Source organism: Dermacentor andersoni, chromosome 1, assembly GCF_023375885.2.
Source record: "Dermacentor andersoni chromosome 1, qqDerAnde1_hic_scaffold, whole genome shotgun sequence".
In the NCBI taxonomy this organism is placed as follows: Eukaryota; Metazoa; Arthropoda; class Arachnida; order Ixodida; family Ixodidae; genus Dermacentor; species Dermacentor andersoni.
The window spans coordinates 112,933,606-113,429,340 of record NC_092814.1 but is presented as its reverse complement, the minus strand read 5'-3'; the positions used below and the strand labels follow the sequence as shown (position 1 = coordinate 113,429,340).

Sequence of the window (495,735 nt, the reverse complement as noted above, 5' to 3'; positions counted from 1 at the left end):
TCCATTCTCTGACATCCGGCTCACGCAATAAGCCAGCTTCTGACGTCATCACAACGGCCGCGGACACGTGTGCATGATTTTTGGACGGATGCAAATGAAAGCCAGACCTAAAGAACCGGCTTGGACACCGACAACTACTCGGTCAAGTCGCTCAATTCGTTACACCGAAAGACTCTTGAAATGTTTAAGCCAAGGAAAAAAAGAAGAAGAAAAAAAAATGTCTGCCAGCCTGTCTATCCGAAAGAAAAGCTGCTATTCTTGTCGGCGCGAAGCTTTGCGTACGACATATCGATTTGTGTGCGCAGGTATTGCACGGTTCGGAAGGGCCCTTGGCCTCTCATCGCCGCCTCCCAGCGAGTAGCAGCAAATCGTCTCAGGAGGTCGATAACATCCAAAACCTGACTTGATGCCGACACGGGAAGTTCGGCAGCGTCTGCATTTTACGTACCAGCATCATCTGAGTGACAGCACCGTTACGTATACATTTCTGTAATTGGATGATAACAATAAGGTGCTTCATTGCGTCTCGGCACACTCGCCAGTGATTATAATTTACGAATATATATTTCAACAGAAATAGACACGGCCGTGACCTCAGTGCAGTAGTCGTCGTTTTCTTTTCTCGTAAAATATTTACATGTATGGAGACATAAAATCAATTCGTTTCTACCTCTCGACATTATGAAAGCATTGTATAGCTTTTCATCTCCACCGTAATCATAATTTGTCCGTTAGATCAAAGATTTTTTGAAATCCACATTAGTTTAAAAAGAAAACGGGGTTGGGGGGGGAGGGGGGGGGGGAGTCGACTGTACTTTGCAGCTTTCCGCTCACAATTTTGCGTTAGTATGTATGAAGACGAGTGGTGAGGTGATACTGTCGTGTATATCTTCTAAGGGGACACTGCCGTAAGGTATACACTGTTTGAGAAAAACATAACGAGATGAAAACTGCAGGCGACCACTCGCATTCCTACGCTATTCCAGTTCGTAGACTGATTTCCTAGAACGGTTTGTGCCACAGGTGACACGCCGCTGCGGCCAACGTGATTGCTGTTTGGCATACCGTGCGAGCGGATGGCCAACAGAGCGAGCACACGACATGGATGTTGTGATGATGATGTGTGGGGTTTAACGGCGCGCAAATGTTGTTGAGAGGTTCATCATCATTGCAACCGGCTGCATGCGATATTATGTGGGTGGTAGTCGTAATACGGAAGCCACAAAGAAGCTTAACTTCAATGTTTCACCATCTTCTCTGTCCCCAGAACATCTGTGGACTCTTGTATAGTACTTAGGCTTCGGCCGTACGTTTTGGTATAATACATGCATTGCTGCTGCATGTCAGGAGCTCGATTGTACGTGCTGAGCAACCTGTTGTTGACGTCGTTTGTTAGACAAAGAACGGTATATATACTCGCAACGGCATACAGGGTGTGCCAACTAGCATGCACCAATATTTAAAGATATGCAAATGCTACGTAGCTGGGCAGAGCCGAGGTAATGTTGTTTGCCGTCGCTTGGAGATACTCAGACTACTTTTTTGCATTCCGCCTAATGACATAATTAATATTAATTAATTAATCAACTTCTCAAATATTATGATTAGATGAAAAGTGTCAATGAGAAAATTGTAGAGCAACATGAAAAACTCCCGGTACTCTTTTCTGTTGCTCGATACGTATTGCATAAAAGCGTTTTTCCGAGCGTGAAAGAATTAAGCCCACGAATACACGCAAAATTGCCGCGTGACTGGCCGCTCGAGGCACTTTGCGTGTATTTGCGGGCTTCTTTCACGCTCAGAAAAACACTTTTATATAGAACGTATTAAGTAACAGAAAGCTGTATCGGGAGTTTTTCACGTTGCTCTACAATTTTATCGTTGACACTTCTAACCTAATTATAACATTTGAGGAGTTGATTAATTAATTAATACTAATTATGTCATTCGGCTGAAAGCAAGAAAATTAATCCCAGTATCCCCAAGTGACGGCGAACATCATTACATTGGTTCTGTTCAGCTACGTGACATTTGCATATTGTTAAACCTTGGCGCATGATAGTTGGGAGTACAGTGCGAAGCTCGTCTGTGCCGTTCAGATGGAGGCAGCTTGCGCAGTACGTGTTTTCACTTTTCCGCGCACTTCTTGTTCGTTTGTTGCGGTCGAGCGGGTCTGTGACGGTCCCAATGGCGGTGGCTGACAAACGCGTCGTTTGCGCGCAGGTGAGCCAGATGAGCCTGGGCCGGTACGTGACGGCGTCCGCGCTCGGCCTCGTGCCGACGCAGGTCATCAACGTGTACCTGGGCACCACGGTGCGCTCCATGGAGGAAGTGCTCGACGACGACGCCACCGCGGCCACCGGATACGCCGTGCTCCTCGCCCAGGTGCGCTGGTGGCGAGAGTTGGTTCGCGCGCTCAGCGTCGCCTTCCCTCCGCGCAGGTGGTGCTGAGCGCGGTGCTCATGAGCCTGATCGTGCGGAAGGCCCGCCAGGAGCTGCGCGACACCGTCCTGTCGTCGGGTTGCTCGTCGCGGGCCTCCCTGGACACCGCCTTCTGCCCGCACTTCCCCTGGGTGCCTGTCGCGCCGATGCAGACCGCGTGGCCGCGGCCTGCCGTCTGAGCCCCCCGGGCACACGCTTGCCTTTGCTTCGCGCATTTCTTTTTTCGTTTTTTTTTTCTTTACGACGGTTGGGCTGTCCCGCCGTTCCCGAGTGATATACCGAGCCCATGCAGACGCACTCGTAGACGTCGCTGCGGTTGGCAGAGAATGGATCAGGTACTCCTTTGTGAAGGGGTGTTAATGTCGGGAACCCTACAGCATTGCACGATACGCCCCCTTGCAGCCGCACAACTGGGGGAGACGTGCTTACGATGTCAGAACTGCCTATCCAAGCCTGCCACTGACAGTTGACGGGGCAAGCTTATTAAGACCAACGGAGCTCTTTCTGAGGCCTTGTCGACGTGTACGAGCAGGCATTTTTTTAGGTTGGTGCGCAGATAGTAACACGACAGTGCAAAAACGACTCATATTTCGTCACCCGATAAAATGACTAGGCGCGCACGTTCGTGACGCATAAAAGGTCGCCCAAGCGTACTGGGCACTGTAGTGTTTTATAAGACACGGACAGGAGAGTGCGCAGTTGCTGCCTTTTGAAAATGAATAAATAAATAGAAAACGTCTGACTACAATCACGTGCCTAAAACCGATCTTGTCGATGGACGGTGGTTGAAGAACGAAGCCACGGATGCAAGTAAGTGATGCGGATGTCCAACTTCCGCGTTCGGGAACGTTCTAGTGCATCATACAATTAGCGTCGGCGCACCTCAACGTTGCTTCTAAAAATTATAAATAAAAAAGCGGGTTCTGTATAGCATTTGATACTTTTTTATCTTGCGTATGTATTTGTATTATCCTGTAGGACACTGCTCCCAAATTGTGTAGTAGCTACGAGATGTGCCGACCATTGCTTCACCCGCAGCAAAATAATGCCAGATAACAGTTTATTATCGCTAGCGCAAAGCATGGTGTATTTGTTATTCCTTGCTAATGCGTACTTGCGGCCGTACGAAGTTACATTCTCATTAACTTGTCAGAAAATACATTAGTTAGACAACAACTTGCTTCTCAATGTTCATCTATAGCCCTCACCCCCAGCTGATATATCGCTCGCGAGTGAAATCAAGGGCGCGACAATTGCAGCTGGCCCAACTGTACACGACCCCGGCAGAAGATGTGGGACATCTGCTGCGGGCTTGTGTGTCGCCCAGACGCGGACATATACGGGATGTGCTTTGCCTAAAAAGTCTGGTCTCCGCAGTGCGACTGGGATATGCTGACTTATATAAGACTAAACAGATGAAAAACAAACAAAAAACAACAACAAAACTTGCCTTCCCAGGCACGAAGAAAAGTTCCACAGGCACCGGTATCGAGTGTCGTTCACGTCGCATCACTGCGCCACCCGACAATCAGTTGGAATAAAGTGAACCAGATTATTTGAATTTCCTGCTCACCAACTTGAGTGCTTTCCCATCGCGTGTGTCAAGGCAGACTTCACTGGCCCCAATAAACAGCGTCAACTGGCGCACGGGGTCGCTTATTTATCGGCGTTTGCCCGCGTCGTACACTAATAATTAAACAAACAAAAAGAAACATAAGAAGACGACATAAGAAGACGTGCACCCAGAGAAGTCGTTGCTCCGGCGCGTTCTCGCACCTCTGCGGAGGCCTGCAGTAACTCGGGAAGGTAACTCTGCCACAGTATTGCTTGTGCGGGAGCACTGAGATCGAGCCGCTCTGCAAACTGCTTAAAATGCTAAGAGAAGACGTGTTCAGAGGATGCCGGTAATTCGGCAGTTTCCCCTGGACAGAAAGTCGCATCAAAAGAATTCACTGTATCGATGTAGTGCATAATGTCCTGGGCAGACTGTCTGCGTGAGGACATGTGAACGTGTTTGCATCCATGTGCACGGCTGCCACGTTACTTGCGAACGTTACTTTGCTGTAAACCTGGACGTTCCCTTCAATGATGTCATACAATGTCGACTATAACAAAGCTCGTATGTTTGCTGACTCATGAGACGCGTCACAAGGTATACGAGCCTAGCTCCTCGCCAACTCTCTATAAGTTGCGAGGGAAATTGAGAATGTCTAAATTTTTGGCGCTGTAATTACGCAGCATCGCTACAGAAATGAAAACGTAAATATACTTTCAGATCGTTTTTTATATGTGTAGAGATCGGGTCATGTGATGACATACACGGATTTCATGTTTATCGAGTCAGACGCTGTTCTGACACGCTTGAGGCAAAGTTTTGCGACGACTATTAGCCTCCCGTACCTTTAAAGATTGTTCATATACATTGCCTCCCACTATGTATAGCTGCAGTTTGCTGTTCATTTCTTTCTTTTGCACTCGGAACAAAATAATGCAATATGTTCTTGCACAAAACAGACAACCGATGAGACGAGATAATCCTGGAGAATTTTGACCGAAATCGGAGATGAATATATTTCTTTTTCTCGCGAGAGCTCAAACTTTCTGACCTTTTGCGATTTCTCAAAACTTTCTGCCAAATTCCAAGATGACGGTACAAAGAGAGACCAAATATGCTTTGCTGTGCATTTAGAAGGTAGCAAAGAATGCGCATGAATAAGTCCGAGAGGTACTCAAAGTTAAAAAGAAACATGTATTAAACATTATTGCAGAAAAGGCCCATTTCTGAGCCTCCAGATTAAAAACTAAAACTAGTTTTTTCATTTTTTTGGGGTGTGTCTTGTGATTCTGTGGAAACAATTGAATTTATGTTATTTCTATTTACAATGTTGTGTATACACGGTAGAAGAATTATGAAATAGAACATTTTATTAATCTTCTACAACCTTTCAAAGTCGGACTGTCGTGCATTTGTATTAGCCGCACTTTTCATCGAGTCTCCGTTAATGTTTTTATGCATAAACAAAGGCTTGCGCTGAAAAAATGAGCACGGTTAGGATGTACGGAGGGATTTTACTATATTATAAAAAAATTGCTGAAATCAAGAAAATAGTCGTACCTCCCTGTGATTATCCTTATTTGAACGCACCCAGCACAATCATTTGGAATATAGTCGCCACTAGCGTCTGACTTTCTGCCAGAAAATCAAATAAGTCCTTATATTACCCCTGCATTCGGACAGAAAAAAGAAAACTGTTCGAGAACTTCGAATAGTGAATTTCTGGTATCGAATAGCAACGATTACTCGATTCATACACTCGAAATTATTATATTCGTACGCGTCTACTTCATGTGCGTCGCCGCTTACGTTCGTCTTGGAGTCGGAAATAATGTGGTCATTTAACGAAGTGGCCACTTTCCCTGTTGGAAGTATCAGAGGTGGAATAAGCTAAAGTGCCTCGGCGATATTGCGTCTGATGGCATTGCTGTGGAGAGACCCAAGTCACGGCTGCCGGTCAAGCCGTCGTGCCCAATGGCGGATATCGTAGGTTCATACTCGCACTGTGCTAGCAATATGTTGTATGGCTGTTCGGCGTGCACCATGGGAATGACGCGCAGTAACACATTTGTCCGCGCTTAGCCATCTTATGGAGTGCGCGGTCGCTTTGTATAGCTAGGATATAAGTTTTCGATTTCGGGGCAGAAACCTGGAGGCTTACGAAAAGGGTTCTACTTAAATTGAGGACGACGCAACGAGCTATGGAAAGAAGAATTATAGGTGTAACGTTAAGGGATCAGAAGAGAGCAGATTGCGTGAGGAAACAAACACGAGTTAACGACATCTTATTTGAAAGCAAGAAAAAGAAATGGGCATGGGCAGGACATGTAATGAGGAGGGAAGATAACCGATGGTCATCAAGGGTTACGGACTGGATTCCAAGGGAAGGGAAGCGTAGCAGGGGGCGGCAGAAAGTTAGGTGGGCGGATGAGATTAAGAAGTTTGCAGGGACGACATAGCCACAATTAGTACATGACCGGGGTAGTTGGAGAAGTATGGGAGAGGCCTTTGCCCTGCAGTGGGCGTAACCAGGCTGATGATGATGATGATGATGAAGTTTTCGATTGCGCTACAGAAAAATGGGGGTCACGACAGATGGTAAGCAACTGCGGCGCCAGATTTTCCGCTGGTCATTTTTAGTATGAAACTGTGTGACTGAAAAGAGGCAGAAGCGACTTGCATTTCGCACTGCATGGTTATGAAATCAGCATCGCTGTGCAACGCTATGAGAAACGCACGAAAAATGTGCGACGCCACACCTTATAAATCCTTTTCCCCGTGTAAAGCTATCGCGTCTACTTTATCTCTCTCTCTCTCTTGTCAGTGTTTTATACATGGGCAAGAAGAGCCTCAGCTATTCTGTAACTAGACCACTAGGCGGCTCACGACGATGTCTTGAAAGATAGACAGAGAGAGAAAACAAAAGTTTAATGATACGTAAGGCAGAAAGGCCTGAAGTACATTCCTCTAGCCAGCTACTCTGCGTTGGGGAAGGAGAAGAGGGAAGCAAGTAGAGAAGCATCATGGGTGACAATGAACACGGAAGGAGGATGCAAAACATATAACAAGCAATTTATCATCATCCTCAGCCTATTTTTATGTCCACTGCAAGGCGAAGGCCTCTCTAAGCGATCTTCAATTACCCCTGTCGCGCTAGCTGATTCCAACTTGTCCCAATTTCATCACTTCACCTAATTTTCTGCCGTCCTCGACTGCACTTCCGTTCCTTTAGAACTAATTCTGTAATTCTAACGGTTTATCGTTTAGCTGCCCAACTCCATTTTTTTTTCTCTTAATGTCAACTAGAACATCGGCCATCCCCATCTGCTCTGATCCACACCGCTCTCTTCCTATCTCAATGTTACGAACCACATTTTTCGTTCCATCGCTGTTTGTGCGGTCCTTAACTTGATCTACGAGCTTCTTTGTTAACCTCCAAGTTAACCTCCACGACCTACAAGCCATTAGGTCTGCTCAAAACCTACAGTCCAGAGCCGTACTTAAAATGTCAAGTAAGGCCTGGATGGCCTGAAAACGAGATTTAACGTCTTGTCGAGGGCCTAAAATGACGTCCTCCGACAACGGTGGACTGTCGAGGCACGCAAGGTCATTATTCAACTTTTGTTGCTCTTTCAGGTACTGAGGCAAGTCACACGGCACATGTCCTATAGCCTCATATATATGACACAGATTACAGTCTGTAAGATCGGTGCGTCGCATTAGGTGCACGTACCCACGCGTAAACGCCACCCTCAGCCTAAGTCTGTGCAAAATACGGGCACAGCTGTGCTTAATTTTTGGTGGTAGCCGAAATTTCATATTAGGGTCCAGTCTCTGAAGTTGTCTGTGGCAATTTTCCGGATGGTCAGCGCTTTTCTGTCGCTTTTCGGATGATACTTGAGAGAAGGCAGTTGGCGTCCGCTCTTGAAAAAGGAATTGCAAGCAGTAACTGGGATTCTTCGAGTGCATTCAGCGCCTCGACATCGGCCAATTCGTTGCCATGTGCACCACAGTGACTGGGAGTATATGGAAATGTAATGTGGTGGTCACTGAAGTTTTCGAGCTGGTATACATAAACCCTTTTCGCGGAGTAGTCTTTTTCCATAGAGAACGAGATGGCGCTTCCTGCGTCGGGTGACACGTTACCTAAGGAATGCGAAACCATTGCCCCATTACTGCTTCCACACTGCTACTGTGAAATCAGCTGTCGGGAATGCAAATGGGTGATTGCTAACGCACTGTGCTCCATTCATGCTGCAAAATGTGCAGCGGTAGAGGGAAGACGTCTGCTGTAGTTTGCTGCAACAATACTGAATGGCATTATAAGAAATGGAATGAATATCTGGACCCAAGTTCGCGGACCACTGCAACGCAAGGACTGCCTGTGTTGCCGGCCCTTCGCTATGCACGACTTTCCTCGAGGATAAAAAAAAGTTACCTCGTCCGCCACCGTTTTATCGTTAACCTCTAACAAATGACTTCAACCCCGGAACGTCGGTAAGAGTGAGTACCACTCGTTTCACACCGATAAAGGAAGCAGCATCGCTTCCTGGCATAGTAAGTATCTCGCACGTCACCTACACACATCCACCCCAACTTACACTCAAACTTACGCCCACTCTATCGCCCACGTATTGGCAATAAGTGAATAGGCGCACTTTAGAATCCGCCGTAGCGTGGTGGCGGACTACACCGACAGCACACGAATGCACGAAGCTCAGTGATTCGTGACGGTCCACAGAGAAAGCAAGTGGCTAGCGATAACACGTCTCTGCTAGAAGCTAATGCAAAGTAGAGAAAATCTACATTCCAAGCCCCTTGTGCGTAGCAAAAACAAATCTACCACAACTTAGCACAGCCGCGAGGGATTAGGAAGACAATAAACAATCAAATAGTGACCGCAGCGAGGAGCGTTACTGAGTCAGAAAGAAGCCGCTGCTTCAAAGTGAGTAGCAAGTAAAGAACGAACAACAAAAGACTCTGATACTGATTTAATTCAGAAGCGAAATGTTTGAACAATTTGGAATAAATTTCTAGCGCCTATGCACGCATCGTATACGTTGCTCGCACTGTTTGGAGCTTCGAAACCGCACATGTCTCTGAAGCTGTTGCCAAAGCTTCGTGTCATCCACCCAGTCACCGTCAGTGACATCGACCGAAATTTTCTGAGCCGCACTGGTGTCATGCACATGTAAACGTGGAGGCAGCTGAGGCAATCAATGGACGCGTCACCACGTGATCGAGCATGGCGGCGCCCACAGGATCGCGATGAAAAGGGCCTCTATAGACCTGATAAACAGCGTGACGTTTAAAGACGCAACGCTTTTTTTTTTATAGACCACGGAGAAGCGTAAGCGATCGCTTCCGGCCAGAGTGACAAATGTGGCACGGCTGACATCTCAAGCGATGCGCATGCCATTCCGGGTCTTTACAGCGGGTGCCGACCGCAATGTGCAAATGGTGCAGCTATGATAATCTGTGTAGGATATGGGTCTATACAGCGTTCAAAGCACCGCCGTTAAAAGCGCCATTATTTAGGAGTCTCCAAAATGTTAAATGATGGCGGCTGTGGAGGTCATCTGGACCCCTGTCTCCGGTTCAAGCGCGGTTTGGGCCATTCGCCCAACATGATCACTGGGGAAGTGCCATTTCGGCGCTACAGGAAGCCTGCTGCCAGCGCCCGAGGCGCGGACTTTGGGCGCTCTTTGCTGTATCGGACGCTGGGAAAGCCACTTCCCCGCGCCCCAGTGAGCAAAAGAGGGCGCCGGTCCTGCGTCGAGCGACGGCGCCCCTCAGCGAACGAGCACAGCGGCCGATGAAAGAGCGAAGGCGGAGGGCAGCAGGGGGGGGGGGGGGCATGAAAGACTGCGATAGCGAAAAAGCGCGAGGAGGAAAGTGGAAGAGGAGGGTATGGCGAAAGCGTGAAAAGAAAAGCGTAGTGCCGCGCAAGACGGGCTTTGTGGTGACGATGGCTACGAGATGGCGCCAGAGTAACACGCGTCATCTGTTCATTGATGACGCCACCGATACCATATATGGAAACAACAGAGAGAGAGAGAGAGAGAACGGAGGAAGGAAAGGCAGGGAGATTAATCAGACTGAGTCCAGTTTGCTACCCTACATGTGGGGAAGGGGAAGTGATAGAGAGAGAGAGTATATATCGAGAGTATACATCAGTATATATCGCACTTTCACATGCACTAAGTTAGGTGCAGGATGTCTACAGTCGGGCACTCAACTCTGTTGTCTTCAGGCAGCACTGTGAACTGTGAGGCCAAGCTCCCAAGATCTTTGCTTCTATGAATGGCCTATCGTACAGACTATTCAAGGCACACTGGAGATATGGAAACAAAGCGCTGCATGAGCGGAGGTCTGTCTGCTGCTCTGAATCGCGTTCACGCGTCATCCAGGCTTTGCCTCTCACGATCTCCCGATTAGAGAGGCAGTCGCGCGATACTTCGCTCCGTTGGCAACGTGCCGCACGAGGCAGATCGTCCGCGCCAGCCAATATATCGCGAAATGAAACACGTATAGAGCAGCGCTCAAATTTCGCATTAGGGAGCACCGTAATGGTCGGTGAATTTTTGGGGGGAGGCGACAGTCACTCGCTATAGGTTTTATTTTGGATTTATGCGCCGCCATCTTGGACTGTTGTACAAACAATATACAAATTGTGTGCAGTCACGTCATGTTAACATGATCGTTGGCGTCTATGCTCATGCATGCGAATTGACCGAAGTACTGTGTATTGATTGTTACACCTAGAAAACACCGGTGTTAATGGACCATGATGGTGGCGCAACATTCACTACACCAAGTGTAGCGAATGTTGGGTGTTCCCAACACGTCGTCATTTAGCGCGTTACTAAAGAGCGGAATATACTTCATAAAGAAAAAGAAAGTGCCACTGTGTACTCTTGTATATGCGACTTCTCAACAGATGCAGATGGGAAGAATTTGAAGGCAGAGGATTTTTATTTCAGTGGAATCCGTACAACAATGACAGGTGGCGGTGCTTGGTCGGAAATGCCGACAAGTGTTTACCCACCTATACACGATGACGAGGCGATTACTGTTGCGATAGAAATTATATGGACACTCCAAGCGAATTTCCACCTCTGCCATCGGCGTTGGAGATGTTCCGTATAAAGTCCAAGTGCGGTAACATCGCGACCACGCGTCGCATGCTATTAGGCCCAAGAACGACCTACAGGTATATCCGGTATGTATCCTTACAACGTTACAGCAATGTGATCTGGATGGGACTTAGATTATCTGTGCTATGTATTTGTAATGATGTTTGGACAAATCAAGGTATCTATAGTATGTGTGCAACGTTTATATCATATTCTATGGACATATATGGAACATGAATGGTTATCTGGGACCGGTGAATATTTTGGCATTCCTTTCTGGGCTTTTACTGCAACAGACACCTGCCTCATCCTGTCACGAATATCTGCTGCGCTACATTTTTAATCCTCAGGAAAGCAGCTCTGGCCTCAAATAGCGAGGCACTGATCTTTGTGTTATAGTACAGATTTTCCCTCCTGCTTTTACTTTTATGCCACACTCATAAATCTCCGAGGTCCTTTTTGTTTTCATCCTTTGAACGCAATTCGCTGTCTCTGAAATGCCTGAATATCAGCGACTATCATCATTATCACGTTGCCATACGCATAGAGCAACACACGCAGTTAAAACATTTTCGGTAATCGTGGTGCGGGAGATGAGACTAAGCGATGGCCGATTTCACCATTTATTTATTGCTATTATCCGGTAAACTTATACCGGAGCTCGCTAAACTCAGTGTATGCGCAGAAACGCTCTCCTAAAACTGTCTATATATGTCTCTGTTGTTTGGAGCAACACATAACTGCATTTTCCTAGGCCTCCCCCCTCAAGGACTGAACAGCATATGCACTCTCAACGTCGTGTTAAGGTTCACTATGTGCGGAGATGAATGGAGCGGATAAGTGTCCGAGACTCGACGTACCTAATCGTCATGCTCGTCAACATGAAAAGGCTTGTCCGTCGGGTGTGTGCGACGGGATTGTGCGCCAGTGCAAATCCTACTCTCCTTTATCCTACGTTCGCCCCCTATGCGCCAGGGAGTGGTTTCTCTCCGAATTCCTCCGTGTAGGCTTACCCCAGGCAACATCAAATGTCCTAAGGACATCCCAAGCAAGTACTAAAGTCCCGAGTACAAAAAAAAGTACTCATATGGATGTCCCACAGACTTCAGCGAACGGACGTCCAATGAATGTCCCAGAATAGTGTATGAATGGCCACCTGCATGCACTATATATATATATATATATATATATATATATATATATATATATATATATATATATATATATATATATATATATATATATATATATATATATATATATATATATATATGTGTGTGTGTGTGTGTGTGTGTGTGTGTGTGTGTGTGTGTGTGTGTGTGTGTGTGTGTGTGTTTATTTGTCTTTGTGAAATGACGCACATTTCGAGCGATCATTGTTTAAAACGAACATATTATGTGCCAGTACACGTACTTGCCCTCATTCACTCTCAAATTAAGCTTGCGTAAGCCTGCACAAATTGCATGCATAACGGAGGCGAGAACACAAAATGTCACTTATTTGCTGTAATTTTGCATATGAACTTTCCTGCCACTCGGGCGTTAATTAATTAGCAAGCGCAATACGTTCAACAATATCGCGCGATAGGCTACGTTGGTTCTTTATTCCCACATTTATTATACACCTCAATCTTGCGCGCTAAACTGGTTCAATGTACTTATACGCTCCGATGGCGCATGAAAAAGTTCAGCGTGGATAAACATTATTGGGCATTGAAGCGGCGAACACTTTCGGTTTGAGCTCTTTGAACGTATCTTTTATTACATAACTAATTCTAAACAGGCAGGAAAAGCAATAAAAGAAAAGCTTTATTAATAGTATTTAAAATAAATAATTGCCTTTTTGTACTTTTGATTTTATTATATATTCATTGTGTACGGCAAGGCGGCTATGGCTTCTTTCTTTGTTCCATGGTTTCGCGTCTAGTACACTATTGGAGGCGAGCTCCACCACTGGAAAAGCTGACGCCACCGTCGGGGTGACGAAGTATGAGGGATCACGTGGACACAGCAGCCGAGTCAGTTGCTTCGGAAGCGCCGAAGCGAGCTGTAAACGAAAGTTTAAAGTCCCAGCTGCGCCGCGGTTCTGATTAAGTGGCGAGGCTCTCCCGCCTTGGGTGTCTGCCTGACAACATTTGAAAGTACTATAATAGGTAGTGGCTATCTTTAGAGGCGTGCAGCATGGTACCTATACCAGCCCTCACCGCCCCCCCCCCCCCCCCCCCCCTACGCTTTCACTCGCACATACAGCATGCGGCGCGCGGTCATGATGTTATCGCCCGGGGACTTCATACGGAAAATGAGGGTGACGGCGACTGCATGAATACGCCAGGAGTGTCTATATAATTGCTATCGCAATAATATAATAACAGTATCCGGCAACAGAAGCGTCCCGCGGCTCATCACTTTCCGCAAAAGACAAAGTAACAAAACCGAACTTTCACCATGCGGCAATTTGCTGTGCCGCAACAATGTCCTTTTTCGTATTGTGGGGCGGGGGCACCGAAATGAAAAAAAAAAGGCAAAGGAAAGAACGTTGGCCACAGTCGAATGCCTACTTTGGGCATTTAATGTGGCTACCGAAGGAATATTGAAGAAAACGTGAGACGCTCGGTTCACAGAGAAGCATACGCATACTGCTCGGTATCCTACACGGGCGAGACAAGACTTTCCTTAGAGGTTGCAATAACATCGAAGTGAAGGTGATGCCCTCAAGAGAACGCGTTTCAATCCATCGAATCCCCACAATGATGATGGCGAACGACCATTGTTTCCTTTTCTCGTCTGCTAGCCGGAAAGCGTCTAAAACTTTGCCCGGCGAAAATCCACTCGGCCATATAAAAACGAACGCGCACCAAAGTGGCCGCTCGGTGGTCGGTGCAGCATGAGAAAAACGCATGCGCTCTGGCTGGCTCTGGCAGCCCACGGGTAGCGAGAACAATAACATTGAAGAGGCTCAATGTGTCCTCGCGAATAAAAGTTAAATTATATATATATATATATATATATATATATATATATATATATATATATATATATATATATATACCTTTGCTGGCTCTAGTGTCTTGACATGGATGCTTTGGCACAGGTTAAAAAAGTGTTGATATTCGTTTCTGTGACACGACAGTACAAATAAACTACCACAACGCTTCGTCTCATCGGATCTCGCTGCGTGCTTTGTCAACTTGTCTGGTAGCGTGTTGATTCGACTTGTCTCGTTGTATGGTCCGATGTACACCTTTAGAAAAGCCAATGCACCTTTGGCGTCAGATGTTTATAACAACATTAATGCCACAAGTTCCGGAATTGAAAATATAAAGCACGCGTTTGGAAATGTCACTGCACTTTTCGTATCAAAAGGTTATGAGAAATTCATACCCCAGGTCAAGAAAGAGATCACCATTCTTAAACAAATGGTGAGAGAGAACTCTACCCACAAAGAGGCCGCTGTGTAAGTGCGGTGAAGACGACGTCACCGTCGAAGGTCTTCACGACGGAAAATATGAACTTTTCAGGAAAAGTCAACTCGTCATAATTTCATTATTTATTTATTTATTTATTTATTTATTTATTTATTTATTTATTTATTTATTTATTTATTAGTAAAAGTACAGATAATTACATGTGCGCAGTATACATAAGGAAATCCCATAGTTAAAGACTGTATCGGGACCTCCTGTTAAAGACACTTATGATGTTATACAATGTTTAAAGCAACAGTAGTACAGCACCAAGTACCATCAGCAGCAGTACCATCAAGCAGCACCATCAGCGGAAGCACTCCAAACACCGATGTTGGAAGGGCGAAAACTGCCAGATCTCTCTCTACAAAGGAATGGCCGCCACTTCCGCATACACGACCGCCAGAAGAGCCGCAGAAGAAGTCGCCCCCAGTACAGCAAAGTGCTGTATCCGAGGGGTCGCGGAAAACAGATGAGCAAGTGAAAGCTCTTATTAGGCCTTTAATGAATGCCATTCGACTGTTGCTAAGCAACATGCCCACACGGTCTGCCAGAAGTGCGCTTCAAGTACTGGACGCTCTGAGTCCGGTGCTGGCAACCCTTGAGTAGATCATGGCTCCCCAGCCACTGTCCTTCAGGGATGAGGTCCGACAAGCAGCTATTTTTCAGTGGAATACCCGCGGACTCAGAGCGCGCGTTTCGGATTTCCGTCGCTTCGTGTATGCCAATATGTTTTCGATTATCGTCATTTGCGAGCTGAACTTATCGAACCCGATCAGGCTTTCTGGATATGAATCGTTTATGTCGCCAGCTGTTGGTGAAAACAGTAAGGTTTCGGTGTTTATCCACCGTGACCTCACTTACATTCATCAGCCTGTGCCACCTAGCGACGATAATCAATATATATGCCTAACAATAAGGAAAAAGTATTTTACCTTTACTTTTGTGGGCGCCTACCTATCTCCGTCGAGTCGATTTGGTCACAGAAGACTACGCGACATCCTATCCTCAACTCCCGATCCCTGGGTTATCATTGGAGATTTCAACGCCCATCGTACACTCTGGGGAAGTTCCAAGGTCAACGCGAGAGGCAGAGCTCTGGTATCTTTCGCCTCCAGTAATGAACTTTGGCTGCTGAATGATGGAAGCCCTACGTTTCTACGTGGTCCCACATACAGCAGCTGTCTTGACTTGGCTTTTGTTTCACGAAGCCTTGTCAGGCGTGCTGGGTGGTTTGCGGACGTAGAGACGCACGGAAGTGACCATATCCCCACGCACGTCAAGATCAGAGGATTGCCCCCTTCCAAAATACGATATACGATCCAAAGAATGGACTGGTCTAAATTTCAGTCTGTGATGGAAGAACACTGCGACGCCAATCCACCTTTGGACTTGGAAGAGGCAATCAAGAGCGCGATGCAAGACACTAAGTGTACTCTCACATGCCCTTCGAAACTGACGGAATTTGATGTGGAACTAGAACGACTTCGAGCAATCCGACGACGTGCTGAACGAAGATACCGACGAACGAAGACAGTGGACCATTTACGGACCGCCAGACGCACGCAAAAGAAGATCCAGCGCCGGTTAGACAAGCTCGAATCGCAACGTTGGACTGCATTCTGTGAGTCGCTAGATTCACGCAAGCCTTTATCGCAACTATGGAGAACAGTGCGCGGTCTCCGGACACTCCCCGCACAGCGGTTCCCATTCAAGGTTCTTGCCCTTTCTCAAAAGAGACCGGAGATTGACGTGGCAGAGGATTTCTGCGCCAGATTATCCGGCAACTCACAGCTCCCAACATTCCAACGCCTTCGAGTAGTTGTCCGCCACCACGTGGTCTCCGCATGGATTTACCATTCTCAATCCACGAACTTAAGGCAGCATTACCTTTGTGTGGCCGTGCATCAGCGCCAGGACCTGATGGAATTTCCTACCGAGCTCTTTGTCATCTGGGTGAGCGAGCGAGAGGTGCTCTCCTTGAGCTGTACAATGAATCTTGGAGAGATGGTGCGCTACCAACAAGCTGGAAGACAAGTCGCCTTGTTCCACTGCTGAAGCCTGGCAAGTCGCCGTTGGAACTCTCGTCATATCGCCCGATCGCTTTGGCAAGCTGTGTGGGCAAAGTAATGGAGAGGATGGTCCTAGGACGCCTGGAGTGGTACTTGGAGTACCACAACACCTACCCGTATGCCATGGCGGGCTTTCGACGTGATCGATCATCGATGGATAACGTCGTCGACCTGGTCACCTTCATTCAGCATGAGAAATGCCGTAAGCGTCTCTGCGCTTCTTTGTTCCTCGACGTCAAAGGGGCATATGACAACGTTACGCATGAAGCCATCCTCTCTGCTCTCGCAGACGTAGGAGTGGGTGGTCGGATGTTTCAATGGATACGGAGTTATTTCTCCAAGCGTAACTGACGCAGAAAAAGAAAGTCTGTAAAGTCAACCTGACCGCACGTAGCCTTTTGTGATGTCAGTAATATGGCTCCGTAAGCGTATTCCTTGTGGACAGCCCGTTTTCGATTTTTATTAAGAGGAAGCTTTAACTCGGGCCCAACTCCGCCGCGGCCAACTCCGACGCGGCAAAACGCAAAAACGTTTTTCTGAGGTAACCCCGGTCCGATTTCAATGAAGTTTGTTGCATTTGAGAGAGAAAGTTAAATTCTAGTGACTGTTGGAAGCGGAATTTTGATTCAGGGCCTCAATATTGTTTTAAAAAATTCAAAATTCGCAAGTTTGAAAAAAAATAAAAGCATGAATATTACAAATTATTAGCTCTGCATCAAGAACAGATATCGCAGTTCTGTAAACGGCATCCACTAGATCATTGAAAGCGCACAAATTTGATATGTCATTTGATATGTTACGTGAATTTCTTACGTTGTGTACAAGGGTTCCGCAAAAGCTGCGTTTACATATTACAAATTTTTTTGAGATTCATGTGTAACGTATCAATTTGGTCTGCTTTAGATGTACTATTAGATGCAATTCACATACTTGTTACATCATTTTTCTTTGCTGAGTTGTTACAGCGTTGTAAACTTGACAGTTTCGATTTCTGATAATTTCCTATTTTTGTAACTTTTTAATAAACAATTGACCACCTAAATCGAAAATTCGGAACCAACAGTCACTAGATTTTAAATCTTTCTTTTAAATGCAACAAACCTCGCCAGATTTGGTGCAGTGGTTGCCCAGAAAAACGAATTCTCCTTTTACCTGAATTTATACATGAGCATCCGCGCAAAAGCTTCCTCTTAACGCTGTTTATTCGAAGGCAAGCAGCAATTGACAGTTTTAATATCAATATACCAGCGAACGTGTGCCGCCGATAGCTTGCTTGATCGTAGAAGCGACGCACGACGTAATGATGGTGCAGGTTTAGCGCGTCGCTGGCTTGAAGACAGTGAGCTGCCGGTAGCGGCTCACGGAGCCGTGCCGATGGTGACGGTGCCATCATGACGAAACCTGGGACGGCGATATTGACGGCTCGGGCATCTTTCTTCTTTTTTACCTTGATTTCGCTTTCAGGAAGAGATAGTGCTATAAATGCAGAGTCATTCGTCCTTGTCTCGTAGATTTAAGTACGGCTTTAAATAAACTTTATATCCCGTTCAACCCGGAGAGTTCAACACACACACACACACACGCAGAGAGAGGTACGACACATATTTGTCCGCATTCACATTTATATGCGTCCACGCGTGCACACGCGCACAAAAATGTACGCACGCAGGCCTGCGGAACTGTACGTACACACAGCAAACGCGCGTCTGCTCGCACACGCATACACGCACTCGTGCGCACGCCGATTCAAATAGGGAGACACAAACACGCGCGCACACGCAAATGCAAGTATACACGCCCGCACGCTCAAGGCGTGTACACACATATAGACTCCCTCTCCTTCCCTGCTGCCTCGCAAAAACATGCGCGTGCCAACAGACTGAATGGCACTCCTTCTGCAATCACCGTTCGAACTCCAGCTGTAATAAATGGCTTTACAGTTCACATTTGGCGCTTCTTCAAGTCAATGTGCCCTCTGCCCATAGGGTACAAAATCATTTGCTCTTGTCGTGTGATATAACTGCCCATCCCCGACCAAAACACTGTTTTAACGCACCCCCAATGTTCCGACTAAGTGCCATAAATGCATATGTTGTTACAAAAGACTACCCTCTTGGCGCAGACAGTTGAAACTTGTTTATACTCGGCTATTATAACAAAATTGTTTAAAATCTTGCTCATTCAGTTAGGCATGTGAATTACACCCAGGATGTCAAGGTGCAATATCCAGAATTCCTGAGTATGTCCATGCTACAAGGCACGATAGCATATTTTTTTAACCTAACACAAAGACATGCGCATGCTTGTCGTTATGTTGTCCAAGGAATAAAATATGATCATAAAAGCAATGACTTAACAAATAAGCAACACATTCCTACGTTTTAAGAAGTAAAAACAGCAGCCCGTCCAAAAAGGGCCTAACACACAATTTGGAAGATTTAATTAACGAAACGATGACCATCGCGGGCGACAACAGGCTCGTCATCGAAGGGGACTTCAACGCCCCATACACGCAGTGGGGATATGGACACTCGTCCAAGAAGGGAAAAGATCTGGCCGACCTCATAGAAAAGGCCGGCCTCACCCTTCTCAACGAGCCGGCCACACACACCAGAGCGGGTGCGGGCCCCCATAGGGACACCACACCAGACCTAACGCCATGCAGCAGAGCCGGGAGAATCACCTGGGAGAACACCTTCGAGGACCTGGGGAGCGATCACAGGATACTCAGTATAGCCCTAGGAGTGGCCTGCGTCACGAAGGGAATAAAACATAAGTTCCGGCTAGTAGACTGGGACATTCCGCAATATCAGAGATGAAAAAGAACAGGGACCCATAATAAACATAGAAGAATGGAACGGAAAGCTGCTACGAGACGTAGAAAAGGCCACGACCGAGATGGAGTGGGACGACTGGGAGGCTCGACGCGAACACGAAGACGACGACAACGGTGGTGGTCACTCTCCGCGGATGGACAGTAGGTTCGCGCATCTCTCACAAGCCAAAAAATCCATCCAGAAACGTTTGCAAGGGCAAAAGCACAATAGAAATCTAAGGCGCAAAATCGCGGAACTAAACAAGAACATCGAAGCACACTGCGCCTAGTTATGCAATCAGGATTGGGACGAGGTATGCGACGCCATGGACGGCAACAACAACACGGGCAAGACGTGGAAGATCCTCAAGCACCTGCTCGACCTGTCGGGAACGAAGACAGCGGCGAAAGCGGAAATGACCAAGCTCAGACAAAAGTATACAAAGGAAACATCCGTGAAATGGGTGATGAAATCGTCAAGCTGCACCTTGAGAGACCTCCAGCCGTTGAACACCGGAACAACTCGGGCTCTCCCAACGAAGACCTCGACAGAGATTTCTCCCAGCAAGAAATCAAGGTGGTCCTGCAGACCATCAAGACCAAGTCGGCTCCGGGCCCCGACAAAGTGACCAACAAGATGCTCCGGAACCTGGACGACCAGGCAACGAGCCGCTTGACAGACTACATCAACGAGTGCTGGCAGAACGGCGGGATACCCGACGAATGGAAGAGGTCCGACGTGATCCTCATCCCCAAGCCGGATAAAGCCTTAGAAATACAGAACATGCGGCCGATCTCTCTCACTTCCTGCGTTGGTAAAGTGATGGAGCACGCTTGCCTTAGTAGAGTTAACGGCTACCTGGAGTCAATCGACCTTTATCACAGCAACACGATTGGCTTCAGAAGAGGGCTCTCTACGCAAGACGCCATGATACAACTCAAGGAGCAAGTCATAGACACCACGGGGCGGGGCTTGAGGGCAATACATGGACTTGATCTAAAGAAGTCCTTCGACAGGGTCAAGCACACGGCCATTCTCGACAGAATCGCGCAACTCGGCCTGGGCGAACGAACGTATAATTATATCCGAAATTTCCTTACGGGAAGAACAGCCAGAATCAGACTGTACGAGGAGGAGAGTGTCCAGGTGGACATGGGCAGCGCTGGCACACCGCAAGGGTCTGTCGTGTCACCGATGCTCTTCAACCTCGTCACCATCGGACTAGCGGAAAAACTGGAGCGAATAGAAGGCATTAATCACACCGTTTATGCAGACGACATTACGATTTGGACCACGAAGGACGCAAGCGAGGGCGATATGGATAACAGACTTCAAGGGGCGGTGGAGGCAATCGAAAATCATCTGGAGGGCACCGGACTAGAATGCTCGCCGGAGAAATCGGAACTGCTGCTCTACCGCCCCAGGAGGCTCGGCAAACCGTCCAGAGATGTAGCGGAACTACACAAAAGGGGAATCAGATTAACCACGAGAAAGGCACGGAGATACCCATGGTCCAAAAGATTAGAGTGCTGAGCCTCTGGATCGAAGCCAGGGGAACAAACACGGAAACTATAACACGCCTGGAAAAGAAAGTCACGGCGACCATTCGGCTAATACAACAACAGCCTCCAACAACAGGAGGGGCGTTAAAGAAACGTCGTACGGCTCGTTCAGGCCTTTGCGATCAGCCATGTCGCGTACGTGGCGGCGTTCGTCCACTGGAACAAGGCTGAGAAAGACAAGATCGACGCGCTCATTAGAAAAGCGTACAGAACAGCACTGGGTCTCCCCCAATACACAAGAAACGAAAAGTTACAACAACTCGGGGTACATAACACGCTGGAGGAAATCGCGGAAGGACAGAGGATAGCGCAACTCGAAAGACTCTCCGGAACCAAGGCAGGCAGAGAAATCATGGAAAAGATCGGCATGAACTACCACGGAATGAACGGCCCCAAGACGCAGATTCACCCAGACGTCCGAGCCGCAATAAACACAGAAAATATCCCGAAGAACGTGCACCCCGTGCACAATGTAGAGAGGAGAAAATGCCGCACGAAAACGATTCTCAAAAACCACGGCGCGCGGGAGGGGTTGCTCTTCGTAGACGCCGCCCAGTACCCCCGAAATCGGGACGACAATGGTGGTGTCGGCGCTGACAAAGGTAACTCCTTCTTCGCAATGGCGGTCGTATGCACGAAAGGAAAGACTGTGACTGCGGGCTCCGTAAGGACCAGATCGTCGGAGGCAGCGGAAGAAACGGCAATTGCAATGGCTGTAATCAACGGTCGGCAACAATACATAACAATAATCAGCGACTCCAAGACGGTGATTAGGAACTTCACAAAGGGCTGGGTTTCCACTGAGGCGGCCAAAATCCTGAACCGCAGAGCAGAAGACTAAGAACGGCAAAATTACACCCAAATACCTCAAATGGATCCCGGCACATATGGGAGATGTAACCATGAATGCCCCTCCCAACCTCAACGAGAAGGCCCACCGAGTCGCGCGAAAACTAACCCACCGCGGCACGGACAGTGACGGCCCAACACCCCGCAACCCCCAGGGAAGGGGGAAGGACTGCGGCGGAGGCGATGGAGAAGACGGAGGAGGTGACGACGACGAAGAAGCGATAAAAAACGACAGGGACAGACTGGTCACGTACCACGACATACTGACACACTACACGAAACAAAGAGAAGCATACCCACAACCCCACAAACAACTCGACAGGTCTCAAGAAACAGATTGGAGAAGGTTGCAAACCAGAACGTTCCGAATCCCAGTACACTTAAACAGAATAAATTCAACACAATACCCAGACGCGAGCTGCAAGCTCTGCAAACACGAACACGCAGACATGGCACACATCTTATGGAAGTGCACGCAGATCAGATCAGTATATGTAGAAGACAAGATAGAACCGGACCTTCTCGAGGAGCGATGGCTAAGCGCTCTGGCTAGCTCGGAACTACACGACCAATTATGGGCTATCGAGCGGGCCCGGGCAGCAGTGGACAGGCTATGCCTCACCGCACATAATGCCCGGGTGGCCTGAGCCCGGGCTGGCAACCTAGCAGGTCCTTTTTACATTAAAGTCTTTTCCGCCCGTCCGTCCGTAAAAATCGAGAATATAGTATTTGAAAAGCCCTCCTGAAGAAACCAAAACTGAAACCAAATCGTGAGTTTTGTGTTTCGGCCATCTGGTGGAAGACTGCCGAACTCACTCCTAGGCGGCGTTTAAAAGAAAATTGGCATCACGGCATCGAACCGCTCCCAGCACGACGCAGAACGATAGGTGCCATCGGTTAAACGACTCGGACACGGCTTCCGACGTTGCCGCTATAGTGATACGCTCGGGTTTTTATAGATACCACGTGAACTTGCACTACTGTGTGTCAAAAATCGCTTTTGGAAACAGTGTTACGCCATGTGTAGAGAGTCAAGATAGGCACCAATCGAAAGCTGAGTCTCCGGACTACATACGCTGCAGTGACTTTTACGGTAGAAGCTATAGTTTTATCACAGCTACCGTTTATGTCTCGAAAATCGAGTACAAATTTTCGTCGTTTCCATAGGCTTCCATTGTTGAATCTTTAACCGCTCAGGGAACAGAATTATTGCTTGCCACAGCGTGATCACTGCATTTAGCTCGTGTGGATTGTCTTCCAGAACATGTCTGTCACCTGCCTTTTTCAATAATCGACCTGCAGCTTTTGTTATTCGCGAAAAACCCGCTCGTTCCATTGAAAACACGCTAGCTTCGTGCCGGGGCCGCTTGGGGCGCTAGTTGGTACGTGTCCAGAAAAGCTGGCTATGTGGTATGACGTGGATAGCTTGTGCCTCGTGGCACAGGACTGCAGGATGTCCGCGATAACTTTTGATAGGAATATCTGGCCACGGTCTCTGAGAAGTTGTCGCGGAGTTCCATGTAATAAAATCACGTCGCGTAGAAGAAAATCGGCGACATCTGTGGCGCAGCTTGTAGGAAGCGCTCGGGTGATGGCGTAGCGCGTGGTGTAATCCGTGGCCACAGCGATCCACCTGTTCCCAGAGGTATAAAGAGGAAAAGGGCCAAGTAAGTCTAAACCAACCCGAAAGAATTGTTCCGCGGTGATGTCGAGGGTTTGAAGGTACCCAGCAGGGAGCGTCGATGGTGTCTTGCGTCGCTGCCATTTCTCACACGCAGCTACGTATTTTCGAACGGAGCGAGCAAGCCCTTGCCAAAAGAAGCGTCGGCTGATCCGGTCGTAGGTACGTGACACACCCAGGTGACCGGCAGTGGAGAGGTCGTGAATTCCGTGGAGAACAGCCGAGCGAAGGTGTTTGGGGATCACAAGGAGTAATGCAGGGCCGTCGGGGTGAACGTTGTGGCGGTAGAGTACGCCATCTTGAAGTGTGAATAAGCGAAGGGAACTGTCGGCAAGTGACGATTCCAGGCGGTCAATTATGATACGCAAGGACGGGTCACGGTGCTGCGACATGGAGCACTGGAAAAACAGAGCGAACATAGGCGTCGGTGTCAGTATCAGACGTAGAGGTCGCGTCTTCGACTGGATAGCGGGAGAGGCAATCTGCGTCCTGGTGTTGGCGTCCCGACTTGTAAGTCACTGTGTAGGGATATTCTTGTAGTCGGAGGGCCCAACGACCGAGCCGGCCAGTAGGATCCTTGAGCGACGAAAGCCAACAGAGCGCGTGATGGACTGTGATTACTGAGAAGGGGTTGCCATATAAATATGGGCGGAACTTTGAAACAGCCCAGACGAGAGCAAGACATTCGCGCTCGGTAATCGAATAGTTGCGTTCTGCAGTTGTCAGGAGCCGGCTAGCGTCCCTGTGTTGGCGTTGCGATAAGACGGCGCCGATCCCATAACCACTGGCATCGGTTGGCACCTCTGTAGGTGCGGACCACGGAGGAAGAATATGTAGGAGTTGAAACTTCCGTCAGCGAGGGCGCGCGCGGGCGACCAGATAAAGTCACAAAAATAGCATACTCCGACTGGGGCGCATGCAGTGGCGGCGCCTTGCGGCGCGTCATGCAAGCCGTAGCGGAAAAAAAAAAACACAGACGCCCGGGGCGCGCTCTCTTCGGCGGAACCCGCGTCTTCCGCGCAGACCAGACGACAAGCAGACGACACGGACGTTCGCTTCAGCGGGCACGCTGAAACGTTGTGTTTGTGTGCCCTTACAAGTCAAACACCAACAGTTCTTGTCGGTGTCTGTTAGAGGACCGTAATACTAACAGCGCTGCTAAGCGCAAATGCCCTTCTTCGGAATTCGCTAGCGTAAATGGGACGCAAGTGTTTCGTTGAAAGAGGCGAAACCGAGTACAACTCTTGGAGGGAGAAGGTGAGCATAATCAAAGTTCCGAATGACCTTGGAAGTCTGCAACCAAGGGCTGCGGCGATTGCTGGGGACGGCCGCCAGCTCACATGGAGAGATTACGTCTGTGAGAAGCACTTCACGAGCAACATGACGAGACGGGATAAATACCACGTCGAGTTTAGAGACGAGGCAATCCTGGACCACCCGAAAAAAAACCTGGACTGCGTCCAGAGGCTGTTCCATGCATCTTTCTTCCGTCCCCAGCATCTTTGACATCCCCGAAAAAGAAGCGGACTGACCGGGAAGCGTCATCAAATATCAGTCATGCTACCATTAAATGATCAAGAATGAGCGTATACGACAAGCCAGGAACATCAACGGCGGTGAACGTCAGCGATGTTCACACAGTGTGCGAGGTCCATGAGCTTTATGAAAATCAGCCTGGTAATATGCTCAAAGAAATCAAGGCATGTTTGCCTTCGACAAATGCCAGCAGCGCTTACAGCAATCCAGTCAAAGTCATCGCGTGGGTTAAAAAACAGGGCCGCGTACAACCGCAAGCTACAGGTTACCTAATTATAGCGGTCACCGAAAAGAATGCCTTTTATTTTTTACTGTGCTCAAATGGTTGAGGCGTAGCACCGATCGCTGTCCAGGCTGTCAGCGCTGAAAAGGCGCGCGTGACTGCCTTGTGCCAGGCGTGCGGGGGCCGAATGCAAGCAATACGCGCGACTGGTTGCCTTGGCAACCGAACCGGCGGTAATTTCTTTCTCGGCCGCCAGGTACCGCCAGCATGAAAGTGGCTCCGCGGGATTGTGACCTTTTCTGGTCGCCGCAAACAGCGGAGTTTCCACTCCTAAATGTTTCTTGCTCCATGGTGCGGACGGGTCAAAGTGGGCCAAGACCGGTGGATTGGTGAGAATCGTGATATGGCGTAAAAATGCCGCAGCCTGAGGGGAACCCCACGTAAAATGCACGTCTTTCTTCAGAAGTTCAGTGAGTGGTCGAGCGACTGCTGCGAAATCTTTCACGAACCGTCGGAAATAAGAACAGAGCCCCGCAAAACTCCGGACGTCTTTGACAGACTGAGGTACAGGAAAAGCCATTACTGCTCGAACCTTCTCCGGATCATGTTGTACTCCGGAAGCATCGACGAGATGGCCTAGCACTGTAATCTGTCGGCGCCCGAAGTGGCACTTTGATGAGTTTAATTGGAGCCCAGCCTTGCGGAAGACGTCAAGGATAGCTGCGACGCGCTCAAGGTGCGTCTTAAATGTAGGAGAAAACACAAAAACGTCGTCGAGGTAACAAAGGCAAGTTGACCATTTGAAACCTTGAAGTAGAGCGTCGATCATCTGTTCGAACGTGGCGGGGGCATTGCATAAACCGAACGGCATAACCTTGAATTGGTAGAGGCCATCTGGAGTGACGAAAGCGGTCTTGGTCTTGCTCATCGACGGAAATCTGCCAATAACCAGATCGAAAGTCGATGGACGAAAAGTACTTGGTACCGTGAAGACAATCAAGAGCGTCGCCGATTCGTGGTAAAGGGTAAACGTCCTTTTTAGTAATTCGGTTTAGGTGGCGGTAATCAACGCAAAAACGCCACGTGCCGTCTTTCTTTTTGACGAGCACGACCGGCGACGCCCAAGGTCTCGACGAGGGCTCAACAATGCCTCTGGCGAGCATCTTGTTTACTTCCTGCTGAATAACTTGCCGCTCTGTCGTGGACAGGCGATACGATCGGCGGTGAATGGGAACAGCATCACCAGTGTTTATCCGATGCTTAACAAGGGACGTGACCAAGTGGTGTTGCGTACTCCTGGGTAGGGGATCGTACTGCTGCCGAGTTGTAGCGGCGCCTGCCTATCGAAGCTCGAACGACGTTCCTTATTGCGTAGCGTGGCGTTGTCGGCGAGCTGCAGGCATCCGGTAGACCATGGCGACCAAGCAAGGGCGAGACGATTTCTAATGCGAAACTTGCACGGTTTATTCAAAGGTTGATGAAATATGATGAGAAGAGAATGAAGTGATCTAAAAAGTATATTTCGGAGCCCCTTAAATAGGCTCTCTACAATCGTGGGAGGGATTTTGCTTCCGTCGACGTCACGTGACCGGCACAGAAAGCCTGCTGCAAGGAGGAGGCCGTCCCGCCTCCTGGAATTGTAGACGCTTGTCCGTCTTTTTTGCGCGTTGCTGGTTCGTGGAAGTTCTGTAGACTTTGGCCGTTCGAGGAAAGGGTCCCTCTAAAGTCTCTCTCTCTCACACACACACACACACACACAAGGGTCCCTCTAAAGTCTCTCTCTCTCACACACACACACACACACACACAGTCCTGTAAACACTGCGGTGCTTCCGCCAGACCGGCAGGCACTCGATATGGTCATGGCGAATTAGGAAGTCACGCTTCATTTCGACGAGGCAGGTCGGGTAAGAGAAATTCCTTTCTGCACGTGGCGCGGGACGCCAACCGTAGCAGGAGCAGTCACGCCTCATTTCGACGTGGCATGATGAGAGAAGGTCGGGTGAAATCCCTTTCTGCATGTGGTGCCAGACGCCAACCGTAACAGTGGTCGATTGTCGGTGTCAAATATGTCGTGGTAGGAAAGCAAAAGGCGATATAGGGCGGTTGCTTGGTCAGATGCGAGGTCCGGAGCGACCATGGGACGTAATCAGTGGCGTAGCCAGAAATTTCGTTCGGGGGGGGGGGGGAGGGGGCTCACATTGCAGCTCGGCCTCCTCCTTAAGAGGCTGCTTTAGCTCGGGTGCTCCTATCTAAATACATGTAAAAGGAGAATTCGTTTTTCTCGGCAGCCACTGCACCAAATTTGACGGGGTTTGCTGCATTTAAAGGAAAAACTTAAAATCTAGTGACTGTTGGTTTCGAATTTTCGATTTAGGTTGTCATTTTTTTATAAAAAATTCGGAAAAATGTCAAATTTTCAGAAAACGAAACTATCAAGTTTACAACTCCGTAACCCAACAAGGAAAAATGATATGGCAATTCTGTAAATTGTAGCTGATAGCACATCTAAAGCGGACAAAATTGATATGTTACACATGAACTTCAAAAAATGTGTCAATGTGTTATTACAACTGTTGCAAAACCTTCGTAAGTAACGTAACAAATTCACGTAAGATGTAAAATAACATATAAAATTTGTCCGCTTTGAATGGTCTAATGGATGCCGTTTACAGAATCGCGATATCTGTTTTTGATGCAGAGCTATTAGTTTGTAAACTTCGTGCTTCTATTATTTTTAAGCTCCTGAATTTTTGAAAATCTTTCTAACAAAATTCAAGCCCTAAATCAAAATTTCGCTTCCAACAGTCACTAGAATTTAACTTTCTCTCTCAAATGCAACAAACTTCATTAAAATCGGTCCAGGGGTTATCTCAGAAAAACGTTTTTGCGTTTTACATGTATTTGAATAGGCCACGTCGGAGTTGGGCCCGAGCTAAAGCTTCCTCTTAAGAGGAAGCTTTAGTTCGGGTGCTCTTATCTAAATACATCTAGAAGGAGAATTCGTTTTCCTCGGCAACCACTGCACCAAATTTGACGTGGTTTGTTGCATTTAAAATAAAAACTTAAATTCTACTGCCTTTTGGTTTCGAGCTTTTCATTTAGGTTGTCAATTCTTTACTAAAAATTGAAAAAAATCGAACATTTTTAGAAAGCGCAACTATCAAGTTTACAACTCTGTAACTCAGCAATGAAAAATGATATCACAATTATGTGAATTGCATCTAATAGTACATCTAAAGCGGACAAAATTGATATGTCACACATGAATCTGAAAAAATTTAGTAATATGGAGATACAGCTTTTGGAAAACCCTTGTACACAACGTAACAAGTTCATGTAAGATATAAATTCATATATCAAATTTGTCCGCTTTGAATTATCTAATGGATACCGATTACAGAACCGCGATGTCTGTTCTTGATGCAGAGCTACTAGTTTTTAAACGTCGTGCTTCTATGTTCTTTTACTTTCGAATATTTCAAAATATTTAAACTAAATTCAAACCCTAAATCGTAATTACGCTTTTAACAGATATTAGAATTTAACTTTATTTCTTAAGTGCAACAAATTTCAATAATAGTGATCGAGGGGTTATCTCAGAAAAGCGTTTCTCCGTTTTACATGCATTTGAATAGGCCGCGTCGGAGTTGGGCCCGAGCTAAAGCTTCCTCTTAAACAATTTGTCGAGGGATCAAATACATGAATAATAACTGCATTACTATTGCCAAAGATGCTGCAAACGAATTCTTGAACGCTACACCCTCTCAAAACAAGTAAAATATGCATTTTTTCATAAAAAATTGTACTCGTATGTGCCAAATATTGTGCCCAAAAGACATGATATCAATGCTTCCATGTCTTTTGTCTATCTAATAAGTAAACAAAATATCACACGAACTTTAGAACTATATCAGTTCGAAACCAGCAAAGCAGTGCATGCCACTGATATGAAAAAAATGTAAAGGCCATGAAATGAACAAGTTGCGGACAAATGTGAGAATGAAACTTTGTCATTCAAGAACCTTGTTCACATTCTTGTACATATGCAACGGTTATTAAAATCTCAATGACGCTGTCATTTGTTCGAATGTATTACGCGGAAGCAGCTGTTACCGGTCGTGTATCGTGAGTAATTGCACCGAAATTATAGTCGCAGCAGAGAGAACGTATAAAAAGCAGGAGTTCTGGAAAATATACGAGGACGAGTCAAATGAAAATCAGCCCATAGTATAATACATGACAAACGGGGTATTTTATTTAAAAGTAGTCTCCATGAGCATTTAGACATTTGTCCCATTGACTAACGAGTCGCGTGATTTCCGTCTCATAAAGCTCCTTGGGTTGCTGCTTCAAAAAGCCTGCAACTGACTCTTTCACGTCCGACACGAATCCGGTTCCTTTGAGTTGTTTTTTCAGTTGCCCCAAAATGTGGAAGTCGCAAGGCGACAGGTCTGAGCTGTATGGCGGATGTTTCAGCGTTTCCCACTTGAACTTTGCCAGTTTTATATTTACTACATCATCAACCTGGGGACGGGCATTGTCGTGGAACAAGAAGACCCAATTCGTCAATTTTCCACGTCGTTTGTTCTTGATTGCGACACGCAGCCGATCCGGCGTTTCACAATACGGGAAACGATTGATAGTCTCTCCAGGTTTAGCAAATTCGATCAGTAACGGCCCCTGACGATCGAAAAAAGAAGTCAACAACACCTCTCTGGTGGTAATGACAGCCTTTGCTTTCTTTGGTGGTGGTGAATTCGAATGTTTCCACTTTAAACTTTGCCGTCGTGTTTCAGGTTCGTCGTAGTGGCACCATGATTCGTCCCCGTTCACAATTGCAGACAAGAAGTCGTCACCCTCATTATGATACCGGATCAGATGAGTCAAGGCAGCGCCGAACTTCTCCGTCTTCTGGCGGTGGTTCAAAACCTTGGGCATCCATTCCGGACCCAAAAGCCGATAACCGAGATATTCATGAATTATGGCGTGAACCGAACCGTGACTGATGTCCACACGCTCTGCCAGTTCATCGATGCTTATCCTATCAACCTTTGCAATTTTGTTGGGGGTGACTGCAGGATGGGTTTGGCCCGGTCTTGGATCGTCTTTGCAACTTTCACGTCCTTCTTTGAACCGTTTGGCCCAGCGCTTCACAATGGCCAATGAAATGCAATGTTCAATGTACATGGCAGCCATACGGCGACTAATTTCTTTTTGGGAAACATCTTCAGCCGTCAAAAACCTCCCGGCACCACGCTGCTCAACTTCTGGAGCATTCGTTACGTCACGCAACCATGTTCAATCCAGTGTATGAGAGCGTTAAAGAACATTTAGCCTCACACCTGCGTGTCACTTTTGTAAATGAGAGCTTCTGTGCATGTGCTACGCGCATGCTGCTCAGATAATAAACCGAACCATTAGTGCGCGGGGTGGGTTGGCTCACTTTCATATGACTCGCACTCGTACATCAGAAATGCGAAGATATAATGGAATATACAAATGCGAAGATACAGCTTGATAAAGGGCAAAAAAGTGCCACTAGAAACCAAGTTCACTGCACGTATACACAAAACCTGGCAACAAGATATTCAAGTATACGTATAAGTCTCCAATAAATCGACCTATCTAAGAAAAAGTCCGTGTATATAATGCGTCAAACAAGGCAAATAAACATGCTGCGCAATCACACATTCACAGAATCCTAGATACCGCCCCCATTCCATCCACTCCCCCCGATGTATCGCGCGTGACGGAAGGGGCCGCGCTTCCTCCCCGCTTTTCTCCCTTGTGCACGCAAGACTGAGCCACCATCGTCGGCTCACCCATTTCAACTGATATCAGCTGATTTATCAGCTGATAGCAAGCTCATTGGTATGAGGCCCGAACTTTGTCACAAGTAAGATTCTTTCTGAACAGCTGGTGTGTCAATCTCAACTGTCCTGGCATACTCTCAACCCGCGCACAACCAACGCTTTAGTGTTGCGGTTCACCGCTTTAAAGAGTTTGTTATGATGAGGTACACCTTCATCTCGGCGTCAGCCAACACTGTTTTGTGAAACATTTAGTAAAGTAAAGCAATGAAGAGGGCTAGTTGGTGAACGTTCATGGTTATATTGCGCTTAATTTTACACTGACGATATGAAGTGAAGGACAGGACGTGGACGGACGTAGCGCAAACTACCAACTGTTTGATACTGTTAACGAACGCGCTTATGTACAAGGAGATATGGCGCGCGGGGGGGGGGGGGGAGATATAAAAAGATATGAGAAGGTAACGACATGTGATCATAGTTCGGGCCAGGCATACATCGTTTACTTGCACCCGTTCGCCCTGGCAAACTCGACCTCAGCTTCGATAAGCGCGATGGACGGAGTGCTTACGCAAATCTCTTTTTCTTTAGCAATCCTAGTGCTACGGTCTGTCAGACTAAGCACGTGAAAAAGTACGTGGAATGTGCTACTTCATGGTTTACCAAATCCCACTAGATTGCGGGAAAGTATACATTGGGCAAACTACACGTGCCAGCTTTTGACAGCACCTAGCAACTTGGCTGCACATTACAAACAATGCAAATGCTTTCCGCTACTAGAAAGCACCACAGTCATTGGCACATCAAAAACAAAAACGGAGCGAGAAATATGGGAGGCGCTTGCGATAGTTAAAGAAAAAGAGATTTGCGTAAGCACTCCGTCCGTCGCGCTTATCGAAGCTGAGGTGGAGTTTGCTAGGGCGAACGGCTGCAAGTGAACGATGTATGCCTGGCCCAAACTATGATCACATGTCGTCACCTTCTCATATCTTTTTATATCTCCCCCCCCCCCCCCCCCCGCGCCATATCTCCTTGTATAAAGGCGCGTTCGTTAACAGTATTAAACAGTTGGTAGTTTGCGCTACGTCCGTCCACGTGCGGTCCTTCACTTAATATCGTCAGTGTAAAACTAAGCGCAATATAATCATGAATTGTTTTTTGAGCTCAAGCTGCTTGATCGAAGCGGCGGCAAGCTTCCTTACCAATCCTCAATGCCGTAGGTCCTTCCTGTTCTCGTCCTCCTTCCTCCGTGCGTTCGCCCCACGGACAATTTGAAGCATCCTCCTCGTCGGTTGTACAGTCAACGTCCGATTTTTCGGACTCCCTAGGGGTCGCGAAAACGGCCGCAAAATCGGGCAGTTCGAAAAACGAATGCATGTCTTTTACTGCCACTAAGGGTTCCAATCGCCATAGGCACATCCGAAAAGGCCTACCAGTACACTTATTAGGCATATCGGTGCTCGTACTGTGACAGGAGATGGCGGATGGATACGTGTATAATTAAGGAATAGATACTGTGTCCTGTGACAATTGCCCCTTCCCACGCTTGTTATGCTTCACCGCGTAAAGGCGGAACCGCATGGCGCGATTTCAGGCGCGATTGGCGCGCGGATGGTGGGACGCGCGCGTCATTTTGACGCGTGCCCAGCATGATCCGTCACGAAATCGCGCCGCCGCGTGCTGCTGCTCAGAGTAGAAAAAAACGCGGCGCGTCCACCAATCAGAGTTTAGGTAAGTCACGTGGCATTTGGTCACGTGGCATATTGGTTCTTTTTTCGCCACCAGATGGCCCTGCTCTCTGCGCATCTCGACGGAACCTCCTTGGCGGAATTCTTTTTTTCTCGGCAAAACTGGCGCGCGCGTCAAGGAAAACGTGCTACCGCGATTTCGTCCGCGCATCGTGTTCACCTAAAATGAACAAAGCAACCTTCAACGAGGCCCTAATAACTAAAGTGGAGAAGCGTCGCGTCTCATCGCTAATACTGGCAAGACAATTTGCTAATAATATTTCCAGTGTATGGTGCTCGCTCTCCTCTCAACCACGCAGGCCGCACCCACATGTACCTCCTGACCCGCATTTTTTCTTGCTTCAGTATCAGCATCCCCCTTAATAGTAGCAATCACCTCTTCTGCTCGGTAGTAAGCAGCCGGCCCTCCTTTCTATATGTGAAGTTGTAAACAAGCAGCGGCTTCTCAGCATGCGGAAGGTACATAGTAGCAGTTTCACACACAATATTGCTGCTTGAAATTAAGCTTGATAAGTACACTTCGGAAAGAAATGTCACTGTCAGGGCCATCTGGTGGCAAAAAAAGAACACTCAGATTATTTTTATTGTAGTGTTCTGTAAGTTTAAGGGCATATTATATATGCGGTAACAGAGACAATACATGTCTTTGAGAGTTATGTTGTCTGGCAACCCGGAAAACGCGGCGCGAAAGCGCCGCTCCTTTTTTTCGTACGGGTGCTCGCGCGTCGGCGGCAACGCGGGCGTTTGCCGCCCGTCGCGTTTTTCGCTTGCGAAAAACGCGCCATGCGGTTCCAGCTTAAACAGTTCTGTACTGAGGCGAAGCCAATTTTCGGGAACCGGCATCATGCAACGCGTCGTGCTTTCCGAGCTTCGAAGCCAATCGCGAGGACCACAAAGACGGAGTCGGTGCCATTGTTTCAGCAATGCCAATTCTTTCAATGAAAAACACGGCGCCGAACGGCAAGAAGCCTAATAGAGAACGTTGAAGCAGCTAGGCCTAGCGTTTACCACGGCGGCAGTGGTGGCTTTGATTAATGCCGCTTCGCACCTGCGGTCTCGGCAAATAGTCCGGAAAATCGAAAAGCGAAGGGCTCTTGCGTCTGAAATTTTAGACGTCCTCATACATTGACTCTATGGGGTACGTGGTGGTGCCGCGAAGCCGTCCGAATTATCAGGCATGTGCGGAAAATCGGTCATTGACTGTACACTGGCAGCCCCTCCAGCCGACGACACGGCGTCAAAGATGATTCGTTACGATTCCTCTCTGTTACTCGAGCCAGCATTAGCGCGACTTTCGTTCCCTTTCAATAAAATAACAGCTAATTTTCCCTGATAGAAGCACAAATTCCCCGAGTTTTTCCTGAGGATTTCCAGACTTAAAGATCCCTGAGAATTCTCGGTTGGTAGACATCCTGAAGTTGTCCGTAGGGCACCCGAATCATGTCCCAATGTCCGTGCGCCGTTTCAGACAAAAAATGGGACATCCAACAGACGTAGTTTCGCATATCCTACCACGAATATTCCAAGGATATCGCACATGAACTTTTTTGACATACACGTGGAAATTTGTCCTCCAAGAAGCTTTGTGTGAGTTTCCTCGTATGTACAATGTTTTCTGGCATGCTCGAATTACAATTCGAACATGCCACAAAACGTGTACGACGTACACACATGCGTACAAACAGCATGTACGAATTCTATGTAATTCAAACATGCCAGAAAACATGTGTACGTCTAGCTAAACTTACTTTTAAAAGTTCAGTTCGTTCAATAAGCTATGCGCGCGGGGTGGAAGACCTAGAAGAATGAAGAGTATTGGGGCCGAGCTCCACTACTGGAAAAGCTGGCGCCACCGTCGGCGTGACGTGGCATGAGGGATCATGTGGACACAGCGGCCGCGTCGGCTACTTCGAACAAAAGTTTAAAGTCCCACCTGCGCCGCGGTTCTGGTGATGACGGTGGTGAGGCTTTACCGCCTTGGGCGTCTGCTTGACAATATTTGAAAGTACTGCCTTTGGAGGCGTGCAGCACGGTAGGCTACTGCTCGGTGCCGCAGTGCCAGACGTACGCAACGGAGCCCAGTGTCAGCCCTATTCACACGTAGCCGCAGGGCAAGGAGCTGCGTGAAGCTTGGCTGGCGAAACTTAGAACCGGCAGACAGCCATCGGCTACAACTCGGGTATGCAGCAAGCACAGACGCGAGGAACATTTCTGCTACGGCGCCGGGACTGCGCGATGTTCGGCGAGTAGCAGAAAACGAGCACTGAGGCGCTCGCCCGCGCCCGCTGGCCGGCTAATGTCATGACGGTTTGGTCTATGAACTTGTTTATGCTAGATACTGGAAAGTTCACTGGAACGAAAAGGGAGCGGTAAGACGCACATTAAAAAAGGCATGGCATATGGTCATGTTTGTGTTATGAATTAATGCACTGGATTACGAAAAAGAAGCAGAGGGAAATCGCACGCTGAGAAGACCGATAAACATACAGTGCGACGCAACTTGAGAAATAATATTGAAATGTCCAAGAATTTAGAAGACAAAAAAAGATTGAATCGTCGCGACGGCACATCACAGTCGCCGTAGGCGTCGTCTCTATAACGAAATTATTTTTGAACAGTTCTGACAGTGTTCACGCAACAATGGTTGCAAGTGTACTATCAAATGCTCATTTGCTGCGGCCTAAAGCTCACGGCAAGGTGAGAAAACGCGCTCGCAGCGAAAACAAAACATTGTGCGCGGACATGCATGCAGACGCGCAGTCGGTCGCTGCGAACCCGTGCGAACGCTGCATTGAGGCTTCATTCTGTCATGCCCCATTTGGTTATAAGACAGCCTACTATGGGTACGTTCGATTCGCCTGCACCACTTGAACCAGTTCACGAGGTACTGCACTCTGCCATTCGTTTCAGCGGTGCAGCAATGGCGGCCGCAGAACCACGAGTTCGTTTCAAAAGGTGCAGGGCTGGTTCATGATTTTGCTGCACCCGCTCCAGTGTCGGTGCCGACTTGGTGCAGGCATACAGGTGCGAAGCAGCGACGCAGCACACGGGCGCGAGCACCGTAAAAAGCCCGCTTACACACGTGTGATGTGTCTACGCAACTGTAGTGTGTATTTACGCCCCAGAAACCGATCATACCTGCAGTTCAGGACCTCTCAAACTTATGCACTCCGTGCACATTAGTCTGACATAGCATAACACCGTGTCTGCACCTTTGCATTCGTTTCGAGTGTTTCGCTGGGCCTGCACCTCCGGAATCGAGCTGCACAGTTTTTGAACTTCTCGTGAACCGTCGTGAACTGGTTCAGAGTGGTGCAGGCGAATCGAACAGACCCTATATAAGAACATATTTCACATAGTTTACTCTCAGCGTTTGCCTACCTTTCACGCAAGAAGCCGGCTCGGGAGCATCCATCGCGTAGACCTCGCGCAGTGGCGTTCACTGTACGTATTAGGTAAAGAGATAGCGTCTGTAAACGATTTTGTGCTTTCAGTTTGCCCAAGATTATTATATCGACAGTCAAAAACTTCCCTCATTTTGAGAGTACCTACATAAATGTCCAGGAGCGCTGCCGCGTGATGTTTTTATTGAGCGCCGTAAGCGAAACCTATGAGGAGCGCGCCGCGTGATCCCTCATACTACGCAAGGGAGGCGCTTCTGACAGATGGCGACTCCGTAACTCCTCACCCCCAATACTGTACATCCGCTTCCATGCGTGTGCGCGTAACGTGTTCACGCAGTGGGCCGGTGTTTTCTCCGTGCGGTCACGCAGCATGAGCTGCGAACGTAAGAGAGATTATAGCAAACAGTGTGCAAAAGGCCCTGGCATCCATGTCCGTAAAATGTACGCAGCATGTCTCTCGCGGACATGAAAGGGATGTCCTCAGAACACAAAAAAGTGCGACCAAGCGATCGTGCGAGGGCCATCCGCAGGACGTACTCGACACATTCCTAGGATATCGACGTCCTGGCTGTGGATGTCCATAGGATGACATTGTTGCTAGGGTGCCTTGGTTTGGTGTCGTCGAGTACAGGAAAACCATTACTCGATCGTTCAGGTGTCGCGTGCCACACGACTCAATTGGAGCTAAATTTAGCCTCGCGCGCGGCGTTCAGAAAGCCGCAGCTCGGCAGTGTACATTTGTCCTTCGGAGCAAGAAAGGTCGCGTTTGAAAGAGCCCGCATTGGCATTGTAGGTACAATTATCCAACTCATACTGGTGCTTATCAGGAGTGATAATGTCCACAAGCGTGCAACTTGTAGAAATTTCACGCTTGCTCGGCTATGGCCCCTCAGCTGCGTTCGGCACGACGGTAAAGAAATGACGAACAGACTCGGGCAGCGAGCGCAAGCGCATAGGAGGAGCCCAACAATCTACATGTGGCAGGCTCGAGCAGCGCAGGATAACCTCGAGCGTCACGAGTCACCCCCTCTGAAAAACAAATGGGCCCGCTGCAAAGTCAGCGAGCCCGATTGCAAAGTTAGACGCATGAACGTTTTCTAAAGTGTTAATAAAGTAAACTTGGGTATTTGGTTATGTAATTTCTGCAACTCTAGTGCCCTTACACCCTCTGCAGCACGCACCAGGCGCTTCACGTACCCCACTAAGGCAGAGTCCCTGACAGCCTACCCGACTTCTTTCTTTTGCGTCCCAAATAGGGGGAAGGGGGGTTCTGTACGTCTACTGTGGGGTTCAGACCTTCTCCACAGTTCGAGGACTGGTACCTGAGCTTTTGTGTACAATGCCTTTTAGCATAATTTTCTGGACTGTTATCTGTTGTGTGCATCACCGCATCTTTCACCAAAAATTTAGAGCAGCATGCCAGGCCATCAGTCAGGCTAGCATCTCCAGTTTTTCACTAAAGTTGGCATCTCTCAGAATGCCAGAAAATGAAGATGCAATAGAGAGAATAAACTGCCCCCCCCCCCCCCCCCCCCAAGCTTCCTAAAATATGAGACCTCATGTAGTGTCTATTTCTACACCCCTTAACAGTTACACAGGAAAAACATTAAATAGTGAAAATACATCAATGGCTGTTCACCAAATAATTTAGGGCAGTGTCACTAACAGAAATAGGTGCAATGCATATTTGTGTTTCTACAGGTAGCAGCATGACTTGCATCATTAACTTGGGAAGTTCTTTTAGGCAGTCTTCCACTGATGATGGTTATAACAAAAATTAATCGCACCAACTTTGACATGAACACAGGACGCAGGCAACACAAAAGTGACATCTTTATGCAATGTGGCAGAAAAGCAAACTACTCCTGGCAAATGTACGACTGTAGTGCAAAGGTAAAAGTCCCTGTATGTCACCAGCCAAGTTCTTGCCTGCTCAATCATCTGATGGCTTCTCAAACTTAAAGTGCTTCGGCACTTTTATCTTGTGAGCCATTTCTGGAGAACACTGGTTGGCTGGTTTTCTCTTGTCAAACTTCTTAGCAATGGTACCAACAAGTGTGGAGTACCTGGGTTGGCAGAACAGAAGAATGGGTTTCAGAAATTGAGGGCAGACAAGCAGCTGGTAGCTTGTTGGTAGCCAGAATAATTATTTTATTCTTTTTTAAGGCAATGGCTATCACCATAATTAATAAATGCGAACAAAACATGAACACATAGGTTGCTATTAAGAAGGGCAAGGCAAATAAATGCTTTCTAAACATGCCTTTATGTTTTCAAGAATTAACAGTATTTTTGGGATTATGGTGATGAGGACACAGTGAAGGGACGCTTTTTTTCATAGCAAGAACTCCAGAAACAATAAAACGTTTCACTGCCAGGGGAAACAAAAACTGCCACAAACAATATTTATTTAGCATTTTAAAATTGTAATTGCAATGAAAGGTTCCTGTACAGAAGTCTTTCAGTTTAGATTTCTGCATGCAGAGCAATGCACAAATACAACTACTGAGCAATGTCTGCACTGATGTTCAATAACATCTGCACAAACCTAACAAGTATTAGAACTATTAGTAACTGCTGAAAACATAATCCAAATTTTTTTTCAGTGGTTACAGACATACAGCAACTGGAGACTAAGCAAAGATATATTGGCATATAAAATAAAAAGAGGTACTAATGCTGAGAAAAGAGAGGAAGTTGTAGAGGAATGGACCTCCAGAAGCACACAGTAAGCACTATGAGACAGCAACTCTGCTTTCATTTTATAAAGGTTCAAAAGACATTATCCTGCAATGAGGTTAAATGGTGAAAGGCGCAGCACCGCAGAGCAGATGTTAGTGGTACTGTGAACAGTGCAGCACTACTAAACCCGAGCTGGGCCATGTGCCAGTTGCATAAACAAGAAGTGCTGTAGCTCAGCCTAGCTTACAGCCTGCTAAAGCTGAGTGAACAGGTGAGGGTGAAAGGGGACAGCCACAGGAAAGTGGTGTAAATCCAAATAGTTAAACCTCGATATAAGAAGTAGGTAAAATAGGCAATATCGACATTTCGTTGAATTGAAATTCCACCTTTTATGCAAATAAGCACAGTTGCCAATCGGTTTTTCTTACACAAGACGCCGCAGAATTTTGCGAATTATCGGGCAATCGAAAGCAAATCTGTTTGAGAAAACAATACATTTTGACGATTTTGGGAGTTGGCGACGAATGATACGGTTTCATGCCACATCGACGATATCTTTACATCGCCGGTACGAAGTAAGCGAAATCAGCTACGCTCTCGCGGCTGAGAGCATCGCCCGCGGGCAGCAAATGCTTCGTCTGTCTCTCGCTCCAACGGGTCACCGAAACTAGAGATCACGATACCTTTAATGCTAAACGCAAGGGAAGACAGCTTACATGATGCCACGCCGTCTCAGCACGCCCGCTCTTTGTAAACGCGGCGAGATTACCTCTAAAGCAGTGTGCACGGCTGAGCCATGCACAGCGACGGCCGAGACGCCCTCCTCCCACCTCTCACGCGCGTTTCGTGGCGTTTACTGCGAGCTGGCTCCCCTCCCCCTTTCCCTTTGTACGCGCCGGAAAGTAGCAATCGTGAAGCCACCATCTTTCTTGTCTCACCCTCGCACACTTCCACGCACTCCTAGGGGCGCGATAGGATCTTATCGCACTTGGACTTTGGACGGAACATGATGCGACTCCACTTTGGCGGTTGTTCTTGTCACGCCGCGCGCGATTTGAGAGGTGCCCGTTTTCTAGCAGCCGCTTGTAATTCAATCATTTGACCATCTGTGCCCACAGAAATGTCAGTTGTCTCGGCATTAGAGTTTTAGAATCGGGGCCCCAGAAGTTTCGGGCCCCAAAAGCTTTGCAGGTGTTAGCGTTGGGGCACACATGAGTGAAGTTACAGAATAGGACCTTGCGTTTGCAGATAGCGTCTTGCGCTTGCGCCACTACAGCGTCAAAGAAAAGCTACCATAAATCATTAAATAAAATATACCATTTTATAACAAGAGTAATTTTGATATCCGTGTTTCCGCGTTAAATTATAATTAGGTTATTCTATTAGCCGCAAACACTTTGTTGCGCTTAGTTTTGAGTAACCAACTTTACGTGCCTTCACCAGCCAAGCTAAGTGGTGTTAGGCCTACGAGCCATGAAATTGACAATCGAATTCGGAATCAGCGGCGTCTAATGAACCAATCTACACAACAAATGCTAGTTGAGAGAAAGTGATGACCGCAGTCGCTTCTAGCTTGCTAACTCCACGTGTTACCACAAATCAAACCCAGTTTGGTGCTAGGTTAGAGCCGTTGCTTTGATGGGTGCCGCCATGTTTGTTGGCACAAAGCTTTTGGGGATCCCGCTAAATCAGTGAAGTAGCATGCCAAATGCAAAACCCAAACACAGTTTGCGCCTCTCTATTCCTTTGCGGCGGAAGCGAAATTTCATTATATTGAAATCGCATACAAAAACACTTCGTTATATTAAGGTTCTAAATACATGTTCTATAGACAAGAGGTTATGAAAAGTTAAATACTTCGTTATATCGAGAATTTCGTTATATTATTTGAGGTTTAACTGTAAAGGCTTTTTGGTGGCAACCATTGACGCTTCTAGAATGCCAATACACAGGGCAGAGAATGGAATGAATGCTTATGGGTGCTTCGAAATGGTTTATCCTGATAAATAGAGCAGAAGAAGCATCAATGAATTCTTTATCGTAATAATTGCTACATGTAATTTGCAACTTTTGTTTTGTCCCATTCCCATGCACTGCAAATGTGCACGTTTTGTTTCGGGCAATATTGCAATATTCATGCTGACATACTCTGTATCGAAGTGCAAAGGCAGCTAGCTAATGAAAAGCTTAAATAAAGGGAAATTTTTCTGGACTGCAAAATAAAAAAAATTGAAAAAGTGAGTTTCGAACTCTTCAAAACAGAAGTTCTGTAACTACATCTGCTAGGTCGTAAAGTGGACAACAAAGACTTGTACTACACTGCTCCAGACCACAACCATTACACTGTCAATAAAATATTTGCAAAACTCCCATAACTATGGTAAAGCTTTATGTAAACTGTTAATAGATTGTCCTACACTTAACTTGGCTGCCCTGGAAATCATTGCAGACCGCCCAAAATGTTTGTCCACAAACTACATTTCAACATCAAAAGCATGCACTCAAGAATGAAGCCTGCTGCAGCTGCCTATGTGCATCTAGTCATTTTTTTTCTTCTGCATGTAATATGAGAAATTTGGCGCTGTTGTGACTTGGCACTTCCTGGTACTAGTTTTCCAGGTTGAGGTTGAAGCCATTCCATACTTTTATGGGAAACAAAACAATAGCTGTCATTTCCTTTCTATGGATAGAAAAATAGCTGCAGTTCCCCCTCCCAGCAGTGTGCAAGGAAGGCAGTGATGTTGACTATCACTGGAAATGTGGGTCTGTGGGTTAGATTTTTTTTTTAAGTTTCTTCTTTTTTGTTTTGAAGGGGGGGAATCTGGAGTTTTGCAGGGCAGCCAACTGACAGAGACGCAAGAGGGTTCATTAACACATTTTGTGTGCTTCAAAAACTCTATTAATAAACTGCAGCTTCAGACCTGTATTATATGTTCCCGTTGCAGAGTTACAAACTTGATGCCACAGCTTTTTTTCTTTTTTTTTTGGTTTTGAACTTGGTGATTTCACCAACTTCAAAAAAAAAAAAAAAAAATTGGGCTTTTAAGAACAATTCTGATCTTTATCTATATTTAACTTTTCTTTTAAACTTTTAAAAAAGTAAGGCAACTTAATTTACACTGGCACAAGGCTGCTTATCGAAAGCTTTTCTGTGTTTCACATGCAATTCAATTGACAGATGGGAATTTGACTCAAGCTTAAGCTTCCTCTTCAAGCCTGTGGGAGACAACACATAACTGTGAAAGCTAGGCTTGACTGCAGCACTGTAAATTTGTGCAATCGCTCCTAGAGCTTTCCAGGTTGGCACAGCGGAGCAATGAAACTGAACTGGTTCTAGTAACGCTGGTTTGTAAGTGACGTCACGATGTTTATGTCTGCAGTATATGCAAAGTACATAAATCTGTCAGTAATTATGGTTCTTAGATAAATGAGCTTATGAAATGTGCCCTTTAAGATATTGAATAAATATGCTTGTTTTAAGAAGACAACACATGTAGCCATACGTTGAAAATATAAATACCGATACAGAAAGCAGCTGATCGACAACAAAAGCAAAAGGTGCACAATAAATTAGCAATACTTTACCTTTCAGCCATTTCTTCATCTGGAATGCCAGGCATTTTACATGTTTGTGGCTCCTTTTCATTTTCACCTTGCATTATTCGCTAAAACATCAAAAGCAGATAATTATGAACTTACAGCCAGTTTGTAAGCATGGAGAAAGGAAAACTAGGTTATCTTTCGAGCCTTACCTCAATTTCTAGATTACGGCCCTTAAAGGACATTCTAGGAAGGATCAGCCCTAAGCAAGGTGCATAGCTCTCTTGAATAATATAACGTGACCTAGAAAAACATACAAAAACATCAAAACAATAAAATGGGCAAGGACAAGTATGACCAAAAGAACTTGTTTGTGAAATCGCAATAGCACAATCTGAATCAAATAGGAAAATGATGCAAATGATTCAAAATTCAGCACAACATTAGTAACCCACGAGAGGTGGTACAAACAGGCATGGATAAGATAAAGCATGCAAAACATATTATTTGTGCCAACTTCCAAACTTATATAATCGCCTACTAACAAGCTGCTGCTACTGGTGATGACTATTAATGGCTTCTTCACATTTAATGCACTCATACATGGGTGCTTCCTGAGGGCGAGCCCTCACGAGGGTGGTGGTGACGATGAGAAGCTAAATAAGGAAGACACAATTCATATTGCAGAAGTGCAGAGAAGTCACTTAGACCATATGTGTCATGGGTTTGAGGTCTGAAGTTTTGAAGCGCACTAGCTTCTCGAAGTCACCTGAAGCCTCTCGAAGTCAGATGTACATCGAAGCCCATTTATAACTGGCTGGTGATGTCAGCTGTAGCTAAACAGTGACTGGGAGCTGAAGTAGCAATGAAAGTAGGAATATTGACAACATTTTAATGTCACACCAACATAATGTTCTTTCCACTGATTAGACGAGTCGAGCACACTCCTCTATATGAAATAATCATGCTGAAATTCACCTTTTCTTTATCTGATTAGAGATAGAAACAAATTCGGTTCTTCAGGCACTGACAGAATTTGTTGACCTAGGGAAGGCAACATCAAAAAGAAGAAAAAAGCAATGTTAATATAGCTAAAGCTTGGCTACAGTAAAACTAAAACTGATTTGTTTTATGCTTCAGCTGGCCTATGGCAATGGTGGTCGAGGGCCATTATTTACAGTAAACATGCAACTTAAGTGTTTTAACTTAATCTCCATAATGTTGTGCTGTTGCGCTGTGTTACGATTGGCCTGCAGGGGTACTGCTCTGCAAAGCTATTTCAGCCCTCTGCACGTGCTTCGACCAACACGCGGTGCTGGCGCCCTTTGGAGAACCAGCGAGGACGACAGCACTAACCGACCATACGCCTCGTTCGGAGAATCGGTGACGGCAGCAGGGCGGGCCACGTTTGGCGCCCAACGTATTGTTGGTTGATTTGCCGGGTCTTCATGGTCTCTCTCGGCAGCAAGAATAGCTTCCCTAACAAAAGGGTGCTTTGCGGTACGGGGGCCCCAGGATTTGTCACAGTCTGCTGACACTCATGGCGACTACAGGAGAAAGGCAGCTCTGGAATTCAGAGGCGCAAGACAATGGGCAACCGGCGGCCGCACTGCAGGGGTCACCTAGGGGAACCGACGCACCTTTCAAGACTCAAGATAATGGACAACCGGCGGGTCAACTTCGATGACTGGTCGAACGGTTCTCTCACCTAGAGAACTAGGGACCAATGGAGTGTTTATAAGCGGCTGTTGTCGGCTGCTAGAGTGTGCTCGTGCTCGTCAGTGTACTCTGTGATCGTACTTGTGAGCTGTGTGCTCGTTTGCTGTATGCTTCGTTTTGCGTGCTCCATTTGGGAGCCACGCTAGACTGTGTAAAATGTATCTCTTGTTTAAAATGTAAATACTGTAAATAAACTCTGTATGCCTAGTTCCTCCCAAGTTCCTCTCTACGATCTTCAACCCTTACAAATGGTGGCAGCGGCGAGATCGTCCAACAACTCCTACAACTGTATGCCAGCGGTGGGATCGTCCGACAACTCTAATAGCTGATTCTCTCGAATAAGCACAACAGGGTAGTTGATTAGTATACTAGGTAAATGAATTAGTATTGAATAACACATTCTAACAAGCTCTGTTTTCAAAACTCAATAACTAGGGTGAAACTTTCTGCATAAAAAATGGAGCCAGCGATTAATTAGGAATACGGCTGAGCCAGTATTACAAATTAAAGGACTGAAACATGCTTCAGCGCCTACTACCATCACATGATTGAAACTTCAGTTGTATAAAAAAGCGAACAGTGGATGATGTTCGTGGGTCATATTGAGACATACAGCAAATCTATACATATCCAATAAATATTCTTATCAATTCCAAATGCCTAGTTCCTGAATGAGTGAATCTAACTTTGGCAGCTGGTGGTTTTTCAGTCAGTTGTACAGCCTGTCAAGATAGTGCCCGTTTGCATTTGCTTTTCTCACCCATGCCTGCGTTGAGTGAATCTCATAAGTTGCTCTAGGTCTATGCCTGAATGCGCAAGCAGAAGTGGGAAGCACAGGTTGCAAGCGATTACGAGTTCTGGGCGTTGATCTGCATAGTATCTTTACTCCGATTCCCAAACTTCCGAGCATGCACATTATTCGCAGATGCCTGGAAGGCTGAGAAATATGATAGTGAGCAAGGCCATAATGAAGCGGTAGCCATTGTGCAGTGAAATTGCAAGCCTTGCTTAGGCAGGCAAACTCTAAACCCGGACATATTTCGGTTCCTTCAGCATTATCACAGAGCAAACACTGTTTTTTTTTTTAATTTACTATCGCACATTTGAGAGTAAGCACTACTGTATAAAACTAGTAAGCATATTCTCCCAGAATAGCAAACTCTCCTCATGGGCAACAAGCTTGTCTGGATGCACCATGTTTTTAGGAGTGTTTGATTGTAGCATGTTATCCCCAACATACTACTAAATATCTCACTACAATTGCTGCGTTAGTATAGCCCACAATGTCTATTCTCCAGTGTGCCTGGTGATGAAATGCGAGTCCAAGGGTGTTGCAAGGACTTGGTGGATTACACATGCATATAGCCAAGAGAATAGGCTGCTCAGCCTAGCGATTGTGGAAATAGCAGGCTGTGCCTTGTTTTGCAGTTTGACTCCCACATTAAAAAGTGCACTTACTGCGAGAAACAAGAGAAAAAAAAAAAACCTTTGAACTTTCTCCCGTGCTCGGCAGAATCAAACTCACTTCACCTTCATACAGCTTCCTCAAGGATCAGGCTGACCCTTTAGCAAGTTTTGCTACAAGTACACCGAGTATGTGCCACTTTTCCATGAACATCTTTCACGCCGACATTTTAGTGAGCTTAACCTTGATGACCTAATGAGCCTCTCGCCAACTTAGGTCACTGAGTATGTGCCACTCGGTGTGCGGTCAGAGAGGGAACAATTCTTGGCATTTGCACACCCCAGTGCTCCACTCATGCCGTCTTGGGGGCCATGCGCAGACTTCTTGGCAGTGCCATGAGATGACGTAGCGTGTTAAAAACAATTCTGGGGTTTTATGTGCCAAAAGCACGATCTGATTATGAGGCACGCAGTAGTTGGGGACTCCGGGTTAATTTTGACCACCTGGTGTTTTTTAACGTGCCCCAGATGCACGGGACACGGGCGTTTTTGCATCTCACCTCCATGGAAATGGGGGTGCTTAGCTGCGCAACACAATAGCCACTAAGCCACCATGGTGGGTTGCATAGCATGTCCAGCAAAAAAATGGTAGGTCACCCTAATCTTTGATTTAGGTGTGTCTTAGGGGCACTCGTACCCCGGCGTTGTTTTTTCAGTTAACTTTAGGCGCACACAATGCACGAACCTAAGTCGGGGGCAACTGCTTTCCATTAATTAGTTGGTTAAACATTATGCCCCCTTCCTGTGTGTGACATCGTTACTTCCACTTCCTACTTTTGGGGTTCTAGGAATTTCGCGAAAGTTGTGCTCATGTGGTGGGTCTATAAAGTCTACGATTCTGTGCTTTGGTGTGCAGTCATAAGTGATGTCTAATTAATGCCAATTATTCCAGACACTTCAGTAACTCAACTTGCAAGTAAACTTATGCTCTGTTATCATATCTATAATGAAACACATGAATTTTGTACTGTACTATTTTTTTTCTATATTTTTCTGATTTACTTTGAACTTCCTCCCCGATTGTCTCGGGAGGTGAACCCTAAGTGCTGCGCAAGAAACAAGAGTGTCACTCAATGCTCGTGCCACTAAAAATAGGCAGCAAGTGCGCTGGTCACTCAGCGAGCATTGCAGACAGCTTAGTCATTTAGGTTTGGTCAATGACCTTATAAGCAAAGCAAAAGCACACCTCGAAAACTGGAATGACACCTCGACAACTGGAATGGCAATTAGTGTCACTTGATGCTCGTGCCACTAAAAATAGGCAGCAGATGCACTGGTCACTTAACGAGCATTGCGGACTGCTTAGTCTTTTAGGTTTGGTCAATGGCCTTATAAGGAAAGCAAAGGCACACCTCGACAATCAAAATGGCATTGCAGGCAATCATATTCGTAAACTAAGCTCACAGGAGAAGTAAATGCTTTATATGAAATCATACCAAACCGAACGAAGGAGTAGGATTAATGTGGCGAATTGGGCTTGTTGGTACATATTTGAAAAGGTGGCAGCACAAGAAAGAAAGACACGATCGCAGGAAGGACGACAAAGACGAGTGCTGCACTTCCAACAATATGATTGCGAATGGTTCACGAAAATATATGTGCTGTCCGAGGCAACGGCCATCATCTGTGCATGCGTAAATATGCCAACTTTTTGTCTGCAAGCATGATGGAGGCCATGCCGAGACATCCCTCCCCAAGTCTAGAAATCCGTTCACATTCTGCGATTTCCCTTGTCCCGCACATTTTACTCCTTTTGATAATGGAAGTGTTTTCAAGCTTTGGCGAACAGTCCTTGCAAGTCAGACAATGACTTTCCAGTAAACCTTCAAAATCTTTTCCTTCACGTGGTTTTATGTTGTTTGCATGTTCCCTTAATCTACTGATAACACATCTCCCAATTTGGCCAACTAACACTTTTTTACACCTTGAAGGAATTTTATAGACTACATCTGCGTATTCACCAAAGACCATCTGTGCTTTGTGCCGCAGTCACTCTGCTGGGTTGCCGCCGGGTCGGTCAACATGCAAAGCTTTGACAGCTTGTGGGGGGCAGAGAACACGACATTCACTTCGTCAACCTGGGCCACCTTTTTCAGATTGTGCGATAGCGTGTGAATGTAAGGTATCACAGCTACCTTCTACCTACGCTACGCACGAGCTTTGCACATTTGCGGCTTTGTGCGCATCTTTTTGAGAAGGCCCTCTGTGACCGAAATGAGGACGTGCTGAGGATATCCGGCACTCAGCTACCTCTCGGCTTGATTATCGAAGGCATCCGAGATACAGTGCAGGCAAGATTTTCCAAGAGAGTTCTTTAGGCAGAACTTGGCAATAGCTCGTTTAACGAGCTTAGTGTGGGCAAACTAGCGCTCGTGTTTGTCGTCCTGTCTCCGTCCGTGGCTTTCTTTTTTTCGCTGCTGCCTCTTTAGCTAAGAGTAGGATGGATTCAACGTGACGCTGGGTAGATAAGTTTTTCAATGCGAGGGCGAGGCGAGGATGTGACTTGTGCAGTGAGGGAGGAAAAAAAAGAAAGAGGGTATGTGCCCATATCCGAGTGTAATACTTTTAAAGTTCTTGTACAACTTTGATGCCACTACACATGCAAACTGCAACTTCTTTCTGCCTCTGATATTGTAGAGTCTAGGCATTCGTATTTCTTGTTGCTTTACAAGCCCATCACCATTTTTATGTCTAAGCAGAACATGGCCACACTGTTTTGTAGCCACTGAATAATTTTTCGACGTCACCCTTTGCTTACGCGCTACGAATATTAAGCTTATTGTTTACGTTAACCACGCCAGTGTTTACTCTCTCACTGCTATCTACAAAACATAAAGAAACGGGGTTGTCAGGGCAGCAAGTCTGACTTGTCAACCAGACAAAGACAAGACTCCTTGTAGACCGCTGTTAACCAGGATTTAACGAAGTCATGCCACGTTTTCTTGAAATCATGCTTAAACCAAAGGAAATCGTCCCAGTGACATCAGAACGAAGTCGTAAACAGACCAGCAAGCAAAATGCCCCACGTTATCGAATTCAATTTCGAGAAGTGCGCCTACAAAGGTGAAAAAGGAAATATGTCTCCGATTTTATCGCAAGTGTGTTTTCCAGCTCGGTATTAACGTACCCCTCTTTTTTTATGGTGTCCATTGCATCACTGTTGAATAACGAGCGATGTTCTTCATCCTCCTCGTCCTTCTGTGCCTTTTCCTTGCTTTTTTTCATAAACTGCAAGAAGTGGCGACGGACGGTTAACGAAACACATAACATCAGGCACAAGACGCGACGCTATTACCTTCATTTCAAGTAGGTGCCTCGAAAGTTTCGTCTTTGAGGTGTCCCTTGCCATTTTCTTTTTTGAAGTAGTTTCACGTCAGCCGCACTTCAAGGGCCCACTATCATGTGTTGTCGTCGCAGGTCCGAACTTCGAGCGAGAAGCTGCACACAGAGATCGATAGAAAAAAAAACGTGACACAGTCAGCGCTAGCTAACTAGCGCAGTCACAAACATGCCACCCGTAGAACCAGAACGGTGCTCCCATAGAATAAAGAACCAACTTGTGCTCGTGTGAAAAACCTTCACTTGGCTTTGGATTTGTCTGCTGTGCGCTTGTGCTCACAACTTCAAGCCACCCAAAGCCACCGAATCCATGTTAGGCATGTTGTCAGACCACAAAATTTTTAATCGGCTCCTTTATAGCTTCCTTCACTTCTTTTTATGCGTGTTTGAAAGTATATTTATTGGCAAACATTAGCGAATCGATATAATTTTATAGATCACCAGTCTTTATGACCAGCGGGCAGCCGCAGGGATTAGTAGCGGTTTCGCAGTTTCAGCATGTTTCAGCGCTTTCAGTAGACGCGGGCTCGACGCCGCGTGCTTTGGATGCAAGTAAGCACGTGGGTTGCGCGCTGTCACCTTAAACGCATTGCATGCACATTGTTTGAATCGGTGAGTCGTTGAGTGAAGCACGGAATAACCTAATCTTTTGACCCTGGGCATTCATTTTGCTTTGTAATCACATGTCCAACTTTTCAAGTGTTTATGTCGAAGGAAGGAGTGCAAAAACAACGCGGCGGTTCGCGTTTTCGTAATGTATATGTATGTGTAAGTATGAAGTTCTTCCTTGTGCTTTTTTTTTTTCGCAATGCAGTTCCATGTCTGAGAACTGTAACCGTTTTGTTTGTTTTTTCCTTTTGGCAGATAATGGTGCAAATAAGGGGTACGACAGCAAAACTACTGAGCAAGGGCAGCGCATCTTCTGTTATCGCTTCTTACGGGTCACCTTTGTTTGAAGCGATGACAGAAGCGCTAAATACGAATTGACTTGCTTGAACTCGGTCATTTGTTTTACAGCATGATTTTTGTGCACGGACTGCAGTCACGTGCCGGAGATTGAAGCGCAAAGATTGGATTGCTGTCCGCGTCTAGTTTTCGTGCACACTGAAACGATGGTGACCGGGCATATATCGAAGTACTCTGTTATGTCTTTAAAGCTGTACATGGTATGTCGTTCGTTTGAAGTGACGTTAGATCTGCTATGTGACGGGTATTACGCAAATATAATTGTGGCTTGTCGAGGTTTTTGTGCGAGAATGCGGCTCGAAAATTGGACCTATTTCGCGTGTTTTTCTTAGATGACAGCTTCCCGCATTAGTCTGCCCCCATTATCTTTGTTTCAATAGTTTTTAGGTAAGGGTGTTCGAATAGTTTTCAAAAATTTCAAAATCGAATACGAATATTCGAGGAACCCGCCGTGGTTGCTCAGTGGCTATGGTGTTGGGCTGCTGAGCACGAGGTCGCGGGATCGAATCCCGGCCACGGCGGCCGCATTTCGATGGGGGCGAAATGCGAAAACACCCGTGTGCTTAGATTTAGGTGCACGTTAAAGAACCCCAGGTGGTCAAAATTTCCGGAGTCCTCCACTACGGCGTGCCTCATAATCAGAAAGTGGTTTTGGCACGTAAAACCCCAAATATTATTATTATTATTAATATTCGAGGAAACCGACTTCTAAATATCGAATATTTTTTTCATTTCTAAAGAAAAAAAAGAACGCTGAGTGCGTTAAGCACCGAGTAGCGCAGTGAACATTTCATCCAGAGACGCGACACATAGCGACGTCAACATGCAGCGACTTGGAACGCGAGTGCACACTTGCTCGTAAGCGCGAAGCCGGCCAACGTCAATACGTGATGAGACAGCGGAACGGGATCGTGTCATTTATGGGTGCAGACAGTTATACTTTGAGAGACACTTCGTGCAGGACGCGTTCCATTCTGTGCGTAAAATAAACTTTTGTTCATGTTGGTCATTTCTGCGGTGCAGATACGCAACTAGTTTACATTGACCGAGACGTGTCCTGGTGAAAATGTGCCGAACTTGCTTTGTGACTATATTTGGAAATGGTTCCTAAACAAGAACAGCATTCCTTGCAAACATCAACGAAAGCTTTGCTTAAACAGATTCCCACAGTGTGTGGGATTTGCATACACATTTAAGAGTTAAAATAGTGATATTCATGCGAAAGCTGCCTCACAAAAGGCAGTAGAGGGTGCATATGCAGGGTTCATACACCACCTTGAAATCCTTGAAAACTCAAGAATTTGGAAAAAAGATTGGAAGTAATAAACTCCGCATAGGGGCTACGCCATGGATAGTGTTCTTCGGGAAACATTATGCCCTATCTCGGTATTTCCTTGCAGCATTGTGGAAGCTGCAGGACTCCTTAGCCAATAGGAAGGCCAAATGCCCCTATAAATGTGTTCGTCTGTGTCGTCTGCTCAGTGTCTGCTTGCCATCCTGTCGATAAATGATCCGTGGTTCCTGGATTGGTGCCATAGATCTTTTTGTGTTGTAACTATAAACTGCATTTACATGATTGCGGGAGCGAGGCTTCATCTATATGCTTCTCAGCAGTTTTTTGCAGCCTCCTTAGCCAGTAAGGCAAACGCCCACTGCATCATGTCACGGTGTCTATTGGGCATTTGCTCGCCACCAGCATCACATACCATGCTAGAGCGGAGTAGTAAATTAATGATGCTATGGACAATGGTGCCTTTATAGCATTTTGCATCATCAATGCATCACCAGGGCTTATGCTGTGGCACCATCTGCTATCTGGAAATCGGACCACTTTTAGGGCTCGGCACGGGCTCTGTAGTCCTAGAAGTGTCGAAACTTACAGTTGATCTCAATAATGACAAAACATACCTAATGCTTTGCCGTCAGTGTGAGATGGGTCTAAATGATGACAGATTTTACATTTATATTTTGATGTCATGGCAGAGAGCCAAAAAACAAGCGTATATTCAGGTTGAAGTGGGCGGTCTGGGATGCATGGGCACTGCCATATTGCTACGCTAGCACAGTTAAGGTGGCTATTACAGTTTCCAGCGGTAACCACCACAGTAATTTACAGTATATGACATGCATGCACAAAAAGCTGTACATGTCGCTTATTGCTGTAACGTATCATGTGCCTAAAAAACATAATTCTTTAATCCCGGCAATCATCAGGCAGTTATGCCTGGAACTATATTCCACGGTGCAAGGATATTGCTTATATACACCTCTTACTTCGGCAGTGCTGCAAGCTACATGCGAGATAGAGTATGCATTTTCTTTTGAGAGTGTTGCTTAATGATATCAATATGACATGTCCACAGCCAGCACTGGCAGGCTTGTTTAAGTCACTGTTGCCATCGTGGCACTAGACAAAGCCAGGTCAAGCGTCCAAACCATGCCACCGTTTTGTTGTGCCAGTTGGTTCATAGTGCAGCCATCCTGGCTTCATTTTTGTGCCCTAGGCTGTAGAAATGCCTGGCAGAAAATAAGCTTCAGCCATTTGGCATTAACATGACTAGTATCTGGCTGAAGTCCGACTACTAACCGTTATGCCAGAAGGTGATTGACACCTGAAGCGTGTCCAGCTCAGCAGCTGCTGAGTTCCAACTGTTCCAACTTGCCCAAATTGCCACTCTGTTCAGAAATTGTAGCTAAGAAAAATGAGATTTCACTACTTTTCAGTGCATGTGTACGACTAAGGTTTGTTTCCCTCTCTTTGAATTTTGACCTTCGGCATCCTTGAATTGTTCAATTTTGGGTCAAATGTTCTGTACAAACCCTGCATTCATAGAAAAAACCTTTTGTGCAGATTACACTTCAAGCAGCATGGCCATAGAAGCATTTAAAAACGCACAAGGATGGAAGCAGAGAATGAATGTTATTGTCCTGAAGGTAAGATATTCTGTGTAATTGCATGTTGCTTATTGTCCTTGCAATGCATGCGAGCCGAGTGCTATAGAGCTGAAATACCTAAGGGGTAAAATACCTAAGGGAAGGAAGAAATTATCATAGTTGCAGTGTGACACCATGCTAAATGTTGCATCATGGAAAAGTGATTGTTGCCAACAGTGTTAGATTGCAAACATTAACGTGGAGCCACTGTTTCGTTTTAGTTTGTTCTCAGCTGTATGTTCTGGTTTTAGAAATAATCGTATTTGGAACACAATGTTGTATTTGCAGGTGACCTCACCAACTTCCTTTTTGGTAAGGGAAGCGGTGGGAGCAGAGATGTCTCAATGTGGAAGAGAATTTATCAGCATGGAGGCAAGCATGAAACAGTACATGAAAAAGTGGGACATCCAACCTGTCACACCACTACTCCCAGAGATTGATTCGGTAAGTACCAATGACTGTTTGCTTTATGTTTGATAAGTTCATTTGTTACCAGCACTGATGTGATGTGTGTGCGATATTTTCACTGTAAGCAATTGGGATGAGTATATCCAGGGGTTGTTGAAGCATGTCATTTACATGTAAGCATATTTATATATATATATATATATGCAATGACCATGCGAATGGGCGCATAAAGCATTTTTTCATGCAACTTTTACTGCCATAGCAACTCGGACAGCCATAAGTCACACATGCAGTTAAGTCTCACTTGTCATTCCAACAGATTTGGTAACACCCTCACAAGAGTTAATCATGGACAATGCAAAATATATATTGTACTGGAGAAGAATGAGGAATATGCACTGCTTCGAGAAAGATGACGACAAGTTTGGTCACAGCCTTGTGCCTTTATTGCCTGAACTGTGTGACATCTCGCTGCGGTGCCCTACTCACCGAGAGCTTCATTAAAGGGACTGACAACCGATCTTTAAGGACCTAGTTCTTTATGGTGCAACGCATAGCTCACCCTAGGTAGTGTTTACAAATGCAACGGTTACTTCCAAAAGCGCGTCAATATATTGTAGGCAAAATTTTTCCATCTCAGCTGCCTCTAAAAAAAAAAAAAAAAAAAGCAAGAGTCCCTCCTCTAGCAATGCTGAGAAGTGAGAGCGATGTCCATAGCCTGCCTTGCAACTTGTGAAAGCCACCCATCGTTCTGCTTTCACAGGAATGAGTGCAATTGTGGTTAACCACCTACATTTTGACCTTTTCAACCACTTTCCATTAGCGGGATTATCTCGATTCATGTTCTGAGCGGTTGCCTGTCCCTTTAATTACACCACAACACCTCTTCACAATTTGGTGGAAGTCTTGGGACCTTTAGTGACCTGGAACTCCGTAGCCGGACACTCCCTCCCGTTTCTGCCATTCCTGAGGATGCCACGCAGCAGAATACTCCCTAGGCATCACCTCTTATCTGTTCCGGTGCTCTACACCAACGAGATCCTCCTGTCTTCAGCAGAACCAATGATCATGATGCAGAGGATTGGCTTTCGTCTTACGACTGCGTGAGTGTTCATAACAAATGGGATGACACCGCTAAACTGACTGACGTCATCTTTTATCTTTCTGGAGTCGCTAATCTCTCGTTCTGGAATCATGAATCAGCCCTTACCACCTGGAGGCATTTACGAATTCCTTCAAAGAATCTTCGGTCGTCCTGCTGTGCACAAGCTTCATGCGGACCAACGCTTGCGTGGTCGCTTTCAGCAAAAGGGTGAAAACTTCCCCAGCTACATTGAAAATGTAGTCTACCCTTGCCGGCGCATTAATCCCACTATGCCCGAAGCTGAAAAGATCAACAATGTCATAAAAGGCATAGAGGATGACTCCTTCCAAGCGTTCTTGGTTAAGAATCCTCAAACGGTGGACGTTATCATTACACTGTGCCATAGCTACGACGAACTCTACAAACAACGCCTTACTACACGGCGAGCTGTCGTGCCGGATGACATGATTTTAGCCATAACCGACAGTTCCAGTGCTGCTCCCGCCCACTCGTCGTTCCATGACCAAACAAACAATTCGTTCGAGAGGAAGTAGCGCACCAACTGTCAGTTCTGCCCGATACCCAGTCGTCTGAGTCCTCTTTGTCTCCGGAACTCTGACGGGTCATACACTAACAATTCAACGACATGTTACCTCTTGCTACTCGGCCACCTTCAGCGCCGGTTCTGCTCACGTATGCTGTCGTTGTCGCAAGTCCAAGACCTTTGCCTGTCGATACCGCGAGACCACAAGGGAATTCTCCTGACTGCCAGTCCCGCTGTGCTCCACCAGTTCTGCACTTTGCTCCCTCGTCTCCTGTTCCCCAAAGCTTCAACACTCGTCGGTCTCCATCTCTCCGTCGATGTTCACTGTCCCCCATTATCTGCCGCCCTCCAGCTGTGGAGGAAAACAAAAAGGCATAGCTCCAGAGGCAAGAACCGCGATCTCGTCGAACTGCTCAAGGCCTCATTTATATTCCCTGTCAACTTAATTGAAGTTTATGCCGAAGGTATCACCGTTCATCCATTTGTTGACAGGGGTGCCGCAGTGTCAATAATTGTTGAGCAGCTTTGCTGTATGCTCCGAAAAGTTGCGATGCTGTTTTCTGCCATTTCGCTACGTACAGCAAATGCTGAGCCAATTTTTGTGATGCTGTTTTCTGTCATTTCGCTACGCACAGCAAGCGCTGAGCCAATTGAGCCCTTAGGAACATGTACCGTTTGTGTCGCCATACAAGACAGTTTAGACCACATTGAGTTTGTTGTTCTTCCCCACTGCTCTCATGCCATCATTCTAGGATGGGACTTCCTCTCATCTCATCATGCTGTTATTGATTGTGCCCGTGCAGAACTTGCGCTTACTCCATTTTGCAGCAGTCTTTCTGAAGATTTGCCTCTTCTGCTCGAATGTTGGTTGCCACTGCCACCGATATTTCTCCTTTTTCTTCTACCCTTGTGCCCATTTCCTGTGCTGCTTTCTACGATTCTACAGTTCTCTTCAGGCCATCTAAACTTGCTGCACGCCGTCATCCCTTCTTGCTTCCTTTTGCCCTCCTTCGCACTCGCCAGGGCTCCAGCGCACTTTACATATTGAATTCAATTTCATGTCCGTCAAGCTTACACCATGGTGAGTGCCTCAGTTCTGCTGACGAATTTGACGTGAGCTCTGTCTATGATGCGCCTGATGACTCGGCTCCTCTTCAGGTTGACACCATGGCTCTTATTGTCTATGCGTCTGAGCCTGCATGTGACTGAACGTTTGCTCAGTCTATTGATCCCAACCTTACTCCGAGTCGGCGCACGCAGATCGTCGACCTCCTTAAAGCGAAACTGGAGGGCTTCCCAGAAGAAATGAGTAAAGTGCTGTACGTAATGGTTTTTAACCCTCCGAATTCGAATATCGCATCGAAATTGAGCGAAAGAAAGCGCAAACAGATCTTATTTCGACGAAAAGTGCAGCAGCAGACTCGGGGCATATCGCCCGCGCCGTTTGCGCCTGTTATTGGTCAGGCGCCTCATGATGTCAACAATGGTGTTCGTCCGGACCGACCGCTGCCGTTACACATGAAGCACGGTGCAAGGTGGTTTGGCACTGTTTTGTGGAGACGTTAATGGTAAATTTCAAGAGCTTGCGTTTCTCCGAGGAGTTTGGCGTTGCTCCCTACGTGTACGAGCCGGTTGCGAGGAGCCAGCCTCTCGAGGAAGCAAAAGATGGTTGTTAGCAAGCAGTGGTTTCGACGGGAACGAAAGCGAAGTGTTAGCATCTCCTCGTGTTAGAAATGTTCTTTGGTGAGTATGTTCTTTGCAACGCTGCATGCAGCGATCCAGTGAGTTCGTTTCCGGACAAACAACTGTACTGTTATGTTCCTACATGCCTCCTCGTGGAACGTAAGCGGGCGTATTCGTGCGCTGCCCCAAAGTGGTCGGCAATCTACACAGACGGTTTACATACGGGAAAAGTTTTCCGGCTCTTGCAGCACCTGTAGTGACCTTCATCAGTGTGCCATCCGCATGCTACTCGTAACCGGAGCCGTAAAAGCGGCGAATTCCGTCGGCTACGTGAGTTGGCCGATTTCTCTCTGTGCGCAAGAAAAGGGGGAGCGCAGCATCCTGGCGTGCGCTGGCTTTCGAACACATACAAATTTAATCTTGCACTGGTTTATGGTAGCTGCATGTAGGCTGCTTCACAACACACGTGCGAATACAAAATTAACGGCGGTTTGCAACCAAACCTGCGTAAAGGATGGGAGATAAACATGCACCTTCCATTCAGTGTGCTAACACGAAGGAGCTAGCAGTAAATCAAAATCCAGCTTTGGACGAGTTCGTGTATTCATAAGGTCTTCCAAGACCAGTTACCATCCCTCTGCCCGCACCCGTCCTGTCTTAATGTGTTCATTGCCCCGACCTTTTCGCGCTGCGTTTACAAAGCCTGCTAGCAGCAAGTCGTGCTCTCACTCATTCATGCATTATTGATAAAATCTGGTAGTAATCATCGTCGCAAAAGTGGTTAGAGCACGGAGCACAGCACTGTTAATTATTGTTCTTGAGCGCTTGAAATTCTTTTGATTCACAGCAGCCTCCCACTTTGCTGAAAGCTTCTTGTCTTGTGGGAAGTAATGGAACGTAGTTGCGGCCACTGGTGTTCGTGCAACTGTAGGCTGCACAGAACGCCGGCATGATCGGCCCACCACTTCAATTGATGCTGCGCACGTCAACTACCACTCTACATACACACAAACAAAAGAATGCAGGCTCAAGTGAGGCAGATTATGACGGCACGCACGCAGAAACAAGCGCGGTCAGGCACGGTCGCGGAGACTGCGAAGGAGCGGAACACCAGTGCTGATGTCACTACGCCGCGATTTCCGGTCTCCGCTCGCATCGTCAGTGTCAGCAGCAGCGCGCGGCGCTCGACGGGGGGCGGAGCGACAGCGCAATTTTAACCAGCGCTTACGTCAATCCTAAGTGAAAAAGCCCGCCCAAAATTTTACGTTCATGGTTTGTAAGGTTCCTGCACCCGTATATAAGCATCTTATTGAATTCGGCAGACTCTTCAGTTTCCCTTTAACCAATTTCGTTCTTTTTTTTTATCTCTAACAACATTGTTTAGGGCATACCTCCACAGTCGTTCATCACATCGACACCGGCAGCCATGCACCGCTACGCCAGCGTTCATACTGTGTGTCCGCGACGAAGCACTGTGTCATCGATGAGCACGTAAGAGACATGCTCAAACGTGGCATGATACAGCATTCGCACAGTCCCTGGGCCTCTCCAGTAGTGTTATTCAAAAAGACAGATGGGACTATTTGTTTTTGTATGCACTATCGAACACTCAACAAGATAACCCGGAAAGATGTCTATCCTCTTCTCCGTATCAATGACATGCTGGACTGCCTCCAAGGCACTGAATTCTTTTCGTCCTTGGAGTTGCGTTCTGGTTATTTGCAAGTTCCGGTGACTGAGGCAGATCGCCCGAAAATGGCATTCATTACGCCTTACAGCTTATATGAATTTACCGTCATGCCCTTTGGCCTGTGTAATGTGCCTGCCACATTTGAAAGAATGATGGATAACATCCTCCGGGGCCTCAAATGGCAAACGTCTTTGTTATCTCGATGAGATTGTCATCTTTTCCCTGGACTTCTCTTCTCACCTGATTCGACTCGAATGTGTCCTCACTTGCCTCATCGATGCTGGACTCCAACTCAGCTTGAAGTGTCGCTCGCTGCCCGGCAGCTTGGGCACATTGCTTCGAAAGATGGTGTGCTCCTACATCCAACCAAACTCCAAGCCATCGCCGAATTCCCACGACTGAAGGCCACTAAAGAACTCCGCAGCTTCATCGGATTGTGCTCATACTTTTGCTGTGTCATCCGCAACTTCACCACCATAATAGCGCCTTTGATGTAGCTTCTCGCGGGTAACCACGACCTCTCGTCCTGGCCGCCAATCTGTGATGCCGCATTCACAATGCTGTGACGTCTTCTAATGTCACCCCCGATCCTCCGACATTTCGACCCAAGCACGCCAACAGAAATACACACAGCTGCCAGTGGCGTCGCTATTGGTGCTGTTCTTGCACAACGAAACACTGGCTTCAATGAATGCGTCATTGCCTTCATCAACTGTGCACTCACGAAAGCGGAAACCAACTATTCCATTACAGAAAAAGAACGCTTGGCTATCATTTGGGCCATAACTAAATTCTGTCCTTACTTCTAAGGCCGCCCATTCAACGTCATAACTAACCACCATGCTTTCTGCTGGATGTTGTCCTTGAAAGATCCTTCAGGTCGCCTCGCTCGATGGGCGCTTCACCTCCAAGAGTACGGTATTCGAGTCCTGTGCAGCTTTAGCCATAAACATTCAGACGCGGATGCTATGTCTTGCTCCCCTGTGTCAGGCCAGCCCAATTGTCTGAACGTACCAATATACGAGTCCTCCCTTACCACCACGAACATGCTTTCGAAGCAGCAGAAGGATCAGTGGATTTTATCTATAGTGGTGTTTCTGTCACATCCATCAACGCCTTCCCTAGGCTATGCATTGCGCTACGAAGCACACTACTTCTATGTTCGTGATGGGCTCCTATTGGGGGCAAGGACTTACGGAGTCGCCATCTGTTGGAATCGCCTTGCTTGAGTAGTATGAGGGATAATGTGGCGCACTCTGCGCGCTCCTCATAGGTTTGGCTGCCGGTGCTCAATAAAGCATCATGCGGGAGCCAGAATGGTTTACAGACACTATCTCTTTACCGAATATCTACAGTGAACGCCTACTACGTGCGATTGCCGCGATAGTCACCCAAACCGGCTTGTTGCGTGAAAGGTCGGCAGTCGCAGAGGGTGAACTATGTGGAATATGTTCTTATAGTGGGCTGTCTGTATAACCAAACCAAATGGAGCATAACGGAACGAAGCCTCAATGCAGTGATCGCATGAGTTCACGGTGACCGACTGCACCTCTGCATACATGTCCGCGCACAATGTTTCACTTTCGCACGCACCATGCTGTGAGCTTTAGGCCGCAGCATGTGACAGTACACAAGCAGTCGTTCCTGCGTGGACACTGTCAGAGCTGTTAAAAAATAATTTTGTTATAACTAGGTACTTCGACGGCTACAATGGCGTCTTGTGATGTCCCGTTGTGACGGTTCAATCTTCCTCTTTTTTTTTTCTTCTAAAGACTTAGACGTTTCCACATAACTATTTCTGAAGTTTCGTCGCACTGTATATCTATCGGTCTTCTCACCGAGCAATTAATTACCCGCTGCTTCTTTTTCCTAATACAGTACATTTCATTGTTTTGCTCTACCCAAACACGAGCATATGCCATGCCTTTTTTTTTAGTGTGCTTTTTACCATTCCCTTTCCATTCCGGTGAACTTGCCAGTATATAACATGAACAAGTTCATAGACCAAAGCTTCATGACGTTAACAGAGCTGCACGTGCGGGCGAGCGTCTCAGTGCGTGCTTTCTGCTGCTCACCGAACATCACAACCCCGACACTGTATCAGAAATCTTCCTCGCGGAAGTGCTTGCTGCACACCCGAGTTGTAGCTGATGGCTGCTTGCCGGATCTAAGTTTCGCTATGCAAGCTTCACACAGCTTCTTGTCCTGCGGGTACGTGTGAAGGCTGACTCGGGGTTCTGTTGTGTATATGCGGCACCTATCAGTAGCCTACCATGTTGGACGCCTTCAAAGGTGCCCACTACCTATTACAAGGCTTTCAAGTGTTGTCAAGCACACACCCGAAGCGGGAAAACCTTCCCCCTTAATCAGAACTGCAGCGCAGGTGCGACTTTGAACTTTCATTTTCAGCTCGCTTCATCACTTCCGAAGCCGCGGCCGCTGTGTCCACGTGATCCCTTATACCACGTCATGCCGACGGTGCCAGCTTATCCAGTGGTGGAGCTGGCCCCCAATGCCACCGCAGCTACTTCTCGGATGACTGCAAATGACTACTTGTGGTGCCTCGGCATCTACGTTCGGACATATGTGCAGCATTTCACGATGACCCGCATTGCACACATGCAGGAGTACTTAAAGACATATGCATGCCTGCGACGTTGTTATTACTGGCGTTGGATGTACTGATTTGTCTGCCAATATGTCCGCTGCTGCCTCGCTTGCCAACACTGGAACGGTACGCCCACACTAGCGACAAAAACGCGCGCGACACGCCGCACGCGGCAAGCGCCCGCGCGGCACACGCGTGCGGGCAAGTCCACAGTGGCGTTTTGCGGCACGCGGCAGCGGCCCGTGGAGTCCCGCGTTGTCTCGTTCCATTCGATACTTCTCGTCACAACGCGCTCTCCGTTCTGCCCATTTCGTCTTCCATCGGAAGTGTCTGTGTTTTTTTGCGCCACTGCCGGCCACACTCAGGCATGTCGGATACGGACGAGGAGCTACTGGTGACTGTGAGCACTACATATAATACTTGTTTGTTCTTTACTTGTGTGACGCCGACGTGCCAGAAAGCGGACGAGAAAGTTTTGGGTGCGGTACAGGGACACTGATGGCCAGGCGCACACTCTGCTTCCCCGCCTTCACCAATTACTCACCTGTCATGCCAAACTGCTGTCCATAATGTGCCAGCGGTTGGCGCGCAGCTCCTTGTCCGACGCTCGATTTATCATAGAGGCACGCATATCCGCGAACGGTTTCCAAAAACGCCTCCATTGCGAGGCGAATTCTTCGTCGACGCCTCAGTGGCGGTGTGGTAAGGCCTAACAAAAACAGCCCCCTTGACTGGAAATGGCCTCTGAGATTTTACGGCGCGCGTGTCACTGTTCAGTCTCAGAGCCCATAGATTATGATTCTTTGCTTGTGCGACAGGTGGCGCCACAAGAGCGCGGCTCGTAAAGCGGCTCGCTTCTGATTGGTGGTCGTTTTGCGTCTGCCGCGAAAAATGGGTCTCGCACCCATTCGCGCGTTTGCCGCGCGTTGCTGCCGCTTTTCGTGAATCTTGCCGCGCGCGACAGCACCGCTCGCCGCGCGCGGTGTGTCGCACGCGTTTTTGTCGCTAGTGTGGACGTACCAGAAGAATACCCCTCGTCCGTCGTCCCTCAGCGTGAATGTGTTGCAAGTTCCAAAATGTCATTAGGCACACAGTATCACTATGTACGTTTCTTTCGCACCACCGTTATGCTACCACATAGAAAAGCCAGCTGTGTGGTTTGAAAAGAGTTCCATGACACAAGGCCTGCAGTGCAGCACGTTTTAATGCACTGGGATCGCTTTTGCAAGCTTTGAACTCACCTAGACATGGAACAGCATTAAAAAAGAAACTATGCTCACCTTTCCTTGAGACTGACGCGATCAATTTCTTGCACACAAGGGGCGGGGCGCAGGATATACTTTTACCAGATCCTCTACATTTCATTATGGCACAGAGCAGTAAATACTGATGTCTTATCTGGCATTAAGCTATCTGTAATCAACCCAGAAAAGCTAGTTTATTGAATTAATCTTGTAAAACAATTTTTTTCAGTCTCTTACTGAGCCTTGGGAAGGGAAATTTATGCTGTCTTGCATTGCAGCTGCCACCTATGCTCGTTGTTTACCTTTCTTGCCCTGCTCCTTCTCTAATTTCAGTGTTCAAATGCAAAAACATTTGCACATTTTGTGTTCTTTTTATATTTGTGAATCTATTCATTCACCACCAATACTAACGCTTTGTGCCTACCAAAATGGTAGCACAGACTTTGGAACAGATCGCGGAAGCAGACGACAGTGAACAGCTTATAACTAGCGCCACTCTACCCGCACATTCTGTCTCTAGCAGCAAAATAGTTGAACTAAACCACGTGTGCTGGGCAAGGGACATCTGTGCAGGTCTGGAGTTCAGTAGGTTGTGGTTTAGACAATGTCAATGCCGGCAGTGCTGCATTCTGTTTGCTGCATATGACACACCATAGATGTTATAATCTGAAAACAAAGGACCCTGTCACATTCAGGAAGGTCACGATGTTCAAGTTGCTGTGACCAGCAGTTAAGGCCCTTAGGACTGCGCACATTTTCACATCATCACAATAATGGAATGGGTGTTCTGTAGGGGTGAGCGAGGGCTTGGTGAAAACAGGTCAAGCACTTAGATATAATGGGAATGTTCATTTCTATGACGATGCGAAGCTATATTCTCAGATGCCATGTGCACCCGGCATATGGAAAGCTGTGTGCAGCAGGTTGTATATCTTGAAATTGTTGTAGCACTGTCCTCTTAATTTCCGTATGCCATGAAGTAGACTGTTGTGTACTTGTACTATGTGAGGTCATGCCAGATTGAACTTTTAACTTCTGGACCCACTGGAAAGAAATTGAATTGATTCCATGTTAAGGGACTCCTGAACAATGGCTTATTTCTTCAAAACTGTGTTAGTTTTCCTGGCAAGCTGTGAAATACCAGTGGCTGGTGACATAATGGTCGATGCATATTGTGATGCGCAGTGCCAGTGAAATGAATTAAACGTGTACGAGTACTCGAATGTACATTTGGAATAATGAACGTTCGAATGGCTCAGTTCGCAAATAGAATTCAGTCAACACTCGTTTGTTCCAATATTAAGGTCGTGGTATGTTGTCAAATGGTTCTACGTATATACCACTGTCTAACCTGAAGATGATCGCAAAAACTATGAAAACATCAAATTAAAATAAACAATAGGTAAACAGCTTCATGCAATAATCATACAACCATGTCGCATGGCACCATGTCCCTCTGTTTTTTGGGTGCTGGTTGCTGAAACATGGTAACATGGTACTACGGCATAGGAACGCCCGCACTACGGCAAGAGTAGAGTTAGCTTAGGGGATGCAAGTCGCACCGAAGTGCTTGCTGCAGTGCTGGCCGCTCGGCCCAAGCACGCTGCCGATGACACAAACATCGGCTACAGTTCGTTTTTTACAGAAAACAGTTGTTGGTGGAATAAACCGATGGTGTAATTTTATCTTCCTTGACAAACAACGACCACTGTATAACAAACGGTAGCTGTGATACAAGTCGGTTCAACTCTGAGTTCGGCTGCCACTGCACTGCATGCGAGACGGCTCAATTGAATCACATGCTCCGCACTCTAAATAGCAGATTATCATTTTTGTGCGAATTGATGCTATGACAAAAATAAAGCGTTCTCAAAGCGATGCATTTTGCTATTGTTGGCACTGTTTATGCTAGAGCTTCGCTTAGCGAATTAAGCCTAGTGGCATCTTCGAATTTTGCCGACGTTGAGCTGCTTGTGTGGTGGACTCGAAAAACTGTTAACACGTTAGCTGGCAGGGCGTTGTGCGGGGCACGCCGTTGGGGGAAGCTTGCCGCTAGTGTATTCATTCTTTAAGAAAAAGTGCATTTTGACACGTTCCACAAGTTACCGGAAATAATTGTGTGGCAGTCCACTGCCACAGGCATGCATAGCCATACACTCTTAGACAAAGGTACACCCTTTGGGGTGTGTCTCTGCCACAGAACAATAATCGTCATCTGCCTTACTTGCGTTTCCTATCTTGAAAACACCGCGCATGCTACTTTCCTGTCAGGAATGCTATGTCATGCTGATAACGCGCATGCTGTTCGTTACTGGGAAGTACCGGGCTCGCGGCGTTAAAGAAAGGAAATGTGGACAAGACAGATGATGTTTATTGTTGTCACAAGATACAATCGAAAGAGTGTAATTTTGTTTTAAAGTGTAGTAAAGTATGTTGTATTTGCCCATCTGGAAAAAAATTATCAAAAAATTTGTTTGTTATAGGAGGGTCGGTGCAATTTGTTCATGGTTATAGGCAGACCAAGCTATGTTAGAAGAATGGTCAGTTATATCAGAAAGTCTGTTGTTAGCAGATCTGTTGTAATGGCGTGGAATTATCTTTTTGGTTTTCCGAATATTAGGTATATTCAGTGAAAATTCATTGGTACAAGTTAGTCCACTTCGATGGGACAGAGTTAAACAATCCATATGCAATGCGGTCAGAGGGAATGGTGACAACAGCAGCGTGTATGAAAAGTATGTATGAAAGTTAATTAGGCATACTGGGTATTTATGTTCATGCATGCATATTCATGCATTCACACGCACAGCTTACACAAACAAGCTTTGGTGCTGACTGGCCCCATGTGAACCCCAGGGCTGCGATATTGTAGCGAGGCCTTTTCTCAGTGCTAATGCTTTTCAATGCTTTTCACTTTTGTGCGTAGTCAAAACGACGCTCAGCCCACTGGATCGCTACAAAATCGCAGCCCTGATTGCCACTTCAACGGTCGTCAGTCAAATTCGTACACATGCATGACCTTGGGACAGATCAACAATGAGCCACTCGTATGAACATATTAACGGCAAGCTTTCTGTGACAACTTGCAACCCATTAGCACATTGACCAATGGAAAATTTTCGCCACGGCCATGCTGCTGGTAAAGCAGGCTTAATTGCCATTGCTTCATTGGGTATAGGTGACTGAAGTTACGCTTTGATGCTAAATCGTTGCAGATTTATTTGTAGTGGTTGTATGACATTTAGAGAGCTGGCAAACTGTGTCACCATCGAAAGCGGCTCTATGGTGACGCAGTTTGCCAGCTCTCCGAATGTCATACAACCACTACAAATAACATTGGTGTATGTACCAATGTTATTTACAGATGTGATCCTTCCCTTGCATGGTATGTCAGCCTCTTGTTCTGGACGTCGTTCGTAGGTGCACATGCATTGGTCTCTTCACCTACTTTCGAGCGAACCATCACAGCACTGGCTTTTGATTTGCATGGTGGGCATGAAAATGTTGTGTGACTGCTGTGCTTACCATCCGGCTGCAGAGGCATCGTCATGAAAAATTGCAATAGAGATATTTTATTGGTTTCATCTTATCGAATTATAAAATAGACCTGATAGATAGATAAAATAGGCCTGTATGGGTTTATTGGATTATGAAACAATGGATTATCAAGTTTATTCAGTGGGACTGCGTACTAAAGCGGTTTGTTTTATTGAACTACAAAAATGGTTAATCTTAAAGTGAAGCATTCTAGGCAACCCCTTTCAGACTTTGCTGAAGGTGGCTGCTGCTGATAGGTACTGCTGCTGTCTTGCTGAATAGCTTGTAACGCCCACCGATGTTGCAATGCGGGGATGCTAAGGTTTACACTCAGCCGGCACCTTGGTGCCGGCTATGAAAAACGAGAAAAATAAAAATGGCCAGCACGTGCTCGAACTGCAAGCACGGTATGCGCACTTCTGTTATAGAAGCCTGCTACGCTGGTTCTCTTGTTCTGGTGCTCTGCTGCGACCTGTTGTTTCCTGACACAGTGGTGACCCAGGAGAATGTGCCTTTCACAGAGCGACACGATGCCATGGCTAACTGGCTGGAGCCCCCTACCGCTGTTATTGTCCTGCTATGTCGGCACATGGTTCATGCAGTTTGAGGTAGCTCTGGAGCTGAACATCTTCATCCAAGAGTTCAAGTATGTGGTACTCCTCTACGTCCTGAACTTGACCTTCAACTCTGCCTCGGGGTTCTATCGCCTGGTCTGCGCCCCTACGACGAGCTACAACAGGCTGTGCTGAACTTCTATGGCACTACGTACTGCCCTCTTCCCGAGATTGACAGCACGGTGTGCATCTAATCTCTGTCAACACCCTCACAGCCAGCACCAAGCGCATCTCTTCCTGCGGCCTGTATGCCATCGTCATCAAGCCAGCCTTTTTCACTTGACCTGCCACTAGACCATCTTGTCAACTCACAGGTGCGCTACCACGCAATCTCCGGCCTCAGGTGTTCACCAGGAGCCTCTGTAGCGCAAGTACGTGCACAATCGTCTCATCAAGGGTATTGCATACCCTCCCTATTCGCCCCGGAGACTCCCGATTTTTTACTGAACTTTCCGATTGTACGATCACTGTCTTATATCTCCCGAAAAGCGGTCTCTGTTCGCTCAATAACGATTTTTGTGAAACCGGCACTGTGAAATCTACAGCCGCATCCTAATCGTCAGCATCAGCAACAGCGGCCGCACCAGCACCATCGGTATCATCGACTAAGCAGCAGACTACGGTGCCTAGTAAGCCGACCAAAGCCAGAGCCAATCTCTTGCATTTCATGCATGCCTTCCTCCATGGTGCATCTTGTTGCTGTTGCTGGTGTGTTTGATTAGTGTTGGCTGGGCCGCGTGCGTGCGGTGCATCGTGTAAAGTTAGAATCCTCGTGTGCTTGATGCCATGGCACTATCAAAGGCCTAAAAAAAGTATTTGCAGAAGTTATTGCGAACTTATACTTCTGAATTTCTGTGCTTTTTGACATCAAGAAAAGGACAACATTTTGCATTTTGTACGTGTGGATGCGACAACAGCATGTCTCACGGTGACAAAGGCAACTTGAAACTGCACGTTTCCATGGCGAAGCATCAAAGCTATGTTCGCACCGCTGAGCAGCAAGACAACATAGTGAACTTTCTCCAGAACAACTGCGACGACAGTGTCATATTTTTGCAGTCCCTGTTTACGGGATTCCTCGTCGAACACAACCTACCCCTTAGTGTCAGGGACCACGTTGGGCCTCTTCTACGGAAAATGTTTCCAAAATTGCGACGAGGCGAAGCGTTATGGATGTGGACGCAACTCTGAAGAATGCGGAGGTCGCCAACCTGAAATTTATTTCACAGGCATCGCTCTTGAGTCTTTGTTTCTTAATTCAGAGTTTCCCTCGGCTGCTACCCCGAGATTCCAATGAATCTGCTGAAGACGCTTTAGCTGCTCTCGAAGCTGAGTTTGCCATACTACAGGCGTACAGTCTTCCAGAGGACATTCTGAATGAACAAAGGTGGGACGTGCAATGGTCCATGGTTGGAAAAATGAAAAACACTGATGGAAAACATGTTTCACTGAGTTGCTAAGGTGATGCTGGATTTACTCATGGTACCGCATAGCAACGCAGTGTGCGAGCGGATTTTTAGCACGGCGCGAGAAACTAAGACTGAGTTTTGCTCATCAATGTGCAACACAACCCTCCAACACCTGCTGCTAGTGAAGGGCCGGACCATGTTTTGAGCAAAGCTACTCCGACAAATTTTGGAAGTGAGCAGTCTGCTACCGCAAGGCCCCTGCAAAAGGACTCAACGAACACTGCCTGAAAGTTTGAATGAACCAACCCCCCACCCTCCGGTCCCACTGGAAGATGAAACACTGAATTCAGCCCCCCCCCCACCCCCTTGCTATGAATAAAAGGTCTCCCGATTTTTGATCTCGCAAGGTTGGCAGGTATGGTATTGGCAAGACAGTGATACCGGTCACTTCATTGCCTTTCTCGCCACTAACAATGGCACGTGACAGTGGTGACATTGCTGACCTAACGCAGGTTCCCGCACCACATGCCATCGGGTTTGTCTTAAACAATATCGCACCTGCCACTCGGCCCCTGACCAACCGTCCACCTGATCCGTGCACGCTGTTCGCTGAGCCAGCTTCTGAGTCGGCACGTGTAATCAGCACCTTGGTGACTCGGCTGCCTCTGACTGTGCCAACGTTCTTTTGGTTATAGCGGCTTATTAAGGCCGATTTGTGCAATAGGTGAAAGCACGCAGCATGCATAATGTTAATACCACTTTGTGCGTAGCTGTCGTTGGCGCAGCGCAGGTGGATCGCCGTTGGTGCCACCAGTAAAGTGCAGGCACCTTTTCACTTTCAGGTGCTGAAGGTTATAAAATCTGGAGAGCCACAGCAAGTTTGCACGATGGGCCCCTCTCCATCCACGTCCACCCCCCATCCCTGCAAATCTTTTGAAAAAATTCCAATAGAAATTTCTATTGGTCTTATACAAAATGTATAGGTCCAAATAGCAACATGTACAAGTCTCAAGATAATTCTGCCAGTCCTACAGATTCTTCTATCGGAGAAACGCAATGTTCAGCGGTGGAACAGCTGCGTCAAACTGCGCCAAGAGTGGCCCTTTGGGCCATTCTGCACCAAAGCATGTATAAAGACGCAAAGACACCTTCCGTCCATGCTTCACAGCTTGCAAAACAAATCAACCAAGAGCACACTATCATCATAATCATCGAAGGAAGCAGAGGCCCATCCATAGTTTCTCACTATGGGCATTTGGAGTCCACAGGTTCATCATTCGCGCATTTTTCTCTGACGGACGTACGATGTAGTGTTGCTGTACCATCTTGCTGGCACTTTATTTTGGTGTTCATTGAACCCGTGTGGTACCGCTGAGTTTTGCCAAAGGAGGATGTTACATTCTATGATTAAACATGGTTTTCTATGTTTTTGGGTGATAGCGGGGCTTTGCAATAGAGCCACTGCAATCAGAATCGTTCATAGTGCACAGTTCTAAATGGTATTAGCGAATATGGTACACGGCGAGAGCCGTCAGGAATGTTCCATGGGAGAAATAAAATGCTTTATAGGTCCCACTAGATGTAGAAGTAGTGATAAATTTGTATTGGTAGTATTCAGGAACTGTAACCACTCGCACATTTGTACAGAATTTATTAGACCTGATCTCTGTAGCTTTGAAACCCGCAACTGATAGCAGAAGGTTGAACCCTAATTGCATGTTGTTCATCTCCTTAAAATATATGACATCTCATTGTGAATGATTATGGCTTTTTGGCTTGTGACAAGCCCATCTTTGGTGATAGACATTGAAACATCAGTTTTATCAGATTTCTGACACTATTCGCAGACATATTTCTCAGTTCAAACATGTCATTGAAGCTATCATTAAAAAAAAATTGCTATGCAGATTTAGCACACATTTTGTAATTGATGTGCATTGTGAAGCACAGTTTTCATGAAGTGGTTTTAAATTCTATAAAACTGTTCATTTTCTGCAGTGCATTTTGCAGCACAGTTATTGCCTGTCTGCCCGGCAATCAGCAAGACTTAAAAACCCCCACCATGCAACCGAAATGACCACGGATTACACTGTATACACAATCAGCCCACTTTTCATCATGCCTTCTTTGGGATTAGCCCAGTTTATTATTGCTCTATATTCAAGACTAGCCCACCCTATTCAGCAAGAAGTAAACCGAGCAAACACACCAAACCCTAAAAAAAAAAAAAAAGAGAAAGCATTGAAACATTATTTTTAATAAAGGAATTATGCACCTGAAAGCACATATTTGTCGCACTGAAGATATTTAGGTACCCACTTATTGTTTCACTACTTAATTCTGTAGAGAACAGAGCTGGCCACCGGCACATCTGTAGGAGTAGTGCAGATGTGGCTACATATAAGCGGATTCATTTTACGGGTGCTCTTTGTGTGAGCTTATCGGAAACTGAGGGGTTGCAGCGTAGCACCAGAACAAGACCAATGTAGCAGGCTTCTGGAACAGAACTGCACACGATGTGCTTGCGCGCCGAGCTGTGCTGCCGGTGCAAGCTGTGCTGCCTATCTTTCTTTCGTTCGCAGCCGGCACCAAAGCACCAGCTGAGAGCACCTTGGCGTCCCCATGTTGTGGCGTCGGTGGGCACTACAGGGCCCTCCGCCCAGACGAAACTGCGAAATAGTGAGTTAGTCTAACCACATTACAAAAGGGTCTGTGGTCAGTCTAAGTAGTCAGCGTGAAAGGCATCAAGTCACTGCTGCAGAGCTCAAGTGGGCAGCACTGGATGCTACATACCGGGTGAGGGACTCGAACGAACGAACGCTGTAGGGAGGAATGCAGGAAATTGACAATATGATAGTTGGCACTTGCGTCTTGAGGACGGAGGAACAGCGAAGCACACAGTGAGCGCCCAAGCAATTCAGCTGAAGCGTTGGACGGGCCACGACGTGCACGTTGCAGGTGGACGTGGCGCACCTCATCAGGTGGGCGACGGGGTGCGTTATGAGTGAGCTAAGGGCTGGTCGGGCAAAGTGGTACTAAGGTTTGTAGGAAGAAGTGTTTGGTCGTTCGGTGTGGACGTTTGATGTGGGATGCAGCATAGCTGGCACTGCGACATCTTAAAAACCAGGAGTGCGACGAGGCCGTGAGGCATACAGCGACAAGGTGCAAACGTCCACGGGCGTGGCACAGCTTAACATTTGGAAGGGCTTAGTAGGTTGAGTGACTTGTGCCAACAGCGCCGAGGACTGTACTGAACGCTGGAGATATGGCTTATTGAGATCTCGGGTGTCGCAGAAGATCATGGCTTGTGTGCGGTGGAACACTAAAAAATGTTTTATCAATGACAGATGATTATTCAATGACATAATTAACAATTACCAATCTAAGCTCTGGATGACATTACACACTGTGTCCCAAATGTCATAACAATTTAGTTTCCTTAAGAGCTTGCTGCCTATCGGGGAATCAAACTGCTTTAAAAAGGAATCATTTCAAAAAGAAATGTCATCAAGGGCCTAGATTGATAATTGTTAATTATGTCGTTGAATTATCTGTCAATAAGCTGACAGTAATCTGAAGGATGATCTGTCATCGATAAAACATTTTTAGGTGTTCCACAGAGAAGTGTTTTTAAGCTGTTTTAAATGCGTAAGCATGTCTATGCCTACCCAACGAGGAAATCCGTCCATCATGTAAGACGATCGGCATAGAGAAAGAAATACAACAAGAGTGGACACTCCCACAGAGCCCAGCGGCCGAATTGACTGCAGCGCACCAAGCCGTCGGCGTTAATACCTGAACCACACTTCTGGTTTCGGTTTTGTGCGCACGCGTTTTGAATACTAGCTGGTACGCGTCACGCCGGCTGTGCTGGTTTTATTTTTTTCTACAGCTCAACTGCACCTGGTCTTCGTGCAAAATTTTTTATTATTAAGTAAAAGTGATTGCAAACGATCATTACAAGCCTCCATCGAATATGTGCCGCGTGCAATTTCATAAAGACGCAAAATGCCTTGTGAAATGAGGAAATGTTTATTTTATTCGATATAAATGCTCGTTGTGGCGTTTTTGTGCATTCATCCAATATTGTGGCACCAGGTAAGCAGCAGTAGTTCCCGTAGGCAGCTCCACCAGACGACGTCAGCTGAGAAAATTAAATTACAAGCAAGTGTCATTTTGGTATTAACATGCAAGAATAATGCGTGTAGAGGTGAAACATGCGAAAGTAGTGAATGGGCGGCATTACAAACAAAAGCAGTTCGCTTTTACACACGGCATAGAAAATACTCGACTCATCCCAAACAATACCGTACATACCACAAAAACATTGTATTTCCAAACATTCCCCTCTTCCCAGACCTTATTTCCTGCACTTTAATAGCATGAATACACGGGCTTCTGCGCGTTTCCAGAACTTGGCTACAACCAGCGCAATAGTACGCTACGAATAGACACAGGTGGCCACAACACAAGCTCTCAACCAGATCATGCTGGACGCTCGCAGAATTCCTTTTACTCGCACTCAAGACAAATGTGCGGGGCCGTTCAGAAGACAGAATTTTCGAGTTACTAGTTACTGGCATTTGAGCTCCTTGGCGTTATCTTTTGTGCATTCTGCTGGCGCAAGCAACGCACTCCCGTGTTATCACTCTTGGCAATCGCTCGTTGTGTTTTCGACAAGCGTGAGCACTGAAAGAAGGTTTAAGTTGTTGCGGGGCCATAAAAATTGTCACAAATTTGTCGCAGTAAGATTTACTACACGCCTAACTAATTTTGTCATCATGGCCGAGCTGCTTATTGCTGCGTCACGACAGGTGCGGGAAGTCTGCCTCAAAATTATCCCAAAATGCAACGAAATTAATTACAATCATGTTGGGGGTCACAGAAAGCGTCACGAACTTGTCCCAGTAAGATTTAGTACACGCCTAACTCATTTCGTCACCATGGCTGAGCTGCTTTTCGCTGTGTCACAACAGGCATGGCAAGTGTGCCTCAAAATTGCCCCAAAAAGTGACAAAATTTGTTACAATAATGTTGGCAGTCAGAGAAATAGCCAGAACTTGTCGCAGTAAGATTCAGTACAAGCGAAACTGCATCACAGCACCCTGTGCGACTAGCATGTCCAAAAACTACCGAAATAAGATAATATTGGGGCTCATAGAAAGCGTCGCAAGCATCTCCCAGTACGATTCATTAATTGAAATTAACTGTGCCACGACGGCCGCGCTGTTTTTCGCTAACTGGGTCACATGTCTAGCCTAGGTGCCGTGCCATAAGCCTAATTGCTTGGAATGCGTCGCAGACTTTTGAACAAAATTTCTCACGTTGCCGTAGTCCAATAGTGCAGTGGTGCCATGTCGAAGTTCAGAAGGAATGCAAGAATTCACCGGGAGCCCACCAAACCAGGCTAAATCCAGAAATAGAAAAACAGGGAGACGGGTGACCGAACAGGTTAACGCTCAGATGCGCGTCCGGTCTCGCTCGCTTCGGCGGTGTGTTTGACGAATGACACATGCACCTGGCCCGTCATTCGCTGATATTCGTCGATTCGCCTGTCGCTAGGCAAGTTTAATTTAATTCATACGCAGATATTTTTGCTTTTGCCGGAAAATAATAAAAGTCAAACAATTTCTCTTTTAATCTCATTTCACATTCTTTTTTTTCGATGCTCACGGCAGCAAACGGTCGGCGTTAATACTATAGCGTGACGTATTTCCTGTTGCCAGTTTTCACCAAGTGTCCCCTCTTGTTTTATTCCTTTGTCTATGCGATCACTTTCAAGATAGGGCCCACATGGCCGCGCCATAGGCAGCCGCCGCAAGAGTACGGTTGATCGCTGTTGATCATGGTTCGCACTGAGAGGAGGCAGCATCATCGACCATGTCCGTGTATCATCATCATCATCATCAGCCTGATTACGCCCACTGCAGGGCAAAGGCCTCTCCCATACTTCTCCAACTACCCCGGTCATGTACTAATTGTGGCCATGTTGACCCTCCAAACTTCCTAATCTCATCTGCCCACCTAACTTTCTGTCGCCCCCTGCTACGCTTCCCTTCCCTCGGAATCCAGTCCGTAACCCTTAATGACCATCGGTTATCTTCCCTCCTCATTACATGTCCTGCCCATGCCCATTTCTTTTTCTTGATTTCAACTAAGATGTCATTAACGCGCGTTTGTTTCCTCACCCAATCTGCTCTTTTCTTATCCCTTAACGTTACACCTATCATTCTTCTTTCCATAGCTCGTTGCGTCGTCCTCAATTTAAGTAGAACCCTTTTCGTAAGCCTCCAGGTTTCTGCCCCGTACGTGAGTACTGGTAATGTCCGTGTATGAGATCTACCAAACGTGACACTGTTCACGTACTACAGCGCGCATTGGCCAGCGCTCATTTTCCACGAAGCAGCCGCATCGTCCAAATGCACCATCATATAACATGAATGAACGTTGCTACTACTCGCCTCTTTGACGTTTCATGCTGTTCTCGGTTCACATTTTCATGTTTGCCACTGCGCTTCTTCGTTTCACAACTGTTTCTCATAATTATACTAAACACTGCGGCATAAGGCAACGAAGCAGCAGGTGATTAGAAGCAAATGCTTATGCATCATTTAGACAACTCCCACAGGAGATTCTGCCTGTTATTTCTTTTTTAATGTCCTGCAAGTGATATTGTTAGTACTGATCCTTTTGTAAAATTTGTAATTCATGCACACAATATTTGCTTGTTTATTGCTGATAATGATTACGGACACTTCTTGCTTTATGGAAAGGGAATTTTATGCAGATTTAATGCATAGTCTTCTTGTAATGGATTAGTTACAATTGTAATAAACAAAAGACTGGAAATTATGAATCGGCACAAAATTAACAGAGAAGAGAAAGGACACAGCACAGATGCTTTCCAACTGATCTTCATTGGAACCTTTGCATCAATATATAATTTCCCCAGGTTGTCAGACATAATAACAGTAAAGATGAAACAGATGCAATTTGTGAAGCTTATAGAGAATTTCATATTCAAGTTTTTTAAACAAAACTGCGGTGTCACTAATACTCAGGTCACCATTTCGGTGAATAAAGTATGTCTCTGGCAGCCCTCGTGCAACAACATTATTAGTCTTTCCATGTACATGATGCAGTTGAACATCAGCTTGCGCTTCTTGCATTGCTCGTGCTCTATAACAGTTGTGTTGAACTAGTCCAAGGATATTTAAAGCCTTGAGTGTAATTTGCTCTATTTTTCAAATTTTTTGGCATTTGTCACTTTCCCTTTTCTTCTTTCTCTATTATGTAATTATGACCAACATATACATTACTCAGCACATCTGTATAACTCGTCTTTTTTCTTTCTCAATTGTGCACTTGTTTGCGTATGTTAAATTTTGTGTGTGTATTATTTGATAACGTGAAAGCATGCGTGACATCTGTACTGCTGCTCTATTAATCAGGGATGAGTTTTGTCAAGCTGCCAAAAAACAAGTTTTTCTCTCTCACTTTTGTGGAGACGTGGGCTAGCACTAGCGGCAAACACAAACGATTGTGTTTGTATTCTTTGCTGCTCTGCCATTGTCGATGCACGGCCGTTACAGCAGTAATGGCCGACGAAACAGCTCAGCAGCAACTCCTCAGCAAGCGCTCTCCCCCCCCCCCCCCCCCCCCCAAAGGTCATAAGCTTGTATTATACGTAATATTGGTAAATTCAGCAATGATTGGTTGTGAATAATTTTCACAATGTGTATTGCATTTATGTTAACTTGTATAAAGGCTTCAACTTCTATGTGATTCTTTTCTTCGTAGATTGTTTTGGTGCGAAATCCTTCAGACAGAGGATGGTACCGAGGACATGTCAGCAAGATATTTGACACCTTGACTGGCTATAAAGTGGAGTAAGTACACAAAAAGTTTAATCGTGCTGTCAAAAAAGCCTAGAATATTTAAAAGCTTAAGTCTAATTATTTCATTTCATTTTTATTTCCTTAAGGACCCAAATGGGGGTCCTTATGTAAATCTAATTATTAAGGTTTAATACCAACATATGTGTGCCTGGTATAAACTTCATGCAATGAGCATTCAGTGCATTATTTGATCTATGGTTGTAAGTTTCGTGCAGATATTTATTGTTTGTAAAATGGCTGTATTTAGGAACTTGTCAGAATTTCGGGTCAATATTGCAGGAAATATATCTTTTATGTGAAAAAAAAAAAATTAATGCTGAAACATGCTTAGAGAGTTATCATGGTGGTGTAAGAAGTCTAAAATCCAATTTGTTGAACACATGAAATGCATGGACCATCAATTACCACATAGAATTTTGCTTATGTGGTAACTTTTTAGCTTTTGGAGAAGCTACTGTGTCCTCATTATAAAACATTAGGTTTTTATCCGTCTGTCAACATGTTACTGTTAGCATTTGTTTGTGTGTTTGAGCATCAGGTGTCCAGGGGAAAAGGTGCAGCAATATGCTGTTGAAGATTGTCACCATAATGTTGCTATTTTATTCATGGCATTTCTGCACAGGCATGTGTTTTCCTTTTTTTTTTTGTTTAAGGTGATGTGAGGATTAATAGATAATGCTTTTCTATTATGATGTATTATTTACCACTCTTTTCTGGTGGGAATGTTTACTGGCATTTTTTACTATAATAAGCACTTTTTATTCAGCTAGCGTTTTACTGTACTGTATTCCGAATTGCTATTCTGCATCTGTAATTTACTAAGCTTCTTTAGTATGTACGAAGGTATTGTCAGGATGTCACTAACCTGGAAAACTGGGGAATTCTCAAGGAATTTGAATAGTCTGGAAATACTTAGGGCAAACTCGGGGAATTTGTGCTTCTATCAGGGAAAATTAGCTGTAACTTTATTGAAAGGGAACGAAAGTCATGTTAATGCTGGCTCCAGTAACAGAGGAATCGCAACGAATCGTCATTGACGCCGTGTCATCGGCACGAGGTATTGCCAGAGTAATTAACGACCAATTTTTCGGACATGCCCGATAATTCGTACGGCTTTGCAGCACCACCACGCACTCCATATAGTCAATGTATATTGCCATGACTGCTGGTCTGAAATGGCATTAATCAAAGCCACCACCGCCACCATATTGATTATCTCGCTGCCTCGAACCGGCACTCTCGCACGCAGATCTGCTGGCAGCCGTAGCCACCACCGCGGCAACGTTAGGCCTAGCTGCTTCTACGTTTGCTATTAAACTTCTTGCCATGCGGTGCCATGTTTTTCATTGAAAGAATTCGCCGCTGTCAGCAATGGCACCGACTCCGCCTTTGTAATCCTCGTGATTGGCTTCGAAGCTTGAAGAGCACAGCGCGTTGCGTAATGCCAGTCTCAGAAAGTTAGCATAGCCTCAGCACAGCAGTGCTGAACGGCAAAGCATAACAAGCGTGGGCAGGGGCAATTGTCACGGGACACAGTATGTATTCCTTAATGATACACGCGTGCACCCCAGTTCCCTGTCATAGTACGAGCACCGATACACCTAAAAAATGTACTGGCAGGCCTTAAGAGCTTTTTTGGATGTGCCTGTGTCAATTTTAGTCCTTAAGGGCAGTTAAATACACACATTGATTTTTGCGGACTGCCCCATTTTTCGGATGTTTTTGCGGCCCCCAGGGAGTCAGAAAAATCGGACGTTGACGGTACAACTGACCAAGAGGATGCTTCAAATGATCCATGGGGTGAACGCTTGGCAGAAGGAAGATGAGAACAGAAAGGATTGACGCACTGAGGAATTGCCGGGAAAGGAAGCGTGCTGCCGCCTCTTTGAAGGAGCTTGAGCTCAAAAAACAAAGTGCTGGCTGACGCCGACATGCAGGTGTCCCTCATCCAAACCAAAATAAACACTTTAAAGCAGTGAAACCTAACACTGAGATGTTGTGTACGGGCTGAGAGTATGTCAGGACAGTTGAGGTTGACTTCCCAGCTGCTGAGAGAGAAACTTAGTTGTGAAAAATTTCAGGCCTCATATGCTATCAGTTGATGGAAATAGCTCATACTCAAAAATATTTACTTATCTATGCATCTCCTTTTCATTCGTATTTGAAGATGTTTGACTGAATTTGGAGTGGGTTTTACCATCTTTTTCGCTGTGCATTTTACTAACACCTTCCTTCTGTTTTCTTTTTTAAATAAAATGGATATTACTCCTTACTATTCAAACTAGATTAAGTCATTTTTTTTTGTTTAAACATGCTTACTAGAGAGTTACAGCATCGGGCAACATGGTGCCAGCCTGTCTTGACATAAAACAAAGTTCGGACTCATTCAGGGAATTTTGCAAAGGTGCTCATGGAAAACCGGGAAAACTCGGGGAATTTAGAAATGTCAACTTGGTAGACACCCTGATTGTCCACATTACCGTTAACATGTTTCATAAGAATTCCAAAACGAACATAAGTTAGTTGTCTTTGTGTGTGAGTGTCTAGGTGCGGCTGTTTTTATAACAAAGCTTATTGTTGGGCAAGTTGGTGCTAGGGTGCCACGGTGTAGCCAGCTTGAATGTAGACACTACCAAAAACAGGTGCAAACAAATGCCAATTTCATGCTGTCTTCATGTGCCATCTCTTCGGTTTTGTACAATACGGTATCATACTAGGTTACTTCAGGGATTGAACAGTGGGGCTCATTGATTTTTAGTCTCCTGGTAGCCAGAAAATAGGTAGATAGTTTTGCTTTTGATAGGAAATGACATCTGATAATAATATTTTTCTTTATATCTTCTTAATCCTCAGGCTATGTTAACTCTCTCGTTACTGCTGGAAATTGACCTTTTTTTTTTTCAGGTATCTAAGAAAAAAATTTTTGCTTTAGCATATATGCAGAATTATATATTGTTGACCTAAAAATAAACCGATGATGATGATGATAAATTGTTGAAAATTAATCGATGTTTTCAAATATGCCAGTTGCAAAAGAAATATCTTTGTTAAACCCTCTATGGAGCCATATAAAGAGAAAATAACTAAATATTTATTGCTGGCTCATTGCACCTGAACAAATGTGCAAGAACTAAGTCACTGCAGAAATAAATGAGAACTTGGTATGTTGCTATTTGGTAACATGGCGCCATAATGTAGTGCAAATCTATAGTCGTAACTATTGCCAGGTATGCACTGAACATGTACCCATCACTATAGCAAAATAAGCATCTACCTATAAAATAAATTGGTCTCCATTGATTTAGAGACGAGTGGGTCAAATGGAACCTCCGAGTAAAAAATTCAAATGCTACAACCACTAATACGCCATGTTGCCAAGCAATCACAAACACAAACTTGAGTACCTTGTTTTCATGTGAGGAGCTAAGCTTTTAAAAAAAGTTCGTGCCTGTTTTTGATTGCTTTTTATTGATAACATCACAATGCCTGTAGGTAAGAAACAGCCAGAAGGCAAGAAAAGTAGGAAAATTGCAACCTCCAACACAAATAGGCAGAATGTTTTGCACTATCGTGCCATGTTACCGTCTGGTCACGAAACCGAATTCGTGTGCTTCACGTGCATAAGAAATGGCAAGATTTTCAAGTGAGGATCATGCATGTGTCTTTTATTTCTGCTTTTGTGCATAATTTTAGTGTTCATCAAACCAGGACAGGCATAAAACAGATGGCAAGAAAAAACAATCTTGAAATAAAGATGCTGTGCACATGTGCTATTGCCTGGATAGAAAATGCCAAGCACTACTTCCTAGATTAGAAATCCCCAGGAACTAGCAACATTGAAAAATAAGTGAGTTTCCATAAAGACCGCTCGCACTTTAGTGCAGATTGCGGGTCTTGGTGGCCAGGCAGAGTGCAGTATGTTATCAAGCGATAACGCTGACCTGCAGAGGGTTAAATAAAAAATTGTTGAAGATAGATTTTTGTGCACACTTGAAAAATCAAACTATAAAAAAATCTATGTACTGCATATCTCTGGAAACATAAATGTCAAAAGAAAGAATATACGTTTCACAGATAAATGTTCCAAGAAAACCTAAAAAAAGACTTTAGAACACAACTGTTTTCTTCTATGCAAAACACAAAGGTTAGTTTTGTGCTTATGCCATGTAGTGAAGGAGTTTCTCTACTTCGTGAGGTAAATGTAGACTGCATTTCGGTCAGCAGACATTTGCGTTTTGCTTAACTTTGCACTCCAGATCAGATATCTCCAGATTGCCCCCTTGTGTATTTTTTTAGGTTGGTGTTGAAGCTCAAGTACTGGCTTTAGGGTAGGAAGGTCATCGCTATCCTCTCTGTCCAATCTCAGCAGCTGCTGGACGAGTGCAATAATGAAGGACAGCTGGTTGTAGTTTGCACTTCTCTGAAACTCACTTGTTCCAAACATTATAAAAATGCCAGAGTAGTTAAACTGCTCAAAGTTGAAATTTGAGTTTACTGTGAACAGCTGCTGACATTTTTTTCCAGTCATCACTGTTCAGTACTCTGAGATCTAAATCTAACTATGTAGTGTCATTTTCTGACTTACTACTGGTGCTCTGATCACAAAATTTTAACAATGATGCATCTTAATCACAAACTAACTGCATTTATTCGATTTTTTACGTTGCATTTTCTGAGCAATTTTTCAGAAGCAATTAAGTTGTTCACTCTGTAGCTTTGATGATATCTGAAATGCTTTGTTTGGTGGCTTTTGAACGAGTATTTTGTGGTGTTCTAGTATTGATATAAATTCAAAGGAGCCTACCAATGTACTTTTACGTTCTTCCCTTTTTGTTTAGGGTCTTCTTGGTTGACTATGGAGAAACGCTCATGGTGGACCGGAAAGCGTATGTGAAATTTACTTTCATTTTGCTAATCTCACCTTTGGAGGCTTGGTGAAATGCTGATGCTCATAAGTCATTTGGTGGTCAGTCTTATTTGCTATTGGTTTGTAATTGGTCTTACTGGGGGGGTGGGGTGGTTACCTATTTGACTGTGAAGCTTAATATCTGAAGTTCCGTTCTCTGTTACTGTATATACTCGTGTAATGGCCCAAAAGTGAACAGAATCTGCAAAATTCTCTTGGCATCCTTATTAAGTGATGTTACTTTTTTATTATGAAGAACACACCTAATACTCAGATTCAGTATAATACATGCAGGGCAAATGTGATAAGCAGCTGCTGAATTGGAAATACAAAATGGTTCTTTTTGTTAATTGAAATGAATGTAGTTGGAATAATACATATGAAGGGAATGCTAATCTTTGTTTATTTCTTGTTGTTATTGTAAACTCTTGCAACTGTTGTTGTCGAGGCTGCCTACTTCAAGAGAGTTAGGTGAAGTTCAGCAAGTTTGCTGAACTTATTTGCCATCATGTGCACCGTGCAGCTGGTGTCACTACACTGTCTTATGTGACAGCCTCCAAATGACACTAATGCTGAGTAAAAACATAACTACTCAAGTAAAAACATAACTACTCAATTAAAAACATAAATACCCTGGAGTTAGCAAACCAGAAAAGTGACCAAATTGGTGTTAATGCCCTAACCATGGAAATGAGCAAGTAGTCATAGTTTCCAGGGTCATTATTTTTAGGCTGTAGATGGGTTCCGTTGTGGTCAGGAAACGACAAATTGACATAAAAGAACAACAGTTGATATTGATGTGCAAATTATGTTTTTTTCCACATAAATAAAAAAATTTTCGACACTGGTCCCAGCTACTCAGCATGCTGCGATGATTAGTCGCACACTTCGAAGGGCCCGCTTTCAACATCTTGTGTGTATGTGAGCCTGCGTCAGCCTGCGTACACCGCATAAAGGAGGAAGCCCGAGTGGATCCGGTACCATATCAGTAGGGGTATTCTGTAAGAGTTCGCCTAGTGGACTGTCCATTTTGGCTGCTGCTGATTGGATGGAGTTGTGCGTGCATATCTTGTACTCCCCTGACATTGATGGCTCAGTGGTACAGCTCAAAGCGAGGGTTTTGCGCTGATCATTTGAACAAGCATCAGAAGATTACTGTGTAATGAACGCCTCCCCAAATTAGTCGTCAAAAATCTGAATTTTTTTTCCTCGCATAAGAACGCACCCCCAACTTTGCTAGGGAGAAAAATAACACAACTGGCTCACTGCAACATACACAGTTGACTTAGTTTACGCTGATGTAATAGGAGAGCATACGCGGTCGGGCGCGGCGCACAGGAGAGTAAGTGAAGAAGGGGTGGCCGACACTTCATCGGCATAGTGGTTATATTCGGGCTTAGTGTTGAATTCGTGTGTCCGTGGCTCGCTTTCCTGCCTGCCTTGGATTTTTACGTGTGTGACAGGCCTTAAGTCGAGCTATACGCCTGCTGTGGGATAGAGAATTTATCTGCTCACAAAGTGGAAATGTTGATCAGACACTGATAAATCTTCTGTGAATTTCCTTCTCATGATCAGGGTTCCCTGTGATTAATTGACCTAGGTAAATGACCTCCTTCACAGACTCTAGAGGCCGACTGGCGATCATGAACTCTTGTTCTTTGGCCAGCTATTTATCATTATCTTTGTCTCCTGCATATTAATCTTCAACGCCACTCTTACACTATCTCTGCTAAGGTCCTCAGTCATTTGTTGTAGCTCATCTGCATTGTTGCTGAATAGAACAATGTCATCGCCAAATCGAAGGTTGCTGAGATATTCGCTGTCGACCTTTACTCCTAAGCCTTCCCAGTTTAATAGCTTGAATACTTCTTCCAAGCACGTGGTGAATAGCATTGGAGAGATTGTGTCTCCCTGTCTGACCCATTTATAGGTATCTTCCTGCTTTTCTTGTGTAGACATAAGGTAACTGTAGAACCTCTGTAGATATTTTCCAAGGTATTTACGTAAGCGTTCTATGCTCCTTGATTACGTAATGCCTCTATAACTGCTGGTATTTCTACTGAATCAAATGCCTTTTCTTAATCTATGGAAGCCATATAGATCGGGTGATTGTATTCTGCGGATTTCTCGATTGCCTGATTAATGATTTGGATGTGATCCATTGCAAAGTATCCCTTCCTGAAGCGAACCTGTTCCCTTGGCTGACTAAAGTCCAGTGTTTCCCTTATTCTATTGGAGGTTATTTTGGTAAATAATTTATATAATACTGGGAGTAAGCTAATGGTCCTTTAATTTTTCAATTCTTTAACGTCTCCCTTTCTGTGGATTAGTATAATGTTTGCATTCTTCCAGCTTTCTGGGACCCTTGCAGTCGATAGACACTTAGTATAAACAGCCGCCAGTTTTCCAAGCATTATGTCTCCTCCATCTTTGTATAAATCGACTGTTATTCCATTTTCTCCTGCCGCTCTTCCTCGTTTCATGTCTTGCAAGGCCCTTCTGACCTCATCTCTAGTTATGGGAGGAGTTTCTGTATCCTGTTCATTATCATTTCGAATGGAGTTCTCCTGAGTCCTCTGGGTACTGTACAGGTCAGTATAAAATTCTTCCGCTGCTTTTACTATACCTTCGAGATTGCCGACGATATTACCCTACTTATCTTTCAGTGCACGCATCTTCGCTTGTCCTATGCCTTGTTTCCTTCTCACTGATTTCAGGCTTCGTCCATTTTTTACAGCTTCCTCAGTCTTTCTCACATTATACTTTCAAATATCACTTATTTTCACCTTGTTGATCAGTTTTGACAGTTACGCGAATTCTTTTTTATCTCTTGAGTTGGACACTTTCATTTTTTTTCGTTTCTTTATTACGTCCTTTGTTAGTTGGGAGAACTTGCCTACTGGTTGCCTTGGTGCCTTGCCTCCTATTTCAGTTGCTGCCTCTGAACCCAACCTAGTTACGGTTTCATTCATTCCAACGACCTTGTTGTCCGCGACACGCCAAGCACTAAGTATTCATCCATTGCCACGTAATATGCACCCCGAACATGACAAAGGACGGCACAAAGCCTGTGTACGATACCTTGGCCGCATGCTTGCAAACATCCCGGAAACACATACTTTATACACGGACACATCACGCACTCAAGAGGGCTATTCCTTCGTAGCTTTAGATGGCACCGAATCCCTGAGAGACTCTGCTGCAATCCGTGGAACAAATTCCGTTTACGGAGAAATTCTCAGTGTTGCTGTTGCAATTCGATACGCCATCCGTGTTCCTGAGGAAGTGTATATATTGACGGACTCGCAACAGGCATGCCGGGAGTTCCTATCAGGACATGGCATCCCGAGAGCGGCATACCAAACTCTCAAACAGATCCCGCAAAATGCACAAACCACACCTCCTCGCATCCACTTACTCTGTACCCCTGATCATACCGCGCTGCTAAGTAACGAAGGCGCACATGCGCTTGCCCGAGAAATTTCCCTCCGGGCGGCTCGGCATGGTGGGGCGACTTGTTCAGAGTGGGGGGATCCCTTACTCTGTTACAAAGACATCCTCCGTCATTATACACGCATTTGCTGCACCCTCGCCGCACCACCGCCATTCTTCACGCGAGAGGAAGCAGTGGCATTGCGCCAGTTACAAACCGCAACTTTTCCAAATCTTGTCTCTCTCAATTTCTACCCACACTATTATGCAGATCATTGCCCTGACTGTTCCAGCTTGCCCACAATCTTCCACGTCATGATTGAGTGCACTGCAAACCTCTTTCCTCCCTTGTGAACTCTCCTTTACCCCCTACGCAATAAAGAGCTGTAGGACGATGCCCTCCGCGACAGACCTCCCAAGGTCCTCCGAGCTGTGATACAACGGGCTCAAAACATAGCCAGAATCATCTTAGTGACCCTGGACTGAGGGTTCCTCCCACACTGCTCTCTTCATTCAAATATTAATAAGATGTTTTACCCTCTCTCTCTCATTGATTAGCTCTATGTCATCATCATCTCTCTGTTTTAAGTCTGCATATTTGTTTGCAAGTACCAGCCTGAATTTGTCTGCTTTTACACTTATTGCCTCTAGGTTGACCTGTTCTTCCTTGACCAATTTTGCTCTTTCTCTCTTCAAATTGAGGTGAATCCTAGCCATCACTAACCTATAGTCGCTGCACTTTACCCTACCTATCACTTCTACATCCTGCACTATGCTGGGATCACCAGAAAGTATGAAGTCAATTTTATTTCTTGTTTCTCCAATAGGGCTTTTCCAGGTCCACTTTCTGTTGCTACGCTTCCTGAAAAAGGTGTTCATTATTCGAAGCTTATCCCTTTCTGCGAATTCTACTAGCATCTCTCCTCTAGCGTTCCTAGAAACGATGCTGTAGTTGCCAATTGCTTGTTCACCAGCCTGCTTTTTCCCCACTTTTGCATTGAAGTCGCCCATTAATACAGTATACTGAGTTTGAACTTTTCTCATCGCTAATTCATCATCTTCATAAAACTGATCTACTTCATCATCATCATGACTGGATGTTGGAGCGTAAGCTTGTACTACCTTTAATCTATACCTCTTATTAAGTTTGATTACGACTACAGCTACCCTCTCATTAATGCTGTAGAATTTGTCAATGTTGCCCGCTATGTCCTTATGGATTAGGAATCCTAGCCAATATTGCTTCTTATCTAGGAGACCTCTATAGCAGAGGACATGTCCGTTATTCAGCAATATATAAGCCTCACCAGTTCTTCTAATCTCACTAAGGCCAATGATGAATTAATACGTCATAATGAAAAGAGACAACTTATAAGGACATAAACGTTTCACGCTCTACTGCTTTTGAAGGCAATAGCAGTACAGATATTTAAAGCTAACAGAAATATTTGTAGTGCATCAAGGGTGGTAACGAGAGGGTGGCAAGTCTTGTGAAACTTAATAGGAGGTACAAATTGAAGGTCATACAGGTCTACGCCCCTACATCCAGTCGTGATGACCAGGAAGTCTAAAGCTTCTATGGAGACGTGGAATCTGCTAACGGAGGCCATTTTGGCCTCCGTTAGCTTCCTTGTAAATAAATTGTAAATAGCATTCAGCTTCAGCTACACGTAACATTAATTTGGTGGAGGTGCAGGGTAGCAATATTCTGTAGGTCCATAATCCGTAGCAATATTCACACTATCAATCAGGTGATAGAGAAATGTGCAGAATATAACCAACCCTTATATACAGCTTTCATTTATTACGAGAAAGCGTTTGGTTCAGTCGAAACCTCAGCAGTCATGGACGCATTACGGAATAAGGGTGTAGACGAGCTGTATGTAAAAATACTGAAAGATATCTACAGCGGCTCCACAGCCACCATAGTCCTCCATAAAGAAAGCAACAAAATCCCAATAAAGAAAGGCATCAGGCAGGGAGATACGATCTCTCCAATGCTATTCACAGCGTGTTTACAGGAGGTATTCAGGGACCTGGATAATGCAGAATTGGGGATAAGAGTTAATGGAGAATACCTTAGTAACTTGCGATTCGCTAATGATATTGCTTTGCTTAGTAACTCAGGGGACCAATTGCAATGCATGCTCACTGACCTGGAGAGGTAAAGCAGAAGGGTGGGTCTAAAAATTAATCTGCAGAAAACTAAAGTAAGGTTTAACAGTCTCGGAAGAGAACAGCAGTTTGCGATAGGTAGCGAGGCACTGGAAGTGGTAAGGGAATACATCTACTTAGGGCAGGTAGTGACCGCGGATCCGGATCATGAGACTGAAATAATCAGAAGAATAAGAATGGGCTGGGGTGCATTTGGCAGGCATTCTCAGATCATGAACAGCAGGTTGCCATTATCCCTCAAGAGAAAAGTATATAACAGCTGTGTCTTACCAGTACTCACGTACGGGGCAGAAACCTGGAGGCTTATGAAAAGGGTTCTACTTAAATTGAGGACGACGCAACAAGCTATGGAAAGAATGATAGGTGTAACGTTAAGGGATAAGAAAAGAGCAGATTGGGTGAGGGAACATATGCGAGTTAATGATATCTTAGTTGAAATCAAGAAAAAGAAATGGGCATGGGCAGGACATATAATGAGGAGGGAAGATAATCGATGGTCATTAAGGGTTACGGACTGGATTCCAAGGGAAGGGAAGCGTAGCAGGGGCGGCAGAAAGTTAGGTGGGCAGATGAGATTAAGAAGTTTGCAGGGACGACATGGCCACGATTAGTACATGACCGGGGTAGTTGGAGAAGTATGGGAGAGGCCTTTGCCCTGCAGTGGGCGTAACCAGGCTAATGATGATGATGATGAAGGGTGGTAATTTAATGCAAACACACATAACATTGCCATGCACCATAAATGCTTGCCAGTTTACGTAACAATCCTATGTTAGGCAATAAATTACGCTTATGCCACTGGCCGGCCATTTGCATATGGTAGCATGAGACAGGTTACATTTTGATGATTTATGAGAGGACTCACAGATTATATAACAAGGCTGTTGTAACAGTTAAACTTTCACATAATAAATGCGTAAACGGCTGTGGCAGTAATAGTTACGTATTCATTTCAATCTAGAAAAAAATAAATTTGTGTATAAATGGAAAATTTCCTAAAATGAGGAAGGGCCGGACAAATGCAGATGCTGCAGATCGAAGATTCAATGCTTCTGATAGGTTGACCAGTTGTTTCCGCGTCATATCACATCCAGACTGCGCTACTTTCTCTCATACGGTGTAATGTAGTCCCCACATTGGAATACCACTCCCAAAGTTTCTTTGCTTCGTTCATTCCGCAGTTACGCACCTCCGCCCCATTGCTAGGCATTGCATCATTGCATCAATTCAGAGCCAATGATGATTTCGAGATGATGCAGGTGGTGCAAAGCCAGAAAATGTGGCTCGATCAAAAGGCTGGTAGAAGAAGCCAACCAGTCCGGTGCAGAACCGGATCATGCCGAATGCATGTCTCAAGAAAGTGATGAAAGGCCCTTTTTTTACATTTGTGGCTATGTGACCAGGAAGTTTGTCCAGAAAACAAAGTGTGAACACTGTTGCCATATTCTACTAACCAAGAAAGAATACGTTAGCCAGCTGAGCGCAGCTGATTGCACATGTCTAGCTGTGGGACAAGGGAGGTTTGTTGTGCCCGTTTCGCAATCTCTTTAGATTTATCAGGGATCTTGAGAATCTTTTCACAAGGTGTTTCAGTACTCTGGAGCTTCATCACGAAAACGGGATGCATGAACGTTATTCAACTCAGCAGGAAAAAGTGGGAAGTTGCGGTCGGGTCCACCATTCGCAGCACTCGCTTGCCGCTGAAGTTATTGCTTTCTATGTAACTACTCGTCTCCATCTTTTTGCGAAGCCTTTGAAACGCGCAAACGCTAACCTTCGTGAATCTTCACTATGTCTGAAGTTAAGCTGCTGTACGTGAGCCTAGTTTACGTATTTGAATCTGTTTTACACGTTTTTATCTATTGCACTTTTTATGGTGAAGCAATCCCAGCACCTCGGATGAATACTTTTTGTTGATGTACAATGATCCCTGTAGAAAGACACAAAGCTGTTGCATGACTTACCCCAGCGTACTCCAAAACGTCCACTCTGTACCTATTTATAATGAATATTTGCTATCTTATGTTATATTTTTGCCAGGCACGGAAAATAGGAGATCTCTATATTTGTTGATTATATTTATTATTTATATAGAGCAGGTTTGTATTCCTGAACAATTTTCTAAAGTGATTGAAATGGCACTTTTACGTTTGTACATTGCTTGCCATATTTTTGATTCTGCAGTTATTTAATTTATACAGCAAAAATGCTGGTATATCTATGCCTTTAATTTAATTTTACCTGGGTATCTGTAATATCTCTTTCTGTGGGATACTTTTTGTTTAAAACCTTGTGGAATAAAGTTTACTTAGCATTGCTTTTATTTCTAATGTCTGGATATTATACAAGCCTCGTCTATGCATGGCGAAGCTCGTTGCTGCGTGCTATCTCTGAAGCGAAATAAGCTAACATGATTGCAGCGCTACGGCCGTCTCTGCTCTTTATCTCGTTTCCCTTAAGCTCTCTTTCAGTGCGCTTTAGATAATAAAGTACTAGTTAATGCTTACAAATTGTCGAATGAAGACATTTGGATATGGCTGTAAACCACTGGCAACTGTGACTGGAAAGCTCGTGGTGGTGAGCGAAGCAGTAACTGCACCTATGTACTGCAGTTGACTGCGCAAGCCATTTAGTTTTTTTTTTACTCTGAATTATTGCTTGCATCACCCTTTTGCCCAATTACCCATGCGAATAACTTTTTCATTCTCTCCTTGTGCGTGCAACTTCATGTGCGTTTCTATGCACGTACAGCTCCCACATTACTGTTTCCGAACTCTAGCACCGCAACTAGGCCGCGCTGATGCCGTTTGACACATGATTTTTCCATTATCTTGCTGCTCTAGCACTGAGACAACGCTTAAAGATGGGTAAGTTCCATGGTGTACCACACCATTGAAGTTAAATAGCCTCCAAGTGTCTTGCGTAGAAACTGAACACAAGAAGACTAGAGCGTGTAGCTGATGCCCCTGGCTTTCCACTTGCTTCCCGAGCGCAGAAAGGCCACGGGTCTGATATAGCAGCGGCGCAGCCTGGCGGTTCCCCGCAAACGCCTCACGTGGGAGCCGGCGCTTTGGACACTTTCCCAGTATTCTAGGCAACTGTGCTCATGTTCCAAACCGCCGTGTGAATCTCTGCATGGTTCCCATTGATAGAGTTAATGCAGCCGCTCTTTTCGACGCTAGCGCCAAGGCGCCCTTCAGTTATGGCCCTTTCGGGTGGGCGATATTTTCGGAAAGTGGCAGTGCACATGGTTGTTTACGTCGTCATGGCAACAGGAACAGCAGCCGTGCGGCACCTCCTCTCGAAAGTAGCTTTTTAAAAATTATTATAGCGAGTTGTCCATGCACAGTTTTCTTTGTGTGTTGCTTTTGCCTGTGCCCGCGGTGCGTTCTTTATGCATGCACGCTACGCCGTGCAATAGGTTTTTTTTTCCATTCAAATACACCAAATGGATGGCACGCTACGCACGAGTACGGAAATAACGCCAGTGCGTCCTTCAAAGCATAAAGACACGTTGGAATTGTTTGTTCCAGACTCCAGTGCTATGAAGACAGAACCCCGTAAGGTATATAAAGAAAGAGCGCGCTTCTCTGCCCATAAGAATGCTTCTAACTTTTGTAGTTGCTGGCATACACTACGGTGCTCTGTTGCTCAATGTACGCTCGCCCGTAGTGATGTATTATACCAGTTTGTTTTATATCGTCTTGTCTACGTGCCGTTTCCTCCTCGATGATCAACAAATGGCAAGCTCCGAGCGAACACTGTTCAAGTTGGCAGCCGCTTATTCAAATATATATAGTTATTTAAATATAAATAGTTAGTAATGTAACGTTCGGTTCCTTAATTGTTTGAAGGAAATATTAATATTTAAGCAATTTGAGCTAAAGGTGTATTCATTACGTGTTCTAAAGTGCTTGTGGCGTGTTTACCTAGAACGATTCAAAGAACTTTGTACGGATGTGTCACTGGTTTTGTCACCATGAATAAATTGAAACAAAAACTTTAGTCATGCAAGTTTTGCCCTACTTTACAGTGTTAATAAACCGGCGCTTTTTAATAATTCAGTCAGTGAGTCCGTTAACTTGTATTTGTTATAAATGAACCTTATTGCCTTCCTCTGCGCCCCCTCTTATGAGTTCTTTTGTGTACGTAAATCAAACAATACATGCGTACTCCAGCGCTGGTCGTACATACATTTTGTAGGCTAGCAGTTTTGTATCTGCTGATGCAAGACGAAGGCATTTTCTCAGAAAGATGAGTCGCTTTGGTACTCAGCATATACATTGATTTCCACTTGAGGTTATGTTGTTAACATGGGTTTCCCATCGGAGAGTGCGTGTGCAAGTGACGCCTAAATATTTACCCTGAAATACACAAGTAAGAGGTGTGCCAATAATGTTAGTAAAATCAGATATCTGTTTCTTTCTACTTACTGTTAGCATTACTTATCTTTGGGCATTTAGATTCATCTGCCACTCTTGACACCAAGAAAAGGCAGAATTTTGTATATGGTGATCATCATTGCAATTAATTTTGCAGTACGAAAAACAATAGTCAGCGAATAGACGGATGCTACCATGTAATCGGGAAGACAAATTTTTTATGTATATTAAAAGTAAAACTGGGTCCAAAACACTGCCTTCTCGCACTCCAGATGTAATAGGTGCTAAACTGGAAGCTTTGGTCTGAATATACACGAATTGTGAGCGGCAGACGGCAGCTTACTCATGAGTGACTCGCTCATGTTTAAGGCGTGAGCTCATGTAAAAGGCGTGAGTGCGAGTTCGAGTGAGTGGAGGTGAGTGCGAGTGAATGCCAGTGAGATTGAGTGGAGGCAAGTGTGAGCGGGTGCTTGCGAGTTTTAGTGGAGGTGAGAGTGAACGTGAGTGAGTGCGGGGCCTGGAAGAATAATGGTGAGTGAGTGTGAATTCTCCCATGCTGCTGACCTATGGTTACAAATCATTACTTTCTTAGTTTTCAATTTTTGATGTTTCGAAAATGTCTCCATTAAATTTGCCCTGCCTAATGAATGCACCCCTCAACTTTGCTTCGGTATATTGGGAAAAAAGGTGCGTTAATTACGCGGGCATATATGGTACTACAGTAAAACGTTATAACGAAGCTGAAAGGGGTCGTAATTACTTCGTTATAATCATTAGTGTGTTATAGCCACTATCTATTTCTATCCACAATTAGCAAGCAAGACAGGGTGTACTCGCCAACAAATCTCACAGCAGCCCGCCATGCCAAAAAGAAAACTGCCGTCGCACGGAAAAAAATGACAGCAAGGAATTGCTATTTTATTCACGCCAAATGGCTCATCACTAATCGATCAAGAGCAGACCAGCTGGCAGCTCACTTCGCAGAAAAAAAAAAAAATCCTTGATAGATTTTTGCTGCGACTTCTTCAGGCGAATGATGGCTTTTTCTGCTGCAGCCGCTATTTCTAGTCTGTCCTCGCCGGCATCGTGAGTGCTGAAGAAGCAGCGCAGCAGGTCTTCCTCATCCAGTGCTTGTGCGGGCGTCGGTACGTCGGGTTCGCCAATAGAGCTTTAGAATAGGGGCCCCAAACGTTTTGGGGCCCCAAAGAAATAGCATCTAAGCCACTGCGCATGCGCGAGACACAAACTGCGTTTGGGTTTTGCATTAGGAACGCTATTTCACCAATTTAGCGGGAGCCCAAATAGCGGCCCCATAAACTTTGCGTCAGGAAACATGGCGGCACCCATCGAAGCGACGGCTCTAACCTAGCACTAAACTGGGTTCGATTCGTGGTTACGCGTGAAATTCGCAAGCTAAGAGAAGTGACTGCGGTTATCGCTCTCTCTCAACCAGCGTGTGTTATGAAGATTGATTCATTAGACGCCGCTGATTCCGAATTCGCTTGTGGATATTGTGGCTCGTAGGACTAACGCGGCTAAGCTTGGCTGGTGAAGGCACGTAAAGTTGGTTTGCTCAAAAATAAGCGTAACTAATTGTTTGTTGCTTGCAGAATAACCTCCAAATTGTAATTAAACGCGAATACACGCAAGTCAAAATTACTATTCCTATCATAAAATGCTATATTTTATTTAATTATTTCTAATAGCTTTTATTTGACGCCGTAGTGGCGCTGTCAGCACAAGACGCTATCCGCAAACGTAAAACCCTATTTTAAACCTCTTCACTCCTTCGTGCTCCAACGCTAACACCCGCAAAGCTCTTTGGGACCCCAAACTATTAGGGCCCCTATTCTAAAACTCTCTAATATTAGGCTCCCGGCTGTCATCGACACATTCGTCACTAGGCACTCCGTCACCACGCACACAATTTCCGCCCCCGTTAACTTTTCCGTTGTCACCGCGTCAGCATCGACACTGACGTATATGCAGAAGGTGTCGCAGTTGGGCACAATGGTGGCGTCAAGGAGAGCGTCCCACGACGCTAGGGTTGGTCGCCTGCGGCACCCTCATTGGCGGCAGCACCAAGATCTTCGCTGTAACCGGCGCTGCTGACGCTAAATGAGGCATGTTGGAAGCAATTGGCGATCGTGCTTGTCGGTACAGCGACCCAAGCAGTCTGTAACATCTCGATCGCCATGTACAAGTCGATCGTGGACTCGCGCTTCTTGCTCATATTGAGCAGAATTCGGTCGATCACACGCTTGCGGTAGCCCGACTTAAAGTTCATGATAACTCCTTGGTCGAGGGGTTGCACAACTGCAGTGCAGTTTGGCGGCAAGAAGCATAGCTCGATGTTTTTGAGCACAGCGGCCGTGTGGTGCGCCGTGTAGTTGTCCAGTACGAGGCATACCTTCCAGTCCAGCTTGCCCAGCTGCTCGTCCCACTCCCGCAGCCATTGTGCGAAAATTTCTCTCGTCATCAAAGCCTTACGGTTGGCACAAAGCAACACTGTTACACAGACCTTGCTCTGCTTACCGCCCTGGCAGCGTTCACCTTTGAGGGCCAAGGTTTTTTGCGGCAGCATCTCGTAGAACAGGGCTGTCTCATTCGCGTTGAACAAATCCTTGGCTCGGGCTGTTCTTGGTCTGGCTGGCGCCCCACAGTGATTACCAGCCCCTTGGAGGGTGTGCGGGAAAAAGGGGAGGCACTCCTTACACGAACTGTCATATCTCAGTGTGTCCACCACCCCAGAGAGCTTGACGACCCAGAGAGAGAACTGGACCCACGAGTTCCCACCAGCGGAGGCAAGAATTCGCAACTTTGCCTAGGAGAGAGAAAGCAGCCACCAATCATTGACTGGACTCTATGCATACTACATGGTGTTCGCGTGGACAAATGCCTTTCTATGATTTTAGCGGGCCTATTTAAGCGGCCCTGCAATGTATCTGTATCCTCTTCTCATCTTTCCTGCTTCATTACGATGGAATAGACGAGTGCAAGTTTTGCACTAGTAATTGTCTCATCCCTGCCTCATCGCGATGGTCTCCCGGGCGCCTGCCGACAATGCCAGCCAACCCAGTAGTAATGCCTGTAGAAGTCAGCCGAGGTTCTAGTAATCAGTAATGTGGAAAGTTCGGCTAGTTGGTGATTGACCATCATACCTTGCTGGTGAAGCAGCGCACTGACGCGGACACAAAGAAGACAGCGAGTGTCGTCTTGTGTGTCTTCTTTGTGTCCGTGTCAGCGTGCTGCTTCACCAGCAAGGTATGTTCTAGTAATCAGTATCGCAACACCATGCATCCTATGCTGTAGTAAAGGTGCATGAGCGGCTCGAGGATGTTGCTCCCTTATATGCACATGGCACGTACATCAGTGATAGTGCGCCAAACTATTTCAAGAACTGGTACCAGTTCCACGAACTTGCAAGGACCATATACAACTCGGTTAAATGGCTATTTTCTGCAGTGGGGCACTGCAAGAACACTTGCGATAGAATTAAGGGCATCATAATGCATTGCGCAACCCTAATACAACCTTCGCAGCCCCGCCACATCAGTTATTAAATGTGCAAAAGATACGGTAAACATTCTAAATGCAAAATCACGGAATGTGACATTGACTCTCCTTCTAAGTGCGGACTTGAAAGTCTTCAGGGAAATGAAAACAAAGAACTGGCAGTGCATCCACCCTGTGCCTGGAATTTAGTCCTGGCATTTGTGGCAGTGGACGTATGTCAACCCGGAGAACCACAAATTGCTTGTTGCAAGAACAGCCGAATCTCTAAAGAAGCAAGTGCAGGACTGAAAGCTGTTTTTCAACTACGGCGGCAAAAGGTGCAGCTGATGGCTGCTACATTGAGCGTAACAGAATTGTATCGAGCAGAAATATTTCTCGGCCCCATTTTTGCAGCGCAAAAGATTTCTGCATGAAAGAAAAACCAGTGCCTCCTTTACCTTTTTCTGTGCCTGCCGCATGAGTGCCGCGGCGTCTGCCGTGCCCTCTCCTTTTACTTTCTCGATTTCGCTTCGAAGTGCTGCTTGGTGGCTCCACCTTATTACCTGCTTGCAGGTGACGTTCTCCCCTGCTCGCCCGCCAGCGGCTTGCAGACATTTCGCACCGCGCTTCTTCTCTTGTTTGCAAGCAAGAACTGCAAAAGTTATTGGGTGCTTTCGCAATGACAATAAAGGACGTAATCTCTGTACGCTATAAAAAATAACGGTGAAATAAATATGTATTGTGACTCTTACCGGGGCCATAATTCCCGCCTCTGTCAACTTGCAGATGACACCTTTAACCCGTAGATTTCTGGCAGTAGTAGACGAAGGCCCGTCTATTTGCTGCAGCGGTGATGTTCCTGTGACATTTTACATGTCAGTATGCACTGCTATTGTGTACCGCCTTGTATGTCGAGCCAGTGAAAGACCCTGGAGTGTCCTTTCATGACATACCTGCGGACAAAGAGCTATGGGAACGAAGGCTGCAAGTTATCGCCAGAAGGAACTGGGAGCCGAGTTCGAATTCGAATTATTCGACTGTACGCAGCCTTCATTGTTTGGAAGGTGGCTTTCACCAGGACACGCAGAGGCACATGCTCAAGCAAGGTGCAGTGCCCAGGGTTTTTCCTCACTATTTGTCCTACATGAAGAAGGAGCAGCCTAAGGTGAGGAGTTCCAGCGTTACACAGAAAAGAAAGCGCGATTCATTCATCGCCACGCCGGCTAGCCTACCTGCACCTGCTGGGGAAGTGTATTTGTGCATTGCATCGTTGTCAGACACATTCAAAGTTTATGTGAATGTACCTGCTCAAGTGCCCGAGCCCAGATGGCTCAGTCATCAGGTCACATCAGAAAATGTGTCTGCAGTGATGATGGCCCAGTCATCGGATCACATCAGAAAATGTATTTGCAGTCTGGAGTGATGACATGCCTGATACTGCTCCTTTGGCATCAACAAGTGGGAGATGCATGAACCTCATTTTTGCAGCCCATTTGCAGTCAGGAGGCATGGCAGGCACCTGTGCCCTGAGATCAGTTGGCGCTCAAGCTGAATCGAGAGGCTCCACATCAGCCTTCCTAGAATGAAGGAAGTGGCACGGAAAAGAAAGGACCTGGAAAGGCATGGAATGAGAGGCTGCAGGCAACTATCGATGCTTACGAAAAGGAGCTACAATGCCCAAAGGAAGAGTGCAATGTCAACCAATTGCTTCAAATCGCCAGACTCAAACCAGGGCAGTACGAAAACCAGACTAATTATGGATCAGGTGCTGAACTACAAGGCAAAAAAAAAAAAAAAAAAAGTGGTCCGAAACCACTGTATGGCAGTGCATAATTTTGCGCAACCTTTCCACGAAGTCATATGAATACCTGAGGACAGAGTTCCTTGCACTTCCATGTAGAACGACACTTCAAAATTGCCGAGGAAGTGTAGCAGGCGAGGTAGGTTTCAGCGGTCTTGTGAAAAAAAGGCTGAGCACCGAGATGGAATGCCTCGGGATGGAAAAAGCCAGAATGTGACGCCTCGTCATGAATGAAGTGCGGATCAAGTAGGGGCTCAAGTACAACAAGCAAAGAGATGTTTTCCTTGGAGATGCTGAAATGGCAGCTCTGAACGTTTTGTCGGCATCCTAAAGGAATGAACTGGCAGACTCGCTCTTGTGCTTTTGGCTCTGTGGCTTGCGTGGGAGGTTTAGGATCTCGGTGGGATACTTCTTCACGAGGGCCTGTACTGGTGAGCTACTTGTGGAAACCATTAAGCACGTCATTAGAAAGACTGAAGAAGTGGGATTTTAAATCGTTTGGGCTGTGACTGACAACAAGAAAATTAACGTCGCTACAATGGAAGTATCATCGTCTTGGCAACTGCAAACCTGAGTATCTCATTCCGCTGATCCATGCCAAAGTTAGTTCCTGGCATTTGATCAGACCCACATCATAAAAAGCATCCGATCCATTTCTGGTAAAAGAATTTGAAAAAGAAAGCGGAATTTCGTCAACTTACATAAAGGGCCTCTACAAGATGCAACAGGGCTCCATTCTAAAGCCAGTCCGTTTTCTCACGAGAAAACACCTTTTTCTATCAAATATAGAAAAAATAGGACTGAAGCCTGCCGTCCAGTTGTTTTCACTTGCTGTGATAGCGGCTTTGCCCTTCATGAAGGACCAAGCAGAGCACACATGTGATGCAAAGTTTTCCAATGTTGGACCAACTGTGGAGTTCATGAAGAACATATGCAAATGGTTTGTCCTTATAAATGTCAGCAATTGCCAGCAATGTATTCACCAAAATCACCCGGACTCCAAGCAGTTCTCTGATCCAGAGGGCTCGAGACTTCACAGGCTAGAGCTTCTTGTTTTCTTGGAATATGTTGACTTGAAATTGGCAGGCGAACCACAAAACTTCTTGACGAAAGAAATGTACAACGCCCTGGTATTCACAGCTGTGTCTAACGTTCCATCCATTAGGTTTTTATCGGAGAGAGTATTCAAGTTTGTACTGACATGTAAATTTTTGAGCGACCCCATAGAATAGCTCTTTGGGGACCCTTCGGCGCAGTTCTAGGTGCAGTGACAATTTAAATGTCAGAAGCACAGTCGAAGCACAGTTTCTGGACTTGAGAAGATGCTGAAGACTGGAATTGTCGCTGGTTTGCACACCAGTAACGTTCAAACTTCACACTCATTCTTTTCCCCACGGAACATTATTAGGAGCAGCAAGACAGACAACACATCAACAAAAAATACACCCACGGTAGTGAAATTAGCGCACTAGACACTGCGTGAACTGTGCAGTTCATCAAAACCTTTCCTTCCAACGACAGACATTGTCATTGACTTCACTGACAAGAAAGCAGTAACCAGGCTTTATGAAAACGAGCCACTGTCTCCCAAATTTCTAAAGCTTTGGTGACTAAACGATAATCCACTTGTCACTTGCACGCCACCTTCGACACTAAACTGATCTTCGTCCAGCAACAGAGCGACAATGGGACACCAATGGAAATGGGTGTGACACAACAGGCACAGAAAAAATAGAGGAGGCACTGGAAAAACATTCAATACGAAATAAGGGTATCACAGCAAGAATTTTATTGAATTGCTTCCATGCCCTGTGTATAGAAAGAAGAAACATTGGCCGGTAGAACAAATTCTACGCTCAGTGATACCATCGTAACAAAGAAAACTTCACACTGGGTGTCATCACCCACCATGGCACTGTTAAGTGTGAGAAGTGTTGTGAACCCTTATGGTGGTATCCATGTGGCTGCTGCTCCCCACAAAGGTTGCTCCAAGCACTGCTGAATCCTTACTCAAGACGCTCCCCTAACCGCGTGTAACCAAAACCACAAGGTCACCTCACTGGGAGCAAGAAACCCATAACAGCTTCAGGGCCCGCTGATGTTTCTGCCTGTGTACTTCTCCCTGGACCCACTCTTTCTTTCTCTCCACTGCCTCTCTCATGCCCTGTGTATGTTTTGGCTGAATTGACAGTTCCGTATGAGAACCCAACTCAAGTGCACCTCTAGAAGTTTTCTGATAATTTCTTTTGCCAGGAGCAACAATGACGCGTACAAACACACATGCATGCAAATTTGCACTTAAATGCAGCTCTTTCTTTTTTGCTGTCAATTTGTTGTTTCTTGACCACAACAGAACGCATTTACGGTCTAGAAATAATGACCCTGGCAACTATAGCTACATGCTCGCCCATTTCTGTGGTTAGGGCAATAACGTGAATTTGGCCACTTTTTTGGCTTGGTAACTCTGGTCTCACAAAAATAATGCAGTATGTTTTTACAGACTGAGTTAGGATGTGCGCTTGGCTTTAATTCTGGAGGAGTTTAAAGAAAATCGAAGATGGTCTTTCCTTTTTGATTGTCGAAAGATTGCATATTTAGAGACGTGCCCTTATTTAAGCATTTTTGGTTAGCATATGACGTCACTCTTGGCAATTATATTTAGCGCAATTGTTAATCTGATATGTGGCAACGCTCTTGGAAATTTAGAAAATTTTGACTTTTATACACGGAGCGAAAACATGTTTTCTTTTTTCTTAAAATAATAGCACCAGCACTGCAGTGTAATAACATTTTGTTTATGCACGCTGTGCATAGTACGTCACGAAAAATTTTAAGACCCACAGCTGCAGTAGTTTCTGGGATCTCATTGGAATCTCATTTTTTTTGCAATTCAGAAGAACCAGTTCCGGCTCAGTGAAGACTTCTTCTTTCTTCTTTTTTTTTTTTTCTTTTTTTACCCAGGCAGAATTTCTTTGTGCTGAGATAGGTTTCATAGTTTTGGGGACTTGTACAGCAAAATATATATGTTTGGCGAAATTAAAGGGGTCGGCAGACATACACCAATGTCATTAACTGAAGACATCCTGCTATTTCTTTCTTAATGTTCCTTTTTGTTTTTCTTTGTTATAGAATTTGCATTTGGTTTACACATTGGCACTTTGTTAAGGGCTCCTGCATGCATCTAACTTTATCGGGGTTTTTTCTGACAGGTTGCGCAAGGTGCCAAATGAGAGGATTCTTGAAGTGCCTTTTCAATGTGTTGAATTTTCAATTCTTGGACTGAAGCCTGTGCGGTGGACAATTGACCCAACAACCATTACAATGAAATTGTAAGTGCAATTTATAGTGTTAAAAATTGCACTCAGTGGTGGAACTGAAGAGTGCATTTTTATTGTATAACTTCAGGATGCTGACTTCTGCTTCAAAATGAAACACACATCTCTCGTTGAACCTACTTTGGCTGCATTGATTGGTGGTTGCGTAAAAAAAATACTGACCGCTCACATTAAGTAAAGCTAGTAAATTATATATTTGCATAGGTGCCTCCACATCTCTATTAAAGTCTTCTGTATTGTGACACCATAAAAACGGGCATATCGCAATTTTTCTTAACGTTGCTAGTACACTTTTCTTAAATTAAAGGAGCTTTACAATTCCACAAATTTAATAAAGCTTACCTCTTTCCTAGACAATACCAAAGTTCCCTATAGAGTAAACCTCCACTACAACTGCAGGCTGCCTCAAAATGGTGTTCAAGTGGAAGTTCATTTCAGTGAAGTACTGATACAGAAGCTTGATATCATCAAGAAATGTGGAGGAACATAAGGTTGCATGTGAAAATTTCTGCTGACAAGGTCAAACACCCTATATATGCTTTCGTGCCACTTGTGCATTGATTGTATCATCATGTATCACGATTGTATCATTGATTGTATCACAGGGTACTCAGCCATTTATGTGGCTGTGGTATTTCTTTTGCTGGTCAGATGGCTACTGCAAGTGGTTACTATCTGATGGTATTGGAAACTATGCCACACAAAGAAGCTGTCTATTTGTGTTCTAGCTGCAACTTGAATGAGAGGTTGGTAGCTGCCCCACTTCGAAAATCTAGAATGATCTACTGGGGCTATTATGGTACACACCTGACCATGTGAACATACAACATGAAGGAACAAGAAAAAAAAGGGTTTATTTGGGAGTTAAAAAAAGAAAGTGCATAGTGTTCGTTGACTCTTGAAAAACACTCGAATGTAAAACTGCTATATTGAATGCGTTGAAAGCTCTAAGTTTCGTGTAGTGTTTAAAATTTATTTAATATTGTTTTCAGCTAAGCTTTGTGCATTTTATATGTTAAAGCGACAAAGGCTAGAGACTTCTCTCACTGCTTGAACTTCCGACCAAGAAAGTTGTCGCATATGAAAGAAAAATATAAGTGTTGAGTTGTGTAGCTTATGTAATATTATGTCTGCAATGAGTCACATATCTTAAACCATTTCTCATTGTACAGGTTTCTGAGACCACCAGTCACAGTGCACTGCTTGCATTTGTGACCAAGATATAATGCACTGCATGCTGGAAGCACAAATACCATATTTACTCAATCATGAGCTGGCCACGATTATTAGGCGAAGGTGCGGCTGAGGGACCAGAAAAAAAAAAAAACTTGAATGTGTACTAATGCAAGGCGTAGTGTAGCTGGTGGGTTATTCAGGCTCGACAGGGATCGCCCGAAATGTAGAATAATCTGAAGCCTTCGTATTAATTGGTGCGGGTTATATGTGAATTTCACTTCATGGTAGCCTGAACTTCACCTTGTGATGTGGCTTTAAAGCAGCGGACACCGCCCTGCCTTGAAGGCACACCAAACACCAAAAGGCGAACTTTGTGCTGCTGTGAAGTCGCACCCCAAGATGAAATTCCCATGTAACCCGCACACCACCTTTACTGTTAAATTCTTTGAAATTTTGGTGTGGTTTATATACGCAAAAATATAGCACTGCCTCACCTGCCAAGGTTTATAAGTTGCTACAATTTGCGCTGCTGTGTAAACTAGATCGCCAGAAATGTGGCGCTGCTGCTGCCATATTGAAACAGTAACTAAATCTGTCAACCTCACCTATAAGGCAGGGGATGACTTCAATGCAAAGGATCCTGGGAAAAACCTTGCCTTATATTCAAATAAATACTGTAATAAGGCATTTGGCAGCAAACGTATGTCCACGAGGTGTGGTTGTAATATTTCATGTGTAATTACGTAAAAAAATGTTGCAGATCAACAACTGCACTGCAAAACTCACAGTGTGGGACTTACTATCACTGCCTTACTTGTGTAGCTTCCTTAGCATTGCCTGCTTTGTATAGCCCAATGGAGTGATCTTATGATGAGTTTCAATATGTATGCCGATAGTCGTAGATTTTAGCACAGCCTAAAGGGCGACTACAGTAAGGTGGCTGTTGTTTGTACTTAGCCCTTGAGATCAAAAGGCAGTGAGGTGATAGTAAGAAGGATTCTACAGTACGAGGGGTATTAAAAAGGTGCTCCCTTTAACTTCTCCCTAAAATTCACTGGAAAAATCCACAATGGCATTATTCTCGGCATTCCCCTCAATGTTTGCTTAAACCCAAGTGCAGCGAGAAAGGGGCGAGGACTACTGTCACCATGTCGCCAGCAGGGCTGCTGCGCACAGTCTTTGAACGTGATGACATTAGTCTATTTGCACTGAGTTCGGCTTCCTGAACTGAATTTTTTCAATGGACTACATGGCATTTCAAAATGGGTGTTATTAGTTAATAATGATGATAATAATAATAATAATAATAATAATTATTATTATTATTATTATTTATTAAATATGCAGTGAAGTATCTTATACAGGCAAAAGCACAAAGCCGTACTAAGGGTTGTTTCAGAGATTTGCATGTTAACACATGAGATATAGCTCAAATGGTATTTCTTTGATCCTGGGGTACTATTCATCATGGGGCAGCACTGAGGACAGAGTAGAAAACTCTGAATTTTCTTATGTTCTCTTATTTAGCTATCTTTATTTTTATGTAGAGTTCCATTTTTTACACAAGTTTTCTTCTTTTTTGTGTCAAGGGTGTATTGCACAGTTTCTGATTGTTCATGTCAGTTTGCAGTTGATGCACCTTTGCACCGTGACTTGACCAGGTTAATCTAATACCACTCTTTTTCTTGTCAGTGTGGAAGGTTCCTCCTGGGATACTGCTTCCATTGAGTATGTGAAGTCAACTGTTGGAAGTAAGTTTCCTCCTGAAATTTATGAAGATATTCAATTTTCTTTCTTGGATTTTCATTGTCTTCCTGTTAGAGGCATAAAAATGGCTGAGAAGATATTCAAGTGTTTTTGTTTCTGCTTTCCTTCTTCAGAGGTGCCAGGCTTGTGTGTGGGTCTCTTCAATGTGTTCATTGTTGTAAGATACTCTCGTGCCTTACTGTGCAGATTGTGCAAGTAAAAGCTTGCTTGAGTGATGATATTTATCAGCATAAATCAAAAAGTGGATAAAAAAAGAAAGCTCTCTCGCATTTGATTTTTTTTTTTTTAATGTGCACTGCGAGATACCTGTACGCATTTGCAAAACATGCTTCTGCATCAGTTTGTAGTCGAAGTTCCCTTTGATTCCTTTGTGCTTCAGTTTGTTTTTAGCAACTACACAGTGACGAATTGCTGGCAGTTACTTGCTTCACACTTTTTCTCCTTCCATATTTTCTCATGCTTGATAGGACATGAGCTTGGCTGATGGACTGTTTTAGTAAGCATGTGTACCCTCCTTTTGCAGAAGCTGATGCAGTGCATGTTCAAGTGCTGGGGAAGACCACCTCAGGGGGCCTGTATGGAAAACTTTTCATTGACTGCAACAAAAATGTCATATCTCTTGATGAGGAGCTAGTCAAGCTCAATTATGCTTTTTTGGATGCTGAAGCAAGTTATGAAGGTACGTGAATTAATATGAAAGCCTGCAGTTCTCCTGATAAATGTTGCAAGATGCTGCAGTTAATTAGGATGCTTAATCATTATGCTAGTGTTAAATCGCGTACAGTAGCTGACTGATTTTTTGGTCCTACTTGATTATTTAGACATACTCGTGGCACTGCCCATTTTTCCTTAGAACCAATGTATAATGGTGACTGAAATTTTGGACCCAGTATGATCTATGTACACGATGATGCGATAAAGGAGTCCACAAACAGTCGTGCCACTGTGGTTGCCCTCGGTACCCTTGTTGGCGAGGTGACTGGTTTTCAGAGTGCTGTGTGGCTAGTGCAAGTAGATCTGTGTCGACTAGGCACCAAGCGGTTGCATGATGACCTGTCACTAAACGGTACTAGCATAAATGTTAAAGGGGTCCTGAACCAAACCTCAGGCTTGGTGAAATAAACAATGTCTGTAGATAGCATGCGGTGCTGTGAACATCTCAGCCAAATTTTGCAGTTGTGTGCAACGCGTGGAGCTCGCGGAGTGCGAAGTTACCTTTTTCTCAAATGGCCTCTTTTCAACAGAAGCCTGCTTTTCACTCTTTTTCTCGTCGTTTTATTTTGTAATATAGCATATTCCCATATGCAGCTGTTGTTTGCCAATAGTTGACATCAATCAAGAAAGGTGTTTGGATCAGTGTGCTTCTTACTGTTACTGTGTATATTTATTGACGTAGTTTAATAATCATGCTAACATAAGCGAAAATCTGTTTTTGAATTGCGATAATAATTACGTATTTCCCCAAGAAGCAGATTATTATCTACTCGTGCTCAGCCACCGCTGCCTGCATAGGAACTAAACTTTGGGCACCCTACTTATCAGTGTGGCAGCTGTCTGGTCTTGCTAATTTTGACTTGTTTTGAACACTCGACTAGCTTCGAAGCACGTCATACTTAAGGTCAGACTACATGCACGCTTGCCAGCGCGCTCACTTTTGGCCACCCGCCGTGGTTGCTCAGTGGCTATGGTGTTAGGCTTCTGAGCACGAGGTCGCGGGATCGAATCCCGGCCACGGCGGCCGCATTTCGATGGGGGCGAAATGCGAAAACACCCGTGTACTTAGATTTAGGTGCACGTTAAAGAACCCCAGGTGGTCAAAATTTCCGGAGTCCTCCACTACGGCGTGCCTCATAATCAGAAAATGGTTTTGGCACGTAAAACCCCAAATATTAATTATTAAATCACTTTTGGCCGCTTCAGGTTAGACGCCTTGGCAGAGTTAGCTTCGTATTGAGTTATTGGTGGCGCTTCAAAATGGGCAAGTTGGATGTGGCTACTGTCCGTCGGTCGAGCTAGTGCAGGACAAAGCTGGTCTGCACCGTGTAGCACGGTAAGACTGGAGCATATGAGTGCAAGCACGCTCTCAAGCACAAAGCAAATGCTGCATATAAGCACTACAGTGGCAGGTAGATCCTATGGCTGCAGTCTGCTATGTAGCATAGGTACTGTGAACCTTGTGCCGCATGTATGCTCTGCTGGCTAATGGAGAGTTTTCAGGATCACCACACAAACGGCTCACTTGTTGACTCAATGCTGAACAAGTTCCAAGGGTGCTGCTAGGTCTAATCCACTTTGCTTCGAAGCCTTAGCTTATGGCACTTCAAAAACAACTGCCATTGATTGCAAAATGCATTGTTTTAAGAATGCTTTATTTCTTATGGCATCAGTTAGCACAAAATCGAAGGTAGGCTGCCTTTTGCGATATTCAGTCTGCGAGGCACAGCAGTCTCGCATGCAGTGCTGCGGTGGCCTGATGGGGGCTCCAATTTGAACTTGCGTCGTGTTGCAGCTCTCATTGACACTAGAGGTTTGACAGTAGTTGTCCTTGTCATGGAAGGTTAGACACAGACGGCAGTGTATTTTGTCGACCTTCGTTTTTGTGTGGAAAAAATAATTGGCAGGTTTGACATCAAATGCCGCTATCGCCTCTCATGTCATCAAAATTCTTCATTCGTTTACAGGATCTGTATTGCTGTTGCCTGCGTTGGCATTCGAGTCCTTTCATACCTAGGTGTCTATGAAGACATAATTGCTCATCAGTTACGATTACATGCTCATGTCATCATCAGCCATTGCACCCACTGATATGTGATAAGCAGCGTACGAGTTGAGCGATTCCTGGAACAGTGCAGGGCTACTTTTGACATCGGCACACTCGTGAAGTGCTCTGCTAGCACTGCCATTAGCGCTAGTGCAGAGCTCCTCGCAGTGAGGTCTGTGGAGGGCACTAGCGCCACTATTATGGGGAGTTCTTTGTAAAGCAACAAATCAGCTGTCAAGGGTGCCTAAATTCCTTCGTTGTACAGACAAATTTGTTGTAGTGGTCTTTGTTGTAGTGGCGATCACGATACACATGAAAGATAGGAACTCAGCTGGGACATGGTTAATCCTTCGTTATGCAGTTCATTTTGCTTTAGAGGTGCTCATTGCAAAGGCGTTCAACTGTACGCACCACAGGGAGGTGTGGACATAGCTGCTCAGCAGAAACAATAATGTGTGTGCACACAATGCTCATGGCCAGCAGTGGAAGCCAGAGCGCTGCCCTTATTCTGGCAGAGCTGTTTGAGCAGAGAGTGACCTGCCATGGTGGTGTAGTGGCCATGGAACTGCGTTGTACTGCTAAGCCCAAGGGCACAGCCAGCGGCCACATTTGAATGTGGTGAAATGCAAAAAATGCCCTTGTGCCATGCATTGGGTGCATGTTAAAAAAAGAAACCAGGTGATAAAAATTAACCGGAGCTCCCCTTATATGATGTGCCTCATAATCACATCGTGGTTTGGCGCACACAAACCCCAGAATATAATTTTTTTTAATGGAGCATGCTAGTGTGTCAAGTTTGCTTTGTTGCTTTTGCAGCCAAACATGCCATGCATATCTGAAGACATTCTAAATTTAATTCTTCATGCATGGGTTGTGCATGTGCATTGATATTGGGACAGAACTACGGTTGAGGCGAGGGTGCTAACGCACCTCAAGTCTCATTGCAGTGTTCGTGTTAGCAGCGGTGATGTGCTTGGGTTGGCCAGCATGGCGGCGAACTGGCCAAAACAGTACAGTTATACTAACTGGAACCCCTTTCTTTTGCAAAAGGAAAATTTTGCCGTTTTGCAGGGAAACTGGCAGTGTTTCGTAGCCAGTTTTGGAAAAACAGTGGACAGCAATTTACCAAATGTGCCATTAGTGTGTATAATTACTTTGTAAATCCATTTTTATTTTATTTTTCAATTATTTCCAGTGGGCTTTGCACTCCGATATTTAAACACTAGACTACGATATACCGTATTTACTCGTGTGATGGCTGCAGGTTTCTTTCCGAGATTTGGCACGTGAGGGTGCAATTGGGGGTGCGGCCATTACACAGTGACAAAGACATCTTTTTTTTTCGTAAATATTTTCGGTCGCACTAGCCTTTCTTGAACTACAGTACTTGCTCGTACTGGCTCTGGCTATTTTTGGCTATTTCGTAGCTATCTCTGGCTATTCCCGTAGTGCGTCACCTGCCGGCTCGAATAAATGGTGATGCCCCACAGGCTAGCGAAGGCAGTGTCTCGGAGGTAGCAGCTAAATCTCGGAGGCTCTGCTTTTGCTGCCTAGAGGTGCTGAAAACTTTGCACGACTGCTTTGTTTTGCTGCCGAGTAAAACAAAAAATGCTTCAGATTTCTTTCACCACACAATAGGTAACACTGCCAACCTTCTCAAAAGTAATGGGTGTTGCTTATACTCTGGACATTTTTAAATATATTTTGGAGGATTTTTTGTAAAAAGTTCTGGGTGTGGCCATTGCATGAGTATATACGGTATGTGGAATTTCCTTATTTGACAACACACTGCAGTCCTAATTTTGGATTGAACGGTCCATTGTAACGAGCAACAACAGTGTTCGATTTGCTTCTGGCACTATGTACTATTCGCTTAAGTCTCCAAAATCTAAATGTGCCGATGAAAATGGGGTCTCTTGGCAAGCAACAAATGCCGACAGTGCCATTGAGGAAAATGAGGTGAGTGAATGAAGAAAATTTCCATAGAACACATAATAGGCCAGCGCGAAAAAACAAGGACGATAAAAAAAAAACGTACACAGGATGGGCGGGGCCAAAAGGGAGGCCATAGGGAGTGAGTGAAGTAATAGAAAAGGTGAGGAAATGTTATGTAAAATTGGTGTAAGCGGAGTCGATCAATTACCACTTCAACTTTGTTGCCATAAGGGCATGAGGTATCACAGTGGCTGGATTATCCTTTGCATAACCAGCTTGCAATGAAGCCTGCAGGTCTGCAGAATTCTGTGCAGGTTTAGTGAGGTCATGCCCACTGCATTCTGAATTACCAAGGTTTGTTTATTAGCTTTCACTTTAATACTTCTCAGTACACAAGGTTTGTTTCTGCAGCTTAGTCTTCAGTGTGCATGGAAAATGCTGCGAGGTGTTTTCGTACATTATGTGTGGGGACACGTGAAGTTCTATTTCATTCCATTTGCCTCCACTTCCTGAATTAGGTCATGACGTGCTCTACCTCGCTATTCGTTTCACCAGTGCAATGTGGTGTCGTCTGCATGTCACCATTCATCACACCCAGTGCTGGCTTAGTGCAGAAGGATTTCATAGCACGTTTTGTACTTGGGAGTGAGGCAGTGCAGGGCCCATGCAAGAACTGTTAGATTGGTTGTGCACCAGCATGGAACTGGCACTGATTTGCAGTTCACAAGCGCAGGGCAGGCAAATTGAATGAACTGAATTTCTACATTTTGGGTACAGCCACAGGAGATACATACGCTCATTGTGCCTTTTGCCATATTGTTTCATTGGTGGTTGCAGAAGATGCCTTGCAAAGTGTCATTGCCATAGCATTATTTGATGGCTTTGCAACTTTGTGTGCTAGGGTTGTAGGCCTGTATTCACATGTCTCCATCATGTTTAATAGTTGCATACAGTTGTGGGGCAGCCATAGTGCACAAAGATGGCACAGAAACGCAACTTAGACATGATCACATGTTTTGTATTCCTTTAAGATGTCGTCACATCTAAGACTGCAGCATGTTTGTCTGCCGCCTTTCTTCCTTGGGGGAATAATGCTAGCATTAAAAATGCTTTGCTGCTACTTAGGCAGCATGCATTCTTGTGTGCCGTGAGTAATCTACACTAAACAGCAAAAGAATGCATAAGGAGTGAATATGGGCTCTGATGCACCTTTGTTCCAAAAGAGGCCACCAGTAAAAGTAGTGCGGCATGTTTTTCTGGAACTGCTAATGCAAACGTAGTTTTCGGGTTATACATATCATATTTACTTTGTTGTTTGTACATGACTGTTTACTCACGGTGCTTTGCAGTTTTGCAGTCTGCGTTTTTTTCTTCAATATTTTTTAATGTTGTTTAACGAAATTTATGTATTTACATATGAATGCTATTCAATACCTTATAAGCAGTTGGTTTTCTCTTTATATATTGGAAAATAATATATAATTGTTTTTTTTTTCTTTTGTGTGCACTTCTTGTGCTAATTTTTTTTCTTTACTTTTCTTTTAGATGTCATTTTGGATAATGGCAGACCTGACAAAATTGATCAACAATCAGCAGAGGGATCACAAAATGAAGGCATTTCGGAAAATGCCAGCTTGTGGCGAGACATCCTGAGCAAGAGTGCTTCTGCAGCTTTGAAAGATGTCCTCGACAGTGTCTATGACACTTCTTCAAACAGTATAGCACACATTCCTGTGGAAGTATGTGCAGCAGAAGTGTCTCCACCAGGGTCCCTTTCTGTTAGTGGTGCAAGCTCTCCAGCACAGTGGTCATCAACCACCCTTTCCATTGACACATCCTCATCAGGCACAGACACACCTCCCACATTGCCTGGTCTTGGCCGAGGCCTTGCCTTAATGCTAAAGCACAGGGAACTTAGGGGTGACAGCTCATCCCATGAGTCTAATGCCAGGGACAAAGCATATGTGGAGGCTCAAGAACTATGCACTGTCATGCCGAGTTCAAGTGAGGACAGCGATGATGATGCATCTTATACCCCTACTCTGGTCGGCACTCCACCTGGAGTTTTCAGGGAGGGTGAAACATTCTGTTCTCCTGACAGCCCAGGCTCATTGTCATCAGTACCTCCAATGCCACGCCTTGTCAGTGTCAGATCGAAGCTGGAACCATCCTGCAAGACTTCTGAGCCAGTTGTACCACCATCTTTATCTGGCGGCAGCCAATTTGGGGAAACTAAAGCTCGTGGTCGTGCTCGGTTGCTCTGTTTGTCATCCAGTCCATCAAGTACTAGTTCACCTTTCGAACAAAATCGGATGTCTCTGCCAAGAGATGCTGATTCAAGTTTCAATGCCAAGTTGTATGCACCAGATACGCTTACTGAAAAATGTGCAGTGTCGAATGAAGCAGCATTTACTAATGAATCAGTGGCTTCTGAAGTCTGTGCAGCTGATGTGAAAGGCCTAAGCCCTCTTGCAGGCATACCTGATCTATCAGCATACCGTTCTTTAGGGCGTGGGCATGCACTATTCGCAAAACTGGCATCAAGCCACACACCAGGCAAACACACTGATTCGCTGTCATCACAGTCACTAAGCTCGCAGCAAAATAGCCTCGCACAGCAATGTCCCTACATGCCAAGTGGCAGCAGCCAGCCTAGACCCACATCACATATAGGTGATAACTACGCTTCTCAAGTGGTGACCAAAGCTAGTCAGCTGAAAGACCTCTTGGAAAAGAAAGGACGTTCACTGTATGTGCCACCATTGCAAGGCTGCCTATCTAAATCTCAAGGTCACAGTCTGACAAATTCTCCCAAGCCTGATGCAACTACAGGAACAGTGGTAGGAAATTTGTGCAACTTGGAGTGGAATGTAAGTTGTGCAAAAGAACTTGTTTAATCATCAGAGCTTCCTCTCAACTTTCAGGCACTAAAGAAAGATGTGTTTGCTGGAAGTTCGGTATCATGTCCTGGTAGCAGCAGTAACCAGGTGAGTTGGGATTTATATGGAACTTAGTGCTGGCAGTTATGGCTTTATAGAAGTATATTTCCGCTATAAATTTTACCTGGGACCTAGCAGTACAAATGGGGACGATTTGGACATGTATCCTTAAGATGTGTTTGTAATCTGACATATTTATTATGTGTGCTAACATCTGCATTGTATGGAAACATTTAAATTGGTGAAAACATATCTCTGCACCCATTTTTATAATTGGTGCATGTAATATAGAATCTGTAGTTCAGTCACTGGCTTATGTAGTTCAGCTGCAGCCCTGCAAACCGCTGCATTAGTATGAATGGCATTATACAAAACTGCAAAAGATGTCTACTGGCATCTTACTTTGTTTCAGACTGACAGTATGGCATCTGTGCAGACAGGAAATTATGCATCCGTGCTGCTGTTTAATAAATACTTTAGAAGTAGATTTCCTATGTGGCACTTGCACGCACTGCGTCAATTGTGTAAATAGTGTCTGGAAGGCTTACAACATTTAATTAAATGGCCCTGAAGGTGGTGTTTATACGGCATATTTTCTTCAAAATTTACAAAAATACTACCAAAAAGGTGTGTCGGAAGTTATTCAGCATGCTTAGTGCATCTTTCAACACAGGTACCTGAAGCACATAAATATGCAAATATTAGTTAGCTAGGCACTTGTGGCAAGATAAGCATTGTGGCTGACTGTAATTTGAAATGCATATTTGAAGAAATGTATCAATAGGTGGAGCAAGATTCTCCTTTTTACTTGTAACATTGACATCTTGGTGAATTTGCCTGATTTGTGCATGTTTTTGTGTATGGGTTTGCCATGACGTCGGAATGACGCAAAAGCGTTGGTACTTGCTGCACAAACAGTGGGTCTAAATTCAAACAATGGTGTTCTGCTGCATACAGATATATTAGAAAGAAGAATACAACTTGATTATCTCAGGTCCTGCCCTTTGTTCATTTTGCAATTTCTTGCAAAAGTTTAATCAAGAGTATAATGCTGCTCCTTTAGCAGGCTGATGTTTATTGAATGTTGGTGCACTTCAAACAATGACCTTCTTATGCCAACGCAGTGCCACTAGTTCTTACAGTCACATATCTATGGCAGTATGTTGAATATTTAGGGGCCACTGTCTATGACGTTTCCAATTGCCAGCATTGCAAGGAGTTAGTGCCTTTAACTCTTTATCGCTCAACAAGAAAGCATTCATGAGTGATCAATGGTTTTTGATGCTCCTTTGATACGGTCAATGCTTTTCAAAGACAAATATTGTGGAAGCTATTGGACATACGTAGTCATTCTTTGTATTTCTCTGGAACCACATCTTTTGTCTTTGATGGTGTTGTTTCATATTGCTTAAGGGGATTTTAAATAATGTAACATTGGTTAGAGGAGGTAACTAGAGTTGCCTGGTGTGTTTCTAGCAGGTTTTCTGCTTCGTGAAAAGTGTGTTGTCTTGTGTGCTTCAGCTGCTTTGTCTGCAGATATTTTTTTTCTTTTTCTTCTTGTAGCAGAAGCTACAAAAACTGCACAGTGCATGGTGTAGGATTGCTAGGTAATAACCTGTAAGGACAGTGATTGGCTGCATAAGGCTTTGAACTTACGCATGTGCTTGATTAGCATAGTTGTGTTTCTTTGTATTGTGTAGATACTGTACATGCTTGTCATTTTGTGTCCTTAATTTATTTCACTAAGTGTGTGTGAATAAGATTTCTAACACAAGTTGTATGAGTGCATCCAAAATTTTGTTATTTGATAGTCCTGAATGTTTGCTTTTGGTACTTGTAGCATTTGATCAAACAGTCATGCAAGTAGTAGCTGTATTGTGACATCTGCAAAAGGACTGTCTACCACTTAGAACATGCCTTTGGATTGTGGCGGGAATAATAAAATTATGTGTCACATTGAGAAAAACAAGCATGCTGTAATTCCACAAACAAGGAAATACATTTTTATTTTGGTCCTGAAAGCTGGTGCAAAAAGTACATGTGGCAACTCTTGTTAGTGAAACAGTGTACACCAAACTTTGTACTGTCACACCACCTAAAACCCATACAGGGAGAGTTATATTGCGTAGATACATTGCTGCATTGCTTAAAATTGTATTTTATGGGCTTCTGCTAACTTTTCTTTGCATCATAAAGTAATTTCTTATTTCAAGTTAGCTTGTGTAGAAAAGTGCCACTGCCTTCATGCAAACAAACGGAGTGGTGCATCCATAGTTAAAGTGTGCACTCTTGACATGTTGGCATGCATCAGTGCAACTAGTGGTATGGGAGTGGTGCAAGTGTTGCTGTCATACTCAAGGTGTCAAATATGCATGGTGCAGTTAAAGGGACACTAAAGCGAAACAACAAATCAGTTTAGGCTAATAAAGCATTGTTTGAGAACACTGTAGGCAGTCATTTCAAAATAATAGTTCAAATATTAGATGAGGAAATGGAGGTCGAAGTATCAGTATTTGAATTTCGCGCCGAAACCCTGACGCCGGTACGTCAGTGTGACGTCGGGGATTCCAAAGTATGTTTTCGCATTTGGGCTGCGTTGGCTGAGTAAAAGTTCCTGAAACTTGCCATGCTTAATATTTGGTTCCTTTAGAACACAATGTAGTGAATCTGTACTGCTATATAACTAAGTAGGCCGTAGAAGATGCCATCAGAATTCATGATGTCACAGAGACTAGGTGCGGGAACTTCAAGGAGGCGTCGCCACCCGTCTTTCGTTCTTGCGCTTTTTCTGGCTTACCAAGCGTCTTATCATAGTAAGAGTTGTGTTGTTGGTGTCCTAGAGAGGTAATTTACTGATGCAGAAGAAATCATTTTTCTCTTTAGTGTCCCTTTAAGGTATGCTGGCATCTTCACAACCCCGTGTAGGTATTATTTCAATGTGCCTGCTAGATTGTCACACAAACGGTTTGGCCTTCAGGAAATGCATTGCATCATAGGTGACAAAGAAAGACTAATGACTTGTGCAACAGATCAGGGGCTAAAGAAGCTATTAGGATCTTAATTTCAGTGTTTAACGTGAAGTAGCCATTCCTGCGGAAACCCTGTGCACTTACTTATATTCTCTCATTTTTACTAGTGTAGCATTGACATACTGTCCAGTAATTAGCGTTGCAGGCATCTGTACACAGTTTTAACAGACTAGGCAGATAGAAAAATTGTTTTGAAATTTTCTACTTGCCTTTCAAAGAAACTACTGCACGTTTAGACACTTCAAAGGGTAGGTTTTGTATTGTGTTACAATATAGGAGGTTCTTGAAATACGGTATACAGTCCCTTTCATATACCCTCCAACTCAGCCAGAAATACTTGGCCATTACTCCGAATCGCCTTCCATATAAGAGTCCTTGCTGCAGGTGACATTATGCTGTAAGGAAGCATGGACATAAGTCATGTGTTCTGGTTGTCTGCAGTTTTATCACCTTAGTTTTTGCTAAGTTCCTTATTTTACTTGGGCAGTGTGATACCCATTATGTTACCGTTACAGCTGTGATGCATGTTGTAGAAGTTTGCTATCTACGAGGTGACATTTCTATGTGAAATTTTGCTATCATTTTCAATTATGGTATATGACAATCTGTGCTTTCCACATGCATCTATGTAGTTATTTTCTGTTGTTTTGTTGCATTATTATTACTGTCCTGTGCTAATGTGCATAAAACTGCTGGTACAAGTGATGTTGGTGACTGGCCCTCACTATGGCAATCTTCCCATTATCATCATTGTATCATAAGTGGTAATCGCCACCCTGGAAGCACTTTTATGTGAAAAAAGTATTATGAATCTCATTGTGCCCTAAATGTGTATTAATTGTTGCCAATTGTCACTGGTTGCTCATACTTTTTATGTTGCAAAATACGTCTTATTTACTACATGAAATGCATTTGAGATCTGAGCCTATTTACCGCTAAATGAGTGGAGGGATATCTTTCTGAGATCAATGGCCAAAGCGAATCACTTGTGCTCATGAACAAAAACGTAGTGCGCTATGTATTGGAAGCACAAAGGTTCACAAAAAATGCCTCTTTTGGCGTAAACTTGTGTCCACAAGTTGTAGTTGTAATACTACACGAGGTATGTAGTTACACCGTAGAAAGTGTCGCAGCTCAAAAACAACTGCACTGCAAAACGTGCAGAGTCAGACTTCTATGACCGCACTAGTTTCTTAGCTTCCCCAGCATTGCCTGCTATGTATGAAACGTAGTATACTTTCCTCTGCTCATGAACTGCATTACAAATTTTAAAGTATTTGGACTATGCTTGTCTGCTCTTCTACATCCTTTCTCTTTTGCAATAAATAAGTTTCAGTGTGCTTGAATTACAGTTTTGGTCTTTCCTTTGTTTTGGTTGTTTTGTGACAATATTCAATTTGATTTAAATGCTCAAGTTTAACATTTTCCTGGTTTTTAAAGGCCCTGACAACATCGCAATTATACAGTTGAAGTTTGTTATATTTAATAGTGCAGTGATTGCAAAGTAATTCGATGTAGCCAAAATTCAGTATATAAGATTGGAACTGAAACCAGCCAATAAGCATGAAGGTTTATGGTCCGGAAGCTCATGATTGAACAAAAACTTACTTAGAACATTAAAGTTAATTCATGTTATTTATTAAGGTGCAAAAAGCTGCTTCAGTGCACCTTGTTTTTTCATGTAAGTACAGTCACCAACTGATGATTCGGACTTGGCGTGCAGCACCTAAATGTCGGAATGATCGGGAGCCCAAAATAAAAAATTTTACGGATGTTTTTTATTAAACCAACTTTCTTATAAAAGTGGCAAGAAAAGCTTTGTCAAGTGCCCTGCTGTTTGGTACAGCATTTTTGTTTCAGCCACCGTTACACAACACAATGGCAGCATGCACTACCATGTAAGGAAAAAAACTGTTGCTAACAGCAAATAGCATGGGCGCAAACAACAGATTGGCTATGTCATTATGTTCAGAGCTTTGCTCTCGGTGCCTTAACCCAAGTAAGATTTGCAGGCACTGTCCATGCAATTGCAATCCGCCAGTGTAATGCACAAAAGCATGCCAGCAATCTTTGAAACATGCACCGCCTGTTGCTGTGGAGTTTGATTTATCCATGTAATGTTCGAATAAGTGCAATATATGAAGTTTAAGATACATGCAGTTCTCTTGGTGAGTTGACACCTCTTCGATATAAGCACTAATTGGATTTATCTGTTTTCTATGATGAGGTTCTACTATTATACAGTGCACAACCTATTTCGCCTGAAAAACTATTCTGCCGTACACACATTTTGCCTCCTGAAGTGACCCTCTGTCTGTGTGTCTGTGTACTACCAGGGGCCATATTCTTGATTTCTTTGGTAACACCACTGCTAGAGCACACATGGCTAGTGAAGGTGGACATTGCGAAAGAAATGCCAAACATTTGTTGGCATTATTTTCATGTAGCACGTTTGAGTATATAGGTGGAAAGCTTGTCGCTCCAGATACATGTCGTTGTGGCTATGAAGTCACACAAAAGTGAAAGTGTTGCTGCAAGTAGTCCATCGAGAATATGGCCCTAGTGGTGCATGCCTATAGGATCATTTCTTTTTTTTTTGTGTGTGTGTGTGCTCAACAGAGAACACAGAAGCTAATAAAATAGGTCAGTGTGTCTAATTAGGCCAGCTTTTTACCGTGTTTAGTCGCATAATGGTCACCTTTTTTTTGCCAAATTAACTTGAAGTTGGGGGTGCGATAATTATGCACAGAGGGGAATTTTCAAAGAGAATGTTCTAACTGCTAAATAAAAAAAATTAAGTGGTGGTAAATCAGTGTTCAGGCCAGCCATTGTAAGCTCAAACAAAACTTTACTGCCAAGCAACACTTAATAAGAGCACTGGTCCTACACAAGCAGGAACTGCAAAGGCCCTTTATTTGTTGAACTGTTTTCGAAATGTCACTATTTCTCAGTCATCAAGTTACATTATCAGGTTGCATAGTGAAATTGTGCATGTGTTTGCATTTTTCGTTGCTGGATAAGGAGAATCTTAAAGCACCTGCGTGCTGTATTATGCTATGAGAAAAGGTTTGAAAAAAGGAATGGCAGAAACCTTGGCTAGGCTGCTAGGCTCAATCATCACCAACCCGAACAAGCAGTTACAGTTGCTGCAGCAATTTTCGAGGGTGCAGTGATTACTCGAGAATTAAAAAATTCTAATTTTTGATGGCCAATAGGAAGAGGGGGGGACGGGTTGCGAGCATAATGCGAGTAAATATGGTAGCCGAATATTCACTTTTAATAAATGCCAGATGCACTGTCATAGTAAATTATTGTAATTGCACTACAGGCCCCAGAAAACTCTTCAACGGGCCGCTCATCAGGCCACGTAGAAAATTCTGGTTATGCGCTGGAAATTACATGCCCTTTAAGGAGTGTTGTGCCACAAGAAATTTTCACATTAGTTAATAGCAGAGATAGAAATACTTAAAGTGCCTCGAACACATGATTTCAGGAGGCGAGCGTCACCGCCAACATAGACTCTCCATTTGCCCCATCTAGGTTCTGCAAGCGAAATTTCTTTGCGTTCTCCCGTACCGGAGCTGGAGGATCAAGTGACGAATACATCACAGGCACTGCCTTATTATTATTATTATTATTTTTTTTTTCTGAGTGGTGCATTTCCAGTGAGTCTCGTGCGCGAGCTCTTGCGTTGGTCTCGTTTCATGCGGCAGACAATCTTGCGCGCTCTGCATGAGAACACCTGATTAGCAGTACAAGTCAGTGCTACGATCATGAGCACTGAGGCAGACATGAGAGGATGAAAGGGCATGATTGTCGCACTGGAACATAGTACAAAATGACAAGTTTCGTTCTCTGTGCACGCGACTGCACGACATGGGAACAAGCAGATGGAATGGAAGTACATCTCACTTGCTAATGTACGAAGTAAAACAAAAACATGCAGATATTCAATTTGTATGTTTTATTATTTCTGTAAACTTTATTTTGTCTATTAAAACAAGGTTAAACAAATAACTGATGTTTCCTTGAATAATTCTTGAAGTCGCGTGTCACTGTGGGTGCCGTCGCAGCACTGCCATGTACATAGCTGCACTTGTGTGATTGGGCTGTGAGTGTGATGCCCATGTGGAGGGCAAACGGCATTTGGTTTGTAGTGTAAGCTCTTTCCATGGCGTGTAGAGATGTAATACTTAGCAGACACAATCGTTAGCACGCATTGCATGTACTCTGCTTGCCAGCTCAAAGTGGCCAGACCTGGTGAGGGGCCCTTTAAGGCATTAAAAACGTTGCTATGGCAGATAGTTTATGCATAATTTGTGAAGCACTTTTTCTAGTGTTTCGAAGTTTAGAAATTATTTATAACAGGTCTTGACGGGTCACTTCTGTATTTCCTTTTTCAGCACAGCTGATAAGAAGCTTCCTTATGATGTGTGAGAGTATTGTGCGTTCTAATAATGTACAGTGCTCAGTGATTGAAATGCGATACTCGGACAGCATGGTGGCCGGCACTTTTTTGCGCCACCATTAGATGCTGGGGACATTATGCTGATGCACTTTTGCGTCACATGAAAACAAGTCATTTTGATGTATCATGACGCATTTGGGCCCCCTCAGCCATAACCCAACACTCACCGGTGGCGGAAGAATCACCAACTGCCATACTGTTCGAGTATCGTATTCCAATCGCTGAGCACTGTACACATTGCACCTGAAATAAATATCCCTTAATTTTATTATAAAGAAAAAACTTGATGGGAAGCATGTGTTGTTGTAACCGCAGTTGTGGCCCAGTAGTAAAGTGCCCGCCTTGGCTTTGGGAGGTCGCGCATTCCAATCTCGCCGCAATGGGCACAAGCATCCCCTGGCCTGGCACTAGTTTCCTCAGGGGTCACAAGCTTGGGAAAGGAGGTTTGGGCTACTCCCATGGTGAAAATTTACCATGTGGTGCCCCAAATGCACCTGTTGAGCTGGGGTTGCTTTCGGGTTGGCGACAAACAGCCCTTTTCATGCGTTGACGTCCCATAATGGCCGAGCACCAGGCCTGGAGCGTGCTTGTACCTATTTTACTGGTAGGTGCCCGGCAGCAGCACTTGCGTTTCACAGCTGCGGCGGATGCTCTTTAACAAGGCCATCTGTGGTTGGACACGAGACGTGCTGATACCATGCCTCTCACATGAGGAGGAGGAAAAGGGAGGATGGAAAGGTAGGGAGGTCAACTAGACACACGTCCGATTTGCTACCCTATACAGGTGAAAGGGTTTAAGGGAAGAAAAAGGAGAGTGAGGGAAGAAGGTAATATTCATGGGAATATGTGGGATGTCCATAACTTCACGCCTATAATCGGTCACTGAGGCCAGTTGCTTTGCAAGCCTGCGACACGTGGGGCCGTGGTCCGAGAATCTTAGTCTCTGAAAATGGTCTGTTACCTAATCGGTTTAACACCCTCTGAAGAATGTCGCGTTCGTTGTCATAGAGATACAAAAACACGGGCTCTGTCATCTTTTCGCAGTTGCACGAGTAAGATTGGTGTGTCGGACATTCCAATGAGAAATGAATAGGCTCGCATTAAATCTATATTGGGCCCCCTTTCAATATGTGAACCCCAGAAGAAGCCTAGAACCAGGCCAGGGGACATCTCTACCATTAGAAAAAAAAAAAAACTGGTGGGTTTCCGGCAGCACCAGCATTTGAACTCGGTACCTCTCACATACGAGGCAGATGCTCTGCCACTAAGCCACAGCTGTGGTGTTGTATTAGTGTCAATTGTATTATTGCAAGGTCATTTTACAGTTGTTGCTATATTTATTTGTTCAGCAGCATGTATGTTGTGCTAACTGACATTTGTCATTAAACATGATAGTGTGTGCATCTGTCCTTGTGATTCTGAGTCTTTGTGTCATTGTGAAGTATCACTTGCTAATTTGAGGACATGAGGTCATGTTTTTGTTGGTTTGAAATTATTGCATAATAGATGACGATGCATAAATGTAAAGTTCCTCTGCATAAAAACGAACCTAAAAAGCAGAAATGAGTGGTAAACACTAGTAAATCAAATATAGGCTAAAGGCCTGTTGTTTTTTTTTCTCTCTCTCTGGCTCTTTGTAACAGTATTCTTCAAACTGATAGTCCAATTCATATGCTTAGAAGATAGGCTAGTGCGAGACTCGCATAACAGACTGTTGGGAAAGGGTGTGACGCGCCTTCACTCTTCAGCACACAAAATGCACTATGGCAGGGCTCATTGGCTCTCCAACTAGGTGCAGGGAAGTCCCCACTATATCTTATCTGACAGTGCTCCTTACAAATCTCGTAGAAAGTTATCCCCTACGACCTATTTCCAGAACTTGCAGTGCCTTAAGACTTTCCAAAAGTTGTGCCGCTCTGCTACCTGACCAGACATGAAGAGAAGCTTTTCACCGGCTTGTTCTGTGTGTGCCAAAGCATGAAACCCTCGGGTAACCCCTCCTCCCCAGGACTCGTGCAGCCCATTTGCGAGTCAGTGTGATGTCATGTGTCCTTTCACCAGAAGCCAGAAATTGCACAAGTTGCCATCACAGATCACTTCAGGCATCACTATTCCTCCTTCAGCAGTTAATGGAATGCACAATCTGGGACTAGTTCACTTGAGGTCTTCATCCGTTTTGCCTTGCTGATATAGTGGATTAAAGGTGTTCATGTATGCGTGTGCTGCCTTTGGAATTAGACATTGCAACATGACTAGGCATCGTCCACTGGCCTTTCCAGCAGAGTGGATTGCACCATAACTCCAAGACCTTGTTTGCGGGCTCCCAGCTTGCCTGTCTTGGGATATGTATGTTGTTCCAGTCCTCAGTGAGACATTCGACAAGATACATGCCTGCTTTCAACATCAGGAGAGAGCTCTGCCAAATCCCATGAAATACATTCTGAAGCAGCAGGGCTTGTGCCACGTTAGGCAGCCTTTCCTACTACACTACGAGACTGCGCTCATAGACGGATGCCGTTAGTCCTCGGGCGCAACATCTTGAGCGACTTTACAGAAGACATCATTGCCTCTTTTTCGGCCAAGTGGTTGGGCATGTATTGAATGGAAATCAAATGTCCCCTATAGTACACAAGCTGACTGACTTCCGAGGGAGATCAGTCAGCAGTCCAGTTCATATCTAGGACCGTAAACCTTTCATTGCTAGAGACGGCAGAGATAGAGATGTATGACAAATCGCAGGCCAACCATGTGGCTGTGGTCAGCTTTGTCAGAATAGGCAGCTGGACTCTATTCTCTACCTATGCACTAGTGAACAGAGATATGCAGCTCCAGTGCAAAGGCGGACGTTGAAGCATTGACAAGTCCTTTTTGCCTAATATACCCCCTTATGTTAGCCTGGCCTTATGGAAACACCTAGGCTGCGATATAGCAATGCCTTTTCTGTTGCTATTCTTTTTTGCGCTTCGTCAGTGGCCAAAGCGACGCTCTGCCTGCGTTATCAATGGGATCTGCTGGCGGTGAATGGTGGATAAGGGTGGTATAGAATCGAGTGGAAAACATTGCTACAAAATCAAACTCTTAGGAAATTTTCTCCAGCAATTTGTAGATTGACTTATTGCTTGAATTTGTTCCTTACGACCTTACTAAATGAAAGGAAACAACGGTGCAAGGGCACACATATAAGTGATGACAGGCCCTCTTGTGCTGTCTTGCCCTTGCGCCGACAGGTGCATTTCGCTGCAGCTTGGAAGGAATGGGTACTTGGTTGGTTTCTCTGTAAGAACTGCTACTAAGTAAGCAGACGTTTTCACCCACTCGGTCAGCTGTCAAGGCCTACTGGAAGGGAGAGGACCTTTTCCACTGTAACCTCCATATGAACTCTGGTACAAAAAAGAGTACGAACCCTTATTGACCTAGTGTGAGCTAAGGCCTCCACATCCAACTTGTAGCTGGCCTGTGGAACATCTGCCACGGCAAGCTCAGTGGTTCATAGCTTGGGGGTGAGGGGATGATCAATGGAAGGCCAAACAGGGCGCGCCCCTGTGATGTGTGCATGTCACTTGAAAATGGGAGGGGGGAAGCTAGGTTGGTGTGGAAAAGTAGCTCTGGTTCGTCTGCCATGCTTCTGCTATGGCAGCAATTCCTGAAAGTCCATCTTGGCAGATGGCTGCCATTGTGTGCAAGCTGGGGATGAAGCTTGTGAAGCCGCTTTGATCCCCGAATTACATTCTGTGAATAGCCTGCTATGCCTGTTAACGCTTCATTACCAATCTGGAAGTTCAGTACAGTATGCTTAAAAGGCATGTGGTTTGATGTCATTTAGATCAGTTGCCTTTTCAAATACACCTAAAGGAATATATGCCATACAGGTCGCGTGGGCTGTCCAATAAGCACAAGACAAACTGCCCTAAAGTAGAGTGTTGCCTATGATGTGTAGGAATGAGCTTTAGGTGAATGTGTCCTAAAGTAGATATTCATAGTCTTCACGTTTCAGCCAACTTTCTCCACAGAATGGGAAAATTATAATTTTTAGTTATAGTAGGTTCCATATTTAGCAGACTGATACAGTCACGCATCCATTTATTTTCATTAATGTCTGTCAGGGGCTTTCGACAACAAATAAGTTTTGATTATCACATTTATATTAATAAAATATGGCACTTGTTTAGTGACATGATGCTATAACAAATTTGATAACATAATACAAGGCAGTATATGAGAAAGACTCAATCATAATGGCATTCCTGCAACGGCACACTGGAAGCGTGATCAGTGAACACAGTGCAGTTATTTATGAATGCAAGAGTTTATAGTATGGTGGATTTAAGAGGTCTATGGAAATAAGGTTCACTAGCTTTTTGTGGCTAGAAGTGTTTGAACTTCCGTTCATCAATTTCCAGAGCTACAAAATGGCTGCTAAGATGCTGATGTCTGGAAAACCTTGGGTATTGATTTCATTAAGTTCACCTTTGATATTTTGGTTCTGTGAAATTTTGGCTGTGTTACTGTGCTCCTTTGTCTGCTCCCCTTTGTCAGCTCCCATAAGCAAACGTAATTGGCCTCCATCATAAGAATTATGATGGAGGCTGGAGGCTGAGCACTCATTCATATCCACTGCAGTTGCTTTAGTGGCTATGGTGTTGGGCTACTAAGTACGAGGTCGTGCAATCAAATCCCAGTCATGGTGGCCACATTTTGATGGGGGCAAAATGCGAAAACACCTTTGTAGTTAGATTTAGGTGCACATTAAAGAACTCGAGGGGGTCCAAATTTCCAGAGTCCCCCACTACAGCGTGTCTCATAATCAGATCGTGGTTTTGGCACGTAAAGCCCTATAATTTTTAATACTTACTCATGTAAGTTTTCAATAGAATGTGCATTTGGGGCTACCTTGCAGCAAATACTGATCGAACTTTTTCTGAAGTGTAAACACATCTGCATGTCACCTGTTAAAACAGGCTTTTAATCATCGTGTAATTGGTGGCAAAAGCCTTGATAAAATGGGTCTAGGATAAATGAAAACTCTTTAAGTTGATCTTAACTCGTTAAAGCAACATTTTCTGAAAACGGTGGAGCCTTTGGTAACAGTTGGAAAGCAGTCCTTGTTTTATCACCTTTGTTCAGTGTAACTGTGAGCATGTTGGTAGTTTTCTGTAGCTTAACTTTCACATGTTGAAAGTCTGGCAGCAGGAATGTACCATGCTGTATTTCTAAGAGTGGCTGATACACATTCGTAAAATTTATATTAGAAGATACAATTTTGTTTTTTTCATAAGTGATGTAGAATCAAGACCATTTTATAATTACGTCTTGGTAGTTTGCTTTTTGTTGGGGGGTGGGGGTGTTGAGGGAAGGTTGAGGGAAGTCAAAAGTTTAAAAATATCAGACTTCACTCTGATACAGTGTTATATGCATAATGTGGAATTGCATTACCAATTCGTTTCAAGCTGATTATATTTTTATTATGTTCCGAATTTGAGTTGCAAGCTGATTGCCAACCTTGCTGTCATAAGTGGGAGGTCTTTAACTTTTGGTTGTCTTGGTACCAGTTGCGGCCGTTGCGTGCCCCCCCCCCTTTTTTTTTTCTTTTAGCTCTGAAAACTTATGATGCATTATGCACCTTACAGATACCTTCTTCAACAATGTCAAGCAGGGACATATTTTTGAAGTTGATTGCCACCAGTAATTTTGAGGTGCCATGTGAACCTGTCAAGGAGCTTGGTGATTGTTCTACAACCATGGACGGGTGTCACTCATCAGAAGACTTTCGGCAAGTTGGCCTCGTGCATATTATTTGTCTCCCCTGGCTACGTCTCCAAAATTTTGGTTTTATAAATTCATACACTAGTAGAAACAATAAGCCTGCATATAGAAGCTGCACTTCATCTTTACGATTTTGTGTTATTTAGTGATGATTTTTTTGCAAACAGTGCTTTGTGGCTATATTTTTTGCTGCTCATTGCCATAACGAAAAGGTCTGAGATTTCTAAGCCTATATCACAGTATATTGACACGTGTACTTCTTAATCGGGTGACCACGTTTCACCGTCTAACAAATGTTATTGCTCAGTTCAGGATGTGCCTGCATGTATCGGAAGTTTCTCTAATGTTATCGATGGTTTTGTCTGCTGTCTGTGGTCACGGAACCCTGTGTCATGCGCAATGCGAATTGTGTAGAACCTTCATGAAGACATGTGGGCACCAACGGTTACTCTGAGACATTCAATGACTCATGTATAAAAGCCAATGCGCTTGACCCACTGATCAGATTTTCGACGATCACCAACTGTGTTTGCCGCTATCGTACTTTGAGTATAGCCTGTTTTGGGGGGCACAGGTGCACCCAATAAAAGTTAGTTTCGTCATGCAAAGTATTGCTATTGTGTTCTTTACCGTCACTACTACATGACGTGGTGGAGGTGCTTGTGCATTCATGTACTGGACGTCCCTGTAAAGCTGCGATCCAGGCTTGCAACCTGAAGACTGCACTGACTTGGCCCCAGACCGTTGAGTAAGCCACAGGCTATAAAACCTGCCTCTGGAGCATGGACTTCTATCCGTGATGACTAAGTAGATCGTGGTCAACTTGACAACCCCAATGGCAGCCCCAGCTTCCGCCATCGTGCTGCAACAGCTTCAGGAGCCACTGACCTTCTGTAGATCGTTGACTGAAGACTCAGAAACCTGACTTGCGACCCTATGAAAGACTAGCGACATTCAACAATTGAAACTGCTAGAAGAAGCTGCACCATGTTTATTTCTCGTTGGATGACTCCACTCGGACATGGTTTGAGAATCTAGAGTCAAACTTAACATCATGGGAACTGTACTGCTGCAGCTTTCTGCAGGCCTTCACCAGCGTCGTACGAAGAGAAAAGGCTGAAGTCCTAGAACTTCGAATGCAGCTACCCAACGAAAAAGTCGCCATCTTCATTGAAGAGATGACCCGCCTGTATTGTCTTGTAGACCCTGATATGCCAGAAGAAAAGAAAGTTAGTTTCTTGATGAGGGCTGTCAAACAAGACCTATTTACCGGGCTAATTTGCAACCCCCGAAGTCTGTCGTGGAATTTTCATCTGAAGCCATGATTATTGAGAAGACACTGGAAAGGCGCACGGGACAATATGATCGCCAAGTGGTCACGCCAAAGTACGAGGTCCAAGCACTTGGTACCAACGACATGTGCGAGACCATCCGAGCAATTGTGCGCGAGGAGCTACAGAGGATCTTTCCAACGTTGCAGCCTCAGATTGCCTCGATCGCTGACGTCATGCGAGAAGAAATCCAGCGGTCACTGGGAGTTCCTGAAATGAAGCTGGAATCACCAGAAACCTTGTCTGAAGCGATTACCTATGCTGACGTAGCCCGCCGTCACGTTTCCCCTCTGCACCAGGGCCGCCCTGTAACACCACAGTTCCGTTGTCCACCACCGCCACAGCCAGCACGCCAACGAGCCACCGCATGCGCATTCCAAAGAAGACTCACATTTAGCACGCCCCCAACCACCGCCCGCTCTGCTATCACTGTGGAGAAGTGGGCCACATGTACTGACGATTTACCGTCGACACACTGCATGCAATGCAAGGTGAATGACCACGTGAGATCGCCGACTACGTCGCAGCCACTGAGTGGAGCCCTCAACGACCGTCCCGTTTACCATCACCAGGCTACGACTTGTCGCTGCAGTGCCGACCATACACTGGCCCAGCCCGGGGCCGGTCTGTAGGCCTATATCCCATATCCCAAAAACTATAAGCAGCAACCAATAGAAGTGCCGTTGCTGTTCATTGAACTGGAGGTCCTCCACGCCGACAAGACTATCTCGACAACATATCCACGAGACCCCGCCATCCCGACGAAGCCTGGAAGCAAAGAATATGTTGAGAAAAGAGCTGACAACGTGACGTTCCAGCCACAGGTCAACACAACGCAGCTGTGATTCGACGCCAAGACCAAACTGCAACGCACGACAAATAACCACCGACCTCGACGTGCTTCTCGACAGCCACGTAGGCATGGCTTTAGTGGACATAGGAGCCAACTACTCCATCATGAGTGGACCCATTGCCGCCGAGTTGAAGAAAGTTAAGACTGCATGGGAAGGCCCTCAAATTCACACCACTCGAGGACACCTCATAACGCCGACTGGAATCTGCACGACAAGAATTACTGTTCGTGATCGGACCTACCTTGCCACCTTCGTTATCCTCCAAAAGTGTTCACGAGACAGCATTATCGGCATGACTTCCTGAACCATCATGATGCAATCATCGACCTGAAGTCAGTAATGCTATCCGAAGAACAAGCGATACTGCCGGTGAGCTCTCGTAGTCGCCATGCCTTGAGTGTGCTCGAAGATCAGGTCATCATCCTGCCTCACTCCAGCATTTTCATTTCCGTCTGCACAGAAACACCTGCAGACGTAGAAGGTGTCATCGAGGGTGACCAGCGTCTACTGCTAGACCGTGAAATTTCTGACGCAAGAGGGATCGCTCAACTGCATGGAGGAAAAACGAAAGTCATGCTGACAAATTTCAGCCAAGAGTTCAAGCACATGAACAAGAGCGCGACGATTGTATACCTCGAGGAAATTGGGGAAACAAGCAATGTGTTTGTCCTCTCGGATTCTGCCACATCTACCTCAACGACCATAGCTTCCGAATCAATCTCCAACATAAGTCCAAGCCTCCCATGAGTAACCAACAACAGCTCGAAAGTCTTCTGTGACGATACAAAGAGTGATTTTCAACATAATTAAGGATTCAGCAAATACCAGTTGCGAAGTATCGTATGATAACCCAAGAATTCGCTTGACAACTCTGCCAGAGCTCTTACCGAGTGTCAACAAGAGAAGCTATAAGGCAAAAAGTCAATGAAATGCTGCGCGACGACATCATCCAGCCGCCGAAAAGCTCGTGGGCGTCTCCTGTGGTCTTAGTGAAGAAAAAGGATGGAACTTTGTGCTTCTGCATCAATTATCGCCACTTGAACAAAATAACGAAGGACGTATACCCCCTCCCACGCATAGATGATGCATTAAACTGACTCTGCAATGCTGAGTACTTTTTGTCTATGGATCTCAAGAATGGTTACTGGCAAATTGAAGTCGACGAAAGGGGTCGAGAGAAGATCGCCTTTATCCTGCCAGACGGCTTCTTCAAGTTCAAGTTGAGGCCATTCAGACTTTGCTCTGCGCAAAGCCTTGGCAGGACCGAAGTGGCAGACTTGTCTCGTCTACTTCGATGCCGTTGTAGTCTTTGCCACGAATTTCGAAGACCACCTGAGGCGGTTTCAGACAGTAGTAAGGTGATCATGTCATCTGGACTCACCCTGAAGCCAGAAAAGTGCCATTTGCTTACGAGGAACTTCTGTTCCTAGGCCACGTCATCAGCAAGTCTGGAGTCCATCCCAACCCGCAGAAGACAGCCACCATTGCTAAGTTCCCGTGGCCCATTGACAAAAAGGCGGTGCACAGATTCCTTGGCCTGTGTGCTTATTGCAGGTGCTTTGTAAGAGACTTCTCAAGCATTGCTGAACCATTAACTCGTCTCATGAAAGCCAACATCGACTTTAAATGGGAACTGGGGCAAGAAGACGCATTTGAGGAGCTGAAACGATGGCTGCAGTCACCGCCGGTGCTTTCACACTTCGGCGAAGATGCCAAGACAGAAATACACACCGAAGCAAGTAGCATTGGCCTTGGTGCCGTGCTAGTTCAAAGGAAGGACTGAGTTGAAAGCATAATAGCTTACGCTAGCCGGTCACTATCAAAAGTGGAAGTGAATTATTCTACAGTGCAGAAAGAGTGCCTTGCAATCATTTGGGCTACGGAGAAATTTCGGCCTTATATATACGGCAGGCACTTCAAAGTGCTAAGCGATCACCACACCTTGTGTTGGCTGCGAAACCTAAAGGATGCTTCAGGTTGCCTAGCACTATGGAGTCTCAGACTCTAAAAATTCTATATCACCGTGGTTTAAAGGTCCTGGAGGAAGCACTCTGACCCCGTCTGCCTGTCGCGCGCCCCTATGTACCTGCCACCGCAAGGTGAACTGGACGACGACGCCTTCCTGGGAACAGTTGCTGTAGACAACTTTGCCGAGCAGCAACGAGTAGAGGCGGAGTTTTGAAGCCTTGTGGAGTACTTGGAAGGTAAGATCGACATTGTCCCTAGGGCATTTCAGCGTGAACTGTCGTCGTTCTGCTTATGGAATGACGTCCTCATAAAAAGGAACTCATAAAAATCCGCGCAAACTACTTTCTCGTTGTGCCAGCAGGACTTCGGCCAGAAGTCTTACATGCCCTGCACGATGATCAGACAGCCAGGGATCTTGGGTTTTCCCGTATGCCTGAAAGAATACAAGACAACTACTGTTGGCCACGCCTGTCCGTTGATGTCGCCTGCTACGTCGGAACATGTCGTGGCTGCCAGCGACGCAAGACACAACCGACAAGGCCAGTGGGTTTACTACAGCTGATCGAGTCTCCTTGCCGATCGTTTCAGCAGATCAAGATGAATTTGTTGGGACCCTTTCCGACGTCAACATTTGGAAACAAGTGGATCGTCGTGGCCACCAACTAATTTACCTGCTACCCCGAAACAAAAGCCCTGCGAAAAGGTAGTGCAGCTGAAGTAGGAAAATTTTTCGTCGAGAACATCCTGCTACGACATGGTGCCTCGGCACTGCTCATCACTGACCGAGGAACTGCTTTTACAGCTGTGCTCACGCAAGCCATACTGCAATACAGCCAGACAAGCCACAGGAGGACAACTGCCTACCACCCGCAGACGAATGTTCCTACGGAGAGGCTAAACAAGACGCTCGCCAACATATTGGCAATGTGCGTCGACGTCGGAACACAAGATGTGGGATGTCGTCCTGGCATATGTAACCTTCGCTTACAACACTGCAGTGCAAGTAGCAATTCAAGATCACGCCGTTCAAGCTAGTTTACGGCAGGAGCCCGACGACAACTCTCGACGCCATGCTGCTGCACATCACCTACGAAGAGAATCTCAACGTCGCCACCTATCTCCAGCGCACCGAAGAGGACCAACAGCTGACACTACAATCTTCGATGACGATACATGAAATACGACCCTGGCTACTGTGTTTGTGTCTGGACTGTGTTACGCCGATGAGGACTTGGCGAGAAACTGTTACGCCGCTATTTCGGACCCTACAAGATCATCCGACACGTTGGCACACTGGACTATGACGTCGTACCCGACGGCATTTCGCAATTACTGCAGTGCCGCGCACGACCTGAAGTCATCCGTGCACCTTAAGCCTTTCTATGCCCCCTGAAGGCTTAGTCTCTTTGTTATTTTGTTATTGCTTTTTCTTTATTATGCATGGTTTTGTTTTCGCTTTCGTGTTTGTTTGTAGCATCGGGACAATGCTTTTTAAGAGTGGGGTATTGACATGTGTACTGGTTTATTGGGTGACCGCATTTCACTGTCTAATAAATGCTATCGCTCAGCGCAGGATGTGCCTGCATGTATCGGAAGTTTCTCGAATGTTGTCGATGGTTCTATCCCCTGTCTGTGGTCGCCGAACCTTGCATAATCTTATTGCATGTATGCGCGATGCGAATTATGTAGAGCTTTCTGGAAGAGATGCGGGCACCAGCGATTACTCTGTAACATTCGATGACATGTATAAAAGCCGACATGCTTGACCCATTGATAAGATTTTTGACGATTGCCAACTGTGTTCACCGCTATCGTGCTTTGAGTAGAGTCTGTATTTGTGGGCACAGGTTTGTCAAATAAAAGTTGGTTTTCGGGAATTCTCAGGGAATTTGAATAGTCTGGAAATACTCGGGGAAAACTCAGGGAATTTGGGCTTCTATCAGGGAAAATTAGCTGTAACTTTATTGAAAGGGAACAAAAGTGGTGTTAATGCTGGCTCCAGTAACAGAGGAATCGCAACGAATCGTCATTGACGCCTTGTCATTGGCACCACGTATTGCCAGAGTAGTTAACGACCAATTTTCCAGACGCCCGATTTTTCAGACATGCCCGATAATTCGTACGGCTTTGCGGCACCACCACGTACTCCATATAGTCATGTATATTGCCCTGACTGTAGGTCTGAAATGACATTAATCAAAGCCACCACCGCCGCCATTTTGATTATATCGCCGCCTCGAACCGGCACTCCTGCACGCAAATCCACTGCAGCCGTAGCCACCACCGCGGCAACGTTAGGCCTAGCTGCTTCTACGTTTGCTATTAAGAGGAAGCTTTAGCTCGGGCCCAACTCCGACGCGGCCTATTCAAATACATGTAAAAACGCAAAAACGTTTTTCTGAGATAACCCCTGGACCAATTTTAATGAAATTTGTTGCATTCGAGAGAGAAAGTTAAATTCTAGTGACTGTTGGAAGCGGAATTTTGATTTAGGGCTTGAATTTTCTTTAAAAGATTTTCAAAAATTCAGACGTTTGAAAAAAATAGAAGCACGAAGTTTACAAGCTAATAGCTCTGCATCAAGAACAGATATCGCGATTCTGTAAACGGCATCCATTAGACCATTCAAAGCGGACAAATTTGATACGTCAGTTTACATCTTACGTGATTTTGTTACGTTGTTTACGAAGGTTCTGCAAAAGTTGTAATTACACATTACTCCATTTTTTGAGGTTCATGTGTAACATATCAATTTTGTCCGCTTTAGATGTGCTATCAGGTACAGTTCACAGAATTGTGATATCATTTTTTCTTGCTGAGTTACGGAGTTGTAAACTTGATAGTTTCGTTTTCTGAAAATTTGCGATATTTGCCAAATTTTTATAAAAATTTGACGACCTAAATCGGAAATTCGAAACCAACAGTCACTAGATTTTAAGCTTTTCTTTTAAATGCAGCAAACCCCGTCAAATTCGGTGCAGTGGTTGCCGAGAAAAACGAATTCTCCTTTTACATGTATTTAGATAGGAGCACCCGAGCTAAAGCTTCCTCTTAAGCTTCTTGCCGTACGGTGCCGTGTTTTCATTGAAATAGTTCGTCGCTGTCAGCAATTGCACCGACTCCGCCTTTGTAATCCTCGCGATTGGCTTCGAAGCTCGCAGAGCACAGCGCGTTGCGTAATGCCAGTCTCCAAAAGTCAGCTTCACCTCAGTACAGCAGTGTTAGGCGCTGAAGCATAACAAGCGTAGGAAGGGGCAATTGTCACGGGACACGGTATGTATTCCTTAATTTACACGCGCGCACCCCCGTCTCCTGTCACAGTACGAGCACCGATATGCCTAATAAGTGTACTGACACGCCTTAAGAGCTTTTTCGGCCATGCCTGTGGCGATTTCAACCCTTAAGGGCAGTTAAAGACATGCATTCATTTTTTTGCGGCTGCCCGATTTTTCGAATGTTTTCGCGGTGCCTAGGTAGTCCAAATAATAGGACGTTGACTGTACAACTGACCAAGAGGATGCATCAAATGATCCATGAGGTGAAAGCGTGGCAGAAGGAGGATGAGAACAGAAAGGACCGACGCACTGAGGAATTAACGGGAAAGGAAGCGTGCCGTCGCCTCTTTGAAGGAGCTTGAGCTCAAAAAACAAAGTGTTGGCTGATGCCGAGATGCAGATGTCTTTCATCCAAACCATAATAAACTCTTTAAAGCACTGAAGCCCAACACTGAGATGTTGTGTATGGGCTGAGAGTATGCCAGTACAGTTGAGGTTGATTTATCAGCTGCTAAGAGAGAATCTTAGTTGTGGCAAAGTTCAGGCCTCATACCGATGAGCTTGCTATCAGTTGCTAGTAATAGCTCACATTCAAAAATATTTACTTCTGTATGCATCCCCTTTTTATTCGTATTCAAAATGTTCAACTCAATTTGGAATGTGTTTTACCACTTCTTTTTTTGCTGTACATTTTACTATCATCTTCCTTCTGTCTTCTTTTTAAATAAAATAGATATTACTCCTTACTATTCAAACTGGATTAAGTCTTTCTTTTTTTTTTTTTCAACATGCTTACTAGAGAGGGACAGCATCGGGCAACATGGTGTCAGCCTGTCTTGACATGAAACAAAGTTCTGGCTCATTCAGGGAATTTCGCAAAGGTGCTCAGGGAAAACCTGGAAAACTCAGGGAATTTGGAAATGTCAACTTGGTAGACACCCTAGAAAGGCTTTATCAGTATTGCCACCATGTCCTTGAATAAAAATGCACATTTTGTTCTGGATAGCATTGGGTTTCTTTTTTGAATGAGCTGTGCGTTAAGGCCTATGCTAATGTAGGACAAAGAATGGGGATTCTTGTGAAGCTCGGGAGGTGTGTGTTGCGATGGCACTCAGTTAAATTTGGACATACGGAAGTATGCAGATGGTATTTATAACTAGAGCGCTAGTACCTAAGGTCATTCGTACGTCTTGTACAATCACGGGTATGAATTTTGAAACACATGGTTGTTGAAAACAGTGCAGCCAGACATATACACAAACTAGAGAACAACATGACAAGCACAAGCGTGTCAGCTCACCTACTTCTCGATCTCCTTAAAGCCCCAATTGCAGCCATACTTTTTTGTCTAGGCAGCTTTACCTCTTAAAGTAGTGTTTGTAAGCAGAATTTGGGGATTTAGAAGCATTGATGTCAATTACTTAAGCAAGTTCCATAAATTTTTAAAGCAAATCGTTGTTTGCTTTCAAAGATTCGATAGGCTTTTTCAGTTGTTTATTTGTGCGCTTTCATTCTTTTTTTTTTTTCTTTTGCCTATGCAACAGGAGCCCCGATTTCAAAAGCATTCCTGAACTGCCATCAGATATGGATCCCTCTGGACGGTTCAAGGGGGCTGTATACTTCAACACCGATTATGTAAGTTCACACATTTGAATTGGAAGTCAAAAGAGAAAATGCTGAAGTAAAGGTCGTATCACTATAATAGAAAAAATGAGAAGCGACAGAATGTGGGCATTGTGTCAGTACCACTTTGATGCCTTCCTTGCTCATCTTATTTGACCTTGTTTGTCTGTTTTTCTTTCCCCACCACTGAGAATAACAAACTTGTTCAGGTTTAAGTCTTAATGCAAACACATTTGTCTCGATAATTGTGGCACAAATGTGGCCCTAATTTAAATATTATTCTTTCGTGTTGCTAGTGAGCTTGGTTGATATGTTGTAGTTGTCTTACCTAAATGCTGACTACACTAAAAAAAAATCTTGCTTTTGCACTTATCACAAGTTATCTTCATACAACTTCTAGGCTCTTTTAATAATGTTGCACTACTTTTGATCTTGTTCCCACAGTATGATTAACCCTTTCAAGGTAGATATTTTTTGCCATATGCGACCACCCAGGTTCAATTTTTTTATTGCAGATTCCAATTTTTTTGAGGGACCTATTTTGAAAAAAAATTACCTTCACAAATGTTCCTACTCTTACACCAATATTTACGTCCATAGCATAATCGAACTGCGTAGGTGACCGCACTCAAGAAAACTGTGGTTGTGTACCCGTCAAAAAAGCAAAACGTGTGACAACTTCCGCTAATCTTCATCTTATCGCCAACCAGAGGCAATTAGTTTTCGCGAGTCCCCCCCCAAAAAAAAAGAAAAGGAAAGGAAACGCATGTATGGCGGCATCCTTTCTTCGACATCACTGTGAGCACTAAATGAGCGAGAAACAGGCGGTCGCCCTTTGAGTGATTAGTAATGAGATAGCCATAAGTTTTGCAAGCGCAAGAAGCTGAAACTGGCCGCAGAATAATACCCAAACTGCCGCCCGGCTGCGCGCGCCAATGTGGGAGTGGTAATACATAGATGTGTCGGAGCAAACTAACTCTAAAACAAACTATGCAACGAAAACCGAGAGAGGGAGGCGCGAGAAAAAAATTGCCTGAATTCCCACATAGTGGCAGCACATGCCAGAAGAAAAAAAGTTAGAAATTGGAGCGCGTTTTAAAGGTACCAACGGCGCCGTAAATATACGGCATCGACCATTTCGGACTTATTGGCGGCACCGTATATTTACGTCAGTGACCCTGAAAGGGTTAAGGTTGTTTTTTATGGTTATATTGAATTTTAGTTTCTCAATGTAGAAATGCACTCAACGTAACCATTTTAGTTACTGTGTTGAGAATGCAGTCCCACTCTGAATTCGTAAAAGTGCTAGTGTTTTCAGTTTATAGCAGCCTTATTTCTTTCATGTGTTAGAGGCTATTTTAGTTTTACTATCTTTATATATATATATCTAAGTTATATAATCCTTCTCCTCCTGTTCCTCTCTAGGATTCTTGCAGATTGTCATCTCAGCCTGCAATTTCCAAAGTTCGGGCTCTCTGCCATGGCATTAGACTACCTAGGCCCATGACTCACCTTGACCAGACACCATTTGATGGGTCTGTGAAATCGGTAAAAGCTTAGCAGCCCATTGGTTTTGTTCAGCCATCATATTGTGGGTGGTTTGTTTTGTGCAGCCTGCCTCTGGCTGTCATGGCATTCAGTAGCTCAACTTTACGGTGATAATTAGCTTTTTGGTTTGTTTGCCCCAGCTCACCAGCATGGTGCCGACAAGTTTCAGGCATCAAGATCAATAGAACTGGTTTGCTCCTTGGAAAGTTCAGTGTAATTTATGTGCAACTGTGTGGTGGCTGTAGTCTTCTAGTGAATACTCCAAGGAGGGCCACTGAGCCATGCTGCTGTCCACAAGGCTACCAGCAGTCGTGTGAGGTAGGAAAAGGATTGAGACTCTTGCGTCATGATGAACAAGGTGCCAGTGTCAAATTCCATCATGTGTGAGACATGAAAAAGGGTGTGTGATGCGTCCAAGAGTGTCCTGCTTTGTTAGTGGACTGTCGCTCTATAAGGGAACACTGAAGGCATGTCATTGAAGCTGAGCTCCTCTCTACTTCCTTGTGGGCATACCGTGAGAAATGGGAAAAAATCTATCATGCAATATGATGGAGCACACTGCACATCTCTAGGCAAAATGGTATAAGCTAAACCATGCTGTTGAGCTGGGGCTTGTTGCTTATGAACAAGTGAAAAAAACTTAACTGTGCAGCTACACCTTTGAGTGTGTGCTGCACAGAAAAAATTGAATCTGCTAAGCGCCCTGCAGTGCCTAGGCTGTAAGGAATGTTTTATGGTAAGAGGCAGACTGGAGTGGCAGTGGGGGGAATGCTGCACTAATCTGTGCCCACTGGAATTTGTTGCTCCATACTGCTCCAAGAGGGTCTTTTTTGACCTAAATTGTGCCACCGCTGCACCACTGTGTATAGTTTCGGTGGTGTGGAAGTTGGGAAGCTACCACGCAATACAGTACAAACTGTGGTGCTGCTGCATTCATTGGTGGCATTCATTTAGGGTGTTACAGCCAGAGAGACTGCTGTTGTGACAGCTGACAGATTTGAATTGATTCCTGTTTATATGCACCATTTGTGAGGCATGTGTGAGGCTACGATGAATTGGGTGGCCATGCTGGCTTTGCAACGGCATGATCAACGCAGTTTTATGCATCAAGGGCTGATGCACAATGGTGCTTTGTAGATAAAAAGATTATCATTGTCCACCGTACTTATTCCTCTTGGTTGCAACTTTATTTTTTTTGCACCTTATACTTGTTTTTTGCTTTTCAAGAGGATGTGAGGTTATTGAATTTAGCATAGTGCATTATTACCACATGCATGGTGATTGGGTACTAGACTGCGGTTCATGCTTTTTGTCAACTGTGTCTCCCAAGCTTGTGGTAAAAAAAGTTAATCGTGGACGATCAAGGGGCCTAGCCCTTTATGCCTTGACCTACGAGCACGTATCAGTTGAGGAATGAAGAACATTATATGCTCACATCACTGATTATGGTGAATAAAACAAAAAAGGAATATGTGGAATATCAAACCTACAAAAATGTCCTTCCTTAAGGGGACATTAAACAGAAAAATTATTTCAGCTGCACTAGTAAATTATCTATATAAATAACAAAAAAAACCTCTTATTGTTAAGAGGCTTGGTAGGCCAGAAAAGAGGCGAAAGATGGTTGGCAACCCCGCCATAGAATTCCCATCCCAGCTCGCCGTTACATCATAGAGTTTGATAGCAAGTGCTCAAGCCTAGATAACTGTTAATCGGTAGAGTTGTACTACATTACTCCCTAGAAAGGTGGGAGACTAGGGAATTTCAAGAGCTTTTACAGGTCCAGAACAGCCCAAATACAAAAGTACTATTGGCATCACACGAATTTGCCGTGGCCCTTCCGATGTCAAAACCTTTGCAAGGTGGCAAATCACACCTAACCTAAGAATGAAAAAGTGCCTGCCCTTTTCCTCTCGTGCTGACCGTGGTCGACCTGTGCACGGAGGAACGATGATTGAGTCAAGTGATGTGCAATCCGCACTTTCGTCTGTGACGCAGATTAGCCTTACCGTAATCCATCTGCTGTAAATATGGGAAAGCCCTTCTGTGTTTTGGAGAAAAACTGTAAAGCAAAACTTTCTTGGGATACATTTTCTGCTATTCGATATACAGCTTGTTGATATACTTCGATATTTTAATTTAGAATGTACTATTTGGAATTTCCACACCCCTAATATTTAATATTCCTGGGCAACTTTAATTTGCATTGTACACCTACTAAAGAGTGCATAGACTGTTAAATACTAAGGGCCATAGTAGCAGAATCTCTGTTAACAGTGGTAGCTGTTGTTCTGCCTCTGCTTGCCTTTGCAATGATTTCTCTTAATGCCTTTTTGCAGGGATTTGCGGCTATGATCAGTGGCAGTACCAGAGAAAACAGCGGGAGGTTGTGCGGTGGAAAAGGGGGTGGAGGGGGCTGTCAAAACTTTTTAAGCAGGATGATAGCATCTACAGACATGATTTTGTGCGCGCACTGATAGCTGAAAGAACCCATAACAGCTAGTGTAGTAAAAAAAAATACTCTGTTGCAACACTTTCTTTTGTAATTGTGATTGTAGCGTTGCGTACTATGCCACTTTGTTTTTGCTCAATTGCTAGCTTCGCTCTTGTTTCATGGCTTTGCAATCACATATGCGTTCCTGATCTTCATCACTACCTTGTCTGGCTGAAACATAGTGTGCCCAGTTGTCTCCAAAATAATGTGTGTTGCATGTGACAGAATATAGTTTGTGTTTTCAGGTATGAGCTGACAGAATGTCAAATTAAAAGGTTTTTTGCTCTTGTTTTCATTCCAGTTCAGCAAAAATGGTTCACTTCCGGTTCAAATCTGGAGTGAAAAGATGTTTCAGATCAGTTTAGACTGGCTTATGTTCATTTGCATAACCTAAAAAATAATTACATAAAAACAGCAAAAATTTGTTTAAATTATTTTGTACGGAAGCTCAATGGTGTTCCTGAGCTGCATGGAAAAAAAAATCCATGATGTTCTTCAGGTCGCCATTAGTAACACAAGAAATCACATTGTGTAGGCACACTTCGGAAGCATTAAATCACTCCTATTACACCTACTTCATTTTGCTTAACAGTGTGATCAGAAGCATCGCCGAGCTAAGAGGGCATTCATTTCGGCAAGTATATATTGGTCTGCCACCACCGGAGAACTATTTCACAGTCACTGATTTCACTGGCTTGTGAGAGTATCATTAACATGCCTGCCTCCCCCGCCCCTCAAGTGACACATTGCAAACCGCATTAATGGTGGTGCCACATTTAACGTGATGACATGCTCATGTGCATTACAAATAATGTAGCATGGTTCAGCCACAAGCGCAGGCAATGCATTTATGAAAAGCTCTAAAGAAGGTGGCCAATCGAACAGAAAACTATTTTTTCATTTCAGTTTCGCTGTGGATAAAAAAAAAAAAGTTCTGGTTTACACATTTTCTTTTTCAGTTTAGTTCTGGTTCAATACCCTGCCAGCTTCCGAATACTGAATATTAGATTTTTGAGGTAATTGCGGCTGAATTAATAAAATTTTACCTTGTAAGAGAAAGCATCAGCCACCACAGAGGTGCTTGTTTTACAGGCATCATCATTACAGATTCTTTGATATGTACTGTTACAAAGTGCCATTTAATTTAGTTATAGATAGTGTGACTGTGTTTATTTGTTATCCTATTCTCAATGAAAACTATTTTCTCTGACTTTTTTATTTATTTTTCTTTCTCTATAGCGGTTGTGTTCTAAGGGGTTTCGTGCTCCATCATGCATTCAGTCAGTGGTCTGGCCTGCAGTGATGTCCGGTAGAGATGTTGTAGCTGTGGCACCACCACACTCGGGCAAGACACTTGCTTACCTGATTCCATTGGTTTCAAGATTGACGGAGGAAACTGACTACGAGAGCCTTCCTGCAGGCGTTGGAGTGAGTACATTGGGGTTCTCTGAAGAGTGCACTGGTAAAAGATGTGCTTCTTTGATTTGCTGAATTGTCAATATGACAAGGCATGGTAGTCAATTGCAAAATATCTGTACTTTTCTAACAGTGGCGGCATTATAACTATTTTTAATTCTTGCATTGCTCAATGTATTACTATGTCTGAAAGGATTCCTCACCAGGCCCCTGTTATGATTCGGGGTCAAAGACAAGAGATGGACTCTTGGAGTAGATGAATAGGAGACGAAAAGCTTTATACAGTATGTACATATAGCAGGTAATAGCACACAGGTAACGGTGCCAAAAGCGCACCAGAATGACGGGGCGGCTGGTTGCGACTTTCTCTTAACAATGGGCCGGCTCTCCTTTAAATCCCTTTGGGCATCCCATCGTTGGCAGGAACGAGGCAGGACTGGCGCTGACATCAACAGCATCACTTTCCTCTTTCGTCGAAGGAGGATTTCAAGGAGAAGTTTTTCGTCGAAGGAGAAGTTCAAGCTACTTAAAGCCGGTCTCCACGGCAAGGGGTCAGCAGTTCTTTGGAAATCTGAAGGCTGCCAATGGATTCATCGTGGGGCTCTGTGCCCCTGGACTCCTCAGTTCGACCCATGGAAAGGGTTCGGGAGTTTCCTGGAACTTTGTAGGTTTTTGCCAAGGGCAGCCACTTCCGAAGAACGAGGGGGGGTGGGGGGGGAGGGGATCGCTCGTCGCCTCGATGTAGGCACGCAGTGTGGCACAAGAGCACCCCCGCCACCTGACAATGCATCCAGAAGTTTAACTATCCTACGCAGCTCGGAAGATTGGATGCTCTAGTTGAGTGACATCGTTGATTGATTGGAGCAATAGGCTTTTCTGTTTTTCCGCCGGTGGTCTTCCCTGCTACTCAGCCCTGAGAAGGTCCACTGGAACGACTGAGAATCAACAGCACCAGACCTCTCCGGCCAAAGCAAGCACCCTCCGAATGCGCTTCAAACTGCCAGACCAAAATCAATAAACAAAGCACTTTTTGAAATCTGTCTACGCTAAACGAAAAAAAAAAAAAAAAAAATTCCGAACACAAGACACGTATTAGAGAGAAAAATTCGAGATATGTACCTTTCCTTAATTCTCAACGCATGACAGAGTTGATGAAATCAGAATTGCCTCATAAGCAATTCTCGACTGTAATGCGGGCAGGCTGATAAAGACCAAGGTTGCCAAAGATTAGTTAATTTTGCCCCCGAAAGCCATGACGCAAAGGCTGAGCGCTGCTAATCTGTGCACTTGAGCATAAAATGACATCCGACAACTGTAGCTGCCAATTGAAATCATCCTTCGCCTAGTGCTGTCTAAATGCACTCACCACACTTTTAAAGCCCAGAAGCGATCATACTAAAGCAAGAAACAAATACTGAAACTCACGCGAATGACATAAAAACAAAGGTGAACCTAAATTCTACATTGGCACTTACAATCAAAGCATAGATACATTAATCAAGTCACAATCAAAATTAAGCATTTAGGCCCTTCCTAGCCTACATATGCGTAAATACAAGTGGAAACACTGTCGCTATCTTCACTCAAACATTCAGCAGCCAGGTTTTTGTAGAAAATGAACAACAAATAAACAGAATTTCTGTTTATTGCGAACACAAAAGACTAACAGCCTAAAACAATGCGCTCTTCATATCTCAACAATTTCAGACGCGCTCGAGTGAGTCGACCGTTTGTGAGTTTGCGCACTGTCCAGTCGAGTGACAAGAACAAAATGAGTTGCCTGAAGCACATCGACTTTGTACCCGTGGTCGCTGAATACTGAGAGAGCAGTGCATTCACAGCATTCACGAACCTGCGCCATGTTCTGTACTTCTGCCTACAATGTCTTCACACCTCTGAGAATAGGTGGCATTTGCGGCGTCGGAATTTCTGTGAAATTCATTCTTTCCCGACACACGTCATGCCTATTCTAGATTTTGCCAACAGCCTAAGCTTTGGATTTAGCTCACTCGGCTTTTCTTAACGTCATGGTTGGTGCGCTTGGACGGTTAGACCCGGCTCGTATCGCCGCCCAAGTCCGACTTTCTCTGCTTGCGCCTTCGTCGTTTGCCCTTGGCGCGGCTGGCAAAGCTTGTGGTCTCGGCACTTGTACTCCCAGGTACACTGCCATCTCATCGCAACGATACCAGTTTGGGCCACGAAACCAAGCTATGCTCATGGCCGTCGCTAGATGTCTGCACGTCTGACAGAACATAACTGCATCCGATGCCATTTGAGCTGGCCGGCTCGCTCTGCGGTCTCCTCGACAGGCTCGGCTTTGTCGCTATCATCTCGGCCTTCGCAGTTGGCCTGACTTACAGCATCAAAATGCCTCAACAAAGCTATCTTTGCCTCATCGTAGTTGCAATTTTTCTCGTCAAGCAGGTGTTCCAAAATGCAGGCGAGATTGCAAGGGAGCAACAAGATCAACCGCTCGGACCAGAGGTCTCAATTGACACCTTCTTCACAGACTTTTTTGAACTCTGCAAGAAAAGTAACCATACTCTCGCCTGCCTTGAAATTTTGGAGATGGTATCACGCTTTGCGCCATATTCATCCTTGAATGTCTCGACCGCTTTCTCGCCGTGCCTTTTGCTGAGTACTTTCGTGCTCCTGTCCTGCTAGCTCGTGTCTCTCATGTTCCTTTGCCTCCAGCTTCGCGTCCTCTGCCTGCATCACATCGAGAATCGATTTCCTTGCTTTTTCGGAGCCGGCGGAAATGCCCAACTCCTCGCAAATTTGAATGAGCTCCTAAACTTGGAATTCCTCCATTGCATGCAGTCTTGTCTCTCGTTTTGCTGACTCACTAAATTAACCTTACTTCAAAATAAGATCCACTTTAAAGAACGTAAATTTTTAATTCATAGTGTACCAAAAAATAACAACAAAACTCCTAACATCTGCCTGTGCTAGAGAGGTCTGAAGACATGAAAGCAAACAGGCACTCACCCAGCCAAAGTGGTTGACGCCGCTCGGTCTCGTAGCTGCCATTGAGCAGTGTAGCAGGTGTCTCTGGGCCTCGTATCTCGCAGCTTGCCATCTGCTGTTGATACCGGTTCGCCAATCCCATAGCTGCCATCCATTGTTGCGATTCGGGGTTGAAGACGAGAGACGAACCCTTGGAGCTCACGAATGGGAGACAAAAAGAGTTATAGAGTTTGTACATATAGCATGTTATAGCATACAGGTAGCGGTATCAAGAGCACACCAGACCGACGGGGCAGCTGGTAGCGACTCTCTTAACAATGGGCCGGCTCTGCCTTAAATCTTTTTGGGCATCCCATCGCTGGCAGGACCTGTGCTGACATCAACCGTGTTGCTTTCCTCTTTTGTCAAAGAAGTCTAAGGAGAAGTTTTTTGTTGAAGGAGTAGTTCAAGCTGCATAAAACCGATCTCCATGGCAAGGAGTCAGCAGTTCTGTGGAACTCTGAAGACTGCCAGTGGATTCATCGTGTGTCTCTGTGCCCCCGGACTTTTCAATTCGACTCACGGAAAGGGTTCGGCAGTTTCATGGAACTTTGCAGGTTGTCACGAAGCTAGGGTGTCTACCAACCGGGAATTCTCAGCGATATTGAGTAGCCTGGAAAAACTCGGGGAAAACTCGGGCGATTTGTGCCTCTATCAGGGAAAATTATCTGTAATGTTATTGAAACGGTCGAAAGTTGCAGTAATGCTGGCTCGAGTAACAGACAGGTATCGTAATGAATCGTCTTTGACGTCATGTCATCGACTGGAGGAGTTGCCAGTGTACAGTCAATGACCGCCTTTCTGGATTCCTGATAATTTAGACGGCTTCGCGGCACCACCACGTACCCCTTAGAGTCTATCTATTGGAACGTCTGAAATTTCTAATGCAAGAAGTCTTCGCCGTCCAATTTTCTGGACGTTCTGCCGTGACCGCAGGTCTAAAACGGCATTAATCAAAGCCACCACCGCTGCCATTTTGATTACCTCGGTCCCTCGAACTGGCACTGTCACACGCAGATCTGCTGGCAGCCGTAGCCATCACTGCGGCAACGCTAGGCCTAGCTACTTCGACGTTCGCTTACGGTTGGGTGCCACATTTTTTATTGAAAGAATTAGGTGCTGTCAGCAGTGGCACTGAGTCCGCCTTTGTGGTCCTCGCGATGGGCTTAAAAGCTTGGAAAGCACGTAGCATTGCATAATGCTGGTTCCTGAAAGTCAGCTTCGCCTTTGTACAGACATGTCACTTGGTGAAGCATACGCAAAAGTATTGCAGTGAAGCATGACAAGTGTGGGAAGTAGCTATTTCCACGGGACACAGTATGTATTCCTTAATTATACACGTGTGCACCCGGTATTTCCTGTCACAGTACGAGCACCAATATGCCTAATACGTGTACTGACAGGCCTGCAGAGCGTTTTAGAAAGTGCCTGTGGCGGATTGAGCCCTTAAAGGCAGTAAATGACATGCATTTCTTTTTTCCAACCGGCCGATTTTTCGGACGTTTTCGCAGCCCCTAGGGAGTTTGAAAAATCGGACATGGACTGTGCAACTGACCAAAAAGATGCTTCAAATGGTCCGTGGGGTGAACGAGTGGCGGAAGGCAGACAAGAACAGAAAGGACCTATGCATTGGGGAATGAACGGGAAAGGAAGCATGCTGCCGCTGTTTTGAGCTGAAAAAACAAAGTGTTGGCTGATGCTGAGATGCAAATGTTCCTCATCCAAACCAAAATAAACTCTTTAAAGCAGTGAAACTTAATACTGAGGCGTCGTTACGGGCTGAGAGTATGTCAGGACAGTTGAGGTTGGCTTACAAACTGTTGAGAGAGAATCTAAATTGTGACAAAGTTCGGGCCTCATACCACTGTGCTTGCTATCAGTTGATAGAAATAGCTCATATTCGAAAATATTTCCTTCCGTATGCATCTCCTTTTTATTTGTATTTGAGAATGTTCGACTCGATTAGCATTTTTTTTTTCAAAGACATTTTATTTGCTGTGCATTTTACTAACCCCTCCCTTCTCTTCTTTTTTTTCTTTTTTTTGAATAGCATAAACGCTACTCCTCAGTATTCAAATTGCAATAAGTCGTTTTCTTTAGTTTTTTTCATATGCTTACTAGAGAGTGACAGCATCGGGCGATATGGTTTCAGCCCGTCTTGACATGAAACATAGTTCTGCATCACTCAGGGATTTTTGCAAAGGCACTCAGGGAAAACCTGGAAAACTCAGGGAAATTGGAAATGCCAACTTGGTAGACACCCTGCAAGGGAAACCACTTCAGAAGAATGAAGGGGTGTGGAGCACCAGTTGGCCTCGATGTAGGTACGCAGTGTGGCGCAGCACCCAATAGCAAATTTTGGTTGTACACTGAAAGTTACGTGCCTTTAGGGAGCATTCAACCATACAAAATTTTCAAATCAGTTCAATAATAGCAGTGAGCAAAATATTTGAAGTTTCACAGACCCATGATTTCAGGCGGCGAGCTTCACTACCAACATAGACTCTCTCTCCACTTGCCCCGTCTAGCATCTGCAGGCGAAATTCATTCCCTGCATTCTGTCATAATGGAGCCAGAGGATCGCATCATGTCACGAGCCCTGCGTTCTTTATTTTTTCTCTTGCGTTCAGAATCAGAATCAGTTTTATTCATGACAAAAATGGGGATAATTGCATAATAAGTATATACAGAAAGAGATCCTGTAGTTAGAAACTGAAATGGGACCTCCTGTGCATGATGACTAGAATTAAGAATGCAAACAATGGCAACATGTAAAATTTACTATAATAAACATTTTAAGAGACAATGCATAAATGAACAGAAAAGCAGCACATGAATGTATTAAACAATAACAAGGCTTCGGATTAGTCAACAAAAGGTGAAACTGCGAAAGTAACTTAAGAGAAACACAAGTAAAAAAAATGCGAGAGACAAGTAGAGAAACAAAGTGAAAGTTAAAAATGCAACACATCTTGCATTCAAATGGTAAAATCGGAGGAAGCTAAAAGAAAATGCTTAAGTTCTGTACGAAATCTGTGAGCTTTAAATAATTTTAAAGGGAATGGTAATGTGTTCCGCAGAGATAAAGCTGAAAAGTGTAATGACTGCTTACCATAGCTGGTGCGAACGAAGGGTAAAATGAAGTTCATATTTCCTACAAATCTAGTTCTATTTATATTAGTAAGGGATGTCTTTGGTATGATGGTTACTAGAATATAATTGTTTCATCATCATCATGATCAGCCTGTTTTATGTCCACTGGAGGACGAAGGCCTTTCCCTGCCATCTCCAATTACCCCTGTCCTGCGCTATGCGATTCCAACTTGCGCCCGTGAATTTCCTAATTTCATCGCTCCACCTAGTCTTTTGTTGTCCTCGATAGTGTTTTCCTTCTCTTGGTACCCTTTCTGTAACCCTAATGGTCCAACAGTTATCTAACTGGTGATATCATTGTTTAATGCTCTAAAAATAAATATGGCCAGGTTATATTTAAGAAGATCAGTCACATTCAAAATATTATGTGCATGTAACAGCTGATTTGCGTTAATGTTTCAAGGTGAAAATGTTATTAGTCGGATAGCTCGATTCTGAATGACTTGCAACGAAGTTAGGTGACTGTTATAAGTGTTTCCCCATGATTCAATGTTATAGTTGATATGAGAATGAACAAATGCATAATAAAGCGACCTGAGAGTAGAAAATGAGAAATATGGTAGTCCTTTGGTTAAAACATGTATTCCGTATGCAATTTTCTTTTTCACATTAGCTATGTGAAGGTGAAATCTAAGATGGCGATCAAATTGCACACCTAAATAGGTGTAATGATCAACTGCAGTGATTAAGTGATTGTTGATGGAAATAGACTGAAGGAGCTCAGGCGATTGCTGATGTGAGGCAAAGACTACAAAATTGGTCTTATTATGGTTAATCTCCAGCTTGTTAAGTTCGCACCATGTGGAAATTTTCATGAAATCTTCTATTAGCTTACATGTTAGCGTTGATATACAATTGTTAGGACTAAATTTAGTAGTATCATCAGTGTAAAGAATACACTTCGATGAGGAGAGGCAACTAGGCAGATCATTAATATTGTGGAAAGTAGAGGACCTAATATGGACCTCTGTGATACACCAATGTTAGTAGTAGCTTCTTTAGAGTAGTACCCAGAAATGTTAACAACTTGTTTTTCTATCTTGTAAGTAATTGCGTATTAGAAGTAGAGGCGGACAAGTTATTCCAATGGCTTCAAGTTTAGCACAAATAATTGTGATTAGTTGTATTGAAGGGCCTTGGATAGGTCAACGAATATCGAGGCTGCAAATTTACCTTCATCAATCGCCTTTTTGAGATAATCAGTAAGATATATAAGTGCTAGATTAGTTCAAAAGCCAGAACGAAAGCCAAGCTGATAAGGGGAAAGAATACTAAATTTATCTAAATATTTTGTGAGACGTCTTCCTATAAGTTTTTCAATAACTTTATTAAAAAATGGAAAAATGCAAATGGGTCTATAATTCTGGGTAAGCGTGCGATCACCTTTTTTGAAAATGGGAATGACTCGACCGTGTTTGTGTTCATGTGGGAAAACATTGGTTTTAAAAATCAGGTCAATGATAGCTGAGAGGACGTTAGCGATATGTTGCGCGATCATTTTAATGTGGTAAGCGTTAATATTATCTAGGCCAGCACTAGTGGCTCTAAGGGTTCTTAATACAAAGATTACTTCATCAGGTGTTGTTGGAAAAATAAAAAATGAATGAGGTAAGCGTTTAAAGGACATGTTACAGCATGAAGCGGAATCAGAAGTGTTATTGAAGAAAGCATCAGAGAAGACGGCATTTGCAAAATCAAGTGGATTAATGTATACCATGTCATTGTGAATGATTCTCAAAATTATGTTCGTACAGTTCCGGTTTAAAAAGGTGGTAACTATTGCCCACTCTTTCCTAGTGTTATTACCACATTCCATAATTTTTTGTTTGTTATAATTCCTCTTCGCACTTCTCAGCTGTGTAGAAAGTGAGTTAGAAAATATTTTGTAACGGGCAAGTAGTTTAGCATTGAGAAGTTGCTTCTTTGGTTTTTTTATACAAATTTTCACGAGACTGCATTGCTTTCAGAAGGCTGTCTGTAAGCCATGGATTTTTTGGCGATGGTACTGTTTTTCTGCGTTTTATTTTATGAGAGTGGGAGTTGAAATGCGATGAAAGTGTCGTTAAAAGCTGCGAAAAAGCTTTTTGAGGTTCATTAGATGATACAACTTCCGACCAGTCAGTTTTAGTTACACTAGCAAGGAACATCTCTTTGTCAAGTACAACTCTGTAGACTGACGTGTTAGATGAGGCTGAGGGATTGCGCAGGCGTAGAATGATAGGATAGTGATCGGTAATATCGGTGGTAACAATACCAGCATCAGGTGGATCTGTTAAGTTCGATAATGTGGAATCAATTAAAATTAAGGTGCCATCGGCAATGTTAGGACGAGCAGGGAGAGAAATTAAATATTCATATCCAAAACTATGGAAGGTGCTTGAATAACTAGAAGAATTAGATGAATTGGTATCTATGAGGTTAAGGTTGATATCGCCCATGATTATTGCGTTACAATTAGCGCACGATATTTTTTCCTTGGTTTGATCAAGCGCACTACAGAAGTCGGTAACTAAAGAAGAAGGTGAGCGATAAATGCAGCCAAACACTAAGTTCTTGTTGCTTATACTGGAGACGGGGGAATCAAATTCAACAAACACAAATTCACAGTTAGTAATATTCAACTTGAAGTCAGGCCGTCGTTTATATGGAATGTTAGATGAGAAAATATAGCTGAAATGCCATGATTACTCGTCTCCCTGTGAGAATATTCAAAAATGTATGAGTTAAAGCAGAATAGGTCCTTGTCATCATTACTAAGCCAGGTTTCAGACACACATATTATTGAAAAGGTGTTGTTAAGTGTCAAAAACAGGTGCTCGAAATCATCAAAATGCTTGCGGAGACTTCTAGCATTGAAGTGAATAATTGAATGGTAGTCGCGCAACATGAATTTATTCAGTGCAGATGTTGACAGGTAAGAATCCATGGTGGAGGGTAATGACTTTTAAGAGTCAGTATAGAGGCAGTTAGTTGAAAACAGAAAGGTCAGACTCATCAGCGATACGACAAACACAGCTCTCATTTGTCTTTCTAGCCTTAATCTGACAATTATCCGTGCACAAGTGCTTCCAGTTGTTGGCTTTTTTCAGCACCAGTGCTTTGGAAAAAAGTGCCTTATGTGGTGTCAAGTGGTCATTAACAAATATACGAAAGTTGTTATATTTGCCGATGTAATTCAGGCAGAGCCTTGCCTTTCGTGCCTTGCTGATCATTCTTTTTCGTTCGAGAACATAATCTAGCAATTAAGTTTTTCCTACCCTTATCTTTAGTAGAGATTCGATGAAGAACATCGACATCAGAGGAAGTCGTGGTACATCCAATTTTCCTACCCACTGTCTCCAAAACTGCAACACAGTCCTCGCCCTGAGTATAGGGGATACCCCTGATTTCGATGTTCAGGCGAGAGTACTGCTCGAGCTCAGAGACCCTGCGTGGAAGTGAACAGTTTTCCGTTTTCAGGGCTTTGTTTTCTGCCACAAGTGAGGCCTTTTCACTGTGCAGCTTGTCAACCAGGTCATTCAGAAACTTTAGACTCGACTCAAGGCTGTCCATGTGCTTCTTTAGCTTCAGCACGTCAACCCCAGATGTCTTCAGATTAACGATAATCTTGTCAACAATGTGATCAGTCATACAATCCGATTCATTAAGAAGTCTTGGCTCCAGTTATCAATTCTCTTATCGAGCTCAGCACAGGTGGGCATATCTAACAGCGCTCAACTAAAAACTGAATTTAGTAAAGCAATGAAGGGGGCTAGTTGGTGAACATTCATGGTTATATTGCGCTCAGTTTTACAAACACGATATTAAGGCAGGACAGGACGTGGACGGACGTAGCGTAAACTACCAACTGTTTAATACTGTTAAAGAACGCGCTTATATACAAGGAGATATGGTGCGGGGGGGGGGGGGGGGGGGGTACATATAAAAACATATGACAAGGTGACGACATGTGATCCTGGTTTCGGTCAGGCATACATCGTTCACATGCACCCTGCACATCGTTCGCCCTGGCAAACTCGACCTCAGCTTTGATAAGCGCGATGGACGGAGTGCTTACGCACATCTCTTTTTCTTTAGCTATCGCAAGCGCCTCCCATATTTCTCGCTCCGTTTTTGTTTTTGATGTTCCAATGACTGTGGCGCTTTCGAGCAGCGGGGAGCATTTGCATTGTTTGCAATGTGCGGCCAAGTTGCTAGGTGCTGTCAGAAGCTGGCACGTGTATTTGTGCTCCCGTAACCTGTCATCTAGACAACGTCTAGTTTGCCCAATGTATACTTTCCCACAATCTAGTGGGATTTGGAACAAGATAGCCTGTACAAGCAGAAAGGAATGCATGAGCTAGTGCACGAACACTGCCACTGCTGCCAAGACTGTTCTTGCTTCACAGCGCACTTCCAGTGATGGTATCGTGCACGAGCTGTTGCATTTGTCTTGTTTCGCACTGTGCACGATTTTGCATGCTTTGCACGAGAACATCTGCATTGTTGTCTGTCTGATTCTGCACTACAGTGAAATAGATCCCTCAGTGCACACATGTTTAGAGATGGTGTCATTTTCTTTGCACACGACTGCGCAGTGTGGGAACAAACAGACGTAAGGAAAGTATGTCTCTCTAGCTACAGCAGAGTAAAACAAAGACTTGAAGACATTCAATTTGCAGGTTTTATTATTTCCCTAAACTTTAAATGATGTAGGGAAGCAACAGATATAACAAATAACTGCTGTAACCTTGAAATGTCATGTGACGTTTCAGCAATGCGAATTATGTAGGCGCACTTGTGCGTCTACATAATTAATGTAGTTCATGTGCATGGCATGTACATGTGCATGGCAGTTGATGTAATTCATATGCATGGTGCAAAGAAGTGTGCATGGTGTTTGGTTTGAAATTTCAGCTGCTGTCAGAGACGCACAGCATTATAATGTACTTTGCAGACATGATTGTCAGCACGTATTGTATACATTGTGCTTGTCTGTTTCAAATGGCCAAACCTGCTGAGGGGCCCTTGAAGTTCTTTTGTGCATGATAGACTACTGCAGATGAATTTCACTTTTTCTTAGCTTCAATGTTGTTCTTGTCAAATGCTTGTTTTATTAAGTTAGTGATCTGACTACTCACAGGGAACAAACAGACGTAAGGAAAGTATGTCTCTCTAGCTACAGCAGAGAGACATACTCCAAATTTTCGGAAGTGTGGTACCTTGGAAAAGCTTTACTTGATGCCCTAGCAAGCTGTATTGGGACCCTGATTAGTCATCACCCGAACAGTGGTTCTTGTTGCACAACATGAGGTCCCAAACTACTGTATCAGTCTAGATATACCTGGCCAGACACCACATGCATGCTCTAACATAACACATCCCCCACATTCACCCAATCTATCGCTGTGTGATTACTTGTTGTTTCACTGAGTGAAATTGACACTGAAAGGAAAGTGTCATTCATAAAGATATGGCAACAGTTCAAACTGCGGTGACCAATGATGTACTGAAAAGCATCCGAGACACACTTTTTCTGCTTTCTTCCGTGACCTCCAGAAACTGTGGCAGCTGTGCTTAGGTAGCAGCGCGGACTACTTTGATAAGACCTAAGGTGCTCTAATGTAAAGCTATTCCAACTGTTTCTATTCTGTTTCTGCAATAAGTCCTCCACGATTGGTCAAAAAATTTTTGGGCTACCCACACTTCGCCTGTCTGTCACACGACGTTGCAAAAACCATGAATACTCCCCATATGTGTACATACTGATTCTGCATGGTTAGACTGAACGAACAAAAGACATTTCTTTCTGATTTTACGCCTTTCTTGTCATCAGGCTTCTGCGATTGGTCAAGATGTTTTCGGGCTGCACCTACTTCACCTCACTGTCATGCGACGTCACAAAACTTCAAAAGCTCACCACGTGAAAGTGACGTGTATGCATTGAAGATGCACTAAGATGCCGAACAAAGCTGGCACTGGCTACTTGGAGATGCCCAGTAGAATGTATTTATTTGCACATTATAAACTTATTTGTATGGTAATATAACATTGTCGAGCCGTTCTGGCACATATACGGCATCTCTCTGACAACTCTTTTTTGTTGAGGGTCCATTTTAGTGTCATTTCTAACCTTCCATAGCACGGCGCCACGATTTTCGACCAGTTGCCGACACCACCCTTCTCATCAGGTGATGTGCTTTTAATGCGCTAGCTTGGCTCCACGAAAACCCTCTCCAATTCTGTCAAGGTAGGCAATGCCATTTGCTTTGGAAGCAAACAAAAATGACCTCCTATAAATGAGGAGAGCATTTGATTTAGCGATTCAGACAATGCTGTGGCTCACTGCCCGATCTTTGCATTCGCGGTTTGGAAACTTGATGTAGGTAGATTGGAATAAAAACAGATTTGTATAGTTTTACATTATAGGGCCCCTAGAGTCATTAGTTTTGTAAGTTGAATATAAATGATATTTTATAAGCACAGTCCTGGAATTTTTCTGACAAAGGTTGTTTAAAGGATGTTATGGTTTTTAAAACAGTACTGATCACTTATCGACCATCACGATTTCTGAAACAGTGCTTTCTCTCATTCCTCCTTAGCCCCTAATGGTAGTTCTGACATCCACATGGAAAGGAGCTTCCCGCCTGAGTGAGCAGGCCAAGCTGCTCATCGATGAGAAAAGAGGCCCAAAAGTCTGCGTCTTGTACGCTGGAGGAGCAGAAAAAGGAAAAGAGGTAATTTTTCAGTCATTCCTCTTATGCAATTGATCGTGAATCAAAAACATTGTGTTTCTCTCCTTTTTATATAGATAGAATTGGTCAATGGCTGTGATATCTTGGTAGCAACTCCCCAATGCTTTCTGCGCTTTCTGACCAATTACGACCGTCTCATCGTCAACTTGCGTCGATGCTGCCATTTGGTCCTGGATGATGGTGAAAAGCTGCTGGACAAGTTTGCAATAGAGGTACACATTGCTATGTTGTCATTGTAACTGTTGCGCTATGATTCATTATGCCAGAAATATCAGTGTTCTCTCATCTCAAAACTTTTTTGACAAAATATTGTTGGCTGTTTCATTTCAACTTGCCAGGCTTCTTGAGTACTTGTCCCTTAGTATTGTGTCTTTACATTGTGGTCTTTTGTTTCATGCATACTTCATATCACTTAGCACTGCACCAACTGGCTACTGTTAACTAGTGCCAATATGAGCTGTTGTCTTTTGCAGCCATCCAGCTTTGGAACTTTTGAGTGTGAATTAACATTGTTAACCTTTTCAGTGTCACTGACATACCAGTGCATTTCTTTGTTTCTGGCCTGCCATATCACTCGTATACATGCATGTTCTCTATTCGCTCCACTTGGCTGTGTGGAGTAACACCAAATTGGCAAGCTCCAAGGTGGTTCTCCCATCTGTTGTATGTTTCTAAAAGCACATTTTTTCCGCTGTCTTGGTTTATTCAGTGTAGGTTTTTGTTAGTGGCTGTGGAACATGCCACCACGTTGGTATGGTTGCACCATGCTGAGCGCATGGTTTCGCAAATGGGAGGGGTAGCTCCTGGACTTTGTACACCACTAGGATGGCGATTCTCCATTCAAATATTCACACCGTAGCACAGGACCACCACTCTTGCGTATTTCTTCCATCTGTCATATGTTTATACAATACTAAAAAAAAAAAAAATTCTATGTCGCTTTATCTTCACTACAGCGCACCTCCTTTCCAGGAATGAGGGTGCCCCTTTTGTTGGTATGCCTTCTCCAGGATGGCTCTGTCATCTTTCGTATCTCTTTCATCTGTTGCTCTCTCTGCTTTGTCTGTTCAAGTTTGATTAAACGAAATTGCTCTTTCCTTGAGCATAAGCTGCATGATGCTTTGAGATCGCTGCTTGCACGGCACCTTCAACTGTTGATTAGAGCGGCAACTCTTCAGACTCCAAATATGAGCCAAGCTCGCACTCAGTAGGGGACAGCTCGTCATCCGCATGTGGAAGAGGCAGCATCATCACATCGAATTTTGACAATGACACCGTGAAAAATACTGAGAACGATAGTGTTTTTAGTTTGCTGCATGTTTTATAGCTTTTGTCAGGTAGGAATGTGACAACCATACCAAGAGAAACATTGCCTTTATTCATGTCATTTTCTTTTTTCCTTTTGCAAAATTAAATATACGCTGTTCTGTTTGTTTTGTAACATCTGAGAAAAAAACGCCGATGCTGTGGGTTCGTCACTTCCAAAAAAAAAAAAAAAATAACCCTACACTGAAAGGGTTAAATGAACTGACACCCTTCCAGAATGCAGTGCTCCCACTCTTTCTCCAAATTGTGCCAAACGAGATTTCCTGCACCATCCTGATAAAAGAACATGATTTTACATTGACGTGCGCCAAAATTAGAAACTGTGCAATACGTATATGGCTGCTGCATACATGCATAGTGCACATGGCTTAATAAATCGAAATTCACATTATCCATATGTACGCGTTACTGACCAATCATTCCGGCTCGATGGCGACTGCCTAAATGACCCAATGATTGGGTGTCTCGAATATCTTAATTTGGCTGAAAACAAGTTACATTATTCCACAAGAGCCTAAAGAAGTGTGCCATATTCTCATATGACCATTTTCGAAGTAACGCTCACTTATGCCGGATTTCTCGTCACTAGCATCAGACTCGTAGGCATCTACGAGCAGTGGCTGTGGCGGCATTCGTGGGCACTGGGTCAGGAACGCTGTCATCTGTCAATGTGTCTGGTGCTAGTCATGCAAAATGTCGCAAAAAGATTGTCCAAAAATAAAACCAAAGTTTGTCAACGCGTTGCTACGGGCACGCATGCTTGCCTACAATCTGGTCAGTCCATATCTCTGTCATTGCCATGCTGTCACCACAGATAGACCAAAGTACAATCAGTGCATGCGCTGAATCTTCGAACCTTGGCAACATAACAGGACTGTGATTTTGTAGTGATGTCTTTCACGGTGCCACTCCTTTTTGCACTTTATCAGTGGTAAAAGCGATGTCCCGCCTGCATCGCCAATGGTATCTGCCAGCTGTGAATGGTGGCTGATAACGGCGGTATCTAGGATCGAGCAGAATGCATTGCTACAAAATTGCGGCCCAGAAGTCGACCGCACTATCATTGCCGAAGGGCGGTGGGCTTTTCAGGAACAGTCATTGTCCTCATCGGAGCAGACGTCTGAGTGTGGAGTCGTCACCGCTTAAAGGGACACTAAAGGCAAATACTAAGTAGACGTGGACTGTTTAAATACCTTTCCAGAAACCTCGCAACGCTTATTCCGTACCAAGAAAAACTTAGTTTATGAGAAAATTGTATCTGAAGTGTCCGAATACCTTTTTCAAAATTCAAATCTCCCGCCGCACAACCGGGGGAGTGCTGACGTTGCATACGCCATTACCGCCCTTAGCTGCCGTCAATGAGTAAAACGGCGCCTGACAGATGGCGGCACCGAGCCAAGAGAGCGGCGCATTTGCTACTGCAACTGCTTTTTGGTCAAGCGGCGTAGACCGTTCGGGCATCCCGTGACATCATATGGAAGTTGAATTCTCTGCTACTTGCAGTTTGTGCGAGTTTCACGAGCCAACAAAGCCAGCGCAGCACTACGTGATCAGGGAAGTACTAAAACGCGAAAGCGTGGGCGGCGAAGAGTCGAGCGAAAAGAAACCTTTCTACCGCCCGCATCATTGTGAACGGTAATTTCAATGAGTTCTTTTTTCTAAACATGAAATGGAACTGGAGAAGTAGCATTTTATTTGATCTTATAATACAGTACAAGGATGTTTTTTGGAACGAGTAATTGAGTACTAGTGACAGAATTTAACTGAGGAGTGCTTTCATCATTGGGCAAGTGCTTGAATGACCCAGGGGAGCCCCTAATTATGTCCTGCATTTACCTCGATTTCTTTATTATTAAGGCTCTGTTCGCCATAATATTGACGCCTTAGCAATTCTTGAGCACTAACCTATCACTTTAGCTTGACTTAGTATTTGCATTTAGTGTCTCTTTAAACAGCTGGAGGTCACCAGGACCATGTCATGACAGTGAAACCTCATTACTACGAACACCACATTAATGAACTTTTCAGATTAACGAACTTTTCAGAAATCCCCTCCTGATTGCTTATGGTTTCAACATAAAATTATTTCAGTAGTACGAACTTCACAATACCGAACTTTTCACAACAATGATCGTTATTCAGTTTCCGTGTCATGTTAACGCCTCATTGCTACGAATTAACACAGAACCTCATTCATGAGTTTTGGAGAAAAAAAAACGCAAGAAAAACGTACTGACACGGAAATGTACCATGCGAAATAATTAAAAAATTGGACAACAATTGCTGACATCCACGTAACGTGAAGCGTCGCGTGGATCGTTGCGGCATGAGACAGCGACGGTATCGAACTAGTGATGCTCCAGCGTCCCGAGATGCATTTTGCTGTTTTCCTATTATGCCCGAGAATGAACTACAGGGGTGCTGTGAGTGCGGCGAGCGTGATGTTGGGGCACGGACTCGCGCCTGTTGTCTCCTGCAGTTCGGGCGGTTTCAGGGCGCCTTTTGCAGTTTTTTTTTTCTTTTTTTTGTTCGCCATGATTCCCTCTGCTTGTACACTTATGGCGGTCGTCTCGAATGTATTTTTGTCACGTCTTTATTTGCGAAAATTTATTGAACGAGCTTATTTCTTCGACGTCAATACAGTTCTCACAGGCAACAGTACAGGGCCAGCCGAAGAAGCGCAGACCAGCCCATTGCGGATTTTTCATGCGTGGATCGACAACCGCAAAAATATAGCAGATAAGAATCCAGTTATAACACCAGGCCTGCTGCAGTGCAACAAGTATTCAGGGTGTCTACCAAACGGGAAAACCGGGAATCCTCAGGGATTTTGAATAGTCTGGAAATACTCAGGGAATTTGTGCTTGTATCAGGGAAAATTGGGTGTATCCTTGAGGTCTGGTGTGGGAGAACGAAGGGAAGGAATTTCGCATGCAGAGGTTAGAGGGGGCGAGTGGAGAGAGTGTCTTGCTTGGCAGTGGAGCTCACCTCCTGAAATGATGGGTTGGCGGCACTAAAATATTTCTGTCTCGGCTATTAATGAGGCGATTTGATTTTTTTTTTTTTTTTTTTCGGCAGAACGCTTCTTAAGGGACACGTTAACAACCTCCAGCGTATAACCAAAATCTGTTATGGGGACTGATAAGGGGCCCTTTAAGGGCAGTAAAATACATGCATTCATTTTTTCGAACTGCCTTATTTTTCGGACGTTTTCGTGGCCCCTAGGGAGTCTGAGAAATCGGACGTTGACTGTACAACTGACCAAGAGGATGCTTCAAATGGTCTGTGCGGCGAACGCGCAATAGAAAGAAGACGAGATCAGAAAGGACCTACACATTGAAGAATGACCAGGGAAGGAAGCGTGCCACTGCTTCTTTGAAGGAGCTTGAGCTCACAAACAAAAAAAGAAAGTGTTGGCTGATGCTGAGATGCAGGTGTCCCTCGTGCAAAGAAAATAAACTCTTTAAAGTAGTGAAATACAACACTGAGGCGTTGTGCGCGGGCTGAGAGTACGTGAGAACAGTTGAGGTTTACATAAAAGCTGTTGTGAGAGAGAATATTACTTGTGAGAAAGTTCTGGCCTCATGAGACTGAGCTTGCTATCAATTGACAGAAGTAGCTCATATTGAAAATATTTTCTTCTGCATGCATCTCCTTTTTATTCGTATTTTAGAATGTTGAAGTCGAAGCATCATTCATTAGTAGTAGGCAACATATTGGGGATATCATAATTCCCCTCTGGAAGGTCAAAAATTAAGTGAAATATGTAAGGCTTGTGGTGTCTTCCTTACGAAGGGCAAGGTTCTCTTTAATGTACTGATGAAGCGAATACTTCTCCATTTGTATAATTAAACAACACTGGATCGAGACATAGTGAGGCAGAAAGTGCTTGAATTTTCCTTTTCTAGGCACCCTAAGCTGCGCTGTAATACGTCGAGTATATTTTAGGCATTGCAATTGGTGCTGTAACAAACTGCTTCATGGTTCCAATTCAAAGTTGTTGTGAACAAATGAGTTTCGCGAACAATGCGTGCCTCTCCATAATGACAGTGGGTTGGTACCGTTAAGTGAGGGGTGTGACATATTTTCGATAAAGGCTACTGAGGGCCACCACGAAATATTTCATCGCTTGGAATTGATTGGCTCTCGATTTTAACCACAAAACATTTCTTTTAGTTGATTGCTACTATGGTATTTGTGAATTAACTATGTAAATACTCTACATGACGCACTGTCATCTTAGTAGCCATAAGCAATTCTTTTTATGTGGGGCTGTTTCAGAGAGTGGCGAAAGTAGCCGTAAGCTTTCTCATACGAAATGCGCACTTAACTTTTTCTTTTAAGCACTAATAAAGTGGCCATATTTGACTAGAACAACTCACCAGAGTAATAAGAATCATGATGACAGCTTCGCTGGGCAGTGTCTTTGTAACGCGGATAACATGTTGACACAAATACCGAGATTTTTCTTCCATGTAAAATGCAATGTCTCTCATAGCTAAGCACTAAGGGAATGTGAAGTGTTAGCAAAGCATCATACACAACTTCACGTGTTGAATTTGCCGACATTTCTTTTACGCAATATTTATGGACAGACACGACGTATATATGCATTGCAAGACCAGTAAACCCCTTCAACGCTACATAGCTTGCGATATCCAAGCCGCAAATTTTCTCGACTCACACGCTTTTAAAGAAGAAACTGTGGTTCAGGCATGGCAGCAGAAAGAAGCCGACATATCCTTAAATAAGTACGGCTTGAGCCGCCCATACCCCAAGCATCCACAAAGTGAACGAGCACGCGCGACAGCCAAGCGTGCTGGAGCGAGCAGCATCCTGGCACTGATGTCACTCGCAAGTGGGCGCCACCCCAAGTTCTCGCCTCTAATTGTGTGGTGCTTTAAGAGGGCGATGAGAAACCGAAAAGAAATCGAGCTGGTGGCCGACGGCAGATTCCGCCGAAGCATTGCGCTGCCTGGAACAGGGAACAGGGGCATGTTTGGATTATCGCCTTATAAAAGCGTGCAGTACACTACCGATGGCAATATGTGCTACGCACTGTAAAGCAGAGAAATGAAGATGCTTACCGCAATAGCTTTGGTGGTGGTAGCTGTGAATGCGGCGTGCAACGGCCGGGTGAAGATTTGGTGGTACTGGAAGAAAAAACTGTGTGCACCGTCGTTTTCACAGGAGATGAGTGGCTATATACTGCTCTCGATCGCGCGCACCTTTTCTTGTTCCCATGGGATCTAGCAGCTGGAAAATGCATATGATCGCAGCCTGCAGCAGGGAACGGCGACGTGTTTCGTTTATCACCTATTCAAAGCGTGTGCTATGATTCTGACGGCACCCTGCTCTGTGAAACAGATAGGCAAGGATGCTTATCGCAATAGCATTGGCGATGATAGCTCTGAATGCCGCATGCAATGGCCCCGGAGAAGATTTCCTGATATCGGAGTGACAAATTGAGTGCGTGCTGGTGTTTTCACGTTAAGACAGGCGGGCGAGTGTTGTGGTGAAGCTGCTGCGGTGGGCAGCTATATACTGTTCTCAATTGCGTGCTCCTCGTACGTTTTCTTGTTTACATGGTATCTGGCTGCCGAAAAACTTATCATACTATCTCAGAAAGGAACACATATGACAAGACTGGTGCTACTTCCAACTTGCATTTATTCGAATTATCATCCATTTATGCTCTGCGCAACAGTTAAATCATGCACTCATCATCATAGAAAAGATTGTATAAGTGAACCATATCATACAAAAGATTGTATGGTCAATCAGTTCGTGTGCCTTGATACCTCGAAATAAACGTGACTTCTTTTTCTTGCTGGCGCAGTTGTCACCTGCTTTCCTTATAAAATATGCTTCAACTATTTCACGTTCTGTTTTTGTGCTTTCATTCCTCAGGAAAGTTGTCACCAAACATGGGTGTGCATGCGGACTTTTTGCAGTGTTCAGCCAAGTGACTACCGTATCCTTTACTAATGGTATTATTGTGCTATCTAGCCGTGTCATTGAAGCACTGGCCAGTTTGGCCTATACAGTGAAACCTCGTTAAACCGTAGTTGAGCAGAACTCGGAAAAAATACTTACTAAATGGCAGTACTGCTTTATCGAAATAGTATGACATCGCCCACTTTCCTGTCAAAAACGGAACTCGAGAGAGAGTGCAATGAATGGGCAAAAACATGCAGTATTTGTTCACTTCGCGCTACAAAAGTCTCGTTATTTTCGTTTGATAATGCAGCGGCCTAGTAGCGACGACAGCGGCCTCAAACTTACTGAAGCTGCAAGCCAGCTTTTCAGCCAGTCCCCTCTTCTCGGCAAACACTTGCTGGGCAGATTCCTCGTTGGCATTGCACATTCTCCATGCATGGACACGGTAGCGCTGCAGAAGTCGTGGGGCGCCTTTTTCGTTGTGGGGTGCTGTTTTTGTCGCAACGATTGCATTCATGCAGCTGACTTAACGCGCAGCTTCTGCCACTATCGGGTCTGAATCACCCGTGCTCTCGCTTTCCGTGTTGTCTTCATCACTGTCGTTAGGCGACACTTCGGCAACAGAGGCAGCAATGGCAAAAAGTCTAATCTCGTAGCCGACATCTTTTCGCGGTTGCAGCAGTGCTGCCGAGCAACTATTTCACATTCCAAATGCTACACACCGTAGTCATCAGCAGTTCCTTGTCGCATGCCAGCGCCGACTTCTTTGTGCCATGTTCGATAGCACAAACGATGTTCAATTTTCGATGCTGAGCTTCCGGTGTTTTTATCTGAGCTTCGCCATGACGCTAAACCTGAATGTCGCGCGCTCTGCTCCCTACACTGCGCTGACGCCAGCCCTTGCTTGCACGAGCATTGGCACGACACCGAAATTATGTTCGTACTTATACATTATAAAAGTCGTACTTATACATTAAATTTATGAGCCAGTGAAGGTACTCTATACTCTGTTTCATATATAGCAGTCAGCGCTGTGGAGGCTAGAGAGACTTCTTGCAGTAGCTTCATTCGCACTTGTATAGAATCCAGTGCTTTTTGACTGCAGTTGTGCGCAATTGTTTTTTTATATACACTCAGTATTATTCCATTGAAACAAACTGCTAATGCCTTGTTTTAGATTATGTTGTTTTGCAGCCCATCGCAAGGAGCCTCACGTGCATGCTTGCGTGAGCGAACGCTATTGGCATGCAGCGAAGCATGTACGGAACGTGTAGAGGGATAACTTTTCTTGACCGAACTTCTTGCGTAGCTTCCACAGTGTTGACTGCTATGTATGGAACGGAGCATAAGTAGTCCGAACAATCGAGATTGTCTGAATTCTTAGTGTCCAAATAATCAGTTGGCGCCTGTTGTATAGAGGCTTCATCTTTACGAGGAAATGCAGACCATTGAAAAGCGCCTCGTGGCTAAAGCTATGCTTGAGCATTACCAGGGGCTCATCAAGGCTGCCTGACTCAGAAAAACATTGATGACATTGAGCCTGGCCAGGTCTTTCTGACTGATGATGACTGATGTAAACCTTCAGCCTTGCTAAAAGCTTAGCGAAGCTGGCAACTGTCAATAAAAAAAATTCATAAGAAGTAAAAGGCAATGTCTAAACAGCTTCGCTCAATTTGAAATAAAATAAATACATCACGCTATGTGAACAGGTTTGTTGTCTTCATTTAAATAAAGGGATAATAAAATTTAGATTTCCCTTTTATTTCACTTGGAGGCAGGACAACATTGTTTTACAGCGAGCAAATGCTTTCTGGAATAACGTGTGTCAATTTTGAGATGTCTGAAATACGGACAGCACTCTATGAATTCTAGTGGGAAAAAAGCACTGCTTGTGTTTGGGCTTGTGGAAATATTCAATATTTTAATACCTGCGATGGTTGCTTAGTGGCTATGATGTTGGGTTGCTAAGCATAATGTTGTGGGATCGAATATTGCCCACAGCAACTGCATTTCGATGGGGTGAAATACGCAAAATGCCCCTGTACTTAGACTTAGGTGCATATTAAAGAAATCCAGGTAGTCCAATTTCATCCGGAGTTTTCCCCCCTACAGCGTGCCTCATAATTAGATTGTGGTTTTGGCATGTAAAACCCCATAATATAATTTTTTTAATATTTTAATAATTCAATTTAATATTCTGCGATTTATTCAAAGTCGTCAAAGTATTCGAAATGAATGAATATACATATTTTTCTGCGTATAATCCTCACCCCAAATTGCAGGACCTCGGAAATAAAAAGAAAAAACTAAATAAAACCCACATAAATAACTGTATGCAATGACCAAATCTTTGTAAGAACAGTCTCCATTCACAAATGCATGAATTGCCCATGTCGTATCTTCGACCAGCAGTTCGTTTCCCCACCTCTTTTAGTTTCATGGCAGTTTGGGCTGCAGTGCTGTGAAACCGCAGCTCGAGGTGAAATTCGCACTGCCGTGTAGCTACACTCTTCAATATTCACATATAACCCACCCCCGATTTAACTGTTCAATTAAAAAGATTTATGTATTAGACACACAAAAATATGGTACATATTCAAACGTATAACCAACAACTTCAGTTTTAGTGAGTTAGTCTCATTGCCCAAGTCATAACCAAGACAAGGCAAAGGCTAATTTGTTTAGAGCCACCTACTGATTTCTGCACCTGCTTGGTTGTTCAAACTTATTATTTGAAGCAGCCACGGGGCTTCCTGAGAGTTGTGCGGCTGCTATTAATAGATTTGCATAGATGTGGCACTACACTAACTTTTTTGGCGAACACCTGGCAAAACAGTTCCAGTTAGGCCTAACAGCCAAGACAGGCACGGTGGTGGATGGTATATTGTCACGAGAAGTTTGCCACTTTGGTGATTGCATCCATAATCATCTGCCTAGGCTAAACTGCGTGCCAAAAAGCAGTGAGCCTGCCTAGCAAGATCGTCTGTACGCTTACAGAACAGTAAGGGTTAAGCTCACATGTAAACTTAAATTATCAAGCTGAATTTGCACAACACTGCATAAACTGGTGCTGTCACGCAGTCAAGATATCACTTCACAGCATCACAATGATGCACAACAGATGAACTCTAAACACGGTGGCAGCCTCAAGCACCACAGCAGTGAGCAAGGTCCTGTAAACAAGTTTCGTGTGTTGCTGGAGTTTTATAAAATTGTTGAACTTGGATTTTTACATAAAAATATTCGAACAATGGCCCTTTGAAAATTAACTTACTCCAGAAATGAACTTGTTTTCTTTTTGGCAAGTAAAGAACCAACTTTTTTCTATTTCTCAACATCTCGCTGTTGTGTCAAGGTTTTATACTAATCCCACTCTTTTAACGTAAAAATTGATATTCACGCAAGCCTACCTGTATTACAGTGGGTGCCCTCCTTTACTTGTGCAGGTTACTTCAGTGATGAATGAGTTTCGGCGGTGCACGGAGCAGCGCCGACCAGGCATGCTCCATGGCCAGATTGTGGTTTGCTCAACAATGTGGTCTACTGGCCTGAACTGGTTTATACGTATGACATACTTGAGTAAAACCCCTTTGGTCATGATCACTTCATTCTACGAAGCTGCCATCTATGCACAGGTTCCAACTGTTGCCTGCTTTGGTGACCCCCACAGTCGACATGAAATCTTGCTCGGTGAGTGCTGTCCTTTTAGTGAAATAGTTCTTTATGGGGTACATAAAACATTCGCTTTTCAAAATGTGTCCTTATTCTCTATTTTCAACAGGAATTGTGGAAGGCAACCACAGTCGAAAAGTGGTGGTGTGCACTGCCGACAGACAGTCGGCCATTGATATACATCGGTTGCTCTTGTCATGTAGTGTCTATTGCCTGCTGCTTCATGATGAGCTTACCATGGCAGAAGTTTCGGGTGAGATTTTACAGTGGTGATGTATATTTTGGAATGATTTGAGTGTTTCTAGTGGTTCAAGAAATGAGACAACAAGATTTCAGTGTATGGGATTCAAGATAAGTGAGTTCACTAGTTTTACACCACTAATGTTATATATTTAGAATACACGATTTGCATTTCAAACTAGTGCTGGCAACAAATTCATGAGCAGAATTCTGGCAGGTAAGCAAATGCACTACTGCGAGCAGTAAGTTGTCGATTAATTAGTCTGGTGTAAAAAAGTGCCCTTGGAGCAGTGTGAAAAGTTATACCTTAAGTGCTTTAAGTTGCACTTGTGAATGCAGAAGGTACCGATACGTAGCTGTAAATTTCTTGGCAATTTTCTATGTGCAGAGGTGACAAATGAATGGGCAACTGAGCGTCCAAAGACCAAGATGCCTGTCCTTGTGGCTCAAGACAATGTGCTGCCCTTGGCCAACATTCGTGATGCTGGTGTTCTAATCCACTATGACGTACCTGAATTGTCAAAGTACAACTTTGGCTTTCGCTTCTCCTGCCTTGCTGACCGTATGCGTTCATTCAATGACAAGGCAAGTTCATTAGTTATGTCAACTGGGGTGAACATCTTTGATGCAGCAGTCTTTTTCATGAAAATGCTTACTGGCTTATTCATGTGCATGAGCATTAACTACATGATGCATTTGTGGGGACGCTGTTGGGTGCTCTAGGTAAAGTGCGCAATTTATTAATATTTCTTGCAACAGTGAGTATCTCTGATAATTATTTCTGTCGACACTTTGCTACATGCTGAATGTGCGCTGTTACTTATGTACTACGGAGTCTTCATGTGGAAATTAAAAAAAAAAAAAAAAACTGGCAGCTCTGATTTGGCTCAAATTTCCCCAGGATTATCTCCTGTCATTGGTCATATGTGTAAAAAAAGCCACTCAACAGTGGTTGACGTCAAAGCAACACAAGGTCTTGGGTGCATAATTGTACCATATGGTTTGTTGTTTAGAGCAAAGTACCTTCAGTATCAGCCTACATTTTTAGACGACTATCTTTTGGAACAGCCCATGTTTTTCATTGAGTAAAGCCACATTTCCAATCCCGGTTTTAGGCGTGCAGTGTCAGCAAGTGCATCTGGGTTTAATTTCGGCGTTTTTGTGCTAATTATGCGTTTTTACTGCTCCGTACATACCTCTAAGCTGTCTTGGTGCGTCTTTTTTGTTCCAAGCTTCATATTGACATGTATTTTTGTAGTCCTAAATTCACTAGAAAGCTTTAAATTGTTTAATTAAACAAGAAGAATGTTGCCGATAACCTGATTCCACAAACCTGTTTTCAAATCATGTTTTCAAATCAAGGAGACCTTGTTTTCAAATCATATTGCGTTATTTGGTTTCAAGTACAAGAGAAAGCAGAAAGCAGTGATGTACAGGCTGAAGTGTTCAGCGTCCTGTGGTCTCTCCTTTAGAATGTTAGGCCATGCGAGTGTCAGGTGCAAGGGGGTGCCATGATATTTTCAACTATTCGTTTGTTGCATTAATGAAAGTCCTAGACCTCTGTAACCTACAACATATAGTGACCAACCTCAGAGCACCGTTAATAATTTCATATACAGTAGAACCTCGTTGATACATTTCCATTACGTACGTTTTCCCGGCGCCAACGGTCGCAATCGAGAATTCAAGAAATGACCCAATAGAGTTAAGCTCATTTTTTACCGGTTCATAAGTTCCGGAAAACGTGATTTTTTGGCACCTACATTCAGTGCGTTGCTAAACTGCGATCGTATGATAGGTATTCTGGCTGCTAGATCCCACGTAAACAAGAAAATGTGCGAGGAGCGTGCGATCAAGAACAGTATATAGCTGCCCGTCGCGGCAGCTTCATCTCTATACTCGCCCGCCTTTCTTAATGGGAAAACGCTGGCACACACTGAATTTCTCGGTACCAGGAAATCTTCTCCGGGGTCATCGCACGTGGCATTCACAGCTATCACCGCCTGTGCTATTGCGATAAGCATCTTTGCCTATCTGTTTCACAGGACGGGGTGCCGTCAGAAGCATAGCGCACGTTTATAATAGGTGATAAATGAAATGCGCCGTCGTTCCCTGCTGCAGGCTGCGTTCGTATGCATTTTCTGTCTGCTAGATCCCTTGGGAACAAGAAAAGGCGCGAGGTGCGCGTGATCGAGAGCAATATATAGCCGTCCATCTCCTGTGAAAATGACGGTGCACACAGTTTTTTGTTCCGGTACCACCAAATCTTCGCCTGGTCGTCGCACACCGCATTCACAGCTACTGCCACCATACCTATTGTGATAAGCATCTTCACTTCTCTGCTTTACAGTGCGTAGCACGTAGTGCTGTCGGTAGTGGAATGCATGCTTTTAGTAGACAATAATCCAAATGCGCCGCTGTTCTTTGCTGTAAGCGGCGCGATGTGGGCATCAGGTTTTGCTTCGCGACATCCGGCGTCGTCCACCAGCTCGTTTTTACTTTGGTTTCCCGTTGCCCTCTTAAAACACCATGCTGTAGGAAAACAAGATGCGTCTCGGGCCGCCGGAGCACCACCAGCTAGACACATGTTGGCGTCTCGTGCCACAATGATCCGCGCGATGCTTCGTATTACGCAGATGTCAATAATAGTTCAGTCTGTCAAGTTTTCTTGTTGCTTTGGATCGTACGTTTTCCCGGTTAGTACATTTTCCCTTGCGTTTTTTTCCAATATGTATGAATGAGGCTCTACAGTAATAGCTTTCTTTTCAATATTTCTTCATGAGTTTAGAGGTCTACGACCTTGGTGTAATGCAAAAGATCTGTTGAAAATACCAAGGCAGTACCTTGTTAATGACGCATTCCATTTATTCCATGAAATAAGCAACCCGCTGACCTGCGGAAGGAACACAGGTGGTTTTTAGAAGAAATGTGAAGATGTTTTTCTGATGATGATGCCGCGGGTTCAAGTTCCTGCTATGGTGACCACATTTCATTGGTGGAGAACACAAAGATGCTCCATTACTTACATTTAGGTACACAATAAAGAAGGGCTGGTAGCAAAAAATAATTCAGAGCCTTTCATGGTCCCATTTCTCATGATGCTTTGTTGCTTTTTGGCAGTAAAAAAATTCTATAAAACACACAGTGACGTTCAAGTCAAACCTGGACGCTTCATTTTTCTGCATTTCAAAACATGTTTAGATGCATGGAAGTGGCCTGACTCCTCGAGGTATTCCCTGTGAAACTGATGTACTGCTGAAGTGTTAGCCTTCAATAAACTCTTTCAGTGGTCCAAACAAATTATAGTCACTATGAGCGAGGTTGGGACTGTATGACGTATGTGGCAGTGCCTTCCAACTGAGTTCGCACAAAGTACAGATTGTGCTGTGCATTGTACTGGATGAAAAAAAAAAAAGAAAAACACCTGTGGTAATCGGGACAGGCTCTTTGTTCCTGAGTGCACTGTGTACACGTTTGAGAACCTCACTGTAGTACTGGCCATTGATGGTCTAGTTGCTGGAGCAAAAATCTGGGTAAAAGATACTGCATTCATACCAAACATTTGTCGCTTGAGTTTCAGACAAGCTGCATCATCCGGTATCGTCTTGCAATGACGTCCGGTTGTCTAGAAACTGTTGGCACCCCTCAAATACAGTCGAACCCACTTATAACAATATTCAGGTGTCACGAAAATTCCATTATTATAACCGATAATTGTTATAACTGGGTTGCATGAAAAAATCAAAATAGGTGGATGGCAGAGCTGTTGTGAGAAAACTATAATATCAGAAAGGCCAGTGTCCTTCCCCGCCACCTTCCTCCATCCGGGTGCTGATTGTGTTCACTCGTTTAACTGCTTCCTGGGCACTTTGATCGCGTGTAACAAGCTGTGGCACTGCTATAACATGGCACTGCTATAACAACTGAAAAGAGGTGTTACAGGTGGCAAGCAACATGCGAGCACCGCTGAAGCATCACTTTGGTGGCCCCAAAAGGGGCCTTTTAAAATTGCGAGAAGGCTGCCCCGGCAGCCTCTTAGCTTGACAAACCCAGAAGAAACGCTGAGGCGAGATCACCACAAGCACCTCGCCACGTGCTTCTCACTGGGTTGCACAAGAAAACGCTATGTCTGTCAGCCTTGCGTGCTCTACGCAAAGCTTGCCGACACCTTTCTCCAAGGCATCCAGGTGCTCCATGTTGTGCAGCGGAAGGTAGGCCCAGAATCATCTGCCGGGCCTGCTGTGAGGACAACGTTGAGGCAGTCTGCCCTGCTGCATCATCGCTGCCACCGCTATCTGATGCAAGCAGGTTCACGACGATCGGCTCACTGGGCAGCCTGCCCTATCGCGTCATCGCTGCCGTCGCTATCTGATGCAAGCATGGTAGCGACGATCACCTCATTGGTCAGAAGCACTTAGTTTCCAAATCTACAGCCATGTGCTTTCTTTTCACGGGCAACATCGTGCATTGCCGATAATCAGGAAGCAGATCACCCATCTTCCGTTTTGGTGGCAAGAAAACATGTGGTCAGGGACAATTTCGACACAAAGAACGAAGACCAATGCGAGCGATTAAGCTTCTTGCATAACGGCACTGAACGAGGAGCCAGCGAGCAACATGCAAGCAACCTGCGAGCAGTGCAGTTGACGCGGTCCATTCGTGTTTCGGAGGGAGGGTGGGGCAGCGTAGAGCTGTGGGCGCAGCTGAGCTATGCGTGCACCCCATTCGTCTTTGGAGGGGTAGAAAGGCGATGGGAGAGAGGTGCACGGAGATGGCTAGAAAATGAGCACGCGGCGGTTGTCGGAGCAGCGGCCCATCGTGCAGTGGCTCAAATTTCTCGTTTTCTTTTTTTCTTTTCAAGGATTTCGCATTTCACTATCTTTTGGCTCGAACACCCAGCAGCCAAACTTCATCGTTATAACCGATAATGCAGCATCAGGGCATTGTATAGTAAGCTGGTTATTTCACCATGGAAAACATACAAAAGTGGACGGTGCAGCAGCTTCTCATTGTTATAACTGGTATATTGTTTAAACCGGTATAGTTATAAGTGGGTTCAACTGTATTGTGCTCCAGCATATAATCTCGTTACCATGCTGAGCTTGAAATCTGCTGTGAATTTCAGTGAATATTAGGCCTCCGTTCATGAGAAACGTTTTGTCCCACGAACAATGCAGTGAACGAATACGAACTCCACAAAGATATTACAGAGTTTTCAAGACGCATGCGCATCAAGGAGTTCTTTTTTGATAAGCCAGACGTAGGAAAACAAGGTAGAGACTCTCGTAGACCACTTAACACGTGGACACTGAAAACCAAACAGTGCCCAGACCTGATTTATACATAAAGCTGATCTCAAAGGAAACTCTAGAGTCAGCGCGGCATTGCCAGAAACGCAAAAATTTGTCCCCTGCTCAGCACCAGATTCTTAAAGAATTCGCGGAAAGGAATAATATTGTAATAAAACCAGCAGACAAAGGCGGCAGTATCGTAATCTGGCCTATAGAAAAATACAGGAATGAGGCCTCCAAACATCTGAGCGACCACACCCATTACAGAAAAATCGACTCTAACCCAACTTCAGACTACAGCAATACTGTGAAAAACATAATAGCGGAGCTCCTGTCCAGGGAACTAATCATGTAGTCTGAATATCGCTTCATGATGCCCAAGAACAAAAAAAGCAGGCCGCTTTTATCTTCTTCCTAAGATACATAAGGTTCCCGTCAAAGAAATATTTACAGCAGAAATCCCAGGTCGGCCTATCGTGTCTAATAACAACACACCCACTGAGTCACTATCTAAATTCTTAAATCACCACCTGTCAACCATCCCCACCACCCTCCCATCTTTTGTTCAAGACATGATGCATTTCCTTCAAATTATCGACGGCATCAACCCCAACCAAATCCTTTCCGACCGCGCCATTCTAGTCACTTTGGATGTTTCTGCCCTTTACACTAGTATACCCCTGAGTGAAGGAATTGAAGCCATTTCTTAATTCCTCGCAATCAATCCCCAAGCACACGCTCCTGAAGTTTACCTGTCGCTCCTTAGGTTAGCTCTCACGCTCAACTGTTTCAGATTCGATTCTATTCACTACAGTCAACGACCGATTTTTCGGACCCTCTAGAACGAACGTAAAAACGTCCGAAAATTCAGGCAGTCCGAAAAAATGAATGCATGCAAAAAACGCACCTTTTTTCTTTTTTTCTCGGATCTAGAGGTAAAGGGCGAAATACCAGGCTTCCGAAACCCTGCCAAAGCATCAATGATGGTGCTATAAAAAGAGGCGTTCAAAAACTCTGTATGCAGCCGGCTGCCGGTTTATTATGCACACGTGCATCGTCGGGCAGCCAGTGTTATTGCTGCAGTGGCTTGAAGAACTTGTTGATTGTTGTTTGGACGGCGTTTCGGTTGCATGTGATCATATTCGCCTCGATGTGAGCAAGGGTCATTTCAGCACTGTATACCGATGAAAGAGTCAACAGTGCTTGCGTCAACTCGGCGCTTATAGGCGGCGCAGTCATTGGCTCCTCATTTTCAACATCGGAGTCTTTTGAATTCTCCACAACCTGACGGAATATTCCCTCGTCAGGCAGTTATGCGCAGAAGTTGAGAGCTCGTTGTCAGCGTCAAAAAACTGTTCAAAAGTTATTTCCGTGGGTACGGTACTGCTTTCCGCGCTTCGATGCCATCGGCGAGGACGCGAAGATGGAGTGGGGGCCATAGAAGGCAAGCGAAATCCTCAAGTTGCAAACAGTGGAGTTTGCTGACGAGCGTCGAAGCACCTAGGCCTAGCGTCGCAGAGCACACTTGACACAACAGCACAACCACACACCACGCTTGCCAAAACGTGGCCTGTGCAAACAAACGAAATAGCGCTGCTCCGGAAACTCCGCCGGAGGCGGAAGTGCGGCCATTTGCGGCGATGAACATAGCCATTGTGGCCAGACCGAATCGGTGTGTGACGGCTAGATTCGGCTAGTTGTGGTTCAAAGCGGTGATGTGCTTAGGCTGCAAGTCGATTTTCTTCGCAAGGGCGTTGCGCGACGAGCCAAAGGACCTTCCGTCGCGTCAAACAGTCAGGAAAATTGGACGGCGGGGGGTTCGAGCGTCCGAAACTTCAGATGTCCTTATACATTGATTCTATGGGGCTCACGGCGGTGCCGCAAAGACGTCCGAAATATCAGGCATGTCCGAAGATTCAGTCGTTGACTGTATCTGCAAATTTTCGGCACTAGCATGGGAACACCATTCACTCCCATGTATGCGTACATTTTCATGGGACACCTTTAAGCCGACGTTTTGAAATCCTACTTTTTAAAACCCCACACCTATCTTCATTACATCGACGACATATTTATAATATGGGAATATGGCACAAGCGCATTAACAGACTTAATTAGCCATTTCAATCGCTTTCACCCAAGTATTAAATTTACTGCTCACCACTCCGCTAGTCAGATCAACTTCCTCTACACGACGGTCTACGTAGAAAACAGAAAACTAAGAATGACACTTTACCGGAAGCCGACGGATAGCCAGCAATATTTAGACTACAACAATCATCACCCGTGACGCTGCAAGCGAGGAATTTTCGTCGGACAAGCAAAACTGAATAAGAAGAATTTGTAGCGAATACCACAATTATATCCACCACCTTAATGACCTTAAAGCAACACTAGGAGAAAGAAACTATCTATAAGTTGCTCTCGATAGAGCTTATGATGTTGCGTCAAGATTGGAGAGAGTTGGAATTGGCGAAGATACAGCCTACACCAGAATCTGACGAACTGCCAGCCTTCATAACAAAATATTCTAATGCATTTGCACATAAACAACATCCTGCGAAAATACCACCCAATATTATCAAGTAACGAGTCGTAACCTATCGCCGTAACAGGAACATTAAAGACATATTAGTGCACGCAAAAGTCGGTCAACATAATTCCTCCCGTTATAAAAGCATGTTGCCGCCCCAGGTGCAAAACCTGCAGGCACCTTCAAAGTGACATTAAAATTAAATGCACCGCATATAGTTGTACACACAAGTCAAATCTAGCTTCACTTGTGATTTAAATGCTTGGATGTTCCTTGTGTAAGAAACAATATATCGGTGAAACGCGAGAATCAAGGAACGTCAGGTTAAACAGACATCACGCGGACACAGCTAAAAAACTTCTCAAAGCTGCTGCCGAGCATTTTAACCAACCAGGTCATAACTTTGAACTTAAACTCTACATCTTAAGGCTCTTTCACACGCTGCAACTGGAACGGCTAAAATCGGTGCAATTGCACTTGTCGGAATGCAATTTTTAGAGGGCCCATTTTACATGATTGCTATTTCAGCAGTGCAACTGGTGCAACGCCCAGGGTTGCTTACTGCCATGTTTCGTGGCACATGCTGCATAATTCTTTTAATGTAATGAATAAAACATTTACGTTATAATATTTTTAGCTTTTCTTTATTAGGAGTAAATAATATGTGTGTTTTGTAATTTAAAAACGTGTTGAAGTTAAGATTTGTTTTGGAATGCGCAACGGCGGTTTCTGAAGTTCAGTGCAATGAGACACGACGCACGTAAACAGCTGTTCGCAGCTGGTTGTTCAATGCTGTGTGTTGTCTCATCTGCATTCTATGACCATTTTGTTCTACCTGCGCTACAACAATCTACAAGATGACCTATCAACAAGTTTGTTTGTTTCTTTCTTTATTGTTTGTTTCACGGATTCTCTCCGTGTAGGGGGCAGAGGTAAAGGCAAAATGCCTGACAGAGCCTCTGCGCCCCTACAGTTCAAGGCAGCATGACATATCATTCACATACATATTTGTCGAACCTATCCTTAACACACAGCACACAACAACGAAAAATTCAATTATTCAGAACACATGTCTCCAAAGCATTACTTTTGCTTCAACGGGATAATTTCGAAACAGCAGAAGATACATATGCAATAAGTATTATATAACAATAAAATTGGCTTACACCAGAAGTCAACAAAGAAAAAAACCATAGAATCACTTGCTCGAAAATAAATAGCACATACAGTAAGTAGATCGGTACATTGAAACATTTCAGAAAAAAAAAAGAAAAAACGAAGGTTTAGACTGATACACAATGTAAATGCCGAAACAATGGCAAACATGATTTACAAGCGCTGAGAAAAATCTAACATAACTGAGGTTACATGTGTTATCAGGGATGAGCACAAGTTACTCAAAATGAAAATGCAATGTCACTGCCCACTAATAAGTTTTTACAGTCATTTTTGAAGCTGTGGAAGGATTGTGTGTATTGTACGTTAAGGTGATCACTGTTTAATATATTAATCGTTTGATAATTCAATGTTTGCTTTCCATAATTAGTTCTTGTGGCGGGCTTTACATAGTGTGGTTTACGTATTGGGTATGAGGTGCAACTGTCGACAGGTATTGTGTGCAGCCTATATTTATATATCCACTGGAGTAGTTTGAAATAATAAACTTGATCTGCTTTAAGCATGCTATATTTAATGAAGAGCGGTTTTGTTCGGAGTCCTCGTTTGTCACCCACATAGTTTTCACACATTCTCAATATTTTCTTTTGTACAATGATTAGTTTGTTGTAGTTTGAAGCTGTCGTAGTTCCCCAGACTAAAATGCCATAACTGAGTTTTGAATAGAAAAGTGAGTAATATAATGTTTGTTTCAACCAGGCGGGTAGTATATTTTGTATTTTATACATGCAGCCAGTAACTCGAGATAGCTCACTTTTTAATTTGTCAACATGAGTATTCCAAGTAAGGTCCTCTGTAAACCATACGCCCAAGAACTTTTGCTCTGTAACTTGTTCCAGTAACGTGTCCTCAAAGTGCAGATGAACACAATAGGGGTCTCTTTTATTTGCTGGCTTAAAAATTATATATTTGGTTTTGCTTGTGTTTAAACTTAGCCGGTTGCTTTTAAGCCACCTGGAGAGGTGTAAGAGGTAACTGTTAGCTGATGATTCTATGACCTCTTTTGTAGTGCCAGTAAAGAAGATATTAGTGTCGTCAGCATACATTATTATTTCAGGGGAGTTTGGTATGGACGTTATATCATTTATGTATACAAGAAATAAGAGGGGTCCTAAGATTGATCCTTGAGGAACGCCACATTCGACTTGGACTACCGCCTTTCCGGGGCAGCCGCTCTACCATCAGAGCTAACCAGGCGACTAGCAGATAACAGGACGAAGTCGAATTTTTCAATAACTCGAAGCAAAGGCAAGGGTTTGACATAAACGTTCTGCGGAAACCTGCAAGGTAGAGCGGCTTGCCCTGGAAAGGTGGTGGTCCCGGTTTGAGTCCCGGACCAGGACGAATTTTTCTTCAACTGTGGGGCTTTCCTTTCGAAGAACCCGTATGGGTTTCCTTTGTAGCAATTGCTACGATTAGGTGGATGTCTCATATTCCCTTAAATACTTCTCTCCACCTTGCGGGTTTCCGCAGAACGTTTACATCAAATCCTATAGTGTTAGTGTGCGTGTTAGTATTTGTTTTTGTACTGTTTGTTGTGTTCTGGTTTGCAATTGCAGTGATGTATGCATTTTTTAAAATATGTTGCAACAAAACTAATTTATTGAACATTGTTTTCATATCTACAAGAGGTAGCCATGCAGTAACGACCACATTAATAAGAAAAAAAACTGCAGATTCACTGCATGTGTTGGAATCTATGCAAAGTGAAGTTTTTATCAAGTGGTCAATTAAATGCTGTTAAAGTAACTGCGATATATACAGTTGGTCTTATTTTCAACAATTCAACATGTCATTTTTTTTTTAATTCACTTATGCACCGCATAGGTCACAACCTTAATGTCGCGTAATGTTTATGCACTACACTGTTCACAAAGTATACCACAATGCAAACGGCAGTTAATGTAGATGCGCACTGCGAGACATCAACACAGTGACATTTGTTGAGCAAGGAATGGTACGAGGTGTATGCAGATGAATGAATGACATGTGCTTATGTACTTATTTATTTATATACCTTGCAGGCTGCAATGTTGGAGTATTAGGTCAGGGGGGGAATAAAAAAAGTAATTACAAAAGGAAGAGCACAACATTAAGAAAAAGAACCATAAAAAGAAAAAGCAGCACCAGTACAGTGCACCAACTAGACCAACAACGTGTTTTACTGGCACATTTTACAATACTTAACAAACAATAACAAAAAACATTACCGTCCATGCACCCTGTACAGATGGTAAACCAGCAAAGCTGGAATGTGCGGCCCCGGCGTTTATCACTGGGTTAATTCCGACGGTTTAATAAAGTCTTCCTGAATTATTGGTTACATCTGTGTTTCTTAACGACGTTACGCACATGTTTGGCTTGGGTTTATCATATTGTTTATTTGAAATCCCTCACATTGCACTTGGAACAATCACCATCATGGAGGGTGCAGTGAGTGGTTCATTGTGTTAATCCAGCAGGTACATCAAAGTCTTTCTGAATTATGTTTGAAACACATTTGTGTTTCGTAATGCGTTAATCATAGTATTTATGACTTGGCTATGCACTGCAATTACCAAGTGACACACCGAAGCTGCGCATTTCATTTAATTAAATATAGGGACACATTTTTGAACATATTGTGAAGTTGGAAAGAGACTGCTGCACAGCGCCGCTGTGGTGCTAGAGAGAAACAACCTCACTATCAGTGTAGCCAATGGCCCGTCACACCTTTGCTGCAAGATATTATGTCATCATCATCTTGTGTTAACCCAGTCTCCCTCTGTGTCCCTTCCCTGCAATAATACGTAAATAAATATATGTTTTAAATGCATAAGCATTTCTATGTCTACCTCACGAGAAATTTTTCCATCCGTCATGCAAGACGAATGCAATGGCTCATACCCCCCCTAAACAATGGCTCATACTCCTGCAGTAGGGTTTCTGTGGTCGGACCACGAGTGTTTCGCCTAGGCATATACAGCTTCACTGTAAAAAGAATGAACACCTTTCTGTTAGAGATCAAGACGATCATAAGGCGCACTGACATATGAAATGAAATGCCGAGTAAATGCTGGTTGACGAGCAATAAATCGAAGTTACACAAAAAGGAGAAGCAAAAACTGATGGGTGTCCATACAGATCCCAGCAGGAAACGTATCCATCTCTGAAAGTGTAACAGAGGCCATGCTGACACAAAATTCTCCCAGTGTCTTTGCTTGTACACCTTCCATAATTTCTCTAGGCAGCCGATCTCCACAGAATGCTAGCTTCTTCCTCTACAATGCACTCTCAACATCTGAGTGTGCATTGTAGAGGAAGAAGCTAGCATTCTGTGCAGTCTGCTGCCTAGAGAAATTATGGAAGCTCTAGATCTAAAAACACTGGGAGAACCTTGTCAGCATGGCCTCCGTTAAAAAAGGATGCATTTACTGTCAGGAAACATGCATTAAATTTTCGCTTCTCCTTTTTGTGTATGTTCTGTGTATTGCTTGTCAGCTAGCATTTACTCGGTGTGTACATTAAACTTTCGATTGTTAGTTCATCTCGGTTTTTTTGTTCATCCTATGTGTTCTCTGGGGCTGTTTACAGCCAGGCTATTCTTTATATTTTTACACTGCAAAAAGTCACGTTAATAGCCCTTATGATGCTTCTGTGTACTTATCTAATTCTTGATTTGGGCAATGTTGCAAGAGCGTACAGTGTGAAGCACTAAGAACAAAGTACGATAACTTCTAATTAAACGGTTTATTGTGAAAATGCAGTGATTTATAAAGGTTACCAGAAAGTAGTACAGCGAGAAAGCCTGATAAAACTTGTGCTTGATGAAACCAAACATACTCAAAAGCAGGAAAGAGAGAAAATACAAATGAATGAATGAATGAATGAATTTATTTTATTTCTCCTGTTTACAACAGAAAGGAAGCAGAAGCTAAAGGCCATGTGGCCTGACGAAGGCTTCTGCTCCCACAGCAATTTGGCACGCAGGCCGTACGCAGCAACATGTATCATACATACATACTGAAATCAACTGGATAGCCGCGAGACAATAGTGTTTTCGTAAAACAAAACATGTATACAAGAAACCAACAGGATAATCAAAGTAAGATGCATTTTGTTTGAGACCAACCACTACCAGAAAACAAAAGAAACAAAAGAGTGACAATTTATATTGGGGTTCTAATCAGACGAACTCAATATTGTTCAGGATGAGAAAATTTTTGAATGATTTATTCGAATATTCTATAATTGCATCTTCAAAATCACGTAGATGATTTAGTAGTGAAGGTACCTGGTAACTGACTAGTTGTTTTCCGTAATTGGTTCTTATTTTTGGTGTTCTCATGTTATGTTGTCGAAGGTTGTAATGCGGATTGGTGGGTACATTCAAGATGTACTGCGATTTGTTTTGTTTAATGTATTGCAGCAACCTGTAGTAATACACCTGGTTTGCCTTTAAGGGGGGACGCGGGTTTTACATCGCGAATAATGGCCAAAAATTCGATTTTTTGAAAATAACATTTTAGTTTCTATAACCCTTTTTCTATCTGATACCCAAATATCATCACTGTAAACCACTTAGAAGTGCTCAAAAAAATTAGTTTTATCAGCCAAGGTGGCGAAAAATCTCGCGGAAATCAAGAAAGGACAGCGTTTTTCACGCCACAATATCTCCGGAACGGCGCGACCGAGCGCCGCCATCTTGGTCTCGTTGGAAAGCGCATTTCTCCGTCTTCAAATCTGCCACTTCAGCGATCTCCTCCATACAGAAACAAGCGCACAAAAAGCAAATGATTGAGGGTCGTGCCGGAGTCTGCGATTGGCCGCACCCGCCACGTGACTCCAGCGCGATTCGCCATTGGTCCGGCGCTGGCGTCGTCTGCTCGGCTCTTTGCACCTCGCGAGTGTGACGTCTCCACTCGCCGTGATCTCAACGTGTCAAAACGGGCGCTACACGGACATCGCAGTAGCGTGGCTGATCCCTACGCTTGTGGATGTTTCGGACTCTCGGCTAAGCATTCCGAGCATCGGCGACGCGGACTTCACGACCAAGATTCGCGCGCGGAATCCTCGGACATGCGGCTAAGCCTTTCAGTAGTCGGTGTTTCGAATTCGTGACACATTCATATCGCACACGCAATCCTCAGAAACGCGGCTTAACATTTTGTACATAGGGAGTCTCCGACACGGCGATCATGCACATCGCGCGCGGACTTCTCAGACCGTCACCTAATCATTTTGTGCATCGGTGCCTCTGAGTGCGCGAATAAGCACATCGAGTGCCGACTCCTCGAGCCCGTGGCTAGGAATTTGGCGCGTCGGCACGTTGGACTGCGCGAATGAGCGCGTCGAGTGTCGACTCCTCGAGCTCGCGACTAGGAATTTCGCGCGTCGGCACCTCGGACTGCGCGAATAAGCGCATCGAGGGTCGACTTCTGGAGCCCGCGACTAGGCATTTCGCGCGTCGGCACCTTGAAATGCGCAACTAAGCACATCGCGCGTCGGCTCCTTGTATCTGCGGCTATGCATTTCGCACATTGGCACTTCGGACTCGCAACCACGCACATTGCGCGTTCACTCTATTATCATATTGTCACGATAGCTCGTAACAATATCTATCATACCACCCCTTCATAAAGAGAACCTCATCATGAGCTCTGTTCATTAGACCCCTTGGGCTGGCACACACCTGGCTGCAGAAGTGATCGAGCCATCATACAAAAGTAAAATTCTGGAGAGCACCTAGCAGCTGCATATCTATCACTGGCTCTCTGATCGTAAGTTCCACAGCCACTGTCAGGTGAACATGACTTGCAAGGCTACGTACACTCAGAGCCTTCATTCAGTAACATGGTCAATTCTACCAAATGAAAAATGCCTCACTGATTGTAATGGAGATTGCTATTAATCAGGCAGCCTGCATGTACAGCACTGGAACTATATTCATGCCCACACAGAGTTCTACACTTCGGTTTGAAACCCAGGCACCATGCTCTTTGTAGAGCATGGTGCCTAATAAAGTTTCTTGTGCTAGTTCAGTGGCCAGTGTGCTATTATTTTGAGAGTGTGCAGTCACACATTTAGTATGGCCATTCTTACAAAACATAGAGCTTCAAAATGGTGCCATTTGTATTGCTGTAGATTCACTTCAACAAAAGCTACATTTGTTTGAAACTTCAAATGCATTTATTTCAGTTCGATGTTTTTGCACACTGTACTCCGCCTTACGGGTGTTTTTTCTGGGTTGTTTTTGGCCAAGAATGGCAAGGGTGGTATCATTTTATTCGTGTTGAAATGATCTGGGGGGTGATGCTATTTTTATTACTCTTGCACCGTCATGAAAATTACATTCAGGTATAGTAATCGCTGCTAATTAGAAAAAAAATTTTCATAATAAATGCAAGATTGTTTTCTTGTCTGCAAAATGTTTCCTAATGAATAAAAATAGCATCACCCCCTACAGTAGGTCTTTAGCAATGGTGTCATGCATTTAGTTTTTGGTTTAGCAAGACGGAATCATCAAAAAGCCCCGTAACGAGTTTGAAATTAATTTGACTTCAGACCTCAATATTTTTTGAACTGCTACAGCTATCAAAAATCTAATTACAGATCTGAAATCAGCATGAAAAATTACCCCAGGCAGTGGAGTTTATTAAAGATTCACCCAAACATAAGAAAAACAATTTTAAGACCCACTTCCCCCCTTAACATAGAATGTTTCATAAAATGTGGTGTGGTTCTAAAGTTTTGTACAGGGCCATAGTATCCCTTGAATGCGCGTAGGACTCTTTTTTGTAGCACTATCAATTTATTATAATTTTTTTGCGAAGTAGTGCCCCAAATTAAAGTACAGTTGGTTAATCTAGAATAAAAGAGTGCGTAGTATAAAGAACTTTTCAACCATGGAGGAACCAGAGTACTCAGTCTGTATAAGCAACCAATGGTTCTGCTTAGTTCGATAGCGAGTTTGTCGATGTGCATGTTCCAGGCCAAATCTTCTTGGAACCACACTCCTAGAAATTTTTGACATTTTACCTTTTCTATCAGCCCATCTTCAAAAAGAATAGCCGCGTTGCAGTTACGTGGTTTATTAGTAGGAGCAAATATCATATATTTTGTTTTGGAGGAATTCATTTGTAGCTTATTATGTTGTAACCAGCAAGAGAGTTGCTTCAGATAATTGTTAACTTTTGATTCGAGCTCTACTATAGTAGCAGCTTTAAAGAATATGTTAGTATCATCTGCATACATAACTAATTCCGGAGAGTCGGGGATGTCACACAGATCATTAATATATATTATAAATAGAAGAGGTCCAAGTATTGATCCTTGTGGAACACCCGTTACGATTTCCGCGTAAGATGAAACATCATTATTTATACTGACATATTGATAGCGATTGGTTAAATAATGTTGTAAAAGTTCCAATACGATACCTCGTACACCGCACTGTTCCAATTTGCTAATTAATAAACTGTGGCATACTGAATCAAAGGCTTTCCTGAAGTCTACAAATAAACCTAATGTGTACATTCTATTTTCAATATTTGTTATTATTTTATGTTTGATATTAAGAAGAGCTGCTTCACAAGATTTATTTTTTTGGAATCCATACTGCATGTAACTAATTACACTATATTTACTGAAAAATGTTTGTAGTCTAACATTCAGGGCACTCTCGAACACCTTTGACAGAACAGGTAAGACAGATATCGGCCGGAAATTTGTCATTAAATGTTTATCACCTCCTTTGTAAATAGGGCATACACGTGCTATTTTTAGACAATCAGGAAATATACCGCTTTCAGACATTCTGTTTATGGTGTGAACGAGGACAGGTGCAATTATATCCGCAATGTATTTCATTGGTACTGGTTTCACATCATTGTACCCAGCAGAGACGGTGTTTTTTACTTTGAACAGCAGTTGCACAACTTCAGCAGGTGTAACAGGTGTAAGTATCACTGAGTTAGTAAGACTGAATTCATTCACTATAGATGTGGCCGTGGGCTCCCCCCTGTCGGGATGCTGGGTGCTGGAGATGAAATATTCATTCAGAGCAGCTGCTGCTTCTCTGCCTGTCAACACGCCGGTGACTGTCTTTATGTTAATCTCCGTGTTCTGTCTTTTCGTAGAACTTAAGTCTCTAACTTCATTCCAAACTTTCCTAGGGTCATTTTTTATTTTAGCAAATAGCCATTCATAGTACTTGCTTTTTGCTTGCTTTAATGCACTGTTGACTTTATTTCTGTATTTTTTGTAATCAGTCAACAATTGCACACTCCGGCATTTTACAAACAAGTGATACGTTTTGTTTTTTCTTATCATTTTTAGCAAAGCAGCATTTATCCAGGGTTTTCGTATTTTCTTGCTCCTCTGATTGCAAAACTTCAACGGAAACGCCAAGTCGTAGCACGTAATCATTTTATGAAAGAACAATTCGTAGGCTGCATTTGGATCTTGTTTTTCAAATACAGATGACCAGTCTGTTGAGAGGATCAGGGCACGAAAATTTTCTAATGTGCTTGCGTGGAAAATGCAAATCTGCGCTTTTTTTCCTCCTTCCCGTCGTTTGTGCGCGTGAGGAATGAAACAAAATACAGGCAGATGATCACTTATATCAGCGGATAGCAGTCTCGCAATGAAGTCAGTTGGGTGTACATTGGTTATGCATATATCAAGCAAGGTAGCTGTTTGCGCCGTTAGCCTCGTGGGTTCCGAGATTACGTTTGTGCACATGAACGAATTGATGAGACCAGCTAACTGTCTAGATGATATGTCGTCCGACAACATGTCTATATTTACGTCACCCATTATGATAAAGGGGGAGGATGAATGGCTCAGGAAATGTAGTACCTGTTCTAGGAAATCAAAGAATGTCAGTTTGTTTCCCAACGGTGGGCGATACATAACCACAACTGTGACATATTCTAAGCGTACCATTATACATTCTATATTGTTCGTTACAAGTGAAAATTCTGAAATTACCTTATGTACAAGGCACTGTTTAACATAGACAACCACACCACCTCCTCTGCACTTTGTTCTTACTAACCCATGGTATGTGTAATTTTCACAGTACGGGGGGTTATCATTCACAGTAAGCCATGTTTCACAATACAATAAGATGTCAAAATTGTGGGCGATTGACGCAAATAAGCAATTCAGTTTGTCCTCTTTGTTTTTTATGCTCCGCACGTTTAGGTGAAACATATTTAGCGATTTACTGGTATGAGACACTAATTTATTGATAGACTGAACATCATAATATGTGCGGTTCATATGGTGAAACTAACTTTAAAAAAGGAAATAAGAGAAGCAGGCCATGACGTTCACGTTGTCATCTTATGAATGTCTTCCATACTGGCGATTCGAATAGCTGGTGAATTTTCGTCCTTGCATACGAACATTTTGCCGCCAGCCGTCCATACGAACCGCCATCTCAATTCCTTCTTTCTTTCTACTGCGGCACCTAGAAATCTTTTGCCATACCGTGTGAGGTGTTCGTTTACGAACACCTTTGAGGACGATTGAAAGCCCAGTGTAATTGTATCCATTCTGCTTTTTTTAGCTTTGCTAAGGAAGGCATTCCTCTTGGTTCTGCGGACAAACCGAACAATGATATTTGCTTCATCATGTCGAGCAGTAGGCACTCGGTGGCAGATGTTGATATCAGCCTCTGAGACCTCTTCCTTAATCAGCTCACCAATTTGCCTCACAAAGACTAGTGGTTCGCCTTCAAGTGGAATGCCCTTTATCTCAATGTTATTCGAACGTTGATATTGTTCCAGTTCCTCAATTCTGTATGATAGCTTGGCATTCTCAGCGCGAAGATCCTGATTTAATTTTAGAACCTGCTGTATTTCTGTTTTGAGCTCAGTGACCTCTTGAAACTTATCTTCGATGGTCCTCAAGTCTGCCCTGAGCTCCCGCCTCAAGTCTTCAATGGCCTTAGCCTCTTTTGACATTGCACAGCAAAAGTGTACGTCAATACACTAACAACACCAGCAACAAGAATCAAACAAGTACAAGAAAGCTGATATGTTCGGCAGCAGTGCACAGATTCTATGACTTATTGACTAAATAAGGATATTCCGCTCACCTGCAAAAGCAGAGGCAAAATTTATTTTACATGTGGCTCCGTAGTGCACTGCTGCCGAACTGTATACAAGTCCAGGAAAAAAATAAACATTGTGATCACCAAGTGCGCATGCAGCTACCTTCCAAGAAACTCAAGTGTTTTTTCCAATGGCATGGAACTGGAAGAGTGTGCTTGCACACACAAGCTGTCAGTCTGTCTATTGGAATAAGAACAGTGTTTCTTGAAAGGTGCTGGCATGCACGATTGGCAATTGTAATGATTTTTTTCCTACACTTGGAATTTTTCTGTATTTTCCTTCTGTAGCATTTTTATTTCTTTGGTTGCATCAAGCACCAATTTTTATCCAGCCTTCAAAGCTCTTTTTCTTTTTTCTGGTAAACTATAAATTGCCACATTTTTGCAGTGAACCTTAGTTCGAAGTTAGCCATCATCCATCTTTAGTGTCATCCTGTTGATACTGCTTCATGCTATGCACCCTTGCAACATTTATGTGTATGTGTGTGTGCGTATGCATGCACTCGCGCACACATAGATTTGGATGTGAAATCGGGGCCTTGGGCGTTCATCTTCTGTGCAGCCTCATGAATTTTATTGACTATAGTCCAACAAATATACAATGGACAAGAATGAAGTGAACACACAGAGCGCTTCGTTCTTGTCCGTTGTCTGTCTATCTGTTGCGCTTTAGTTCATAATGAATGCACACCAACTCGTCCAGTTTTCAGTTCTTATGTCGGGCTCGTAAACCCGCTTGTGTCCTGGAATATCTTCCTGGCTATGTATTCTGATATTTAATTTTTGTCCATATGCTTGCAAGTCGCATGTCAATCTCCTGATTTTCCTGACAATCTTGTGTGATGTGCAGGCCCAGACAATTTCTGGTGAATCTGTGCAGGACTGCAGTGTGATGTAGTCTGCAAATTTGCACTACTAGTGCTGCTATGATTATTTTCAGTTCAGATTTTTTTAGGTGTAGGATGACCTAGAATTGTATTCACTTGTACGGGGTTTAATTTTATGTAGTGTCGTACTATGTACTGTTACACTGCTATTGCCACATCAGTGTACTATATGTGCCTGGTGTTTGCATGTATATTCATGATTAGCAACCTCCTGTGTGTCTTTGGCAGTTGCATATATAGTTTCCTGGCCTAATTGTTTGCCCCCATATTGCACGGTATGGGCCCGTTGTGTTTCAAGTTCAGGTGCTCCCGAGGTTTCTGAAGGGAGGGGTAGTCGTGTTTGCATCTCGTATGTTAGCTGCCATAGTATCTTGGGACCAGGTTCTGAGCTCTTCAGGCAAAAAATTTGTGCTGCTGGCTGCAACTCTACTCTGTCTAGGTGCTTGTTCGTTTGCTCTTTCTCATAGAGGTCTTCAAGCATGGTAAAGTTGAAAAGAACTGTTATTTCTCGATGCCTGTATTCGATGAGTTGTCTTTTTTGTACGCTGCTGGTAATTCATTCTGTACAGCACCTTGTACACAAGCACAGCATCTCCACTCGTCAACCCCCCCATGATTTCAAGATTATTCTTTTCACCAGGTGTAGAATTTGCGTCCAGGCATGGCATAATTGTTTCACCCACGTGCTGGCTCTGCCGTCATGGTCTTGCACTTGGTCATGGTCTTGCATATTTGTCCAGCTATGTGGAGCACAATATGCAATTTGGGGTAGTTCTTGATTGTAGTCTTTTTTCCAACATCAGTGTAAACAGGTAGTGTGTGCTCTAAGGTTAAAAAGTTTGAAAGAAAGGATGATGTAAAGAAAGAATGTAGTGTTAAACATTCGCGCAAGAACCAATTTGTTGATTGTGCGAAGAACGTTGTTTATCAGATCCCAATGACGTGCGGCCATGTGTACGTAGGTCAGACTGCGAGATGCATTAACACGAGGTTAAGGGAACACTTGTCCAGTCTGAAAGGTCGCCCTAGTACGCATTTGGCAATGCATTGCCAAGAACATGATTGCTCACCTCGCCTTAGTCGCACCGTCATTTTGTATAGGCATAGGAATCAAACCGTAAGGGAAATTGTGGAAGCACACTGGATTGAAAAACAAAAAGAAAAATGCATCAGCCATCCTTCTGTTTCATTGTTGGATAACGAGAATTCACTTCTATCATCACACCTTTAACGCATTTTATCGTAAGTGGTTGTTTCATGCACCTTGCTGTTTTTATGTTGACCGGGTGGCTTTGGTCCACGTCTTTTTATCACAAGTGTTATATGTACTATAGACGTGCTCTCTTGACTTGAAAGAGCAGATCTGTGTGTATTATATGCGCTATAGGCGTGCTCTGTTGACTAGCTCGTGCAGATCTGTGGGTATTTAAGCAGGTGGTTCTTCAAAAATAAAACCAGTTGTTAGAAAGCGCTCAACCTTGTGTTTCTTCTATTCTTCGTCCCTGTTTGTTTGCGCACAAAAAGTTTTAAGATGAATCTGTTCCAACTAGGCCGACTCGCAGTTATGATCCGAGGTGTGCACAATTTTCACCAAGAGGTTCAGTCCCGTGTAAGGGCCGCACCTCGTCAAAATTGAGGAAGTGTGGCCCTTACAGGAATCTGTATGGTGGTCACACCTTTGCATTTCCTATAAACAAGCACCTCTATTCCTTCTGTGGCTCTACAGATTTCTCCTCAGTTCATGGAAGTAGGTGAAGCCATCGTTAAACCTGACACTTGCATGATCTTATGTTCTGAAAGAGAGGCTTCAGGGTGCCGTATACATCACTGTTCATTGCTTTCTTTTGAATTTCAAACTAAATAATAGAACATGTGTTTGTAAAAACATAATTAATGGCTGGAGATTATTCAAAAATGGCCAGAAAATGAAATTTTAGCCTGCTGCTTCAAAAACTGAGTTTGCCATTTTTCGTTTGTTTTGTGACTTGTACAATCAATTAAATTTACTTTATTTCCATTAATAAAGTTGTGTATTTATGATATAAAAAGTATAAATGCATGGATTTTTCTTTTCAACTCTCACTCAGTCGGAGCATAGTGCAACTGCATAAACATCTTCGACCTTGTCTCAGTTAATGTTTTCTTTTTTTTTTTTTTTTCGTGCTGAAACAAAGGCTTGTATTAAAAAAATAAGCTTAGTGTTAATATATGGAAGGAATTTGCTGTGTCTACAAAAATTTCACTAAAGTAAAGAAATAGTTGAGACCTCCCTGTACAGTCCTTAACTGAACACACTACATACATATAAAATGAAAGGAAGCTAGAGTTAGCAGAGCAACCTTTGCATATAGCCGAATAACAATATTTTCTTGCACTTTTCGCTTTGCAACTTAGTGCCTATTTTGATTCAAATATCTTAACCTATTTATAAACTTCAAACACAAACACACTTTGGTTTTCACTTGTATTCAAGACCCAGTGGGTTGTCTTCTTTCTTTTTAAGCGATTGTTTTACAGGTAGTGTCTGCTTTAATGACATTACAATTAAAAGGAAGCAGCAACGAGTTGTTTGAATTGTTTTTGTTTGTTTTAGGATACTGCCTCTACTACTGATGAACCAGTGGCTCACATGATACTCTCGAGCAACAACCGCAGTCTCTCTGTACAGCTTGCGGAGTTTCTGAACAGGCTAGGCGCCAATGTTCCAGACGGACTGATGAGGCTTTCTTCTGAGGAGCAAACTGTGAGTTCTGATTGGTGTTGTGCATACAGGTGAACCTCAGTTTGACAAAGTCTCTCTTGCAGCTGACGGTTTCCGAAGTTAGCACATCTCGTTTTACATGTTCTTGTTTTAACACCTCTATTAGCAGTGTTAGCTAATGTGCTGTGAACGAGTCTTTCCAAGTAGGATTTAAATGAAGGTGAGAGAATTATTACACAACTAAGAATATCAAGCAACAAAGAAAGTGGCACTGTTGTGGCATGAGCGTGAGGCTTTCAGTGATAATGATGCGACTAGATATCTTTAACCTCAAGGACGATCACTTCAACAGAGGAAAATAGCAATAATATTAGACCATACGGTGTGTATTTACATGCCAGTAAGTACTGCATCCACTGGCTTGATGCATCTGGATAATCAGCATATTAACCCATTGAGGGGTAGATTTTTTTATTGGAGGTTTTTATTGCAAAAAAACAGGAAATAATTTTTATGTGATAACAAAGGGAAAAAAATGTTTGTATGTGCAATTTTAAACATGGCACTGATGCGATTGCTGCGTCGAATGCAGCAAACGGTGCTGAGAGGTGGAACCTGCTACATTTTCACAAAAATCTCGTAATTTGCGCCGAGCCTGCGCTATGAATTCTCTTTTGCAGTCTCTCAGAGAAAAGAAAAAGGGCAAGTGCACGGAAATCTGTCATTCAGTCTCCCACTACTGTAGTACTATTTTGTGTGGTTGGACCTAAGAGTGGCGAGTTCTCAATTTTTATTTATTTATTTATTTATTTATTTACATATACCTTACAGGCCTTCGAGAAGGCATTGTGTAAGGGGGGAAATACGGTAACATATTAGTATGGAATCAGGAAAAAGAAACATCATTATAATGAAAGGAATATGCACGCAACATGGAAAATTAATACGACATTAGCAAATACAATATGCAGAGCAATAACAATAAATGATAAACACAATAACATAATAGCATAATAACATAAACGTTTTTGCATGTATACAGTAGTAAGTATAGTAAAAAATTAGGATCACTGAATTTTTTTAACATGTAGAAAAATGCAGGAAAAAAATTAAAGAAGGCAGGACGTGTTGACGGTTGAAACGGCATATTCATAGATTACAAGATTGCGAAATGCATTGTGTTTAGATTGGCAAGCGACGTTATCTGGTAGAGCATACCATAAATGGACCGCGCGCGGCAAAGCTGAAAAATTAAAAGCGTGTGTGTTACCATAAATTCTGGTGTAGCTGAACTGATTGTTCAGTCTTTGTGACATCGAGGACGCTTTCTTCTGGTTTGATAAGGTTAGGCAAACTGTATGAATGAGTCTATGAAATAATAATACAAGGGCAATATCACGGCGAGTAGTTAGTGGTTGCAATGAGGGATCGACTTTTATTTGGGTTACACTCGACTGGTTACTATAATTTTTTTTAATGAAACTGCTCGCTCTATTCTGGATGCTCTCCAGTAGTTCGATGAGGCATTTTTGATGAGGAGACCATATACATGAGGCGTACTGAATTTGTGGCCATAAAATAGTTATGTAAGCTAGTTTTCTTAGTGGTGAAGGCGCAATTCTTAAGTTGCGGCGCAGAAATCCTAATGTTCTGGAGGCGTTAGCTGAAATGGAGGTGATGTGATTAGTCCAAGAAAGATTGTGAGTAAGGAGCACTCCTAAATACTTATATTCTGTGGTGTGGTCAATTATGTTAGAATCCAAATGATAATAAAAGTGAGAGTTAACGGTTTTTCGAGAAAAGGAAACTACTTTGCACTTCGACACATTTAGAGACATGAGCCACGTTGCACACCAATCACTAATATGTGCAAGATCATGTTGGAGTGCCGTGTGGTCAGTGGAACAGTTAATCGAACGGTATACATGCAGTCATCAGCAAATAATCGTACAGAAGAGGATATATTGTTTGGTAAGTCATTAATGTCAATTAAAAAAAGAAGAGGTCAGAGTACACTACCTTGAGGTACACCGGAGGTGACGTCAGACAGGGCAGAGGAAAAGTTAGCAACAACAGTGAACTGTTCGTGATTAGTAAGAAAGTTACAAATCCATGATAGGGTTAGTGAGTCAAGTTTAATCGCAGAGAGCTTTGATATCAGGCGACTATGGGCTACACGATCGAACGCTCTCGAGAAGTCCAAAAAGATGCAGTTAATTTGTTCATTACTGTTCATATCAAAGTGTAAGTCTGACGTGAATTCTAGTAGTTGGGTTTCGCAAGAAAATCCTTTTCGGAAACCATGCTGTTTCGGGTAAAAAAAGTTATTGGATTCAAGATGAGAATAAATATTGGATGCGATAACGTGCTCTAACATTTTGCAGCAAATGGACGTTAGTGATATAGGACGGTAATTTTCAGAACTCTTGTTACCTTACTTAAAGACTGGCACTACTTTTGCTATCTTCCAGTCTGTAGGAAGCATACCACTTGTAAGGGATTAGTTAAATAGGTGTAGCAGAATTTTGCTTGATACTACCATTATGTTTTTTTAGTATTTTAGAATATATAGCATCTATGCCAGAGGATGAAGACATTTTAAGGTTATCTATAAGATCGACTACACCTTTTAAAGTGATCGTGATGGGTCTATGTACAGGAAATAAAAATCGGGTACAAAGGGTTTGTTAGAACTATCTTCTCTTATAAAGACGGATGTGAAAAATGAGTTTAATGCTGTTAGACATTGACTGTCAGGAATGGGTGAGTTGTTTTTATCCTGCAATGAAATATTACTGCACTTACTAATAGGGTTAACTATGTCCCAGAATTTTCTTTAAAATTATGGGGTTTTACGTGCCAAAACCACTTTCTGATTATGAGGCACGGCAAAAAAAAAAAAAAAAAGAATTCAACGCGCCCATTTCAGAGGCATGCATTGCTTCCAAGCGAGGTGCCTCTTGTACAAAAGGAGGCTCTCGTCAACAGAGACATTGCATCGCATTCTGGCGTGTAAACAGTGCGGCAGTGCTCCCTTACCATCTCACAAAGGCCAGATCCTCCACAGCCTTGGCGGAGGATGATTTTCTTCAAGGCCAGCTTCATTGTCAACAAAATGAAGGAACGTCATTATCTTAAACCGGCTTCAGCTCATTAGTTCATAGAAAATTGGCATCCGGAGGATTGCTCTCTTTGACCAATACGTAGAAATTCTGTTTTTGAATTATGCCCTGAAGAATAATTATTGCTGGAAACACGTTCAGCTCTTCTACAGTCAACTTCTTTCAAAACACTGGCTCAAGTTGTGCTGAGCAAGAAACTGTTCAGCATATTAGTTGGCTTCGCAACGAATGAAATCTGTTATTTCATTCGTTAGAAACAATTAAATATACTCCGCACAGTTCCAGTCTTCTGTCACAGGTGCCTTTATGCCAGGCGCGGCCGTGGAAGCAAACCTTGGAGGTACTGGTAGAAGGTTCTTTAAATGTATCGGTGTCCACTGCAGACAAGTTGAGGCACTGTCAACCGAAACGAACGACTCAGAGAAGATGTCTTGCACAGTATTGTCGCTGCCACTCTCGGAGGAAACCGAACTTCTTGTTCACTGTCCGAGTCCGACAAATCTTCTGCAAACAAAGGTTTTTTTTCTTTTTTCTGGAGTGGAGCCATTGCCGGCACGCGCACGCGCAGAGGAGAGGGCCATTTTTAATTCCAGTTGCCAGCATCAAAACGTTTCTAGACCAAAATACAAGCGTTGAGTGCGGCATTTTTTTTTTTCTTCTTCTTCTTCTTGTTTTTCTGCGCCATCTGTTGTAGCAAAAAAAAAAAACTAATCAAATTTTATCAGGGTAGTTTGACTGTGGCAGTGCGCTAGCGTTTGTTTCAGCTCAGCTCGTCTATGGTAGGGAAAGGGTTAAGGACGCTCAGTGTGCACTTTTATTTTTTGTAGCGCCACCCCAATTCTGATTTTATTGTTTGACAGTAAGTGCGGTGAATGGCAACTGGCAAAGGGTCAAACGCGTCCGAGTTTATGCGCATTTGATGCGGTATAATAAGGCACATGCTGGCCAGGACAGCTAATGGAAATTACCAAATTTGCCAATTTAACATGAGTCAAATACACACTGTTTTAGTGTACCGGCTGGATAGTCTAACTTTGAACATTGACATTGCAATCGCAATGATCCAACATAACAAAATAACGCAACTTGCAAATAAATGCATGTGCGTATGATTATTCGATATTCGATTCTGTATTCGAAGCTACCCTACCTTTGTGTCCGTATTCGATTCGTATCTGAAAATTTTAATGTTTGCACACCCCTACTGATTAACAATAAACATTCTTTGTTCCATTTAGCAGATGGAAATAGCAATTATGAAGTGGCAACTTCAAGTGAGAAGTTTGCAATTTCTGGGTCCAAGCTTGCAATAATCCTCTTACACAAGAGCCCATCATGATTTGAGAGCTCATAAGCATTGGCCAATATGGCATTGATTTAAGTAATAATGTCATTAATGATAGCCACGTTTTCCACAAATCGTAAATCAAATTTTTATGAGGGTAGCTTGCAAACCTTGTCACTAATAATTATTAGCATCAGAAAATTCCTTTGCCTGCTCCCACCCATATCCTCAGTGCCATTAGTTACGGTGTTAGTAGTATAGTGTGTATTCCTTGTTTAATTGAGGCTGAAACTATGATCAGCAGAAGTAAACTATACTTGTTACGAAGCAGAAACCACAGTACATGCAGCCATGACTTTGTTAGAGTTTAACATAATTCCTTTTATACTGGCAAAAAGGGCAGCAGACAAAAGAGCCACTTAAAATGACTTGTGATGCAACAACAACAAAAAAAAGTTAACCAAGCAGTCTCTGGACAAACCACTAGTAACAACAGACCAAGTTCTAAAAAATAACTATGAGTACAGAAGAACCTTGTTGATACGATTCCATTTCATACGATTTCCTGGCATCGTTTGCCTTTAAGAACACAAAAAAATGATCCAATACAGTTGCGCCTTTTTTTATGGGTTAATACATTCCCAGAAAACACTCTTGCAGCACTAATGTTCAGTTAGTACCAAAACTGCAATTGTATGATATGCTTTTTGGCTGCTAGATCCTGTCTAAACAAGGCAAGCTGTGAGGCCCACATAATCGAGAAAAGTAGCCACCTGCCCCAGCAGCTTTCCTGCTGTACTCACCTGCCCGTGTCACATGAGAACACCAGCATGCACAGTTGCCTATTCCAGTACCAGCAAATATTCTTTCAGGTCGTTGCAGGCTGCATTCACAGCTATCGCCACAAACCCTATTGCGACAAGCATCTTCACCTGTGTCGCAGCACACATGCCATAACGCTATTGGAAGTGTATTATATGCTCTCAATTTGCAATAACCCAAACGCGTCACCATCTTATGCTACAGGTATAACGAAGGGAGCGTCATATTTTGCTTTGGCGGCATTGTATTCTCGTGTTGCTTACCAGCTAGATTTAGTTTTGGTGTCCCATTCCGGTCTTATAATACTACGCAATAGAAAAATGACAACATGCTTCTTGAGCCTCTCAGGCCCCGCAGCACGACACACGTCATTGTCTCGTGCTCCAACAATTCATACTGAGTGAGCACGTCATAACTTCCTAACAAAGTGACCTGCCAGAAGAAGCTTCTGACCCAGGCCGAATTCGAGGAACACAAACATAAGCTTGCTGAAGCCACAAAACCGACAATGCCTGCATCAGGTCTCTGCATGTTCCAGCACACGTCGACACCTCACGCTACAACAATTTGTGCAATGCTTCACGTTATGTAGATGTCAACTATACTTGAGTCTGCAAAATTTTTTAGTGCCTTTGTGTCGTATGTTTTCTTGGAAAAAAACTTTTTTTTTCTTTCCGAAACGTAAGATCGAGGTTGTATTGTACTGTGTGGTTGGAGTATGAGCCACTTATTTGCTGATGTTTTGTGCTTTGAATAGTTCTTTGGTTTTCTTTTTCATGCAGTATATGAAACATAAGAGAACAGTACATTGCTAATTCAAGTTGTAGGCTCGTTAGCATGTATCCACCATAACTGGTTCTAGTGAACTGCTGTACATACTTTCATATGAGCCATCAGCTCCTTATCCACACAGTGTATTAGTGTTGCCACTTGTAGGTCACTCTAGTTCTTGAAATTCATACTGACTCGAGCCAATTTCTCTTGCAGAAAGCATCAAAAAATGCCAGGTTGGCGCTGTGCCCGAATCTCAAAGCATTTGGTCATTGCGAAAGGCAGACAGCAGAGAAGCGCTGCTTATATCGACATCAGATCATACGTGAGGCAGATCACTCACCGGCATGGGCAGACCTGCCATCTCAGGGCCAAGTCCTCATTGTAGTGACCAAAGTGGTGAATGCATCACGCTTTTATGCATGGATTCTTCAGCACTGGGATGCATCACCTAGTTCAACAAATGGTGAGATAGACCAGAAGTGATATTACCTTGGCTTTTAAGACCTATAGGTTCTCCCAAATTCATGAGGTATTGCAAGCTTTGAAAATGGACGTGAATAATTTCTTCCAATCTTGCAGTCTGTGTGTGTTTGCCACTGTTATATAGATGTTGTGCGTTGTATATATTGTCATATGCATAAATTTCTTTACATTTTGCGGGTTATCATTTTTAACCAGATTGTCATTGTTGTCGAGTTATTACTCAGTGAAAGATATGCCTTCTGTATCCGAAATTTCTGCAATGTTGCCAGCAACTCTGTAGGAAAAGTGCCTTGTCTAATCAGATAGTGCACACAGCAAATAGTGTTGTACATTCTCGAATGTATGCAAGCACCAGCAATTGCTCTGGACTGTGGGTGATGCAAGCATAGATAGCAAACAGACTTTACACATCAGTTTAAATTTGACTGACAACTTTGCCTTGTTGCTATCATTGTAATTGTCGAGTGTTGCTTGCCTCTCTGGGTGCTAGTTTGCTCAACAAAGAACTAACTGCTACTGCAGCATGGCAATATTGTAAATATTTCCATTGTAAATATTAGCTTACATCTAGTTGCTAGCCCCCGTTTTCTCATTTTGAGAGGACTGTTGTACTTGTTACAACAGTAACAACAGTAAGCGGGATGTGGTCAAAGATAACTTGAGGGCCACTGTGTGTTTTTTAATGCTAACCAGTGGCAAACGTGCTAATATGAAAAAACATGGGCTCCCATCTTGGAGGGTTGGAAGTTCTTGTGTCCCAGGGTGTTACATCTATTTTCATAAACAATGTGATGGTACCTCTTCGCTCTTCATTGTCAGCACAAGCTTTATTAAGGGGATGCCAACTTAATATTGGAAGTTTATAGGCCTAATCATCTTTTACATTCCTCACCATGGTTTCTTCAAATGCAACTTACCGTATTTACTCGAATGTAAAACGCACTTTTTTTTTTTTTTTCAATAAAACAGGTCCAAAAATTGCGTGCACGTTAGAATCGAGTACAACTCTAAATCTGTGTTACCATATGACCATCAGCATTTCATAATGGCCTTCTCGCACGTGCTTCGAGTCTAGCTCCCATAGCTTTCTCCTTGTGCTGTAGTACATGTGCTTAGGTTAGTGCAGCGTCCGTCTTCCCGGTCTTCCTGTTTTCTGTGTTTGCTCTATCAGAATGGAAGTGCCAACTGCAAAGACATGCCGAGCTCGTCACAATGCCACAAATAAAAGGAAAATGATCATGTGTGCCGAGATGAATGGAAATTGGGCCGCATCACGGGCGTTCGGAGTTCTTGAAACATGCATGCGTGACTGGCACAAACAGGAGCAGCTTTATACTCCGGCGACTGCCACGTATGGCGCGGCCGCGTTGCCCCTATCTCGAAAGTGATCTGCGATGGAGACAGAGTCTACGCATCTAGGCGTACCATGCTGTGTTCTTGTCGCTTAGTGCGCGTTGAAGCAAGAGGCCGCACTAAAGTCAATTCGCTCGCTCCTGCTACGGCACTTCCCCACTCCAGCATTTTGATAGTTTCCGCGGTCATTGTGTGAGACGTTCATGTTTGCTTGTGCACACGTGACACCATGCTTGTTCTTTTAATTAGTAAGCGAACTAGTATCCTTACTTTTCGTATAGCTGTCTACTATTTTGCTATCACAATCGATGCTTCACCTTTCTGGCGAAACTGCGTCTTCTTTGATTTATCGCAACTTTAGAGTATTGGGAGTAAATCTTTGTTTTTCCAAATGAGGGAAAGTTGCATTGCTGTAGGAATAAATGAAGTGCGCGATACTGTAAAAGATATTTCTCTTTTTTAGGTCGCAGCAAACTGGTGTGCGTTGCAATCGAGTTTTTTTTTTTTTTGTTTTGTTTTTTTTTTTTTGTCACGGAATACGGGTGTGCGTTACAATCGAGTGAATACGGTAAGTTGTTTAATTGCGAGAGCAAATATATGGACATGCCAGGTGCATTTCCACTGTTGGTGTCGCCGTGCGGTTCCATATAAGATCCAAGGGCAATAAAATCGTCGGCACGCAACATATGTTGTATGTGCAAGTGAATGCATGCGAGGGTGAGCCGACGAACACGGCTCATTCTCACGTGTGCGAGTGAGAAAGACAGGCTGAAAGCACACCTTTTGTTGCACACGAGGCACGGGGGTGAGGTGAGGGAGGGGGGGGGAGGTCTTCTCTGGCAGCTGCTGCTGCTTACAGTGTGGCCGTACAGGCACTGTACCTTGAAAGCGATCTGCAACATGGCCAAAGTGTGCACCTGCACGGGCCTCATCTTCAAATCGATCTGCAATGTTTGCATAGTGTGTGTAGTGCTGGTAGCTTTGTATATGCAGTGCTTTCGACGTTTTGTTCGCATTGAAGCAAGAGATGCACGAAGGTCAGTTCGATTGCTGCTGCTGCTGCAATCCTCACACCTACATTTTGACAGCGAGTTTCTGCGCTCGTCGAGCGAGATGTATTCATGCTTACCTGTACGCGCATGACACTGCGCTTGCTAATTTAGTTAAAACACGTTGGCGAGCTAATTGGTTTGAATTCATGATAGAATGTGTAATCTTGACTGAACGAGGATGTAGAAAGACAGACACACAGAGACAGTGCTGTCTCTGTTTCTGTTTCTTTCTACATCCTCGTGCAGTAACGCCTACACATTATATCATTGTTAAAGGGACTGACAACCGATTTTGAAAGACCTAGTTTTTTGTGGCACAATGCAATGCTCACCTTTGGTAGTGTTTACATCTCCAGCGGTTACTTCCAAAAGCGCATGGATATTTAGTAAGCAGAATTTTTCAATCGGAGCAGCCTCTAAAGAAGTACTCTCACTCCTCCAGCAGTGCTGAGAAGTGAGAACGGTGTCGATAGCCTGCCTTGGAAATTGTGAAAGCCACCCATCGTTCTGCTTTCATTGGAGTGAGTGTAACTGTCGTTAACCACCTACACTTTGACCTTTTCAACCACTTTTGAAAATAAAGAGCTGGTGCAGTAAGTTCGCATTGTTGTGCAGCCATTTCTTATATTTGTACCGCGTTTTTCCCGGAGTGCACGCCTACGTCATGGCTAGCACCCGTTGTCGTCGTTCTGTCGATAGACGGGCCAAGCCAACTCATTAAAAACAAAGGCAAAAACAGTGCCACTTTTCTGCTCACTAGAAGGTTTATACGCACGTTGTAAGTCAGGAAAAACTTATAATAGTAAAAAGTATACTGCATTTCAATACTAATGAAAAGACCAGGAACCGCGTGCAGTAGTAGGAGGTCACATGGTTGATTTCTTATGCAGCTTCATGTTTTTGCTGCATGGGGCATCAAAGGTCATTTTTTGCAACCTTTAGTGTTGAATTAAAAATATCAGTCCACTTTTAATGATAAAAACATGGCTCGTTTTAGCCACTACGATAGAGAATCATTCCATCAGCGGAGTTATTTTGATTCATGTTCTGAGCGGTTGTCTGTCCCTTTAATTTAGTTGGTAAGAAATGTTTACAAGCTCATACAGCTGACAAAGCTACTATCCTTACTTCATGTAGCTGCCTAATAATTTGCTATCCGTACTTCGCCTTTCGGGTGAAACTGCGACTTTGTTGTGTAAACAACTTTGTTATAAAAAATAATTAGAGTATGGTTAAAACAGTTGCTTTCTTTCTTCAAAAATCTCTAAAAGGTTAACTTTTTGTTATGATAAAGACACATGAACACAACATGCGTAGTGATTGGACCACACAGCTGCAAAAACCAATGTTTACCAGTTGCCATAATCCTGAAAGTAGCTCCCAGTTTTATATTTGCTCGGAGAACACATGTTATCACTGCAGATGAGATATGATACTTTTTTTAACACACTATTGTGGTGCCACAGTACTGCCAAACACATTGACTAGAGTAGCCTCTGTCCTATAAAAGCTGCACATGCTGTAAACCTTGTGGATGGTGCTCATTTTCCTGTTATGGATCTCTGCCTCTATGCAGAAAGCAAATCAAAAGTCAAAGAGAACCTGGAGCTTCAGAATGCCATGGTGTTTCTGAACGAATACTTATCACAGCCATGTAACTGTAAATCAATGGCTGAAAAGGCCATACCCAAAGTTGGTGAAGTTTATGGGCTGGAGCACAGCTATGGCCATTTCCGCAGAGTCTTGGTGAGCATACCCCTCCATTCTTAAAAAAAATTTTGCTCCTTGTCATATAGAACATGCTTGTAATGATTGTGTGCTGTGTTTGTAGGTAACTTCAGTCGTGCCAAACAGTTCTGCTCCAGCTAGTGTCACAGTTTCATACATGGACTATGGGGGCCAGTCAACTGTGGCTGCAACAAGATTGCTTCATCTACCGTCAAAGCTAACTAAGCTGCGGCCGTTGGCAGTGGAAGTGTACTGCTGTCGTGTTCAGCCTCAGGACCATGACCTTGATTGGACTTTCCAAGCAGTCTTCAAGTCACATGAGCTTGTGTTTAGGAAAGAACTTCTTGGCAAGGTAAAATATCTGGTTGCAGACTTCCTTTATTAGCGTTTTGCGACATGGATAATTCTCAAGTTTGTCAGACTCTTATGTGAAATATAGTCACGTCCTTTCATAACATATTGGGTGAGGTTGAGGGGGGGGGGGGGGGGGTATGTATACAAAATATGTTTTTGTGGTGTTCTGTATTTTCTTGAGAGTGTGCTTAAGCTGAATGAAGGGCACAGAAACCAAAAAGAAAAAAATGAGGATTGAATAAAAGATGGTTTATTTAGATGGGCACAGATACAGATACTGTGTAAAATGCTCCCACCTGCTAAAGAAGCCGAGGAAGTTGGCAGCTCGTCCTTTAAATATTTTGTTAGCATTAACAGTGATGTGGAAGTCTGCGGTCGATGTAATGAACAGTGACCACACATTCTGCATACTGCGAATGGCCGCACAGTTGGCAGTGTGTTGCACATGTAGTCCCTATGATGCATGTCTGAGCTTAGCCTGCACTTTTAATTTTAACACTGCAGAAGGGCCCTTGCATAAGGCCAGTGCTGAGAAGCCATTTAGTAATGTCCTAATGCTGTGCAGCATGGTATGGCAAGTGTATTTTTTAAATAGATGGCGCCTACACAACTGTGAAATATTTAGTTTCAAGTGGCACTGCCAATGTACTGACATTTTTGCTTGTCTCAGAGCTCTCTTTACCTTGAAAATATTCATCTCTTTGAGAAACAAATACAGTAGAACCTCATTAATTCGAAGTCTGTTGGACCACGAAAAATCATCGAATTAACCGGGTTTTCAAATTATCAAAAATGGACAAAAAACGATAAATAAATGTGGGAAATGTGGCTATATCAACACTGCACCTTTATTTCACTTGAAAAACGGTCACTTGAAGTACCGTATTTACACTACTGTAAGGCAACTCGAATGTAAGTCGACCCCCCATATCGCGTGACAGGAAAAAAAAAAAAAAAAGGAGAGCATACTTGAGGGCGCATTTGATAACGAAAATTTATTAGTAGCTGACATGGTCACTGGACTACTCATCTTCACTAGTGCTGCCATCGTCATCATTGCTACGGTCCCACAGCGCGTCGTCCCACGAAATTTCAGATTTCGCAAACGACCGCACCACGACATCTTGTGGAAAAGCAACCCACGCCGAATGCACCCAACCACACGCAGCCGTCAGGGAGGCTCTTTTGACAGGTCCGGTTGGTGTAATTTCGCGGTCTTCTGCCGCCAGCCACTCATACTCACAGCGGAGCAGGTCCTTAAAAGGCGAAGATCCGGGCTTGTTTCATGACCATGTTGCACTTCACTGGCAGGGACCGATTGCGCATTTCAGCGATGTACGCCGCAAGCTTAGCCTACAGCTTTGGAAAGCGTCCAGATTTCGGCACGTGAGAAATTCCTCACTTGTCGTCACAGGTGAAAATTTCGCTTCGCTGCAGTCGCCACTCTCACACCACCCGTTCAGAAACATCGAACTTGCGGCCCGCTGCGCAGTGATTTGTTTCTTCGGCGTAAAGGATGGCAGCCCCCTTGAACGCTGCTGTGAACGAGTGCTGAATGATTAGTGGGCCTGGAGCACTCATGATTACTGAGGAAGAATAGAAGTAGCACGTAGCCGGCAGTCAAGTCAAACGCGTCAAACCGATGCATTTCGTCAAACTATAGAGATAGCTAAGCGCAACAGGCAAAGAGAAACCCGCGAGTGGTGTCTGCTCTTCCATGAACTACTGATACTCCCCACAAGCACCGCCGTACTGAGGGGTCCGCCGCGAAACAATCAACTATTGACACCTCCTCATAAGTGTTGTGTGTACTGTAAAACTCTCAAAAATGTTGAAAAACCCTTCCGAAAAATGAACAAACATGCGGGATAGCGAAAAGCTATGGGTAGGGCCATAGAGCAAACACAAAATTCTAGCTACGTTGTAGCTCCCGTTGGTCTTGCTTTTTTGCCGTTGCATTGTTTTGGTTTCGATTGTAAGTCGACCCCCTACTTCAGATTTTCAAATCTTAAAAAAGTGGTCAACTTACAATTGTGTAAATATGGTAGCCATCCATGCGTGACTTCTTGGTGCGGTAGCCGCACCGTAGGCTGCGTCCTCCAGTCTGCTTACAGTGCTCAGCAATTCACTGTTACCACCGCTAGACTTCACAAAACTGCGCACAACATTCACTGGAAACAGAAAGTTTATTAAAAGTGCCGCCTGGCTTCCACTCCGGCAACTATTCTGGCCTCAGAGACTGGCACACTAATATTTCTTTTTTTATTGTGGATCACGGAGGCCATGGTTTAAACTGACGTATTATCCGGATATGGGCACGCTGGCTGTTCAAATTATCCGGCAAAATTTGCATGCAAACTGTTGGGACCGCCGAAAACCTTCGAATTACACGGGATTTCGAATAAACCGAATTCGAATTAACGAGGTTTTACTGTAGGGTTTACCTTATGTTGCATAGTGGTGTTGATGGAAGCCAGTGACATGTAGGCTGTTTTCCAAATAATTTTCCATATGGTTTTTGGCAGATACTGTAAGGAGTTGCCAAATACATTGACACTAGTATCTAAGAAATGAGCTGTGAATGGGCCTTAGGGCCCATTCACAGTTCAATCTACCTACTAGAATTCTAACACACCCAAAGTACAATACATGCGCGCTTGCATTTTGTCTGGATCGGAATGTGGGACCACCGTAGCCAAGAAATAAACTTGTGATCCTTGAGATCGGTAACAGAGTGCCTCAGCCACTAGGGGGAAACCAAAATCGTTGCCACTATGGTAAACTGCTAATAGGTACCTCATACTGTGCCCTAACTGTTACAGAGTTTGTAACTACTGGAGGACCTTTGTATTCAGTATTCTTTGTCAGTTTCACTGGGACCATTGCCTGCTCTCGTGCACAAATTGATCTGAGTTGCCTTTGATAAAATTTCTTCCTTAGCTTGGAGCTCCTAAGTAGGAGTTCTTAGTGTAGGAGTGGACGGGCTTTATATGAGTAAATATGGTCCTTCCATATATAGGCATACCACAAACTGCTTAAAGATCTTGCAGGATGCACTGGGTTCAGAATCAGGTTGCTTAGTAAATGTTCAGTCTTTTAAAACAGGTAAAAATTTATGGCATGTTGATTAAGTTGTTGAATTGCCACTTGTGCAGTTTTATTCATTCTTGTTTTGTGCACTGCTGCTGGCAACTTTTAACATTGCCTAGTTACAGTGGTGTTGAAGTCAGAAAATGGAGCTTGACAGAATTTACAAATGAGTATGGCATGTTGGTATTCCATACTAAAATTGAAGACCGCGAGGAGAGGATAAGGACGGACAAGACAGGACGAAAAGCCAACTTCCAATAAGATTTTATTAAAATGAGTTGTGAATACATATGCAAGCTAGCACTCGTACAATGGTAAGCCAACTCAAGGCTCACACCCGATGAAACAAATGAAAGCAACAATAACAACAAAAAAGTGCAGAAAACAAGTTATAAGGATGTTTTAATAATTAAAAATGTCTTTGGAAGTCGGCACTTTTTCCTGTCTTTGTCCATCCTTGTCCTTTGATTTCGCTGTTCAATTTTAGTATAGAAAATGCAATTGTTATGACCATCTGCATATTGTACATGGGCTTATTTTACTCACCTTCAATTATACAATCTCATAAACAAAGCCCACCAGTATACATCTTTATATATCATTATCACGATATCAATATATATTGTATCATTATACATTAAAACCCTGTTGATACGTTTTGCAAGATACTGCGGGGAAAGAAAAGTAACGATGAGGAATGCCACAAGATGCCACAGCAACTTCTGTAACCGCTCTGGATGGCTACCAGTACTGTTATTACACACCTCGACTGGGAACGACGCGTGTATAGTTAAGGGACACGTTCGATGTTCTGTAACAGGGATCCCTTTCCACTCTTGATATGCTTCATTGCAATATTTTGCATATGCTTCTCTGCGTAACACAGCCTTTTGCAGCAAAGCTAAGAATCGGCGATGATGCAAAATGTGTAATTGCCCTTCCAGGCCCCGAAATAAATGTAGACCTGTACTCAGCAGGTTTGGCCCAGTGGGCATGGTTCTTGAGCACACTTTGTGTGCCTTTCCAGCTGCCCTGTGCACATGTTTTCCCGATATGCTTGTCTGGTTTGTTAAAGCTTAATCACCTAATGCAAACTTAGGTTACATGTTGCAATATAGTATACATTTATTGTCATCGTAGCAACGTGCACGAGCAAATTTCCCCTTGCACCGTTGAATTCACGTGACCGCTGCATTCAAACGCAATGTAAGATCTGGGAACATTGTAGAGTGATGATGTTCCAGATGTCAACATAATACATGGCAGTCAATGGGATTTAGGTCAGGACCACTGAAATGCGATGTAGCAGCCGGGAAAACACAACAGCAAGGAATGTATCAACAAGGTTCCACCGTATATATAGTACATCAGTGAATGATCCACCTGGGCATGTATGCGTTCACACATTTTATTTGCATACTGACTTGTGAAAAGAGCCTTATAAGTCGAACCTGAATATCAGAAACCTCGATTTTGTGAAGCCTGCGATGTAACAAACTACAGTCCATTAATTCGACCCTGACAAGACTGCCAAAATTGATCTAATTATCTGATGCGTGGAATTAAGATGCAGAAAAATATGTCAAAAGCCAGTGATTCATTTGGCAGTATTTCCACCAGTTATAACATGCCCCCTAATCAAACGAGCATCTACTTTTTATGTGTTGAAAGTAGAAAACAAACATATATATAACATAAAAGCCCCTAAACAAAGTAGAAATATAATGCATACTCAATGTTTTAAGAAAATGGGCAGGGGTCTAATGTGTGTTTCATAATGGTGGTAGGTTTCCTAAATTCAGCATCACCGCATGCTTTTATTGCGATAGCAATTCTATAGACACTCCAAGCACATTTCAGCTGTCACCATCGCCATGATGTTCCGTATAAAGTCCAAACACGATAACATTGTCGGCACGCCGTACGCTGTATGTGCAAGTAAAACCTTGCAAGGTTCAGCCAATGATCGTGGCTCAATCTCGCGCGTGAGTGAGGAAGACTGGGTGGAAGCGCACCCTCTTTTGTCATGCACGAGGCACGGTGGTGAAGCGAGGGAGAGGGGGGATGTTTTACTCCGGTGGCTGCTGCTTGTAGCGTGGCCGCCATATGTTGAAAGCGATCTGCGACGTGGGCAAAGTGCGCCCGTGCGGGCCTCATCTTCAAAGCAAACTGCGAGGCTGACAATGTGCACTTAACGCCGGTAGCTTCGAATGCGTTGTGCTTTCGGTGTTCCGTTCATGTTGAAGCAAAAGACAGCACGAAGGTCAATTCGGTCGCTGCTGCTGCCACGACTCCTCATTCCAGCATTTTGACAGCGAGTTTCCATGGTCATCGAGGCAGATGTGTTCATGTTTACCTGTACACGTGTGCAACATCGTGCTTGTTGATTTGGTTAGTAAGTGAATTTTTGCAAGATTATACAGCCAATGAGGAAGGAAGGAAAGAAAACAAGAGTGGAAAGGCATAGAGGTTAGCCAGATTAAGTATCCAGTTGGCTGCTCTGCACAGGGGGATGGCGTTACGGGCAGAAAAGAGAAGAATAAAAAAAAAGGAAAGCATCAGTTCGTACGTTCTATAGCTTTTCAGTGAGTCCTGTTTCCTTTAAAAAGCACACTAGTGCTTCTAAAACAGTTCGTGCCGACATCGGCTGGGATCAGGGTCCAAGATTTCTGCCTTCTGTAAGGATACGTTTGTCAGTCCTGTCGAGCATGGTGCTGAGGCCTTGTCTTTGTGCACTGAAATGACGAGAATCACACTGAAGGTGCATTATCGTCTCTCTACACCTGCAAACTTCACAATCTGGACTTGTGGCCCTCCCAATCAGGTAAGAATATGCATTGGTAAAAGCTACTCCAAGCCATAGGCGACAGATCAGAGTTACCTCCCGTCATACGGCCAATAAAGCTGCTATCCGTACTTCATATAGTTGACTACGAATTTGCTATCGCAATCAATGCTTTGCGTTTTGCAGAAACTACGACTGTTCTGCGGCAAAGCAGAAATGCTGTGAATGCGGTTAGGCAGCATATTAAAATCGGGTAAATACCATAATGGGACATTGTGACCTACCATAATTGCTTGAAAATCTTCCTAGGACAGGCTAAAAAAAAGTTTTTCGATGGGAGATGACGTGTGTTCAATTCTTTGGTCGTGATTGGATTAACCCAAAAACTTTATTTAACCGGAGTGGAATTAACAAGCCTGCTGTATTTTCATTTCTCAATCTTAGTTCTATTGGAAACCTTGTTTTTTTTTTTTTGTAATTTAGCAAAGTAATTTCATGACACTGTTTCGATTTAACAAAGTTTTGGCTATTTCAAGCATGTACTTGAAGCCTGTGTGGCTGGTTAGTCTAGCAAAAAACTATAAAAATGTCAGCAGAGGCAGAAGGTATTTGCATGTGTTCTTCGGCATGAAAAGATTGATCAGCAAAAACGCTATTCAAGTTCATGTGCTGGAGCTTGGTATCCGGGAAACACTGCTGTGCCATCTGTCACGTTGGTAAAAAAGTTCAGGAGGTTGTGGGATGCGTGGCAGCTTGGAACAACACAAGAGCTCATTCCTTGAGCTCAAGGGAGTCGGAAGGGGTGAGCATGTGGTAATATGGCTGTGTGCACGCTTAGGGCGGGGGTGGATGCACGCATGTCTACTCTTTTACCCTGGCAGTGACTGCACATGGCTGACCACTTACGCTTGCCACACGCTTTATCTTAAAGATAATCTGTGACAACTGCTGATACTTTGATACTGTCTGTGTTCCTACGTGCCTAATGTTGGAGGTCACGTAATCTCAAGTTTCCAAGACGCATTGAAGCAAGCGGCAGTATCATGCTTTCCCTTTCCGTTACCAGTGCTTTTCATCACGCTAGTGTTGTGACAGCGAGTGTTCGTGGTCATCGAGTGAGAACTGTTCAAGTTTCGCTCTGTTTGCAGGACACTATGTTGCTAATTTAATTAGCAACAAATGTTTACTTCAAGATACATGGCCAATAAAACAATGAACCTTACTTTGTGTAGTTCTCTCCTTGCTATCACCATCAATGCTTTTACTTTCGGGTGAAACTGGAACTTTTTTTTTTTTTTTTTTTTTTTTTTGCATGGAAGATTGACTGATTGTTTTTACACTTTTATTTTTAATTTGTGTGCACCATCTGACAACGGCTTCTGGAAGTAAGCGCGGTCAGCCATGTCATCCAAAATTGCCGGCACCGCACGATGCAACATATGCACTCTCAGACGAAAGGACTTCTTGGGCAAGTTGGTGCTTAGATTTCATAGGTATACTTTGTGGCGCAAAATACATTTCTTGAAAAGTGATAGAAGAAAGGAAGACAGTGAAGCGCCAAACTACCAGCTGTTTAATGACAGCCTGAACAAACGTATAGAAGAAAAGACAGCTTCCGCTCATGCGCAGGGAGCCAAGGTGTGACAGAACAACATGGTCATGATAACATACTTTGGATAAAGCACATTTCTGCGGAATATAATATTGTAACGTGGTGGTGACGTTGAAGAACACAGTAGCAAATAATGTCAAAGACAAAACTAACTTTTAATGGGCCAACCTATGCCCGCAAAAGCAGGCTACACTTATAGCACAACGATAGCGGCGAACACGGTCGGCGATCGTCGAAAATCTGATCAGCGGGTCAAGTGCGTCGGCTTTTATACAGACGTCATCGAATGTTCCAGACTAATCGTTGGGACCCGCATGCCTTCCACAAAGTTCTACAACATTCGAGTCACGCGATGAAATCAGATAACACAAGGTTCGGCGACAACAGACAGCGGATGAAAGCATCAATAACTTTCCAGAAACTTTGGATACATGCAGACGCTTCCTGTGCTGTGCGATAACATTTGTTAGGCGGAGGAACGTGGTCGCCCGTTAAATATAAGTACACGTGTCAGTACCCCCTCTTAAAAAGCATCGACCCGGTGCTGCAAACAAAGGAAAAAAAGAAAAGCACTCCTAGCAAAGAAAACAACAAAATAAGGAAGTCCGTCAGCGTCCGTAAAAAGGTTTAAGACGCACCACGTGGACCACTTCAGATCATGCGCGGCGCCGCGGTGAATGCGAAATGCCGTCTGGCACGACCTCATAGTCCAGTGCGCCAATACGTCGGATGACCTTGTAGGGTCCGAAATAGCGTCGCAGTAGTTTCTCACTGAGTCCTCGTCGGCGTATTGGGGTCCATACCCAAACACGATCGCCGGGCTGGTACTCGACGAAGCGTTGTCGGAGGTTGTAGTGTCGGCTGTCGGTCCTCTGCTGGTTCTTGGTGCGCAGGCAGGCGAGCTGTCGGGCTTCTTCGGCGCGCTGGAGATAGGTAGCGAAGTCAAGGTTCTCCTCGTGAGTGACGTGTGGCAGCATAGCGTCGTCATCGGGTTCCTGCCGTAGACCAGCTTGAACGGCGTGATCTGTGTTGTTTCTTGCACCGCCGTGTTGTCAGCGAATGTTACGTACGGCAGGACGGCATCCCAGCTCTTGTGTTCGACGTCGACGTACATCGCTAGCATGTTGGCGAGGGTCTTATTCAGCCGCTCCGTAAGACCATTCGTCTGCGGGTGGTAGGCCGTTGTCCTCCTGTGCCTTGTCTGACTGTATTTCAGAATGGCTTGGGTGAGCTCCGCTGTAAAGGCTGTTCCTCTGTCGGTGATGAGGACTTCTGGGGCGCCATGTCGCAGCAGGATGTTTTCGACAAAGAATTTCGCCACTTCTGCTGCGCTACCTTTCGGCAGTGCGTTTGTTTCAGCGAAGCGGGTGAGGTAGTCCGTCGCCACGACAATCCACTTATTTTCGGTTATTGACGTCGGAAAGGGTCCCAGCAAGTCCATCCCGATCTGCTGGAATGGTCGGCAAGGAAGCTCGATTGGCTGTAGTAATCCGGCTGGCCTTGTCGGCGGTGTCTTGCGTCGCTGACAGTCTCGGCATGTTCTGACATAACGGGCGACGTCGGCGGTCAGGCGTGGCCAATAATACTTTTCTTGTATCCTCGATAGTGTCCGGGAAAATCCGAGGTGTCCAGCGGTCGGATCGTCATGTAGGGCATGCAATACTTCTGGACGAAGTCCTCACGGGACAACAAGAAGGTAATTGTCGCGGACTGGTGAGAAGTTCTTCTTCACGAGTAGATTGTTTTGAAGCGTGAAGGAAGATAATCCGCGCTTAAATGCCCTGGGGACAACGTCGGTGTGCCCTTCCAAATATTTGACGAGGCCTTTTAGCTCCGGGTCTGCCCGTTGCTGTTCAGCGAAGTCTTCCGCGCTTGTAATTCCAAGGAAGGCGTCGTCATTCTCATCTTGCGGCGGCGGGTCAATGGGTGCGCGTGATATGCAATCGGCATCGGAGTGTTTTTGTCCGGACTTGTAGGTTACAGTGATGTTGTATTCTTGTAGTCTGAGGCTCCACCGCGCCAGTCGTCCTGAAGGATCCTTTATATTCGCTAGCCAACACAACGCGTGATGGTCACTGACGACTTTGAATGGCCTGCCATAAAAATAAGGGCGAAATTTAGCTGTAGCCCAAACGATGGCGAGGCATTCTTTTTCGGTCGCAGAATAGTTGCCTTCCGCTTTTGACAGCGACCGGCTAGCGTAAGCTATCACCTGTTTGACTCCGTTTCTTCTCTGGACTAGAACGGCACCGAGGCCTAGGCTACTGGCGTCAGTATGGATTTCTGTATCCGCGTACTCGTCGAAGTGCGCAAGTACCGGCGGCGACTGCATGTGTCGTTTGAGTTCTTCAAATGCGTCGGCCTGCGGCGTTTCCCACTTGAAATCAACATCACATTTAGTTAGACGTGTCAAAGGCTCGGTGATGCGTGAAAAGTTCTTGACAAAGCGCCTGTAGTTGGCACACATGCCAAGGAATCTACGCACTGCCTTCTTGTTGATGGGTTGCGGGAACTGTGCGATGGCAGCTGTCTTTTGCGGGTCTGGACGGACACCAGATTTGCTGATTACGTGGCCTAGGAACATAAGCTCATCGTAAGCGAAGCGGCATTTTTCCGGCTTCAGAGTAAGCCCTGACGACTTGATGGCCTCTAGTACTGCCGCAAGCCGCCTGAGGTGATCGTCGAAATTTCCAGCGAAGACTGATGACGTCATCCAAATAAACGAGACAGGTCTGCCACTTCAATCCTGCTAACACCGTGTCCATGACGCGCTGGAATGTTGCAGGCGCCGAGCACAGTCCGAATGGCATAACCTTGAACTCGTAGAGGCCGTCTGGGGTGATGAAGGCCGTCTTTCCGCAATCTCTTTCGTCGACTTCTATTTGCCAATAGCCAGACTTGAGGTCCATCGACGAGAAGTATTTCGCGTTGCAGAGCCGATCCAATGCGTCGTCTATCCGTGAGAGGGGGTATATGTCCTTCTTCGTGATCTTGTTCAGACGACGATAATCGACGCAGAAACGTAGGGTTCCGTCCTTTTTCTTTACCAGGACAACAGAGGATGCCCACGGGCTTTTCGACGGCTGGATGATGTCGTTGCGCAGCATTTCGTCGACTTGTTCTCTTATAGCTGCACGTTCTCACGGCGAAACTCGGTAAGGGCTCTGGCGGAGTGGTCGAGCGCACTCCTCGGTGATTATGCGATGCTTGGTGACTGGTGGTTGTCGAATCCTCGATGATGTCGAAAAGCAGCCTTTGTATCATCGGAGCAGACTTCTGAGCTGCTGTTGCTTAATCACGGGGAGACTTGGATTAATGTCGTAGTCTGGTTTGGGAACCATCGTCGTCCGGGTAGATGCGGCGGAATCTGAGAGGACAAACGCATTACTGGTTTCCAGAATTTCCTCGATGTACGCGATCGTCGTGCCCTTGTTGATGTGCTTGAACTCTTGGCTGAAGTTTGTCAGCAACACTTCAGTTTTCCCTCCATGCAGTCGAGCGATCCCTCTTGCGACGCAAATTTCACGGTCTAGCAGTAGACCTTGGTCGCCTTCGATGAAGCCTTCTATGTCAGCGGGTGTTTCGGTGCCGACCGAAATAACAATGCTCGAGCGAGGCGGGATGCTCACTTGATCTTCGAGAACACTCAAGGCGTGGTGACTGCGAAAGTTCTCCGGCGGTATCGCTCGATCTTCCGACAGCGTTATCGATTTTGACTTCAGGTCTATGATTGCGCCGTGATGGTTCAGGAAGTCCATGCCGAGAATGACATCTTGTGAACACTGTTGGAGGATAACGAAGGTGGCAGGGTAAGTCTGGCCATGAACGGTTATTCTTGTCGTGCAGATTCCAGTCGGCGTTATGAGGTGTCCTCCAGCGGTCCGAATTTGGGGGCCCTCCCATGCAGTCTTAACCTTCTTCAACTGGGCGGTGATGTGTCCACTCATTACGGAGTAATCGGCCCCTGTGTCGACTAAGGCGGTGACTGCATGGCCGTCCAGAAGCACGTCGAGGTCGGTGGTTCTTTGTCTTGCGTTACAGTTAGGCCTTGGCGTCGGATCACGGCTGCGTCGCGTTGACCTGTGGTTGGTACGTGGCTTCACCAGGTGGTCTTTCGTCAGCATGTTCTTTCCTGCCAGACTTCGTCGGGACGGCGGTGAGTCATCGTTATGTCGTCAAGGTAGTCTTTTCGCCGTCTTCGTCAGCGGCGGAGGATCTTCGTCAGTTCGACGAGCAGCAACCGCACCTCCATGGGTTGCTGCTTTTAGTTTTCCGGATATGGGCTCGCTGACCGGCCCCAGGCTGGGCCAGTGTATGGTCGGCTCTGCGGCGAGAGGTAGCGGCCTCGTGATGGCGAACGCGACGCTCGTCGAGGGCTCCACTGAGTAGCGGCAAGGTAGTCGGTGATATCGCGAGGGCGTTCACCTTGCTGCGGGCGCGGAGTGTTGACGGCGAAACCTCGCAGTCCCATCTCCCGGTATGGGCATCGGCGATACACATGGCCGGCTTCTCCGCAGTGATAGCAGAGCGGGCGGTGGTCGGGGGCTCGCCAAATGTCCGTCTTCCTCGTGTAGGTACGCTGGGCGACGGGTGGGCGTGCTGGCGGCGGCGGTGGCAGACGACGGAATTGCGTCGTTGCAGGGCCCTGGCGTGGTCGCGGAGGGGGACCTTGACGGCGTGCGACTGCGGCGTATGTCATCGCTTCTGGCTAGGGCTGCGGTAATTGTGGTTGCAGCTCGGGAACTCCAAGCGATCGGTGCACCTCTTCTTTCACGATGTCAGCGATCGAAGCCACTTGGCCCTGATGGGCTCCTGAAGGTCGCCGGAATCCAGTCCTTGGATGGCGTACTGCGGCGTGAGCCCCTGGCGGTTATATTGCCTTGTGCGCATCTCCAGAGTTTTCTCGATCGTCAATGCCTCTGCAGAAAACTCAGCTACGGTCTTCGGCGGGTTACGAATAAGTCCTGCAAAAAGTTCTTGCTTGACGCCCCGCATGAGGAAGCGGACTTTTTTCTCCTCTGACATTTTCGGGCCGGCGTGCTGGAAAAGACGGGCCATCTCCTCCGTGAAGATCGCGATTGTCGTGTTTGGCAGCTGCACTCTGGTTTCTAGTAGTGCTTGGGCTCGCTCTTTTCGCACGACACTTGTAAACATTTGCAAGAAGCCGCTTCGGAACAGGTCTCACGTCGTTAAGGTGGCTTCTCGATTTTCGAACCAGGTCCTGGCAGCGTCTTCCAGTGCGAAATAGACATGACGCAGCTTGTCGTCGCTGTCCCAACTGTTAAACATAGCGACCCTCTCATACATCTCGAGCCAGGTTTCCGGGTCCTTGAATGTTGATCCGCGGAACGTCGGAGGTTCCCTGGGCTGCTGCAGCACGATGGGGGACGTTGGGGCTGCCATTGGGGTTGCCTTGGCCACAATCTTCTTGGTCTTCTCAGGTAGAAGTCCGTGCTCCGGGGGCAGCTGTTGAAGACGGCGGCTTGCTCGATGCTCCGGGACTACATTGGTGTTCTCTTTGCGGTCCGGGCTTGGATCACGGCTTGTCGGGGGCGTCCGGTACATGAACGAAAAGCACCTCTACCAGATGTCACGTGGTGGTGACGTTGAAGAACACAGTAGCAAATACTGTGAAAGACAAAACTAACCTTTATTGGGCGAACATGTGCCCACAAAAACAGGCTACACTTATAGCACAACGATAGCGGCGAACACGGTCGGCGATCGTCGAAAATCTGATCAGTGGGTCAAGTGCGTCGGCTTTTATACCGACGTCATCGAATGTTCCAGACTAATCGTTGGGACCCGCATGCCTTCCACAGTGTTCTACAACATTCGAGTCATGCGATGAAATCAGATAACACAAGGTTCGGCGACAACAGACAGCGGATGAAAGCATCGATAACTTTCCAGAAACTTCGGATACATGCAGACGCTTCCCGCGCTGTGCGATAACATTTGTTAGGCGGCGAAACGTGGTCGCCCGTTAAATATAAGTACACGTGTCAATATGATAGATGTATCGCTGGCACAATCAGACCCTTTCTTTTTAATATAAAACGCTTCCAACAACTCCCTTGCAGTTTGGTCCCTACTTTTGCCATGAATCAATACTTGTTCAAAGCATGGCATACAACAACAGGCTTTACAGTGCGCAGGAAGGTGCGCCTTGTCACACTTGCCGATACTATTAGCGTGCTCCCTCAGTCTGTCATTAATACAACGTCCCATTTGTCTGACGTATTACTTGCCGCAATCTAGGGGTATCTCGTAGACCACTCCTTTAACACAGTCCCTGAAACGTTTGGCGTGCTGCTTCTGGCAGCCCCGCGGCCCCTCGCGTGTGATCCGGGGGCACAATTGAGCTAACTTGTTGGGAGCCGAAAAGACAGCTGGAATGCCATATCTGGTAGCTACCTTCTTGAGGTTATGGCTCACATGGTGCACATAAGGTACTACTTCTGGTTTTACTGGCTCCCTTTCTTTTGAGTGAGTTTTCCCACTCGCAGCGGTAGTTTTCAGCTTCTGTAGGAGGGACTCGACCATGGCATTTAAGACAGACTGAGGATAGCCTGCTTTTAGATGTCTCTCAAGTTGATGGCAAAAACTCACCTGCGTCACATGCACACATGACTTGCGCAGAGCCGATTCCAGGCAAAGTAAGGCGATTCCACGCTTCACAGTCTTAGAGTGCGCTGAGTCATATTGTAGCAATTCTTTTTTACCTCGAGGGAGGTACGCACAGCAAACGTGATCACTCGTTAAGTGTTAACTTAAGTTCTAAAAACTGCAACGACTGTCCTTCGGAAGCTCGTTAGTAAAAGTAAGTACTTTTGCGCTTGCTCTAAAAACATCTAAAAGCTGATCAACCATTTCATTTTCAAGAAATCTATTTTGCGCCACAAAGTATACCTATGAAACACTCTCAACGCCATGAGCCACGCCGATGCATTGCTCTCGGCATGATTTGTACTGCACATGCTGGCACTTGTAATCATGCTGTTATGGCCCAACCATCTTGCAATTCTGTATAAGTGCTTACTGACAAGATATCCTGTCCACCAGTAGTGTTTTGTGAATTAGCGAAGTTATTTTTACTGCTTAAACTTCAAAACGTTGAATGAACGAAATTTGTGATTTAACAGTTTTTGCTTCAAGTTAGACTTGTTATCAAGGTTTGACTGTATTGGAAAGAGGCATTTGTTCTAGCTCTCTGACAGTTGTGTGCCGAGTGCATCATGTATTTGAAGCAGCTTCTAGTGCTTCGATGCTATTTTTTTTTTTTTTTCAGGTAACTTAGCATTCTGTGAAATCAATTTGGATGAATGAAAAGGATATTGTGTGCAAGTGATAAATGCAGCTAGTTTAAGTGGTTACTAAACAAAATGTGCAAAGCTTTCCCCCACCCCTAAATCCCATTTTCTCTCCTTCTCTTTGCAGATTGTGCTGCGGCTTGGAAATACCTTGTGGCTTGACCCACTTGTCTTGTGGGAAGACCTCCCCTTTGTTGATGCAAAGGTTCCTTTAAAGAATGTGAGAGCTACTCTCATTGAAGAGCGCCTAGCTTGTGATAATGCAACCCACGTGGAGAGCCTGTGTAAACTGGCTGCTGATGCAGGAGTGGCACTACCTGTGTTTCCAGAAGGTGGGTGTTATTGGTTTGTCATAAATATAAGAAATGACGAGAAGCTGTACATTTGCATGTTTTTCTACTTGCTTCTACCTTGATGGGCGCACAACTAGGTGAATTTAAAACAAAAATATTTTTCATGTTCTGAATTGTGAACCTTATTTTTGAGTTTTCGTTACTTCATTTATGTGTGCCATACATCATCCTGAAATAAATTAGGTGTATATTTTCTCTGAATGGAAGCTTTTACCATGCCCCAAACGTCATTGCAAAGGCAGTGCACACTGTAAACTTATAATTCTAATGCACTTAATGTACTGCTCTTCTGAGCAGAAACTTTTATTTCACTGAGTGCTCATGTGGTCACATTGAAACCTGAGCTTTTCAGATATGAAGCAATTACTAGTATATGAAAAAATCTGGATATCAGTATTGTTTAATTTTAGCATAGTGGCAGGCTTCCCACTGAGAATAAGTTTCTGCTAAAACCTACTTTAAAACACGCTGTAGGCTTTAGTGATTCCTTTGCTCCAGAACCCGGTGGTTACCGGAGAAGAGTGGTCGAACCCAGTGGCAATTGTGGACAAAGTTGTGGGCTCGCAAGTGTTTAGTATTTGGTTAGCCACCGGAACTATTGCTGACATTTGTAAGCAACACCTACTGTGCTGAAATAATGAAGCCATCTAATACTTATTGTTTTATTTATTTATTTCAAGGTATCTTACAGGCCCCATGAGGGGCATTGAGTAAGGGTGGCATCACTGCAGGACAGTTGCAAGAAACTGCAAAATATCACTGCAAGACATACCTAGACACGAGAACCGCAGAGATGAATAGAAATCATTAAAAAACAGGGTTATGAATGAAGAAGATCAAAGAAAACAAAACAGACAATACTCACATAACAGAAAATGCAGTTTGGGGTAGTGTACAAAACATTGGATAAATTTTACCACACGCATTGCTTGCACACATACTCAGACATCATATTAAAAAAAAAGCATAGCGCTCACAAAAAAAAAAAAACAGCGTGCTGTTACATAGATATACATACAGAGCGTTGCATACAGAATGGCACAGTTTTAAGACAGAAAATGTAGGTTCAGGGGTTGGCTAAATTTATCTCTGTCTTAAATTTATCTCTGATAGTGCTGTCAGGGAGGGAATTCCCCAAGTGAATGGCTCGTGGCAAAGGCAACAAATTAAATGCATCCATGCTTCCGTGGAGCTGAGTGAAACTTACATCATTATTCAGTCATCATGCTACGTAACGTGCACATTCCGGCAGCAAAAACGACGCCTTCATTTGGTGAACATATTTATGGAGCAAGGACAGCAGTGCTATGTCACAACGACTACTTAGTGCATGAAGCTTAAGGTCAAGTTCGATTTGAGCGATCCTTGACTGCCTATTCTAATAGCGGGAAATCAATCGACTAGCTCAGTTTTGGATGGCTTCTAACATGCAGATTAAGTACTCATGATCAGGAGACCATATCGGGGATGCAAACTCCAGCTGCAGACGGATGAAAGTCAGGAAGGCTAATTTGCGGATGTTAGACGGGGAATTGTGTAGGTTACGACGAATGTACCCTAGTGGTTTTGAAACATTAGAGCATGTGGTTTTTATATGAGAGGCGCAGGAAATAATTGGTGCATATTAATGCCTAGATATTTGTACAGTGAAGCTTCGGATACTAGATCCACATTTATATAAAAAGAAAATCTTGAGCTAAAGTGTTTGCGTGTGAAAGTCATTACCTTGCATTCAGATGAGTTAAGTGTGATTTGCCAGGTGTTGCACCAGTCGCCAATGCGTTCAAGGTTGACTTGGAGAATAAGGTGGTCTTCAAAGGTGGTAATTAGTCAGTGTATTATACAATCATCGGCAAAAGTTTGCGTGCAGGGTGAGATGTTATTGGGCAGGTCGTTGATGTAAATTAGAAAAAGCAATTTTCCTAATACACTGCCCTGCAGTACACCTAAAGTTTCATAGGTGAGGGGTAATGTAAAATTGTCCACAACTGTAAACTGCTGACGATTAGTTAGGAAATTACAGGTTCAGGATGGCACTAAACGGTCTAATCTGAGAGCAGATCATTTGGAAATTATATGGCAGTAAGCTACACAGTTGAAGGTCCTACAGAACTCGAGAAAGATGCAATCTGTTTCAAGGTTATGGTTCATGTGAGAGTGTACATCAGTAGCGAACTCTAGTTACTGTGTCTCGCATGATAAACCGTTTCTGAAGCTATGCTGGTTAGTAAAGAAAAAATTCTTTGATTCAAGATGTTCATATACAAGGTGCTGTAATATGTTTGAGCATTTCGCAGCATATCCTCGTGAATGAATTTGAGCAATAGTTCTGAGGGAAATTCATGCTGCCACTTTTGTACACAAGTACATCTTTAGCAATTTTTCGATCAGAGGGAAGCTGGCCTGGTGATAATGACTGGTTTTGCTAGATACCAAAGTTGTATTTTTAAAACTTTAGAGTTATATTATCTACACCTGAAGAGCTAGATATATTAATGTTATTAATGAGACATGCAATGCCATCTTCAATAGTATTGATGGGTTCTATGCATTGGCAGTCGGAATCGATGACTTCAGGAACGAGTGAAAGGTCTTCATTTGTGAATATGGGTGAAAAAAATGTGTTAAAGACCGCAGAACATTTACTATCATTAAGCAGAACTTGATTCTCACCATCCAACAAAATATGGTATGAACTGCAATCAGGTGATATTCCCTGCCAAAATTTTGGAGGGTTTGACTTAAGTAGAGAGGGTAGGTCGTGAGAATAATATTTATCTTTAGCCTCACTCACAGCTGAGCAGTAAGCTTTCAAACATGGGTTATATCTGTCCCAAGCCATGGGTGAGCGTGTGCGCTTTGCATTTGTGTGCAATCTTTGCTTCTTATTCCTTAACCTTTGAAGGTACTGGGTGAACCATGGGTTTGTTTTATCACCTGTTATTTTGATTAGTGGGGTATACTTTTCTACTAATGCGCGGAGATTTTCATTGAAAAAAAGCCACTGTTCGTTAACTGACAGAGTGGAAAACAAAGGTAACAAAGTGTGAGAAAGAAACGTCTCAAGTTCCTTGTTCATTTTGTTGTAGTGGCCACCGTTGTAGTCACAGATAGTTTTTTTAGGGATGCGCGTAAACTGCAAAGGGACATTAAGAGTAAGTTGAAGGAGCTTTTATGATCACGAAAGCCATCTTAAGTTCATCTTAAGACCTACTGGTGGGCTGGTTAGTTAATCATGATGGAATGTTGCAGTGCAGCACTCATGTTTGTTCACTGTGTTATGTCCTTGTATCGAAGTACACTGCCATATTCTGTTAAGTTAGTCACTTGACCAAATGTTTCAGGGCTGCTAGTAAGAACTAAGTCTAAAATGTTAGTGCCACATATGGGTTGGGTAACCATTTGGAATAAATTATGATTTAATGTTACTGAAATGAAATCAGTTGACGAGTCTCTAGGCAGATAAATGATATCAGCCTGACAGATATTAATTGCTTTTGTAATGTTTTTGTGCAGTTCAATCAGAAAGCACTGATTTGAATCGGGAGGATGATAACAGCCTCCAATTAAACCTTTGTGGTTACTGGTTAGGTATTCTTCCCATGCAATTTCAATGCAAGGATTGGTGTTAATAACGTGATTGCATTGTTCTTTTGATGCCCAAGAATACGCCACCATGACTTTTCCCAGTGTGGTCACACCTGTATATGTTAAGAGTCAACGCGTGTGAAGATTTCATTATCGGTGATTTCAGGATGTAGCCACGTTTCAGTGAGAACAACAATATCAGAATTGCAGTCGTTAGAAACTAGTAAAAATTCTTGTGCTTAGGTAGCAGGCTTCGAATATTTGTGAATGATAGTGATAATATGGTGCAATGGTAGGCGACTTTGACCTTCGATAGTTCGGATTTGCGCGGTGTGGTTTGTAGCTATCTGCTACCATGGAGAACAGCTTTATGGGTGCTGTCAAAAACATAAATTGCATCCTCAATGGGCATTCGGGTAATAGAAAGTCTAAAAGGCTTGGCTTTTGCCTTAGCAAATGCAAACAACTGGTTTCTTGCCTCCCGTGTAGTTGGTGAAAAATCTTTGTTTTCATGCAGAAGGCAGAATGCTTCCTTTGTCTTTAAAAAAAAAAATCGCTTTAGCTATAACAGGCCTTTTCTTGTCTTCCGCATACTTCCTTAATTTATGAACTCTTTCAAACTGAGCAGTCGACATCATGATGCCCGATTTTTCGGAGCAGAATTTGATAACTTTTCATTCTGAGGCAGCCCAGTCTTCTTTAGCTCCGTCTTCTAATCCAAAGAAGAGCAGGTTATATCGTCTCATTCGGTTTTATGTTTTGTCTCCTAGACGTTATCTGATTTAGCTGATTAGATACATCTCGCACTGTTTCAGTACACAATTCAGAATTGGCAGCCAGTTGACATGGGATACCCGACTCCAACGTTACTATCTTTGTTTTAAGTAGTTTAATTTCATTCACGGTGGCTGCATGCTGTTCTTTTGCATGTTTGAAGTCCTCGCGCAGAGCCTTTTCATTAGCTTCATGTTAGCGTATGGTTTCTAATGCGACTGCGTGCCCTTGGGAATTTTTTTGATCAGCCAGCATAGCTTCGACTGTGTCCTCTATCTTATTTATTCTCTCCAAGGCGGCAGGAAAGGCATCTGCTTCAGCCTTAGATAGAGCTCAAACAAGACAAAACACATTTTCGACAAAAATGCGACCGACCAGTTGAGCACGTCAGTCCACCTTGTTGGGCACGACACCACTATGATACAATAATCACTAGTCTTAACAGAAGCAGCACCTTCAAGGTGACTAACTTGCAATAACAGCCTTGTGAACAAGGCATACTTGTTGTGGTGTAATGCTTGAAGTGAACAATGGCTGGCTGGCCTTTAAAGTACAGGTATCACTGTCGCGATCTCGCGTGTAGTTCAGATTCTCCCACCGGGCGACGCCACTCAGCCATATGAAGGAAAAGGTGAAAAAAAAATCTGCTCCTCGCCGTCGCAGCATGCTCCGGGCTGTCCCTGTTGCAACGCTTCAACAGGTGATCTGCTGTAGTTGAGGAAAATCCCCCTTCCCCTTTCTTTCCAGGAAAAGTTGTGCCTGGCACCATTGTTGTTTTGCTGCTGCGTGTGGTGGCTTCTCCCCGCTGATACTTTCAAGAAGTGCTCGGTCGAACTTTTCTCTGTGTAAAATGCTCAGTGCTGCTGGTGGCGGCTATAGGCGTGGTAGTGGTTCGTCACTGTTGCTTTTGAGGTGGCTGTTATAAGAGTGCGGGCCACTGCTTCGAAAACAGTCTTGGTGGATGACCTGCAGACTGCAGTGCTCACTACCTCGGTGGAACACAACAATTGTAATAATAAAGACAGACCAAGATTGAAATGGACGGATCCTTAAGTGACATTGATTATTAGCTAGTTTTGTTTCTGTTTCTTCCTAGCATCGATATTTTTTTTTTTTAAGCATTCTGCAAACTATGGGCCTGCTAAAGGAATGTTCTAGGCTTGAAATGGTAAATGTAGCTTTATGCCTATAAACACATAGATAGAAAGGGAAGGAAATTGCTATTGACAGCAGTAACTGTCTAGCGCAATCTGCTGACAACTGAACAGCGGTCAGCAGTGGAGGAGGGATGGCGATAAAAGAGCAGACATAAAGTTAGCAGAAAGTATAGAGCAGAAACGAAATATTTACACCGGAGCGACTAAGTAAAAAGAAAAAAGACAGTTCGTTTGTGGAATGACTTCCTCAAGAAAGGTTGTCACCGGCACTTAAGTATAGTAGTTTGCTGGGCCAGTTGGTACATGGTGAACATATAAAAGTTTCCAGCAAGTACGGATGCAAGCACAAGTAAGTAGAAACGGACAGGACAACACTGGTTACAACTGAAGTTTATTGTGAATACATTCCGCAAGTCTCCGCCACGCATGCGTATACACCCAAGAACAATAACAAGGTTTGTAGCCAAATAACAACAAAAGATATACACTTACACAAAAGCCAAGTCACACCCCTTCCCGGCAAATGGAGCAACACTTGGATTAGCATGATAAAGTTAGAAATTGAAGTTCTTTTTCATTGATATGAACCGAAGGTCCACTCACACATGTATGCGCACCCAACTTTTTCATGTGGAACGCTTCGCTAATTTCTCTTTCCAGCGTTGTCCTGCCCGTTTCTACTTACTTGTACTCACGTCCGTACTTGCTGGAAACCGTTATATGGTCGCCGGCACTGTTAGGTCGCGTGCAACAGTGCGGTGGCGAGGTCCGACTGCTCGAAGAAGTCGCAGGGCTTTTGTAAGCTACCCCGAACCCTGTGCACGTGCATAGAAATTAAAGTTGTGTGCACCGATGCAACCAATTTTGTCTCGACGGCATGTGCTGCGTGACCTGATGCCTATTTCTCTGCGTTCAGAATCACCCCAGTGAGCTCGTTTCCATTATTTCGGCCCTTTTGCGTGCCTTGCAGTGTGCCAAAAAGGGTGCTTTTTATATACATGCCTGTGCAACGGAAAGGTTTTGCATATAGCCAACTAAAACGCTATTAGCCTCATGCATCCCAAAACAGACATTGTTTATATAAGGGAAGCCCCTTTTTAAATTTTTTTCAACATAGTTTGCAAATTGCATGAACACAAATGGGGACTAACTGCCATTCGTGTTCATGCAGTTTACATTGCATTTTGCATGTTCATGCAAATTTGGGTGGTAAACAAATGTTCCTAGGCCATTGGCCATATCCTGGTGCATGAGTGCCAGCTCCTGCAGTCGCCGAAGCTAAGCAGCGTTGATCTGAGCTAGTACATGAGAGGGTGACCACTTCCAGGAACACCAAATGATGATAGCTCCGCCCGCCATGGAATAGTTCAAATGTTCAACTTGTGCTATAAAGTTACGGTAATGGCAGCGAAGGATGTTTTTTTGCCCCACACTAACAACAATTCCTTGTGACCAAAAATGAATGAAAAGCTGAAGGAAGGTGAGCAGACACTATCCATGTGAAGGTAGAGGTAAGCGGACGCAGCCAGAAAGCGCCCTTACTATCTGTCTACGGCCTGCTTCCCTTCTTGCATGCGCGGGTCGTTGCCTTCTCTCCCTTTCGAAAGGCATTGTGTTTCCTGTTGTCCCATGAGAAAGCAAAATGGTTTTTTGCACTTGTCGCCATGTCAAAGCATGCGGACAAAGCCCTTGCAATGCTTGTCATCAGTCTTTGCAATGCTCAGGAGCCAGAATAGAGATGTAATAAATAGCTGAGGTTTTCGGTCTGTATGACTGTGATGACCCACTTATGGGGGCAAAGGTTCGTGTACTCAATTGTTCGGTTGGTTCTCTTAGGCGGAGCCTCCGAGAACCCAATTGAGGACAAAGCCGTTGGTTTGAACACACACACACAAATACTTTTAATCAAACTAAAAAAGGCTTAAGATAAACAGAAGAAAATAGAAAGCATGCCTAAACTAAACACTCAAACAGACATTGCGGCAAGGAACACACATAGAGCTTGCATGAGGTTAACGGGTGCACGAGTCTGGGCTTTCCACGAGGGCGGGGACGCGTCACAGCCTTGACGCGGCGACAAGCAGGCGAAAGGAGTGGTGCCAGTCTCACCATGGGTCGTGGTGTAAGCTGACCGACCGGGCGACCGGAGTGCGCCCGCCCTGGCTTGGCGAGGAAAAGTGGGCGGCTTGGTGGCAGGAGTGGACGGCGGCGGCGTTCTGGCCGGGCAGCTGGATGTAGAGCTCGGGCCCGTAGCCCGACTGCTCCTCTCTCGCCCACGGCGCGGAAGCTAGAACGCCAGCCTCGGGCAGCAGGCGGCACGGCAGACGGGGGTGGCGTTCTGGCCGGGCAGCTGGCGTAGAACTCGGGCTCGAAGCCCGACTGTTCTCGTCCTGCCCACTGGCGCAGAAGCTCACCGGTGTTGAGGAGTTGACGGCACGCTCGGGTAGACGGGCGACGCACAGGAACAGGTTGGCAGGAGGCCCCGGGCGGGTGAAGTCCTGGTGGGCTCGGGTCCGGAACTTGACGGCCCGCCTTCAACGCCCGCTCCGGTGGTTGACCTCCTCCTGCCGTCGCTTCCTGGGACTCTCCTGGCGTCTCCCCGGCGTCTCCCTGCGTGTCCTCTTGCGTGTCCCCCTCCTCTGCCAGCGCACCACGCTTTTTCTTCGGATCTGGCCGATTTGGCATTCTCGGATCGGCTGCCTGACGCCCCGTGGTGTTTTCTAATTGGTTGCTTTTTTCCTTTTTGTTGTCTTTCATACGCCGCGTGTTCTCGTGCCGGACGCTCTTCGGCGTCGTTGTTTTCCTTCTTCCACCTCGGCGCGCGTGCACTCAGTGTCGTCTGCTCTTGACCGTCGCGATCACCGCACCATGTTGCGCACCACACATCACAATGGCCCATGGAATAAGTGCGGACGGCAGCACTCCTGGACATTAATTAAGCCACGTGATAAATCCGGGATTGCCTCATGCCTGTTAACCTCATACAGCAATGGTGCAGTATTTCCGATTCCTTCGTCCATGTGCGTATGTGCTTTTAGCTCACTATTGGTGTGGGATGGGCTGTGAGAGAAGCTTAAGAAGGATACTATTTATATCATTAGTACACATAAATACGCAACAATTGCAGTTGCGTTCTTTCACACGAGTCTCCGAATTGATGCCCGCATGATGCACTTGCTTGTGTACCACTTAGCACAAATATGCATCCCGCAATTATGATATTACACAGAAATCATCCGCGTTTCATGTGCACTTGCCACCTAAGAAACTTGCTTGTCAGATTCATGAATTCAACAAGCAAACACGTGAAGGAATGAATGCAACCCAAACAATACTGCTTGCGCGAACCTGTATTCTCTGCAATTAAAAACAGGAGTAAAAGAAGGCATTACGATTGAACTGATAAGTGTCACCCAATGACATGATGAATATGCATATGTGCACACACAAAAAAAAAAAAAAACATCTTTATTATATGGGTTTGTTTCAACGTTTGCTGTCTGTCAGTTGCTGATGTCCACTTATTTGGTTGTTTACCCAAGTATGTTGCAGTCGTAAAACTCTATCACGAGACAGCAGCTATAAATTCAAAGGTTGCAGGCGTACTGTGGAGATGTTTTCTTGAAATGAAATACTAATAGGGGTGTGCGAAATCTGAATACTATATATTATAATGGCCTATTCGATTCGGTTGTCAAATGAAATAATCATTATTCAGTTTGATTTGTCATTGACAGTTTTTGATTGGTGTCAAAAGTTACAATTCGTGCACCCCTACAATATAGACAGTATAGTACATGTAGTTAGGCTGTTTTATTGGGATAGAAATCACGCACACTTCCAGCGCACGTGCCGTGCTGTCGAGGGTGCACCCGCTAGAGAGCCCACACGCATGACATTGGAGGTCACATCATTCGAGTTTCAGAGCTGCGGTACAGCGAAATGGTAAAACAAGTGGTAGCACAGAATGTTTGCTTTAGGAAATGTACACACGCTCACCGCTGCTCATTGCACAAGCGTTATGATCACAATGACCATTACAAGCACTCGTGCATAGCCTTGCGCTTAGCCCTCAGATGTTTTTCCAGTTTCGCCACCAGCAGTTTTCCTTGCTTTCGTGAAGGACAGTTTCTCTACCTTCCTATGACAGAGGTGTCCTATGGCAAGTCCTCACACTGGCCTTTGGAATAAGGTCATGCGCTCTACATAAGCAGGAACTGCATAAATAGATTATTTGCCAAAATTCCTTTTTTTATGAGTCATCAGTCTACATGGTGCGCATGTGTTCTCTGCCCTTCTCGCACTGTCCGTGCTTTATCTCCTTTTTTTTTTTTTTTTTTTTCTTCTGAATTCGGAGACTTTCGAGCACACGTGCACTGTTGCACATGCAATGGTAAAAGGGCTTCGAATAAAAAAAAAATGGCGGAAAACTGCTCGATCGGCTGCCATTCACCGCAAGAAGCAGATGGCAATCACTGCAGTAATTTTTGAGGGTACAATGATTACTTGAAAAAGAAAGTAGGCAGTGTAGTGGTTCGAGCATTATGCGAGAGCGATCATTACGCGGGTAAATACAATATATCTTTGTAGGAGAAGACCACCTACTGTAAATCACGTGTTTCAAAATTTCACTGGGTATTGGAACATGTGACATTCGGTTTGTTGCCCACGGCTTCAAATGCTACAGGTCACGCAGTCATCCGCACTTTTCGCTATAGTTAAGGAAATAAAGGCTCGCCCATTGCTTGGTGTTATTTCTATTTTTTAACCGGTGTTGCGTAGAACAAGGTAAACACAGCACTCTACCAAATACATTGCACTTCACCGCGTGGGGAAAACAAGTTTCCAGATATTGTCGTACGAGCCTGGGAACTATGAGGCGAGGGCAAGTTCTGTGTGCACTTCAAAAACGCTTCCACAGTCAATTGTGAACAAAATTAAGCACCCATGAAATTTCTGGAATCTTTATCTGCAATTCTCTTGGGCACAATGGCGCAATAGCCTAACCGCTGACCCGCTGACATAAAAGAGCTTGAGATTTTTTTTGCACAGATGGAGCCACCTGCAAGAAACGCCTGTGAGGTTTATTATTTATTGGAAATCTTTTGTGTAAAGCGCTGCTTAATAAAACTAGCGAGTGCTAGTAGTTACAAGGTATTGTATGGCTCTACTAATGTGCAGCACTCGTTGTGAATTAGTGTGTACATGAAAAATAATGTCGATTTGCATGGACCTGGCCAGCAGAAAAATTAGTTAATTTCACTGCTTCCTTGCAGATTCCTTAATCAATATAAGACAATTTTCTCTTCATAGAATTGCAGAGAAGGGCTTGCTGCTTGATAATTAAAAATTGCAGATTTTCAGCTTCAATAGTTTTGCCTCTTCTTCGGTAATGTGCGACTAAGTATAGCCATAACTTGCCAATTTGAAGTAATGACTCATGAACTGTTTATCTGAACACAAAACAACTTCGTATAGATGAGTGTACTGTAACCTAGAAAGCCACTAAATTTTGTTGTTCTGCGATGAGAAAGGTGAAAGATAATAATTCATAAACTTTTATTGTTTTGCGTATTTTTATTAGGGCCTATATAAATTTCTAATTACTTTACATGCAATATATCTTCACAGAAACCTTGTATAGCCTTTCATATAAAGGCACAGCAAACTTCATTTCGTTATGTTGAACAGTTTTGCCAGAAACGCAGTACAACGGAGGCTAGTGCAGCGAAAACGCCGTTTTTTACTCGCACTGTTTTGAGTACCGTCAGATAACTCTTCAGGCTAGGCGATAATACTAGGTGTCATTGAAAAGCGCAGAAAGTAAACTTTCTAATGCAATATATTTCACATCCGTCCAATGAGCACAGAAAGCACAGTGTGTCTGCAAACAATGATTAAAACCTGGAGCGCGTGCCACCGGAGTGGGACTGCCACCTTAACCCCCCCCCCCCCCCCCCCCCCCCCCCCCCCCCGGCAGTGTCAATTGCAGCCGTAATGGTTCCGGGTTGTAGGTATCATGTGCTATTCTATGAACATGTTTGTTAGCCTAATTAATTTTTTGAGTGTCACAGTTTTCGAGAATACGTCCGTGGTCACATTTTTTTATTGCCGATTTAAATTCGTCAGGGTGATTTATTTCAATTAAAAAAACTTTTGTGTGTGTGTGTGTGTGAGAGAGAGAGAGAGAGAGAGAGAGAGAGACATCGGGGGTTTCATATTTTGTGCACCCAACATTGGGAAATGCAAACCGCCGGACTTGCAAAGGAACGCAAAGGACTTGCAAAGGAGTTTGGGTTTTTGCGTACACAATGTTGCGTTGGGTACGCTTTTTCTTAAACTACCTATTAAACCAACCTTTCTTTCTTTTTTTCATCTGTTTAGTGTTTACAGTTCAAAAAAAATTTTGACGATATTAGACTGCCAAGTAAATTGTATTGTTGTAACCGATAGTTGTATAACTGGGTTGCACAAAAAGCAGAGGTGACAAACATCGAAACATCAATTAGTCAGAAAGAAGTAGACTCGAGCCCACTTAAAGCATTATTGATTTTAATAATACTTGGATGTAACAATGAGCTACTGATGCACCCTGCACAATTAAGTCTGGCTACTGGTGTGTGCGCTGAAAAGAAAGGGGGGGGGGGGCAATATCACAGAGAAAAAGAACTGATTACAACGGTTTTCTAGTTCTGGATCTATACAAGTAAGATTTCTTGGAACATGCTTCTCCCAGTTAATTTGGAGAAGTGTCATGGAAAGGTAATGTGGCAATGGCGGAATAAGCATGCACTCATGTATTGAGTAGACCTTAATCTCAGAAATGGTTTACGAACAATTACACCAAATGACAATATGTGAACAAGGAAAAGAGAGCCTGAGGAGCGATATAACCTTAAACTTTGGGAGAGATACTGACGCAAGACAGGAAGCGACAACAGCAAAATACTTAAAAGTGATTGAAAGGCAAATAGGTATCGCAAAAAGTAGATGGAAGAAAATGGATGCCTTTCCTACAGCAGTCTGTGATTACAAGACACTAGTAGATGTCATGCACCAGGAGATAAGACAAACACAGCTAAAAAATTGGGACTGGAAACAAAGGACTAGGTAAGTGGTGAAATAAGGGAATAAAGGAAGATGTAGAACAGCATAAGTGGGTATCATTACTTCAATACTAATTACATTAACATCGATGATTTTGCTAGAAACTTTATGCTTAAAACAATTTTAAATAATTACATTTTGAAGAAGTATTGTTATATCAATCAACAACCTTTATTTTCTTGAAAAGATATACAGGGACAGAGGTGGCCACTGAAAGCAGCTGTCATGAACAGCTTGGTTGGTTAGCCGCTCCTACGTCAATACAGTGGGCATGCTTACTAAAATGGAGCATTATCTGTTGTTACATTATCTACCGTTTTTTCGACTGGCAGGTACAAAGTGAAATCAAGATGTTTTGCAAGACCATGATCGGCATGCATACTACTCCACCTCTGACGTTAACATACACTATGTCGTCGTAATGGTGATAATGAAGAGATCAGCATCTCAATTGAAATGACATATGCGCCCAGCATATGTCCCCATGTTCGTTCTTTCAACTTTCTGGTGTTTCTACATCTTGAAGTAACTTGACACTGTACGATACATTTACTGCCATGTGCTGACGCACAGAAACGAACACCACGTAGCACGATGTATTGTTTATAAACATCGTTATGTTTGTAGTATGCACACAACCTACTCAGTGCATAGTGTACAAATTACACACCGAACCTTTATGTGGAACAATTACAAACATGTGCAAACAAACATGCAGTAAAATAAGACACTGACCCAGTTTCTGGTTGTACCAAAAAGCAGAGCACTTGAGCCACTGTGAAGGTGTTGTGGAAAAATTGCTGATTGCGTAGCCTATCTGCGTTGCTGAATCTGTTCCTGCCGGCCCCATAGACTGTTGCGGAACAGCAGTATAATCATTTTAGAATTATGAAAATTTGACATGAGTGACGTCTGCGGGTGGGAGAAGAAATTTCCGAGTAAACTGCACACTTATAGTGGCATTATGGCAAAGCTATAGGAATTGACTGATGTATCTTAAGTATCTTAAGATACAAATAGCAATTATTGTATTGGATACAATAGATGAGCCAGTATCTTGTTTCTACATCTCGAAAACTTACGTGCTTAGGATTTGGGTATGTGTTATGATTAATTTGTAAAGTGTCTTTGCCCAGTCCTGCTCACATGCACGGCATGTCTTGTCCCATCGCCGGTGTTGGGTGAAGGGAATGGGAAAGATGAGAAAGAATAGAATGAAACTAATAAAGGTAAGTGCAGTGTATTGCCAGTAAGCAAGACTGGAGAGGGGCATACGAGGCCAGTAATGCAACGACATGTTATGAGGAGTGTGCGGAACAAAGGCAGATATAGTGAAAATGTGCAGCACGCAGGTGACTGTGGCAGTTCGCATTTTATTGCTATGGGAATTATACATGGGCACTCCAGGTTCATTTTTGCCTTCGCCATGATGTTTCTTATAAAGTCCAAGAGTGATAACACCGTCACCACGTGCTGTATGTATTAGTGAAAACACATGAGGGCTGCTCAATCTGGCTCGTGCGAGGGAGCAAGGCGAAGAGCAAACGGGCTGTCTTCCGCCATTCGAAAGGCCATAAGAGGAAGGGAGGGGAGGGAGAAAGGGGGAGGGGCGGAATGTTGGGCTCCAGCAGCAACTGCGTATTTCGCAAGGGTAACTGACAATTGCGGCTCAATCTCGCGCACGAAATGGACAAAAGGGGGCAGGAAGCACAGGAGGGAGGGGTGACGGATGCTACTCCACCAGCAACTGCGTACTTTGCGCCATGGTACATGGCTGTGCACGCTGTATCTTGAAAGCGATCTACAGACTGCTCATACCGTTGTGCACGCTGTGTTCTCGCCTCTCTTGTGTGGAAGCGATAGACAGCACAAAGGTCACTTTGCTTGCTGCTGCGGCTGCGCTTGCTCATGCCAGTGTTTTTGACAGCGAGCATCCACGGTAATCGAGTGTGATGTGTTTGTGTTTGCCTGTGCGTGCTTACACCATGCTTGTTAATTCAGTTAGTAAGCAAACGTTTCCAAGTTTATACAGCCGATAAAACTGCTATCCTTACTGCGTATAACTGAATACAAATTAGCTCTTGCAATCGGTGCTTCGCCTTTCAGGTCAAACTGTGACTTTCTTTGTTTTTCTGTCTGTTCCTTTCTTTCCTTCTTTCTCAAGGGTTTTGCAGTCTTTCGGCACACACATGCAGAAGTCATATTTCAGTTATAACTGGTAACGCGACACGAAAGCATTGTAATGAGCTGTTTATTTCACCATAGAACACATCAAAAAGTTGATAATGCATTGGCTGCTCATTGTTATATTGTTCAAGCCAGTTTATTATAAGTGGGTTCAACTGTATATGGTTTAAGTACATGAAGTAGCATACTTTTTTTTACAATTGTAATAAAATTTACTCAACTTATTTTCATTTTAATATGTTTGACACATCTAGGGCCTGTATTTTGTAATATTCCGTTTCATTTTCTATTATCACATGTTACACCATGTCGCAAACCAAGCAAAAGTGGCAGTGCGGCATTTTTGGGGCTACGACCAAATCAATGACAAAGGGCCACTATGAATGGAAAATGAAGTAGATCATTACAGAATTACCCCCAGGGACGCATGGAAATAGCTAAACTTAGGCGTGCCATGTGAGCATTTGCATGCGGACAAGCTGGTGATGTTGGCTCTCGTCCGCTTCACTGTAAGGTCGGATAGATGGACCGACTTTGCGAATCCAATTTTGAGTTTTAACTGCTACTGCAGTTAAATACCGGCCTGCATGAACATGGAAGATGTACTATAATTAGGCTTCAATTGTACCTCCAGTGGGTCTGCAATGTCAGTTCTAGAGCTGTGCACGTGCCACAATTCTGAGCCCGCGCCCGGCCCGGGCCCGGCCCGACGCTAAAGAAGCCCGAGTTCGCCCGGCCCGGCTCAGCCCGGCTCAATCTTAGGCTGGGTTAAGGCCCGGCCCAGGGCCGGCCCGACCTGCAATAAAGCAACACCGACACAAAAAGAAATATCAGGAAAATCAGTTTATTTAAATGACCTATAATGTTGAACTCTTGCATTCCATATGATAAAATCGTGAATATATACAGATGCAGCTTGCGCACACAATTGTTATTCTAAGTTGTGCAAAAACAACAAGTTGTCCATTGATGAAGGGTTAAGGCAAGCGCTTCCGGGTGCTCGTCTTCGGAGCTTTGTGAAGCCTAGTCCTGAGAATGCCACAAAACACCCGATCGTCCCCTTTTTTGGGTGCCGACACCGGTGAGTTGAAAAAGTTCACCCGTTTCTAAGGTGCTGCTGAAAGAAAACAGTGACCTTTCTAGCATGGGCAGTGATGACATGTGCTTCTTGTCGAGTTCGGTCAACGACCAGTCTTCAAGCAATACCACTGCCTATTGAAAAAGCCCCCTATACGCCGCCGCTTGGCTAATTTGTATGTGTGGCAAAGGTGACCCTGCGTGCGCCGTACACAGACTTATCTTCGCTTCCCAAACGCTTCCCTTCACAGCCTTTTTACTGGGAGGCGCCTGCAAGCGGCAGCTTTTCCACAGCGTCAGTACTTGGTAGAACCGAAAATGCATTCCGAGTCTCCGCTAGCTTTCATTTGCCTTTCGTTAGTGTTTGTACTTTTCTCCCGTCCCTGTAGATTCCATTTTTGATTAATAAATACATTGCACTTCCTGCTATACCTACATGCGAGACGACAAGCATACTTTCGCATAAGGTACGCAGTCGATATCGGGGAGCCCGACCGGTCCGTCCGAGACATAGAAAGCCTTGCCCGGGCCCGGCCCAAGCCCGAGTGAGAGAATCTCCAAATGGCCCGAGCCCGGCCCGGGCTTTTGGGCCAGCCCAAGCCCGTGCACAGCTCTAGTCAGTTCCTGGAGATAGAGCTTGTCAAAAAGGCTTCAATGCATGTAGCCATGAGATGAGGTGCAAGCAGCCACCACATCTACCCCTAAATTCAGTGCTTTACATGTGGCCACAGCCTGGTGATGAGTGGTACCTATAAAGTTATTTTACCTGCTGGTGCATATTACTGCTACACTGGGTTGTATGTGGCATGTTATCACATCTAGAATGTGCATTGTACAGAAAGGCTTTAGAATACAGAAGCTCGTTCCTGGTTCTGCTTGCGGCATTGCTGATTGAAAGCTGCCTGCTCCTCAGGAGTATGTGCGACATGTGACCTACCCATTTTGGGGTCAGAGAGAAACTGCTGCGCGCACGCTCGGCTGCGATGGAGAGCAATGACGTCAGTTCAGCCAACCACGCGCCTGGCCCTTTTTTTTTTCTTTCTTTCTGTCTCTGTGCACGTGCATAGGGATGCGCCGGAGGAGTTTTCGGCGTACAGGCAAAATAGACGGATGTACGAATCGGCTAGCCATCTGCAGCTTCGCTGTAAAAAATGTAATAGTCTGGAAAATGCGTCATCAAGAGTGAGGAAGGCCACAAATCGGCACAGCAATGTCAGAAACAGCTCTGAATGGCTGTAAGTAGTTATATGTCTCGGCACTCACACTATGACTGTACATGGTGCGTATGCATGTGTACAATTAACCCCTTAAGTGTTTTATTATTTTGACGAAAAGGTCCGTTTTTTAGTGGTGTGTGAATATGTTAGTGTTTAATTCTATTCGAAAAGCACATTTCCTATTTGAAATATTTGAACTTCCGAAAAGTGCCATACGCGATCCGGCTCGTGACAAGCACCTGTACGATGGCGAATGCAGAAATTGAAAAACTAAACATCATGATTAGAAAAGCTACCAAGACTTCATTGGGAATTCCCAAGAAAGCATGTATGGCACGGTTACTCAAACTCGGCGTGCACAATACGTGAGAGGAACTTGCAGAAGTGCAGAAAAGAAGCCAGATTGAAAGACTCAAATTGACTCCCACCGGGAGAAGCGTGCTCCTTCGGCTGGGTTACGGTGTGCAGGCAACTACGAAATTGGACGAAAATTTGAGACTCCCAACACACATACGAGACTTAAGTGAGCAAGAGCACTCCACAAAAAATTCTCTGCAGATTCTAATACAACATTCATGGATGCGGCTAAGTATCCAAGGATACCTGCTTTCGCACTAACCGCAATAATTACCAAAGGTGAAGAAAAGGCCGCTGAAACGATAATTGCAAGAAATCCGGACATGGCTGAGTAGGTAGTAATAGCACTGGCCATCTCCACATGTCGTAATTTTTGAAAAGGCATGATATCCACCAAAGCCCTGAAAATTTTGCAAGAAATATCGAAACGCATGCAAGTTCCCGAGACCTATGTCATCTGTACCCCTGGCCACGAGTCACTGGCAAGAAACGAAGTGTAACATGCAGCTCGAGATCATACAAGCCAGGCTTTCCTGCCAGAGGGGTTCCGAAAGGCGACAAGCTCCGAGGATATTCCCAAAAAATATTCGGATATCCTGCAGGATTACAAATTTGAAAGAAAAGGTATACCCCTTACCGCACCCCACTCTAACCAGAGAACAGACAGTTGCCCTGCAGCGTCTCCAAACAAACTCCAATGTAGACGGCATTATAATGCATAGAATGCACCCAATTCAATTGTCATACCTTTGCCTATCTTGTGGGGTGCCGGACACCCTTTGTCACATGGTAATCGGGTGTCCTAATCTTGCTGAACTCAACAACTAAGAAGCTCCATCAAGAACCGAAAACAAAAGCACAGGAGAAGAGTGCCAAGAATTGTGGGAGGCCATGCTCGCAGCCCCAGACTTGGAGGACCAGCGAAAGCTGGGGAACCAAGCCAAGGAAGCAGCATGGTGAAGGCAAAAATCATTATCAATTATCGGATCATAATTTTGGCACGTGAAACCCCATAATTTTTTTTTTAAGTCTGGCCCCTCCGATCATATAACTTAATGCATTACCATGTCTGTAGCAGGCTTTCACCTTCACGTGTTATAGGAGTGCAACATGCTGCCAAACTTTTGTTCACCACGAAGCATAATTTTCCAGTATATTTGCTGTGTAATAAACTTGATACTTGTTTTCGTAGCCCTAGCTGGTGAAAGAAATTGAATTTTCACAGAACCAGTAGTATCCATATTCGAAAAATATTTGATTTGATTCGCACTTGGTTTGCATTATTTGAATTCACTTCAGAATTGAAAATGTGATGTTTGCACAGTCCTACTTCTTTTGCTTCCTTTTTTAGGGTACATTTGAAAGTGCTGTAATGTCTGGTATAATGCAAGAACCATATAAGTGCGGCCATCAAACGCCGAAAAAGTTCTGCCGTCTACATGGGGAAATGCAAAGAGCACAATAAATGCAACTTTCGAGTGGTGACACTGTGCAGTCATCTTTGCAGCAAAAGAAAAACGAAGTGGATGCACTCAGTTTGTCTAGATCATTTGGAAAACTAGACTATTGCCGGGGACAAGCATTTTTTTGGACTGAGCTCGTTCGAAGCATAGTTCACCAGTGTCCAAAGCCCCTAAGGGGTTAAGGGATATGTACGATGTTCTGTGACAATGACCCTTTCCACTCTTTAACATAACCCGTTAAAACTAACAGGCCCAGGATGAAGAGGCCACCTTTGACAAAGATAGGTCCTCCTATCAAAGCGTTGGCCAGCCTTTCTTAGGCACCTTATCCCTGTTTATAACCTTTATACCACCTTTCCACTCTTAGTATGCTTCACTGCAATTTTTTTGCATATACTTTACTGCATAACACGGCTCTCTTGCGGCAAAGCTGACTAAAGAGAACCGGCAATTGTGTAACACATACAAGACACTTGTCGGCTCCAGAATAGACATACCCCTATGCTCTGCGCATTTTGGCCAGTGCTTGTGGTTCCCGGTAGGTTTTAACTGACGTACATTTCTTCCCGTGCTTCGCCAACTCCTCTGTGCACATTTTCTTCCGATATGCAGCATCTGGCTTGTTGCAGTGTGTCAGTTCCTTGTTGGAACGTATGCACTTATGCTTGTTGCGACATAGTAACATATGAAAGCAAATTGCTGTATGTACCGCTAAATTTACATGACCGCCACATTCAAATGCAACCTAACATGCCACAACATTATAGAAAGGGAACGTATCCAACGAGAACATAACAGTACATAGGAGTCAACAGGATTTAGGTTAGAACCACAAAAATGCAGTGTAGCAGCTGGGATAACGGAACAGCGAGGAATGTATTAACGAGGTTCTACTGTAGTAGGTTTGTTTCTCTCTTTTTTTCGTTCTTTTTCTTGTGTGTGTGTGTGTGTGTGATTTGAGACACTTTTGCTTATTTTATTGATTAGTGGTTGTGTTGCCTTATATGCCACTTTCCTGCGCATTTTACAGAAAAGAGAGAAATGAATGACAATGACAGCCAGAATGCTGTCATCAACCAGCACTGTACCACTTTCCTTGACACAAAGGATTTCAACCATGTCTACCTCTGGAAGGTCACCTCCCCATCTCATTTCTATGTGCAGCCATTGAAATTCAATTCATGGTGTGTAGCATTCATTGGTTTAGTTACTTTGGCATTTAGTTAAAACGTGGTAGATATTAGTAAGATGTTTTAGAGATTGTGCTATACTCTTGCATCATACATAACTAGTCCTAGAATGTCTAGTAGCATTTTTTTTATAGGCCTGTATGCTTTCTAGAAAACGACGCAGTAATTTTTTGTTTCTTAAAATTTTTATTTTGCATTCGTAATATGTGTGCCAGCACTGTTTTGTCAAATCCAGTGGTGGAACTGTGGCTACATTGCTACAATGCTGTTACAAAGTGCAAAACCTGCTACGTGCTGCTACACCTGCTACAGCCAGATTTCGGCGAAGATTTTAGCCATGTCGGTGCTAGAAGGGATTCCGGAGTGTTCTATATATGTCTGGCAGTAGAAACTATGAAAACAAAATCGTATTGCACCTGTTCGTGCTCCAAGAGTAGCACATAAGTATACCCGGTTTACAAATCGGTATCCATTGCCAGAGTCAGAAAAACGAAGCGAGCTGTTGCTTTGTTCGTTTGTTTGAGGAAGAAAAAAAAAACACCGGCTTGGTGCAACAGCTTTTCATGTATCTACTGCTTGGTACATGCTTTCTAGATTTCCGCTAGATGACACTGTACTAGTGAAGGTTAAGTGTCTCCACCCAAAGTTTTTGCAAGCGCTCGGTAGCGTCTCTGAGGAACTTGGTCAAACAAATTCCTGAAGTCATTCCACCTTATAAAGTGTCCTCCTTGGTGGGTGAGTTGAGACTCCTGATGGCAGGAAGTGTGAACGCTGCCCCTATAGAAAAACTGGATGGCTTCTGGCACAAAACGTTTCTGCTAAGGCTGGCTGCTGGGGTATGGAAATATATTTTGCTGTGCAGGCTTGTCCATTTGTCTCTAGGCCTTTCACATAGAAATACAGATGTAGAGAGGGCCCTTGGTTAAAGTAGACACATGATGCGAGAGTAAGGCAGCCTTTCAGTAGTCAGTATCAATGGACTTCGCTCTGTAATGTTGTATTCAGGAAGGTTTGGGTGGGATTCAAGAGAAATTTCCATGACCCAAGACCTGATTGAAGCAATGAAGGGTTCGCGCAAACGACAGGTTCAATGACTGGAAAAGACAGCTCCAATGCAGTCACATGCTAAGAAAGCAGCACATGATGTTTCCGGTGAGCTGTAGGAGAAGAAAGGCTGCAAAAGGAAAAAATTCAGCCAAGATGCTGAGTAATGCCAAGCTATGCTGGCAAAGGGAAGGAAGGCAAAGTGCTTTGCTGACGTAGAGAGCAGTCAACTTTTCTTGCAGGAGGGACTGAAGTAGCTGTCAGAGGTTGTTGCAAACCAAGAGGCACTTAGAAAAAATAAAAATTACAGACTACAGTAACTAGATAGCAGCGTCAACAGTTGCTGCCCATTGTTGAAATGTGCCGCTGTTGAAAATTTATCAGTGTGTATGTGTCAGTTAGAAGAATAAGAATGGGCTGGAGTGCGTTTGGCAGGCATTCTCAGATCATGAACAGCAGGTTGCCATTATCCCTCAAAAGAAAAGTGTATAACAGCTGTGTCTCTTACCAGTACTCGCCTACGGGTCAGAAACCTGGAGGCTTACGAAAAGGGTTCTACTTAAATTGAGGACGACGCATCGAGCTATTGAAAGAAGAACGATGGGTGTAACATTAAGGGATAAGAAAAGAGCAAATTGGGTGAGGGAACAAACGCGTGTTAATGACATCTTCGTTGAAATCAAGAAAAAGAAATGGGCATGGGCAGGACATGTAATGAGGAGGGAAGATAACCGATGGTCATTAAGGGTTACGGACTGGATTCCAAGAGAAGGGAAGCGTAGCAAGGGGCGGCAGAAAGTTAAGTGGGCGGATGAGATTAAAAAGTTTGCAGGGACAACATGGCCACAATTAGCACATGACAGGGGTAGTTGGAGAAGTATAAGAGAGGCCTTTGCCCTGCAGTGGGCGTAGCCAGGCCGATGAGGAATGATGATAATGATGATGTGTTAGTAAATGTGTTTGTATGTGCTGGCAGCTCTTAGATTGCATTACCTTGCTCTTTATAGTGCTTAAGATGCAACTGAAGAAGTGTGGGACACTAGGCTGTCTTTGCACCTCGTGTAACAATTCAAAAGTTTGTGCTACAAAAACCAATATGTCTGCTACAAGTATACATCCTTCCTGCTGCAAAAGCTGCTCCAAAAGGCCTTTTCCCTGTTCCACCACTGCCAATCTAATTTTACAGTAATGTGCTCTGGTATGAAAACTAGAGAATGTACAGTGGAAAAAGAAGTGAACTTTTCCTCGTTTTGAAGTATTTGCATATTGTGCTTATGTGCAAGTAGTCTCTGCTGGATAGCGGAATCTTAAAACATCAGGTTGCTCACTACATAAAATACATTAATATCCACTGCTTCCTTCTCTGCTCCCCCCCCCCTCCCCCACTCCCTTCTTTCCAGTTTGGATGAGCTTGAAGATAACATCCAGAAATCTGTGAAAAAAATGGAATTGGTCAAGCTGAAGTCTGTGCATCCTGGAGCAGTGTGCATCGCTCGCTACAACAACAATCGGTGAGCATCTTGACCTTTAGACAAGCTTGTGTATGGTGGAACCTGAATGTAGCCAAAAACTGCTAGATTGGAAGTTTTATTACGAGCGCTAGTAAATAATAAGCAATTTTTTTCAATCAAGCTTTTTCTGTTTTGGAAGTGTAAACTGCAGTTTTGTTTTAATGAAATCGGGATTTTGTAACACACAAAACTATGCAGGAGGAGCATAGTCAAAGCAGCTCCAGTGAAATCAACAGAGCAACTGTTCACTTGCAGTGATGTATTATGTTTTTGCAGAAAAGCTATGCAGAATTGCACAAAATCAAAGTGAGTTCCTTTTATCAGACAGATTTTCCTATCTGATATAAAAATTTCGTTGAAAACAAACCGTAATCATTCGACCACCCTGTCTTTTCTGAATTAACATACCTTCTTGGGTGTTTCTAAAATATATTGTCGTGAAAATTCCACTTTTTTCATCTCCGTGATTTAATTGTTTTCACTCGTACTTTGTGCAGAAGTTATGTTGCTGCACTGTATGTTTTGCATTTTCCAATTTTTTCAGTGCTGCATTTTACTTAAGAATCTTAATTCATAGGCATCTGAAAACAGCTGAAACAGCTCTGCTGGTTCATCCTTGCAAAGTTAAAGCCATGTTTAATTCTTTCCGCTTAGTGGTTGCCTTTCAAAAAAACATTTATTTTTCAGTTGGTATCGTGGAGAAGTGCAGAAAGTTCTCAACACTGCAGAAGTCATTGTATTTTTTCCTGACTATGGAGATACTGCAAAGTGCCCTCCAGACGAGCTGTTGGAGCCTGTTTCGTGGATGATGATGTTGCCATACCAGGGCGTTCAGTGCTCTTTAGCTGGAATCATTCCACCCTCTGGGAAGTGGACTCCAATGGCTGGGTCCATGCTTGAAAACTTTGGCTACGATGACAATGATGTGAATCGTCTGCTATGTCTCAGGGTAAGTACATAACCTGCCATGCCACAGCTGACTGCTCAGAACAGTGTTTTGCAAACTGTGGCCTGTGGACACTGCTCAAGCAGGCCAGGTGACTCAGAATCACAAAGTCTTTGCCCCTATTTTTCTTGGCCAAATTACGACTGTAAATATAGTCAGCATATCCATTCCCAGCAGTGGACCTTTCTTGGATTGGTCCGGGCTTCTCTGCCAGTAGCTCCACGGCATGGTGCTGCTGGGAATTGTTGAAGATGGCGATTGTGCTTCACACTTCCACGACGTACGAGCAACGAAGTGTGATTCATTTTCTATGGAACAAGGGATGAACGCCCATTCAAATCCACGGGAAAATTCAGCCCACGTATGGGGAAAGGTGTCTCACATTGAAAAGTGTGAGGTAGTGGTTTCGGTAGTTCGCAAAAGGCTCTGAAGACTTCCATGACAATGAGCGTTCGGGAAGGTCATAGAATTGTTGACTGACAACAACATGGCACGGAGTCATCTCAAATTTAGTGCTGCGATGGGACAAATGTCTGAAGCGGTGTGGGGACTTTGTGGAAAAATAGTGTAAGCTACTTAGAATAGTATGGATATTTGTAGTTACCTGTATGTACCTATTTTTGCTAATAAAAAAATGAGGGCAAAGACTTTGTGATTCACCCTCGTATTTAGTCTACATAAACAGGGCATTGAGTTTTCAACACAAACTATCACAGCCACTTCAGCTAACACCACACTTCTGATGACCATTGTCTATAAAAAGTAGAAGCAAGAAGTCTGGCATGAAGTTTGGCACTGCTTGACTTCGTGAAGCTGCACTCTCCTACTGAAAGAAATCTGACTTTGTAATTTTTTAAATGTTTGTACTTTAGTTAAAAAACAATGCAGTAGCAGCAAAGCTCAGTATTCCGCTCCTGTTCTTAAAATGTCCATAACATCCATTTTTGCTCATCTATATGACCATATGCAGTGATGAAATACAGTAGTTATCGGGCACGTGTGCGTGTGTGCACCTGGTAAGTGTGTATTTCACATAAAAATGAAAAAATGATGGCATTCCTCTAGCAGAGTGGCTATCTTCGACTTTTCAATTTATGGTTACTCTATTTACTCGAATGTACGTCACACAACCAGGATTGCAACACTAGGGTTGACTTTCCGGTCACAAAAATAACTGTAATGCGAATGTAGCGTGAGATTAACAGAAAAAGGAATGGTACCTTAATTCTAGGAATCACAATTTGAAATGAATTCTCTTTACTCATCAGCGTCATGCAAGGTGCAGGCAGAGCTTTCCTTGGGTGGTATTCTCAGGCGATCGATTTAAAAAAAACCCAACCAGTTTAGTGGTAAAAAAATAATTGGGATGTGCATGCGCTTGTGAAAAGCAGGTCTCTGATTAATATGCATGCCTTGCCCCGCAGCCGCATTGTGAAGGAGGTTGAGAGGTCTTCTGCAAGTATTAATCGGTCACGAGATGAGAATTGCAGCTTCTGCACTGCTTTTGTGCGAAATATAAGTAGAATTTGCCACTTCATTGAGCAAATAAAAGCGTGCTGATGTAGTAAGCATTTGTTTATTGTTCTCTTGGTACCCTTGACAATTTGACATTCAGTTCATTCAACCTCTTTTGTCCCATGAAATCCAAATTATTGAGGTTTTGCTGTAGTACATAATACATTTACTAACAGATGTGACTCCTTGGTTTTTTATCATTTTTTAAGAAGACTTGGACAAACACAGGTATTTCAGTATAAGTAGTAAGTGCATAGAGGTGATAACTTTTTTTCGATCTAACCACATTGAACATGTACGCTAGGAAGCACTTAAAAAGTAGGCTACTTGCACCACGTTTTAACTAAGGCCCGACACAATACTTACCTGCATATATATAAAACAGTAATATGCCTCGTTCTTGAATCCACCTTCGTGGTTTCGTACCCAACAAACCGTATGAAATATGGTCACTTGAATCTGTGGAAAAAAAAAAATCAATTTGTTTTAGCTGCCATAATTACATTCGCAGTTTTTCATCGTCACAGGCACTGTAGACCCTGAACTTCCACACTATATTATCAAATTTAATCTGTAAGGTTTCTGCACGTCATCATTAACCCTGTCTCTGGCTTTTACAACTGCTGTCTTTTCACACTTGCTTAAAAAAAAAATTGCACTCTTAGTTCTCATGCTTTGAATTTAATACTTTTTTCTTTTTTTGCTCGTACTGACACATTCGAATATGTAGTCTTTTTCCACATACAACACTCAAACTTATTTTCCGGTATTGATTGTACCTTGCCATTACATGAGTTTTAGTCACCATAGGAGAGTACTTTTTAAATATTAATTTGCTTTACATGTATTTCTTTTCTTTGCTTGTGTTCACTTGTCTATGTTAACTGCTTCAAATTGTTTGCCTGTGTTTGCCTTGTATATGCTAATAAACTGTTTGCTCTCCTGGCTATAACCCCTAGGCAATATGTGTAAATAAGAAAGTTGAGTCACTTTACCATACGCTAAAGAAGAAGAAGCGAAAGCCTGCATGCTCACGAGACATTCATTAATTACTTGATATTCTCATTCGGATGCATTGTTACTTCCTATAACTTTTCTCCCACCAAAGGTTGTGGGTTCAAGTGCCTTAATTAACTTTGCTTTAATTAATACCAAAGGTGTGAATTCGACCATCATGGTGGCATCGTAAATTTTGGTGCCATTGAATTTTGGTTTCACCAAAGGTAGAAGGTTCAACTCCCACAAAGGTTGTGGGTTCGAGTGCCTTAATTTGCCTTAATACAAATGGGTGTGGGTTCAAGCCCCACCAATGGTCGTAGGTGGCACCATCAGTTTTAATGCCATTGAGTTTTGGTGCCATAACGCCGGATGGCATATTGCCTAGCATTGGGTTTTTCATCCCATGAGCCATCTAAGGATTTCACCTTAAGTAAATATGCAGCGCTAAATATAAATCGATTTACAGGGATTTAACATCGGTCTTTCAGTATCATCAGATTGAGTGAGTGGCCTCCTGTAAGCACTTTGGGGTTTATTTCTAACAGCATGTAAATTGGACAAAGCATGCGTCTAGCTTGCAAACGGAATTTATTAAAAACCATTTGCTTGTTAAATTGAATAAAACCTTTTTTTCTCGGGTAGTTTAAGCACCAGGTTTGTTATTCAATTATATTCTGTTACACTACTGTATATTAATTTGGGTACCACAGCCAAAGGTAACCTAGAAAAACTATACATTCTACAAAAGGAGGCTCTCTGCTTCATTGAAAACTTAACATGGTATGTACGTTTTTTCTTTAGCAACAAGATTTTGCCTATGTTTTATATATTTAATCATTTTTTAGGGAAATCTATTTAATTAGCCACGCATAAACGTAAATTTTGAATAAGGGTAATTCAAAGCACCTGAGCAGTGGATAAACGTATTGTCCAAGATTATGTGTTCCACTGTATTTAGTGTACAGTAGAAAACATCTAATAAGTTATTCACGGGGCCGTCAGAAAAAAATGTAGGTAGTACCCGGGAATTGTATTATGTGAACATGCTGTTAACAGACACTATGCACGGCTCAACCTCTAAAAGATTTACTGTGGTGGACTGAAAACATGAACTCAATGGAGACCACCTAAAAGGTCGGAATGGCAGATTTGGCAGAAAATTAGTGACTTATTCCACAAGTGACCAAAAAAGATGTCGTATTCTTGGATAGTCACTCTCCAGGATACCTTATTTTTTGCAAGATTTCCTTTGACTAACGCCATACACATCGGCATCTATGAGCAATGGCATTATTGGCACAGTTCCAAGCACGCTGTCTTATCACAGTACCAGGATCGCTGTCAGCCGTCGATGTGTCCAGTGCTGCAAAACTGAGAGTATCTTCCAAACTGATTTTCCGCACATACACCGCACAAGTTTGTCAATGCATTGCTGCCCACAGATATGCTTGCCTACGTGGTCAGTCCGTATCGCTGCAAATAGATGAAAGTACAGTCTATGCATATACCGAATGTTGATCCTCTGGCTACATAAAATATCACCAAGCTGCGATAGCCGAATGATTATGGGTTTTCTTGCAACAGTCATTGTCCCTCGCTTTCCTTATATAATCACCACACTCGTCACTGCAGTCATCGAGGGTGGAGTGCCTTAATTAAATTTGCCTTAATTAGCACGAAATGTCAAGGGTTTGATTCGCACTAGAGGTCATGGGTTCAACTCTCAACCTTCACAATGTCATTTGGAATCCAACTTGGAGATATGGCCGGTTCATCCACATCTCCAAGTGGGTTTGACTCTCACCAAAGGTTGAGTGTTTGAGTGCCTTAATTAACTCTATCTTAATTAACTGTACCTTAGTTAAAACTACAGGTCGTGCTGACACTTTTTCTTCGCCTCGGCTTCAGACTTTCTTATAAAGAAATTGATGGCCCAATTCGCCCTAATTAACACCACAGGTAGTGGGTTTCACTCCTACCAAAGGTCGAGTTCTAGACTCCTTGCGAATATTGGTGCCATAACACCAAACATGGACTTTTCGGCCTGTGAGCGTCTGAGGCTCTCACCTTAATAACTTCATAACATTTAAGCTTGTCTGCAAGCTTGGGCGCCGTCGGCAACTACTGCATAGACTAGGCTTCGCTAGTTTCTGTTTTGAGAAACTGCCGGCACTGTGGTCAATTTGGCACACGGTCGTGCAGGCAGAGGCTGATTATCAAACGGCGCATTGTAAAGCGTCCATTCTGAAATTTCCGCCAAGACCATGGCGCATCTATAAACGCATGTGGTTGTCAGAAGTGCACAGGTAGGTTGTTTAGCATTGTTAACTTTTTCTTTTAAGTTATTTTGTGTTATAGACAGTACACTTGATATTTTCCTTGTAGTTGTGTGCCAAAGTGGCAACATAGTATGTAGGAATGTTGCAGGAACAACAATGTATCAAAGGTGATTCTAATACATAGGTGTCTATGAGGCCTTTGGTGTGACTGGTCCTTAGCTATAAACGGGAAAGGGGTTAACCGAGGGGCCCGATTTTTATTAATCATATCATGAGAAGCCAAGAAAGACGCCGAGGACAGCGTAGGGGAAATTACATGTACTTACTAATTGAATTAAAGAAATGATAAATTAATGGAAATGAAACCGCATGAAAAAACAACTTGCCGCAGGTGAAGAACGATCCCACGTCTTCACATTATGCATACGATGCTCTGTTATACCTAGGAAAACGTGTGAACAAGGAACATACTTTTATTTTATTTTTTATTTATGAAAACTGTTCGCCTGAAGGTTGTTAGAGGGAGGGTAAAGTAAACACAAATACATAATATAATACATGAATACTAGACAGTGCTTTAGCCAAACATAAAGTAACAGCAATCATAAGCAGATGTGAATGTTCAAATAGCAATATAGCGCATAATATGCTATAGAGCAAATCACATGTGACACCAGTGCGGAGGCAACAGAGAGAAAAAGGAAAAAAAAAATATAAATCTAGAAAATAGCCAAGCATTCAAATGCATAGTGGTCAGAAAATAGTCAGAAACATGAGAACCAGTACCGCAACTTGTTATAAATCAGCAGTACAAGGTATCCCTAAAACCATAGACTTTCCTACAATATGTATACTAGAGGGAACTCTGGCGTTGCAGTCATTGGCTCACCATGGGAATCATTGGAAGTACATGGATTTGTCTGATCTTCGTGCTTGTGGATGCAGATGTTCTTGTGGCTTTGCTTATTGTGCTTTATATGCCTTCATTGTTGTAAATTTCAGAGTTATCTATCCTCTTTGAAGTGCAAAAGACGCTGCGAACATGCACAGTCCCTACTAAATGCAACGGTTGAGCTGGTCAAGGTGGCCAAATCAAAATGCGCCAAGCATCTCAAGGCACTGGCTTGCCCGCGACAAATTTATAAGGGCATTTCATATTGCTTGTCCTGCGTTTGTGGCGTAATGGTTTGAATATCGAGCTTCTGTGCTAGAGGCCCTGTGTTCGAATCCTGCCGTGAGACAATTTTAATAATGTTTACTTAATTATTTATTACGCAGTACATTGTTGAAAATGATAAGTTTATGAAGTCACAAAGCCGTTTGAAGCCAAAAGGACGAAGCTTAGGCAAATCCGTGCTGGCTCAACCGCTCCCATTGCAGCTCCCATAGACACTAGTGCAAGAGCCCTCTCTAGTAATTATTGTATGAAACTCTATGCCTAAAACCTTAATTGCTGCGACGGAAACGAGATGAAAGCGGCTCTTCAATTTGTTTAAATGAGGCTGATTGAAGGGCTGTGGGGCGTGCGGAATTCCATTCTTCTATTGTTTTAGGGAATAATGAATATATAAGGGGGGGACTGCTATTAGCATACTGTTCATCATTTTTTTCGTTAATAATAATGAAACATTCCAGCCTTGTTAAGATTTTTATGCTGATTTCAAATATGTAATTCTTTTTTCCAATTGGCCATTTAGTTCTGAAGATAAAGGAAATTCATTGTTCGTTATGTTCAGAAATAATAGAAAAATGAACGTGCTACAAAAATTCATATTGGCACATGCCTAGGTACTATAAAACATAAAGAACATAATGGTAGGAATACATTTTTGATTAACAAATATTAGTAATTCTATAGCATTTCGATCTTCACTGTTTCAAAGGTGGGTTGCCTACTGTCTGATCTAAAGCACAACCTAAAAATTTTAAAGCATAAATTTCAAGATCTGTTCCTACCATTGTGTGCTTGGCACACTCAGCTACGAGCCACAACAAAAGTTATGGCTCTACTTGCCTTGAAGGCATAGACATCGTTGGTGCAAATCAGCAAGTAAAAAAATTGGTGTTTTGAGAAAACAAGAAAAAAAAAATACATTCACTTTTAATCAAAAGTGCAGAGAATGGTTTGCAATATTTCACAGGGAATATGGCTAAAAGCCACCAGGAATGTACTCGCTCTGACTACGGCCACCCAAATGTGGCAAAAACACCGTTTAGCACTGTTCGCCAGTTGCATCGAGCGCGCGACAAGAATTTTCACAATGAACGGGTTGCTCTTCTGCTGGTTGCCATTCGTACGGGGCGATCTCCATGCCGACGCGACATCACCGCAGCACGCACACATGATAACAATCTTTATGGCGAGACCATATTCTCGTTCGCTTTTGCCTACTGGCTGCTGTCTGAACACTTTCACTCGATTGTGAGGTCTACTTCAGCATTGCCTGGGGCTTTGGCATCACTTGCGGTTGGTGGCGGACTATTCTGGATGTTTTCGGAAGGAATGGAACGCTTTGGAAGTTATAAGCTGATTGCTTCTTTTTGCCAAACTTGTGCCTTGTGACGAACTTCCCCGATGGATCAGACATTGTTATGCACTTGTCACAAACCTACGAGATGCGCTGTCGCGTCACCCGTGGAGTGGAGCAGACCACAGGAACTTAGCGTGGCCATCCACAGCACGCATTTCTGATCATGTGCGCTAGTTGACGAATGGAATTGCATGTTTGGAATTTATTTTCTTCCCGGATTTCAACATCACCAGTGAGCAGGTGGAGTCATTTTAGCGGGAAATTCTAGAAAAAAAGGCTCCTCTTTCCAACGAGCCCAAGATGGCTGCGACTGCACATGTAGAAAAGGAGCTAGGCGCCGCGATAAAAAGGGTTGTTCTTACGCGGAATTCAGCTTACAGTGACATTATAAATTGATATTGTGGGCAATATACTCTTCCGCAAGATGGGAAACTTGGTGAAATAAAAAAATAGTAGCCGTAGGTATTGAAAATTAATTACATTTAATTTTTTTTTTTTTTTGGCCTCAAAGAGCTGCATTCCCCCTTTAAAGCACTTTTTTCGCACTGTGATTGGTTCGAATTGTTCTTTATGCGTACTTCATAAGGTGTGAGAAGAACATAGCTTTAAGTAAAGGCCAGCTTTCAAATTAAATGAATTATGGTGTAATTGATACAAGAATTTCAGTCTCGATTCTTCTATGTTTGACAAGCTTATGAAGTTGGAAGATCATCTAACATGTTAGTGACAATATCTGTGTGTCTGTATCTCGGTAGTGTGAATCGCGCTGCTCTTCTCTGGATTTTTTCAGTCTTGTCTATCAGACATTTTTGGTTTGAATCCCATATAGCGCTCGCATACTCTAACGAGGGATGCACAAGGGTTACATACGCGGTTAACTTCGCCTTCAGAGTAACAAGCTTTAACTTCCTTGTGAGAATTTTCTCTCAGCTTTTTAGCATATTTCTTTAATGTGCATTTTCCAGTTTAAATCTGAAGATTATTACGTTAAGCTATTTACAAGAGTTGTGTTAAATGATGTCCGTCAATGTTGTAGTCAAATGCTAACATGTTTTAGTTCTCTTGGTCAGCCGCTTGTATGATGTCTTGCTGAAGTTAATTTTCACTTTATTTTTTGCGGACCAGGCCGCGGGATTCTACTTTAACCACTTTACTTTGTACGGAGTCCAGTTTTCACGCCTCCAGTAATTTTGATCCCATACATTGGATTTGAGAACTCTTCTTACTAAACAGATTTACACAGGTGAAGCACGGTTGCACCTTCAGATATTCTCATGAAAAATTACTTAAGCCTTAAGAGGTTTGATGCGATGCAGTTTAGAGTATCTCATTTCATTTTATTTTAATATACATGAGTGCATTTTTCTGAAAAACAGCCAAGGCTGCATACAGTCTGTAATCACTTATTATTGCGTATCAGACTTCCTTAACACACATCCTGAATTTGTTTAACTGGCTTTGTTTTGCAACAGTGTGTGTTTCGAAAGGAAAAGATAGAAACGTTCTGTAGTTATTTGTTTAGCTTAATGACATCACTTATGTGTTTCGCTACAAATGTAACACCTTCATTATGTTTGCAAGCCAGTGTACTTTATCGTGGCGGTATAATGTAAAAATTGTCATGTTCTTTGCCTTCTCCGGAGGGTGAACTTAATTTCAATGCTCTTTCTTGCTCTTAGACCCGCCGCAGTGGCTTAGCGGCTATGGTGTTGCGCTGCTAAGCACAAGGTCACGGGATCGCATCCCAGCAGCAGCAGCCGCATTTCAATGGAGGTGAAATGCAAAAACGGCCGTGGTTTCATGCATTGGGTGCACGATAAAGATCCCTGTGTGCTCGAAATTTCCAGAGTCCCCCATTAGTGTGCCTCATAATCATATCGTGGTTTTGGCGCATAAAACCCCAGAATTTAATTTTTTTCCTTGCGGTTAGCTGCTGTTTGCAATGCACAGGAACGAGGTCTCTTCAGCTGACATAAAAAGCTCTGTAGACATGAAATTTACATAAGTTACTATTTCCACCAACCTTGAAAAGTGACCTTTAATAATTTGTAATGCTAAGCTTATCCACATTCCACATAGCCCGGTAGTGTTACACTTCATCCACCTATCAGGACATGGGTTGGCTGATTGACCCTGAGGGGCACACATCAGTCGTTTTTCTTCTTGTTAAGATGACAAGTAACTAATGAGTGATAGCATGCCAGCATGCACAAGCCATGTGCAAAAATGTGCCTTAAGTACATTCTGTTCATATAAAAACACCGAAATAAGTAAGCAAAAAAAAATGAAAATAATAAAAAAGAACATGAAAAAGAAACTTGATAGAACAGCCAAGAGGGCAGCTTTTCCAGATGTCACCACTAGTAAGCACTTGTAGCTACATTTTGGTGGAGTGTACTCAACTTTAAAAAATTCTAAGTGTTCTTGTACTTCATTACACTTCTTGGTAAAAATGCACAGTATTTAAGAGAGCTTTATATAGTTAATTGCCAAAACCTTTTCACCAGCTGATAAGTTTGATACAGTCACTATTGAGAATAACATTCTTACACAAATTCCTTAGAGATGACTTCGTAAAATGTTAACGCCACCGCTGCTACTCCCATGCTGACTTTACAAGCGACAGGCACATGTTGGCAAGTGGAAGCAGGGCCAGTGTTCAATTAAACAAATTATAACTGTGGTGCAAAAGTTCAAAACTAATTCGCAGACATACTGCATGACTCTGAATTTTGCCATTTGATGCACATTAACAACGTACCAGAATGCGCAATACATTTCCAAAGTGTAACCAGACTGGACCTTAAATGAAGGCTTTCACAGAAAATTGGAAGGGATTTTGAGGGATAATATATTTAATTTGATACTAGTCTCACGATAACTTCTATATGAGCATTGCCTTGAATTCCACTTTTGCCACGTGTTCTCTCAAGTGAATGAATAAAGGGCTTATCTCATGCACTTGCATTTTTATTAAATTGAGCATAGGATTGTGTTCATCCACCTTTTTATAGTACAGCGTGTATTCTGATGGATTTCTTGCATTTTCTTTTAAGGTTGTGAAAAAGAATGCAGGAGAGCGCCCTGGGACAAGCAATTATGAGGTGCTGTTGTTCAGCTCATGCCACAAAGGAAGAATCAGTGTGGCTAATCTTCTTGTAGAGGAGAAGCTTGCTACCCCAACAGAGCTGCCAAAGCTCAGCTTTGATGTCAACCTTCCACATGCAACAGTATTTCTAGAGGTATGTGTGCATTGTTCTGGGTGTGGGGTTTGATGTCACTCCTTGTTGAAGGGCCAATGTTCCTATGCTGATGTCCACACATCCTCTGTTGCTGAGCGAGTCCTGCGACACTGAACACAGTCTGAAGGCCACTGAGAGGAAAATTACTTGTAAATATGTATGAGGATTGTCCCACAAGTCCTTGGCCTAACACAAAACATTTGTGCACAGAGTCCACAACTATTCCTGCAGTAAACTTTCCTTTGAAAAGCAGAGAAGCCCGGCAACAAAATCTTGTTCATGTTTAGCACACCTATGGTAGCAAACGCCAATGCATAGATGGTGATGCGTGCAACCAAACACAAATGAACTTGAAAACAAATGCAGTTATTGAATTTCAGTACTTGAAACCGCCAACTCCAGCTGGTATCAATGAGGATATGGTGGAGACATTGGGAAGGGGCACCATCTCCTATAGCACAGTTAAGAAGGGAATTCCCCTATTTTAATTAGGGCAGAGAACCATCAAAGATGACACACACTGCAACAGGCCACGCAAAGTAGGTCGCAAGAAAACATGACCCATGTTTGAAATCGCGTGATGGCAATCAGCCTGCTCAACATCTGCATAATCGTGGAGCTGACAGTAATATAGAAAATCACAGTGCAGCACATTCATACCAAGTTACTTGATGAGCAGGTTTCTGCAAGTTGTGTTCCAAGGTAGCTCACTCGTGCGCAAAAGTGTATTTGGGGCACAAGGTCAAGGGGCAACCTGGAGCTGTTCAGGGCAGATTTTGAAAACTAATAGCACGGCACATGATTGTTGATGAAATGGAGTGCACCATTTCCAGTGCCAAGAAAAAGCCCGGCCTGCTCTGTCGGAAGGTAAAGCTTCTGGGATTTTTAGGGCCCATTGCTTGTGAATTTTATTCAGAAGGGGCCGACCATCAACAGAGAACACTATGCTGCCCTGATTAATCGGCTGCGGGATGCCATCAAGGCTAGATGATAGATGTGGTATGCTTTGCTAAGAGGTCATTCCACGAGCTCCAGCTGGAATCCATCAGAATATGGTGAAGACATTAAGAAAGGATGCAGCTTCTTATTGCACACTAAAGAAGTCAACTGTCTTATTTAAACTGGGGCAGAGAAATATCAAAGATGGGTCACATTGCAGCATACCAGCCTTTACACTGCATTGCTGTAGTGATGGCTGCCATCCATTCCTGTGGCTGTTCTGGACTGTAGCACCCATGGTACTTGCCCTATGCCTCCCCGTCATACTTTTTCCTTTTTTTTTTTTTAGTTGGTTTCCAGCGATGATGACTTAGTTCAAGCTGCATTAGAAAGCCGCCACCCATGAAGTGCAACAGTATTGAGTCGTTTCTTTTTTTCAATCGCAAGCATTGGCACCATGAAATACTACAAAACGGGGTCGTTTCTACCAGGCTCTGTTGTATCACCGCCATTTGACTGTTATGTTATACACTCATTGAAGAACTTAGTTCATTGCAGGGGAATAATGCAGAGATGGCTGTGTGGACGTAAAACTCTCCACTCTTGCAAATGTGATATACAGTGTGTGCACGTTTCATTTAAGCCCTAATCGGTCCTCGTAAATGTGGTTGTGCACTGATTTGCTGAGGTGGCGAGCTGTCCATAGGCAATGGTAATTGTGTCGGTACTTTTTCTTGTTCTACAGCAGTGGACAGGGGCTGATGATAGTGAAACTGATGAAGATGGAGAAGAGGTGACACTTGAGTGCCAGAGGAAACTGGAGAAACATGTGTATGATGTCTTTAGTGAAGTTCGTGACCAGGTCCTTGCACCTGCAGCTGCTGAGCTCTTACATGAGTTGATTTGTGACAGTGGTACACTTGGCCAAGGAGACACTTCTTACCAGCCCCAAGCAAGAGGGGCAGAGGCACCAGAATTATGCAAGCAAGGTGACAAAAAGGCTGCAGCAAAGGTTAAGACTGCCAAAGCCCATTCACGAGCCTCCACAAGGAATCTCCCTCCACTGCTGGAGTCCCAGTTCAAGACAGAGCACAGGTACGGTTTTCTGCTAAATGTGCATGCAGCTTCCGATGCACTTTCAACTTATTTCATTATAACTTTTTGGTTTTTCCATCTGGAGACAGTGTTGCTATCCACATGCAAGCGAAACTATTTTGCTGCATTTCTACGGGAAGCCTACAATCTCTTATAAGATTGTTTGCCCTCTCCTACAACACCTTGCATTATAAATGCAACAGGTCACAGTTATGCATATACACGGAGAATAATTGCCTCGCTGTGTATACAAAGCTTTGGGTACTGGCAATTTAGAAAAATGAAGCAGAAAAGTAATGTTGCAAGAGCACTTGAAGCCACAAGCACGAAGAAGACATATCCGTGTATTAACTATGGTAGCTGAATGATTGCGGTGTCAGTCTTCTCTAGGTATTCTCGTAGGAAAGTCTATGCACATAAAAATTACTGTTTGTATAAAATTACAAAGTATATACCTTTTCATGAACTCCTTTTAGTTCTTGTCTGGCTTGAAGTTAGCAAGGTTGTATTGTCAAATTACAAACACGAAGTTCCTTTTCAAGCTTATGTTTGTGTTTTTTGCACTGAATGAATATATATGTATATATATATATATGTATATAAATTTCTCATCTTCTAGCCATCAAGCATCCATCTCATGGTGGCAAGATCATAGCTTTGTCTATGTGGACATCATGATTGCAAATGTAAAGGAGCACGAGCTGAATGTTACTGCAGCAATATTTCGCATCAGGTTGGTCACCACACTTATTGACGGGACTTTGTGTCTGTTCAATACATGTAGCATGAAACATTGAAGCATTGCTGTGCGACTCAGTATCTTAAAATGGGCCTTTTTCTGCCTTGTACCTACACAGCTTATGGAAACAGTGCTGACAAATATAATTCTGGTTTGTACGTTCAAGCAACAAAAAAAAGGCAGATTGCGTATTCTTAAGGGCTAAAGGCACATAGTAATTCAACATGGCCTGTTAAAATACCGTTCCAGAACCATTACAGTGCTTATTTTGTGCCAAGAAAAAATTCAATCTAAGAGGAAATCAGGTGTTAAGGTTTCACATACCTCTAGTGCAATTCAAATTGCCCACCCATGAAAGGGGAGCCGTGATACATATGCCATCACTACCCTTTACAGCCGTCACCCGGCACAGCAATTTCTTGCGCAATATGTTTAAGTGCGATTAAAAACCAGAGTCAGCAGTGCGGAAGAGGAAGGGAAAGCGCGTGTCGGATCATGAACACTAACTTCAACAGTCGCAGTGGGCTTCGATCTCTGCTACTGTGGTATTTCGTTTGTGTGAGTTTCGTGAGGGAGCAAAACCAACTCAGTACTACACAATAACAAAACTACTAAAATGCAAAAGCACGGGCAGAGTAGATTCAAGCGAGAACAGAACCTGTCAACCACCCACGTCATTGTCATGGGTAATGTCAAAAAGTTGTTTTTTTCTATAAATTGAATAGTAAACAGGCGGCATTTTCTTCCGTTTTATAACGCAGTGCAATGATCTTTTTTGTTGTGAGTGATTGAGTACTAGTGACAGGATTGTAATGAGAGGTCGCTACGCCATCAGGCTGGTACATTTGAACCTCAATACAACGAAGTCAGTAAAATCAGCAGTTTTTGTTATATTGAAATTTAGAGATATTGAAATTTCACCTTTTATGTAAATAAATACAGTCGCTGATGGATTTTTGTGGCACGGAAGGAGCCGCAAAATTTTCTGAACAATTGGGCAATTGGAAAAACCAAATTTGAATGAGAAAAAACAAACATTTTGTTGACTTTTGAGTATTGGCGGCAAAAGATACGGCTTCGTTCCATGTCAACAGTATCTTCACATCGGCGGTATGAGGCGAAGTCAGCCACGCTTTTGCATCCGCTCTGCCTCTGCAGCTAATAATGTCACCCGCTGCGCGACGATCCTATCATGGAAAGCGCTGGCAGCGGGGAAGTAAATTTGTCGTCTGCTTCTCGCTTCACTGTATCTCCGAAACTTAAGATTAATGTAAAAACCCGCATGTAGTACGAGGTGAAATCTTTGGGACACGAAATGGGGAAAAAAAAAAAACGATTTATCCACGTATAATACGAGTTAGGAAAACTCGAGGAAAGTATTTATTTAAATTGCACTCCGCACTTCAATTGCTGTCTTCCTCAGCTGCGCTCTCTTTGGATGGTTCTTGTCGGACATATCTTCCCAGAGGTACTCATCCTCTGTGCCATCGAGCGCATTCGAGATGCCGCACTTCTTCAGTGCGCGACGCACAAGGTCCTCTGGTATGCTGGCCCATGCGTCCACAATCCACTTGCATAGCGTGGCTGGCGAAGCCTGCATCAGCCACCCAGTCGGCGTCACTGCAGGCTTACCTGAGCGCATCCAATCTGCGTAACACCGCTTGACCGCTTCCTTGAACGACTTGTCCAAGCAAACATCTAAAGGCTGCAGCTGAGGCAACATCCCACCCGTGATAACAATGAGTTCACTGCCGGATTTGCGCAACAGCCTCTTCACTGAGTCAGCCAAATGCCAATGAAATGCGTCCAGCATAAGGATGGACGGGAACGACGACAGTGCACCGGGCCGCCTAGACCAGACAGACTATCCAGTCAAGCACAAGATTCTCGTTCATCCAGCCGTGCACGATAAATGGTGATGCGCGGCGATTAGCACACCACCACCTCGTGAGATTTCGCAGTCTTTCCGGTAAATTCAGAAATTCGGCAAGTCAGCAAGAACCTCAGTATCGGTAATATCGTCAGTCAGCCAGGTTTCACTTATTATCAGCAAATACTGTTAGACGAAAACACGAGGTTAGATAGAATATCGCGTTTAGGGAGGAAGCTGCGTGTGTTAGCAAAGATTACGGAAAAGTAGAGGTTAGCTCGTGTCGATACCGTAGGGCAAGGGGCTTTCCCGCGTCGAGTTGGCTGCTATTGCAATTCTTTCCCACTCTGTGTGCGTTCATCGAAAACATAGCACTTATTACCCATAAACAGAGTTTTAAAGCGCAGGGAGTAAGGTGCCGAATTGCTTTTTGCGAATGAAACAAGCGTGTCTGCGGGCCAATAGAACAGGACATGTAAAATCCTCACGAACGCTGAAGTTTGTTCCTTTAAATTTACGGCCGTTAGAAAGAACAAGATCTTTTGTTTTATGAAAGGTGAACTTAACTATTATAGGGCGGTTACGATTAGCTGCACGATTGCCCAAGCGGTGCGCGCGCTCAATTTCTTTTGGGTCAAGCGTGATGCTCATATGTTTGCGACAGTGGTCAATAATTATATCCTCCGATTGCGCGAACGACTCTGACCCTGAAGATTCACCAATACCATAAAAAATTAGATTGTTGCGCCAAGAATGATTCTCAGCATCATCAAAACATGCTTCCAGCCTCTGCATTGTGTGTGCTGCACTGGCAGCATCACTCTTCACGCATTCTATATCAGAACACAAGTGGATTAGGTTTTGGTAGTGGGTCTCCAGGTTCGTCATGCGCACGCTCAGATCGGATATTGCTTTGTCAGTTGTTAGTAACTGAGACTTGAGGCCTTGATTCTCGGTGATCAGTTGCGATTGACCTGCGGATAGGCTCTTAAGTTCTTTTAGTACGGCTTGACTATCAGGTCCAGGGTTAGTTTCGATGTCACCTGCCAGCAACAATAAAGAGCGAATAACATCGCAACACTGAACAACAATGGAAAGGCAGCAATGTGGGCCCGACAGCTGCAGTAGAAAGTAATTACTTGAATGCTTTGTGAAAAGACTGTATGATTTACTAGCCTGCATGTAGAACATCAGCGGATTAGCGTGCTGTGTTGAAGCACAGCAGCCGGGCCCACAAAACGCCTCCGTGCACGCCTGCTCTTTTATAACTGATGGGCGAATTGGATGTCGGTGGCGATAGGTATTCCGGCCGCAAGTCGAGTGATGCTGCCAGGAACTGTGACGCTGCCGGACACAGTGCTTTGTCAAGGTTGCAGTGATGCAACGTGGCATACGGAAACATAACATCAAGTGTCTAATGGCGCCGACAGTGCCCGTGCAGACTGCGCTGGGGAATGCCGGCAAGCGGGTGCCGGGAGCCTAGGATTTGTCACCTTCCGATGTGCACCCTACTGACGCTGAAAGTGTTCTGCCGAGACCTGTGCAGTGGTTCCGGACACCGTCTCATTTGGCAGTTTCACAGGTGCTCACGCTGCTGTACTGACATGCGCAGAACTCGATGACGGCGAGATCATTTGTCAGGTTTCTGCTGCACCGCCGGACGATGACTCCGGGTCGGAAGATGACGCACCATGTGCTGCGCTGCCGTCGCATGCGGAGTGTGCACAAGCAGTGACTGTGCTTTCAGCCGCCTAGAGTGACCGTACGACCATCTCCGAGATTCGGGCTTATCTGATTGTGCGTAAACGGAACAGCGTGCAAAGGTGCATTCACGATTTCTTCAAGCCTACTGCCGAGCCCGAATAAGTGCGTGGAAATATAGGATTTTTTTTTTCTTCTTAATCTGCTTTTTCGGACACCTGTTTATTCTGACATTTCTGCAGTCCCCGTGAGGTCTGAATAAACGGTCGGCGACTGTAGTACGAGGCAAAAACTTGAGACGGGAGATAGGGGGGAAAAACACTTATTCTACGCAGGTTTTTACGGTACGCAACCTCTAGTACCAAACACATGGGTAGATAGCGCACATGATGCCTTGCCATCTCGACATGCCCACTCTGCATACGTGGCAGATTACCCCTAAAGCAGAGCTCACGCTTAGCCACCTTGACAGCCATGCACAGCCACTGCTTCGCTAGAAAAGGGACAGGTGTGCTTGACCGGGTTGCCACGACCTCACTCCCCTCTTTCCTTTCCCCCTGCTCATGCAGGAAGACTGTACCAATTAAACCACCATCCTTCTCGGCTCACCCTCGCAAGCTTTCACTCACACCAAAAGCATGCACGGGGCACAATAGGATCTTATCGCACTTGGACTTTATATGAATCATATGATGCTGCTCCACTGTGGTGTTCGCTCTAGAACCGTGGCAGGCAAATTGAGAGGTGCTTTTGCAAACACCCGCTTGTAATTCAACATGAAGCTTCCTTTTATTGCCTCTCTATCCCTTTGTGACTGTAGTGAAATTTCGTTATGTTGAAATCGTGTATAAAGACACTTTGTTATATTGAGGTTCTAGATACATGGTGTTCTGTGGATACCATGTATTATGTAATATTTAAGTTCGTTATATTGAGGTTTAACTGTACTTGAATATCCTTGTGGAATCTCAAATTTTGTCATCCATTTACCTAAATTTCTCCGTTACTCAAGCTCTGTTCTTAATAATATTAATGCCTTAAACATTCTCGAGCATTAACTGATCACTTTAGCTTGATATAACATTCGTTTGTAGGAACTTTGTAAATGTTAAATGTCTACAGGTCTGCCCTACAAATTGCTTGAATGAGTGTTAAGTTTATGCTTAGAAAATGTACTTGTTTAACTTGTTTTTAGCATGCAATTATGACCAAAACAGCAAAGCTCACGTTGGTGGGGAAAAGATTGCGTAATGAAAGGCAAATTGTCCAACAGGTTTTTGTGAGCCTTCTGTGTGGGACGTTCGTTAGGCTGAAAGCATGAATGATGTAACATAATGCAGTGCTGGAACAGCAGTGCCAATTGCATCAAACTGCACCGAAAGCGAGCCTTTGCGCCATCCTGTGCCAAAACGGCATTTAGCGGAAAGCTACCACAAGCCTGCGCCAAAGCATGCATAAAAGCGAAACTCTTCTTTCGTCGATGCTTGACAGCTAGCAAAACTGAAACCAAAACCAACAGTATGCTATCATTATCACAAAAGGAAGTGGGGGGCCCGTCGATAGTTTCTTACGCTATAGGATTATAAAGGTAAACTTTTTAAATGTTTATGGGTGATAACAAGTCTTTGAAGAAGAGCCGCTGCAATTAGAAGTGCACATGGTACATAGTTAAGAATGGTATTAGCGAATGTAGTACAGAGCCAGAGTCACCACTTCGATGGGTACCGTCTTGTTCGTTGATGCAATACTTTTGCATTGAGTTTGTGTTGCTGCGCTATTTCAGTGAAATTGCATTGCCGACGCAAACACAAAAGCGTATTTGTGTGTTGCGCATGTGCAGTCGCGCTGACGCTTTTATTTTTTCCCAGCCCCTATTCGAAAATTCCCCAATGCATGACATGAGTATATTGCATGATGGCATGTTCAGTGCAGGCACACATACTCGATCAGTCTTGCAGTGAGCCTTTGCCCACAAGCCGTAACTGCCGCACTGTGGTGCATCCTGGGCTAATATACACGCATTTGTTGATGATCTGTCTGTGGTGCCTTCTCTGCACCTTATCGACGAACCCGGTCGTAGCGCCCTTTGTGCATCGCCGTTTGAACGAGCATTGTGTCCTTTCCTCACCGCGCTTGCAGCATAAACCTCACACAAACCTGTCTCCACAACATAATGACTATATCAGTTAATATTTGCTTGGTATATGGTAAGCATATGTGTGTTGGACACTGCACCAAAAGTGCTTGCTGCTGTGCGAAATCTGCTTCTTGCCTAAACCAGGACCTGCACCAAAAGGTGAAATGGCTGTTCCATCAGTGACAATGTTTATTGTGACAATCTAGCTTATATTTACAATGTTGTTTAGCATTGTAAACTTGAGTTGTGTGGCTATTTGCCCAGTGTATGCCGCATTACATTTAGTCACAGAATGGTTACGTCAGGGAGAAGAAAATGTAGCCGATTGGTGTTTTATTGACTTCATATAAAGTTGACTTAAGTTAATTAGTGATGCACAGTGTCTGCCAACCGGCAAAACTGGGAATTCTCAGGGATTTTGAGTAGTCTGGGAAAACTCGGAGATTTTGCCTCTATCAGGGAAAATTAGCTGTAATATTATTGAAAGGGTCGAAAGTCGTCGTGATGCTGGCTCGAGTAACGGACAGGAATCGTAATAAATAGTCTTTGATGCCCTGTCGTCAGCTGGAGGAGTTGCCGGTCTACAGTGAATGACCGACTTTCCGTATTCCTGATAATTTGGACAGCTTCGCGGCACCACCACATACCCCATAGAGTCAATGTAACAGAACATCTGAAATTTTGGACGTAAGAACTCTTCGCCGTCTGATTTTCCGGACATTTTGCCATGACTGCAGGTCTGAAACAGTATTAATCAAAGCCACCCCCGCTGCCATTTAGATTACCTCGCAGCCTCAAACCGGCGCTCTCACACGCAGATCCGCTGGCAGCCGTAGCCACCACTGCGGCAACGCTAGGCCTAGCTGCTTCGACGTTTGCTATGAAGCTTCTTGCTGTTGGGTGCCGCGCTTTTTATTGAAAGAATTCGTTGCTGTCAGCAATGTCAGCAATATTTCATGGAGAGACCTTCGTCCTGAATTCAGGGGACATAAAAATAACCTGACAATAGTAATCTCCCGGCGAGTCGATTTTGTGGTGCTCACTTCGTCTAAAAAAAATTGCCTGTCCTCTATCGCGGACAGCCGATCTTTTACACCCCCGGCACACTTCGGCCTCACCGAGCCCCAAACCACAAACCAGTCCCGGTTCTAGCATTGGTGTCCCCGTTGCCACTGTGGTGACCTGGAGGCGTCGCCAACAATCCAAAATAATGACACATTGTTACAGTTAGTAAAAAACAAGATTGAATAAATATATAGTCGATCCTGGATATATCGAACTGGAAGGGGATCGCGAAATAGTTCGATATATCGATCATTCAAAATATAAAATATGCATGTCTTGACTGCACTGCCTTGAGCTTAACATCGGCTTTGTTCTTGAGAATCGTACTCAAGGTATTGCGAGGAATTCCGAACGCCGCGTCGACCACCGACTTTTTCTCGCCAGCCTCCAGCCGTTGAATGATGGCCGCCTTTGTTGAAAAAATCCAAATTCTTGCGTTTTTTCGTGGCCATGGCTCCGGAACACGTGCCAAAATCGGAAAGAAAAACGCACTGCACCACACGAGTCTCAAGCCTTCGCGTTGTCCTCGCGAATAAAAGGAACGAAGCGAATCGAAAGACGCACCGTTCGTCCTCTTTGCACTACCACAAGCCCAAGCTGCACTGACCTCGTGCGTCTCGCTGCGCCTGCGGTCAGCGTGGTTTCCCCCTCCCGCTTCCCTTTCACACCCAATCGCACTCCAAGTGCACCTCGTCACGTGCCTTTTACCCACGCGCCCCTTTCTCAGAGTGCGGGGCGGCGCGCGTGAGATCGCGGGACCATCGCGAGAACTTTGTGAGGAGAAGCGCACTTGCGGGGGTGGGTTGCGATGGGAGAAGCGCACTTGCAGGGGTGGGGTGTGGTGGGAGAAGCACACTTGCTGGGGCGCAGCTCGGCACGGAGTTCGATACATCGATATGCCGGTGCACGGGAGTTCTATATACGCTAACAATAGCGCTATACTTTTGCATGGGATTCCCAAGGGGATTTTTCAACTTTTTTTGTTCGATATAGGCAATAATTCAATATTTTGGGGTTCGATATATCCGGGATCGACTGTATTTACATCCAGCAGTAAACCTGTGATGTTAAGTTCAGCACTACCACGACTTCTGCAACATCAATCAGAACTTTGCCTCTGAAGGTATGTCAGACAGACTTGCTAAGGCAAGCCTGTCTGCAAGATTTTCAATATATGCGGCCTTGGCTCTACTATGGTCGCAGGCTATGATCCGCTACGACTGACTTAGAATGAGCACCGCAGGTGCGAGACAGTCTGTCCGACACAGCGATCGCCAAATTGGGTGTCGGTGCCCACTGCTTCGCCTATTTTACCGCGCCGGCAGCCAGCGTCCGAGCGTAAACAAACTCGACCCCACTCCGCAATGCCGGAATGCCTAGGGCCAAACGTCTACAACACGGGCTAAAGAAACCTCCTTCGTAGTACCTAGGCAGAATCATATATTCAAGGAGCAAAGGCCCCCAGATTTTCTCTCTTGCACCCGCTTTTATTTGCGCCTGCGCAGAAACGTCGAGCGCCGCGGGAAACGTCCCACCCCGCTGTAGCTACTAGCAATTGTAAAAATGCTTCCCGGCCATGCGGTTTCTCAACTTTGCTTGACTCGCCACCGAAACAGAAGATAGCCGATCCGCCCGCTGACCATCAGCAATGCATGCCGTTGCCGGTGAAAAGAAAGCGCACGGCTATAGATTTGGAAACTATGTGCTTCTAACCGATGAGACGATCATCGCAAACGTGCTTGCATCGGGTAGCGACGGCAGCGATGGCACGGTAGGGCAGGCTGCCTTAACGTTGTCCTCACAGGAGGCCTGTCATGATTCAGTCCCTCCGGGGCTTCGTTATCGCGAGGAACCTTCCGCTGCACTATGTGGAGCGCTTGTATGCTTTGGAGAAGGATGTCGGCAAGCTTCGCGTAAAGCATGCATGGCTGACGGACATAGGCTTTTCTCGTGCAAGCCAGTGAGAAGTACGTGCTGAGATGCTTGTGGCAATCTCTCCTCAGCGTTTCTTCTGGATTTCTCAAGCTGACAGGCTGCCACGGCAGCCTTCTCGCAATTTTTAAAAGGCCCCGTTTGGGGCCACCAAAGCGATGCCTCGGCGGAGCTTGCATATCGCTTGCCACTCGTAACACCTCTTTGCAGTTGTCATAGCAGTGCCATTCTTTAACGCCGACAGCCACGGCTTGTTACACGCAATCGGAGTGCCCAGGAAGCAGTTAAACGAGTGAACACAATCAGCAGCCGGGCAGAGGAAGGTGGTGGGGAGGGGCACTGGCCTCCCTGCCTATATAGTTGGCTCATATCACTTCTAGAATCCCCCTATTTAGATTTTTTTCATTCAACCAGGTCATAACAATTATCGGTAATAACAATGGAATTTTCGCAGCATTTGAATATTGTTATAAGTGGGTTCGACTGTAAATCAGTGAATGTGACCTGCCATTTGCGCTCGGAAATTTGCCGAAGACAGGCCAAAAATTTGTTTTTGACAAGAGAAAATGTGTCTGTGACACATTCACTGTCCTCTAGCGCCACCAAGACAGCCAATGCACCCATTGAGACAATGATTTGAGCAATGATTGGAATAACCATTGGTGTCAAGCACAGGCAAGCTGACCAGCCACGTTCAAATTGTATGGTGAGGACCAATTTTAAGATCAACATAATGAACGTTTTGGACCATAGAATTCTATTGGTGCCGGCCGAGGCTTTTGGTGCCGGCCGAGACTTTTGGTCAGAGTAAACGGACAAAAGGAAAAAAAAAAGGAAGTCTGCTGTATAAGCCATTGATGCTTCTGTAACTAACAGACCTCACAGCAGCTCATTGGCTGTGGCATTCATCCTGCCAAGCGTGAGGAGATCTGTTCGCTTACTGCCGCCACTGCAGCCAGGAATCAGACAAAAATTGGTCCAGCACCATAGACTACTTTCTTCATGGCCCAGGAGCAGCTTTAAACATCATCCTCAAATAAACGCAGTTGCTCTGTTCCCTTTTTTCTTTGAGAAACAGTATTCGAACTTATATGTTTTTTGGCCTGCACTTGATAAATAGTTATGGTAAATGTTGATGATGTGTTTGAAAACTCTTTTTTCCATAAAGTTTTGCAGCACTACGTTATAAGAAATGACTTCTTTGCTATTAGCCATGTTTATTTTATTATAAGAGCTGTCAAACCTTTGTCATGGGATATTTTCTGATAAATCTTATTCATTTGCCCGTCCATGTAAACTGACCTTGGACATTTATAAAATCTTAATTTGAATTTGTATTCACTACACACGTTTTCTGATATATCAGGAGTTTGAGGGAGCAATGTATGAACCTGAGGACTTAAGCAGTTTCAGATATACGATAACATTGTTTGGACTAGGTCTAGAAGTAGGCTACCCCACTTTTTTTTTTTGCACCCATTTAAATCGCTACAAATTGTTTTCATTGAAATTTTTCCTTTAGTAGTAGCCATTTGCATCCTTAAATAGTGCCACTTTATAAAAATAGTTAATTGACACCTCAGTGTGTCTACTTTACAAGTTACATGTGTACTATTTCTGTATGTCCTGCTTAACACAACTTTTTGCAATTTCTTGTTTAAAATGCAGAATTAAAACAGCGGAGCATGAGTACCTGGCTCACGAGAGGCTTTATGCCGCCATTGTACCAAGGAAAACAAGACTGGTGCAGAAAGCTGACTCTTTGAGGATCACCTTCGAGAAGGTGCATGCCAAGCATTCATGGAAATTCCTAACTAGAAACAAGAGAAAGGTACGTAACGTTTTAGATATTAATTGATGCGACATGGTCCTTTTTCCTCAAACATCTCACATTCTTTCTTTCCCTCTTAACACTATGCAGTGTACCGAGTGTTTCATGTAGATTGAACTAAAATTTAAGAAAAAGTGGTAAATAATCGCTGATTGAGACCAATGGTGCATTGTTCACAGTGATCTGGAGGTATTTTTTGAAGTGTGATTAGTGAGCTAATCGCCCAAGTTAATATATGGCTCATTTTGAATATTCTGCTTTAGGGCAAAAGTGTTGGACTATACTCGGAAACAACCAATGAAATTGTTTTCATGACATCATCTTTGACATGCAGAAGACTCTCTTTAAGAAAACTCGAAGGGACCATGAAAATTCGTCTTATCAGAAGTTCGTGTTATCAGAAGAATAATTGGCAACATGACCAGGTTCATCCAAATATCTTACATCAGAATGGTAAATGAAGTAGACTTAAAATGGGGAAAGAAATGACAAAAAGCATTTATGTAGCTGAACTTAATAGAAAACTGTTTTCAAGTGGCACTCTTGCTTGTTTCATCCAGTCCGTGATGGAAGTTTCACGCTCCTGTGCAAATCGGCAAGCATTTACAAATTATTTCATGCGTTCTGTGTGTCAGTGAAAGCGTGCAACGTGAGCTGACAATGGCAGCTTAATCTCGTGTGCACAGAAGGGGGGGGGGGGGGGGGAGCGCGCTGTTTTCATTGTGCGCATGGCACCAGGGACAGGAGGGATGGGGCTGTTTTACTTCAGTCGCACAATCTGCTTTGGGGGCACAGTCTAGGTGGGCCAGTTGCTCGTAGCTTTGCGTGCACTGTGTTCTTGCTGCTCAGTTTGCATTGAAGTGATATACAGCGTGAAGGTCACTTTGCTCCCTGCTGCTTCTGTAATTCCTCACACCAGCATTTTGACAGCAAGCGTCTGCGGTCAAGCGTCTGCATCGAATGTGATGTGTTCATGTTTGCCTGTGCACACTGACACCATGCTTGTTAATTTAGTTAGTAAGCAAAAGTTTAGAAGGAGGCGTTCTACTTCGGCAGCTGCAGCACTTGGCATGGCCGCGCGAACTCTTTCTTGAATATGATCTGTGATGTGGACAGTCTAGGCACACCAAGGGCTGACAGCTTCGTATGTGTGCTACGGCACCCACACGTTTGCAAGTCACCCACGTTCGCGCAATGAAATGTCGCTGTATCTTTTTGTTTCCATCTCTTGTTTTCACCTTTGTCTATGGGCTATGTGCACCGCAGGTCTCCAGTCAGGTGCCTTGATGCACGCGCCCCAGGTGTAGTGCATCAAGGTTCCCTAGCCTTCAGGATCAGTAGCGGTGGCGGTCGCTCCAAATATTTGTCTTAACTGAAGAGCACATCTGAGGCAGTTCGTCCTAAGCGATTTTTTGTTTTCTTTTTTTTTTCGTCGAGTTTATGGAAAACCAAACAAGTGTTCCCATGTTGTTTGTTATGTGCGAGAATTCAGCTTAACCGAGTTCATCTTGAGAGGAAGCTTTAGCTCGGGTGCTCATATGCAAATGCATGTAAAAGCAGGATACGTTTTCCTCGGCAACCACTGCACTAAATTTGACGAGGTTTGTTGCATTTAAAAGAAAAACTTAAAATCTAGTGACTGTTGGTCACGAAAAAATTTGGTGATACGAAAATACAGCTTTTGCAGAACCCTTGTACACAACGTAACAAATTCACATCATATATAAATTGACATATCAAATTTGTCCGCTTTGAATGATTAATGGATGCCATTTACAGAACCATGATATCTGTTCTTGATGCAGAGCTATTAATTTCTAAACTTCGTGCTTCTGTTCTTTTTTTTTTTCCACTTTCGAATTTTTGAAAATTCTTTTAACGAAGTTCAGCCCCTAAATAGAAATTCTGCTTCCAACAGTCACTATAATTTAACTTTCTCTCTCAAATGTAACAAATTTAATTAAAATCGGTCCAAGGGTTTTCTCAGAAAAGCATTTCTGCATTTTACATGTATTTTAACAGGCGGCATCGGAGTTGGGCCTGAGCTAAAGCTTCCTCTTAATGAGAGTTCACTGTTGTTTGTTTACTCGAGCTCAGAAGAATGCCTGCATTATATACGAGCGACGTCACTGTGCGCTCGAATGTCTGGTTTGCAACTCTGTCAACCGTGTTTCCAAAGAACAAAGGCTGTAGGTCCCAAGTTTAAGAATGCGATCAGTCCAGGCTGCTACATCAGTATCGTCGTTGTGAAAATGGAAATCCGCCATGGTTTAAATTATAAGTGATAGGCCAACACTGAAAGCAGATTGAGATATGCTCATTGGCTCCTTCGACAACAGGAGCGCAGGCTTTATCCTTCGGAAACACAGTTGAGCATTGCATCTAGCTGCAAACTAGACACGTAAGCCTGCAGTGACACTTCCCCCCCCCCCCCCCCCCCCCCTCTATTTCGCAGGCGTCCTTCAGAGCCTGGAAAGAAATTACTATAGGGAAATCTGGATAATTTGAACTCCTCTGTTCATCTTGGCAATGACCTACCTGTACAGTATATTTAAAGAGAGAAAAACTCCTGTGAATTCGAACTCCAAGAACTATACAACACTTCGAACAAATGTCTCACTCCTATGCACCACTTTTCGGACAAACCCAAGCCAAAAGCGAAGGTTTGATAGATCACTAGCTACCATAATGTCGCGTGCCATAAGGATAAGGAAGGACGCGCGATGAGCCGAGACTGAACCGGAGCAAGCAGAGCAGCGCGTGCCCCCCTTTCCCATCCAACTTAGAAAGAGCAGGAAGGAGCGTGTGATCACACAGGCTCACAATTACACAGACTGTAACTTAGATAACCTAATTGTACATCAAAAACTGCTTTAGCTAGCTCGGGTTAAGGTTCAAGTTACATGCCACACCTCCTACCTCGTCATAATGAAGTCAGATTTGATATGAGAATATACCTTAATTACATCCAATATTTTTATAAGGATATATTCTTTACATGCTGATATTGGTGAGAAACGTTTTACGGATTTCATTTTATATATGATAATTCAGTGTATGTGTTCATTATATTGAGGTTTGACTTAACCCTTTCGCTGTCGGACCTTTCTGGCCGTGACGCACCCCCAGTGTCAGCTTGGTTTCAGGGAACGAGCATAACAGGGAATGAACATAGCAATTTATTTTTGATTATGATTGGTATACAAATAACGTAGTCAATGCTATATGCACATTTCAGTGTTCTGCAGCTGCTGTTAGTAAACATCATCATCAGCCTGACTATAAAATCCGTTCAACATCCGAATCTGACGATGCGGAACCCTCTTCCTCGCATGCGACTCTGTCCGAGTCCGAATCCAAGCTCGGCTCGTATTCTAAATCAGAATTGAGCCACCGCACCAATGAGCAGACGAAGGTCCCGCGCGCTCAGCCATCCGAAAGTAACCGCGCGCTGGGAGGCTGCGCTTTCAGTCGCCCGCACAACGGAGAGAAATGGGACGTTGCGTGATCAAGAAGACAGAGGGAGATGGAAAAAGGCTAAACAAAGTTCGAAGGGCTTTACGTTTACTGCTGCAAGTCGGAAGCGAGGGATCGGCGAGAGAGCGAAAGCAGCAATCGAGTCACTCTTTTCGGAGAGGCAACGGCACGTGCGCCCGAACTTGACGCGGCGTAGCAGACACACCAGCAGAAGAAAAATAAAAACCTTCAAACCAGCGGAGATGGCAGAACAACCCTTGAACCCATAACCACACGCGCGCGACGCATGATCCAGTGAACGCGGAGCCACTGCGCCACTTAGCAAAGAGAAAGTGGGGAGTGGCAGTCGCACCGTACTCTTCAATACATGGGTTAACACAGGTCGGGGAGAATATACGAACTTGTAGAAAGAGTCAACAGATGGCGTGGCAAATTCAGGAGCGCCAGCTTTGCGCTCAGGCGCGAAATTTTAAACGCACGATAGAGAACGTACCGGTACGTCAGTGACACCGTGGGGGGGAAGCGCGATGACGTACCGGTACGTCCGTGACAGCGAAAGGGTTAATAGCCCTTCAGTCTTAGGTGGGGACATTTGATACCTTGTGTGAGTTGTCACCCGTGCTCTTGTGACACAGGAACAGCAACACAGTAGTTCAAACAATCACAAGGGCATTTATTGCACCTTTCATGCCTGCTAACCTATTTGCTATCCGCATTGCACATAAATCTAGGAAGTCTGACTCACCGCGACTGGATATCGAGCGAATATGTTCGTTCCATGCTGGACATCAATGCCTGGTCATTCGCATATATGGTCATGTGAACAGTAGCACGTTTGAACGATTGTGTTCGTCCATTCCAGTGTCCTACTCCATGGCCTCACGAGGCCATCTCGCAGAAGCATAGTTTGGCACACGGGTGGAACGTCCAAACTGCTCGCCGAACCTAAGCCAAAGAGGGAGAGCCCACTTCTATTCGCGCCCCTGTAACCCCGCCACTAGGTGGCCTTAGCAGTGCAACACTTGCGCCATCTCTCCTAATACGCTGCAACCACACTGACCTCTGCTGGCACTAAGCTACGCGGAGAAGCCAGATTACAGCAGATGCAAAAGCCATGCAGGGAAAACAACATCAGGGGATGTATGACAGTCGAGCATCCCCACATCCCCCCAACCTTCTATCACTACATACTCCGCCGAAACATGTCACACGGTCTAACATCAATGCTTGCTTCGCGAACAAGAGGTAGTAGGTAGTACATGCAGCAGTGGCCGCATGTCTCCGTTAATGCTTCGTACACTCAGCGAACGCCAAAGTAGTGCAAAGGAGAGGAATTCTGCATGCACATCGCCTACATGGTACGACATTTAACTCGGTTAAAACATGTTAGCAGGCTTGTTGGTTTGAACCCCATGACAGCATGTGTAAGCACGACTGAACAGGGACATAGAAAGGCACAGACACAGAGAGACAGCGCTACTTTCTCAACTATAGATTTTATTTTCGCATGCCTCAATAAATATATACCGAACGAGCAGAAACAGGCGAGACAAAAAAGAACATACAGTGGGGCTTGTTGATGAACCGTACTTGTGTCTAAGGCACGATAAAAACATACACTGCAGTAGTTACACCGATAAACCGAGAAATTGTATCTCTTTTTTAGATAGTGACACTGGTGGCTCGCTCACGCACCTTTCTTCTATTTTTGCAATTTCATAGGCCTCCACAATCTCCCTTGTCATCCTGCTATGAGCCCTATACAAAATAGATGTCCTTTCGCTCATAGCTTTGCAGGTGCAATCTTGGCAATGAATTCCTATATGGCCCAAGATTCCTCTAGTTACATTACAGTGCAGTCCACTTATAACGATACCACATATAACGATATATTGGTTATAACGATGGGTCGACATGAGAGTGTCATATTATGCATTAGGTCTATGGGGAAAAAAAACATTTATAACGATAGGTTATTCACCGCATATCGGATATAACGATCAAAATTTTGCAGTCTGGACGGCGTTTTCCGTGCCAAATAATCGTAACGTTTGCGTTGCTTAGTTCCCTGAAACGAACGATGTCGAGACGAGGCGATGTTTACCTCCGTAAGTTCGTATCTGCCGCCATTACCGCGCAGCGCATCTCGCCCCGCCCGCGCACGAGTAGGCGCAGCCAACGTTGGCGCAGTGCGCCACAAGATGGCGCTAGCTGCTTCATGCGCGTCGGCCACAGTCGCTCCGAAAGAGAGAGAAAGAAAAAAAGAAGCGACAAGCAAAGCGGCGCGGTGGCGCCCGTCCCGCGTCTCTCTCGCGATAGCAGGCTGACGCCACCGAAGCAGCGTGCAACCAACGGTTCAACCCAGTTCGAAGATGGCGCCGACAAAGCGCAAAGCTGTGTCGCTTGACACGAAGATGGATATTTTGCAGGACTCTCGATGCGGCTTCAAGGTGAGCGCCCTCGTGAAGAAGTTTGAGCTCATCCAGTTAACGATATCAACCATCTTGAAAACCGGGAGCACCGCGATTGTGAAGGCAGGAGCTATCAGCGGCCATTCCGATCACCGGAAAAGGGGTTAGAGACCCTTTGTACGCCGATGTTGAAGAGGCGCTTTACCAGTGGTTCATCACCAATTGCTTCAAGAAGGCGGGCTTTGTGCGTAAGGACGAACTTCCCCAACCCGCTGAGACCGACCCGGTGGAAGTCGCTGACATAACCGAGCTCTGGGAGCTCGTTCCTACTGGTGACACAGGTGGTGTGTCGAAGGAGGAGTTTTTGACTGCAGACAGTGCTGCCTCGTTCTGCGATGAGGTCACCGACGAGGCGATCGCCGAAGATGTGCTGTCTCGACAGACGCAAAGTTGTGCGACAGTGGCGACGGCATCAGCGACAGTGACAACGAGATCGACAGTGGCTCCTTGACCCCGACCACGATGTCCACGCAAAGTGCACTGTCCTCGATGGACTCCTTAATTGATTTTATGCATGCTAAAGGATTGCCGCCAGTGTTCACGCAGCGGCTGGAATCCATGCACACCGGGGTTGTGAAGCTGGAGCTGCCACAAAAGCAAGTGCAGATTTCGGACTATTTCGGCGCGCCTAATCCTTGACACGGTCATTGGCGCTAGAAATAAAGTTTGTTTTTCACGGCCTACTGTATACATCATCTATTCTTTAGAGCAAGTAGCGAATTCGAGTTCAGAGCTGCAAAGGTAAAGAGCGCAAACGCGTTAAAAATTTTTTTTTTTTTTTGGTAACTGCAGTCCAGATATAGCGATCATCGGTTATAACGATCATATTTTTCGTCTTTCTCGATATTGTTATAAGTGGACTGCACTGTATCTTGATGAATATCAAGTAAGCAAATGCTTACTTTATATGGCCAATACAGCCACTATCCTTACTTCGTATAGCTGTCTACTAATTTGCTATTGCAATTGATGCTTCGCCTTTCTGGCAAAACTGCTACTTTTTTTTTTCATCCTTTTTTTGGATTTACAGGGCGGGCGCAAAAGTGTCATCACCTAGTCACATGCATTGGTGCAGACGGCACATGAACAGGGGCGAGGGGGTCGTGCGAACTTGTGTCCCTGCAGATTTTAGAATCTTTGACAGGTGGAAACTTGCACCGAACCTGACAGTAAAGCAGCGCAGACGGTGCCTCCTTTTTGCAATGTCTACTAATGTCGCATGATGCACTGTCCTTTCGTCTGTCGTGCAGATTGGTCTTACGATAGCCTACCTGCCCTAGAGTTGGGATAGCCCTTCTGCATTTTGTAGAAAAAATATGGAAAGCAAAACTTTATGTGCAATAAAGAAAAGTTTGCCACATGCCGCAATACACAGGTCCACTGTTGAACTGAGCATCTTATCAGTATTCAGTACAACAGAAGATCACTAATTCTTTAGCTTCAGAGAAAACAAAGCATATTCGACTGAAATAATTCAGATAATTCAACAAAAATTATTTTCCATACCTTCATATACTAGAACTTAGCTGTAATCAGGGCTGGCATATTCATTTGGTGTTCCCTTTTATAAGAATAGACAGTACTGTATATATTTATTTCTGTGTGCCTATGTTATGGATAGCTTGCTACATTCTGGTTATGCAATGCTAGCAGACTCACGAGCATGTGCAGCACCATATTTTGTCGCCCAAAATTAGCATTAAATTTAGTGAAAATTTTTCTGATATTCAATATAAGGCTTCTTTTTTTTTTTTTCTTGATTCAATTTGAAATCTACTATTTAGTATTTGCACACCCCTAGTTATCTGTACACATACATTGTGTAACTACCTTGTTTCGTGGATGAGGTTTCTGTCCCCGAATAAAATAGTTTTTGCTAATAACAACAGATACCGTACAGTGTGAAGTACACTTGTCGAGTGACCATCTACGGACTGCGCAAACATCCGAAGCAGTGGTAAATGTAGGGTTGTTTATCTGCATGTTCTGCATAGTGCGTTGTCCAAGCATGCGACCATGCAAGGTCTTACTGTGGTTTTAGCACTTCTTTGTTTTTCTTTCTGTTTATGTGAAAGAAGATAAAGTTTTTTGGTCTGGTTCGTCCCATCCTCTACGACGCACCCACCCGTCTTACCGCAACTGTCTCCTGACAAATAACTACCAGATTCTTTTTACGCGATCTCCTTTGGATATTACTGCTTTACAGGGCACAAAGGCAATGTCGAAACACAAAGTTTGTATGTATCATGCTGGTTTACTAACTGCAGTGATAGCTGTGTTGAGTAACATCATAGGCTTCATACAGGAGGCTAGCATTTACATAGCATAGTGATTTCAAGTGTACTAGACTTGAAATGCGTGAGAACGCTGCCAGTGGCTCATGCAAATATTTTATAACAATTGGCACTGTGATGTTTCGGGGTTGCATTGGGTTGGCCGTACAGGAGCATATGCTTTTATGTTTTAGTTCCCAAGCCGAACGATGAGATAGTGAGATTTTGTAATTCGTGCTGGTTATTTATAGATGCTGGTTCTCTTTGTCGAGTGAAAACCGATATAGTCAAAATAGTTCACAACACGTACACACATTGCCGGCGTATGATGCACATCACTTGTTTGCGCACCCAAAAGAATTTTCCACATACTGTTGTTACAACTGCTCCGAAAGGCTGCACGGTGGTTTCCCTATGACCTTGTATAACAGGCATCACATAAATTTCACTGAGAACAAGCTAAATCATCTCCAAGTCATTCCGCAGCACCGTGCCACGCGCCCTTTTTTTCTCTTCCGACTATAAGGTCTATAGTGCGAGGTTTTTTTCCCCAGAATATTTAGCCTCAAAGTCGGCTTCCACCTTATATGCGAGGCTGGTAGATTCAGTAATACTGTTTTAGTATGATGGGTGGCAGCACCACATTTCCCATGATTCACATTTTTAATTGCAGTGAAAATTGTACCAACTAATTTGGCTGGTGAGGCAGTACCCTATTTTCACACGTATAACCAGCATTGAGAATTCAAAAATTTCACTCTAAATGGGGAGTGTGGGTTATAAGCGAATTTCGCCTTGAGGTGTGGTGTCACAGCAGCATGAATTTCAATCTATAGTGTGGCTTCATGGCAGCACGGTGTCCGCTGCCGTGAAGCTGCACCTCAATGTAACATTCGCACCAATCTAGTTTCGTTTTCTCCTTGGTTTCCCCACCCTCTCCCCAACTCCCACTGTTGAAGCTCCTTTCCTCTCTTCTAATTCATGGTTGCCATTTTGCATTTTGGTTGTGTTTTTCGAGCAATCCCAGCAAAGTTTGAATAATCTTTCGGCTACTTTATATTACCTTATATTAGTGTACGTATTTAAGTCTTTTCTCACCCACCGCAGTAGCTTAGCGGCTATGGTGTTGCGCTGCTAAGTACGAGGTCGTGGGATGAAATCCCAGCCACAGCAGCAGCATTTGGATGGAAGTGAAATGCAAAAACGGCCGTTCCTCATCCATTGGGGGCACGTTAAAGATCCCCTGGTGGTCAAAATTAATCCGGAGTCCCCCACTACAGCGTGCCTCGTAATCAAATCGTGGTTTTGGCATGTAAAGCACCAGATTTCAATTCAACTTCTTTTCCTTGGGCTCCCCAACTGGCACCCTTGCCTTATAATCGTGACCGCCTTATGATCGAATAAATATGGTATTGTGGTGGTTAACAAAATGGTTTTGGTTTTTTGAGACTTGAGAAATTGGTCACACCTTGTGCTGTAGATAGCAGACTGGCATCACAAGAAAGTTAAAAAAAGCTGATATCCTGCACAGAATTGCTTTTAAATGCGTAACCATTTCTATAACTACTCAACAAAGTAACCCGTCTGCCCGTCTGTCACACAAGACGAGACCACTTTCAAGATACGGCCTGCAGCAGCGAGTGAAAACACATTCGTGTTGCCTCTCGCTTCAACACGAATTAAACGGCGAGAACACAGTGGGAACGAAGCTATCAGTACTCATCACACTCTGTCTTCCATCGCAGATCGCTTTCAATAGCGCCCACATGGCCGTGCCATATGCAACTGCTGCCTGAATTTGGTTGATCACGGTTTATAGTGGTTCATATTGAAAGGAGGCAGCATCATCGACCACATCTATGTACGAAGTCTACCAAATGTGACACTGTTCAATTACATCACATGCTATAGCACGCATTGGTCAGTGTTCATCTTCCACGAAGTAGCGGCATCATCCAAACGCACCATCATATAACACGAGTAACATTGCTACTACTCGCCTCTTTGTCATCTCATGCTGTTCTTGGCTAGAATTTCGCTGTTGCTACCGCGCTTCTCCATTTCAAGATTCCTTCGTGGTGTTTCTCGCAATTATACCAAACACAGTAGCAAATGCTTACGCATCATTTGGATAACTCCCACAGGAGATCCTGCATGTAAGTTTTAACAATTGGTACATAAATTTTTTTCTCTCATCAGGGGAAAGACAGACCAGCAAAATGTTAACTTTCAAGGAGACCTAGTAAGGGTCTGGTCTTTACCCTATAGTTATGGGCACAAGTGTACTTTGTGACCACTTTCCAAACCTAATTGTGCTCACACTGTTGCAGGTGCAGTACATTCGCTATCAACTGGATCATATTGACGTAAGTGACAATGAGGATGACATAGTCAGTGCCTGCAAAGCTTACAAGGACCCCCTCTTCACAGGTTTGCATTGTTCTTGCACTTTTGCTTGCCCTTTCTTTTCGTCCTTCTTACTTTCAAGGTGAACTGCTGTTCTTTGAATGAGAGGTTCCTCTTTATGTTAAGCAGCATCCAGGGTGTCTACCAACCGGGAAAACTCACAATTTTCAGGGATTTTGAATTGTCTGGAAAAACTAAGGGAAAATTAAAAAAACTTGTGCTTCAATCAGGGAAAATTAGCTGTCATTTTATTGAAAAGGAACAAAAGTTACCCTACTGCTGGCTCGAGTAAAGAAGAGGAATCTTAACGAATTGTCGTTGACACCGTGTTTTCGGCTGGAGGAGTTACCAGTGTACAGTCAACGACCGATTTTCTGGACGCCCGACTTTTGTGAAATGCCCGATAATATGGACGGCTTCATGGCAGTAATCAAAGCCAACACCGCCGGCAGCCGTAGCCACCACCGCGGCAATGCTAGGCTTAGCTGCTTCGACATTCACTATTAACCCTTGAGGGTCGATTTTTTTCGCCATATGCGACCCCCCAAGGTCGATTTTTTTTTATTGCAGATTCCAATTCTTCTTAGGGACTTATTTCGAAAAAAAATTACTGCAATTTTTCTAGGGTAACCGTAAAGTGAGAAAAAGATATTTTGCGTTGGTATATATCTACTATTCGTTCATGAATAACAACAATAGAAAAGGAAATAAACTTATAAGAATAAAAAATTTGACGCATTTTTATACACATAGTTCAAGGCCTTGAAAATCCGCACTCGAGAATATTTTGCAAGACTGAAATGTTCCTGCTCTTACACTAATATGTACATCCATAGCGTAATCGAACTGCGTACGTACGCGCACTCAAAAAAACTGTGTTGTTGTGTGCCTGTCAAAGAAGCACAACGTGTGACAAACTTCCGCTAATATTCATCTCATGGCCAACCAGAGGCAATTAGTTTTCGCGAGTGTCAAAAAAGAAAAAAGAAAAGCACCGGACACGCATGCACGGCGGCATCCTTCCTATGCGCACCCCTGTGAGCACAAAATGAGCGAGAAGGAGGTGGTCGCCCTTTGAGCGATTAGTAATGAGATGGCCATCAGTTTTGCAAACGCAAGAAGCCGAAACCGCCAGCAGAACAGAACCCGAACCGCCGCACGCGCGCCAATGCGCCAGCGGTGGTATATAGACGTGCGGGAGCAAACTAGCACTAAAACAAACCATGCAACGAAAACCGAGAAAGGTAGGCGCGTGAAAAGAATTCCCTGTATTCCCACATAGTGGCAGCATATGACAGAAAAGAAAAAGTTAGGAAATTGGTGTTCTTTTTAAACGTACAGACCGCGCCGTAAATATACGGCATCGACCATTTTTGGACTTGTTCGCAGCGCCGTATATTTACATCATTCACCCTCAAAGGGTTAAACTTGTGGCCATTCGGTGCTTTTTTTTTTTTTTTTTTTTTTCATTGAAAGAATTCGCCGCTGTCAGCAATGGCACTGACTCCGCCTTTGTGGTCCTTGAGATTGGCTTCGAAGCTCGGAAAGTATGGCGCATTGCATAATGCCAGTTCTTGAAAGGCAGCTTCACCTCTGCGCAGTGATGTTACGTGGTGAAGTGTGCAAGTATTGTGGTGAAGCTTAACAAGCATGGGAAGGGGCGATTGTCACTGGACACATTCCATAATTATACATGCATGCACCCGCCATCTCCTGTCGCAGTACGACCACCGATATGCCTAATAAGTGTCCTGACTGCCCTTAAGAGCTTTTTCGGATGTGCCTGTGTGGATTTGAGCCCTTGAGGGCAGTAAAAAACACGCATTCATTTTTTCGGACTGCCCAATTTGATTTTTCGGACGTTTTCGTGGCCGCTAGGGAGTACAAAAAATCGGACGTTGACTGTACAACTGACCAAGAGGATGCTTCAAATGATCCATGATGCAAACGTGCGGCAGAACGAGGACAAGAACAGAAATGACCGTTGCATTGAGGAATGATCGGGCAAGAAACTGTTGCCTCTTCTTTGAAGGAGCATGAGCTCAAAAAGCAAAGTGTTGGTTGACGCAAAGATGCAGGTGGCCCTCATCCAAACCAAAATAAACTCTTGAAAGCAGTGAAACACAAAACGGACGCATTGTGCGTGGGCTAATAGTCTGTGAGGACAGTTGAGGTTGACTTTCCAACTGCAAAGAAAATCTCATTTGTGACAAAGTTCGGGTCTTGCTATCACTTGATAGAAATAGCTAATTTCAGAAAATATTTGCTTTTGTATACATCTCTTTTTATTTGTATTTGAATATGCTCAACTCTATTTACAATGGGCTTTATCAATTTTTTTTTTTTTTCGAAGATATTTTATTTGCTGTGCGTTTTACTGTCCCCTACCTTCAGTTTTCTATTTTGAATGAAATAAACACTACTCCTTACCATACAAACTGGATTAACTTGTTTTTTTATTTTTTGAAATACTTGAGAGTGACAGCATCGGGCGATGTGGTGTCCAGCCTGCCTTGACATAAAATAAAGTTCTGTGTCGCTCAGGGATAACCTGTAAAACTCGGGGGAATTTGAAAATGTCAACTTGGTAGACACCCTGAGCATCAGTATTGTTACTTTGTTCTTTTCTAAAATAGTTGTCTGCAATGAACATTCTAGTTGGCACATTTCAAGTAGTACTTTCTTCGACATGTCTAAGGGGCTGAAATCTTAAAGAATGTTGTAGGACAGAGGTGTGTGGTTTGTGCAAAATTTTTTTTTTTTTATCAGAGTATAGCTTTAATTTCAAGTTTCTGTTTAGATGACCTAGTATCTGCAGCCAAACTAGTCATTAACTATCTACACTATTTCATTATGCACGGTGTGTCAGATTGAGGGGAACACAAATGTGGGACTGGTGTGCATCCTTACACAGAATTTACGAAAAGCAGTGGCATTCGTAACACCCGTACTAGGTGTATGTTCACTAACTTGTTTCCTCAAATCCATAGCCTTTGCTTCTTGCTACGAGTGGACCATGTACCTTATAATATTGAGTGTAATAGGGAGCAGAAAAATGAGAATGAGGCCATGTATAAGTGTGGCATTTTGCCAGTGATTTTTGAGGTAATGCAATGCAACTGAATAACATTGCAAGGTTGTGCAAGACTTCTGAATGATGGTCACTGCAAAATTTTCATTGTTCCATTGTAAACTGATTTTATTGCGATTTATTGCGAATCCTATTGCGATTTTCAAAAGTGTTATATTGAAAACAGGCTCTCGAGGAAGAGTGCTATGGACTTCCATTAATTCAACTTTGTTTAATTCAATTTTTTGTTAATGTGATCCTGACCAAAGGTCCTGGCTGGTGCCTATCCATTTCTATGAGCCCAACCTATGTTATTTCAATCTTGAAATTGGACTTCTTCAGATAATTCAAACCAATCTATTTTATTTTGATCTTGAAGTTGGCCTTCACCCGATAATTTGAACTTGACTTGTCAGCATGCATGCACCTGACCCAAATGATGATCCCAATAATGGCAGTGTTTGTCTTGGCAGGGCTTAGTGGACAGTAACTGCATTGAACACACATAATTTCTTACCAAGAACACCCATTTTTGACTTCTTGCAGGAATATTTTCAAGAAAGAATGGTGGTTCACAATGCATGCTTGCATATTTACTCGATTCTAAAGCACATATTTTTTTCCCAGAAAATTGGTTTGAAAATTGCCTGTGTGCTGCAGTCGGATATGAAACTAAAACCATGTTCATAACAACCTACCATCGGATCCAGTCTAGCCAGTGCCATCGCCTTTGGCATCTCAAGATGGCAGCAGAACAAGTTTTTGCATTGCAAGACAGCAACAATGCACTGCTTTGAATATGCTATTTCCTTCAAAGGGCAAATTTTTTGCTATCCTGTAGCATTGCATGAGTTGTTGGACAAACTAGCAAAGTACAGTAGAACCTCATTGATATATTCCCGTTACGTATGTTTTCCCGGCGCCAACATTCGCTATCGAGAACACAAAAAATTACCCAACAGAGTTGAGCTCATTTTTTACCAGTTCAGACGTTACCTGAAAACACACTTTTTAGGCACCAACATTCAGTGCGTCGCCACTCTGATCATATCATAGGTTTTCCGGCCGCTAGATCCCATGTAAACAAGAAAATGTGCGTGCAAGGCGCGCGCGATTGAGAACAGTATATAGCTGCCCACCGTGGCAGCTTCACTGCAATATCGCCCACCCGTCTCGCCTGAAAACTCCGGCGTGTGCTCAGTTTCTCACTTCGGCACCAACAAATCTTCTGTGGGGTCGTCGTACACAGCATTCACAGCTGTCACCTCCAATCCTATTGCAATAAGCATCTTTGCCGTCGTTCCCTGCTGCAGATTGCAATTTTATACGTTTTCCGGCCGCTGGATCCCATGTGAACAAGAAAAGGCGCGAGGCGCACGCGATCAAGAACAATGTATAGCTGCCCAACTCACATGAAAACGACGGTGCGCACAGTTTCTTATTCCGGTATGAGCAAATCTCCACCCAGGTCGTCACACGCCGCATTCACAGCTATCGCCGCCAAAGCTACTGTGCTAAGCATCTTCACCCATCTGTTTTACAGTGCGTGGTGTGTAGTGCCATTGGTAGCATACTGCACACGTTTAGTAGGCAGTAATCCAAACACACCCCCGTTCACTGCTGCAGGCGGTGCGATGTGGGCATCACGTTTTGCTTCGGCAGCATCTGGCATCGCTCACCAGCTCGATTTCGTTTTCAGTTTCCTGTCGCCCTCTTAAAGCACCACGCTATAGGAAAACAACAGAACGCGTCTCGGGCTGCCAGAGCACCAGCAGCTTGACCTGCGTCGGTGTCTGGTACTGCAACGATCCGCGCAACGCTTCGCATTACGTAGATGTCAACAATAGTTGAGTCTGTCAAATTTTCTTAGTTGTTCGGATCGTACATTTTTCTGATTAGTATGTTTTTTCCCGCATTGTTTCCCAAAAAGTATGAACGAGGTTCTACTGTAGTTAGTTTAGGCATGGGCTGCCACATTGTTTGCGATTGTTGCAGTCTTTTGATGAGTGCAGATTATCAAACTTGCTATGGGACCGTACGGAGGTCGACATGTTGCGGTTCACAGACGGAGGTAAAGTTATGTTTCAGAGACGATGAAGATTAAGCGTAAATAAATTTCTGGGAAGGCAAAGTGTGCTGATTTCATCTTTACTTTATTGCCAGAATTGGAGGCACGCTACACTTTTCTCATAAAAAATATTCAGTGTTATTATATTTGTCATCTCTATGTTAGCATTCCACTTTGAACCCACAAAAAGTGAGTCATATTCAATTAGGAGAGTGCTAGGATGTGTCAGACATAGTCTGACCGCAATGTAACGAACTATTTTAATGTCCTGATCTTAGTTGCATTGAAAAACATGTATAATCTTTTTTTTTTTTTACGATTTAACGAAGTAATTTTGCGACCCGGCCATTTAAAGCATGTACTTCGAGCCTGTATGGCTAGTAAGTCTAGCAAAATACTCAAAAAATGTCGGGCAAGGCAAAAGTTAACTTCGAGCATTGTTCTGCATGAAAAGTTTGAGCAGCAAACCCCGTCAAAGCGCGTGAGCCAAGACTCGGTAGGCAGGAAACAGCACTGCGCTATTTTTCGCGTCTGTAAACAACTTGTGGAGGCCACGGGTCGCACGGCAGCACAAGTAGAAACACGAGAGCTGACTATTCCATCTGCGCAAGTGGGTCGGGGAGGGAGTGAACACGCTTTAATGTATACAAGCACACATGGGGGGAGCAGGAACGCGCTTCTCCTCCTCGCACGCGTCCGTGCGCGGGCCACATCGTATAAACGCCGAGCCAAAATGGTTGGTGCCTCCATGCACATTTTGTTTTTCCCGCGCATCTAGTGTTGGCAGTAGCTTAATTTCAAGTTTTCGTGACGTGGTGCGAATCACACACTTCATCAATGCTCCGCCTTTCTGTCAAAACTGTAACTTTTCTTTTTAAATGCGGATGCATTTCTATGCCTACCCAATGAGGGAACTTGTCCGTCAGCTACATCGCTTTCAAAATAGAGCCCTCAGCAGTAAGTGAATTCACCTTCGTGCTGCTTTTCACTTCAACGCGAACTAAGTGGCAAGAGCACGGGACACACGAACCTATCAGCACACGGTGCACTGTGTCCCCATCGCAGACTGCTTTCAAGATGAGGCCCGTGCTTCTCGCTTCAACGTGAACTAAGCGGCGAGAACTTGTCTGCGTGGCCGCGCTCTACGCAGCGGCCACCAGGGTACGGTTGATCACTGTTAATAAGGGTTTGATGCAGATGTATAAGGCACTAAAGAGCGATAACGGCTCATAATGATCTGAACGTCATCAGCACGCCTGGCGCCGCTACCTGTGGTAGTTTGCTTCCGTCATCAATTCACCCTGTGCCGCCATTCGCAGCAGTTTGTGTCGCCGCAGTGCTCGTTTGGATCAAGTTGCATAACATTGATAATGACACTGGGCTACGTCGAGATGAGTGAGTGGTACAATGCTTATGCATACTTAGACAACTCCTAGATGAGTTTCTGCGAGATTTTTTTTTTTTTTTTTTCTTACGACGAATATCCATATCTTTTTACACTTCTGTTTTTCATTTTTAGGCGCTCACTGCAGGCACTAAGCGTGGTCAGTTATGGCATCTAAGATTTATGGCGCCGCATGATCCAACACACACAACTCTCAGACGCTGAGTCATGTCGATGCGTTGCTCTCGGTGCAATCTGCACTGCAGTATTATGACCCTTATTAATTCGTTAATAAGTGTAGGGATGGAATTGCTGCACCAATTGCGCCATCTTGCACCAAAACAGTAATTTCAAATGGAATTGCCAAATTTAGCAGGATGTGCGTGTTCAGTAGCAACAACACAGCCATAGGCATGCATTGGCTAGCACTTAGCCCTGCAATCCAAGCCTAAGCAATCCATTTCAGCGTCTGCATCTTTGGAGTGTGTGGGTGTGTTTGGTGGCATAAGTGTGACTAGGCCACATCGAAATGAAAGCCATTATGTGCTATACAATGCATTATGAATGTTTTGTAAAGGTGTTACGCGTTGCACCACATCCGGTTATCGGGAGGATAGTGCGACACGCCAACAAGCAACCTGCTTGCTTTCATGACACTTGGTCACAAATATCCAATGCCAACCACAATCGTCACTCAAATTTGCACGCAGGCTGCACTATTTTCTACCAGACCACACCACACAAAATCAGGCTCTTGCTGCTGCAGAACGCAAGCCAAGGATGTACAGTTGCAGTTCAGTTCAGTTGTTTATTTTTCACCACACACACACAAAAAAGTACACAAGGTGAAAAAATGGTGAAAAAAATGGTGACCGAAAGAAAAGCTACATTATAGCAACTTGATGGAGCTCCGGCCACCGTGAACAAGCAGCAAACAGGCACAAACACTGCATCGCAATAAAAAAAAAGTGGTAATACACACAGCAATTAGGACACTACAAGATGCAAAACAAGATATCTTGGAAGGCAGATCCCAGAAACTGGGATAGCGTGAATGCTAACATGTCATGTCAAAAAAAATGTAAACACCATATGTTCACTGATTGGAAAACAAACTAAAGCGGGCATCACAAAAACAGATAAAAACAATGTGATAACACAGCAGTATGTTGTTTATCGCAGCTAAAATAGATTTCATTTAAAAATATGCAAGAAATTTAAGAAGCAACCAGATGATATATTCAAGACATCGTTCATAGGTATACAGTTAAAAAAAATACAGACAACTGCTATACATTCGAAAATGAATCAAAGTGGTACGTAATAGTATTTACTGCTTTGAGGGACACGTTTTCAGAATCAACTTTTATTAAAAACCAGCTTTCAAAAAAATAGTTACAACATACACTTGTTACTTACGGTTAAGGGATCTATGTATTGTTTAGAAAGCTCGTTCAATATGTTGGGTAAAGTATGGCATAATCTCTCGCGCCCATATTCTGTGTGTGAGAATGGAATGTGCCAAGGAATTTGACATCAAAAGGAGTATGGCGAGACCCTTTTTTTTTTTTTTTTTAAATGTAGCTAATTCCGAAAATGCCGCTAGATTACCTTGTACTGCATTTTTATAATTTTGGGTTACTTTAATTATATATTTAAAATGCTCTAACTATCCTAAATTTTTAAAGTAATTCTTTGGTGTGTGCATTATAGAGAACATTTTCTATTGCCCAAACTGCTTTTTCTTTGTTTTTTTTTTGTTTTTTTTTGCACCACCGTAACTTTGTTCAAATTATTTCCTGATGTGTTTCCCCATATTCTTGCGCAATAACTGAGTTCAGAATGGAATAGAGAATTATATAAAATTTGTTTAATTTTTAAAGGCAGAAATTACCGATGCCTGCTTATAATTCCAACAGATTTCCAAGCTCTAGAGCAAGTTTAGCCAACATGATCATTCCAGGACATATGTTCCGTAAATACTACGCCTAGTGTTCTCACCGACCTTTCAAGCGTTACCGTATAAGGGCCCAGAACAGTTGTGTTTGATACGCTTATGGGTGTATTTCGAGCCCGATATAAAACACACTTTGTTTTGGATTCATTTAGCAAAAGGCGATTCCTTTCAGACCAATGCTTTAGTTTGTGACAAAGTACACCTGCTTGTTCTGTTATGTTGGTTAAATGCTTCCCATGAGCAAACACTGTGCAATTGTCGGCATAAATGACAAAGCTGCATTTGGTATTTATGTTAACAATATCATTTATGTAATACAAGAAGAGAATGGGACCAAGGATGCTGCCCTGTTGCACTTCTGTAGTAACTGGTATAACGTTAGATCTGCATTCATTAATTTCAATAAATAGCTTACGGGATTCTAAGTACGATTGGATAAGTTCAAGTATACTTCCTCGAAAGCATTGTTTTTCTAATGTAAGAGCAGTAGAGTGCGATTAATGCTTTCGAAGGCTTTGCTAAAGTCTAGGTATATTACCAAAGTCATAATTTTTTCTTCGATGTTATTTAAAATTGTCTCCTTTTGTACCAGTAATGCAGATTCTGTTGAATTATTTTTTCTTAAACCATGCTGGAAGTTTGTAATTAAATTGAATTTGCATGAAGAACAGTCCATTCTAATGTCAATTACTTTTTGGGGGAATTTCAAGAATATGGGTAGTATCGATAACGGGCAGTAGTTGCTAAACATATTCTTGTCCCCTTCTTTGTGAATCACCATTACTCGCTACTTGCATGTGTTATGTTGCCGACTGCGTCACTGCTTGTACTTTTGTTCGCGTCTCCTGCCAGCTCTACAAAGTAATCATTCATTCGCTCTGCTTGTTCTTTTCCTTTCAAAACTATGCCATCAACAATAGCAGTTTGCACTTGTGTAGCATTTGTTTTCCTGTTTAAAATGTTGTTTCATTTTTCCACACCATTGCACTTCTGTGGAGACAGTCAGTATGAAAGACGCGAAGGAAGTAATTTTTTTTCTTTGTTTAGTTTATTTCTGAAAGTCTCTTACTGATTCCAATCACTTTGATCCCACATTTGAAGAAATAATTAACAAAGCTTTTTTTTTTTTTTTTTTTTTTTTTTTTTTTTTTTTTTCCGAATGCGCCGAAGAATACCTTTACTAATCCATGGTTTGCGTGATTTATTGCTTGGCGGAAAGTTCTTCGTTGGGAATGAGTGAAAATACTGCATCTTAAAGATCTTCATAAATTCTTCATATGACAGATTAGCGTTCTGATGAGCAAAAATGCTTGACTAGTCTACGATCTGAATCTTCTCTCTAAATGTTTCCAGTGTGTCTTTAGATATTAGGCACTATGTGGTTTCACAACACCTGTTAAACTGAAGATGGGAGCGTCTGTTTATGAATGTAAATATCAGCATGTTATCGCTTATATCGCAGCTTAAAACGCCCAATATGCTGTGGTCCATGGGGATATACATGATAAACATGTCAAGCAATGATGACGTTGTAGCAGTGACATGCATTGGCGAGGTAATTACATTGTGAAGCCCATTGTGCTGAAGTATTCCTAAGAATTCTGTTGTAGGCACGGATTGATTTGAAATACTGATGTTAAAATCGCCGCTAATAACAAAGGTGTATCCCATTTCATTTGCGTAGGAAAGAACACCATCAAAGAAATCCAGAAATGCATGCATACGTCCTGCAGGGGGGCGATAAATGACTCCAAAAACTTTTTCGTGTTGCCTAACACACAATACTTCGTAATCAGTTATTTTACTAAAACATTCCAACATTTCAAAGCCAGACATTGCCGTCAGAATAGAAACACTGCCCCCTCTATTTCCTGTGCAATTTAAATAGAAATGTGTAAATCCATCTGGTACATAAAATTTGGAGTCGTTATTGTACCGTGTTTCAGTAAACATAAGTATATCAAATTTAAGTTTGCAGGAAGTGAGTAGTGTAGAGATATCATCTCACTTTGGTTCTACTGATCGGGAATTTAAGTGTAGTAGTTTAAGCCATTGTGTAATATTTGTGTCACCACCGACTTTGCCAATATCTTGGGGAAGAACGTAATCACTAGCCATTACAAAAGATCAACACATGGTTGCTCGTGTCTTTTTGTACGTATTACGAGTGTCCGTAGAGCAGATTTTGTCAACATCACTTTCGCGGCTGATGCGTATTATCTCCGGTTTCTTGGTTTGTCGGACGAAAATGATGCGGTTTTGACCCAGGCAAATTTCCACTCATGATTGCTCTTGTGTGCACTAGCCATCCCAAGAAGCTTTTTCATTGCAGGGCAAAGATGCATTTAGTAGATCGAATCATCACACTGGAAGCCAAGCAAATCGTTCTTTAGCCTCTTCTTACGCGCTTTTTCAAGAAATTGGTCCCGTTTTTCATGGCGCTGAAACTCGACAACAATATTCGTTTTGGCATCTTCTTTTGTCCGTACTCTGTGACACACGTCCACGTTCCTAGGCGGTACAGCTTCACCAATGGCCTCGCCTATTTTTCTAAGTATATTCGCAAGGTTCTCGTTTGGTTCCTGCGGGATGCCTTTGATTTCTACGTTTTTGTTCCTCGTGTATTGCTCAGGCTTCAATAGCTCATCCTGGCTTGTAGTCAGATCTTTCTCTAATGTGAAAACCTTGTGCCGAAGCTCTTCGTTGTCTTTTTTCAACGTTTTCTTTACTCTAGCTGTGCCTTCAAGGCGGCTGTTTGCTTCATAAGGACATTTGCTCATGAGGTACATGCTCTTATTTCGTCCATTTCGGTACGAAGGCTTTTCTCGTCAAGGCAGATGTTTCGCTCCAAGGAATCCTTGTAAAGCCTCATCTTGGCCTTCAGTTCATCTTTGAGTTCTAGTATTAGTTTCGCTACTTCCTTACGCATCTCAAGAATCAAAAGTAAAACGTCAAACAACAGGCACTGGGCAGCAGCGACAGCGATGCAGATAAGGTATCGATTGAAATCTTCTAAAATGTTTGCGTAGCACTAACCTGCAGTGCACGGAAAATTATGCTTAGGGCAGTGTTCGCAGCGCTGTCACTGCTGCCAGTAGCGAGGCTCCAGGATCCTGCTGGCTTTATGCGTGCTAAAGGGGACCATGTGGGTAGACACCGGCCGCACACTGGCGTTCCCATCGGTACTACGATGACGACTCCATATGCGCAGTGCTTCCTGTCGTTGTCAATTGTGCGTTGCCGTCAGATACACGTGCCTGGTCCAGATCTGGCCCCTGTAGTGCACAGAAAATGATGCTTAGCACAGTGTTCGCAGCGCTGTCACTGCTGCCAGTAGCGAGGCTCCAGGATCCTGCTCGCTTTACACGTGCTGAAAGTGACCACGTAGGTAGACACCGGCCGCACGCTGACATTTCCGTCAGTAGTACAAGGACGAATCCGTATGCACAGTGTTTCCCGTCATCAGTTGTGCGTCGCCATCGGATACACGTGCCTGGTCCAAGGTCGATCCAAATAGGTCGTGAAGCTTCGGGCGAAAAGCGGTTCAGTACCAATTGTCACCGACATCAGCAAGGGTGGTTATGGGAGCAGCGATTGAAGCGCGACTATGTTTGGAGGGAACAAACATTGGGAAAGAAAAAAGCGTATTTTAATTAAAGCACGACACAGTTAGATTCATTCGACAAAAATAAAATTCCTGGTCAATTTTATATATTCGTGGCGAGTTAAGAAAATAAAAGTTTATTTAATTTTATTATTATTAATAAATGCATTTCTTTTCAGCGCCCATCGTTACAGGGGGCATTGACGCCTCTATCACTCGAAATGCAATGCACCTCTGCAAATATACAGAAAGGCGCGCTCGTAAAGTTCATCTGTTGAAATACACCCCCTTTACATGTTGTTCTTTTTTGCTTGTCGAAGTTTGTCTGAATTTGGTGATGCGGGTACCTTCATCACTTCTTAACCTGTTCGGTCAAAAGTAGTAAGTTACGACCTCCAGATAATTGTGTAGTTGTTTTCGTGCGACTATGCTGGCCTACAGGCTTGGCATCTGATGATAGGATCAGCACTCTACACCTAAAGCTTTTGTCAGCCTCCAAAGAAAGTATGTTCTGTGCAGGGGTGCGATTTCGACAACCGTACGGCTGGCCTTTTCCTGCATCGCTTTCCGCGCTGAAAGCTCGAAGCACCCATCAAGTCGAATGGCGGGGCATTTGAATATATAGCTCTAAAGGCAGGCCAACAAAACAAATTTCGCGCCTTCGAAAACAAAATGATGTCACTTCTATTTTTAACGGATATGGCGTCCCATTATTTTTTCTTCCGCCGGAAGTGTTCCCTCCACATACAGATGGCGCTAAGCCCGGTGAACCGCCGATGAACCGCCATGTTTTGAATGTATGGGCTCCTATGGAAGCTTCGCTACTAGGTACATTTGCCTTGCCTGGTCCAGATCTGGCCCCTGCAGTGCACGGAAAATGATGCTTAAGGTAGTGCTCGCAACACTGTCACTGCTGCCACTAGCGAGGCTCCAGGACCCTGCTGGCTTTATATGTGCTGAAGGTGACCACATGGGTAGACACCGGCCGCACGCTGGCGTTCCTGTCGGTAGTACGATGACGAATCCATGTGCGCAGTGCTTCCCGTCATTGTCAGTTGTGCGTCGCTGTCGGATACACGTGCCTGGTCCTGATCTGGCCCCTGCAGCACATGGAAAATGATGCTCAGGGCAGTGTTCGCAGACCATGGCTCTGTTTTATGTTCACCTGTTGCGCGGCATGGTGTGTGTCATGCTGTGTTGTCATGCCGTAAAGTGCCATCTTGACTGCACCAGGTTGGCAGGCTGTGCGAGCGATCATGCAAATCTTTCACCAGGAAAGGCACTTCTCCTGAACTTATTTCAGCTAATTTGCAAACTGACCATGCAGAAGCAACTGTAGGCAAATACTAATGTAGCAGATAATATACAGAAGTTGAGCGGCAAATTGCATGATACGCTAACAATATTCATACACCGCTAACAATAGTCGACCCTTACGCAGTAGTTGGCGTACACCCAGAACAACTAGGGTGTTCATCCGATGCCCACTTCAATGGCATTTTATCTGCGCTGGCGCCACTGTGCGTCTATTGTGGGAGCTTTATTAAGCACTGCCACAGAATTTCGCAGGAGTTTCGGGACCAAAAGAATAGAAGGACCTTGGTTGCGATTTGGTGCCGAGTTGATGCAGATATATAACAGCACACGGGAAGCTTACAAACCACCTCGCCAACAGAAGTGAAAATATGAAGGTCAACCTAAATGCTGCTTTCTTTATGGCCATAATTTTTTCAGCATCATATGTGTGGATCACATCCTAAAGATACTATTTTAAATAACCCAGTGTCATCCACTTAGCTCCACGGAAAATGTTTGTGGTAGTTATTTATTTGTAAATAAACTGTTATCAAGTGAAGCACCGTGCAGCGATAAGAACTTTGGTCGCCATTACACATTAGTTCTCTAGAGAAGGTGGTGGCACCACAGGGATGTTTGAATAATCACGTAGGTTAGAAAAATCGGTCGGTGACTCTAAATATGAATCCTTCATCTTTGGTGTGTCTTGGACATGAGCTAAGGTTAATGGCAGTGCGATGTGCCTACCAAAACCGAAACTGTTGAGCGTACATGTTTTAAAATTCATATTTGTTCGTTTTGACTACTTCTAATATCTCGAATACTGAAATTCAAACCAAAGCGAAAATCAAATAGCGTAATATGTACTAATTGAATATTTGAATGTATGAAATATTTACACAAGCCTAATAAATACATGTCTTGTTGTTCACAACTTGTTAGAGGAGCACCTGTGCTTTTTCACTTTAATTTTACCTTAGACACAAACATTAAAACACTTGTGACTTGTTAATTTAAAGATGAATTGTCGGCATGTATGTCCAATTAAAAAACTGCGACCCACAGGAAAGCTGCAGGCACTAAGTTTTCCATAATACTCTTTTAACATTGCTGCTAATGCCATTTAATTTCAGTTTGTGACATGAAACAGACAACAGCAACAATGGCGGTTGTACCGTAGAACTTCTATACCTTTTCGAAAATGCCAACCAGGAAAATGTATGATCTGATCTCACAATAAGATTGACAGACTCAACTCTAGTTGACATCTACGTAAGGCGAAACGTTACGCGAATCATTGTAGCACGAGATGCCAATGTGTGCCTAGCTGGTGGAAACCAAGTGGCCAAGACACACATTGTCAATTTTGCAACTTTGGCAAGCTTACGTTTGTGGTCCTCAAACTCGGCTTGGGTCACCAGCTTCTTCAAGCAGGGCATTTGGATGGGAAGTCTTGATGTGCCGACACGGTGAAAATTGTTGCCGCACGAAATGCTGACGCGTGTTGAGCTAGTGGGGCCCAAGCGACTTAAGAACCATGTGGCTGTTTTCCTATCGCATAGCGTTTTAAGATGGTGACAGGAAATTGAAATGAAATCGAGCTGGTGGGTGCCACCAGAACGAAACGTGACAGTCACTTCGTGCTGCCTGGAGCAACCAGCGGGAGTACACTTTCAACCACACCATGCCTCATACACTAGGAAACAGATATGTGAAGATGCTTATCACAATAGGATTGGCGGTGATAGCTGTGAATGCGGCGTGCAACGACGTGGGAGGAGATTTGCTGATACCGGAATAGGAAACTGAGTGTGCACCGGCATTTTCACGTAAGATGGGTGGGTGAGTATATTGCATGGAAGCTGCTGCGGCAGGCGACTACTGTTTTCCTGTTTTCAGTCATGCGCGCCTACCACTGTTCCTTGTTTACACGAGATCTAGCGACTGGAAAACGTATCATATGATCACAGTTTGGCAATGTACTGAATGTTGGTGCCAAAATGTCGTATTTTCCAGGAACGTATGAACCGGTAAAATAGATGCTTAACTGTATTGGGTTACTTTTTGTATTCTTGATCGCAAACATCGGCGCTGGGAAATTGTACGTAATGGGATTGTATTAATGAGGTTCTACTGTATACAGTGCATGCAACTATACTTGACGTAGGTTGTGCTTAGCTGTAATGTGCAGGCATGGCCAGGCTTAAGGTGCTGACCTTGCCATGCATTTGCAAAGTTCTGTGCCCTAAGTTTGCTAAAAGATACTAGTTTTTCTACTGTTCTCCAACTAGTATAGCCACCCATGCATGACAGCGCACATTAGCTCACATTGGCAAGTAAAAATGGTAACCAGAACTACTTCACAACAGTCAACTAGTCTCTGTTTCTGTGAGATGTGACTGTCTTGTTTGTGTACTTCACTGGATATTTCAACCGAATTAAGGAAAATTTGCTAGTTTCATGGTGCATAAGCAGCAGGAGAGCAGTGAATTGTGGTGTTGACCTTCGGTAGGGCACACCCAACCATATGCATTTGCCAAACATGGATCTTGGCCGCTGTCACCATCGTGAGAAACTGTTGCAGTCAGATATCATATATTGTTGCTAACACAACTGGCATTCTTGGAAACCGAAGCTTCCTAAACTATCACAAAATCTCTCAGTTGTAGAACAACTATGCATTTTTGGCACATGTTCTACACATACTCACGATAGCTGTTCCATGAGCCTTACATCAGGTAGCGTGATCAAGCACGTGCTAAGGTCTCCTTCCTGCTCCTTTTAAACCAGATGGAAAAGGGGAGCGCTTGCCGCTCTCGTTCTGCTTGCTCCAGTTCGATCTCAGCTTCCTGCACCTCTTTCCTCCTCATTTTTACTGCAGGTGACATTCCGGTAGCTAGGAACACAACCCTTCAGACATTGAACCTTCGCCTTTGGCTCGGGTTTGTCTGAAAAATAGTCCATGGTATTGAGTTTCTTGAAGTAACCATTATGCAGATTTTGAAGTTTGAATAATTTATCAGTTAAATGAAGAGATTTCGAATTATTGGGATTTTACTGTGTATCACCAAGGGTGATTGACTGTGAAGCTGCCCCTGTAGACACACTCACAAAAGGTGCAGTGAGTAGAAAGTGTGAAACCCTTTTGCAAGATATGAAGCCTAAATCACCTATCCTAACTTGCGAACTCTTCAAGCTCTTGCACGGTACAAGCATTGGAAGCAGTACATTTTTCTGCTTTTGTTCTTTGTAATTGGGTCGGCTTTGCATGCCATTGGCTGCAATTCCTCCCACACTGGCTGCAGTGTCAACCATCATCAAACTCTCTTGTGAACCTGTACTGAATCTGGACAACTGTATTGTAGTTTTTTATGCTATGAAGTTTGAGGCAGGGCAAGCACACAAGGTATTTGTAAAACCTCATGCTTACTCTGCAACCTTGTTCAATCTCATCCACATTCAGGATACAGCCGCCCAACACGGATCTTGCCATATGACCCAGTGGCTCATGAAGAAAGGGCAAGGGAAATTGAAGAACACATCGAAGACACCGATGATACAGTCGAGCCCATGTACTTCAGCATTGATCCGAATAATATTTTTGATGAGTTCACTGAATAAGCAAGCCAGAAGAATGCAGAGGCATATCATTACCTATGTCTTTGTTTTGTTTTAAAATATATGTACAGAAGATTCTGCATCACTCATCAACAATTCATATTCATTGTATTGTTAATGTGTTCAAGAGTATGCTTTACTCGTCAGTTTCACCCTGCTGTGATAACCGATAAGTTTTTCGGCCAAGGACATTTATCTTTTTACTGTCAATAAATATAAGGTAATTGTAATTGTGTTATAAATAAAGTAATTTGTTTAATGTAATGTATTTTTGTTTAGTGGTCACTGTATGAGTGAGCATTAATGTGTTTGTTCAGGTGAGTGGAAACTGTGGTGCTTTGCAAAGCTACTGTTGACATTGGTTTTAGCACTCATCTTTATTTAAACTGCAATATTAGAAGGGCTAGGTGCTTATATTCAGTTGAATAATAGCTCTTAACGCAGATTGCATTCATTTATAATAGCATCTAACCAGGAGCAGCTCACAGGAAAGCAGCCACCCATTTGTGATAGTAGGTAATGGTTGGCGGCTCATGAAGGCATTTTTCTACAACATGCTTTGGTTACACTGCAGATATATTTATGTTCAAGGATGTTTGTAGCAGAAGCTGGATATCAACCTGAATGAAAGGAACTAGTGCTATTGCACATTATCAGAATGGCTGTTCACTGTGTTCCTGAAGTTGTGAACTAATCCAAAGTCTTGCTCAAACACATGCACTTTCCAACAGCTAGATTGTCCATACATGTCTTCAGAACCCTGTCCAGCATGAAGATGGACCACAAATGCTTTGTCAGTCCATCTTCGTTCTCTTTCCCGTGGTGATTAAATTATGTATTTTTGTTATTAGGTCACTCTCTTTGATGTTCCTTATTAGCATTTTCAGAGCCAGTATAGTTGAAATTGTGAGGTTTAATGTCCCAAAGCTGTATAGTAGACCATGAGAAAAGCCTTAGTGGAGGGCCCTGGATTTATTTTGACCACCTGGTGACCTGAGGTTCTTTAACGTGCACACCCAAAGCATGCTCCACAAGCGTTCGCGCATTCCACCCCCATTTGAATGCAACCACCAGAGTCGGGCCAACCTATGCCATCATGCTCAGCAGGTTCAATGCCATAGCCTCTGTGGCAGGTAGTTTCGGAAGCTCATAGATTCTTTCTGCATCTTCACAATGATCTACACTTTGTCTCATAATATTGTCTGATTGACTTAATCCTTTCAGGCACCGATTAATTCTATTGACTGAAAACTTACTTTCACTGCATTTCTTGCACCTTCAGAATCGTTAAAAGCATACAGCTGCAGAATAGATTAAGAATATTTAATTTTTTATAGAGTTTTGTCAAGTTTACAGAATGCAGACGCCATGTAAAAGCTCACATCAAATATGATAGCATCAACTTTTAGAGCACAACTCTTAGGAGCCTGTTCCTACAGTCGGCGTCGGCAGCATAACTAATCAAACAAGCACAGCGAAATATGAAAGAGCGAACGCAGAGTGGAAGGTGGAAGATGCGAGCTGCGAATAGTAGAGACCAGTGAGAGCGGCCCCTTTGGTCACATGCATGCAGTGACACCAGTCATGCAGACTCGCCCGACCGCTCATTGCATACTCGTACCTGTTCTCAACCGGGCCGCTCCTTCCTACTATTGTCTGCTCACATCAGCTCTCCCTCGCGCTTGCTTAGTTTGCTTGGTTTGGCCTCGTTCGCGCTTGTGTCAATTGTCATGGTTTGCGATTGTTTTGTAATCTGCTTGTATGTGAGACGTGAATTGTGTAGTAACTTTCTGGAAGCCACGTGGCACCAGCAATTACACTGGAACCTTCAACGAGTCATGCATAAAAGCTGACATGCTTGACCCGAAGATCAAATTTTCGATAATTACCGACTCTCCTACATGTTTCTCTCAAATAAAATTCTTTGCCTCAATATATCGTGAAATGAAAACGCCTATAGAGCTGCACTCAAATTTTGCATTAGGGAGTATCGTAATCGTCAGTGAATTTTTTTCATGTCCAGCAGGCTTGGAAAGCACCCACCTATAGCAACTTGGGAATAATGCTAGTGCAAAACAATGTGAAAAACAATAAAAGTGGACCCACTACGTATGACATACTGACACCGAGCAAAATCACCCAACCATCTACCTTCCCATTATTTTACTAAAACATATTGCACTTTTTATTCAAGCTTGCAGCTTATTGAAGCAATTGAAGCTTACTCAAGCTTTCAAGTGTTTCAAGATGTCCTTCGTCATCAGCCCTCTTTTTTTTTTTCTTCTTCTTTTTTTTTTTTTTTTTTTTTTTTTTTTTTTTTTTTTTTTTTTTTTTTTTCCACTGCAGTATAAAGGCCTCTCCCTGCGATCTACAATTACCTCTGTCTGTGCCAACTGATTCCAACTTGTGCCTGCGAATTTCCTAATTTCATCACCCCACCTAGTTTTCTGCCGTCCGTGACTGCACTTCCCTTTTCTTGGCACCCATTCTGTAACTCTAATGGTCCTCCGATTATCCATCCTGCGCATAACATGGTCTGCCCAGCTCCATCTTTTTCTGTTAATGTCAATTAGAATATCGGCTTTTCTCACTTGCTCTCTGATCCACACCACTCTCTTCCTGTCTCTTAACGATACGGCTAACACTTTTTCGTTCCATCACTCTTTGTGCGATCTTGTACTTGTTCTCAATCTCCTTTGTCAGTCTCCAAGTTTCTGCCCCATATGTCAGCACTGGTAGAGTGTTTGGAGACTAAGGATGAAATCACCAGCGCCATTTCACGGGAGCAATCACCTGTTCTACCATCCCTGCGCCTCACCCCCTTCTCGCTACGAACCGGTTGTCAGCGATGGCGCTCCACTCGCGATGGTTCGCGGTGAGGGCGGGGCTATGACGTCGCGGCGGCCGCTGGCAACTACTCTCATGGCGGGAACGTGGCTCTTCCATAAAGTAACAGTAAACGACTGAAGTGTAGCGGCCAAGCTATGGAGATATCCCGATTCCGCTACGTCGCAGAGCATGTCAAGAAAAATGCGGCTACGGCCATGGTTGCAGCTTGACAGGTGGCACAACCCAACAAGTGCGAAACCCAGTCTCTATGCCCCGTCGCCGGGCTCGCAGCATCGTTTTTCTGTAAAATGCGCCCGAGGATCGTTGCTAGGTTCTTCTGCCAGTGTCTGATACTACTGCTTCGTCGTTGTTTCATGGTAAGGCCATAAGGGCACAGGAAGTTCTTTTGCCTGTAGTTAAAGACTTATTCTCTTCGTATATCGTTATGTCACTGTCAGCCGCAGAACAAGTGATGGTGCGTGCATGGCAGCCTTGAAGCTGTGAACAGCTGCTGCCCATTTGCAAGGTTGAATTTCATTTTGCATTCTCTCTCGCTTTCTCTCTCTCTCTCTCTCTTTTTTTTTATTTAAATCATGCTCAGCAATGAGTGGTGATGCCAGCGATAGCCGATATGGTAGCGTCCGAGCTGCGAGGCAAGTTCGAAACAATGACAAAGTTAGAAAATAAAAATAAAATGGTTCATTAAGAAATGCGGCCTATGAACACATGCCTTTGATGCAGAGAGCTTTGTTATGCGCAGCGGCTTCTGAAAAAGTACTGTGCGGCAGTCTTGCAAAAGAAATGTGGCTATTCTAAAGCAGTACACACGCAATTTTTTTGGTATGGCAATAATGCGCACTCTCTCAACCTCTGTAGCCGGCTATGTACGCTCGAGCGTTATCTGTTTTGCATTGGGCTGAAAATACATGATGTCATTTTTTAATTGTATATGCAGTCCTTAACATAGAATGTTTCTTGTTTCTTAGCATTTATAACAGTGCTTCCTTGACCATAGATCAGGAAAATATGCATTACACGAATGAATGTAGCATCTCCAATCAAAAGTTTTGAAGGCTCCAGTATTGTTTACACGAAGGAACGTAGCATATACATTCAATAAATAGCCTTGAAGCCTCCAATATTGCTTACCTTCTGCCTGTCATTCTACGTATTGCAGGAATCTCTACTATTCCTTCAAAATACGCTCTACAGCCACAGGACATCATGCATATTCAAGGGCAAATTTCCAGGTATCAGTAGACGATTTCAAGGCTTCAGAGACAGGAGGTGAAGACCCCCAATACAGTGAAGATGCTTAAGAGGAAGCTGTATCTTGGGCCCAACTCCGACGCGGCCTATTCAAATACATGTAAAACACAAAAACCTTTTTCTGGGATAACCCCTGGACCGATTTTAATGAAATTTGTTGCATTTGAGAGAGAAAGTTAAATTCTAGTGACTGTTGGATGCGGAATATCGATTTAGAGCTTGAATTTTGTTAAAATGATTTTCAAATACTCGACCGTTCGAAAACAATAGAAGCACGAAGTTTACAAATTCATAGCTCTGCATCAAGAACAGATATCGCGGTTCTGTAAATGGCATCCATTAGATCATTCAAAGCGGACAAATTTGATGTGTCATTTTACATCTTACGTGAATTTGTTATGTTGGTTACAAGGGTTCTGCAAAAGCTGTATTTCCATATTACTAAATATTTATATTCATGTGTAACATATCAATTTTGTCCACTTTAGATTTACTATTAGATGAAATTCACAGAATTGTATTAACATTTTTCGTTGTTGAGTTAGAGTTGTAAACTTAATAATTTCGTTTTTTTAGAATTTTAGATTTTTGTCAATTTTTTATAAAAAATTGACGACCTAACTAATAAATTCAAAACCAACAGTCACTAGATTTTGAATTTTTCTTTTAAATGCAACAAACCTCGTCAAATTTGGTGCAGTGGTTGCAGAGAAAAACGAATTCTCCTTTTACATGTATTTAGATAGGAGCACCCGAGCTAAAGCTTCCTCTTAATTGACTGAGATGCAAATATCTTGTGGCTGTTTAATGAGGGTCTTGCTGGATTACACATTAGAGATGAGGCTGTTGGTGCGTGCCCAATTGTTTTTGTAGCCATCTTATTTTAGCATGCAACCACTCGCATAATTTTGCTAACTGAATTCATACCTTCATAGAAATACAAGAAAAAGCGTCATATTTATTCCTTCTAAAACAATCCCATTTTGAGTAAATTAATGGCTGGCTTGTCTGTGTATTTTCATAGTTTTTAGCGCAAAGAAATGCAGGACACTAGAGAAGGCACACAGGACACAGCGCTACTAACAACTGATGCTTTATTGCACTTGGTCACAGTATATATAGTACCGTACAATAAAAGACTGAAAGGGAGTGTCACGTTACCACAGCATCACAAATCGCCTAACGGCGTAAGAAGCCACCGCTATTGTGACAAGAACGGCATCTCCTTCTCTGACAATATAACAGATGGGCAGCTCACGCAATCTTTGTTGCTGTTCATTTGAAACGCCTCTACGGTTTCCCTTGTCAGTTAATCAGAATGCCTGCCCATCACTCTATAGTCGGATATAACTTAAGGGGGCTCCTATCAAAGTACATGTAAAAGGAGAATTCATTTTTGTTGGCAACCACTACACCAAACTTTACAAAGATTGTTGCATTTACAAGAACTTAAAATCTAGTGACTGTTGGTTTCGAATTTTTTATTTAGGTCATAACTTTTTTACTAAAAATTGGTGCAAATTTTCTGAAAACGAAACTCTGGTTTGCAACAATGAAAAATGATATTGCAATTCTGTTAATTGCATATAATAGCACATCTAAATCTGACAAAATTAATATCCTGCACATGAATCTCAAAAAACGTAATAATATGGAAATACAGCTTTTGTAAAACCCTTGTACTCATTTAAAAAAAAATTTACGTAATGTATAAATTGACTTACTGAATTTGTCTGCTTTGAATGATCTAATGGATGCCGTTTATAGAATCGCGATAGCTGTTCTTGATGGTGAGCTATTTGTAAACTTCGGGCTTCTATTTTTGTTTTTTAACTTATTATATTTTGAAAATTCAACGCAATTCAGGCCCTAAATTGAAAATCCACTTTCCAACAGTCTAACTTTCTCTCTCAAATGAAACAATTTCATTGAAATTGGTCCAAGGGTTATCTCAGAAAATGGTTTTTGCATTTTACATGTATTTGAACAGGCGGTGTAGGAGTTGGGCCCGAGCTAAAGCTTCCTCTTAATGCATCACAGCAGTTCTATAGGAAACCCACGAAACAACGCTGACTACACGGAAGCTTGCAGCCGCAGTGGTGCACAAATAAGAAAAAACTATGAAGAAAGGAAACCCAACGGAAGCTTTGCGGGAGCCGTTATCTCGGTCAGACATCTCATCCGGAATGCCGACGAGCTGTCTGGCAAGGTGTATAGCAATATCGTCGATTAATTGCCAGTTGAGCAAGTACACTCTTAAACCAAACTACACCCTTTGGGGCATATCTTGCCACACAACAATAATTGTCGCCTTTCTTGTCCGCATTTCCTTTCTTTAACGCTGCGAGCCCGGTACTTCCAAGTTACGAAAGCCATGTGCATTATCAGCATGACAGTATTCTCGACAGGAAAGTAGCGAGCGCAGTGTTTTCAAAAAATGAAACGCAAGACAGATGACGATTATCGTTGTGGGACAAATATACACCCCAAAGGGTGCAGCCGTTTTAATAGGGAAGGCTGACACAAGCGCGCTTGTTTCCAAGTGCTGAGGTGAAGCAACAGTCTTGGGGTGTGATTCTTTTTATTGTGTTTTCTTTAGTTGTGCGTCATGGCATATGTCATGGCATAAATTTCAAATCATTAAGGTCGATACGCCACTTGGTGGCGAAAAAAAAGAAACAAATTATCTCCAGAATTCCTGGTTATGCAGCTCTCATCCACGGGAGGGGTAGAGGTAGGAGTAGAAAAGGGGTGTCGGGAAAGTATCCGTCTGTAGTTGTCGCCAACACACAGCCTGTCGGCAAGTAAGGGAAAGATGAGGTGGTGTTTACTGTTGCCGAAATAAGGCCAAACTACACGTACACTTGCCTGCCCGTGAAAGCTCGCGCCCGAAGGCCTTGCGATTTCTGCTCCTTGCTCGTAATGGCGGTTTGAACCTACAAGACGCGCATCAGTGCGCGTCCACTTGGCTTATATTTTCGCCTCTGTAAACATGTTTCGTATTTTTGTGAGGCAGCCAGAGTGCAGGCTTCAGTGAAGGTTTCAGAATAGCGTTTGTCATCTTACGTACATTAAACGCAAGCACTTTTGTGGGGCGTTTTGGTCTGCGTCCCTTCAAGACATTTAGTTTAACTTATGGGAACGCAAGGAAGCTTTATTGAGCATGATGTTAAACATTAATTTCGCTCAAAGAGAAAATGCAGCAGGCGTGGAACTTTCCACTTCCAGATCCAATGACCAAGCAAGCACCAGCACAGAAATCTTGACGTCGTAATTCGCGCAGGGTTCATTCGTAACTTGTTGCTCTGATCTCTCAAAAGATTTGCGGTCATAATCACGTTGTGTGATCACAGTCGCAAAAAAAGTTCTCTTATTTTCTCGGGCATCATACTATAGCACCATATCACTGCATCTTTGGTAAACATTTCTTAGTCCACAACATGGGTGAAATCGCGCTTGAGGAAGCATTCTTAAAAGCGTCCTTCGCCCACAAGTGGTGTCCACAGCTACTCTTGTCGGTGCTGAGAACAATGCTGCTTTAGACCCCCGTGATTTATAGTTCAGTGATCTTCTCTGAAGCAGAAGTACCGCCACTATCTGGTGCGCACTCCGCTTATTTGTCATTGGAGATGAGCTTCCGCTAACTACATGCCTGCCGCTCGCCTTTCAAAAAATGAAGCGCCAACGGTAACGGCACACAAAGAAGGAACAAAAGACAGGACTGTCCTTTGTTCCTTCTTTGTGTGCCGTTACCATTGGCGCTTCATTTTTTGAAAGCTATGCACCAACTAGCCCCACAACGTGTTTACTGCCGCTCACCATTTCATTGTAGAAGCTTCAACATAGCAACTTGCAAACATGTGATAACAGAGACCCGTATCTCCTCATTGCGAAAACTGACAGCTACAGATGAGTTTTTCACTCTGCATGCTTTATTTGTTGCCTGCCATCTGAGTGCCAGACGACATGCGCCGTTGAGAACCGCTGTACTGAGGGCAGCTCCACTTTTCCATCTTGATGCAATGAAGTGGCGAAGTACGCTCTAGACGGGTCAGTCGTGTATGTCTTTTCTCTATGGGTCGGTTGGCACACCTACTCCTCTAGCTATTCCAGTACATCATACTCTAGCTACCATAGGCGGAAAGTTTTCATTTTTCCGGGAGGGACCAGCTTTCCGAACCCCATATATACATAAATATATAAATATATATATATATTTCTTGCACCTGAACAAACTTCGTGTGACCTCGAAGTGATGGCTTTATATGAGACTTTACACAAGACCTCGTAGTAGGAGATAGTTCAGTTTCACAGCCTGAGTCTTCTCGCACCACCAAGAATCGTTAGGCCTACGAGCGCGAAATCGTTGAACGATCTCACAAATTGGACGCGCTATGCGCCCATAATTAACGTTTCAGATTAGTTTAGAGAAAGCGAAAGCTTATTCCAATAGTTCCTGGCAATCAACGGGAGTGAGAACCTAGCCATCACCAGAATTCGCGCTGAAGCGGCAGCCATGGGTGCCGCCATATGTTTGACAACGCTATTTCTTAGCGTGCTTCGACGCGTAGCATTGGTCCCTGCGCATTCGTGAGGCGCGTGGGCGCGAGCTTTCGCGCGCCGGCACGCTTACGCGTAGTTTGGCGTCTATGCCCACACCACACGTACGCTTGCGGACGCGCGCGAGCTCGCATCCGCGTGCCTGCGCATGCGCAGACAGTGCGACATGGCTCGTATGCGTCGAAACGCTACGCGACCTCGGTGAACAGCTGCTTTTTAAAGCGAAACCTTTACTGGCCGCGGACTTACGATTTCGCCGTAGCCGTGTACCGAGGAGGCACATGACGTCAGAACGGGCGCCTCGCCGCGGATATTAAAGCGAAAGCTTTACTGGCCGCGAACTTGCGATTTATCCGTGGCGCTGCTCCGAGGCGGCACATGACGTCACAACGCGCGTCTCGCCGCGGATATTTCTCTCACTCTGTAGTCGCTACTGCGCATGCGCCACTAGTAGCACCGAGCCACAGGTGTTCCGCCGCTGCGCAGCGCCGCCAGGGGGGGGGGGGTGGACACTCCCCGGTTTCGGTGGCACTAAAGGTGGCACAGGAAATTGGCGCCATCTCTGTAATGGGCGAACGAAAAAATCGGTTTCCCTTGCATGGCCTCGTTGATCGTCGCGCGCACGCGCGGCGATCCAGGTGGCCGAGCCCTTCCCCCTACCCAACTCCTCTCCAATCTCTCTCCCTCGTTACTACCCTCGCAACTCCCTCACCTTCGACTGTCTCCGGCCCCGCCTGCCCGGAGTCAGCTCAGCCCGCGGCATGACGTTTCATGTTTCGTTATCTGCTGTTATCGCGAAGCGTGCGCTGCTGTGCGTTGACCGGCGTGTCTAGTTTCGTCAGTTTCGTGGTCCTCGGTAGCTGTGTGCTTGTGCTCCGCGATGTTTCACCCGTTTCACGACTCGTACCGCTTGTGCATCGTGCAATGGTGCACAAATACCTCAAAAACAAGCCCTGCAGGGTTGTTCCGGGTGCCTAAAGACAACAGGTGAGAGCTCAGACCCAAGGACATGGCAGACGGCGCATGTACACGAACACAGCCCTGTCCATTTGTGTGCTCCATGAGGCTCCGGACGTCGTTGCGCCTTGATTGTGCTACACTTCCCTTTTCCCGGTAGAGAAAGCTGACAAATAGATGTTCCTCCTCATTATCATCTGGTCTGTGACTTGTGTTTTTCTGTGCGAAGTCTCATTCTGCAACTTCAGTAACTTGCCCAGCTTTCCATACCGCCCTCACTGCTTTTTCTGTGTGTCACGTTCTACAAACCTACTAAGAGCTGAAAAATTACTGTTAGTGTTTGTGTACTATCTCAGTAACCCCCGATGGGAAAACCGCGCGAACAACCTTCATGTGTATGCATGATACGCTTTTTTTTTTCTTCTGGAAAGCATGAGCATTGCAAGTGTCCTACATGCTTTTGCAGTTCGTGTTTATTATGCAAAGGAGAGCCCAGTAGGTACGACTTAGTGCCTTAAGTGACGTAATTTTATTGCTAAGCATTGCATTCGGGTCGAAAGAAAAGTTGTGTTGTTGGCTTATTTTACCTGGTCTTTGATTGAGGAATAAGCCTTTCTTTCTGCGAATGTTTTCTATGTGCTGCTGCAAAAGCCGACTACCTTCCGTTCCCCTTGCCACCGTTACTCAAGCTGTGGCCAAGTGCAAAATAATGTGATAATGTGTGTTTCAGTTTTTAGTACAATGTTATTTTTTTTCTGCCATGTTTTTTCAATTTGTTCAGCAGTAATGAACATGTCACGCATTTCATATACTTTCGTGCAGATTTATAAGTAAGCTTTCTTTTGGTATGGGGGGCTCTCAATCAAACAATGCTAGCATTTTATTCTATTTTTCAGGTATTTTGCGTGTCATTGTTTTTGCCATTACCAGTGAGTTTTCCCTTTTTATAGTTGTCATGACTATGTCATACACGTCGTCCAATTTTGTGCAATATCTTAGTGCATATATCAGCTGGAGCTCGTCTACATTCCGGTCTTGAGGACGTTATATAATTTTTTTTTTTTATGTGTGTACATGAAACGGCCTTCGCGTTTTCTAGCGCTTTCTTTTGTTATTTCACCATCTGTGAAATTTTGTCTTTAGTACTCTTGTATATGTCATGCACCTTTCACTTTTGCTCATTTTTTGAGCGTGTATCACACCACATTGTAAGAAAAATCTGTTTTCGGAAACGAAATCAATAAAGCGAGACTAAACATCTGTTGTGTTGGAAGTGTAGTTTTTTTTATGCCCCGGCACATGCTGGTATAATATAAGCATGGGCAAGACTGCGTGCATGCCAACGCATAGCCCACGGCGCACCACGCGCCAGCTCGCAAGCAATGCCAATGCGCTGCGTAGCGCGCGCGTTGCTTGCGAGCTGGCGCGTGGCGCGCCGCTTACGGGTTTAAAAAAAAAAAAAAAGTGAGCGGCGCGCGCGGCATGGGAGAAAGGAGAATAGGGAGTGGAGCGGGTCGGCTTAATAAAAACAAAGAAAAACGTTCGGGAGAGGGGGTGCCGCGCGGCTGCTGTTGCCATGACAACGTAAACAATCATGCGCCGCCATTTTGTTTCTGCGTCGCCCATTGGCTAGGGCCGTAACTGAAGGGGACCTTGGCGCTAGCGTCGAAAGAGCGTCTGCTCGAAAACGGCCAATGGGAGCAATACGGAGTGTCCTCGTACGCTTTCGGGCCCTAAGCGTTGGAACGACCTCCACTCCGTCGACCGGGTCGCAGGAACGGCGGCCTAATTTGCAGCACCCTGTAGCCCAGTAATTTCCCGCATACCTGTAATTCAGTAATTTCCTGCTTTAAAAAATAAGCAAGGCTTCTGTTAATAATGGATGGCACTTCCCGATGATCAGCAGAACTCAAAGCCGGATCAACAATGTTTACTTTTGAAACATCAGAAGTGCTTATTTCGGGTGTTCGTGCCGTGCCGAATGCACTAAGCGGTCAAGTCCGATCAAGCCGCGAACAAAATCGAAAACGGAAGTTCTCTTTGCTGCTGCTGCTGATAGCGCGAGAGGGCAGCAGTTGGCATCCGTTTTCTGCAATCAGCCTTCAACTGCGGTGAACAGTCATATGATCAATACGGTGTGAAAATGTCCCAGCTCCTGTTTAACATGAGCAATGGTTACCTCGAAGGTTTGGTTCGAGGCTTTAAAGGCGGAATTCTCAAGCAGAGCGATTACTTAAACCTCGTGCAATGCGAGACTCTCGAAGGTGAGAAAACCATGCTCCTGTGGTAGTCTGCACTGCGCTACACCCATCGCTAGTACCTTCTCCACCTTGATGTAGCGCATGTGCGTTAAAATTATGCGAATAATACAGCAGTGCTACCGTTATTTTACTCTGGAAGTATTGCTGTCTTGTGTTTTTTGCGCGAGCTTGCATTCATCAGCCATCTGCCGGTCTGAGCAGCGGCGTGATGTTTTTACTTCAGCAGGTGGTTGTTGATTTTTCAACTGCTATGCTATTCGTGAGTAACGTTTGCCTCGTAAATATCTCTTTAGCTGTGGTAAGTGCTTGAATTTGTCTGCCCTTTCAGAAAGCTGCAAGTGATGAAGGATTTTATTATGCATTACGTTGAACAGCCGTCTTGGTTGGGCTCCTTCGCGTTTCATGCACACTTTTGCCTGTCGCTTGTTTGCCGGCAGATGCTGTATGTAAAGTGCAAAAAATGCATGAATTTTTTTTTTTATGCCTCCAAAGCATAAACAATTGTATTCAAAGTAATGCTGTAACTGCGGAGCTCACGTTCTGGCAACTCTTTTTCGTCATCCCGTGATGGAATGGCATCTATTACTCTTTTAAAATTACGGTGTCGTATGTGTTTGCAGGTGCACGCTTGTTTCTAGAAACCTTCTTGCGTTAATTAAACATGCTTGAGCCCCTTTGCACTCTGGACCGCGCCCAGTGCATTAAATGGCTTTGTAATGACAAGTTGCCTGTAGTGAAACGACATGTTGAAAATGAAAATTTCTTCGAGTTTTGTGCTGCTGCTTATTTTTTATTTTTTTCAGACTTGAAACTTCACCTCCAGAGCACAGATTATGGTAACTTCTTGGCAAATGAAGCAAGTCCTCTCACTGTTTCGGTTATCGATGACAAGCTGCGTGAAAAACTTGTGGTGGAATTTCGGCACATGAGAAATCATGCTGTTGAACCACTGGCCACTTTCTTAGATTATATCACGTAAGTTGGTTCAAGTCAGTAAGCGCTTTTGAAGTATGTTACAAAGACCATCCTAGTTTTTCAACACATTACTTGAAACATCAATAATTGGAAACTAATTGTACACTTGAAATTGAATGGCTGGCTGAAGCAGTTAAACCATGTCGTGATTGAGAAAATATAGTCGGAACAAAAAGTATGCCAAACTGATGGAACCTTTGTGGTTCTTTTATTGCTTATTGTGGAGTTCAGTAGGCAGCTTTACAATTGCAGACATTTTTAAAGGTATATACCAGAGTGGAAAAATATCTGATGAGCAGAAAACAGTTGATTGCTGATTCATTTAAAAAATGCTGTCCCGTTTTGATTGATTTAAACTAAGGTCTTGCAAATATAAGCTTCGGATACAAATCGAATAGACATTTCTATTTGATTCGTATTCAGTTTGAGAATTCACTATTCAGAGTGGTTGAATATTTGTTTCATTTTGAATATAAGGGATAACACATCTTATTGGAGTCTGCATGAAGAAAGAGAGATGCAATTGCTGACTGTTCTGAATGTTTTTACTGAGGGAAGCCACAGTTGCTGTGCAGAGGCACCACTTGCTGAGCAAATGTACGAAGCAACTAACTTATACTCAATAATTTCAAGTCGTTGAATAAGACTGCCTTGCCTTTAGGCAGCATACGAATTTTTCTTGATTTAGGCAAAACAATCTATTATTTAGATAATTTCTGCATGTTTGAATACTGTAAAACATGGTGGTATTAGTTTACTCCTTAAACATGGCATTCTAAGTCTGTGTGGTGATGTGGTGTTCCTGTGTTTCATTACTGTCACTGTGACTGCACCAGATAGATCACCTTTCAGTTCATGATTTACAAGGTCTTTGGCTGATTGTATGTTCACGGTATTGCTGTCATTATGACTGTGCCAGACACAATTACTTTTCAGTTGTTTTCGATTTACAATCCCTTCAGTTGATTGTACACCTCTAAATAGCATCAGATGCATCAAATAGTGTAAATAAGCTTCCTTTTTTTATGAGTTGGACTTCACACAACTTTGCTTGGAAAAAAATAAAATATTTTTTATTTGGTCTGGAAGAAGAAGAGTGAAACTTTATTTCCAGAAAGGACTTCGTTGCCCTTAAAACGCGGTAACGCCACGTGGTTGGCCCCCTATTCCAAGCCACCTAGTGGCCCTAGCCATCCTTTCTGCCCGCTGGACCAGCCTGAGCTGGTCCCCGATGGCAGAGCTGGATAGCAGTGCCTCCCACCTCACTCTCGTATTATTCTCTTCTTGCTCTTCAGTGTGAGCCATGCATTGTCATGCGATGTGGTAGTGTGTTGGTGTGCTCCCACACCACGGGCATATCTCTTTGTATGCTGTTGGGTATTATATGTGCAATGTATGGTGGTTTGTATATGTGTCTGTTTGGAACCTGCGTAACGTTGCAGAGTCCACGGCTGAAAGGTTCCTATGCGGTGCTGGGTACAGTCTTCTCAATTCCCTGTAGTGTTTCAAAATTGCCTTATAACTTGGATCGATGGGTGTCGGGTCCTTCACAATGTTGCCATGGGCAGCTCGGCAATTAGTGAAACCTCGAGTTGCCTCATCTGCATGGAGGTTCCCAGTAACACCCTCGTGTCCCGGGCCCCATGTTATTGTTTGGGTATACCTGACGTTGAGTTCTCTGCTGATTTCGGTAAATATCCGGTGTGCTTTCGTGGCAATGTGTCCCCTCTGATAGCTCCTACATGCGGCCTGAGAATCTGCGATTATTGTCAGTGGAGCATTGCACTGTATGCCTTCTCTTATAGCTAAGGCGATGGCTATCTCTTCGGCTTCTGTAATAGTTGTACGGAAAACCGATGCACAGGCCATGATTTTACCTTTACGGTTTACAACAACTGCCACCATATTCTTTGCGTAGGCCTGATATGGTGAAGCATCCGTGAATCTTGCAGTGTCCAAGTACTTTGTTGTTTTGTCTATGTGTTCTGCTCCAGCCTTTCTCCTTCCTGTGTGTAATATTGTATCCGTGTTTTGTGGTATTGGTGATACCCCATACAAATCTCTGATCTGGCAGGGTAGCCCCTTGGTGTTATGGTGTACTTGTACGCATTCTCCAAGGCTGGCTCTTTGAAGAAGAGCTCTACCGGCTGCCGTTTGCGCCAGTCGATTCCTTTGCGCTATAAGTTGGGCCTCAGCCAGCTCATGAAATGTATTGTGGAGGTCGAGGGCTAGAAGCTTCTCCGTTGAAGTGTTGCATGGCATCCTCAGGGCTGTCTTGTATGCCATTCTTATTATTTGATCAGCCTTTTCTTCTACCTCCTTATTCATGGTACAGTAAGGTAGGGAATACGTTAGTCTGCTAATGACCAGGCTTTTCACGAGTCTGCGGGTGTCTTGTTCCCCCATCCCTGTCCGATTATGAGCCACACGAGCTATCATCCAGTTAATCTGTTGCATTGTTTTTCTAATTGTGTTTAAAGTGTGCAGACATCTGACATTCGATTTCAGCCACATCCCCAACACTCTTTACTATTGACCTCTTGGGAATAATTTTCCCTTCTAGCCTGATCTTGAGTTTGAGTCTCGGGTCAGTTCTTTGTTCTTTGTTTTGTCTGAGGCAAATGAGTTCAGATTTCTCCGCCGAGCACTGGAGTCCTCTTTGTTGGGTATATTTTTCTATTGTATTGGCTGCCCGTTGAAGCTTCTCCTCCTCTTCCAAGTTGCCCTTGGTTATCCATATCATTATATCATCCGTGTATAGGGAATAAACGAGAAGGAAAGGGGTTAACTGAGGGGCTCGATTTTTTTATTAGTCGTATCATAGAAGCCAACAAACACTTACGCCAAGGACAACATAGGGAAATTACTTGTGTTTAATAAATGAAATAAAGAAACAATAAATTAATAGAAATTAAAGTGGATGAAAAAACAACTTTCCGTAGGTGGGAACCGAACCCACAGCTTTCGCATTTCGCGAAGGTCTGTGAGTGGTGGCGCTGACTAACACTCCCAGGGTTCTACTAGGACACATAAATACCCAAGAAAGTGGATGGGAAAACGGCGTCGCGGTAGCTCAATTGGTAGAGCATTGCGCATGAAATGCGAACGTTGTGGGTTCGGTTCCCACCTGCGGCAAGTTGTTTTTTCATCCACTTTAATTTCTATTGATTTATCGTTTCTTTATTTCATTTATTAAGCACAAGTAATTTCCCCTATGTTGTCCTTGGTGTCAGTGTTTGTTGGCTTCTTATGATGTGTATAGGGAATGACACATGTCAGGAATTTCTTGGAGTGTTTTAGCAAGATTACTGCACCCTGTGGCATTCCTTTGTTGGGAGGATGGCTGACTTGAGATTCATCATCTCCTACTTTGATAACTGCTGTTCTCTGGTTGAGGAAGCTTTGGATGTACTTCGGATGTACGTCCTTTGACTGCAGCTGGTCTCTGCTAGTCCATCCATTATCCCTTTTGTGACTTATGCTGTCAAAGGCCCTTTTTATGTCCACAGCCATGACAATGCATTCTCCTGCCTTGGGGACATTGGTTAATACTTCCTCTTTTAAAAGCAGGAGTATGTCCTTTGTTGAAAGATGTGATATGAAGCCAAACATGGTGTCATGCATTAAGTTGTTTTGTTCAAGATGATGTTGGAGTCTAGGGTTTACTAATCTTTCGAAAACCTTTCCTAGACATGATGTAAAGAGATGTGCCTAAGATTTTCTAAAACCAGTTTCTTCCCTGGTTTTGGGATCATGATTATTGCAGCGAGTTTCCATTGCTGTGGTATCGTTCCTTTGACCCAATGGTCATTTATAAAGTTCGTAAGGGCTGTTATGACTTCATCATTCATGTTTATAATCATGGCGTTTGATATTTGGTCCGCCTCTGCCGCTGTGTTCTATTTTGTACTGGCGATTGCTGCTCTAACTTCTGCCTCCTTGAAGAGTTCATCCATTCCTGGGTTTAGGTGTCTGCTGTAATCAGCTTGGTATGGGGGAATCGGAGCTTTGCCATCGAAGCTTTTGCTATGGACTGCCTGAAGGAGTTCTTTTGTGCCTGGGTACGAGTGTAGCAATCTCTCCAGGTTCTTTTGTCCTTTGCGTCTGGTTTTGAGCGGGTCAATCCTTCCTTTGAGGATGTTCCACGTTTTTCTTGTCCCTAAGGTTCCATTTAGTGATTCGCAGAAGCATTCCCAGTTGGCTGTTGCAAGTTGATTAGTGTATTCATCTGCTCTCTGCATTATTTCTTTGATTTTTATTTTGAGTTTGTGGTTGCATTTCTGTCGCTTCCATCTTTTGGTCAGGCTTCTTCTTGCATCCCACAGAGACAATAGGTGAGGGTCCACTTCAGGTGTTTTGTCCGTCCTGGTGACGGTTTCGGTATGTTTCTGCTTTATATTTCGTATGCATTTGCACCAACTATCTAAATCATTTGTCAGTGGTTTGTTCTTTAAGCGATTCTCTATATGGCTGCTGGTCTGTTATCTTAGCTGTACCTATTTGTTTGTGGATTAGACCCGTGCAGATTGTAGTGCTTATAGTACAATGGTCACTTCCTAGATTTTTGAGGGTGTTGCACCACTCCACATTTCGACAATTTTTGCTTATTGTTAGGTCCGGACCATTTGAACACCCCTACTACAAACCATACTCACTGATTGGCAGCCCACTTCACTCCACTTTTTACTATCCTGTAACTACTGCTCATTGTGACACCACCTACCTCGATATCATAGCATTTTCATATGGTGTTGCCCTCTTAATTGTTAGAATAAAATTTTGTTCTGTGCAGGTACAGCTACATGATTGACAACATCATCCTGCTGATCACAGGGACCCTACACCAACGGCCTATTGGAGAGCTGATCCCAAAGTGCCACCCCTTGGGCAGTTTTGATCAGATGGAGGCCATTCACATTGCCTCCACACCTGCTGAGCTCTACAATGCAGTGATTGTTGACACACCTCTTGGTATGGCTGCCTATTATTATTAGCTCATCGCTAAGTTTTCAAAACCAGATTAGGCAACTCTTTCTTCACACGTAGAGCAAAAACAAACTAATCGATCCTGGCTTAAACTAGTGTTCCTTTGTTTGGAGCAGTCCTTAAGTACAAAACCAAAAAGTTATTATTGTGATTCCTTCTATTTTAGTGTGACAGTGTTCATGTTTAGCATAGTCTTTTACCACCTACACAAAATGGGAAAAAAAAATTAAAAAGTGAAGCTCAAGTATAGCAACTTTTCTCCGAATATTCTTTAAAAATGTTTGAATATTAAGCATATTTGTCAAACATGAAAAGTCTTTGTGTATGTTATGTTAAAAAGAAATATGCTCATAGCAGGGAAGGTTTTTTTCCCTTTTTTTTTATTGTGGGGCATTTGCATTGTGCATTCATAAAAGAAATTGTGTACTTTTTACGTTCCCTTTATACCAGTTCACTTGCTGAAGACTGAATCTTGATATCTGAACATGTCACCACATTCTGTGCCTATGCATTTGGAAAGCAGGAATTAGATAAACCAAAGGAAGGCCTGCAGAAAGCCACTTTTAATGCATGAATTAAAAGCCATATGTGAAATATAGCACCGTCTGTTCTTTTGTAAAGGTTCTCTTGTATTTTCTGTTTTTGTATGTTCTTTTGTATTGCATGAACTAAAGGCCAACTACAATGAAATTTCACTTTGGCTAAATTAACTATAAATGAGTAATGTATATGACTCAAGCAATCTTGGCAAAACAGCAGGGTTGGTGGTAATGGTTTAGTTTATTTAACAGCCTCTAAATAGCACCTCAGCAGACAACACTTGTATCTCATGGTTAGGGGATATGACGCAAATCCCAAACCGTGGGCTCCAAGATTTTCAGCCCACCATGAGTGCGGCCTAAATTCATAGGTGCCATACTGGCTCTCAACACTCTGGGTTCAATGCCGTATCCAGTGAGTGGTAATGGTGGCATTTTTGTTCAGTTCTGGTATGAAAAAATCTATTTCTGCTAGCTTTTTATGACACATCAACTAGTATTTCTATCATGAAATTTTGAATGGAGGCTTTTCTATATCTGCAATAGCTGAAACTAGGCTTTTTATGTAGTCCAGAATTCCATTGCACTTGGCGTTTGAGCTTCTAAATTCCGCCATGCCTGCACATTGTAGGATACTTCCTGGCCTGCAGAAGGCCTTCGGTCACCATACTTGCATGTTAATATTTCTTTTTTATTCACTCTGCTTTAATGCTCTTGTGATTGATGCATTTTTAGCAATGTAAGGAAAACCGTTGCTTAAAGTCCTCTCACAGTTTTGGAAGACTAGAAACAGTGCACAAAGGACGAAGGACAGTGAAAACACAACACGGTATTGATTTTACTGTCCTTTGTACACTGTTTCTAGTCTCTAGAAAATGTGCCAACTTGCCTATCTCTCATTCTTCTGCAGTCCTCTCACAGGCTGCACACTTGCCATATGAATATTGCCTTTTTATGAATTAACATGCTCCTAAATTTTTTTGAATTGGTGGCACACCTGTCATGGCCCAGTGAGTAGGGTGCCTAGCTCAGTTGCGGGAGGTGGATGGTTTCAACCCCACCTTCTAACACCCAACAATCTATAAGATTGGTGAAAGCAGCCCCCCTTCCCCCCCCCAACCTGGAAGCCGGCTTTTTCATGGTTGAAAGAGCCGGCTTGGGAGAGGTTTGGCACCGACTGCTGAAGTGTCAAATCTAAGAACACAACTGTGCATGTTTGTTTTATGATTGCTGATGAATGGGCATGGATACCTTTTTGATTGTTGTAGGCCAGATCGGGACTGTCAATGACAATTGTTCAGACAGCTTCTGTAGATGTTACCAACACAGAAATAGTGGCATTAGTGGGATGCTGTTATAATAGGACACATCCACCATCTCATGTGTGATAATCAAAGAAAGAAAAGTAGATAAGTAGAAAAATAACTGTTCAATAAAGATCATCCGCCTATTTTATGTCTACTATAAGATGAAAGCACCTTCCAATGATCAACTACCTGTCTTGCATCAAGAGTGATCAAAAGTGTTGCAAGTGCTGCCTAAGTGATGACAAAATATATGTGCAGGAAAAAGGATGCTTATTTTTGATCTCGCGTATACACTAAACAGAATGCAGGGCTGCAATATTGTATGGATGCTTTCTGCTCGATTCTGTGCGACTTTTGTCGTCCTCTGTTTATGGCTGGCTGATCACAATGGTAGTGTGGGCAAAGCGTTGCTCTAACCACTGACAAAGCGCGAAACAGAAAGCAGACTTGGTGGATATAGACAACCTCTCGGCCTTACTTTAAATTTGTCATCCAGGTTTCAATAATTTATGCAATTTACATGGTAAGTGTAACATTTAAGTTTAATAAATTGCATGGTAACATAGTTCTCAGTGTAATAGACCTTACACGAAATTCTGCTGCTGAACGTTCCCACACGTCTCGGTCAACAGAGCTTGGATGACTGTGCTTATGTTGAATATGTTGTTGAAGCTGGTGGTTGAGCTATCACTAAAGAAACCAAACTCTAGATTTTTTTTTTTTTTTTAGGCTGTATGCCTTTACATTTTTTACATTTGTGGTACTGCCAATGATTATTAATATTTTTGGTTGAAACAAGAGTATTTTAAAAGAAAGTTCATAATATTTTGTAGTGTTTTAATTTTAATTGAAAGCACTGAATCCAGCAGTGCACATTATGTGAAGCTCGAAATACTTTTTTATATGCCACAAATTTTTTGTGAGAAATGCAGTATAGATAGAATAACCAAGTTTCCACCTTCTATTGCTTGTATTTACTATTTTACACGTGTGAATGGGATGTGTGCCTGACAGTGGGCTTGTATTACTCTGTGCTCTGCAGCACCTTTCTTCGTGGATTGCATTTCTGAACAAGATCTTGATGAAATGAACATTGAAATCATCCGCAACACCCTCTACAAGGCATACCTGGAAAACTTCTACAAGTTCTGTGAAAGTATTGGAGGCACTACTGCAGATGTCATGCTCGAAATCCTAGCTGTGAGCCATCTTTTCTTTCCTCTCTTCTGGTTGCCTCCAAACAAAGTTATAAGCTATTTGTTTTAAGTGTTGCCTGTGTAAGTGTTTTAAATGTTAAAATTTTATTCTAGGAAAGGTGTGTAAAATGGACGAAGAGAAAGAAGACAGGACACTTGCTCTGTGTCTGCCTTCCTGCTCTAGTGAAGGCTTCTCAACCATTTTATGTGCATTTTCCTCTATGAATCGATAAAAGCTTACCCAGTAAACTTCTCAACTTCGTGTTAAGTTCTGTTGCTTGCAGTGCTAATGTTTGATACGGAATACTGGGCCTAGATAATTTAACGATTTTATTCTAATTCTTTTTCTTTTTGCACTTCATCAGTGGTCTGAGCAGTTCTTCACCCAAGTTTTCACTAGGATCGGCTGGTTGCGAGCATTTAAAATTTTAAGTATACTTGTAAGAAAACAAGCTGCAAGAAATAAACTTCATTTGTTACAGTAAAGTTTCAAGTTTCTATCAGTGGTTGTCATATTCTTCGCAGGTTTTTTCAGATCCAAATGCCTTTCTCTGTGTCTGTGTAAAGCTGTATAATATACCCATAACTGCATAGTGTATGATATTAAATATCGTGTATGTCGCTTAAAATTTTTTTTCCAACTAATAAATGATCACTGCAACATCGACACATCTCACATTATCACGTATACAACAGGTTACGCTACCAGACAGAGACACTCCATTTACAACACGTGTCGACTGCTTCAAGTATTCCTTTTTCCTAGAACTATAGTTGATTGGAATAAGCTGGCCGATAAAACTGTAACACAGGACTCATTATCACTTTTCGAGACATATCTTTAATAAAAAAATTTTTATGCGGTTACTGAGATTGTTAGTGATAGCACTGTTTGACTGTATTATTGAAAGAATCGCTGAAATAATGTTGAAGCACTTGTTTTTGCGCCTGTTTCTTTTTTTTTTTTTTTTGCTTGTGTGAAGAATTTTTTGAGTGCAGTTCCCCATTTCTGTATTTATTTTGTTTTGTAAACCTACCCACGTACCACGCTGCTAAGATCTTGTTTAAGATCGCCGTATATATAAATTTTTAAAAAATATGATACACGAGAATTTCCTCTCATAAAATTGCAATCATGCATTTTTTATTGCAATAGCAATTATATGGACACTCCAAGCAAACTTACACCATCGGCATTGCCGTAATGTTCTGTATAAAGTCCAGGTGCAATAACATTGCATCTGCTTACTGCATACTGTAGGTGTGAGCGAAAGCTTGTGATGGTGAACCGAGAACGATGGTGGCTTGATGTGGCAGTGGCTTTTCACGCTCGCAAGGGAAGAACATGGAATAAGTGTGCTCCATCTTCTCATGCATGCAGGGGGGGGGGGGGGGGGGGAAGCTGCAAAATGTGCACGCGCTAGGAGGGGGCAGGTTAGCGTGCAGCCCCTCTTCCATTACAGCTGCGGCAGCTGCATGTATCTATCTTGGAGGCAACCTGCATTGGGCTCGAAGGCTAGCCGACCTGAAATAGCTGATAGCTTGGTATGCGCTGTGTTCTCACACGCCTAGTTTGTGTTGAAGCGAGAGGTAGCACGAAGGGGAATTCGCTTGCCTCGCTGCTGCTCATCATGTTAGCATTCCTACAGTAAGTGACCACGGTCATCAAGTGAGATGTGTTCCCGTTTTCCTCTCTGTGCATGATGTGCTTGTTAATTTTGTTAGTGAATGTTTAAAACAATTGATGCAGCTGATAAAACAGCTTACTCCAAAAAGCTAACAATTTGCTATTGCAATCAATGCTTCGCCTGTTGGGCAAAACTGAGGTTTTTTTGGGCATTTATGGCATGAATAAAGATTTCTTTACCTTTTTTACAAGAAAAACAAATATTCATGCACTAAGGGGTTGATTATGAATGAGGCCTAAATGTGCAATAAAATTTGCTTTCTTAATAAAGGAAAAAGGAACAGGAAGTGGGAGAAAAGAAACGCCAACTTGCGATTTAATGTAATGAGTTATAAATAATGAATGCAGTCATTTTTAAGATATAAAGTTCTACGGCGTCTTTTCTCATTAATTGCACGCATAGTTTTCCGTCTGCACCAGAGCAGAAAGATGCTACTCTAAACCTCCATTTTTCTTGCTCTGAATTGAGTTTTTTTTTTGCTCCAGAAGCATATATTTCTGCTCCAAACTGTGTTTTTGCATGCCCCAAAAGCTGCTGCAAAGGCCCAAGCTATGCTTCCATCGCTTCCAACTCCAACAGTTTCTCACCATCAGGTGGCAGACAGCAGAAACAAGAAAAAGACAATTTTTGTATTGTCTCCCAGACAGAAAATAACATGCAGGTTTTGCTCCAGCTGTCCCATTTTGAAATCCATTTTGACAGAAGCCTATCTTCGGCACTAGACACTGCTGGAGTTTCCATACGCATTAAGATGTCAGAGGTATGATAATGGCTGTTTGCAATAATTGAATTGAGTTCTAGAACTCAATAATGAATTGAGTTCTATAGACTGGCATAAGTTGAAAATATGTGACTGTTGAACATTTCTGAGAAACTGTGTCACAGCTGACCTTTACTTTTAAAAGTGCCATGCTAATAAAACTTCAGTTTGGATTGGGTCAGACCAATCCTTGTTTTATTATGCTTTACTGCATGTGTGGGCATGCAATTGTGGGTTCATGCATGCGTGGAAATTTTCTTCATGACGCATAGTGGTCTACATATCAATCCACACATCTTTTTCAGAGTCTTTTGTTTACTGCTGTGTTCTTGGGGCTCAAATTTCACTTCAAGATATCATTTTAGAGTTAGCATTGTAACATGAAACACTTAGCATTGACACTTGCCTGCTTCATTTGGCTAAACTGAAAAACTTGTCCTATGCTCGAGCACTTGGCCATTGGCAAAGGAAGCTCAGTTTGATGAGTGAACTACTGCCACCATCTGCTGTTAAAGGGATCCTGCAAACTTTTTTGACATGTCATGTTTATATAAACCTGCTAAGTCGTGAGACAATATTGTCATGAACGTCTTGGCCAAATATTACTCCCGTACATGCAACTTGGAGCCTACAATTTTGCTCAAAAGGCTGCCTGCTTTTTCCTTCAATTTTTCAATACCCACATGTACAGGAGTAAATGGGCAGATTTATTTAATATTCATGTCTAAGTGCTTGCAGCAGAATTGAAAGTGGAGAAATTGCATCACTGTTGAGCTGATGGAACCATATGTTGGTGAATGATACCACTGTGGCGATACTAAGGTCTATGACATTGGGTGATGTGATGGAGTATTACACTACATGATGTCGAGTTCATGCTGATACAAAAGCGTGGCAAACATTGCACTGAATGGGCATAGTGGCACAGTGCAGTTAGAACAATGAAGGGGAGGGAGAGGCTGCGAGGGATGGGACAGTGGCAGCATTTGATTGCGAATAACAACATTTATATAAAGCGCATTCAGAAACTTCTTTTTAAAAGCTATTCGTGAGTAGGTATGCAGCGATACCAGACACATTCCACAGCTTTCATAAAAGGTTTTGCAGGGACCCTTTATGAAACAAACATTGAGAGTTGTATGTTGTGGCTGTGCTGGCAGAAGGGGTCACTACTACACCTAAATGGCAAAGCACACTTTGCCGTTTGGCCAGTGTAGAGGGGACTTGGGTTTTCTTTCTTGTCATATGAACCAGGAAAGAACTTTGTTTTATGTTACAGTGCCAACTTTAAAGTGGGACCGTGGTGTGCAAGTTGTGTGGAAACAAACCGGTGGTAAACACAACATATTTTTTAAAAGTTCTTTATCAAACATGAAACCAATTGCTTTTGTATCTTCTTAACTGTTTATTGCACAATAGCATCTATCTTTAATTCATTCTTGGTGCATTCAGATATGAGCAATATAACTTCCATAGGAATTTCCACATAAAAGAGAGGTACCTATGGCGTCCATTAGTAGTATTAGTCTTGTTTCATAGCGACTTTCCTTTTGGTTTGTCATGACTTATGACACTTTCTCCTTGTGCTGTGGCTTTCTGCGCACACATTTGTGTGCAACATAAATGTGTATGTTTGAATCAACACATGTATAGGTGCGATGGGGCCTATGCAGATGCTAAACTTGAAGCATATATTGTCACATGTACTTATTTATCTTTCCCGATGACTGCCTTTCACCGGTTAACAAATATTCAAAGTTATCGCCTAGCACAAGGTGCACCTTTCTATATCAGATGTTTCTCAAGTGTTATCGCTGGTTTTATCGGTTGCCGATGTTCTCTCCAAGCCTTGTGTAATCGGAGGCGCTATAATGTAAAGCTAATCCAAACTTTCCTATTCCAATTTTGCAATCAGTCCTCCACGAATGGTCAAAAAATTTTCAGGCCACCCCCATCTTGCCTGTCTGTTGCGCAACGTCACGCAAACCACGATAGCTCCCCATTTGATCTGACGTGTACATGCAGGAATAGACCGAACAAAAGAAAAATAATTATTTCTGATTTGATGCTATTTTGTTATCAGTAGCCCTTTGCTATTGTTCGAAAGTTTTTAGGCTATGCCCACTTCGCATGTCTGTCACGTGACGTCACAAAACGACGAAAACTTACTGCGTCAAAGTGACGTGTACGCGTTACAGATGCATTAACCCTTTCGCTGTCGGACCTTTCTGGCCGTGACGCACCCCCAGTGTCAGCTTGGTTTCAGGGAACGAGCATAACAGGGGATGAACATAGCAATTTATTTCTGATTATGATTGGTATACAAATAACATAGTCAATGCAATATGCACATTTCAGTGTTCTGCAGCTGTTGTTAGTAAACATCATCATCATCATTAGCCTGACTATAACATCCATTCAACATCCGAATCTGACGATGCGGAACTCATCTCTTCTTCGCATGAGACTGTCAGAGTCCGGATCCGAGCTCGGCTCATATTCTGAATCGGAAGAGCCACCGCTCCAATGAGCAGACGAAGGTCCTGCCGCGCTCAGCCATCCAAAAGTAACTGCGCGCAGGGAGGATGCGCTTTCAGTCGCCCTCACAACAGAGAGAAATGGGACATTGTGTGATCAAGAAGACAGGGGGAGATGGAAAAAGGCTAAAACAAAGTTCGAAGGGCTTTATGTTTACTGCTGCAAGTCGGAAGCGAGGGTGCGGCGAGAGAGCGAAAGCAGCAATCGAGTCACTCTTTTCGGCGAGGCAACGGTGCGTGCCCCTGAACTTGACGCGGCGCCGTAGCAGACACACCAACAGAAGAAAAATGAAAACCTTCAAACTAGCAGAGATGGCAGAACAACCCTTGAACCCATAAGCACACGCGCGCGACGCATGATCCAGCGAACGTGGAGCCACCACGCCACTCAGCAAAGAGAGAGGGGAGAGTGGCAGTCGCAACCGTACTCTTCAATACATCTATTAACACAGGTCGGGGCGAAAATATGAACTTGTAGAAAGAGTCAACAGATGACGGGGTCAGTCCAGGAGCGCCAGCTTTGCGCGCAGGCGCGAAATTTTGAACGCACGATAGAGAACGTACTGGTACGTCCGTGACAGTGAAAGGGTTAATATGCCGAACAAAACTGCATTTTTTTCTGAATAGCCGGAGACTGCCCCGTTCTGAAAGGAATAGAAGATGGCTGCCTGCTGATTGCTCAGGCACTGGTGACTCTGAGCTGTCGGGGATATAACACGACAGCGTTAAGGGCCCCGTGTCGCAGAAAATCTGGCGTCCGGCGTCCCACATCCAGCATCAACCATCTTTTCACGAAAAGTCATTCTGAACCACGTATACCTAACCACTTTTCTGTCACCAAAGTTGCTCATGCCTTGTCTTTCATTCTTTACAAAGTTATTCCTCGGAATTTTGAGAATGACAGCCCACAAACAAATGTCATGAAAAAAAAAACTGCCAAGAGGGCTCACCTTTTATGTAAAATCTTCTCAGACTGAAATATTAAAAGTGCAAAACAATAACAGGAGATCGGCCCATGCAGGAGGCTTTGTTTCTACCAGGAAGCTTGCCTTCGTGCATAGAATTCGCAGCCAACATTTCCCGGTAAACATTACAGTTACATAAGCTACAGTTGCCAGGAAACGTGAAAAGCAATCGGGGATCTTTGAATGCTGTCGCGTTCCACTCTAAAGGCGAAGCTTAAGTGTCCTCCAAATTTTTGGCCTGTCATCATGCATGCATCACTTGTTTGGGTCGCAGTATCTGGGATAGGTCAATTGTGGGTGGGGAGTTCAAAAGAAATTGCTGACTGCAGGGTGACTTACAGCACCAATGAGACGAATGCCTGTGTTCCCCAAGTCTTCACATACAACAGCTTAAATCAAAGATACTGCTAAGCGGAATAATTCAAACGAATTGTTGTGCTGTTCACTTCTTCAAAGCGTTGGCACTCTTTTATAACTTCTAATGTCCATGGTCGAGCAGTCCTTGTATACTACAAGTAAATGAAGACATCATCAGTGAGGCCTTTAAGAATGTGGCTGGCTTTGTCAGCTTTGGGCATCTCATCGTCGACCAGCCGACAGAGTGCTAGTACATCTTGAATGTGCTCAGTATAAAGTTCAGCAGATGTTTGAGCCCAGCACAAAAGTTCCCTCTTGGTGGCCCGCTGGCATCTGACTGGCTTCCCAAAGAGACTCTCCAGCTTTTGCTTGCAGGTGTCCTAACTGGTCGATTCCTCCTTGTGTTTGGAACCAAACACTGGCCATTCCCTTGAGGTAATAGATGATGTTAAGCAGGATGATAGTTGGGTTCCACCAGTTGTTCTTGCTGGCTTGCTTGTATTCGATTAGCCAGTCTTCAACATCCATGATATGAGTGCCGGAGAGGGTGCCAGGGTCTTGGAGTTGGGTTAAGACAATCGGTGTTGTGGTAGCCAAAGCCGAAACAGCGATCCTCTCAGTTGACATGGTTGAATGGACCCACAAGATCTCAGCTGCAAAGTTCTGTGACGCGCTCGTGATGTACCCCACACTCCACCAAGATGTTATAGGAAGATCTGCAGAAAAGGGGGTTTGTTTACACTATTTACAAGGAGGCTAAAAGTGGGGCCACAACAATAAAGATGATAGACACCACTTTGTCCTCTTCTTGTCTGCTATACACTTCAGCATCTTCTACATCCACAGGACAACTGGCTCATAACCTTTACATTGGTGGCACAAAGCGAAGCCCTGCGCGAGGCATGATTTCACCTTATTGCGCTTGGGCTCTATACAGAACATGATGATGCTCCGCTTCGGTGGTGGCGCACGATTTGAGAGGTGCATTCACAAGCAGCCGCTTGTAATTCAACCATTTACGTCTGCGGCAGTTTCCATTTGTCTTGGTATTCCTTCGTGGCTACATAGAAATATCTTTATATTGAAATTGTGTATATACACACTTCATTATATTGATATTCCAAATACCTTGTGTTCAATAGATCAGAAGTTATAGAAAGTTAAATACTTCATTATATTAAGAATTTCATTATAGTGAAGTTCGTTATATCGAGGTTTAACTGTAGTACCTCTGAAAGGTCTTGTTGGTTACATAGTTGAGCTGTTCAGTTAAACGTAGTAGTAAAGTGTTCAAATGCAGGAGTGAATTCCTTTCAAATCGCAGCCTAGTAAAAAAAAAGTGTTTATATACCTGACCTTTCATTGGTTTGTGGAACGCTTTTTGCAATACTTTTGTGTTTGCTGTTTGCCTACCCCCTACAGTTTGAGGCAGACCGTCGGGCATTTATTATCACCATCAACTCGTTTGGCACTGAACTAACAAAAGAAGACAGAGCAAAGCTCTTTCCCAAATGTGGTCACCTCTACCCTGATGGACTGAATGCCCTTGCTAAAGCAGATGACTACGACCAAGTACGGAGCATCGCGGAGTTCTATGCAGTAAGACCTTTCTTCTATGGGTTTTTTCATCTGATCATAGCATTTCACAAGAACTTGCATTTGTAACCTATTTCTTACACTGTATTGTTTCCTTGTAGCAATACAATGTGCTTTTTGGTGGAGCGGGAAACAATCCTGATGAGAGGACACTTGAGGACAAGTTCTTTGAGCATGAGGTATGTCCGAGTTAAGCATGACTTTCGTGACTATTGCAAAGGAGCCTGTGATAGTCTGTTGAACGCCATCAAAAGCCTGTGTTAAAGAATGTCTGCCTTGTACATTTTCTTCATAATCCAGCAAAAGAAATATTTGATCACACATAGTTTTTGTCTGCTGCATTGACTTGCCCTATACAGGTTAATATTTTGGCAGGGTGCCATTTGACACAGTAAAAAATTACAAATATAGTCTGGTTAAGGTAACTGTGATGAGATAATCATTGTTGCTGTCTTTACATTTATGTTCCAAGTTGTAGCCCAGACTTTCTTTTACTTGTCCATGGCAAAACGGGTACTATTACTATGAATAGACAAATGTGTGCAAGGTGTCTGCTGGCATTTTTGTCCCATTTGATGTAATCGTGTGGCACTCTTTAATCTCTTCACTAGTTATGTGATAAGTACTGTTCTTTGTAAATTCCCATTCTTAATTGTGACACCTTGCTTCATGTAGCCAAGTGGATATCATTTCTAGTATGGCCCTTGTCCATGGCCGTTCACCAAGTTTTGTTCTTGATGTATCATTCTTTTCGACTCCTGTACCCCCAGCAGCTCCTTTCTCAGAACAGTTTCTGTCTCGCCTTGCGGACTGTTGTCACCTCGCCCGCCTTAACACCAGCATCTCCCAGGACGCTTGCAATTCTCATTACGACTTGGCCCACCGTGCTGTGACTTCTTCTCTTTTCGATGAAGTTCTTCTTTAGACTCCTGTGCGCGTTCCCAGCTTAAAGGGATACAGAATAAAAATCGAAGAATATAGAGGAAGCCCCACAATTGCATTCCTAAGACACGATTGCTACAGTATATAGACATTAGTCGGGTTACTTTTGAGCGGATGGCTTTATTTTTGACTCTCTATGAGCGGCCACCGCGTCACTCGCAAAGCGCTCCCGACAACAAGCCGGCGGATCTGACGTCACACCTACCCTCAGCAGCCGCGGAGCGAGCTGGCCGGCTGCGCAGTGCAAAATGCAAAGTTCTAGTGAGAGCGATAGCATGAGCGGAACTTTGCGACTTGGATGAGCGGCCAACTGAACAACCACGAACGATAAAGGCGTATGCCTACGATCCGTCCGCGTCGTCAAGCGAAATTGACGACGACCCGCCGCAGCAGTCCCCCTCCGCGGTGCCAAGAGAGTCTGGACCAGCAAAGTGGTGTTTACACTGTGCATTCCATGTACACGCGTTCGCCTCGAGAGATCAGGGGCGGCATCATAGGTGGAAACCAGATATAAACGCGGTTCCTGCGGCTCGGATCGCAAGCTCGCACCTGTCACGAATGAGTTAGCGAGACGAAAGGCGCACGCCTCATTGACAGTGTTGCATCCGTGGTGATGCGCCCAGCGTGATTCACTCACGCAAACGCTTTGCCATGTTTGGCTTCAACAGAGCGAGAACGCTTATGCCTCAGGCTATGCAATGTCAGGCGACGTAAGGAATTTACTCTTCGTTCTGCGCAAAGCGGCTTGCTCCGCCCGCTTGGATGGGTAGCTGCTAGCGCGTAAAACATGAAAGCCACCAATGCACAATACAGGTGCCGTGAGTACACACTGTACAAAAAAAAAAATACGTAGAAATCGTTGAAGATATTGACGCATGTAGACCTCCCTGTACCTACGCCATCGGAGCAGGTGTGGCCGGCGGCGTGAGCATAACAGTCGGCTGCCGACTCTCGCGCGGCAGGTGCTTGATGCGCGCAAGTAGCTGTTTTGAGAATAGATGCGATGAAGCAACGGGTGAAGATTGAATCCAGGCATGTGCAGTGACTGAAATGCGGCTCTGTGAGCAGGGAACCTCTTTTTATTCACGGAGTGAACGAGTACATGCACAGCGGTTTCAGCGTGCCGTTGTTTCACCGCAGCCGAGCACTCCTTCCGTTGGTGCACACGAGATGGCGCCGCCAGTCTCATGTCGGCGAATTTTTTTCCGTCAGCCGTCGCTTCAGACGATGCGGATTTCGATTCATTCTGGCAGAATCTGCCAAACATCTGGCTCAGAACGTCGTACAAACGACAAATTACGGTCAAACGGCACCTGTGCGCAAAACTACAGCGTGAGCAAGTACGCGAGAAAAAGACTACCGCTGCCTGCCGTTTTCACATGCGCTCAGCAGACCCTCGGCATTTTGCGGCGTTGACACGGCTGCTCCACGCATCAAACCACAAATCCACGAGATGAAAGACGAGGTTTTCGAACAGCTCACACGAGGAAGCGGTACGAATAGGACGGTCGAACAAAGAAAGCGCGTTGCTGCAAACGTCAACTCGCCCCTTCGCGCGCTCAGTGTGGACGATCGCTCACAATGGGCCTCGAGGTGGGTAAGCGTGATGTGATATCCGGTTTTGCCAGAGCTTTCGGAGGAGGCCGGTAGGTGCTGCGATTTGAGAAATATTCACTAAAATAATTACTTTTCGCTCACTTCTCCTCAGAAAGAGTGTTGTTTTGGTCGCTCTCGGTGCGACAGCTATCACTGGAGACAGAAATCTCGGCGACAAATTTTTTATTCACTATCCCTTTAAGCACAAAATTTCTCTCACGTTTTATTGGACCTTACACGGTCATTGAGTAGACATCGCCTGTCAATTACTGTGGCTCGCCCCTTAGAGCGCCGCCCGATCACCATTGCCGTGGGACAGAGATAGTGCATGTCTCTCGTTTAAAACCATATACTCGACACATTTCATAATACAGTAAAAGCTCGTTAATTCGGATCTCCCAGGACTGGGAAAAATGTCCGAATTATCCAAATGCCGAATTAACGAATGAACAGGAAAAACAACATTAAAATAAAGTTGGAGAAGCATACCTTTATTTACTGAAGTATTTTGCAATAGTCATCTGCTTTTTCGCGCAGATTCCGGCTGACATCACAATTTTTCTTAACTCTTCCAAGTGGCCAACAGCCCGCAAACTGTCGGAAGTGCTCCGGCAAACATCCTCCAATATTAAAAGCGCCTCCGTGGCTTCTCGTAAGGTGCGATGATGTCGTGGCTGCACCTCCTCGCATAACTCTTCGTCTGAATCATAGTCTTCCCAGGCACCCGTGGCATCATTAATAATTTCTTCATTGGTCAGGACACCAGTCGTGTCGACACAATCATCAATCGCGATGTAGTCCTGAAGGGTCACATCTGTGGGAAGGACAGCATCGAAGGTCGGGGAGTCATGATCAGTGGACGCGACTGACACCTCGTCGGCTACTGCCGCATGCTCGGACCTCACAAAACCACTGTGCCGAAAACAGTTGGCAATGACTTGCGGAGGTGCAACTGTTTGGCAATAATATTTGAGTATAGCTTTGTTTACTGCACCGCAAGCGAACGCCACTGGTCTAAAGATCGAAGTCAATCCGAAGCCTGTACTTCACATCATTCCCATGTAGGTTGAGGCAACGCTGATGAAAGCCCCCGTAGACACTAGTGCCACATTTCTCTCTAGGGTATTTATTTAGAAACTCTATGGACCCCACTAATTCATGACGATGGCAATGCCTCTCAGGTTTCGGTTTCACTCCTGTGGTGCCAGCGCTGCTTTACCACACTTTCATGTAGTGGCAGCCGTCAGTATTTGTCCGAATTAAGCGGTGCGGGGCCGAATTCTGACAAATTAACGAAGGTTTGGTCCCATAGACTAACATGCATTTTGGCCGGGACCAATAGAGCCGTCCGAATTATCCGAATTTCTGAATTAACGGGAGTCGCATTAACGAGCTTTTACTGTACTTCCATGCTGGCAGGCGGCCGCTTCCACAGTGAAAGGGAATTAGTGTGATTGCAACACATGCCTGACTTTCAACTTCATCATCTCCACATATCATCCATTGTACATCTTCATCTGTATATATATCATCACCAGCAGCACAGCTTGATCCTCGTGGTAGTAGCACGAGCTCGGCTGGAATAAACCGGTTCCTTGCAGTATATACAGAAGGCTTCCTAGTATTGCATAGCAATTGCAGTTTAACTCTTAAAAATAAAATTTGCCAAAGCGTTTTCTTGCAGGAGTATTCGATTGGAGCACTTGGACAAACTATTTAATGTAGAGATTTTTATAGCATTCAGTGGGATGGAGGAATTTTTGCTGCTCAGCATAGTGTGTGTGTGCATGTTGCCCTGGCTCGATTCTCCTGCCCATGCGAACAAAGCGTTTATTGTCCATGTTGGTGTTCTGGTTTGAGTGATGGTAAGAATAGCTTCATCGTAGCTCGTGGAAAGCATTTCTGACACTTATGTGATGTCTATTTGCTATTTTTAAGTGGTTGTTAGACAGGCACACTAATGTGTACTATGCATTACATACCAAAGCTTTGTGAATAGCTTTCTTTGGCTCTTTTGCCTGTTTTAGTGGTTGGTAGTGGTTGGACTTTCATCACCAATACAAAGGCATCGATGCAAAGGGTGTGTGCTCACGCACAACTGAATTGCAAGACGCGTTTGACGCCGAACATCATTAGAGCTCTTCGAGACACATGTGCTGTCTTGCTAAAGCTTTGGGGTGTCTGAAGGTCTAGTTCTGGCAGTCACCTTCCATGTCGGTGCCTGAGCCACTACAGACAGCACACATGTAATTCTATTGTATGTATAGCCACCTATACTACTGCTACGGATGTGCAGGTTAACGGTTCTGTTTGCTACAGAAATATGCAATGAGACAACAAATGGCTGATAAATAATACTCACTACAACAAATTTACGTCTTCAAACGGATCATTCCTTTAACTTTAGAAAAACTTTTTGTTGGGCAAGTTGGCGCATGGCTATGTTTTAGGAAGAGTTGCGCCTAAGAAAGAACGCACAGAGGAAAAAACGAGGTAAACGAAAAGAGAGCATACTATCAACCGGGTTTATTTGTGTTGAATCTGCATATATAGGCAGTGTTCACATGTGACAAAAAAAAGGGGGGGGGGAATGAGGAGGAGAGGGCAAATGAAGCCTGCCTCATGTCAACACAAGCTGTGCAGGAAATTGTGTTCAGCATGATATAAGGCAACAGAAGTATCACTTACGCACACCTCACCCTTTTCCTTGATGTGAAAAGCTTCTAAAAGCTCACAGGCTATTTTATTCTTGCTTCTGCCTAGAATCTTAATTTTGTTCAACTGTGGTCTACATCCTTTACATGCAATGCAATGAGCAGGCAAGTGTGCTTCTTCTCTTTTCCTAATTACAATGCATGTTCCCCTGCGTGTTCATTTACGCAGCGCCCTGTTTGGCCCACATATACTCGTTCACATTTTAGTGGGATTTAATATACTACGCCCGTGGAACATTTCACGAAAGTTTCGGACTGCTTTATTCCACGACCGCTTCGTCGGGCTCCTTCTCCGCTTATCCTCGGGCATAACCCAGCGAGCTTATTAGGGGCAGAAAAAAACCACAGGGACGCCATGCCTGTTTGCCACTTTTTTTAATGTTGTGGGTGACTTTGTGCATATACGGCACAACCGTGGGTTTCTTTCTGAGCAAGCACTCGGTGCTGCTGCCACATTTTTCTTTTGTTACCTTTTTAAAAAGGTTCTTGGCTACTGCTGTGATGACCTTGCAGGAGAAGCTGGCTCATTCCCCCCCTTCCTTTTTTCTGTCACATGTGAACACTGCTTATATATGCAGATTCAACACAAATAAACCCAGTTGATTGTTTGTGCTCTTTTCATCTACCTCGTTTTTTCCTGTGTGCATTCTTTCTTAGGCGCAACTCTTCCTAAAAGATATTCCTTTAACTGTTTCGTTACTGCTAGAAAGGTGCTCATTTGCGCTGCTTTTATGTTTTAACATTTTATTTCAAGACATAGTCGCAACATATGCTGCGATACATAAAATTGTAGTAAGATTATTGGTGTTTTGAATGGATGTATAGCAGTAATAATTGCTCAGCCAATTTTTTAGAATTCTTATGTGAAAGTTGAAAGCACCTTAAGGAACACGAATAAAAGTTATAATCTTCTCTATTATTAATATAAGCACTGAGAGTAAAAAAATCTGAAATATAGAAAATATGCACCTGGTCCCTAGTTCCCAATCGGATCATGTGAGAACATAATTATGAAAAGTTTTTGTTGTCAATACAAGCCATAGTGATGCCTGTGCTATGCGGGAAAGCAGTAGCTTCACTAATATGAAAATTGGCAAGTTCCTACTTTACAGGGAGCATTTGTTTTTACTCACTGCAGTAGGTACTTGTTTTCTATTTTACTAAATTTTTTAGGCTCGTGAAGCAATGATTGTTAGGTCAATGAGCATGCAGAAGCCTCGTCACACTTGGTTATTGCGTTCTACAGCGTTTCTGTGCAAGCAAGGTAGTCATGTGCTCGTTCAATTGGCGCTGGAGCCTCCACATGCTTTTAGTTCCTGTACAGTGCTGTGCAGTAATGTGTAGTGTTCCACAGTATGTTTCATTAATGAATAAGGGCACTTGCTCAGGTGGTGTTCAAAATGTAAAAGATTAGACAGTCAGGCATGCTTTGGTTGAAGGTCAGTCTGAACTCAACTGCGTGCTTTTGTGCGAGTGAAAGCCCCACACGACAGGAAGGATTGCTCATAATAATTTGCATATACGTTGTTGAAATTCTGATGGATAAAGGCAAACCACAGTGGGGAAAATGAAGTTGCACTTGATATTAGTCGAACACAATTATCAAAATACACTCTTGAGCATCTACCCTTGTTTGAGACGGCATTAAAACAGGCTAAAAAATCTGAAAAGTTACAACCCGAAAAAAAGCTTTTGTGTCTTCATTCCTGCTGTCATTTAAATATTGTTTCCAAGTCGACCGAAGCACAAGTATTGCATCTTTTTATTGAAGAAGTGTTAGGAGCACTGGAAGCTAGTTTCGACGATGCCTCCAGTCGAAGTTGTATTTTTACAGGCTCCCCATCCTGCCAGCAGTTGTCAACTCTGACAAATAGTTAAAGTTCAGTAGTCATTCATTCAAATGGTCAATGATGTTGCTACTAAAAGAATTACAACGGAAATGCTTAACATCAAATAGAAAAATTGTCGAACGAATTGATGGATTTCTATAGGCACAGTAATGAAGGAGTAAATAAAGTGAATAGTTTCTAGAAGCGTTTGACTAGTCGCTTACGTTGACAACCATCGTCAATAGTTTCTGCATAATTTTTTTCTTGTAGAGGCTTGTGTAACGCATATCGCAAGACATGCTGTCACTTAAGGATGATTCCACGAGAGATCACACATGCATGTCTGCTTGATATTTTCATTTTGTCTGGTTTTGTTATATGTCTTGTAGGAATATTCATACTGCACAGAACAGAAAATTTTATTCCCAAAAGGCGTTCCCAAGTGAGCCAAATTATTTTGAGCTTGGCGGCGCGGGTGTCATCCTATTGCTTACATTTTCCAATTTCACAGCCAAATTAAGTGCAAACTAATAACATTGTGTCGAAAAACCTTTCTGCTCATTTTAAAATGCCTCATAGTAAATTAGTTCCATGCATTTTGTTATGCTGTCCACAAACAAAAAGAACGTTAAAAAATTTCAAATATGGCCCAAATCAGAAACATTTTTTAACTTTGATGCGTCTTGGCGCATTTTCTATTTCACTCAGAAACATGAAAAAAGTGTCGAACATAGAACATTCTTTTCGCAACATCTAGGCAAATATCTTCCTACATGAAACACAAGAGAAGAAAATAATGTAAAATAAACAAGTTTTTAAAAAGTCATTTTCAAAAAATAAAATAACTCGGTTCCAATTTTTGAAAAATATTTTGGATGGAAGCCCGCTTATGTCAGGCAAAACATGGGTGCAATAATATGTTTCCTCGTTTGCTTTATTCTAAAAATATGGCAGGCCAAAGTGACCTGCGTTCAGTGTGCTGGCTGATAGGTTTGCCTGGGCTTTTTTTGACAAGAACAGAGAACATGTTTTCTGCTTTTTCTGGGACGCAAGAGGCAACAAACTCGACGCTACTTGTAGTGCTGGAACAAATTTATTTCGCGTCCTTTGCAATTAGTGTTTAAAGGGTTAAGTGAGCTGGCTAGTGGCAGTTCTTGTAACAGTCAGCGCATGTACGCTTAACTGATCATGAGCACATATCCACACATGCCATGACTGAATTCTCACCATACACGGCACTGACTTCCACTCCATTGACTTCTTCTGACGGTGCTCCACGATCGCTGCAGCATTTTGATTGCTGCAACATTCTTGATGTTGCCGCTGAGTCGGGAGACCACCTCATGTGCTGTCTGAATGGAGGCGGTGCTTCCAGACATACGGTTGTACAGGGAAGCTTGGTGCTTAAGGAGTCCATCCACCATGGTTGTATATAGTACTGGGGAGGGGGGGGGCACTTGGCCCCATACCCCCCACTCAGAACTTGAGGGGGGCAAAGTAAGCCATTTGCCCCCCCCCACACACACACACTTTTCAAAGCTGGGAATACTGCACTTCGAGTCTGGACCAAGATAACTCGAATCTGCAGAAAGTTGCTTGAAGCCATGATAATGGGGGTCTGGCCTCTCCACTAGCCCCACTAGGAGTCTCGGCCACATTGGTTCCTCAGGGCATTTATCACCGGTATGCATATAACACCCAAGGTCTATTCGGTTACAGCTGGTAAATTTCCCCACCTCTACAAGTCTGCAGTAGCCTTTGAAGACGATCCAGGCATTGATTTGGGCTACTTAGTCTTTCATAATGGGAACCTCAACAGTGCAATTGAGGTTCCCAGTATTTTCAAAGCTGCTTTCATTTATTTGGCCATGAAAGTTGTTCTCATAGCAAAATTAGAGGCAGCACAAAGCATTCGCTTCTCACTGCCAGTGCTCTTCATCATGCCAGCATTCTGGCAGCGAGTGCTCATGGTCATTGAGTGAGATGTTTTTATAGTTGCTTGTGCGTGCCTGACAACATGCTTGTCATAGGCATATGTACCAATGGGGAGGAGACATGCACCTCTCCTTCACAGTCAGAAGTGAAAGGGAAGAGTGGACCATTTGCCCCCCCCCCACCCCCCTACCTCTACACACCCACACACACTTGTGAAAGCGGGCACTGTTGTCTGGACACGGACAAACCCAACAAAACAACAGCTGATGCAAGTTGTCTCTCATAATTGCGCCCACATAGCTACAATTTCTTTATTATGTATCCCCTGCTTAAGCAGCTAGAATTGTCTTTCGGGCGTCTCCACCACATGCTGTAGCAGATGACGCTTGGCCTGCCGCACTAAACACTTAAGGGTTACCATACTTTGCGATGCAAGACACCTGTGGGACGTTCCTTGCAAGCCTGCATTGCTGAGAAAGCTGTCGCTAGGTGGTCCAAAACAAGTTTAATCCACGATCCCTTCCATCACCTCTTGTTTGTTGAGGCCATCTAACCGAACCATATTTGAAAACAGTCAGATTTGCTTTTTATAATTTACCAGTATTTAATGAGTGTTGGCATTTTAGCGATTTTGTTGATAGATTTAGTTTTTTTGTTTGTTATGGCATAGTTTTCTAGTTAGCAATGAGCAGCTTGTTTTAGTGACTTTAATGAATTGGCGATATTTTAAAGACTTATAAGTTAGAAAGGTTTCTTGAAAAAGGAGCTTATAGAATGCAGTTTAATATTCAAAAGCTGCATGTAAGTGGCCGAAACTCGCTGCACGACGCATGAGCTTTGTGACTATGATGAAGCACTGGTTGCCTTCACATTGGTAGCCTTCACATTGTGATTGTGCTTCAAATCAAAGCACAATGGTCATCATAGCTATCATAGTGCTCACAAAATTGAATTTTCTTTATTATTTACAAAACCTATTTGAATGCGTTTAAACGCTGCGGATTCAGTGGTGTCACTAAATCCTTTAGCTTGACAGACATGCGCAAGTGTGTCGGAAAGCTAGCTGATATACCAAAAACAAATGGAATAAATATTGTGTTCGGATTTAAAACAGTGCAGGTTATTAAGACATATCGACTGCATAAAAAAGGCATAAATATCAGAATGGCTGAGCTCATTCATCCGCATCTGAACAAATCGCTCTGTTTATCACTGCTTTCGGACTAATCAATACTTCACAACGGCGTTCAAGTAGATGAAGGGCAAAAATGTGGTATTTGATTTGCACAAATCTTGGGTAATCGTCATCACCGTGTTAACAACATGCGGCCAAGCATGTTCCGCAAAATCTAGTTCCGAGACCACGAGCGTCTAGAAGCACAACAAAGTTAGGGATAACATGCAGACTAAGTGCATTTTCATGCTAGGAAAACTATGTTGCTTGTGTTCTTTTGAACCCGCCGTGGTTGCTCAGTGGCTATGGTGTTAGGCTGCTGAGCACGAGGTCGCGGGATCGAATCCCGGCCACGGCGGCCGCATTTCGATGGGGGCGAAATGCGAAAACACCCGTGTACTTAGATTTAGGTGCACGTTAAAGAACCCCAGGTGGTCAAAATTTCCGGAGTCCCCCACTACGGCGTGCCTCATAATCAGAAAGTGGTTTTGGCACATAAAACCCCATAATTTAATTTTGTGTTCTTTTGAATCGTGCTGTAACCTTCCAGTCTGAAGGTAATGAAAAATTTAAACTGTGATAATTCGTTATGTAAATATTAGAGGTAGGCGATCGAATATCGACTTTTTCGAGCACGAATAGAACATGAATATATCGAATATCAAATAAAGAAATGCAGACACTCATATCTACAGCAGGAATATTTATTTACACAAGGTCACTACAACAGTCACGAAAAGAACTCCACAAATAGCCGCTAGACACCTTTAGAGCCAGGTGACAAATAAGCTCTCCAAGAATGACAGGCTGCTGTATGACCAAGTTTTCCAAAATGCAAAACAAATAGTTGAAGAAATCAGAACTTGTGGAAAGAGAAAAGAAAAACATAATAAAGTATTTGTGTGCCCTACACACAAAAAAGGTCCTGTTACGAGGGAAACATCCCTGATTGTAACATAAAAGATAACTGCGACATGACTAGACTGCAAGAAAGACTAATTGACATGCCAGAAGCAAAACTAGCCGTTTATCATGCATTATAGACAAAAGGAATGGGAACCGAGGGGCCTGGTTTGGTAAGAACGCTTGTGCATATTTGCTAGTCAGAACCATATGAAACCAACAGATTTTGAAGAAAAGGAATGCATAGGAGAAATTATAGAAATAGGAGAAGCTGAAGGGAAATGGAGGAAAAAACAACTTGCTGACGGTGAGAGCCGAACCCACAACCTCAGCATTATGCGTGCGTTGCACTACCACTTGTGCTATGGCAAAGGCAGTTCCCACATCCATGCATTCTTGGGTATTTATGTATGTGTACAAAATCTAACTCAAGGAGTGTTAACCAGCTCTGCACTTCTACTGCAAAACCGAAAACTAAGCTTGCATTAATAATTTTGTTTCTGCACTGCTTCAAAAGCTTTGTTGCTGTTTTACTTCTGATTATAATTTGCGATACTTTGTTCAGCAGGTGGAGAACAGTAACCCGATTTTAACAGGCCATTGTTCCGAAATATTTGCTTAGTTTTGATATTCGTAAATACAGAATAGTTCATTTACGAATATGAATAAAATGTTACATACCAACTATTCGTTTTCGAAACTTTGAATACTCGCCCACCCTATAATATATACATTCGTATATCAAAAGCCCTCCATACCCTTCAAGTAAATGCACTGTTTTCCTTCAGCTGCACGGACGTTAGACCAACATGAAACGTCTAGGTAAACTTACTTCACATTATATTATATTAGTGTTTCAAAACACCTACGTTCTTGAAATACACTCCACAGTTACAGCAAGAATTTTAATGACCTTTTTTTCTCACTTCAGCCACATGCTTCAGAAGATATTAGTAACACTATAGGCTGTAAGGGCTCATAATATGCGATTGAAAACCAGATCTGTCGATAAAAAGATAACTTTCACTGACCCATTTTTCACCCTTTTTTTATTGCAATGGCAATAGGGTAATCTGCAAGGGCAGCGATCTTTACAGTGCGTACAATCTGGACCCGCTCTAAGTATGCTTCTCCCAGTCACGAACATGAACTTCTGTATAACCACCAATGAATGTCTTGGAATAAATCAACTTGTCATTAACACTATAAATAAAAATGTGTCATTGTTTATCGATCTGTGACCACTAAAGTTGCATCTACCTGACCCCTTTCCCACCTGCCCTGCGTACTGGCTCACTCTGCTCACCTTGGCAGGGGCCCTCAGTGTGAGGATTTGTGGTGAAACTTTGATTTGGGCAAGTTGGTTCATGACTATTCAAAAAGCGCAGCGCAACTGGGACGGAAACAAAGAAACAGACCACATCACAAGCACCGACTAACAACTGGTTTTATTTGCACCGAAACCGGCCTATTTATGCGCAAAAGGCTTGCCATATAACACCGCAGTTAACACAGATATGGTCGCACATGATCAACCAAAAACCAACCATGTTTTGTGGTGAAACATACATTAAAATGAACATGTACTGCAGAAATCGAAGGAGAAACTATGTACAGGGTTACAGTATTGCAGCTTCCGTTGTTTGCATGGCAGCCATGCCGACGGGGTAGTGGCGGCAGAGCAATCTCGGGTGGCATGTACTGAAAAAGATCACTGTCCTATGAGCAAACTTCGCAACCCCTCTCTCTCTCTCTCTCTCTCTCTCTCTCTCTCTCTATATATATATATATATATATATATATATATATATATATATATATATATATATATATATATATATATATATATTGTTACAGAGAGAATCTATATGCAAGGATATATTTACAAGGCAAGACACACAATGCTGCAGAAATCGTAGGGCTGGTGAGTGCATACCAGATAGCCACACCGTCGTCATCATCGTCCAAGTACCGACCACAGGATCGCCGCCTGTGACATTAGCCGGCGGCGGCAGAAGCACCTTCCCGCTGCAGTTAGAGCTCGGGTCGAGAGTGGTACGGTTTAAGACATGAGACATGAATGTACAGGGTGTCCCAGCTAACTTGGACCAAGATTTTAAAAATACCCAAGCGTTCTAGAGAAATCGTACTGACTGCATAGTAGCCGTAGTCGTATGTACTTACGGGCAGTATTTTTTTCATCACGAAGTATTACTTAATTACTTTTAGTTAGTGAACTTTTTAATTATCGCTTAAATCACAAACATCAATTACAAAGTTGTAGGGCACCTTAAACAACCACCGAATCAAGCATTTATTTCGTGCTGAAGTGGTCCTGGTTGTTTTTTCCAAGAAAAAACAAAAGCTCGCAAAATACGCGAAATACAAAATAGGGCGAGCAGCTTTCTCTCCCCCCCCCCCTGGCTACGCCACTGATACCAGGGGAGGTATTCTGTAGGAGTCCACCTAGTGAACTGTCCATTTCGGCCGCTGCTGATTGGCTGCGGCCGCTCATCTCCTCCTCACTCGTACAGCTGCATCCAATTAGCAGCGGTCGAAATGGACCGTTCACTAGTTACATAATTCCCCCCCCCCCCCCCCAGATGAATATTTCTCTGGACGATCCAGTCCTAGCATACAAAAGGAACAAACCAATGTACGAAACGTTAACTTTTTTTCGACGATTCAGCCAGGGTCCAGCTTTTGTCACTGAAAGCTCTCTCTCACATTATATGTTGTGATAAGGATGCGACACTTGGGCTAGTGCACTCTGACTGCGGGCACAGGCTGAGGGAAGACAACAAGGCAACAGCGTGCGTGCGCGCGCGCAGCGAGAGATGGCTTGCCCCCCCCCCATTTGAGAAATATGTCACCTTGTCCTTATTGACCATTCCCAGACTTGCCAGGGGGGGGGGGGGGGGGCTTTCGTTTCATGGGCAGCACTTGCATTCACCTAACATACAATCTGTGGTTGGGAGCCGCAGAGGCACAGTGCTTTCATGCCTTTCAATGAGATTTCCATGCTGGTTATTTTCTCAAGCATGGAGACACAAAGGTTGGCATTAGCGCAATAAACACAAATGCAAACCTCTTCTGGTGTGAGCAGCACCCATTTTGGATGCAGGCTGTAAAACTTGGGCAAGACAACGGTACTTTTGGGGTGAGCTGCTTTGAATACCTGGAACGTCTCGCGAATAGAACGTGTCACAAACCACTTTGAGATGCACTCTCTGTGGCCGTTTGTGATGACTGACACAACGTCCTTGTTCGGGCTCTGGTGAGCACCCAAGTTCGTCCTTGGCAAAGCAGTTGAGCGTAGCTTGAACAGCCGATATGGCTTAACCTTGACCTCATGTACGGATCAAAATCTGACCACATTCCATGCTTCTCACGCCAATTTCGGGCCTTTCTGAGTATGTACATTGTGACAGCTGGGATTTCCTTTTCAGTGCGTTTTTCATCTTCTGGTGGCACGATGGTTAAAAGACGGAGGCACTCTCGATAGGACCTTGAAGCCTCATACGCTTGCTTCAAGCTATTTAACCAGCCAGCGCATGCACGACATTGTCGGAAAAGGTTCAGGTGTACTGACGCTTACGTATGCAGTGCTTAAAGTTGAGTGTATCTTTGTCACCACAAAACTTTCAATCTTGACTCGTTTTCTCTTTCCGTAAGATCGTCTGCTGCATTTGTGAACGGAAGACGGTGGCTTCAATGGTGAAACATCAGAACAAAGGTGGACGTGCCTGTTCAAGTTGTCAATTACTTCTTTTTCCTGAAGGAATGCCTCATCTACTTCATCGTGGGTGTCACTAGATGAAGACAGGATTTCTTTTCGGGGTGTAAAGCAGTGCTGGCAGACCTCGTCGGTGTCGCAAATATCCTCAGCCTCTGGCAGTAGCTTCCACAGGGAGGCAACATCCAAAACGTTAAAGCAAGAAAAATTTTTTTCTTAGCAATCTTGTTGTGAACGCGTAAATAATCTGCATAGAATGCACGGGCCGAGCTATGAGCTGCATGCATTGTGTGTAGTGAACTGCTAGCCAAGTTGAAGCATTTATACTGAACAGCACCGCACTCTTTCTGATGCTTTTTCTGCGCCGCTGTTGTGACTGAGCCTCCAGAATGTCTCACGGTTTCATGTTTTACGAACAAGGCCGTCTACAGCTTTTCACTGTGAAAACGTGTGGGCCGCACTCATTTTCGAAGGGCAATGACCGTCTGGCGGCACCAGTGACCTCTGCTGTTCTCGGTGTGGGAAAGCGCGCCAGCAAAGTGCTGACAAAATGTCGTAAATTAGATAACTTTGGCAGCCTTTGGCTCAGTCATGCTGCATGGCACTTTTTCAGACAGACGAAACACAGAGGTAAAGGTCTAGGTAAGACAAGAATATGTTATCTCTGAGTGATGTGGAAAACTTTATTTTGGGAAACGGAATAAAGGCTCAGGAAATTACTCTGATAAGTTTTTAGAAAGGCACAGTGCGAGTCGCATGCGATGGTGCTCAAGAAGGTTCCAGTATCCAATGCATGTGGGTGATGGGGAGCGTGCAGTGAAGTAGCACCTTCATAATGGCGCACCTGCCTAGGCACCACTTACAAATTATTACTGTGTGCACCAGGCAGGTTTTGGCAAAGTCAGCCACAACATGCACTCATGGTGTCTTGCATGCTGTTCACAAGCAAATAATGGAGGCGGAAGTGTGATGCCCACAGAGATTGTAGGCTGCAAACTTGGTACACGTTAGCACTTTAGAGGGCGGCAGCCCCCTGCCCTCGCACAACTAAACACAAATAAAATCTGACAATAAATTTTTTTTTTTTAAACAAGCTGTCAGAGCGAAGTTCTGAAGCAGCAAAGAAATTAGAACTAGATTTGCATGCAATGCAGACTAACAGACAACCAGCAAAGGTACGGAAGCCAGTACGCTCAACATGGGCCACTTTGGCCTGTTATATTTTGTCAATAAAGCAAATGAGGAAACATATTATTGCACCAATGCTTTGCCTGACATATGTGGACTTCCACCCAAATTTTTTCGAAAATTAGAAAAGGAGTTTTAAAAATTTTATTTCTTAAAAATGACTTTAAAAAAAAAAAAACTTGTTTTGCTATTGTTTTCCCTTGTATTTTATGTAGGAAGATATTTTGCATAGATGTTGCAAGGAGAACATTCTATGTTTGACAATTTTTTCAAGTTTGTGTGAAATAGAAAATGCACCAAGACTCGTCAAAGTTACAAAATTTTCCTGATTTGGGCCATGTTTGGATTTTTTTCGTTTGTGAACAGCATAAAGAAAACGCATGGAACTATTTAACTGTGAAGCATATTAAAATGAGCAGAAATGATTTTCGACACAACGTTTTTGTTTGCATTTAATTCGGCCGTGAAATTCGAAAATATTGTGGTAAGCAATAGGACAACACTCACGCCACCACATTCAAATATTTTTTTGGCTTGCTGGGAACGCTTTCGAGAATAAAATATTTGGTTGTGTGCAGTTTGAATATTCCTACATGACATAAAAAAAGACAAAATAATATCAAGCGGACATGCATGTTTGATCTCTCGTGGAATCACCCGTATGTGCTTGCTGATAGCTAGTTTAATAGACACCAACAGTGATTCCCAACCAAGTTGCATTGCTCCACCAGATGTTTTGCAATATTGTCCCCCTTGCCGCCTTCAGAATTCTTAGTTTTGTCACGATCCTTCATTGCAATTGGTTTTGTTTCATGTTTACATGTGCAGGTGATGCTCAACGTAAATGCCTTCATGCAGCAGTTCCATTCTGGAGTCTTCTATGCGTACGTGAAGCTGAAAGAACAGGAGTGCCGCAACATTGTTTGGATTGCCGAGTGTGTTGCACAGCGCCACCGTTCAAAGATTGACAACTACATCCCGATCTTCTAGTTATTTTCTAATAGTCATCTGGCTTAAGTAGTTCAGTGTAGTGTGTGTACCATGCATGGCTAAACTTTGCCGTTGAAGTGCTGGTTCTGAAGTGCTTGTTGAGAGTTAACTGAAAGATGGAATATGCTTGTTGTCTGTGTGGTAATCAGAGGTCCGAATTGCAATTTGAAAGCTGTTTTATGTTAACCTGTTACAGCAGCTCATCTGCAATTGTTTTAAAGGGCTAAAATAAACCTATAGTCCCCTGTGCGCATGTATTTATTCAGGACCTTTCTAATGCCCTTGTCATGTAAATAATACCTCTATACATATACATATATTGTACAAGCAGTATGTTATGCGTTTCACGGAAACAATAAATGTGAAAAATGATTATCATGCAGGTATTCTAAATTTGCATTGGAGGTTGTATGCAAAGTTGTGTCGAATCTGAATTGAAAACCATAAGGAAACCTTTTCCATGGAAACTGGAAATGAGCTTAGATGTTGTACATCTTTTTTATGCTTTAGTTTGACTGGAGAAAATAAATAGTTTTCAGTTCAATTCAGCTCTGTCAGCCTTTCTCTCTATGCAGTGGCTGTTACAAATTCCATTTTACTGTAACAAAGGGAAACATTCTAACACATGAAATGTTTTAGCTAGTCAGCTTTTAGGTTTTCAAGGACTCTTGCACTGCCAATACGAAAAGATAAAAGCTACTCTGACCACCGATACCAGCTGGTGCACAGGTGATTTAATCTGTGGATAGTGACTGCAGACACGTTTTGTTAAGGTAGAATGTGATGGACAAGTTTGGAGCACTCAAAAACATGACCACGTTTGTTTTCATTAGGGGCTTGCAAACACAGTCGACTTCCGTTATTTCGACCCTGATGGGACTGATGAAACCGATCAAATTATCTGGCAGGTCGAATTAAACAAGATGCATAAAAAAATTTCAACACACCTCCGATTCATTTGGCAGTATTTGCTAGAGTCTTAACACTTCGAATCAAACGCGCGCCCACGTTGTGTGTGTTCAAAGTAGAAAAATAATGTTTAAATTACATTAAAGCCCCTAAAAAAAGCAGAAATTTTGCATGCACCTGATTTTTTTAGCAAGAATGTGTTGCACAATGGCAACCAGTTTGCTACAGTTAGCTTCTCTGCACTGTTGTTTAAAGTCAGCTTCGCCGCAATACATGGTCATATGGTAAAGCGTGCGGACAATGCGAAGGCTGTTTTAATTTCATATTTGATTGCAACCACGCAGGCAATTTCTGGCCAAATTTTGTTTTAAAAAAAGATTCGCTTTAGAATCGGGTAAATACCATAATCAGACCTTGTGAGCTATGGTTATTGCTTGAAAATCTTCCTAGGGCAGGCCAGAAATAGGAGTTTCCACCGGGAGATTTTGTGTATTCAACACATTTCGTGTACCCTAAGCACTGCCAAGACAGATGCTGCTGCTATTGCAGTCACCACTGCGTTCGCCATTTGGGTCGGGCTGCGTGTGTGATGACCAGCCAAGTTTGAATTATCTGGCGAAGGCCAATTTTATCGTCAAAATAACTAAACTTTGGGCCCGAGGAAATTCATGAGCGCTAGCCGGGACCTTCGGTTGAGATCAAATTAACCAAAAGATCTAATTAACAGGAGTAAAATTAACAAAAGCCTACTGTATAGTAGTTTTCGAGACTTAATCGAATATGAATCAACTACCGTAGTGCAATCGTGAATTGAAACGAATTTGTAGTAGTTTTCAACTAATGAAAAGCCATTTTCACTATTAATATAGCACTGTGTTCATATCCCTGTATTCATAACGTTAGCATGTTTCTGTCATTAGGTTGCACATTAAGAAGTGTTTATTAAACGCACAATGAAGCATTAGGAACTAATAAGCAGTTCGCTAACACAGAACTCTTTGCCTAGTACAGATGATCGCCGCATAGCCAGTAAAGTCTGGCTTCCTGCGCAACGTACCTTGCTCCACTACATAGGTATTTATGTTTTGTACCTATAGTTATCGCCCGCAGGCATAGATAGGGCTGAGGGGATGAAATTTATCGTACTTTTGTTTGAATTTTCTTAATTGATTGTGCGCAGTTGATCTCATCAAATATTTTATAACTATTTGAAAAATAATCATATTTACAAATAGTGACCATTTGATTCGAAGGCCGAATCGAATAGGAACTCATTTAGGAATAGGAATAGAAATGGATAGTTGCCATAGTTTTGACCACCTAAGGTCCTTTAACGCACATGCAAAGCTCAATGCACAAGTGCTGTTGCATTCCACCATTGGAACGCAGCTGCTGTAGCCAGGATTTCAAAAGTTTTAAATATTTGCACTACCCTTGCTTTTATGATTTTCCTCTCCACTATATGTTCAAGTCAATGCCTGCTAGATTTGGGACAGTCTAAGACTTAAAGTTCTTGTATCTCTAGTTCATTGTTCTGACGCCTTTTCCAGTTTAATGCTGTTGTCTATCAAGCTGTACACAATGGTATTTCTTCCTAGCACAACAGATTAGCTAATGTAGTGGATGAGTTTTGCTGTGACTACTTTAATAGTTCAGAAATATAAAGATGCACAGATTTCAGAACTGTTAGTAAGAATGCTGAGGCCTGCAACTTTCATGCTTTTTGTATGTAGTAGCATTCAGTGGCACTTGGCACATGCATGTGTTGAGTCAGACAGGCTGTCATAGTATATCTGAAGAAAAAAAAATGCTTCAGAACCACATCTGGCTATGAGAGTTGCCATAGTTTTGGCCACCCAAGTTCCTTTGATGCACACCCAAAGCTTAATAAACAAGTGCTGTTGCATTCCACCATCAGAAAGCAGCTGCTGCAGCCAGGAATCTAACCCGAAACTTTGTGCTTGCATGCGGAATGCTGTACCACTGTGCCACTGCAACGCCATGTTGTGATAGAGTCAATTACAAGCAGATTGTGACACAGTTGATAATCAGCACCATGTTGTGATGACTACCCATCGATGTTGCACATGTGCACAATTCATTGATATTGCATCAGTGGGTGGTTATCATAATATGCTGCTGAATATATAGGTCATACAATCAAACATTGTTAGCAAGACTTGCGAGGTCTTTACAATATCGTCTGCTTTTATTAGAATAAACCAGCAGCAGTTGTGAAAAAAACAATGTGTACCTTGTGGACACCCTTTGATGTTGCATCACTTTGTGCCTTATGTTTTAGCACGATTTGGCTGTGTTTGGCAATTGGGAGGGTACAAAAAGAATTATGGTCATTTACAAAATCAAAGTACCACATTCAAAGCTCCAATATCCTCTTGCGGCACTATTTGCACATTTGTGCCTACCAAGATAGTAGATCAAAAGAAAAGCACTGATGAAAAAATTTATATTTAAGATGTGTGGCATACATCTTGAAACGCTTCTGGTTGGGCCTGTGCTGCAAATTCGAATGATGTGTAAAGTGCTTTAGTGAAACAAGTTGGAAGGTAGACTAGGCATCTGGAGGTTTAATCTTGGTGTTTGGTATGTCGTCAGTAGCAGGTTCACTGCTTTCATTGTTTCTTCATGATGTTTTGCATCAGGCATATTTTTCAATTGGCTGGATGGGCAATTTCCAAGTATGCTAGACTTGAAATAGACGATATTCTCATGTCTGACATCCGTGCAGAGCTTTCTCGCATGGAGTCCACATTCTGTAAATTTGACAAAACTCCCTGAAGAATTGAAAATTTTTAATCCATTCTGCAGCAGAATGCAGACTTTCACGATTCTGAAAATGCAAGAAACTTGGTGCAACTAAATTTGAAATGGATCGAATTAATTGGTATCTGAAAGAGTATTTTGTATGTAGTGTATACAGTCGCGATACTATAAAATTGTACAGCTGCAAAACTATTGTAGGTGAGTGGAAAAATGCATATAGACCCAGTTTCTGTGCAAGTTCACTCTGACAGGTGCAGTCTCTCCATGGAATTCACCATATATAGATGTGGCCATAGCGTGTATTGCATCTGGACAAAACTGAATCCAGTTGGCAAACTCGTAATCTGCATATACAGGGTGATTAAGTATTACGGAATATTTAAAAATTGCCTGTGGCAGATAGCATAATTATCGTCTTTGAGCTAGATTATTCGAAGAGGTGGAAATTACTAGCACAAGAAATGAAAACATATATTCAACTAATGAACAAAAATTCACTAATTATCTTTTTGATGAATTACTTTACAGCACATATTGCAATTTATGAATTGTAGCTGGTGAGCTTGAAATGAATTTCCAGGATGACACCAGTTGGTAGATATTTCTCACATTGTGGAATGAAATACATGGACGTTCCAGTTACCTTTTTGCTTCAATGCTTCAAAAAGTAAGTGGAACAACAGTGCATTTTTACGGCAAGTCTAATGGTGCATATCTCCAAACTGGCATCATCCTGGAAATTCCAAGTCAATATGCTTTGCAAACTCATCGGCTACAATTCGTTAATTGTAACATGTGAATACACATATTGCAATATGTGCAATATGTGTAAAGTAAATAATTTAAAAGATTATCAGTGATTTTCTGTGAATTAGTTGAATATGTGTTTCAATTTCTTGTGCAAGTAATGTCTGCCACTCTGAATAATCCAGCTCGAGGACTAGAATTATGTTAGCTGCAACAAGCAATTTTTCAAACTTCCATAAAACCTTAAAAAATGGTCACCCTGCACATAGGCGGAGAGTTTTCATTTATCCGGGGGGGGGGGGGGGGGGGGAGCTTCTCGAACCCCATCGTTCTCCCCCTCTCTCTCTCTCCCTATATATATATATATATATATATATATATATATATATATGAAGAAACATTATGTGACCTCGAAGAATTGAGCGCTGAAGTGACGGCGTTATACGAGTACATACAAAACTTCATAGTAGGAGACAATTCAATTTCACAGCCCGAGTCCTCCCGGTGGTGTAATCCTCCTTCGTGTAATTGTCACATACTTGGCTATCGCTAATACTGCTTCGCCTTTCCGGTGAAACTGCAGCTTCCCTCTCCCTTCTTATTTTATTTTTTTGTGAGTCCGAGTATAAGTGCTGCTGCGCATGACTGCTGTTGATTATTATTTCGAGTGAATCCGGCTTGGCCTTATTACGATTACTGAGTGAATTATACAGTGTTCTACAATTATGCTCTAAGGCTTAAAAAAGAGAGCAGTTGCGTTACTCGAAGAAAACCTAGTGCATATTGTTTCCAATACAGTGGAGTAGCCACCAGTAATTCTTTCGTTACTGAGATTTCATTCGGTAATTGCAGTTATTTACCTAACTCGAGAAGTACTGTCCTAATTTTCAAAGTGTCAATGAGGCATTTGTAGGCACCCAAAAATGACATCTAAGTGCGGTGTTTTCAGCGACATACTAATTGTGTACAATTCTTTCCGACTGGCAAAGAACTTTGCCTCATGAAGTACGAAAAATATCACGTGAGTGCGCTCCCACCCGCATCATAAAGCAGCGCCCTCAAATAAGCTGATTGAAAGCAACTGCATCGCCCGTCGCGAACCCGAAGAGACAGTGCATCACCTTGATAATGGTACGGCAGGATCACCAACAGCAAGTTTTGCGGCTTCACAGCTATTCCTTCCTCTCATTTCTACGTCACATTTATTATCCATCTCTCGAGGCCGACTGATCACGTTGATAACAAAAGCCCCTTGATGCACCGCTTTGACTATGCACTAAATGTGAAAAGCAATGTAATAGGCATAGAATGTTTCAAAAATCCGGGCTTTGCTCGCACCGTATCAAAAGGCAAAATTGATTTGTTAAAGGAAGTAAATATACCACTTCTAAATGAGCCGGATCGGCAATCAGGATGTCTGCACAAAAAAAATTTTTTTTTAATACACGTCAGATTTCAGTGTGCCTTTATTATCTATGAATTCGTAAGCTCCGTTGAGCACCAGCCTAGCGGATGTATTCGAATGGGTCTCCTTCTTTGCAGCTACGCAGTACTGTGTCTGTTTTATCACATCTTCAGTGGCTTTCTTGATGACTGACGCCGGAATTCTACAGTAGACATCTGTTAACTTTGCTTGAACTATTCTGACGTCCATCTCGATCATGTAAGCACGATCTTTCACATAACCCCAAAGAAAGAAATCAAGTGGAGGGAGATCAGGTGACCTAGCTGGTGAAATTACATGCCCGTGTCTTCCGCTCTACTGTGCATGAAAAGTCGCATCCAGCCAGTTTCGTGCTCGGCTGCTGCTGTGTGCTGGTGTTCCATGTTGCTTATACCACATAAGTGGAAGACGTGACAGCGGGACTTCACTGAGAAACTCGTCAACCAATCCTTCAAGGATTTCGTGTGCGTAATGCTGTCCAGTCAGCGTGCGATCGAAGAAGATGGGACCGATTATAGCACTGGCGCAAATTCCGAACCACACATTAAGTGACTACTGGTGCTGGTGCCGATTGCGCTTTACCCAGTGTAGATTGGAGTCCCTCCAACAGTGTGCATTATGCAAATTTCCATAGGCATTTCTGCGAAAATTGGCTTCATCTGCGCACATGATGTTGCTCAAAAAGTCCGCTGACTTATCGGCTTTTGTGAGGACTCAATTCGAGAAACCTAGACGGTTCTACAGGTCCCTATCTTCTAATCATTGGTGCTGGTTAAGGCGGTACGGGTGAAAGGCCGTCATTTTGAATCCTCCAAACTGATGACTTGGAAATTGGTACCTGGGCGGCCACATCCAGCACGCTAGCATGAGGGTTTGAGGCTATAAATGCTAGAACATCTGTGCATAGTCTAGGACTGAAAGATGGAGTCCTCTGCCGCTGTTTCTTGAAGCTGCCGGTTTGTCTCAGCTTTTCATAATTTCTGATGACAGTCAATGCGTTTGGTCTACCGCCACACTTCCATGACTGATTTATATATTTGTGGCCTTCCCCTTGTTGCAATTTGCAGATCCCAAGGCAAGGTTCATGTTTACCATCTGCTCATTAGAGAAAGACATGGCAACTGGGACTAAACAAAACGCATCTTTAAACCTTTGCACTGACGTCAATTCGCTTTTGTGGTGATAGGTTTTGTGGGGAAAAAAAAAATGTGCACTTTATCTATGCTAAGGCAACAGCTATTACAGCTTGTTTACAACTAACACCAAACGAGACGTGTTACTTCAGCTGGGGCGCGGCAGATAAGGCACTAGCTCGATCACGATGTTTTTCTTTATTTCCTTTATTTTGTTCTAGATAACTCAGAGGGAGCCTGTTCGACGGCGCTGCTTTATGATCCGGGTGGTAGCGCAGTCATGTGGTTTTCTTCATGTCTCATGGGGTTTATTTATCAGTCGGAAAAATTAGTATGCAATTAGTATGTTGCTGAAAATACTGCAGTTAGATGTCCCTTGGCTGTGCTTTCAAATGCCTCATTGACACTTTGATAATTAGGATAGCATCTCTCAAGTTAGAATAATTACAATCACCTAATTAAATCTCATTAATGAAAAAATTGCTGGCAGTTACTCCACTGAACTGTAAACAATACGCACTAGGTTTTCTTCCAGTAATACATTGCTCTTTTTTTTAAATCTTGGTGCATGATAGTTAATTGGGACACCCTGTAAATATATTTGACCTTTGCATGCAACTGACGATGTTTTCATCCCTAATAAATGTTGTAAAATGTTTTTTTAGCATTGCTTACTGGAAAGAGAAGCAATACTGAGGCACACAACATTCACGTGCATTTCACGTGCCATTGACAGAAGACTCTGCCGAAGGAGTCACTGAAGTCTGTAGGTTTTTTTCATGGTCAGAAAAGCACGCAAAGCAATTTGAAGCATGGTGAACATACTGCAACATAGTCATTCTCTAGGCGTAGGCTATCCATACCTTTAGAGATAATTTTTAATTGGTACCTCCATCTCTTTCAAAGATACAATAAACTTTGTCCTGTGTGTATATTTAAATATATTGTATATGTGCTTGGTGTTTACAGTGGAAAGTTAAAACAATGTAAAAGTGAGAAAATACGGATGAGGCAGCCGCTGCTAGTGCCAATGCGCGTGTTCTTCTATTGTCAGGATTTGCAGAAATAAAGCGAAAGTATGAATTAAAAGCAGTGCACTTCCACACCTACAATGATGCAGTAAGCTATGAGCCCTAGTAAAATTTCAAGTAAAAAGCTAGAGGAAAGTCAAAACAAACCTCAAGTGATGTAGGTGACAAAGCTCTGGTAATGGCACCTTAGCTGTGTGTGTGTGGGGGGGGGCGGGCTTAGGCATCATGCGCCCCCCCCCCCCCGGAAATCTCCGGAGGGGGCTCGGGCCCCGGAGCACCTCCTCCCACCCCGTAATCGGCGCCTATGACCCTGCATATGTTGATGTAGGATGCAATGTAAATTCTTTCTACGTAAGCTAGCTTGTTGGTCAGATGTGTGGAAGACAAACATACAGTAAGGCCAAACATTTTGCCTGAGAATAACTTCAGCTTCAGTTCGGGAATATGTTTATGCCCTAGCCATTATGAATGCACACATATACAGTGGCTAACCTGCACATATATGTGTGTCAGTCGCTACTTCATACTTTTAAGCATCTTCAATCGCACCTTCGTCAATAGCGGCCGTTACCTATCAGCCCTATCACTGCGGTCGACGTTTCAATGTGCTCAAGCTTTTACCATAGAATAAAGCTTTTACTGAGAGCGGAAAACGCAAAATGAGGTGCGAGTGTGAATGTAGATCCCTGTAAGACAGTGGCACGTACGCATTCTAGATTGGCCACTAGTCGAGTAGCACAAAATATTTTATATATAACGGCGCGACATGTCCAGCGTAACATATTTCACTTCAAAATTATTGTTTAAATGCTGCGCTCCATCATATTTGACGATGATTTTTAGGCTGCAGTGCTTCAATTGGACATCTGTTATGGGATTAGAGAGAAACCAGGAACAAGAGATGAGTCGAGCGGGAGCCATATCCGGGGAGCGGAAACTTGCATGTCGTGCTCAGCGGCTGAAAATAGGCCACACTGCACAAACATTTCTTTTTACTCAACCTACTTCAGAGCTTCATTGCTACTAAGTTCATCACACGAAAAAAATGCCTGCACATGAGCATGTGTCTGCTCGCGCCACGCTACTCATGCGCTACCCGAACGAAACGTACTCCCCGGAAATCCATGCGGCGACGCTTCAAAAATCGCCCTTTTAAGACTACTGCAAATCAATATCGCTCGCTATTTTGCAAAACGTTGAACGAGTGCACTACGCCACGGCCTCGAGAGGCTGAACGTTCACCGTTCATTGGAAGCTCTCGTTGATTCAGTGGCTACGTTCGGCGGCTCAGGTCCGGCCCGTACGGCGGTGTTTCCATGAGGTTATGCAGTAAATAAGCGAGATTTCTTATTTGAATCACCTTTTAAAAATGAAGCTTTTGTATCAACACTCGCTGATTTGGCGATCCTACCATAGAGAAAGAAAAGATCCTACTTTCGTTTGTGTGGTTCTTTACGCATCGGGGTGTCGGAGCATCCGCAGCGCAAACGGCGGCAAAGGAAAGGCAACAGACGCGAGCAGCGCGAGAATGGAGTCGGTAGCTGCGTCTTCTGTGGATGATGGAATGGAAGCGGTGGAAGTGTATAATAATCCCACTTTCGGGAATTTGTTGCGCACCTCGGCCGAGATCTCTGAGCGTATACTAAGTTATATGAACTGTCGCCAGCTGTGTGTTTGCGCCCAGGTTTGCTCTCTCTGGAATACTACTGCCAAGCGTTTGAACAGCAAACGCAGCAGCGTAGTGCACTGTTTTGAGGTAATAATCTTGCATTGCTTGTTCTGTAGATAACGTTGCAGTGCTGTGTGACGTTTAATACAGTAATTATGATCCCGTGCAGGGTTTTGCATAAGTGATGGCTACTTTCTAGCGTTTGAACGCATAGATGTGAATTCATGAGCAATAGTTACTGTACTACTATTATCACGCACGCTGGTTCTGTTTTATATTATTGTCTTTCGGTATGGGGTGCCTACGGAGTGAACGCGAAACTAGCAATGACAGCTGACGAAGGCGATCCCATCGGAAGTTTTGCTTCGTCCGTGCTCAATTTACAGAGGTCACTCGATCTTTTTAATATTGCTTGTGTGCTTCGCGGTTCCACTGAGCTTTCGAGGTATACGTGGAGTGGCATAGAAACTCTGCAACTCGAGGAGCCCTTGAAACAGGCGCGAGGATTGGCAGAATATAGACGCTGGTGATTGGCTCTAATTGTTTCTCTTATTGTGAACATGCGTTATCGGTTAAAAAATAAAAATAAACGACTGAACGGCAAACGTAGCAAGTTTAAGTTGTTCTTAGGTGACTACGTACCAGTTTCTGTGCACGTACTTAAGTCATGTTTTGCGTGTAACTTGCAAGCTTTTGCTTTTTATTTGTCGATCTCTTAGTGAAGTGTCCATGTTTGCATACAGTTCATAAATTTTGCACCCTCTTTATTATTAAATTCTGGAAGAAGTTAACGAGTTTGTGTACAGTCAATAAAACTTGGGTCATTATAAAGTGTGTTGTTTATTTCAACGTTCATATACCCGGCTGGGCCAGTTTTAATCTGAAATGATGACTTGTTCCTTTCTTTATTTTTGCAGCCTCTGAAGCGCAAACGCAAAGTATGTAGCCGAGGGGAACACAGCAGAGACTTTTCTGGGAATGCAACCAAGAGCTTCATCCAGAGCATGACAGATGCATGGTCTGAGCCAGGACGTGCATTGGTTTTCGGCACACAATACCTGTACCGTTACCTGTCTCCTCCACAGAAGGCTTCCCCAGTAAATTCACATCGTGTAGCATGTTGGAGTGAAGGTAAACAACTTGTATTATGCAACACAAGTGTGTTTTAGAGGTTCCATTTATTGTGCTACCTAGCTGTGCTAGTAGATAGTTTGCTGTGAACCTGTCTTAATGAAGGGGCCTGTTTTGTCAAAGTGGGGCGTGGCGTTCTTAATTTTTAACTGTAAATGTATTGACTTTAAACTCCATGACTACTATTGTCCGACATAAATCTATGACTGTTGCCACACCAGGTGAAAGAAGTAACCAGTTGAAATTCATTTATTGTTCAACTCTTGGCTTGCACAGCTGGCGTTGTGTCAATTTATATTTGTTTCAACTGGTTATGAATGGGGATTAGACAATAGTCCAGCTGGAACATCTATACTTGGGACTTGCACTTTGCGGAGGGCCCTTCACTTTCATTATCTATGCCAGAGTAAAAAAAAATTGAGGGCATATTTGAGCTCATATTTGCAGGTAAATAGGGTTTTCGGGTTTATTAATGGATACAAACGCAAATGAGTTGAATTATTGTTTCAGCACATATCCTGAGAAAGACCCTCAGTTTTCAGTGCTGATAACCCATTAAAAAATCAAGGATAGTTCTAAACAATATTGGTCATAAGTGTTTTTATGCTCTCTCATTCATTTCTCTTAAAGGGACACTGAAACGATTCTTACGATTTTGTACAAACATGCTGAGTCATTAGGGCAAGTCCTTCTGATGATTAAATTACACATTAAGCACTCCACATAAAGTGTGTAATATATTATAAGGTTTTAAAAATATGCATTACGACCAATTGCAGTGGTGCCACTCCCCTGAGTTTTCAGCGGTCCGTTACAATTTATGTAGCTGGCGCCTGTTACATCAGTTGGGCAAGCTATCCGATTAGCTACCCAGATTGCATCATCGATGATTTTTCCAACTTTACGGTGAACAAATAAATGTTGTTTATAATAGTTATAATGTTAGTTAACTTGTTTCTATTTTTAAAAAAAAGTAGTGGAAAGAGAATGCCTAACAACAATTTATCACTGCACTCAAGCACTTCTGGCACACAGCAAATGTCTGTTTGTGTTGCAACTTGCTCTGTGTTGACATGTGCAGTCAGTGTTGGTCTTGAGGTTTCTTTTCGCAAAGACCACGAATCACTCTTGTTGCATTGTGGGCTGCAAATCTAGCAAGCAGAGCAACTACAGCGTATCAGGCTGTCGTTATCCAGTCGGTGCCAGGATCTATGCATTTGCGACCGTCACTTCACACCAGAAGATTACTACCATGATGGAGAGTTTTAGCATGTCCAGTATTCCAGTTAATGCAGGCGGACTGGGCGTTTTTCCATATGCACAGAGGCGCAAGCGTGAGCGGCCTGCAGGGTGTAGCCACTATGGTGGCGCAGAACTCAACCAAACAAACACAGAGCTAATACAGCAGTAACCAAGTGTATTCTACTTTGCTGCTGGTATAAATTTTTGGCAGCAGTGTATTCGTGAACACGTCTCTTTAAAGGCTTAAAATGTTTTACACTTGGTTATGCCAATATTAGCTCTGTGTTTAGCTGATTGAGCTCTGTACCGCCACCAAGTGGCTCAGAACGCCCAGCTTGCCTGCGTTTACCGGAATACCAGACATGCTCAGCGCCTCTACAGAACACTCACAATGCAAGCTGCTTTGATAGCTCTCGCTGGGGATCGATGGCCAAGTGGCTAGCGGGGAAGTTGGAGAGGCTTCATGTGCTGGCTCCAAGACACCGGAAGTAGACAATGCAATATCACTTCATGACACAGAGCCAGTGAAGGTGGAGCTTAGCCCCGATTGCTAGGCCAACCATTCGAGGAGGAAAAGCATGGGTAGGGAGAAGGGTAACTTGTAATAGTCCGTAGCTCTCGTAATATTAAAAAAATTAAATTCTAGGGTTTTATGTGCCAAAACCATGATCTGATTATGAGGCACACCGTTGTGAGGGACTCCAGAATAAATTTGACTACCTGGGGTAGTCACCCAATGCATGGTATATGGGCGTTTTTGCATTTGTCCCCATTGAAATGCACCTGCCATGGCTGGAATTTGATACCACGACCTCATGTTAGCAGCGCAGCACCAAAACCACTAATCAACCACAGTGGGTTCTCTTAATATGAGATGCTTTACTTAAATTGTGACATCAATGTTTAATTGTAGCTGTACCCTACGCATCTACAAGATTTGTCCAAAACATTTCAGGGGCCTTTTATGTTAATGCTTGTCACCCATACTCAACTGGTGTTTTATTTGCCTCGTGTGTGTCAGTGGTAGGTATAGCTAACAGGTCTTTTGTAGAAAGCGGCAGGTAATGTTAGATGATAGGGACTGGGTGCTGTGGATGTTTAAAGGGGCCACTAAAGAGAAACGTTAAGTAAGTTTAGACACTTTAACTAGTCTTCCAAAGGTATATTTTTACTCCTGTGATTCAAAGACATCGATTACTAGGGAATGAAAAGAATGCCAAACTTCTCTTTCTTCAATTTTGCACACTAACTGCAGCACCGGTACATCAGCATTACATTTTTAAATATTTGTTTGTAGTTGGGTGTTCTAGTGCAGAAAGATGTTTTTGGAACATCCTAGGTTGAGTGTTCGGTTCCTTTAGAATGCAGCGTGATCATCTTTATTGATAAACAAATAAAGAAAACATAGTAGGCACTGTCAAAATCAATGAAGTCAAGTGTTGTCGACGGAAGCGGACATGCCTTTCAGCAGAGCTGTAGCAGCGCACTAAAGGGATAAGCTCTTGAGTTGCTTCTTTTTCTTTTTTTAAAAAAGACAAAATCTTTCTTTGTGAGTTACCACCACTTTTCTAGCCTCTCATCGTGGGCTGATCCCGGAGATGGTGCAGCCTAAAAATGTGAGCACTAGGTATGTGCCCCTGGGACCACTGGTTGCTGTGATGTTCCGACTATATATAAATATACATATATTATTATCTATATAATCATAATATTGTAGCGAAGAAGAGGAACACTATAATGGGCCATCCTCTCCAGCACTTTCTAGTGGGTCAAGCTCTCTAGCGCTGTTCTCCGGGAACGCCACTCATGCTGAGAGTCCGTGCCCTGTGCTGACGGTCGGCCCAACCACTGGTGGCTAATAAACTCCTTTACAAGTGGTGGAGGTTGCTTCGGCCTACAACGTCAACCCTGGAACTTCGATCCCGTACCGTACGCTCAAACATGCATGAAGACGCATCCTAGCAAATGCCTCCTACTCCATCCCAGCAAGTGTCTCCTCAGTCGGCCCTGTGCTCTGATATGACCTTGCCATTTTCAGCGGTGTGGACGACACCGACATCAACGACTGGCTGACGACATATGAAAGGGTAAGCGCTCGCAACAAATGGGACGATCCTGCCAAAGTGAGCAATGTGCTCTTCTATCTCACGGGTGTCACCAGTCTCTGGTACAACCATGCGACCAACTTTCCAACGTGGTCCTCATTCAGGACCTCTTTAATGGCTGTGTTTAGTTGTCCTGCTGTGCGCAAGCTGTGAGTGCAATCGCGTTTGCGAGAACATGCACAGTAGCTGGATGAATAATTTACCAGCTACATTGAAGATGTACTGAACTTGTGTAAGAAAGTCAATGTGATGATGTCGGAGTCCGACAAAGTCAGAAATGTCTTAAAAGGGATAGAGGACAATGCTTTCAACATGCGACTTGACAAGAATCCTCATTCCGTAACATACATTATCACTCTATGCCAAAGCTACAAGGAGCTACGCAGGCAGCGCTCGTTGACACGTCGCCCTTCCTCGCACGATGACCTCATTGCTGGTTTGACTACCATCTCCGACCAGTCAGCGTTGCTTGCTGAAATGAAAGCGTTCGTTCGGGAGGAAGTTGCACGCAGCTATCCTTGATATCCTTCGGTCAGCCGCCGCATCTACAATAGCCTGCATCGAATGTTATGCCTCCGCTTTGCCGCGCGATCGAGCATGAAATTGCCAGGGTCTTGCCAGACCAGAGCCAACATCATTTTGCAGTTGTACCACTAAGCTACGCTGACGTCGTCGTGCCGCCCCAACAGGTCACGGCGGCTGCACCACTCAGCTACGCTAAAGTCGCCACGCGGACCCAGCCACTATCTTCAAGTGTCCCTCTCCGTTCTGCCGACTTTGTGCCTAGGCCCCGTCTGCTGCCCACCGTGCATTCATGTCAGCAGCCACCTCGTACAATGTGTCCTGTGACATGGATGGGACCTGCCCCGGCGAGCCGGTGGCGTACTCCCGACAACCGGCCAATATGCTTTGCATGCAGCTACGCCGGTCATGTTGCACGTTTTTGTAATCGTGTGCAGCCGCCTAGTGCCGCATTACCCATGACAAGTCAGTCCAACCGTCCATATTACGGCCCCCCGTCGGCTATGTCGCCGACATTGCACCCGATGACAACTAGGTACCTGCCATTCACCTTTTCCACGCCGTCGCTCACTGTCTCCAATGTGACCTCGCCCCATAACTCGGTACGAGGAAAACTAATTGTCGCAGTCCTAGAGGCAAGGGTTGCAACAATGTCGAAATGTGAAAGTCCTCACCATAGTCCCTTGAACGTAATCGAAGTGTTTGTTGATGGTGTTCGCGCATCTGCACTCATGGACACAGGAGCCGCTGTATGTGTTCTGAACGCTAAGCTTTGCCACTTCGAAAAGTCACCATGCCCCTTTCTGGACTGTCCCTCCGCACAGCCAGTGCTCAGCATACTCACCCCTTGGCGGCTTGCACTGCTCGTGTTGTGATTGCCGATGTTCTTTACGCCATAGAATTCATCATCCTTTCCTCGTGCTCTCATGACTTTATCCTCGGCTTGGTTTTTCTCTCGCGCCACAATGCTGTTATTCATGGCGCACGGGCCGAAATAGAGCTTTCACCGCTGATAAATTTGCCGCTCACCAACAATCTTCGCTTTCGAGGAAACCACTTGTCCAAGCTAACACCCACATTCCTCCGAACGCCTCAACAGTTGTGCCCATGTCCTGCAGTGGAATTTCAGACGCTGTTGCATTACTGTCTCCATCTGACCGCTTTCTCACTCGGAAAGGTCAGCTGCTGCCTTTTGCGACAGTGGACATCTCATAGAGCTACAGCACTGTTTTTGTTTGCAACCCGTTTCCATACCCTGTGTTGCTGCTCCAAGCGGAATGTCTTGGCAATGTATAAGTGTTCGAAGATGTGCAAGTTATGGACATGCCCAATGAAAATTACTGTGTTAGTTCCAGTGTGCTCAGTGCTGTTTCTACGTGTCATCTATTGCCCACTAATGTGTTCGGTTCTTCTATTGCTGATGCCCTTATACTGGTCCAGTGGTCTCGGCTTTTGTGCCTTTTAGAAGAATTTCGTTCCTCTTTCGATGTAAGGCAATCTTCCCTGGGCCAGACGCCAACTGTTACACATCACATCAATACTGGCTCGCAACCACCATTGCGGCAACAACCGTATCGTGTATCTCCTGCAGAACCTTGTGAAATCAACAAACATGTTGACGAGATGCTTCGCTGTGAGGTTATACGACTTTCCAACAGTCCATGGGCATCCCCTGTTGTCCTAGTTACGAAAAAAGATGGTTCTGTGCAGTTTTGTGTGGACTATGACTGCCTCGGCAAGATCACTTGCAAGGACGTCTACCCTCTCCCGCACATAGACGACGCGATTGACAGTCTACAAGGCACAGAATTCGTTTCATCTCTTGATTTGCGCCCAGGGAATCTGCAAGTACCCACGGCAGACGCCGATCGGCTGAAGACGGCTTTTGTCACATCCGACGGCTTATACGAATTTAACGTTATGCCTTTTGGACTTTGTAATGCACCCGCAACATTTTAGCGCATGATGGACTCAGTTCTGCGCAGCTTGAAATGGCACACGTGCTTGTGCTATCTTGACGACGTTGTTGTTTTTGCTCCTGACTTCCCCATGCACCTTCAATGGCTCCGATCTGTTTTAGTGTGTTTAACAAATGCAGGGCTACAACTAAACCTCAAGAAGTGTCGATTTACTGCTCGGCAGCTGACAATTCTAGGTAACGTCATATCCAAGAATGGAATTCTCCCCGATCCAGCCATACTTCGGGCTGTCGCCGAATCCCCTAAACCAACGTCCGTCAAAGAATTATGTAGTTTCATCGGTCTATGTTCCTACTTCAGACGCGTCATTCACAATTTCGCCACCATCATATCACCCCTGACGAAGCTAATTAGAAGCAACCGGCCCCTCATTTCGTGGTTGTCCAAGTGCGACAAGGCCTTCACAAAGCTCTCTCGTTTGCTAAGTCTCCCCCAATTTCGCGCCATTGCGACCTGACAGCCCCTACCGAGGTGCACACAAACGCCAGCATTGTTGGCCACGACGCTGTTCTTGCCCAGCACAAACAGGGGCTTCCTGAATATGTCATGGCCTATGCAAGTCGTACGCTTACGAAAGCTGAGACCCATTACGCTGTGACAGAAAAAGAATGCCTGGCCATCATCTGGGCTCTCACCAAGTTCAGGCCGTATTTGTATGGCCGTCCATTTGGTGTAGTCATGGGCCACTATGCTCCATGTTGGCTGTTGTCCTTGAAAGATCCCTCAGGCCATCTTGCCCGATGGGCACTCCACCTGCAGGATTACAGTATGCGCTTGCTGTACTGCAGCGGACGCCAGCACCCTGACATCAACGCCCTTTTGCGGTCTCCCTTGCCTGATGACAATGCCTGCTGCTCACTATCCCACTTTACCATTTCTTCGCTTGACCTTACCACCATCACATCTGAGCAGTGCAAGGATCATTGGATTACCTCTCTTATAGACTTGCTTCCTGGTTCATCAGCACCGCCAACCACTTGCACGCTGCGTCATCAAGCTCACCATTTCGCCATTTGCTACAACCTGCTTCACTGACGCAATTAAAACCCCAACGGGCACCAGTGGTTATTAGTAGTACCTTGCAGTCTCCGTTCCAACATATACGCAGCTTTCCACGCCGATCCGTAGTGTGCACACTTGGGAGTTTTCAAAACTTATCAGCGCCTTCAACAGCGGTACTACTGGCGAGGGATGTACAGCAACATTCAGAGGTTCTTTTGCTCTTGTCCTGATTGTCAGCCCCAGAAATCTCCACCCCTCCTTATGCCAGCCAGTCTGCAACCTTTACCTTGCCCTTCCCGGCCATTTGGGCGCGTCATCATCGATTTGTATGGGCCCCTTCCCCTGACATTGGCTGGAAGCCGCTGGGCCATTGTGGCGGTTGACCACCTCACGTGATATGCCGAAACTGCCGTCCTTCCGGTAGCTACAGTGCGCGATATTGCCTCCCTTCCTGCCCCATCAATCCATCCTGCATCGTGGACCACCTGAGGAACTGCTCAGTGATTGTGGACATGTCTTCCTATCCGAAGTAATTGAAGCCATTCTTAAAGAGTGTCGCGTTGTTCATCGCACAACTACGCCGCACCATCATCAAACCAGTGGCTTTAGAGAACGCTTCAACCGCTCACTCGGCAACATGCTTGCAATGTACGTCTCCTCCGACCACACAAACTGGGACGTGATTCTGCCCTTTGTAACCTATTCATACAACACCACTAATTGGAGCACCACCAGCTTTTCGCCCTTTTTCTCACTGTATGGTAGGCACCCATCACACACCATCGACACAATTTTACCATACCGGCTGGATGCATCTGAATGTGCGTCAGTTTCTGCCACAGCAAGACATGCTGAAGAGTGCCGCGATCTCGCACAGGCCTTTACCTTCAATGACCAAGAGCACCAGCCTCTGCACCCACCTTCTTTCCTGGAGTGCCTGTGTGGCTTTCCGTTGCTTCCGCTGCACCTGGGCTCTCTTCAAAACTACCGCCCAAGTATGAAGGGTCATACCATATCATTCAGCGCGCCTCCCCCTTAACTATGTGATCGAACCCATTGAGCCATGTTCGGACATGTGCCGTCGTGGATGAGACATTGTCAGCATCGAACGCCTCAAGCCGTACTATGATCCACTCATAGTGAGGAGCTCTTAGGTTGCTGGACGGCTCCCTTTTCGTTCCTGGGGGTAATGGTAGTGAAGAAGAGGAACACTATGGTGGGCCATCCTCTCCAGCGCTTTCTAGAGGGTCAAGCTCTCCAGTGCTGTACTCCGGGAACGCCGCTCGTGCTGACAGTCCGTGCCCTGCACTGACGGTTGACCCAACCGCTGGTGGCTAATAAACACCTTTACAATATATATGTTAATAAACAAACATACGTAATGCTGTCAGACAGCACGATTCAAACAGAGGACCCCCAGAACAGCAGCAGGATGCTCTAACCATTAGACCACGGGTGCATGAGCCAGCATGCAGAATAGACCATCCTTAAGCATTTCCCACATGCAAGCCAGCACGTTGAGGTACGTGGCATGTTTTATTACAATACCAATTATATGAACACTCCATGCAATCTTTCATTGTTGTTGCGTCAGAATTTGAACGCAAGGTGGCGAAATATGTCTGGCGTGGTTTGTGTTTTAATCGCACAGACTGGCGCACAGTAGCAGTTGTATTCTAAGATTTCAGATTATACAGCTTTGCTTGCTGGAGCGAATTGCAACACAGCTATGCAAACCCTGCATTTTCCCACATGTAGTAGCCATGGTAGTACTGGTTGATGCGGGGTTTCTGCAGTGAAACACTGCACCCCTCACTTCGCGCAAACATGCTTCCGCATGTTAATTATAAGAACGCTGCTGAGAAGCTCCTAGCTGATCACACTGAAGCAAGGAGGGCCCGCATACGTGCAATAACCATTCCGTTAGTCCAGATGCAGAAACTGTTTGCTGTCGTGTGTGCGGCACACGCTGCAGCTCATTGCAGGATATGCCCAGACATGGGATGGCGGCAACAGGGGGTCACGAGGCTAAGCAACAACATTGACAAAACCTTGCAGTTCAAAATCGCGAAGCACACGCACACATTGTGGCAGCCTTGAGTTTCCACGCGGAAGCTCGCATACCAAACATTAGTATATCCTAAACTCAAATATGCATCTCCCATATGGTCACCCGAACAAGCCTATCTAATCTGATGTTTAGAATTAGTTCAAAATTGTGCCGCACGTTTCATCGTCAGTGACTATAGCAGACATTCCAGCATGACTAGAATCAAACAATCGCTATCACTTCCTTCTTTCTAATCATGTAGAAACATTTCGCTTATCTGCCTGCGGCACACAATCATCAACAGCAAACAACACTTTTCATTGCTGTTTCTTAGACCTTATTGCTGTTTCCATCATTGGCAGAATAATCTCAGTTTTCAGCGTCTCTATGGTCACACTAATGCATTTAACACATCTGCATTGCCACCGTGTCATTGTGATGTGGAATAATCTTCCAGGTAATATCGCCAATGATCAAGGTACCGAAAACTTTAGGAAACTGCTGGAGGCACTTTTTCTTCAGCACTATAAATGTATTCTTGGCTAGGTACACCTGTTTATAAAGGTCCATAACCTTACGAGTCCTCCTTAACATCGTATAATGTTTGATTTCCGCGTACGCTTTGTATTTCTTACAACCAAGAGCCTGTCATTTCCAGATCCATAACCTTATGTGTTTTCCTTAATATTGTATAAATGTTTGATTTCTGTTTTTATTTTGGATTTGGTGCAACCAAGAGTTTGTAATTCTTTTCTTCTATTTTATATTGTCTTAATCGCTCGCTGTAGAACTAAAATATGTACACACACCTCACACAATGTTCCCATATGGAACCCGTGAGGTACCTCTATAAATGAATATAAAAAAAAAACCACAGTATGGGAACGTGAGGTCGACACAAGGCGACAATGCCAACAAGACAAGACCCTGTAGTTCTAGCCAATGCTATTTGCAGTCATCGAGTTCTTTCTGTTCATGTGTGTCTATGCATCTCACACCACCCATGTTTACTTAGGCAGTATATGTTTACTGCAATTCATACTGCCACTAAAGCTAGGAGGAGCCTTTCTTTGTGTAATATACTAACATGGGGCCATCGCATTCACTGTTATGCCATCATGGCGAAATTTTGATTTAAAAAGAATAACAATGAATAAAATTGTCTGACAGCCAGATTTGAAAAGAGGACATCTAACACAGAAGCCTGATACTGTAACCATGATGCCATGGATGCTTTTCCCCATTAACGGCGTGCCTCGTATTTGGAATAGTTTTGACATGTTAAATCCCGAAATGATTTAAAATGAATTTAACACGTCATCATACTTCAAAATGTGAGCAAATCCCGAAGATAGTGAAGTTAAAATAATTTAAGTCCGATGATCCTACTTCCCTCACATGGGGAGTGACGCAATAAAGTGTGGTATACAGCAACTTCGCCCCTCTCTCACCCTCAACTTGCTCAGGAATACTTTGTATTTCATCAACTAAAACTGGGGGCTGCATTGCCTTCTAAATTTTTTTATCTTCTTTATGGTTTCCAGCTTCTCTCTCCTTTTCTCACTCTCATTGAAGTAGGGCCGCAATATTGTAGCGATGCCTTTTCCCGATGCTAATACCTTTCGATGCTTTTTGCATTCGTGAGTGGCCACGTTCAACACTCCACTTGGGGTGGAGCATCTCTTGACCACTGACGAATGCAAAGAGCATGAAAGGCATTAGCTTCGGGAAAAGGCATTGCTACAAAATCGTGGCCTAGGTTACAGCAATCTTTTTTCTAGAGGTAGTGCTATATTTATACGATGACGTTAGAACAGGATCATGGGGAAGAAGAGCGCTAGCGTGCTTTGTATGGAGTATGAGCGTCCCCTACCTTTGGAAGAACTGCAGTTTGAGATGGCAAGAGGCAATAGCCCACCTAGAGCAGGAAAGGGAACAACTAGTGAACCAGGTCAGGAGGCTACTAAGTAAACTCATACGTGAGCAGAAGCAGAGGAATGTGGTAGAAGGGAAGTTAGTCAAAGTAGTAAAGTAGTTGAGGGCTGCCATTCTACCAAACAATGGTTGATGCTTTGATGCGAGCACAGCAAGCAGGGTTGGCTTTGAACCGTGTTAGATGCACACCCAGGGTTGGAGGCGACGTGATCTACTGAATATTGGAGGCGTGACACAATTGAAATGATGAAGGGAGCTGTAACACGAAATGTCTGCTTTGGGACAAGCATGTGCACTCCCCACTGCCGGCACTCCTCATCACGGCAGTGTTGTGACCGCAAGTGCTCCCAGTCATCAAGTGAACTCTGTTCATGTGTATTTTTGGCCATTTGACACCATGCCATGTTTAGTTAGTAAGTGAATGTTTATGCAATTTACAGTGCCCATAAAACTATAATAAAAGCCTTACTTCATGTAATAGTCTAATACGTTGTCATCGCTGTCAATGCTTTGCCTTTTGGACAAGTATGCGTTTTTGTTTTTTTGACCAGTTGTCTGCATTTCTGGTATCATGTACTTCTCTCTTAAGGCAGCTTTTTGATGCAGTGACTCAGCGTGTAGCAAGTCTCCTGCCACCCCCATGTTTCCTGCTGCTTGGAACTGCTGGAGGAGTCATTGGCACCAATGCCTCTGGGTGCCCTATTGAGCTGGAACGTGGTGAAGGTGTCTCGGGAATGCTGCTCCCAGCTAGGCTGCCTGAGGGCGTTCGTGCGCAACCTTTCTTGGTGCGCAGGGATCACGTCAGCCCTGAGAACAGACCTAGTGACTGGTGAGGACATCCTTTGCGCTTTATGATGTTCATATACTTGTATCCACAATTAAAACCTGCAAACTGGAATTGTGGGCCTGCACCATTTAAGGCTAACACCTGGCTGATGTACCACCTGGTGCAGAAGTGTGCACACTGCAGGAGTAATAACAGAAAAAAAAAAAAGACAAAATTTGCTTTTACCTCACATGTTCAGCCTAGAATTGGCAGGTGCGCTGTATTAGTAGCCCACAAGTGGTACACTGCTTCATAATATTTGAGACTGTTTGTATAGTTTGGCTACAAATTTTAATTATTTTCAGCAGCTACAGTGTCCAGACTTTTGCTCTTGATGGCATAGACATAGCTCCATGGACGAGTCCACACGTTTTGAACAACTGCTTCCGAAGATGACCTAGGTTCATCCATGGTATACGGAGTCCGTTCATCTTATCAAAGACAACTGGAGCATGCCCATGTGTCTAGCATTGTTTTTCGGTCAAACATAGCATTGCAAAACATGTGAAATCTCAGCATAGTCATTCTTAAGGTCAGCTACAAGAAAAATCACATTGGCATCATTGTTGGCATATTGTCCCATATGCAGTAACTGCAATTTTCTGCAAATAAAATGCCAAAAACAGGCATTCAGGGAAATTTTCCAACTCTGAAGAAGTCAGCGTCGTCCTGTTATGCTGAAACTCAATTCCACATCAAAGAAACTTTGAACAACTTTTTCACCTTTATTTCTGGCCATGGTGAGTATATTTGCACAGAAAACACAAGGAAGTATTATACAAGTAAAAGCTTAATTTATCATCATCATCATCAGCCTATTCATGTCCACTGCAGGACGAAGGCCTCTCCCTGCGATTTCCAATTACCCCTGTCCTGCGCCAACAGACTCCAAATAGCACTAGCAAATTTCCTAATATCGTCACTCCATCTAGTCTTCTGCCATCCTCTACTGCGCTTCCCTTCTCTTGGTACCCATTCTGTTACCCTAATGGTCCAACGGTTATCTGGTCTGCGCATTACATGACCTGCCCAGCGCCATTTTTTTCTCTTAATGTCTATTAGAATATCGTCTATGCCCGTTTGCTCTCTGATCCAAACTGCTCTCTTTCTGTCTCTTAAAGCTATGCCTAGCATTCTTCGTTCCATCTTTCTTTGCACGGTCCTTAACTTGTTCTCAAGCTTCTTTGTCAGCCTCCAAGTGTCTGCGCCGTATGTCAGCACCGGTAAAATGCACTGATTGTATACTTTCCTTTTCAATGATAACGGTAAGCTTCCATTCAGGAGCTCATGATGTCTGCCGTATGCTGTCCAACCCATTTTTATTCTTCTGTGAATTTCCTTCTCATGGTCCAGGTTCCCTGCGATTAGTTGACCAAGGTAAACATACTCCTCCGCAGACTCTAGATGCTGACCTGCGATCTTGAAATCTTGTTCCCTTGCCAGGTTATTTATCATTATCTTTGTCTTCTGCATATTAATCTTCAGTCCTGCTCTTACACTTTCCCTTGTTAAGGTCCTCAATCATTTGTTGTAACCCATTTGCATTGTTGCTGAATAGAACAATGTCATCGGCAAACCGAAGCTTGTTGAGGTATTCGTCGTTGATCTTTACTGCTAAGCCTTCCCAGTTTAATGGCTTGAATACTTCTTCTAAGCACGGAGTGAATAGCGTTCAAGAGATTGTGTCTCCTTGTCTGACTCCTTTCTTTATAGGTATCTTCCTACTTTTCTTGTCTAGAATTAAGGTGGCTGTGGAATCTCTGTAGATGTTTTCTGGGGTATTTACGTAAGCGGTCTGTACTCCTTGATTACGCAATGCCTCTATGACTGCTGGTATCTCTATTGAATCAAATGCTTTTTCGTAATCTATGAAAGCCATATAGAGAGGCTTATTGTACTCTGCGGAATTCTCAATTGCCTGATTAATGACATGGATGTGATCCATTGTAGAGTATCCCTTCCTGAAGCCAGCCTGTTCCCTTGGTTGACTAAAGTCCAGTGTTGCCCTTATTCTATTGGAGATTATTTTGGTGAATGTTTTAGATAATACTGGGAGTAAGCTAATGGGCCTATAATTTTTCAATTCTTTGTCTCCCTTTCTGTGGATTAGTATAATGTTTGCATTCTTCCAGTTTTCTGGGACCCTTGCGGTCGATAGAGACTTCATATCAAGAGCTGCCAGTTTTCCAAGCATTATGTCTCCTCCATCTTTGATTTAAGGCGACTGTTATTCCATCTTCTCCTGCCACTCTTCCTCGTTTCATGTCTTGCAAGGCCCTTCTGACCTCATCGCTAGTTATAGGAGGAGTTTCTGTATCCTGTTCATTACTGTTTCTAATTGAGGTATCCTGACTCATCTGGGTACTGCACAGCTCAGTATAGAATTCTTCTGCTGCTTTTACTATATCTTCGAGATTGCTGATATTACCCTGCTTATCTTTCATTGCAAGCATCTGGGTTTGTTCTATGCCAAGGTTCTTTCTCACCGATTTCAGGCTGCGTCCATTTTTTAGAGATTCTTCAGTCTTTCTCACGTTTTAGTTTCGAATATCACTTAGTTTCGCCTTGTTGATCAGTTTAGACAATTCTACGAATTCTATCTTATCTCTTGAGTTGGACACTTTCATTCTTTGTCGTTTCTTTATTAGGTCCTTTATTACTTGGGAGAGCTTGCCTACTGGTTGCCTTGGTGCCTTGCCTCCCACTTCAATCGCTGCCTCTGAAGCCAGCCTCGTTACGGTTTCATTCATTACCTCTATGTCATCATCATCATCCCTCTGTTCTAAAGCTGCATATTTGTTTGCAAGTACCAGCCTAAATTTGTCTGCTTTTACTCTTACTGCCTCTAAGTTGACCTGTTTTTTCTTGACCAATTTTACTCTTTCTCTGTTTAAATTCAGGTGGATCCTGGCCCTCACTAACCTATGATCACTACATTTTACCCTACCTATTGCTTGAACATCCTGCACTTTGCTGGGATCGGCAGAAAGTATGAAATCAATTTCATTTCTTGTTTCACCATTAGGGCTTTTCCAGGTCCATTTTCTGTTGCTACGTTTCCTGAAAAAAGTGTTCATTATTCTCAGCTTATTCCTTTCTGCGAATTCTACCAGCATCTCGCCTCTAGCGTTTCTAGAATCGACACCGTGGTTGCCAATTGCCTGTTCACCCGCCTGCTTTTTCCCCACTTTTGCATTGAAGTCCCCCATTGCTACTGTATACCGCGTTTGCACTTTTCTCATTGCTAATTCAACATCTTCATAAATCTGATCTACTTCCTCATCGTCGTGACTGGACGTTGTAGCGTAGGTTTGTACTACCTTTAATCTATACCTTTTATTGAGTTTGATTACGATTACTGCTACCCTCTCGTTGATGCTGTAAAATTCATCAATGTTGCCCGCTATGTCTTTATGAATTAGGAATCCCACCCCGTATTGCTTCTTATCTGGGAGACCTCTATAGCAGAGGACATGGCCGTTATTCAGCAATGTGTAAGCCTCACCAGGTCTTCTAATCTCACTAAGGCCGATAACATCCCAAACAATGTCTGATAGTTCTTCGAAGAGTCCTGCTAAGCTCTGCTCACTCGAGAGGGTTCGGGTGTTAAACGTTGCAAGGGTCAGTTTCCATTGGCGGCCTGTCCGGACCCATATATTCTCAGCACCCTCTGCTGCGTTGCAAGTCTGACCGCCGCCTTGGTCAGCTGCTCCGCAGCCACTGGGGACTGAGGACCATTTCTTTGTGGAGATCATTTAATTAGGGAGGTTTAGTAATTAATTATTTAGTAATTGGTTTGCTGAGCTACTATTCACAACTAGGGTTGGGGGGGGTTGGGGGCAAGACTGGCTCCAGCAACAAAGTTAGCTCCAGCGACTGGCAGTGATCCATCAACTAGCACCGTTCCGATATCAAATTCCTTGCAAGGTTACCAAAGCCAGCACAAGCTCACTCTCCCGTTCAACAGGGGAAAAGCCAAGGTTAACGTGTGTATCCACCGAGTTGAAATCGAGTGGCCAATAGTCAAGGATGGCCAAGAAGTAAATGGGCGTTATGTCTCAATTTATGCTTAACTGAAGAAGCGCTAAGCGCTGTGGGTCATATGGCAACTGACGATGCCATGTGCTATGCTAAGCTGAAGCAAACCTTCCTACAGCGTTTCCAATACACTGAGGAAGGGTACAGAACGAAGTTTCGAGATGGCCAGAACGGAAAACTCCAAAACAGGGACAGAGTTTGCTTGTCATCTCACGGGATACTTCGAACACTGGCAGCAAATGTTTAAGACAGGGAGTACCTATGTCTACCTACGCAGAGGTCTGCACAAGTTTGCTGAGGCTGCAGACCACTACCTCGAAGCTCAGGGTACGATGACCCCTTGAAAAGAGCAAAGAGGACATGGAACCTGAAAGTGTGCAGGGCAAGCTAGGGTCCCAGACGGGCACAGTGCAAAGGGAAAGATGCACTCTTTCCTTTGCAACAAGCTAGGGCATAGGGCGGCAGACTGTTGGTCAAAAACTAGACCACCTATTCAAAAGAGGGCTCCCTGCCCAAAATGTCGCAGGAGTGGCCACATGGCAGGAGCCTGTCCTTTTGAGGAGGGCAGAAGTGGCCAAGCATTGTGCTCATCATTGCAAGTGGATTAAGTGCTTTTGAAAGAAAAGGCTGTTTCCAGTGGCACTCAAGTTGAGATGTAAGAAGGAAAAAAAAAACGAAATCGGCACTGAACAGAATTCCAATGGCAGATGGCATGTTTGGGAGCGTAATTGTATTACGGTACACTGGATGTACTTCAGTGAAAGTCAAGCGCTGGCTGGTGCCTGAAGACAAACTTGCTGGAAAGAGCCATACCATTTGCTTACTAGACCAGTTGGTCATGTGTCTAGCTCAGGCGAAAGTAGACATCAGCTCCCCATTTCTCACCAGCAGATTGGCGGTGTTTTGCATAGAGGACCCACTTTTTGACGTGGTTGTGGGAAATGTTGAGGGTGCAGGAGATGCTTCTACTCTTGGCCCTGGCTGGAAGAGGCTGCATGATTCTGTGGCATGCAAAAAGCTGACTTCAGCAGAATGATGTAGCTGAGTTGAACAATCGGTCGGTATCCATGGTGGATGGTACCTGCAATATTGCTGCCAAGAAAACCACCAAAAAGATGGCAGTCGCCATTGTCACAGGAATGGCTTTTTGCTTGGCCTCTCGTGGTGTCAGGTTAATCTTTTGCATGTGAACCCTGTTGATCTGATAGCGAAGCAGAAAGATGATCCCCAGCACAGTGCCGCGTCGAAGCAGTCAGTAACAGGGTTACGGCCAGATCAGCCTAGACTGAGTCCATTCTAATGAAGGGTATCGGGTAGGGCGCGTGCCTCATTACACGAAATAGTTCTTTGTGGCAAGACATATTGATATGTATGTGCATACGCTTCCATGCAAAATGTGAATGTTGTGTTATGCTTATATTGGACACCCCGCAAGTGAACCTGATAATGAACATCTGTGCCCATGTCTGTGTGTTTGTGTCAGCATGTGTGATCGGGACAGCACAATTGTGAAAAGTTGGGCCCCTCCCATACAACTTCCTTAGGTGGGAGGCAATCGTAGTGACTGCGATACTTCCCCACAAGACTCCAGATGCTGCACCCTAAAGCAACAGCTAGACAGTGGCATCGGGCCACCCGACCAAATTCTGAAGAGCGCCCCCAGACAGTCAAACCTCAAAAAACAGACCAAAACAAAGGTGCTTCAGCACAGTTGTCTGGTGGAGAAGCATGCAAAAGAAGGAAACACTGCATCCCGGTTAGTGTCGTATGACTGCGGTTCCAGGAATGGCTGTTGGAGGAGAGACATGTTCGACTTCAGATCAGGCAGATGCTAAGAGGCCTGCAAGAACGAAGCTGACCTGCATCGTTGCATGAGGCCAGGCGCAAAGAGGGACACTGCTCGATTTATTCGGTAACTGAGCAAAAGCAGCATTTCACCTCTACGTGCACTTGACGAAACATTGCATCGTTTGGGCATGCCGTGAATGTGAATTCCAGCCACTTCAAATTGACCACCCGCAATGCTGCTGCTATACGGCGTTTATACCAAAATGACGGTGTTTGTACCAAAACATTGACAGCTCCGCCAGTCGCTGCCGCTATTGCCACCAAGACTTACAATCAACCAGGCTTCTACATCCACAGGAGCGACAGCGCTAAACTCTACTGGTGAACCGACATTGCTGCACTGTGTTGGATGATGGACGTTTAAACTGTGAGCTTGCTACTAAATTCTCACGCTGTTTCTTGGTGCACTATGTCCTCTTATGTCACATTAAATATTGCGTGTTTTGTTTTCTGGCAATTTTGTTGTGACATATTTCTTGCATGCATTTTGATTATTGATTTGCAATATGTTTGGATTATTTATTTGCATGTGCTATCTCATGTTCATTCTCTTCACGTAGCACACCCACAAGCATGACACTAAAGGTCCTACACTAAGCAACGGTCATAGCATATGTTACAGCACCACTTTATTTTCGTTTAGTGTGAGCACAGCTTTGTGATGAGGGATGGCTGGCATGGGGCCACATGTCGCCGAGTTCATGGGCATTTGATGCTGTATAAGGCAGAGGTTGGCGAGAACAGATAATTAGTGGTAATTATCAATTTACCAAGCTAACATGAGTCAATAACACAATATTTTTGTATAACTGCCTACTAGTGTAATTTTTTACCATTGACAATGCAATTGCAGTGTTCCAACATGTTAAAATAACCAAAATTGTAATTAATGCATGTGCATATCATTATTCAATATTCAAAGCTAAGTATTCATATTCAATTCATATTCAAAAGTTTAAATATTCACTCACCCCTAGTAATTAGCTAAACATTAATTAGTGCAATTTTGGTAATTAGTTATTTATACGTTTTGATTTAAAGTGTGAGTAATGTCCGCCTCTTGATGTAATCCATCTCAATGAGTAGATTTTTGCTATATGCCACTTTTAAAATTCTATTAACAAGTAAAGAAAAAGCACTGAAAAGTGTCAGCTATTCTACAGTTGATGTTTGAGTGACAGCTGTGCTGTGCCTGGGTGGTTCTTAGGCTCCGTGGTCTTAAGCAACCTTTTGAGCTTTAACCCTTTGACTGCCAAGCTTTTTTTTTTTTTTCCAACTGCTACACAGCCCCTGCCGAGTTTATTTCGCATGTTCAGTGGACGTTTTATGCTGCCATAGGTGTTTTTTTTTTTTTTTTTTTTGTCACCATTCTTTCCTATTTCACTGTTTGTAAACAGTTCACAAATTCCTTTATGTGTCATAGTTTGGACGGGCATGTTACACTGGTCATGGTCACGATTGCTCTTCCAATACTCATTCTCGGCCATTTTTTTTCTCTCATGTTGGCTCAGTGAGCATGTCATGCTACATAGAAACTGGTTCTCCATCGTCAGTTCTTTTTGATTCATAATTCTTCAAGTATTCATAAATCTCCTCGCCTGTCAAAGTGTGGATGGATCTGCCACACTAGTTTGTCATGACTGCACTGTTGTGAAAGAGTGACAGAGCACTCAGGCATTTGCTCCACCTGCAATTTAACTTGCGAGGTTTTTGTGCATTTAGATGGCCTAACCATAGATGGCACGACAGCTACGCAATGCAATTTTTTGCACAGGTTGCTTCTGCAGAGGCAGGGAGTGCAGTGAAAACACATGAGTATACTGAGTACGGCAGGAGTTGTGTGTGGGTGCCCGAGTTATTTTGGAAGTAGTAGTTGAAGGGCTAATGATTAAATAGGTTAGCAATTGCACAGATGATCAGATGACAAGGCATTCAGACCAGACATATTATGTAATGTCAGTGGAAAGTTCAGAGCATAAACAACTGAAACCTTCCAGGTCATGTAGTCACAGTCACTAAGCCTGACATTTTCTATTTGTCTTTTCTCATTTGTATTAACTTTACGATGCAGATTTGTACACATTTCTAGATGCTATATTTACATCAGGGCCAGTACAATGTAAGGACTCCTTTCTTTAAATTTTATTCCTCATCACCACTGCTATCATATGGTATCATATCATATCATCCACCACTTGTGGCTGGCCTGTTCTTGTGATGACTTGAGTGTAGTGCCAGCAAAACCACTGACAGGGAAAATAATTGGAATAGTATTACTACATTATCCTGGCCCTGAGCAAAAATCTTCAAAGCTCAATCACCTTTCTAATTTTCTGCCAGACCTCTTTGTTGCACTGCCCAATTGACAATATGTCAAGATGAAAAAAATACAGAACGAGAGTAAAGTGAATACCACTTCAAATTAGCTTACTTAACCTTGTAAGTGCCGTGGACGAGTCTTACTCGGTTAAAATGTTTTTGGCAAAAAGCGCTAAGGATGAGCCTCTCTTGTCCACATGTTTCAGCGGCCTTTCTAAATTCCGGTAACAGGCCGGGCTCGTGCAATCCATTTTGATGTTGTGGCGAGTTCTCTCTTTGGCCACTAAAGCACCTACGGACTCCTTTCGTCCAGCAGAGATCTTAAATATGGTGGCTTCCTGTCACGTGTAATGGTGTTGCTGCCCCCTCAAGCGTGCACATTCTTCAGTAGCAGGCCTTACTCATCTAACTTCATGGCATTTTGTGGACTTTATCCCATCTACAGCAGTAAAGGAATGTCGTACAGGTTGGTGCATTGTCTATTGCAAAAGTCGAAGCAACACCGACAATAAAGTCTGCAGGCTAAGATGCTTGTGGTGTAAGGAGTGTGGTGTGGGACTTTGCCTCGTACCGAGTTTTGAGATTTGTCATATGAAAGCAACCTTCTAATCTTCCACAGCCACTCTTCAAGAAATTAGATTTTTCACATTTGGAAGTCTTTCTTAACAAATACTTGTTCTAAAATGTACCTGTAGCATCGAGCAGCTGCGACACAACTGTACCCCTGTCAACTCTAGCATTTCTAGTCAACATACGTGGTTCTTATTATTTCATATTTTCAGACACAAGTGGTGAATTGACTGTCCCTATGCTAGATATAGCATATTTCAAATCTGGAAAAAAAATTGCTATCCAATTAAATTGCTGGCAATTAAAAAAATTACATTTTCTGAATGTATTCTTCTTATTTTTTGCCGGAATTTAAAGGTTTATGTAAGCTAAAGTGGCTCACTGCATTCATTACAAATGCTGCTTCAAAAAACATTTACAGAGAAAGAACAAGATGATAATGGAGTAAAGAATTGGAATAGAAAAAGGGAAAGGCTAGGTGGAAGTTATAGAAACAAACAAACAAATGTATAGAAAAGTTGGAAAAAGGACTGTATGTAATATGTATTCAAATCTCTCTCAGCAGTTTTGAATTTGAACTTGATCATGCTCAATATATATAGAAGACTGCAGTGTGACAATGTTGTGGCTGTTTTTATTTTTTCCTTAAGTTCAACAACAAGATGCAGCCATTAATATGCATAAACATATTTTTGCCAGCGAGCAATGCATATGACAGGCTTCTATGTTGGAGTTCACAGAGCCCCTGGAAATTGGTGAAAATGTGTGATATCATTCACTCTTGCTATGCCCATGTCTTGCTATGCTCTTCCTTCTGACAGTGCAAAAAATCTTCAAAGTCTTTGTACCTGATAATTGCACAGACAAACAAATATGCAACCACAACCAAGACCAACAATCGCGTGACTGCAGTGCGAGAATTAAGTGATATGTTGGGAAGGGTGAAGTGGTCACATACATTTTGTCAGAGTAGCGGAGTGGGAGCATTGTAGCATTTCTGAGATGTAAAATGCTTATGGGTAACACTGCAACCTAACAACTTTGTTAGGTTGCAAAAGCACTGGTGAACAGCAGACTTTATGAAATGATCTTTTGCCCAGTGTTGAAGCTTTTAGAAAGTTAACGTAGTAAGATGATATATGCACAAAAAAAAAGTGGGGGGGACAGAGAGAGGGGGAAGCTGTGTGCATTTGTTGTACTCCGTGAGAATTCCAGTATGTAACTTGAATTTAGCAATTCATGTTTTTATTGTGTCTTCCCAATTTCCTGCTGCATGGATAAAATTCAAGGGTTGGTGTACGAGCATGTCAGCACTCAAGAATGTCCACAGTGGGCTGGTAGCCACATGCAGTATTGAAAGGTTGTATCATTTAAGATGCACCTAGGTGTGATGTTCGTGGGTAGATAAGGTAGCAAGGTGATGACCAACTGCGAAACTGTTTATTAGGTGGCAACCAGGTTCCTTTCTGGCATGCTAAGGGATGGTGCTCGGCTTTTAAAGAGCACCAGCTGACATGAAAGCTTTAATGTTGTTGAATGTTGGTGGCAACCTACAACACCTTCTCCACCGCAGTTTGAATACTCATGACAGTTGCTAGTGGTCAGGCTGTCTTATGTGCTGAAGTACCGTCGGTCTGAATCTCTCCAAGGTGCGTCCATGTCATCGACCTTGGCAGTGGAACAATGAGCTGTTGTGACGGCAAGTGCAGAAACTGGTGCATTTACTGGCACATGCAGTGCCTCTGGCATGGGGTAAGGGACATCACGCTCTCCCTCCCTCACAAGCATTGATGCTGTCATGGTCTTATGTGGTCCTGATGACATCTCCAAGTGTAGGTTCCACTTGGTGGCTGCACCTGCACTTCATAGGAAACGGGATCTATTTGCTGGAGCACAGCTGCTTTGAGCTAGCGACGTCCGCTTCTGAAATTGTGCACCAACACTTTTCACAAATGTGTACTATACTGTTAGCGTAACGGCGCCACGTTTGTATATTGTACAGTCTGGCGCATATACTACGCTCAGGCATTGGCTTCAATGCATCCAAACCGATATACAGCTGAGGACTAAAAAAAAGATCAGACGGCATTTCCTTTCTCTTTTTTTTTTTTTTTTTTTTTTTCGTAGGGCACGGTGCGATATATCATCAGGAACTTAGACAAAGTTTCTTGCAAACTTTCCCTTGCCGAGCCTTTCCATAGCGTCTTCCTTAACATTTGCACAGATCTTTCAGCAAGCTCCTTGCTATTTGGGTTATTTGCTGAAATGAAAACTTGCGGATGGCATGCTCTTTCATGATTGCTTTGAACTGGGATTATTTAAACTGTGTGCCATTATTGCTCACAATTGTTTCTGGTAAACCGCAGTGTGCAAATAAGTCATGTCCATGGCAACTATATACACGCAGTTTCGGAATGGGCCTGCAAAATCAATGTGTACTCATGACCACATTTGAGTTGGCCATGTCCACGTTTGGAGAAGTGGTTTCTGAGGCTTATTCTGCTGCTTTTGACATGCAAGACAGTGCCTTACTTTGATGTCTTTTTTCCACGGAAGGCCACCACACATAGCTTCGCGCTAGTTCATTTCTGTGCATGATACATTGATGTACCTGCTGTAGCACCTCGAGAAACAGTGGCTGCAGTTTCAGTGGCACGACCACCCGCATTCCATGCATCAAACACCTTTCGTGGGCTGTGAGCCCCCTGTGCCTGTCAAAATAAGGCCTCAACGCTTTATCATCAATATGGCAAGGCCAGTCCTTTTTTGGTGAAGTCCATGACAAGGCTGAGAATGGCATTGCGCTCTGTATGATGTGCACTGTGTTTGCTTGTCACAGGCAGGGATTGCAGGGTGTAGTCTCATTTGGACCGCCTCTCCAGATCTGAGGTTTCTAGAGATAGACACATGAAAAACAATCCACATCATTGTTCTTTGTACACACATTCATAGTTGTATGCTGAAAGTGTTATAGCCAAGTGTTGCAATCTTGCGGCAGCTATAGCCGGAATGCCACTCTTTGGCCCTAGAATGATTTGCAATGACTTGTGGTCGGTAATTAGAGCAAATTTTCGACTGTAGATGTAGAAATGAAATTTCCTTACTCCAAAGATTAGGGCGAGCGCTTCCTTCTCAATCTGACTATAGTTTTCTTCTGCCTTTGTTAGTGTTCTCAAAGAATAGGCAATTGGTCTTACCATGCCGACATACGGCGTCCAGTCCATATGCTGATGTGTTGCACGACAGTTGCAGTGTGAGCGCTGGGTCATAGTGTGCAACCACTTCTGGGGATGACAGGACGGATCTGGTAGCTTGAAAAGCAGCTTTGCATCCTTGGTCCCAGCACCAACATGCATTTTTCTGCAAAAGGCTCTAGAAACGCTTAGCAAGTGTTGCAAGGCACGGCATGAACTTTCTTTAGTAGTTGTCAAGGCCAAGCAACGAGCGCAGCTGTGCAATGCTAGTAAGGGCAGAAGCATTCAAAAGTGCTTCATCTGTTTTGTTCGTAGGTTGAACCCCTTCCTTGCTGACGTGACCCAAAAATTGCAGACTTTGCTTTAAAAATTTTCATTTTTCTTGCTTTGGGCACACATTTCTGCTTGCAGATGTTTTAAACACTGCTTCTCGATTCCTGAAGTGCTCATCTAGAGTGCTTCCCATTGCCAAAATATTGTCCAAGTAGCAAGTGACTCCTGGTATTCCTTTCAACAGGTTATCCGTAATTTGCTGAAGTAACACAGGTGCAGAAGCTACTCCAAAGGGCAGTCTGTTCACAGCAAACAGGACCTTCTGTGTATTTAATGTTTAACTTCCCGACCTCTTCACAGAAGATTATGCTTTACTTCTCTAGAAATCCTTGTAAGCATGCTTTGTTTGCATCGCTGCTTACGCTTGCTTGGGGAATGCTGTTGAGCTGGTGAATAGTGCAAATGTTGCTCTAGTCCAAGCAAAGATGAGCAAGCCATTCGTGACCCAAAAGAACTGTTCCATCTTGTACCAGTATGTAAAGGCAAAGAATGTTGACTTGGTCTTCATAGAACATGCGTGCTTTTACAACACTGGAGGGTTTGACGACTTCATTCGTGAAGGTATTGAGAGACAGTTCTGTTGGCTGCATCTTTAAAGGGAGTTGGAGTTTCTTGAACTCTTCTTTTGATGCCACGGACACTGTTGCCCCTGTGGCTAGTTCCATGCTTATAGGCTGCCTTCGATTCCCATGTCAACGATAATGGGACGGCAAGCTTTCGGCGACAGCATCTTGACAGTCCCTGTTTCGTCGCTTTGGAGAGCTTGAATCAACTTTTTCCTGTGGGCTGGTTTCTTCTGGCTTCCTCAGCATGCATGTTGGATGTGGCCTTTCTTGCCGCAGTTTGTGCACCTGTCTGCAATATGTGGGCACACCTTGGAAAAGTGCTTGTCGGACCCACAGTGATAACACTCATATGAATGCTTTCTTTTAGCCTTTTCATCAGAGTTCATTTTGTGCAAATCAATGCTTGATTCTTTCACATGCACTTCTTGGACATTTTTCTTTGCTTCTTCCAAGCCCAAGATGCGCTCTGTGGCTTTTTGAGATGTTAGCATCTCGTCTTCAGTGATCAAATACTGCTGTATGTCAGTCTCTAAGTGACTGATCTATATAACTGCTAAATATGCACATTTGAGCTAGCTTTCGCAATTCTATGACATAGTGTGCAATGCTTTCATGTTTCAGCCGGCTGCACCTATGAAATTTAGTGCTCTCTCCTATGACAGACACTTCAGGCATAAGGTGGTTGTGAAGCAATTCTCCAAGTTCCCTGTACGTCTTCTCCAATGACTTCAATAAGTTGTATGTTTTTGGGCCACAGGTGCCCAGAAATCAGTGCACTTTGAGGTCGTCCGAGACATTGTTTTTGCAAAAAAAAAAAATAGTAATAATAATAACCAGCCTCTCTTCGTACGATAGCCAGTCACTTACAGCTTCGTTGAAGGCTTCAATTTGCTCGATGTGGCTAATTTTGGATTTTGAGACTTTCTTGGCCGCTCTTAAGCTGCTTGGACATTCACTGCTTCCATGCACTTGATGCAGATGATCTTGCATCACAGCTTCACAGCTTCTTTCGCTGGTCTTGCACGCGTGCAGCCATCCTCGTTGCCTCTTGTGATGTTCGTATGTAGATAAGGCAACAAGATGACAACCAACTGCAAAACTGTTCATTGGGCACCAACCACGTTCCTTTCTGGCGCACTAAGGGATGGTGCTTGGCTTCTAAAGAGCACCACGTGACGCAAGAGGTGTTACATTGTTGAAAGTCGGCGGCAGCCTACAAGGTGCATGTTAAAGAATCGCACCAGGAAGTCAAAAATTAATCTGGGGCCCTCCAACTGTGACACCTCGGTGTATCTTTGACATGCAAAATCCAGTAATTATAATGTTCCTTGCTTACTGTTCTTACTGTGACTTACTGTTCTTTGCTGCATGCAACTTCACTTTGAAAGTTGTGCTCTTGGTAGCACAATGGGAAAAACTGCATTCACTTTGTAAGCAAAACTTTCTGTGCAGTTGCATATATGCTGCTTACTTGGGCATGAATTCACACATGAGATGTTTTTCTTCCCTTGTTTTCTTTCTTTCTTTCTTTTTTCTTTGTAAAGAAAAGCCCTGTGTTTGCTTCCTGCCTGGTTTTACCATTGCTAGCCTTATCAGTGTAATAATGAAACTTATCTGTAATTAAATGGACAACGAACTATAGAGCACGCACAGCACAGCTGAGCGCCACGTGCAGCGAGAGGAGCAAACTCAGCATGAGGGACACGGGCAACGAACTAGAGAGCACGCACATTGCATTGAGAGTCCCGACTGGGGCAAATTGGGTACTTTTGCAGTACCTTAGCAAATGTACAGGTCTGCATTGTATCGTGAAAGCTATGGCTTCATAAAAAAAATTTATGCAGGAGGAAAATTTTTACTTAAGCAAGTCGTAGTATGGGCCGTTCAGCGAGCCGAGGAAGCCGCCAAGGGCCAACAACCCTTGGCCGAAACCTGGGCGGGGTCCAGGCGCACCCCACCAAATCGCAGGGCATTCAATAAAGTTATTTGAATGAATGAATCAATTTGTAGTGGACGTGACAGAAAATATGCAGAAATACCTTGGCAACTGAGGCATGTAGCCCAGTGATCTGGGATGCTGCACTGGAATCTGGACGTCAGTGAAAGAGATCTCACAGTGAATGTATGGATTGTAAAATAGTTTTGCAATAGCCTTGAGATGAGCTCAGTGTTCTAGCTTATATGCATCGTAGACTGCAAGCACTATGGCATGCCCAACTCCTGAGTGGGCGAAGTAACACTCTAGTGTCCATGTCCTTGTTTTGAGTGTGCATCCAATAGTCTTTTATAAGCACTTTCATGCACTTTAACACAACATTAGTTGGCACTTGTGCTTGAGCTACTGGCACAAATGTCCTAATGACCTTTGATATTTTTTGGTTTATTAAAAAATTTGTCTGGTCCTTGTTGAAGTAAAGATAGAATCTTGCCTTCTGATCTTTTTCACTTGTGCAGGTTTGCCACTGACATGTTCAAAAGCCTTGTGGGTCTACCTGTGGGTGAAGAGGCAGTGGATGTTAAGTGTGTCTTGTGGTTCACTGTCAGCGATGTGGCATTTGGCGAAAACTATCAGCTCATGTACGACATGGTCACAGATGTTGTGGCCAGCTGTGGCATGCGGCGCTTTGCCCTTGGAGGAGCAGTCCTTGAGCAGATGACTGTAAATAATGGCCTAAATGGTATTGATCACTCAATCCTGTGTGCTGGATTGTGCTTTTCTGGTGATTCTGTACGTGCTGCATCAAAAATCGTTGCTCCGTCTGTGAAAGGTGCCGAGGCAGTCGAGCGAGAGTTGGCAAAATTCCGGCTTGACACAGGCTTTGATGGCTGGGACAAGTCCTGTACCTTTGGCTTCATGTTTGCCTGTGTGGCACGTGGTGCGAGGCATCATGGAAAAACAAATGTTGAGGCAGATGCATTTGCACGTGTCTTCCCTGGTGTGCCGCTCATGGGCGTCTTTGGAAATGGGGAAATTGGAGTTAATTATGTGCCAACTGATCAGCAGCTGTTGGCCCCAGTAAGCAGAAAGGAGAATTGCTTTCACGGCTACACCACAGTGTTTGTTCTGCTGTCATGGAGCAAATGCCGATAATCATAACTGATTCTATCAAGCATTTGTCTAACATGTGAGCATTTTTCACTGCAGTGCCTATTGTGGACTTGGTGAATTCATTTCATTGTGAAATTATGAATGAGATGAACTTGTCTTACATTAAAGATCCTTTTTTAGTTGATGTGGTTAGTGGCCACATTGAGCATTGGTGACAACAAGAGCAGGTTGTTTTGTGTTAAGCTGTGGCCAAAACATGTTGTTGCTCGGAGAAAAGATACCCTCTCTTGTTCCCCCCCCCCCCCCTCGCATCCTTCACCACACTAGCATTTCCATGATTGAACATATGGGCACTTGTTAGAGTTTCTTTCTTTACCACAAAGCTCCAACTACACCCATCTGAAACAAGTTGTGGTCTTTAAGAAGTGGTACACATGTGAAGGTCTTATGTTCTGTTATTCATTTCTCTGTTATTTTTCCCCCCTATATAGTATCATTATTGGTGCTTTGTGTGGGTTTGTTGCAAAAGGTCATAGTTCGCTTGTTCATTTCTATATATTTTCTTTTTTGTTATGCTGTCTATTATTGTAGGTGGTGCTTTTTGTTGGTTTGCTGTGAAAGTCTCACTGTTCTTTTATTAAGTTCTCTCCATTTCCTTTCTTTTTTTGTTATACTATCTACTAAGATAGGTAGTGCTTTCTGTGTGTTTGTTCTGAATGGACAGTTGAGAGCAAAAGTTTAGAGACTATCACAGCATCAGCAAAAAATAATAATTTGTTTCTGGGACAGCTGTGCATGGCATTTGTTAGACAGGTGCATGCCCGCATGCCTAGGCTGTGACATTACGGGGTTGTCGCTTTTTTTTTTTTTTGTCTTAATCTTAAACAAAATTGTTAAAAATCACTTGTGGTATGCAACACAATTGTATTTCTTGAGCTAGATTACTCTCAGAGGTGGACATTATTTGCTCGAGAAATCAAAATGAATATTTTATTAATTGATAAAGTTTCACTAATTAATTTTAGATCTAATTGATTTACAGCACATATTGAAATTTATTGTTGCTGATGGCTTCGAAAATCATATCCACTGAGAACAAATTATGAGGGATGACACCAGTTTCGATATCATCGTGATCAGCCTATTTTTATGACCACTGGGGCAGGACGAAGGCCTCTCCCAGAGATCTCCAATTGCCCCTGTCCTGCGCTAGTTGATCCCAATGTGCACCTGCAAATTTCGTAATTTCACCCCACCTAATTTTCTGCCATCCTCAACTGTGCTTCCCTTTGCTTAATTTCGATATATACATTCCCAAAGTTTGCAATGAAATGCATTGATGTTCCTATACCTTTTTAGCTTCAATGCACAAAAATGCATTTTGTTAGTAAAGTAGGTGGAACAACAGTGCATTTTTACCGCAAGTATGACAGAGCTTATCTCGACACTGTTGCTAGTTTCAAATTTCGCGCCTTGTTAAGTCACTGGCTTAAATTTCTGTATTTTGATAGTGTGCTAAAGTAATTAGCTAAAGGGCCCCTGAAACGGTTTGGACAAATTTTGTAGATGCGTAGAATACAGTTAAAGTTAAACATTCACACCACAATTTGTGTGAAGCGTCTCATATTAAGAGAGCTACAGACGATTACAAGTTACCTTCCTCCATAGCCATGCATTTTCTCCTCAACTCGTTCGCCAAGTGATCGGGGCTAAGCTCCGCCTTCACTGGCTCTGCGTCATGATGGCACATCGTGTCGTCTGCTTTCGGTTCTCTAGGAGCGAGCGCGTGAAGCCTCTCCAACCTCACCAGCAGCTGCTTGGCAGTCGACCCCAAGCGAGAGCTATCGAAGCAGCATGCGTTGCGAGCATTCTGTCGCAGTGCCGAACGTGTCTGGTATTCCGGTAACCACACGCGAGCTGGGTGTTTCGACGCATGGCTGGAGGTATAAACTCAAGCTGATGAAGGAACTTTAGCGTAAACGCGCATGAACGGCCTGATCGGTCTGCACGGTCCAGCCACCTGTTGGTGCAGAGCTTAACCAGCCAAACAAAGAGCTAATATTGCCCTAAGACAGGGTCTCACCGCAAGCAGATGCCATCAGAAGAATTAACGTTTTGCTGTCCTTTGCTAAGGAGGCAAGCATACTTCCTTTCACCCGATCCCTTACCTCTATCTTAGGCCGTGGGCCATCCTTTCTAATAAGTTTTAGTCAATCGATCATCAATATTGCTCTAACCAAGGTAAAACAATTTAAACATTTACAAAAACGTGTTAACGATTACACCTGTGAAAAATTTACACCAGCAGCAAAGAAGAGTACACTTCGTTAGTGCTACTGTGTTTGGTTGAGCTCTGTGCCACCAGGTGGCTGCACCGTGCAGACCATTCACATTTGCGCTTATGCTCAACCCGTGAAATAACACAGTCAATCGGCCAGGCCCTGTCCCCTTGCGCTTGCGTTTACCTGAATACCGGACTCGCGAAACGCTGTTGTTGTAGTAATCCTCCGGTGTAAAGTGACGGCCGCAAACGCACAAATCCTGGCGCCGATCGGATAGTGACAGTTTGATGCGCTGTAGCCAGTCCGCTCATCTGCTGCCTTGCAGAGGGACACGATGTCCCAGCTTGACATATTGCCAGTCGCTACGTTTGCAGTCCATAACGCAAATAAGTCTAATCATAGTGCTCGCGAAAAGACTGAGACTGACTCTGACCGCAGAGCTCGCCAAAATGGAGCATGTTGTAACACAAGCAGACGACACTTGCTGTGTGCCAGAAGTGCTTAAGTGTAGGGAGAACTTGTGCTTGTGCATTTTCTTTCTGTTACTTTCTTTCTATAGAAACAAATTAACTAAGATTCCAACTATTACGAACAACATTTGTTCACCATAAAGTTTGAAAAATTATCGATGATACGCCCTGGGCAGCCATTCGGGTAGCTCGCCCTATTAGCATCATTAGGGCAATTTACGTCAAATGGTTAGGGGCAGCTTAAAATTCAGCCGAGTGATGTGCTGCGATCGGCAGCGATGTACATATTTAAAACCTTATCATAAATTACACGCTTTACGCGGAGCACTTAGATGCGCCAATTAATGATCAGAAGGACCTACTCTAACCACTCAGTACGTTTGTACAAAATCGTAAAAATAGTTTTAGGGCCCATTTAAAAGGTTGATAGTGACATTTTGTTACTAATGCAATTATGCATTTTGATTTACAGTACAAGTAAGGTCCACCTCTTCAAGTAACCCAGCTCAATGAGTATATTTGTGCTATAATGCCACAAGCAATATTTTAAAATTCGGTTAACATAAAAAAGAGAGAGAGAGAAACCCGATGTGTTTATATATATATATATATATATATATAGAATACTTTTTTTTTTCATGGCATTTTCAGTCTCCAGACTCTTGCTCTCGACTGTACAGAAGTGTGTTATGTTCATTGTTTAGTCACCAATTTCTTATTTATTATATTGTTGATATATTTTACTGCATACATAATATAATGGGTACTCATTTGGAGGCCTCCTGTCATGTTAATATGTGTAATACGTATAAGTTTTGAACAATAAAGGTGTTATATTGTTACATTCACTTATTGCTCAGCCATCACTTAGCTTGTTAGTTTAAAAAGCATATACAAAATTTGCAATATATATGTACTAAAGCAGATTCTGAGAATACTATCCTAAATATATAAATGTCTATTAAGGCACACTTTAATTTGAAATGCATCTAAAAAGCTTAATATAAATATATCCAGTTAGATTTTAATCAGATACTTGTGGCACAACAGTAGTATGAATAGAAGACTTGCCAATATACCCTCTGTATTCCCTTTTCTATTATAAACTTGCATATGGCTTGCATATGTAGTGTGGGCACCACTACACAAACTACAACAGGCTTTTTAATATACAAAAGAATTTTTTTTATTTATGGTAAGATGCATGCATTAAGAACACCTCCTCTATTTATAAAACATGGTATATTACGAGCAAACCACTAATACACCAAAACAAACTTTATACAATAAGTGACAAAATAAATTCTGAATGTTGTCTAAGGTTCCCTAGATGGCTCACTTAAAAAATATGAACTTAATACAGAAGACAAAACAAGCTTGAAGGGAAATTAAACTTCAGTAGCAGTTCAAAGGCTTTTAGAAGCCACATTCAAAATGTAATTATAACTTTCAAATTAAGTACACTCAAACTTTTGTGTGGTATTGTGTCCTTATTTTTGGTATATTAGTGCAGCAAATATACATGGTGTTTCAGCGAACACTTTCAAAATTTTTAGAGGTTGCCTGTGGCAGATAGCTCAATTCTAGTTTATGAGCCGGTCTACTCGAAGCGGCGTACACTATTTGCTCAAAAAAATGAAATGCAAAATCGACTATTTAACAAGAATTCACTAATTAACCTGTTAGCTAATTATCTTATCACCCATATTGCATTTACAAATTCTGGCAGTGGACTTCGCAAGGCGGATCCACTTCAAATGAATTGTCAGGACGGCACCAGTTTTGAGATATAAATTCCCGAACTTTGTGGAGAAATGCATTGGCATTCCAGTTACTTGTGTGCTTCAGTGCATGAAACAACATTTTGTTAATAAATTAACTGGAATGCCAATGCATTTCTTTGCAAAGTACGGGAATTTATATCTCGAAACTGGTGTTATCTTGTAAATTGGTTCCAAGTGGATCTGCCTTGCAAACTCCACGGCTAGAATTTGTAAATTGCAATATGGGTCACAATGTAATTAGTTAAAAACTTAAATAGTGAATTTTCATTCATTAGTCGATTTTGCATCTAAATTTTTTGTGCAAGCATTGTCCGCCACTTTGAGTAGACCAGCTCATGAAGTAGAATTGTGATATCTGCCACAGGCAACCTTTAAAGATTTTTGAAAGTGTTCGCTGAAACACCCTGTATGTGTGTATATGTATATGTGTACATATGTATGTATTGTATATGTTCATGGCTATGTAGTATATATATATTTTTAACGCACCAAAACATGTATTTTAGGAAATGAAATGTGTAATAATACCTTAATGCTGCATAGATGCATATCTGCAGTGATAATGTTTTGATAGTACATTAATAAGACATAACTTGACATTATGTTGCATTTTTGCGGCAAGGAAAGCATGGCTATGTTTTTGTTTGTATGTATATTATTGCCACTTACGAACCGTAAAGAGTCAGAGGCCTTCATCAGGCATTTTTAGCCTTTAGTCTCTGCCCCTCCAGCAGCTTCTGTATTGACAGTCTGCTGAAAATAAAGATTATTATTATTAACCTTGTGATCACCAAATATGCATACCATGTGGCCCACCGTTCTGATTATTTTTGCCCCGTAAGTGTGCTATGCAGATTAAGCCATTGTGTTACGGTTGTAAACGCTGAACAATGCAAGCAAGTAAGCTTTACTGACAATGTGGAAGCAGCACTTTTCAGTTAAGAACCTTAATTGGCAGCCACAGCTTTTCTAGTGTTTAGCGTATTAACTACAGAAAAAAACAAGACAGCAGATGAAACACAAGCATGTCAGCTTTTTTAATGTTTCTGCGCTAAATACTAGAAAAGATGGCTTATCAATGAGGCCAAAACACGGCACTTGCGAGGCACTTGCAAGGCAGTCACAGATTCAATTTTGTGTAGAAAAGATTGTAACACTGAGGCCATGTGGAAAGCAGCATCGCACTTTAGTCTCTTTTGCTTTTTAATGTGAACAGCTTTCTTTGCTTACTTCAGCCGTCTTGAGCCTATCTGTCTATCTATCTAGCCTCTTACGCCAACTCTGTGACCCACGTTGTCTACCTGTTTCGGCCACTAGTTATGTGCTCCTGGTCGTGATGCCGACATGGTCCGTTATCGTCATTGCAGCATGGCGATATCTTACTCTCGTCATTCTGCTGTCATGCCTTCTCCCCGACCCAGTCGTGTAATAGTTTGGGCCACTAGGTATGTGTTTGGGATCATGATGCAGTCGTAGTTGTTGCATTGTCGTCATTCCAGCTTTGTAATCCGACTGTTGTCATACCGTCATCATCATGTCGTCGTCGTCACACAGTCATCGTCATGCCGTCGTAGTCACGCCGTTGTTTTATCATTGTCCTCATTTCAGTAGCCCCATCCCATTGTTGTCATGTCGTCATCATTCTATCAACATCTTTCGTCATCATTGTATTGTAATCATACTGTCATTTCATATGGTTACATGGTTATGCCACCTTTGTTGTGCCATCATATCAGACGGTTGCTATCATGCCTCCATTGTCAAACCATCGCTGTAAAGCCATTGTGGTCGTGCTTTCATCCTCAAAGTTTCGTGATACAGACATCTCATCCCATTGTCCTCAAGCCATTGTCATGCCATCATTGTTATACAGTCGTCGTCATGCGTTCGTTGTGATACCATTATTGGGATGCCATCGCAGTCATTCCATTGTCATGCTATCGTCGTCATTGTGCCATAGTTACACAGACTCTAGCATGCATCCGTTGTACCGATGTCATGCCATTTTGGTTGTACTATCGGCGTCATTCCCGCTTGTTCATTCAGCTGTTGCCATACCATCATTGTAACACATTCGGCATCATACATTGTCATCATGTCGTCATTGTCATGTGGTCATCATTATACCATCGTCATAATTTAAAATTCAACATTTCATTGTCGTCATGCCGTCATCTTATATGCCTTTGTTGTTGGATCGATGTCATGCTTCTTCGTCATTCCATCGTCACTGCGTTGGCATCATACAGCTATTGTCATGCCTCCATGCTCATGGGCGACCTTGGCAAGCGAGTGCCATAGTAAGGTGCGACAATATCGGAGTATGCGTTAGGTAGCCGAAGCAAAGAAAGTATCGAAATTACCACTACATGTATTAATAAATGTGGCTTCAAGAATATGGCCTGTCATTAGATTGCCCTATTGCCATTCCTATATTACCGTCAACAGTGAGCGTGAGATGAATTCTGCCACAATTTTTTTTTTTCCCTTTTTGCACAGCACCTGCTGCACTGCATTATAAATTGTGTTTCTTCGTGCCAGGCACGTACGCAGGATTTTTTTTCGGGGGGGGGTATTCTATGCAAATGAGGGGGAGGGTATTTTACTAGTACAAATGTGAATAATGCCCACCATTTGGCATAAAGACGCGTAAAGCCGCAAAAGAGAATAGAAATAACATGTATCTCACAGGTACGCTTGTGAGATAGACCTCTTCTTTACTTGGCAAACAAAGAACCACATAAAATGAACTCGCGCATGAAAGATGCGCAGGAAGAACCTTGCAAAGAACCACTTAACAAGCGGCGAAAGTTCAAAATAAAGATTTCTAGTAGCGTTTTTCAATTAGCTCTGGAAGAATTATAGAGAAATGTATGTTTGCGGAACAATCACAGTTCTTTTGGATCCCTCGTTTACTCTACCAAGTAGCAAAACCGACTCGAGTTGTTATTTGGGAAGTTGCGTAATGATGCGTGGTCATCAGTCCCTTACAACCGCGTAGCCCGCAGGGCGCTGCGGTTCTAGCCGTGCGCCTACCGCGGAAGGTTAGAAAAACACCCCCATTAGCACAGCAGGGAAGTAGCTACGTCAGGCGGCTCGATTGATAACTGTGGAAGAGTCATTCAAAACACACGGAATTATTTTCCACTTCCGGCGGCGTTTTCTCTACTTCCTTTTTAAATAAAAGTATGTAGAGCCATAAATATTTTCACAAACAATTTTTGCTTTTCCTCCCTGTTTGGCTGTTGCCTTGGCTCTGTCCCTTAGTAGATCGCTTAATTTCTCATCTCCTTGCGACTCTGTCTCCAGTTGCCAATTTTGCACGAAAAGTGATGTACAATAAGGGAAACACCAGACGCGGTAACGGGTGACAGTCATTGCTTATATATTGAACAGTTATTGCAGGGTTTGTGATGGACGCTGTTTAGCAATATTTTATTTTCCACCTTATCTAACACATATCGCGGATATATGGTTCCGAGGATCTGCCAGCGTCGCGGCGAGCCGTCACTCGAGGAAATAATGAAGCAAACGGAAAAATTTAACGCAACTGGTGTTTTCTCCGGCCATAACTCGTCCCACGAGCATACAGACGAGCCGACTGAACCGAATTCCTTTCCTGGGCCCTGGATCAGTCTAAACAAAGAAGGTTGAACTAACGATGCAACAGAGATGCGCATGATTGTTGAATACTTGGTGACATAAATATTGTGTTGGGCATTATAAATAAAATAAGATATGATAATTAAAGCTGTAAACTACGCCCTGCCTGATGCAATAGATGGTGACAAATGAATTCATCTTGAGTTAATCGCGCAGGCATGGAATCGATTAGAAAACTGGCCTCCACACCCCAGGAGATACCAATAACTACAGCCATCCGAAAGGAGTGAAAAATTTGACAACCATTCCACTCTGTGCAGGTGGAATTGCAGCGAAAGCTGACTACAGTCAAAGCTCTCAAACGAAAAGCAAAATGTTTGACCTCCGCAGCGGGTCAGCCTGAAGATAGGTGGAGGTGAAGCAGGCATTAAGAATTCGCCATACGTAGGCCGATCCCGAAGATATTGCAATACCGAGCCTACCTGCAGTGGAGGTGAAGCAGGCATTAAGGATTCGCCATACGTAGGCCGATCCCGAAGATATTACAATACCGGGCCTACCTGCAGTGGAGGTGAAGCAGGCATTAAGGATTCGCCATACGTAAGCCGATCCCGAAGATATTGCAATGCCGGGCCTACCCGCGGCGGAGGTGAAGCAGGCATTAAGCACCCCGCATAAGTGGGTGAACCCCGAAAGTAGTGCAACGCCGGGCTTACCCGCGTCAAAGGTGAAGCAGGCGTTAAGCAATCCCTATACGTAGGCCAATCCCGAATATTCCGAAGGGCGCGCGTTACAGGTTCCCGAGTTCACAGGGGTATGTGCCATTGATCTTGGACCCTTTTTGCACTATCAGCAGGATCGGTCCACCTGATGATTTTTTCTGTCAATAGACGCCGAGAAATACTACGGAAGTTAGTCACTCAGTGCTTTCGCTGTAAAAGGCAGCAAAATGTTGACCACCGAGTAGATTGATTTGTCGGCGCTTTAGGAATGTGTGTGAGGAAGTGGTGCCTTGGACGAATAGGGGGGGGGGGGGGGTATGCCGCTTAATTTAGGGGGGGGCCCGGGCCCCCCCCTGGGTGTGTGCCTGCTTTGTGCACATAACTAAAAAAATTTTAAAAGAAATCGCCTCTGAAGTAGACATCTAGTGCCACCTACTGAATTATGTAAAAGTTCTGCATGAAGAGAGGAGAAAGGGATAAACGAAAGGCAGGGAGGTTAACCAGAAGGTAGTGCAGACATGATCTCAAAATTTGGCTTGAGTATTCTGGTAGGTGGAAATGCCATCAGACTTTAGCTTCAAACCTAGAAATAATCGGGTTTTCTATGCAAAATTGCTACATGTGCCTCGCAATAACAAATAACAATATGATTGCTTAAGTTGTATGCAATTAAACGCCCAAATTTCAAAGGCTGCGGCCACAAATACTCTTGCTGAAAAACCTTTTTACTGTGTGGGATTCTCCTCCCGTGCTCTTGGGACAAAGGAAGGACAACACAGTAGTGCAAACAATCACAAGGGCATTTATTGCACCTTTCATAGATCGATGCCTGCTAGCCGAGTTGCTATCCACAAAACATGCCGATGGGCGCGCGACAAATCTAGAAGTCCGACTCACCGCGACCGGATAACGAGCGAATATGTTCGCCCCATGCTGGATCCCAACGCTCGGTCGTTCGCGCGTACGGTCACGCGAACGGTGGCGCGTTCGAAGGAGGCCACGCGAGACGGTCTCGCAGAAGTATGGATAGGTGCACGCTCGGCACGTCCGCACTGCTTGCCGTTCCCGAACCAAAGAGGAAGCGTGTTCTCCCTTGCACCCCCAAGTAACCCTGCCATGAGGCGGCGTTAGCAGCGCAACACTCGCGCCATCTCTCGTACTGCGCTTCAACCACAGCGACCGCCGCGGGCCCAGGCCACGCGGCGAAGCCGCACTGCAGGAGACGGAAGCTATGCGGGAAAAACAACATATCAGGGGACGCGTTAGAGTCGCACATCCCCACAACTGTTAATACGCACTGTCCTCGGAGTCTTTCCTCTCATTCTTTCCCCCCAAGTCTGTTTAAACATTGAAGGCAGAAAAGTAGGTAGAAAATGTTTCCATAAGCTGCAACAATAGGGTCAGTGCAGAAGATGGAAACAAACACTATACTGCATATTAAGTTTATGGCAACCTCATCGTCATCATCAGCCTGTTTTATGTCCACTACAAGACTAAGGCCTCTCCCTGCGATCTCCAATTACCCCTGTCCTGCACTAACCGATTCCAATTATAATCCGCAAATTTCCTAATTTCATCGCTCCACCTAGTCTTCTGCCATCCTCAACTGCATTTCCCTTCTCTTGGTACCCTAATGGTCCAGCGGTTATCTAACCGCCGCATTACATGAGCTGCCCAGCTCCATTTTTTTCTCTTGATGTCAATTAGAATATGGTCTATACCTGTTTGCTCTCTGATCCAAACCGCTCTCTTTCCGTCTCTTAACGTTATGCCTAGCAATCTTCGTTCCATCGCTCTTTGTGCGGTCCTTAACTTGTTCTCAAGCTTCTTTGTCAGTCTCCAAGTCTCTTCCCCATATGTCAGCACCAGTAAAATGCACTGATTGTACACCTTCCTTTTCAATGATAATGGTAAGCTTCCAGTCAGGAGCTGACAATGTCTGCCGTATGTAATCCAACCCATTTTTTAATCTTCTATGAATTTCCTTCTCATAATCAAGGTTCTCTGATTATTTGACCTAGGTAAACATACTCCTTCACATACTCTAGACGCTGACTGCAATCTTGAACTCTTGTTCCCTTGCCCGGCTATTCATCATTATCTTTGTCTTCTGCATATCAATCTTCAACCCCACTCTTGCACTCTCACTATTAAGGTCCTCAATGATTTGTTGTAACTCGTCTGCATTGTTGCTGAATAGAACAATGTCATTGGCAAACCGAAGGTTGCTGAGATGTTCGCCGTCGATCCTTACTCCTAGGCCTTCCCAGTTTAATAGCTTGAATACTTCCAAGCACGCAGTGAATAGCATTGGGGAGATTGTCTCCCTGTCTGACCCCTTTCTTTATAGGTATCTTCCTGCTTGTGTGGAATTAAGGTAGGTGTAGAACCTCTGTAGATATTTTCCAAGGTATTTATGTAAGCGTTCTGTACTGCTAGATTACGTAATGCCTCTATGACTGCTGGTATCTCTGCTGAATCAAATGCCTTTTCGCAATCTATGAAAGCCATGTAGAGAGGCTTATTGTACTGTGCAGATTTCTCGATAACCTGATTAATGACATGACATGTCAACCTAGACTGATAAAAAACAGCCCCGATTGCAGCAACTGCCGTGTACTACAGGCGCTTAATTAAAGTGAATATTTTGCACCTTACCAACAGACAGACAGTAGTCACAAACTTTAGCTTCGCTGACAAACATGAATGCCAAGTAATTATCGGAGGATGTTATTTTGGTTCCATGACCCCACCTGAGATATACTAGTATACGCCATGTTACAATTTCTACATGATCCACACAGGACCAGCTTCAAGATTTCAAGTATGCTGCTGTTTTGATGACTAGCATCATCCCACCAATATTCTTATCATCCTCCACCCTTCTTTCATTCCCCTTTGCCTTCCCCAGTGCAGATTAGCTGGAATTAGAATGGAAAAGCTTGGGCTGACCTCGCTGCCTTTCTATAAATAAATTATACTGCTACTAAACCAATAAGGGTACATTGGGTCAATCTGAACTGGTGCTTCTTTTTAGCGTGCCCCTTTAACAGATGTCAATTGGCTTTAGTGCTTAAGCATACAATGTCTATGGCAACAAATCGCACCAGTATGAACCTACAAAAAAACTCAGTTGCTGTGATACAAACACTGTTTATGATGGAGGCGTGTAATTATATGAGTGCACCATGGTACTGACAAGCTGGAGAAGGAAGACATTTCTAGATGGTTTACCTGGAGCATATCAAAAATTTTTATTCCGCCACGTAACTCGCACAAACACTTCACGTTTTGTTTTCACGGGGGCAATGCAAAGCGATCGAGGGACGGATTATATCGTATGTTGCTTCTGCGAGCCCGGAGCCTCTTGCGATGACTCCATATTTCCCGTAGCAAGGTACTGCGCTGCTTCTATAGGGCGCACTACTGGTGGCTTCGGAACCTGCGAATTAGTTCTTTCCCACCCGTAGACATGGTCTGTGCCTCTCCAGAAATTAAGCAGGTATACACATACTGGTGTCACACGGCCACTTTTGATCAATATCGAGCCCCATTCGTATCGAATTCTCAACTGCGATTGGCTGCCTCCCACAGATTGCGCAAAGTAGCCAATCGCAACAGAGAAATTCGATTCCGATCGGGCTCAATCGCGATTGAAATTGTGCTGTGTGAGGCGAAGCTAGGCGCAGGCAGTTGGCAGGTCTGCGTTCGGAGCACCAACCGATCAAGTTAAAGCAATAAAGTTTTATATGGAATATTCGTATAAAACTATATGCAGTAGCCACGCGCTTCACCCCATGTTCCAGATGAAAGTTTGCTAATAGCTAGCTCATTACGCATTCATATGCGAGGGTGGCAGAGAAGCCTACAGCAGAAAGCAAACGCCGTGTCATAAGAATATTTATAAATCGAAAACTGGAACCTCCGCAACTTCCAGCGTGTGATTCAAACTAACCTCGTTAATCGAAACTATAGACTGTCTTTTTTTTTATGGGTGCCACCATATTACTACGCAGAGGCACCATCTATGGGTAGCCGGCATGCTGGCTTGGGCGACCACTCCGTCTTGCATGGCAGGTATACGCTCGGCGGTAGTTTCTGGAGTTTCTTTTCGCGCTCGTGCGGTCCATTTAGTATGGCGTGCGTCTTCTACGTGGTAGACGGTTCAGTGAGACGTGCTCAAGTAGTTTAAGTCGGTATGGCCGAAGTTTCTGCTGGCGTTGAGGCGGATGGCGCGGTGTGCGCGGTAATGTTTGAGCCTACAATCAGCCTCGGAGATCAATTCTGCATTTCTGAATGTTCCATTCACTAATGTGACCTTATTGCAGTATTATCCTCTAGTTCTCAGCTGTGGTTTAGGAGCAATGAAACATACGCGATGATCGTAACAGCGTGGGTACCGTTCTGCTACAATAGGAGCTGTGCTGTTATACTTTGACTCGCGTTCAAACTGTTAGCTGCAGATAACATTGCGTTACTACTTGGTTCGGTGGATGAGGTTTCCACCTATGAATAAAATAGTTTTGGTTAGTAAAAATGGCATACCTTACAGTGTGAACTATACTTGTCCAGCAAAGCGACCGTTTACGAACTACGCGAGCGTCCTAAGGAGTTAGTAGTAGGTTCTGGCCGGATTACAGATATCTTTGTTCTATATAGCGCATGGTCCAAGCATGTGACATCAACGTTTATAGATATATAAACGTGTGGCGTGACTATGCGAGCTCGTATTCGGTGTTAGCACGTTTTCTCCTTCTTTTTCGAGAAAGAGGATGATAACTGAATTTCTTTTCGGTTGTGTTCATTCCGTTCTCTACTAAGCACTCACACGTATTACGGAAATTTTTTCCTCAAAAAATGGCCATTGCATTTTTATGCGATCCCTCTCATATATTATGGCTTTACACGACAAAAAAAACAATGCCGAATCACATAGCTTATATATATATATATATATATATATATATTAATATATATGTATGTATGTGTATAATCATGATGGTTCACCAACCGCAGTGATCGCTGTGTTGAGCAACGCCATCAGCCTCATGCAGGAAGGCTCTTGCAGGAAGGTAGACATATAGTGATTTCAGGCCTACTTGACTTGAAATGCGTGAGAACGATGCCATTGTATAACAAATATTTGATAGTGCCTGCCGCTTAGATGTTTTGTAGTTGCCTTGCCATAGGCGAGCATGCGCTCTTATGTTTCATGTTTTTAGTCCCTACGCCAAGCGATCAGATCATGCTGGTAATACAGAGACAACGGTTCTCTTCGTTGAATTAAAACCGATATACGCAAAAAGGTTCATAACACATACAGACATCGCGGCTGATAATGCACGTCACATGTTTGCGTCCCCAAGAGATATTTCTGCGTACTATGCATCGGTAAGATGCATATAAAGGCTTCTATGATGATTTTGTATGAACGGACATTGCATAACTTTCACAGAGTATGATCTAAAACATCTAGAAATCGTTCCCCAGCATGCGAGAGCAATAGGATATGAATGGATGTTATGAGCGTCCCCTTTGGTATGGGGTGGCGGGTTGCGCCACCAAGCTTTTGCTATTATACTGCCTAATGTCCTACCTAGGTGAAACAATAAAAAAGAACACTATGAACTTCCACAATCAAATTTTCTGATCGCCTATTGCGAACTGTGCTTTCGTACGTCTCCGTTTTTTTGTCGTTTCCCTACTTTTATTCCACCAATCCTCCAATCGCCTCTTACCAATCCCTATTGTGAACATGTTTATTTTTACACTGCTCTCGCTGAACCCAAGGGCTTCAAGGAGGCCAGTGGTGCCTAAATCGACCGCTGGGTAGACGTCTTCACATTCTAATAAAACATGCTCCCTAGTTTCCCTAGCTTTACCACAGCAAACACATGCTTCTTCCTTCTTATATCTCGCTTTATAGGTGCGTGTTCTAAGGCATCCCAATCTCGCTGCGAAAAGTAAGGAGCTTCCCTTTGAGTTACCATAAATTGTTTCTTTCCTGATTTTGTTTTTCCTCTTAAGTAGTCACTCATGGCAAGTTTATTTTCCATTGATGCCACCCATGAGATTATTTCGGGCTCTTGACTTTCCACTTGATGTTCTTTGTTGCCGTGTTGCCCACCCTACAGGCCGCATACTTGTTGGTAAGCTTCCTAGTTCTTTTCCTCCACTGTGAATCAATGTTTTTCCTGTACAGATACCTCAACACTCTCCCGGCCCATTTACTTTCTTCCATATTCCTCAGTCGTTCTTCATACTCAATTTTACTGTGAGCTTCCCTCACTTCAAAACTAGTCCAGCCCATATCACCCTGCACAGCTTCATTTGTAGTCTCCCTGTGAGCGCCCAATGCGAGGCGACCCACTGACCTTTGGTTCACATTGTGTCCTGATTGTACCCATGATTTAAAGCAAACAACCACGTTTCCAAAAGTAAGTCCTGGAACCATTACGTCTTTCCACATACCTCGGAGCACCTCGTACCTATTGTATCCCCATAGAGCTCTGTGCTTCATTATGGCTGCATTTCTCTTCCCCTTCACTGTTATTGTTTTTTCCTATGTTTCCACATTCTATTGCCTTCGTTTATCCATATACCAAGGTATTTATGTTCTGTTATCCGAGGTATTTCCTAGCCCTGTATCGCCATTGTCTGTTCACTGTTTTCATTGAATACCATAACACCTGATTTTCTAACACTAAATTTCAAACCTAAATTGTTGCCTTCCTGTCCACAGATATTAGCCAGACGTTGCAAATCACTTTGCTTGTTAGCTAGCAACACAATATCGTCCGCATAAAATAAACCTGGAAGCTGCTGCTCTACTACTGTACCCGCCTGTTTGTATGAGAGATTAAAACCAATAAAACTTCCTTCTAGCGCCCTCTCCATCCTCACCATGTACATCATAAACAGCAGTGGGGATAAAGGGCACCCCTGCCTCAGTCCCTTGTTGATATCAACTTTCTCCTCGCTCCTCATCCCTTCCCATTCGATGCAAACGGTATTTTCTAGGTAAATTTCTCTCAAAATCTGCAGACAATCGTCACCTAAGCCTTCCCCTTCCAGAATATCCCACAAAGTGTTGCGGTCGACGTTGTCATAGGCTCCTGTAATGTCTAAAAAGGCCACATATAATGGTCTGCTTTCTACTTTTGATATTTCAATACACTGAGTAAGAACAAATATGTTATCATCTAAACGCCTACCTATTCTGAAGCCATTCTGAAGTTGTCCCAATATGCCATTATTCTCTGCCCATGCTTGAAGCTTTAATTTGATTGCCTGCATTGCTAGCCTGTATATTGCCAATGTAATAGTCAACGGTCTATATGAGTGAATTTTATCTTTCTCCCCCTTACCTTTATAAATTAAATTCATTCTACTTTGTCGCCAACTGTCTGGTATTCGTCTATCTCTTAAAGTTTTTTCCACATCTTTCGTCAGAGCTTCCTTACTTTTTTGGTCCTAGTTCATTAATCAGCCTAACGGGAACCTCGTCTAGCCCTGTGGCTGTGCGCTTAGGAATTTTCCCTTCCGCTTTCTTCCAGTTTAAATTTGTCAGCACCAGCTCCTTTTCCACTTGGGTCTCTTTCATGTTCTTTTTTTCTTCAAATACAACCTCGCCATTGCCTTGGAAAGATTCGGCTGTTATTTTTCAGATGTCATTTATTGCCGCTTCTCCTTCCAGTCTGTTTTCATCTTCGTCTAGGATATGTTGTATTGTTGTTGACTTCCTACCTAATAAATTTATGTATTTTATGTGGTTCCAAAATATTCTAGGTGCGGCCTTCTTTTTCTCATGTATTTCTGACAACCAACGTTCACTTTCACCTTTTAATTTTACTTGCACCAGTATTTGAACCATAGACTTTTTCTCCAGGTATATTTCCCATTTACTGGCTACTTCATCCTGTGGCAACTGCACCTTCTTTGCCTGCCTGTGCTCTTGGGATGCTCTCTGTCGTTCGGCGATCGCTTCTCGTATCTCCCTCTTCCACCAGCTTTTTGGTTTCTTTTTTCCTTTCCAACGAACATGTTGTTTCTTTCCGTATTTCTGTCGTTATTACTTAGAAGCTCACTATATTCCCACTGTTTAGTTGGCCATTTGCCAAGTTCTTCCTCAACTCTAGTGACTATATTTGTTATTTGTTCAGCATTCAAATTTGGACTGGCCATTTTTCACTCCTTGCTCTCTTTCCCAACTACATATCCCATTTTCAAAATGATGCGTTTGTGGTCACTCCCAATGCTGCTATACCCGTCCTCATCAATGACCATTTCTCTCAACTTATCATTAATTCCTTCTATCATCAGACAGTAATCAATGGCTGATTGCCGGTTTCCCACTTCCCACGTGATCTGCCCTTCACACTTAGGCCCTGTATTCATGATAACGAGGTTATGTTGCTCACAAAGGTCTAGCATTGACTTCCCATTGTTGTCATTATAGCCATCTAAATCCTGTATGTGGGCATTCATGTCACCTAATAGGATAATTTCAGCACCATTTCCGAAACCCTTAATATCAGCGCTTATGCATTGCACTAACTCTTTATTCTTCGCTGTGCAATTATTTCCGGTCCACAAATACATAATGCCCAGCCAAGTTTTTTTTCCACTCATTGTACCTGATAACCAAAGATGCTCTTGACATATTGAATTTACTCTTTTCCATTTGGCTCCCTGATGGATGAGCATTCCGACTCCCCCTCCCTTTCTTTCCGACTTAGTTCTGTTGCACCCTTCGCAAACATAATTCTCAATCATTGGCGGCTACTTCTGAGTCTCTAAGGTGCGTTTCTGTCATCGCATACACTCCTATTTGTTCGCTATTTAACTGCTCCTCAATCTCTGCCCACTTTTCCTTTTTTCTGCCGCCCTGCATGTTTATGTAGCCTATTGCATGGCGAGCTCTCTCTCTTGCTTTCCTCCTTTTTCTGTTTTCGACGACGATGCTCTTCTGAGGTTCCCCTAGAGGACCTTCTTCATTACTACCTACTCTGGCCTCCTGAGCGCCTGTGGGCCCCCTAATAAAGCAACAGTGCGACCACCAAGTCGCCAGCCCACTTCTCGTGCCAGCCTGCAATTGAAGTGGAACCCGGCTCATTTAAAACCTCCACACCTTCTCACTTCCCTGTTTACTTCGACAACCTCGAAGCCTTTCTCTCGGCTCATTTTTCATATCGCCTCATTAGCAGCCACTACGGCTCTTTGTACGTGACTGTCACGTACAGGCACCTCCGGCACTGTGCACACCAAGATCTGCACCTGAGGGGATAGCTCGTGCAAGTCGTCCACCCCCTTCGCCAAACGCTGAGCTAGCCCTGTCCCTTTCCTGTTTAGGATGTCATTTAGCCCACCTGCTACTATGACAAGGTTGTGCACGTGGGCATTTTCCGCGAGCTTTTCTTTTGCTTGCTCCATGACAGACCCAAGTGTCCACCCTGGAAATGTCCCTACCACCACTCTTATCGCCTTTCATCCTCTCCACAATTGCTTCTGAGTACCGAGCCAGGTTTGAGTCGCCGGCGATAATAACCCTTTCACTCTCTCCTACCTCTCCCTGCTTCCCTTTGTCCTGTTCCGCGTGATTCGGACTCGACAAGGGGCATTGTCCCCTGTGCCCCCGCTTTTTCCACGTGGCAGCCTCAAGGTAGGTGCCACTCTTTCCAGCTAACCCTTCACCACGTTTCCCGCATTCCGCATACTTTGCTAGCCCTCCCTCTCCTGCAACGTCGGGGGACTGAGTTCCATTGTCACGCACGTTCTCGTTCACAATGGCGGCCCTGTTCAGCTTTTTCTCGGCTGCTTCGAGTCTTTTCAACTACCTTTCGTGCATCAAGCTCCCTGTTTAGCTCATTTTTGAGCTGTTCCACTTGTTTGACAAGCTGTTCCTGGAAGGCCTCCATTTTCTGCAGCCTAGTATCGACATCACAATGTGTGCCGGTTGACTCGATTGCCTCTCCATTCTTATCCATGCCCTCATCTGCCTTGAAGGACCCCCGCACACTGCCTGCTTTCCTGGCTTTCTTGCCATGTATTGCACGGCTTTTTCTAATACAAATACTATAATAATATAATAATGCAGAGCACGCGCCTTTTAGCAAAAACCGATACGCAAAGGATCCAAATACTCAAAATGTCACAAAGCAACTCTCACCACTATTTCAAAAGCAATCAATGCTGCGGAGACCCAAGATATGACACGCTCTCACACGCGCTCAACCACGCGCCCACGCTCTCACTTTCCTACCAAAACACGCACAGTAAAACCACTAATAGCTATTAGTCTCAACTATTAGTCAACTATTAGTAGTCTATCAGTAGTCAACTCAACTATTAGTAGTCTCGACTATTACCAATAGCTATTAGTCTCTCTGATAACTCAACGTCCCACCCGACTGCACGTGTTGAAGCACGTGGTGCGAAAGGGCGCTCTAACCATCCTGCAAAACCAAATGTACACGACACACACCCGCGCACACGAAATACGAGAAAAAAAAAGGAAAAAAAAAGAAAACCACCCAATTACAATTAAAGGCAAAAAAAAACCCCGGCAAATCAAAAACAGAAGCAAGCTCAAAGCATGCACAAAAACTTATGATTTCATCGCCGCCACGGAGCCCCGAAAAGCACGTCCATTCACCACAATATCTCAAGCAACTAAAAGCAATAAAAGCGACACCTCAAGCAATAAAAGTGACACCAACAGCCAACGGTTGAACGAGAGTGGGCGCAAGTGGCTCCCATAGAAGCCGGATATCTGTGCAGGTCTGGAGTTCCAGTAGGTCGTGAATCTGACTGGCCTTGTATAAGTCGCGGGTCGCTTTTTTCGTCGCCACGATAGATTGCATTTTTTACAAGCACTGCTCCAGGAGGGCACATGTAACCGGCAAACGGAGGCCTCGGGAGATCACCTGAGATTATAATAAAGCCGGCGGCGCAGGATCTCCAGGGCACCCAAGGGGTAGCGGGGGGATCAATGCTGGAAGCAGAGCAGCCCGTGGGTTGGTGCCGCCGAGGCCGAAGCGTGCCAGGGGTTGTTCGTATAAAAAATTGGCTGTCCGCTATTGCGGACAGCCTATAGGGCGCCTCCATTTAAACGCGGTACATGGAGGCTCCCTAGGTCAGCTGATCTCATACACCCCTGACACGCGCAGGCGTCGGCGAGCCCCAACCCACGGACCAGTCCGGGTTCTAGCTTTGGTGTCCCCGTTGCCGCTTTGGTGTCGTGGAGGCGCTGCCAATAATGCTAAATAATAACATGTTACAATTACTAAAAAAACACGATTGAATAAATATAGTTACCTCCAGTTGCCAACTTGTGACGCTAAGTTCAGCACTACTGCGCCCCGCGATTTGTGCAACATTACTCAGAACTTTGCCTCTGAAGGTACGTCGGACAGACTTTCTCGCACCTGTGGTGCTGGTGCTGAGTCAGTCATCGTCACCGGCGGCCTTCCAGCCACTCGCGTTCAACCGCGGTTTTCAATACATGTGGCCCGGGCTCACAAAGAAACATCTGTGACAGTATTTAGAAGGTATATTGCCGTAAGGCGCGAGAAAGCTGTCTGTCCTACACAGCGGTCGCCAAATCGGCCGTCAATGCCCGCTCCTTCACCTATTTTACCACGCCAGCAGCCACCTTGGCAGCGTAAACAAACTCGACCACACTCCACAAAGCCGGCACGCCTAGGGACAAATGCCTAGAACACGTGCTAAGAAACCTCCTCCATAGTGCCTAGGCAGAGTCGTATATTCAAGGTGCAAAAGCCCCCAGATTTTCAGAAAAGACGAAGAAGATGCGTTCTTGATCAGCTGCTAATCCTGCTTCGCTCTGATTTTTCAATGAAATTTGTGTGTACCGACGCCCCCGTGGCGGGTACGATATCAAAAGCAATGACGGACGTTCCACCCCCTCTGCCGCCAAGGTTGGGGGCTGGCCTCCAAGCTGCAAGTCAGTCTGCTGCGCCTGACCACCTTAACGCGATTCTGCCAAGGTCATCGAGCTGCTCAGACGTCGACGACATAGATTCTGACGGTGGATATACCGAGGTCACAAATCGTCGGTTGAAGAGGAAACTCGTCGTCACAAATCGTCGGTTGAAGAGGACATCAAGCGTGAGTGAGCTTAACTACAATAAGCTGCCCTTACAGCAAGCGTACACAATCGCCTACATCCCCGTCGCTGTTACAGGCAACCTCAATTCCCTCAATAGGCAAACCCTCACTGCCTATCTCGAGAGGCCGGCTCCAGGGCAAATCAGAGAGGTCCGAATTAATCCCAGAAGAAACATACTTACTGTTGATGTGACTACACGAACCGTCCTCGACACTTTGAAAGCTGTAACTCAGCTAGGAAATGTACTTGTCTGCTCATTCATCGTACATGGAGGCAGCACCACCGCCGGTGTTATCTACGATGTGGGTACAGATATTCATAATGACGATCTCCCAACGCTAATCTCCTCAACTGTCCATATCACAGACATACACCGTTTTGGACGGTCGAGGTGCATAAAGCTCATTTTTGAGGGAGAGATCTTACCAACACATGTAAAAGTGGGTTATGTGAGACATCCTGTCCGTCCATAGATCCCTAGGCCCTTGCAGTGCCATAAATGCCAGAAAATCGGTCATGTAAGTACTGTGTGCGTGAACAAGATGACATGTCTCCGCTGTGGTGGTGATCACGATGAGTTGACGTGTGCTGGCTCTGACTTGAAGTGCCCTAACTGCAATGGGCCGCACGAGGCAATGTTGAAGGAGTGTCCAAAATTAAAGACTGGAATGTCTGTGCTAAGGAAAATGGTACGAGATCGATCTACACACAGAGAAGTGGCTACTAAGGTCCACCGCCGCCAGAGGCACTCACGTAATCGCAGAAGGAGATCAGCATCGACAACAGGACAACCTGTACTCCATGAAAAGTCGTTGCGTGCTCCTGCTATTACTCAAACGCCAGAGCCACTTTTAACCACGTCTGCTCTTCTGAACACCAAGGACACTACTATATGGCCTTCCCTGCCATCTCTGAATACAGAAGTGCAGCCGGAATGGAATACCAGTGTGAACATGAACCTTCATCGTCGGATGGGCAAATCAAGGCAATGCTTGCACAGTTGATTCGTTCCTTGCGAATGCTGCTCATAGGAGTTAAGACGCCCGTTGCGAAGGCTGCGGTGCAAATTCTCGACGCACTAGAACCAGTGCTTGCTGCTGTATAAAAGCTAGCAAACGCCATGGCATGATGAACTTCAAGGTTGTCACTACAGGAAAGGATAAGCGGTTCCGTAATATTCCAGTGGATCACACAAGGTCTACGGGGTCGCCTGGGAGATTTTAAACATAGCGTGCTCAAGCATTGATTTCCAGTTATCGTAATATGCGAGCCGAATATGACATCGCCATTTAGACTCTCTGGATACGAACCATTCACGTCTGGGACAAGTGGAAATCCTAGCAAAGTTTTACTATGTGTGCGATGTGACCTCACGTATTCGCTAAACCAAGTTCCGGTGCATAACAGCAACGAGTACGTCTCTATGACACTGAAGCTAAAGTGCCAGATAATCTTGATCATCGGTGGCTATATTTCTCCCAGGGAAAGATTTGACTCTGGACACCTGAAACTTGTTCTTGACTCCTGCCAAGGACCTCATGTTATTGTAGGTGATTTCAATGCGCACCACCATATTTGGGGTAGTATGAACACAAATCTTCGAGGAAGACAACTTCTTAACTTCACAAGCAGCAATGGTCTTGACATCCCGAACGATGGCTCACCAACATTTCTTCGTGGCACAACGTACAGCAGCTGTCTCGATTTAGCTATCGCTTCACGATGCCTTTCGTCTTCTGCTGCCTGGTGCACAGATGCTGAAACGTATGGCAGTGATCACCAACCTACTTATGTACAAAGATGGTTTACAAGACTCCCAAGTTCTCATACGCGACGCACTGACTGGGATGCTTTTCAGAACAAGCTGGAAGAATCCTGCAACTGTATAATTTCACCAAAAGAGATTGAAGAGCGCATTACAGCAGCAATGCACGCAACAACACGCATCGTCCCAACATCAAATTCAAGAACATCCGTTGACGTTATATATGAAGAGCTGCGGGCAGTCCGACGTCACGCCAAGAGGAAATACAGGCGAACTAAATTGATACCAGACTTGAGGACGTCATGCCATGTGCAAAAGAAAATTCAAAGATACTTATACAAGCTCGACAGACAACGTTGGAGGTCCTTTTTCACCAGCCTGGACCCAAGAAAATCGTTGTACACAATATGGCATGTTGTACGAGCACTACCATCTTCTCCACAACAACTACGTCCCTTTCGAGCTTTGGCTATCATCCAGACGCGCAGTGAGAAGGAAATCGCGAAAGATTTCTGCATACACCTCTCCGGATCTACAACATTGGTAGCTTCAGTGCTCAGGTGTGCTCCTCCAACAATGGACGATCGTCTCGACCTCCCATTCACGCTGCAAGAGCTACGTGCAGCGATTTCCTCTTCAAGACACTCAAGTGCACCTGGGCCCGATGGCATTACCTATTCTACCTTGCGCCATCTAGGCCCTCGAGCGACTGAAGAGCGTCTGGCTTTATACAATCTTTCTTGGTCCTCAGGAACTGTGCCTGCACACTGGAAGACAAGCAAAATCGTGGCATTATTGAAACCAGGCAAGACATCCCATGCTATGCTTTCCTACAGACCTGTGGTGCTTGCAAGTTGCATAGGTAAAACCATGGAACCCATGGTTTTGACGCGCCTTGAGTGGTTTTTGGAGAAGCGTAATATATATCCAGACGCAATGACAGGTTTCTGAAAGGGTAGGTCATCAATCGACAGCGTCATTGACCTAGTAACAACTGTTGAACATCAGAAACGTAGCCGTTGATTAACAGCTGCTATCTTTCTTGATATCAAGGGTGCTTTTGACAACGTTGTACATGATGCAATTTTAAATGCCCTAGAAGAATGTGGCATCGGTGGACGTATGCATCAGTGGATAGCCAGCTATCTTCAAGAGAGAACGATATTCATGACAACTCCAGACGGTGAAACAAAGAACCACCCCGTCTATCGTGGAGTGCCTCAAGGTGTATTGAGCCCAACTTTATTTAATATCGTTCTCATTCGACTTGTCAAAGAACACGCAGGCACAGTCTCGGTCTCTGTGTACGTAGATGACATCTGTATATGGACCACGAGCTTAATGCGCTTGCAAGTGCAAACGAGGCTGCAGCGCGCGTTGTCAATAACGTCGACTTACCTTAACAGTCGCGGACTGCAGCTCTCACCGGAAAAAAGTGTAACCATGGCATTTACACGGAAGTCAATGGCCTGCTACTCTCTTATGATTGATAGGAAGATTATACCTTCGGTAACCCACTACAAGTTTCTCGGAGTCATCATCGACCGTGACTTCTCTGGATTAAGAAAAAAGCTGGACAGCTTTACTCAGATCATTCGACATATGTCTGGAAAATCATGGGGGCCATCCAAATCACCTCTTCTGCAGCTCTACCAGGCACTTCTTGTTGGCTACTTCCGCTACAGTGCACCTGTACTTTCTCGAGTTAGTACAACTGCTGTACGCACACTTGAAAGTGCTCAGGCTCACGCACTGAGAATTTGCCTAAGACTACCACGATGTGCGTCTACTTGGGGCACTATTGCAGAGGCACGTGCGTGCCCAGCTCAAGTTTATCTGCAACATGAGCCATTGTGAGTACATCTAAGACTACTGACTAGACACAGGAATCATCCACTCACGAACGTCACAAGCATACGGCCTGTCGCCGCCTACTCAGAAGCCGTGTTGTCACAGCAAGACTTATTGCCGTCGGACTTCGAACCGTATGACATACCCGAAGTTCCACTCTATACAATGGCAAAGCCAACGGTGAGACTCTCAATCCCTGGAATAATGAAGAAGCCAAAAATGCCGCTTGTTGGGCTCAAGCATTTCGCGTTATCATACATTGCTTACATGTATGGATATTTCGAACATGTTTTTACAGATGGTTATGTGACACAGACCTCTTACGCAGCGGCCTACATGGTATCAGGAATGAGGATCGCACAACGGTTCAAGATAGGACACAGGACGTCGTCTACAGCAGCTGAGTTGACCGGAGTTCGAGAAGCAATTCGCTGCATACTGCAACAAAGCCTTGAGAAGTGGGCAGTGTTCTGTGACTCAAAACCAGCACTGCAACTCATCAGCAATTATATGAATGACAGAACAGCATATAGTCCTCTGGTTTATGACATCATGTCTCTACTTGCTGAGGCGTCTCATTCCGGGCATACCATCATGCTGCAGTGGATTCCTGGCCATTGTGGAATAGCTGGAAATGAACAGGCTGTTGCGGAAGCAAAAAAGACGCACACTGACGGAACCATTATAAAAATTCATTTTTCCTGGTACGACATTAACGCCTCGTTCCATAACTCCAGCAAAACTTCTATGGCATGACATTGGGACAACCCCGAACATCGGCAAGAACGCCTCCATAGACTTGACGCTGGTTTACAATTCTGGCTACCACTTAGGTTGTGGAGAGGCCAGGAAACACTCATTCATCGATTACGGCTGGGTGTGGCATACACCCACCGATACCTTCACAAAATTGGACGAGCACGGGACCCTGACTGTAGCGTCTGTCACACTCCCGAGACAATAGCTCACGTACTTTGCGTGTGCCCTCAATATGCGGCCGAACGAAGAACACTCAAATCTACTGTTGACAGCTTGGACTCCCGCCCCTATTCGGAAGAAAAGCTTTTGGGCGCGTGGAGGAGTGTTGACTGTGCCCAACGTGCCATAATATCACTTTCGAACTTTGTAAGTGAGACGGGTTTAGACAATTGCCTCTAGAACCTGTGGGACGTGAAGTCAGTGCGAAATGTGTTTGTGCAATAACTTTTTGCATGGATAAGATTACTCTTGCGTGTATTGCGTCTACAGTGCGCATCTGCATATTGGACAACGTGTATATAGTATCTCATTGTACCATAACATAATCACTCGCCAGCTACCTTTCCTTGTATTTCCCCTTTCCCCAGTGAGGAGTAGCAGGCTAGAGACACGCTCTCCAAGCCGACCACTCCTCCTTTCTCTTCATTAAAATACACTCCTCCTCCTCCCCAGATTTTCTCCCTCGCGCCTGCACACAAACGGCTGGCGATCCCTCAAATGAACGTCTCGTACTCTATGCTACTAGTATAGACCGTTTTTTCGTAGGCGCCGCCATATTGTGAACGCAGTGGCGCCGCCTATGAGCAGCGCCATACTGGCTTGGGTGAAAGCGGTCTTTTGCATGGCAGGTATACGCTCGGCGGTAGGTTCTGGCGTTTGTTTTCGCGGTCGTGCGGTCTGTTTAGTATGACGTGCGTCTTCTACGTGGTAAACGGTTCTGTGAGACGTGCTGAAGTGGTTTAAGGCGTCATGGCCGGAATTTCTGCTTGCGTTGAGGTGGACGGAACACGCAGCACGATGTGTGAGCGCATACTTGAGCCTATATACATTCAGCCTCGGAGATCAGTTGTGTATTTCTGAATGTTCCAATCACTAATGTGACCTTATTGCAGTATTATCCTCTATTTCTAAGCTGCGGTTTAGGAGCCATGAAACATACGCGATGATCGTAACAGCGTGGGTACCATTCTGCTACAAAAGGAGCTGTGCTGTTATACTTTGACAATCGTTCAAACTGTCCGCTGCAGGTTAGATTCCGTGACTACTTGGTTGGATGGATGAGGTTTCCACCCATGAACAAGATAGTTTTGGCTAGTAATAGCAGCATACCTTACAGTCTGAATTAAGCTTGTCCAGCAAAGCGACCGTTTACGAACTGCGCGAGCGTCCTAAGCAGTAGTAGGTGCTGGATTACAGATATCTTTGTTCTCTATAGCGCATGGTCCAAGCATACGGCTTCAGCGGTTATATATTTATAAACGTTTTCTCTTGCTTTATAGAGAAAGAGGATGATAAACGAATTTTTTTTTTGTGTTGTGTTCGTTGAGTTCTCTACAACGCACTCACACGTATTACGGAAATTTTGCGCTCAAAAATAGCCATCGCATTCTGTTTATGCGAACCCTCTCATATATTATGGCTGTATACAGGCCAAAAAGGCAATGCCGAAGCACACAACTTATATATGTATCGTGCTGGCTCACCAACCGCAGTGATCGCTGTGTTGAGCAGCGCCATGGGCCTCATGCAGCAATGCTAGCGTAGACATATGGTAACTTTAAACATACTAGACTTGAAATGCATGAGAACGATGCCAGTGTACCACAAATATTTGATAGCGCCTGCCGCTCATATGTCTCGTGGTTGCCTTAGGTTGACCGTGCACGAGCATGCGCTCTTATGTTTTATGTTTTACTCCATACGCCAATCGATCAGACAGTGAGCTGATTTACCATTTAATGCTGGTAATACAGAGACGCCGGTTTTCTTTGTCAAATTAGAATTGATATAAGCAAAATAGTAAACAACACATACACGTACCGCGACTCATAATGCGCGTACACCGCGGCTGATTATGCGCGTCACATTTTTGCGCCCCCAAGACATATTTCTGCCTACAGTAGTTACCGATGCACCGAAAGGCTTTCTTGACGACCTTATATGAACGAACATGGGGTAAATTTCACAAAGTAAGATCTAAAACATCTCGAAATCGTTCCGCAGCACGCGACAGCAATACTTTCAAGCAGCGCCGCGCCGGATCGCCCAAGCCAGAGAGGAGGAAAGGCTCTCCGCGCGCCCTATCCTCCTCGCCCGATGAAACGGTCTATAGACCGTTTTTTCGTAGGCGCCGCCATATTGTGAACGCAGTGGCGCCGCCTATGAGCAGCGCCATACTGGCTTGGGTGAAAGCGGTCTTTTGCATGGCAGGTATACGCTCGGCGGCAGGTTCTGGCGTTTGTTTTCGCGGTCGTGCGGTCTGTTTAGTATGACGTGCGTCTTCTATGTGGTAAACGGTTCTGTGAGGCGTGCTAAAGTGGTTAAAGGCGTCATGGCCGGAATTTCTGCTGGCGTTGAGGTGTACGGAACACGCAGCGCGATGGTGTGCTCGCATATTTGAGCCTACAATCAGCCTCGGAGATCAATTGTGTATTTCTAAATGTTCCAATCACTAATGTGACCTTATTGCAGTATTATCCTCTATTTCTAAGCTGCGGTTTAGGAGCCATAAAACATACGCGACGATCGTAACAGCATGGGTACTGTTCTGCTACGATAGGAGCTGTGCTGTTTGACAAGCGTTCAAACTGTTCACTGCAGGTTACATTGCGTGACTACTTGGTTGGATGGATGAGGTTTCCACCCATTAATAAAATAGTTTTGGCTAGTAATAGCAGCATACCTTACAGTCTGAATTAAGCTTGTCCAGCAAAGCGACCGTTTACGAACTGCGCGAGCGTCCTAAGCAGTAGTAGGTGCTGGATTACAGATATCTTTGTTCTGTATAGCGCATGGTCCAAGCATGCGGCATCAGCGGTTATATATTTACAAACGTTGTGCGGCGTTAGCCCGTTTTCTCTTGCTTTTTAGAGAAAGAGGATGATAACCGAATTTTTTTTTTCGGTTGTGTTCGTTCAGTTCTCTACTACGCACTCACACGTATTACGGAAATTTTGCGCTCAAAAATAGCCATGGCATTCTTTTTATGCGAACTCTCTCATATATTATGGCTGTATACAGGCCAAAAAGGCAATGCCGAAGCACACAGCTTATATGTGTATCGTGCTGGCTCACCAACCGCAGTGATCGCTGTGTTGAGCAGCGCCATGAGCCTCATGCAGCAAGGCTAGCATAGACATATGGTAATTTCAAGCATACTAGACTTGAAATGCGTGAGAACGATGCCAGTGTATCAAAAATATTTGATAGCGCCTGCCGCTCAGATGTTTCGTGGTTGCCTTAGGTTGGCCGTGCACGAGCATGCGCTCTTATGTTTTATGTTTTACTGCCTACGCCAATCCATCAGACAGTGAGCTGATTTACCATTTAATGTTGGTAATACAGAGACGCCGGTTTTCTTTGTTGAATTAAAATCGATATAAGCAAAATAGTAAACAACACATACACGCACCGCGACTGATAATGCTCGTACACCGCGGCTGATTATGCGTGTCACATTTTTGCGCCCCCAAGGCATATTTCTGCCTACAGTAGTTACCGATGCACCGAAAGGCTTCCCTGACGACCTTGTATCAACGAACATGGCGTAAATTTCACAAAGTAAGATCTAAAACATCTGGAAATCGTTCCGCAGCACGCGACAGCAATACTTTCAAGCAGCGCCGCGCCGGATCGCCCAAGCCAGAGAGGAGGAAAGGCTCTCCGCGCGCCCTTTCCTCCTCGCCCGATGAAACGGTCTATAGAGGCTACCCTTCTAGCCTGGGCACTGTATCTATGATACGGTGGCTACATGGGTGGCTAGAACGATTATCGAAAACCGACGCGCTGCTGATCACAATTAAATGTGTTTCACGTACTGTTTAGGGCAGTGCGTATTATGAAACACGTTTACGAGTCGTTTTGAATAGTTTTGTATGCGAATGCTCCGTAAATGCGCCTGCGCACTTTGTTTTTGTAGCACCACCGGCATTGCCTCTGAAACCGAAACTGCCAGCACTCACCCGACGACAGCGTCACTGTGCGGGCAAAATAATTACTTTGACCAAAAAAAAAAAGGAAAGAAAAAAAAGGGGGCCGGCGTCGTCTGGTTCCTTTCCGAATCTGCGAGACGTAGCTTATCATTTGCACGAGAAGCCGACGAAGCTTCTACTCATCGTGTAGATTGTGCGGTGGTACGAGTAGGAGTCGCACTTTTATGTTATAATGGCAGCTGTTCGGTGCATCCTGCGGACTGCGCTTCAGCATTCCCTCTACTTGAAACACAGTGTCCTCAAACCCTTGCAGCCATGTGCTGTTTCGTCCCGGTGCTTCAGTTTGAGTCCATCATCAAAAGCCGGTACGTCTTTAACGAAAGAAAAAAAAATTAATTCCTTCTGCATCGCGTACTCTTTACTCTCATGCACTTGACATCGCGAATTGCATTTTAGTCGTTGATGCTCGCACGTCGTAGAAATGCGCGCTCGCGATGTATGTATATGGGGGATCCGGTTACGCTGTGGCAGTGCCGCGGTAAATACGAATACGTTGGTTCGTTTGATTAGTCTAGCTGCCGTGGTCACTTCTTTTATTCCTCTGTTAAAAAAAAATCAATGTTTGCGGGTAACGATGCTAGAGAACACTTGATAAACCGGCGTGGCGTGCCCTTGAAGTCGCAATGGTGTGATACTACAGAAGCTTTTATCAGTGCGCGCCTCTTCGCGAAATCGTTTATCTTTGCGGGTGAAGCGAACTCGTAGTTAAGAATGCCGTGTCGATGACTCGGCAGTTTTTGTTTGTTCCCCCCCCCCCTCTTTTTTTTATAAATAGGAATGAACTTCGCAAAAGTTCGTCAAAAAAATTTATTTTTTTTATTGTTCTAGTTGGGTGAAGCTTTAAACTCACAGCCAAGCTTGTATGTACGCGGTGTATAGTGATCGAAAGCGTTGCTGACTATCGTAAAGTTTGCTACACGTCGTGTTAGTTTTGCAGGAAGGCGAGCGCAGATCTATGTGTATGTCGCCGGAATATGTACTTTTAGAAGAAAAATATCGCTCGTCGCGCAAACTTAGGCGATATGCTAAGTTACACTTTGTACACTTATACTTTTCTTCATGTTCGCTATTTTCACAGAGCGAAGGTTTTCAGAGAAACATGAGTGGGTCATAATGGATGGAGATATTGGTACAGTCGGCATCTCGCAGCATGCACAGGTATATATGCTCATTAGCCGATATCAATTTTACCAAAGTTTACCGACTCATTTGGTCATAGCTTGCAGTCATTTGCACATCTCTTGATGGCTGTCGGATAGATGCATGTGACCATACAGAGAAACATCAAGGACATTGAGAGGGTCAATGCATGCTAGCTGAATAGACATCCTCCTCCCTAACTAATATTTTATTATGCAGCACAGACCAGCCAAACCTCATATTTCATTTCCTCCCCTGCCCCAGCCATCACTTGAGACTATTTGAGAGAATGCTGCTTCAATGATTTGGACAAAAAATGTGCTGCCCCCCCCCCCCCCCCCCATGCCCCCTCCTTTCCTCACATACAAATAATGTAAAAAACACTAAAGCATAAGAAAAAAAGAAGCATGTCCTTTCCTTTGATTAGGTTACCCCTACTGCCTATGTTCCAAGGATATTATAATGCAGTGTTTGTGGAGGCAGAAAATGGCTTTGATGCTTTTTGTTGGTGGCTATTGATGCTATCCCGAAGCAGATGCACAATTCTGTTTTTGTCTTACAATAAAATATCAAAGCTTATGTTTTAGTGTGCTTGTTCCCTGGCATACAATGATATGTCTTTTTTGTGAACTATGACTAAACCTATCATTAATTTGGAGTAGCTTGATGAATGTAGCAACACGACTTTCGTGCTTTACTGTAATTAAGCATAGCCTCATGTCACTGCTTTGTATGAGAGCTTGATGCTTGTCTGTTTCTGTGCTGTGACAAATTCCAGCAAAGCAGCTCTGTAGCCACAAGCACAAGTGCTGTAATTGACTAACTGCCAATGACATAGCCTTCATGCAGGGCATGTTTTGTCAGGCTGCTGGTGCTCTTGCTTTTCAGAAGAAATTTGGCTTCACTCAAGTTTGGCTTTTTTCTTGCAGGAAGCACTTGGTGATGTAGTCTATGTTCAGCCACCAGATATTGGCATGGAACTTGCACAACATGGTTTGTGGTTTCAATTAAGTGCTGTTTTATTCTGCCTATTATTCAGCAGCATTACATGCGCAGTTTGCAGGAATGGCTCCATTGCTGCCATGATGAATGTAGAATAGAATTTAACTCTGCTATTCCCAAGGCAGCAGTTATTCCCAAGGCAGCAGAGGCATTACTGAACTAATTGAATTTCTCAAAGTGTGTCAGAAAAATTGTAATATACGACTTACACAAAACCTACAGACATGATAGTGTCAAATTGTAATTTGAATATACAAGAGGACATATTTCTGTTACACGGAAGCAACACAAGCCCCTTTTCCAGCGCTTCTGCCATTCGTAGACCGGCACGCCCAGTTCCTTGCAACACCTCTATATGGTGCTCGCCTCCGTGGCCCACGCGAGAGGCTGCGTTTTTACCCAAAAGCTCGCCTTCGTGCATAGTGTTCACCGATAGCATTTCCCAGTAAACATTGCAGTTACACAAGCTGTAGTTGCCGGGAAGCCTGAGAAGCAGTTGGGAATCTTTGAATGCTATCATGTTCCACTCTTAAAGGCGAAGCTTAAGTGTCCTCCAAATTTTGTTCTCAGAGAAGGGGGGAAAAAAGGAAGAAAGGGTTGTATATGTTAATGATTGTTGCTGCTGTCACCTTTGCACTAGCAGATAAGTAGAACATGGCTATAGACAAGGTCATTGCAATCACAGATCTTCATGCTGTAGTTAACTTAACTCTTGCAAGATGGCGCACTAACACTGTTGTGCATGCCTGTCTTCGGTATATTAGTAAACAACTTATATATTTACAGGCAAGATAAAACTTCATAATGAGTTTCTCTCATATGACACAATGGGAACGCATTTGCCATAAAATCCCTTTGAAAAAACCTGAATTGCCACTGGGCCAAATGCTATGTGATGTGAAGAGTGCACTTTGTGTAAACAGTGTAAATCGTTGGACAGCACCCCTAGTGTATTGGACACTGCTGAAACCTCTATGTAGTTTTTAAAAATGTAAAACATGTTTATTAATAGTAGTGGCCATATGTGTAGCATTACCATGTACAGTATGATCTTCATACCCAACCAACCAAACAAACAGCAGAAACCTGTGTGTCACATGCCTTTTACCTCACACCCGCTTCTGAAAATCGTTGGTATGGGACACTAAGTTCGGCACAGAAACTTGTTTCTGGAACCAACTAATAAGTACTCTAGTCTTGGAGGTCTTATAATAAGCAAACATTGAATAAAAACGTCATATATAAATTGCATCACAGGGCACCTTTAACCTTTGGTGGATATAACAAGAGAAGGCACCGCTCTGTCTAAAGTATTACAAGTGTGTTCTTGATATGATAAGTCGCGGTAATGCTGGCTCGAGTAACAGACAGGAATCGTAATGAATCGTCTTTGACACCCTGTCGTCGGCTGAAAGAGTCAGCTGCACACTGGCTGCACACAGGCCAGTGTGCAGTTGACGACCGACTTTCCAGATGCCCGATAATTTGGACGGCTTCTCAGCACCACCACGTACCCCCATAAAGTCAATGTATCAGAACGTCTGAAATTTCAGACACAAGAACCCTTTGCCGTCCGATTTTCCGGACTTTTTGCCGTGACTGCAGTTCCGAAACGGCATTAATCAAAGCCACCACCGCTGCCATTTTGATTACCTCGCCACGTCGAACCGGCACTCTCGCACGCAGGTCAACTGGCAGCCGTAGCCACCACTGCGGCAACGCTAGACCTAGGTGCTTCAATGTTCGCTATTAAGCTTCTTGCCGTTGAGTGCCATGTTTTTCATTGAAAGAATTCGCTGCTGTCAGCAATGGCACCGACTGCCTTTGTGGTCCTCTCGATTGGCTTAGAAGCTTGGAAAGCACGGTGCGTTGCATAATGCCGGTTCCCGAAAATCAGCTTTGCCTCTGTACAGAAATGTTACTTGGTGAAGCATACACAAAAAGTATTGCAGTGAAGCATAACAAGCATGGGAAGGGGCTATTGCCACGGGACACAGTATGTATTCCTTAATTATACACGCGTGCACCCGGTATCTCCTGTCACAGTATGAGAACCTATATGCCTAATAGGTGTACCGACAGGCCTTCAGAGTGTTTTCGGTTGTGCCTGTGTTGGCTTGAGCCCTTAAGGGCAGTAAATTACATGCATTTATTTTTTCCAACTGGCCGGTTTTTTGGACGGCTTCGTGGACTGTGCAACTGACCAAGATGCTTCAAATGGTCCGTGGGGCGAACAAGTGACGGAAGGAGGACAAGAACAGAAAGGACCTACGCATTGAGGAATGAACGGGAAAGGAAGCGTGCTGCCGCCGTTTTGAAGGAGCTTGAGCTCAAAAAACAAAGTGTTGGCCGATGCCGAGATGCAGACGTCCCCCCTCATCCAAACCCAAATAAACTCTTTAAAGCAGTGAAACACAACACTGAGGCGTCATGCGCGGGCTGAGAGTATGTCAGGACAGTTGAGGTTGACTTACGAGCTGTTGAGAGAGAACCTCAATTGTGGCAAAGTTCAGGCCTCGTATTACTGAGCTTGCTATCGGTTGATAGAAATAGCTCATATTTGAAAATATTTGCTTCTGTGTGCATCTCCTTTTTATTCGTATTTGAGAATGTTTGACTCGATTTGCAAATTTTTTTCGAAGACATTTTCTTTGCTGTACATTTTACTAACTCCTCCCATTTATTCTCTTTTTGAATAACAAACACTACTCCTTAGTATTTAAACTGGAATTATTAAGTCATTATTTAAAAAAAAAAAATTCATATGCTTACTAGAGAGTGACAGCACTGGGCGATTACCCGCCGTGGTTGCTCAGTGGCTATGGTGTTAGGCTGCTGAGCACGAGGTCGCGGGATCGAATCCCGGCCACGGCGGCCGCATTTCGATGGGGGCGAAATGCAAAAACACCCGTGTACTTAGATTTAGGTGCACGTTAAAGAACCCCAGGTGGTCGAAATTTCCGGAGTCCCCCACTACGGCGTGCCTCATAATCAGAAAGTGGTTTTGGCACGTAAAACCCCATAATTTAATTTTTTTTTAGCACTGGGCGACATGGTTTCAGCTTGTCGTGACATAAAACATAGTTCTGCATCACTCAGGGAATTTTGCAAAGGCACTCGGGGAAAACCTGGAAAACTCGGGGAATTTAGAAACGTCAACTTGGTAGACACCCTGAATTACCAGCCCCTACAGCTTTGGTAAAATTGCTTCAATGTTATATACTACTGATTTACAACTAATTCAGCCAAAGTAAAATTATGTTGCAGTTGGCCTTTAAAGGACACTGACACATCTTAATGTAGTCATGGAAAAGGATACCTCTTGAAAAAGACATTTTGTTTTTATTAAGTAGGCAGTTTGTTATGCCTCTCAAAGTATCCTCATGTGTTAACAACATACATGCTTTTTAGAGCTTGCAGGCTCTTCAGTTAGCTTTCTCTTATGGTTGAGTGAGGAATGCTACGTGATCATGACAACCACTGTTTGCTGCATTCCAGTACTACTCCTATATACATGTGGTATGATAATGTCTTAAGCTTATCTCAATCTTTCTTGCAGATGAATGTGGTGCCATTGAGAGTGTTAAGGCTGCCAGCGAGATATATACACCTGTTTCAGGGAAAGTCACGGAGATCAACAAAGCACTTGAGGACAAACCAGCACTTGTAAATAGCGACTGTTATAATGAAGGTGAGAAGCTGCACACGTTGACCTGTTTGCAAGATTTCAAAATGTTGGGATAAAGGAGCGGAGGTTGCCTAATTCAAAACTTCCAACATAGCTTAGGAAGAATCTCAAAAGCACTTGTTATTGTGGCAAAGTAGCTGGCTACAAGAGTAGTGACTATATATTGTTACGGTGCATTTGGACTGGACTTTACCTGGTAGGAAAAGTTTAGCATGTATCTTGGGAGGTCTCAGAAATATAACCCCTAAGTGAGAACCAGCCTACATAGGCTTTATGAATGGTTGTCTGCTGCCACCAAAACGCCCTGTAACGTTAGTAGAAGAGCCAGTAAAGTGATGCAAAAACATAGATTTATGGTTGAATTCTACAGCCACTGGTGTAAAGAGCTGAGCTCTTGTGTGAAACTGTGAGGGCTGTTTGGCATGCTTTTTGCAGGCTTTCAGGCCTGTGTCTATGACATGCAGAAAGATCAATTTGGTAGTCTACGCTCTACAGCATGTGAACAGTATGTTCTCACACGTGATAGTGTTATAAACAAGTGCCTCTGGGTTCTGGCCAGTGTCCAGCTGGCACATTTGTGCCTGTCAAATAGTAAACGGTCGGCCTTTTAAAACCACTTGTCACGCATTTGCACACTGCAACGCCAAGTTTTATTTTATTTCTTTTTGTACTACTATGTTTGGGGTGGTCGTACTTCTGGCAGAACAATGTGAATTATTTATTTGCTGTATGTGGTAAACTGTCTAGGTGGAAACCTAACACAGTTGTCTTTAATTACAGGGTGGATATTCAAACTGAAGGTGAAGAATACAGATGAATTGAAGTCCCTCATGGATGAGGAGGCCTACCAGGAATTTCTAAAATCTAGTGCGTGAAATAGTGGGTTGCCCCTGTAAATTGATGCTGTAATTTTGTACGAAGAAAGAAATCTTTTAAAGACTTGTTTATTCGTCCACAAATTTTTCATGCATGATGTGGTACATGAAATGTATTATGATCCCATAGGCCATTAGGTTAAATAAATAACAGCTGAAAAGCCCATGAAGGTTCTATCTGTTGTCTTTTATTCATCCAGATGGATTTTGAACCACAACCAAGCAATAGTTCTTATCTGAAAAGTAATAAAAAAAAGCACATTAGAAAATTTGTCCTTTTCGTTTAAGCTTGCAAGGTCCTGTTAAAATAGTGTGTGTCCAAATTTCACTGAACGCCACTCCAGTTTTTTACAAACAGTTCAGCAGAGACAAGTCAAACATTTATCAAACTGACGAGCTTGCTGCCTAAATGGTAGTTTTTTTCGCTGATACATGTGAACTACTGCGCTAACTCAAACTTCAGCACCCATTTTTCTCCATATCTCAGGCTCTTTATCGGGGGAAGGGTGCTTTGAACTGCCTTTACAGTAAGCATTGTTTCCCCTGAAATACTAGGTATAAAGACAAACAGGTACTTGAATTGCAACATGCTTCATTTTAGATTAAAAATTTCGAGGACACTTCAGCTTTGCCTTCAAGAGTGGAACACAATAGCATTTCAAGATCTCAGACTGCTTCTCATGCTTCCCGGCAGCTGCAGCATAGGTAATCGTAATGTTTAATGTTATCACGTTAATACAGTAGCATACCATTTAATGCAAAATTAAGCATGTTGCAGTTCACATCCCCATTGTTAAGTGCTCCCACATGTTCACAACACTCAAAAATGTTATTACCTGGTGATATCATAATTTCATGCTTCTTGGTCCGCATCCTGAGGAATGTCAAGTCGTTTCCAGGTTCTAGGTCCCGCAGAGTGCTTCGTGCCTGTTCACACAGTCGTGTGACAAGGGTAGCGTATTGCATAGTCGTTACATTGTCAAATGACGTTTTGATAGGTGCTCCTGGAAGAAGCAATTTAAAATCAATGCTTTTTGCAGCACCACATAATGCACAGCAGCGAGTCAATAAAGCGAACAATGCAATGCAGCAGGATGGCATTGTTGACAGGATGAATTTGTTATGCCCAGTCTTCCTTCCCTGCACGCCCTGCTTAATAAGGAGGATTTTTTTATGTATTCTGAGACAAGTACTTATGTTGGCTTGAATGCTACACATGGTGCATTCACAATTCAAGACTGTTCCACAAAATTCGTTTTCTACCTCTCGTGCACGAGGAAGCTTTAAGAATGAGTGAGTGCTTTCAAATGTCATCAACAGGTTGTGGATTCAAATAATACAAGTGGGAAATCAGCTCACTGGTAAAAAAAATTGATATAGCAATAATATGATCTGAAGTTTGTAACCTACCAGGAATGATCTCTCCAAGGAAGCTTAGTACGTATAGATGGAGAATTTGTTTATTCACAAATTTGAGTGCATTATTACTAGTGCAGTGCCAGAGGTAAACACCTTTCCAACAGCAAACACACCCCTAATGTGCAGATTTATAATTTTCAACATTGGTTAATGATCTGCACTGTATCAATGGCTACAGTAGAATTAGCACATTTGATTATCAGTTTTTCATTTTAGTAGCTCCCTTGGAATGACACTGTTCATCACTGTCTAAATTATGCTTAAAGCAACACCAAAGGGAAACAGTTTAGACTGATAAAGTCATCTTTAAATACTGTTTGCCTTCATTGTAATAGGTTCATTATTAAAAGAGAAAATGAAGCTCAGTCAAAATTTTTTACATTTCGTGCAAGAACACCAGTGCAACGTCATGGCTTTCAATGTTAGCAAGTTCAACTTGGCAAGTTCTTGAAGCTTGCTAAGTTCAGCTACCTTAAAATGTAATGCAGTCAATCTTTATAGATAGAAAATGAACCAGGCTCAAGCCAATGGTGCCAAAATCCATGATATGTTGATTTGGTGTAGGAAATTCAGAGCAGGCCCCATCTTTAGTTTTTACATTTTTTCTGGCCTACGAAGGTCCTTCTGACAGTAAGAGTGGCCTTATTGATATTGTAGAAGGGTAATTTAATAATACAGCTTAAATAATTTCTCTTTTATGTATCATGCACATGCACCCAGAACACAATAAAGAATGATGCCACAGAAGAGTCTCACACTACAGCAGCAACTAATGATGCGACACACCGCTGGTGTATGCTACAAGGAAATTGCAATATACCCACAACACAAGAGATACACCCACGGCAGAGATCAGAACAGCATTTACCCGAGCCCTCAACTCCGCAGCAGTGGAGGAGCTGGTTACAGCACTGGCATTGGCCACCAGCACTGAACCACTCACAATAGTTGGACTCTCAACAAGCGTGCCGCAATTACCAAAAGGATATCGTCAGCAGCGCCGCACTAGAAGCCTCATCTCGCATCACTAACCACTATAAGACACCCACATCGTCTGGACGCCGGGACACGCGGCAGTAAAGGGGAAGCAAGTGGCCCACGCCGCAGCTTGCGGGCACCCCCTACCACCGCCTGTCCAGCCCCGGCAATTGAGGACACAGAGGCAATACCCACCACATACCAAGACTTCCTGGAACACCATGAGAAGGAATAGCTCGACAGCGAACAGGCCACCATCTGGTAGTGCTTACAGACCAACATGTACCAGCACGGTACTCTACTACATGCAATACATCCCTAAGTCTACTAGCAGCATTGTCAATACTGTCAAGATAAGCCGAACTCTCTCCAACACATGGTGCTGGTCTGTTCTCACATGCCCAGACCAGCTTCGTGGCCTCTACCATCACCCCTAACACCCTGGCTGGCCCTACTGTCCAACCCGACCCTGGAGGTCTAGCTTTGGCTGACCAGCAGGACGGCGAGGGCAACAAACAACCACGGCTTCCTGAACTGACAAAGCTGGCTAGGACAAATGCAACAACCGCTTGCATAAACGTTTATTCAACCAACCAATCAATCAATCAATCAATCAACCTTTACGAGTCCCTATCAGTGCTCAGCTCAAACTAGAGTAAGTGAAAGAAGTAAACGGCTTGCCTACTAACAAAAAGTGTATGTTGTCATTTAGTTGCGATATGCACAAGCATATGTGAACCCGCCGTGGTTGCTCAGTGGCTATGGTGTTGGGCTGCTGAGCACGAGGTCGCGGGATCGAATCCCGGCCATGGCGGCCGCAGTTCGATGGGGGCAAAATGCGAAAACACCCGTGTGCTTAGATTTAGGTGCACGTTAAAGAACCCCAGGTGGTCAAAATTCCCGGAGTCCTCCACTACGGCGTGCCTCATAATCAGAAAGTGGTTTTGGCACGTAAAACCCCATAATTTAATTTTTTTTTAAGCATATGTGAAACTTGACGCATAACTGCTATACCAATTTTGCACCTACATGTGTCGTAAAAGTTGTAGCTGCACAATATTGTCCCTGAACAGCTCTGATGTACCTGAACAATCGGCTGGAAAGTACAGGACAGAGAACACTTTTCGTGAACAAGAGATGAGGGGTTCCACATAATTGTGCGTGCATAAAAAAAATTGTATAAAATTGGCCCTAGTAATTGCCTAAAAATAATGCCACTAACATTTGCTTAAAGGACATACAGTAATGCGCACAGCATGTAAGGATCAATGTGAAACAAATGCAAGAAGAATAATGAATTCTCATACACAAATGTCAACTTCTGGGGATATGATGACTAACAAAAGAACGACCATTAGAACTTGAATAAATGTGGTCTTCCAAGCATTACTTTGAATGTAATGCTCACATTTCTTTTTTCTTTTTTTTAATTCCACAGTCATTAGCTTATTTATGTCCATTGCAAGAAAAAGACCTCTCCCAGTACTCTCCAATTATCCATGTCATTACAGTCTTGGAAAGCAAAATGGAAGTTATAATACAGCTGGATGTGACGTTTCCAGAAACTGTGATTTCATGTATCTATGCAAAATAGCATGATCACAGCAGTGCAATACATGCATGTGTCAATGACACGCATCACAAGCTACTCAGCTGCCATGGAGTATTTTGTGGCAGAGGTGTGTGCAGAATCTATGAAGTTGACCAAAGTACACTTCCACACTGAAGTGCATGAACTAATGTGTTGGTCAATGCAGACATAAAGGCAGCAACGTCTACTGCTGTACCCATGTCACTATTGAGACAGCACAATCAATATACTCCATAAAGTTTAAAACTTATTGGCAATGTGGCAAGTGCCATGGTCAAGGAGACTAATATACGTAGTATAGAATGGGAACCCCCATTTTTTACACAGGATTAAAGTCCTAGAAGCAAACACTAAAACTGCCTGAACATGTTCAACCGCCAATTCTGCATTCATGAAAATAGTTTGATACATACTGATGGGCTAGTTGGTAAGCCATGATACCAGTGTCTGTGTATGTGAACGTTTCAGTTTTAAGTACACTGCTTCATCAATACCATGACTATAGTCATGGACTGTGAGACCTGTATATCACTGATTTAATGACACGCATAACGAGGTTTAACCATGTCGAACATGTCATCGTTGGCATAAGTACATGACTCCATGAACAGAGCCTTGCTTGTACAAGGGCCCGCATCTACCTATTCCATTGGCTTGTGTCTGATTAGATAAAGGAAAAAAAAACACAGCAGTAAAAAAAAAAAAAAAAAAAAGCTGGAGGGTACATCCAGGCAAAAAATGTGCAAGTAACTACATGCTCCAAATGTCGGACATTGAGGTTCTGAAGGTGAAGAAAAAAAAACGCAACAGCTCTAACCGTGCCTACGTAAGCTCGTAATGCGGTTACTGTTAAACGACCCACACATCCGAATACACAAAAAGGTCTAACATTAAGCGCGGCTGCCACCGGCAAGCAAACTTTGGTACTAACCTTCAGATGTCGTAACCACTACTCCAACGACTCCCTCCTGGTCTTTCAGCTTCTTGAATATCTCTTCGACTTCGGACTACAGTGTAAGAAAGCAGAGCATAGCTTAAATATTACATTCTTTACACATAAGAGAAGGCCACCACACAGGAACGGGCACGTGAACATACTAAGTCGCCGGGCAACTATTATCCACCAGTGTTCCACCCAGATGCCCACTACGAGCACAAAATCTGGCTGGACTGCTAGAGACAACTTAGGATATGGCATATACAGGCAATCTCGCAGGACGCCAGTCTTCGAAAGCACACTTTAACCGACTCAACAACTGCGACAAGTGGTTTGACGCAAAGGCACTTCCAGATACCTCAATGTTTTCACCACAACACAGGTACACGCGGGAAAATAAATGACGAATGCCACATCGGCAACAGTTTACACACACGAGCATCAGCATGAACCATTATTCGTTTCGTCAACACTGTAAAACTTACGCTTACCGTCATCGTACTTTCAGTTACGCACCCCTCAACTTGGATCACTAAAATTCACGCGACGCTGCCGAAACCGACTCGGATTGGATCAAATTTGATGACCAGCAGCACAATCCGCGCCTAGCCACTAGCGACACATGCGTTTCCCCGCAGGCCGGCTGAGGCCGGTGAACAATAGAAGGCAGCATCCACGTGACCCTGCGTTCCCGGATGTTAGTTCCCTAAGTTGGTTTCCAACTGTCCCTATGGGGCCACTGAATACCTAGTGTGTCAAGTGATTGGAGAGGTTTCTTCCCTGTATTGCTGCCGGATTATACAACAACCCTAGTGCGTGCAATGTCGGAATGGCGCACGTCTGTGATCGAGCTGCCATCGGCGATGACGATCGTCGCTGCGAATTTTGCAGCAAACTATTCGTACAGAGGAAGAACATGCTGCAACACATCAGGAACGTTCACAAAATGGCCGTGGATGTCAAGAAATTGATGAAATGCGACGTATGTGGCACTTCCCTGCCTACAATGGAGAAGTATTCGGTGCACCAGATCGCTGCGCACAACTTCGAGGCTGATTACGTGCACCTGGTGATCCGGAACAATAAGGGTGAGGAACAGTTTTATTAAGTTTATTCTCAGTCATCGTGAGCAAATGACGTTTAAACGCAATATTATATCTTGGACTTTTTTTAATTTCTTGTTGCGCAGTGTGCCTCCAAAAAGGCAGTTGTTTATGCTTTTCGGGCCTTTGTTTTCTCTTTCTCTATCTGTTTCGCGAAGAGCAGCTTTTGCGCAGGTGCCTAATTTATTTCCTTGGGGTATTTTGAAGTTTGTATCCTCGTTAAATATAATTTGTTTGTTTATCCATCTATAGTATAGTCATGTGTGCGCGCTCCCAGCGATGCGCTACATGACATACGTTTGGCATTGTCTGCTTTCCTGCACAGCAAGTGGAGTGAAATTTGACGTTTGTACATCTTATTTTTTTAAGCGACAGGAATAAGCTGTTCTGCGTTCTGACGTTGCTCTGTGCCACATACGTGCGTGGCCTAGTCTTCGCCTCAGTGCACGTTGCAATGCGGCAGAGACGCAGAACCGGTACCATACATGAATTTGCGGATGTCGCCGGGATGGTTTCACAGCGTATTGTGGGCAAACTCTTTAGCAGTACATTTCATAGAATAGAGCGAAATGTGACGCTCGCGCAACCCCCCCCCCCTTTTTTTTTTACTTAAACGAGAGGAGGGATTTGCTCTGCGTTCTGACGTTGCTCTGCGCTACTTGCGTGCGTGGTGTAGTCTTCGCCTCAGTGCAGGCCGCAATAGGTCCGAATGCAGGCCGACGTAGGTCCACGACCACACTTGCAATTGCGGCTGTCAGCGGCTTGGTCTCCCGGCGTACTTTGGGAAAATTCTTTAGTAGTACCACAGTCCCTCAATAGAAGGACTCTGGTTGTAGATTTCATAAAGTAGAGCGAAATTTGACGCACGCGCAATCCTTTTTTCTTTAAGAAGAGTGTGTTAGGAGGCTACTTGGTAAGATATCTTTTTGTGAACTTAAACTGCGCTTGAGAAAAGACACCAACGTAGAAGAAGACAGGACGAACGCAGACTAGCAACTGGTTTATTGAAATCACACATAATGCTGCCTCTTCGAACCAGGCGCATGCCCAAGCCAGATCATAACCGCGTGACGATGGAACACTCCCTCGCCAAGCCCCTATCTACAGTAAAAAATCAAGCTCTTCTTGAAAAGAAGGAGCTTTTCAAGAAGAAACTGAGAGAAGGGATTCACACTGTTCTGGGGCGTAGCTTGCACCATGTGCTCTCAGTTCGTCTTTGTCTTATCGTAACAGCATTGCTATGAATGTACAGTCTGATTCAATATTGAGGAAGGAGTGAGCATAGATCATGCTTAAGTTTCATATTTGTTTCTTATTAAAACAAAACTAATAGGATAAATTTTTTGAAGTTATGGCGCATTGCATTTGAAATTCAATTTTAACATAAATTTGAGCAATATCAAGGGTGACCTCATGACACAGTCGAGTTGAAGGTGAGGGAGTAAAATAAATGCTACATTAGCCCGTGTCCAAAGCCTTCAGAGTGATTATTTTTGTTTGCATCTCTCTCCCAATAGTACTTGTCACTATCTAATGCTATTTTGTGCTTTTATTACAGAATTTCATGAATGGAAAGCAGAAGAAGAGGGTAGCCAAAACTGCTGGTTCATTTTGCCCAGGGACCCCAAAAAGCTGGCCAGTGGAGAAACAAGGATCCACTATTACTGTAATAGATCAGGCGAGGCAAGGAAAAAGGAAGGTCATAGTGACCGTCGGGAGAAAAGTCAGGGGAGCTGTAGGTCTGGTAAGATATGTCTTTCATTTATTACCGTCACAATTACCGTCCGACACCTGAAGGCACCACCATAAAAGTCAGGTATCAAAGAAACCATTACGGTCATAAACCAGAAATTCAGCACTTGAGAATGAGTGACAAGAAAAAGGCCAGCGTAGCAGAGAACCTAGAAAGGGGTGTGCCCATGAAAACCATTCTAAAGCGAGTAAGAACATCTGTGGCATCCAAGCTGAGGCCCGTGCACTTGGCAGAGTGCTCAACCCTGCATAACATCAAACAGCAGTTTAACATTGCTGCTCCTGAACATTGTCACACTAATGACGCTATCAGTGTAGACATGTGGGTGCTTGTGATGAAAGAAAAAGGTGAAACACTTGTCCGCCTGTACAAGGCACAAGGTGCAGTGGACCCAAGTGGTACATTTCCTTCAGCAGACTTTGCTCTTGTTCTGATGACAGAGTCTCAGAAGGAGCTACTAGAAAAATTGGGCCCTGCAGGTACTGTATGTCTTGACTCGACACATGGAACTACAGAGTACCAGTTTGAGCTGACCACTCTTCTGGTGCTAGATAAAATAGGATCAGGTGTAGCTATAGCTTATTTCATCTGCAACCGGATGAACGAGCAAACTTTGACAGCATTCTTCAAATATCTGGAGTCGGCCATGGCCAAAAAAGTGGCTGCTAAGACATTGATATCTGATGATGCGTCGCAATTCTACAAAGCATGGTCCATGGTCATGGGTGCCACAAAACAGAAACTTCTCAGTGCCTGGCATGTGGATAACAATTGGCGTAAGAAGATACTCGAATGTGTAGAGAAACAGCTAAGGCCACATGTTTACCATAGTGTGTGGCTACTCTTAGAGTTCCTCGCGGAAAAGGCATTTGAAGATTATTTTAAGCAATTCCTTTCTAGTGAGGAAGAAAAACTGAGGGACTTCCTGAAGTACTTCAATGATCACTATGCAGTTAGGCCGCAATAGTGGGCCTATTGCTTTAGGACTAGAGCAGCTGTCAACACTAACATGCACCTTGAGAGCAAGCGCAGGACGTTAAAGCATACTATGCTGGAGAGAAAACAGAATAAGCATGGTGACAAACTTATTTCTGCCCTCATGGACTTGACAAATAATTTTTTAATGAAAAGGGCTATCCAGATGATGAAAGGGGCAAAGGGTAAGAAGCTGAGCAGAATTCAGAAGAACCACAGGTCTGGCAGTGAAATGGCAGCTTGAGCCAAATTAAATGAAGATGGCTGTGCCAAATTAAATGATGATGGCATATAGACTGTGCCATCTCAGTCTATTAAAGGGCTCTCATATAAAGTGTCAAAAGTGGGAGATGGTGCTTGCTGTCCTTTGAGGTGTAAGGAATGTGCAGTGTGTGTGCATACTTACATGTGCACTTGCTATGACCATCTTATACACTTTACAGTGTGCAAGCACATTCACTGTGTGGTCATCGCTAATCCAACTAGCAGCAACAAGGCCCATGAGAGCTCACCCGAAGAAGCATGTGAGGCAAGTCAGGCATTGCACATTGTACAGAGTATAACAAAGCTGGAAGCAGCCAAAGCAGTGTAAAGCTCAGCACTCTTAAGAGCAAAAATGGACTCGGTCAGACAGGCAATATCAGATGGTGAAGTCTCTGAGGGTGTGGCTGAGAAGGCAAAACAATTTGTTTGAGCCAGTTTTCATGCTTGTTGAAAGTGAAAGTGACCCAAAAAGAAAGATGCCAGACCATTCAAATGAACCAGCCAACAAAAAAGTTGTGCACCTGTTAAGATTTCACTCTACAAAAAACCCTAGATTGTCGCAGCCATCATCTAGCCTTTCAAGGCCCACTGAAGCTCAAAAGGAAGTCCTTAAATAACAGCTTAGGGACAGCAACATAGAAACAAGAGATAACCATGTCAGCAGGGCACGATTACTGGTAACAAGCCTCCAGTGCAGTTAGGAAGAGAGAAGTGGTGCAGTAGTGCTGTGCTGTCATGCCTTATTGAAGCAGGTTGAGGGCTCGCATGTTAACAAATCATGACATGTGGTCTCTGATGATTAGCCCGTCTGTTTTTGTCTGTGGTGTGCAGCCATATGTCACAGCTGGATGGTATGTGTGTTAGAGCACGAGAGATGCCTTCATGCTTGTTGTATGAGCTGCTGGTAAGTGTTCTGTGAAGATAGGTACAGACCCAGTGGTCATCTCTGGTATGTGGCAGCTGTTGGATGGTAGTGTGTTAGAGCACGCCTCCATGCTTGTCATATGAGCCGCTGGTAAGTATGTCTGTACATAGATGTAAGGAAGTGCATTGGATGGTGTGTAGTGTTTCAGTGTGCAAAAGCCTCCAATGTGTTTTGCTACTTATAAATTTGTGTAAACACTCAGTAGCGCAGTAGTTATGATGTTGCACTGTTGAGCACGAGCTTGCGGGTTCAATCCCAGCAAAGGTGGCTGCATTTCAGTGGTGGTGAAATAAAAAAAAAAAGTGTGTTGTTGAATTTAAGTGCACATCACAAAACCCGAGGTGGTCAAAAATATTACTGAGTCCCGCACTGTGGCATGCCTCATAATTCGATCTAGATTTTGTGTTCCATGTGATGTTCTTATTGCCCATTTGAATAAACTTTTATTTTTCAGATTACCAAAATAGAGGGCATATGCAGTGGTATTGTGTGCAGTCTGGATAAGTTGCTCTGGTCATGAGCACTCAATTAAAACTTCTGCATATTTGGCTGCAGCAGACAGTGTCATAATGATTGTAAAGACTATGCAGAAAGCTTTAGGCCACTCTACATATCAGATCAGTTTTATATTGCATCCCTTATGGTGCATCTCTTACTTGAGTAGGCATAATAACAATTGGCAATGCTTCCTTGCACATTTAATATTTTTCTTTTTTTTCTTTTGGAAGAGTAGCCTTCGAAGAATAATCTACAACAGTGCTCCTACCTTCTCTTTCACTGTCTCCCCATTTCTTTTCTACACTTCAACTTCATTCTACGCACTTTCTTATTCTCCTCTTCATCCTACATTGAGGGTGTGGGAAAGTGAGCTAAGCGTGCATAAAGATTGCTGTGCCGAACTTAATTGCGGCACTGACGAAAACAAATCTTAGTCAAAAGGTTCACTCCAGCTACATTCCCCCTCCAAACACTGTTTATCACTTCAAGCCTTCATATTCCTGTGAGCTTTTGTCTTGCTTAACAGTTGTAATAGTCATACTATTTATTACTATCAATAGCCAGCATACATTTAGCACTGCAAAGGGCTGTTTAGAAGATGTGCGAGTTTCTACTTCCCTTATGATAAATACTCCAGACATTCAGTCTCTATTTTATGAAAATCTTTCAAACATTGCCAGTGATGACCACCATATCGGTTAATGTCGGCATGGGACTGAGGCTTTCCCGCAAAAAGAACAGTTATGTTGTGCTCATATCATGTGACTGGCAGTTTCTGCTGTAATTTTTGCACTTGTCAACTGCACTGTGAAGAGTTCATTTCTGTGAATATGTGCTGGCCTGATTCTTCTTGTTCACGCATTTCAGATCTTGTGCTATGAGATGAGGAGGTGTAAAATAAAAACACCGTGTAGATTTCACAATGCCTTTAAGAAACCACGCGAAGCTTGGAGATGAAGCATTACATGCACCTTGAACCAAGTGTCTGGACACAGCGAGTGAAAGTTGTTTTGTCATGAGCGAGGGTGTCGGTGTTACTTGTAACTACCTTTAAATAAAGGTTTGTTTCAAAACAGTGGCTCAACTCTGTGTTTCCCCCGGTAAAAAACACAACCATTGGGATTTTCATGAGCGAGGGTGTCGGTGTTACTTGTAACTACCTTTAAATAAAAGTTTGTTTCAAAACAGTGGCTCAACTCTGTGTTCCCCCGGTAAAAAACAAAACCATTGGGATTTACAATTCGCTTTTTAAACCTAATTGAACAACATGAATAAAAAAAACTTGATGAATCAAGATATAAGCTTGCCATACCATGGAAACACTTGAAACTCCTTTTGAGAAGCTTATATATACTCATACACGAACACACTATAGCAATTATTTTCAATCGTATATCCACAATTTGCCGTGTCACCACGTCAAGTTTCAAGGCAGATTTTTTTTTAGACTCCAGGAAGCTATATGCCTAATTCTATCCATTGTTTACTGCATTGCATTTGATTTTCTATAACAAATAAAATTGAATTCTCCATTGATTGCGCCGACGCTCACATTATAATTATATGCTATTATTATTGACTAGTCATATATTTTCTTGGCGGGTGGGGGCTGCACTGGTGGCGTTCTACGAATTTGCGCCGCGTTTGTGCGGGTAAGCTTAAGTGCAGAATTTTTTTTGCGCGTTATGAAAACAATGCACTGCAGGTATTTTAATTAATGCAACGAGCTGTATGAAATATCGGTCAAGGGGTTGGAAACGTCGTTATAGAGAATCCCGACGATTTTTCTTTTGCGTGTGTGTATTTGGAGTTGATTCACAGTTTTATTTGTTTATTTTGGCTACATTGCGCCAATTGCGCTTCCATAGAATAAAGAAACGCGCTTCCACGCGCTTGCCGACTCGATCGCAAGGGGACAGCCTGATCAACATCAATATCAGCAGCAATGGCGGATTTGCGCTTGCCATGGCGCTTGCAAAGTTTTCAATAGTTTTCGACTACTAAGTGATGCTTTTGCTATTTTAACGTGTGGAGGTTCATTGTACGTCTGTTTTTTCAAGTTTGGCATGTGTTTTAACACGTGAAGGTGTAGTCTTTTCTTCTTCAGCGGATATTTGTACAAGACCCCGTTCACCGTCTATCAGGTAAGATGTGTACGTATGCTACACGCAATCGTAGTGCTTCACTAAGCCACAGTGCACTACAAAGTTAAGCATGAGCGGTACACAAAATTCACAAGTTCTTAGTATTGCCAAGAACAACCATTACTTGGTGAAGTTCTCACAGGCGTTGTAGAAGTTGTTGGGCGCGGCAGTGCTGAACGTAGCGTTAGCGGCTTAAATCGTGTTTTTTACTAGTAACAACGTGTCGCTATTTCATATTATTGGCGGCGTCTCCAGGACACCAAATCGGTAACGGGGACACCAGAGCTAGAACGCGGACTGGTCCATGGGTTGGGGCTCGCCGAGGCCTGCGCGTGCTAGTAGTATATCTTGATGTCTGTAGGCTGTGTGTAAGTCGTACTTTCCGAATTTTCTGACGCATTTTAAGATCAGCTGTCCGCTTTCACGGACAAGGCTGGAGTCAGGGTGGTCCGTGAGTTGGGGCAACATAACCTGCTTCCAGTTTTGATCCCTCCGCTGCGCCTTGGGTACCCTGCCGCCTCCTTGATTATAATCTAATGCTCTCCTGAGGCCTCTGTTTGCCGGTTACATGTGCCCTTCTGGAGCACTACTTGTAAACGAATCCGATCTATCGTCGCAACAAAAAAAGCGCCCCGCGACTTCTGCAACACCAGTCAGAACCTTGCCCATTTGTTTACATATGTGTGGCCGCAAATATCTGAAACTTAATGCCAGTTCAACAGGTTTGTTGGCAAGGGTGTCCGGTCGTTGCTTTGTGTTGAATCGGCGTTTTCTCAATTCTTAAGAATTTAATTGGAATGCACCTGACCAATGCTGCTTTGTGGTGCTTGCCACCAGTCCCTTGGACAGGGAAGACATATGAGAATCCCTGTGCATACACTTTATACGCAGTGGTGTGACCGCTTCCTTTGGGAAACTACCACGTTAGCGATATTGTGAGCGCAATGTGACTTTCCTTCATCTTCCTCATCCGTACGTAGTGTGTGTCGCTTCTTCCTCGTCATAGCTCTAGCTCGGCAAGAATAAAGCGGTTCCTTAGAAGTGGTGGAGGTGCTGGGGTTCTGCATACCAAGGACGTATAAGGTAACAGTGTTTGTGCCTTTAATATGTCTCATTCCATCATTTTGAGACGTGGTGGTGTTCATGCGTTAGCACAGTGCAAGGACATCCACAATGTAAGAGGTACATGATTCTCGAATTGTATACTCTCTCTGGGCTTTTCTCGCGACCTCAGCACAAGTAGTGGGAGCATCAAAAAACTGACAAAGCTGGTGCATGAATGTTGCCCAGTGTTGGTGTTCCTTGGTGTTGAAATTATCCTTCCTTTCTCTAAATCCAAGGGCGAGATCTTGCATTCTGAATGTTTGCTTGCACTCTCATTATTCGCCTTCACCATGCTTTCGTCAGCGGTCATCTGCTTGGTGAAGTGGGAGCGCCTATTGAACACTGCCTACTCACTGATGTAGAAGGTGAAGCAAACAGTCAGAAAGCTAGAAGCTTGCCCAATCTCATCCCAGGTATTTAATCCAGTTTGACATTGAAGCATCCTGGTAGTATTAAAGTACTTTAGAAAGAGGTTCCAGAAGCATTGCCAAGTTTGCCACTTGGTGAAATTTGTAGTTTGGAAACAATTTAGGCTCTTAGCAAGATTAGTAGTGAACAGAGGTTTTCACATGGCGATTGGTGTTGTCCAAATGCATGAAGAGGTCACAGTACGAGTACTTAAGCTGATAGTGTCGGGTAACCATAAGCACCAGCAGGGGCCCCGTAACAGTGTCCCCTTTAACTTCATATATGCTTCACTGCATGATGCTAAATATGCTTCGCCGCATAACACGACTCTGCTGCAGCGAAGGTGACTTAAACCGACAACAGCCGAGAAGGTGCAAACAGCACTGCGCTGCCTGGTTCTTGCTGTTGGCCTTTTCTTCTTTTCACAGTGTCCTTACTGTAAGTGCACTCCAGAGTTACAATGCAGGAATATGCATGTGTGCATAAGCTTTCATTCAAGAGTAACTCATGATCACAAGTTACGTCATCATGGTTTCGTACCATGTCACGGCATCATAAGTGAGACATAATAAAGAAGCCCTCAAAGTCTGCGGGAGAGACTAATCTTTTGTGCGAGATTGTGCTATCCTTGCTGCACGCAGTGCAATATTATATGACTCTCATGTCTATGGTGGCATTGTCGATTATGAATGTTTCCTTACTGCGTTAAAAAAATGTGTAGTGCATCTTTCAGATAATAATGGCATTATAGCTTCAGAGTTGTTCAAGTTTGGGGTACTTGTTCACTAAAAGTACATTATCAGAAAAGCTTTAGAATGTCTAGGTCATAATTGCATTTGAAGAACTAAGTCTTCCTACACATAGCAATTGGTAGCTTACTGTGTAATGTTGAAGGTGGTTTTTATTCATAGGCCCTACGCAGAGAGCAGCAACACAATGCCTGGCATGTGACCAGGGTTCGTCACAGTGTTTGCATTTCCAGTGCTCGTAACTGATTCCAAGCATAAATTTGCTTTATGAATTCTTTGTAGACAGAAGGTGCTTGAATATTAGTTGCATGAAATGCTCCAATGCACACTGTATATGTACAGCGTGTCTTTTATTACCATACAGATTTTCTTGTTTTAAAGTTATGAGCGCAGCAAATGTGGCATTCTTGCAGAGGAATTCCTCTATTTTGGAACTCCACAAATTTGGAGGCAGTCACATTTTATAGCACTCTCATTTCTTGCAAATCTTGAAAGTTGCACCTAATTCAAGATATTCATCATTGAATTTCACTGGTAAATCGAGGCAATATTGGAACAGTGTGTGCTGGGAGTGCAGAAAAGAAGGTCCCGCTACCTCATCAGATGGAAACACCCCCGACAACAGGCTCGAGAAAGTCTGAAACAACATCTTGGCCAGTCATTGTAGCAGCTGATACGACACACTTTGCCTTGCAAGCATGTGCATCAGTGTGCCGTGTCAGGCTATCATTTAAGCTTTGTCCCACACTTCTTGACAGGGCACTGCCGCCTGATGTGGAGCAGGATGCACCAAGTTTTGATTGTACTCAATTGAGCGCGATAATGAATATTTCAAAATAAGTGCAATTTTTGAGATTTCGAAAAAGAAAGGGTGTGCGTTCACATGTGGCTGCCTCCAAATATGCCATTTAGAAGGCTGCCGCCAAGTTACTAATAAAAAAGTGACTGAATTTTTCAAAATTAATTTTCTGAAACTCGCATTAGCAGCAAAGTGTGTCCTCCTCACCTAGAAACTCCTTTGCAAGAACGACAGGCTCTCTGTGCTCAAAACTTTTTGCTAAATATCTGCATGGTTAAAAAAAAAAACTAGATATGCATAATTGTTAATGTATGAAAATCGTACACTATCACTTTTCAAAATTTTTGTCCTATGCAACATTAGAAAAATTGGAAATAGAAGCTTCAGGTGACCTATCTGATGTGCAAGTTGCATGGCCATATTATTGTTTTAATTTTTCGCTATTACCTTTTACTGTGATGTCGCCACTGCAGCAGCTCGATGGCTGTGGCTTTTCATTCCAGGTCACAAAGCTGCACCCAGGTAGAGGCAGAATCCAAAAATGCTTGTGTACTTCAACTATAGCTGCACATTACAGAATCCGAGGCCCTCAAGATTTATCCGTAGCCCTCGTGTAGCCCACGAGTTCCATATTTTTTATTGGGATTGAAGAGTAACGTTTGTGCTGTATCCCTCTATTTCAGACTAAATAATGTGCATGCAAAATTATATCTTCATTACTTTACACCATTGCACCAATATCTGTTGTGCGTTGATTTTCTGATGTCCTTGCATTTGCTATAGCAAGGATTTTTAAAAATAACTATAGCTGCACATTACAGAATCCGAGGCCCTCAAGATTTATCCGTAGCCCTCGTGTAGCCCACGAGTTCCATATTTTTTATTGGGATTGAAGAGTAACGTTTGTGCTGTATCCCTCTATTTCAGACTAAATAATGTGCATGCAAAATTATATCTTCATTACTTTACACCATTGCACCAATATCTGTTGTGCGTTGATTTTCTGATGTCCTTGCATTTGCTATAGCAAGGATTTTTAAAAATCAGCCACAAAAGAAAAAATAAATGGTCAAGGAACGAAGTGGTGTGTAGCAGCTCCCTTTTTTTTAATCGCCGGCAAGTTTCGCACTCGTGTGTTAGCAACACTGTTTCGCCAGTTGTGTACTTCAAAAGAAGTGTTACCTTTCTGCTTTGGAACTTTGTGGTTTTGTTCTGCCAGCTGCTTGACCAACACAAGCAAAATGTACTTTGGATATTCCACAAATTCATTCTGTATGCATTTGGTACAATAAAATTTGTTTCAAGAATGGACAAATGCAGTGATGGTTAATTGAAAACTGCAACATGCCGAGTTTCATGCTTCATTAATTTTCTCGGCCCCAAAGAAAGCATGCGAGGTTTGAAAATGTATCATGTGACATTAGTGCACTCTGTCTAGAGAACTGATTAATGCTGCACATACATTGAACATGGTGGCCATGACCATCCCTCATGAATTGGCATTCCCTGCCTAAACCACCTCACCAAGACAGCTTGTTAACAGCAAGAAAGCTGACGGGGCTTCCAAGAATTTCTATGCACTATTTATTACTATCGCCCTACTGAAATTGCTCCATTGCTTTGCTGACAATTGTCTTGACAAAAGTGGAAGCCGAATCTGTTGAGGTTGATCAGCTTTATTTACATACAACCTATTATAAAGTGGACCTTTCTTCGCCTCTTCAACTGTTCCCACAGCTGCTGCTGCCATCTTGCACGCCACATCAAGGAGGAGGGCAATGTACATGGCAGGTGCATGGGAGGATTTTCCAAGGAACTCTGGAAAGCTGTAATCAGATTGTGGGCAAAGTTAAAAACTTAAATACGAAAAGGGTGTAGAGTATTGTAACCTTGTACATGTTGATCACACCACATGTTTCAGCTACAGCTATAAGTGCCTTGTCTCATCAACCAAGCTACAGTTCTTGCAATTTTACACTTTGTGATACCCAGTATGAATTGATAAGACTAGCTGCTATTCTAGTGGTTGTGCAGGCCACAAGGGAACAGTGCCTGGCCTTTGTGCTTGTATGTGTCAATTTCTCTCTTTCAGTCTCGCCCAAGCCACACCAAAATGTTATCCACAAGTGTCGTGCCAAAATGGCCTGGCGACATTTCGTATTAAGCCGTTTGACCCATTTATTGACTGATGCACACAGTGCAACCAAATGAAGGAAATGACATCGCCTAGGTGATTATTAAATTACCCTTCTAAAATACCACAAGAGGAATTTTGCTGTGGCAAGAGCCTTAGCAAAACCATAAGAGACACAAAAATGAAGGAAAAGCGACACCTTCAAGTTCCCGCACCGACTCACCATGAGAAGAACGAATTTTGGCAGTGTCTGCTTGAGCTTAGTTATTTGGAGATACATGCAGTTGAATGCTTTTACAAGCATTGAGATGCCCCACTATGCTAGCTTGCCTTTTATGGCTATAGAAAGTTGTATACTGCCACAAGTCTGCCTATTCTTCCGATTGGAATCTATATTGAAGCTGCTTTGAGCAACGGGCGGTATTCTATTTCAGCGCTAATGATACATTGACAGTAGTGTGCCTGGAAGGAATAGACAAAAGCATTGCAGAAGCTGCAGCACTTTGTGCTCGCTGAATGATCATACGAGAAGGTAAAGATGCCATCAGAAAGCATCCTTCGTATAGAGTCTCTTTAAAAGAAAAATACTACATCTAGACATGGTGACAGTTGTGGTGGCAAACTAAAAATATTATAATGATAGTTCAAGGTGTGGTATGGCACGTTTATGCTATTTCTGAAAAAATAAACATGGCAAGTGTGTCCATGCCAACAATTGAAACAGGATGTGCAGATGCAAAGCTGCAATACAGCACCACGGCGTCAAAAGGACAGTATGCAAGTGGTGGTCCAGCATCAAAACTTCAATGTCCCTACACTACAACACTGGGAGGCCATGCTGCATGACAGAAGCCTGTGTGGCCAGCAGGCGCTGCTCTGTCGGGCACAGGACGTGGCAGCAACTATTTCTCCTAAGGATTCAATAAACGGATTTCTCTACCTCACCCACCATGTGATGCGCCGTGTGAGGGAATGACAGTGCCACTACTCTCACAGGATATGGATGGTGCACAGCACCACCTTGAGCATCGGAGCGCACGTCTGCCTATGAGCTCTGTGTACTACGAACACAAGTGGTGCATGCGAGGTAACATTTAACATATCACTGCCAAATGCCATCAATGAACACAAGCAGCAAAGAAAGCTGCTTACATAATTTTCACAGTGTGTTGGATCTGCATATTTTTTACATCCTGTCTGCATGCCGCATTGTTCATTTGTTCGTCACTGCTAAAAAGTCCATAGTTGCATGGTACTTTTTTTGATTTTGTGCACTTTCTTTTGTCCTGAAAAAATAACCACAGCAGCTATCTTCATAAAAATGAAGCAGTTAGATGTTTCTCAATGAGCCGTAAGTATTAAAGTTGCTAAACAGGGTAGTCTACTGAATTGATTGTATTTGAGTACTGCAGGCCTAGTTGTTTCTTTGTGCCTCGGCACTAGTTAGCTGAAACACCCTGTATACTGGACGGCTTGCCTGGCTGCCCGCACCGCCGAGGCGGAGCATCTAACGTTTTCGTGGCGCACTTGTCGCCGTCTCGTGGCACCGGTCGTCCATCCTTATCGCGCAGCACACGCCAGCGTCGTCTGGTGTTCTGATTGGCCGCGGCAAATCGGACAGCTCTGGCGGGCGGGAAAAGTGGTCCGCAAGCGATCAGGCTTGCCGCCTCGTTTAACGCCTACTTTTATCCCCTGGCCAAGAGCTTTGCCCGGTTTAGCCGCTCCGTCTTTGGTGTGAACGTGCCTTTAGAGTAAAAAATCGAACAGCTTACGCTTCCACATTTTTTGCTTGGTAGCTGCATTCAATTTGCTTGCTCCTCGTCTTTTAGATGTCTAGGCTCCCCACATTTTAACGTGGCTGAATAGTGCACAAATCAGAAAGACGAGTTTCTGTGGCCTAGCCTTCTTATGGGGTGCCCACTGATTATGAGGATGCTGACATCGAAGGATCTCAAGTGGTTCTCTAGCATTTTGGTGACAGAATACAGTAATGCCGAGCTACAACGGACTTGATATCTGTCAGCACCAATGAACGCAGTAGTTAGTAGTCTCACTAAATTGAGAGTTCAGCCCAACAGCAGATGGACACCAGTGGTTTGAATCCCCATGTTGGCAAATTTAACTGGCTGAAATCAAGCATCTAAAAGACACGCACTTAGTTCCATCCCTTCAATCTGTGAGCATAATGAAGATCAAAGGTCAGGTTATGTGGCTGCAGCACCTTCTGTTCATGCAGCATACCTTTACTTTTCTTTACCAAGACACTTAGCATGCACATACCTTGTGTGCAAGCCACATCTATTTACAACAGAAACAGCGCTTTCCAATCGTGAGCAAAAGTTTGGAGGTAAAATATGGTAGAATTTTTTGTCCAGCCAACGCATGCACGCTGAAATCCAAGTGGTACAGCCAATATGTGCCTGTTCAATCACTGCAATGCATTGAGACACTTCGAACAACGCACGGCTGTACCAGAAAAAGTTTAGATGTTTTTCACTAATGCAAGCTTTCGAGTAGCTCGAACGTAAAGTGGCCTGTGTGTTATTGCTATTCAGCCGGAGTGCAATAGGAGCCAGTCAAATTGGTAAAACATGAAGTCAATGTGCACACAAAGACTACGTGTACCCTTGCATGACTTTGTGCCACAGGTAGCTAACAGCTTCCAATTCACAGTCCTTGTAGTATGCTTGTGGCCGCCATCTACAGTGATCTATTTGATTTAACGGGGATGTGTATGTTGGCTGAAAACAAGAAAATATGCTAGAAAATATATTAACACCGATGGATGCAATATGTCCTTTCCGGTAGTTTCGCAAGGGGAAACTGTAATTCGAACTTCATGGCAGCGTGCACCGCACAGCTGCACCTCATTTTATATTCTCGCGCATGCGTCAGTGTTGCCGCAGCTGTCTGTAGTGACACCCTCGCGTGCATTTCTTGTTCAAGCTTTGTTGAAGGGTTTGAAGAAATGAAGGCAGTACGGTGTTGCCCATTTCTCCTTTTAGTATCCTGCTGCTTGCGGAGCATAGTAGCGCCTGCAACTCAGTTCTCAATGCGACCTTTGAATAGTGTGTGCATCTTAACCCTTTCATAGACGCAAGCAGAGAACAGGCCGCTTTGTGTCCGAGACATTACAAGTGCTTTTTTTTATGAAGCATTTTTTACATAACGTAAAATCTCAAAGCTGACTACGATTCAGTAATAGCGAAAAGTGGGAATATTACGTCCCACTATACAGCCTCAAGGCCAGTTTCTACCTACTCGTGGTCACCTGTAATGTGATTAGAAGCAGCCAGAATACCCAGTACATTATACATTGTTTGTGCATGTTTTCATTATACTTACTGAGCATGCTTTGTATGAGAATCCTCAATCAGGGCTTTCCAATATCGCAAGGGTTCTTAGAAAAAAGATGCTTCTTGAAAATTCTTGAGGGCTCATATGTAGCAGCTCGCATATGTAGGAATGCGATTTGTTCGCGATGCTAATAATTTGATGAACTGTTTTGGTAGCTGTGGGTACGATAAATTTAGACACCTAACCGCACCAAAATTCAGCTATTATGAAAACGCGGAATTTCGATAAAAAAAGTCCATTTGCCGCTGTGGTGGTTTGAAGGAAGGCGACAGAATAAACTAAACATTGTAGAAAGGGAAGTAAACAATCTGCGCAATCGCTCTATCGCGTTGTTTGACAAAGAAATGGACGAAAAAATGTGCTTAACGTGATTCAGAAACACATCTACACAGGAATGTTCAATGGTAGAAATTGCACTTCACCGCTACATAATAGCGAAGTAGCCCTGAAAAGTGGGACCAATATTTTCCGACCGCCCAACAAAGGGTGAAATGCGCACAGTATGCACGGCAACACTTGCTTTATTCACCGCAGTAATGCCACCCTGTAATGGAGACACAACTACGACAAACGGTCCGCATTTCTTCCGCAGCGAGAAGCGAGAAAAAGTGAAACATTTTTTACCGAGTCAGAAATAAGCCAAGCGTGTTCCTGACGGTATGTAACGGCATGCCGCTGGAAAAAGGGGGTCCATACCTCGGGGTTCAAATTCCGCAGACACGGCATGCGCTTCAGCGTAGCCGTCAATTTGCGGTTGAGCAAGCGACGTTTTTGCATTTTCTATTCCGCATCAGCATCTTGTAGGCAGCGAGGGAGCACCTTGAAAACCAGCACGACGGGGGCCGTCTCGTTGAACAATCAAGGCCTAAAATTTAAAAGAAAACACAACTATTAGCGCTTATTGTTTCAAATTTTGTGATTTCAGTAGACTTACCTTGATGTTGTCGCACATTTCTTGTGGATCCATGTTGCTTTCAAGGTCGTTAACTCCAACATGTGTGTTTAAGAACGGCGAAATCGACACGCTCGAAGCGCATCATGGAGACAGCTCACGCCAGCCGCACTGCATTGTAGCTAGCAAAACTGAATGTGCAGGCTTTTATAGACTCAATTAGGCGCAGGCGCGACCTATTTAAGAATTTAACCTGACTCACCGACAATCACGCCGCGCAAGGACGGCATGACTGAACACGATCCAGCGAGGCGTAAAAGACCACGCGAACGAACCTACGTGAGCCGGCAATGGCCGCATGTGGCTGGCAGAAACCACAGGGATTTAGCAGCAGCACCTAGCAGCGTCTTTCCCTAGGCGTACAAGTACCTATCTGGGGGCAGGGAGTACGCCACTGGCACACGTCACATCCGGTTTGCCTCCAAACCGGGTACAGCCAGCCTGCGGGGATACGCTTCTCTAGCGACGGCTTCCTTCGAGTAACAAAAACTAGTCTCGAAGGCTATGCTTTTTATGACTGCGTGCACCGAAAACGATTGCAAGTAATACGGTTGGCTACGATAGTACCTTATTGTAGACATAGATTACAGGGATGTGCCTTTTCTGTTAACTTTGTAGAAAACAAAAATCTTGCACTTCCCGCTACTCTATTCTTGCTGAATTCTCGCAGTAATCTCGAAATTTATGGTCCAACTTGTTCAATCGTTCACTTGGCACTGTCACTTGCCTGGTTTGTCGAGAAAAATTTGCGAGCTTGCCTTCATCTGTGCCTTTCGCAACGAGTGATGCTTGAAACAAGGCGGCCACTTCTGGCTGCCTCTGGTGCTAGCGGTGTGAGAAAGCATGGCCTTGAATCGCTCAGAGGCGCATTCAAGGCATGATTCAAGGCACGGTATTAAAAAAAAAAAAGGGGGGGGGGGGGGGTTAGGTAGTGACCGCGGATCCGGATCATGACACTGAAATAATCAGAATAATAAGAATGGGCTGGGGTGCGTTTGGCAGGCATTCTCCGATCATGAACAGCAGGTTGCCATTATCCCTCAAGAGAAAAGTGTATAACAGCTGTCTTACCATGCAGTAGTCGCCTACGGGGCAGAAAACTGGGGGCTTACGAAAAGGGTTCTACTTAAATTGAGGACGACGCAACGAGCTATGGAAAGAAGAATGATGGGTGTAACGTTAAGGGGGGGGGGGGGGGGGGGATAAGAATAGAGCAGATTGGGTGAGGGAAAAAACGCGAGTTAATGACATCTTAGTTGAAATCAAGAAAAAGAAATGGGCACGGGCAGGGCATGTAATGAGGAGGGAAGATAACCGGTGGTCATTAAGGGTTACGGACTGGATTCCAAGAGAATGGAAGCGTAGCAGGGGGCGGCAGAAAGTTAGGTGGACGGATGAGATTAAGAAGTTTGCCGGGTCAACATGGCCACAATTAGCACATGACCGGGGTAGTTGTAGAAGTATGGGAGAGGCCTTTGCCCTGCAGTGGGCGTAGCCAGGCTGCTGCTGATGATGATAAAAAAAATTACACTGTGATTCAAGGTAGGGTGTACAAGACAAAGGTTGAGTGGGCCGAACGGCGCTCTCCCGCTGATGCTCCGCGTGTGGAAAAATTGTGCGAGGACGCTACGAGCGAACTGGACTTAATGCAATAACTGGATATGGGCGGAGAGGTGCTATTCTAGGGACAATAGATGCGCTTCGTGGCATATTCAACGTAATTTCGCTGCGGGCGTCGAGACCGATTGCGCGCGTACGCTCTTAGAATGTTACTTCATCTTAACTGCAAATTTATATTGAGACATTTTTGCTACGTATACATATTTGAGGCATGGGTTATGCAACGTGACGTCTTCAATCTTGCTGTCGTTGTCAATTGCGCGCCGTCTGCTAACGAGCCCGCGCTCGTTGCGCGGACGTTGGCAGACGCCCAGTTTTTCTCGCAGAAAGTCTGCGCAGTGTATTTTTTTAAATGTTTTTAGTTGCTTTGGTGTGCCGATGGCTCTAATCGGCCGATACGAAATGTAGTTTTATCCAGGAGAACTGCTGTTTCTAACTCTGTCTTCCAAAATTAAGTAACACGAAATAAGCCGCCTATCTGCAACATGAAGCTAAGCAAGAAAATTTTATTGATATCATGTCGTCTTACGCGCTCTTCTTGTTGGTGGAATATTGAGCAGGGACAATGATCGAAGAAAACAACATTAGAGTGAAATAAACCAGGCTTATTAACTGCGTGGCGCGAAGAATGACCAAAGCATTTCAGGTATAAATAAAAGGGTACATAGACATACATTTATGTCGTGAATATATATATATATATATATATATATATATATATATATATATATATATATATATATATATATATATTGACGACATATATGTTAGAGAAAAAATGTCAAATATTGTAAATGCACTAATTGAAGAAGTGGAAACTCCCGACGGAATACGTGTTTGCAGTTATAACACACTTATTAGTGAATACTGCACATAAAACTAATAATAGAAATAATATCCCTAGCAGGCAAGAATATATATATATATGTTTGATATTAGTATACTGCACGACGCCCAGAAAAAGCTGAAACACAAATGTGCACGCATTTCACAGCCATGGAAATCACATGCATCTTCCGACTTTTAAAAGCTGCGCCATTCTGCGCCCCTCTGTTAACGCCTGTAATAAGAAAGTGCAACCGCGTAACAACATACAATTTCACTATGTTAGCTTTGGCTGTTTCTGCGTGCTCAATGTAATCAAGAGTCTTTTCTTTAACCCTAACCACGGAGGAGGCACTGTCCTGACGAGTGACAACGCACCGAAAATGCTGTTTTCATGAAGCTGATTTGAACTGAAGCTCCTCCGTCCTCCGAATAGTTTATAAATTCAAAAAGTTCCTTAGAGGAATAGAGCAATCCTACCTTGTCGCATGACGCTGGAAATTCTGAGAACGGATGTGTTTCGCCTTGTGACGCATATGGTACGAGCAGCAGCGCGCAGCCCGTACGCCTCACAGGCTGATTTTTTTCCATGCACTTTCTTGCGACATAGCCTGCCATGTGACAAACAAGGCGCGCATCACTGGTTTTCTTCGCTAAACTAGTATGCTCGACGGGAAATGTACTGGTTTTCTGGCTCACAGCTATTTCTAGCTCGTCAAGGTTTCCTTGTGAAATATATTCATCAAGAGTTGCTTACAAATCTTTTGAGTGGGATGAACTGGCGGCACCGGTATCTAGCAGCGCCGTCAGTACCGTGGACTCAACATTAGCTTCTGTCACCAGTTTTGCTAAGCTGTACAAGCATAAGAAGTTGACTGTCATTAAGAGCTGCTCCGGAGTTGGGTGGTCACTGCAACCATGCAGCTGATTGGCGCACAATGCCAAACAAGTTCTCAATAGGATCTTGACTTAAAGGGACACTGAAGCTAAACAATAAATCAGTTTAGACTAATGAAGGATTGTTTGAGAACCCTGCAGGCAGTCATTTAAAAAAAATAGTTTGATTATTACATGAGAAAATGAAGGTCCAAGTATCTGTATTTGAATTTCGCCCCGAAACCCCAGTGCCGGTACGTCAGCGTGAGGTCAGGGATTCCAAAGTATGCTTTCGCATTTCGGCCGTGTTGGCTGAGTAAAGGTTCCCGAAACTTGCCATGTTTAATATTTGGTTACTTTAGAACACAATGTAGTCAATCTGTACCGCTATATATAATTAGTAGGCCCTAGAAGATGCCATTTCGTTCTTGCGCTTTTTCTGGCTTACCAAACGTCTTATCGTTGTAAGAGTGGTGTTTTTGGTGTTGTAGAAAGGTAATTTACTGACGCATAAGAAATCATTTTTCACTTTAGTGTTCCTTTAGGAGGAAGCTTTTAGCTCGGGCCCAACTCCGACGCGGCCTATTCAAATACATGTAAAACGCAAAGACGTTTTTCTGAGATAACCCCTGGACCGATTTTAATGAAATTTGTTGGATTTGAGAGAGAAAGTTAAATTCTAGTGACTGTTGGAAGCGTAATTTCGATTTACGGCCTGAATTTTGTTAAAAAGATTTTCAAATATTCGACCGTTTGAAAAAAATAGAAGCACGAAGTTAACAAGTTCATATCTCTACATCAAGAAGAGATATCGCGGTTCTGTAAACGGCATCCATTAGATCATTCAAAGCGGACAAATTCGTTGTGTCATTTTACATCTTACGTAAATTTGTTACGTTGGTTACAAGGGTTCTGCAAAAGCTGTATTTCCATATTACTTAATTTTTATATTCATTTGTAACATATAAATTTTATCCGCTTTAGATGTACTATTAGATGCAATTCACAGGATTGTGACATCATTTTTCGTTGAGTTACAGAGTTGTAAACTTGATAGTTTCGTTTTCTGAAAATTTTTGGTTTTGCCAATTTTTAATAAACAATCGACGACCTAACTCAAAAATTCGAAACGAACAGTCACTAGATTTTAAGTTTTTCTTTTAAATGCAACAAATCTCGTCAAATTTGGTGCGGTGGTTGCCGAGAAAAACGAATTCTCCTTTTACATGTATTTATATAGGAGCACCCGAGCTAAAGCTTGCTCTTAAATGCGCTGTCATCAAGTAGCGGAACTGGAGTTCCTTGGACAGATATTCGAGCAAGGGCAGCACACTGGACAGTGTAACCATGAACCCCACAGCCGTCGATTTGCTGAGGAATCGACACCGCCGCCGGTGAGCCGTTCCCACTTGTCGATGTACTCTGGCTTGACATCTGAGCGAGACCGGTAGAATTGGGCCACGATACTTCAGCCTTGAAGCGGGAAGTCATGATTTTGATCAGTTGGTTGATCATTCTGTGATAATAAGAAAATCCAATGGAAAAAATGATCAACAGGAAGTTAATGGATCTACTACACCGTTACGGACGCTTTATTGCTGATTTGTTTTGCTATCGAAACTAGTGACTGAAATCGCGCAGCGATGACAAGTCAGTGCAATGATGGCATTGTTTTTCTTTCGCATACTAGTACATATAGGCGCACGACTTGTCCTGCTCATTAATTCTAGGCTTGCGTTTCCTGTCTCGAAAACGCCGCGCCCGCTACTTTCCTGTCGGCAATGCTATGTCATGCTGATAACGCGCATGCCGTTCGTTACTGGGAGGAGAGGCCCTACCCCTATATACGCGCGCTAGGAGAAAAGTGTGGAGGAAATGACATAGTAGGTTCTCCTCTTTTTTGCTGTTTTTTTTAAATTTCTTTTGCTGTAGCGGCCACGCCTTTTGGGCCACAATGGCGGCTTTGTTATGGTTCTGTGCGCTCACACGTGTTGCTCCGTAGGTTTCGTACCGTGGCAAATGCGCCGTGCGGGCAGGTTTGCGTTGGTCTCCGTGTTTTGTTGCGCTGCGTTATCTGGACCGTGCTCTCCCGGATGTTGCTGTGGCCAGGTGGGACAGGAGGAACTAAAGTTCGTGAAATTAACACGCATGCAACGCTGTACGCAATGTACCGCGCCACGGCAATGGCAACGGACGAAGGAATTATATCCACGGGAAATTTTGCCCTCTTTGGAGGAATCATGCTAACGTGCCATCGCAGGCCGAAACCCAAGCGTTTCAGAATCTGTACAATGAACGCCTTACAGGTTAATGATTCCTGCTTTTGACAGCGCATATGGTGCATTTGCGGCGCCTAAAACGTACGTACGTTATAAATGCATAGTTCGTGTTCAGTAACAACTTGCTTTTATGCATATTAAAACACATGTTGCTTAACTGTTGCTTTTTCCTCGCAGTACTCGCGACAGCACGAAGTCTTTGAGGCAGAGCGCGTTCGAGGTTCATGCACACCTGCACAGGTGAACCTCAATGCACGTGCTGATAGAGCGTTACGCAGAATATGCACATTTTGCTGCCCTCGGCACCGTGCGCCGGCCAGCCGACGCTTCATCCTGGAAGATGGGAAAGAAGCGTCTGCTTTGACTTAAGGAACGAATCCTCCCCTACCGAATGGCGTATCCTATCTATGCGCGCGAGAAGCGCAGGGAAGTGAAGGTTAGCGGATGGGCTGCAAGAGTAGCCAAGGCTCCACGGAACGTGCGCCTGCGAACACATCAAACGGCTGTTCCATGGTCGCATGTAGGCCGGTTCTACGCGCGTACTGTTCGGCACCGTGCGCCGGCTATCACAAAACTTTGGTTCCGTGATGCTTCACTTACCGTGGGAAGAAGGCACCTCAGGCCGCAGTCAATGAATCTAAACGCGGAGTCAGAAATTACACTCTGCCTCCTCGCCGACGCGCTGTCGTAGTGATGCGCGGCCACCCGAAGTTTGTTCAATAAAGCACGACGATTCCTCAAGCGAGAATGTGTTTGTGCTCATAAACTCCAAGTGTATCGCAAATGGGTCGGTGTGTCGTACGTGTCTCCAGTACGTTCTTGTTGTGTTGTGAGAATGCGTAAATTGTTTCGTATCGCCAGACGTCGAGCTGGCAAGACCGTCTGAGAGCCCCAGGAATCCCAAGCAGAGAAAAGCAAGTAGAAGGCAGCGACAAAGGTGACCTTTATTTAAAAACACTCAAGAACTGGGCAGCGGCCGGTATACCTGCGGTTAATGAGAACAGTTCAGTTGGCTGGCCTTATAAGGCATGTTTATTTTCATAAAAGCCAGTAAAAGCAGCCGATTCGGCCTCACGGACCAATTTGCGAAGTTCATTATGAACTTCTTTTAACATGAATTCGGCAACGGTAATGCAATGAGACATCGCGATTGTTTAGTGTTGCTGCGGATAGCGCGCGTCTGAGCAGGCCGATTGCGCGACGCGCGGCGTGGTTTCGCGAGATATGTAAACAAGAGAGGAGAGCTGGCCCGATGGGCGGAGCAACGCCATGAGCGACGCCAACTTCCGGCTTCACTTTAGCTTCACAAAGAGTGACGTCAGGGCCTCTCTTGAGTTTCCTTCCTCCATGGTTACTGGGAAGTACCGGGCTCGCAGCGTTAACGAAAGGAAATGCGGACAAGACAGATGACGTTTATCGTTGTGTGGCAAGATACGACTCAAAGGGCGTAAACTTTTCTTAGAGTGTAGCGAGCAAAGGACTTTTGTGCTTCTCTGCATTAAACGTCGTCTTGTAAAGAAAGTAACTGGAACGCCAATGCATTTCTCCGCAAAGTTTGGGAATTAATATCTCGACACTTGTGACATCCTGAGAATTCTTTCTAAGTGGATCCGCCTTGCGAAGTCCCCGGCTAGAATTCCTAAATAGCAATATGGCCCATAAGGTAATCAGTTAAAAATTTAATTAGTCAGTGAAATTGTGTTAGTCGATTGTGCATTCATTTTGAAATCGTGCTTCAAACACCCTATATATATATATATATTGTGGGGATGCGTGACTTTCACGCGTCCCTTGTTATGTTGTTTTCCCGCATAGCTCCCGTCTCCTGTAATCCGGCATCGCCGCGTGGCTTGGTGCCCGCGGCAGTCGGTGTAGTTGAAGCGCTTTGCGAGAGATGGCGCCAGTGTGGCTCTGCTAACGCCACCTAACAGCGGGGTTACTTGGGCGCAAAAAGGAGAAGGCCCTTCCTCTTTGGTTCGGTTTCGGAAAGCGGCGCGGACGTTCCTCGCGTGCGCTGTTCCATGCTTCTGCGAGACCGTCTCGCGAGGCCTCGTTCAAACGTGGACGGGCAAATGGCATACTTTTCTCCCCCCCACCCCCCCCACACACACACTTTTGATAGTGCGGAAGGGGGGAGAGGGTTTGAGTACGAACCGAACACTACACACCAACAATTTGTATTCGTATTCGAAAAGAAACTATTAAGTTTTTTAGACTATTAGAAACTAACCGTATAGACAAATTCTCAGAAGTGAGACAAAGAAACTTTTTTTTTCGAAGCAATGCAAAAAATAACATAAAGAAAGGGTAATGCAAGCTTTGTTTTTGGTTTCGCGGGGAAAGACTACATGATAACCTGCGATTTTGCTTGTCTGTCATTTAGTGCTTTGTCAATATAATGTTGTAGCAATTTTATTTTTAAGCTACAGCCTGTGATGTGTTCCTTGAAACGGGTCCTTTTACATGTGTGTATGCCACACACAAGTACTTCAGCAGCTTTTTTCCCCACATTTTCTTTCTGCAACCAGTTATTTAGCTTTTTTGGAAAGCTAGTCATACAGCAACCATTCTTTGCTGAAGAGCTTGTTTGCTACCAGGCTCTAAAGTTGTTGATAGGTTATTCGTGCAGTTTTGTTTAATGGCAATTTGTGATTTTGTGTTCAAAAATGATCCTAATTGTCCCCGATAGTTAGCTGTATTTTACTGCACTACTCAGTAACGGCGTGTTACCTAATCACACCGAAATAAATGCCCATGCTGTAAATATATGCGTTTGCGTTTCAGTATTCCATTCGATCTTAGATGCTTATACTATCGCTATTCGGTTCGTACTCGAAAATGTTTATAGTCGCCCACCTCAGAGACATTGAGGGACATTAGCCATGAATCACACCAATATTTCAGGCAGTTTAAATCGGATTGCAGGATTAGTGGATCGGAAGTCCTATGTAAAGGACGATAGAAGACACAGTCATCTTCAAACAGTGCAGATGACTGTTTGATGTGGGACCGAGTGTAGTTAGCTACATCATTTATTTAAATCAGAAAGAGGACAGGGCCTAGAACGGTAACTGAATGGAGGAACTCCTGAAGAAGCCGGAGGATGCTGATAAACAATAATTGTTGCAATTGGTGCAACTGCCGGTGACCGGTCAGAAAAGCTTTTATTCGATTGAGTACGGGAGTATTTAGGTTTAAGTGGGAAAACATCAAGAATAGACGAATATGTGAGACTTTATCAAAAACTTTTTTTCAAAGTCTAGGAACAGAGAATCTATACTGGTGTGCTAGTGACCAGACTGGAGCTTATGTCGCGCATGAAAGGGTGAGCTGAGTTTCACAAGAGACGTAACCCATGCTAATTAGGTTGAAAGCATCGTTCATTAACTAAAATTTTGGTGATGATTGGGTATATAATGTATTACATAATTTTTTTTTTAGCTGACGGGAATTATGGAAATTGGACGGTAATTGGTATTGGTTGAATTGTTCGCTTCTTGGGGGGACGGGGGTGACGTGACCTATATTCCACTGTGAAGGAATCACTCCAGATGAAAGAGATTGCTGGAAAAACTGAGGCACAATTGCGCTTGACAAATTTGTGGTGGCTTTTCAAATATTTCTTTAAATTAATGCCGTCGGCGCCGGCTGAAGAAGATATAGTGGGATTGCGTCAATGACTTTCGCGATACCGTTAGGTTCAAAATTATCTGTGGCATGACTGCATATTCAAATAATATAAAATCGGGTGTTTTGTCATTGGACACTTTCGTAAAAATCGAACAGAAGACGTTATTTAGTCCAAAGTTCGACGAAAACTCGTCAGGTGAGGGTGATACATTGTCAAATAAACTGGCACTCGCCTAAGGTTCCTTAGGCGGTGCCAGTTTATTTCACGCAGAAGACGTTATTTAAAACATATACGACGACATATCACCAGTACTGCGCGGTTATGTTGTCGCAGGGCGGTCCGAAACAGATGATATGCGCACCTGACGCAGGCGCAGGAGCATTTCGGACATTGGGCATGGTCATCGGATAGCAAACTCCAGGTTCAAGCGACAGCAGATGCAAAGGCCGCCCCGGTTCGAGATCCTCTGAGAGCAGTGCTGCCAACGCTAGGGAAATTTCCTTAGATCCAGAACTATGAGGCCTTGTTTAGGAAAAAAAATTAGGACATTTGTCTAAATCTAGGGAAGTCTTGCGCTCAGACATTAAGTGAAGAATATTTTCCGGCAGAACCCACCTACGATGATTGTATGGGTCACTGATGACTGTGTCAACGATTGTGTGGGTAAGCGGGCACATATACGTCCTAGCGCCACGAGCACAAGGTGGTTGAGGGGCCGACTGTGCACGCGTGTACTAATTTTAGTGTACTAATATGTGCATGCTTAACCGCCCATGGACAAAGCAACCTTGGACAGAGTCCTATAGAAGTGACGTGTTCTAGCGAGCTTTGGTATGGAGCAAAAAAAGAAAAAGGCTTCGTATATGCGTGCATCGCTGCTAATGACGTGTAAGCGTGTAAGCTTGGTGGTCAGTGCACGGTATGCGAGAAACTTGTTGCACATATTTTACATTGGTGTCGTCAAGTGGCCCATCGCCTTACAATTCGAATAAGGTTCCGTGTCAATCTTGGCATTTTGTTTCTGTCCAAACTTGTTGCATGTAGAGCAACGCACAAACCTGCATGCTGCCGTCTTCCTCTATGAGTATGGTTTCAATAAGGAGGCTGTGTGGTTCTCGCACAAATGACGCACACGACTTGAGCGAAATGTGGTTACAGACGCTGAACACAAAACCGAAGTATTTCTTTAAGGAATGTCTTTGAGGGACATTAAGCCGTTCCTCTAAGCAGGCAGGACAAATAATCTTTTAAAAAAGTAACGTTATCAACCGACGCGTATGGGCGGCGCTGTTGATCGTCCGTTGCGGCGAGTAGCGATGGCGTTAGAACGACTTGTGCCTGCAGAACGTCGCACACGTGCACCTCCTTCAGCCTTAGCTAATGTGCGTTCTCTTTGCTCTGCAGGAATACTTTATCTGATTTCTGCAGTTTCTGCCCCAAGCGTATATTCTGGTCTCCGGATAATCACACTGTCATGCGGCTTGTTTTCTTTTTTTTTTTCTCGGCCATATTTTCTGACGCGACGAGCTTACGCTTGGGCGTTGTGAAATATCATTTCAGCTTGAGAGGAGCCACTTCTTTATAAATATTTTGAAGAGAGCTTAGAAATAAATTTAAACTCTAAAATTTCCAGTCTATTTTCATAACGGAAACAAATATCTAGAGACATCTAGGGAACTTTTAAAATAGGAGTCAGGGGAAAAATGGCTTCGGAGGACGGCAGCACATCCTGAGAGACTTCGTTCTCCCGAGAAAAGAAAAAGCAGACGGGAGGACTGAGCACGCGTCAGTGGAGAAGCGTTAGGGCAGTGGGCCGGGATAGAGCAGGATCAGAAGGAAGAGAAATAGGTGGGGTTACAAGTGGTGATATATATATATATATATATATATATATATATATATATATGAATTTATTCACAAAGCTAAGTTGCGCAACTGCACTGGTCAGTAACGATGGGGTCTCGCTGCCGTTAGTTGACGACGGCTGCAACCACACAGTTTCAGGTTTTGCGCACGCAAATTCAGGGAATTCGCGAACCGCTGGCCGGCGTACAAAGGAACGCGAGCAGAGCGTGGGGGTGCGCTATTTCTAAAACTCCATAACACTTCTGGAAAGTGTGCTGAATAACTGCGATCAGCATGGATTCGAAGACGTGTCGCGCTTTGGAGAGCTATGCGTCCTCCTCTGGTTAACTACCGCATCCTTGTAGATCACGCAGCGACCCCTATACAGATATGCGGTCATGCCAGTTGCCGGAACCGGATGAACAGGATGGTGAAGCTTGGTCTTTTTGGTGGACATCGTCGTGTAATACCACAGTGAAAGGTGGTCAAAGGTCGCAGATACGGATTAGTATTCGTGCAAGAATGGAGTACTGCGACTGCTGTATACATGGTGTCATTTAAGATTTCTCGCTATGCTCTCACTGATTATTAAGCTCTAAAATGGCGTTAAGTTGTACATGCTCTTAGAATGCCGGAGTAGGTGAGAGTTCGGGGAGTGTCATAAATTCTGTAGCGTTTTATGACAGTGTGGCGTTCGTGAGCGCCCAGTGCCGCTCCCTCAGGAACCACACGCGGGGCACGGAGACGAGACATATAAGGGTGAAATACTTTATTGTCGTGACTCTATAAAAAAACTGCTCAACTGTATCGACGTAAATATACAGAACTGTCCGTCAGCCTTCGTCTTTGTATGTACACATACACTTCTGCCCACTGCGTTTGCATTTTCGTGCGAGAAACGTGCATAATTACATCCTTGTGACATTGAAGACCGGAGGGTAAAACTCTCGCGTATAACATTTTTTTCTCTGTGCTTTGTAGGCCTTGACACTCCGGTGAAATATGTACAACTGTACTTTTGGGCGTCGCCCAACGTGATCGTGTGGCAGAAGTATACATGGCCCTGCCGGTTTCGCGGCATAGGCGGAATACAGCGTCTACGCCCCAACATGAGGAAGCGCGTTAACCGAAGCTGGGGCACAGTTTTCGAGGGAACACTTAAAATAAGGAATTGTGTCGGAGGCGGAGAGAGAGAAAGAGAATACGAGGTTCCTTTTTTTTTCTGCTTTTCATGTAAAAAACAAAGCACAAACAAAGAACAGGATGAGTTGCACAGCGTTGCACTAACACAGTGTTTCTTCGCGCTACGGCAAATGGAACTAACAGACATTTTCCTCTCTCTTAATCACCCGATTGTTATGTATTTTGCTTCCTCTCTCGTTGTTTAAACTGTAGCATGTTTATGAAAATCCGCCGCGCTGATCTCATCGTCTAAAGCATAAAAATAAACTAATGCGGACCATCGGCGCCGGTGCCATTTCGATGGAGGTGCGACCGAACTTGAGCATTCGGCATTCACTTCGTCAGTCCGAGGCACACCTATGACAGCTCTTTGCGGGGCGGCGTAATGTGCGGAATGGAACGATATCCCAGATATAGCCCCTGCCAAACGTTGTTTTTTTTAGAAAGTCTATAGACAGTCTATAAATTTCTATGCGCACAGCCTGTGGAACTATGGCCTTCCACTTTTTGTCAACTGATGTTTATCGACTGATGGCTTTCTACAATCTATAGCCGTTCCGAACTCCTATGAACCGCAGTACCACCAGTTTTTTGTTTACATTGAATAGATAAAAAAAAAAATTGCCCGTGATATACAACGCTGTGCTTCCTCCTCAGGTGCATTTCTGGAATAGGCGGAAATAATTTGCATAAGACAAAGTACGTAATAAATGTAAGACAAATAAGACAACACAAAGTGCGTAGTATCTATGCTTGCTACACAGATTGTTTCTGGCACAAGGTACGGGACACAAAAAAAGGGGAACAGGTAAGATACAGACTTATGTCAATCAAAGTTTGACGTAAGTCGCCTTCTATAGCTAAAGGGGATCGTGAAAACTTGCTTTTTCTAAATACACCGCTGTACCTACATATTCTGTTGGAAGCAAACATGGTTTTTAAATACAAGCAAGAACAGATTAGGACACTGAGCTATTAATTTGGCAGCTTTATAATTTACTAAAGATTCAGTCTTCACTAATCGACATCATAAAACAATCATCTCTGCTCACGTTCAGGACGCAATAAAAAATGTATTTTCTGGATTTTTTGTAAGGATGTTCTCGTGTGCTCACTAGCCGTTTTGTATATATAACACAGATCACTATAGTATACATTGCTGCGTAGTACTGAAATGTGTGCTTTATCCTCTGCACCTTAAATCGTGTTGTTTGGTGTTTTATTGTATGCAAAATAATGTGTACCATTGATCATGGGTTATGTTTTGCTCACGTTTTTTTTTGCTATTATTTTCTGGCTGTGCTTCGTGTTACCACGGTGCTAGCAGCCTAGTCAGGCATATTACTTCGCCTTTAGCTCTTGCGCCATGGCAATTATGTAATGTCGTACATTTTCAGAATCAAGTAAATAATAATAATAATAATAATAATAATAATAATAATAATAAAGAAAAACTAAGAAACCGCTATGTCCAGGCGGCTAACTACAAAAAATATTCCCTGACTAACTTTTTTTATTATTCACTGCAGGGCGCACGCTGCAATTGCGAAAGTGAAGCCGAATACTAATGAAGTCATGCTTGCTTAGCGCAAATCGTAGCACCGCTATCGCGATACATAGCCGTACTGAGAGTGTGCTGTAAAATACAATAGCGTCCCAGTTAACCGCTTCGCAAACGAGTGCGTCAAGCAGTTCGGGATGATCTTAGCCGAAACGCCAATGTAACAGTTTTGGGGGACGAATGTCGTAATAATGGCGCTAGCCTTAGGATTTCCTGAAAAGCTCGAACATGATTTCGCAGCAGCCCGAATTCAATTTCGCAGTTGGAACATGTGTCTTAACGTAAACAATTAAAACGTTTTTTTAATAAATCTTTTTAATTAACCCCATAGACAGTGCGCGATTTGTCGTGCAAGTATAATGGTTCTTGTAGTGACCTCCAATGTATGGCAGGTGCCCACGAGGGTGGGTTGGCCAATTCAGGTTCGCGATGGAAGCACAATGCAACGCTACCCGCTAACGTAATGGTCTGCATTACCTATATTTAAATGATAATAATATGAATAATAAGTACAAAAAATATTGAAAAGTGACCACGCCAATGTTTTATGAAACTGATGTAGAATAGAAAAATGCCAATCAAATGCTAATAATAAGGGAAGAAAGTGTGCCCTACACCTTTGAGTATTCCAGGAAAGATCGACCGACTATACCAAGGTACTTTTCAAATCTATGCTGAATTATAATAAGTGGGGGGAGGGCATGAAGGGGCGGGAGTGGAGGGCACCTGACACAGAGGGCGCCCATTAAAGCCAGAGCTGCTACTGTGGACCCTTCGCCCCACAGCATTTTCCGCCTACCATACACCCTATATTTATTTATTTGTTTTGCTTTCAACAAAGACGTTTGCACACTTCCCCCTGTCCTCCTACGGCAAAAGCTTTAGCAGCTCTGGATCCTCGAAGAACGACAACTTAAGAAGAAGGTCAGAGCCATTGCACACGCTCTGATATCGAAAATGCTGCGGGTACTTCATTATGCGACCACTGGAATTCACAGCTAAAATACAGGTTTCGCGGTGAAGCCGCGAGCAAATGTAGCTTTTCCAGAACTGCTGTGCTCCGAAGACTTGTGGCCGCCTTGCTGTACGTGGTTGTATGAAAGAAAAATTATCGGCATCCACCAGATGTTGCGGCACGTAGCTGCAAGGAAAACCGTTACGAGTTTCTCAGTTGAACCTTCGCAGCTGAAGAAAAGTTCGTCCTGGCGCGGGGAACGAAGCCATCACCACCACCGTTATAGGGCACAGTCGTTTCCTTCCCGAGGAACTTCGTATGCCTTTCCATTGTAGCGTAGCGCTACGCTTTCCGCTGGATGCCAACTTTACCTTTCATGCAACTTCTAGACCTTTCGAGTTTCTGGAAACTCATTTGATTACGGCATGTAGTTGCAACGTATAGATTTCAACCCGAAAAGCTCTAGAAACGTGTCTGTAGACGGAATTATATAACTGCCTATAAATATAGGCCATCACGTTAAAAAAAAAAAAAATGTCTGTTGCATATGGATCAAGGTTAACTAGCTGAGCTATAGTTATAAGTTTTGGAGTCTTCTTTATTTCAAGTGGTGGACCGCAATCACGGTTTTCTTCTTTGTTTTCTATTTCTATTTGAGCTCTATTCATCGGCTCAGAAGCGTGGCTGAAAGTAGCGGCGCGAAAATATTGCGAAGCGAAGGTCCAAGGAAACCGGAGAACGGGGCGACAGCAGCACGCTTCGTCTGCGCGTTGTCGCCTCGAGCTTGGTAATCAGCCGACTCAACTGATGACCTCCACTTTTATCAGGCATAAGGCTAAAGCGACGAGAAAGAGTGTTCCTTTGACAACAAGACACCGAGTCTGTGATTATTTGAATCCTTAAACAAACAATAGAGATGATAACACGCTATATGGCGGCGCTTGAGAAAACATGCACATGGCTGGCGTTTTGGCGGCGTCTACTTGATGATTCTGCCGGTGCTTTTGTCTGTACGCACGCAAGCAGTATTTTTTATTATTGGACAGGTATTCTGCACTTCACCTTTCATCAAACTATCTTTATGAATATTTCGGAAATATTATATCTTTTTCTGCGTTGAGCTAAGAGAAACTGATGAAGGTGCTCCATTTCTGCACTTTGCTTAGTACATATATACATGATTTCCAACGCAGCATCTTAGGGCAACGGATCATAGCGGATATGCTTTGAGTAAAATACTTCTTTTGTTGTGCAAAACTGCGTGCACGTACTTTCTGTCCAACTCACACTAGTTTTATTTCTTCCATACTTCTGGTATTAAGACAAACAAAATCTGAAAGCATGACGCTAAGGAAGAAAGGGAAACAATCACTACGCATAAAAAATCTGACTGGTGCATGCGTTATGCGCCCCAGTATCCCGAGAGGGGAGGCACCCCTGTATATTAAGTGAGCATGGCGGGTGGGGTGGGGACGCCGAAGCTACGTTGGCGCAAGGGGTTTCTGTGCTATTGGGCTGAAGGCAGGCCGATTGGGCATATACATATACTCTGTATACAGCGAGCGTGTCGTACTCTCCTAACTAGCGTATCCGCGAAGCACCACTTTGTATCTAGGTAGGGCACGCTCGAAGTGTGCCACCCCCGTTGTTGATTGATAAAATTTGAAGATCACACGCTTCCAACAAGAGGTCAAGGTCCATTGTAGTGAGCGTCCCTGGTATATTCAGAGACTGCCTTCTACACAGCACTTGGAAACAGTAAGGAGTGACTGAAAATAATACGATTGTAACGTTGCGCCCGTTTTGATGTGTCTGAGCATTTCTGTAACATTTCCTTTTTGCCCACACCAGCCGACGTTCTTATATACTGCCTCCCAACTATACAACATATGGAACAAGGGCAGGCGATGAAGTTCATCGAGGGAACTGGTGGGTATTCGGGTGCTGTTTCCTAGCCTATATCGCCATGCTGTAACGGCTTGGCTGCCTTTGAGGGGCTGGTGTAGCCGAGTACGCAGTGGCTCTTTAGTCGGTGATGTGGCCGTCCGATCTGCTCAAAGCGTTCTGTTAAGCTTGAGGTCGGCCAGTAATTTGCTACCCGTGAGGAGTACGAAGCAATAGAGGGGCAGTTAGGAACACCGAGCATACAAATGTCTCCCCTTGGCTGCGTGTCGGGGTCGCGCTCACCCCGTCTGTGACCGCTATCTGGCCACAACAGTAACATGGACCTTACGGAGCATCGTGCCCATTTTGTGACACAAAAATCCGAAATGTGACAGTGACACATACTATGGCCATGCCCAGGACTTCATCTAAGCCGTCTCCGCCACCTCCAGGCAGCAGGCCTCGGCCTGGCCGCCCACCCGACCTTGAACGTTGGATTCATGGACCACATCATCGTTCACTTCTAGATTTTTTTTTTTTTTGCACGAGTCAAATCTGTGAGTGTACTTTTAACATGCTTTGTATTATGCCTAAAGGCAAGCTTTTGAATTAAAAAGAAATGTCTCCCCTTGGTGCGCACCCCTGGCCCCACAGCCATAACAGCGGCAAGTTCCCTGTGTCTTGCCTGTCCGCGACCTCACCTTTGCGATGATGTAGCAAGATCCCTTTTACGGGGCGTTAAAAGTGCGCATGCGAAGGCTAGTGTAAATAATGCCGGCATTTTCCACATGGCGGGTCTTCCTTTCTTTCTTTCTTTCTTTCTTTCTTTCTTTCTTTCTTTCTTTCTTTTATAGAGTCTTCCTATCCCGAGCTACAACGTTTAGAGCCAGTAACACATTGCTCAATGCGCAAGACTAAGTTATGGTCAGTTACGTGAATGCTGCTTTTAACGTTCCAGTTGACAGTATGCGAAGAAGATACACATTGACTTTAAATCGCGTGTCAGCAAGATTGTATGGTCTATTGTTCGCGACAGGTGGTTAGTATAGTAAAAAAAAATAATAAGAAAAGAAATAAGGGAATGTAAACTGAGCCCCCCCTTTTTTGCCAGCTACAATGCTGCCGAGAATGCCACTGGTGCCGCTTTCGGCCAACGAAATACGCTTTAACCCGCCGCGGTGGCTTAGCGGCTATGGTGTTGCGCTGCTAAGCACGAGGTCGCGGGAACGAACCTCGGCCACGGCGGCCTCATTTCGACCGGGGCGAAATGCAAAAACGCCCCTGTCCCGTGCATTGGAGGCACGTTAAAGATCCCCAAGTGGTCAGAATTAATCCGGGGTCCTCCAATTCGGCATGACTCATTAACCAAATTGTGGTTTTGGCACGTAAAACCCCATATTTCAATTGAATTCATTCAAATAGGCTATCGGTGCTCCTGAACCGAATGTCACTGGAAATAGAACCGAGTCAAATTTGGCCCGGAAAGAACCAGCGCATTTCAGCACGGGGATTGTTACTGGGACATGCGCAGCTAGGGAACACTTCGTGTATAGGTAGACCTTATTTGACCACGATGCCCAAAACGCTAAAGACGCACATGCATTACGTAGCAAGGTGGTTCTCCCACGTAAGAAAGGTAATCCTGCTGCTTCCCCGCCGTGATCGCGTGCACGTTACAGAACAGATAAACAATGAGGGGGAAAGATAACGAAGAATCGCTCGCAGTGATTTCCGCGTACGTGGGGGTCCCACTTTAGGTTGAACCTCAACCGAGCTCGGTCGACAATGCGGGGAAGCCACCTTTGCGGTCATGCAGCACCACTTCGAGCACACCTGTCGAACTCGCACTCTGGGCGCTGCAGGATTCGAGCGGCGGGCGCCACGCAAGCGCAGTCCCTCGGCGCCGGCGAAACCGCGACCGCGTGTCGTCCTCGACAGAGCACCGCCTGTTCCGCCGGACCACTCGCGTCAGACGCGGCAGTCGTTGTTGGACGTGAGCGTGAGCTCGGTGTCGTTGCTGAGCCCGCTGATGTCGCGCTTGACGTGGTTGCTCCTGGCCGGCTGGCCCGCGGGCGGCGAGGGCCGCAGGCTGTGCGCCGGCTCCCGGCCCAGCCTGGCACTCCGCGTGTACTCGTGGGTGAAGCCTGCCATGAGGCCGCCCAGCATGGGTCCCGCCCAGTAGACCTGCGGGGCCGCCAATTCGCCGTTAGTACACGCACTTAGGAGGCGAGGAAAATTATTCATTAAGTAGATAAGTTACCACCTGCGCGGAGGAGAAGGAAAAAAGAAGGTTCGAAGCGGGGCTAATTAAGTCCGCAGCTGGCCATCACTGCGACGATCGTTTTGCAAGCACACCAATCGCTCTCATGAGTGGTGAAGGCCAGAACACCGGCCAATAAGCTCTGCGACTACGGATCGAGTGTCGTACAAATGGTTTGTAAGGACAGGTGCACGCGGTCAGTCGTGACACCGAATAACATATTAGACATGTCGTCTAGTCAATGACAAATAACTCTCAGGTCCAAAAAGAGAAACGCCGTGCGAATTTCGTCGTATTCGCTTCGCAAAGCTCTGTGATAACAGGTGACGGCGAGCCCTGTTTTTCTTTACAACGAGTGTGTCCTTATACGAAGTGTATGCTAAAAAAATCGGGGTTGTTCTGTCACTGGAACATCCCTGCTTGGCTACGCCTGTTCCGAATCATGAGATTTGTCGAGCCATATCAGAAGCACCCCCCCCCCCCCCTTCTTACAGTGTAGGGTAGCAAACCTGGAGCAGCATGATTAACATCCTTGCCCCTTCCTCTCTCACATCAGCGAAGAAATATCGTGCACGCCAATATCAGGTCCTTTCCCAAACGTCTTACCATTCGGCGAATACGCGTAGAAATATTTGTTTTATTTGACAGAAATGTAAAGCTTTGTAAACGTTCATACAGGAATGACCGCACATTATCTAAGGAACCACACAGCGTCTTTGAATGGCCAAAGATCTTATAATAATCTCAAATCTCAGCACCGTACGAGAGAGAGCTAGAGAAAGCATTTAACTAGAAAGGCCGTGTGTTTAGCCGGCGTATATATATTTGTCTTCATGCTAGGGAGTAGAGCAGTCTATAGAATATAGATGTTGGCAGGTGTACCCCGACGCTGTCAGTTACAAGAGTCCTGTCAAGTGGAGAGATACGACAACACGCGGAGAGATCGCAGAGGGCTATTTCCTGCGCAAGTCAGGTGACGAGTGTGTCGCAACTCGAGAGGCCTTGAGTTTCGTGGCACAATTAGAAAATGATTATCTGAAGCATACCTTTAGGCGCGTTTTGGTGTGTTTTCTGCCACGTGTGCTCCTCCTTGTAGTTAAACACATGTTTTGTTTGACATTTTAAGTTTTTTAGTCAGCGCCTGTTTTGTCGCTTCTTTCGTTTGAGCCGCCGTGGTTGCTTAAGGGCTATGATGTTGGGCTATATTAAAGGACTATGCTGGTGTTGGGCTACTAGGGGCTATGCTAATCCTGGCCACGGCGGCCGCACATTCGATGAAGGTGAAATGCGAAAACACCCGTGTGCTTAGATTTAGGCGCGCGTTAGAGAACCCTAGGTGATCCAAATTATTCCGGAGTCCCCCACTACGGCTTGCCCCACAATCAAATCATGGTTTTGTTACGTAAAACCCAATAATTGTTCTGTTCTTTGTCTCTTCAGTATGGAATATCCGGTGGCCCAGCGTTTCATCCTTCCGTATAGAAATGGTTCAGGAAAGTGCACCGAGAAGTACACAGAGTGCAAAGAATGCCACACAATGGCTTAATTAAACAAGATACCGAACACAACACATAATGAATTTTTGCTACTGATGGCGAGTAAGAAAAAAACTAATGCACTGACTGCGTAACGAAAACCGGCAATAGTTAAATTCAACATTGCTTCGTAAAAAAAGGAAGGAGAAAAAGCAAATACTTACATAATATCGAAAACACGTAAGAATTTAACAACAGCATATGCAGAAAATAGAAACGCGCATCGGCGATCTCCATTTTGCATATAAATACGATTTTGCCTTAGCAGTAAAGTTATCTATCCACTGACACTGCTTCTCGTGGCCAACAGTGTCAGTGTTTTCAATAAAACGCGAAGAAGTTGAGTGGACCGCACGAGGTGTGACCTGAGATGGATTGCTTACGATAGCCTTTTTGGCTGAAGTGACGATCAGGCGGCTATAGGTATGCGTGCTTATCAGTATCGATACAACTGAGATTCAGAATGAAAAAAAACTTGGTAGCATCGACACGTCGTCGGCAGGCAAATGTCTATGCAGGGATCGAAGGACACTCACACTGTCGTAACGAGAATACTTAGAATAAATGAACCGCATAGTGATTTAGCTTGAATTCTTTCTAATCTTTCGTCAAGATATAGCTGATGATGACATGCGACTGGTATACTGCCGCACTCAAGAGTAATTCGAGCTAATGTTTTAGAGGCTTTTAGTCTGGCATGAGCTATTTTCTTCTCGCGCACCCTGGAGGAGTGTCTGTTTTTGGCAGCAAATAAATAACACGCCATCTCGAGCCCTTTAGTGTAGCATGAATTTTATTTAATATTTTTTTGCGACTTATTTCTTTCTTAATTTTGATGATTCACAGAACGCTTTCACGATCTCAGCCTCATGTGCGAATGAACACCCGCAGTCGTGTAGAGCGCAGAATGGACAGAGTAGCGTTCCCATACTCGCTGACAAATTTCCGTGGCAATTAAGGGAAAACTAAGGAGGCGACGCTTCCACGCATGCGTCGCCGTGACCAGTATTTCGGCAGCGCTTGATAGCGCTTTTGCTTTCTTGGTAATTATGCCAGATCAGCGCATACCTTCTATATGCGACAGTTTCGCATTTGCCCAGACACAGAAGAGAAAAAAAAATAATAAAGTCAAACGTTACACTCAGTAGTATACCGTATAAACCGGAATATAGGTCGAGATGTCGAGTGGGGAATGTAGGTCGATCGCTTACTTTGAAGTAAAAAAAAAAAACAAAAAAAAAGAACAAAGAAAGAAATAAAGAACAACAAAAATCGCCGATACGCATTTCCTTTCGCAAGGGCGTTGCAGTTTCGTAGCGAAATGACGTGCACTGTCAACAGTAGCGAGCGCGCACTAAGCTTTCGCAAAAAAATTCTGCAAGTGCCTCCTCAAACTGTGGACGTGCTGCACGACGCGTACGAAATGACATTTTACGTGGGTTGCGCGCCGACAGTACCCACGTGGCGCGTAATGGCATTGGCGTCGCTCTGCTGAGCCCGAGGTCGCGGGATCGAATCTCGGCCGCAGCCGCCGCATTTCGATGAAGGTGAATGCAAAAAAGAACGCTCGTCTACTTAAACTTAAGGTGCACGTTAACTAAAGAAGCCCAGGTGATCAAAACTAATCTGGAGTCCCCTACCACTACAGCGTACCTCGTTGTCAGATCACGGTTCTTGCGCGTAAAACCTTAGAATTTAATTTTTATTAAACTGCATCAAAAGGCGGTTCGCGCAGCAAATGGTATAAGCACTTTTTCTGTCTGCCGCATACCGTTCTGCGGCGGCGTCCTGAGGAGATTACGCGGTTCACGTACATTGATGCCCGCCCAAGAGTCGGAATGAAAAATCATCGGAAGCGCTTGGCTGGAATATCAAAGTTTGGTGCAGGCTTCTTCCTTATGTCACATAGTAACAAACCATACCGAAATCACGCTTTATCGCCCGATTTGGCTCAGCGGCAGTAATGTTGTGCTGGTGGGCACATAGCCGAAAGTTCGGTCCCGGCCCGGGTGACCAGCCGTGTTCCGACGGGATCGGAATGCTAAGCAGTTTCCCTGTATTTCTATACACATCTCAGTCCACGGCGAATGCCTCGGGCGGTAGAAGATAAACTAATCAATTCCGAGAAAATAATCTTGAGCTTTCTGCGCCGGTGTCCTATAGAAAACTAGTTGTATTATTGGGACGTCAAACCTTACAATCAATCAGTCAACTCATATTTCCATGTAATAACGCGCTGCAGCCTCGCGCACGTGGAGGAGTGATGGCAATCAGCCGAAGTGCGCTGTCCGATGCGAACGGCAGCAGGAGAAACACCGAGGATAAGAGGCGGAGAAAAAGAAAAGGAACGAAACAAAAAGAAAGAAAGAAAAAGGGAAAACAAGAAAAAGAAAACAAAAGGTCGGAAATGAAAAAAAACGGCAAGAGACGCCGAGAGGGCGGACGGACGAACTGATTTGCACTCCAATTTGTTTCCAGGAAGGAAACGAAAGAGAACAACGATAAGAACAATAAGACCATAGCAAGGATGAAGGCGCGCGCGTGAATATATTGCATCCAAGAAGGAAACAACGAAAGAAACTGCGAGAAATCCATGGAGAGAGGCCTCGGTGTATAGCGAGCACGCGCCCGGTACAGGTGCCCTGAAAAGCCTCGCGTCCGCCGCAAATGAAGTGCACGTTTTCCCGGCACCCGAAATCCCAGCGGGGCTTTGGGACCGATCGCAGCAGCGGTGGCTCTCGCCGCTACGCGGATAGCCCAGGTTTTGTCGCGCGCGCTCCCTAAAGGCTTCGAGCCTTCCCGACCGGACGCGAGCGAGTCGGGGCTTTGTGCCTACGGGGCCTCGGGACGTTGATTGGACGGGTCAGAGTCGTGCGGCTCTCTCTTCGCTTGCGCGACCCGAGGGAGTTCGAACGCCGGCTGTCATTAGCAGGCAGGCTGCACAGCTCCTTCCACCTCCCCGCCCCCCCAACACTCGCCTCCGCTCTCTTCAGGTGCTTTCGTTTGTTAGCGGCCGCACGACGTCCTGCTACTTCGGAACCCGGCCGCCGGCGCGTCTGCCCGCCGTTATAGCCCGCCTTATCGAGGAAACAGGGTGGTGCTGCCGTCCGTCTTTACGAAGCGGAGGGATCGAAGAAAAGCTGCGAAATCATTTCCTGTGGTTAATTCGTTTTCTTGGAAAACGAGAAAAAAAAGGAGAAAGAAGAATGAAACCGCCAGTGTTTCGCTCCGTTCGTCTTGATTTAATAATTTTTGTTGTATGGGGATAAAGTTGTCGCTCCTCTGAAAGGAATGGCGGTGGAAATGAACACATGGGGAAGGAATATTAGTTTCGTTCCGAGACCAACGACTTAAATAGAAAACAAACTGTAAAGGCACCTAAGCAATTCTTATCATGTGTAAATGCGAGAGCATTACTTGTCGCTGAGTTTAGTGCTGCTGCGTTATTCGAGTGTAATGTTGCTTCCCTGGAGGTAGCAACAACGCAAGACGGCAAACCGGCCATATTGCTATCTCTCAGCTGAGTTTTATTTGCGGAGTTCTGATTAGTGTTTCACGCACATCGCGTTGAGTGTTCTTCCTCGATGACACCACTCTTCAGCACGATGACACCGCTTTGCCGAGCGACGGTATTACTTTTTCAAGCGGCACCATGATGTTTATACTATATTTCTACATCGGGTTTGTAGGCGAACTCCACCTCATACTCTAGGGAGATTCCGTAGTCGTCGTCCGACGGGTACCTGAAGCGCGTTGCTCTTATTCGTCGTCGTCGGCCATGGGCTGTGACGACGGCGTCTGTGGGTCCCCGACAACGCGAAAGGCACAGCGAGCGGCTGCAGCTCGCCGTGCTCGCACCGCAGCCGCTCGCTCTACCATCTAGTGAATCGCGCGCCAGACAGGGTTCGACCACGTGCACAGGCTCGAACATAGTGTCACCTGTTGCAAAGGCAGCGCAATGCAGCGGTGGCGCGGTTGTTCACGCGTTCGGCTACAGAGCGGTAGCAGTGGCGGCGGGACGCAAGATAGAATCATCACCGTGGCTACTTTTTCTTTTAGTCAGATGAAGATTACGCAAATTGTGGGCCGTTTTTCTGCCACGGCTTTCTGATGACGGCGAGGCCACACTATGAGCGAAGTAATCTTCTCGCAATAAACAAATAAAATGAAAAAAAAAGCTTCACAGAAAGATGCTTGAGTCTGCGTGGCGTGTGCTTGCTCAATTCCTTCATGCAGGCGTTCGGGAGCGCTTTTGGACTCTCCTTTACAGCGAAGCTGTATACCTCTACTGTCCAAGGAAATTTTCGTGTCGTTGTGGTAAGCAAAAAACTCCCCATACGTGGGCCGATCCCGGAGATAGTGCAATGCCGGGCCGACCCGCGGTGGAGGTGAAGCAGGCGTTAAAAAAAAATTTAAATTATGGGGTTTTACGTGCCAAAACCACTTTCTGATTATATGAGGCACCCCTTAAGGGAGGACTCCGGAAATTTTGCCCATCTGGGGTTCTTTAACGTGCACCTAAATCTAAGTACCACGGGTGTTTGCGCATTTCGCCCCCATCGAAATGCGGCCGCCGTGGCCGGGATTCAATCCCGCAACCTTGTGCTCAGCAGCAGCCCAACACCATAGCCACAGACGAAGCGTTGTGGTGGTTCATTTGCGACGTCATGTCACAGAAAAGAATATCAAAAGTTTTTTTCACCTGCGCCAAAGAATTCATGTCAAGACGCTAAAGCCATCAAAGGTAACTACGGTCTTATTTATTTTTCTACTGTGACATTTATTCGCGAGGACACATTGAGCCTTTTCATTTTTTTTTTTTTTGTTCTCGCTACCCGCGGCCTGTCGGAACCAGCCTGAGCGCATGCGTTTTTCTCGCGTTGACCCGACCAGCCCCCGGCGCACTTCGATGCGCGTTCGTTTTTCTCTGGCCGAGTGGATTTTCGCCTGGCATAGTTTTAGACGCTCTCTGGATAGCAGACGAGAAAAAGAAACAGTGCATGCTCGCTCGCCGCCATCACTGCGGGGACTCGACTGTTTGCAACGCGTTCGCTTGAGCGCAACATCTCAGCAAAATTTTGTCTCGCCGGTGTAGAATACCGAGCAGTATGCCTATGGTTCTATGTGGACCAAGCGTCTCACTTTTTCTTTCGATATTCCTTCGGTAGCCACATTAGGTGCTCAAAGTAGGCATTTGATTATGGCCAACATGATTTCCTTGCGTTTTTTTTTTCATTTCCATGCCCCCGCCCCACAAAAGAAAAGAAAAGGCATTGTTGCGGCGCAGCAAATTGTCGCATGGTGAAAGTTCAATTTTATTACTTCTTTTGCGGAAAGTAATGGGCCACGGGATGCTTCAGTTGCCGGATACTCTTACTATATTATTGCGATAGCAATTATATGGACACTCTAGGCGCATTCCTGCCGTCCCCGTCGCTCTCATTTTCCGTATAAACTATAAACCCCATGCAAGCGATCTTGCGCGCGACATCGACAAGCGACGCGATGGAGATGGCTGTCGCGTTCGCTCGTCGCCTACAAGTCGTACCCCATGCGAGCGATGACTTCGAGCGACGTTTCCCCAGTGTTGCCGGTATGAGGGCAGCAATATAGGCGCCGAAACTAGCGTGGCGCGTGCTTTATTAACTTAAGTTGATGTGCTTTACTGTAAAAAGCAGCATAAAATATTTCTGGAGGCCTTCCAGTAGGTTCTTATCCTTGCACTATAAAAATTCAATCGTTTGCTCGTTCCGTGCCACAATCGGTAGTACTTGAGTGATGTACATCCAGTTCCGGCTTCGCGCTATTGGCTAGTCGCTCATAGCACTTCCGGGCGACGAGCGACGAATTCTAGATTTGCAGAACCGAGCGATCGCGCGACAAGACTGAGCGATCTGTTCACGCAACGGCCCGATCCGTCGCTCGAAGCCGTCGCTCGTCGCCGTCGCGCACGAAATCGCGCTCATGGGGTTTAGCCTTAAAGTCCAAGGGCGACAACCTCGTGACCGCGCGCCGCCTGCTGTATGTGCGAGTGAACGCGGTATGGGTGAGCCGACGATGGTGGCTAAGTCTTGTGTGCGCAAGGGAGAAAAGCGGAGAGGAAGTGCGCCGCCTCCTGTCGCGCGCGAAACATCAGGGGGAGTGGAGCGAACGGGGGCTGTGATCTGTGAATCTGTTGCTGCGCAAGATGTTTATATGCCTTGTTTGACGCATTATATACAGTTACTTTTCCTTAGATACGTAGATTTATTGGAGACGTTTACGTATGTTTAAATATCTTGTTGCGAGGTTTTGTGTATACGTGCAATGAACTTTGTTTCCAGTGACACTTTTTTGCCCTTTATCAAGCTGTATCTCCGCATTTGCATCATCATCATCATCATCATCATCATCATCATCATCATCATCATCAGCCTAGTTGCGCCCACTGCAGGGCAAAGGCCTCTCCCATACTTCTCCAGCTACCCCGGTCATGTACTAATTGTGGCCATATTGTCCCTGCAAACGTCTTAATGTCATCCGCCCACCTAACTTTCTGCCGCCCCCTACTACGCTTCCCTTCCCTTGGAATCCAGTCCGTAACCCTTAATGACCATCGGTTATCTTCCCTCCTCATTACATGTCCGGCCCATGCCCATTTCTTTTTCTTGATTTCAACTAAGATGTCATTTACCCGCGTTTGTTCCCTCACCCAATCTGCTCTTTTCTTATCCCTTAACGTTACACCTATCATTCTTCTTTCCATAGCTCGTTGCGTCGTCCTCAATTTCAGCAGAACCCTTTTCGTAAGCCTCCAGGTTTCTGCCCCGTAGGTGAGTACTGGTAAGACACAGCTGCTATACACTTTCCTCTTGAGGGATAGTGGCAACTTGCTATTCATTATTTGAGAATGCCTGCCAAACGCACCCCAGCCCATTCTTATTCTTCTGGTTATTTCAGTGTCATGATCCGGGTCCGTGGTCACTACCTGCCCTAAGTAGACGTATTCCCTTACCACTTCCAGTGCCTCGCTACCTATCGTAAACTGCTGTTCTCTTCCGAGACTGTTAAACATTACTTTAGTTTTCTGTAGATTTATTTTCAGACCCACCCTTCTGCTTTGCCTCTCCAGGTCAGTGAGCATGCATTGCAATTGGTTCCCTGAGTTACTAAGCAAGGCAATATCATCAGCGAATCGCAAGTTACTAAGGTATTCTCCATTAACTCTTATCCCCAATTCTTCCCAATCCAGGTCTCTGAATACCTCCTGTAAACATGCTAGGAATAGCATTGGAGAGATGGTATCTCCGTACCTGACGCCTTTCCTTATGGGGATTTTGTTGCTTTCCTTATGGAGGACTACGGTGGCTGTAGAGTCGCTATAGATATCTTTCAGTATTTTTGCATACGGCTTGTCTACACCCTGATTCCGTAATGCCTCCATGACTGCTGAGGTTTCGACTGAATCAAATACTTTCTTGTAATCAATGAAAGCTATATTAAGGGTTGGTTATATACAGCACATTTCTCTATCACCTGATTGATAGTGTGAATATGGTCTATTGTTGAGTAGCCTTTACGGAATCCTGCCTGGTCCTTTGGTTGGCAGAAGTCTAAGGTGTCCCTGATTCTATTTGTGATTACCTTAGTAAATACTTTGTAGGCAACGGACAGTAAGCTGATCGGTGTATAATTTTTCAAGTCTTTGGCGTCCCCTTTCTTATGGATTACGATCATGTTAGCGTTCTTCCAAGAATCCGGTACGCTCGAGGTCATGAGGCATTGCGTATACGTAGTGGCCAGTTTTTCTAGAACAATCTACCCACCATCCTTCAACAAATCTGCGGTTACCTGATCCTCCCCAGCTGCCTTCCCCCTTTGCATAGCTCCCAAGGCTTTCTTTACTTCTTCCGGCGTTACTTGTGGGATTTCAAATTCCCCTACACTATTCTCTCTTCCATTATCGCCGTAGCTGCCACTGGCGCTGTATAAATCTCTATAGAACTTCTCAGCCACTTGAACTATCTCATCCATATTAGTAATGATATTGCCAGCTTTGTCTCTTAATGCATACATATGATTCTCGCCTATTCCTAGTTTCTTCTTCACTGCTTTTAGGCTTCCTCCGTTCCTGACAGCACGTTCAATTCTATCCATATTATACTTCCTTATGTCAGCTGTCTTACGCTTGTTGATTAACTTTGAAGGTTCTGCCAGTTCTATTCTAGTTGTAGGGTTAGAGGCTTTCATACATTGGCGTTTCTTGATCAGATCTTTCGTCTCCTGTGATAACTTACTGGTATCCTGTCTAACGGAGTTACCACCGACTTTTATTGCACACTCCCTAAAGATGCCCATACAATTGTCGTTCATTGCTTCAACACTAAGGTCCTCTTCCTGAGTTAAAGCGGAATACCTGTTCTGTAGCTTGATTCGGAATTCCTCTATTTTCCCTTTTACCATTAACTCATTGATCTGCTTCTTATGTGCCAGTTTCTTCCGTTCCCTCCTCAAGTCTAGGTTAATTCGAGTTCTTACCATCCTATGGTCACTGCAGCGCACCTTGCCGAGCACGTCCACATTTTGTAGGATGTCAGGGTTAGCGCAGAGTATAATGTCCATTTCATTTCTAGTCTCGCCGTTCGGGCTCCTACATGTCCACTTTCGGCTATCCCGCTTGCGGAAGAAGGTATTCATTATCCACATATTATTCTGTTCTGCAAACTCTACTGATAACTCTCCCCTGCTATTCCTAGAGCCTCTGCCATATTCCCCCACTGGCTTGTCTCCAGCCTGCTTCTTGCCTACCCTGGCATTGAGGTCGCCCAGCAGATAGTGTATTTAGCTTTGACTTTACCCATCGCTGATTCCACGTCTTCATAGAAGCTTTCGACTTCCTGGTCATCATGACTAGATTCAGGGGCGTAGATCTGTACAACCTTCAATTTGTACCTCTTATTAAATTTCGCAACAAGACCTGTCACCCTCTCGTTAATGCTATAGAGTTCCTGTATGTTACCAGCTATGTTCTTATTAATCAGGAATCCGACTCCTAGTTCTTGTCTCTCCGCTAAGCCCCGGTAGCACAGGACGTGCCCGCTTTTTAGCACTGTATATGCTTCTTTTGTCCTCCTAACTTCACTGAGCCCTATTATATCCCATTTACTGCCCTCTAATTCCTCCAATAGCATTGCTAGACTCGGTTTACTAGATAAAGCTCTAGCGTTAAACGTTTGCAAGGTTCAGATTCCAATGGCGGCATGTTGAGACCCAGGTATTCTTAGCACCCTCAGCTGCGTCACAGGTCTGACCGCCGCCGTGGTCAGTTGCTTCGCAGCTGCTGGGGACTGAGGGGCCGGGGTTTGATTGTCGTACTCATATAGGAGTTTGTGGCCAAGTACTGCACCAGGGTGGCCTATCCTGCTCTGATGATGGAGTTCGTTACCGGTTCTGGTCACCGGGATCAGGCCGCACTCCAGGCATGTTTATGCAATTTTATGAACACGCGGATTTTTTTTTATCCTGTGGAAAATTGCGCGGCACCGGGATTCGAACCACGGTTCTCTTGCACGCGAGGCGGATACTCTACCTCTACGCCACCGCGGCAGACTTCTATATTTCATTGTATATTCGCATTTCTAATGCACGAGGGCGATGCAAATGAAAGTGAGCCAACCCACCCCGCGCAATAATGGTTCGGTTCATTATATGCGAGGCATGCGCGTTGCAGAGTCATCTCTCATTTACCAAAGGGACACGCAGGTGTGAGAATAAAGGTTCTTCAAAGGGCCCCTCGCCAGGTCTGGCCATTTTGAGCTGACAAGCGCAGAGCACACATTGCGCGATAACGATCGTGTCTGCAAAGTATTACAACGCTAGGCGCCGCGGAAACATCTGAAATTTCAAACCTAACGCCGTTTTCCCTGCTCCTCGCGGCCGCCGCGTTCCAAGCCGGAGGATGACGTAGTCGGGTACCGGCGCCTACCTAGTGGTGTTCGCAGTGTGACGTCGCTCGCGGTGACACGCGACTTCGAGAGTTATTCAAGGCATCTGTTATCTGTGTGATCTGTTGCTTGAATTGACGAATTGAAGTTTAGAGAAATAATGAAACACACAAACGGAATGTCTGCGTGTTTTTGTTGTTGTTGTTGTACTTCACACCGAAGCAAGAGAGATGTACTCTCGCTTCGTCTGCTTCTTCCCACGGTCGTGCGGTCACGTGCGCAGGTGACCGCACGACTTTTAAATAAACTATGCCGTTAGTCATGTATTCGCATTGACTCACTTTCATTTGACTCACCCTTGCATATCTTGCAGAACTCCTGCTTTTTATATGTGCGCTCTGTTGCGACTATAATTTCGGTGCAATTACTCAAAATACACGACCGATGACAGCAGCTCCTGCGCAATACATTCTAACAAAGGACAGCGTCATTAAGATTTTCTCCTGGTCGTTGTATATGTACAAAAATCTAAATAAGGTTCTTGAATGACAGAGAGAGAGTGAGAGAGAGAGAGGCAGAAAGGGAGGGAGGTTAACAAAGTTTCATTAAAATATTTGTCCTCAACTTGTTTATTTCATGGCCTTTACATTTTTCATATCAGCGGCATGCACTGCTTTGCTGGTTTCAAACTGATATAATTTTAAAGTTTGCGTGATATTTTCTTTACTTATTGAATAGACAGAAAACATGGAAGCACTGATATAAGTTATTTGGAGCACAACTTTTGAGACATACGAGTATATTCTTTTATGAAGAAATACATGTTTTACTTGTCTTGACGATGCTTAGCCTTCAAGAATTCGTTCGCAGCATCTTTTGCAATGGCGATATAGTTATTAATAATGTATTTGATTCCTCGACAAATTCTATAAGGAGTAGGCCGAGCTGCTGCGTGAGCCCCCCGTCCCGAACGAAATTTCTGGCTACGCCACTGATACGAAGGTCTGGTGGGAGATCATCGAACGATAAAATGCCCACAAATTCTATTGCATCTCTATCGGGTGATAGTGTGAGGAATCCATCAATTCGTGGGCAGTTCAGTTATAAGATAAAGATTTCTTTCTCCGTATCATGTAAAAATTTGAGTAAGGCTATAGAAGCTGTAATTTTCCGCACTCATTGTCCCCCTCACTATACTTCGGCTTCTCTTGACATGACGTACTTGCAAGAGCGTATAAAATGCCTAATTATCTTCGCACCAAAACATTATTTTATTAGGTTCCCATTTAAACATTGCTTGTTTAAACCTGGTACATAGGGAAGGCATTTTTGTGTCTTCAATTAATTGTAGTCTTTAATAATGTACTGGAAACCACAGAGCGCTGTTTTATTAGCTACAAGGGCGAAATTTGAGGATGTCCTCCAGAGAAACTTAGAGAAAGAGTTTGACCCCAGTTCTGATACCATGCGATATCTCTCGGCAACTAGCAGCAACGACGTGCCTCTTGACATGCTACTCATATAGTTGCACACTTTATAGATATCTCGCGCGTTAGACGGATCACTGAACCGATTGCTTTTATTGAGTTTTGGAGAAATTACTCCACAGCTGAAAATTTTTGGGATCACCCTGACTTCTGACCTGACTGGTATTCTCTATTGATGAGTCGCTTATGCTTATTTTAGTCTCTAGCTTCGAAATGTCATTGCTTCTTGCATGGATGAAGTGTTTTCGTTGTTACTTGTCCTTTGCAGCGCTGGTGTTGCGCTTGGATATACGCGACTATAGCTTGTTTCGTCCACCGTGCATACTTCATGCACGCATGTTCTTTTCTTTCCACCATGAAAAAGAACAAGAAAAAAAAATCATGAGCCATTCCACTCCGTGTAGGTGGATGACCAGCGAAGCTGTGCAGCACGCGACAAAGAGGCGACACAGAATTTTGAACAAAGGTACGAACACGTTTATTGTCTTGATCGGGGGTGATCGTGACGAAAGGTACGCACACACATTTATTTTGATACATTCGCGTTCGTTCGCGTTCTAGATTCATTATATACATTCGTGTTTTCATTTTGCGATATACTAAGGCAAATAATTTGGGACCGAAATCATCGCACCGACTGGCAGTGGACCAGTGCCGTCAGCGCCTTCGCAGAGGGAGGGGCAGTGTGGGAACTCTGGCATGATGAGCGGCAACGGAACCAGCTGTGGAAGAAGACGACGACGGACGCGCGTGCAGTGGCACGAGCGCGTTCGTGCGGTTACACCGAGGGGCGCCAACGAGCCAGCTGTGGAAGAACGAGCCATTGCTGATGATGACAGTTTTTGCTCACACACATGACAATTTCACGGAACCCTAGCCATAAACGGCTTCGCTGTAAAACGTACATATTCACGATAGCTCAGTGGCTGGACCGTCCGACTCCGAGCTGCACATTGTGGTGTAGTGCGACGTCCAGTGACGTGCGGCGGGCAGCGTTTTGTGCGTCCTCCCTCTATGGCGAGGGTGACACTGGCAGATAGGAAGAGGCGGCCTAACGACGACGACTACGCTGCTCGGCGGCGCAATGACGACGATGTAACCGACACAACGGACGGAGGGAGGGACGAAAGGACACGGCAAACGTAGTTTCCAGTTTATATGCAACTACTGTCGAAGCAAAGTATTTCACATGCTGTGGTCAAACACCGACCGCGTGGAATTAGGGGTTGGATTTGGATAGTCATTTTTTGTTTGTTTGTTATCTTTTTTGGCGTTGACTTACGCGTCTGCTATCTCGATTGGCCGTCGCTCCTCCTCTAGAGTAGTTCATGCGAACGAACGGCTATATGAAAGCAGACCAGGTTTTGGATTTGATGCAGTGAAATTAAAAAGCTCATAGCCAGCAAGCCACGCAGGTATTTATCGAGGGCTATCTCTTTCATTTTAGGAGCCCTCCAATTCTATTTTAACTTTTGCAGCCCGTGCTTATTATAGCTAAACAAAAACAGGAAGAAGACGGGAAATCGAAGACAGATGGTAGAGACCCAGTGTTCTCCGTCGGATCGTCGCAGTTCGCTTGATCGTAAATCACAACTCTTTTTCTCGAATGACCGCAATATCGATTAATGACATATAAACGACCTACCCTGCGAGGGGCAGCGATATTCGACCCTTCTGCTTACTTTTCGCGCCTCGGCGCTTCGCTGTTGGCGCAGTTTGCTTAATTTTTCCTTCCTGCTCTTCCGCGTCAGTACCGGCGTTCCGTTTCATGCGCGCGTGCGTTTGGTTATTATCCTTATTTTTTTTATCGTTAGGGGCGCGATAAATTTGCGACCAGGAAGGCCATGCAGCGCAGGAACGTCAGAGGCTGCCGTTTTTGTCGAGGCGCGTGAAGCCGGGTCCCACGCAAGTGTCGTTGGCATGGCGACAGCACCGACGCTTGATCCCGCAGGGCATTCGAACGCCAACAGAGAGACGGTTCGATTAAACGCTACGGACGCGGAAAGGCGAGGCACACAACCATCGCGCTGCAACGGAGCCGAGATACCACCGTAAACGAGCTCTTTTGTACTGGGGCTACTGAAAAGAAAACAAATATAAAGAACGAAAATAAATGTCTCGAAAACAGGACCGGAGGCTGAGGGAGGGCGGGTGCTTCTCTGGAACGAAGAGAGCGGAACTCCGGTGCGAAGGTATTGCGACGCGGTCCCCTGTAGCATACGTGTAGCGCGCAGAAGCAGTAGCAGCAGCGGTGGCGAGCACAGAGGAGGAGGGGGTGAACCTGTAACAAGTCGCCGAGAGGAAACAGAGGCTACGATCTCGACCCGGGGCGGCCTTCGAACAATGGGCTCGTTTCGGAGAGCCGAGCGCGCTTTTGTCTTTTCGCTCGCTTTCCCTTCCCGGCTCTGTCCATTGTTCTTTCGGGGGTACGTGTGTACGCGGCAGTAGATGAGTCCGTTTGCTGTTTCGCGACTGACGCAAGGAAGGCTTTCTCTCGCGCAGCGGAGCAAAGCGGCGGAGCACGCTTGCCGGTGGCGGCTCCTCTTTCTGCGTCTTTGGGTGTCCTGCACACCTTTCATTCTCCGCGCTCGCGAGCACCCGCCGTGGCCTATACTGAAGAGAATAGCGAGTACGATGATTTCCATTTTCTCACGGGTGAAAGAACCGCACAGAAAAAGAAACACCATGGATGAGACATACAATATTCACCATTCTTTCAAATTGACGTTCTTGCTTAGGGAAACAAAGCTTCTTTGTTATCTGAGAAGTAAAGTGGAATAAAAGCACGTTACGTCTCCACTTACAAGTTTAGCGACTGAACTATACTGGTGAATCATTGAGTCTTTTGAGAATGCTGTACGTTCCAGATTCGTTACCGCTATTTTGTGGCCGTGTACAGAGCTACAATGCATTCTCCGTGACGACATAGTAGCCTACAATAGACATTGACCCTTTTCCTTTTCTCTCGCTACAGAAAGTGTTGTGAAATCTTAGAAACAATGTAGGGACGTGGTACCAACGATGTGAGATACAATGCTACGCAACTAGTAACTATTTTTATGATACAGTGTTCAAATGTTGTCAGTTAATTTTGTTTAATTTCATTGGCACGCTTCGCCGCAGTAAAAAAGAAAAAAAAGGAGAATATGATATTTTACCACAAATAATTTCTTTTTATATAATTCGTCTCGTCTAGCTCGTTGTGAAGGATTTTGTGAAGGACTTTGTCAACAAACGCGTCACTATTCCCTTTTGCTGGAGTTTTCCATGATTGTGTCAATTTACCTCCGCACTTTCCTATGTTCGCGTACAGCCTCTCCCGTTCACTGCCTCTTGTTTCTTTCCTCAAATGTTCGGTAACAATGGCGGCCTTTTCACGGTGACATCACTCTCGTATTACCTTGCAGCCGATCACATTCGCGTGTGTCCCACACATTTTTATCGTGTACTTTAAATGCCGAGGCGCGACAACCAGGGACACCCCACACCATCAGGCCACTGTACGTTGGCAACAGTGCGTGGTGCGCAAATTGAGAGCGACGCCCATCCCTCTCTATCGCTCATTTTCTAACACAAGGATTCTCGCTGCTTCGAAATAATTTTATGCAGATACTTGCTATCAACTTATTCGACTGTCCGTGTGCTTCCAGCCTCTGTCAAGACAAGCAGAGGAGAGGGAGGCAGCTGGGGTGATGGCCACAACTGTCCACCAATGCAACGTCCGGTCGTACTTTACAGAAGCAATCGCTCCGAAAAACAAAAGGAGTATGGGGTGGGTGGGGGGTATAAGCGTCTATGCCAATGCCTATTCATAGAGCGCTTGAAAAAAAGGAAAGAATAAAAGCCCTGGAAATACCAGCAGTTCTTTTTTCTTTTTTTTTGAGCATAAAAGAACATGCTGTGAAAATATACATAATATATTGAGAAACATTGCGGTAAATAAAAGAAACTGTCGTCGTTATCACTTTTAGAGTACGCACATTCTTGTTCACACATTCACATTCAAAAAGGCTTTTGATTCAGTAGAAATACCAGCAGTCATAGAGGCATTGCGTAATCAAGGAGTACAGACCGCTTACGTAAATATCCTGGGAAACATCTACAGAGATTCCACAGCTACCTTAATTCTCCGCAAGAAAAAAGTAGGAAGATACCTATAAAGAAAGGGGTCAGCCAAGGAGACACAATCTCTCCATTGCTATTCACTGCGTGCTTGGAAGAAATATTCAAGCTATTAAACTGGGAAGGCTTAGGTGTAATGATCGACGGCGAATACCTCGACAACCTTCAGTTTGCCGATGACATTGTTCTATTCAGCAACATTGCAGACGAGTTGCAACAAATGATTGAGAACCTTAACAGAGAGAGTGTAAGAGTGGGGTTGAAGATTAATATGCAGAAGACAAAGATAATGATGAATAACCGGGCAAGGGAACAAGAGTTCAGGATCGCCAGTCAGCCTCTACAGTCTGTGAAGGATTACGTTTACCTAGGTCAATTAATCACAGGGAACCTTGATCATAAGAAGGAAATTCATAGAAGAATAAAAATGAGCTGGAGCGCATACGGCAGACATTGTCAGCTCCTGACTGAAAGCTTATCATTATCATTGAAAAGGAAGGTGTATAATCAGTGCATTTTACCGGTGCTGACATATGGGGCAGAGACTTGGAGACTGACAAAGAAGCTTGAGAACAAGTTAAGGGCCGCACAAAGAGTGATGGAACGAAGAATGCTAGGCATAACCTTGAGAGACAGAAAGAGAGCGGTTTGGACCAGAGAGCAAGCGGGTATAGCTAATATTGTAATTGACATTAAGAGAAAAAATGGCGCTGGGTAGGTCATATAATGCGGAGGTTAGATAACCGTTGGACCATTAGGGTTACAGAATGGGCACCAAGAAAAATGAAGTGCAGTAGAGGACGGCAGAAGACTAGGGGTGCGATGAAATTAGGAAATTCGCGGGTGCTAGTTGGAATCGGTAGGCGCAGGACAGGGGTAATTGGAGATCGCAGGGAGAGGCCTTCGTCCTGCAGTGGACATAAAATAGCCTGATGATGATGATATTCATGTTAACCATAATTTTATTTAACTTTTCTTATGTGAAACAGTATGCAATATCTAAAATTTGTCCTCCTGAGCAGAAAGCTATAAGACCATCTCTTGTCGCCGGACCCTAAACTTCGAACTTTTACGGAAAAAAATGACACCAAGAAGTCAGTCCAGCAATGTTCCCATTTACTGATTTTAAGAAAAAAAAAAAAAACAGATGTTTCCGAGTCAGGGCGCCCGCCTTGTCTCTCCGTGGATGTTTGGGCTAGCCCTCAGAGCAGAATTAACCCTTGATTCCGGAAATGTGGAAGTGCTCGTCCATTGAGAGGCTGGCAAATACAAGTAGCTTTATTTGCTAGCTACACCGTTCTTCTGCTCCCTGGCGTTAAACAAGGGCGCCCCCATAATTAGTTTCATTTTAGAGTTTACTGCGTGAGGCGGCGCCCCCCCCCTCAATATAAGAAGAAAAAAAAAAGAAAGAAAAGAGGGTCATTCAGTAGCCCTAAGAAATCACGCCGATAAAGCGTCCCTGTAACTGACAAAAAAGTGTACCACTTACACAGACGGCTTTCGTGAGGATCTCACCGAGCACGCCTTGTTTGTTGGTAGTTTTATCAAGGAAATATTTCCTAGGAAGTTCATTGCTGCCACTGACTCTCAATTTCTCTGAAAGCCTTCGTTAAATCGTCTTCCGATTGCAGGCTCGCCGGTTTAACCAGTTGAACTGAAGAACCTAAAGTAATATTTTGAATATTGTGCTCTATAAGTGTTCTCTAATTTTCTAGACTTGATGTCAAACGGACACTTTCGCGATTTTTTCGCGATTGCGAAATTTAATTTCCCTACATTATTGCATTCGGTATGATCACTAACATGATCACTAACCTTACAGATGCCAATGAGGCTTACGATATATATATATATATATATATATATATATATATTACGTTTCCGAGTCAGGGCGCCTGCCTTTGTCTCCGTGGATGTTTGGGCTAGCCCTCAGAGCAGAATTAACCCTTGATTCCGGAAATGATGGAAGTGCTCGTCATTTGAGAGGCTGGCAAATTCATGTAGCTTTATTTGCTAACTACATCGGTTTTCTGCTCCCTGGCGTTAAACAAGGGAGCCCTCATCGTTAGTTTCATTTTAGAGTTTACTGCGTGCGGCGGCGGCCCCCGTCCCCCACCCAGATTTTCCTTTGAATTTTCGGTTATCATGCTAACCGAGACATGGAGTACTAATGACTGTGATGTTTTTAGGTTGCCCATAATTATAATACCTATTATTTAAAGAGGTCACACTCGAGAGGGGGGGGGGGTAGTAGCGCTGCTCATTATGGGTGTTGCTGAATGTGAAATCATTGAGTCTTATACCGTAATGTCTCCAGACTATGAACTGTTGTCATTGTGCACAGATAAGCATGTATTTTCAGTGTGTTATCGGCCACCGTCCCGTGATATATCAGCGTTTCTAGAGTTTTACGACCAATTTCTAGCATTTGTGGCTCAAAATCATAATTCTAAGACAATAATAGCCAGTGGAGATTTTAACATTGACATGAGTACGAACAGTTATTCATCAAATGCTTTCAACATGGTTATATGATCAAATGGTTTTGCCAACTTAATTAATGTGCCAACTAGGGTTACACCGGAAGGCGAGTCAACTCTTGATTTATTTATCACTAATTCCATGCAGTCAAGCGTTAAATCTGGAGCTTTATCGTATTCAATCAGTGATAACCTGCCGGTGTTTCTGTGTGCAGAATTAAGCGAGTCAGAAGGAAAAAAAGTTGCCACCAGTGTTGTACCAACTAATTACAGATGAAACACTGAAGTCCTTTTGCGACGGCCTGATCACTAACATGACCACTGACCACTAACATGATCACTAACCTTACAGATGCCAATGAGGCTTACGACAAGTTCTTGGATATACTGACCCAACTATACCACAAGAGCTTCCCTTTCAGAACACGAAGAAAAAGTAAGAAAACGCGGAAACCATGGATTACTCCAGAATTACTCAATGAAATGAAAATTAGGGACAAGTTATACCAACATTTCCTTCAGACACGATCAACCGATGACCTTGTCGCATTCAAAAAGTATCGCAATAAGCTAACAAAAAAGTTGCGGCATGCACGCACAGTATACTAGTATTCACCTTTGCTGGACATTGAGTGTAGTCAACATAGTTTGCTATGGTTGAGGTTGAACAATCTTCTTAATCGAAGTAACTCACATAGGCCTTTAACGAAATTACAAATTAATGGCAAAGATTTATCCGGTGTTAAACTCGCTGACGCATTTAATGATTTCTTCACAAGTATCGGTAAGACTCGGTCTCCATCCTCTCAGGCTAGTAACTACGTACGCGCTCATAATGAGAACACAATGTACCTTCATCCTGTAACACTGGATGAAGTTGCGCCCGTTATAAAAGCCTTGAACAACAGCACCAGTTGTGACATTGACGGTCTTCAAGTTGGCCCTATTAAACATGTGGTTGACATTATTGCCCCAGTACTCGCTCATATTTTAACACGTGCTCGCAATCAGCAATTTTTCCTGCGAAAATGCAGTGTGCAAAGGTTACTGTTATTTATAAAGAAGGAGATCGCAATGATCTGGGAAATTACAGGCCGGTATCCATTCTACCCGTGTTTTCAAAAGTGTTTGAAAAAATTTTGTGTTCAAGGATGATAAGCTTTATTGAAAAACATAACTTGTTAACACCACATCAATACGGTTTCCGTAAGAACAAATCAGTCGAGTTAGCATTACTAGAACAGAGTGAGTGAAAGAATATGTACTAACAGAGTTTGAGAACAAAGCAATAGTTGTTGGTATTTTCGTAGACTTTTCTAAAGCATTTGATTTAGTTGACCATAATATCTTGCTGGAGAAATTACAATATTATGGGATACGAGGACAGTCACTATCTCTTATAAAATCCTACCTTTCCAACAGAGCTCAAGTTGTTAAAATAAATGCTTTTACTTCGAAAGCCAGGACTGTCCTGCGGAGTGCCCCAAGGAAGTATTTTAGACCCTATGCTTTTTAATATTTACATTAACCCTCAGGCAAGATTTATTATCTATGCAGATGACACCAGTATTTTTTTCACCGGTAATGATATTCATACTCTTATTAAACAATGTAACAGTACAATGAAATCCTTAGAGCAATGGTCGAAACTTAATTTAATGAAGGTAAATGAGAGCAAAACGAAAGCAGTAATATTTAAGCTGAAAAACAAACATATACCTCCGCATCAAGATATTAAATTAAACTCGCTAAGTATTGAAATAGTCGAGAAGTTCAAATGTCTGGGTGTCATCTTTTCCGCGAACCTGTCTTGGGATAATCATGTCAAAAATGTTGTAATCAAATTGGGCCAAATAACAGGTGTAATAGGCCACTTAAGGTATATTCTTTCTGCGCGCATCAAAATCTTGCTATACAATTCCCTTTTTTCTTCACACTTGAACTATTGTCAGTTAGTGTGGGGAAACACGACATCCAACAATCTAGAGCATTTTATTCACTTACTACCGAAAAAATATATCCGACATGCATATAATGCTCCCTACACTGCATCGACAATAACTTTCTTCATGAACACCGGTGTAATTCGAGCGTATAATCTGTACAAATATCGATTAAGTCACGTCTATAAGGCGGAAGTTTCTAAGAATATTTTTAATCTGCATAAACTCGCCCAAATGCAAACTAGAGTACCAAATTATATCACAAGACACTTCGAAGACTGGACAGTACCGACACCATGGTCAAACTATGGGAAACAGTGCCTGAGGTATACATTACCCACACTCCTAAATTATTACAATTCGTTTCGTTTCAATCTTTTCTCTTCGTCTCTCAATGAGCTCCGGCTGATGTATGTGATTGCTTTGTAACACTTGTGTGACCATTCTATGTGTATCTTTTCCATTGATGCTCTTCGTGACTTTTGAGTAATGAATATGATGTGAAATATTATGCATGTACGGTATAAATGTGTATATTTTGAATGAATGAAAGAATGTGATGCTGTTTCTGCCCAAATGAGCGAAATAAACTTTCATTTCATATATATATATATAAATATATATATATATATATATATATATATATATATATATATATATATATATATATATATATATATATATATACACACACAAACCAGCATGAACCATTGGTTTATTTAAGGTAACACTCACGGGACTAAGCTGACCATGAGTAGCATGTCACTGTTGCAGCGCGGGCTATTTGTACCAGAATGACCGTGAACCTGCGAGACGCTGATGGTGAACAGTACACTTTGAAACCCTTAATGAACTTGCGATGCTGATGGCGCAACATGTCTTGACACAGACATGGCTTATCCCAACACGCCTGTGGTGCTACTTTTTTCGTTATGCTACTGTGGTGAGGAACATTTTGAACCGTGAATTGCCAAACATATTGATGGGCACGATCTTATTTTGAGCTAGTTGGTCTTTCATGTCGAAGGGTAACAAACGGTGGAAGACGACGTGGACGACGTCCTGTTACTCCGCGTTCATGTCCTCGTCGTTTTGCCTTTACCCTACGACCCTACGCCTTTTACCCTACGAGATTGGTGGGAAGCAGAGGGCCGACAGAATGTCCAGCCTGCTCTCCTGATTTCGCCGCCTGCGATCACAATTTGGGGAGAGGTTTACGTTTAAGAGACTGCGAGATATTGTCATGCTGAAAACAACCGTTGAAGAAGGAATTCACGAAATTCCAATATCCATGCTTCACAAAGCTATGTGCGACACTTCCAGATCATTTTAGATTATGCTGGGTTACAAACGACGAGCAGTTTGAGATAATTATACGCTTCATTTTGTTGCGGGTGTTGTCCATCGTTAGCTTAAGACATTGCCTCTTGAATGGTATCGTATCTGTATCCGTAATGCAATGAAACCCATCAAACACAACCTGTAGCCGCATTTCTGACTTACCCTACATTACTTTTCTTACACATTTCTTTCTCTCTCTCGCTCTCTTTCTTTCTTTCTTTCTTTCTTTTTTTTCCGCCAGCAATACGTAACTGCTCAAAAGTAACGCTGGCTGCAGTTGCACAGAGCGTCCGCATTTTCAAGCAGTGCGTTGCAGGGATACATCGGGTGGATGCAGTGTTTGAGAATTACGCAACACCTGTATTTGAAGGATACTCGATGCATGAAAGGCACGTACCCAGTGGTGATTCCACGTGTTCGTGATGAGCGCGGGCCCCAGCGAGCGCGCCGGGTTGAGGCCGGCGCCCGTGAAGCGGTACTGCATGAGAGAAAGGGCATGTGCTTCACGGCGCTGTTTTTTCAAGAACACGTTTTCAAGAACACGGGAAATTGTTCGGTAGAAAGTTATACACACGATGCGCCCGCGTGTGTGCGTGTGCGTGTGCGTGTGCGTGTGTGTGTGTGTGACATATTGTGCTGCGAAATGAGATTTCAGGTAACGCTCTGCAATAACATTTCTTCTCGCACATGCAGAAAATCTCTAGCGACAGTCAGTTGAATAAACTGCGTGTCGATCGAAGTAGACGCAGGATACGCCCTTGCAGATTTGTAGGTAATTCCTGTGGGGAGCAGTTCTGCAAAGAAAAGGCACTTCTCTAAAAAGAAAGAAAACAAAAAATGACTACAAGAAGATAAACAAATACTAACTGGTTCATTCCGCACCGTTTTCTATCTGCATTCATACCTATATTTGCCAAATTTATTTCCAACACAACTTAAATAAAGCTACGTTTCTGTAATAAAATGTACTTGAATAAGCAGTTCGGTTTGAGTAAACTGAGAGATCTGCAGGAAATTGCTTGCCTAAGCCGCTCTGTTATATAGGTTTCGGGCACACCTTACAATCGTTTGTCTGGTCCGATCAGCGACAACGACCGAGCCACAAAGATGATGCAACCGCTGAAGTTTTAAGGCTATTGACCCGCCGTGGTTGCTCTGTGGCTATGGTGTTGGGCTGCTGAGAACGAAGTCGCGGGATCGAATGCCGGCTGTGGCGGCAGCATTCCGATGGGGGCGAAATGCGAAAACACCCGTGTACTTAGATTTAGGTGCACGTTAAGGAACCCCAGTCGGTCGAAATTTCCGGAGTCCTCCAGTACGGCGTGCCTCATAATCAGAAAGTGGTATTGGCACGTTAAACTCCATAATTTAATTTTTAAGGCTATTGCATAACTTCAGGAATTTGTGTTGAAATAACGATTCCTGAAGACTGCTAGCGAATATTCTTTTTGTTTGTTCTTCAGCGGTCGTGAAAGATTATTTGCGCGCGAGCCGCGTTACTATCGCTGTGTTCTGCCGATAAGGAAATATTGAGGCGCCCGCCAAAGCGCGCGCCAAATACAAGCGGACATTAGATCGAGTCAGCGATTGTGTCACTGATGGTCAGCCTATAAAGAAAATTGCGTGTCGAAAATAAATGTTTACCTTCTGACATGTATTAAGTATCTGTAGACAATTCCTATGTAGAGTTTCTCAGTCTATAGGCAATCTGTGGATCGTAGCTTTATATAAGTCTCTCTCTCTCTCTCTCTCTCTGTCTCTATATATATATATATATATATATACGTTACAATATAAGATACAACGAGGAAGCGTTACAATACGCTTCCTCGTTGCACAGTTCGCCGCTCGTTTTGTTTAGGAGCAGTTTTACGGGCACGCGTGTAGCCATTCTCAATCTACAGATACGTGTCAGGACGAAATCTATGTAGTAAGTCCCGCGTACCTAACGGAGCTTGTGACAGAAGATTTTTATACATCTCGCATCGTTCACTATCGCGAGTGTATACATCCTTGAAGATTCGCTGTTATGTGGCAGAGAATCCCTGCACCGGAGTGCTTCCTTGTCTAACAGAAACTATTCTATATAGCTGGCTTACCGCCTTGCCCAACAACACAACGTTGCTCTCGCCAGCGCACCAGATCGATCGTGTTTGGAGCTTAACTTTCACTGCGTAGTCCCGACACTTCGCGGCCCGCTCAACTTCGCCGTTTGGTCAATTCGCACGCGAAATGATGTCAAAATGGGGAAAAGAAAGGGGAGGGGGTGAAGTCGAGTGTCAAAAGTCGGGAGATTTCGCGCCAGCCGCCGCGTAGTCGAGGGATGACGCACGGCTGGCGCGACTCTTCCCATAATGGTTTTTCCCTCCGTTTCTTCCAGACCACAAATTTATTCTAACAAGAAGGCTGGCAGCCCAAAGAAGAAATTTATGTGGCCCCGGCCACAAGGGGCGACGGGCTCTGTCTTACCGACTTCGATTTTGGCAGCAATTTCTGCCGGACCACCACGGCGGCCAGCCGACTGACGGCCTTTCCATTGAAAGGTAATAGACATCGTCACCCCGCCTGCTTCCCTTCGCGCGTATATCCCGAAGGCGCAGCTTCGTTCCGACACTGCGGTCTGGCCTGTTGGGAGGCCCGCAGAAATTTCCGCCTCTCGTGGCCCTCCGGCCAGCGCAGTACGCGTGATAAATGGACCCAGCGCCGAGCCGGCGCTGCCACGACAGGATAATGGCACGCTGGTGCTCTCGGTACGTCGTCGGGTCGCGCGCATACCACATGCGGCGACGGCAGCGAGCCGGGAACGGGACGCACGCCTGCTACACGCTTGCGAACGGCGAATGCGTGCTCAAAGTTAATCTCACTTCACTCGAGTATGCGTCGAATGTCATATAAGTTAAGAAAATGGCCCGACTGTAGCACCCCTAACTCACCAGTGACACGGCACTCGCTGGCCAGAGCTTTCGCACGCGGTGGCGTAGAGGCCAAGTCCGTAGAAGAGTGTTTTTCTTTCTTTTCTAACTCCTTACTTACGACTGGGTTTGTAAGCCATGCGTTTTTGTCTTCTTTACACCGCTTGTTCTTACAAATGGTGCCTGGCGGTGACGCATACAACACTCAAGCGTGTTTTCCTTTGAGGTTGGCCCGTTGAAATCTACGCGCCCGACTACTGGGAAACTGGCTGAACTTCCTTTACGTTTATTCGCCCTTCAAAAGCAAGAAGGTAAACTTGAACTTGAAAGAAAGAGAGACGACACAATGCAATATACTTTAGACGCTGAAAAATCTGCAACTGGCCCGTTCTATGAGTTTGACGCACACTGTTGGTTGTGGCTTCTCAGTTTAGGAAGATAACAATGCAGGCCAAATGGTTCTCAATGTATATTTCATCTTCTTTCAGTGAGCGCACGCCCGTTTCTAAGAAAAGAAAACAAGATAAATGCGGAAAGAAAGTATGCTTACTACTGGTTCAGTCAGATGGGTTGACTTTTGAAGTTAACCGCTTAAGTGATTGAGCACTCTCAGCGGTGTCTCTTTTATCCCACATTGAGCAGCAGTGAGCGAGTATTTCTGAACAACACTGACTTTATTGTTGGATTGTTTCTTGAGAATTTTTGTTTGTCTTCATCAACGCATAGAGGTTTACGTACTCAGATGTGAAATATAGTATATGAAGTCTGTTGATAATCGTTTGCGTGAACAACAAAGAGCAAAATGCGAATTGGTAAACATAAAGAAAGAAATGTAGCTGAGGCCTCATTTCGCTGGGATTCTTTTCCTACAATTCATTTGTTAGCATCCGTCACGCCAAACGGTGGACCCTGGCCATAACAAAGGCGTGGCTTCGTGCGAACTAATGACAAAAGGCGAAAATGTGTTGAATAAAAACATTCGCGCTAGAAACGGCCCTATGGTGAAAGTTAAGCGATAGAGCGGAACAATGAGTTTAGTTAGTGGTGGTTTTAAGATGACATGCTCACAGTAAGGTCGTTGTCTTTAAGCCGAGCTTAAAAAAAATAAAAATAAACTCAACTGCATTGGACTTAAAGTACATTTAGTCATGGAAAAACAGCTGACGCTGACTTTATGCAGCAGTGAAAACTTACCAGCAGAGGCCTCGCATTGGACACAGCAGAAGGATTAACGGCAGAAAAGTATGGAATGAAACCAGCTGAACGTGATCGTCAGAAGTCGTTACAATGCGTGAATGCGGGGATTGCAGGTGAATTCGCGCGGCGACGCATGTGATCGAGCAGCATGAGTGGAACCGAAAGGAAACGAAACTTGCTTGGAATATTTGTGCCCCTTGATAAGAAATTTGTCACTGAGCATGGTCATCTGCCCTTTAGAGATTTGCTGTGCTACGCCCATGTTGAACATGCGAGGCGCAACTGCCTAAAGTTCGCTAACATTGTTGAATTCGTTCTCTCTGCCCTTGTCAGTAGTCTGGATGCGAACAGAATATTCTCAATGATAAACAGCTTGTCGAGAAAAATCTTGTCGAGCATCAAATTCGAGTGAAATAGCGGTATAACTTTAGCTTTATATCGTTTAAGGCGAACTGAGCCACCTTTAATGAGACAAATTTGGCAGTATTACATTCTAGAAAGAAATCGCCCAAACGTTAAGTTTGGTAACCTTTTAAATAAAACAGCACCGAAAAGCGATGCAAATGTTGGAAAATTCACCTTACGAGTTCTCCATTGTGCCTCCACTACTAGTCCAGACTTTCTCAACGGGAGAGCTTGTTTTCCTATTTTAACTCAGCCTTAAGTGCCCAAGACAGAGAAGGACTTTAAGATCCAAATTCGCAAGGTTGCATATAGGCGTCTCTAATGTTTTGACATTGCTGGTGTGTGGGGACAAGAGCACTATTGTAATGTAGTAATACTTGGTAAGCTAAATAGGACTGCAGTCAACTTTGTGAAGGCCTAATCTAAGAGACGCATGCTTTCTGAAAAACAATTTGTCTATGTTTGCAGCATATTCTGTTTATTAATGCTCTCAATATAGATCATTAGTCAAATATTATAGCAGTGCGTATGCTAGTATTCATTGATCGATACTTTCAGCCTTCACAACGAAGGCGTTGGGGATGCAGATGGAGCACTGGGGTTCTGTATTCGTATTCACAAAGCAGTGCGGATAGGCTGCGGTAGATGTAAGGGCAGCCACCAGGCCATCATGACAGCTCATATGACATTGGCGAAGGACAAAAAGTTCTGGCGAAAGAAAAGCTTTGTGAATTTGGCTTGTTGGCCTGTATTCGCAAAACTTCTCTGTCGTAAGTGCGGTTGTTCGCCCACGGCCTCCTCCCCACAGCTTTTTCCAGGGAGGTGTCCAGTGTCAGTGAGTCAAAAAACACCTCGTAAACACTTTTTAAAAGGCGTACGCGGGAAAACACACGCAGAAGAGGAACGAACAGGACAGCACAAACGAAAACAGATTTTCGCGGCAACTTTCTCTGTCAATATCCTTTTCAACACCTTTACTTCTATCTTACATCATCGCTTGTGGGCTAACGCTGCCGTTGCTGCGTGAACTGGGTGACTGTTCTTTATAGAGTTTAGTCAGGTGAATATAGCGTCAGCTGCTGTTTGTGTACCCCTTTCTTTCTATCTTTTTTTTTTGGTTTTCACTTCTACACGAAGTAAAATCGGTATAAATGTAGTTGTTAAAATACGCGAAACCTCAAGCCTTCCACACCAATCAAATTGTTACAGGACAGCTCAGGAAAATAATGTAACAAGCGGCCGGTGCAAAATTAAGAAGCCTTCATGTGCTGACGTGCGAGCGCGTCACCGCTGCTAATATTCCACATGAGCAGAGCACGGCGTCCGGTTAGTGCTATAGACCGCGGTTCAACGTCACTAGGTGGCGCATATCGTGTTTCCTCCACCCTAAGTTCAACTTTGGGATGGTTTGCCTAAAACGTTCGGAGAGAAAGCTAAGCTAATGTGCAAAAATACTGACGCGTTTCAACGTTCCTAGCACCGTTGTCACACTCTACCTGAGATGGACCACCTCACTTATATTTGATAACGTCAGAATTTGGGCTTCTTGCTTGATCATATTGAACTTAGAACTGCGCAACAAGGAACCGGGACAGATGAGGACGCACACAGCGCCAATTTCCAGTACTTCTTATATTCCGAAAGAGCAGACATAAACAAACAGACCGAAATAAAAATAACAGCACGAACAAAATGGAACTGATGTGCATTCGTGTCATGACAACCGCCAATAACGCCCAGATACATTAACTCCTTATTGGACAGGGCCAGTGACGTCATGGTAATGCATGACACTCCCAAGCGACTAATCTCACTTGCTTCGAGGATTTCTCGTGTTGAATGATTGTAATGCGTGTGAAGCATCCTTGTGCGCGTGAAGTCCGGGCCACGCATACGCACGGCTGGCAATGAATTACCAATCTGGTATCTTCTTTCCTTCTAACGCTGCATTCATGCTCATTGAGCCTATCATTACCATGCTTTCAAGTTTGTCCAATGTAATGCTTGCCGCCAAGATAGTCGAATATCGTATACTATCCATATTGCGCATGTTATATACTTTAGGATTGCGACGCGTACAGTGTGTTTCATTTTTTTTTCGTGCTATTTTTTTTTCATTTTCTCTTTGTTTATATATGTCCACTCTTGTAGAATCAAAGTGTGCGAAGTCAGCGCTGTGTGCGCCCTCTTCTGTAACTGTCCCGTGTTGCGCTGTTATAAATTGAGAACATCATTTACTCCACTCTTGTGAACAGCTGTCTAACTTTACCGATATCACGCGTAGAGCGCTGTTCGTGTAACCGAGTTCTTGCTTTCGGTACGTGCTTTCGGCGTTCATCTAGATATGAATCAGCGTATCCGATGCAATTGTGCAGTGCATTACTCGAATGTGAACACTCGCTGTTTTGTTTAACGCCCCCGATGACCAAATTGAAGGAGGATGCTTGGATTGAAAGCAAAGCATGATAACTACAATGTCCCGGCAATAACTTAACATTCTTTTCGATAAACTCATTGGTTAACGTTTTGAATACATTTCAAATGTGAGTAAGTCGTGGTGTGCGGAAAAGTAAGTTACTGGTTTGCATTAGTGCACTTATTTGCAGACACTCGAACTGTCGCTTGACGAGAAGCCCTTCACGCCTCAGCTGTAGCTGCCGCTGCTGCTCTCAGTGTCAAGTGACCTTTGTCCCCATCTGTTCCACGGAGCCATGTTTACGATGACATATCTTTAGACTTGGCTACACGACATCGGCGTGAAGGCCGACGTTCCGCATTCAAAAACAAAGAGGTTCTTTAAATATTCAGTGACAAGTTCTATTTCCTTTTTTTGTAGAGCTATTTCGTCTTTAACATATGAGGTGCGCTACTGGGATTAGAGACTCAATTACAGTCGATAAAACACGGTAATTAAACGACGACACGGATGAGGGTTGGTGCGATGATCTTTTAAAATGCGGTTTATTATAATGGTTCCTTAAATGTGGACGCCAAAGGCAGTACGTCGCGAGCGTTACTTAGCTATCTTTCTTTTTTTTTTACCGCTAGTGACCGCTGTTCGCAGCAAAATGAAAGATCCAGTCTTATTACGACACCGGGTAAAATGAATAAATGTGTGCTTCTACTGCGCGCTTATCCAACGACAAATTGCTAGTCAGTTGTATCATGATGTATCGCTTTCGGACTGCCAGCGTTTTCTGGTGGCATGCACATTCTGTGAGAGGACACGCGACAAGTTAACCTGGTCGCCTCTCTGCGGCTCTCGCGAATGAATGCCTCTACCCTCTTCACGCATGCACGTTCGTTTTTGCTTGACAGTGGCACGCGGCTGAAGTAGGGGAACTGTGCTTGCTTTTTATTTTGTACTTTACAGCTGTAGTCCATTTCTATACTATCTTTTCTTCCAGTATTTCTTCGTTGTACAGCCTGTACTGACAGCGACTTTCTATAAAGACAAACAGACTTGGTTTCGAAAAGAACATGTGCGCATAATGTTTGAAACCCTACAGCACTGCCTTTGCTCGAACCAGATGAGCTGCTCTGCCTCTTTTGCGAGAGTCAGACGCCGCGAAGTGACGCACGAGTCTGGTACCACGCCTAATGCACGAGGTGCACATGTTTCTTTTCGGGGGTGGAGGACTCACCGCGAATAGCGCGGCGGCCGCGTACGCGACCCCCAGGGGACCCGAGGCGGCGCGGTCCGCGGCAAGAGCGCTCAGTGCCACCAGCACGGTGCCCAGGAACTCGACCCCGAAGGCCTGGCTGGCGTGCAGGCCCTGCGCCAGCTGCTGGGGCGGCTGCTGCGCGGGCCGCTGGTCGCGGGGCACCAGTCCGTACAGGGCGGCGGCGCCCAGGCAGGCGCCCGAACACTGGGCGGCCACGCAGAGCAGGGCGCGCACCACGCTCAGGCGACGGCCGACGAGCCGCGACAGCGTCACCGCCGGGTTCAGGTCGCCGGCGAGGCAGTGCGCGAGCGCCGCCGCGCTCGCGCCCATCGCCACGCTGCACTGCAGGGGTCCGCCGTCGGCCTGCTGCCTCCGCGGCTGCAGCGGCACCGTGAACACGGTGAAGAGCAGGCTGCCCAGCAGCTCGACGAACACGCGCCGCCACAGGGGCCCGCTGGCCAGCTCGCGCCGGCACGGCGGGGGCTCCTCGGGCAGCGAGTCCATGAGGCGCCGCATGCGCCGCAGCGGCGAGCACGGGGCGCTGGCCATGGCCGCCGCCGGCTGCCGAGATCGATGAGCCGCGCGCGCTTTTATAGGGCGCGCGAGCGCCACCCGGCATCTGCCGATCCTAGACTGCGCGGCGGCTTCGGCCGACGCCCGGCAAGGTCGCGGGAGGAACAAAACGGGGCGCATTTACGCCCGTCATTAACGTACGTGAACTTGTCTATCGAGGAAGCGTTGTGACTTTCTTTTTTTTTTTGAGTATAACGCTTCGTGATAATGACAGTCCTACCGGTACTGCCACGATATTGAAATAGAATAAAATAAAGCTCCAACGAGCTTGACGAGTTCCCGACTCTTGGACGTATGCAATGACAAGGCAGACGTGCACGAATGAAGTTTCATTACGAAGAGACAGAGAACAGTTCTTTACACGAAGGCGATGCATAAAACACTCATAAAGTAAATGAAGGCACGATTTTAGCTGCATCTGATGGACGGCGAGCGACAATATTGGGCAATGTATGACTTCCGTGTGTGCAAATAATAACTAAGAACTTCAAATGGAAGTTTATGCTTAATACTGATGTTTTATTTTGTTGCAAGAGATTTAAGAGTTTGATTAGCTGATAATAACAACTGTTCAATGTAATTTGTACGCTGTGTGGTCAAGCCACCTGGAAAAGTGTCAGGTGTTACAAACCGCAGTAATGCGACTTAATGAGGTCAGTGTTCTCAACTGATTAGGGCAGTGCACGGACCCGGGCTTACCCGAATGCCCGGGTCGGGTGTCAAATTGCTGACTCGGGCCCGGGCTGTGCTCCGACCTAGGAACTTCGGACTTGGACCGGTTTAGGGCTTCGATCGGGCCCATGATGTGGCTAGGCATGCTATTTGCAACACGGCAGAACTGCAGACTATAAAAAACTGCAGCCCTATGGAAAATTTTAGCTCAGTGGCGCCTGTCTGTTCCTAAGAACGCCGGGGCAAGCAGGCCACGACACAGCAGCGGTACACCGCGCAGATTAGTGTACATTAGCGGCACTCTTTGATAACTGGGAAAACGGCACACTGGGAAACACTGATGAACGTAGCTCGCAGGTTATAAAGACCTCGGATCCCTAGATGTGATCACGCTCAGGCGAGAGACCGACGGCCCGACGTTCGAATTGAGGTGACAGGTTGACAGCGGTCCCGCCTGTCAATGAGGGGAAGCGTATTAGCCAAGTAGGAGGGATAGCGAAGGACGAATTTCACTAGTGGCAAGATGTCGCAGAGTCGGAAAAAAATAACGACGAGTTAAACATATATTTGCATTACAGTGGCGTTGAAGAGATGAAAACCTATTTGTATTCCCCGAAAATAAGAAAAAGGTTCTTAGACTGTATTCAAAATAAAGTTCGCTGTCTGTCTGTCTGTCGTAGACTGTACTCAGTTTCCCAAAGTATCATTTGTATAGCAGCCACAGGAGGAATCAACGAAAAACATACAACTGGTTACATTTTTCAAGAGCAGACGTGCCTAACGGTATAGCGTCGTTAACAATATTTCGTTGCTGCCCAGAAATCTCTAGATTTTCGTCCGCAGTCATTGATGCGCACGTTTGCATTGCCTTATGTGGGATCGTTTTAGCGCAAAAACAAGAATGAAACAAAATTTCAACGCGCTTTGAGAGTATTTAAATGAAATGGCAGCAAATAAATTCTGGAAAATCCATCCACAAATTAAGTTGTGCGCTAGGGCGTAGTGCAATTCGCAGTTGGTTTCCATTTATTTTTATTATTTGTTCCAGTGAGTCGAATAATCTGGTGCAATGTAACTTTAAGTGTAGTTTAATCAGTGCAACTAATTGGTTTTGGATGCTTCAACATATTTTAACGTAGGTTAAAAGGGATGGCAAAAACAGATCACAACGCAGAAAAGTTTATTCTCTCAGTGAATTTTTCTTTTGCATGGTATTTTCACATTAAATAGCTCAACGCTCATGTTCACTGCCTTATATTTGTTTTTCTAGTGCTGTGCGGGTTCCCTGGGGTTTAACGTGAACAAACTGCATCAGAATATTTCAACTTAACGAAAAAAGAAAAATAGATCCCACACAGTGTGGGAATCGATGTTATGCGAAACATGTTGCAGGTATGGTTATCCAGCATTGTTTGGGGTTCCGCAAGGCGCGACCAGGTGTCTCAACGCGTTTTGATATATCGAGTAGCTGTAAACGACAGCAACAAGACGACGATCGTATCACGGCAACGGCACGATTTCTACTTTGTCCGTTCGACGCAAATTGTTGAGTTCTGCTATATAGCCATTTAAAGGGGCGTACGCAGGGGATACACGTATTGTAACGTGATCTGCGACTAAGTGTTATGCAGTCGTACGTATCCATGTCTCTGTCACGCGGTCTATGTCAGTACGTCAATGACATTTGTACTCTGGCGAAGAAACGTTAAAACGCGACCAACCTGGGTTGATCGTGAAGGCAGTAGAAATAACGCCGCACAGTTTCTACGTAGCGTTAGATGCCGAGAGGGAAGTACTGGGGAATGGGAACCGATCCCCGAAGACGGGGGTGCATTCTAACACAGCGTCTCACAGCACGAGCTGTCATGAGGAAAAATAACACCAGAAACTTGTGGGCCACACGCGCGCGAGACGTCTCAAAGAGCTAGTCGGCTTCGGTGCAAAGTATGCGGGCGACGGTGAATCAGTGGTTAGACCGTTGGGCTGCTGTGCTCGAAGAGACAGAGGTTCGAGTCCACTGTAGACCATGCATTTCTCTTTACTGCAGAGATCCAACATGGGGCGAGACAGGATTCTACCTACGTGTACCGATCTACCGCAACGTGCCCGGAATGAGGCAAATAATGCTTCGAAATAAATAAACTAAAAAAAGGCTACGTTGTCTACGCTGTATATTCACCGTGCTTAAATTCCTATATGTTTAAACTAAAGTAGAGAGAGTCCAAATTTGCTCATATTACGAAATGCGGATGCCTAAATTGACGACTGAAAAAATTGACGCCATTAAAAGGAAGCCGAATAAGGCAATAAAAAAATTGCATGTTCTATGTGACAATACGATTGCACAAGAGTGCTACCCTTGCGTGTCACTAATTTCTATTCAGTGGAGCTAAAACAGTTTCTAGGGACAGTGTATTGTGGCATTCTGACTGCCAATCGACCAGCGTATCTAAATTTACATTTCCGCTAAGTTTATTGGCTTGAGCCCCATCATTGCACGTTGTAATGCTTACTTTAGATTTAAACGGGAGATGACTTGGCTGCCGGTGTGTACAGGAGTGTTCACCTATGCTTCGCTATACTATATTGCCGCACTCTTTGGAAGGTGTATTCAGGGGGTTCATATCACTGCTTAACGCACGAGCATTGTGAACAGATAATGTAATTCTTTCTTTGATGTTAATTTATTTTTCAGCAGCAGCTTTAGCGGGGCAATCTGATGCACTGAAATTTGCATCTTGCAAATAATCTGTGTGTGGCTAGCTAGTATTATCTTCACAGCAACCGAGAACTCGACCGTGGCTCGTCGAGGCTCAAGAGCTAATGGGTCGAACCGAACTGGGCCGGGTACGGGCCGCATTTGAAACCACCAGGCCGGGCTAAGCTAGGTGGTTCAGCGCGTGACATTTTCGGGCTCGGGCCGGGCCAGAAAAAATGGCCCCGTGCAGTGCTCCATATACAAGTGATTATTCTTTGCGCTACTCTTAGTATTGTCATCAAGCGAAAAGCTGACGTAAAGCTGATGTTATGGAGTGACTCCACAGCGTAAGGTATCGTTGGTTCTCTATATATAACGCAATCCTCGCGCAAGATGAACAATATACACGAGAAAACTGCACTAGAAAGGACACGTGCACAGGATTTCCCTGGTAACAAGCATGTTCATTCGGCCTTTTATTCGGCTAAGCAAGTCTGAAACAAAACCCGTGAGCTGATACGGCCCCGAAGAGTCGTGACTTGTGCCGCATAGTCTTCGGCCGGTGCTAGCGGGGCAACTTGCGCTCCATCTGGCCGAGCATGTGCACCAGACCGGCGACCATGGAGGCGCTGAGGTCGAGATCCTGGCTCTGAATGCCGGACACGGTGTCGGCCTCCGAGTGGCGCATGTCGTCGTGGTAGTACCAGGCCGTGTTGAAGCCCGCCACGGGGACTCCAGCCTCGCGCCAGTAGCGCAGCTCAGGCGCGCCACCGCCACGCGTCAGCCCATTCGCGTCGATGGTCTCGAACTCCTTAAGCATTTCGCGCACGATGCAGACGGTGTCGTTGCTGCGCACGTTGGACAGCGCCAGGCCCGTGGGCGCGAACGCCGCTAGGTCCAGCTCCATGGCCATCGTCGTGTTGCTGCTGTCGGCGGCGTAGCGCCGGAAGAACTCGGTGGCGCCCTCCATGCCCTGCTCGCGGGCCGTCCACACGACGAAGCGCACGGTACGCTTGGGCCGCAGCTCGAGCCGCTTGAGCGCCGATAGGGCGCGCCAGATGATGAACACAGATGCCGCATTGTCGGCAGCGCCTTGGCCGATGTCCCAGCTGTCGACGTGCGCGCCCAGCAGGATGTACTGCACGCAAAGGCGTTCGCCCCGTCACGAAACGACGCATCTGCGATGCCGAGCAGGCACACACGATTCTCCATAGGTATGGTGCACACAGGAACATAGACACGCGAAGACACGAAGCTACGCTTACAGCGTATCGTTTCGTTTCTCCATGCGTCCTTGTTCCTGCATGCGATATACCTATTGACCTTCAGGAACCATACCAACGAGCCCATCTCGCCACGCAGGCACACACGGTTCTGAGGCACCTCTCTTGACAGAGATATCTTGGCGTTCCGCGATTTCCTCGTTTCCGCCTACTCAAATTTCCTCCACTGACATGATCCATTCACGTATGAGAGCTGGACTGATTCTCTATCAGACCTAGCTTCACTTCATCCTTCGGCTGAGCCTCCAATTCCCACCAAAAGCATTGTTCTTGACAACCACGACCGCGCCATAATTTTCTTTCGCACAACGAACAACAACAAAAAAAAAAAAAATAAGGAAAAGAAAACGCCTGTTGCCATCTATGTGAAGCGAAGCTTTTGTGAAGCGCTTAATGAAATGCTATAAATTTGGATTTCATTCCTACGCCTTTGGCGTAAAGCAAACTGCCGCACACGTGTTCTCGCGTACCCGTGCTATACGAAATGTGACAAATCTTGTATAGGCTTGCATTTCTTCATTTATTATTATTTATTTTGATGTACCGGCTGCTTCTTGGCCAGTACCCCGTTGTGAGTAAGTGCTATAGTGTGGAAATCATAATCATTATCGACACGCGGCAATAATCTGGAAGAGCTAGTTGACGCGCTGACACTAGATTACAGTATATTGGTTTAAACGCGAGACTGCAGCTTCATGGGTGTCTTACAAGTGGGGACCTGTCCTTCAGGGCTCGCCCAGCAGCAATGCGTGTCGAGACGGAGAGGGCACGGCATACTTACATCATGCGAAAAAGGCTACGCTGATGTTGAACGTTCTTCGTAAAGGAGACGGAGTTGCAGCATTGATAGCAGAGCAGTGGCGGAAGCACAAATTATCGCTGTCCCTGGCTTCGAATCAAGATTTCTAGCGGAGCTTCACTCTTCTCTTTCTAGCCGTCTTCCGCTAATCGTATGTATGTGTTTCGGTGGATAGGTCTAGCGCTATTCGCTTCGGTGTGAAGGGCTTGCATTTCCTAGGAGCTTCCGGAGCGGACAGGTTAAAGGTGTGTAGAACGGTTTCTTTCAGATTGGCTTCCTCTATGGCGCAATATCAATAGTGGACTTGAACGAGAGAATTTGGTGCTGTAAACGCTCACGTAAGCTTTATAATATGAATGCGAATGCAGCAGAGCGAGTTTTCAGCCCTCTTACTTGGCCATCATCTCCGTCATATTCAAGCGCAAGACCTATACGCGACGAGCCAGTCGCGAAAACGCGCCCACTGCCATCGTGACCTGCACTTTACTAGTCATTCGCCGTCAAATGCAGCGGAATGCGCACGGCCGCCGATCCAGAGGTACCCGATAGCAATAGCGAAGTCACCTCTTTGGGGTATTTCGTCCCCTTCCATTCCGCAATGATGTTCCGGGAGACGACCTGCTGTGGCTCGCCGGGGTCCATGCTGATGTGGACGATTACTTCCTGTCCTGCACGGTGCGCACCACACCGATCACGGTCGATTATGCATGTCTTTACTTGTTTTTTTTTGTTATTCGATTATCCTCGGCAGGGGCGGCTCTTTTTAAGAACGAGACAAAAACAAAGAAATGTAGAGGTTTGTTATACTACGAGCCGCCCCTGTCTTGCAAACGTGTCGTTTCTTATTCGACGTATCATGCAGTGAAATTAGCCAGGCATATTCGCTGGACACTCGAGGGCTTCTTTTTTTGCACTGTGAAGGAATTCGAATTTCGGCCGCGAGGAGGTCGTGCGTCATGTCGTGCTCGCGTACTTCGGTCGACCATGCGCGCGAGCAGGTCGGCGTCCTGCTTGGTGAGCACGGCGGCGGCGATGCGCGGCGCGTCCTTCTCGTAGCCGGTGAGCCCCGCAAAGAGCGCAGTGCCGGTGAGCGGCTCGGGTGCGCGGAACAGCACAGCCAGCGCACCCCGGCGCGCAGCCTTGGTGGTGCCCTGCAGCAAGTAGCCGGCGTAGTTGCCGTGGCCCTTCCACTCCGGCATGTAGAGCACGATGTGGCCGTTCACCTGCGATCGCCGCAACGCGGAGAAAATGATCAGCGCGGCGACGAGGTGCGCCCAGACAGGCCGAGACGGCTGCGTGCACATTTGATCACTTGCAGCCCTGCGAAGCCGTGCGTTTTGCCAATATCAGTGTTGGATCGCCACGCCTTCGAACTGATCATTGCGCTATCCAGCACGCCATTTACGATTCGGCAGAAAGGCTGGCGTGATTAGTCAATGTTGCTCTATAGAGTAACGCGATTATATAAATTTTGATATCGTACTGAATGACTCAAGCGCGCGTACGCGACGTTTTTTAGGGAGTGATAAATGCGCGCACAGATGTGAAAGGTGTCGAAATCACTGCGTGCGTGACCGGACCTCTCGCGGAGGCGCGTAAAGGGGCTCATGTGGAACTTTAGTTGCTATATATACGCTTGAGAAGGCGTTGATGCTTAGCGCTACTCCCTCTCACGATGGGGAACCTCAAGAGCATTAGAAAGACAGGGACAGACATAGAAACGACAACACAAGAGATATGCCTGTCCCTGTATCTTTAGCGTTATCTAGGTTCCCAGTACAACTGACCAACTATAGCCCGAATCAATGCCTTGACCCTCTCGTGAGTTACGGTGCACGGGCCGTGATACGCGAAAGTAACGATGGCACACCGACATATTTTGACAAAGATTATATAACTGTCCAGTGAAGACAAGAAAGAAACCATGCTATAGTACACAGATATCGCAAAGAAAATTTCTCGCGGCGCTCACGTTAAATTTACAGGACCATCGTTGATACTTTTCCTCTGATATTCGACGCAGGAATTCCACAGTCACTGAGTCTCCTATCCCCGCTACAGATCACTATGATTTCAAGTTTTAGCGAGGGCCTATACTGCGCATCGACATTACCCCCCCACCTTTTCGCGAATTCTTCTGACTGTAACGTTGCCTTCCACGGTACGAATGTGAGCCGTACCATCGTGTATTAGAGGTAGCCGAAAAGAAATCCTTTATCTCGGATCCTTGTTTCATACTATACGGGAAGGAGGAGAACCTCACTTTTGTGAAAAGAAGTGAAAGCTCTCCAACGGCAGTGAGCCGAGAAACATCGGTACTAACGCTTCCAATTCCTATGCACTGGCCCACACAGTTTGACTTCTAAGTAGTTCATGCCAATTGTAGCCTCGCGCTGTATTGAATACACTGGGCCAAGCAGCTTACGCTGACGCCCTTCATCTCGAGCTCTGCGAACGACTTGACCACGTCCAGGGGCGCCGTCACTCCTCCGGGCGGCGTGCCGGACGACCCGCCCAGGCCGAGGATGTGAAGCGCGTGTTCTTCGGGGCGCACGAGGCGCGCCATTTCGTGCTGTCGGCGCCAGCGTACGGCGAGCACGTCCTCCGTGTGCACGTCCTGGAAGTGGTCCAGCTGGAAGCGCTCCACCAGATAGTCGATGGACTTCTCCAGCTGCACGCTGCCGAGCATGCGACTGCCAAACCGATCCGCGAACTGCGCCAACTCGCGGTGTGTCACCCCTGCGGGAGGGACAGTGGCGCGCGCTAAAGGCTGACGCTTGCCAAGGAACGACCATCTGTGTGGCTGTCCTCGTTCGTAGTCCTGAAATGCTCACGTATCAGCGTAATATCATATCATAGTGAGGGCCAAATTGGAGAAGTTTTCGCGTTCGCGATAAATTTTTGTCATTGGGCCAGCCTTAGTGGATGTTTGCTTTCGCTATATTGGCAGACGCATGTTCCTACGAACCGCTCCGTCGTAAGAACTTTGTGAATACGGGCCCTGTATGGCATAAGCGACGGGATACCGTGTGTCCCAGCTAACGTTAGACATGCTGTTCAACGAAAAAAAAAAAAGATTTAAGAAGCACGGTGCAAGATACAATTTTAATACCTACCGTGCTCGGTTGTCACATGTCTGACGACCGAACGCTGTAGGTCTTAACGTCGTATCCTGTACTGTGTTCTTTTGTAATCTTTTTTTTTTAATTTTGAGTGGCTTGGCTAGCGTTAGCTGGGGCACACGGTATACACCGGGAAAGCAGGATGTGTGTGCTCGACCTAGTCTCAGGTCTAACACACATTTTAAGTGCGACCGCAGGCAAAGTGTGAATATTCCTGGAGTTGAACAAGTGCGTCTTTTTTACATAGTAGCAAGGTGAGCACGAACAATCGCTTACATAAGGGAAAGAAAATTAGTGTAGGCTGAATAGGGGCCGCGTCCGCAGTATGCGGGTGCGTGAAATGTCTTGTGCGTACTGGTGTACGGGTACTACAGAAATGACGTAACTAAATACACAAGTGACGTTTATTCACGCATTACGAAGCTCGCGTAGTTAACTTATCATACAGCTAGTGGAGGTCCTACGGTGTAATCTTGCAATCATGCGCGCTCCCTAATCGTATTGGGCCCGCCGTGGACAAAGGTCGTGGGCGCGAATTGGCACCCCTCTGTCTGGCTGCCCGAGTCTTTGACGCCATTTCTGGAACCAGCGTGTCGAACGCTGGTGGCGGCGTAGCCGAGCAAGCGTGAAATTTCTGCAACAAATTACGCACTTGTAGGCCTTATAACTACTGGTGAGCACTGGTTTGAGTTTGTTGGATTATACAGTACGGTACGACTGAGTGAGCTCTCTCTAACTCGACCACTCCCGCTCGGACCGACAAACTTATTGCCGAGCTATGCTTCCTGAAAGCGGAGAGAGAGGCTAAATTTAGCTCCGATTGCGTCATGCCTGGTGCAACAACGGCGCCATCTGTGAAAGCGACACATGCCTGATCGAGTAATGGCGCCTTTCTTCTACACAACGATACCAAAGTAAAGCGCCTGGATGTAGAACGGTTGCAAAGATATAAGCTATAATGCTATAACATGTTCTCGTCAAATGCGGTTTTAGCAAGCGACCCCATATACGCTGACCGAACTGAAAGCGGGAAAAAAAGAAACGGTGTAAACGCTTAAGGGAACAGGATATGCCCTATACCTGCCATGTATTTTCGGCCACATTGTTGACCCTTTTTCACAGGAACCGTAGAAGTTACCATAGTTATAATGGCATCGCTGTGTTCAGAATTATTTCTTCTTTTTATATAGTGGAATGTTGCCTTAATATTGTCGAGCTCTATCTTTAAAATTTTTACTGGTTGTACGCAAATTTTAGTTGTTATTAGGCACTGAATTTTTTGTTGAACAATAACGCTTACCTCAACGGCAATCATTCTACTACAGTAGATCTCTTGGTTGGTATACTAAATCTGGTGAAAAGTTGCTCAGAGCACTGCGGTTTCTGAGATAATGGGACAAATGTTGGAAAAAATTAATGTTTTGCGATATAATTGCTCTTAAAGGGGGAAAATGGCTTTATTACGCCAATAAGATTCAATAAAACAAATTGACGGAGTTATACAATACGCACCAGTGAAGTATTTGTCACTAAAATCAATTCTTATTCTCTTAGTTAAGTGTATTGCTTTCCGGGAACGTTTTGTTGCCTGCTAGATGCAGCCGTATCGGCGTAGTGAAGTCAATTTAAATCAACGTGGTGTTAAAAAAATTGCGAGGTTTTACGTGCGAAAACCACGATCTGATTATGAGGCACGTTGTAGCGGCGAACTCCGGAATTATCCGTTCCACTTGTGGTTCTTTAACGTGCACCTAAATCTAAGAGCCCCCACAGGTGTTTTCGCATTTCGCCCCTATCTCTATGCGGCCGCCGTGGCCGGGATTCGTTCCCAATCAACGTTGTGTAACCTGTGCACTAACTACAGCTCTGGGGAAAATGCCGAACGACATAATGTCATTGCATAAGGTACTGCTGCCATCACTAAATGCCAGAGGAACATCGAACGAGACTATATGCAATATCTCAAGAACAGGCGAGAGCTGAACGCACTGCAGTGTTTTCTATAACAGACAGTAAGCTCCCAGCTCACTTTGCACACGTACCTTTCGGTGACAGCAGCGCATAAAAGGGAATATGTCAAGCAACGCGTCGCCGTTATCAGAAAAAGCCGCAATTTTTTCCCCGTCTACACACGCTGCTTATTGCGCGAGCTCCACTGCAGGGCCCAATGTTACGCTGCGCCTCGCGCTGGGCCCCGTTGCCGGGATTCGTTACCGTGGTAGGTCAACGCGCACGGATGGCCGTAGAAGCGACGTTTTTAAATGACCTCATTTGGTCTTGTCATCTCATCAAGTTTCAAATTGTGGGCTCCGCACCAAAAACAAATCGTCCTACGTCGCGATATGAGGCCAAATGAGCTCAAAAGTAAATAACTTACTGCAGGTAATACATCGGTACATATAAAGGCTGTTTTAGTGGCTCGACTTGGCACTGGAAAGGTTTTTGTTGTTGTTGTTGTTGTTGTTGTCGCTAGACGAACGTTGACACTGCCGCTAAACTTGTAAAAATTTAGTTCTGCTTTTTGACAGCGTTTCCGATGCTCATGGCTATTTACAGGAGAAAGCTAAAAAAGGGCGGGCGTGTATGGGGGCGTGCCAGGCCGATACATAGGTTTAGGAAAAGGCTGTTTTTCGACAGAAAGATTTCGCGCCCACGCAATTGAGCGACTGATTATTGGTCAGAAAAGACCAGGCATTTCGAATTAAAGAAACGATCGATTTTTTTTTTTTCAAAAGCGAGATGACAGAAGGGCTCGTAGATCTTTTGGAGTGAGTGTCTTCTAAAGCAGCTGCCTCTACACAGAGCGACTCGAAAGAGCCTTGGGTTCGTTAGTTTTAACGCAGCAGTTCTAATGCCGAAAACGTCACGTATACAGCCACCTTTATATTGACGTATTGATTAATTCTGGTGATCTGAGATTTATTTTAAAGCTTTCTAGGCGAACACTTCCCGGACTTCGCTGACCGGACGTGCTGTCTTGCCGAATAGTTCACAAAGAGAATAGCATTCACATAGCGCAAAAGCGCGAAACATGGGACAAAAGATGAGAAGACACAATGAGACACGTCGTTTTTATTTTCGTTTTTTTTTCTTTTTCCAGCCACTCGCATTTGGGTGAAGAAAGAAGCACTCTTTGTCACTGATTCAGGTGATTACACGTTTATTCTCTGTCTCTACTTCGTGTATTTCCTCCACAAGCTGTGTATACCAAATGGTCATTTGTCGCGTTGCGCCATAGCACCACTGCGACAGGCGCGAAAGAGCGTTAACAAGCAATAACAAAGTGACGCTAAAGACAAGCCCTCAATCAATTTACACTGTAGTAGGCTATGCCTTCAAAACTATTTATGCACTTTCTCATTCCATACCACAGATGTATTAAGATAAACGAACAGTCCTGTCAATAAGGAGACCTTGAGAGGACTATCTTTTGGGATAGTTGGTCTTTCATTGTAACTTTATGGTAACTGCAAAGTGACCAACACAAACACAGTACAGACAAGGAGGAACGCAGTGTCCACGATGAGGACGAACTTAGCGCAATTACTGCACAATTACTATATAGAACAAAGTCGATGGGCGTACCAGGTTTGTTCTGGTTCATCTGTCATATCAATTCCGGGATCTTTGTCGACCAAGTGACACTCGGTAGCCATCGTCATTCTTTATTTTTATTTTTTTATTTACCTGACAACGTCGAAAAGCCACCGGGGAGTTCATATGCGCGCAATCGGACACGAGCATTCTCTCTCTCTCTCTCTTGAATTAGTTATTTAAGTCGTTTGCGTGTCAAAATGTTAGCAGCCAAGCCATGGTCGGTACGTAGCTATCCAGCAGTAATTTTATTTACATTTCTCAATAGTCGCACCCTGCGTCATAGAAATGGCGTTAAATCATTACCTGCCACGTGTGGGCTTGCAGAATAAATGGTAGCTCCCTCGCACCCGATAACCAATAATTTTTTTTCCAAGATGCGCGCTCACTCGCACTGACGCCCTCTCACACTTACTAGCACCCATTCCCGCTCATATCCACGCCCACCCACGCTCACGGACACGCACTCGCGTTCGTGTACCCCTTCTGACTGACATTCACTGGCGTTCATACTGACATTCACTGGCGTTCATACTGACGTTCCACTGACGCGTTTCGTCACTCACTCATGCTCACTTATGACCACTGTGAAACGAGTGTGCATTCATGAGTGAGCATGCCGAACTAAGTGCGTACCTTTCTCCGCGCCCGTGCGGAAGTACTGGATGAGGCTCTGCACTTGTTCGCTGGCGTTGCGGATCTCCCGGAACGGTTCGTCCGGCACGATGCACACCGCGTGGGAGCGCAACACCGAAGCCGCCAGGAGCACGGCCGCCCGCAAGATGGAACACGCCATGGGAGAGCAGCTGCCTGCGCTGGCGCTCGCGCGTCTCAGGTGGCGGACGCCGGATGCGGCGTCTCCGACGACGGATACACCGGCGCCAGTCGCCGCCCGGAGCTGCTTCGCTCGCGTTGGTTGCCGACGTGAAAGAGGTGTTACTCGTACTTGAGTTGATAACTATTGGCGGGCAAATTATTCGAGTAATCCTTGCGAAGTTGAGGCTTGCAAACGTCTTCTATCAGAATGTGGTCGACCGTCCTGAAAGTAGGAAAAATCAAAGCGAATAAAAGCTCGTGGAGGAGGTATTCTTTTTGGGAGAGCAGAGGTTTAGGTTGACAGGGGTCCGGTTGCGGGCGGTACGGTGCATAATACGAGCTCGGCGCCGGTGGCGCGTGCGTGGTGGGCTCATCTGCAGCGGTGTGTGAATGTGAAATGGCGCGACGTATTTCCTGTCAGAAAGAAATCTTGCGCAAACGCCGAAATAAGCCATGTGTCCGCTCCTGTACAGATGCGCACTTGAACAAGTCCCGTCTTTCCTGCGAGGACGTTATTGGGGTTATAATCTGCACGGAGTTGGCGTTACGCTTTCTTTTGTCTCTGGATCAAATTGCAACAAGACGAGTACTGTTGATTGTAGCTGTAAGACATCCACTACGGTCGGAATAACATTTGCGAAACGGGTAACTTCACGTCAACTGGAACTGCAACTTCAAAACCTTCATCGGCCTCGTATGTATGGTAGGTGATTACGCTCCTGACAAACAGTTCCGGGAGTCAGCTGGAGCTCATCGTGCAAATTAGCAGGCGTTCAGAAGCTCGAGTGGGAGAAACGGGTATGTGATCTGACTGATTGATAAGCACAGAAAGCCTGAAGATGGTCACGTGACGTCGATGAAGGCGCTGCCTAAGTTCCTACGTTCAAGTGACTTATATAGATGAACTCCGACACGCCGGCGTCATTTTTTGTGAGCACTTTTCTCTCTATCTCGTTCCCTGTGTTCCATATTTATCTCTCTCCTTACCCCTCTCAAGGTTTAGCGTAGCAAATTGTACGTTTGCCTTCCAGTTACCATCACTACCTTTAGTCTACTCATTTCTGTCTCACCTCTCTGAAGACGATGTCTAAGCCTACAAGAACTTTCTGTGGGCCTAGATGGTGCATACTTGACAAATATTTTTAAAGCACAAACAAGAGACACGGCACAAAATGAAGGTCATGCACAGGACAGGCGCTACTTCCTGCAGTTTATTCGACAACGTCGACATGAAATATATATGACACAGGCACATGAGAGAGAGAGAGAGAATCAACTTTTATTGAGCGCTTAGTAAAGGTTGGTGCGCGCTAGCACCAGACGGGGTGGAACCTTCTTCTCAGGTCCCTTATGCGTCCAGCAGTTCCTGGCCCCTAGCCGCCAGCGCGAGCTGGGTCGCTAGGTCGGGGCTGGACAACAAGGTCTCCCATCGCTCGCGGGGGGGGGGGGGGGATGGTGGGGGGTTCTTGAGCTCAAGACGGAGAGAGGGCGATTTCCGATACCGGAGGAGTACGGGGGACCGGAAAATCCGGCATTGGATGAACCGTTCACCATCATGGAGTTATTAACAGCCATAGACGAAAGTAATAAGATGAGCGCACCCGGAACGGACGCAATTACATACAAGCTGCTCAACAACATGAGCGATGCGGAGGCACGCCGGCTCCTGGGTCACATCAACAGAACCTGGGAAAGCTCGAAGTTGCCCGCAGAATGGAAAGAGGCCGAGGTACGGTTCATACCGAAACCCGGCAAACCTCTCACGATCGAGAACATGCGCCCGATCTCGCTCACGTCCTGTGTGGGCAAGGTCATGGAACGCATGGTTCTCAGAAGACTTCAAGCACACCTGAACGAGACGAGTCAGATGCCGGCGACCATGTATGGATTCCGCCAGCACCTGAGCACCCAAGACGTCCTGATCCAATTACACGAACTAGCGATTAAAAGAGCAACGAGGCACGCGCCCCCGGGTATACTGGCTTTGGACCTCAAGGGGACCTTCGACAACGTGTCCCACGCCAGGGTGGTCGAGAACCTGCGCAAGACGGGGTGTGGCCGCAAGACCTACGGCTATATTAAAGATTTCCTAACCAATAGAACGGTGACTATCCGGATAGGAAAGGAAAGGTCCAAGCCTGTGGCGCTCAGAGAGAGGGGAACCCCACAGGGGTCGGTCCTGTCGCCTCTGCTTTTCAACCTGGCCCTCCTGCCCCTGCCCGAACTACTCAATCAGATCGAAGGCGCGGACCACGCGTTCTATGCCGACGATATAACGGTGTGGACGAACCACGCGGGGTCCGATGCCTGGGTGGAGGAAGCCCTGCAGAGAGCGGCAACGACCGTCCACGAGTATGCCACGACCTGCGGCCTGAGCTGCGCTCCACAGAAATCGGAGCTGCTCATGGTACAGCCCGGAAGACCAAAGAAAGAGCCGCCGCCGAACATAATTATCACCATTGACGGCACAGAAATCAAGCCAACGCAGCAGATCCGGATACTGGGCCTGCAGTTGCGCAGCGACGGCAAGGCGCACGCAGCCGTCAACAAAATCAAGACCACATCAGAGCAGGTCCTGAGCATGATCCGGAGAGTCACCAACCGGAACAGAGGGATCAAAGAAGAAGACGCACTGCGCCTGGTGCAGGCATTCGTCCTGTCACGTGTAGCGTACTCCGCCCCGTACCTCCTGCTTACGAAGGTGAACCGCGAGATGCTGAACACGAGGATAAGGAAAGCAGTCAAGCTCGCCATGGGCATCCCATTCCACTCGTCAACGCAGAAGCCGCTGGACATGGGTGCCTACAACACGGTGGAAGAGCTGGTGGAAGTACACCTATCCCACCAGAGAGTAAGGCTGAGACGGACAGAGCACGGCCGGGCCGTCCAACGCAAGATAGGATGGCAAATTGAACAGCAACCGACAACGGAGCTGCTCCCCACAACGAGGAGAGACATTATTAAGACCAAGCCCCTCCCCCGGAACATGCAGCCGGGGAGGAACGACGAGAGACGCTCTGCGTGGGCCAAGGCACTGGCTCGACAGCTGGAAGAGGACCCCGAGGTTCTCTACGCGGACGCCTCGCTTCCCAAGCACGGCACCAGAGCCACGGCGGTCGTCACCATCATCGATAAACTGGTCACAGGCGCGTCGATACGGACGACGAATACAGCCGAAGCGTAAGAAGTCCTCACTCCCGCACAACCGGGAGTGAGGACCGCGGTCACAGACTCCAAGACCGCCTACGCAAGCTACCGCAGGGGGAACATCTCTCCCGCGGCACTAGCGATCCTCACCAAACGCAAATCACCGGGACGGGCCGTTGAGCTCCGTGTGGGTCCCGGCTCACTCGCAAGTGGAAGGCAACGTACTCGCCGACCACTGTGCACGAACATTTAATAACAAATTTAAGAACGCTTTCTTAAATGTTCCATAGACAACGCTTAGTCCATACAAGAACGCGTTCTTATATTCGTTATTTTCGGTATTAAATGTTCGTGCAAGCCGCCCCTGGAAGTACCGGGCACGCAGCGTTAAAAAAGGAAAATGCGGGCAGGACAGATGACGGTTATTGTTTTGGGACAAGATATATACGACCCAAAGGGTGCAAATTTCTTTAAGAGGGTACTGTATTGGCACTATAACGTAGGGGAGATGGGGCTCCCAGTCAATAGTAAAAATTCTTACAAATGCCAAGTCTAGTATTGTCCATTCAGTGTACATTGTAAAATAATTTACACCCCTTCAAGTGAATAGGGTTGTAAATGTCTATAACTCACATCCTTGACCCAAAAATGGTGAAAGGGTGTGAGTTATAGACAGATTTACACCATTTTTCGCTTTTAAGATGGAATTGGTACTGTTGGATCTGGAGGACAATCCCAATTGCTGTCCCCCAGATTTTTGGACCTTGCCGTTGGGTGCGGGAGTTGGCCGAGGTTGAGGAGGACTTTGAGATGAAAACTGGAGGTTTATTTACATTATTTACAGTGAGAGTACAAAGAAATTAACAGTCATAAAGTCATTACGGGCCGGCAGCAACTCGGACGCTGCGGCCCGTGGCAAGAAGCTCGAAAGAGATGAATGAAGGAATACTCTGTTGCTGCTCCCGGTCTCTGGCTTTTA

At 44.3% G+C, this 495,735-nt stretch overlaps 11 protein-coding genes and 2 long non-coding RNA genes across 23 annotated transcripts in view; 8 read left to right on the top strand and 5 right to left on the bottom strand.

Moving 5' to 3' along the window:
* LOC126545703 (transmembrane protein 64) overlaps window positions 1–3,190 on the top strand; it is a 44,969-nt gene extending 41,779 nt beyond the window's left edge. The window contains exons 2-3 of the mRNA XM_050193657.3: window positions 2,224–2,385; window positions 2,442–3,190. Of these exons, the coding sequence (XP_050049614.2) occupies window positions 2,224–2,385; window positions 2,442–2,621 (342 nt within the window). The 3' untranslated portion in view covers window positions 2,622–3,190. The remainder of the gene's footprint in view (window positions 1–2,223; window positions 2,386–2,441) is intronic.
* The window catches only part of LOC126545717 (uncharacterized), a 502,749-nt gene extending 482,442 nt beyond the window's left edge, over window positions 1–20,307 (top strand). Inside the window, exon 6 of the mRNA XM_072287774.1 lies at window positions 20,257–20,307. Within this exon, the coding sequence (XP_072143875.1) occupies window positions 20,257–20,307 (51 nt within the window). The remainder of the gene's footprint in view (window positions 1–20,256) is intronic.
* A 17,810-nt stretch (window positions 20,308–38,117) lies between these two features.
* Window positions 38,118–49,352, bottom strand: Mpp6 (M-phase phosphoprotein 6). 2 transcript variants are annotated; one of them, XM_055061918.2, is made up of 6 exons: window positions 49,263–49,352; window positions 49,001–49,143; window positions 48,833–48,933; window positions 42,735–42,825; window positions 42,568–42,647; window positions 38,118–38,366 (listed from the first exon to the last, which is right to left on the bottom strand). In XM_055061918.2, the coding sequence occupies exons 2-6, from the start codon at window positions 49,052–49,054 to the stop codon at window positions 38,234–38,236; spliced, it is 459 nt and encodes a 152-aa protein (XP_054917893.1). In that variant the 5' UTR covers window positions 49,055–49,143; window positions 49,263–49,352; the 3' UTR covers window positions 38,118–38,233. The 2 variants fall into 2 exon arrangements, with proteins under 2 accessions (XP_054917893.1, XP_050049624.1); XM_050193667.2 differs by lacking the exon at window positions 49,263–49,352 and having other exon boundaries at window positions 49,001–49,256.
* A 31-nt stretch (window positions 49,353–49,383) lies between these two features.
* LOC126543311 (putative ATP-dependent RNA helicase TDRD12) lies at window positions 49,384–285,801 on the top strand. Of its 4 annotated transcripts, none has more exons than XM_055061914.2 (33): window positions 49,384–49,596; window positions 52,862–52,944; window positions 53,233–53,388; window positions 75,566–75,654; window positions 80,502–80,549; window positions 99,064–99,183; window positions 102,058–102,116; window positions 102,656–102,811; window positions 108,374–109,668; window positions 109,753–109,815; window positions 122,892–123,034; window positions 132,000–132,090; window positions 133,504–133,626; window positions 137,360–137,548; window positions 150,277–150,411; window positions 150,486–150,641; window positions 161,142–161,385; window positions 161,477–161,620; window positions 161,996–162,192; window positions 184,187–184,336; window positions 190,511–190,760; window positions 194,762–194,931; window positions 195,017–195,265; window positions 210,195–210,399; window positions 230,378–230,531; window positions 232,982–233,092; window positions 233,780–234,041; window positions 244,419–244,604; window positions 246,289–246,638; window positions 247,258–247,371; window positions 257,751–257,913; window positions 268,465–268,564; window positions 285,383–285,801. In XM_055061914.2, the coding sequence occupies exons 1-33, from the start codon at window positions 49,494–49,496 to the stop codon at window positions 285,538–285,540; spliced, it is 6,216 nt and encodes a 2,071-aa protein (XP_054917889.1). In that variant the 5' UTR covers window positions 49,384–49,493; the 3' UTR covers window positions 285,541–285,801. The 4 variants fall into 4 exon arrangements, with proteins under 4 accessions (XP_054917889.1, XP_054917891.1, XP_054917890.1 ...); XM_055061916.2 differs by having other exon boundaries at window positions 49,516–49,656; XM_055061915.2 differs by lacking the exon at window positions 49,384–49,596 and adding an exon at window positions 49,664–49,812.
* Window positions 285,802–297,224: 11,423 nt separating this feature from the next.
* VhaAC39-1 (V-type proton ATPase subunit VhaAC39-1) lies at window positions 297,225–331,870 on the top strand. Of its 2 annotated transcripts, none has more exons than XM_055061913.2 (7): window positions 297,225–297,416; window positions 298,217–298,388; window positions 303,181–303,359; window positions 306,263–306,420; window positions 314,146–314,322; window positions 314,421–314,498; window positions 329,088–330,474. In XM_055061913.2, exons 1-7 carry the CDS (start codon window positions 297,296–297,298, stop codon window positions 329,226–329,228), a joined length of 1,026 nt encoding a protein of 341 aa, XP_054917888.1. In that variant the 5' UTR covers window positions 297,225–297,295; the 3' UTR covers window positions 329,229–330,474. The 2 variants fall into 2 exon arrangements, with proteins under 2 accessions (XP_054917888.1, XP_050049586.1); XM_050193629.3 differs by lacking the exon at window positions 329,088–330,474 and adding an exon at window positions 331,165–331,870 and having other exon boundaries at window positions 297,234–297,416.
* Window positions 331,871–331,965: 95 nt separating this feature from the next.
* On the top strand, window positions 331,966–375,067 carry LOC126545683 (F-box only protein 22-like). Of its 2 annotated transcripts, XM_072286655.1 has the most exons (5): window positions 331,966–333,309; window positions 339,009–341,130; window positions 341,961–342,174; window positions 353,616–353,838; window positions 369,158–375,067. In XM_072286655.1, the coding sequence occupies exons 2-5, from the start codon at window positions 340,744–340,746 to the stop codon at window positions 369,792–369,794; spliced, it is 1,461 nt and encodes a 486-aa protein (XP_072142756.1). In that variant the 5' UTR covers window positions 331,966–333,309; window positions 339,009–340,743; the 3' UTR covers window positions 369,795–375,067. The 2 variants fall into 2 exon arrangements, with proteins under 2 accessions (XP_072142756.1, XP_050049582.2); XM_050193625.3 differs by lacking the exon at window positions 331,966–333,309 and having other exon boundaries at window positions 336,141–341,130.
* A 24,260-nt stretch (window positions 375,068–399,327) lies between these two features.
* Window positions 399,328–406,200, top strand: ppl (glycine cleavage system H protein, mitochondrial). Its single transcript, XM_050193633.3, has 5 exons — window positions 399,328–399,634; window positions 400,408–400,487; window positions 401,399–401,462; window positions 405,031–405,162; window positions 405,940–406,200. The coding sequence occupies exons 1-5, from the start codon at window positions 399,502–399,504 to the stop codon at window positions 406,032–406,034; spliced, it is 504 nt and encodes a 167-aa protein (XP_050049590.1). The 5' UTR covers window positions 399,328–399,501; the 3' UTR covers window positions 406,035–406,200.
* Window positions 406,085–411,559, bottom strand: LOC126545691 (dynein light chain roadblock-type 2-like). The gene is made up of 4 exons (XM_050193636.3): window positions 411,451–411,559; window positions 410,954–411,029; window positions 406,871–407,038; window positions 406,085–406,270 (listed from the first exon to the last, which is right to left on the bottom strand). The coding sequence occupies exons 1-4, from the start codon at window positions 411,454–411,456 to the stop codon at window positions 406,227–406,229; spliced, it is 294 nt and encodes a 97-aa protein (XP_050049593.1). The 5' UTR covers window positions 411,457–411,559; the 3' UTR covers window positions 406,085–406,226.
* A 200-nt stretch (window positions 411,560–411,759) lies between these two features.
* LOC126545686 (uncharacterized) lies at window positions 411,760–417,555 on the top strand. Of its 3 annotated transcripts, none has more exons than XM_055061912.2 (3): window positions 411,760–412,047; window positions 413,621–413,806; window positions 417,345–417,555. In XM_055061912.2, the coding sequence occupies exons 1-3, from the start codon at window positions 411,789–411,791 to the stop codon at window positions 417,356–417,358; spliced, it is 459 nt and encodes a 152-aa protein (XP_054917887.1). In that variant the 5' UTR covers window positions 411,760–411,788; the 3' UTR covers window positions 417,359–417,555. The 3 variants fall into 3 exon arrangements, 1 of the variants encoding a protein (XP_054917887.1); XR_011892967.1 differs by having other exon boundaries at window positions 411,763–412,047; window positions 413,621–415,319; XR_011892968.1 differs by lacking the exon at window positions 411,760–412,047 and adding an exon at window positions 412,385–412,407 and having other exon boundaries at window positions 413,621–415,319.
* A 369-nt stretch (window positions 417,556–417,924) lies between these two features.
* Window positions 417,925–422,996, top strand: LOC126545693 (uncharacterized). Its single transcript, XR_007602419.3, has 3 exons — window positions 417,925–418,621; window positions 419,628–419,704; window positions 422,185–422,996. It is a non-coding gene; the product is annotated as an uncharacterized lncRNA (long non-coding RNA).
* Window positions 422,997–423,341: 345 nt separating this feature from the next.
* Window positions 423,342–428,587, bottom strand: LOC129380560 (uncharacterized). 2 transcript variants are annotated; one of them, XR_008608701.2, is made up of 3 exons: window positions 428,107–428,574; window positions 427,869–428,037; window positions 423,342–423,507 (listed from the first exon to the last, which is right to left on the bottom strand). It is a non-coding gene; the product is annotated as an uncharacterized lncRNA (long non-coding RNA). The 2 variants fall into 2 exon arrangements; XR_008608700.1 differs by having other exon boundaries at window positions 427,869–428,587.
* An 11,367-nt stretch (window positions 428,588–439,954) lies between these two features.
* On the bottom strand, window positions 439,955–479,163 carry LOC126545687 (lens fiber major intrinsic protein-like). 2 transcript variants are annotated; one of them, XM_050193631.2, is made up of 3 exons: window positions 478,032–479,163; window positions 470,271–470,351; window positions 439,955–446,966 (listed from the first exon to the last, which is right to left on the bottom strand). In XM_050193631.2, exons 1-3 carry the CDS (start codon window positions 478,743–478,745, stop codon window positions 446,751–446,753), a joined length of 1,011 nt encoding a protein of 336 aa, XP_050049588.2. In that variant the 5' UTR covers window positions 478,746–479,163; the 3' UTR covers window positions 439,955–446,750. The 2 variants fall into 2 exon arrangements, with proteins under 2 accessions (XP_050049588.2, XP_054917885.1); XM_055061910.1 differs by lacking the exon at window positions 439,955–446,966 and adding an exon at window positions 460,448–460,792.
* Window positions 479,164–482,438: 3,275 nt separating this feature from the next.
* On the bottom strand, window positions 482,439–491,927 carry LOC126545682 (carboxypeptidase Q-like). Its single transcript, XM_050193624.3, has 5 exons — window positions 491,430–491,927; window positions 486,503–486,816; window positions 485,051–485,300; window positions 484,642–484,745; window positions 482,439–483,133 (listed from the first exon to the last, which is right to left on the bottom strand). Exons 1-5 carry the CDS (start codon window positions 491,587–491,589, stop codon window positions 482,561–482,563), a joined length of 1,401 nt encoding a protein of 466 aa, XP_050049581.1. The 5' UTR covers window positions 491,590–491,927; the 3' UTR covers window positions 482,439–482,560.
* Between the last annotated feature and the right edge of the window lie 3,808 nt (window positions 491,928–495,735).

Bases quoted from the DNA above. Each gene is read 5' to 3' on its own strand.
- VhaAC39-1 (XM_050193629.3), top strand. From the start codon at position 297,296: ATGTCCCAGCTCCTGTTTAACATGAGCAATGGTTACCTCGAAGGTTTG. The intron at 297,417-298,216 runs GTGAGAAAACCA...TATTTTTTTCAG, and splicing joins GCAATGCGAGACTCTCGAAG to ACTTGAAACTTCACCTCCAG. The intron at 306,421-314,145 runs GTGAGCCATCTT...TACCCCCTACAG, and splicing joins TCATGCTCGAAATCCTAGCT to TTTGAGGCAGACCGTCGGGC.
- ppl (XM_050193633.3), top strand. From the start codon at position 399,502: ATGGCAGCTGTTCGGTGCATCCTGCGGACTGCGCTTCAGCATTCCCTC. The intron at 399,635-400,407 runs GTACGTCTTTAA...CTATTTTCACAG, and splicing joins GAGTCCATCATCAAAAGCCG to AGCGAAGGTTTTCAGAGAAA. The intron at 401,463-405,030 runs GTTTGTGGTTTC...TCTTTCTTGCAG, and splicing joins CATGGAACTTGCACAACATG to ATGAATGTGGTGCCATTGAG.
- LOC126545683 (XM_072286655.1), top strand. From the start codon at position 340,744: ATGAAGCTTTTGTATCAACACTCGCTGATTTGGCGATCCTACCATAGA. The intron at 341,131-341,960 runs GTAATAATCTTG...TTATTTTTGCAG, and splicing joins GCGTAGTGCACTGTTTTGAG to CCTCTGAAGCGCAAACGCAA. The intron at 342,175-353,615 runs GTAAACAACTTG...TTTTTGATGCAG, and splicing joins TGTAGCATGTTGGAGTGAAG to TGACTCAGCGTGTAGCAAGT.
- LOC126545691 (XM_050193636.3), bottom strand. The intron at 407,039-410,953 runs GTTAGTACCAAA...TGCTTCTTCCAG, and splicing joins AGTGGTTACGACATCTGAAG to GAGCACCTATCAAAACGTCA. The intron at 406,271-406,870 runs GTAATAACATTT...ATTACTTTTCAG, and splicing joins TGAAATTATGATATCACCAG to ATAAGAACTATTGCTTGGTT.
- LOC126545686 (XM_055061912.2), top strand. From the start codon at position 411,789: ATGGCGCACGTCTGTGATCGAGCTGCCATCGGCGATGACGATCGTCGC. The intron at 412,048-413,620 runs GTGAGGAACAGT...CTTTTATTACAG, and splicing joins GGTGATCCGGAACAATAAGG to AATTTCATGAATGGAAAGCA.
- Mpp6 (XM_055061918.2), bottom strand. From the start codon at position 49,054: ATGGCAAGGGACACCTCAAAGACGAAACTTTCGAGGCACCTACTTGAA. The intron at 48,934-49,000 runs GTAATAGCGTCG...CACTTCTTGCAG, and splicing joins GGCACCTACTTGAAATGAAG to TTTATGAAAAAAAGCAAGGA. The intron at 42,648-42,734 runs GTAAGGCTCGAA...TTGATGTTTTAG, and splicing joins GCCGTAATCTAGAAATTGAG to CGAATAATGCAAGGTGAAAA.
- LOC126543311 (XM_055061914.2), top strand. From the start codon at position 49,494: ATGACCAGCGGGCAGCCGCAGGGATTAGTAGCGGTTTCGCAGTTTCAG. The intron at 109,816-122,891 runs GTGAGTTGGGAT...TGCACCTTACAG, and splicing joins CTGGTAGCAGCAGTAACCAG to ATACCTTCTTCAACAATGTC. The intron at 210,400-230,377 runs GTGGGTGTTATT...CGCATTTTACAG, and splicing joins ACTACCTGTGTTTCCAGAAG to AAAAGAGAGAAATGAATGAC.
- LOC126545687 (XM_050193631.2), bottom strand. From the start codon at position 478,745: ATGCGCCCCGTTTTGTTCCTCCCGCGACCTTGCCGGGCGTCGGCCGAA. The intron at 470,352-478,031 runs GTGAGTCCTCCA...TCTCTCATGCAG, and splicing joins CGGCCGCCGCGCTATTCGCG to TACCGCTTCACGGGCGCCGG. The intron at 446,967-470,270 runs GTACGTGCCTTT...GCGGCCCCGCAG, and splicing joins ACACGTGGAATCACCACTGG to GTCTACTGGGCGGGACCCAT.
- LOC126545682 (XM_050193624.3), bottom strand. From the start codon at position 491,589: ATGGCGTGTTCCATCTTGCGGGCGGCCGTGCTCCTGGCGGCTTCGGTG. The intron at 486,817-491,429 runs GTACGCACTTAG...TCCCTCCCGCAG, and splicing joins CCGCACGGGCGCGGAGAAAG to GGGTGACACACCGCGAGTTG. The intron at 485,301-486,502 runs GTAAGCTGCTTG...CGGCGATCGCAG, and splicing joins TCGAGATGAAGGGCGTCAGC to GTGAACGGCCACATCGTGCT.